The 515665-nt window shown below is 38.3% G+C and overlaps 2 protein-coding genes and 1 pseudogene across 6 annotated transcripts; all 3 read right to left on the bottom strand.

Annotated features, from left to right (window-relative positions):
• Positions 1-62288: 62288 nt before the first annotated feature.
• On the bottom strand, positions 62289-357387 carry Ankrd44 (ankyrin repeat domain 44). 4 transcript variants are annotated; one of them, XM_076865519.2, is made up of 28 exons: positions 357220-357387; positions 255082-255165; positions 209242-209320; positions 197609-197679; positions 186679-186879; positions 186243-186330; positions 183641-183783; positions 181932-182144; positions 173512-173590; positions 162416-162530; positions 153928-154010; positions 152706-152769; positions 150620-150688; positions 148223-148363; positions 146216-146299; positions 143199-143310; positions 95614-95685; positions 86331-86532; positions 82674-82761; positions 81303-81420; positions 78993-79209; positions 75319-75406; positions 74291-74374; positions 73005-73150; positions 72477-72559; positions 70524-70606; positions 68910-69001; positions 62289-66525 (listed from the first exon to the last, which is right to left on the bottom strand). In XM_076865519.2, the coding sequence occupies exons 1-28, from the start codon at positions 357244-357246 to the stop codon at positions 66278-66280; spliced, it is 3174 nt and encodes a 1057-aa protein (XP_076721634.1). In that variant the 5' UTR covers positions 357247-357387; the 3' UTR covers positions 62289-66277. The 4 variants fall into 4 exon arrangements, with proteins under 4 accessions (XP_076721634.1, XP_076721636.1, XP_076721635.1 ...); XM_076865521.2 differs by having other exon boundaries at positions 62289-65233; XM_076865520.2 differs by having other exon boundaries at positions 146216-146296.
• A 57909-nt stretch (positions 357388-415296) lies between these two features.
• LOC143407394 (golgin subfamily A member 7-like) lies at positions 415297-415890 on the bottom strand (annotated as a pseudogene).
• Positions 415891-445079: 29189 nt separating this feature from the next.
• Positions 445080-486026, bottom strand: Sf3b1 (splicing factor 3b subunit 1). 2 transcript variants are annotated; one of them, XM_076866610.2, is made up of 25 exons: positions 485910-486026; positions 471323-471489; positions 470255-470359; positions 469668-469782; positions 467757-467836; positions 465722-465892; positions 461618-461855; positions 460264-460476; positions 459911-460032; positions 457465-457662; positions 457271-457372; positions 456226-456405; positions 455496-455582; positions 455099-455369; positions 454660-454805; positions 454415-454561; positions 454139-454264; positions 453459-453680; positions 452600-452782; positions 452404-452515; positions 450692-450812; positions 450185-450316; positions 448541-448813; positions 446365-446581; positions 445080-445562 (listed from the first exon to the last, which is right to left on the bottom strand). In XM_076866610.2, the coding sequence occupies exons 1-25, from the start codon at positions 485935-485937 to the stop codon at positions 445404-445406; spliced, it is 3915 nt and encodes a 1304-aa protein (XP_076722725.1). In that variant the 5' UTR covers positions 485938-486026; the 3' UTR covers positions 445080-445403. The 2 variants fall into 2 exon arrangements, with proteins under 2 accessions (XP_076722725.1, XP_076722726.1); XM_076866611.2 differs by lacking the exons at positions 469668-469782; positions 470255-470359; positions 471323-471489; positions 485910-486026 and adding an exon at positions 468143-469603.
• Positions 486027-515665: the final 29639 nt, after the last annotated feature.

Genomic DNA, 515665 nt, shown 5'->3' with positions numbered 1-515665 from the left:
TTCCCCCCCCCCCCCCATATTTGACCTCCGACTTAGGTCCTTAGGTATGGGGCTTAAAAGCCCCCCCGGAGTGGGTCGGGGAAGGGTGGCGGACTTTTAAGCAGAGAGGAGTCTGCTTTTGGTGTAAGATGAAAACCTGAATCACAAAAGGCATCCTTAATTTTAAAATACATTATGAAAATGTCTGCTAGCGCTGCCGTTCCCAACAGGTATCTGCTTGCTCAGGTTGATGTTGTCTTGTCTTGTTCCCTAGAACCTCCAATTCGTTGGGAATTGGTTCCATATTAATGTAAGGGGGCAATTTTACTCTAGCTTCGACTCATACCCTGAAGTGATTTAATTCATTTTGAAGAATTCCGTTTTGGTTTTTGCACAAAGGAGCGGGTAAAAAGAAGTTCAAAACCATTCATGACATGTAGCAGCTTCGAAACACTAGACTGTTTTGAAGAGAAAGACACCACAGTGGCCTTTGAAACTGACCCAGTAGCAGATGGGTTTTGTGTGTCTGTGAATGGTTTTTGGCAATGACTATATTTCATTTCACTAGGGCTGATTTTCTGATACATTTTATGGGCGAAGGATGTTTGGCTCTGACAGATGAAATCAAAGAATTTTAAAACTAAAATGAAGCCTATAGTTTTGGTTTTTTTTTATAACACACACCCGTGTTAGTAAAAATGATCCTGAAAGTGAAGACATTCTTCACGGTACACAGAAACATTTGCAAGTCTAAACAAATACAACTAGCTATTGGATGTGAAATATTGATGAAGAAGGAAATAAATGGGGAAATGCAGAGGCAGGTTCCTTTTAAGTATGGAAATGAATTTGGAAGAACCAGAATACCAGGTGGGGGAACTGTAGGTAACAGTGACCAACAAAGTAGAAGCCTCAAGTAATGTGTATTTGGGATGCATTATATATGAAGTTCTTGTGATGGTGAATTCACTTGAGAATGTCTTTTATATTCTGTTGATAGGAATCGAGTGTATTAAATTTGTAAAATAACACCAACATGACTGGATTATCAAGAAAAACCTGTTTCAATAAGCACAATATTTAAAGATAAATATGATAAAGAGGAATATACTGTAGACTTTTGACATTGTTAAACCCACAAAAGAGAGTGCTTAGAGGTTGTGGGGTGGAATTGTTACAGAGCTTGGGCCTTCTGAAAAACTGAGGCAGGGCAAAGATACCCACCCCACTTCCCCACCCCCACCACTTCAAACCCCGATTCTTGGGACCAAGTCAGAAAGATTTCAGACAGATCACTCAGAGTAATAGGAATGAATTTATTGAAGGGATGGAAAAAGGGGAAGGGGACTCTAAGAGAGGAGAGGGACAATGATGTCCCTCTCCTGCACTCCAGTTTTATTGACAGTCCCAGAGAAGTTTCCAGAGAGTCCTGCCCAGGTCTTCCTCTTGACTTTTACAGTAAGATGACATCAGACTTTCAAGTCCCCACTGTCATGGCAACTCTAGGTCACCTTGGCCCATGCTGACTGGTTCTAATTGGCTTCTAAACCATATATTCTTACAGATTTTATGGTTAGGAAGAGCTATTTTTATATCCTAGAGTTTCAGGATCTGGTCACAAAAATCTCCTGGGTTCCTCCCATGGACTGTATCTTGGTCCTGCATTTATTCTGCAGTTAACAGGTAGTTTGCTGAGGAATGTGACATATTCTGTCTACTTCCGCCAGGCAAAGCTGCAGGTAAATTGCTTCTTAGAAAAGAAAGCACGTCGGGGGGGAGGGGTCAACACAGTGGGCCCATTTTATAGAATTATTCTCTTAACTTTGTGTTCCCACCATTCACGTCATTCTGTTCCCTAACAGAATTACTAGTTAGTGCAGAGGGTTATAGATCTTGTAGGGAAGGATTTAAGTTATAGATTAAAAAAGGGATATATTGAGTCTGCATGCTCAAGAACATCACAGGAAGAACATCTGCCCCTTATTTCTCTTTGCATATTATAGGAAATATTATAATAAACAAATCAGAGATAATTCCAGTTTCCCCTATCAACCTATCCCAGCACTCCTTAATGTGTATATGAAGTATTTGGAAGTTTTGTTAAAAAGCAAGTCTGATTCAATACTTTTGAGATCGGCCCAGATTCTGCACGTCTAATAAGCTCCTGGGTGATGGCAATATTGCTGGCCAATGGACTACACTTTGAGTAGCAAGGGTCTACCTTGCCTGAGGACAGCTACAATGAAGAAAACCCTGAACTTAAAGATGACAGAGTTTACTCTTGATGTGGCTTTCATGAGGTGTGGCAATGAGCTTCCTTGATTATCCTCTCAGGACTTAAATAGAAAGTCAATTGAATGGGTATGTTTATAATCTTCCTATACTACTTTTTAACACCCCCCCATCCATCATTATCTTCTTCTGACCTCACTTTCTTTATATCTAACCTAACCCTACCAAAAATTGCTTCAATTTGAATCATCATTTGAATTACAGTTCAAAAATACCTGTATATGATGCTGGTGAGCTTCCTCTCCTATTTTTCAAACCACTACTTTTTAAAAATTTATTTATTCTAATTTATTATATACAATATCAGAATGCATTTCAATTTATATTACACATAGAGAGCACAATTTTTCATTCCTCTGGTTACACAAAGTAGAGTCACACCATTGTGTCTTCATTCATGTACTTAGGGTAATGATGTTCATCTCATTCCACCCTCTTTCTTATCCCCATGCCCCCTCCTTTTCCCTCCCTCCCCTTTGTCCTATCTAGAGTTCCTTCATTTTTCCCATGCCCCCCCCACCACATACCCATTATGAATCAGCATCCTTATACCAGAGATAACATATGGCATTGGTTTTTTGGAATTGGTTTACTTTGCTTAGCATAAATATTCTCCAACTCCATCCATTTACCTGCAAATGCCATGATTTTAATCTCTTTTAATTCTGAGTAATATTCCATTGTGTGTTCATACTACGTTTTCTTTATCCATTCATCTAATGAAGGACATCTAAGTTGGTTCCACAACTTTGCTACTGTGAATCTTGTTGCTATAAAAATTGAAGTAGCTGTGCCCTGTAGTGTGCTGTTTTTAAGTCCTTTGGGTATAAACTGAGGAGTGGGATAGCTGGGTCAAATGGTGGTTCCATTCCCAGTTTTCCAAGGAATCTCCCAACTGCTTTCCAGATTGGCTGCACCAATTTACAAGCCCACCAGCAATGTATGAGTGTACCATTTCCCTCACATCCTTGGCAACACTTACTATTGTTTGTATTCTTAACAGCTGCCATTCTGGTTGGAGTGAGATGAAATCTTAGAGTACTTTTGATTTGCTTTTCTCTAATTGCTAGTGATGATGAACATATTTTCATATATTTGTTGACTGATTGTATATCCTCTTCTGAGAAGTGTTTGTTCAGTTCCCTGGCCCATTTATTGATTGGGTTATTTGGGGGTTTTTTGGTGTTAAGATTTTTGAGTTCTTTATATATCCTGGAGATTAGTGTTCTATCTGATGTGCATGTGGTAAAAATTTGCTCCCATTCTGTAGGCTCTCTACTCACTTCACTGATTGTTTCTCTTGCTGAGAAGAAGTTTTTAGTTTGAATCCATCCCATTTATTGATTCTTGATTTATTTCTTGTGCTATAGGAGTCGTATTAAGGAAGTCAGGGCCTACTCTGACATGATGGAGATTTGGGTCACTTTTTCTTCTATTAGACGCAGGGTCTCTGGTTTAATTTCTAGGTCCTTAATCCAGTTTATGTTGAGTTTTGTACATGGTGAGAGGTAGGGGTTTAATTTCATTTTGTTTCATATGGATTTCCAGTTTTCCCAGCACCATTTGTTGAAGAGGCTATCTTTTCTCCAATATGTTTTTGGTGCCTTTGTCATAGTGGACATATCAGATATTAAACTGATCTTAACCAAAAGGCTGAGAAGTGATCAAACCACTACTTTTTAAACACTATACATATTTTCTCCCCTTCTCTTTTAGATTATTAGTACTTAAACTTATTTTTATATTTATAGAGTTAATTTTTAAAACTTTTTTAGTTGTAGATGGACACAATATCTTTATTTACTTATTTGTATGTTGTAGTACTGAGGATTGAACCCAGCGCCTCATGCATGCGAGGCAAGCGCTCTACCACTGAGCTACAACCCCAGCCCTATAGAGTTAATTTTGATTTTCTGGGTGCACTTGCTTAAGCTTTTCATTCCCAAGTTCATCATCTCCACCTAATCCTATTTAGTTAATACATCTAACTGCCCGGAAGAATACATGGTATGCAATAGGTGTTATCATTTTACTTTGCTGTCCTTCAAACATACTAAAAGCAATCTTCCAGTCATTCCTACCCTATTCATCTTTCTTTCCAGGGAATTAGTTCTACCAACTTAAGTTCTCTGTCATCTGTCCTCCATTCCCCCAAATCTATAAATTTGCTTAGGTCTTATTTACTTTACAAAAGAAAAATCCTCCTTGTAACTATCATTTGTATCTTCACCTTCTCATTCCAGTCCGGGTTCCTAAAGATCCTAAGAGATCTCCAATTCCTTATCTCCTATTCACGACTCAACATGCAGTAATGCTTGCTGCCCGCCCCCACTCCAGTGGAACTTTTCTTGCAAAGGTAACCTTTGATTACAACACACTTTTCAGTCTTACTTGATCTTCCTATTTCTTCTTTAAAACATTCTACTCTGTTGTCTTTCTTAATAACATTGTCTACAAGGTTTTCTCCTACTCTTTTAACCTCTCAGTTTCCATCCCTCCCAACTTACTTTTCCTTGTCTAGAGTCAGTGTGTTTTAGTCAGCTTTTTCACTGCTGTGACCAAAAGATCTGACTAGAACAACTATAGAGGAGAAGGGTCTCTTAGAGGGCTCATGGTTTCAGAGGTCTCCATCTACAGACAAGAGGCTCCATTCCTTGGGTATCCAGGTGAGGCAGGACATCATGGCAGAAAAGTGTGGCTGAGGGAACCAGCTCACATGTGATAAGGAAACAGAGAGAGAGAGAGACTCCACTCTCCAGATACAAATATACACACCAAAGCCATGCCCTAATTCCCACCTCCTCCAGCTACCCCCTACCACTTCAATTAATCCCATCAGGGATTAACACACTGATTAGGCTAAGGCTATAACCCAATCATTTCTCCTCCAAACTTTCTTGCATTGTCTCATGTGAACTTTTATGGGACACCTCACATCCAAACCATAACACAGTGTTTTCTTGGTTGCAGGAAACTCAGAATTCCAAAAATAAGATGACAAGTTAGGACACATGCTGACTACAAGATGTACACTGTTCCTTAATGTCACTCCCAATTCCAAATTTAAACCATCTTTTAGCTGATCATCACTAACTACAACTCCTCTCTTTGTCAATTTAGTTCAAAATCCTACTTTGGATAGTGGTATTAGGGAAGAAGGAAAGCAACCGCTGGGTGGTCCTTTTAAATCAGCCTCACATATAAAAAACTATTAATAAGGATTTGGAATAGGTGAGACTGAAAGAGTAAACTGGAGCCAGAACCATAGTAGACAAAGACATTTGAGTTTTTTACAATAAATAATTGGAAGTGAGTGAACATTTATAAAATGGGAATATTTTAGAGTTGAGTGTTGAGAAGAATCAGTCTTGTATCAATGTCTGGCTAGACCAGATACATCATGAAGTTTCCTGTTCAGACTAGCAGGAAGATGTGGATTTAACTTAAGTGGAAGGAAATAAGGAATTTTTTGTTGTTCTACATTATAAAGAAATATACAGCATATTTGGATAACTAATGAAGAATGGTTTGGTCAAATAATGTGGAAAGATCTCCAAGATATATATTTTAAGGGAAAAAACAAGTTGCAGAACAGTGCATATATATCCTGTGCTTTGTACAACAAAGAAATACTGAAAAGAGATAAATGTTAGCAGGACAAAGGAGGGAATGAGATGAAGGAGGCAGGTATATAAGCACTAGTTATGGATTTCTATCTTTTTTTTTTACTCTTAACTGTAAACATAAAATTACTAGTCAAAATTAAATAATTTTAAAGCAATTCTATAAGTAAAAACCAATTGAAACAATGAATGTAACTGCTAGAGTTTAAATTTGGAATGTCCCCCAAAGGCTCAGATGTTGAAGGCTTAATTCCCACTGGTGGTGCTATTGAGAGATGGTAGAAACTTTTGAAGGTGGGGGCCTAATTGGAGAAAGTAGGCTACTAGGGCAAGTCTTGTCTCTGCCCCGGCTCTCCTTTTCTTGCCCCTTCTCTCTCTTTCTCTTCTTCCTAATCACTATGAAGTGAGCAACTCTGCTCTACTACAGGCTTCCCACCCTGATGTCCTGCCTTGCCAAAGGTCTAAAGCTACAGGTCCTAGTGACTACTGAAACCATGAGCCAAAAAAATCTTTCCTCTGTTAATTTTCTCAGGTATTTTGCCACAGTCATGGAAAGCTGAGTAACAGTAACTCCATAAAAATATTAAAACGGTATCTCCCCCCCCAAAAAAAAAGATTTATCTCAAATTATTTCAGAACATAATACTTTGTACATCCTTAGTGAAATGCATTCTAAGAACAAAAGGAACTACAAACAAATATTAATCTCCAGTAGGTTCCTTGTAAACAGTAATATTAGTTTTGTTATTTGGGAACTATTCTCTTTACACTGTAGGAGAATACAAACATGTACTTATGATAAACTGTTCTTAAGAATTAAGATTTTTCGGGCTGGGGATGTGGCTCAAGTGGTAGCGCGCTCGCCTTGCATGCGTGCGGCCCGGGTCTACAAACAAAGATGTTGTGTCCGCCAAGTACTAAAAAATAAATATTAAAAAAATTCTCTCTCTCTCTCTCTCTCTCACTCTTTCTTTAAAAAAAAAAAAAGAATTAAGATTTTTCAGTGCAAGAAAATAAACAATTAAAATTCAAAGAAATGAAAGAAAATGATGCAGCCCAAGTCTCTTATAGGTATTAGATTGAGAAATACAGATTATCAAGACAAAATAAAAGGAACAAAATTAATTTCTTGTTAAAATAAGTGTATCTATTTTTAATACATTCTGTTTCACACTTTAATCCAAAATTGCAGTTATTTAATTAATTTTAAAATATTTAATTTGCTTACTTTCAAAAAGGAAGGAGAATAACAGCCTATAATACATCGATAATAGCCTTGAAAATAGAAACAAAGCAGACAAAATCTGGAGGGTTATTGACTGAATTATTATACCAGACAGGGGAAAAGGATTCAGAAATGACTCCTTAGTTCAAGTCCTGCTAACTAGAAAACTGTATTGCTATGTAAAGAAATAAGAAGAAGAAAATCAGAGAAGAGGCCATTTTGGTGGGAAAAGTAACTTTCTGTTTTAAATATAATTTAGTTGAATATTTTCAGCAATCAATGGGAAATGTAAAGGCTTACCATGAAAAAGAGTTCAGCATTCTTAGAATCCAAGGGCGGGGGGGGGGGGGGGGGACTTTAGTAGAAATCCTCATATAAGACCCAAAGCTTAGAATCCAAAATCAAGTGAAAACTTGAAGACCAAAATTCTAAACCCAGAAACATAAAACTAAGGAAGTAAAAGGAAAGAGAATACAAGAAGACTGATAAAAGTTGTCAGAGAGGAGGGAGAATCAAGAAAGTAGTATTTCAGGAAAGGGAGAGGAGATAGTAGCCATAAGTGTCAAACAGTCCACATATCACAAAGAATAGGCAATGGATTTGGTGACTAGGAAATCTGTCTTTAGGAAATAATCCAAAAATTTATGCAAAAATAAAATAACCACAGCATTGTTTATGATATTAAAAAATGTTTGAAATGCCCTGCATACAAATGTTCCCTATTCCCATTCTTCTTAAAAATAGGTCTAATGTTTAGTAAGCAAATTATGTTATACATATACTATGTAATACTATGCAACAATTAAAATTATGTTTTAAAGAATGTTATAATAGAAGATGATGTTGAAGAAAATAAAACAAAATTATATATACAGTATGTTCTCAGATATACACAATCCATAAAAATATCTTCAAGAATTATGAGAAAATGTTAACATTATTTATCTCTTGGTAATGGGAATATGAATGATAATTTTAGGCTTCTTTCTATTTTTTCTCTGCTTTCCAAATTTGATATAATAAGTACTTTTTAAAAAAACTCAAAACATTTAATCATTATTATTAATACAGCCACTATATCATCAAATAAATTTAAATTTGGTTAAGATGTATTTACTGATGTGTTCTATATTGTAGAAGTTTTGAAAATGTATGCATTGTATGATACATTAAAATCTCTTTAAATATGATACCTCATAAAATGTAAGATTATTATTTTGTGTTTGACATATGAGGAGAAAATTTCCTGGTTTACTGGAGGAGTACTGGTTACATGTCATGTTTAAAGTTTTACGTTGGGATAATAACAACAAATGAAGTCTACAAATACATTTAATAAACATTTGCACTGTAATATCCATTGCTTCTTCTGTTTCTCTGCACAGACTTAATTTCCATTCTTGCTGAATTAGATCCTTTAGTAGTTCTTTGAAGAAGGGTCTATGGGTAAACTCTCCTAAAATATGTATATCTGACAATGTTTTTATTTTCTTCTAGAATGATAACCCAGTCAAATATATAATTCTCCATAGATGATTTTTTTTACTTCAATACTTAGAAAATGTTTTTTATTGTTTTCTGGCATCTGTTGGTGCTGATGAGAAGTCTGTTCTCAGTAAGATTTCCATTTCTTTGTTGGAAAACTGCTTTTCATCTCTTCTCATTAAAAAGATTTTTTTTCTTTCTTTGACATTCCTTAGTTCTCCATATGCTTATAAAGGTATAGTTTGGATTTTATTTATTTTCCTTTGGATTTAGGATACTTTTTCACATTTGTGTATTCACCTTTTTTCAATTCTGGAAATTTCTCAATCATTATTACTTCAATATTCCCTATACCCATTCTTCTTAAAAGCAGTTAGATATATTTGGGGGCATTTCATTCTATCTTACAGATCATTAAACCCCTCATAGCTTTTTATTTCTCTATGCTATGTTCTTAATGAATTGCTTAAATACATCTTCCAATTCATGCTTTTAAATGTTACCTGTTATTTCTACTATCCACTGAAAAAAACTAACTTTTCTGATATCAATGACTATATTTTTTGTCTCCAGAATTTCTGGTATTTTTTTAATATTTATTTTTTAGTTGTAGTTGGACACAATACCTTTATTTTAATGTGGTGCTGAGGATCGAACCCAGGGTCCTGCACATGCTAGACAAGTGTTCCACCATTGAGCCACAACCCCAACCTCCAGAATTTCTGGTACTCTAAAAAACATTTTATTCTTTTTTTTAACACTTTTTTTAATATTTATTTTTTAGGTGTAGATGAACACAACATACTGCCTTTATTTTTATGCGGTGCTGAGAATGGAAAAACATTTTACTCTTACTTTATAACATCCATTCTTATTTTTTAAAATCTCTTTGTATATTTTAAGCATACTATTTCTCTGTTATCTAGAGTTCCTTCTTGTTATTTCTCCCATGTTTTGCATATGCTATCATTCATAATGTCAGATTCTCTCAAATGCTTCATAATTTTGATTCATGAGCTCATCTTTAACATGAATTATATACTGCAAGATCTTATGCTTCTCCTGTTATTCAGGCATTCCTCTGGATGAATTACATAAATTTCTTGATTCTGGATTTTTATAACATAAAAATAGCCTGAAAAATTGGAATCACTCCCACACATTAAAAGTCTGAGATGGTATTTTTTTTGTGTTTGATCCTATTCAATCAATTATCAGTGTAGAGTACAGAGGTTCAAAACTGTGACTCTCTCTCTGTGGCACTTTATGAATTTTTTCTGTTTATAGAGTTTGGCAGTGTAGCAAAAGAAAAATATTAATCTAGAATTTCTAAGAATTTGGAATGGAGATAAAGGGATAGAGAAACTAATTTTCTCTAAGTTAGTTGTTTGGCAATACTAACTAGTACTCCTTATACAACTTAAATACTAAAAAAGAAAAGTCACTTTAGGAATGTTAATATAAGTGAGTAGTAAGGTGAGGATGGAAGGCAAATAAAAGTGTTTTTAAAAACATAGAAGTAAGAAAAAATGAGACTGAAAAGATAGATTATAAAAAGGGGGCAGGGAGATAGCCTATCTCTAAGAAAGTAGTGTGCTCACAATTTTTTTTTTTTTTTTTTACTAGAAGGGCACCAAAGTACATTTGAGTGGTTGGATAGGAGCTAATGAGGAAAGTTCTTAGATGAAGAAAATAAGGAAGAGAAACATCTTTTTTCAGAAACATGGAATGGAAGAAAATATTGAGGCAGAGAAAATTAAGGTGGGGAAGCTTTCACTGGATGGTCTTAATTTCTATGTAGGAACAAAGTCTACTTCTTATAGTGAGAATCAGCACTCAAAAGAGGGTATAAATGTTTGAGAATTGTTTTAAGAAATGAAATTGCAATCAATAAGAGCCGATCAATACTGAGGACTCTGTCGGCAGTGTTTTGCACCGTTGCTCCCTAATTTTCCTGGTCTTCTCAGCTAATATAAATCTCTGACTTTTCTGTATCTCTCTCATGAAGGCAAAAAAGCAAATAGGGGCTATGTTGTCACAAAATATTTAGTTGACTATTTGTGCTAATCTCTGTGATAATGACTGGGATGAGAGATAAATGAGATATAGTCACTGATGTCAAGGAACTAACTGTCATGAGCAGTTATTATTGACTCAGTCTGAGGTTCAGTTAGATTCAATTTTATTGATGCTCATCACACTTCAAACACACATCCTAATTCTAAGTCCTAACTGAGTCTACACCCAAGGGTCCCAGACGTTCACCTGTGACATGCATGTCTTAAGTCCGGATCGCTGGAACTTGATCTGGGCTGGAGGAGTCTGGTGCAGGGGGGACAACAGTGGCAGAGACCTCTGTCTTTCTATCTTGGTGAGGTCTGGGGTGTCTGCCCCTGGTGTAGACTCTTTCATCACGAACTTAAATCTAAGTTCCGCAGTTTATCTAAGTTTCGCAGTTCACTTTACATCATGGGCACGCTACTAATGGTCTTTATCCAACACATACACTAATTAATATAATCAACAATCAATAATCCTATAATATTCCTAGTACTCATATCACTAATGGCCTTAAGGTGGGTACAAAAGGTAAGTGCACTACAGTGTGGTGTTAGAAAAGAGACATGAACAAGGAGTATTGGAACATAAAAGAGGAAATTTAACTGTGTAGGGAGAAAAGGATCCCAGAGAAGAGTAAGTTATGTATACAGTGTTATAATCAGAGACCAAGGAGTGCATATTGAATTACTGAATAATAGATAGATAGAATGGACAGAAACATGGCTGTGGTTGGAAGACTTGAGAGGGTGAATTTCCCACAATTCAAGATACCAAGTGGCTTTCTAATCATTCAGATGATGTTTGCTTATGACACTTTCTGAAAATCATACAGATCCATAATTTACTCCAAACTTAAATATGGTTATTAAAGACACATTTGTCAGTTCTTTCATTTGTAGACATGGTCATATCATGTTTACTTCTTATACCATATGGCTTGTTTTTAAACAACAGATAAGATTTTTGGAGCAATATTACATTGAAATACTTATAAACTTTAATGAAGATATAATATAAGGAGGACTGGATCAGGAGATTGGCCTTCTAGACCTATAGGTTCTGCCACCCAAGCATGACTTGGGGCAAATGTCTTGGTTCTCCAGTCCTCTGTTTTCTCACATGTAAAATGACTTGACAATGATTTCTGAAAGTTTATGGCTCATATTCTAAATCAATTAAAGGTTTTAAAACTTAATGTAATCTTATATAAGCCACCATATTATAATCATTTGACAATCAGCTCTCAACTGAAATACTTATTAAATTTATTAATATATCAGTTTCTCAGAAAACATTATAGGTTTAAGCTCCCTTTAGTTTTTATTTACTGGAGGCAGTTTAGAATTGTTAAGAAGACAGTCATGTTAACTAGATTTTATGCACTGGAAGAAAATTTTGCTGTCAGGTATACAAATTTAGTTGTTTTCTAAAATTAATTTCACTAAATTATACTGGTCTCAATGCTCACTATAAGTTTTTAAAATAAGCTTTATTTCTTCCTTGTCTTAAGAAAATCCCCAATATATAGTGGATTGGCTTTTAGAAACTAACATTTATCACACTCAGTTAGTTTAAAGATTTCTCACGCTTGTTACTTATACCTCCTAGTGTCTTATATGTAGTAGACATTCAATAAATATTTATTTTTAATTTATTTGAAAATAAGTCAGATTCTACAGCTATAATCATAAAACCTCACCTTTTCTTTGATGCTTCAAAGCTTAAAAAGAAAACAAGAAAATATAATGCCAGCAACTCTGTGGCTGCCAGCTCTGTTTCCAAGGAAACCGAGAGTAGATCATCAAAAACAAAATAAGGTTTTCCAACTTGATTACCCTTTTTTCACCAGTTCAGTCTTCATTGCTGCAAAATGAAAGGCAATATAACCTCAGTCTTGCAATCCAAAATTTAATTCTGTTTGTGCTGTCTCCCACGATTAAAACCAGGCAAAAATTGTAATCTCTTGGGTTCTATGTTGGTTTGCTTGTAGAGAGAACTAAACTTCTTCACAAAGATGAAGAATACTCTGTGAATATAAAACACTATGTACGTTTACTAAATAGCCTAGTATATTTTCACCTCTAAACTGTCATATAAATATTATTGAATCTCAGATTTTATATTTTGGGGGGAATAACATAAGAAAGTAATGGGAATTTATAATAAAAGGATAAATACTTCTAGCATAAAATATTCTATTTAAAGAGATAAGGAGAAAGTGAACAGGAGAGAAATTAAGGGTAAAATAATCAGATATTGATTCAAATGAGCAAAATGCCTCCATAACTTGATGTTTGTTAAAATATTTGTACCTACTAACTATGGATAAAGTTACAATCATGAAAAATTACAGCTATAGATATTCTGTTATTATAGATAACAAAAGCTTGGTTTAACATTATTGTTACCCAGTGTAATACTATATATTTTATAAAAGCAGTATTCTTCTATTTAAAATTTTAGTTAAAATCAAAGGATTCTTTCTGGGACACAATTGTTTTAATGGAAGTAAGATTAAATTTAAGAGACTTTGGTTGACATCTTAGTAATTTCAGATAGTAAATAATGAAATTCAGACAATAGCTTTAAGGGAAGAATGCCTCATATATTGGGTCTTCTTTACACATTGTTTCTCTTTATATATCTATTTCCTCCAAAAAATTACAGCTTTTCAAGGGCATGGGCTATATGGGGATCTTGGTCACTTTTTATATCTAATCCCACTAACGGACCTTTTAAGTGGAGGTATTACATATTTATTTTTGAATAAAATTTTAAATTTATTTAAGTAACACCCTATACTTTAATTAAAGGTTTATCTACTTTGGGGCTTGTTGCAATGAAATGCAAACTTTGTGATATTCAAACACATTTGTATTTTAAACATTAACAGGCAGGGTAGATTACATACTGTAAAACAACTCTCAATACTTAGTTCTTAAAAAATACTTGGAGAATAAAATATGAATTTGAAAAATTAGTTTAGCTAAGAAAATGCTTTATGATAAAAGAATAGTAATAACATGGTTATGTTAAAAGAGGCTACCAACAACATGTGGAACAAATATGTACTTATTTTGAGAACAGTTAGGCACTAACATGGTTGGTTTGGTTAAAGCACACGTTCAAGTATTTAAGCAAAGCATGGAACTTGAGACCTATGGAAATAATAGTGAAACATATGGACATGTGTCCTCATCTGAATATTGAGGAAGTTGAACTAAATCAGGAGTCAGCAATCTTTCCGTAAAGTGCCAGATAATAAGTGTTTTTGTTCTTGTGGGTCATAAGGTTTCTGTTACAGCTAATCAACTCTGGCACTGTAGCATGAAAGGAGCTATAGACAATAGTTAAATGAATGAATATTGCTGTGCTCTAATAGAATTTTATTTACAGAAACTTTCAGGGGGCCATATTTGGCCTGTTAGCCATGGTTTGCTGATCCCTAAGCTGGAAGATATCTAATTCAGTATTCCAGATTCAATATTCTTTATCTGTAAATATTAAAAATTAGCCAACATGGATTTTCTAATTTTCCAAACTCTTTAGACATCATTCAAGACATGTGACCAAGGGTGAGATTAAGTTAACAAATTTAGGCTTTTAATTCAAATTTAGCTAAATATATGTCAATTTAACCAGAGTTCTATCTAGTATCATTGTGTATATATGAAAGATTATGACATTCCTTTATATAGTATTATGACTAATTTTATTAATAAATCAATTCTAAATAACTCCCTAATATATTTTATAAGTCACACACAAACATATATGGGTATAGAAAAATCCCTCTGAAACTTTTAGGCAATATAAATATCTTAAATTTATTTTTAATCTTGTTACTATTCAGAAGGCTAGGGACCAAAGTAATAGTCACATAAATGCTAGGACATTTATACAACAGAATCAGAAAGCTAAACCTTCACAAAAAACTATATTTGCCATTCCTACCCTATGTCTCATTTACAAAATTCTTAATGTATACCTTCCCTGGGTTCTGATGCTAGGCCACTGAGAAGGGGGAAAAGCAGTTAAAAAAAAATCAAGCTAAAACCAAGGTTAGCTAAGGGGTTCTATTCTACTGAAGGCACAAACACCTACTTAAGACCCAGTCTCAGTAAAAAAGGGATGATGGTGGAAGCAAATTGACACTTTTAAAGGATTTTTGTGGATATCTAGTTTTCATTGGTTAGTTAGCTGCTTTATGACAAATTACTTATGACTTGGTAAGAAGCAGAGGGAGTCTCCAAGGAAATTCAAACTCCAAAATAAACTTTTCCCAACTAATAATATAACATAAGGTGGCCTAGTTCAGTTTCACCTCTGACTCACTATTTGTACATTTTAACTTCTTTGAGCCTCACTTTCCTCATCTGGAAAATTAGAATAATAATTCTATCCTGGGCACAGTTGAAAAATTATAGATATCTGTGTAAAGTGCTGGATATATAATAGATGCCTAAAAAGGTAGTCATTGTTACATTAAGCTTCTTAGCACTTGCTTGTTTAGAGAACTAATTCTTATCCCAATAAGGTGAGAAAAACTTTCCCAGTACCAAAAGGGAAAGAAAAAGGAAAAAGTAACAGTTCACTGAACACGAGTACTATCATCTTTCTATCAAAGAGACGAGCGTGGAGCATTGCATGAAATTGACATTCAGAAATTTTGACTTAATGAAAGAAGATGGGAAATTTAAATGGAGAGATGGGTATGCTTTATTTATAGGCAGCAGAAAGACAGTGAAAGATGTTTTCTTAGGGGCTAGGGAATCCCTCCAAGGGAAGCAAATTTTGGTGAAAGACACAATTTCTATGGATTGTTGACTTTGAACCCCTGTCACACCTATGGCTTAAAGCAGCTATCATGAGCATTTCAGTTTGAGTGCTCTTTCTGCAGATGCGTGACTTTTTTCTCTTTTACTGAAAGGTCTGCTGCAGAACCTTAGAGCTGTTGTTGTGTATCTCAAAGCTTCTCTGCTGGGTACTTTCCTGCTGCCAAAGTTTTGCTTCAAGGCCTCTGAAAAAAGAAACACATGGAAGATTCCAAGCTTACATTGCTGGGTGTTGCAGAGGCCAGTGGTACACAGAAGATGAGTACACAAAGGCCCCTGGCTCTGCTGTTCTCAAAAATCTTCAATTCAATGAGTCATATTACATGGGCTCCAAGAACTCCCCTCCAGGAGATTTTGCATGACTAATAACCATTTGGTTTTTTGAGGAGCTACAGAGGCAGCCATAGAGACTGTTTGGGAGGGGTTGGCCTGATTTTCAATCTGTTATTTCCTTTTCTGTGTCTTGTGGGCGGATCACTTGGCAGGGGCATTAGGCAGACAGGTATGTGCAGGCATCCATATCTGCTCAGTCTAGCCCAACAACTCCTACGCCAGTGCTCCTGATGCCTTGCTAGATGGAGGGTGACAGATCTTTCTTTTTCACATAATTGGCGCTGAGATAGGTCCCTTTAAGTGGTTAGTGAAAATAATCCAAAAATAGCAGCCAGGTGGAGATCATATTCTGAAGGGGCAGCAGGTTGCTAAAGTTTAGTCAACAAAAGCAGGGTAAGGATCAAACAAAGCTAACAACCAAGTCAACAACCAGAGACACCAAGTCTGAAAAGAAGAAAGGAGAGAACTAGAGTCTAAGGAGCAAAATGAAAATAACTACAGAGCAATGGGAAAAAAGGAATTGCAAATGTGCTTATAGTAAGTTGACTATACAGCATTTCACTATGGTCAAGTGCCAGTATCTCTTAGGGGCCCCCAGATATGCTTCTGTGGGGCCATTACCCTTTCTCATTGCTATCTACTTCACCATCCTAAATATAGGGAGTGTCTGTGAATTGGCAATGCTGAATGAGATGTGAAAGTGGATGATGGCTGGGTTTATAACAGCATTATTTGCAATAGCCAAAAGGTAGAAGCAACCTTGGTATCCATTGACAGATAAATGGGTAAACAAAATATGTGTCTATATTTTTCTTAAGGGCTAGGGAAATCATGCACATACACATGAATATTATTCAATCTTACAAAGGAAGGAAATCTGACATGCTCTAAGATATTTGGGCCTTGAGGATATTATGTGGGGTGAAATCAGTAACAAAAGGACAATATTGCATGATTTCACTAACAGGAGGTACCTAGAGTAAGCATGTTTGTAGAAACAGAAAATAGATTAGGGGTTCCCAGGAGCTGAGGGAGAGGGGAATGGAGAGTTACTGTTTAATGAGTGCAGAGTTTTAGTTTTGCAAAATGAGAAGAGTTACGTAGATTGGATGGAGGGGAGAGTTGCACATCCATATAAATGCACTTAATGCCACTTAGCTGTACACTCAAAATGGTTAAGATGGTAGAAGTTTTGGGTATGTATATTTTTCCAGAATTTTTTTTTAAAAATGGGTGACAACCTTGGAAGATTGTCATTTATCATGACTGTAGCTGGTTATACGTGAATTATACATAAATTCTGTCCTCAAAGCATTTTCAATGAGAAATCCAATGATATTTGTTTTCAGGAAAGAGACAGTATAAAAAGCTATTTTTAGAATTTTTAGGAATTGCTTTTAATGGAAATGTCTTTCTTCTGACACTGCCAAGAAGCCAGTACTTATCTGCCAAAATGACACTTTCCTGAGGAGTAATTAATAGCCCAGTCTACCATGAGAGTGAATAGGAGAGAAAAAGATATTAGAACACTGTGTCATGCAGAGCTCAGTGAGCTCGGGAGAAATTCAGGAAGAGAAAGTGAAAAAAGGGGGAAATGGAGAGAACAAAAATGAAAACCAGAAAGCCATGTAAAATCGGAAGCAAAGAGGAAATGGTGGCAGTATATCCCTGCTGCAGAAGTGTGTGAACAGCAGCAGCAAGTGTACCAGCAAGGACTGTGAAACACAATGATCTGTCAGGAGAAGAGCTCAACGGAGAAGATATTGTGGAGCAAAACAAGATGAAAGAGAGATTGTGTGTGTGTGTGTGTGTGTGTGTGTGTGTGTGTGTGTGTGTTTAAGATGCTGGACAAAACAAGACTTGAGAGAGAAACTGAGGCATAGACCTTAGCCATCTCTTACTTGTCAGCTTTATAGCCCTCTGTAGAGGAAAGGCCTAAATAACAACCATATATTCTCTTTAGAATAAATTTTTACACACATCAGAATCAACTGGGGGGGGGTGGTAAAATAGAGATATAATGGCCGCACCCAGAGATTCTTCTACAGTAGGTCTTAGATGGAGACTGAACATTTGCATTTCTAACAAGTTTCCAGGTGATGCTCAGCCAACTGGTTGAGGACCATACTATGAGAACCATGGCTGTAGGATTAAAGAGGTACAGGATATTAATAATTCATTGTTTGTTTTGTTTTTTCAAGTGCTTAGAAAGGACTTTAAATCAAGAATTATAGTAAAGGACTATACTGAAATTATTTAGATGCAGATAGACCTTATTCACCATTTGGTCTCCTTAGTGAAGTGTTTAAGAGGATGAACTTGAGAGTCATTCTGAACTGGGCAACATCACAAAATGCCTTTGGTCAAACTACTTAATTTTTCTATACCCTATTTTTTTTAATCTATAAAATTACGGTAATATTATACCAACCCAATGGGGTTCTGTGGAATATTAAATGATTGATGAAGGCTGAGAATATAACTCAGTGGTAGAGAACTTGTCTAGCATATGCAAGGATCTGGGTTTGATCCCTAAAGAAAAAAAAAAAAAGATGAATGCATGTATAAGGATTTTTCAGAGTATTATAGCACATAGGAGGTGTAGCAGGCATTTCTCTTTGGCAATCCAGAATCCATCCCTGCTACTTTTGTGCCAGCCTCAATTACCTGTCCACTATTGTATATAGTCTCTTGAAATCTGAATCTTAGGAACAAAGCCAAGATAATAACCTGCCCTTCTGATGCTCCCAATTTACCATGAAAACCACTTCATCCTGTGGCAGGTGATTTATAGACAAAAGTATAAGAATATATATTGCCTTTATGGAAATGTTTAATCCCTGAGTATTCCCTCCAGTGGTTACTAGAAAGGGAGAAAGATAGCTCCAGAAGCTTCCTGACTGAATTAATTATTTCGCAATTGCAATATTATGTAGTATCTTATATTCATAGCACTGTACAAAAAGTGTTGCAAGGGAAGCAAAGGGTTTCTGTCCTTTAATTCATTGAAAAGCTGAAGCTAACTGATAGGATAAAATGTAATTTTTATTATCTAAAAACTCAATAAAGATAATTAATTTGAGAGGAGACTAATATTTCAATAAAACTGAAATAAATGACCAGTTTCAGTCCTCTACTGTTATAGGATGTACTTATATTTGAGAAATGACTGGATTAATAGTTTCCCTTAAGTATATCACAAGGGAATACTCTGGGCTATGTCTTTATCTATATGCTATAACCTCTTAGGGGGATGCAAATCTTTGCCTTCTTGTAACCCCTAAACCTATCTTTAAACTCTTTAAGAAGAAAAACTTTGATATGGTTCCATTCCACAAATGTACTCCCCAGGCATCCAGAGACACACAAATGTGCTCTCAGGGTTGGTGTTTTGTTGTGTGTGTGTGTGTGTGTGTGTGTGTGTGTGTGTGTGTGTTTAAATGCTCCTTTGTGTCTTTGAATGGCATTGTGTAGCAGACACTTTAGTTACTACCTGTCATCTTTTCCTTCTTTCCTGTGAGCTGTACTTTGTCTTCAACCTCGTCCAGTGCTTCAGCAACACTGAGAGGCCAGTTCCAGTTCTCACTCTGTGAAGTGGGGGTTTTGGTGGTATTTCTTAGACTTTATCAGCATGTGATAAGGGTTTGTGACACAATTCTGACTAACTAAAATGAGGGGGAAGTCTGATGAGGATGTATCAGAAACCTTTCCTCTCTCTTAAAAGGAGTATATAAAAAGAAGTTGGCCTCCCCAGGCAGGGTAGCACATGACTGTGATCACAGCTACTCAGGAGGCTAAGACTCTGTCTCAAAATAAAAAATGCTGGGGATGTTGCTCAGTGATAGAGTGCTACTGGATTCAATCCCCAGGACCACACACACACACACACAAAAAGGGCTTTTTGTTGTTGTTGTTGTTGGGCATGTGTAGTCTGCATTTGAACTGGGTCAAAGGGCAATGTCTTACACCTAGAAAGGTCACTAACCTGAAAGATGGAAGGACAGAAGGTTATAAAAACCCTAAGGCCTTGATAATATCACTGAGGGTCTATAATCAGTGACCCTGAAAGTATCTTCTCTCAGGACTGTTAAATGAGAAAACAATTTCCCAATTATCTGGCCTACTTCAAGTTTGATTTTCAGTTAACTTACAGACAACATTATCCTATTAGCCACTTACATGAAACTAATCCTTTGAGTAGGTGAAGTGTTCAGTAAAGATTGCAGAGACATTAGAAATTCTGAGGGTGATGAAACGTTTTATTATTTTGATGATGCCATGAGTTTTTACATATGTTACAACTTATCAAATTGTGGTTTTTCAACAGGTGTAATTTATGGTTTTTGAACAATATCTGAAAGATGAATTTCTCTGGGTCTAGTGCAGTTAGTTAGAAATTCATACTAAAGAGAAAATTTGGGAAAATTCACTTGGAAATTTTAAAATATTTCCATGTATTCGTGAGTCAAAGAAAAAAAATCACAATAAAATTTATATATTCTTTAGACTTAAACAATGAAAACAATTGTATAAGTATAGCTAAAGTGTTACTGAGAGATACACTTATTGTCTTAAATGCTTACATAAGAAAATGAGGGATTAATAGTATCAATCTAAGTTAGAAAAAAAAATGAAGAAAGAGAAAATAAAAGAATAGAAGTTATTGAAATATATACATATAATAAAAATGGTCCACAAAATATTGTTTCCTTGAAATAACTAATCAGACAAACCTAAAACAGAAAAACAAAAGACAAAAATATATGAAACAATAATTTTCAAGACACTGGGCAGAAGGGTATTGATTCCTAAGAGATAGAAAACAAATGAAGAGAAAGCTACAATTTATTCAGTTTGTTCACTTTGTGACCAAAAGACCTGACAAGAACAATTTAGAGGAGGAAAAGTTTATTTGGAGCTTACGGTTTTGAAGGTCTCAGTCCACACACAGCCAGCTTCCATGCTCTGGTCCCAAGATGAGGCAAAACATCATGTAGAAGGAGTGCAGTGGAGAAAAGCAGTTCAGGACATGGCCACTCTGAAACAGAGAGCTCAGCTCACTAGAGATAAAATATATACCTGAAAGCATGCCCACAGTGACCTACGTCTTCCAGTCAAACCCTACCTACCTGCACACAGTATCCTGCTAATCCATTCAAGTAAATTATTGCATGATTAGAATAAGGCTCTCAAACTCCATCATTTTACCTCTAAACTTTCTTGCATTGTCTCATACATTAGGAAGGAGGATTAAGGTGGAGCCCAGTTACCGAGAAGTTGCTTCTCTACAAACACAGAGCTGAGAGTCCAGGACAACAAACAAAGAAGCTAGAGTTTGCAAGATGAGCACAGGACCAAAAGAATTGCAAAGAACCTAGGACATCTGCACATGAATGTGAAGAACTACCTGATGATATTTAAAAAAAAAAAATATGAGCATAAAGAAACTACCAGATGGCATAAAAAGGAAGATCTCAAGGTATTAAAAGAAACAGTGCTCAAGTTCACAAAGGGCCAGGAATAGTGCCTGTTCCCACCATCTCATCTGGAGAACTAGTAATTTACTAGATGGAATACCCTGAAAGGATCACAAGGGAAAGAGAAAAAACTCTTGGAGGTAAAGGATATATTCATTAACTTAATTGTGATGATGATATATACGTATGTCAAAACTTGTCAAATTGTATACCTTAAATATGCAAAGTTTATTATCTGTCCAAATATATCTCAGTAAAGCTGTTTAAAACTTTAAAAATTAGTTAAAACTAAATAACTTTTAAAAAGAAAACTAAAACACTTTAAAAAATAGGATATATTATACATTATACATTTAATATTTGAGGATATATTACGCAGCTTCAGTGGGAATGTAAATTAGTACAGTGGTTTGGCAGTACACATAAAAGGTGAACATGTATATACCATAACCCAGAATTTCTATTCCCAGGAATGGAAGCTTTGCACATGTACACTATGAAACACACATGAGGGTGTTCACAGTAACATTGTCACTTCCAAAAAAACCAGAAACATCCTAAATGAAGGGAAAGGGAGGAACGAGAGATGCATAAGCAAGAAATGAAAGACAGAGACCAGGCGGAGATACACACCACAGTTTATTCATCAGAGATAACAAATAAAGGCCATCTCTCTATAGGAGAGAGAGGCAATACAGGCTTGGGTTCTGGGATTTTTATAGGGCAGGCTCAGGAATCAGAGCCAGGAGGGTCCTAAGGCAGATGGTTAAGGGTTGGGTTGGTATGAGGGAGTGGTGAGACTCTCTCAGAAAGGCCCTTAGGTGGGAAAGCAAAACTTTTTCCTTAAAATGGCAGCTGTCACTTAAGATGGTAATCCAGATGCTAAGCAAGGACCTTATACTAAATATCCATCAACAGTAGGATGGTTACCATATTTATATACTATATACCATAGTGAAAATGAATGAACTACACTTAAACATATAACCCTAGAGAAATCAAGAAAACAGTGTTAAATAAAACAAAATAAAAGAAAATAATTTATATAAAATATATAAAAACATGTAAAAGTAAATTATACATGTGTTAGAGATATATGTTAACATTATGATAAAAAAGTAATAGAACAAGCAATACAAAATTCTGGATGGTGTTATACCTCTGAGGGTAGAATGAGAGTGGGGCATATAAGGGCCTTCTTGACTAGTGTAGAGGTACATGGATGCTCATTTTATTATTATTATTTAAACCATATATTTATATTACAGATACTTTTACATAGAAATGAAATATTTCACAAAAGCAAATAAACATATTGTAAATTATTGAGATACTTTAACCAACAAAAATGAGATAAGATCTTAGCTCTGTAATAGAATGCACTTCCTGTGAACTGGGAGACCCCATTGCTCTTTATTTCTGAATGACTAGCGTTTTTGTTTGGGTTCCCTTGAACAGAGAGCCTGCAGTGAGGATTTGAGGGCCAATAGTATATTTTCCAGATGACCACAGGAAGCAGGATTGCTAAAGGAAAGGAGGAAAGTCAATAAATTGTGTGTTCTTGAGGTCTTCACTATAAACATTAGGGGCTCAACTCAACCAGAACCTCTGGGAAGCACATAGAATGCCTCCTGAATTCTGTGGAAGAACAGGAGGCTGTGCACTCCCTGACTTTGCCCCTGTGTTAGTCAGCATTTTATCACTGTGCTCAAAATGCCCAACAAGAACAACTCAGAGGAGGAAATATTTATTTTGGCTCATGATTTCAGAGGTCTCAGTCCATGGTTGGCTAACTCCTTTGCTCTGTGCCTAGGGTGAAGCAGAAGATCATGGTGGAAAGGAATGGCAGAGGAAAGCTGCTCAGCTCATGTCGGACACGAAGTAGAGAGAGCAAACAAATGCCAGGGTTGAAATATAAATCCCAAGGGCATGCCCCCAGTAATTTACTTCCTCCAGCTACACCCTATCTGACTACAGTTAGCACCCAATGCAGTAGTCCTTTCCATCAATAGATTAATCTGCTGATTAGGTTTTTGACTTCATAATCTAATCATTAACATTTCTGTATTGTCTTACACAGGAGATTTTGATTCAAACCATAACAGTCCCCACTGGTTGAGAGTTGGTTCTGGGGGTGTTAACTCACCAAACCTACTGGGCTGTACCAGTACTTGGGCTAGGCTCAAGGCTTCTAAAGAAGTTCAGAGGCAGAAAAGGTATTGTTCAGAGAATGACACAGAAGTAGACTCTGCTGGTATGCATAGAACCATCCACCACAGCTGTGACTGAAACCAGAGGCAGGCAAAGCTGCACTAAATTATCCACCACAGCAGGCATAACAGAGCCAGGCATCACATTTGAAAAGCAGGCTTATGATACACAAGTTTTGCAAATTCACTTTCTTGATAACGGAACTGTCAATGAAAAAATGTTTAATTACATAAGAGAATTTATTTTTTTTTTCACCTATCTTTTACAATGCTGCTCAGATTCTACATCTTTCCAGGAGCCACATTTGACTCCTCTTGGCCAGATCAGATGTCCCACTTCCACCTTCATAATCCTCCATACACTTCCCTGCCACCGCACTGATCCATACAGTATGCACCAGCAATGTGTTTGTATAAAGTCCTTGTTTAGCATCTGGATGGCCATCTTAAGTGACACCCGCCATTTTAAGGAAAAAGTTTCACTTTCCCACCCAAGGGCCTTTCTGAGAGAGGGTCACCACTCCCTCCTACCAACCCAACCCTTCACCACCCACAGTGGGACCCACCCAGCTCTGATTCCTGAGCCTGCCCTATAAAAATCCCAGAACCCAAGCCTGTTTTGCCACTCTCTCCTACAGAGAGATGGCCTTTATTTGTCAGCTCTGATGAATAAACTCCCGTGTGTATCTCTGCCTAGTTTCCATCTTTCATTTCTCTCTTAGGGGTCTCTAGTTCCGTTCCTTGCTTTCCCTTCAGTTTGTCTGTCTCTCCCACTAGACTCTGTTTTAGTCATCTTGGAATGCTCATCCTCAGTGTGGCACATGGAAATTAACTAAATGTTTGCTAAAAAGATAAATGAACAAGTAATGAGGAACTAGTAAATATGGAAATAAGGCTGTATCTAGAGCCAGGAAATAGTAGGAGGAGACAAAAATAGGGAGAGACGAACAGGAAAAAAAGCATATGAAATTCGGTTTGATACTAAACTTTCCTAGTTTTCATATTTTTCCAAATTACCAATATACCTTCTATATCTCTTTTTTGGATCCTTTTCTTTTCTAATTTTTTTTTCAGGGCATCACTGAAGAAAGACAGTGATGACCACTGGTGAAACTGCAGATTACCCCTGTTTTTCCTGCTTGGGTTTTAAAGAAATAGGCTTAGGTTAAGACAGATTCAGATCTGCATAACTGTTTTGATTACTGATAAAGCAACTATTGGGAAATGTAATTTATTTCTGTGTGCAATACCAAATCCCAGAATTAGACTGACATTCCCACTGGGGCATGGCCCATTACTGCCTGCCTATATGGAGGCTGGTCCTGTAACACAGGCCTGGAGACACGGATGCTTCCTGTGGCCAGCTGGCCTCCAAAAAGAGGGAGGTTCAAGCATGGGACTCTGATTACCCAGCTCCTGCTCCCACATTTGCAGTTTGGTAATGAGGTGAGGCAGAGGCATCAAGAGAGTTCCCTTCATGTGGAATAAAACACAGGAATAAGGAATCAATGTTCCCATGAAAGACAACTGTTCTATAGGTCAGGCAAAACGAGTGGAGAGACTTTTACAACAATGGGTTTACTTGATTTTTTGTCATCACCTAACTGGGCGGACCGAAGTTCAATAATAGAAGAAAGAGTACAGAATTTAAAGAAATAATACATATTCATTTTCACACTAGAGAAATGTTCTAAAAAACAATTTAGCAGTCACTTTAACATGTTTAAAATATAATAAACCTCTTTTGGGGAATGAATGTCTCAGGGAAAAGGATACAAAATTCAAAAGGCACAACAAATGCACAGTGAAAATTCTCTCTCCTACCCTGGAAATTACTCTTAAAAGTTATTTTTCTAATTATATATGATCAGAAGTGTATTTAATTCATTTGCCCTTTCCTCCCGATTTGATGAGCACAAAGTTCCCAATTTACAAATGAATGTTTGGAGTATAATCTGCCTGCAAGGACTTTGGAATTTAGAGTATGGTAAATTCAATTTCTAGTTTTTTAAAGGTTACTCATTAGCTTTTAATTATGCCTTAAATGCACCACACAAAGTAGTATAAAACCTATGTGTTCAATCACATTGCCTCTATGAACTTGTGTTCCAAGTTCCAGCAGGAATAAATCTAATTCATCACCATTTCATCCTACTTCAAGATCCCAGCAGAGATCTCACCTCTTATCTCCTAGTCTCTATATTAAAACTTTCAAGCTAATTCCTAAGGAAGTGGGAACAAAAAATTTGTCTATGGTGGTCAATGGGTTATTGAAGAAACTCCTAGGAAGGTAAGCATGTCCACCTACTGGGGATTGGACAGCTGGAGCATGGTGGCACCAATAGCACTCCTGGGCTTTGGAGGCCACAGCACTCATCAGGTCCCACAGGCTCTAGTTTTGATCTGGAATATAAGGTCAGCGGTAGCAATTACTGTTGTACACATATGAATCTTTAATTTATAGACAACTGGAAAAAGTTGCCAATCTGTTTAACAAATATAATAATACCTTTCCTACCTCTTGGTTTTAGTTATTTTAACTTGAAAAGGAATTTTTATTTTTCATGGTCATTTTTTACTTTACTTCAATGAAGCATATTTCTTTTATACTATGTTTCAAAACCAACTCACCATCATGGTATGTGACAAATATTTTGCCTAGGAAAACCAGATAAGGGATATTGACAGTTGCTTACCCCAGAAATCGAGATAGCAACCATCAAAAAATTAAGCTAAACATTTTCTTTTCTCTCTTACTCAATATATTGACCAGATATATTAGGGCAAGGTGTATTCCTGGAGAGAAGTCAGATGATCTCATGGGAAGAAACCAACCTGGCAATGAGCAGGGTTCCCAAAGTAACCTCAAGAAGGAAATTGTAAATGCTCTTTGGAGCTGAGGATAGGGGCTGGAGAAAGGAGGGCATTTGAGATACTTCATGAAGTATGACACTTGAAAGATTGCCTTCTGTTTTTCCCCTGAAAGATTATGTCAAGCACAGAAGTCTGAAATAGCTTGCTGTGGGAGGGACTGCAACTAGATGGGACTTGACTGGCACAAGGAAGGTGGGTGGGTGGGATGTGGCAAGAGGTGTCTGGAGGCTGCAGACCATTCAGGATTTATAGGCTAATGTATTACATCTTAGCTCATCCATCACAATCCCCTGGGAAACTTTAAAAAAAAAAAGATTAGTTATTCTTATTCCTATTATGAATTATTTTTGTTTTGAGCTTTATAAACAGTGTTAATAATTCAAACAGGATTTATAAGATGAAAAGTCAAAATTGTTCTTATCCCCACATTTATACCTATTCATTTGTGGAATTTTTTCTCCCATTGATAGAACATATTTCAAAAATCCATACAAATATCAACCATTATTTCTTCTGTGTGCTTATTATTTCTTTATATAAAGTTATTAGTTTATTTGTATCCTTCTTCCTTACCAAATTCTCTTATTATTTGTATTAATTTTTCCAGTGTTGTTTTCCAGACATATAAGCATGCTTGCTTCAGAGACAGTTTTTGTTGTTGTGGTTGTTGTTGTTGTCTGTCTAATTCTTGTGCATTTAAATGCTTTTTTTTATTTTTGTATAGTTGTAATGGCTTACACCCCTGTTTTCCAATATTAACAATACTGGACATGGTGGTTATCTTTGTTTTCTTTATATTTTTAGTAGTGTTTTCCCATTAAGAAAGAAGCTGCCTTTTAGACTAAAGTATCCCCCAATTCTTATTTTTTAATATAAATGGATGCTAAATTTTGTCAAATGCCATTTTGGCATTTATAGAATAAAAAATCTGATTTTTTTCTCTTTAACTTTATGAATAGGATCAATCATATTAATTGATGTCCTACTTTGGAACTGCTCATATTGTTGGAATATACTTTGTAATAATGTATTGTTTTTAAATGTGCTATTGGTTCTTTTTGGTAACATTTAAGATACTTCTACCTCTCATGACTGAAATTGGTCCATAGTTTTATTTTTATCTTATCTTTGATAGTAATATTATACTCACTTCTTTAAAAGATTTTGGCAGTTTTCTTACTTTTCCAATGCTCTCAATTTGATTAAATAATATTAAAATTATTTTATCTTTTATGGTTTGATGAAATCCTTCTGTGAATCTTTTTTTTTTTTTCCACTGCTGGAAATTGAACCCAGGGCCTTGTGCAGGCCAGGCAACTGTTCTATCTCTGAACTACATCCCCAGTTCTTTTTATTTTTACTTAATTTTGAGATAGGGGTTTTACTAAATTGCTGAGGCTGGCTTCAAACTTGCAATCCTCCTGTCTCAGCCTTTTGAGTAGAAGGGATTACATATGCATAGAGAAAACAAATCAAATGTGTATCAGCCGACCAATAGGTAAGCAAAATGTGATGTATGCTTACAATAGAATATTGTTAAGTAATAAAACAGATAAATCTTGAACACATTATACTAAGTAAAATAAGCCAGTCACCAAAAAAATCACATATTTTATGATTACATTCATATGAAATGTTCAGAATAAGTAAATCTACAGACACATAAATAGATTAGTGGTTACTTATGACTGAGGGGTGGGGAATGGGGGGAGTCTCTGCTAATCAAGATGGGATTTCTTCTTTGGAGTGATGAAAATGTTCTAAAATTAGTGGTGATGGCTGTACAATTCTGTGAATACATTAAAAACTACTGAATTCTACACTTTAAAACAAAGGTGAGTTGCATGGCATGTGAATTGTATTTGTGTGAATTATGTCTCTTTAAAGCTGATTTTTTTAAAAAGAGATTACTATATCATGAGTCCTGGATATCTACTTAGGGGATCAAATGAATGGTAATGCTATTTACCAATAATGGGAATGTTATAGCTTAGATCTGCAATATGCTACAAAGGCTCATGTGTTAAAAACTTGGTCCCCAATGCAGCAATGTCCAGAGAAGAGGCTTTGGGGGAGTGATTATATCATTAGGGCTCTGATCTCATTTATGAACTAATCTATTGAGGAATTAATAGCTGATTGGATTACTTGGAGGTGGTGGAAATGTAGGAGATAGGGTAAGAGAGTAAGTCCTTGGGAGTATGCCTCTAAGAACTGTATCTTGTCCTCTGACCCTTCCTCACTGTTTCCCAGTGCCACCAGGTGAGCTGCTCTGCTCCACCATGCCCTCTCTACCATGTTGCTCTCCTTCATCAGAGGCCCATAGCAATGAAGCTATACAACTGTGATCATGTTTTTGTCCACAGTGCAGCAATGTTCTGTGTTGAAGCTTTTAGGAAATGATTGAAACATTAGGGCTCTAACCTCATCAGTGGATTAATCCATTTGATGGATTAATAGTTTAAATGGATTATTGGGAAGTGGAACCTAAATTGGAGGAAGTAGGTCACTTGGTTGTGTTTCTTAGAAGAGTTTATCATGTTCCTGGTCCCTTCTACTCTCTGCTTCCTGGCCTCCATGAACTTACAGTTTCTTCCTCTTCCTGCTTCTGCCATGATATTTCTGCCTTATAGTCTTGCCAACCATGGATTGAAACTATTTCCTCCTCTAAGTTGTTCTTTTCAGGTATTTTGGTCATAGCGATGAAAAACTAACACACATGGACACATTCACTCTGCAGCACATTATCCTGAAATTTTATATTAAGATAAATTGAGCCTCAAGTTTTAAAATATGAGTTGAAATCTCCCTTTGCTTTCCATTTTCTTGTTAAAAAGATACTTGATTAATTTATCACAACCATTATTCAACAGGATGTTAACATTGACTTAATTGTTAATTAAGTTGGCCCTCTTGGAGCATCCATAGTATTTTTGCTTGTCTGCTCCAGTTCACATTTGTCCACATTTACTGCTGGCAAATGACTGGAAGAAATTTTTGACCATTGCCTCTGCTAAGAAAGTCTACATGAAAAAAAAAAGTGCTATTATCTGATAATAACAATTACAAGACGATTTTTAAACATTTATCTGAAAGTGGATATCAAAAAAAAGTTACCTTCTGACAGCAACGAGAGAAAATCCATTTCCTCTCTGATTGACTTCATTCTGAAGGTTGAAGGAAATTTGATCTATTTGTAGAAGAATCGGGAGTGATTGAATAGGGAGTATATTAATCAAGATGAATAAGTTTAAAATGAAGTTGGTTAAAACTCGCCTAACAATAAGTCCAACGATGGAGGATAACTTGTTTCAGGAACTGGAGCTTTTGTTATTTTTGTTGGGTAAGGTTTCAAATTGACTTCTCACAGGGAGGCTACAAGCAGATTCTGTGGCAAATTGGCATCATAGGGAGAGTCAGGTACATAGACCATTTCTAATTAGGAGAAGTTAAAGGTTATATAAGCCCGGCTGCCAAATTGACTGCCTGACCTTCAAAGCCAAATACAATCTACCTTTTTTCCTTCCTTCTCCTCTTTAGTCCAGATCTCATCTAGAAACAAAATTTAAAATGTAAACATAAAATTGTATGATAAGTCAGGTCTGAGAAAACTAGAAGGGAGCTCATTAGTTATAACTGAACAGACTCTGATGACTACTCAAAATCTACATCTTTACACTCATAATCTTAAGTGATCCCATATTTGGCTTCAGTTTCAATTAATCCAGGGAGAGGACAAAAATGCTCAGTAAATCATATTGTATCTGCAGAATTTTTGTCTCTAAATATATTGTCTATGGTTTTTTTTTAAAAAAAAACAGGATAATTTCAGTCTTAGGTTACAAATCCTATTGCATATAGAAAAATCTAACGAAGACCACAATGGATACGACCCTATTTATAAATGTTACTCCTGCCATAAATAAATAAGTAAATAAATAGCTTACAGGTCATCTAGTTAATAAATTATTTCACTAATTGTGATTTAGAAAATATTTCTAATTATCACCTGTGTTTACAGTAGAAACAAATGTGGTCATACTTTTTACAAAGTCATATTTCAGCTTTCATCGCTACAAGGAATCATTCACCCATTCAAATAACGTGTCACGAGCCATTCTTGGGCTGTGTGTGGGTCACCAAGCATTGAAGCCTAGTGGATAGAAACATCTGGTGTCTGGGAATGACCTGTGGACATTTTCTCTGGTCAGTTGCCCAGGGACAGTGCAAATTTCTATCCCAATCTGCTGTGGTCCACACAGCACCTGAGATGGGTGTGACCTGCCTAGATGTCAATCAACCTGCTGACTGCAAGACATAAGGAAGCAAGACTCCACCCTTGAAACCTTATCCCTGCTATTAATGTACCCCACTTAAATAAACCACCAGAGCCATCTTTCCTTTGTCTAATTCCAGCACCCATGTGGACTACATCCATCAGGGGCTCTGCTTCATGTAAATATATTTCTGACTATTTGTGTTTTTTCTTCACTAATTATTTGAGACTTTAGGTTTTTGGGTGGCTTACACCCTCCTCGGCAGGAAGAAGAACCCCCCCGCAATGAGACACTGGCTGTTGCCCCCATTAAATCTGTACTGAGCACTGTGGGGAGCCACCTGTGAAGCTACTTGAGTGGTCTTTCACACAGTATGGAGCCATGGGGGACTTAGGTCTCCCCTTGGGAACGACCCCAGCATTCCCATGTGTAGACTGCCCAAGGCATGAGATCTCTGTCCTCATTCCACTGGTGGAACAGTTCTCATAACTCCAGAATTGGGCATAACCCATTGGGCCCTGACAGCCCACCTCCTACCTTATTTGGCAGAAGAACATTCTATGGAAAAACTTTGAAGTTTCCCCATATATAATAAAGCAAATACAGGCAGCTCGACCCCTATGGTTGAAGAGCTGTCCCACTCCGGCTTCTGAAATTACTTTCTGTGTAGTGTGGTTTTTTTCACCACCTTCTTTTCTTAGCTTTATGTCACAGCCAGCTCTTACTCCATGCAGAAGAACTCCGAGGGAGTACCTAACACCTGTTGTATGACGGGATACAGCAGAATCTTACAGGTATCTCCCCTGGCCCTCTTAGGGCATCCATAGTATTTTTCCTTGTCTGCTCCTGTTCTCATTTGTCAATATTCACTGCTGGCAAATGGCTAGAAGAAAAAATAGACTGAGAATGTGCTAAGAACACTATCTTCTAATGTCCCTAAAGCCTCAGATCTTATGTGCCAGAACAATGCTGGATTCTGTATGGAGGCGGGGGAAAATGCCCTCCTCAATTCTATGCTACTTTTAGACATCTGGGCCCCAAAGCAAGGCTTCTTCATGAAAATCGTTTTTTTCTGGAGCTTTAGGGGCTCAAAACCCATTTGGCATCCTCATTACCCCTTTTCTCTGCTCCACTTTGTTACCAAAATAAAGCACTGGGACATGTCAATGAGAGCAAACACTTATTGGGTGTTAGTGATTCTATTTGTACTGAGTGTCTGGACTCAGCTGACATGGCCTATTGCATTATAGAGCGTTCTTTAAATGTTTGGCCTACAATCTGGCATATAAAGTGAAAGCACTTGAAGATTCTGCCCAGAACTATGGCAATAAAGCACAGAGTAGCAGTTCAGTGCACTTTATCTACTCTTCCGCCAGCCCAAGACTGATAGTCAGATGTTGGTATTGATTGCTTTAGTTATTTGCAGATAAATATGAATAATATGAAACTTGAAGCTGTCTAGAGGTAGATGTGGTGCTGAGTCAAAAGTGGCAGCTAATTTTCATGGAAATTGTAAAGAAAGTGGTATGTTAACTCTAGAAAATACCAGGCAAAAGCATAAAATGTGGTCAGGAAAAGGATTCAACCCAACCATATTGAGAAATCATGTTTTCAGGGAGAACATGTAGCAATTTTGAAGGACAAATAAACCAAAATACAAACAAAAACAGACTGCAGGCCTCAGACTAAGGGGTTTACTAGGGGAGAGTTACTGCTAAAATAAATCTAACCAACACCAAGTCTGACCCACTATGTGGGTGAGGATACAGAGTTTTGTTGCCTTTAAGAACAATCCCGAGGGGGACCTGTGACCCACCAGCAGGTCAGGCCCAGAAACCCGCGGAGGGGCACTGCTGCCCCAAGTGCCTGCAAGGTAGGCGGAACTGTGACCACCAACAGAACAGGCCCAGCGGCCCGCCAGACACATCGCCCCGGTTGGGGGAGGGGCAGAACCGCCGGGCGCCTGCAAGGTAGGCAGACCTGTGACCCACTAGCAGAACAGGCCCAGCAATCCGCAGAGCGGCAGAGCCACCTCCTGTGCCTGCAAGGTAGGCGGACCTGCAACTCACTGGCAGGTCAGGCCCAGCAACCCGCGGAGGGGCACAGCTGCCCCACGCGCCTGCAAGGTAGGCAGAACCGTGACCACCGGCAGAACAGGCCCAGCGGCCCGCCAGACATATTGCCCCGGTTGGGGGAGGGGCAGAGCCACCGCGCGTCTGCAAGGTAGGCGGACCTGCGACCCACTGGCAGAACAGGCCCAGCAACCCTCGGAGGGGCAGAACCACCCCACGTGCCTGCAAGGTAGGCAGACCTGAGACCCACCGGCAGGTCAGGCCCAGCAACACACAGAGGGGCAGAGCTGCCCCCTGCGCCTGCAAGGTAGGTGGACCTGTGACCCACCGGCAGAACAGGCCTAGTGGCCCACCATCGCCCCGGTTGGGGGAGGGGCAGAGCCGCCACCAGCGCCTGCTAGATAGACAGACCTGCAACTGACAGACAGAACAGGCCTAGCGGCCCGCGGAGGGGCAGAGCTACCCCCCGTGCCTGCAAGGTAGGCTGGCGTGGTAGGCACATTGCCCCAACTGGAGGAGGGGCAGAGCCACCGCCAAAGCCTGCGAGGGAGACTTTGCAACTATACAAGAGCAATATAAATATATATATAGGGGGAAAAATCAATAACACAACAGTTTCACCAAGCAGAAAGAAACGCGAACAGTATGAAAAGACAAGGAAAGAAAGGACCACAAGCAATGCAGTTCAACTCAACTTTAGAAGAGGTAATATCTGCAGCAGATGGAATGTCAGATAAAGAATTCAGGATATACATGCTTCAGATGATCTGGAGTCTCAAGGAAGACATTAGACAGCAAAATCAGACAATGAAAGACCACTTCGACCACTTTGACAATGAGTTACATAAACAAATCCAAGAAGCAAAAGATCAATTATACAGGGAGATAGAGGTTATAAAACAAACAAACAGAAATCCTAGAAATGCAGGAAGCAATAAACCAACTTAAAAACTCAATTGAGAATACTACCAGCAGAGTAGAACACTTAGAAGATAGAACATCAGACAATGAAGACAAAGTATTTCAACTTGAAAAGAACATAGAGAGCTCAGCAAGACTGTTAAGAAACCATGAGCAGAACATCCAAAAAATATGGGATAACATAAAGAGACCAAACTTAAGAGTCATTGGGATACAGGAAGGTATAGAGGTCCAAACCAAAGGAATGAGCAATCTATTCAATGAAATAATAGGAGAAAACTTCCCAGACTTGAAGAATGAGACAGAATCCCAAATCCTAGAAGCCTACAGGACACCGAATGTGCAAAATCATAAGAGATCCACACCTAGACACATTATAATGAAGATGCCCAACATACAGAATAAGGAGAGAATTTTAAAAGCTACAAGAGAAAGGAAGCAGATTACATTTAGGGGTAAACCAATCAGGATAACAGCTGATCTTTCAACACAGACTCTGAAAACTAGAAGATCCTGGAATAACATATTTCAAACACTGAAAGAAAATGGGTTTCAACCAAGAATTGTGTATCCAGTGAAATTAAGCTTCAGGATGGAAGATGAAATTAAAACCTTCCACGATAAACAAAAGTTAAAAGAATTTGCAGCTAGAAAACCATCTCTTCAAAACATCCTCAGCAAAATATTACAGGAAGACAAAATGGAAAATATCAATGAAAACCAACAGCGGGAGGTAGTACAGTAAAGGGGGGGGAATAATCAAAGAGGAAAACAAACCATGTTTAGTAACATAAATAAACAAATATGGCTGGAAGAACAACCCATATCTCAATAATAACCCTAAATGTTAATGGCTTAAACTCACCAATTAAGAGACACAGGCTAGTAGAATGGATCACAAAACAAGACCCAACAATATGCTGCCTTCAGGAGACGCATTTGATAGAAAAAGACATACATAGACTGAAGGTGAAAGGTTGGGAAAAATCATATCACTCATATGGACTTCAGAAACAAGCAGGAGTGTCCATACTCATATCAAATAAAATAGATTTCAAGCCAAAATTAATCAAAAGGGATAAAGAGGGACACTACATACTGCTCAAGGGAACCATACACCAACAAGACATAACAATCATAAATATATATGCCCCAAACAATGGTGCAGCTATGTTCATCAAACAAACTCTTCTCAAGTTCAAGAGTCTAATAGACCACCATACAATAATCATGGGAGACTTCAACACACCTCTCTCACCACTGGACAGATCTTCCAAACAAAAGTTGAATAAGGAAACTATAGAACTCAATAACATAATTAATAACCTAGACTTAATTGACATATATAGAATATACCACCCAACATCAAGCAGTTACACTTTTTTTCTCAGCAGCACATGGATCCTTCTCAAAAATAGATCATATATTATGTCACAGGGCAACTCTTAGACAATATAAAGGAGTAGAGATAATACCAAGCATCTTATCTGATCATAATGGAATGAAATTGAAAATCAACGATAAAAGAAGTAAGGAAAAATCATGCATCACTTGGAGAATGAACAATAGGTTACTGAATGATCAATGGGTTATAGAAGACATCAAGGAGGAAATTAAAAAATTCTTAGAGATAAATGAAAATACAGACACAATATATCGGAATCTATGGGACACATTGAAAGCAGTTCTAAGAGGAAAATTCATTGCTTGGAGTTCATTCCTTAAAAAAAGAAAAAACCATCAAATAAATGATCTAATACTTCATCTCAAAATCCTAGAAAAAGAAGAGCAAAACAACAGCAAAAGAAGTAGAAGGCAAGAAATAATTAAAATCAGAGCTGAAATTAATGAAATCGAAACAAAAGAAACAATTGAAAAAATTGACAAAACTAAAAGTTGGTTCTTTGAAAAAAATAAATAAAATCAACAGACCCTTAGCCACGCTAACGAAGAGAAGAAGAGAGAGAACTCAAATTACTAGCATATGGGATGAAAAAGGCAATATCACAACAGACACTTCAGAAATACAGAAGATTATCAGAAATTATTTTGAATCCTTATACTCCAATAAAATAGAATATAGTGAAGGCATCGATAAATTTCTTAAGTCATATGATCTGCCCAGATTGAGTCAGGAGGATATTGACAACCTAAACAGACCAATATCAATTGAGGAAATAGAAGAAACCATCAAAAGACTACCAACTAAGAAAAGCCAAGGACCGGATGGGTATACAGCAGAGTTTTACAAAACCTTTAAAGAGGAACTAATACCAATACTTTTCAAGCTATTTCAGGAAATAGAAAAAGAGGGAGAACTTCCAAATTCATTCTACGAGGCCAACATCACCCTGATTCCTAAACCAGACAAAGACACTTCAAAGAAAGAAAACTACAGACCAATATCTCTAATGAACCTAGATGCAAAAATCCTCAATAAAATTCTGGCGAATCGGATACAAAAACATATCAAAAAGATTGTGCACCATGATCAGGTAGGATTTATCCCTGGGATGCAAGGCTGGTTCAATATACGGAAATCAGTAAATGTTATTCACCACATCAATAGGCTTAAAAATAAGAACCATATGATCATCTCGATAGATGCAGAAAAAGCATTTGACAAAGTACAGCATCCCTTTATGTTCAAAACTCTAGAAAAACTAGGGATAACAGGAACATACCTCAATATTGTAAAAGCAATCTATGCTAAGCCTCAGGCTAGCATCATTCTGAATGGAGAAAAACTGAAGGCATTCCCTCTAAAATCTGGAACAAGACAGGGATGCCCTCTCTCACCACTTCTGTTCAACATAGTTCTCGAATCACTGGCCAGAGCAATTAGACAGACGAAAGAAATTAAAGGCATAAAAATAGGAAAAGAAGAACTCAAATTATCACTATTTACAGATGACATGATTCTATACCTAGCAGACCCTTTTGGGTCTACAAAGAAACTATTAGAGCTAATAAATGAATTCAGCAAAGTGGCAGGATATAAAATCAACACGCATAAATCAAAGGCATTCCTGTATATCAGCGACAAATCCTCTGAAATGGAAATGAGGACAACCACTCCATTCACAATATCCTCAAAAAAAAATAAAATACTTGGGAATCAACCTAACAAAAGAGGTGAAAGACTTATACAACGAAAACTACAGAACCCTAAAGAGAGAAATAGAAGAAGATCTTAGAAGATGGAAAAATATACCCTGTTCATGGATAGGTAGAACTAACATCATCAAAATGGCGATATTACCAAAAGTTCTCTATAGATTTAATGCAATGCCAATCAAAATCCCAATGGCATTTCTTGTAGAAATAGAGAAAGCAATCATGAAATTCATATGGAAAAATAAAAGACCCAGAATAGCAAAAACAATGCTAAGCAGGAAGTGTGAATCAGGTGGTATAGCGATACCAGGCTTCAAACTATACTACAGAGCAATAGTAACAAAAACAGCATGGTACTGGTGCCAAAACAGGTGGGTGGACCAATGGTACAGAATAGAGGACACAGAAACGAATCCACAAAATTACAACTATCTTATATTTGATAAAGGGGCTAAAAGCATGCAATGGAGGAAGGATAGCATCTTCAACAAATGGTGCTGGGAAAACTGGAAATCCATATGCAACAAAATGAAACTGAATCCCTTTCTCTTGCCATGCACAAAAGTTAACTCAAAGTGGATCAAGGAACTTGATGTCAAATCAGAGACACGGCGTCTGATAGAAGAAAAAGTTGGCTACGATCTACATACTGTGGGGTCGGGCTCCAAATTCCTCAATAGGACACCCATAGCACAAGAGTTAATAACTAGAATCAACAAATGGGACTTACTCAAACTAAAAAGTTTTTTCTCAGCAAAAGAAACAATAAGAGAGGTAAATAGGGAGCCTACATCCTGGGAACAAATCTTTACTCCTCACACTTCAGACAGAGCCCTAATATCCAGAGTATACAAAGAACTCAAAAAAATTAGACAATAAGATAACAAATAACCCAATCAACAAATGGGCCAAGGACCTGAACAGACATTTCTCAGAGGAGGACATAGAGTCAATCAACAAGTACATGAAAAAATGCTCACCATCTCTAGCACTCAGAGAAATGCAAATCAAAACCACCCTAAGATACCATCTCACTCCAGTAAGATTGGCAGCCATTATGAAGTCGAACAATAACAAGTGCTGGCGAGGATGTGGGGAAAAGGGTACTCTTATACATTGCTGGTGGGACTGCAAAATGGTGAGGCCAATATGGAAAGCAGTATGGAGATTTCTTGGAAAGCTGGGAATGGAACCACCATTTGACCCAGCTATTCCCCTTCTCTGTCTATTCCCTAAAGACCTAAAAAGAGCATACTACAGGGACACTGCTACATCCATGTTCATAGCAGCACAATTCACAATAGCAAGACTGTGGAACCAACCTAGATGCCCTTCAATAGACGAATGGATAAAAAAAATGTGGCATTTATACACAATGGAGTATTACTCTGCATTAAAAAATGACAAAATCATAGAATTTTCAGGGAAATGGATGGCATTAGAGCAGATAATGCTAAGTGAAGCTAGCCAATCCCTTAAAAACAAATGACAAATGTCTTCTTTGTTATAAGGAGAGTAACTAAGAACAGAGTAGGGACGAAGAGCATGAGAAGAAGATTAACATTAAACAGGGATGAGAAGTGGGAGGGAAAGGGAGAGAGAAGGGAAATTGCATGGAAATGGAAGGAGACCCTCAGGGGTATACAAAATTACATACAAGAGGAAGTGAGGGGAAAGGGAAAAAATATAAGGGGGAGAAATGAATTACAGTAGAGGGAGTAGAGAGAGAAGAGGGGAGGGGAGGGGGGAGGGGGGATAGTAAAGGATAGGAAAGGCAGCAGAATACAACAGACACTAGTATGGCAATATGTAAATCAATGGATGTGTAACTGATGTGATTCTGCAATCTGTATTTGGGGTAAAAATGGGAGCTCATATCCCACTTGAATCAAAGTGTGAAATATGATATATCAAGAACTATGTAATGTTTTGAACAACCAACAATAAAAATTAATTAAAAAAAAAGAACAATCCCATTGGCAAGTTTCTATTCTACTGTGAAAAAGAATACAACATGAGACTAAGGGCAATGATTTCCCCAATAGTTGGTACCAAGTACCTATGACCAAAATGTAGATCAAGTAGCTCAAATTTTGAAATTGCTAGTATTTTTCTCATTTTCTTCCATCATTTAAATAACCTCAAAGGAAATATTTACAATTGATAAAGTTTTCTGAAATCTAATGGGTAAATTCTCAGTTTATGACTTGAAATAGTAGCAAATGGCTATTAATTAATTAATCAATTTATTACAGTATCGGGGATTGAACCCTGAAATCCTCTTCCAACAAGATACACCCTGCCATTTTTATTTTCTATTTTGAGACAGTGTCTTTCTAAATTTTCTCAGGGTTTCTGGAACTGGCGATCCTCCTGCCTCAATCTCCCAAGCCACTAGGATTATATGCATGTCCCACAATGCCTGGTTTATTGTTTTTCTTTCTAAATTGCTTATTTAAAAAGTAATATCTATTTGTTGTAAATAATTTTTTAAACTACAAAATAATTAAGATAACAAAGATCTCTTTCACTCCTGTGGGAGATCAAAATTTCACTTGACTGAGTCACACTCCCTGGCTGGGTGTTGAGGTGGTCAGTCACAGAAATGTGGCAGAGCTTTCCCCACCCTTCTTGGGTTTGAGAGTCAGTGTCTCATGCATGGGTGTGTCTTGCTACAGCCCCATGGGTGAAGCTATGCTCACCTGTTCCTTTGTTATATAACCCCTTGCTCTGTTTAGGATAGAATCTTCCATGGAAGTGCCTTGTGTGTATCTCCTTCTCTTACTGTGCCCTTGGGTGTGGCCTACCCAGGTGTCAGTCAACCTGCTGACAGTGGACATCATGAAGATAGACTCAGCCCCCTGAAACCTGACCCCTTGCCTCATTTAAATAGCTTCTCCTCAATACAAGGGGTCAGCGCATGCTCTCGTTCTCTCTCTCTTCCTGTGGACCCTTAAGGTCAGAGGAGCCATCACAGTGACCCCAAAGAAAAAGGCATTTGTGCCTCTTATGTGGTTATTTTGCGCAGCCCAGGCATCTCAGTTCAACTGGAGTAAACCCTGAGCCTTTTAGTCTCGAGAACAGAAACCTGGCACACTCCTACCCCAATTCCTACCTCCCAGAGGTAGTAACTATTAAATTTGCAATATATTCTCAATGTCTTTCCCCATACATACATATTTTCTTCCTAGAATCTGAAATTATGTATGTAAATGTTCTGCAATTTGACTTTCATTATCAAATAATTTAAATTGCATGTCTCTGCAAGGCAGTAAATAAAGGTCTATATCCTTTTTAAAAAAGTCCTGTATCTTATCCCACAGTATGATGAAACATTACTTATTTATCCAGCTTTCCATTGATGGACATTTGGGTTATTTCCAATTTTTTATTTTTAAAGATAGTACTATAATATCCTTCTATATTTATATTTATGCTTAATGTAAGCATTCTGGGAGATAAACCTCTAAGTATTGAATTTCCTGGCAAGATGTTATATATATTTATAATTTTTAATATATTTCCCAAATTACTTCCAAAATGTTTGCACCAGTTTGCACTCCCACCAATAAGAACCTGTTTCTCTACATACTCACCACATATGTATCAAAGCACTGACTAGTTAAATTAGGGAATATGTCTCTTGTTTCTAAAAGACCCGTTAAGGGACTGGGGTTGTGGCTCAATGGTAGAGCACTCACCTAGCATATGTGAGGTACTGGGTTTGATCCTCAGCACCACATAAAGATAAATAAAGGTATTGTGTCCAACTACAACTAAAAAAATATTTTAAAAATAGACCTGTCAATAAAGGCCTTACCTCATATTCTTATTTTCACTTATAACTGCCATTTTGTTCTTAGGGAGGAAAAAAGAAATGCTTGTTTGATTTTTCAGGACATTCCTCAAGGATACAGACATTTGTGTCAGTCTGTTTTGTGTTACTATAATGAAATATTTGAGGCAGCTTATGTTATATAAAAAAAGGTTTTTTTATTGGAACATGGGGTCTGAACATCTAAAGTTGAGGGATGCATCTGGTGATTTTTTTTTTTATATTTCTTCATCATACTTTTATTAATCCAAATAAACAATATCTTAACATTGTCCTCATGGAATAACATTTCATACATTAGATTAAACTAACAAGGCTGTGTTTAGTGTGTGCTCATGATTTCTTGGGCAGAAGCAGTTCTATTGATTTCTCCTCCTTACCAAGCTGGGCCTTGGTGGAAATAAGCTGTGAGACACTGTAAGGGGTGTAAGGATTTCGTAGCATTGTCTGGTCTTTCACAGGCTCCTCCAAATGTGGTGATGAGAAATAAATGGGGATTTACACTGCTTCTTTGAATCTTGAGCACACTGTGTGTCTACTCAAGGTGAGACTGATTTTTATCATTCAAAGTCTGCCCCATAATCAGCCTTGAGTATGGGCAGCCTGAAGGAAAGGTCATCCAGGCCAGCAATGGACACTGCTGGGACTCATGGTGCTCTGACCTATGCTGATGACCTCGTCTCACTCTTCAGACATGGAGAATAACTGTGTGTGTGTGTGTGTGTGTGTGTGTGTGTGCGCGTGCGCGCATGTGCATGCCTGTGTGCACGTGCATATGCTAGCACACACATATGTGGTGCTGTGATGCTGGGGTTTCAACCCAAGGCCTTGCACATACTAGGCAAGTACTCTGCCCTGAGCTACATCTCCAACCCCAATGGTTTTTGTTTTCTTTTTAAGTTGGAGATGAACACAATACCTTTATTTTATTTATGAGGTGCTGAGGATCAAACCCAGTGCCTCACACATACTGGGCAAGAGCTCTACCACTGAGCCACAACCCCAGTCCCCAGTGATTTTTTTTTAATTCTAAATTTTTGTTTTAATTAGTTATACATGACAGTAGGATGCATTTACGCACATTGATATATCTTACATTGATGGGATATAATTTCTCATTTTTTTGAGTGTACATGTTGCAGAATCATATTCGTCATGTAGTTACATATACACAGATAGTAATATGTCTGTTTCATTCTACTATCATTCCTATCCCCACATCCCCAACCCTCCCCTCCCATCACGTCCCTCTACCTGGTGATGTTTTTATTTTACTGACAAAATCCCAAAATAGTGCAGGGCATCACATGGCAGGAGGCAGGAGTGAGTGTGTATATGTGTGTCTCCTCTGGTCTCTGGTCTCTCTTTTTATAAAGTCACCAATATTCAATTCCGAGGGCTCCACCTGATAGCCTTACCTACTTAATCACCCCTTCCCCAAAGGTCACACCTGTAAACACAATAATTGGATTAAATTTCCACCCTCTTCACACATAGACAATAAGGGACAGACTCAAACTGTACTCAGCACAGCAGCATACTCCAAGTTATGAACACCTATTTTGTAAGCACCCATGCCTGAGAAATAAACTACTCATTCAGATGTAAATGTTAAGTACCCAGAGGTAGGAAAATGTTCCCCTTTCAGATCTGGAGATGGAAAAATAGGTTCCATGTCTCCTTGTCATGATTTTCTGACTCATTCATTCATTTATGTATGGATCCATGTGTTAGTTCATGCTTCATTCACATATTCATCCAGGACTTACGTCAATTAGGTTCTGGTCCCAAGCTAACCACTGTGGCTTTGGAGGTGATACTGCCTCTGTCTTCACCCTCAGTCTGTCTAGCCTAGTGGACAAGAAAAAGAAACCAATGGTTACAACAGAGTAGAAAAATGCTGCTTTTACAGCTGGAGTCCCTGGGGAATGGGGTGGGGCGAGTGCACACCTGAGGTTGAGAGCTACAGAGGAGAGCTGGAATCTGGTTCTGGGAGGAACCAGGCAATTACTGTCTCTAACAGGTCAGGAAGGAAGTGACTAAACTGACTCAATAATAGTTACCCTGAAGGGTAATCTTTGGCTAGGAGTTTCATTAGCAGCAGAAAATTACATTTTGTAGATATTGTTTTGTTTTATTCAAAATTCTTAAATGAAAAAAAAAAGTCTCAATTTCGTCTTCGCTGAAAAGAGGGGAAATGGAACAGGTAAGATTTTGATCTTGTCTATCAAATTTGACAAGAGGCTCAATGTCTCTGTGCTGCTCCCCATTGTTGACACTGATGCGTCCTGTGGAGATAGGGCAATCACTGGAAGCTCTGAGAAGGTGACAGGGTGAGGACAGAGTGGCTTTACACTGAGTGTCACTCTCCCACGTCCTGGTCTTTATCTTAAGTGTGAAATTTATTCTGAGGCAGACCTGTGGTCCAATATTTGACCACAAAAATGTTTATATATAATCTACAAAGGTCGAACTTGTAACAACCTAAATGTCTGCCATAGGAGATAAATGAAATGCCTCATGGTATTTCAAATCCATGAAATGAAATAATATATAACCTTTAAATTATATTTTCAAAAACTATGGCAAAGGGGGAACATTTTTAAATAAAATATTAATCTCCCAAAGATGATGCTGTATGAGACCACCTTCACATGAATTTTATGTATTTGCATACACATACACATACAAATATCTATTTTTTTCTCTTAGCCAGGACACCCTGAAAATTTTCCCATGTTTTTCAATATTTCCCAATATTGTTTTTTTTTTATAGAAAACTTGTATGACTTTTATTTTTGTTTTCTTTTTTAAAAAAAGAATTTAAAAATTTTGTTCTTTTTAGTTTTACATGATAGTAGAATGCATTTTGACATATCATACACACATGGAGTATGGCTTTCTATTCTTGTGATTGTACATGATATGGAGTTACACTGATCATGTATTCATATATGAACATAAGAAAGTCATGTTCAACTCATTCTACTGTCTTTCCCATTGCCATCCCCCTTCCCTGCCTCCCCACCACTCTCCCTGTCTAATCCAGTGAAACGCCACTCCTCCCTCCTCTGGCTATTGTGAGTCAGCATCCACTGATCAGAGAAAACATTTGGCCTTTGGATTTTTGGGATTGGCTTATTTTATCTAGCATGAAAGCCTCCAGTCCATCCATTTACCAGCAAATGCCATGATTTCATTGTTTTTTATGATTGAGTAATATTCCATTGTTGATGTGTACCACATTTTCTTTATCCATTTATCAGTTGAAGGGCACCTAGGTTGGTTCCATAGCTTAGCCATTATGAATTAAACTGCTATGAACATTGATGTGGCTGTGTCACTATTGTATGCTGATTTTAAGTCCTTTGAGTATATGCTGAGGAGTGGGATAGCTGGGTCAAATGGTGGTTCCATTCCAAGTTTTCTGAGGAATCTCCATACTGTTTTCCAGATAATTTCACCAATTTGCAGTCCCACCATAACATGAGTGTACCTTTTCCCTCATATCTTCACCAACGTTTATGGTTACTTGTATTCTTTTCTTTTTTAAGATGGACACAATATCTTTATTTATGTTATTTATTTTTATGTGGCACCGAGGAATAAACCCAGTCCCTCACATGTGGGAGGGAAGCGCTTTGCCGTTGAGCTATAACCCCAGCCCACACTGTTACTTGTACTCTTTGATAATTGCTATTCTGACTGGAGTGAGATGAAATCTGAACGTAGTTTTAATTTGCAGTTCTCTAATTGCTAGTGATGTTGAACATTTTTTCATACATTAGTTGACTGATCATATTTCTTCTGTGAAGTGTCTGTTCCATTCCTTTGCTCATTTATTGATTGGGTTGTTTGTTTTGGGGGTGTTAAATTTTTTGAGTTCTTTATATATTCTGGAGATTCATGCTCTATCTGAGGTGCAGGTGGCCAAGATTTTCTCCCATTCCGTAGGCTCTCTTTTCATGTTTTTTTTTTTCTATTATTTTCTTTGCTCTGAAGAAGCTTTTTAGTTTGATAAAATCTCATTTACTGATTTTTTATTTTACTTCTTGTGCTTTCAGAATCTTGTTGTAGAATTCAGTTCTTAAGCCAACAGGATGGAGATTTTGACCTACTTTTTCTTCTAGTAGGCACAGGTAATTACCTAAGTAATACATTCCTATATTCTGTAAACCACTGAACTATAGAATGAAATGAAACATCCCCTTCATCTTACCTTATTCTAATCCCAACCCCTGCTTCTACTTCCACAAATAACCACTGACTATAGTTTGGTGGATATCCTTCCAGATTACTTTTGTATATTCATTCATAAATGTAAATATGAATATACATACATTTCTCTTATGAGAGGGAAAAGCAGTGTGTAAATTAAATCAATATGCATGCTATTTTAACCAACCATTTTCTTATAGAGGATGCACAATTCATCCATAACTGTAAGTATCCTAACTCATGAATCTATATACAAGCCATCCAGTGTTGTCTATTTGTCTGCATTGATTTTCGTTCTAGATTTTTTTTTTAAGCTTTCTGCCTCTCTTTTACTTGTCCTCCACTGCTAACTTTTGACTTTGAAGTTTTACTTCACATTTTTACTGCTCTAGTTCCCTGACCCCGCCTAGGCCAGGGGTCTCAATACCCCCATTTTCTGGAGGCCGCATAATTTCTAGCCAGCATGGCCAGTTCAGGGACCAGGCACCAGCCCAGCTGCTCACTCACCAGAAAAAGTGTGTGAAAGGATTGTTGGGCTTAAGTGAAATGACTGTGAGCTAATGATTTGGAACCTCAGCTCAGTATGCTCCGGGACAGCCTTGAGTAATGGTTTTCCTAGTGGGGTATAGGGGTATGTGTGGTTTAAAGAAACGTGCTCAATATTATTTTTTTTAATTTTAACCTATTTATTTTAATTAGGTATATATGACAGAAGAATGCATTTTGGTTTATTATACACAATTGCAGCACAACTTTTAATTTATCTGTACACCATGTAGCCCCACACCATATGTGCAGTCATACATGTATCTAGGGTAATAATGTCCATCACATTCCACCATCTTTCCTGCCCCCATATCCCTTCCTCTCCCCACCCTCCCCTTTGCCCAAAGTTCCTCCATTTTTCCCATGCCCTCCCCCATTATGGATCAGCAACCACTTATCTGAGAGACCATTCAGCCTTTGAATTTTGGGGATTGGCTTACTTTGCTTAGCATAATATTCTCCAACTCCATTCATTTACCTGCAAATGCCATAATTTTATTCTCTTTTAATGCTGAGTAATATTTCATTTTGCATATATATCACAGTTTCTTTATCCATTCATCTGTTGAAGGGCACCTAGGTTGCTTCCAGTTTTGCTATTGTGAATTGAGCTGCTATAAACATTGATAGGCTGTGTCATTATAATATGCTGATTTTTAAGTCCTTTTGGTATACACCAAGGAGTGAGATAGCTGGGTCAAATGGTGGTTCCATTCCCAATTTTCCAAGGAAGCTCCATACTGCTTTCCAGATTGGTTGTACCAGTTTTCAGTCCCACCAGCAATGTATGAGTGTGCCTTTTCTCCCACATCCTTGCCAACACTTATTGTTGTTTGTATTCTTGATAACTGCCATTCTGACTGGTAAGAGATGAAATCTTAGAGTAGTTTTTATTTGCATTTTTCTAATTACTAAAGATGTTGAACATTTTTTCATATATTTATTGACTGAATGTACATCTTCGTCTGAGAAGTGTCTGTTCAGCTCCTTAACCCATTTATTGATTGGGTTGTTTGTTTTTTTGGTGTTAAGTTTATTGAGTTCTTTATATATCCTGGAGATTAGTGCTCTATCTGATATGCGTGTGGCAAAAATTTGCTCCTAAAATGTAGGTTCTCTCTTCACCTCATTGATTGCTTCTTTTGCTGAGAAGAAGCTTTTTAGTTTGAATCCATCCCATGTATTAATTCTTGACTCTATTTCTTGTGCTTTAGGAGTCTTGTTAAGGAAGCCAGGGCCTAATCTGATGTGATGAAGATTTGGGTCTACTTTTTCCTCTATTAGGTGCAGGGTCTCTGGACGAATTCCTAGGTCCTTGATCCACTTTGAGTTGAATTTTGTGCATGGTGAGAGATAGGGGTTTAGTTTCATTTTGCTGCATATAGATTTCCAGTTTTCCCAGCAACATTTGTTGAAGAGGCTATCTTTTCCCTGATGTATGTTTTTGGTTCCTTTGTCTAGTATGAGATAACTGTATTTAGGTGGGTTTTTCCTCTGTGTTTTCTATTCTGTACCATTGGTCTACATGTCTATTTTGTGCCAATACCATGCTGTTTTTGTTACTATACCTCTGTATAGTATAGATCTGATATTGTGATGCCTCCTGCTTCACTCTTCTTACTAAGGATTGCTTTGGCTATTCAGGGTCTCTTATTTTTACAAATGAATTTCATGGTTGCTTTTTCTATAAGGAATGATGTTGGGATTTTAATTGGAATCACATTGAATCTGTATAGCGCTTTGGGTAGTATGGCCATTTTGACAATATTAATTTTACCTATCCAAAAGCATGGAAGATCTTTCCATCTTCTAAGGTCTTCTTCAATTTTTTTCTTTAGTGTTTTGTAGTTTTCACTGTAGAGGTCTTTCACCTCTTTTGTTAAGTTGATTCCCATATATTTTATTTGTTTTGAGGCTATTATGAATGGGTAATTTTCCTAATTTCTCTTTCAGAGGATTCATCACTGATATGTAAAAATGCATTTGATTTATGGCTATTGATTTTAAATCCTGACAATTTGCTGAACTCATTTATAAATTCTAGAAGTTTTCTGGATCCTCTAAGTAGGATTTTGATGGAGTCTTCTATTTCCTTGCTTGAAATTGATCTGTTTAGATTGTGTATGTTCTCTTGATTCAGTTTGGGTTGATCATATGTCTCTAGAAATTTGTTGGTGTCTTCAAAGTTTTCTATTAACTGGTGTATAAGTTTTCAAAATAGTTTCTAATTGTCTTCTGTACTTAATAGTGTCTGCTGTGATATTTCCTTTTTCATCACAAATTTTAGTAATTTGAGTTTTCTCTCTCCTTCTTTTCATTAGGGTGGCTAAGGGTTTGTCAATTTTATTTATTTTTTCAAAGAATCAGCTTTTTGTTTTGTCAACTTTCTGAATTATTTCTTTTGTTTCAATTTCATTGATATCTGCCCTGATTTTAATTATTTCCTGCCTTCTACAACTTTTGGTGTTGGTTTGTTCCTCTTTTTCTAGGACTTTGAGCTGTAACATCAGGTGGTTTATTTGTTGAGTTTTTCTTCTTTTAATGAACAAACTTCATGCAGTGAACTTTTCTCTTAGCACTGCCTTCATAGTGTCTCATAGGTTTTGATAAGTTGTATCGGAGTTCTCATTTACCTCTAAGAATTGTTTTTATCTCCTCCCTGACGTCTTCTGTTATCCATGGGTCCTTCAATAGCATATTGTTTAGTCTCTAGGAGTTGGAGTAGCTTCATTTTTTATTTTATCATTGATTTCTAATTTCATTCCATTATGGTCAGATAGACTGTAGGGTAGTATCTCTATTTTTTTTGTATCTGCTAAGACTTGCTTTATGGCATAACATATGGTCTATTTTGGATCCATGTGCTGCTGAGAAGAAAGTGTATTTGCTCGTTGCTGGATGGAATATTCTATATATGTCTGTTAAGTCTAACTTATTGATTATATTATTGAGCTCTATATTTTCTTTGTTTAGTTTTTGTTTGGAAGATTTATTCGGTGGTGAGAGAGGTATATTAAATTCACCCAGTATTATTGTGTTGTGGTCTATTTGATTCTTATAGTTGAGAGGGTTTGTTTGATATACATAGCTGCCCCATTGTTTGGGGCATAGATACTTATGATTGTTATGTCTTGTTGATGTATGGTTCCCTTAATCAGTATTAAATGTTCTTCTTTATCACTTTTTACTAGCTTTGGTTTGAAGTCTACTTTATCTGATATGAGGACAGAAATGCCTGCTGTTTACTTGGTCCCTATGAGTGTTACGTTTTTCCCCACCCTTTCACCTTCGGGCTGTGGATATCTTTCCCTGTGAGATGAGTCTCTTGAAGGCGGCATATTGTTGGGCCTTTTTAAAAATCCAATCTGTCAATCTATGTCTCTTAATTGATGAGTTTAGGTCATTCACATTCATAGTTATTATTGATGTATGATTTGTATTTGTGGGATGGCATATTAAATTAGAAACTTTAAAAGTAAAGCTTAAAGATAAATCACAGTAGCAGGGGAGGCTGGGTATAGGATATAATGGGAACTCTCTGTGACTCTTAAAATTTTTCTATATCTAAAATTACTCTAAAATTAAAGATTTATTTAAAAAAAAACCCTAATGCTTGCAACATCTTATTGATTGGTGGGTATACTTAGAAGTTACAGAGATTCTCAATCAGGAGTATAGTCTCTCTGACTCTGTGCAAGAAACCAAGAAACCCAAGTATATAATCCGATGGTAAATATCACCTAGACTGAAAATTCAGAAATAATAAGAAAAGCAATCTGAACTGCAATACACAGTAATAGAGCAAAGTTTCCAGTTGGGGGTGAGCAAAGGAATGGAATTCAGAATTTGATGATAGGTTTTTATAATTGAATAAATTATTTATATCAATCGACATGTTTTGGTTGAGATATAAGGGATCCACACAAAGCTCATATGTGAGAAAATTCAAGAACATTCTGAGGGGAAATGACTAGATTATGAAAGCTTTAACCTAACAGTGGATTAATTCACCAATAGGATTAATGGTGAATGGAGGTGTCTGCTTCCTAGTTGCCATGTCCTGCGTTATTTTTCTCTGCCACACTTTTCTGCCATGATGTTTTGCCTCACCTTGGATCCAGAGTTACGGAGTTGGCCAGCCATGGGCTGAACCTCTGAAACCATAAACCAAAATAAAATTTTCCTCCTCTACATTGCTGTTGTCAGGTCTTTTGATCAGAGTGATGCAAAGCTGACTAAAATCCAAAGCAGGTACTCAAATTTGCTTATAATGAAACCTCATACTAAATAGTTAAAATATAAATATTGGAAAAATGCATTTTTCCAAGTATGCTTCAAAGGATAGGACTAAGTGTCATCTGAAAAGTAAAATTTTGTATTCAAAATTATATTCAAAATGTTTAAGCAAAATGAAGCAGTATTTTCTCCTCTCAGAACTCTGTAGAACCTTTGGCTGCTAATGAATCTGATGAATCCACAAGAAATAGAAGTGAGCAAACTTCCCTGACCATGGCATCATTACTCTAGTGATGGGAATGTTCTATCGTCTGATAGCTATGTTGGGCCACTGACCAGTGCCCATGCATAACTGAAATTTTAGCAAACTTAAATCTCATGTGGCTACTGGCTATCATATTGAATAGGGCAGAATTAGGGCCTCCCAAGGACCAAAATTCCGAAGAACCGACCTTAGAAACATTTCTATAGAACCACTATTTTCAAAATTTTGGGTCTCAGGATCCTTTGACACTCTAAAAAAAAAAAAAAAAAAAATCACTGAGGACCTCAAAGAGTTTTTGTTTGTGTGAGTTGTTCCTACTGATGTTTATGCTATTAGAAATGAACACTGAAAGATTTAATAATGCTTATTAATTCATTTTAAAATATCATCAGTTGTTTTCCTTCAAGTGAAAGGCTTTTATTTAATTCCAGGAAAATGTCTGCTAAATACTCTCATCTGCATTACCATAGTTCATCTCATCAGTTGTATTTTTAAGTAAAAATAGTAATCTGTGAAAAAAGCAGCTGATTCAATCAGCCACTCCAGCAAACAGTGTTCAAACTCACATATTTCAGTAAGCAGCACAAATGCTGGATGTGTGCCATCATTTCTTCAAGGACTAAGTTTTCATAGAATTAGTATTTTTTATTGCATCTTTTAATTTTTTTTTTTTTTTATTTCAAGTGTGTGGCAGCCAGTCCTGTTCCGGTGAGTACATTGACCTTGCTGCTAAGACACCAGCAGTTTTACCTACTATAAAACTTGCCTTGGCAGCATCAATGGAAAAGGCATTAAAAGAAAGGGTCTGTGGGTCATCAAGACTCTGTGGATTACTTTTTGAGAAAAGCTGATATAGAGAAAGTAGGGGGGCGGGTAGGAGGAAGAAACTGAAAGAGGAAAAATCCAGGAAACTGAGCCCTTAACTGATATTGATAAGAACACTGGTGAGAGTTCAAACAGTTTATGACACATACTTAGGTTCACGGAGAAATCTAAAAAGAATCTCTCTTTGGAAATAAATAGTTGTAGCAACTAAAATGAGAGTACCAGTCGTTTATATTCTCTGAAATAGGACTGTCAGTTATTCACTTAAGAGTAGCTTAATAGTAGAAATCAGCTAATTTGGGGTTCCCAGAACTATTTTTTTTTACAGATGAAATAAACTGGGAAAAGGAACAAGAGAAATAATGTCATCTTCTATAGTCTAAAAATGTGGTACTTTAATTTTGCACAGCCCAGAGCCCATGTCAAAACATGATCAAATTCCTTTCCACATTCATTCTTGTTTCCAATCCCTGACTTCATTTCTCTCTTATAACAGCCAAGGATTTATTTTTTCTTCCCACATGAATGGGCTTGATTCTATCAAGCACAAATCTTTTGTCACTACACCACACCTGGTTTCTCCCCTCCATTTCAATGTGAACTTTGGAGTTTGTACTTTAAATGATTTTTCCTGCCTTTCTCTCCACCTTATTTATTCCCTTTCACTTTTATCCAGCAGGCAGTATATACTATTGCATACAATGGGGAAAGAGGACAAAGGTCATTTAACCACAGCTGGTTTTGCAAGCTGTTGGCTTTGCCCTCATGATATGGCAAAATTCTCTAGTTCCTTAATGGCTTACAATATCCAGAAACCTTGATTAAAAAAGGCTTCACTTGGAGAGTTATCAACGATAGGAACACAGTTTAATAACATAAGCAATCATTTGTGTTCCTATAACACATGCTTTGAAAGAATTCCAAAGTGAATTAGAAATATTACTCACTTCCCTCTAATTCCCATAGCAAAGACCCTTGTCTTCTATTTTCTAAGTGGAAGGAGAATTTCCAATAACCTTGCTCCCAGTAGGAAGATAAAGGCTAAGTGCTCCTGAAGGCTGACAGGCAAGGAATATCCCATGACCACTTTCTCTTCCCCACCTACAGCCCTGTAGCTTCATGCAGAGTGTAACCCTTTGCATTCTGTAGCTGGGATAAAACACATTCTGATTCACAATTAATCCCTCACGTTCTGGTTATGCAGCTGACCTATGGTATTGGGTTCTGAAGCATTAATAGCCTGGGTGGCTATTTAAAAGAAAAGAAGAAAGTGTGCAATTATATTAAGTTTTTCAAAATAGGGGCTGGGGAGTGCTCAAATAGGGAAAATATTTGCAGAAACATGATACCTGTGCAACTGATTCAAGCCAAATCTTTTAAATTTCTAACTGCACAAATAATTATATGTGATGACGATATGGAACTCAGTTTCATACAATGACAAAAAAAGCTGATCCTATATTTGCATCATCTGTATTGGAAAGAAACTCTTTTGATGTATAGAAGTACTAAAATCAAGAATCTGAAAAATAATTTTCACAGTTTTATGTTGTTTTCTTTCTCAAATTTCAAGAGGAAAAGTAGTTATGGAAATTCAGAAAAGACCAAATGTGAAAATGAAATTGGTTGACTGATAAACATTGGAGTTCCTCAAAGCTCTTACTGAAGCTGGTTCTAGTAACTGGTTCTACAAAGGGCCATTGGCAGGAAAAGTATACTGTGGAGTCTGAGTTTTACTTTAGAGATAACAACTGTTACTAAATTTTGTTTTTCCTACAAGTGTATGACAGTGTAGAATGTAGTCACTACCAAGACAGCACTAGTATACTAACATGATTTGTGCTAAGGCAGCAGCAGTTTTGGGCATTATAAAACTTACCTTGGATACTCTGAGCTGCCCTGCCCAGTGAGTAGGAAGGGGGATGAAGCAGGATGAGGCACAGCCCAACCAAAGTCTTTAAAAGCTGCACTGTCCCCAAAAGAAGGCACTTTCTGAAGAGTCTCCCCTCCCCAAATTGCTGAACACATATCACTCATTTGGCACCTTAGACTTGGATATCATCTTTGGACTCCGTAACCACTGACCTCATAACTCACTCTACTTTTAAGCCTTTGTCTTGTCTTTCTCTTAGATGCCACTTTAATAGATATCCTGCCACAATTTTATCACTTTGACTATTGTCTTTCCAACCTGACCTTTCGCCCAGGCCCCTCTAACTATATTCCACCTGTAGACAGTCCTCTATCTTCTGGCATGGCCTCAGTGACCACTAGTGCTTAGTATTCAGCAAAGTGACAACATCTGGAAATGTTTCTTTTAATGCTGATTTTGAAACTTGGGCTGTATTCTTAGAAGGGACTGCAAATAACATGCTCCTACACGTGTGACACTCACACATTTAGGCACTGTGCTTAAATACTTGTATTAGTCAGCTTCCTGTTACTATAATGAAATACTTGAGAGCCAAATACCTTATAAATTTAGACATTTTAGTTTGGCTCAAAGTTCTGGAGACTGCAGTCCAAGATCAGATAACCCCATTGCTTTGGGCCTCTGAGGAAGGCAGCATACTTGGAGGAATGAACTGCTTTTGTCCTGAGCCAGAAGCAGACACTGACTGACTGGGGTCTCATAACCACCTGTAAGAGTACACTCCCAATGACCCTAGGTCCTCCCATAAGGCCCCACCTTGCCAACAGCATCTCCCCATAGCACCATCTCAGGGACCAAGCCTTTAACACATGGACCTTTGAGACCACTATTCATATTCAAACTCTAGCACTACTGGAGAAATAAGCAAGGACTAGAAAAAGAGACAAGTAATACATGTGACCTAAATAAAACCTACGGTTTTATTTTATTTTTTTATTTTATTTTTTTAAACCTACGGTTTTACATGGCTTAGTCTCTGTGGGAAGCAGTTTAATTTCTGAATGGTAGTTAAAAGTTTATGTCAATATTTATTTGTACTTTTCAAATCATATGAAAAGGGATCCCAGTTTAATTTGCTATATTTAGAGGCTAATCACCCAGAGACCATTCTATGCTAATCCTCTCAAACACTTTCCAGTACTGGTGGCAAAACTCCCTATCTCTAAGTTCTTCGTTTGTTGACAGGTTTAGCTATTTTCACTAGATCTTTGCATTTCTCTTCTCCCTTTATGTTCTTGTTTTATGTTCTTCCACTACAGAAAAGATTCAGAATTAGGCCAACCAAAACTGCTGTTTGGCATGTGGCATGTGGGAGGATGCAAGGAGTGAAGAACATCAACACAAGAATATTTCAACTCCCTCACACATATAATCATGTAATTACCAAAGAAAGTAATAAGCAGTCTACATTGCTAGGAGCGCACACAGCTACCTTGAACATAAAAAGGAAGAAATAGCTATTTCTATCTTTTTCTTTTAGGTCAAAGTTTGAGAAACACTTGAAATGAAGTAATATTTGAGAGGGTCTCAAAAGTTGATTTGAATAGGCAAGAAAGGAGAGAAGAAATATCCTGGGTAAAAGAACCCACACAGGGCTGGGGTTGTGGCTCAGTGGTAGAGCACTTGCTTTGCACATGTGAGGCACTGGGTTTGATACTCAGCACCACACACAAAAAAATTAAATGAAATAAAATTATTTTTTTAAAAAAGATCCCACACATAGAAGTGTAGAAATATATAGGCGAGGAGAACTTCAGTCCTTCTATAATGTCATAGTTTAGGGTGGAAGATGGTACAGGTGATGGAAAATGAAGATGAAGAGGTGATAGATGCTTTTTCAATTTAAAGAACTTGAACTTTTAAAAAACATAATTTTGGGCAGCAATTGTGAAAAAGAATAGGAATAAACAAGTCTACAGAAAAGAAGATTAGCTAGGGTGCTCTTACAACAATCTACATATCCTATGATGAGAAATAGGATACCTAGAAATAGGGGTAGCAAATAAGGGAATTAGATATTTGACTCAAAAGACATTTAGGAGGCACAGAAGGAACCAGACTTCATAAAGGCTCAGATTAGAAGAGCAAATGAGAAGGATGAGTCTAGGATGTCTGTTTTGATTCCTATTTGGGGATACAGACAAATTTTGGTGCTACTGAATTTAACAGTGACTATAGGTTCTTTCAAAAAGATAGAAAATATCTTCTAGTGTAACAAACTGATGAAGAGAGAATGTACTTGGAGCTTGAAAGAGTTCTGTACTATCTGACGTCTCTCTAATGCCATTCTGGAGGATGGGTGACAACCTAATTCTAAAAGTCTACAGGGAGAGAACTTTACAGTCTTGTATTAACCACCTGCCTATTTACTACATATTCATCAGATAATGTTCAGCATCCTAAAGTTGTCATGCTACAGTTTAAAGCCTATTTATTTTCTCATTCAGTGGAGGATGGGCATACTCCTTTATCTGTCTGGAAGAAATTCTTATTATGGTGGATTAATGGGGACTCATGATGTAGTCAGATATTCCTTGATATCTGCATATGTCTAGTTCACCACTCTAGGTGCTGTAGGTGGTTGACACTCTGCTGACTAACAGAGCTAGTCTAAGAATAAAAAAAGTCAGATCTAGAAGGATATGAGAAATTACTGACTCAGATCTCTAAATTTTACATTCAAAGAAAACTTTAAGCTGTTTAAGTTCAGTTCCTTTTATTCTTCTTAAAAGGATGTATCCTTGAATTCTTCACATATCTGTGATTTTTATTGGAGCATCTCAAAAATTTTTTTCTTTCCTCTTTAGCTACATCCTTGGAGCTGCTTCTATTGAACAGTATTAATCTAAGAGGAAATAGAATGACTGATTTACCTCTCAATTTTTATTTATACATTCCAGTTTCCTTTCTTTAAAAAAAAAAACCACTTCATTGTACAAACAACAAAATTCAGAGCAAAAATTGCCCAATTCTATCACTTTAATAAATCAATATTTTAGTACAGTGATATTACATTCTATTCTTTGTCCATAGACATATTCAAATTTTATTGCTTTTTGTGATACAAAGGAATTTTATAATCTGTGTTTTATATTTTCATTTAGAATTATGCTATGTCCATTTTCCCTTTTAACTATGACCTCATCATTCCTTATACTTCTTTTTTGAATCTTATGAGGTAGTCCTGCCCTATCTTTGTCCATGATCAAACAACAGAGACACTTCTAAACATATACATGGATTTTTTTAAAAGTTGTTTAAAATTGTAACCATAAACATTTCACTGAAACTTGCTTTTTAAAACTGTATTTAATGTTTCTTACATTCATTATTTTTAAGAGCTGCATATTTTTTTTTCATACTAGGAAGAGCCTAGAATGACATTCAGATTGTCTCTGGTATTTTTTCTCCCTACTATCAAAAATACAAAAAACCATGTTGGCATACATCTCTACTTTTCTGAAAGACTAATATTTAACTTGTAGGTACTGAGTGAACTGGCTGGCAGTAGGACCCTTAGACCTGTGACCCATAATGGAAGATAATTGCCAGGGCCTCTTAGGTTGTTCCCTTTCCCATGGGGCAAAGAGCCTACAGGTCAAAGGGGATGTACCAAACAGGTCTGTCACCCTCTTTTAAACTATTTGGACAAATGAGATGCTGGAATGCCCTACTGAAAGATCCTGAACCCATTCACAGCCCTACATGGATCTGTTTCCCAGTTCTACTATCTTGAGAGCAGCCTCTGCCTCCAATGACTCATTCCTAGGCCTGAGAGGTAGGCAAAGGGTGCTGAAGGTACAGACAGAGCTTGGTCGTGCAGACCAAGGGTCCATCTGTAAATGCAATAACTATCCTTAGTGAAGGAGGAGGAAGGTGGGAGGCTATATTCCTGTGCTACCATGTATATTTCTAAACTTATTCTAAGAGACCAGTGTTACCTTTGTACCAAAACCGGAAACAGACCTCAAAAGAAAACTATAGACCCACATTGTTTATGAATATAGTCACAAAACCACACAAGAAAATGGAAACTTATGTCCATGCAAAATTCTGTACATAAATATTCATATCAACATTATTCATAATAACTCAAAAGTAGAAACAACTCAAATGTTCACCAACTTATTCATGGGTAAACAAAATGTGGTATATCTGTATGATTTAATATTATTTGACTGTAAAAAGGAATAGAGTAGTGAAACATGCTAAACCATGGGTGAATCTTGGAGACATTATGCAAAGGAGCCAGTCACCAAAAGTCATGTTATTTCAGGTATATGATGTGCACAGAATGGCAAATCCTTAGAAACAGAAAGTAATTAGTTTTACCAGAGAACAGGAAGAGAGAAGAAAATAGACAAGGGTTGCTAATAGGTACCAGGTAATAAGACATTTTCTGAAATGAATGGTGATGCTTATATAAGTTTAAAGAATCACTGAAGAACATTGAATTGTACAGTTTACAAGGCTAAATTTTATCAACAACATCTCAATAAAACTGGTATTTTTTTTTTTAAAGCACATCCTGGTATTGACCCATGGGCCATTATTTTGTAACTCCCTATTTAGACCAAGTAAGTTAGATAGCTTTACATTATTATAAGAAATACCTGAGATAATCAGCTTACAGAGACAAAAGGTTTATCTTGGCTTACAGTTGTAGAGGTTTCTGTTCATGGTCGGTGAGCCCTGTTGCTTTTGGTTCTATGGTGAGGCAGCACATCATGGCAGGGAGCTTGTGGTGGAGCAAAGTTGTTTACCTCCTGGCTAGAACACATCCACACACACAAAAGGATAGAAAGGGATCAGGGTCCCACTCTTGCCTTCATGGGAACACCCCCAATAACAGGAAGACCTCCCACTAGCTTACACCTCTTAAAAGTTCCACCACCTCCCAACAGCACCAGAGCCTGGGGATTAAGTCTTTAATACAGAGGGCATTGGGGGACTTTCCTCATCCAAACGATAGTACCATTACTTACTGATGGAGAAGAAAGTCCATGGAATATTGTTAACTTTAAAACAGAAAAACAACTGGGCGTGGCGGCACATACTTGTAATCTCAGCTGTTTAGGAGGCTGAAGCAAGAGGATCACAAGCTCAAGGCCAGCCTTGGAAACTTAGTGAGATCCTGTCTCGAAATAAAAAGGGCTGTGTATGTAGCTTCATTGTAGAGCATTACTTATCACGTGCAAGGTCCTGGATTCAATCTCCAGCACCACAAATGCAAACAAACAAAAACATAAGAACAAAATGGGAAACGAGACAGAAAAACAGGCTAGAAAAAGGGGGAAAATGACATCAAGAAGTTTGTTTTACACTTTGTATAAATATGTGTGTGTGTAGCAGAGTATGATTATGAATTAAAACAAACACACATATGTATTTATATAAGTACAAATGTGTATATAGATATGTATGTGCATATATACATATATATGTGTATGTGTGTGTATATACATCTGTGTGTGTGTGTGTGTGCACGTGTGTGTAGCAGAGTTAAGATTATGGGTTCTGAAGTCACCTTGACTAGGTATGAATCCCAGATCTGCCATTAGTGGCCTATGTATTCTTGGGGATGATAATAATACCTAACTCCTAGGGCTCCCCTAAGGACATACAGCACTCAGAATGGAGCCTGGCGCATCATAAGCATTGAGGGAGCATTAGTTCCTTTCATTACTCACTCTAAGTGAAAAGTAGCTTGAGTAATTTAATGAGGTGATTTTCATTTGGGGTACAAAAGGTCTGGTCACAACCAACATCATAGCAAGAATGTCCTCTGCTCAGCACCCTCCAGCTCACTCTCCAGTCATGAGGCTGGCAGCAAGGATGAGGAGGACGGATCATTCATGTACACTACAGGAGCTATTCTTATCTCTAGGGGTTATTGTTAGCACCCTCAAAGGCTTTTCTTTTTCAGTCTCTGAAATACATTGTGGGAAATTAATTGGTTTTCTCAGTCTAATTTCTAGTGTCAGCTGTGACATCACAAAGTCAGCTCCCCAGATGGCACCGACTGGGCCTGTTATCAGCATCTTTAGCACTGATGCCAAAATGAAATGGGTCCAGCAGCCTAATCAAAATTTACATGCTAATAGGTAGTCCCTGGTGAATGAAGTTAAGCAGAAAATCAATAAATTAGCAGGTACCGTTCCTCTAACAAAATCTTTAAAGACTTGAAGTAATAATAAAATACCAAGGAGTCGATCTCCTGGCCTGACAAAAAATATTATGTATCAAAAGATATATATATATATATATACACATAAGTATGTGTGTATATACGTGTGCACATATGTAGCAGAATTAAGATTTAAGGAAGAAATATAGCATTAGAAATGAAAGAAAAAGAAATCCAAAAGGGAATTATAAACCCAAATTAGTTTTCTGTGTTTTAGTTAAATTGAGATTTTTTTTTTTAGCAAAAGTTAATATTTTGAAGTAAACTTGGTTTTCACTTAAAGAGCAATACAGAATTCCAAAGATTTTAATGTTTTGTTCTCTGTGAAAGTCCACTGGGAAGTATTCAATTTTTCATTATTATCTCAAGATATTTGTGTGATCCATACGCTCCTTTTGTCCATTCTGCAGCTCTTAGCCATCTGTCATGTTTTCTGGAGAGCCTGATAAACACATTTAGTCTAAACCATATGGTCATAAAACCTGTCATTGTGTCATAGTCAAGGTCTTTTTTTTTTTTTAACAAAAATTCATTTGACCACCATTACTTCTTCAAGAATGTTATCCTAATCTCAAAATCAAACTTTGGACCCACAATAAATCAGCTTTGAGTATTTGAGTATGTGTCTACTTTTAGTAAAATGCCTGGATAATAGATGTTTTGAAGTGGTTAAGTTTTCTCATCAGTTTTGTTGAAATTCTCTGATGGCTTTTGAACCATTTGTCATATTGACCTGCCCGGGTTTTGACTTTTTTTTTTTTTTTTACTTCTGATGCTTTTTCCCCCAAATCATCCTCAGCTACCAACCCATTCCCATGATATCTTTGGCTGTGTCATCATGAAAACTGTACCACCTCTGAATCTTTATCTTGAGCACCCCGCATCTAGTTTGACTTTGGTGCTACAACTCAACAATTCCATTGATTGTACCACATTTTTCTTTTTCTTTTTTACTACTCATCATCTCCCTCAATCTATGAACCATAGAATCACATCTATTAAAAGCACTATTCCTTTCCCTCTCCTTGGACTCACTTTGCAAAGCTCTATCCTTGGTTATACTCTACTTTCTACTTACTCCATTCCTGCATTCAAAAAGCTAATGGAAAAAAAAAAAAAACACCTCACCAGGATGACTAATACGTTCAATTATAGATTATAAATCTCAGGTGTACTAAACCCTGCTCAGCAATCCTCTACTGCTCTATAAATGATCTCCCAAATCACGCATCCCTTTTCACATTTTCTTCCTGTTCTCTCCTACACCTTTCTCTCACCATTAATAGGTTACATCTCCTATCTCAACATTCTCCTCCAGCTACTGCCTAAATTTTCCCCCCTCCATATTCTCCCCTCATTTTTTTCTCCTTAACTATCTTTGGATTGCTTTCCTCCCTACTCTGGTGCATCTGCTCTTGAAAGGGTCACTAATAAACTCTATCACACACGCAAACATTTGTGTCTGTTAATAAAGGAATTAAATATTTATCTTGAGTTCATGCAGAACTTTTCTCTTGTCCACTCACCTGCGTGTGATCTCTGCTGGAAAGACTAGGGCACATGGGTTCAGCATTGCCCTCCATGTTCTCCTTCTTAAGCTTGTCTGTTCTCCTTATGATGGGCTGCATACTGGAGCATGTTTAGGCAATTCCTTATGGAAATACATAAAGAAATATGACTGGCTTCACAGAGAAAAAGTTGATGAAGAAATGGTTCAGAAACAGAAGGAGAGAGAGTAGATGAGCAGAGGGGTAGGGGAGCACTGGCCCTATGGGTGTGATGGTTGGTTACTGGACTGGGTGGCATATTTGGTGTTCCTGGGCCCAGAATGGTAGATGCTGGTAGCAATCCCTTCCCATCACAAACACCCACACATTTTCAATCACTTCCCCCAAGAGGACTGAGAATTAATGAATGGAATGGCACAGTCATTTTTTGCTTCATATTTTACAGCAAATGTACCTTCTGTATATAATTTGCTAAAGACATAATTCATGAAACACTTCTACCCACAATATTTTTATGGTATGTTAATAGCCTTTTAGCTTAATGCTTTTGTGCCTTGCAAGCTAATTCTGGAATGCATTAAGTGTGTTAAGTCAGGGTTAGATGCATGGGGATTTAAACCTGCTGAATGGAATGAGAGAGAGGGATCCTTTGACAAGCAGTTTGGAGACAAAGTGACACATCAACGTTCAACAATATAATTGCTGCAAAAGAGGCCATTATCCTCTTTGTATTTGTTTATGAGGGAACATGTAAAATTAGAGGAGGTTAATATACTTCTTTGAAAGGGAGAATTTAGGAAGTCAAGCAAATAATTTCCTGAGCCATTACTGGGAAGAAGTCATTCAAGAATGATGCTTGACCTTCAGGGGGCACTGTGATAGACCATTGTGGTATGTACCATCCAAAAGCGGCTCCATAAATTTCTCCCTCCTGGTGTTTACTCCCTTTGGTAATCCTCTGTCCTTGAGTACCCACTGTTTGAACAGTGTGGTTCCAGTAGAGTTCCAAGTACAGACTCTTTTCAATGAATAGAATATAGGGAAAAGGATGGCATATCACTTCTGAGACTCAGTTACAAAGAACAGACACTTGTGTCTTGCTTGCTGCCATGAGGCAACTTGCCGTGCAGTGAGCTTCTCCAGGAAAGGTCTCTGGCAGATATTATGCAAATTTAAGCAAGTTGTTTAACTTCTCTGGGATTCAGTTTCTTCATGAAAAAGCTGGTGTTGAAACTGGAGTGGACTTTAAGAACTGCAAATATTTTATTCTAAGCTCCACCCCCAAATCTCTTTCTCATTAGCTGGAAACTCCATCAGGAGGTTTTCCCCATGGACTTTACCTGCAGTTACTACTCAGGTGGAGAAATTTTAGATGGTGAGATAAATGGAGATAGAATATCTATGGATACCTTTAAAGATAGTACAGACAGATAAGTTCTTGTGTTGCTATGAAGCAGCTACAGGGTAGTGGTGAAAGCAACAAAGATAAACTGACTGTTTTCAAATTTTTAGGGTACAGTGGGCTTCCTCCTTTCTGATATATGCAGACATATAACTGATCATATTTCCTTCTTTCCTTGGCTGCAAGGAAGCTTAGAGAAAACTCAAGTTCAGTCACAGTTACTGCGTCCCATATGTGTTTGTATTCTTTTTTCCTGTCTTAATTTTTCCACTGGTAGGTTATCACATGTCTTTTTGTTGCAAGCCAGCTCCAGTCCTTTATGGAAAATCTTGGAGGCATAAATAAATATAAGAAACAAACATATGTGTTTTGACTTTTTAAAAAATCTAATTGTGATAACACACACACAGAAATTGCAAATATGGAGATATACTTCTATCTTGATTATTTTCAAAGTGTAAATAATGTTGCTATTGTTTGAAAGGGAAGACCAAGATTTAAATCAGCATAATGTAAAAAAAGCATAAGGCTGAAAAATGAAAGAAAACACAATTGCAACAATATTTGTACCGTTTTTATTTGTAAAAATAACCATCTGAATGCATTTCCATAGTATATTACAGTTAAGTACTTCATTACGTTATTAGAGCATTCAGTAGTTGCAAAAGTATCAAACTGTGCTTGAGAAGATTCAGATTGGTTCAAAGTCATTCACTGAACTAAAAACAATTTTCCTCATTTTTACAGTCATGACATTTACCAGAGTCATTTAACTCCAATTTACATAAGAAAACATTACAGACAAAATCCCACTGAAATCATCAAACAATATTTTATGCTGTTACAAATATGTTATGCAAAATATAACACTGGCACCAAATTTGTATCATCGTGCGTTGTAAAGATATATTGCACATGCTAAAGCATAAAGAATGTAGACAAAACTACTAAACAAAAGGTACTTGCATTGAATCTTTATATCACTGCATAAGAAACTCATAGAATTACATTTTATACACACACTCAGATTGTCACTATCTCAAAACGCTTTTCCTCTATAATACTGACCTATGGTTTACAGTTTTGTAAGAAGAAAGCATTTTAGCACTGCAAAACCAAATGTAATTCCTATAGAAAACTTTAGCATTTTCATTTCAAAGCAGAGAAAAAGGGAAAGGGAGGGGAAGACACTTTATACATTCAAAGAAAGGTTACAATGAAAACTCACTGGTATTATATTGCTCTGATAACACTCAAATGAAAAAAATACAAAACATTTCACATAACATTTTCAGAATATACAAATATAAAAAGGCACTCTAACTTCATTTCACATGACAAAAAATGGGATGAGTTTTCAACCAACACAACAGATAAGCAAACCAAGTTGCTCAACAGTACAAAGATTAACTAGTGCAGCAAATCCATTTGATGTTTTGCTCTAACTGAATAATAAAACAATAAGTCAAGCAGCTGTTTACTGCCTAAAGTACCAAAACATACTATGGTGCCCTTTTAGTAGTGATAAATAGAAATCCCCTGAGCTATTTACTGTAGAATCATAGCAGGTTTTAGGCAATTTGGAGATAATGATGTATTTACCAAAGATAGGCAGACACTGGCGAATCGGTAAGTGCAATGAAACATGATCACAGGGCTGTGGTTAAAATACAGTCTAAAAATAACACATTTAGGTAAAAGCACTAAGCATTAAGACTAAAAAACACATTTTCTGGTTTTTTTTTTTTCTTAGAAAGCTATGTTGCAAACAATTTTATTTCTAAAAGATGTAATTTGAAACACACAGAAATTACAGTTTTTAAAGTCATTTCTTAAAAAAAAATTTGGTCTCTCTTAAGAAGGAGAAGTGGGGAGAACAAAGGAGAAAGAGATCTATACTGATTCAATGAACAGTTCATTGTGAGCATGATTTCATTTTGTTCCTTTGTCCTCCTTCTATCGGAAAGACAGTGAGGAAAAGTCAAAATGCAGCTTCACGGAGATAATGCCTCAAGGTAGGTCACTGTTTTGCTGAAAAGATCCACGTACTCTCTGCTACTCTACAGGAAAAATGTTAATGCTGCCTCGCCATTTAACACAGGCATTTCATTTCCTGCTTTAAATACCAACCGAGTAAGGCTCCCATTCACTTCTAGAAAAAGACACCTCAGTGTGTCATGCTCTTCAATATCGGAGCTCCTTGTTTTCAGTGTTTTGGTAAAGATAGGTCATTATTGTTCATTAGCAATCTGTTTACATTTTTAAAAATTCATCTTCTGTAAACAAAAAGAACAGAAGAAGGAGAGAAAATACCACACCGAGTTTAAAAAACAATGATGATGGTGTTGAAAATCTTTGATGAAATTAATAACGGTTCTGTAAGACCTTTGAACAAGTTCTCATGTGTGAAGAACTCAACATGAGTTTTAATTAAATCCAGGATATTAAAAGAGTAAGATTAAATAAAGTCTTTTACAGTTAGAAGAAAAAAATAATACAGTATCTGTGTTTGATTCAGATATGATAGAACACTGTTTTGAAAAATATCTCACACACACTGTGAGATAGAAATTTCCAGGGTGAAAATGGAACTTATTATAAAATGTTGACTAGAACTGCCCTATTGCAACACATTTCTTTCCTGTCTCTTCCTCAAGGGGAATATAGCACTTGAGCTGGTGATTCTGATTTCTTCTCTTGGCACAGTGTCCACGCTGACATCATTTCCCATTAGGGTTGGGGACCAGGTAAGATTTTTCAGTGTATTCAGGGTAATTTCTGGGTCTCTCTTTGGCCCACCTTTGTGTATATGACCCACTATACACTTTAGCTTTTGTCTTACAGAAAGCATGTGGATGGCCATGTCTTACACACTCTATGCTGGCTGCAGACTGGGACTGAGTGATGCATGAACCTGAGGGTGGACTGGAAACCTTAGCAGTGGAAATGCTGGGTTTGGACAGGGGGCTGCTGGCTAGCCCAGGGTCAAGGGTGTTTTTCTATTTTTTTTTTTCACTCCAAATAAGATACATAACAATTAAAACAAGGAACAAACAGTTTCCTCGGCATTTGTTTCATTTCAAATAAATATAAACACATTTACATCAAAAGTATACAGACATTTTCTCTAGTTTGACAAAAAAATAAACTGTGGTCAACACATCATCAGTTACAAATGTTAAGCCATCAACTAGAAATCTGTGTCATAAGAAATATAAAATACAACGAAGACTGGTACACAAAAAGATTACACTTTAACTCCATAGAAAAGCTACTACAGTTCTCACTTTCATTTTGAAGGAAAAAAAATTAAATCTTCCACTTTAGACTGAAGCATTTTGGTCCTCACATATAGCTGGCTGATGAGCTACATACATATATATATATATATATACACAGATATGTGTGTGTGTGTGTATGTGCATAATTTTTAAAGTCTCATTCTTCTTTTTGTACAGCTGTTCCAGGTGCGGAACGGGGTCCATTTGACCTAGAAGCTTTGGCAGAGGGAGTAGACACAGTATTCACTATGTTGATTTCATCATGGAGCAACTGGCAATTGGCTTTAATTTCCATATCACCCATCTCTACTTTCTGCTTTCACTTTCATTGTTCCCTTTTGCAGTCATACTTCCACCCACTTGGCATGACCTTGACTGAGAAGCTCATTTAACATTTTACTATTGATGAACAATGCTGACAATTCAGACTTTTTAAGAAAGTTAGTATTTTGATTTAAGGAGAAATTAACAAAGGATAGTTTCATATTAAATTTGCATATTGCCTCAAAGTTTTGGCGCAATATAATTTTCACCTTCAATGTTATTAGATAGATTTGGGCTCAATCACTTGAGGGAGAATTAGTCATGTTATGGGGGAACATTGGGTGCCGTATTTGTGTTAAATGAAAAAAAAAAAAAAAGCAAGTTCATTCCTGTGGCAACTTTAACAAAGATCTTCAGAAAGAAGTTCTGGATATTTAAGTGCTTACTGTAGAATAGTTGGACTCCCTTAACAAGACTATTATAGGCATTATTTCTGAAGATGAACATCTTTACCTTTGGCTTCTAGTGAGGAAGTAAACATCAGAGTGAGAAGAGGTTTGAGGCATTTCCTATCCACTTCTTCCCTCCCCTCCCAGGGGACATGAATGTCACATTGATATACTTCTGAAAACTCACTGCTGAGTACACACACAAAAAAAATCTTTATAGTGAACAGCTGCCTCTCTGTTGCCTTATCCCCAAGAAATAGATTTCAAATACTTTTTTTTTAATTCCTTACTTAAAATGAGAGGTAGACTTTCACAGAAATATCTTAGATCTAAGGAAAACATGAAACTAAACAAAATCGGAGCCCATCTGTGTGTGTATTTCACCCTCCAGCCTAGCTGCTCTCCCTAGGTTGGATCGACTCCTTCTCTACTGGCTTCTGGAAGCTGGGGCCCCCAATAATACTTGAGTACAGCATAAACATGGAATTCAAGCTTCTTTCCCTTCCTCCAACACAGGTGATGAAGGAAAAGCTTCTACCGTCCAAAGTCAAAAGGTTTCGGAGTCAGAATCGTTTTCATTGTACCCGTCCTCCGAGCCTACGTTGTTACTGCACAGGCTAACCATGCTCCCCAGATTGGAGAGGGTCGTCCTGCTCAAATTGTCTTTTTTAAAACAAACGAAGTTGACAGCCGTCATTGTACTGGAAGGAGAAAAAGGCATCATGGTAGCCAAAATGAGGGCCAGGCAGTCAGCCACGTCTTTGTTAGGAGCACAAGCCAGGGCCGGGGTATGACCTGGGCGTAAACGCAGACAAGGCAGAGGTTAGTCTTGGGGTCCAGAGAGGCGTGAGCATTCCACAGTACATCTCCCATGAGCTCACGGGTGGAGATGTATGTTGAGTTAGCATTCATGCCAGGTCAAAGGAGGAGTTATTCCCACAAAGTCATGCTAGGGGTGAGGCTGGAGGGGTTGGGAGGGGAAGACATTCTATGGAGGGGGTTTTTTGGTGATTGTTTTCAGCTCACACGACTACAGCAAGCACCATATTATCTGAAGTTAGGCAGGATTCCAGCCTTCATCTAGTGAACAGAAACATGAGGGGGCGGGGGTGGGACACGATTCCACAGAAAACAGCAACAGGACAACCAGGAGGATGTTTCTACTTGAGAGCACACGCACACCATGAGCCTCAGACCTGGGCCTGAGGGGGACTCTCATTCTGAGAACAATGACTTTCCATGGTAGGTAACCATGTGTCAAGTTAGAAATGATACTGAGAATTATATGGCTGTCAAAACGACTAATGCAGTTTTGTCACTTTATATATACTTTACATAAAGTATACATTAATTAACTGGTTTTAGAAAGATGGAAATGTTTGGATAGATCAGACACAGGAGAGCACTAATTGATCTGTGATTAACAATTAACTACCATTTAAGAGATATATAACAGAATTTTTTTAAAAAAAATAGCCACCCCACATAACAAAGTCCCAAATCTGAAATATAACAGATGTGGGAAAAATCTATGCTTGCCCTAATTAGAGCTATGCCATCACTATCATTTATATCTCATGAGTCCAGTCCAGATGAGAAAACTGCCTCAACACAGGAAACAGGTGCCTTGGGAGGTAGTTTCATTCCTTGACTTAATTACTACCCTATCCAATATTTACTCTGCTGGCCTGAAAGGCTTAGCTACCCTCTCTGCTGGCAAAAGTTCCCACTACACAATGAGTCTTGTACTCACTCAGGTGTTCAGAGGAACTGGCTCAATTAAACTCAGATGTTCTGTTTGCCACCCATTGACCTGATTCCCTACCCCCTCAGCCTTTAAGAGATTATTCCTCTTTGTGGTGTGAAACCAAACAAGAATGAACAGGTATCTTAGCATTCCATCTCACAAAGGTCAGTGACCAGGAAAGGAATTATTGCAGTGCTGTACAAAACTGCCCCAAATGTTCCCAGGTCTTTGGGATGCAACTAATCTCTGAGATAGGCAGGCTATATTCCTCTGACCCAGGGCTCTTGTTCCTAATGTTGTCACTGCAGGCCAAATAAACCTTAGGTGCATCAGATTTGTGTTAGAGAGAAGCAAAACTAATCAATTCTTATCTCTCTGGTCATTTTGGAGAAAATCTGCAGGTTTCTCCATGCCAACCCTAAGGTATACAGTGGTGAAAAGAAGGTAAGGGAAGGTGAGAGGAGATGGAGGAGCAGAGGACTCTCTTTGCTTCCTAGATGAGTCAGGTTGGGGATAGAGCAGGGTACATGCTAGGATACATGGGGCTGCAAAACCAAAACTAATAAGAGTTAGCTAATGATGTCAGTATGGCTGCTTACTTCTGAGAAATAGGCATGAGCTGCTAATTCCAATACCTGTAATAAGCAGTTAATTGAGTTACATTAATACATTATAATACTTTAATTAAATGCCACATTTAAAAAATTACTTAATTTATAAATATCCAGAAGTTCCTTTTTGCTCCTCAAGGTTAAGAGGCATTGGTGCTTGAAATGGTAGTTTAGTGCAATTCTAGTATTCATTAGTTTTCAAATTTTCTTAGGAAGCGGACAGAGTAGAAAGCTTCAGACAAGAAGTAGCTCATTTAGAAAAAGGAATGTTATATAGATCAGGAGAAGCTTTCAAGCCTAGATATAAATCAATAAAATTTTACTCATGTTCCTCAAATTTCCATATTACCAGGAATATGAGTTCTGATCTATACTTTAAAAAAAGGCGGGGGGGGGGGGTGGGTGTTGATCTCAGAATGAACTGAAATAAATAAAGGATATAGGTTTTCATTGAGCCCTTGAGCATGCATTAATGACACATGTAATCTCTAATTCCTCAGCATATGCAGCTAGAATTCCAAATGTCAAGTTGAAAGTTTTTTGTGTGTCTAAAATGTTCAACTACCATGCTGAGGAGTTAGGGATCAGCTGCTGACACTACATGCAAAATGAACAGTACTGGTGGTCTACAGTTAGACAATGTGTTTTACAAAAAGACAGACAGGAGAGATTATCCTGGCTTGATTTCTTGTAACATGGAACTTTCAAGGAGGAGAATGTTCTTATTGCCTTTTTAACTAGCTCCTATCTTTCTAGTTTCCTCTGGCTTCAACCAGCGTAAGGAAGGTACCTGCAGCAACTATCTATTTTTTTCCACTTACCATTTTCATCTACAGCAAGTACACAGGCTCCTTTGGCCAGCAGTTCTTCAACTACCACCTTTAAGCCATTGCGTGCTGCAACATGGAGTGGTCTACAAAACAATACTGAGTATCAGTTGTGATATAAATTTGCATGAGTGCTACAGTTTGGATCTGGAATGGACCCAAAGACCCATGTGTTGGTCCTTAGCTTGGTGCAAACTCAGCATTTTGTGCTATATATTGCTTAAGAATCTTAAATGAAAAAAAAAAAGGAGTACTCCTTTGCCTTTAAAAGAAATGCATAAGTAATTTCCTAAAATAGTGGTGAAACCTTGAACAGGTGGGGTCTATTGGGAAGTTTTAGGTCATTGGAAGCATATCCTCCAGGGGACTGTGGGACCCAGCCCCTTCCTCTTCCTCTCCTTTGTCCTGACCATGAGTGAACAGCTTTGTTCTGCTACATGCTCCCTGCTATGATATGCTATCATGCCCAAAGCAAAGGGGCCAACTGATCATGAATTGAAACCTCACAAATTGTGACCCAAGGTAACCGTTTTCTCTTTACAAGTTAATTATCTCAGACATTTTATTTAGTAATGGAAAACTAACACAATGAAAATACAGTATTTTGGTTAGCTTGAGTCACTAAAACGAATACGTAGTTAACAATCTACAAATAGTACATGGATATTTTTATTTTTTTTAAAAAAAGATATGTGTTGGCCAGATCTTTTCTAGGTGCTAATGATCCAATTGTTCTTACGTGTTTGCCCAGATTTCCCTACAGATATTACAAATCCTCTGCATCACAAACTATCTCAGTGGCAGTAGATAGGAAGACAAAGGAAGAATTCAAGTTTTGGTGTGTTTTGTAGAAGGTTCTTTATTGCCTGATTTCTACTTCTGAATCTGAGTTGCTGTTTCATACTCTTTATCAATATGACTGGTATTAATATACACTCTTAAGTCTCATTATTATTAAATGCACAGAGATGCTCAACTAAATGTATGATACCTTACATATTGTATAATGTCAAACTCAGCATATTGTGCTATATATTGCTTAAGAATCTTAAATGAAAAAAAATTTTGAGTACTCCTTTGCCTTTAAAACAAATGCATAAGTAATTCCCTAAAATAGAAAATGAAGCAGCTTTTAGATCCTTCACACTGAGGGTTACACTGAATTATATTAAAATATAATTAAGACAAATAGCTCAGAAACTCTTCAAATGTATTCTGGGAATCTAATTTATAAAACTGTCATTTTCCAGTCAGAATACATAATGCTAATACATAATACAAATAGTTTCCCCAAATATGTCAGCCCGTAAGCCCATAAGATTTTTCTAATAGCTCATTAAATTCACAATGTTACCACAGAAATATCAGCAAAGAAAAACAAAGGCCTCACAAAATTCTGAGAAGGAATATAAAAATAAGAATTCTGAGTAAAATTGCCTAGCTAGTCAGCATTTGTAGGCATGTGACTGTAATCTTCATGAAGGGGAAGCCAGGCCTGGCCTCCATCTTTCATCATGGTGTCCCCCACAGCCTGCCTGGCACATGGCAGGCTCTTACATTTTGTCACATGTCTTCAACTCTGGGTCAAACTTTAGTAGTTATACTTACGTCTGCAGTGCATTATTTTTTGCATTAATAAGGCTCTCATCTTGTATCTTGTCAAGTATTAACAAGGCACATTTTTCATGACCCTAATAAAGAAAAAGAATAAGAAGAAACATGAGAGGGAGACAGTGAATTTCCTGAAAAATTACTTCATTATGCTTTAAATTGAAACTGAATTTCCTCTAACTAAAAAGCATTCTTCAAGGCTGTTTTCTGAGTCATTTTTTTTTTTTTCTAAAATGTCAAGGGACTCCAGATATTCTAAGATTCTCCATTAAATCTATTAGGACTTGGGTTAACATAAATCTGATCTAAAGTACTCATATTTAACATTAATATTTCAAAGATAATTTTTAGAATTAATGTCTAGACTAAAGCAGATGCTAGTTTAGCTAGGTCAGCTGGTAAAGCAGAAATTAAGAGTACCTTTAAATCCTTCAATATTACTTTTAAAACACATACCAGCTCCCACCTTCCTCAAACCTTCACTTATCACTGCATGATCCATTTCCCCTCAGTATTCCCATCAGACCCATTATCTGTATCCCTCATCATCATTTACTGCCTTATGTCATGAAGGTGCCCTGTTTAGGGAAACTCATCTTTTCTCACTCAACCAGAGGAAGCTATCACTAGATCGTATGGCAATGGATGGTTGACAATTTTTTAAAAATCAGTTATTAAACCAGAGATCCCTTGTAAAGACTTCAAGCCTAGTGCCCTTCTAAGGAGGACATGGTTTCTAAGCCCTTATTAAGCAAGGGCCACAGACCAGCATCATCCTCATCACCTGAGAGTTAGAAATGTTGAATCTTGGACCCCAACCAGACCTAATGAATCAGAATCTGTATTTTAACAAAGTCCCCAGGTGATCCATTTGCACAAAAGTCTGAAAAACACTGTGCTTAGATTCACTAAAATACTGCCTCTTGTAATGAACTCCATGAAACTAGCACTTTTTGTGGTTTCCCTGGATTTCACAGAGCATGAAATGAGAAAATGCAAATGATGCAAGGAAGAGCTGACATTTCTGATACCGTTGGGTTTAGGTGACACCATTAATATCTTTAATTATGTTGCAATAAACCACCATCACTGGTGTCAACTGGCATTATACTATAATGCCTTTTGTGAAATCATACATACACCTATATGTTTCTGTGTGTGCTCATGTACAGATACACATATACATACATACGTTTCTCTTTTAAGTAAGCAGGAACACAATGCTATGTAACAAAAAAAAATTGAATAATGCACCAGGAAAAAGAAGCAAAGGGCAGAAATGTAGGTGGATACTTATGTGCTTTACAGTAATGTATTTTTTGGCGGTATTATTGCAATGTCTTCAAATTGATCAACAGAACAAGTTGAACTACACACATGCACACACACACATACACACATACACACACACACACACACACACACACACTCTGGGGGATTGGACCCAATGGTGCTTTGCCATTGAACTATATCCCTACCCCTTTTTAAAATTTTTTTATTTTGAGCCAGGTCTCACAGGGTTGCTTAGGATGGCTTTGAACTTGAGATTCTTTTGCCTCAGCCTCCCCAGTAGCTGGGGTTACGACTGTAAGCCACCGTTCCTGTACAAATGGCTTGTTTTTTAGAAGCCTCGTTCCTAATCTGCTATGTGATACCAACTATGTTACATGACAGATACAGTGGCAGCATCAAGACTGATGGACTGTGACGAGAAGGCAAGTAGCAAACACGAGGAAAGAAAACCCTTGCCACTCATTCTGGTGGCACATACTCTCATCCACCTGGTGATTCTACCCTCTCTTTTTCCCCTTTGATTCCACTTATTGTTGACAACATCCTGGGAAAATTAATTAAGAGCCACGTCACACAGTTTCATATTTCTGAGACTGATAGAATTTCAGTGTCATGATTACAACATTCAGTAACAGTGTTTTAAATTCATTCACATACTTTACTGCTAGCCAAATGTAAGGGCGTATTCAAGTCCTTATCCTTTACAGTCAGATCTGCTTGAGCACTGTTCACCAAAATATCTACAGAAAAAGCCAAAAGAGAGTTACTTAGATGAGGTGCAATTTGAAGAAGACACTATAAAAACAATAACATTTAAAGCAGAATAGCTCACATAATCGTATTTAATGTTTTTCAAGAAAAAAAAATGAGTAATTTACAGTCAGATTTGTTCTGTCCAGATCCAAGGCTGACAGGCTTTAGCTTTAACTGTCCTTACAGTTTCATCATTTCCACTTAAAATGATTCTGTTGTCATATTTGGTTTATCAGTGTTGAGAAATTTCACTGTGGCAGGTTGGCTCTCGCTGAAAATGTTCACCCGTGATCAAGTCACAGAGAATTGAGGGCGACTGAGCAAACTCAAGGGGCTTAAGTAAGACTATACTAAAAGAGCACTGATTTCTTCCTTTGTTGTTTTTGGTTTCTGGATAGGCATAAAGGCAAAGTCTATCCGACCAGTACGTACCCACAGCGCCTGCCTGTCCATTCTCAGCAGCCATCATCAGTGGCGTCCTCCCTGAATCATCTACTGCGTTCACTTGAGCATTGTGCCTCAAAAGAAGTTGCAAGCACTCCACGTGATCAGCAAATGCTGCCGCATGAAGGGGTGTCCTAAGGATGGCAAACAACCGTGACTTCAGTTTCCTTCAAACTCTGTTCTCTCTTTAGCAACTGCCCAAGAAACATGAGCACAGTGCTAAGATTTAACATTTGTCAGTTTACAGAGATATCGACCAAGCTACCTCTGCCAGCCAGTCAGGGTAGACACTGAAGTGCCGTCTATGTGAATGATACCTCTTAGATGGGGGAAGGGGGAATATATGTGGTGGCTTTGATAATGAAATTAGCATCTTCAGTGATTATTTAATCTTGAGTTCTAGTAACTTCTTTGAAATGGATACATTCAAAATTGACCTTAAATTTGTAGATAATTGGTTGATTAAATAAAACATTTAAAACCCACATTAAATCTAATATGGATGGTTGATTTCTTCAGCAGGACAATTTGGCACTACTTACTAAAATTAAAAACTATCAACCTCTTAATCAAGTAATTCCACTCGTAGGTTGATCTTCTATATATACCTGGTCATGTGTACAGATTCAGATGTGAGAGTGTTCACTGTATCACGTCTTTGAATAGCAAAATATTGGAAGTACCCTAAATATTCTTCAATAGAAGACAGGCTGAGTAAAATACTGTAGATGGATTCAATGAAATAATACGAAGATTTTAAATAGGTATGTTCTGGCATGGAAAGCTCTCCAAGATTACTAAAATCAGAACATGGTTACAAAATGCTCCCATTTGCATTAAAACAATTATGCACATACCCACACATATACATATCTATATATCTCTATGTGTTTGTAGATATGCACAGAAAATATTTAGGGGAATATAAAAATTTGGAAAGAACACTGTGCAGTAGTTTTCTCTATGGAAGAAACTGGGGGTTCTGGGCTAAGAGGGAAATTTCTTTTAATTATATAACCTTTATAATATTTAACTTTTAAAACTATGTATTACTTTTTAAAAAACTTTTTTACATACCTTTAGTTATTTTTTATTTTTATGTGATGCTAAGGATCAAACCCAGTGCTTCACACATGCTAAGCGAGTGCTCTACTACTGAGCCACAACGCCAGAACTACTATTCAATTAAAAAAAGATGTTTGGCTGTTCTGCATCTGCACAGCAAAGACTAAGACTCATCAAAACAAAAGATACTCCTTCTCAGGATGACTTACCTGCCTTTGTCATCTCGACAACTGACAATACTGGAATCCATGGCCCCAAGTAGCAATGATGCACAATTCTCATGATCATTTATTCTAAAATAAAAATGGTTTCTAATGTAAAAAATCTCACTGTTTAAAAAATTACATATTCCTTCCTTACATATTTTTCTACATCCTGTATATCTAACAATCTTATGCATTTTAAAAAATCTGATGCCAATAGTTGTGGTATGTGTTTCAGTGGTACACACGGTAAGCCTAGCACCTTTTCAGAACCTCTGCATCCAGGTAGCAGTTCACTGCATACCACTTACACTATGTTAAGGCACTTAACATATTAAGTGTTTTGAAGATCCTAAAGTAGGAGAGAAATGGATCTTACAGATTTGAAGTCATTCTGAGACTTTACCACCAGCATTTTCTTTATTCATCTATTTTATGCCTCTAATATCTTTCCAACCAAATGACCCAGCATTGTGTGCAACCCACAGAAAACATAAAGTATCCTCAGTTCCTGGACTTCCAGGCTAAAAATGGAAGTCTGATTTAAAATCACTGAATTCTCTGAGCAATGGCTTATAAGATTAGAGGAGAAATTAGATTTATCAAAAAAGACTTACCACATATGAATAATGGAGAATTATAGTATATGAAAAGTCTTCCTGGTAGAAAATGTGTTTCTAAATATTGATAGGCATATTGTTGTTAACTCTGATTTATTTTAAAAACTTGGCAGACAAATGAACTGTGCTTGAAGAATTCCTCATATCATGTGAAATGTGCCTCTCAGCCCACCCCTTCATGCAGTTTGCCTAAGGTAGTATGTCAATCACCTTGGAACTGTGGTACTCCATAAGGAGATTCTGGAACGTGATTAACATTAGGGGCCACACTTTGCTATCAGACTAGCAGAAAAATGGAATATTTTAGTCTTATCTGTAATCTAAAAGCTTTTCCTTCCCTAAAAGGCATTTTTTTTTCTAAATGTAGTCAAAAGAGTTAAAGCAACACCATTACCTTCCAGCATTTCTACTTACATTGCACAGTGCAGTGGAGTAAAAGGATTACCGATAAATTTGCGAAAACACTTTTGCTCCAAAAGTACCTCTATACAGTTTTCATTACCTGAAAGGAATTAAAAGAATTTAGGGAGTTTCCAAAAAAGAAACTTTATTCAACATAGTCTGCTTTATTTTTTTTTCCCTTCATTAAGTGTTCTAGCTTAGGAATTTTCCTAAATTGGCTGACTGCTCATTCTCTGTGGAACAAAATTAACAAAAATGCCCAAGTGTTATTAACTAGGCTCACAGGTGTTCTTAGACATAATGAACAAATCAGACAGTGAAGGCCATATGGTCTGGTGGAGAGAGAGAGAAGACACCTCATTTGCAAACAGATTAGTCTGTGTTACCCTCAACTCTTGATTGATAGATGCCTAACACATATATACCTCAATTTGCCCATATTTGTAATAGGAAATTTACCTTCCACCTGCTCGAATAGGTTCATTTACCCTAGTGAAGGGGAGATAAGTGATTAGTAGAAAACAGTATTTTGAGATAATGAATGCAAAAAGGCTTTGAATGTAAAATACTATGTAAGTGTTTTAAATGGTACCTGGCCAGTAGTAGGCACACAATATTGTTTTCAAAAAGGAGATGAAGAAATGTGAGAATTATCTTTAATAAAATGACAGGTGGCTTCTACATCAACTGAATCTGAGGTAAGATCTAACTCTATCAACTTACTTGTTACATGACCTAAAACAATTTACTTGGGATCTCTGAGCCTCAGTTTCCCATATACAAAGTTGGACTAGCAATAACTGCCCTACCTATGTCTCAGAATGATGGGAGTTTTACTCCAGGAAAGACCTAGACATGGCTTGTGAAGTGCTGTACAACTGTCAGGCAAGAAAGCATTTTATGTGGCTTTGAAATACAGCCTGGTGTCCTGACTGAACTCAGTTCTAATTTAGCAAAAATTCCCTTATGATCTACCTCAGAATGATGAAGATTGGACGACGTAAAATGTTAAAACACAAATCCCCCTTTTTTGTACCTAAAAAGAGACAAGCTAATTTGAGGAGAATCAAGAAGCATATGAAGTAATGAGGGTAGGAAGCCTCGAGTAGGCAAGTTAAATTATCTAGCTTTCCAACAACATCCATCCCTTCCTCCTAAACAGTCCCAGACACGGCAAACCCTCTCATAGTTTGAATCTCCCAAAAGACCTTGCTTAGGGCAATATCTCCATGTACCATTCCTATATGAGTCCCCACCTAAGAGACCACACAGGCAGAACTGGAGATTATCAAACTACTTTCAATATTTAAAAATGCCCAGTGAAGGGGATTCTGGAAAGATGGGAGCTTGAACCTTGGACTTGGAGGAAGGCTGCCCTGAGTGGGTGAATAGCTTTAGGGAAGACTGCTCTTCTTTCCCTGCCTGTACCTGGAGAGTCCTAAGAGCAGAGAGGACTGCCCACTTCCTTGGCCCAGGATGCCATCTGTGGCAGGTTAGAGCCACAGCAGTCAGAAGTCTCTCCATCCTGCCTCTCCTATAGATAGATCCTCCACTGCCTGGACCATCTCATGGCAAGGGGCAGGGGAACCTTTACACATTTTAGGTAAAAAAATTCACAATCCTCCAATGGCAGAGAGGGGGCAAAATTATGTTGAAGAAGCAGAACCAGTTAAAAAAAAAAAAAGACTGTAATGAAAATATAATGAGCATATAAAATTGTTTCTAGAACCAATAATCAGTTTCTAAATAAAAATCTTAACAGAATTAAAAACATAAAAATAAAATTATAGAAAAAGAGTAAGAAATATAGGTTTAGGTTAAGATTTATAGGTTACTGATAAACAAAATGTCCATATAATCTTTGGGGTTGGGGACCAATACTGGAGACCTAGATACCACAAAGGAAAGCTCAAACATTCACAACTACATAAAATCTCAAATGACTGCATGGGAAAAATCATAGACAAGGAACAAAAATATTTGTAACACACATAACACACAGAGGATTCAAATATGTAACTAAGACAAGGTGCTCCTACAAATGTATTAGAAAGATAAATAACTCAATAGAAAAAAGAGTGAGCAATGGATGGAAAAGGCAATTTCCAGAGAAGAAACATAAAGAATCAATGAATGTGCTATTAGATAGGGAGATGCAAATCAAAAACAACAATGAGATTCCATTTTTTATCCTTCAAATTAACAAAAAATAAAAAAGATAGTAACATCCTGGGCTGGCAAAGCTATGAAAAAATACTGACTTCTATAAACATTTGGTAGTGTAAGAAATGATTTTTTTGGCAAAGTAATGAAGCATACTTTATCATAATTAAAAAAATATTCCAACCTTCTTATTAAAAAATGTCCCTTCTAGATATTTATCTAACAGTATTTTTGGTACCATAATATGAACACATATATTGCCACATTGTTGATAATAGGACAAAAACAAAAACCAATGTGATGTCCATCAACAAAAATCTGTTTGAAAAATAATAAATTCTAGTGTATGCACAGCTATGAAATAATATCCAGTTATTAAAGCAATCTATATTGATACATATTAACTTGTAAAGATCTTCTGCAGTAGATTTTTTTTTTGTTTTTTTTTTTTTGCAGGGGTGGATACTGGGGATTGAACTCAGGGGCGCTCAACCACTGAGCCATATCCCTAACTCTATTTTGTATTTTATTTAGAGACAGGGTCTCACTGAGTTGCTTAGTGCCTCACTTTTGCTGAGGCTGGTTTTGAACTCACCATCCTCCTGCTTCAGCCTCCTGAGCTGCTGGGATTACAGGGATGTGCCACCGCGCTCAGCTTAGAATTTTTTTTTTTAATTTTTTTTTTTGTTGTTGTTGTTTTGGAGTGATGGAGATTGAACCTAGGGCCTAACATGTCAAGCAAGCACTTTATCATTGAGATACATCTCCAGCTCCTTAATAGAATTTTAAGTAAACATCAACCCCCCCCCAAAAAAAGTTATAGAATGATGTTTATTATATAATTCCAACTAAAAACAGATACACATTTGTTCATATTTATTTTTAGTATCAGAGGAAAAATTATGAAAGTTACACACTAAATCACATGAGAAAGTAGGTTTGGAAATGGAAACTTAATTTTACTTAAGACACTGCAATATTTCAAATGGTACAATGAACAACCCATACCTTCTTATTCAAAAAAGTGAAATAAAAAATTAAAAGTCTCCCGAATATTAAGTGCAAAAAAACAAATGGGGAATATGAAACATAAAAAAGAAATATCAAAAGATAAACCAGGCATCTTCTAGTATTCAATTATGACATGTTATTACACCATGTGTTTTTTGTTCAGCTATATTATTTTATTTCTTTGTGGGATTCTTGGTTATCGTACATAGTTCAGAAACTGATTAAAACTGGCTAGGTTCAGGTTAAGATTTATAGGTTACTGGTAAACATAAAGGGGATAGTGAACTTTTACTGGTCTAAGGCATCAGGGCAGCCATGGGGGTGGCAAAGGTGAGGATCTATTTTAAAAACCACCAAACAGGCCACAACCAACCAACAAAAAAACATATCTTGGGTGCAGCAAGAGTGGAAACCATGGCTTATGGCATTATGCTGTGTTCTTGCCTCCACTGAGATTGCAGTGGTCCTCGGGCAGGAAGTCCAGTGGGATTGGTCAAATGCAAGTAACTCACCATTGTAACAAGCCCAGTGCAGCGGCGTGTAGCCTTGGTTGTCTTTGAAACAATAGTCCTCCTCGGAGAGAGTCATTTGGAGCAGTTCACTCAGCCACGTGGCGTGTCCCCGAGCAGCTGCATAGTGCAAGGGTGTCCTCCCTCTGGAATCTTTACAGAGGATTGACACCTCTTGTTCCAGCAGCATTTGCACACATTCCTCATGCCCGGTCATAATCTGTGCGTGGCAAGGAAAACACAAAACAAGCCTTAGAAGGGCAGAAGACTCAGGAAGCAAGACAGCTGGTGAGCGACGCTTGGGCTCACAGTAAGTGCACCTGTGCCTGGGCCCTCAGGGAAGCAGGCTCTCTTGGGAAGGAGGTGGGACAACCCTAGCAAAATCCACACCAAAAAAAGTCTGTGAGCATCGACATTTTGGAAACATCCTTTGACTCTCCAAATATAACCTGAAAGGTATAGTCGAAAATACCAGCTTTACAAGCAGGAAGATATGAGTAAAATCTTGTCTCCCTACCCCTTGTAAAACTTATGTTAATTCTCCTCTCTCTGGCTCACTTTATTTATCTATACACAGTAATAGAAATAATGACCTCAGAGGCTGTTGTAAGGACTAATGAGATAATACAGTCATGTGATGCTTACCGACTGGGATACCTTCTGAGAATTGTGTTAGGTGATTTTGTCATTGTGTGAACATAGAGTGTACTTGTACTTACACAAATCTAAATGGTAGAGCCCAATGCATATGCAGGCTATATAGCCTATTCCTCTTAGGCTACAAACCTGTACAGGATTTTAGTATACTAAACACTGTAGGCAATTGTAATACAATGGTAAGTATGTGTGTATCTAAACATATCTAAACAGAAGAGGTAGAGTACAATATTAGGTGATAACAAATTTTCAGCTCCAATATAATATCATGAGATCACCATTGTAAATGTGGTCCATCAATGGCTGAAATGTTGTTATATGATATGACTATAACGTAAAGGTCGCCAGCCTGTTGCATGGCCCACAGGAAATGTCCAAAAAATAAGAATTATGACTGTGACAATGACAACATAAAGTTCGTCTTCTTTCCACTTCTCAGGGTGTTTACACCATCACCAAATAGCAATTTTATGATTTCTGCTTTTGTGCATTTAGTTTTCTTGGGTATGCTTTAAAAAATAGTTCTGCAGATATGTACAAAGAATTGTCCAAAGAATATATACTCTGGCATCCTTTGTAATGAACAACAATTAGAAATTGCAAACAAACTCAAAACTAGGTAATTACTAAAAGAAATTATAGCACATACATACAATGGAGCATTAGAAATGATGGTATGGAAAACTATTTACTGATATCCAAAAAGTTCTTTAACATACTAAAAGAAAAAAAAAAGTCAGATTCCAAATTGTACCTTCACTATTCTCTCTTTTTGAAGGTAAGAGAAATCTATATACAGGAATAAAAAAAAAAAAAAGATTGGAGATACACATTCACCAAAAGTGGTTATCCCTGGGAGATATGATTGCTGGAGATTGTGGTTTTCAAAAAACATTTTGCAAATTTTCTCCAATGTTCATGTACTTTATAATCAGAAACAGACCCAATCCCACTAATAGTAGGTGTTCATGTACCTATTTATCATACTCTAACACGGAATCTTAGGATCAGGACTTAAGGGTACTTTTTGTTATTGTACCGTTGCATGAGTTGTTGATTTCTTTCTTTTTTTTTTTTTTCCTTTCGGTCACTTTTGTTCTCCAGAAGCACCTTCCTTGTTCACAGACCTCGGTGGGCCCTGATTTTGTTATCTGGGAAGTTCACAGTTGTCTCTTACCCTTGCTTCCTATATCTGCAGTGTTGGGGAGTTTGTCCTCTTGAGGGCTACTCCAGTTTACACAGCCCAGTTCTAGCAGGTGCACTCTTGGGGGCTGAGGGTCCCTTTAAGGACCAAATAGTCACCAGAATTTGTAAACTGGGCTTGTAGTTTGGTAACGCAGTTCCCTCAAACACTTAACTGTAGTCAGCTTCTGCTAATCAGTTGACATGAAGGTATCTCACTCCAAGATTCCTTCCAGACCAGAGAGTCCTCGCCTTTTGTACATGGCTCATTCCTTTTTCCCTCAACTGAATGGACTGAGATCATAGGAAACAACGGGCTTCCACGTGATTTTGTGATTTCCTTTTGACTGGCTGAGGTTAACTGGCTATCTTATGAAACAATTTTTTTTTGTACTATAAATTCAAATAGGGAAAGAAAAAAGGAAACAAGCTCATTGAAACAGTGCCGACTAAAGCTGAGAAATATGTACATACCCCTCTGTGTAAAGCCGTGCATCCCATGATGTCAACAGCATCCACATTTGCTTCCTTTTCAAGTAACAATGAAACAGCATCAATATGTCCATATGCCACTGCGAGCATAAGTGGGGTTCTAGGGAGAGAGATGAACGGCCTTTAAAAAGGAGATAACAGATACTTCTAGTGGGAGGATGTCTCTCTTTTTATTCTTGACAATTGCTATGTGTTTTTTGTGTCTCCCATTTGCTATATGATATGTGGATATAGGAATCTGCCTCTGTTCTAACAGGGCACTGGTGGAATGATTTCTAGGGGTGTAGCAGGAGAAGGCTCCTTCTCAAAATATTCATGCTAATCCTATCATTTTCAGAAGATAATTTAGAACTCTTTTTGACCCAGTCATCCCACTCCTTGGTATATATCCAAAGGACTTAAAATCATCATAAGTGACAATCAATGTTTATAGCAGCACAATTCACAATAGCTAAGCTATGGGACCTACCTAGGTACCCTTCAACAGATGAATGGATAAACAAAATGTGGTATATATACACAACGGAGTATTACTTAACCATAAAGAAGAATGCTTTATGACATTTGTTGGTAAATGGATGGATCTGGAGACTATCAGGTTAAGTGAAATAAGCCCTTCCCAAATAACAAAAGGTCACATATTTTCTCTGATATGTGGAAGCTAATACACAATAAGGTGAGGGGTGAAGAATAAAAATTCAGTGGAGTAGACAAAAGAGAATGAAGGGAAGGGAGGGGAGATGGGAAAAGGAAAGACAGTGGAATGAATCTGACATAACTTTCCTATGTACATACACGAATACACCACAGTAAATCTCACCATTGTGTACATCCACGATAAATTAATTTTTAAGAATAACTATGGGTAAATGGCAGAAAGTTCAGAAGAAGGAAGGAAACAGGGTGTAGGGAGAGGGAAGGGGAAGGAGAGGTACTGGGGTCTACCTTAGAACAAGATATATTCCACACTTTTACAACTATGTCAAAATGGATTCTACTGTCACGTATAACTAAAATGAACCAATTTTTAAAAAGATGGGGAGAAAGAGGGAACAAAGGATGGAATATATATATATATTTTAAAAAGCCAGGAAATACAGAAAAAGCCTGATAAAGAGATGATTTTTTCCCCCATGGAAATATATGGCCACCCCACCCCCACATGCTCTTCCCTAATACACACTCCAGCGCAAAGCACCTCATTATTCTAGGGCCCTCACCCGTGAATTTCATCCAGATATATATCTCCCCAACCTAGAATTCAGCAGTCAGCCCTCTTAGCTGCTTAACAGAGCAACCCATTACCTCCTGTGATTGAAACATCAACCCGAGGCCAAGTGTGGGAACACTTACTGTCCTTTGGCATCTTTCACGTCAACCACTTCAGGGTTGTCTGAAATTTCTAATAATAGCCGCAAACACAGGGTGTGACCATTAATGACTGAAAAAGAAAAGAATGGACATTGTTTTAACTACAGATCTCCCTCCAGAGTGAAACTTTCTTGGGCTTCAAATCAGTGACTTGCATTGCCACGGACAGATGTCCCTGGGTCTCCAGTTCGTGAGGGCATGGGGGCACAGCCTGCCCAGGGGTTCATTTGTCTTCCCCTTTCTTCCTGTGAAGGAAGGAATCTGGTGCTGACCTTCCTTGTCTGGCTTCTGTGTCGAGCGGTTTTTCTTAACCTCGACATTCTTTCTTAAGTCCGTGGAGAGGACCGGGATCTCTCCCCACTTGTCAGTCCCTCCCTTTGTTCCTCTAAGAGACTCACTCAGCTCTATATGATCATGCTGTGTCTACCTGCCTCCAGAAGAAAGGAGGAGGAGGAGGAAAAGAGAGAGGAGGGAACAGGGGAGCAGGAAGAGTATAGGAGGAGGAAGGAGAAGGGGAGATGAAGGAGCGGGGAAGGGGTGGGGTGGAAGAAAGGCCCCGGGGAGAACAGAACAGGCCCTGCCTCTTCTTCGGGGTCATTCTGAGGTAGACATTCTAACAATAGTTGTCATTGATCAGTGGTAGCCTAAAGTAAAACATCAAGGCACAAAAGTGTACATGATCCATGTGGTCCCTGCTCATTGGTGACTGACTGGCACTCTCAGGAGATGTAGGAATGGGCCCCTGTGGTGTCCTGGTGTTCCTCAAACCACAGCCTTTGTTCTCTGCCTTCCAGCATCTCTTGTACAATGCAGGCTGCCCTCAGGCTGCCTCCCTCCTCTCCTTACCCTTTCCTGCCCAGCGGTAAATCAGATGCCATCTAGGTCCCTTCCTAGGGCCACTGGCCCTCAACTGCCCCCTCCTTGCCCAACAGACCCTGTAGTGGACAGGAATATGGCCCCAACCCTGTCTCAGCCTTGACTGGCGGGGAAAGAGGCTGGGCAGGAGGCTGAAGTCTGAGCACCTGGCAAGTTGCTTCTTTTGGGAATTCTTGGTGCCTGGGGTTGTGTGGGTACTGGGATGTAAACCTCCCCGGGATAACAGTGCCCTGGACTCAGGTACTTTCTTCCAGTTTGCTGAATGAAACCCTGAAAAGGTCTTATAATAGACATGGCTCTCAGGGAATAAGATGAGAAAAAATATGTTTAAAACTGCAGACATGACCTACTCTCCTCTCTGAACAATAAGAACACCATAAAATACATTGAATTTCCCCTGTTATGGATGTGGAGAATAGAGGCAGCTATGTCACAATGATAAAGGCTCTTCTCAGAGCTGCATTTTACAGTGCTTTTATTGCTTGCCAGTCTTGAGAGAATGCTAATTTAACATCGACACAGTTTTCAGGGACAATACATATTAGAATTAGCTCACATTTGTCGACACCATTCAAATGAACTGCAGAAATAATGCCCACATTTTGTAGGCCATTGCATTCAGCTCATTCTCAGCAACATTCCATTTATGTATCTCTAGAGGAAATTTTGTGGATCAGAGTTATAGGCAGTACATTGTTGCTGCTGTTGTCTTTTTTTTTTTTTTTCCTAAAATTACAGTAAATCTGTTACCATTGTTGGAGAATACAAGGAATTTAATGTATGCCTAAAGGACAAGATTACCAAAGGACTGACAGCTGGGTTCCTGACGGTGGTAAAATAATATACTTTGACCATTTCCCGTTTCTATATCAAAATGATAGTCTTTAAGTGTTCAAAATCACACTAATTCCAGATATTTGAATTTTGGATAAACATAAGAGGAACACAATAATCTAAGTCCATATCACTCATCCAGTGTATTACACAACAAAACAATTTCTATAGTTGTTGTTGTTCTTCTTTTTCTTTTTTTTTTTTTTTTTTTGGAGGGGAGGGTACATTAGCTTTTTAAACTTAACTAGTAGTCCTCAGGGAAATTTATGTGCCCCTTAGAGTGATTTCTTCTTGGCTTCCCATACACTACTTTTCCTCCCCAACTGACTTCTAGCAAAAAGATGTTAACATCTTCAGCTGTGCCCTGCTAGCTCCAGCTTTGTCTCAGACCAGCTCGGCCTCTCCATGGCTGTGAGTGACAGCCATTTTTCTTGATACTCAAAAAACACAACTGTCACTGCATCCATCTGTGCCCAAACCTCTAGTATCCATCCTGGCTGCCGCTCCTTACAGTACTCTGAGGATTTAAAACAAGGAAATGGGCCTCCTCCAGGGAGTTGAAAAACATTCTGGGTAAGCAGATCCTCAAGCCACAGGCTAAAGTTCCTGAACAGCAGACATTTTGTAGAGAACAGCATTAGATGACAGCCTGAGTCTTTTTAATGAATGACGCGAAGGAAACCTGAAGGGAGCGAATCTTCTTTACCACTAGGGGGCGCCCTTGGACCACACCTACATGACAATTGCTCCTCACTGTTCACCTGTTTATACAGGGCAGTCTTCCACATTTGAACATAATTAATTATATCCAAAACGCCAGGGTGGCCAAAAGACTAAATGTGATGGGAAGTAAGAATTTGTTATTCAATGACACCAAACATCACTGACCTCATGGTTAGAGTTTTTTCCAGCAACAATCATTTCCAGATATTTAGACAACAGGTTTTTTTTCAGTCTCTGTATTCTATCTTTTCACTGGGTTGGAAGTTAAGGAATGGCTGTGGAAATATTTCTACAAAGTCTGTCATTCCCAGAAAGTTTTTCCCAATAACAAGAATCATAAAGTTAAGCGGGGCGGGGGGGGGCGGCTATCTTCATTTAATTTTCAGTACAACCACATTTCATTGTGTAAGAGTTACTTTTATTTATCAGACCATGCCTACTAAAATCCCATCAAAGGCTAATATTACTAACTTTCCTGGGCCCAAAGGTATTTATGCCTTAGCTGAGCCAGAGACTCTTCTACCTTATCTTTATATCTGTGTGTACATCTATAAATATTGAAGGTGGAAGAATAACTGCATGAATTAATGTTTTCTCGCACCTATCAGTTCAGTCTTAACCACATCAACCGACAAGCATTGGAGGAAACTCCCAGAAAAGACAAACTTCTTACTTTTTTGATAAATACATGTACTTTTTAAGAGTTTCTATTTTTACATCTGATGCATCAAGAACCAGAGCAAAAGCTAAAGAGCATCATTTAGGTTGGTAGAATGATGTACTGATTGGATCACAGTCTGATGTTTCTCTACACGAAACAGACCTGCAATATCATTAATATCATGCTTTAAAATGCCATGTAATTTTGATGTGGTTTGTTCTGTAGAACTTATTCTGAGGATCACATTTTATCTTGACCTTTTTTCCACAAAGGTTTGTGGTAGCCTTTTGGTCAAAAGTTCAGAACAGTCTTTTGGGTTAAGGAAAACAGCAACAACAATAAAAAGAGGCTGTTGGCCAGAGAACACCAGAGAACACCAATCATCTCCAAAGGGATATCAGATCAAAAATTTTTGGAAATATGTAGGTCTATGTGATATTGAAAGAAAATCAATATTATAAAAATGGGGGTTCAAGAGGATTCTGCCACTTTTTTATTCAAACAATGAATAAAACTAGGGTCACTAGACCCTTGACAAGTCTTACCTGAGGCGTGAAGTGGGGTTCTTTTGGTTACATTGTCTTTCACAAAGATGGATGCTCCCTGATTGACAAGTGCTTCCACACATTCTGTGTGTCCCTTAAAGGCGGCCAGATCCAGAGCTGTGCGGCCTTTCTCGTCCCTGATGTCCAGGTCCACCAGCGACTGCAAAAGGACCTCCAAGGCTTGATGGTGCCCATTGTAGGCCTATGAAGAAGAAGGCAGGGATTTGCAAGCTCACTCACTTCATATCCCACATAATCCAGACAAGGGGCTGAGCTTCCAAGGCCACTCCAAAGAGCAAAACAGAAAATCCCTTGGGTTTTCTGGCAAATCAGAGCATTAGACACACAAACCTCACAGTTACATATGAATTTCTTCATGTTCTTTCTCTTTTGTCAAATAATTTGTTCCAAAGGCACAAAGTGCATTAATGTATTTTTTATACCTACCAATCTAATTATCTAATATACAATGAATAATTGCATGAAATTAATATTTTCTTGCACCTTTCAGTTCAGTTCTAACCACATCAACTGACAAAACGAGGAAAAAATTCAGGAGTGTTTTCTGTTAGCAAAGTTGGAGGAAAAAAAATTACTAAAAACATCCTGGAGTTTGGAATTCGACAGAGGCAAGTAGACTTTTCCTTCCAGTCTAACCTTGACTAAATCAACCATGTGACCATGTGACCTTAGGCAAGTTTTCTTTTTTTCTTTTAAACATTAGAAATTTATTAGTTGCTCAAAACATTACATTGATCTTGACATATCATATATCATACATTTGTTTCAAATGGGGTATGAATTCTTATTATTCCCACATGTACAGATTGCAGGATCACATTGAGGTGGGAGGGTATGGAAGAGAGAGGGGGAATTGCACGGAAGATGGAAGGAGACCCGCATTATTATACAAAAATACATATAAGAGGATGTGAGGCGAAGGGGAGAAAAAAAAATAAGTTTTCTTAATTGCACTAGAGTTTGTTTCCTCCTCTATTAAATGAGAGCAATAAAAGCTGCCTCCTGGGGTTGGTGTGAAGATGAAAAGAGAAAAATAACACAGGCCTTGCATAATATCTTCTATGTAGTAGATGCTTCTTCCCTCCTTTATTTCTTCCACTGATTATAATCAAACCATAGAAACAATTAAGGAAATATATACCATGTATCAGTGCCAAGTTCAGATCTATTATGAGATCCTATGGTATGTCAAGATTAAGAAACTTTATACTACTAAAAAGCAAGACTAAAATTTTGAAAGATAATTTTTACTCAGTCTATAAGATAAAAAATGTATATCCTTCTCCACCCTCCCACTCCCAACAGGCAAGGGACATTGAAAATAAAAGAGAAATGGGGAGTAAGATTAGCTGGGGAAAAACAGATCAGAGAGGGAAGTAAAAAAAGAAATAGAGAGGAAAAGCATGTTCCCAAAGTCTAGCAGTCAAAGTCCCCTCTTTTGTTACCTGCACCTCTTATTTTCCACAGCAGCTATTACTGAAGGCCCATTTTATTTGAAAAAAGGCTTAGCACAAAGGATTAATCGCCTTAATATAAAAAGAGCTCTTAGAAACCATTTTAAAAACTAAGAAAATGTACAAAGGGCATGAAAAGGCAGATCACAGAAAAAGAAACGTAAAAGGCCAACAGACATATGAAAAACTATGTAAATTTTTAAAGCACTATTTTCAACTGCCAAATTGGCAATGATTAAAAAGTTTGGTCATGTGCAATATTAGTTGAGACTGTGAAAAAAGCAATCTGATACTCGGTTGGTGGGAGTACAGATTGGTATGACATTTGTGAAGGGTGATTTGACAGTATCTATAAAAATTTTTTTAAAAGAAACTAAGTTGCAGATGGTATATATAGCATGACCTCATTTATATAAAAAGCAAACATATGCATTATATACATATTTATATATAGTTCTATGTTCATAGAACATTTTCAGAAGGATATAAAAGAAGTTATTAATAGTGGTTACCACTAGAAGTGGGAGAGAGAATAATGAGTATATGGACTTAGTTCACCTTATCTTTTAAAAAATAGTTTAAATGTTTTTCCCCCTGAGTATATGTTAACAACACTAACAAAAACTAGATATAAAATAATTCATAGAAATTAAGAGCACTGATACATTTATTTATTTTTAAAAAAGTTTGTTTAGTTGTAGATGGACACAACACCTTTATTTTGTTTATTTACTTTTATGTGGTGCTGAGGATTGAACCCAGTGCCTCACACATGCTAGGCAAGCACTCTGCCACTGAGCTATAGTTCAGTACCCCCAAGAGTACTGATATATTTAAAAAGGACTTTATCATTACATTTTTTGCTAATGATTAGTGTTATTTTTACATATTAAACATACATCATATATAATATGCAATATAATAACTCATAAATTAATGAATCTCAAATGTATATCCTAGTCCCAACCTCTCCCTTTACTTCTAGCTTGTATATCCCACCACCTCTTGGTATTTCCACTTAAATGTTTAACAGGCATCCCAAACTCAGTTCTTAATTTTCCTCCACAAACGTGCTCCATCTGCAACCTTCCCATTTCAGTAAATGGCAACTTTACCCTTGTAGTTGTACAAGCAGCAAAGCTTGGAGTTATTTTTGTCTTCCCTGTTCTTAAGTGTAAACCATAGCCCTGAACAAGGTTCTGAGACAATAGCACACGTGGGCACTGAAGAATAGCTCCCCGAACCTTGAATACCCTAGTGCAGGGGGCATATCTGCTGAGAGGAAGGCACATCTTTACTTACTCGCTCAGAAGGGTCATGGATTCACAGGCATCCACAGGAAAACAACTACCCATATACCTACCCCCCATTTTAAGTTTTAATTGCAATTATTAATACGTTAATTGTACAAATCAATGGGTTTCAGTGTCATTTCCATACCTGCAGATATCATTCTTTGACCACTTCCCCCTCCTTGGCCTCTCTCCCCTCTCCTAAGCAAAAAGAACAATGATGCAGGCATCACAATACCTGATTTCATATCCCTGTTCTAATTCACATGAAAGTATGGTTTTTCGAGTAGCAGCCTTCTATGCCATTTCCCAGGTGTCACCATCTCTACTATTTCTTTACAATGTGTCTAGAATCTACCCACTTCTCACTATTATAGCTTATGTATAATGCATAATGTTTTGCCATAATCCTGGAAAAAGCTTCCCTTCCCATCCTGTTCCCCCACAATTTATTACTGATACAGCCACCAGATGACCCCTTCCCAAACCCAAGCTGGATCATATGGCTCCTTGTTTTAAACTAACCTATAGCTTTTTCCCTCATTGGTAATGAAGTCCAAAGCCCCTAGTACCAGTCAGGTCCTCAGGATCTGGCTTCCCCTACCCTTATCTCTGCACATCCCTTTGCTCATACTCGCCCCCTCTGAATTAAATACATGTTTCTCCTACTCTGGGTCACTGCACCTTTCTGTTTCTTGTGTCTGGAAAGCTCTTCCTCCAGAGAGACACATAGCTTTCTGGTGCTTCTGTTGGAATACTACCTTATAAGAGAAGCTTCCTAGAGAAGCCAGTGTGAAATAGCCCTCCACTCTCCACCCCACTTAGCCTGCTTTACTTTGTCTTCATAGCATGTATTACCATCTGATATCCATTGCGTGTCTATTGATTTGTTTGTCTGTGACTGAGGGGACTTTATGCGGACTGTTCACTGTTGTATCCTACACTCATGCTTAGCACTGAACAATTATTTGATGAATAAATGAATGACTGTTATCATTTATTCATTTTAGTGGTATAAATACATTCTTTAAATAGCAAAGATTTATTAAGGGATTGTTACGTGTGGGGCACCATGAAGAGGGTCTAGCATCTTGTTTAATCTTTGCAAACATCCTTTTTCATTGATGAAAAGCACAGAACAAGCAGTTTTAATGCACTCATTTGTGACCATTTAGCTAGTGACAAATCAGGCTCTGAAACCCAGAATCTGTGACCTAAAAACATGCTTGAAGCATATACTTTTCCCCAGTAATTCCATTTAGTTGACTTTCAATCTAAATACTTTTGTGTTTACATGTAATGGAACAGGACTGAATAACAACACTGAATCAAAACCCAAACTCCTGCTATAGAAAGCTCAACATAGAGATAAAGTGATTTGAACAGAGCTATAGAGCAAGAAGGTACACCTCTGGGACTAATTTCTGAACTATTGCTCTTTTACTGCACACACAGCCTCTCTTGAAATAGAAATACAAATTCCCATATGTCTAACTTTCTGATCTATACTCGCTGTGCAAACCATAACTGCATGGGACAGTGAGCTTTCATTCCAACCTGAATTCTAAAGCAACAGCTAACTTCTCCTGACAGACTACTGTGCATCAGACAGCATGCACTGGACATGTATTACCTCATTTAATTCTCACAACAGTCAGCGTTTAGATATTCTTGTTATCCTCATTTTATCAATGATGACCGAGTTTTTCATGGAGAACCTGCGTTTCAAAGGTGGAGACTTACCTGCAGGCTTTTCAAGAGAGAATATGAAAAGGATGCTATATGGCTCTAAGGGGGTATCTCTTTAACTTTTTATTATAGGAAACTTCAAACACACACACACACACACACACACACACACACACTAATTAATTCCCACATACCCTTCAACCAGTTGCAGCCATTATCAAATCAGGCTACAGGTGATTTTAAGCTAATTTGGGAGCATCTGATCTTATGTAAAGGGCTGTGGTAATAGAGGCATCTACAACATGATGTGAGTCAGTCTTTTGTTTCACTATGAGCTTCAATCTGTTGCTTATTTGAAAAATGACTTTGCAAAAACACTTCATCCCATTTTCAACTGTAATGGTAGCCACTGATTCAACTTATGTAGAAATCACGACTCTACACCAAAGGAAAATGAGCCCATGTATATAAGAGCAGGGTCTAGATGCTATTTGCGAATACTGGCTCCTTCAGTATTATGATACAGACAGTAAGGACTTTAATCTCTGTTAATTTGACTTGGCCTAGGAAAATGGAATTCGCAATTTATAATACATGCATGTATCCAAAGCACAATGACTCATGCACTTAGGTTTAGAGAAGAAACACAGGGGAAGGAGAAAGATCCAGGAGGGAAACTGGTAGGAAGGAGTCAGCACTGTCCAGAACAACAAAGTCATAACACAGGGCGCTGTGTGGTGCTGACTTCAGAACTTGCCCCTGCAGAAGATCCCTGCACTTTTCCCTTTAATCCTCACAACAAAAAATAAACTCATCAGTTTGTGTTAAAGAAGCTTAATATTAAAATAAAATGAAGCGAATGGCTGTAATCCCAGCCACTCAGGAGGCTGAGGCAGGAGGATCACAAGTTTGAAGCCAGCCAGGGCAACTTAGTGAGACCCCGTTTCAAAATAAATATAATAATAATAATAATAATAATAAATTAAAAGGGCTTGGGATGTAGATTTTTTTCAAAAAGTGAATCTGTTAAGTAGAAAAGTTTTAGAATTTCAATCCACACTTTCTTCTATATCAGGAACTTGAAGATGCTCTTACAGACAGAATGGTTGAAAGGCCAGATTGATCTATAGAATTTTTCATGCTTCTTCCTTTAGTTTACCTTGCAGCACTTGAACTTTATGCATAAAGCCTTCATTGGAAGTTCAATCAGGCTTTTAAATGATTTTAAGAAATAACTTCTTTTAAAAAAACACCTCATTAGGATAACTTCTATTTCTTAAACATGATTAATTTCTCCAAACTTTTTTTCCATAGGAACTAAGGGCAACAGGGGAAAGAACTGGGACCTCAACAGAGTCCATGAAAAGAATGGGTCCATCTGGAAATCTTAACAGCTGGAGTCTTTCATTTGCATAATCTTCTCTCTTAATTTTTTTCAAGCTGATGAGATGTTTATGAAACTCACTAGGCTGATAACCCTGGAGGCCTGAATCATTCAGACAGGAAATAGTGACTTAAGGCAGGTCAGGTCTTCTGTAGCAGCTAAGGTTTGAAGGTGTTGGGGGGCATCTGATTCCATTTCTAGAGTGCTTCCACTCAAGAAATTATGTGCCTTGGGTTTTATCAGGTTAATTGCTAAAGAGACTAGAGAACCTAGGAGAGGGTGGGCATACTTATGAGGTTCTTGAAGCAAAAGATTTAAAAAAAAAAAAAGCGTTAGACTTTAGAGGGAAAGAACAAAATCCTTTTAGAACTAACCCACTGAGATTACCTTGGTTCAAGTCATCATGGTCATTTCCCTCCTGGTTGTCTTGCTTCAGCTTTTGAGCCCTTATAATTTAGCACAGAAGTTAAGTGAGCCTTAGAACAGAGACCCTGCACCTAACAGAAGAAAAAGTAGGTCCAAATCTCCACCATTATCAGCTTAGGAACTGACTTCCTTTACGAGACTCCTAAAGCGCAAGAAGTAAAATCAAGAATCAATAAATGGGATGGAATCAAACCAAAAAGCTTCTTTACAACAAAGGAAACAATGAAGAAATGAAGAGAGAACCTACAGAATGGGAGAAAATCTCTACCACACGCACCTCAGATAGAGCATTAATCTCCAGGATATACAAAGAGCACAAAAAAATTAACACTAAAAAAACCTCAAATAACCCAATCAATAAATTGACTAAGGAACTGAACAGACACGTCACAGAAGAAGAAATACAATCAATGAACAAATATATTAAAAAGTGTTCAACATATCATATCATTTGTCTCCTCAAAACTGTCCAAATAGTTTCCTATTTTGCTCAGAGTAAAAGCCAAAGTTCTTAGAATGGACTATGAGGCCCCGGGATCTATGGCAGCCCTCCCACCACTCCACACTCTCCACAGTACGTCCTCCTCACCACCTCCATTACCACCCTGCTCTAGCCACAGGGGCCTCTTTGCTGTTCTATGGACATGCCAAGCATGCCCTCACCCCAGGACTTTGCACTTGTGCCCAGAAACACCTTCTGTCAGACATGGACATAAGTAGCTCTGTAAGTCTCTGTTCAAATATGAGATTCTATGCTATGTAAAATAGCACCCTGTCTACCACCTTGATACTCTCTCTCTCATGGCTCTCATTCATTTTCTTTGCCACTCCTTACCATCTGTCATGGTATAGATTATTTGCCTAATGTCTCTTCTAGCTGGGAAACTCTCCAAGGACAGAGACCGGGATTTCTTTACTGCAACACCTCCAGCTTCTAGAAGAACGCTTGGCAGTACTCACAGTCAGTATATGTCGAAGGAAAGAATGATATCAATGTTAATAATGATAAGGCTGAAGCCAGCTCATCTAATCACTTTATAAGCACTAACTCATGCCATTGCCACAATGACCCCTGATGAGGTACTACTATTCTCATATTTTGAGTAGAGAAACTGAGACACCGAAGATTAGGTACTTGGCCCAGATCACACAGTTAACAATTAAACAAATTAACAAATTGGGAAGTGTCCTTAGAAACCTCAGCTAATTTACTCCTTCATTTATAGGTGGGAAAACCATGTCTGGGTAAGTTAGCTGGGACCTCCTCTCTGTGTGCTTCCTTGACCCCTGCCAGCTGCGGGACAACTGAAGCCAAATCTTTCCAATGATATCATCACCCTGTCTTTATAGGGCTGGAGCCCCATGGAGATCAGAGAGAACTGGTACACAGTAAGCACTTCACAAATAATTTTTGACAAAAATGATTGAGAGATGATAGAATTTTTGGAATCCAAGAAACTCTCTCTCAGATTAATAAATAGCAGGTTTGGCAGTGCAATTGGCCCCACTTTCAAAGGGCACGAGAATTCTGTCTCAGAGAACTCTCCGCACAGGCCTCTCTGGGGGCAGCCAGGGCTATTTTGTGAATTCTTACTCTTGGGGAAGCTTCCCTAGGCACAGCAGATGGCTGGGCAGGGATTCTAAAGAGCAATCTTTAGAGCAACCTGTGTTAATAGCCAACTGGTATGAAGCTTTTTACATATACATATCCCACTGTCTACCCATTTCTCCACTTGAAGTCCACCTCCAGGAACAGAGAGGTTACTAATGTCACTTCACTCAAGATGAGTGTGTGCGCACACATGTGCATGTGCTGGTGTGTATAGTGGCTGTATTGGTGGGTGAGGCAGAGGATTGTGACAGGGGTGTCAGCAGGTATGCTGTTGAGTACATGGAGAGACAGGTAGGAAGGGAGGGCTCCATGCATGCACCGTGATCAGTTCCGGGTACTCCCAATTCTTGTGCCATTGATGGCCTTTTCTCCTCCCATTCTGCATGAATGCCTAAGTGTGTCTATTAATAAAAAATTTCTCTCTCCTACCTCTCCATCTCATTTTTTAAAATCAGAACACCACTGAAGAACTGGTTAGACATGCATAAGTGAAATATCATAACAACAGTTAAACTTTGACATACCCCCTTCCCATTTTTCCCAGAGTTCTGCCTCTTCTTTACTAGGCAAAGAAGCATCCAGATACCACCTCTGTGACCATGAACTGAGTGCTTGCAATTCAGCAGCACTCTGGGCAGGAGAGCTGGCTGTGGCCCAGTGTGGCCACCAGACAGCTGGGCTCCTCAGCACAGCCACAGATCACCAGTGTCCAGCTGGACAGGATGCAAGGCAGAGCAGCAGAAGTGATTCCCACTTTGGTGCCCCATGAAGAGTCTCGGGTTCCCCACTCTGAGCTGATGCATTTCTCTTTGATTACATGGATATGGAGAGGAAGCTTTACTGGTGATAAGACAACTCTTCTTCCTCTCCCTCCCAGATCTCACCCAATATAAGAACTGGAGTCTAAGACTTACTCTAAGACCTCGATGTCAAGTCCAATTAGTATACAGTTGCAATTCTATACCTGTTCACTTCTTTTGGTGCTTAAAAACCCTGATAGGTTTTAATTGTGTTATTTGAATCGGCTTAAAATTTGCATATTATTGTCTAGGAGCAAATTTCTTAAACAGAAATGTTTTCTTTGAATTTTAAAGATGGATAAATGTTATAAAATATGCTGTTGTAAAGATTTTATATACATTTTATCTTTTCATTTGTTCTCATTTTACAGATGGGGAAACTGAGGCTCAGCACAGGGTAGGTAATGTATTTAAGGTCACCAACTGGTAAAGCTGGGACTGCAAGGTGAAGTAGTCTTTCTCTCTGCAGCCTGGACCTTTAACCATGTCTTATTTTCATATCACTAGTTACTCATTACTATGCTTACATTTCAAGAGCAGCCTAGTTTTAGCAATGCTTGGATTCTTTTTCTGACAGGGGAGGTTGCCCACAGCCTCTCACTTACAGCTAAGTGGAGTGGACTCTTGGTAGCACCAGAATCTGATTCTTCAAAACCATTGTTGGTTCTTTCCAAAAGCTGTGGAAACAAAAAAGAAAGCAACAGTATTAAATTCAATTTTACAAAAGAAATAGTAGTTTGTAGAAACTAAGTGAAAAAGGAGACTTTAGAAACTTAAGAAACTATGCAACTTATCAACACTATAAGAAAGCAAATATAGCTTATCTAAAACAAATATGCTGACAAGAATATTTAAACTTCTAGATCTTTCAGCATTTGCTATTAAAAATGCCTTCATATTTGAAAAGAAGCTTTGCTCATCCAGAAACATAGTGCACTTCTAATCCATCTTCACCTAGTGTCTTGTTCTCACACAGCTTACGCTTTAGAAAAAGAAAGTATGGATAGACAGACAGACAAATATATATGGAAATATTTAGATGTGATATATGCTAAGGTAAAAACAAAGTAGGTATAATGTAATATACGGTGATAGGAGGATTACTTTAGAGCAGAAGGTCAGGGAAGGCTTCTCCAAGGAAGTGATATTTAGAGTCCTGAATAATAAGACCTAAGCCAGATAAAGGAGTGACAGAGAGCACTGGGAGAAGGGAGAAGTCAATAGAATGCATCAAGTAGAGACGGCATGGCAAGTTCAAGGAACAAAAACGTCACTGTGGCCAGGCCATGGTGTTGGTAAAGGTGCCAGGAAAACGACATTCTCGTGGAACCCTGGCAGGAGAACAAATTGCCAAAACCTTTTAAGGCAATTTATGTGTATTTCTCACCCTAGGAATTAATAAATAAATAGATTCATGCTCAATGAGGCATGTATAAAGAAATTTATTAATTTTGACAAACACTTAGTGAATAATTACCATGAATTTAGACACTGTACAATGTACTGAGGATTCAATAATAAAGTATTTAAAAATAGATTTTCTCATGGTGGGGGGGACATGCAATAAAAGAAAAAAGTTATGTAACTCACTAGAAAGTTTGAGGTGCTCCTGAAGAATTAAAACTCATCTCACTACAGTGATACCTGTACAACCATGTTTATAACAGCACAATTCACAATAGCCAAACTATGGAAGCAGCCTAGGTTTACAAGAAAATGTGGTATACACACACAATGGAGTTTTATTCAGCCACAAAGAAAAACGAAATGACATTTGCAGGAAAATGAATCGAACTAGAGACCATTATGTTGAGTGAAATAAGTCAAAGGCAGAAGCTTAAAGATTGTATGTTTTCTCTCATATGTGGAAGGAAAAAAGAAAACAAAGGTGGAAGTGGAGCTCCTAAATATCAAAGGGGGATCATTAAAGGAAGGGGACCAAGGGGTGAGAGCAGGGAGGGAGAGGGTAAGTGCTGAGGAGTGTGACATTGGTTAAATTATATTGTTATATTGTGTGCTTGTACAAATATGTAAAAACAAATCCCACCAATATGTACAACTGTAAGGAGCCAGTAAAAACATGTGAGAGAAAAAAGAGAAAGTTTGAGGTGCTATGGAGGAAAATGAAGCAGAGGAGGGGAGTTTGGAGAGCTCAAGGGGAAACCATTTGGCAATTTTAAGGAGGGTGATCAGTGAGGGCCTTCCTGAGTGGGCGACAGCCCCATCCCATCTTGAGAGAGATGAGGGAAATTTGTGGGTATCTGGGGAAAGAGCATTCCAAGCTGAGGAGTCAATAATTGCCAAGACTCTCAGGGATAGGGGTATTTAAAAACATCAAGGAGGCAAGAATAAAGTGAGCCAGCATGCAGGAGAGGAGAGCCCTGAGGGTTGCTGTAAGGATTCTTATTCCAAGTGAGATGGAAATTCACTAAGATGTCATTCTTTTGAGCAAAGGAGTGACATGATCTAACTTTGACACTCTAGGGAAGCAAGGATGGAAGAGACCACTCAGGAGCTGAATTCACAGTCCATGAGAGAAATAACAGCGGCTCAGGATAGCAGGAAACAGGGGGTGATGGAGAGTAATCACTGGATCGTGGATGTTTTTGGAGGTACAGTCACTGAAGTTGAATGTAAGAGAGAGACATCAAGGATGACTCCCTGTTTCTGTCCTAAGAAAAAAGAAGGATGGAGGGGCTGCGAACTGAGATGAAAACTGTGAATAAAGTAAACAGAGGGAAAGAGCAGAAGTTTGTTTGGGAAGTATTAAGTTTGAGGTGTTTAGAGAGAATATAAAAGTATATCTTAATCTCTAGGGTATATAAAGAACTAAAAAACTAAGCACACACACAAATAAATAACCCAATCAACAAATGGGCCAAGGATCTGAACAGACACTTCTCAGAAGAGGATATACAATCAGTCAACAAATATATGAAAATATGTTCATCATCACTAGCAATTAGAGAAATGCAAATCAAAACTACTCTAAGATATCATCTCACTCCAATCAGAATGGCAGCTATTATGAAGACAAACAACAATAAGTGTTGGTGAGGATGTGGGGAAAAAGGTACACTCATACATTGCTGGTGAGACTGCAAACTGGTGCAGCCAATATGGAAAGCAGTATGGAAATTCCTTGGAAATCTGGGAATAGAACCACCATTTGACCCAGCTATCCCTCTACTCGGCCTATACACAAGACTTAAAAACAGCATCCTAAAGGGACATAGCCACATCAATGTTTATAGCAACACAATTCACAATAGCTAAACTGTGGAGCCAACCGAGATGCCCTTCAGAGGGTGAATGGATAAAAAAAAAATGTGCCATATATACGTAATGGAATTTTACTCACCAATAAAAGAGAACAAAATCGTGGCATTTGCAGGTAAATGGATGGCGTTGGAGAAGATAATGCTAAGTGAAATTAGCCAATCCCCCAAAAAACAAATGCCGAATGTTTTCTCTGATATAAGGAGGCTGATTCATAGTGGAGTAGGAGGGGGAACATGGGAGGAGTAGATGAATTCTAGATAGAGCAGAGGGGTGGGAGGGAAAGGAAGGGGGCAGGGGATTAGCAAGGATGGTGGAATGTGATGGACATCATTATCCAAAGTACATGTATGAAGACACGAATTGGCGTCGACATATTTTATATACAACCAGAGATATGAAAAATTGTGCTCTATATGTGTAATAAGAATTATAATGCATTCTGTTGTCATTTATTTTTTTAAAATCAATTAAAAAATCACTCATTTTACAAATTAAAAATAAATAAATAAAAATACATCTTAGCTACTAAGCGTAAAGCTTTGGAGTCCAGGATATTTGAAGCCTTAAGATCAGGAGATAGGACCAGGGAGTAAAGTAAACTAACAAGAATCTACATCCCAGGACTCAGTCTCAGGGACATTAAGAGTGAAGAGATGAGGAGGAACAGTAAGAAGACTTAGACTGAGCAGGTGAAAACAGGGAAGCAAGAGGTTCTGGAACCTAGTGAAGAAAGGGTGTTAAGAGAAAGAACTGTCCTGTCAACTGTCCTGATGGATCAATTAAAATAAGGCCTAAGCTATTAATGACTCTGAGAATTTATCAAAACATTATATGAAAAATAGAAAAAAAAGGAAATACCTAGCAATAAGACTAGATTAAATACATTGTAGTGGTATATATTACCCCCTTCAGATAAATTGTCCCTCTTTTTCATATAGCGATGTATCCAAAAGGAGCCCAGATCCAACACCAAAAGCTCTGATATATGGTGGGAGTCAACGTCCCCTCCAGCCTCCTGACTAGTGGGCTTGGGCTGTCTATCTGGCAGAGATGGGACAACCAAGAGCCGCACTTCCTAGGCTCCCCTGAGTTATTTCTAGATGTGATTTAATTCTTGCCAGTTAAACACACTAACATGAAATTTTGAAGTCAAGAATGAGGCAGAGGAAATCTATGTGGTTTCTAATGAGAAGCACAGTCATGGAGGCCTTTGTTTCTTTGTTTTTTAGCTTTCAGGATACAAGCCACTAGCTACTGAGGAGAGAGAAGTAAGAGGCAAGGATGCAGGGCATCCATTTTGGGGCCATGTGGCTCAATTTCAAAAGCTGTGTGGCATAGTGGCACATGCCTGATATTCAGGAGGCTGAGGCAGGAGGATTGCAAGTTTGAGGCCAATCTCAGCAATTTAGCACCTTGTCTCAAAATAAAAAGTAAGGAGTGATAGAGCTCTCCTGGATTCAATCCCCAGTACCACATGCACAGGGATGTGTGGCTCTTGGGCAATAGTAATGGCAGTGACAAGACCCCTGCATGTCAGCAACAGTGATGTGCCTATGGAGCCAGTCATTCTAGTGGTTGCCTCTGATTCCCTATCTCACTGGTCATGGGGAAGGAAGGGGCAGCCCCTCATCCCTTGCAGTTCAGTTCACCAGCTTAGCGTCCACTCTTCTAAACTTCCCAGTAATCTTTTAGTTTATCTTTATTTTGCTTTATTTATTTTTATGTGGTGCTGAGGATTGAACCCAGTGCCTCCCATGTGCAAGGCAAGCACTCTGCCACGAGCCACAAGCCCTCCCAGTAATCTTTTAAACACCAATTTTAGAAAATTAAATCATTTTCTTCTTAAAATAGGTATCATCATTTCTGTTTCCTGCAAATGAAGCCTGAATAATGCAAAAAATAATACAGATTTTTACAGAAGTTTTCTCATTGCGGGGTGGGGTACCAGGGATTGAACTCAGGGGCACTCGACCACTGAGCCTGCACATCCCTGGCCCTATTTTGTATTTTATTTAGAGACAGGGTCTCACTGAGTTGCTTAGTGCTTCGCTTTTGCTGAGGCTGGCTTTGAACTCGTGATCTTCCTGCCTCAGCCTCCTGAGCCATTGGGATTACAGGTGTGCAACACTGTACCCAGCTAGAAGTTTTCTTAATGAGTATGATGGAGTGGGAAATGATACATTCAACGCACTGGAAAGCAAAACTTTCTAAAAATCGACTTTATCAATTTTTCTCTCCATGGCAGTTCTCAAACTTTTCAAGTAAAAAAACACATTTTAAGCCATATGCATAGAATAACACTATTTTCAACAAAACCAGAAAAACTGTATTGATACAATAATATATGCAGAAAAGTCTAGAAATTCATACCATAAATGTATATATTTTAGGGAATTATGTACGTTTGACACAATAACCTAGAAGTGAGTTCACAGATGAATTTTATATATTTTTTTCATATTTCTCAACTTTTTTTGCAGCAATTGTGTATTATTACTATAATCAGAAAAACATCAAAGCTATTTCTATTTGGAAAAATAGTCCTTAATCTTTGTTCATAGATCCTTCGATAGGTAGAACTCCTTTCCAGTCAATAAATGTGGAACAAGATGCTATGATGCTAGGAGTCTTTGGTAGATCAAATAACAGTATAAAAATTAACAGTTCAAAGCATACAATTTCAAATTTACAAATAACTGTATTAGAAGTATGAGGTACTTTGTGTTTGTTGTTTTAACAGTGTAAGAACAGAACTTGGAACTTAAACAAGCTAGAATATGTTAGTATAATGAAAGCAAATTTAATTTTAACTTCAAAGTAAATAACTTAAAAACCCATCTCTCTTATATAGTTGAAATAAAAGTAGCCTCAACTGCTTAAGAAAGCTGGAAAAACAGCTGTTCTTTGCTTTGTTTTCCAACATTATCACCTGCAAGACTTCCTGGAATTGACAGTGTGTACCAACTCCAAATCCTGTCCTAGAATGAACTTTTAATCAAAGGAACACAGAATCATTTCCCCTACTATCACAGGCTCGATGAACAGGGATTAGAAGACAATATATACTGTTTATAGCCACCAATTAGGGACGTTCCCATGACATTTATTACAGGGGAAGATTTTTCCAAACACACATAATTCAATCATTCTCCCAGCAAGTGGTTTTACCTCATTCATTCAGCAAATATTTGCTGAGTGTCAAACTATGTTCAAGACCCTGGATTGGGGACCAGAATTCAACTATGCAGTGAGCAGATATGGTCACCAACTTGATGGAGCTTAGAGGCTCATGGGGAACCCACAGAAATGAACAGGTCATTAAAGCAGACAGGCAAGAACTAGAGAAATGCAAGATGCTATGGAAAAACAAAGAAGTGTCTACCATAAAATTGGGGCCCAAAAGATTTCTTTGTAAAATAATGTCTAACCTGAAACCTAGATGGTATGAGTCAACCAGGTAAAGAGAAAAGGGAAAAATGTTCAAGGCAGGAGAAAAAACACATGGAAACTAGGAGGAAAACACATTTGAAAAATTTTAAGAATCTAAAACCAGGAAGAAATGAGGAACAATGAGGCTGGAGCTGTAAGCAGAAAAGATGAGACATAGAAAGATCACCTTATTACTGTTCTATCCAGGACCATTTTTGAGAGTGTTCTAGGGCAATAGTTGTAACCTGGGTATCAAATCGAGATCACTATTTAGTTATTGAAGTGCTTTAAGCAGGAAGGAGGCATGATCATGTTCAGGTTCTTGGCTGCAGGGTGATCCATGAACTATAGTGGCTCTGGGGGTGGAGACTACAATGCTAGAAGCAGTTAGGACATTTCAGCTATAGAGAACTTTTAAACTGAACAAGAGAGAGAGAACTGATGTTAGCCTGAGGTACAGAAGAGGTAATGGAAATGGAAGGAGGTGGTCATAATCAAGAGTTTCATTCATTCTTCTACTGATTCCATTCAATAATTATTTATTGAGTATGGTGCCAGGCACTGAGATTACGGCTCTAATATGGTTTTTGCTAATATGGAACTTACAGTTTAGAAAGTATAATGAAAATTTTTCATTGATTAAATGTTGGAGGAAGAAGAAAGATTAGAGTCAGGGGTGACATCCCACTTTCTAGCTTTGGTAACACTTTTAAGATAAGAAAGAGAACAAGTAAGGTCAAGGGAGAGAAAGATGCACTGAGTTTTGGTTTGAAGAGTTGCTGGGACATTCAGAGGGTAGCTGGATATAAGGTGTGAGGTTCAGAAGAGAAATCTGGGCTGAAGTTATGAATTTGGGAATCGTCAGCAATGGCTGATACCTGAGGTCCCACTGTGAATGAGATTATCCAGGGAGAAAACCAGTGAGAGGAAGGAGAAGGGCTTAGACTATAACCCACAGGAACCTTAATATCTTGGGGTTTGGAAGAGGAAAAGAGTGTGCAAAGAGGATCTAGGAGTGGACAGAGGGCCAAGAGGTGACCCAGGAGAGTGAGATCATGGTGATGATGATGGTGGTGGATGTGGTGATGACCACATTGATGCTGAAGGTTGTGGGGATGATAAAATGATGTTGCTGAAGACTGTAACTGACAATAGCCAAAAGTTATTATGCTCTTTACTGGGAGATAAGAACTCCAACTAAGGGCCTTATGTGGATCATCTCAATCAAGCCTGAAGTAATCTATTACTTGAGGTTCACACAGCCAATAAAGGACAAATCAGGGAATGGAACCCAGGTCCAACTCTTTATCCTGCATGACAACGCCTCCAAGTGATAAGCTGAAACTTATCTTTGCTATTTCAATAAGGAAGCAGAGATAGGGAAGGAGACAGAGAGAATCTATGTGTGTGAGTGTGTATATATGTGTGTATTTAAACATGTAGGTCTCTTTAAATCTCTAACTTTACAGTTTGTTTTTAATCTTTAAAATTTTTCTGTTTCCTAAAGATAAATAAGTTCCCATCTTAGTTGTACAGCAATCACCAGAGACATTAATTGGAATCTGTCTCCTCTCAGTGTTCTCCTTCCGTTTATGATTCTTCTTTGTTAGGAAGACAACACAAAAACTGTTGGGTGGGGGGGAAACATTTGGCAAGTCATTCAAAACTGGCATTTAAACTTTGAATTAAATTTCTTTCTAATTTAAAGTTTGGTCCTAAGTACATCAAGTCCGAGGAATGAGTCAGACATTCAACACTGCTCAGATACTTCATTCTGCATGAGCGTCTCCCAGGAGGCATATGGGAGCCGGAGAATCGGAAAGCTTACACCATGACTCATTATACCAACTCATAATTCAGTTGGTGGTCTGCAATACGGCTGGAAAATAACAATGCTCCACGGAGATCAACCTCAACCTAACTTGTCAAAATCAGGAATGGAATGGCTCTTTTGAAACACTGTGATTCTAGATAAGAATATGTGCCAAAGAGGTGGCATTGTAAAAAGAAGTGAGACACACAGGACATAGTTACAACTAGAAAATATAATTTTATATACCTAATATAAAACAAATGAGTTTAACATTGTCTTAAGTATCCTTCTAATTAATATATCTCAGGCTTATCATCAACATGTACACAGCCTATGCATTCATGCTGAACTGTACTCATGGATCCAATATGTTATAAATTCAACATGTGCATTTCAAATATGTCACCATAGACTTCTATGGACACAATAAAATTTGCACGCATTCTAAGGATTGACTTGGTCCTCTGTCCAAAAAGTATATTAGAATGACTGCCTGAATAAACATCTTTATCTGATCTACTTAGTATTCCTCTTCTCTCTTTTTATTTGGTATCAGGGATTGAATCCAGGGCTGCCTACCCACTGAGCCACATCCCCAGTCCTTTTTATTTTTTTTATTTTGAGACAGGGTCTCATGAAGTTGCTGAGATCTCACTAAATGGCTGAGGCTGGCTTTGACTTTTGATCCTTGTGCCTCAGCCTCTGGAGCTGCTGGGCTTCCAGGTATGGACCACTGTGCCTGGCTTAGTCTCCTTCTTTATCTTCTCCTAAATCCTCCAATTTTTTCTTTTCTGAATTGATCAGTCATTTGTGCAGCTTAGCACCACTTGACCCCACTTGTTCCTCCTTAATTTCCTCCTACACCATGAGTTTGCCAAGACTCTCTTCTGGTGAAAAAAAAAAAAAAAATCAGAAGATTTAGGATATAAGCTACTTCCAACTCTCATTGACAGGTAAAATGGAAGCCAAATGGGAATGGAGAAGAAGAAGCCAGGCTGAACGAGAGAACATTGGGACCATCTTATTTGTCTGTTGATTTACCTGGAGCGGGTATCAGGTGGTGGGGATGCTTGATAGGTTATTTTAGCCTGAGGAGATTACTGCATCTGAGATGACAAGTCATCGGACGTTTTAGGAATCTGGAGGTGTTTCCACAGTACTGGAGGGAGGACTCACACAGAGAATACCTCACCCTACAGGCAGCACATGAGGCAGAAGGCTGTGTGTGCTCTTTTTACAAAGCGAATCTGTGATAACAGTATCAGGGTCAAATATGAACTCAATTGTGAGCTGACTGGCTGCTGGGTTAACAAAACACTAACCTTATCAAAATTTGCAAGGGAACACATAAATATTACACTTGAGCTGGAAACTCAAGCTTTATAAATAGTACAAAGGATGACTGGCTATTTGAAAACATGGGAGGGAAAAAATCCAGGGGTCCCAAGAGATCTCAAGCTAATCTAAACCAGTTAAAAAATGTGCTATTTAAGAAAACAGAAAGCAAGGACAGCTCAGACTCTGAAAACAGAAAAGTGTAGCCAGTGGGTCTGTGAGGAAACACTCCTTGGTAGCTTCTAGATAGACTCTGACTACGCAGCTAGTGTCCACAAATGGAAGGGACAGGAGGAGCTAGAAAACCACAGAAAATATCCACAGGGACCAGGTAAATAAAGGTGCTCTGAGAAGAGGTTTGAAAATAGATTTTTTGATTTTTCAGCAGTGACGACCAAGAGGACATTCATGAGTCTGCAAGTCTGTGAGAGTTGGAAACAGGCCGAGGTCCCTGGACAGTTAGCATCGCTGTCAGAAATTCTACTTCTCCTGTCTGGGTTTTAGGAATGAAATCTCCCAGCTGCTCCTGACACAACTGTACAGCCAATGCTGGTCCAATGGAGTCCTGCCCTCCATCAAGCCAGCAGTGGGGCTGCGGCTGCACAAGTTTCACGCCACCAGGACTGTGTCAACACCCTCTCCGTTTAGAGCAGCTCAGGAGCCTGGTTAGAGCTCAGGAGATGCCATAGACCTTTCAGTATCAGAAATGATGTGACAGACCAGCCCAGGTGGACCTCAGTGGGCCCCTGGACCTTTGCAAGCAACCGCAGTATTTTCAGCCCAGTCCCAAACAAACCAGCTTCCCCATGGTGGCGCATCAGTGACAACAGTGACTGTGTCTTTGTAATGATGCTGCTCATCCCCTTTCATAGCTATTAGAAGAAGCTGTGTTGCCTGAAATTATCATTAACAACAATTACCAGAAACTCGGTGATTCTAGCAAGGTATGAATCTCATCTATTTTAATTTCGGTCTCCCCTCAGACCCACCACCCCTATTCCATAAGTAAGGAACCATTAACTTTCTATACTTGCGAAAGTCAAGGTCTATGCAAATTTAAGAGGTGATAACACAAATTAAGGAGGGTACTACTGGAAGCTTAGCTAGATTGTTTCTATTTCTTCTTGGGAGCTGATTTTGATGACTCTGCTTATCTCCTCCCTCCAGTGTGTATTCAGTTCCTGGTGATTTCCTTGCCAATTAAAAAGCAGAGGAGCCTGTAGTATGTGTGAGGAAAGGCTAATGAAACACGCTGTGAAGATAAAGCTGAATGCAAAATGCAAAATGCATGGGGTTCAAAACTATATTGCAAGAGCTCTGAAAACGTTCATATACTTTGACTCAGTAAACCTACCTCAGAGACTCCATCCTGAGAAACTTTTAAGCTCAAAGCTATTCAGTAGTCAAATAGTATGAATAACCTAAATTGAAGATTAATGGCTAAATTATGTTCCTTTAATAACTGACCATTATTTAACCATTAAAAATGATTACCAAAAGTCTTTAATACCATTGGGAAAAGATGATGTCAAAATATCTTATGGAAAAAATTAGTGTACAAAATTGCCCAAAGTTATCTTATAGATGCTCAAAAAATAAAGTGCATTACATGAAAAAAGAAACTTGCACCAAAAGGTTGATAATAATTATTGAGGGTTGTGTATGAAACTGTGGATGTTCTAATTTCTTGTTTCCACCTTTCTACATATTTGAAGCTTTCTGCAACAAATAAACATAACTCTAATAAAGAATAAGAAAAATGTTTACTTAAAATCTGAGATGGTTAAACCAGGAGATTTCCAAGGTCCCTTTGGCTATATTCTGCGTTATATCCAGTCAAAATTTAAGAAAAAATTTAAAGAAGTTTAATGTTCCTGTGACTAGTATATCTTTATAAAGCAGTAATAACATTCTGGCCAAATATCACCATTGGTTGAGTGCGTTTCCTCATGGTCATTAAATGTCAAATTCTTTAGGGGAAGGGACTAGTTATATCATGCATAGGCATTCAATAAATGTTTATTAAATTGAACTTAAATCTGATAAGTGAACGAGAGACCATTAGTGGAATTATTTACAGGGTGATGCTTGTATGCTTTGATGCTGCAGGATTCCCAAAACATTGCTGCTATCTTATATTTTAGGTGAAGTTTTATTCTGGGGTTGTGGCTCAGTGGTAGAGTACTTGCCTAATATGTGTGAGGCTCTGGGTTTGATCCTCAGCACCACATAAAAAATAAAAAAATAAAGGTATTGTGTCCATCTACAACTAAAAAAAATTAAAAAAAAACCCAACAAATTGACATAGTCATGTTGCATTTAAAAAGACAGGGGTGCAGGGAGAAGGGAAGAATAGTCCAAGCATAGAGAATTTGAAGGGCAGTGATAATGCTTTATATGATGTTAAAATAGTAAATACAAGTCATTATATGTTTGTCCAAACCCACAGGATGAGTGGACCCTAAGGTAAACTATGGACTCAGCAGGAATAGTTATGTAACACTGTAGGTTCAGCAACTCTGGTGTAAAGTGTTGATAATGGGAAAGGAGCAGGAGTGTATGATAAATCTCTGTATTGCCCTCTCAATTTTTCTGTGACCCTAAAACTGTTCTTGAAACATAAAGTCTTATAAAACAACAACAACCAAGCAAACAAACAATCAGCTGGTAAACAAACAAATCTTTTCTTTCAAAGCATGACCTTTTAACTTGCAATGCTTTAGGGATAAGTGTGTCTTTCTACCACAATGTCACTTTAATGATATTAGGGGGTGGGATCGTAACTAATCATGAAATGATCCTCTGATCTTCTGAATTGCAGAGATCATAGAGAAGTAAACAGTAATTTATCCAGTAAATTAAGCTAATACCAACTTAAGTTTTGATATTGATCTCATTGATGAACCAATAGTATGGGGAAGGTGAGATATCATTAAAATAATTCCAAACACATTTTCTAGTTGTGAATACCTAAATCAGTACAGAAGAGACAAGATAGTTTTGAATCACAAGAAAATATGATTCTTTTCATCTTGGCATAGCTGTTCCAGATGAGAGTATTAAGATTAATGCATTAAAAAATAAGCCAAACTATCATTAGGGATAGGTACTGTGAAGTGATGGAAGAAGCCAAAAGTGATTATAGGGGGACAAGAATTTTTATTAATTTGAAGGAGTTGCAAAGAATCACTGCAGAAGCCATCTCAAATGTGAAAAAAAAAATCAAAGTGTTCCCTTATTATTTTAGAGGTCTGATAGCAGGTAAATGGTTTAACCATTGCAAGAATTATCAATTTTTTCTTATGCAAAATAAAAATATAAAATTATCATATCTGGGTTAAAACGAATCAAAAGGCATAATTCACCTTAATAATGAAATATTCTCTTTGATGCCAAGTTACTGAACGTGGTTTTCATTCTTTTTGGGTGGTGAGCCAAAAGAGGGAAAGAATGTTTATGTCTTGGAGACAGGATATAACAGAGAGAGAGTTGAAAAGGGTGCCAGAGAAAATTTGAGGAAACACCAATAGGCTGCAGCCACCAGCAAATTCCAGCAATCTCAGACACAAAGTGAATCCCTTGGTCGCTGATACCAGCAAAATACACCCTGGGCACCCTTAACAAATCTACTCAGCACATGATTATGAGAGCAGCAAGTCCATTTGAATCTGGCAATAAGTGGTGCAAGGAAATTTCAGTACAATGAAATTTTAGGCTATTCCTTGATATTCATAGTAAAGGAACTAGTCTAAACCATTGGCACTGACCTCTTTTGCATTTTACAGAGGGTTTCAAAGGCCAAGGACACCCTTCTATAGCAGCAGTAAGTTCAAAGTATGGAATTCTATCTATGGAAGGGGTACCTGCTTTTCTTATACTCTCTTCTTCTCTCTGGATTCCTGCATTACATCATGTGTGGGTGATGGGGTGTGTGTAAAGGGGCAGGGGGCAGGAAGACTAAAGGTTTGTGCCAATCAACCACTATTAGACATGGGTAATAAGACCATAGATGCAAACTTATATAAGGCAATTGGGATACATGTCCTTTCAAAGGCATTGTTAAGAGGTCTATCCCAGTATTAATTTTATAGTATAATGTTAATTAAAGGCTTATTCTCTGCGAAGTTACATGTTAACTTGTAGACACAAATTATTTTTTCAAGAAAATTCCAGAGGCCATAACTTATTGCCCTTTAGGATGTTAATCAGTTTTGTATCTAACTGAGCAATCTTTTTTTTTTCCCTAAATATTTTCTTAGTTGTAGTTGGACACAATACCTTTATTTATTTATTTATTTTTATGTGGTGCTGAGGACCAAACCCAGTGACTCGCACATGCTAAGTAAGCGCTCTACCGCTGAGCCACAACCCCAGCCCCTAACCGAGCAATCGTATTCACTATTACTGTATTAAAGTGCTCTGTTCCTTAAATGGTCTTTGAATGAGCTTTGGCAATTTACTGGTTTTCTTGTTGCTTGATAGAATTTTTGAAAAAAAAAAATCTAACACGTGTTTCTCTTCTCTTTGTATATGAGTCATATTTTTAATTTTTTGAAAAGAATACTTTGACTTGTCCATTCGTTCCAACTCTGATACAGGCCCTCAACAGTCTTAATATCTTTTGGAAATGGCTGACACTGCCTCTTCCCCTCAATACTCAATTCCTCCTCCTCACAGTTAATTCTCCGTGGGAATACTGAGAGAATTTAAGAAGGTGCCTCTCTCCCCCTTGAAGGAGTTTGCTGGACAAGAGATAGAACAGACACATCTGTGCTGTCCCAAGATTAGAAAATCAATCTCACTGAATTTGCAATGAATTCTTCTTGAGCTCTGAGACAGATATTGGGTTCCCCTCATCTCTGCAAGAGTCTCCTTTATCCAGAGAATCATGGCAATGGTCAGGAACTTTTCATATGTGCCATCCTCTCCTGGCTCTCCCTGGGTGTCCTTCTGCTGGGGTGCCACCTCCTTCTGGGCACACTAGTGGACCTTGGCTTAAACCTAGGTTCTTCCAGCTGGCACTTGCTCATTTTTCTCCCTGGAACTAGCCGGCATGCTCATCTACCAACACTGTCCCTTTTCTCTCCCCATTCTGCCTTACAGTGCTAAACTTGTTCAGCACGCTCAAGTCATCATCTAGCTCTTTTCCTGGTCACCTTCCTACTTAGAATCCTTAGCAGAAATGCAGGGACCTCACCCCTGCCGGACACGTTTAACACTTAAACCTCAGATCACCTGCAGCCCCCGGTAAGCAGACCCCTCTCTCCTCCATCTCATCTCTGTTCAAAAATAAATCTCACTGCAGAAGAAAATGACATACAAGATAAAAGAACAGATCACGGACGACAGGAAGCAGGAGCACACTAATTGAAATCGAAGCTAAACAAGATAATTCAAAGAATCGCTTCTCTCAAAGCTCGTAAGATTTCATTTCATTAAGTCATGTTTTCATTTACGTAAGATGACTTTCTGTGCCAGAGCTATTTTATAAGCACCGTAACGAGGAAAATATAAGAAAAATATGTGTTTAGATTTTAAAAAGGTAAGATATACAAAAATCATGTCATAGTGCCATCTTCTTTAATGTAATGAAACCATGGTGCTGCAAAGCCAGATTTTTGTGTCAATTTAAAAAATATATATATTTTTTCCAATGGGTCTTTCAATTGTAGGCTTGGCTTAGTTGCATATTCTACCCCTGACAATTATGCCTTTCTTTAATTGAAGGGGGTGCTAGAAGCCAGCTTCTAGGCCTGCATGTTGGCAAATACAGCCCTCCTGGATTCACTTTCCAACCCCATATCCTACCCCAGACAATAACAACCCTTTGGTTATTGTTAAACAGGAAATATCTACCCATTTCTTCCAGAGTAGCCAATATTCTTGAGAAAGAAGAAAGAGGACTGTTTATAAAAACTCACTCAATTCCTATTCCTTCTAATTTCATCCTCCCATTCCATACAAAAATAAATGAATAAAAATTTTAAAAAACCTGCTCTGCTCCACTACCAAAAAAACAAAATAAAACTAAAACCTTCATCCAAATCCTTTCTAACCTCCATGCATAAATAACTACTAGTCTCTCCTGAAAGATGCATACCCTGCTTCCTGTATCCCCCACCCCACAATATAGAACATAATTTGCTGTCACAAATCCGGAAAGCCCTTGAATAACACATGCATTTTAATGAGTTTTTAAATCAGTCTCAGGAACTTTTCAGGCATCCAGCAACTCTGAGAGTCAGTTACATTCAACGGATGGAAAGAACCAAGCATCTTAAGCAAATAGTGTGCATACTATAAAACACACTGTAATTTGTGAATTTAGGCCATCAGAATGTAAACAAAGCCATTCCACTCATGGTGTTCAGAGGCCCTTGCACCAATTTGGGGATGTCTATGCCTCCTTTCCCATCTGTTGTTTGTCTTTTGTTTCTGGCTGTTAATTAGCTCTTTGAACAGAAGGTGTGAGAGGGGGGCATATTTAATTTAGCAAAGTATATCATAAAAGTTCTCACAATTCTCATGCTAACCAATCTCACTGTGCTTCATGAGAGCACCAATAAATGGTTTAGGAGAGGTGAAACTATGAACTAAAATTAAGTTTTTATTACCCATGGTCTTACATTACCACCTGGTCCCTAGTAATGAAAGAAAATCTAAAATTCAATGTAATTGTGTATTATTCAGAAGAACTGTTTAACAGTAACCTATACCCGTTTTTTCCTCCACGTTTTTTTATTGGTGCATCTTGGTGGGATGTTACATATTTATACATATATATGTATATGCATATATACATATATGCACACAATATAACAATATAATTTGGCAATATCCCTCCTTAGCACTTCCCCAACTCCACTCTTCCCATTCCCTGGTCTCTTTCCTCTATTCTATCTATCTCCCTTAATTTTTCATGTAATCACCCTGCAACTTTCTTTTCCTTTTTCCTCTCTAGCTTCCTCATATGAAAGAAAACATATGACTCTTGACCTTCTGAATGTGGCTTATTTCACTTAACATAACGGTCTCGAGTTTCATCCATTTTTCTGCAAATTATGTAATTTTATCTTTCTTGATAGCTGAAAAAAACTCCACTCTGAATATATACCACATTTTCTGTGTCCATCCATCCACTGATGAACACCTAGGCTGGTTCTGTGGTTTACTAATGTGAATTGTGCTGCTATAAACATGGATATACGTGTATCACTGTAGTAAGATGACTTTAATTCTTTAGGATAAATAACAAGGAGTGTATAGCTGTGTCTTTCAATGGTTCCATGCCTTGTCTTTTGAGAAACATCCAAATTGACTTCCTTAGTGGTTGTAGTAATTTACAATCCCATCAACAGTGTAGAAGTGTTCCTTTATCTCACGTTCTCTCCAGTATTTATTATTGTTTGTATTCTTGACGGTTGCCATTCTGATGCAATCTGTATTCTTCTAGAGCTTTTTGTTGTTGTTATTACCAGTTATCTAGCAGAATGACTTTGCTATGGTTTTGAGAAGGCTTTATTCAAAACGTCATGTTAAAAATACTTTATGCACACTCTAAAAACTATAAAATTTAATCTGGACAAAGTTTCATTTTTAACTTTTAAAAATATGGGACATCATGTTAATCCTGGTGGCAAATGTTTGTAATTCCAGTGACTCAGGAGGTTGAGGTGGGAGGCTAGCCCCAGCAACTTAATAAGACCCTGTCTCATAAAAAAAGTGTGACATCAGACACACTGGTGTTCAGATGAAAGGCAACTGAAAAACTTTCTGAATTCCATTTAAAAAATAGGTAGGAATACTGTTAATTTGACGTGGTAGAGACTAAACTCCTTTTATTTGCTGTGCAATAGCATAGTCATCAAAATTGGATCTTGTTTTCTCCTCGAGGACACACACTGTCCCATAGATTCTTTAAATCAGTGTATAGATTGGCTAGGGACACATTTGAAACTAAAAGCACTAATTTTACTTCAAATTAACATTTTCATAAAATGTGTTTTTTCACAGTTAGATAAGAATGAACTACTTATAAAATCTTGTGTCAAAGATTAAAATAATTGTGACCAAAGTGTGATTTCAGATTTTGATTTCTTTCTTTTTTTCTTTTTTAAGTCCAGGGATCAGCAACCCAAAGTTTAAAATGAAAAAAGTATATCTTGAAAAAACAAAAATCACAATTTGTAGAGTATTATCATTTACTATGTCTCTTAGGAATTTACTTATTAAGCAATAAAAATGACAAAAGAATATGGCTGCACAAAAATTTGGGGATATTTCTCTATACATTATCACAGTACAAAGACTTTTTCAGAATTTCTCTTATAATACGAAATTATTTTGAAATTGCTTGTGTGTTTGATAAACACAGCAAGTACTGAATTGTACACCACCTCCTGCAGTTTCCAATTGCATCTTCCAACTTAAAAGTCTGGCCCACAATGCATGTTTTCCTCAGGAGGGTGCCTTGCATTTATTTATGATGATGAATTTTTAATTATATGCCAGGAAAGTGACATAAACCTGATAAATGTCCCCCTAATTCTAACAATATACCATAGCACAGACGAGATTTCACCTGGTCCTAAAGTATTGAAGCAAGCCACGGATCTGTAAGTAGTTCATACACACAAATTCTAAGCTGTGCCATAATAGAGCTATAAAAAGGAAATTTAATGCCTAGACAAATAAATAAATAAATACAGTTTAATTTCAGCATTTACTCAGTATAAGAGCTTTGAAAAAAGTTTCCAAGTTTGTGCTGAGGAAGGGTGCTGGAGTGAAAAAGATTAACTCAAAATTATTAAAATTAAATATTTATTGTGGATCTTTATTAAAATGCCAAAAGAATTAAAGGTCCTGATGATATCATTGCACAGTTTGAACCATAAACTGTATTCTTCTTTCCTCCCTCCGTTCCTTGACCCCTTCCTTCCTTCTTCCTCTTTTTCTTTGTTATTCTTTTCCTCCCCCTGACCCTTTTTTTCTTTTTCTTTCTTTCTTTCTTTCTTCTTCTTCTTCTTCTTTTTTTTTTTTTTTTTTTTTGTTGCTGTTGTTGTTTGTTTCTTTCTTTTCAACTAAAGCAGGAGGGGAGGCACTAGGGCTGTACAAGCTTGTCCTAAGATATTTTCACAGACACCTTCTCTTTACTCTGCTGAACAGTCCTTTCTACAGGAGATGATAATTCTGACTTCTTTTTCAGAATTCCCTTCCTGGGTTGCAGTAGGGAAGGCGTAATGTTGTACAACGTTCTCCCCTACAATAAGGAGTTCAGGTTACGACAACCTAAACTGCTCTGAAGTACTTTATTTTTAACAGGACCAACCATGAACAATGGAGTCTTCAAATCCTCCGCCTTCATTCTGAGATACAGCCCCACCTGTGTGTGGCATCCTGTTTATTTCCAGCCCCAGACTCATGCTCATTCTCTCTGGCAGGCAGCCAAAGAGCAGCTCAGGGCTAGGAAGGGAACGAGAAAGGGTCTGGAAACAGACTCCTCCATCTGAACAGGCCTGGAAACCTACTTTTGAAACACCCCGGGTCATTCCATGAGCTTAATTTTCCTTTGTTTGGTTTGGTTTTGACAAATGTTACATTTTCCATTGACTTTCAAAATATACCTTTTAAATAAGATATACTCAGGAAGGAATTCCTTATTTAATAAGGTCCATGACTCCAGAATGGTATCTGGCCCAGAAAAGATGTTTAATATATATTTTTAAAAATATTTATTTTGTTTATTTATATGTGGTGCTGAGAATCAAACCCTGTGCCTCACACATGCCAGGCAAGTGCTCTGCCACTGAGCCACAACCCCAGCCTAAAATACATAATGCATGAATTTAAAAAAAGAGAGAAATACTATAAACAAATCTTTAAAGTATAGACAAAAGTAAAAAGAAGAAAACAAATGAACATGACCCAGAATGGCAGTAGCCAGAGATAACCAATTAATATTTTAGTATGTGGCATTATTTTATAATTTTCTTTCTGTGCTTAATATGCAGTGAATATTAATTATTCTTTTCCATGTATTAAATATTCTTTTATAATGTCATTTTAATGACTACCTGGCATTTTGATAAATCAGTGCAACAATGAGTCAATAATTTAACTTTCTCCCTTATTGTTGAACTTTTAGATTGTCCCCTTTTTGGTATATTGTCATTGGTATTAACAGCTGTAAACATTTACATAGCTGAATCTTCATGAATATTCATGATGATTTCCTGATGATAAACTGCAAGAAGCTGAATATTAAACTTTTGATTTATAATTGGCCAAATCTTTTGAGTAATTTAAATCAAATTTTAGAGGAGCTTAAGGTACAGTGCCTGCAGATATGCTTTGCTGGTCTTAGTTCATCATTTCTAACATTATTCACTCCTATCTCCAAGTTTATATTTTCAAGGTTCATCAAAGCAGTTATTCTCCAAGGAGCCTGTTACTGAACCCTCAAAGAGAACAGGAAACTGTCTCTCCTTCATTAAAAATATCTCTGTGGTTATTTCCAGCTGTTCTTTCATGCTAAGCTGGCGTAGTATACATATCTTTCAATTCTTTTTTTCTAGTAGCAAGCACATTTTCTAAAATGAATTTTATTCTCTTACAAATTTTCAAATCTTTACTGTGCTCATCCTTAATAAGTAAACTATGAATTGAGACTTGCTTAAACTCTAACAAAACCTCATCTTTACCACTAATTTAGTTAATAAAGCTTCATCGTCACCACTAAGTCAATAAAGCTTCATCTTTACCACTAATTTAGTAAAAGTGAATTTCAACTTGTGGAAAAGAAATCAAACAAAAGCCTTTACAGGTATTCCTAGTTGTCCAGAAGATATTAAAATTTCTTTAAATATTTATGTCCAGCTGATAAATAAAGTTATTAGAATTGCTATTTTAAGATGATCACCAAAAGGTAATCTTCTGTAAATGCTAGTGGACACAAAACACTAGGACATCTGTCTATTTGGATTTAAAAATTTAGCCTTAGCTACTCTTGATATATACCCAGACTGGCTCAGAATGACCACTTGAGTGATTAAATGGCTTGTTGGTTTTATGAATAGCCACTATAAATTAATGAAGGATTTCTCATCTTATAGAACTAGTGCTACAATGTTTCTGCTAATAACAGAGATACTCAAGATGCTTCATAGGAACTTACAGAAGGACTTGTAGCCTTTTCCAAAAAGTTTGTTGTGGGTGAGGAAGAGGGAGGATTTAAGAGTGACTTCACTGTAATGTTTGCCTATAATGCCCTTTGGAACTAAAAGTTTCTAATTCTAAGAGAAAAAAAAAAACATCATCATCAACAACAATAAAACCCAACAAAACCACCACGCACCCACAATTTCTTGTTGAAATACTTCTTTTTTTTCAAATATATATATTTTTAGTTGTAGTTAGACACAATACCTTTATTTTATTTATTTATTTTTATGTGGTGCTAAGATCAAACCCAGGGCCTTGCCCATGCTAGGTGAGCACTCTACAACCTTAGCCTGTTGAAATACTTCTTGCTATTCCTTTAAGAACTTAAACTTCCTTTTGACTATGTGACTAAATATTTTCTATGGATTTTCTGCAATGAAAAATATTTTCTACATTATTTTTAAAAATAGACCTATTTTCCATTGGTGAAATTTACCATCTTCTGGTGGAATGAGATGGACATTATTACCCTAGGTTCATGTATGATTGCATGAATGGTGCGTCTCTACATGGTATACAACCAGAGAATTGAAATGTTGCACTACATTTGTGCACGATGAATTGAAATGCATTCTGCTGTCTTGTACAACTAAGTAAAACAAATTTTAAAAATTTGCCATCTTCTAATAATTTGTGTGTAAAGCATTTTTCCGTAACATTTACAAGTTCACAGGACACCACTGTAGAGAGTAACTGGGGACTTATGTGCATGGTGGTAAGAAGTCCTTATTTTTACCCTACAAAAGCGCCCACATAACCAGACATTAATATTTAAGGCTATGCTATTAGAGGTACATTTTTGTTGTTTATTTAGCTTTCACATTTTCTCCTTAAATGTTCTCCTCATACTTTCATACTTTGGGTATCCCAAGGATAACCAGATGCTTTTGAATTACTACCCTAAGAATTTGACCTTTGGAAGAGGATAAATGGGAGAGAGGGAACAAGGCAAAAGAAGGGCAGGGAAGGGACTGGGGAGTGAAACTGATTGAATTTTGTGAAGTCCATAGAGGAACATGCCACAATGAAACCCGCCACTCTGAATAATTAATAATGCACCAATTTTAAAAAAAAGAATGAAGAAACTCATTGTGTACATGTTGTAAAAAGGTAAACAGGTAAAAAGCAAAATAGTGATTAGGAAAAAAAGGAGAAGGATTTAACTTTAACAAATTTTAATACTCCCCCCCCCCAAAAAGAAAGAAAGAAAGAAAAAAAGATGCCTGGAATACTTTTTCTATCTTAACATATACAAATGGTCCTTTATGTCTGTGGGTTCTGTGTCTGTGGAGTCAACCAACAGCAGAACAAATATACAAACAAAAAAAGACAGAAAGAAACTTTTTTGCAACCAAATATGTATAGCCTTTCCTGTCATTATTCTCTAGACAATACAGCATAACAACTATTTATAAAGCACTTACAGTGTATTAGGTATAAGTAAGATAGAGATGATTTGAAATATATGGGAGGATGTGTGCAGAGTATATGCAAATACTATGCCATTTGATACAAGGGATTTGTGCATCCATGGATTTGGGTCTCCATAAGGAGGTCCTGGGACCCATCACCCATGGATAACTAAGAAATCATACTTTTTTTCTTCTACTGTAACCTAATGGTCTCCTGACTGGGACATTTCTTGACCACCAATACCAGAGCATTCTACTTTTTGCACATTCAAAATTCACAGTATCCTTAGTTATAATTGACCTCCCCCCTGAATAATAACTGATTGCAACTTTGGACCAATTAAGTTATATTAGAATTTTCTTCTCTTGGTGAGATGCAGGTTGTTTTTTGTAGAGTTCTTACTTAAGGAGAGTGTAAGTATACCTGATCATTCTCAGTGTGCTTGGGTTCCATAAAAACACAGTACTCCCAGAGACAGAGCTGAACCCTTAGGATGAATAACACTGCAGGCAGAATTGTCCACAGGCCTCCCTTTATTATCTTTAAAGTGGTGTCTTTTCAAAACTGTAAGTCTCTATCACATCCAGCTATTAGCGGGTACTAGCTTGATTAAATTGGTATACATGTTCAATCAACTATTTTATTTACTAGTAACTTTGTTAAAGAGAGAAATGAATAGTAGCTTGGAATCCCAGCTACATCTTACCAATAGATATAGATCTACTTTATCATACTCTCACCATTGAGATGTGCACACTTTTCTCTAGGACAGAGTTTCTCATCCTGGGCACTGTCAACATTTGGCATTGTCTGGAGATATATTTTATTATAAAAACTTGAGGGAGAACAGGTTGTGTGGCTGTAGGCACCTAATGAGTAGAGCCCAGGGATATTACTAGATATTTTATAATGCACAGGTAAGCCTCCCAAACAAGGAATTATCCCTTTCAAGATGTTAATAAGTGCCAAAGTTGGGAAACCCTTCTTAAGGAAGTAAAAATAATATGGATTTTAAAAATTATTCCCTTTGACCATTTGGAAAGCATTACTACCCAGGCAGTTATAGAGCTCTGCCATAGAGCTTCATAACAGGATAAGTTGCTGAACAAAGCCTTGCAAGGGGAATGCCCCATACCCTCATGAAGGAATTTAACAGGTATCTAGACCAGGTTCCAAAGAAAAGTATAATCATCAACTCAACATTGTTCATAGCTAGTGAGAGAGCCATCCTTCATATTTAATTCGACTGCTAGAAAATTTGAAAGTGGAGTAAAGAATAAGGTAGACAACAGATGTTAACCAAACCATCTGAATGGCTTCAGGTATAGCCTTTTTGATCCATTTAAAAATCCTTTCTTGTTTTGGGAAGTGTTGGACATGGGGGATGGGGGGGCAATAAATATCTTCAGAGTTGTGACACATGGGAAAAGCTCCAGCCATTTTCAGATTTTAATCATCTTACCCATATTACAGATGCAGGCTGCTTGGCAGATGCTCAGAGGAAAGAGCTTTATCAGTCCTCAGCATCTAATTACTTATCTTAGAGAAAATTAGGCAAGATTCCAAGGCTACAGAAGACTCATGTTCTGTCGGGAGTTATTAATTACAAGCAGACTTAAGAAGCATTAATTTGTTTTGGTAATCATGCCAGTGTGTATCTAGCTCTGCCAAATAGTATGGGAAGTGGAGATTGGGGAGAAGGTGAGCTGCTTGGCTCAGCTGGTAAAGGAGGGATTAAAACCAGATGGCCCCAATTTGTCTCTTTTAGCCAAGTTCCAGAAAACATTTCTTGTGCTGAACTTTAAATTAAATTGATGCCTGACTGCCTCACTCCTAACTAATAATTTAAATTCATTTCTTTTTAAAGATGACTTCTGTTTTTTTTTTTAATAACAACTAAAGATCATTAAAGCATACTCTGACACACAAACACACCTACACACATGTGCCCACACAATGAGGAAAAACCATGAAAGCAAAGAAACCAAAATGTAAAACGTGGTTATCTCTTGATGGTGGGATCATAGGGAATTTCACTTTTCTTTTTATGATGTTTCCAAAATTTCTACAATTAAACACATATTTTATAATCAGAAAACAACCTGAAGTAGGGCAATCATGTCTATCTCCTCTGCCTTTCTAGTCTGTTCTCTGGTTATAATCCAGTTCTACTTCTACTGCTATCCTTTAAATATTGACATGGCCGTTATGCTGAAAATGGGCAAGTAAGTAGTCCTAGATGCTAATCAGAGCAAAGTTTCACCCAGTATTATATAGCAATGGATATATAACATGTTGCTAATGGATAATGTCAACATGTTACTCAAGAACTAGTTGATTGAAGGACTTCTCCAATTCAGTCTTTGAAGATGACTATACATGACTACGTGGCGTACACAAGTATTCCAGCCATATACAATTAGAAGGAAAGAACATTTTGAATATACAATGCTTAAGCTTTTTTGAAAAGGATTTGAAATACAAGTATATTTAAGCTCAATGTCTAAAATTACATGCAATGTATATATTCAGTGCCATTCTTAAGTTGATAACATGCCTGATGCTGGTCTATGTTAAGCACAAAATATGCCTGTAATGTGTGAAATAACACAGGCTTGCCTAAATCTCATGGTCAACAAAGAATTAAGAAAAAGTGTGCGTCTTGCTATCATATTAAGAAAACTCAAATGACTGAACTTACGCATATCAGTGCAAGAGCTAACAACTTCTCCCTGCCAAACAACAACAAACAATCAAACCGACAAAGAAAAAAAAAAAAAAAGCCAGCAACCATTTCATGTTTAAAGTATGAGCCACACTGGATATTTATAGATGTCACCATTGAAAAAAAAAGTCCTCTTAAATTAGTCAATATAGTTAAACAAGGATAATTACATATCTCTTAGTACAAAATAAAGAAAATCCTATGCCTATCACCCAGCTAGTAGGTCTATCTTAATAAAAGCCAGTATGTGAGAAATAAATTATGTCCACAATGATCCTGGAGGTAAGAGATCTTGTCCACTGGCTACTTCTACTGGGAAATTTCTGTTTGATTTACTCTACTGCTTAATGAGCACAGAGCCATATGAATGTTTCCAGAGCTCTTTAAAAATAATTCTAGTAGCTCTTTGGTTAAGAATTACTTATGAAATAGCTTCAGTAGGAATGGGATGATGGTAGATGTTTGGAGGCCACAGAATATGGGAGAGAGATGATTTTCAGGTAGCATTGAGGCATTTCTTTGGACAGTGAACCCTCATCCACTCCATGCTTTTATATTGGTATATAGCTGCTCAAGGTTCCTCAACAGAGCAAAACTCATTGTCCAATTTCTCATTCCCTTCAACCGTCGTCCTTTCTGAGCTGAGACCTGTATTGGATTTGCAATCCACCATGAAATAATTTGTGTTGTTTAAATCCACTAAATTTTGCAGCACCATATTATGGAAGGATAGAACACTAACATACACACTGAGGTTCTCATAGCTAGGAGACTATGAAAATTGAGTACCTTTTCATATGTGTAAGAACACTTGGGCTCTTTCATGAAGTGTCTGTTTGAGGCCTTTGACTATTTTACTATTGGGTTGTCCATCTTTTTTTGTATTAGTTTTTAGTGCTTCTTTTTATATTCTGTAAAAGTTCTTTATGTGTGGTAAGGCTTCTCCGCATGTATGTGTTGTCCTTTGAAGCTTGCCTTTGTAATCTCTGAATTGCATCTTTTTGTGAGGAAAATTTTAACATTGATATAGTCTATTATGTCCAATTTTTATTTTAAAAAGCTTATAATTTTGCATTTTATTCAAGAAATCTTTCCCTTTGAGGCATAAGGTTGTTCTACTATGTATCTTTTAAAAATTTTATTGTTGTAACTTTCACATATAGATCTGTAGTCCATTTTGAATTGAGTTTTATGTATGGTGAAAAAAAAATATTCATTTCCCCATATGATTTTTCAGTTAACTTAGAGCAATTTAGGGAAATGACCATTTTCTACCCCTTTTGTCATAAATCAGGATACCATATATATATATATATCCCATATACCATATATATGGTATCCTGATTTATGACAAAAGGGGTATACATCATTGCTTTGTATATATAAAACTTATATACATATGTGGGTTTATTGTTCAAATCACTACTCCATTCCTTTGGTTAGTTTACCTCCCTTTGCTCTAACACCATATCAGTTCCATTACTAGTAACTTTATAACAGATCTTTGATACCTGGAAGTAAAAGTCCCCAGATTTTTCTTTTTCAAAATTGCCTTGTATATTCTTGGTCTTTTGCATTTTCATATAAAATTTAAAAATTAGATTTCAATTTGCACATATGTCCATGTCCATGCACATGCTACTGGGAGTCTGAGGAGAGTTGCTATCTTTACAATACTGCGTCTTTTAATCTATGGATATGTTTTCCCATGTACTGAAGAAGAGTTTTAACTTTTCCCTATTACATACTATAGTTTTATGGTAACAGCATTTGATACTTTTATATTATGGAAAAGTTGTAATTTTTTGTAAGTGGTGCCTTATCAAAATTTCATTTTCTATTTGATAGTGCTGGGCTATAGAAAAGCAATGGATTTTAAAAATATTAACCTTGCATATGGTTAGAGTAAAGGCATTATATTAGGTTTTCTTGATTTTTCTCAGAGATTGATAGTTTTTATGGAACATATTATATAATAATATTGTTTAATATTTTAGATGCTAATGTAAATGATAACATTTTTGTAAAGGAAATATTTTAAGTTTGTTTTCATTGCTGGTATGTAGAAACATCATTGCTTTGTATATATAAAACTTACATCTTTATCAATCCATCTTGAGTTGAATTTTGTATATGCTATAAAGTTGGAAGAAAAGGCCAACTTCTCACTATATATGTTTAAAGTAACCTACCACCTATCTTAATGTCTGTAACTTACTTACATCTGCCATCTTTTTGGCTATGTAAAGTATCATTTTCATAGGATCCAAGGTGGAGAAATCAAGGGGAGCAGTCTATCTATTATACTTCTTTTTCTTCCCTTATTGTACCAGTTAGAACTTCAAGTCCAATGTTGAAAAGAGGAGATGCATGCATATTTATCTTGTTACCACTATATGGGAAAAAAACTTTAAATATTTCAAGTATGATATCTGCCAGAAATATTTTACTGATAATCTTTATTAGATTAACAAAGTTCCTTTTTATTCGTGGTTTGCTAAGATTTTTTAAAATATAAAAGGATATTGAGTTTTTCCAAATATTTTTGCTACATTAAGACATTTATCTGATATTTTCCTCCTTTTCGGTAATGTGGTAAATTATTCTGATTTTCTAATGCTAAACTACCCTTACATTCCTAGAGTAGCCTCACTTAGTTTTGATGTATTATATTGCTGTACTTAATTTATCAACATTTTGTTCCCTAAATTTAGAACTGTCAGTTCTTTTTGATGGAAGCTTTCAGTCTAAAAAATATCCTTTTCTTTTTGCTTCTACCTTGGGCAATTTAAGAAATGTAGAGAATATTAAAAATAATCTTCTAAAGTTTATATACATTGATGCAACCTCATAACAGTTCTTTTTGCTGCTTCTATCTAATTTTTTTGTGTGTCTTAATAAAATAGGAACATTTCAGGAGGTTGAAATAAGACAGAGACTTATAGAAACACACATTGCCCACAGAGTAACTCATTCTTTTATTTCCTGCATTTCTGCCAGTCATGATGTATGCTAAGTACATAGGATGGGGCTGGGTCCACTTTATAGTGAGCCATACCTGGTACACTGTCTGTTCTTAATACATATGCAATGACATTGAAAATGAAACCGCCAGATGGTGCCACTGTGGACAATAGCTTTTCTATTTCAACAGTAAAGAATATTTTCTTTCTGAGTACTACCTGGAAAATGTTCTTGGGATTGCAGTTACTGCACATACCAGGAATTATTTGCTGTATCCTATACCTGAGTCATCAAATACTTAAATAAACAGGGCTCAAAGCAGACAAAATCACCAGAGCTGAACTCTGGGGGTTCAGAGTGGTGCCTCCCTGCATAAGACTGTGAGTCTTTTTAGGCCTTTTCTTTTAAGCATAAAATTGTTATTTCTCTGTGCTCTGCAAATTAAAGCCTTTTTAAACAGAGAAGCGATAACATACAAGACAAATAGGTAATTTTAATAAAAGTCAGAAATTTAGATTTGATGTTATTTAGCTTGATTTTTCATCTCCCAACATCAGTTCACTGGTAAAATGTGAATGGTGTCTCTAAGGGGTTTAATTATTAGAGTTTTTATATAAGTTTGAGACCTAATCACTACAAATCAGCATCTAAGATAAAAGGCAGCAGTCTCCTGGATTTCATACTATTTAAGATATATTTACCCCCTGTCAATTATCCACATGTCTATCAACAAAAGTACTCATCTCAGAGGTAAGTCAGCTGAAGTTGGGCACTGTAAAATATTTGATTGCATGAAGTGACAGACACATTGGAATGATGACAAGTAGTCAACCCTGTAAAATATTCAGGATCACGGTGTCACATATGAGCAATTCCACTTACTAAGCATATACAGTTCTTTGTGTGTTACCATGAAAAACAATACTTCCGGCCTCATGTTTCCATGGTGACTTGAGAGCAATTCTCAAGTTTAAGAGTTACCTCTTTTAATCAATGATAATTTTCATTTAGATGATATTCCCAGTTACCCTGAATTATATGATCATTATATTAATTTACTTCCTGCCTCAGCTCAAGGTGAAATTTATTTGCCTAGGGCAAGTGAGATTTTATTGGAAGGATAGGAGTGGGTTAGAGAAGGATATAGAAGCTGAAGGACAGTGATACAAAGCTGTAGAAAAAGAGAACAAAAAAAGGTAGATTTGAATATTAAAATTATTAATTTTTTAAAAATATGCAATGAAAAAGAATCCTTAATAAAGACATTTTGCTTGCTTGCTCTTAATCCTCACAGTCTGTGCACACGAACACAACTGTCCTTTTGGGCACTGTTTTTTACATGTTAAAATACAGTATAAATTTCCTATTCTAAGCATCAGTTAACATTTTAGTGATTCTATCTCAGTCAATAAATAAAGCACTTTAAAGAAAATTTCTACTGATCCAATTAAGGCTAATCTTGTTGTGAGTCTGAAACACTAGCTAAATACCACAAAGACTACTTCTGGCTAATGAAAATTAAAAGAATCAGAACAGATTCAAGCAAGTGGGTAAAAAAGCTGTTATTATTTTAAGCAAAATTAAAACAGATGGGAGAGACTGACACACATGTATTCAAATACGTGCCTGCCTCACATTTAATCTTTTATGAATGGCTGATCCCAGATGGTGATGGGATTCAGCAGCCCAATTTCAGACACAGAATCTATTTTCCTTTTGCTCCAATGTACTATGTCAATTACAACTTTTCTATTTAGTGGGCAATGCAAATATCATTAAAATGAAAAAAAATCATGAAAACAGGTTCTCTGATATTGTGAAAATGAGGTACTTGAAATACATCAAACCAAGTCCAAACATTTTCTCACACTCTCCATCATTTAATTCATTTTGAGTTTTGTACTACTATTCCACATTCACACAAATGGCAGGGTGACAAAACAACAAGTCTAAAGAGGGGAACATAGCAAGCACATTATACTGACAAGTGACAGTGTCTCATTAGCTACTGAACCCAGAATGGGCCATGCCCTCCCCTGAACTCTCATAACTCATCACCTGTGCCTCTTCTGAGACATTGTGTTTTATCTTGGTCAATAACAGAAATACAGAATCCCAGCAGAACAAGTATTATATTTTTTCTGATATATATATATATATAAAATTCTGACTCATATTACTGGATAGTAATAGCTTCCAGATACAATAGGTTCTTCATCTTTTTTTAGACATGGCAAACAGCAGTGTCCAGGAGATAGGGTGCATCAATTAAGATATATCAATGCATATATGATAATAGCTGTCCCTTGTACCTGTTATAGACACTTTACTTATATTCCTTATTTTTCTAGCTTTACTAAGGTAAAATTGACAAAATTATATATATTTAAGGTGTACAATATGATGCTTTGAAATATGTATACACTGTGAAATGATTATCACAAACTAGTTACCATCCACCATCTTACCTTTTGTGTGTGTGTGTGTTGAGAACACTTGAGATCTATTCTCTTAGCGAATTTCAAGTATACAATAATAGTATTAATCACCATACTATACACTGAGTCTTCAGAACTTAACCTGCATAACTGAAACGTCATATCCTTTGCACAACATCTTCCATTCCCCAATGCCCCTCTCCCCTCCAGGGACCATTCTACTTCCTGTCTTTATGAGGTCAACCTTTTTAGACTTCATATGTGAGCGAGTTCATGCAACATTTGTCTTTCTTTGTCTGGCTTATTGAACTTAGCATAATGTCTTCCCGATTCATTTATGTTTTTACAGATGGCAAGGTTTCCTTCTTTTTAAAAGTTGAATAAAATTCTGTTGTATACAACATGTGTATGTGTGTATCTCAAATTTTATCTATCTATCCATCCATCAACAGACAGTTAGTTTCCACAGCTTGACTATTGTGCATATGCTATATTGAATATAAAAGTGCAGATATCTCTTTGAGATATTGATTTTATTTCTTTTGGACGCATACCTAGAAGTGGAATTGCTAGACTAGATGGTAGTTTCATTTTAATTCTTTGAGGATTTACTTACATTCTTCCATTTACTACTCAGAATAACCTCACCTCCATTTGACAGATTAGGCAAGATACGGAGACTCATGGACGTGAAATAAGATGTTGATAGAGCTTGTGGGGAGGTAATGGCAGAGCTGGTATTTCAGTTCAGGCCTGGAAGTCCTGAACTTTCCATTGTACTACTTGGCTCCTCCTCTAGCCAAGTTCTCACAAGCTTAGGCAGAGTTGTCATGTGGGGAGGTATAAGGGAATGGACTGTGCTCTGCAGGAGGTGGTTGAGCATAAACTCCACACACTGGGCAGACATATGTAGCCTCTGAACTGCTATGGGTGGGCAGCAATAGAAGTAGTGTCTTTTCTGGACATCTGCAACCCAACAGCTTTTGAGGTGTAAACAGTAATAGAAAATACCATGACAGAGAGCAAGACAAGGAGAGGAAGGAGATCATAGGTGTTCTATGCTTGCTAGAAGTGCACAGGGAACATGGGAACCATGCCAAAGCTCTTCAGAGGAAACTGAAACAGAGCTGGGCTCCTAAATAATAAGGACAGGGCCAGATAAATAATGTGGGGATAGTTACATAATCCTATTATTAACCTCTGTAGAACTAGGAGATATGGCTGATATTTTGAGCAATATGTGTATTGTACATATTTTATTTCCCAATCTTCAAAAGTAATAGCATACCTCACATATTTCTGTGTCAGTTACAGCTTCTAGCACATTCCCCTATTATCTAGATTTCTGAAAGTAGCCATCCTAAAGATAGGTAATATAAGAGAAGTCCCATTTTGGAAGTTGTCCTACTGGTCTAGCAGGTCAGTTTCCATGGAGTCTAGGAAAGATAGCAGCAGTGGCGAGGGTTTCTCTGCCCTGTCTAGAGAACGGGACTCCTGGACAGGGCGCTAAAGATATTCTCATTGGTGTGGTACGGGTCTTGACTAAGGATCAGAAGTCACTAGAGCTTGTGCTCTTGACACTCAATCCTTTTGATTTTCATCCTACACTCAACAAGAAAACTTCTGATCTTAATACAGTTTGTAAAACTGGATCTCTTCCTGGAAGGGAACATATCTGCTGTAGATAAACATGAATTCCTTGGTCCTCTTTGCAGTCAGACTCTTCACAGTAAATTCATGAAGGATGGTCTTTCTTAGAGTTAAGTGGATAATAAGGAAAATTAATAAAGTTTATAAACTTGTAAAAGCTGAAAGGTAGACCCTGATCTGAACTTTGCTAACTGCTAGCACCCAATACGGCCTTAAATTGGCCAAGACACAGGAAATACTGAACCATTAAATATCATTCTATTTATTTATTTATTTATTTATCTATTTATTTATTTATTTATGGTACTAGGGATTAAATCCAGGGATGCTTGACCATTGGACCACATCCCCAGCCCGTGCTTCGTATTTTATTTAGAGACAGGGTCTCACTGAGTTGTGTAGGACCTCGCTAAATTGCTGAGGCTGGCTTTGAACTCATGATCTTCCTGCTTCAGCCTCCGAGACACTGGGATTACAGGCATATGCCACTGCACCTGGCTATTAAATATTGTCTTAACTCTAACAGTCCCTTCATAAAAGATATATACTTTAAGAAAGAATGATGCCAAAAACACACAGCTTATCTGAAATGATTTCTTTGGGTTATTTCTTACTAGTTTACTTCAGATCAATCTGAGGAATTTAGGACCCAAAAAAGATTGCTATAAATTTTTTAAAAATATCTTTATGAAATGTAAACAATATATTCTGTAGGAAATATAGCATGTGTTTTGAAAAGAACAAATTTTTCCTAGAAAAAAAAATGCTGTGAAAATATACTAAATTGCCTTCCCAGTGACGAAGTGAACTTTATTTAACAAAACTACTTTTCCAGTGCTAAATGGCTCACAGAATTTAAGTCCCGTGATATTACCACTTACGTTGTGGGGATCTGCTCATATGAAAAAATAAATCTCTGTTATTGCTGAGGGATTTGTTTTTTCTAAATATTCCTTCAGCTGTTATAGATGGCCCGGCCTCAATCCTTCTCTGGAATCTTAGAATGGCTCTTTGTTCTTGGGGAGCATCATGACTCCATGACCTGGAAGCACAGGTGTGTATGTAAGCTCGTACTCTGAGTAAAAAATGCCCAGGCTTTTACATTTTCTGTAACTGAATGAGGGTCAAGAAGAGAAGGGATTATTACAGGAACCTGGTCTCGACTTCACAAGCGAGGAGTTCTTAGCAGCTGCTAGGGATAAGGCATCTTTGGAGAAACAGTCTTGCTGTGAAGTCACTTTCCTTGCTCTAGCTGGAAAGGGTCATCCCTGGCAGCTGTGATCACAAGAACAGCCATGCCAAGCTGACAGCAGCTGTTACAAAGATGCTGAGTAGAGATTCCAGGAGGAGGCTGCGTCCAAGTAAGGGCGCTTTTATAAAAATACAAGCAGAGTCCAGGGATTAGCACGGCAGAGTTCAAATGTCCAGGATGGCCTGGACAGCTGTAGCTGGGGTGGGTCTGCCCATCGCTGAGTGGGTAATGCCACAGGGTGGTTCTGGTCTTCTGACAAAATTCTCACTGTCTTGGTTGATACGAAATTCAAGTGCTCTGGGGTAGCTTTGTTTTTCGTAAGTCTGGAATTTTCTAGTCTTTCTGACAGTATAGCACAATAAAAGTATCAAGTTAGATTTCAGACAGACAGAGCTCTATATCACAGGAGCTTTATGATCCAGAGAAAGTTACTTCATTTCTTTGTACCACAGATGCTATTTTGCAATGCTGTTGTTAAGAATTAACTAAGGAGTTGGAGAATATCATGCTAAGTGAAATAAGCCAATCCCACAAAACCAAAGGCCAAATGTTTTCTCTAATATGTAGATACTAATTCACAATAAGGCAGGGGCCACTAAAGAAGAACAGCATTGCCTTAGATTAGGTAAAGGGAAGTGATGGGAGGGAAGAGGAGGGAATGTGGGGATAGGAAAGATAGAAGAATAAAACAGACATTATAATGTATGTATATATGTGTCTGCATGACCAATATGATTCTGCAACATGCACACTCAGAAAAATGAGAAATTATATCCCATCTATGTGTGATATATCAAAGGGCACAAATACATTCTACTGTCATTTAAAATTGATTAAAACAAATTTTAAAATATTTTTTTGAAATTTACAATAGAAAAAAAATTAATTGAGGTGATGACCCCACCAGCCCAACATGCTCACAATACAAGTGCATTACTGTGACTTTATTAAAAACAATAAGCATGGTTGTTAAAAAATCTTCCCCATGAGAAAAGGCTTTGAAAGACAATTAGAGTTTTCATGTGTTTGAGGGATTAATTCTTTTAAGGGATGAGGGTCTGAAGACCTTATTTTGTTGATCAGATTTCTATGAGCTTTGGTGCCATAAATTTCAGAACCTACTCTGGGTTCCAGCAAGTCCTCTGGATGGGCAGGTCCATGGGACAATGTGATAGATGAGCCTGGATCAGGGCGGAGAGTAAGGTTGGAAATAAAGATGGAAAAGCTTCTCCCCAGAGGAAAAGAGTTTTGAAAAGCAGCTGTCATCTACATTCTGGAGGAGAAATTTGAGTGGGCCAGGCTGGACAAGTGAGCTTCCTGCACTAATTTTGGGTTCAGATGGTCTTTCTAAAGAGCTAGTATAGTTTAAATACCGAACAACTTAGAATTCAAGATATTGGTTAAAGATAATTCTTAGGTAACACACATGAAAAACTGAATTAGTGGATTATTCAAAGACGATGTTTAATCCAAGGCTGCTTTGTCACCTCGGTTGTCCTAATGTTTCTTGCCTGCAGTATATATACTGTTTATATATTTAGAAAATACAAATTGATTTTAACATCAAAACATAAAATAAACAAAAAGCTAATTTTCTGCAGGAAAAAATATTATACATTCAAAGCTATGTGGTTACATCTTTGTGTGTGTGTGTGTGGGGGGGGTACCTGGGATTGAACCCAGGGGCACTCAACCCTAAGCCACAGTCCTAGCCCTATTTCGTATTTTATTTAGAGACAGGGTCTCACTGAGTTGCTTGGTGCCTCACCATTGCTGAGGCTGGCTTTGATCTCGTGATCTTCCTGCCTGAGCCTCTGGAGCCCCTGGGATTACAGACCTGAGCTACCATGCCCAGCTTGTAGTTACATCTTACATTAACTCTTTCAGAAAACAAACACTTTGTGTTCACAGTGAATACCATTCACTGGGATGTAGATGTTAAAGATGCAGAATTAAGTTAATGGCTCACTGTGTGATGTAGGCATGGCTCTAGGTGCTAACCATGCATTAATTTATTTTGAATCTTCTCAACAACCACATGAGATAGGTACCATCATTATGCATATTGTACAGATGAGGACACTAAGGTACAGAGAGGCCAACCAAGGTCACAATGCTAGTCTAGTCAAAGGAAGAAGTGGAATTTGATCTGGCTCTGGGTCCTACACACTGCACCCTTTGCTAGACTGCTTTTCAGAAAAACTGAGTGGGAATGTTGCTTTTCTCAGAGTACTCAGTCTAATGGCAGAGATGAAACATTCTTAGCTACCAATTTGGGTTTCCAGGAGCATTTCCATGCGGATTTTCATTAAAGCAATGTAGCCGAGGGCTAAATTACTTCATTTACCAAGCTGTTTATTTTCTCCTAAAGTAGTTTAGTTTTCTATAGAAAAATGTATTCTTTGAATAAACTTAATTCTGAAATAATCATTTATTCACATGCAATTATAAGTAATAGTATAAAGATATCCTGGGTACACTTAACTCCATTTCCCCCAGTGGGGATATCTTATACAACTATAGTAGCACAGACAGGATATTGAAACACAATACTGACACCTTGATAATGTCAGGTTATAGAACATTTCATTACCATATGGATCCCGCATGTTGCCCTTCTATAGCCACACCAATTTGCTTTCCAAACCTCCCACTTTATTCATTAGTGACAAATCTAAGTGAATTATTTTCCTTTCCATAACTTGCAATTTCATTGACACTGCATAAGTGGAATAATACAGTATGTTAACCTTTGGATTGACTTTTTTCACTCACAGGAGATTCTTGTAGGTTGTTGTATGTATCATTTGTTCCTTTTTATTGCTGAATAGTATTCCATGATGTGAATGTATTACAGCATAACCTTTCACCCACTGAAGGACTTCTGGGTTATTTCAAGCTTTTGGCTGTTACAAATAAAGCTGCTATAAATATATGCATGGGTTTTAGGTTTTGATGTCTCTAAATTAAATGCTCAGGGGTGCCACTGCTGTGTCATATGGAAGTTGCAGGTTTAGTTTTTAAGAAATTGCCAAACTGCTTTGCATAGTGGCTGTACAATTTTATATTGCCACTAGTAGTGCATGAGTGATCTATATTCTCACCACCATTTGATGGTGTCACTAATTTTTAATTGTGAGACCTCACTGAAATTTTAATTTGAATTTCTCTAATGGCTAATGATATTGAATATCTTTTCAAGTACCTATTTTCATCTGAATATTGTTAGTGAAATGTACATTCATGTATTTTACTCATTTTCTAATGGACTATTTTTTTACCTGTTGAATTCTGAGAATTTTTAATAGATTTTAGATACTAGTCCTTAGACAGATATGTGGATTGAAAATATTTTTTCCCAGCCTGCAACTTGTCCTCTGATCCTCTTAACAGAGTCTTTCACAAAGTTTTTAATTCTGATGAAATCCAACTTTACAGTTTTTAAAAAACTGCTGTCAAGAGCCTGTGCCTAGCTATAGATCCTGAAGATTTATCTAGGTTTTTTTTGTTGTTGTTTTGTGGATTTTGGGTGCTGGGGATTGAAACCAGGGCCTTGTGAATGCAACACAAGCACTCTACCAGCTGAGCTATATCCCCAGCCCAGATTTGTCTAGGTTTTATGCTTTATCTAAGTATGTGAATCCATTGTGAGTTAATTTTTGTATACAATGTCAGACTTAGGTCAAAAGTTTTTAATTGACCCACAAATCTTCAACTACTTCTAGCCCATGTATTATAAACTATATTTTCTACATTGATTTATTTTTGTCTTTGTTAAAAATCAATTGGGCAGGGGCTGGGGATGTGGCTCTAGCGGTAGCGTGCTCGCCTGGCATGCGTGCGGCCCGGGTTCGATCCTCAGCACCACATACAAACAAAGATGTTGTGTCCGCCGATAACTAAAAAATAAATATTAAAATTCTCAAAAAAAAAAAAGTCTCAAATTGGAAATTAAAAAAAAAAAATCAATTGGGCATATTTGGACCCAAAAATCAATTAAGTCTTTATTTGGTTTTATTCTGTTCTTTGATTTGTATGTCTGTCTTACCAATACCTCAAAGTTGTGATCACTATAGCTATATAATAATTCTTGATTAGGTAGATTGATTTTTCCCACATATTTCAAAATTGTGTCAGCTTTCTAGTTATTTTGACATCCCATATAAGTTTAAGAAAAATCTATAATAAAAAATTCTATCTATAAAATTCTCTTTATAAAAAAGAAAAATCTTGCTGGGAATTTCATATGAATTTCCTTAAACCTACAGATTAATTTGGGAAAGATTAACAACTTTATTGTGTTGAGTCCTGTCATCCATGAACATAGTATACCTCCCCCTTCCCTTTTTTAAAGGATTTTCATTGATTTCTAAGGTCGGCATTTTGTGTTTTTCAGCACACAAGCCCCATATTTCATGTTCTATTGAGTAGCTGCAAATAGCATTTTATTTTAAATTTTAGTGTCTACATGTTCATTCCTAATATTTAAAATTACAATTGATTTTTGTATGTTTATCTTGTATTCTGTGATCTTGCTGAATTCACTTAAGAATTCTAAAAGATTTTTGTTGATTTTGGGGGTATTTTCTAGGAGATAATCATATCTTCTGCAAATAGGGAGAGTTCATTTCTTCTTTTTTATCTCTATGGCTTTTTATTTCCTTTTTTTGCCTTATTTTTCTGAATAGAATTTTCAGCAAAATGTTGAAAAAGAGTGATGAAAGCAGAAATAACTTGCTTTTCATGATTTGGGGAAGAAAACATTCAGTCTTAGACAATTAAGTATGATGATCGCTGTTCTTCATCAAGTTGAGAAAGTCCCCCCAACCTTAGATGATTGGTTCCTCATTTTTAACATAAGAATTTAGTTCTATAAATTTCTTTTCAGCACTAATTTAGCTGAGTCCCCAAATTTTTATTTGTTGAACTTTTGTTTTCATTTAGTGTAATGTGTTTCTTGGATTTCCCTTTAGACTTTCTCTTTGACCCATGAATTAGTTACAAATCTGTTGTTTAAAATTTCCAGGTGTTGGAGATTTTTCTGGTATTTATCTGTGACTGATTTCTAATTTTATTTCATTGTGGTCAGAGAACACATTTTATGTGATTTCAATTCCTTTATATTTTTTGATCTTTGTTTTATGATTCAGTGAATGGGCACTTGAAAAAAATATGTATTTTTCTGTTGTTGGGTGCAGTGTTTTGTAAATATTGACGAGAACTTCTTGGTTGATGGTTTATTGAGTGTTCTACATGCTGATGTTCTCCTGTCTAGGTGTTCCATCCACTGTTGTGAGAGAGAAGTTACAGTCTCTAACTGTAATTGTGGATTTTTCTATTTACCCTTTTAATTTTTGCTTCACACATATGGAAGCTGTTTTTTGGTATAAACACATTTAGGACACCCTTCTTGAGGGGGTTCCAAACCTTCCTGGGATGCTTTCTTGACATCCTCCTCCTAAGGATCCATCCCCAACAGGGATGTCTTCTTGTCCTGGTTAGAGCTACCTAACAGGTTTGTGACTGAGTAGGAGGAAAGAAGGGAAAGGCAGGCAGTCAGGCAGATAGTGAGGGAAGGAAGGAGTGCTGGGGGGTGAGGCAAGAAAGGTCAGTCTATTTGTTTTTTGTTTTTTGGGTTTTTTTTTTAATTAGGTTAACTTTAAACTGTCTTCTCCCTTCAAAGAAATCTCAAAAAAATTTTTGAGAAAACTCAAAAATCCCAAATAGGGGTATGATTGTCCTATATCACTGAGTCCTTAGATGCTTTCATATCAGGAGCAGTAATGCCTATTCCCTGAATACCTCAGTGCTCACTATCCATCTAGAAGAAATTACAGAGGTGTGTGTGTGTGTGTGTGTGTGTGTGTGTGTGTGTGTGAGAGAGAGAGAGAGAGAGAGAGAGAGAGACTAATGAGTGTCTTTTTACTAATTGAACATGTTAGTATAACTTTTTAGATCTTGAAGAAGAAAAACATGAAGGTGATGTTGCAATAAAATGAGTTGGTATTGAGAAATAATCAAATCTGAAGAAAAGAACCATTTGCCAGAAATGCAGATTTCATTTCCTCTCCCACCTGTCATTTTCTGTGAAATATCTTCCTAACACATAAGAGTCATCGTGATACTTATAAACTAGTATTTAAATTTTATTATTAAAAAGCTAGTATTTAAAGTTTATTTCTAAATCAAACTTTGCCATTCATCAGTGTATTCAACGATTTCTGGTGCCGAATATGTTCTTGACATTATTAGAATCTTAATGTCTCATAAAGTTGACATTTAAATTCACATATATTTAAAGGACAGCAGTTTATTTTTCTTTAGAGCTGGGTGTTAATCTTTCCTAAGATAATGACTGTAAGTGTGTGTCTTTGTTTGAGCCAGTGAGTCATGGGTATAATCAAACAATAACTCTATTCTCCTTTTCCCTAAACCAGGTACAATCTTATTTATGAGGCTCCTTTGTTTTCCTGCCACCTCAGATAAAATCTCCAACAAAGAATACAAAGCTCTCAGAACATTTTAGTGACAAACACAACTTCACATTGTTAATTAACACACCCATTCCAGTGTAATGACCACAAACCCTAAGTACTGTTTAACATCAGTGCTTCTCTTTACCTTCCCACAAGGAGGGAAAAGAGAAGGGGGAAAGGGCCAAGGCCTTTCTGTTCCTAGTCTAGATTTCTTTCTCCTCCAATTCCCTCAATGCCTGCCTCTGCTTCTGCCTCTGCCTCTGCCTCTGTCTCTTCCAGGACCAAAGGGAACAGATAAGAAGAGGACACACAGGCAGCTGGCACAATGGTCTTACTAATGAGCACCCTTGGCAGTGATATCCTGCCTTAGTCAGATGTTTATAATTGTTTCTGTCTCTCAGATGCTGACGTAGGTGCTCCAGCAACCCCCATCATAGATGCCTCTTGCCTGCAGTTCCCCCTACCCCTCTGCTGGTAGCGGACACTCCTCCTGCCATCTTAGGAATCCCGGGCCTTCCCACTGTGACAGGCAGCCCTCTTGAGCAGGATCCAGGAGAACCCCAGGCCAGCTCTTATCCTTAGATTACATTTGAGCATTAGGAAACATATACTTTGACCCATCATTGTTCAGGGTGGAGTGATTTTTCAAACATAGCATTCTTTTTATTTAATTGCCTGGCAAGCAAGCTCTGGTCAGAGTCAGGCAGTATTTAGATTTATCACATGCTCATCCTCTGTGCCTGACAAAATGCAGGGGACACATATCAGATATTGGAGCAATCTCCTTGAAACTTCTTCACTGGGACCTGGAGTGAAGAGAAAGCACCCTTTCTCTCCCATTATGCAGTTGGTGGAAATCAGAGTAGAGCTAACTTCAAAAAAATATTCTGGGGGGGGGGCCGGGATTTGGGGTTGTGGCTCAGTGGTAGAGCATTCACCTAGCATGTGTGAGGCATTGGGTTCAACCCTCAGCACCACATAAAAATAAATAAATAAAATAAAGGTATTGTGTCCAACTGCAACTAAATATATATATTCATTGTCTGTGATTTTAAGCTTCTTGCTCTTTCCAACTTTAAAAATGGGGAAGGGGCCATGGGTGAAACACTAGTATTTCACTTTGCAATGCAAAGGCAATGGCATTGTCCTGGGCCCTCATTTGAAGGTAAAACTGAAATTGTTTATTTTAATACATCCTGGTGAATGGTTCTTTCATGAATTGCCAAATTTGTTCATGGTAAAGACAAAACACTTTTTTTTCCACTGCCACATGAAAAAGAAATAAGCAGGACATTTGTCATATTACCTATGTCACCATTCCAAATATAGATCCACATTCAACTTGTAGCTCAAAATTTATGAACTTACATTCATAGCTGTAAGAAGGCTCAGAGGCAAACAAAATATCTATGCCCATCCCCACCCCCTCCCTTAATGAGAGTTTCTCACAAGATTTTGTGTTTCTTTCCAACCGAAATCAATAGAAGAAAAAACAAGACCAGCATTGTCGAGGTTCCCAGAGAACATTGCCCATTAGAAGTCTGCCTGTCAGAAGTTCATGTACAGCCCCAAGCCCATCTCTAAGTAGCACCTCTGGGGACAGAAAAAAAGACATCAAAGATTTGTTTAGGGCTGGGATTCAAACTTGGTGTTTTTTTTAGCTTCTTGTCCTCAGATGATCACTTAGTAGCTTTCCTTTTTAAAAAATCTTTTTCTGTATCTTGTTTTCTTAGTATTGAGAAAGTCTAATTAGACATTGCCAATGTAGGTACACCGTTATACAGACAAATATATTTATCCAGAGCCAGGTGTTAATGGTTTCCTAAAATCTGTGATAAACACAAGAAATAACCTAAAACACTAAGTAGTTCATTTGAAAGCAGCATAATTTTAGTGTTTAATTGCCCCAAACATAAGTGTCTTCAGAGAATTCCAGAAACTCTTAGAATATAGATGCAGGAATATTTGTCACCCCCCACTTACTCTCACAGTTGAAGTTCAAGTTTGCAGAAGGTCCAGGGAAAGGAGCCAAATTCCAAGTGATTTGGCCTGGCAAAATCCTAGACTGAATTTAATCAGAGTCCTCAAGTTTCCAAACAATCTAAATTTCTGTAGGCAATTTATGTAATTATACTGGCACACACATTTTTCCATTTCAGTAACAAAGCCACAAATATTGTTAGGTTCACATATAAATCTCTAGTATTGTAAAAGAAAAATCATATGCCAACAAAAACTCAAAAATTCCAAATAGGGGTATGATTCCCTGATTTTTCTTTTCAGAGTCAGACAGAATGTATTCCAGATACAGGGTTGGAGCTCTCCTTTGCCAGGTCCCTTCCTCCACTCCACACACATTTTATTCAGACATAAGATGCTCTTGTAGCCAAGGCCCTTCTACCATGATTTGACATTTTGAGTCCAATTGAATATGATTGATTGCAGTTCTCTGTACACATTCATGGGCAGATTTTTGGTGCACACACAGGATGTACATCTTTTATCAAAACCAGCTGAGAACACTGGCCTTAAGGAGGTAGACTTGGCAGAACTATGAACTTTGGCTAGTCTGTCAAGGTTAAGCGGTCTATACCACTTTCTAGAAGATTTTTTTTTTTTTTAAATCCTGTTCCTGGATCCAATTCAATGTAAGTTTTGTTAGTTTGTATAAGGAAAGTAGAGTTAAAAATAACTAAAATAATGTCTGTTCCTTGTTGATTACAGTAAAATACATGGAACACAAAGTATGGCTTGTAAATTCTAAGCTTATGATCATCATAGACGGAAGTCACAAACCACGAATATCAAGCAAACATAGCCTAAGTTAAATGTCACATTAAAATATTCATTAAATTTAATGACTCACGTTTAATATGATATATATTGCACAAATTTAAAAAATCATCTGGTTCTAAGGGCCGCCATCCTACTTGATCTTATTCCAACTCCCAAAGGATAAAGCCTTTAGTCTGATAGAGAAATACTCATTTACTTTATTCCTTTTCCAGCCCAGAAGCATAGTCCAGAATGTGAAATACCAGTGAAGCCAAAATTAAAGACAGGCAGTCAGTGTAGATAGGTGATTGGGTCAGAGGGACAGAAGGGAGGCCACTTTGGGTCGGGGAAGTTGGAGACTGACCCTGAGGAATTGAAATGTTAATGTTTTCAGAGTCCTTCCTCCACCCTTGTCAAGATAACCTGTCCCTTCCCCAACCTGTTGCTAAGGAAATTCCTGTGGTCCCAGGAATTGTGCCTCCCACAGGGAGTTATAAAAGTTGTTAATTAATATCTCCTGGGCTGCTTCCTGCCTGGATCACTCCATTTGGCCCTGCCCCTGCCCATCTGCTTCTCATCTTTTGGCCATTCCACTGAGACATCTCCTAGGCCTAGTCATGTACACAGGAAGGAGAGAGATAAGAGAGAAGAAGTCAGAAGAACAAGTCTAGGATGTATAGAGGCAGAACATTCTCACTTCTTGGGATACCAGGATACCAGCTATGACTCCCTTGTCCCTCCTGGGAGAAGTCTGTGTTACTCCTTTTTAAATAAATCCTGCTTTGATGCTTGCCTTGGTGTGCTTCTCTAATGTTCAGACTTCAACATGAGAAAAAGCAGGACTCCTCACCAATAACCTGTGCATCACCAAGAGGTCTCCCTGCACAATTTTTGCTCAGAGGCTCAAATAAGCTAACCAGAGATTCCAGGTCTTTTCATGACCAAGTTTTTAGTACCTCACATGGAATCAGGTCCAATTTGTGAAAATGATGACCCCTTGGAAGGTGGAGTGTTTTTGTTGTGAGATGAGGGAGAAGATTTGGCATGGCAGTGTAAAAAGTCTTAGAAATTCTCCTCTAGTGCAATTGGTTTGTTTTCCTAACATGTAGTATCTAAGGATAGGGGAATTTAAGGACTATGAAGGCACTGGGTTCCTACAGAAAAAAGGAATATACGTTAGAAAAGCACACTCCCCAGACCCACTTCTTCATTCAATACCTGTAACAAGGACAGGTCCTATTCCCTCTCCCCTCCTTCTAGAACCTTCATCCTGTCCCATTTACTCCCCAAATCCATTCAGTTGGGTGAGCTAGCAGAGAGCATAAGACACCTGCAAAGAAATGGCTTTGTGATTCCAGTCCCAGGGGAGGGAGCACCCAAGACTGTTTCCCGGATTGAGTTTTGTTTTGATGGAGAGGGTGTGTGTATAAGAATGTTTACAGCCCCTCAGGAACTTTGCTTAGTTCAAACTGCACCCAAGAGGAATTTTAGGATGCATTCCAAAATGGTGATACATAAAACTTTCCACCCAACTATAATCATTCAGGAAAATTTCCATCCCATTTTGTGTTATAAATGAACCACAGAGGTTCTTTCCTAAAAGCAAACAAGGGTGACACCTTTATCACTTTATATTGATAATCCAGTCCTGTTCAACCAACAGGGCAAATTAAGATCAATTAATACCTCCCCTACCTATTTCTGAATATTTTGTGTCATGAATAACCATGTCTTTGCAAATTATGCAGGGCAAGTGTTGATCAAAGCAAAGGGTTAAATCAGACAGAACCTGGGAAGCCTTTTTGTGGACAGAAAACATTTTTGTCAAAGAAATAATGAAATTTTTTTCTGAAAAAGTGGAAACAATACGTGCAATATGAAGAAGGTACATTACAGTTCTATAAAATAGCACACATTATTAAGAGTGTAATAACAAACTTTGTAATAAAGTTCATATTCCAATTATGGCATATGGTTTTCATAGAGAAAACCAATTAAAGTCAGCTGTGTTTTAAGTAGATTTTGGAAGGCAGGCTCATAATGGGTAATTACAGTAGTAAGCCTTCACTCTGCCGCTGATTACCATCTCCCCACCACACACCATGTGAGAAGCCTTTCTTATAGGAGACCTAAACACAAACGCATGTTTGCTTATAGGTCCACATCAACTTCCACTACAAAGATGGTGTTGGGAGGCAGAAGAGTGATATTGCCTTATATCTTAACCAGATCCTGCCAAGTGTTTGCTCAGTGTTTAAAAGCCCTGGGTGGTGTTGGGGCTTTATCCTGTAATGGAAAACAGCATGGTATGGTGAATAAACACTTCCTCTGAAATCCAAATCTCAGAGATCCCGATTCCTGGTGCTGTTCTTCCACTGACTAGAGCTATGACTCTGGGAAATCAGTTAATGCCTTTGTGACTTGTTTTTGCTCATCTGTAAAATGAGGTACTGCTTTTGGCCACTTGGGATTCTACATTAAAATCAATGTTATAGGAGGCTTCCAACATCTTCCTGTGAGAAATAGATGCTAAATACCCGCATAGGTTGACACTCCTCCCTTTAAAAGGTGGAGTCTCCTTTACCTCTCTGTATTTTATGTCTGCTTCATGGATGGATGCAGCAGAAGAGACCTTGGGTGACTTTCATTGATAGATCATAGACAGCACTCCTCCCTCCTCTGACCCTGGGCAGATACCTTTAGATTCTGAGCCACCATGTAAGATATCCAGCTACTTTAGAACTGCTGTTCTAGAGTAAAAAACTATTCCAGATGGGGTGGGGTTGGGGGTGGGGGAGATGGAGAAAGCACAGCCCAAGGAATGTCAGCTGTTTGAATTTCCCAGCCCAGGTGACTGACATAAGTGAAGAAGCCTCTGAGACTGTGCCACCCTAGCCACTGTGGGCTGCAATCCCCTAGACACCTTTAACTAAAACTACTCAGCTAAGTCATCTCAAAGTCCTGGCCCCAGCAGTGAGAGATAACACATGATTATTGCTATTTTAAGTCACTAACTATTGGGGTGACTTGATGAAGCCACAGTAACTAAAGAGGAACTATGATGGAATAAGAATTAGAAGAACAGAGAATAAAATCATGGCATTTGCAGGTAAATGGATGGATTTGGAGAATATAATGCTAAGTGAAGTTAGCCAATACCAAAAAAACAAATGCCGAATGTTTTCTCTGATTTAAGGAGGCTGATTTATAATGCGGTTGGAGAGTGGGGTGGGGGGAATATGGAAGGATTAGATGAACTCTAGATAGGGCAAAGGGGAGGGAGAGGTAGGGAGGGGGCATGGGGGTTACGAAAGTCGATGGGATGAAATGGACATCATTACCCTAAGTACATGTATGAAGACATGAATGGTGTGACTCTGCTTTGAGTACAACCAGAGATATGAAAAATTATGCTCTATATGTGTAATATGAATTGTAATGCATTCTGCTGTCATGCATCACAAAATTTTAAATAAAAAAACATAAGAAAAAATAACTAGGAGAACAAAAAAAAATTTTTTTTTAAATAAACATTTAAAAGTGTCATCTACCCTAAGGTCAAACAAAGAAATCTTTAGCATTCACAAGAACCTCAGGAAGACAATTTAGAACTCTTTTTTGACCCAGTTATCCTACTCCTCAGTTTATACCCAAATGACTTAAAATCAGCATATTACAGTGACACAGCCTCATTAATGTTTATAGCAACTCAATTCACAATAGCTAAACCATAGAATCAATCTAGGTGCCCTTCAACAGATGAAGAAAAATGTGGTATATATACACAATAGAATATTACTCAGCCTTAAAGAAGAATTAAATTATGGCATTTGCTGGTAAATGAATGGGACTGGAGGATATCATGCTAAGCAAAATAAGCCAATACCAAAGAACAAAGGCAGAATGTTTTCTCTGATATTCAGATACACAATAAGGGAGGGAGGGTTAGAGAAGAATAGAGGTACTTTGGATTAGACAAAGGGGAATGAAGGGAGGAGAAAAGGTTGGTGGTAGGAAGGACAGTAGAATGAATGGGACATTATTACCCTACGTGCATATATGATTACATGACTGGTATAATTCCACACCATGTACAACCAGAAGAATGAAAAGCTATACTCCATTTATGTACAATGTGTCAAAATGCATTCAACTGTCATATAAAACTAATTAGAACAAATTTAAAAGAATGATGAAGGTAAAAACAACACTGAAGTATCACCTTTTCTGTTTCCAAACTGGGAGAATTTTATGAGAATTTTTCCAAGTTCATAGTTAAAAGAAATGTAGTAACACTGATCCTAAGCAGAACCAACTAAGATGGTAAAGCACAGAGCCAGGGCATCCTCCAGTCATTCCATGTAGGTGCTAATGCCACGGCCTGTGGTCTTTCTACCTCAGCCTTTCTCAAAAGACTGTGCAACTGATGAAGTCCATGTGTTCCCCAAACACAGCTCTGAATGCCGTGGAAAAGTAGGGGTTCTTTAGAAAGGGGGAAAGGGAACACTTTGGAGGGCAATCAGGAAAGATGAGTTCGGGACACCTGTGAAACCTGGTGAAGCCAAACAAAGAGTGATGCTCAGGAGATGGCAATTGGTGGCCTATAGGTGGGATGCAGCCACAAACCCACTCGTTCCTATTTTTATTATATTTTTTTCCTGGTTCATCCAGTGTTTTCAAAACAGAAAATCTCATATAAAAATATTAGATTTCTAGCTTCTCTTGAAACTCTGGAGACCTGGTCTTAAACAGCTGGGCCTGACTGGCTGTTTTTCCCTTTAGACAGAACACATGCTCTGTTTACTGTAGTCCTCCTTACTCCCTATCATTTTATATATGAGATCACTTTATCCCTCTACTTCACATTTCCAGTCCCTGTGAACATTTGAGTTTGGGTCTCATGACCTAAACCAACAGAGGAGCTTCAGATTCCAAATATCTGAGTCTTGGTCACTACAGGTATATGGCTTGGAAATTCCAGTAAATTCTGCTGTTGTGCCCTTGACAATTTCCTTCCCTAAACTACAAATATGAGACTGAGCATGACAAACCTACGTGTCTAAGGTTATATAAGTCATCCTACATTACTGTCATCAAATATTGGAGTGCTAGTTCTACTCCAGAAATATGTATTAAACTTATTTGATACATCCTAATTAATTAAAATACAACTATGCCCATACACATTCCCACCCCTAATTAATACAGAAGAGTCAATTGTCAGTCAGCTGTGAGATTAAAAAGGACAGAAAAGGAACAAAGAGAGCCACAGAGAGTAAAGTGTAACTTTTTAAAAATTTATCAGAGAATATCCTCAAGGTGATTTCTAATAGTGACTTATTGAGTCAGTGAAAGCATCTACTGAGAGTTTGAAATCAGAATTGTGTTAGAAAAGCAAAACAAGACAAAACAACTCACCAATTCCAGACACTGTCTGTGGCCATAGGCAGCAGCATAATGTATACTATTGTAGCCTTCCTTGTCCCGGATAGATGGATTTGCATCATTTTGAAGCAGAAACTCTAGACATCTGTAAGTATAAATATGAGGGATTATTTTAGAAAACATCTCTGGACCAAACAAGATAATTACTGAGAATCCCCCCTGTTTTTCATGTTCCACAAAGCATTTTATAAATTTAAGTGTTTCTTTAAGAACTGTGTTGCAATAAACCTTTCTGCGCTGAAAGGTAGTGTGAGTGAGTGAGTGTGTGTGTGTGTGTGTGTGTGTGCGCACACACACACACATTTTCCATAGCTATCTTTATTTCCACTTAAAATTGCCATTCTAGAACTCAGGAAAAGCTTTAGAAGCAAAAGGGTAATTTATTTTTTTTATTCTTCTCATCTTCAGGTATAGAATGTCTGTTGTCAAGATCTCCAAATAATAAGACTTAGATCTCTGTATTCAAAAAATGAAGTCTCAAATACAAAGAAGTGGTCAGGCCTTTGCAACTCAGCAAACCCAACAGAGAGGGGATTATTTGTTACATTGCCATTGGAAACTAAGATCAAAAGACGAGAAAACAAAAGTTTAAAATAGAGTAAGAAAAACAACCCAAGGATAGTCTGAATAATAAAAAGATTAAAGGAGTGGATAAGCTTTTAAAATATATAAATGACTAATTCAGTAACTACATATGAAGAAAGAAGCTTAAATTATACCACTAGGAATATAGACTGGAACAAAATAATATTGAAAGGCTTTTTTGATACAGTTGTAATTTTCCTGAAAAAGTTACAATCTTTGAAATAGGCTAGAGGAAGGAGCTTGGTTGTACTTTTATTGAAGAGCCTGCAACACCAGACAAAAATACTCAGGGACATAAAGCATTCTGTTCAGGGCTAATTGCAAATGGTCTGATCTTGATGGCACAGAGGGAATAAGTAGCCAGAGAGTGACACTCCATAATTTCAGTATTATATCTACAACAATGGGACACACATTCTTATGAGGCCACACTGATTCAATTTTACACTCACATCAAGCTTTTAAAATTTTAAACATAAGCTTATACCTTAAAAAAGACTTTCCAATGAAAAATTTCTATAGTTGACTCAAAATTTTACATGACATTTACCTATCTTTTGGTATAAGGCAAAAGGAGTAAACGAATCATATACAGAAGTTTTAATTAAACAGGTTGTTACAATTTTTTAGAAAAATTGATAGAAAATACTTTTTTAAAACAAAATACTATCTGTCACATTTTTCCATGAAATGTTCCATGCTAAATCAAACTTTTATTAGAGTCCTGCTATCATGCTGTCTTGGGTCATTTATACCTTATACGGAAGTTCTTTTGATTTTGGTAATTAATGCCCATGGATAGGATCCCAGGTGTGACTCATTGTATACCAAATTTGGATCTTTAAATAAAATCATTCAATAGCAATAGCATCCTAGTGAATACACAAATCCCAACTTTTCAATAGACTATATGCTAAAAATCAGTGATCGGTTGTATTTGTAATTTGGAAAACATTTGAAATTGCTACCAAAGAATTATTTAATCCAGGAGTTAGCTGAACTACACTACAATAACAATAGTGCTATAGAGTTTGTATATTCTCCATATAGTTTCCAAGGGAAAAAATGAATTCTATGTTTTAACTGGAGACGCTTATCTTTGTTCCTCCCAGGCCCCTGACTAGCAATTTTGACACTTAAGATGTACAAGTGACAGCAACCCTGTGGATTGGGGCGATATTTGGCCAAGGGGAACAGCCTCCGTTTGCACACAGAAGCTCTCAGGTCTGCTGGTTCACTATCCTTTGACTACCTCTCTAGCTTCCCTCCCCTTCCACTGCTGTAAGAGGGCTGGACTGGCCCAGGGCAAACTTTCAGTTTGCTGGAGAAGGGAGCATTTGCTAAGGTGACTTACAATTTTATAACTTTTAATGTTAACATTTAGAATTTTAGAGTATCAGAGCAAAACCTGGTCATTCTGCTGTACTCACAGCTGTGCTCCTATCCCCAGAAATGGTCAAAAGCGATGTCCTGTAACCTGCCCCAGAGCCACACTCGCTAACTATACCCTTCCATGATGCTCTGAACATGGGGTGGGGGTGGGCGGTGAAAGGGCGGAACCCAGTGGGAGATGGGAAGATCACAGGGTAGACGCAAGTCACAAAGAAACTGCTTTCTTTGGCAATTGGAGCAGAGAATAAATGAGTTAGGGACCATGAGCCTACGACTCAGAGAAAACTGGATCCATTGGGTCCCCTGGGGGTGTGGCACAAAGTGTGGGCACCTGCTCATTTGTTTGTTCATTTATTAAACAGTTTCGGTACACCAACTATGTGCCAGGCAATTCTTGTGACTAAAATCTCAGAGGATGAAGTTCCTATATATCAACGCTCTGCGGAGATGACAGGTGATCCAACTGCTGTCACAGCAACAGCTAAGTCTCTGTCAGAAGCCAGAGTGGGGTAGGTAGGATGAGGTGGGTCAGGGGAAGCTGTTTACATGGAGCAGGAGGCTGATTTTAAGTCAATGTGCTGGAAAGAAGGAAGGAGTGAGGGGAAGACTGGTACACTCCACACCACCAGAAGACCTTTAGAGAACCCACTGCAGGTTATCCCCAGGTCATAAACGCAGAACCTAAGGCCTACGGCTGTGAAGGGGGCCTTACTATGTCCCTGAGGCATATGAGACATGGCAGAGTCAGAAATGATATTTAGATCTAAAGCTGCTGACCAATCATAGTGACAGACAGGGCAAAGGTTACACTTTTAGGAAGTTCCCTGTGTGAAAATAGCACCAGTGAAGGATGTATAATAAGAACAGTTTCTTCTTCATAAAAGGCATGCCTGCATTCCTTCCTCAAGATTCTAAATAGAACCCAACACAGAAAGGCAAGCAGTGTAGCAACCCAGAGAAGCAGGCAAAGCAGGAGAGGCGGCATCTTGTTCGTTAGCTAAGAAGTAACTTACAGTGCGGCTTCCTTCTCCTTCAGCTCCCTGGCTCTTTCAAGTTCTTCTGAATTTTCATGGGCATTTCCCAAGACAGTCTTACTTCTCAGCATAAGGGATAGAAAAAAAATTGCAATTAACTTTAGTATAATTATATCTCAGTGATTTTGACCCCAACCCCCCAAAATAAGCACCATCCATTTTCACTGATGATATATACAGCTCTCTCCAAGGCCATTCAGCTAATCTGTTTTTTCCCAAGAAATGCACTTGAGCACATGCCTTTTCTAGAACTTCTACCCACGTGTGAGAGATTAGGACAACTGAGTTGCCCACCTTTCAGTAAACACCTTAAAACTCCCCAAGAAAAAAGGAAGCAATTTAGCTCAAACCTGTCTAACTCCTACCACACTCCTTGCCACCTCCTAGCCAGATCAGCATCTCACTTATCCAGGAGTACAGTCCCAATTGCCCTTCATCTGTCAGAATGATTATTTTCCAGGATTCCTTTTCCAGCCCTTAACAGATGGAAAACACCAATGTCCCATCTCCTCCAGCATTCTTACTTTGTTCTAAGCAAATAGCATGGAGCCTTGCATACAGCAGTTACTCAATAAATGTTTGTTGAATTAATAACCTGCATAGCTATGGGACCCTAAGGAACATATCTGACCTTACCATCATTATATAATAAATATAATCATCATATAAATCATTATATAATAAATAACATTTATATAATACTTATATTAAATAAATATAAAAATGAAGAGCATTCTTATGCTTGTGTGTTTTTCAAACTAATGATCATAACCCACTACTAAATACTGAAATAAATTTAGTGGGGTGCTCTCAGCAATTCTTAATTATGAAATGGAATAGAAATATCAGAATGCATCACAAATAATAAATGTAAATATGGTTCTATAAATTTTTATTTCTGTTTTATATGCACATACATATGTGAATGCTTGCATTAGTTCGCGATGTAAGAAGTATTTCTTACTGTGAGTCACCATTCAAAATGTTTAACTGGGCTGGGAGAGTAGCTCAGTGGTAAAGTACATGCTTAGCATGTGTGAGGTTCCAGGTTCAAACTCCAGCACCAAAAAAGTAAATTAAATAAAATGTTTAAAACTCATCGCTCTACAAAAGCAGTGGTTAGTACCAGAATTAATTGTGCAGAACAGGATAGCAAATAATCTAATAGTTCTCCACACATGGTCATCAAAAAGCATTCCTTTGAAGGAGGCCCGACCTTAAGTCTTTTTTTTTTTTAATATTTATCTTTTTAGTTTTAGGTGGACACAATAACTTTATTTTATTTTTATATGGTGTTGAGGATCGAACCCAGTGCCTCACGCATGCCAGGCAGGCACGCTACCACTTGAGCCACATCCCCAGTCCCCGAACTTAAGTCTTTAAGGCAATTTCATAAACTGTGGGGCCATCCCCTTCTTTCCTCCTTGAACTGAGTCACTGATGTCTGACTTCTATTCCTAGCCACCTAGAATCCAAACACATCCAGGGCAACCAATTTCATCTCTACTAGCTGCTAAAAAGGAGTTCATGCCCAGACTTGGAACAAAAGTGCTTGTTTTAATTATACTGAGGCTGTATTTGAAGGCTATGAGAATGATGCATAGGTGAAATTTTTTTTCATATGACACATATATTAGCAAATGTAAATTTGTGGAAAATGAAGCTTTTAAGTGATCACGAGGAAAATGATGGTATATGTCAAATAAATTAGAAGACTTTGAATGGACTGAAAACCTGGGCTTGACAGCTCTACTTGGCATTCTACCCAAAGAACAGAGAAGAGAGGAAATTGTTCAGTGACATGTAATAATCAAACATAAAGACAGAGAGTGGGAAAACCTGGGTTAGTGATGAAGCCATTCTAACTCCTTTGAGTCTGAATGAAAGTCTTTCTTTGCAGTTTCCAGGAGACAATATGAAGACTTAGCAGAGCCTCTCCATCCCTAGTCCCACCCCCAGAGGAAGCATGAGCAAGGCTATTTTTACTTTCTGTCCATGTCTGATGCAGCAGCATAGTGCAGAGCGGTCCGGCCCCAGTCATCTGTTTCATTAACATTGGCTCCTGTGGTCACTAATGTCTCAATACAGTGGAAATGACAATTTGCAGCTGCATAGTGCAAAGGGGTCCTGTAAAACAAACAGGGATTTATTACTTCATTCAGCCTGGAAAACAGACCCATCATCAACACAAGCACTGGTGGCAGTATTCCTGTGGGTGTGGAAAGCTCTTTGGCTCTCAATGTAGAGGTTAAAGGATATGCCTTCCTATGACTGTATAAATTGAAATAGAGGCTACAAAGACTGGTGGCTTAAGACAAGGTCAGTCATGTTGGGTCCATTCTTTCTTTATATTCCTATAGCCTCCCCTGGTTCAGGTCTACCCTATTTCTTTTTTGGGGACCATTGCAAGATCATCTCATTAAGACCCATTAAGACCATTCCCATTAAGACCATTTTGAGCTTTAATTAAGCCCACACCTAATTTCTAGTTGGTATGAACAAAGAACTGGATTTTCTACATACAACAATTCCTACATACAACTATTCTGTTTTAAAACCCTCAAGCCTCCCCACCGACAAGAGCTTGCTTCCTCAACCTGGAATTGAGACCTTTTCAAGTTGGTCTCAATTTCTCTTATAGAGTATCTCCCTCCCCTAGATATACCCACTGGCATATCCAAACTGAATGATCTCAGGTTTTCCAGATCTTGTCTACACTTCCCTCCACCCTTGTCCATCTTGGTTTCTTCATGGGAGGGCCCCTTCCTGAACCTCGTCTACCCATCAAAATCCCACTTATCCTGCATGTTCCAGATGTTAGTGGTCTTTCTTTAGTTTGTGATTGCTTAGCTACTGTCAGAGTTTCTTGAGCTCTCATCACATATTGTCTTGATTGGGGGGGTGGCGGGGGTGTACCAAGGATTGAACTCAGGGGCACTTGGCCACTGAGCCACATCCCCAGCCCTATTTTGTATTTTATTTAGAGACCCTGTCTCTAAATAAGTTCAAGAATTATTAATCAATTTTAAAGAAAAACTATTTTATATTTTATGGTAAACGTCTGGCCTCTTTTTTAAATTTTTTTTTTTAGTTGCAGATGGACATAATATCTTTATTTTTATGTGGTGCTGAGGATAGAACCCAGTGCCTCACACGTGCTAGACAAGCTCTCTACCACTGAGCCACAACCCTAGCCCAACTAAGGGCTCTTTTTTCAGTTGATTTTTTCCTCTTTGGTCCAAAAGAAGGAAATTATAAGTTATATATATTAAGTTGTTTTTGTTTTAATTAGCCATACTGAAAATTATTAGGCTTCAACCATATGGCAAGGCCCAAAGATATAGAGAAAATGACATCCAGTCCTTGTCCTCAGGACTCACAGTCAGGTGGAGAGAAAGACAAGGGAACTGAGTCCATCAGTACAATGTGATGTGAGCTGCAGCTGTGGAGTCTGTGGGGTGTTAGTGGAGCAGTCAGAGAGCCACTCCCGTTGGAGTTGCAAGAAGATGTCACTTGACATGAATCTGGAAGGATGAGTAGGAGCTGTCTTAGGTAGGTTGGTCTTAGAAGAAATTTGAGGCAACCCCCAAAAGCTAGGATGCCAGTGGAAAAGAGGGGTAGAGAGATGTTAGGGGAAAATATATATATACTGTCAAGTGTTGCTGAATGACCAGGCATGTTCTGAAAACTATCATTGGGTGATTTTTGTTACTGTGTGAACACAAACCTTGATGGTCTGACCTACTACAAATCCAGGCTATATGGAACCACCATCATGTATGTGGTCTGCTACTGACTGAAATGTCATTACGTGATGCATGACTTGTGTATGTGTGCATGGGTGTGCACACACATGCATGTGATGTGTGTGTATAAAAAAAAAGGATTCATGTACCAGGTAGCCTCATAGCACAGTTTAGCTATATAAAGGACCACAGAGGTAGGAAAACTTCTGTGACCCACTGGTGGGGTATATATGTCTGATTTTGTAAATACGTCTAAAAATTTATCCCAAGATGAAATGTCCAATACATACTTAAAAATGCTCTAGACCTTATGACCGGATTCTGAGTTCAGAAGGCTAAAGTGTTTTACTCCGCTACAAACAGAATTTTCTAAATTATATCCATGTAGGAGATTTTTTTCTTTTTAATAAAAGAAGAAAACTGGCCCTTCTAAGCTGAAGCTGAGAGAGCAGTTGCTTTCCTCACATCTTATGTTTGGTTTGCTGGCATTTCCCTCCAACATGGGATTTCCTTCTGCAGATGAAATGCCCCCAGCCAGCTTCTTGTTGACATTTCAATGCCCCAGGATTTCTCAATTTTTCAATGATCCCCAGTCCTTTTATGGGGGCACTTGAGGCAGAGTGCCCTGAGTACATACCTCCCACTCTTGTCCTTTTTATGGAAATCTGCTCCGCTGCTCTGCAAGAGTTTTATGCACTCTACATTACTAGAAAGACAGGGAAAACATCATTAACACGGTAAAGGTTAGTTACTGGGTTATCTTCAGAAAGAGCTATTTTCAGCAGGGTGTAGCATAAGATAAGATGGTAGCACCAGGTTTAAATTCTGCTACCAAGAAATAAGAGGAACGTGTAACAGTAATTCTATATTGTAACGATCTAAAGTTCCTTTTTCAAAGCTAATAAATCAATAATTTAAAGAGCTTGGTAGAACATTTTCAATTCCATCACTAAGGAATTTAATGATTCTTTTAATGAATCATGTAATCATGATTAAACCCTCCAGTGATGGTTTTATCATTTATCCTAAAATTCTTTTTCAAAACCATCAAGAGACCATGAGACAATCACTTCAACCTATAATAACTTCATGTCACCTTTAAACAATGAGTTGGAATGGCTGAGCATTACCTTTTATTACAGCAAAATGAATCCCCCATGATAACCACTTTCAACTAGATAATCTTTAACGAAAAATAGAACAGTTGCATTTCCCTGTCTTTGTAATCCCGCTAAACAAATGTGTAGAACCTAGGCTGAAAGTGATGTAATGAAGCATAATTGTCTTCCAAAACTTCTCTGGCATTCACAGAAGCAATAAATCATATTTAATAGAGAGAAAAGGACCCATTGAAGTGGATTTTTCTATTAAACAGCAGAAGCTAAATTTTAATTCTAATAGGGATTTCAGACATGAATTCAGAATGGTATGTTACCACTTTCTAGACAGGTCTGATATATTTTTAAATGTAGGCATAGAAAGAGATAATCATAATTGTTCTAAACTGGGGTGCTAAGAAGTGGTCTGGATTTATTGTTTTATTGTATCTGAAAGAAGAAAAATGATCTCCTTAATGATAAGCCTAAGGAGGGCTCTCCCCACTCCACCTCCAACCTTTATAGCCATTCTTCTCAGAGAACTAGCTGTTTCAGTCATAAACTAGAAGAATTTCTTATGATAAGTAAGTGTTGGTGTAGCGTGCCAGTTGATATAAAGCATCTAATGAAAGATGGCAAAGGATCAAAGACAGAGGCAGATACAAGGTGTGTGGCTCATGAAGCTCATTTGGTTTTGGGGGGTGGGGTGAGGAAGGCACATTTTTACCCATGTAAATCAGGGCCCTAAAGCTACACAGTTAAGCCACCTCTGATAAATAGGTAACACAAATGGAGAAGCACTGCTGTTCCTTAAGGAGTAGGAATCTGATGAAGAACCAACACCTCATCCTCACAAGGCCATCTAAGAGGTACCATGTTTGGACAATGCGTGGCCATACATCAACAATGTTTTTAATCAGAGCGTTAATCTAATCACTGATATGAAAATGAGAGTAGCTAATGGAAAATTCTCTTTACAGCTCAGGGGAAAAAAAGGCAAAGATTAAATCATTTCTTGCTCCCCCGCCCCCTTTTTTTTTGTGGTGCTGGGGATTGAACCCAGGGTCTTGTGCATGCAAGGCAAGTACTCTACCAATGGAGCTATATACCCAACCCTCTTTCTTTCTCTTGAACTTTGTATTTATTTAGTCATCATAAAGACTTAAAAATCTGATTTGAAGTAAAGACAAAAATGCCTATAAAGGAGCATAAATTAATTCAATCTTAGGTTCTCTTAGTCACTACCCACCTACCAGCAACAACAACAGAAAATTTAGGAACAAATTTCAAATTAATTTATTTTGGTGGAGGGGACTCAAGTAGATAAATATTCTATAGCCTGAATATAGTTAGAGAAAGTGTGGGGAGGAAGCAGAGAAGAGATCCAGAGAGAAGAAAACAACAAAAGCCCTTCTTTGCTATATGAGATAGGCTAACAATATTTCTTTGGAAGAGCAAAATGTAAGCAGGTAATCTGGAAAAGCAACTAGTGATATTTGGTATTTGGTAGAAATGATTCTTACCCAATTTACTACGGAAATTGCTTCTGGTTCACAGACAACTTGAGTCAATTAAGATGTATTATGCAATTAAGTCATGGAATAACAAAAATTGCTAAGTACTTACCCTCCTGCAGCAGCAGCATGAAGGCACGTTCTTCCAAATTTATCTGGGGTGTCTATTTCAAAGCCTGCAGACAGCACGTGCTCATTACTAAACAAGGATACTATGCTATACTTTTGTCCTAGTTAAACCACAAGAAACATTGCAGAGACAGAAAAATCAGTTAGTAGGAAAACCAGAAAGCAAGCAATTGTAGTCAGAAAGAGGTTGTCATGGAAACGAATGGTAACTGCTCAAGCTTGGCAATTTTATAGGAAGAACCGTGAAGTCAAGAAGGATTTATTTTCACATCAGCCCTGGGTGAACCACAGCCCCAGTTTTCAATCCCAGGATAGAAATTTATGAAACCAATTTGAGATAAGTAGGGCAATAGACAGGCAGACAGAACACATGGAGAAAACATGGAAGGCAAAGGAGTAATCCTAACATGTAGGAATAGATATTTTCTTAAGTGTATTCCAACCTTTCTGTTGGTTTAAGATTTGGGAAACAGGCTTTCATGCAGAGATTATTTTTAAACATGCCAGAAGCAGAGAAAGCAAAATCAACTAAAGGTAAACTACTTAAAGGGGAAAATTGCCTTTGGAATATCTGATGCATGAATTAATGAACAATCTTCGCCTTGCAGACCTCTACCATTTTTGAAAGCCAAGGAACTTCTTAATATATGGAGATTGGTAAAAGTGATGAAAAGCATAATTTGCAAAGCTCCACAGTAGAAATAATTTCTTGATTCCAAACAGTCTCATGATAAAAAAAAAATAAATATGAGATGTGGGTGGAGGGAAATTGGCCTTAGCGATTTTATACTGCCCATCAAGAAAGGAGGTAACATGATATTTTCTCCCACTAAAATGTAGGGGATTTGACCATTTTCCTTTGCTGAAAATATTGAATGTTAAGCTACCATTTTAAGTCTCAAAGATGTTTTCTTTTCCTATAGCTTAAATGTCCTGGCCATGCCTGCCTCTTTCTCGTTTCAGATTTCAAGCATTAACTTGAAAATCAAATGAGACTTTCAATCGGGGGCAGGAATATTGACATTAAACAGGTTCAACTCCAAGCATATCTGGGAGCTGTCACATGCAGTTAGAACCACCTCATCCTGCCAAGTCAGCTGTTTACATGAAGCACAGGTAGCCACTCACTCAGTCCAGACACCTGACGCCACGCGATTCATGTACGGGACACACTAAGCCTCATCTCTGGCAATGGATTTACTTACCGGATGATAACAACTTTCTGCAGCAGTCAGAGTGAGCATTTAGGGCAGCTAAATGTAAGGGGAACATGCTATGGATTCCACACCTGAGGAGGAAAAAAGAACAACAACAGAGCAGCTCATGACAACAGATCTTAAGATACACGCAGATCACCCTTCTAGAAATTCTCTGACACAGGAGCTCTTGGCTGAGATAATTTTGTAATTCTTTGATTCAATAAATAATGATGCAATCATTTTCTTTTTTTAATATTTATTTTTTAGTTGTATACAATACCTTTATCTTGTTTGTTTTTTATGTGGTGCTGAGGATCGAACCCAGGGCCTCGCACATGCTAGGTGAGTGCTCTACCGCTGAGCCACAACCCCAGCCCGATGCAATCATTTTCTACCTTAAAATAATAAAATCCTGGATCTGAATGAGAATTAAAAGCCTCTAATCATAGAAATATATATTTTTAAGAAAATCTGTTTCACATAAACAAATATTTTTAAAAATTAATTTCCTTCCTGTTTTGTTCAGTTTAGTGGCTTAAGTCTCATTCATCCATTCACTCATGCATCTCCAGGACACTTTCTAAGTATCAGATACTATGCTAAGAGCTCGAAATAACAGTGCTGGGCAAGATACACTCTCAATGTTGAAAAACACTTGTTTTATTCTTTGATTTGATAAAACAAATACTTATTATTGGCCCATGAGGTGATGAGCACTTTAAGAGTTAATAATAAAATTATTATTGAAAATAAAATTTTCTACAGGAATAAAATCTAATGTTTACCTTTTTCCAGTTAAATTCTATCTTTCTAATAAGACTTTTTTTTTTTATGTTACACATTAACCCACACCACTACACAAAAACACAGCTAGGAGTGACAAACATTACTTTGGGTATATTTTATAAGCCTATCATATTTTTCCCAAAAGAATAGCAGAAGGAGTCTAGAAAATAACTCATTAGATTGACCCCCACCATAACAGTCCTCGGGATGATCCTTTAAGGGACAGGCAGCCTTCTGATGGCAGCACTTTCTGATTTCCGAATTAAATCCTCTTCTTCCTCTTCCCTACCACCTCTCCTTGAACAAGGACCCAAAGCCACATGCTGAATCACAGTTCATTACAGAATCACAAGGTGGCTCCTGTGTGCTCATAGCAATTATCATGTTGGTGACCATTTCCCACAACATCTCATTTTAATCAAATAATACATTTCAGATTTTAAAAACCCTCTACATAACATGAGCAACTATGGGACTATGGCTATCTACACCCTGCAGCATTAATTACCTAAGTTTCTTCTCTGAAACAAGGTGGCCCTTTTCAGATTTCATGCTTCATAAAGAAACAGTATGATTTGAATTTGTTAAGCTTTGGTTACATAGATTTTATTTGCCATCCCAGAAGTTATTATGTGGTGTGCAAATGTGTAAAGTATATACATATCCACAGATATTTCATGGTATTCAGTGTTCTGCAAAATGTGAGTCTGTCAGCAATTAACTACCACTCCCTCTTTCCATGCTAACTTCTATTTATTAGTGTTTTTGTTCCATTTTCCCTCTGTTAGTTTTTCTTTCCCTATATGGAGATTTCCAGCTCAGTGTATATAATAGCTGGCATTCATCAAGAAATGCAATTTGCCAGTCTTCCGGGCAGTGTCATGTGGAGGAGAATTGCTTATAATTGCCTCTCTCATCATTTACAAAAAAAAAAAAAAAAAATTCTGAAAAGCAATTGCATCAGCGATGACCTTGGTGCTCCTGAAAAGGAAAAGGGAGTTGGGGGATGGGGGGGAAAGATTTTCCTTATATATTGTTATTTATATTGTTCCCTCTTTATTTAACAGACACATATTATTTTTTTTAAAAAAAATGTATAACATGTTTTAAAGCACCTAAGTGGAATTTTAAGCTAGTATAATTTTACCTAGCCATTTTATTTGTTTTGGGGAATAAAATGTTAAAAATTTGTGATTCAATATCTCTGGACTTTTAGAAAAGGAAAATGAATAGGAGAGCTTCAAGTTCCTGAAAGAACATACTTGAAATCAAGGACTGGATTTAAGATTTCTTTGAACCTACCTCATTCTTGAAATACATACACACATTAACACACACGCACAAGACATCACATATACATTTTTATAAAATATATCTTTACATAAAAGAACACAAGCAAAAGAGAAAATAGCATCAAAGTCTGTAAGAAGCCAATTGAGAAAAACAAAAAGTGACAAGTTTAACAGCAGCAACACTGCAATATATCCCATAAAGTTCATTACCAATACTTGTCATTAATCTTGCCACCTTACCCTGTCTTTGGGTAATTCATTATACCCTACATTAGCTAATTATTCCATTGTTTTCAATTTACTTACAAAAGAGATATAGAATTACTCTAATTTAAAATTTCCAGCACAAATTCTGCTTAGTACACATTTTTTATTCTACTGTTAATAAAGTCACTACCTCAGTGTAGGTTTTGAAAATGTAGTTGTGTAGACTCAAGTACTATTGGCATTTGAACTTGAATATGATACTATGGTTCAAATAGTGAAACTAAATATCAAGTCATAATTGGAAAAAAAGAGAAAAGCAGAATTTAGAATCTCAGAATCTTGTCAGAAATTATCCATACATTTCAAAATAAAACTACTTCTTTGTTGTCATGAAATAAGACTGCTTATCAAGGAAGGATTATAAAACCTTTAGTAAGAAAATTAGGACTTGGCTGTCTTAGTCAAATAAAAAGCATCGCTCCTATTTCATCAGGTATACATCAAGGCCCATCAAGAAAAAAGGTGCCAAAGAACCCTAAAGTTAACATGCATGAGTTACAGGAAAGAGACCAATTCCAGTTAAATTGCTACATTTATTTGACAAGTCATAAAATTAATGGAACCCATTTGTATTTAGCTATTTCTAATTTGGCTGTTAGCTGGCATCTCCTACCCAGTTATTTCAGAATAAATGAGGTCTGAAAGACTGTCCTTGTGGAGAGCTATCAGAGGTGAAAAAAAGGCATTTGTGCCACTAGAATATGGGTTCTTTTATGGCTTCTCCTTCCTAACCCTCTCTTTTCTAGAGTCTTTCCTCTTGGCTGTGTGGAAGAGAACACTGTAATTGAGGTGTTGGGGTCAGAAACTTTGGGTTTGAGTTCCACTTTTGCTACTTGCTAACTCTTTGATTTTTGGCAAGTATATAATGATTCCCTCATCAGGAAAATAAAGACAATTACAGCGTCTGAATTATAGAACAATTGGAAGGACTCGTTGGGATAATGTACTCCAAGTGCTAGAGCATCTGGCATGTGGTAAGCCTTTACCATCCATGTTAATATTATCACTACCCTTGTGATTATTATTTCAAGGGGTAATCATCAGTCTGAGTGTTAAAGGTGCAATCAGGTTGTGCTTTCTTAAGATCAGGTGTATGACTCCTTAGAAGCCAAGAATGAATGTGATTAGTCAGCATTTCTATTATTTTTCCATCTTTCTAAATATCTTACAACATTTATCTCACAAATCTTCTAGGGAAGAAGGATTGGTTTAGTTTTGCTCACTGAATGGGTAAGACAAAAACATATCCTAAATTTAGAATAGGATGATTTTTATGATTTTTACTTGAATTGTCAGCCTAAATCTAAAAATCAAGCTTCTTATGAATTTTATCTATGCCAGTCTAGATATTTCTTATGTTCTACTAAGTGACAGGCATTTGTGTTTCTCTGCCAACAACGGGATCTGTCTGATCATTGCTATTTGTAATCTATAGGCATTTTCATTGATTCCTTTAGAATAAATCCAAATACTCTAACATGGCCGGAAAGACCCTTTCTGGATCTGGCCGTTGTCCAACCTATGAGTATTCTAGAATCTCAGTGAATGTCTTTCCTTTCCCCACAAGAACTAGGCTCTGTCCTGACCCTACTCAGCATCTGTTCTGAGTCAAACTGCAGGAAGTACTCTGACTTAAAGTTCAGAGAATTGAAAAGAAAAACCAAAAATATTTCAATCAAGAGCTGAAAATAAGTTTTTTTTCTTTTAATAGCCCACCTGGGGATGCTGTGACAGTTAAGTGTACCCCCTTGGAGTGGTGCCTGGCACAGGTAAAGCACTAATGAGCATTTTCTACTACAGTATTGTCAAACTGTGCAATCAACACGAATGCTAGTGTTTTCTGTTTGCATATATATATATATTTTTTTAATATATATTTTTTATTTTTAGTTGTAGCTGCACACAATACCTTTATTTTTATGTAATGCTAAGGATCAAAGCCAGGGCCTTGCACTAGCTTTGCTAGGCAAATGCTCTACCACTGAGCCCCAGCCCCTGTTTGCATATATTTTATAATTTTAAAGAATTGCTGATATATCGGTGTCAAAAGCCAAAGGAATTTACATTTATTATACTTATACATATTCAAGTAACATCATAAAAAAAATAAGCCTAAATTGAGGACCTAAAATACTCTATCAAAGCTTAATTATTGCTAGTCATCCTTCAGTCTTGGTTAAACATTGCTTCTTCCTGGAAGCCCACCCTAGTCTTGCCAGGCAGGATATGATGTCCCAGATATGTTTTCCGGGTCCCAGAGGCACTGGCAATTGCTTTGATGTCACACTCTTAGCATAACTGTGATTGTTTGTTTAAATCCCCCAGCCCATGGATTATAAATTCCTTCAGGGTAGGGACCTCTTCAACCCAGAACCTGGCACCACGAGTGACACTTAACAGGCTCTCCACGAATAATTGATGAATGTGTGCCAGAGCCAGTTATCTGCATAACTATAGCATCACAAATCCGCTGCAGTGGAGGCAGGAAAAGACCTGGGAGCACCCGTGGTGAGGTGGAAGGCAAATTAAAATCCTAGAGACCAGAGCCCCACACTTAACAGAGGCGAAGAAGAAAACCAAAGGGCTCTGAGGCCACATAAAGTCCCATGAGCACTGAGTCATGCTGCAGAAAGTGCCCTGACTTCAAGTTCAGAGAAGCAGAGAAGAAAACAAACAAACAAAAGAACATTCTAACTGAGGGCTGAAAATGACATTCAACTTAGTCCACAAGAAAATAATGATGATAAAACTTCTACAAAAAACTTTTAATATACATTTGGCCATATTGATTCTGAATGGAGATGGGGCATTTTAATAAATTTGATTAGTTAATTTATTTATAGAAGGAAAAGCCTGTTTTCCTCCTCTTTATTAAGTTATGCTACATAAATCAAAAAGGACCCAGAGATTTTCTGAGGGGCTTTTAGCAAATTAACCTCCTCCAATTACTTTCACTTTTTTTTTTTAAGTTGTCAATGGATCTTTGTTTTATTTATTTATATGCAGTACTAAGAATCAAACCCAATGCCTCACATATTTTAGGCAAGTGCTCTACCAGTGAGCCACAACCCCAATCCCTCCCCTTCATTTTAATATTCCTTCTAAGGTGGATTTCCTTCTCTTGCACATAGAAGCACAAACACAGACACACGTACACACTCACTGAACCAATGTCGCACAGCATATTCTAAGATATCTCCAGACATACTGTGACAAAAGAAAGCAGACATGGCTTATTAAGGTTGGGACAAGGTTTTCTTTGTCTCTGTCCCTTGGACACAGCACAGCCAAAAGAAGGAAAGGCCACTTGAACAAAAATGTCATTTCCAAGGCACTTAACTATATGGTGTGTTTGCACAAATTGAAAGCAAAATAATTACAAGGAAATAAACTTTGTATTTATTGAATACATTTTTGGGGGGGGAATTTTAATTAAATATCAGTCCCAGTTTATGTTTATCTATAAAATGGATGCAAATGGATGGCAAAAACTTTCCCAATAACCTAAAGTTGAAGGAAACATACTACTGAAAATATTGGCACATGACAGGTAAAGCTGGTTGTAGGTATTTTACTTCTGCTTAATTAACACTGAGCAGTTCTGATCTCTGGCTTTGGATTGGGCCCTGGCTGAGAACTTCAGAAACTGGGAAGGGCCTCCTAAATCCACACTCTTGCCACAAAACTCAGCTGGCCTCTTTTAGGGACTACTATAATAGTCAAGCCAAGAAGGGCCTTGGCTTACAGTGGGTTCCTATCTCTTCTAGAAGAGACATCCTGCTGCTGATACTATTTGTTCAGCATTTCCCTCCTCTGCAGGCCCTTAGCCTCCTCCTTAGCCCAAGACCTCATCGTTTCCTCCTGGGACATTTGCTAGAGTCTGCAAATGTCTGCCAATGATCTCTGTCTGGACAGCCTCCAGAACGTCTGGATGCCTAATCACAATGATCTTTCTTATACACAAATGGGATCATCAGACACAGCTAGCCCCACCCACTTACAATTCCTTAGCAGCTTCCGATGCCTCAGAATGGAATCCAGTTCCTTGGCAGGACATGCAAGATCCCTTGAGATGAGGCTCTTCTTGCCTTTCTACCTCATTTCTTCCTACCTCCCCACACATCAGAGCACCCACTTTAGAAATTTGCTTTTACCACATTCATATACTTGTGTCTTTATCAAGGCTGTTTCTTATTCAGGGAAGGTCCTTCCTTGCTTTTTCCTCTCTTTCTACCCTACCATTCTGTCCACCTGAAAAACTCGTATGCATCCTTCCTTTTGCTGAAATGTCAACTCTTGTGGGGGACCCAGATAGTGTTTCTCAAACTCTGTGAACCACAGCCAGGTCAAAACCTCCATTATAACAAACCTTATAGTACTGTAGTCATCTGCTTTTGTTCTATCTCTGCCACTAGACTGGGGAGCCCAGAAGGTCATTAGAACCCAGTTCAACTTAATGTTGAACTGATGAAGGTAAAGCACTATATAGCACCAGAGTGTACCATATAATTCTCCATATAATTCACTTTAAGCCTAGGACACCAGGTCCTCTGTGAACCTGATTTAAAACTCAAGTTGTGATCCCATCACAACTTCCCTGGACCATTTAAATTCTGGTTCATTTTCAAGCAAGATTTTCAATTCTGTTGCACAACATTTGACAAATAAACAGAATTCCTAATATATGCTGCCCTCATGTTCTTCTAAAAATTCAGTCATTGTTTATTATCCACAGTCTATGTGACGAAGGCTAAACTCTACATTTGGGCATTTAAAGTCCTCTTTAATTTGGTTCTATCACATATTATTAAGTAATAAAATAATAGTTAACATTTATTGGTAGCTTACTATGGGCCACATACCGGTCAAAGAGCTTTTCAAATGGATTATCTTTTTAATAACCCTAATAGATATATTTATATATCTCATATAGATCTTACCATATACCAGAAAGCTTAATTAGTAATTAAATCATTTAATCTTCATAACAAACCTATAGATAGGTACTATTATTACTCCTATTTTTCAAATGAGGAAGCCGAAGCACAGAGGGATTGTACAATGGGCTCAAAAGTGAGACAGTCTCCCTGGACTGGAGCCCAGGGAGAGCCCAGCAAACCTGGACAGAGCACAGCATTGTCACATACCTCTACTCTGGAGGCAACCACTTTTCCTCCTCGGGTGCTCCTGTTTTCCCTCTTGTGTGGGCTGGCTGCCGCCTTCTACTACACTCAGATGACCCTCATCCTCCAGAGCCTATTAAGACTCGTCTGCTCCTTGAAGCCTTTTCAGAAACCTTTGCCAGTCTTGTGTTTTCCCCCTCCTCTCTATGTTCTGTTTTTTTTTTTTTTTTTTTATTTATTTATTTTAGTTTTCGGCAGACACAACATCTTTGTTTGTATGTGGTGCTGAGGATCGAACCCGGGCCGCACGCATGCCAGGCGCGCGGGCTACCGCTTGAGCCACATCCCCAGCCCTCCTCTCTATGTTCTACAGCATATGTACCAAACATTTTGCCACTCAAGTCCTTTTCCATTCATGACCTTGTAATATAGACTATTTTGTATAGTTATTTGTCCTAAGTGAATTTTGGTCCCCAACAAAATTATGAGTACCTTATAGACACAATCTGGTAACTTCTTCTGAAATACGCCCCCCCAGGACCTGGCACTGTGACAGAACTATGTGGTGGCTTTCTATATTTATATTGAACTATATGTACAATGAAGTAGGTCCCTCCTTTCCTATGTGATAGATGAACTCAATTGTACTCCATAATCATCACAAAAAAACTAAGCAAAAATCCTGAAGAAATTTCAAATTTGTCCAATTTTTTTTTCCTGTTAGGTTAACATTGAGCATTGGAAAAAACAGAAGAAAATTTGAAAGCAGAGTTAGGAATCGAGATCAAGATTCCTTAGTTGAAACCACTGGAAAGGGCCTCGTTCTGATGTAGCTGAAAAATAAAATGATTCTTCCCTGCGACTGTCATTAAAGTCACTTAATTTATTTCAAATTTAATTTGTGGTTAGTCTAATAGTACAGATCCACCTTAATCTGACAAATAGGGACACTCCACAAGCAGCAGCACCCCTTTGGCAGCATGCCTGTGTGTGACAATGACACCACTGTATTTTGCAGTAACCTACTTGGCAGTGTCAGCTCCACTGGTTATTAAGGTGTTGATCAAAAGCTCATGACCGTATCTTGCAGCCACATGGAGAGGAGTGTTGCCATCCTTATCCACACAGTCAATTTCACCTCCTGAAAGAGAGATTTTAATTCAGCATAACACAAGGAATCAGGCGGATTCAGTTACTTCATTCTTGCTAATCACTCATGTCAGCCAGATGTTGAATTTCTTTTCTACTCCACTGTGCATATCTGCTTTCAAGTACAAGAATATTTTTTAAGAACACAAGTCACTATCTGAAGTGGCAGTAGCACTATTTCTGCAGAGAGAGAAGTCTACTAGAAATGCTTTGTAAAAATATCTGTCCAGGGTTGGGGCTGTAACTCAGTGGTAGAGTGCTTGCCTTGCATGTGGAAGGCACTGGGTTCCATCCTCAGCACCACAGAAAACTAAAATAAAGGTATTGTGTCCATCTACAACTAAAAAAAAAAAAAAAAATTATAAATCTGTCCATATTGTTTTATTTAAAGATCTTACAAGATTTCTGCTCTAAATAAACAATAAAATCAAATTCCATAAAATGTAACTCTGAAGATATTTAATTTCAATTAAAAAATTAAAGACCTATGGAAATTTCATGTTAAAGCATAAGAACTAAAAAGAACACAGAGATAAAGAAAAAATTCCCATGTGGTTTGATTATTTAACTTAAAATATGAGTAAGTAAAAGTAAAAACATAACTACAAACTGAAAATGTCTATATATTGTAGCTATCAAGTTAATTATAATTCTTTTAATATAATTTTTCATCCTATTTTATTTTTGTCTCCTTTTCTCCCAACTTTTAATTATTTCACATTTATTTTTTGTTATTGTTGTTGTAGTTGGACACAATACCTATTTTTTATTAATTTATTTTCATGTGGTGCTGAGGATTGAACTCAGGGTCTCACACGTGCTAGGCGAGCACTCTATAGCTGAGCCACAACCCCAGCCCCTTAATTTCACATTTCTTTCTCTCCCATTTTCATGTGTGTATATGTGAGTATGAATAAATATAATTGATCAATTATTTGAGGAACCATTTCAAAATAAGTTAGACATCATGATATTTCTCCCTAAGAATGTTTTTCCTAAGAGCAAGCACATTCTCACACATAAACACATTCTCTATTATATTCAAGAAATTTAACACTGGTATAATTCTATGTAATGTACAGTGTATATTCTAATTTCTTCAGTTGTCCCCCAAGTATACTTTATAGTTGTTTGGTTGTTGTTTAAATATGAGAACCAATCAAGGACTCTGCAGTTGGTTGTATCTTTAATTTCTATTAATCTAAAATAATCCTCCTGCCTTTTGTTTTCTTAAAACAAATAAACGGTGATATATAAATTTATATATATAATTTATATGACATATAACTATATATTATTTGTTTATTTATCTATTTATTTATCTATCTATTTATTTATTTATGTTGCCAGGAATTGACTCAGGAGCACTCAACCACTGAGCCACATCCCTAGCCCTATTTTGTGTTTTATTTAGGGACAGGGTCTCACTGAGTTGCTTAGCACCCCATTTTTGCTGAGGCTGACTTTGAACTCCCCATCCTCCTGCCTCAGGCTCCCCAGCCACTAGGATTACAGGCATGTGCCACGACACCTGGCAAAATTTATAATCTATAAATATTATGAATAAATGGTGATTTTTGGAGACCAAATCAGGTTGTGTAGGACGTTCTGCCTTCTGGAGTTGCCTGGGGGTTTTCTCATTATTAGATTTGGGCTAAATATTTTAGCAAGAATGCCATTGAGCTGATGAGTACCTGCCACCACATCTCAGCACACACCAAGGTTGAGTTATTCTATTGCTGGGTGATACCAAGTTTGATTATTAACAATGGGCACAGAGTTTCAGGATGGAAAGGAGGAAAAGTTCTGTAAATGGTTGGTGCTGATGACTGAACAACAATGTGAATGCACTTAATGCAACTGAACTGTTAATTCTTAAAAATGATAAATTATAGATTATGTATATTGTACTTCAATTATTTTTTTTTTGATTATTTGATTAAGATGGTGCCAGGCCTGGGGATGTAGCTCAGTGGTAGAGCACCTGCCTAGCAAGTGTGGCCTTGGGTAACATCCCCAGCATTGCAAAAAAAAAAAAAAAAGAAGGAAAGAAAGAAAGGAAGAAAGAAAGACAAACAAAAAGGTGCCTTCCAGCCTACCCCAGTACAGACAGGTCTTTCCCCTTTGTAATTTATAAGCAATTCATGTGGTGATACTTTGAGACTGTGCAAATATCCAATTCCAAACAGACTTTCCCACCATGACTTTAGCTTATACAAGGAGTACTTTGTTCAGAATTGACCTGAATTCTTTACTCTCTGTAGCTATTTTATCATTTTGGTATATAGTTAGATTCATTTAATTCTTTTTATTTTGAAAAAAAATTACTAGGTTTGATTTATTTTACTAATATGTAAAACATTTACACATTTCAAAAGTCAAAATTGTATTTTTAGAAAGCCTCTCACTCTCATTCCTATTTCTTCCATTTCATCCCCAACCACTTCCTATAGTAACCGTTTTGTTAGTCTTGGTTTATGTGTCTGTGTTTCTCCTTTCACTTACTATATCCTGGAATTCACTCCTAGAGATCATTTCTTAGAGCTAGTCCTTCTTTTCTATAGAGCTTCATCATTTTCTATTGCATGGATGTATTAGTTTTTGCTATAATCAGGAAGATTATAGCAGGTAATAACATTAGTGTACACTGGTTCATATTGGTCAGATGCATCTTTAGCGCAAATTCATAGAAGGGACATTTCGTGACTAAAGGACAAATGAATATGTGTCTTTGACAGAGTTTGCCACATTTCTTTCTGTGCAATTCTGCACTCCAACCAGCTTGCCACAGCCTTGTCAAGTTTTTGGATATCTGCCATTTGTCGAGTGGAACCTCGGTGGAGCTTTTATTTGCATTTCTTTTATTACAATGGAAATTGGACATCTTTCCATGTATTGAAGAGCCATTTATTTTTTTCTATAAAATTTTTTTTGTGACTTTTGCCCATGTTTAAAAATATGTTTGTGTGGCCTTTTATTCCTTGATTTTTTTCCATAGCTCTTAAACATTTAGGAAATTACCAATTTGTCAGTAATACATGTCACAAGTAGTTTTTCCCAGGTTTTCATTTTTTTGTTTGTTTTATTTATGGTGTTTTTATCCTGTAGAAATATTTTTTTGCTAATATATAAGTCTTTTATTATTTGGGTATTAAGTTGTTAGAAGGGCTTTCTCTACATTCTGGTAACGAAGAAACTAGTACATGTTTTCTATACTGGAAAGGTTTCATTTGTTAGTTGAAACATCTGATTCATTTGGAGTTTATTTTGGTAATGGTGTTTTAGTTGACTGACTAAATAAATGTTCTCTAAATGCCAGAAAGAATCAAAGTCCAAGAAAAGGACCTGAACAATTCAAAGAAACAGAAAATAGATTAGCTGTTGCCAGGGACTGGAGGAGGGAGGAATGGAATGGGGAGTGACTGCTAATGGGCATGAGGTTTCCATTTGGGGTAAGGAAATGTTCTAGAATTAGATAGTGGTGACGGTTGTGCAACCTTGAAAAAATTCTAAAAATCCACTGAATTGTATGTTTTAAAAGGTCAACTTTTATGATATGTAAATTATATTTCAATTAAAAATGGAAATATCTGAAGAAACTACAGAAAAAAAAGATGAGGAAATAAAGGAGGCATAAGCACATCAAGGGACGAGGGTCACAATGTATGCTTGCCCTTATCTGAGCTAATATGCACTTGTCCTTTAATAAAGGAAAACACCCAGTATATTGGGGCAAAGAAGTAAATTATTCTGATGTTCTATTTATTGACCATTCTGTATAGGAAAAAATTTCTGCATCATTATGAAAATCTGTTAAGTTATTGAATTATCACAGCATGCTCTTAGATATCAAGTATTTTAGAGTAGGAGTTATCAGAAAATTGTGTTTCACAAAATAATCTACAAATTTCTATTAATTTTGACCATGTTTCCACTATTAATTACATTGACCTAAATAAGCAATATTAAACTAAAATATACTGTTATAAGGTATGCTAATACTATAATGTTCAGTGTGTATATCTAAACTGTGCATATATACTTATATTTTCCAGAATGAGAAATCTAAAATCCTAAGAAATGTAAAGATTATGTAAATGGCTTTGTTCAATCTAGAAAGATATGATACATTTGTTTTAAGTAACATTTCTGATTGAGATATTAATTTTCTTGTCAGACAAACTTCAGAAAATTCAGCAAAATACAAAAAGGAAGAGAGAAGTCATATAAATTTCATGATTATTCTAGATAGACAATATTAATATTCTGGAATATTTGTGTGTGTGTGTGTATGTGTGTGTGTGTGTGTGTGTGCATGTGTAAAATTTTCCCATGAGATCATAGTCTGGAAAATTTTATATCTTACTTTCTCCCTTAATGTTACATCACAACACTTTCCAGATTGTTTTTTTTTCAATTAATATAACTGTAACTGGCTCTAGAATATTAGTGTTTAGAAAATTTACTTAGCAAATGCCCAATTACTAGGCAATGAAGCTATTCCCAAATTCTTGCTATTAAGAAAAACAGAAATGAACATCTCTACAAAAAAGTTCAGATTATTTCTCTGCAACATTTTTTAGAAGAAGAACCACTGGATCACAAAAGTATGAATATTTTTTTAAGGCTCTTGATAGATAATAATATCTGAGTAGCCTTTTATTCTCATAAATTCTACTTTGGGGCGTTATGACCAACAACCTCCCAAAATTTGTTTTCAGTGAAAAATATTTATTTTCTGAAAAATATTTGTTTTACATTGGTAAAACACAGAATTAATGAAAGAGAATCTTTGCCACTAAGTGAAAATTACAAAAAATGTGTGGGCCTTGTGGAGGGAGCAAATGCTTTAAAAAGTGCCATCAGCACACAGGGAAGATCACACGCTTCCCTCTATCACCAAGACTTCTATGTGTAAGAATTCACTTGAAAGTCAATCTAGGGCACACATGGGGTGTGCAATTCAATAGCTGTTTGCAAAAGAGGTAATTCTTTCTTGACCTTGACTGTGACAGAAAGATACAAATGGCAACTTGAACCTAAAATTCTGATCTTTTTTGAAGCCTTTGCTTCTGTGGTACAATGGTTATTATCAAAACAACTTGTTCAAATAAATCGATAGTGACAGTTTCTATAAAAGTAATAATTACCTATGTGTAACTTTGTATACATTCTTCAATAAACAGAAAAATCCAAAAGCTTTACCAAGTTGCAATAAAAATTCTGGAGTTGGAGTTGGAGAACATGATGGTGGGGATCATGGGAGATTTCTTTAACGATTTCAGTTTATACTGAGCGTGTACTAATTTTATAATTGTGAAAAATAATAAAGTTAGCATTGTGAACTTCTACGGACTAAAGTGATAGCTCACTATGATCCAATTTTAGAAGAATCGAATTTAGATCAATTCATTTTTATGACTTGATGGTGGCTTTGGGGATAGGTGGCCATTTGGGCTGTATGAAATCTCAGAGCAATCTAGGGTGCAGGGATCTGTGTGAGGACTGTCCACAGCGATCGGAGAGGTTCAAACGTGGAACAGATCTGGGAAGATGGGGAGAGGATCCCTGAATTCAGAGAAGCCTTTGCCCTGAAAAACACTGTCACTACACATCCTTCCCAGCCAAAAGCCATCAAACCATTCTTAAGATGTATTGGAGTCTCCAGTTTACCAGCTTCAAGTATAAAAAAATTGAGTACAGAAAGAAAACAGTGAAAAATATCAGGAAGTGTAGAATAGAGGGTCTGAGCTGATAGTCTCTTTTTATTGTGGCTAATATCATTTTAAAAGTCAATTAAAAGCCATAGAAATATAGATAATTATCATCCCCATACACTTTTTTAAAAATATTTTTTTAGTTGTCGATAGACCTTTATTTTATTTATTTTTATGTAGTGCTGAGAATTGAACCCAGGGCCTCACACATGCTAGACAAGTGCTCTACCACTGAGCTACAATCCCAGCCCATCATAAGCTTTTGTTTTATTTAAAATACATTCCAGGAAAGCATAATAGCAGAAAAATAAAAGACAGCATATTTGTTATCTGAAAATGTTTTCTATTAAAGTAAAATCTAGATAGGTAAATTTCTATTTTATAATCACTCCATAAATCTTTCCAAGTCCACTTTATTTTTTTTATTTACATAGTACTTTATTATATTTTTATTTATAATGAATACAAGTGGCAAAAATATGTTTAGGAGGAAATATAGTTGACCTACTGATAAGTAGACAGCTTATTTTTTGGGGGAGCAAGTTTTTAGACAAGCTAGACAAACGATCCCTGCTAGCTCCAAGCTTTCAGCATGCCTCAGAAGTCAGGCAGTGTGTCCTACAAGGTGATTGAAGAGCTCAGCCAGCCTGGTAAGGCAGTGGTTCTCAAACTCTGGTACATTATGACCACCTGGAGAACTTTGTAAGGAACCCCAATGCCAGTGCTGCTCTCCAGTCCAATTAAATTAGAAAGCCTAGGAGGGGGAGCCAGGCATTAATATTTCTTAAAAGATCCAAGTGATTCCACTGTGCTACAAAATTTGAAATCACTCTGTTAAGGGAAGGTGAGTTTAAGAGAGTTTTCCAGCCAGGCATGATAGCAATCGCACCTGTAATTGCAGTGACTTGGGAGGCCAAGACAGGAGGGTCATAAGTTCTGAGGCTAGCCTCAGCAACTTAGTGAGACCATGTCTCAAAATAAAAAATACCAAGGACTGAGGATGTGGCTCAGTAGTAAAGTGCCCCTGGGTTCAATCCCCAGTATGGGGGAAAAAGAAAAATGAAGAAAGGAAAGAAGGGAGGAAAGGAAAAAGAATTTTTAAAAAAATCCAGCTCTACATGCTATATAGATAGTTTTGTATTTTCTTTTTTTTTTTTTGAGTGTTTTTTTTTATTGGTTATTCAAAACATTACAAAGATTGCAGAATCACATCGGTTACACATCCACATTTTTACATAATACCATAATAGTAACTGTTGTATTCTGCTACCTTTCCTATCCTCTACTATCCCCGCTCCCCTCCCCTCCCATCTTCTCTCTCTACCCCATCTACTGTAATTCATTTCTCTCCTTATTTTTTTCCCATTCCCCTCACAAACTCTTATATGTAATTTTGTATAACAATGAGGGTCTCCTTCCATTTCCATGCAATTTCCCTTTTCTCTCCCTTTCCCTCCCACTTCATGACTCTGCTTAATGTTAATCTTTTCCTCCTGCTCTTCCTCCCTGCTCTGTTCTTGGTTGCTCTCATTATATCAAAGAAGACATTTGGCATTTGTTTTTTAGGGATTGGCTAGCTTCACTTAGCATAATCTGCTCTAATGCCATCCATTTCCCTGCAAATTCCATGATTTTGTCATTTCTTAGTGCTGCGTAGTACTCCATTGTGTATAAATGCCACATTTTTTTTTATCCATTCATCTATTGAGGGGCATCGGGGTTGGTTCCACAGTCTAGCTATTGTGAATTGTGCTGCTATGAACATCGATGTGGCAGTATCCCTGTAGTACACTCTTTTGAGGTCTTCAGGGAATAGTCCGAGAAGGGCAATAGCTGGGTCAAATGGTGGTTCCATTCCCAGCTTTCCCAGGAATCTCCATACTGCTTTCCATATTGGCCTCACCATTTTGCAGTCCCACCAGCAATGTACAAGAGTACCCTTTTCCCCACATCCTCGCCAGCACTTTAAAATCTTTAAGACTTGCTTGGAATGCAAATTAAGTATCTTTACTATTCAACAGAGGGTTACAAGTTAAATGTTGGTAATTGATCATTGATAATTACTGAGGAAAATAAACATCTGCAAGTTTAAAAGTATGCAGAGCATGTCAGAAGGGATAATTAATCAGTATTATGTAAGCACCCATCTGAAATTAGTATTTCACTGCACAAACAAGAATGGTCATTTTATTAAGTTGCCTCAAATGGATTGTGAGCCAAAAGGTCAAAAATCTTACTGTGAGTCATCCTAACCTAGTATTTGACTCTTCCTGCACAAACTCTTATTTATTTTTAAAGCTTTGTGAAGAAAACATCATTTTTGAACTTTTTATAACTTGCTGGACAGCATCTAAGACAGCTGCCCAGTGCCAATGGCTGGATCAAATGCCTCCTGGTCGTCTTTCAGTTCTGTTCCCTCTTTGCTGTGATAATGCAGTGTCAGAGAACAAACTGTGATTTGACAACAGAGGTAAAAAGAGTTATTTTTAAAATGATTATCTTATAAAAGCTGAATGATTCTGGAAAAACAAAGTTAATAGAATTAATAACCTTGATTGGAGAGAGCAGCATGGGAATCAGAGCTGCCATGTACCATGTCAAAACACCAAAGCAACTTAACAAAACAGACAAATAAATACAAAGGACATTCCTCAGTGTATACGCAGGTGGCTCAGAAAGCCTTTGGCCCTGTGGTAATGCACCCCCAGCTCTTGGAGGACAGAGGGTCTCCTGTGTGTTTGTGTTGTGACCCACTCTGGAGGACTGACAACAGGCCCTGAAGTGTGAGCCTCTGGGGAGGAAGGGTCTCAGCTGTAGCTCAGAATTTTTCCCAGAAGGAAGCAAATAAACAGGAGGGAAAAAAAAAAAAAAAAAACTTCCTATTCTCCCTAAGGGCATTAAAAAAAAAAAAAAAATGTCCAAAATGTCAAATGGAAGAAATCACAGTTCTCACATGTATAATGAAGGCAAAGAAATGTCAGCTGAGAGAAGGGAATACCAAATTCCCTTCACAGGGACAACCCTATTCCAAAGATACATGCCTCTAAGAGTAAATAGTTTTTTAAAAAAAAAAAATTTTAACATCATTGCTCTTCCAGAGAATGTGTGTACAAGGGCAGTGGTTAAGAGTTCCACCTGCGATGTTAGATTACCTGTGTTCTGATCCTTTTCCTCAACATAATGGTCTTGCCTCCCAATACCAATGTCAACCTCTCTTCCTCAATTTCTCCATTTTAAAAGGGAGCTAATAAGAGCACCTCTTTCTCATAGGGTGGTTGAAAGGGTTTATATGGGATTTACATAAGTGCCTGACACAAGCTAATGTTAGCTTTATCATTATATATCATGGGCTATATATGGTAGCTACTATTTCTTCATTGATTCAGGACTTTGGGCCCCATCTGATCCACAAGCAATAAGTCAGGCCAGCCAAGAATGAGACAAGCTCTAAAACAAAGACCTCCTGAACACAGAGGGTAAGAGATGGGGTTTCTTTCAGGTCTTGCTCCAACTCTAAAGTCTGGCAAGAATGCTCAAGAAGTACATGGAAGACCTTGAGCCCCTATGCTGGCTCATGAAGAGGTCAAAGCAGCCAGCAGTCCTCTAGGACTAATGTAAGCATATTAGCATGACGGAGGAGGGCTCTGGGGATGACCAGGGGGCGGGGCAAAGGATAGACCTCTAGGAAAGTGGCATTTAAAAGGTGAAAAACTGTTCTCTCTCCAACATTGTCTTTGTGGTTTGAGGCTGCTTTAATGAGAAACAAAGATTTTTTAGACCACAAAGCTAAGGCCCATTGATTAAATTCACATTATATTTTTTAAAAGGGTTTGTTTTTAAGGGGATAGGCATCATTTCTGTAAAACAGTCTAGAAATACAGTGGGATAAGAAAAAGTGTTCAAAAGAGGGAGACTAGGGTCACCTCTCCCCGATATTTATATCCAGTTCCCTTCAAAAAAAATGGATGTCGAAGGCATGGCACATATTTCAGATTATAAATAATGGATGTTGTATAGTAATTTCCATTTTACCTTCCTTGGCTCACTGGAAACTTGTTAGGATTTCTCTTCTCCTACAGTTTCACTGAAGTGCTTATAAATTTCCTCTGCTTTGCTGTAGATATTTTGCTTCCTAAGCATAATTTCACTGGCTGGCCTTTTATCCACATGCCAGAGGACTTTCGGTTTTATGACATAAGCACCTAAGACATAACTCAATGCACTAACCATTCTAGGGCATGTCATCCAAAATTCTTACAAGATGAGAAAAATACAGATCTAAGAAAACTGACTTACATTAGAGTTTTGAGAAGTGAAAATATGGGTCAGCTAAAAAAAAGTTTAGGAACTATCAAACTGACCTAGAATGTCAGCTTAAGAGATGAACTCAACCTGCTTTTCTTTTCTTTTCTTTAACTGTCTTTAAGATTTGCTGAGGTAACATAAGTTGTATTATCAAAGTCAACCCATTCATGCTGGCCGTGACCTACAACAGTAACATGAAATATGATAGTATGTGACACTCCCTGGTACTTTGGCTTCAGAGACAGCCCATGATGATTCAAGTATACCTTTGTTGTAAGCCTGGAAAAGTACAATATTATGTGACTTTCCAAGGTCTCTGTCAAGCCTGGGATTTTATGATCCTTTATATCACATACTTACCTGCCTTTCTTCTGAGTCCCCTCCTTTTTCCTACCTCTGCCCAAGTAACTTAATGAACTTTAGCTTAGGGAGCTACAGTGAATTCTAAAATCTAAAAATAATTTGCTGCTAGAAAATGTAAGCTACTTGCCATTATTTGTTTCAGAGTAAAAAGTACATAATCATAGGGTTTTTTTTAAAATACTTATTTTTTAGTTTTAGGTGAACACATACCTGTACTTTACTTATTTATTTATTTTTTAATGTGGTGCTGAGGATTGAACCCAGGGCCTCCCACATGCTAGGCGAGCGCTCTATTGCTGAGCCACAACCCCAGCCCCATAATTGTAGTTTTGTATACCATTACCAACTTCAAAGCTCACATGCCTGGCTGGGAATTGACTGTGAAACTATGGCTTTATGTTCTGTTAAGGAGAATGTTGATGCTATGTCTGATAATGAGCTTTTAGCAAAGTCTGTCAAGGACTTTTGTAAACCTATGCTTACTAAAACTCCAAAATAAAGCACCAACTTTCACATTTAGATGACTGACAGTCAAACTCAGACCAAGAAGCTGTTCAAATAATGACACCATGGAAGCATCTCTCTTACCATTCTGAATGAGGGTTTGTGACCGGGTGAACCTTCCGTGGACAGCTGTCATGTGCAGTGGACTTTTGCCATCTTTACTCTAAAAACAGGAGAGAGGGAGAAACAAGGAAGGTGTTTATGTGCTGGTGACATCAATCTCAAACAACCCTCTGGATATTGTTGACAATGCCCAAAAACATCAATTTCAATTTTTTAAAAAGTCTGATCAATAATTACAAAGACTGATAATTTTGAAAGAAAACGAAAAAACATGAATGGCCTCTCAAGTTACTGTATAACATCACATTTTAAAGAGGTTTGGAGAGGCAATCATCCAAAATATTTTTTCCTCCTCTCTTGTGATCCACTGACAAAGGAAGTTTCCTTCAAGGTGTTTTCTTCAACTTTTAAAAAGACGAATGATGTATGAACTTGTGTGGTTCCTATTTGACCTGTGGTTGATAAAACTGCTATTAATCACTGCAACTGCCAAAACCAACAGGGAACCCTCCACCTTCCCCTACATTCCAGTTCCATAGAAAAACAACACTTTTGACTATTCCAAAAGAGAATCCCTGGCTTTGGATAACTCAATAGAAATCACAGAATTAAGCCATGCAACTCTTTAGGAAATTGCCACTTTAATGATCGGGTGGAAATATGTGCTGAGTTTATATATTTGCTTCTTATGATAGGAATTATGGAACTTCACAACACATATTAAGCTAAAACATTAAAAACGTACAGAATCTATATATTGATCATTTTCTTACCAAAGTCCAAAGTTCTACATACTAAATTAAGAAATAAAAATTTCTTCTGAAAAAGAACCCCAAAGAAAATACCACTGTTATTTCAGACCAAAAGCATATAGAGAGAATGGACAAACTGTTCCCAACTTACAATGGTTCCCCTAAATGATTTTTTGACTTAATGATGATACAAAAGCAATTCACATTCATTAGAAACTGCACTTCAAATTCTGAATTTTGTTCTTTTCCTGGACTAACAATATGTGGCAGCAACAGCGAACAGGAGTTTTCAGTCATGACAGCATGAGTGTAAACAGTGGGCACTCAACAGTGTACTATGTTGCCAGGCCGTGATGTTCTGTAGGTTAGATGTGTTCAATGTATTTTCAACTTATGATGGATCTATCAGGGACTTAACCTTATCATAAGTTGAGGAGAATCTGCATTCTCGTTCAAGTATTTTTAAAAAAATTCATGTCACTGTTATTTTTCTAAATTTTAGTAGAAATATTTCTCTAAGCCTAAGGTTAAGTTATGAAGTTTCAAAATGCATGATCATTTTTGTGACAAAACTTAAATAGCTATGCTTTAAAATGACTTCATTTAAAAAACTCCACATTGAAAAACAAACATTTAAATAAGTATTTTCTTAGGGTAAACCAAAGCCCACCCACATCTGAATCACCAAAGTTCTTGTTAGAAATATGGATTCTAGGCCAGTGCAGTGGCACATACCTGTAATCCCAGAAGCTCCAGAGGCTCCAGAGGCTGAGGCAGGAGGATTGTGAGTTCAAAGTCAGCCTCAGTAAAAGCGAAGTGCTAAGCAACTCAGCAATATAAATATCTCAGAAAATATCTTCGTATATATATAAATACAAAATAGGCCCGGGGATGTTACTCAATGGTTGAGTGCCCGAGTTCAATCCCTGGTACCCCCACCACCACCATCACCAAAAAAGGATTTAGGGCTTATGCCCTAATCCACACTTTTCAAATTGGAATTGCGGCCATGTCTAACTCTACATGGTGACTAAAGTTAAGAGCCACTATTTTAGACTGTGAACTTAAATAGCTTATAAACCCACAATGTTTTGACAGAAGAATTTTAATTTTATCCTCTGATCCTATTCCTGAGGAAAGAGGAAAGGAGTCACACAAAGTCTGTGCCAAAGAAAGAGTTAATCAGAGTGGTCATTGCATCTTGACAGAAGAAAATAAAGTACTGTCACATAGATGGTAGAGGAAAGTCATAATAGAATCCATTTGACATGATTATAACCTGAATAAGCAAATACTGAGAATGGAGGATGGAAGTAAGCTTGATGCTTTATTGAAAATAATATTTTTAGAGGAAAAGGAGAAGCAATTGAGAGCATGATGATATGTCATCATCGCTATCCACGAGACTCCTATTTACCATTCAAATAACTGAAAAGACTGGGAACTACTTTGGAATAAGGATTTAAAACATACTCTTCCAATAAAAAAAGTGATGACAGTCCAAGAATGTTAAGGAAAGAGAGGAGAGAAATTCCAGAGTTGATGTTAACTTGTCCCTAGGTGGTGCTATTTCTTTAAATTTTGCTCCAGAATTTTCTCTTAAATTTAATATGAAAACATAGGTAATTATCATTTAATTAAATATATATAAAGTTATAATACTTCAGTGTTTAGAAAATATATTCATGAATATATAAGAACTTTCCCATGCCTGGAAAAGAGTGTAAAAGCCTTACCAAGGAGGACCGGCTTGGTAGCTAGTGAAATTTCAGACAAAGTCAAAGCAGAAGTAACCTGTCTCTGTGGTGCATAGTTTGCAAAGCTGGTGCCATTTCAGGGATAGCAAACACCACGCCCTTCTTCTCCCAAAAAGTGCGTGTGCCTCTGATAAAGGGACAAATACTGCTAAAGGCACAAATACTACTAAAGGCACAAACACTGCTAATTCCCCCCATAGGGATACAGGTGACAGAGGTGGGGAAGATGGGGACCAGAACTATGAAGAGTATCTTGGCAGCCATTTAGGGGCAGCTTTGTTCATGAGTGGATACAGAGGGAGCTCATTATTTCAAAAAGTCATTGAAAAGCAATGGAACTCAAAAGGATCATTCCTTTTATTTAGCCTCTAGAAGTCGGAACTCAGAATATTCAGGTTGAAACTAGGGATCCTACTAGATTTCATTATTTGCCTAAGAAATTTTTTGTGTAGAAGACTTGGCTGTTATTCTTGAATCAAGAACTTCAGACAAGGGTAAACACTGCCTGCATTCTCATCAGAGAGCTTATACTCAAGTCCTTCATTTATTCATAGGCTTTCCTTTGATAATTTTTTTTCTTAATTTCTGGTCCAATTTTCTAGAAACATTTTTTTTTCTAGAAACATAGATTTGAGGCTTAGAAACTTTTATTTTGAGAATTCACTTAATTTAAACAAGAAGCTCTTTTGTTGATTCAGGTATGGCTATGCACTAAAACAAAGGAAAACCAATGAGCATTGAGAGCATTTTAGAACAAACAGTAGTACCTTTTCAGGGCAGAACTCAATCTCATCCAAGGAAGACCAATCCTTGAACTAAATGAAGTGTTTCAATCTTCTGGACCATTCTTTCTCTCAGAAATGCACTAATTTTTTTTTCTCTTCTATTCCTAAACCTTATTTCCTTATCCTCCAACATCCCCCAAACCATCCCTAAACTTCTAGGCATTGTACTCCCCAGGGACCAGAAAGCACAACAGTCTCTTTTTTTTTTGTTGTTGTTTTTGTTTTGTTTTGTTTTAAGAGAGAGAGAGACAGAGAGAGAGGGAGAGAGAATTTTAATGTTTAGTTTTCGGTGGACACAACATCTTTGTTTGTATGTGGTGCTGAGGATCGAACCCGGGCCGCACGCATGCCAGGCAAGCACGCTACCGCTTGAGCCACATCCCCAGCCCCAAGCACAACATTCTCTAAGCCATGGAGCTGCCAAAAGTTGCACAACTCAGTGGCCCTGCGGGATGGCAATGAAGCCTCCTATGGGATTACACTGAGGCCAACCTGGGGTGCAGGAGTGTCAAACACAGTTGGAAATCCCACAGGAGCTCCTAACTCAGTAAAAGAGTCATCTAAAGGCTGGTTTGAAAAAGCTACACACAAACCAGTTTATTTTTAATGGTTCTAAATGCCAGAGATGGTACATGGTTGGCTCAAACATTCATTCCCCTCCCTTCCTTACTTCCTCTCCAGAGTTCCAAGTGCCGCATCCTATCACTGTTTACTCTTGCTATTCCTCTTTGCACCTTCAACTTGTCTACTACAACCCATTCTATAATTGGGTCCTGGTAGATATAAAGAAGGAAATGAGCTCACTTTAGCAGACATTTAATACTAGGGCTAAATGATCCAAGGGCCCAGAGACAGAAAGAAAGTGAGACTACAGGTAGGCTAAATATTAGTGAATGGGACGTAGCAAACCTGGCTATAGCAATTTCTAAACCTGTCTTCCTAAGTCTTATCCAGCGTGGCTATGTGTATAGTGCCTTCTTTAACCCTCACTTTGAATGCATGCAAAAGTACCCTTAAGATGCAACAGAAATTACAATGTGGTCTGTAACGAATAAGAAAAATGACGTGCTCTTCCTATTAGCAAATTACAAGTGAACCTTTAGTAGATGATTTTATGGAATGTCATGTCTTTATTATTTAAACTAATATTGCAAAGTCAAAGGTAGGGCCATGGTCAATCTATGTAAAATGAAGGACTGTAAAATGTGTGCAGATCACGTATCCCTCCTCCTCTTCCCATCAATCTTGTAACTGCTCATGAAGACATCACTTTTAGTGTTTTGTAAGAATAGAGGAAAACAAAGTGAACATGTGGGTGGGTATTGGCTGCATTTCAATATGCTATTTCCCTCAAACTTTGGGAAATCTAAACAAATACAAATTGTCTTGCATCTACAAACATTTTCAAAACCCAAGGAGCAATGTGGTACAGAGAGATAACAACTTTAATTAGAAAGCTACCTCCAGAGTCAGACAGGATGGCTCTACGGAAATGTTAGATGATCCGTGCATCCAGAGTGCATCTGGAATCACTAAGGAGGATTCAAAGGGCATTAGGAAATCAGAGCATGTAGACAGAATAGATGAAAGGAGATTGAGGAAGGCTAGATTTTATTCAAAACATCTCTTATGCTGATTAGATAATAATCTCAAGTCTCATATTTTAAAATCCCATTTCTTATATTCTGTTTAAGATCAATAGTCCATAGCAAAAAAACTTGAATATTAAAATTAAGAAAATATACTTTTCAGGTCCATTTGTGGGAAAGAAGAGAAGACTACCAAAATCACTGTACATATACAGTTGAAGTCCCTTATCCAATCTGAATGGACCACCAGTCCCTTAGCTGAAAGGTGTAGGCCAGTGTGCCAGAAAGTAGCCTTCTAGCTTTAAACACTGGGCACACGGAGAATATGGGGCCATGTTTTTCAGAGGAAATGGTGAGCCATGAGTTCATTAAGTGGAGGGTGGTAAAGATATTACTTTATTTAATTTTAACAATTTCCTTCCTTTAAAGGATCCACAGGAAAACCCTCATACACCAGGGTGGCAAGAAGATGTCAACAGCCCTGGACATTGATGGTCAGCTTGAGTGCTTTTTGCCCCTTGCAACCATGTTCTGTGATCCCACCCAAAGACTCTCTCCCCACCTTGTGCTGCAGCTCCTCTGTCTCTTCAGCACCCAAGGACCTTCGTCTACCTCTTCTTGGGAACTTGGATGGGATCCACTAACAGGAGGTGGAACTCTAAAGCTCTCTTCATCTGTTCCGTTTTCCCTTTCCTGCCCACCTTGCACCTTTAGGAAGATCCTATGCTCCCTTCATTTCTTTCTTTCTTCTCTTATTCTTCTTCTTCTTTTTTTAAAATTAAATTATTTATTTATTCTAATTTGTTATACATAATGGTAGAATGCAATTCATTTCATATTACACATATAGAGCACAATTTTTCAAGTCACTGATTGTATACAAAGTATTTTCTTATTCTTCTTTTTTCATCCCTTTCTTTGGCTCTTCCCTCTCCTCCTGATCCTAAGTAATGGGCTCCTGAAGTCCTCCCTTCCCTCTCTAACTCATGCTATCATATGCTCTCATTCTTTCCTCCCAGTTTCAACTATCACCTTTATGTGAACAAGACAACCTAAATTTTTCTTATATTCTCTACTGCTTTCCCATTCTGGAGGATCATATTTTCCATTACTAGGTACTCAGACTGGCTGTACCAAAGACTCAAAATCATCTCTTCAAAAACTAAACTCAACAGGTTTTCCTCCAATACCAGCTTTCTCCTGAATTCCACTTTAATGAATATTAACAATGGTATTCATTTATTAAATGCTTAATGTGTGACAGCCATTAGACTATGTGATTTAGGTGTGATAACTCCAATTAATTCTCACAACAGCTCCATGAAGAAGATACTATTGTTTCCTGAATTTTGCAGATAAAAACAACTGAGACATGCAGAGAGGTTGCTTATGATTAAATAGTTATTCAAAATCAAGGCTGGGACTGAAATCTAGGCAGTCTATCTTCAGAACTGAGAGCTTATCTACTTTGCTCTATTAACTCTCACTAGGTTCATTAGGTTCACTACACATAGATTTTCTTTTTTTCCAAAATAAGAATAGTTAACTTTTTATTTTGGATATAAAAATAAAAATAAATAAATAAATAAATAAAATAATATGTGTCCATTGCATCACAACCAGAAGATAAAAAAACAGTATACAAAAAAGAAACTAAAATTCCAAATCATAATTTCATCACCCTACAGTGACAAAATTTTTATAAAATTTTTTCTACATAATTTTTAATCACTCTGTAGTGATAACTGATGCTAGCATATTGGTATATAATCTAAATATTTTCTTTTTCTATCTTTCTATGCATATATACAAACAAATAATTTTTTAAAACTAAAAAATGGGATCATAGTTACTGATTGCATTATATTTTTTTCTGTGATAACACTGAGTCTCATTATTCTTTTTGATATTTTCCAATCTTACAGGCAAATATTTATTTCTGTTGTCTTAATTTTTCTAATTACTAAATATTTTTCATCAGTTTAATGGATATTATTTTCTCTCTCTTGTTAACTGCCTTTGCCTAAATTTTCTAGTAGATTATCAGACATTTTCTTGTTGGTTTGTATGTGCTCTTTATAAATTAAGCATATTAACTTGTGCCTAGCATGTTAATTGCAGAAAACTTTCCCTGGTTGTTCCTCTTGATTTTGTTAGTTTTGTTGTTGTTGTTTTGTTTTGCCATATAAAAACTTCAAATCATTATGGAGTAATATATATGTATATATTTTTTTCCTTTACATTTTCTACCCTTGGTGTTCTATGGTCAGATTACTGTTTCTAATGCTCCCTTCTGATCACATGATTCATGGTCCCACATAGCATATGGAAGCCCAAATTCCTCAGCTGATAGATGAGCCATCTTCCTTGGTTGTGTTACATTTCTGGTTATTTATTTCTGGTTCCTCTCTTTCATCCAACTTAAACTCTATATTCAATTACGCCAAATTTCTCTTCTGAATATTTGCCCCATATGTATGCAATACTAGAAATTAGGAGAAAAAGTGTAAAAAGATTTTAATGATAAACAGACAAAGTCATTAAAATAGATCAGTATGATATTTTTTAAATTAAACCTTAGAAATTATAATTTTTCAAAATCAGAAACGGAATGTACTAGGACTTTGCTTTAGGATTCCTGTTTGCTCAGGAGAAGGGAAGCTGAAATTGAGGATGGTCTCCTGGTGCAGGAAGGATATTCTGCTGCAATGCAAGGGCATTTGAGTGTAACTAGATGATAGATGGTGCATGCACAGGCTTGCTTTGGGTGGCCATCACAGCGAGCTAACTAGTTTCCTGAGGTGTACCCTGAGCTTTTCCTACACACAATTCCTATCTCCTGTGCTTTTGCTGTTCTCTATATTAATACCTCTCTCAAATTATCCCTGTGCCCCTCCTCTCAACTGATAATCTTCTCAGCTCAAAATCAACCCCCATTTTTATCCTCAGATGAGAAGCAGGCCATCTCTTCTACTCCATAATGCTTTATTACTCTCTCAGGGTACTCTATATTGCAAATTCCTTGCTGGCAGAAACCATATATCCTCTTGGAGTATTCCTTCATTTCCAAACAAAGGGCACTAGGTAACCCTTAATAAACTTGCTAAATAAAGGAATGACCATTAGGACCAAGTCATTGCTACATCACTGAAGCCACTGCCAGTATCTGTAGCTTGCTCTAGGAAAGTATTTGAGGGACATTCTGGAAACAGGCCTATAATCATTAGTCCTCCCTTTGAATTCTCAGCAGCTGTGCCCTAATCTCTGCATTAGATCTGGGCTGAGTCAACATCCTTGTGACCCAGTATTTTCCCTAGAGCATTAACTAAGCCACCAAGGGCACATGGTTAGAGCCTCAGTGCCTTCCATCTGGTCCCACCACACCTGTAGAAGCAAAATAGCTATTTCTGAAGCATTCCAGTCCAGGAAAATGCCATGTGCCTCGAGATGCTCAAGGCTGCAATCCATTTATACATGGTATAATTTACAGCAGTTAGTTTTGCTCAAATAGAGCTCGATGCAAAGATATTTAACACAGAGAAAGACTAAGTGTTGTACCTGAATGTTAACATCTGCCCCATTGTTTACTAACAATTCCAGGCACAAAGCACCATGAGTGGAGGCAGCAGCAAAATGCAAAGGGGTGAAGCCGTTGTTGTTTGGTTGGTTCACATTAGCACCATAGTCAATCAGCTCGTTAACTACAGCGTCCTGTCCATTGTAGCAGGCGATGTGAAGTGCTGTATTTCCATAGACATTGATTTCATCAATCTGCAAAAGAGTCCAACACAGGGCAATTAAAATCACTGGAGCCAATTTGCTCCATTTTCCACAAAAAGCCTAATGGCTGTGACTACAGAAAGGAAATATCCATCCATCAACATAATTACTCAGAGCTTACTCTCACCACAGCAGGTTATCCTGGGAATGCTTGTCACCCTGAGGTAAAGATCGGGGAAAAAGTGAATGTGACAAAAAGTGACCCAGAAGGAAGAGTTAGAGGTGTCATCCTGTGGAAAAGCATTTTCTATCTAGGAAAAGGACACAGGATGAAAAGCAGAGCTGCTTTCAAAATGCCATAAGATGTGAATCCAGGAGCCAGAAGAGAGCCCCAAACTCAAGGCCAGGGCAAAGTGAGCATAAAGAGGAAGGGCAGGAGCGGGCTGGAGAGGTGGCTCTGGAATCCATACACACAGGTCAGCTCAGAGCCCACTCTGGCTTTGCTCTGGTGCCTGACACATCACCAGGCTGAATTCTAATAGCAGAACAGTGGATCTTCCCTGAGGCGTGTCTAGTTCATGGCTCCCTATTGCTTTTTAAGACCTGCTCCAGGTACTGAGTATCATCATTTTGGTCTCAGTTTAGCAACTTGGTTTTCCTTTCCTCCCTGGGAAGGATGCACCAAAGCCTCACCCTTGCTTTGATTCTGCGTGTTGAAGGCACATGGCACAGGCCAACTTGCCTAGTTTTATGTCTGAGACATGTCTGATGTTTGTTCCTACCATCCATTCATGATTTTCTGCTGTAAGACATAATTTCAAATTCTAGATTCTGAAGGTAGGATGATGTTTTAGTCGTCTTTTTTGCTGATGTAACCAAAAGATCCGACAAGAACAATTAAAGAGGTAAGTTTATCTTTGGGGTTCACAGTTTCAGAGGTCTCAGTTCGTAGATGAAGGACTCCATTCCTCAGGGCCTGAGGTGAGGCAGAACACCATGGCATAAGGGTGTGGTGGAAACAAACATCTGGGAACATGACATTAGGAAACAGAGAGAGCGCCACTTTCCAGGGACAAAATATATACCTAAAAGGCATGTCCCACATGACCCACTTCCTCCAGCTACACCTTTCCTGCCTACAGTTACCATCCAGTTAATCCCTACCAGGGGATTAACACACTGACTAGGTTAAGACTCTCATAACCCAATCATTTCACCTCTAAACTTCCCTGCATTGTCTCACACATGAGATGAGGAACCCTCGTCGGTGTCTTATACAAGTGACTGGTTAATATATATTACACAGAATATAAATGTTTATATATTTCCCTACCTAGGTTGCTATAGAAAGTTAGACTGCATCTGGTTTTCTTCTGCTTAGTCTATAACCCCCATTGCCCTTTATTAGTTATCAATGTAGACTCAGAAAGAAAGAATGCTAGAAAATAAATTCCTCCTCCTTGAATTAAAATGCAAACAGTCTTTAATGGCAGACAACAGAACCGCCCTCCCACAGACCATGCAGGGATGCATGAATTGTCGCTCACCTCTACCCCCAGATTCAGGAGATGTTTGACAACATTGATCTGTCCGTTGGAGGCCGCAGCATGCAGTGGGGTGTAGCCCTTCTTATCCTTACAGGTCACTTCAGCACCGTGGTTAATGAGCAATGCCACAACATCCAGGTGGCCTTGACAAAAGCAGCAGAGACCATCATTAACCTTCACAGGACATTTGATGGCTCATTTCAACCAAAGGATCATTTCATTTCACCATTAGCTTTTTTGCCACCAGTATTTTGCTGAGCTATTTATGAAAAGCTGCCATATGGCAAATATTCAACAAATATTTACTGAGCAACTTCTATGTGGCAGACATTATGTAAATGCTGTGGGAAGAAAAGAAGATGATTCATATGCAAGACTTCAGAAGATGTGGTAGCAGTAATGCCTGTCATCATGTCAACAAAGAAGGACCAGCCCCAGCTAATAGTTCCATATGAATTCTACAGTCTTTTAAAACTTGTGCTAAAATGAAAGCAATGATTTTTTTTAAAACAATTGCCATTTCTCCCTGAAAAGTTTAACAGTAATAATCTGGTGTGGAAAAAACTGAAAAAAGAAAAAAAATTAATTAATCTGAACATCCCCACATTATTGCTAAATCATAGGAGTCTGCTGTTGTTTAGTTGGTTTTTAACCCATAAAAATTGCAATTTCATATGGCTTGACATCAAAGTACTCTCATGAATGGCTAAATATAAAACTCTTCTAATTTCAACTCCAATGTGTATTTTTTTCAAGAATATTTTACTCTGTCCTCTAATTCACTGTGTATAGTATGATTCGCTTTGATTTCATGACTGAAGCTTGTTTGAAGCTTCAGGGTCATTGCTCGAACCATGGCTGATAGCTGAAGGGTTAAGCTATAGAGACAGAGAGACAGACAGACTGTTTGGTATTGGCTTGTTTTATTAAAATTCGACTTTTTCTTCTCCCGGGACTTATACACAGAGAAAGGTATATTCCATTACTAGTGGTGCTATCTCAAGCTATTTGTCTTGGTTTTGTCTCATTATCCCCTAAAGATGGTCATCTACAGGGTTTGTTGTTTTTTTTGTCTTGCTATCTGTATTCTGATGACACATCAATATTTTTAGTTGTAGACTGACACAATACCTTTATTTTGTTTATTTAGTTTTGTGTGGTGCTGGGGATCAAACCCAGGGCCTCATACATGCTAGGCAAGCGCTCTACCACTGAGATACAACCCCAGCCCCATGACTGTAATTCTTTAAGGTGGTTTATCCAAAAATTTTAACTCTATATCGTCAAAGAATGAACTTGAAACCCCAGAATCTCTGAGCCCTTTCTAGCTCTAGCTTATAGTCTATCCTGCCTAAACACCTGTCCCCTGGCAAGTGTTCCCTGCCTCCAATGCAGGAGGAACCAAGTTAACATCTAGTCTGCTTCAGCTAACTCAAAAGTCTGTGCCATTTTAAGAAAATGCTGATGTTACCAACGTTTTAAGGTTTGGGGTTTTTTGAAGCCCTAGGAGTCATTCAGAGCCATTGATAGCCATATAATTTATTTCATCCCTGCCCCAACCTACATTTTTTCCCCTTACATTTAATTTTTTAAATGATGATAAAAGGCTTGCACACTTGTTTAAAAGGATTCAGTAAGGCAGAAAGGTGTTAAACGGAAAGCAAAATCACCCACATTCACTAATTCCTAGAGATAATCAGCTAATATTTCAGTATGTAACATTTTCCAGATTTGTTTTTATTGCATAGATTATTTTTTAAATGAGGATGCTATTATTCATACCACTTATGATCTGTTTTCCTTGCAGAATCTCTATGTTAATAAACATGCTTGGGAATCAATACCATAGTTAACACAGTGTCCCACTGAGAACTTCCAGAATTTACCAAAACTATCTCCCATGGATAGGCATTCAGGTTGTTTACAACCTGGTGCTGATACAATTCTATCTTCTTTTCTAACTTAAGATGTTCTCTCAATGGAAGGATCTTAGTTCTTTATTTCCTATAAATCCACACTGAGAATCAACTCTGTGAGGTATATCATATGTCAGAGAGTTTATGGAACAAAAGCAAAAAAAGGACAAGCATAGACGTGTAACCTCTTCCTTCACGTTCTCCAGTAGCGTGGAGCAGGCAGAAATGAGGATTGTACTCCCAGCTCAGTCCACAGCACTTGCACCCACTACAACCCAGGCTTTTCCTCTCTTCCTTCCTCCCAAAACATTTATAAATAAAAAGACAAACAGCACTTGTGTCTTTGCTTTGCTAGCCAGTCCTCTTTCTTAAGCACCTTATTTTGCTGTCATACCAAGTTAAAATAAGCACAATGCGTGCAGACTTCCAATCCGGACTGAAGCACATTCAGAAAGGTCCAGACCATGATCCAAACTCCTCCTCTTTACAAGGTAAATAAATCTCTGACAAAGCAAGTGCCCAACTAGAGCACTCTGTGTGTGCCAGTAAAATGAGCCAAATCATTTAATTGGAGCCCAAACTTGAAGTCAGACTTGCCTGAGAGAAAACTTTCGTGATCAACAAGAGACCTGTAGCTTATTTAGTTAGGTTATGTGCATTTTGCTTTCTATGCATGGGATTCTTACCCATATATGCTGCCCAGTGCAGGGCACGCCGGTCCTTCTTGTCAAATGCATTGATGTTTGCCCCTTTGGCCAAGAGTAAGTTGACCATCTGAAAGACAACCAAAATGAAATCAAGCACATACTCTGTAATGGTGAGGGTTCCTTGCTGCCTGCAGGTGATCTAAGCTTGATCTAATGTTGATTAACATCAACCCTAAATGCAAGTCAGGAATCTGGAGTTCAACAAACCAGAAAGATGATGTCACAGAAGACCCCGTGGCAGGTGTCAAATTAAAAGACCAAAGACTTTTTCAATTCATATGGTCTCTAAATTTAAGAATGGATATAACTGCCTAAGTTTGGTATACAAATATTATTCTTACATTATATAAAAGTCTTAGCAATAAGTTTAGGGTCTGTATGGAGCATCCCAGTTCCTAAAGATGAGAACACCCACCTCCACATGTCCATTCAGAGCCGCATGGTGCAAAGCTGTGCGCCCCCCGCGGTCAGAGACATTGACACTGCTCAGCAGGGGAATGATCACTTCTGCACACTTGACAGCTTTATTGGCTGCTGCCACATGCAGGGGAGTCTGCCAGTTCTTGTCCCTTGCATTGACATCAGCAGAGTGCTTAATCAGTACTTGCACTGCTTCCTACAACAAAAGCAGAGTTTGCAAGGGTCACTGACAAATGCTCAGTCAACACTTTCCATAAATGCTTCACCAGATGCAGGGACAGGGAAGACTCCCTGTTTTCCCAGGCTGGCTCCAGACAAGGAAAGTAGTATATGATAAAGACCAAAGAGAGACACAGATCAAGATAGACTTGCTTTACCTTTCTCTGACAGGCCAAGAGTCCTAACACATCTCTAAAATCAAATAAAGCTTCCAAGGTTTATTTAAAAGGTATTTCTTTAAAAGGTATTCTTGGGCCAAAAGAGAGTACTCCTATATAGGTGAGCATAGCTGGGTAAAATATCCACAGGACAAAGGTCCCCAAAAGATCAGCTAAAGTTAGAGGTGTTTGTCAACAAGCTTCAAAACTCCCAAAGTTAAAAGGCTTCAAACATTCTTGCATCAGTTTGTAAATCTTTGGTTCTTTCTGCCAACATCTTAACCCTCAGTTTTTTATGATCAATAAACAGTGAAGTGAAGTCATATGTCTGTTGCCATTTCAGCTTGAAAAGCTCTGAAATGGTTCCATCTTTTCCCAAACTTGTCCATGTTTTAGTGAGTAACTTCTTTTACCAACACTGAAGTCTTTAAACTTACTGAGCCTCTTGTTTTTTATTTTTCTTCTGTGGGCCCAATCAGCTCAATAGCCTCTTGATCTATGACTCTTAACCTTGGCTATATGATGGAATCACCTGGGAGCTCTTAAAAACACAGATGCTTGATTCCACCCTGAGATTTTAATGGGCCCCAGCATTTCTGTAAAGCTCTCCTTCTCTCCAGTCAAGTGAATGATATAATTCCTTTTGAGAAGGAAATGATTATTGGTTGCTTCTCTCTAATACTAGAGACTTCCCTGGGACCAGGTAATGGGCTCCTTCATGGACACCTTGTCAATGTGGCATTAATAAACCAGTGAAATTCATCCATACTACTCTTCCATCATGGACCAAGAACTCACCCTTGGCCACCTCATTCCCCAAAGGATTGACTTTCCAGTCTTTATCATTTAGCCATAGAAAAGTGCCCCACTTTTTAAATGATTTGAACTCAGCAAAATTAACACTCTTATCAGGAACATAAAATGAGGGAATTAAAAGGGATGTTTCATGAATCAGTAGTAACATATTGAGACAAATGGCTAACCTGGACAGCAGAATGAGAGCAAATAAATAAATAACTGTGCAAAATTAGACAATACAGTTTAAATGAACAGTGTGAAAACTGGTGTATACTCTATTTAAATGATATAAATAAAACCAATAAACTGATGGGGCCCACACAAATGATTTAAGATTACCAAAAATTTTTAAAAAGATATATGCCACTCATCCTCAGAAAGACTGGTAAAGTACTACTAAATATTCCTGAGCCCATTTTAGAGTGAAACATGTATATATACATTATTAACGTTCAAATGCTACATGTGAAATGCTGCTATAGCTATAAAAGGTAGGAAGAAACATTAGCTGGGTTCTAGCCTACAAACTAAATTGAGTGAATAAAAATAAAAGATAAATCACAAGATATGCCACAATATGAGATTAATAGAATAAGAATAGAATAAGAAAATTAATTGAATAGAATAAGAAAAAAATAAAAATTTATCAATTTTATTCTCATAAAGTATAGGTTTATTTAGATGCATGCATGATTGCAATGTGGGAAGAAAATGCCGTAACTTCTATCTAGATTTATTTTCTTTAAAAAGGAAATCATATTAGCTGATATTTAGCTTTGGTCAGTATAGCAGAGGGCCGACCTCGCTTACAGTAGTAGGACACTCCCTCTGGAGAAGAAGAGGGCTTCCACAGTGTGGGTGGGAGCTATGAATTCACTTTGATACAATAGCCTATTAAATCAATTTATAGATTCTAACATGTACCTTCATACCAAGAGAACCCTAAAATGGACAGACCCATGCAAAGAACCCAAGAATTAAAGATAATATTAGTAATATGCAAGCTTTAACAATGTAGAAGGCACAGAACTCAAGCTTCTTACTCCTATGGAAAGTTTTCTTTCACTGACAATTACAAGGTAAAAACAATGACAAATTTAATCAGATCTGACAAGAATTTGGCCAAAATAGAGAAAAATCATTAGGAGACTATTATCTAAATAGTTATGTAGGACTATGTATGATAAATGAAAAGTCTCACCTCAAGGATATGGTGCCTTGACATATTAGCTAGTTCATACATATAATTTATAAATAAATGAGATATGTGTTTTGAGGATGCATACCAAAATTTTGCAGACATACAACCCAAGAGTTTGGAGATAACCATCTCAAAGCAATACTCCAAAAGTGGTATAGTATCCTTTTCACATATTCCCAGCAAAATAACAATACACGCTGTCACTTGAATATCTTTGCCTGCATTGTTATTTTACTGTACTTATATAGATTCATTCTTTGTGTTGAATATTATGTAAATTTGGGATAGACTAACAAAACATACAGGATCATTTCAAAAATTTATACTATTTGGAGATAAAACCAAAGTATTCATGAGAAATTTGCATTTTAAGGGTAACAAAATGTGATTACTTTTAAAGTAATTTAGAGTGAGTGAGTGTGACATTGTTTAGGAAAAGCCCTACTTTTAAATGAAAGCTTATGAATAATTTGCAATTCACTCAAAGCAACATGCTAAGCAAAGATAGCATATATTAGCATACCGGTTATAGTTTCCATAGAAGTACATGCTTTTAAAGTTTGTGGGGGAAAAGTCTTTATTCTTAAGTAGTAAATACCTGCAAAAATATTGTTTAAATATTTTACTCAGATAAATTTGGTATGTTTTGCAAACAGTTTTATCGGGACACAGACTTGTTTATTTGCTCACATACGATTATTTGCACCACGATCCTGACTGACCTCTGGGCTGCACGTCAACAATCAGTAAAGGAAAAGGTTCAAGTTCATTATCAGAAGGGGAAGAATGGAAAAAGAGAAGGGGCAGGATCTTTAATCTGTATGTCATCATCAAAGCCCTAAATCCTTGCTTGCTTCTGGCCCTTGACAGAAAAAGTTTGCAGACCCCTTGGTCTAGCCTCTTGTTTGAATTACTGCAAATTGAAAATAACTGGTTGAAATTAAATTTTATTATATAACAGAAAAATATTTTTTGAAGCCAAATTACCTCCTAAGGAAGGCAGATACTGTTGAAAGAGCCAGTGGGCACTGTGTTGAGCAAGGCCCTTCTTGTGCAGTGAAGGGTCAATGGGGAATTTGAGAAGAGGGTGTACAGAGCTGTGTGGCTCTGCATGAGTAACAGCATCTGGAGTGCTGCAAGAAGGAAGAAATGAGGACAGAAAGCGAGGAGGGAGGATGTGGGCCCAGCACACCCGAGGTGCACATCAGTGACCTGACAGGGAAGAGGGGATGGCTGACACATAAACCAAGCTAATGCAGGAGGAGCGGGCTTGTGGAACCAGAGAGTCAGCAGCTGAAATCTCTGAAAATTCTTTTAAACCACTGGGAGAATGTTAGAGTTCGCACAAGATAGAGTGACGAGCTCGTAGACAATCATATCTATTTAGGAGGCACCACGATTCTGACTGACATCTGGGCTGCACGGCAACAATCAGTAAAGGAAAAGGTTCAAGTTCATTATCAGAGGGGGAAGAATGGAAAAAGAGAAGGGGCAGGATCTCTAATCTGTATTGTGGGAACTTCAGGCAATTCCCATGTGAGTAGGCATTTCATCACATTTGCCTTTCACACCAAGCCCTTTACACAGCTCAAGGATACCTAGAAGAGCCAAAACTTTTATTTCTCTACTTTTGTAAACTGTTTCAACTTTGATATTCTCCATTTTTATTTCTATATCTGTTTATGTAATGAGTTGCATAGTTTTCATCTACCTAATAAGAACTCCATTGAAAAAAATACTTAGCATGTGAAGGGAGACTTTTACTTAATTTCCCCAAATTTATTTTTTAAGTGAAAATATAGTCTTTTAAATGATTATAGAACTAGATTCACAGACACATAAAATATTAGAAATGGAGAAGGTATGTGACCATCTGGGCTGACCCCTTCATTCAGAGGCAGCTTCATTTTACAGGCAGGATGACTACCTGTATATTTTATACATGTGCTATCTTCATTTTACAGGCAGGATGATGACCTGTCAGCCTGGCTGACTTGGCTCTCAAGCATGTTCTGCTAGGCCAGAACTTACTCAATGGACAGTCTTGGCCAAGAATCCTGGCATAAATACATTTAGATGTTTGTTTTCCATAGTTATTTACACTTTTAAGATTTGAAATTTTAGTTTACCAAAGTGGCTTAATATATTTAATAGGATTTTGATATAATAGTTGAGCCACACCAAAGTTATGATTAAAAAAGACAACTTCTGCTTTAAGAAGTGCATTCCTCTTTCAAAAAATTGAATCTTGGAAGTTCTTTAACTTGGTTTTACAAGGGAATAGTGTTATGGCTATGAAGGAAATTAAAACTCTTTTAAATCAAAGGAGTCTCTCTTCTATGGTATCACACATGGGCCAAAAATTAATATCCAGGAATTTTCTCTAACAGAAATTACAAAGAAAATGGAAAAAAAAAAAAAAAACCTAACATGGCAGAAGGTAAGTTGAATACTTTCTGAATCAAGAAAAGATACTTCAACTGTGGCTTTTCCAATGATATCTGGTGCAGCACTAGTTTTTTGTTTTTTGTTTTTTAAATTTCTATTATTTCAAATGCATCAAGAGTCAATACTTTTATAAAATACATAGAAAGCAATGAGTAGAATAATAATATGAAAAAATACAGATACAAAAATTATTAACTTGATTGTCTTGTTATTAAATTTAACAAGAACAAAATTATTACATTGTTCTAAAAGTTTCTGAATGTATACTCTTAACGCAACACGCAACACGTAAGACAAAAGCTGTGGGCACCAGTGTGTAGGCCACACTGCAAATAGTGCTCCTTTAAAGACTTTGAATCTTTTTTAACAAGTGAATGCCAGTGAGCAAAAGGCACTTGTCCTGAATGGAGGAGTTAGCCCTGCTAATGTTGAGTCTTAAGACTATAGGTGTTGTTTGACACCCACAGCAAGCTGCCTTATACTACCAAACTGCAGAAATCTTAGAGGGAGGAACACTCATGAATGTCATGTGGGACGAAACTGGAGATGGCATTAGAAGCCACTGATTTCCATTTTTTACAGGTTCCAACCTCATAATAAAAAGTAGACACATGCATTGTGGCACATGGAGAAGAAATAGACACACATTTTTAAAACTCTCGCCCTCCATATTGTTTTTTTTACTCTCAAATGTGCATTACCTTTATGTTGGTCATATTTCTCATGGAAAAGTCATGGCTATGATTATACATAGTTCTTGAAGGCATAAACAATGTCAAATTTTATAAATTATAAGTTGCTTAGATCAGAGGCTGATCTAAATACAGACAACTTTCTGTATTCTCCACAAAGCTTGGCAGGTGCCTTACACATATATTATATATTTTTTTAAAAAAAATTGAATGAAATAAATACATTGCTGTAGTCATCAGAAAACTCTGTACATACTAATCTGCAAGTATTAACAGGACATTTACTGTGGTGTGGACTGACATCTCCAAGACTGTACTCAAGTCTTAAAGTCCTCTACTATATCCTGTAGTCACTGGGGGCTTTTATTCCTACTGATTATAGCAATTTCATATTCTGTAGGAATTATATAAATTGGTACCTAATTTATTCAATTAATAGGCTTGTTCTTCTAGAAGTATCCATCATCACTCTACACTCCTCCTTTATTATTATTATTATAATTATTATTAGAGCACAATTATTCTAAGAACTAGTAGCACAAAGGCAGTTACTGGAGACTTGGAGACGTGGGAGAATTCTAAGGGCACTATTCATGAAGAATTGACTCTCAACATTAGTAAAGGCAGACACTAAAGTATTGCCAGTCTTCAGTTTCAGGTCTCAAAGTGTGGTATGTAGAACAGAGGCATCAGATTCTTTAAGGTACCGATTTAGGGCCCAATCATAGCCTCCATCAGGACCATCACAGAAGAACTCCCAGAACAGGGTCTTTCAACAAGCACCCCTGATGGATTAAATGCACACTAAATATGAGTACACTTCTACATTCTAATTAATATATCCAAGTCTAATATATTCTAGATGTAAATATCTTTTTAAAACCATAAAATGATTTGAAGAAAGCAATCACATTCTAATCTTCCATATAATATTTCCAATTCTCCAGTCTATTAGCATTTTGTTCATAGTAATGACAATGTTTTTAAAGGAAAGAATGAAATATAAGTTTTAAAACATTAAGCTATACTAAAATGTTTATAATGCTGCAATGCTGGAAAAGATCTTTATTATATTTGAAATTTTTGACTGCACAAAAGCCAAAAATAGATGCATTTTATTGGTTGGAACAGTATTCAGAGGATGCTTATATAATGTGAGGGAAGCAGTAAGACATGGTGGTTAAATTATAGAAATCATATGGAGGTTCATCAAAAGACTAGGCACGGACCCACCATATGATCCAGCTGTACCACTTCCCAGTATTTATCCAAAAGCATGAATGTCATCAAACTGCAATGATATATGCATACCCATGTTCATAGCAGCATAATTCACAATAGTCAAACTATGGAACCAGCCCAGATGTCTGTGAGTGGATAAATGGATTTAAAAGTGTGGCAGAGATACACAATGGGGTTTTCTTTAATCATAAAGAAAAATGAAGTTATATTATTTGCAGGGAAATGGATGGAACTCAAGAACATTATATTGAGCAAAATAAGCCAGACTCAGAAAGTCAAGGGTGATATGTTTTCTCTCACATGTGGAAGATAGAGAGGAAAAAAGGAAGAGAAAGGTGGGGTAGTATCTCATGAAATTCAAAGGGAGAATAGTACAGTAGAGGAAAAGGACCAGGGGAATACAGTAGGGAAAGAAAAGGGGAGCTACTGGGAAATTATATTATTATATTTTATGCATGCACAAATATATAACAACAAATCCCACCATTATTAATTATAATGCATCAAAAAAATATAGGGTGGAGGAAAGAGAACTGCTTGGTTAAGCAAGCAGGTTCCACTCTCCTCTGCTTGCTGGCTGTGACAACTTAGGCTCTTTACTTAACTTCTCTGAGATGGTATTTCCTAATTAGCATTACCAAGAGTAATACCTCAAAGGGTGGCTCAGAGGTTAAAATGGAATGATGCATAGAAAGTCCTTGCATGCTGTCTAGTACATAGCAAGTGCTTAATAAATGCTTTCAGTGATAACACTTGCATGGACATAATGTCCTCAAGCCTACACACCAAAAATAGGACACAACTATTTTTAACTTTTCTAACCAAAAGATAATCTCTACCATAGGGAAGTGAAACATTCAGCAAGTCTCCTCTTTGCTACTCCTGGCTTTTTACAGAAAGGGTACATGTAAAAGGCCTGCTGCATTCACATGCAGGCCACGGTGGGCTTGGCTGACAGCCCCAAGCATGGTGTCCTCAGAGGCCACACTTTGTATTATCCTGAAGGTCCCCACAGCACAGTTAACAGTGCCTTCCACCCAGTGGGCCTCAACAAACATGTGTTAAGCTTCCGTAAGCATGTGTTAGGCTCTCTGGGTTTGAAGACATATAATTCCTTTCTCTACAGCTGCTTTTATCTAGGGGGAAAAAAAAAACAAAGAAGCAATAAGAATAAGCTAAGCTGGAGAAACAATATAAAAGAGCTCATATGAATACCTCAGAATATTCTCTTTGGCAGCCCCAAATCTTGCTCATCTATGTTAAGCTAGTCGTTGCAAAATAGGCCTCCCTAATATTTTGGTAATAGGCTCTTCATTTCTTCACAGTTTTGGGAAGGGTCAGAGAAAAAGGAAGATGGAGCCAGTGGAACCCTTTGGGAGAAGATGAGACTGCTCCAAATTGGCTCCAAATTGTTTACAACCTGGGAATGCCAGACTTGGGAAGCAAAGAGGCTTTGGGGGTGGTGTAACATTTAGAAGCTTTTCAATGAAGAAATGGTTTCCAATACATACTCATGCAAGCCATCTCAGTGCTTGTCAATCTGAGCAATAGGCAGATGTGCCAGCTCTCATGCTGAAACCAGATGTCCCCTTTAGCAAGTGCTGACAGCCAAATGACAAAATACCCATCCAAACCTCCGCTGTCCTTTCCCCTCATGCCTACTGCACTTCACTCAATTATTAGTTATTGAGTGAGGCATAAAATAATGACAAGAGGACCAAATTTAAAAGAAGAAGGGAGTCTAAACTAGAATTTCACAGCACAGTGATGAACTTGGAGTTCAGCAATTCACTGCATAATCAACTCGAACAGTTACAGAGACTCCAGTTTTCATAAGAAAGTCTTCAACGAGCATAACATATATTATTGTGAAGACATTTTCTTCCATGACCTTGTATATGATCATGACAATTCAGGGTTTATCTGTATTCAGTTCCTTCCTGTCAAGATACACCTACAAGGGATTCCCCCCACCCTTGCCCCAAACAAAACTGCAGAAGGAGCTGGTTACTTGGATAAGCAATTGATGCCTTAGACTTGCAAGTCAATCTAGCATTGGGTTGACTGGGTTCAAACACACTAAACATTTGTGAAGAAAGTGGGCTGATGGTTGACAAAAAATGGATGCTTTGAGGATTGAACTTTTACAGCTTGTTGAGCTAATAAAGGTAGAGACTTGCTGAATGTTTCACTTCCCTATGGTAGAGATTATAGGAAGGTCACATGGTACTGAAACATCTGGTTTTAGGTTTTTGTTTGTTTGTTTGTTTTGGTACTGGGGATTGAACTCTGGGACACTCAACCACTGAGCCACTTCCCCAGCCCTATTTTGTATTTTATTTAGAGACAGGGTCTCACTGAGTTGCTTAGTGCCTCACTTTTGCTGGGGCAGGCTTTCAACTTGCGATCCTCCTGCCTCAGCCTCCCAAGCTTCTGGGATTACAGGCGTGAGCCACCATGCTCGGCCTGAAACCATCTACTTTTTATCCTTCTCTCCCACATGCTTCCTAAGAGTGGGATCATCTAGATCTCATTTTCTTTGTTGCTCCATCATTCTCTTTGTCACTAAATCAATCTTTTTGAGAGAGAATAAGTCTGAGTCCCTCTCTCATTCTCTCTCTCACTATCTGTATCTCTCTCTCACTAGCTGTATTTCCCCCCACCCGCCCCGCCCGCCCTGAAGACACTTAAAAGAAATTCACCAAAGATCAAGTGGCCTTACTATTGAGGCCAGGAAATACTCCCCTAAGAAGGAACTGTCCTCCTGAAGCTGGTTCTACCAACACCAACAGCCCCACTACAACTATTTTCTCAGATAAAACAGAAAGGCAATGTGGGACCATAAGAAGGTTCTGAATTCCCCAGCATCTGAACAAGGTAATTTGGGATTATTACGTCCCTCATTCCATGTGGGCTGATCAGAAAGCAAATACAACCAACCTCTCTTTAAAAACTATGCAAACCACATAGCATAGCAAGGAAGATTATGAACATGAAACTGTCGCCTACCAGGTATGTTTTGAAATTTCCCAATAGGTGCCAAAGAGGAAAAGCTGACATGGATGCCAGCCATAGACACCTGCTACTTCAGCGTATTCATCGCCCTGCTCCTAGGTGTATCTGGAACATTTCCTTCCCCAGTACTGGAGGAGGATCTTCACTTGGCAAATTTGCCCACAAAGGCTGGTTTGATGCCCAGTGCCTCTGAGGTGAGAATCCTGTGTCCCTGGGTGGTAGGCACCTGGCCAGGCTGCCAGGCTGACATTCTCTAACGCTCCTTGCAGAACCCCAGAGTGGTCTTCTCTTCCCATCCTTTATTCTCCCCCTGAAACAGCTGATGTACTTGCCATGTTTTCCACAATCATCCTCCCTGTCTCTAGATCCACATAAAAAATGAAAATCTGTTAGCCACCTTCACCCCGATTTCTAGCATTCAACAATGAATTATTTCTTGGGTCTCAGTGTCATTCTATTTCTAGGATGCACCAGGCTTGGACTACATCAAGATATAAAACACAGATCCCCGTCCTCATGGAACTTACATGCCAGTGACATGTTTGCCTGACTCAGTGACCTGAAAAGAACCAACTAACTGCTGTGATCATTCTCCACTGCTCAGAGAACACCAGGCTTTCTGCCCTCTGGCCCACTATCAAACTTGCCTTCCCCTACACTCTGGACTCCAGTTACATCTACCTGAGTCACCAGTCATACACTCACTCCTCCTTTCCTCTGGCATGTTTATCCCCTTAGCTCAGCCCCTCCCACCTTCTCCTGGACTGCCAAGCCCTGCTCATCCTTTAAGAACCAGCTCCATTGACATCTTCTTGAAAGGCTTCCTGTACTCAAGCAAGCCATCAGTCACTTCCTCCTCCAATTCAATTCGGATATTGTACTGATCTGCTTCCTGTTTTGCTTCCACCTCCAGACTGAGAGCTCACTGAAGTCAAGGTTCATGCTGTGCAGCTTGGACCACCTCAAGCAATTTCCCTTGTACATGACTGACATGCAGAAGGTGCTCAAGTAAACATCGATTCATTTTTGGTAACCTTCTTTCATTTAGAGTCAAAAGCTTTTTGCTCACCACTGAGGATCCCTAATTCAGTGGAAAGAATTCTTCTTTTCGTAGAAGTAGTAGATATTAGATTAAATAAGGTAGTCACTCACTTCACTTCTGGAAGCAACAGCCCGGTGCAGCGGAGTCAGCCACATGTTGTCCTTGGCATTCACACGAGCTCCTGGAACCAAACGGCACAAGTTAGAGGAATAATGGAGTCAAAGAACCTTTTGCCAGTGTTACTCAAATGCTCTATCTTGCTCCTGTTTGTCTGACATAACCACCAGATTTTCTTTTCTTTTTCTTTTTTTTTTTTTTTTTTTTTTTTGGCATCCATCATGTCCTGACAATATTTTGTCTGGGATGAGAGGACCTGTAAAAATGTTTTATCTAAAAATTCCAATGTTTTCTCTAGGACTAGCCAGATATTTTGATAGGAAAAAGCCAACTTCCACAAAGCTTTTGCACAGACACAACATGAAGCCTATGTAGATTGCTCACAGCCCCCTCCTGCTATGGAGTGGGCAGAGAGGCTCAAGCATGAGTCGGAAGGAACCAGCTCACACTCAGATACTCCTCACACCCAATAAATTTTATGAAGCCATGTCATCATCATGGAGCAGAGGCTCCCCCTGAATGGATTCAGGGGAAGCAGGAGACTTTCTTCCAGGAGACTCTCACAGTTCTCCGTGACAGCAAGCCCACCAAGTCTATGTCTGAACAGCAAAAATACCCACAACAAACTTCCTTTTTTGTGGTTCGAGGTTTTGATCAGTCTTTTGGTCAGAGATGAAACGTTCTATTAAAGAGCTTACAGAAGGGGAGGATGAGAAAACTATGCAAAATGTCTCCGTAGATGCAACATGAAGAGCCCATTTTAGCTGTAGGACAGCAAACAAAGAAGCTCAGGAGGTCAAAGAGTGGAGGCATGAACCAAAGAAACTACACAGTAAGGCAGGGGAGGGGAAGAAAAGAGGGGGTACCTCAAGGGACAAGAGCCGAGAAAGTAAGTCAAGTAGAAGCAGAGGTTGACTAATCTCCTCGAGGCCAATGCCAGCTGGCAGCTGAAATACAGAACTTTGAAAAGGCAGCAAGAGACTTTCATGGGTAAAAGTGAGCTTGATGTTTAGTTTAAGGCATGAACCAAAGGAAATAACAAATCATAGAACTTACACTGTCTTAACTGAAGAACAAATACCATTAACAGCAATTAACCACAGAAAACAAGAACACAATGTCTAAAGCAAAGAGAGAGAAAATACCTCTCCCTCCAGCCTCCATTCTGATTTCATTGGTTTGAGATGGCATCAAGCACAAATATTTTTTAAATGCTTCCTAGGATCCAAGATTATTGTAACATCCTGTCAAGGTTAAGAGCCACTGATGAATTGTTGCTTAGTATATATCAAGGTTAAAAATCATTTGAAAGCTAATCTCATTAGTACCAGCTTGCCTAAAAGGTTTCAACCTCCCTCACTTCGATAAGGAGCACAGTAAAATCACTGTGAGTGGGCAAAGGCTGCACGCATCTCTGGCCCCAGTTGCAGGATGCTCTGAGCTAAATGCTCTGGAGTAAATTGAATGTGGTGTTGGAAGATCCGTGGTCAGAAGACCCAGATTCAAGTTCTGATTTTAACACCTACTGGACCCAGTGATTTAGAGCTCCTAATCTGTAAATGACTCTAACAATAACAATAATACTAACACTTCTCTATTCATTGCATTGGGTACCTGGAAGAATCAGATGAACATGAAGATGCTTTGTAAATTGCAAAACACTTAAAAAAATATTAGCAGTTCTTATTTCCAAATCACCTCTAATGCTTATCTACACTTCTAGATCTACAACTCAGACTTTCACAGGGAATAAAAAGTATGGCCATTGCCCTACCAAAATGAGAAGCCCTACACAGAGATTTAAGAACACAAAGAATCGTCACCTAGAACTTGTACAAGCAAGTATCATTTTAAGAGAAAGAGAGACTCAAGTGTCAGAGGATGCTAAAGAAAAAAAAAAGATATTGTTAAAACAGAAAAATGGTGGATCTTAAAATCAAGGTCTCACTACCTAAAACAAATTTTATAGGGAGGGGAAAGGAGGGTTCATGAACTGAAATTGATTCCTGTGCATATATGAGTTTGTCAGGATGAACCCAACTGCTGTGCATAACTATAAAGCTCTAACTTAAAATTTTTAAATATAATTTTTAAAAATAGATTTTTCAATTAAGAATACAAACAACAATAAGTGTTAGCAAGGATGTGGGGGGGAAAAGTATACTCATACATTGCTGGTGGGACTGCAAATTGGTACAACCAATCTGGAAAGCAGTATGGAAATTCCTTAGAAAACTTGATATGGAACCACCATTTGACCCAGCTATCCCACTCCTCAGTCTATACCCAAAGGACTTAAAATCAACATACTATAGTAACACAGCCACATCAATGTTTATAGCAGCTAAATTCACAATAGTTAAACTGTGGAACCAACTTGGATATTCTTCATTAGATGAATGGATTAAAAAATTGTGGTATATATGCACAATGGAATATTACTCAGCATTAAAAGAGAATAAAATTATGGCATTTGCAGGTAAATGGCTGGAGTTGAAGAAAATCATGCTAAGTGAAATAAGCCAATCCCCAAAAAAAGCAAAGGTCAAATGTCCTCTCTTGATAAGTGAATGCTGATCCATAATGGGGTGGGAGAGTGGATGGGAAAAATGGAGGAACTTTGATTGGGCAAAGGGGAGGGAGGAAAGGGGAGGAGGCATGGCAGCAGGAAACATGGTGGAATGAGATGGACATCATTACCCTAGGTACCTGTATGACTGCACATATGGTGTGATGCTACATCTTGTATAACTAGAAGAATGAAAAGTTGTGCTACAATTGTGTACAATGAATCAAAATGCATTCTGCTGTCATATATACCTAATTTAAATAAATAAGTAAATAAATTTTTTAAAATTCATATTTTATCTTCTGAGTTCCAACAGAGTGCCAGATTGTTGTTACTAAGCCTACCTTTCTGATTTAGAAACAAACATAATTAGAAAGAAAGAGAGGGAGGGAAGGAGGAAAGAAAGGAAGGAAGGGAGGAAGGAAGGAAGGAAGGAGGGAAGGAAAGAAGGAAGGAAGGAAAGGGGAAAGAAAAAAAAGAAAAGAAAGAAAAACAGCATTTATCCTTACAGGTTCTAGTATTTCCTCTTCCAAACTTCTAGAAGTTAGTCAACACTTCTAAAACTACCCACCTTTTTGTCATGTCTTTTCTTGGGTCATAGAAATGTCTAACCACATTGTGTTCAAGTTGTGTATCTCTCTTGTGAGCCAAATGCACATTTGTTACTTATTTTTAGGCTGTTTCTTTGGTACTCATGTCACAACAAACATCATTCAGATTTCATGCAGTCTTGGAGGACTGGCTTCAAGTCCATTATTCATAGTCTCTGAAGGAGTAAATTTTGTTTTTTGTTTTTTGGTTTTTTTTTGTAAATTCAAAAGCTAATGCAAGAAGAAACCCAATTGGCAAGACACATACTGGAAAGATACTTTTCAAAATTCACCAGAGAGAAGCAAATGAAAGCAGCATTAACATACCATTTCATATCCAACAAATTGGTACAAGATAAATGTAACAATGCCTAGAGGTAACAAGGATATAGAGTAACAAGAAGACTCAACATAAAACCAGTAACAGGGTGAATTGGTATAAGCTCCTTTGGGGGAATGATGAGGTGGCATCACCTAGTAAAACTTATGTTGAGCATACCCCCTCCCACCTGGAAATTCCACCCCAATCATATCCTTACACATGTAAGAATGTTCACTGCAGCATGATTACACAATAAGAAGTTGTAATTCTAAATATTGATCAAGGGGGAAATGCATAAGTACATTGTGGTGATTTGTACAATGGAATCCTACATGGTCATGGAAATGAACAGCCTGAAGTTCTGTATATACACAGATTTACTTAAAATTGTTACACTGAACAAATGAATTGAGTTGCAGAACAAAACCTTATGGCATAATTCCAGTTATATAAGGTGTTTAGATTTACAAAAACAATTCTATATGTTATTTATGGATACATAGATATGAAATAAAAACTAAAATATGGTTGAGAGAACAGATGCAAATTCTGGACAGTGGTTGCATCTAGGGAGGAAGAGTGGAAAAAGGGATGGAGTTAGGGTGACCAGATGGCTATAACTGGGCCTTCAATGTTTTAAATGTCCTTTTTAGAAAAGACACAATGCAAATATGACAAAATGTTAAGATTTACTAAAGCTTGGTAGAAAGTATGTGGATATTCATTATATCATTCTCCATATCTTTCTATATGCTTCAAATATTTTCTAACAAAGTATTTTTTAAAGAAAACTAGGGCATTTGAGGTTTTGTGTTTACTAAAAATGGGAGGGGTGGTAAAACTCAGTTGCATTTTCTTAGATTATTTTTGTTCTGGGTTAGCAGCCCTTTACAGAAAACAACACTCTCCACCCTTTCCATATAAAGTGGCCCAGCCATACAGTATATACTGCCAAGATTTTCCTAAGATTTGCTCCAGGTGAGGAAAAAGCAAGTGCTGCCTCTGTATCTGTAGATGACCTTGGTTTTATGGTCTGATTTGAAAGGAAAATTTCAAATTTTAATGATATGTAATACCTGTTGGTCTTATGTTACTTTTTTCTCATGTTCTTCTCCCTCCACAATCATTATAGCTCATCCCAGTTGTTGCACGATAAGGCAGGATGAGCATACCGAGAAGGAGACCACTGTAACCCTTTATCCCCAAGGTGGGAGAGCTCCAGAATCTGGGGAACCTTTTGCAGTCTCAGTGCCATTTGGTTATCACTACATTGTGGAGCTAAGCATCTCACCTCAGAAGCTCTCTCAACAGCCAGACAACCAGATATCAAAGGCAGCAGGGCACGTGCCCTACAAGTATTTTACACTCAGACTGGTGGTTCTGCTTTTGCCACTGCAAGTCTGAACCTTACCTTCCATCTCTTTCTTCTTCCCCCACCCTTTCTTTTCCCTTCCCTCTTTCTCCTCTCCCTTCCCTCCTCCTTCTCCTCCTTTTTCTGTTTCTCCTCCTCTTCCTCCTCTCCCTCACTCCCCCCCCACTCTCTCTTCCTCTCTCGCTCACATACAACCCATTTCTGACTTTTGCATGTGTGTGTTAGGTGACTCTATAACATCTTCCTAAAGGAAATAACTATAGACGAATGTTGAAACTAATCTTCAAGGGTGTTTTATTAAAGGTTGGTCACAAAAGTGAAATACTGAAAACAATTTTGGTATTAAACAAAGAAGAGTTAGTTTAAAAGTCTAGCCATAGAATGTACCCGTGGTGGTTTGGAGGAGTGCTCAATAAGGTGAGACATGATTAGAAACTATTGTTGATGTGATAAAAGTAAGTATTAAAATATTATAGATAGAACAAACCTATATTTTGTAAAAACACTAAATAGTCTATAAGGATTTAACCCAAAAGTCCTAAGATAATTGCCTGACACGGGGCACATGATACAAATATATATATATAGTATATATTTGGTAACTATTTGTTATATTTGGTAACTATTATGGGAGAAGAGTCAGGGACTAAGGAACAGCTATAAGCATAGGACAGACCTAAATGAATAGTTAGCATCTGAAGGATACTTTCTGATTAAAAGAGACACCCAGCAATGTCTCTTCAACAGAACTGATGTTTTGAAACGAGGAAAATTTACCTATCACAATGACAATGTGATGACCTATATTTGAATTCACATTTGGGTTATATAATACATGAATGTTTTTTTAACGAATCATTACAAATATAGGTAAAATCCTCTCGAGTATCACCCCCCAGTGCTGAATACCCCCCTCCTCCCTGAGGTTAACCACTGCTCTGAGTTCAATATGTTAAGTTTCCAGTTGCTTTTATGTCTTCAGACGCAAATATGTGTATCCACAGAAAATTCTGAGAATGAAGCTGGGTGGTCAGTACAATAGTTTTTGAATATTTAAAATGCTACATGATGATTTTTTAAAATATGTCACAATATGTATTTTTCATATAAATTGTATTATATTGCATCAACACTCTGAATTTTCTTGCTCCACTTAACTAGAGCCTTTTTATATTTATCCAGGTTGATACTTATGGAATCAGTTAATTCCTTTTAACTGCAACGTGTATTACAATGTAAACATGCCATGTATTTTTAGACAATTCCTTTGCTGATGGTACCTTAATTATTTCTAATACTCCACTATCTAAGCGATGTTTAAATAACAAATATCCATAAAATTACTTCTGCAAATGTGCAAGTATTTGTCTAGGAAAGATCACTTAAAATGGACTTATGTGTCATAGGTGGTGCACATTTCTGGTTTTAATAGGTATTCTCAACTTTCCAATGTGTGCCCATCTAGGCACTCACAATGTATAAGATGACTCAGTTTCCCACGTCTTCATCTACACTTGATATTGATTCGTTGATTCACTCAAGTGAATCTGAATCAATAATATTGTGGTATGCACTTGAAAATTTGTTAAGAGGGTAGATAGTTCTCATAATATGTTACCATCCACAAACAAATAAAAATAAAACAAAGGAACACAAGGAGACTTCTGGAGATGGTAGATACATCCATTATTTTGATCAGGGCCAATGGTTTCATGAGCGTACACTTAGGTTCAAACTCATTAAATTGTACACTTTAAATATATGTAGTTAATTGTAGATCAATATTTCAATAATGTTGTTTTTAAAATAAATGAATATTGCAAATCTTATAGGGAGAAAATGGTGTCCCCCTTTATGGTTTTTGTGTTTAATAAGATTGGGCATCTTCTAGTATGTTGGTCTACTGCCCACTTGTAATTTGCTTTCTGAGAATTACTTGTTCATATTTTTGCCCATTTTTCTATTGTTTAAGACATATTTATACACTGGCATTGTTACTACAATTATTATTATCTATGTGTTCTAAAACATTGTAGCTTTATACAGATCCAAATGTAGCTTTCAATATGAAAATTCTTTCAAGGAGAAAAATGACCCCAAGCACACACACAGGGGTGGAAGGACGTCTGCGTCATGTAGGTTCCTAAAGCCTCAGAGTCTCTTGAGAAACTGAAAGACACGCAATTAGGAATCTAGGGAAAATGGCTGGGTTCAGTCATTGTGCAGGTCCTGCATTCCACCTCTCCCCTCCTGCAAAAGGCTGAACAGGCAGCTGCCAGGAAACCTCCTCCCCCACGGCCCACCTCGAGAGAATTTACTATGACAAAAGCCAAGTTATCCGAACAGGGATTGGATGCATATTTCATCAGCGTCATCCTGCTGCTGGCTTCCCCATCCTCTTTCTCTAAACACTTTGCAGAGTCTTATTTACCTCTCAGAGGGAGGCGTCAGATGGTTTGGGCTCTGAATTGAATATTTATAACTGATTTTTCGAAAGCAAGCTCCATGTTATTTACCTGTCTGTCAGGCACCATTGTGCACGGAAGGACACAGTCTGCATGTCTAATGATTTAAAGGCAAACGCTTTTTACCCAAGGACATTTTAAAGCTTAAACGTGAAAATAAGCACTAGGCTATACTGACACTTCAGGAACAAAGGCTCAGCTAAAAACGATCAGTCTAAATACAAATTTAGCATGTTTTCCATCTTTTCCCTGTTACTTCTTAATTTTACTTCCAAGAGATCAGGAGTAAAGGGAACTCTGGGCATCTTTTCCAGAGACAGCATTTCTGTTCCATTAGCCTTGTCATTAGGAAGAGTGGAACAAAGAAAAAAGAAGTGGCGTGAAAAATGTGGGCTGAGTGACTGAAAATTCTTACAGGTGAAAGACAATAGCCAAAGCTTAAGGCTGGTTTATGCAAAGTCTGGCTTCTAATTTTTGAAATAAACACACATGAAAGAAATATCATATGAAACATGATTATATTATAATGAGATTAGGTCGCTGTTGATTTTCTTTTTAACATAGAGATGAAATCTTATTACAGCACGAGAGCACTGTCTTTCCAAGCAATTGCCTTGGAGAAGTATATGATAATTCCATGTATCTGGCAATTGCTCAAAATATTTTTTAAAAACTCCCCGTGGAGTTTCTGTTAGAGCCAGTTTACACACCCACAAGAAACAGTCCATTGCTTTTTAATTGCATGACATTTGTAAGCCAAAATCAGCATTGTTGATTTTCACCAGATTAAAAAAATATATCAAATCCATCCTCAAACAATGTGTATTTGTTATGCATAAGGGAATCGAAAAAATGATGTGCCACTAGCTCTGGAGGCAAGCTGCATCACAAGTGGTAAGCAGATTTTGAAAAATCATAGGAAATAATTCTGCAAGACTACCATTCATTTGGTGGCATAAATTCTAATAAATTAACTGTTTTATTTACTAGGCACACCTGACAATCTCCCATATTACAGGATGCACACTTCCCAGAACTCTGGAACCCTTATCCAACCTTGGTTTTCTCTACAGTATATCTCTACTGTTGTCATTTTTCTGTGTGCTCCTCTTCCTATATCTCAACCTGGGTCTCTTAACTCTCATCACTGATGGGTTCTTATGGATCTCATTGACCTTCTCTCTGCCTTATTCCTAACTCAATCAGATCCAAACAGAAGCCAGAGTAAGAGGGGGACTGACAGTGATAAGAAGGTGCAATCTGCAAGGCTTCCATTCATCCTCAAGACCTTGGGCTCTCAGGCTACATCCATCTGGTTAAAAGCAGAAAAAATTCAGTAGAAATTCAATGGGTTTAGGTTTCATTTGCTCTGTAAGTTTATACAACAGCAGAGAATATAGCTGAAACAGGCTGTTCTGGCAAGGCCAAATTATTTGTCCAACATGGGAATCATTAGCACCTCATTCATTATTAAATTGGAAAATAGTTCGGTTGGATTCCCTAAAGGGTCAGCTGCCAGATGTAAGCTCAAAAGTTGAAATCATTATACTCTCACAATGATATTTCTTTACGAATATAAAATTTAAATTGAATAAAGGACTGCTTAGGGAAAGTAAAAACAATGTGAATCCTAAAAGTTGACCTCAGATTTTTTGAATTGCTGAAGGACTTCCCCAATGCTTGCCCATACCCTAAGTCTTCCTAATTTGATGGGGAAGAGAAAGAAAAATTCCAAAGTGAGTGGAACCAAAATTATACCAGAGACATTAAGAGCTCTGTAATTCTAAGACCAAATAGGTGTGTAAATCAAGATACATGCTACAGCTTCTCCAGGATCTATTGAATAAGCCACACAGAGGAGAAGAGATTCCATACCTACATGAAGGTGGTGTGAACCCAAGTTTCTCAACAGTCACCAGCCCCAGATGGTCCATTTCATGCTGCAGAAATAAAACCTTCCTTTTCAGATATAGAAACAACCTCAGAGTCTAAGACAAAGTTTTGAATTTGAATTTGCACATTCATGAAACAAACATTCCTCTGAGATGGTGAGAGAACTCTTTTCTTTCTCTCTTGCTTCCTTCCTTCCTTCCTTTCTTTCTCTCACTGGGAATTGAACCCAGGGGCATTAACGACCAAGCCACATCCCAAGCTCTTCTTTGTTTTTTGTTTTGAAACAGGGGCTCACTAAATTTCTTAGGGCCTCACTAAGTTACTAAGGCTGGCTTTGAACTTGTGATCCTCCTGCCTCAGTCTCCCTGGGATGCTGGGATTACAGGCATGTGCCACCACACCCGACTGAGAAAGCTCTTAACACAGGTTGAACATCCCTATCCAAAAGCTGAGACCAAGAGGCTGGGGTTGTAGTTCAGCAGTAGAGCGCTTGCTTAGCACATGCGAGGCCCTGGGTTTGTTCCTCAGCACCACATAAAAATAAATAAATAAAATAAAGGCATTGTGTCCAACTATACCTAAAAAAAAAAATATTTTTAAAAAATGCTGAGACCAAAAGCCTTTCAAATTTTGGAATTTTTTTCATATTTTGGAATATTTGCATATATAAAGAGATATCTTGGGAAGGGGGAATCCAAGTTTAAACATCAAATCTATTTGTTTCACATATACCTTGTACACACAGCCTGAAGGTAATTTTACACAATATTTTTATTGCACCTGCACTAAACTATCACATGAAGTTAGGTATGGAATTTTCCACTTATAGCATCATATTGGCACTCAAAAGTGTCTTGGGTTTTGGATTTTAGACTTTCAGATAAGGATGTTCAACTGATATATTTGAATGGTAGTACAGCAGGTTGGGACTGTTAGGTGTTTTATCACAACATTCTTCAAAGTCTAACCCCAGTTCCACATGACTGTCAGGAGCACTGGGCACATGACTTGCTTCCTGGGGAAACACCTCCAGAATGTGAACACAACAAAACTAAGGATAACATGAATCTTTCTGGTGTATCACAGCACAATTCTTTCCCACGATGTTCTCCTCTTCCGCTTGAATACATGTTGCAGCACCTAGCTTGGTACAATTTACTTTAAAATTCAACAACTTTCCTTTACTATCGTAAACAAGGGCAAAGCCTTATTATAGGCCTTTTGCCTAGTCCATGGGCAGAGGCATTTCCTCTAGATTTTAATCTCCCCAAACAGAAACAAGGAAGAAGAAAGATAGCCTCTCTGCACATAATCTACAATGATGCATGTGCATGCGCTCAGATTCATCCCAGGGATTTGTCTAGCAAACACTCAAGGGAGAAAGCACAGAATGATTCTGGAAACCTGTTTGGTGAGATGTACTGAGCAAACAGGTTTCCAGAAATAAAAGCATTAGCATTTTAAAATCTGATGAAGCATTTAAATACATAGAAAAATAAAGAGAATAATATCACAAAGAATAGTATGCACACAAACTAGATTTAATATGTTTGACATATTTGCTTCCAGGTTTTAAAAAATAAAACATTTTATGGGGAATTGTAGTAGTCCCTTTTATGCCCTTCCCTGAAGGCATCCTCACTCAGCCTGCCTACTCACACGCAGACATATTCAGAAACTGACATGGTTCCTTACCTTCCACATTTTTATACTTTTATCACATGGTCACAGTTCTATAGCCATAAGCTTGCATGGTATTATTTTGCAGTACAATTTAAACATATGTATGCATTTACATTTAGAAAATTTATATACTCAGCATAAGTACTTATAGGACTTACAAGGTGCAAATATACAGAATATATTTATAGTGAATACAAACCACATGTAGTATGTAGTATACATGTTTATATAGACTCTAAACCAGTTTTCTTCTCTCTCTCTCTCTCTCTCTCTCTCTCTCTCTCTCTCTCTCTCTCGGTGTGGTGGTGGTACTAGGGATTGAACCCAGGGCCTTGTGCATGCAAAGCAAGCACTCAACCAACTGAGCTATGTCCGCAGCCTTGTTTTCATTTTTTATAATTAAAATACCAATCAGAAGATATCCAAATGTACTGCATTTGTCCACAATGCTGTACCTGACTAGATAGCCAGGATTTGAACGTTCAAAGTAATATAAATATTTTACTAGAGAAGTCATTTTTCTATCTTGTTGTTGTTTGTTTTGAAAAGTCATTTTTCAAACATGAGTTTTTTTTGCATTGTCTTTCTTTCACAGATTAAATTGCTGATCAAATAAACTTCCATGAATATAATAAAGAAAGTTTTGTCTGGGCTTACTGCAGTAGTCAGTCTAGTAAATGGGTCAATTAAACTTTTATCTAGAGTTGACGTTTGAATACAGGTGTTATTTACCTGACAGAATCAGGAGTTCAATGATCTCTGCATCTCCCAGAAATGCGGCCACATGAAGAGGGGTTCGTTTCTCAGAATCCTGAAATAAACAATGTCAAAGTTATACAACAGGTCACTGGCAGCGGGAGGTGCCTTCTGTAGATGGTAAAACATGTGGTTCCCTCTGACATTAAGGCTTGTGGAATGAGCTTGAAGGCCAAACACAAACTGAGGTGAGTCTGGTTATAATTTTCTCTTAGCACACACCATGGTCACATGTACAAAGGATTCCATTTTTTTGTGTCTGTGCATGACATTTGCCTAATTATGGCCCAGATCAGGTCCAGGATGGACCATTATGTACTAGATGATGAGCCTCAATTTATTTTCAGATGTTTTAGTCTAGTAAAAAAATATTTTTTTTTCCAAACCTGCCTTAGCAACAAAGTACAAAACTTTCAAAGATTTACTTTCCTTCTGAGGGAACGTAGTGGAATTATTCATAAGGCCATGAAACTTAAGTACAGTCACTTTCTCCTTTCTGTCCTTATCCACTGTTGCCTAGACTCCTGCCCCTTTGCTTAGTGCTGATGGGATGCCTACTTTCAGCCAAAACCAAATTCTGGGGTCAGAGGGGTGACCACAACAGGCCTGGTCCCTGCTTTCATGAAATGTGCATTCCAGTGGGAAGGCTGACAATAGTCACATAAATAAACAACCTATGAGATCATTTCAGATGTGGTGCTAAAGACTGCGATTTCAAACAAAATGGGATTTGGAGATTATAGAGATGGGAGTAAAAGCGGTAAGGCCTTTCTAAGGATGTTGATATTTAAGCTGAGAGCTGGAGGCAGATTTAGTTTCTGTTTTACAGATGAGAAAAGTGTGACTCAGATAGATTGATAAATTCCTCAAGACCCCAAAGGTCCGACCTTTGCCTAGAAGACCCCAGTTTCTGTCCTTGAACAGGCACTTAACACGTTGTGCTGAGAAATACAATACAAAGACAGGGTGAGAGCATGATGACATGCAGAGAAAAAAATACAGCTTCCCCACCTGCAATTAGAGATAATACTATCTACCTTTGAGGGCTGATAAGAGGAGTCCAGATAATGTGAGCAAATAAAGCCCAGGTAAGCAGAGGCAGGTGCTTGGCTAGTGCGCCATCCGTGGGCACTCTTGTCATCAGCATAGATATGTGTGTGATCTCTTTCCTCCAAGACTGAAACTTTCTGAAGGGAAAGAACGCCTCTTGTTCCCCTTTATTCTCACAGTAGCATCAGAGCTGGTGCTTAGCATAAACTGGCTGAACTGAACTAGTTTACATGCCTGGCTTCTTCCACAAACTTCCATCAACTACTCCATGACAATGGTGACCAAAACCTGGATACTACATCTTTATGGTTTCTCCTAAAACCAGCATGTGTTCTAGTTTCCAGATTCTTGGATTCACTATTGATTTTAATCACCATTTCCATTGTCACTTAATTATACAATCAACTTACCAACCCTTGACTAGCCCAAGGATATTATTTTATGCTTCTGACCATTGAAGCCCTCCGCTCTTCATGGCTCACTAATATCTAAAGCAGATGGCAGACAGGGGATGTGACAAGAATTGATCATCCAATCTGGCCATTTGTTGGAGGTTCTGGAAAATGGTTTTATGAAGAGATGCACTAACATTAAGTGGATAAAAAGATGAATTTGAATTAGATGGAAACTTATGTTGTCTATGAATGGCTGTAGAAAATTGCTATGGGCAAGGGGAAATAAAGCAATCACATAGCTGGGCATGGTGACACATGCTTGAAATCACAGAGGCTTGGAAGGCTGAGACAGGAGGATCACAAGTTCAAAGCCAGCCTCAGCAAAAGTGAGATACTAAGCAACTCAGTGAGACCCTGTCCCTAAATAAGATACAAAATAGGGTTGGGGATGTGACTCAGTGCTCAAGTGCCCCTGAGTTCAATCTCTAGTATTGCCCCCTCCAAAAAAGCAATCATGGGGCTGGGGTTGTGGCTCAGTGGTAGAGCGCTTGCCTTACATGTGGAAGGCAATGGATTTGATCCTCACATATAAATAAAAATAAAAGTATTGTGTCCACTACCAATTTAAAAAAATAAACTAAAAAAAGGCAATCTTATGAGTATAAAATAATGATATGGACTTGAGAGTTCAGTCAGATACATGATCATGGTAAACCTATAACACTGCATTACCCTGTCTTTGAAAATAAAGATTGAAAGTGCATTTGCTTATTTGAGAATCAAATATACTCATTTATGCAATGAACTATACAAATGAGACCAGGATCAGACAAATATTTTCTATTCCTTTTTATTCTATTGGTATACTTAAGAAATTTCCATTTTAACTCCACATTCCCTTTGAATCTTCATTATATCTACTTAAAATTTACTTCTGGGGCTTGGGATAAAAGTTATATAATTATATGTTCTTCTGTGAATTGAATTAGATCCAGAGTTTGGTTCAACAAATTCAACCTTGCCCAAGTGATTAAAACAATGACTATTCCAACCCAAATTATGACTTCATTTGACCTGAAGCAAAGTCAATGCTCTGAAAACTTGGCCTTAAATGAAAAGTCAAGAAAATTCCAACACCTCTCCCTGCCTTGCAAATTTGGTTGGTCTGTCATTATATGACTGGCTTTACTGACTCTAGCTTTACTGATATGAAACAACTTGTTCAAGCTAAATTTTCTATAATATAAAAAGGGTGTGCTCTGTGAGATCATATTGCAAAAATTCTTATATGAGGGCTGAGGATGTGGCTCAAGTGGTAATGCGCTCGCCTGGCATACGAGGGGCACTGGGTTCGATCCTCATCAATCCTCAGCACCACATACAAATAAAATAAAGATGTTGTGTCCACCAAAAACTAAAAAATAAATATTAAAATATTTTTAAAAATCTTATGAATCCCAGTGTTACTGTCAAGATGCAAAGATTCCCTGCAGCTTCCAGGACAACTATGGTCATTGCCACTCCCCTTCAGTAACATGGACAGGTAATTTCAGAGAAGAACTGTATTCAGGCAGCAGTTGTTTAGCTCACAGAAGCAGCAGAATATAAAAAATCACATGTGCTATTAAGACCTTAACCAAAATAACAGTGTATTTCCACTACTAACCAAGGGTTGCTAACACCTGTTCTATAGCAAGGAACTGAGCTGTGTACAAGGATCACAAATTGAGGGGTGGATGATGGAGCCACAGTAATCACCACATTCAATAAGCTGAAATTGGCCAGAAGGTTGCATTACATACTCTAACTACAAGGCCTCCCTACTTTGCCATAGTTAAACTAATAGAGCAGGAGATACAATGATAGAAGAAGGTGGTTTGGAAGAAAAGGAAATACTGGTAATAATATATCAGTAAAAATGGGTTCAAGGTCAAAGATAACCCTAGGGTGTCTAGAAGGAAAAACAAACTTATCTGGAAATTATTGAGTGCTTTTATTTTATTTCTTCTATAATGCCTTCTCATCTATTCTGCCTCTTGATCTCATAACATTCCTATCAGGCGAGACAGACCCTTTACAACAGTGTTCTTCAACCTTATCACCATTTAATGGGAAAAAAAATGTGAGCCCTGCGTAGGTTGTACAATTTGCCCAACAGAGCAAATTGATGTCAAAGAATTAGGTGTCCTAGCACCCAAATGGAAACTTTTTTCTTGATAAGAATGAAAGTAAAAACACTATCTTACAGGTTGCCTTAACAGTCTAAAAGCCTTTTCATTATAATCCCAAAGAAATGCTAGAAAAAAAAAATGTGACAAATATACAGTAGACATTCTTTAAAAGAGCTTATAAGAAATTAAATAGAAAGGGCCAGAAAGGGAGAGTAAACTGGGAACCAAAGCTGGAGGCAGAAGTCAATACACCAGGGGTGTGGGACTTAACAATCTACCACGGGACAGGGGACAGGAGACAGGCAGAGAATCAGAACTGAGCCCTTCACACAAGGAAAGACCCTTGCAGTGAAACGGCAAACTTGAAAACAGCCAAACATTTACATGAGCTGATGACAAAGAGACGCCTTGTCCTGGGCTCTTAGTGGGGGAACAAAGATGTTTCCACTGAACATCTGCAATCCCAGAGTTCACCCTCTGTGTTTTGGGGTTCTGAATTTACAATACTTGCATAGTACAGGAACTTTCAAGTTGAAAATAGGCATAAAAGTGGGATTTAAGACACACTAAAACAAAACATAGCTGGAGAGATGTGCTCTCTATCCAGGAAACCCAGGACGCCCAGAGATTAGATCTCCATCAAAGTCGAACTCACATGCTAAGCCACAAGACCCTGGTGAACACAATTCACCACAGTAAGAGTCAGCAGACATCACCAGCAAGAACTTGAGGTGATGATAGAATCAGATAGAGATCAGGCATCCTGTTTAAAACAACTTAAGACATTACAGACAAAACCTAAGGGGAAAAAACACTGTTTCTGAAAAACAACAAATTTGGAAACCAGGTGTGATGGCATGCACCTGTAATCCAGCTACTTGAGAGTCTAAGGTGAGAGGATCATTTGGGCCCAGGAGTTCAAGACCAGCCTGGGCAACACAATGAGATAGTGAGACTCCCGTTCCCCAATCCCTAAAAACTGGGTTGAGGGAGACATGAAGGAAGTATTATGGGAAGCAGTCCCAACACATGATGTTAGAAATAATCTAAAACTTTGGTCTAAAAGGGATGAAAGCTGGAAGAGTAGAAAAAGAAGGAGGGAAAGAAGGAAAACTAAGGATGGTGATTTTGTGTTATACATTATAATGATTTATTCAGCCATATTTTCTAGACATAAACATTTATTTTAAAACTTTTAGGGGCTAGGGATAGAACTCACATGCACAAGGCCCTGGGTTCAGCCCCCAGCACCAAAAAAAAAAAAAACAACCACTTTTATATGCCTGACATTGTTTAGATGTTAGGAATACAAAGCTTAAAAGATCCAGTCTTCCCACCCTGAAGAAACTCATAATACAGTCTCTGAATTTTGGACTTTTAAACAAAAATAACAACAGGGTAGTGGCAATAATGATATTCATAATATCAAGTGATTTATGAAAATCATCAAATGCAATGAGACTAATGTCTTAGTGAATTTCCCCCCAAGCTCAGCTAATTATGTATTAGGCTAGACAGAAAGTCTCAACAGACAAGGAAAAAAAATTTCTTTTGAAATGAGAAATAAACGAAACTTGCTCAGGACCCCCTTGCTCGGTCCCTGGTGACTCCTGCTTATCTGGGAACTTTGGAAGCCCTGGGCCGGACTTCCAGGTCCATCACCCAGCCAAACATAAGCCTTACTGGCTGCCTTAGGGGTCATTTCTGGTTCAAAATTAAAGTCAAAGACCAGACCAGGCCTAGAGCACTTCTAGGCACAGTGCCCAGCTAAGCACATTCACCATTTGTCTCTATCTTTTGTCCAACTGGACTTTCTGTGGTGACCAAAAGATAGTGAGTGGCACATAGATTTTCACAACACCCATAGATACAAGGGGGGGAATATCTTGAAAACAAGCACATTAAGAGTAGCACACACCAGAACTGGCTCCTCGACATAGCTTCAAAAGCTTGTCCAAGTATCACAAAAGGAAGGTCTTTTTTTCCATCACACATTAGCTCTGACTCCAAACAGCCGTTTGCACACAGATTCAGACTCATGAGAAGAGAGAAGACCCAGGCTCTTCTAGAAGGAAGGAAAATAAACCCTCCCTTTCTATGAATAGCCAAAGACACACACACACAACCAGCTGGGGCTGAGCTAAATTTGCAGTATGTCGTAGAAAGATCAGGCAGAGGAAGTTTCTGAGTCGTCTGTTTACCAAAGAAGAAACAGATGAAAGAAAACAAGGAACTTGAAGTATGTGCATGCAAAGTGAGTTTGACATGGGCAGAGAGGCCTTCTGGCAGCTAAAAATACTATGTAGACAGGAAGTTGAGAGGGCACCCCCAAGCCTCAGTTTTGAAGATTAAGAATTGATTATCACATGCTTCGGAAATTATCAGCTAAAAGTGCATGATCCACTTTGCATTTGAAATATCTTACAACAAAACAAACATCCCTTCCTACATATGAATATCTTACATACTAAGGCAGACAGATGGAACAATATTAGGAAAACAAGTCCATGAAATATAAAAGTTAAATTCCAATCATCGATCCAAACTTCCACTAAAATCAAAGAATCTGGGAAATAAAGGTCAGCTTAGACCTAAGGAACTTCATGATACTGAACAGAGACAACCAGAGGCAAGTCATGTCAGAAGAAACTCTGAACACAAAATAGGTACCTTGGAGATACTTGAAATCGCATGAGTAAAAGAGCCAAAGACAGATTTAAATCCAACAATGTGCAAAACGGGAAGGAGGCTGAGTCTTAAGGTGAGGAACTGGAAGCCTGGAAGGGGGAAAGGAAAGCAAAGAAGAGAGAACAAATGTCATGTCTCTCAAAAAAAATTTTGTGTTTACTTGCAATTTTTTAACTCTTCATAAATATGGAGAAGTATTTATGTAACAGACCTACATGTGCCCATTGGCAAACGCAAACATGTTAACATTTTTCTATGGCTGCCTCAGAACCCTGCTTTAAAAAATGCCTTCAGGGATAAAATGCCATGGTTCAGAAATGCAAAGAGGGAAAGAGTGTGTGTGTGAGGGGGTTGTTGTTTTCAATTCTTCACTATCACAAATAGTGTGGCAGTACACAGCTTCGAACACGTCTCTCTGTGTGCAGTTTCCAAGAAAAGGAAATTCTGGATCCGAGGGTATATACCCATTCAATGTTATTAGGTATCGACAAATAACTTTCAAAAGTAGTTTTTAGTAATTGACACATTGACCAGCCAAATATTAGTTCCTATTTCCAACACTTTTGCCAGTATTTGATGGTGTGGTCCCTGTTCCTCTTGAACAATACAATGTATCTGACGTTGTATGTTCTGCCTCCTTTGATTGCAAACTACCTATACCTAACTTTATGCTTTGTTAAATTCAGTAATTAGGTTTTTCTCTTGTGATACACGGAGTTTTTTGTATTGTTTAATTCAACTTTCAACAAAAATTCAAGTTATGCTTCACCTAGACACAACAGAGATGGATCGATGTCTTCTGTAAGTCTCCAGAAGAGAAAATTTAAAGTTGTAATCCTCATTCATCCTTCATGTGCGCATCACCTCAGGCAGCTGGATCTTCCTGGGCTAAAGTCTTCTACACCTCAAAGGTGACAGCACACCTCTGCTCCCACAGGTTCCCATTATGGCACAATTGTATTTAACCATCACTTGATTAGAATTTTAATCCATCCATCTGAATGTAACATGGATGAATGAGAAACAGCAGCACATCTTTCTGCCTAAAAAAATGTTTAAGTTACAGGTTCAAGCCTCAAAGCTGTATCTCACTCTTGAAACTATTGCTGCAAGCTCAGTCCTTAACCCGATGCCAATCCAATAATGAGGACACGGTTATGAGAAAAGAGAAAAAGAATGTTTATTGTTTGCTAGCAAAGGAGAAACACAGGGGACTCCTGTCCCAAAGGCTATGATTCTGCGCATAAGCAGGAAGAGGAAGGTTTTAAGGAGATGATTCAAAGGCTACATTCCTCCTGTTATCTGTTGGGAGTTGTAATTCATTGGCTAATTTGGGAGATAGTCATTTCTGATATCTTCTGGTACCATATCCAAAGTCTGGCTTACTTCATTCCTATGGTGGGAGTGTACTTAGGGACAGATCACTCTGCCTACTATGGGAAGAAAGGTAATCCTGTTTCCCTGAGACTAGAGAGGGGGAGAGATTAGAAAGGAACAGGGAGAGAGGAAGAGAAAGAAACATGTCCATTTTAAAAATAAATTACAGTGGCAGAGCAGCGAGGGCTACCTTCAAAGCACAGAGTGGACCACTGTTACAAAAATATATAAGATAAAATAAGAGAAATGATAATGCCAGAGATATCTTACTTGCCTTACATAACTTAATATTGGATGTTTTGTTACATTAAATTTTTAAAATAAAATTATGTATAGTAATCAAGATTATATCACATTTTATTGTTCAAATTTTATCCTTAAAATAGTACTATGAGGTAAATATGATTTGTCCCCATTTTACTGAGGGGAGCCTGAGACTTTGAGATGACAAGGAACTTTTCCAGAGCTAGTGAATTGTAAAACTCAAATTCAAGAGCAGATATGATTCCATCAATCAAATTTTTCCTGAGTCTCCAAATGGCTACAGTCAGAACTCTTGTCCTAATACTGTAGACCCAAGGTCAAAGCTCGTATGTGAAAAGTATCAGCAAGAAAAAATAAAGTACTAACACTACCTGACTTTAAGACTTATTTTATAAAACTACAGTGATCAAGACAATATGGTATTGGTACAAAGAGAACTCACAGTGAAAGGATGGTCCTGTCAACAAAGGTGCTGAAGTAATTAGATGCAAAAAAAGTGAACGCAACCTGTAACGGGGGTTTAGTTGATGCTTCGACTATATCCCTTGTCACTCTGAAACTTACATGTTTTTTTTTTCTTTTTTCCTGACCTTCTTTTCCCTGATCTTTTCCTTCCTGATCTCTTCTCCCTAATCTTATTTTCTCTGAATCCCCTTTTTTAAAACCCCATTCCCCATAATGGGCAGAATCACAGGCTCTGGAACAGGAGTCCCCTCTGTTTCTCCTTTGCTAGCAAGCAATAAAACATTTTCCTTTTTCTCAAGACCTTGTCTTCATCATTAGATTGGCGTTGAGGACAAGGACCGAACTTTCAGTTACAAATCTATACCTTGAACTCTAGACAAATATGAAATAAAAATGGATCCTAGAATGAAAAGCAAAACTTAAAATTATAGCAGCAGAATAGAATAGACTTTATGATTGCTGTATGTATATAGGTGACTATATGACCAATGTGATTCTGCAGTCTGTACAATCAGAAAAATGAGAAATTATACCCCAATTGATTCAAATGTATGAATTGCCAAGATCATTGTAATGTCATGTGTAGCTAATAATAAAAAAATCTTAAAATTATAAAATATTTAAAGGAAAAACAGACCCCTAGATCTGACACCAACTACAATCTATAAAAGAATAAATTGATAAATAACATTTCATCAAAATTAATAACTTCTTTGAAACACATTGTTAAGAGAATGAAGACAAGCTGCAGATGGAGAAAATATTATAATATTTGAATATACTGGATAAAGGACTTCCAAGTAGGATGTAAAAAGACACGAAAAACTCAACAATATGAAAGCAAACAATCCAACCAAAATTAAACAAGATGTGAACAGAAATTTCACCAAAGAGGATATACTGCTAACAAGCACATGAAACAATATTCAACATCATTAGACATTAGAAAAGGCAAATTAAAGCCATATTACATACTTGCTAAAATTAGAAGGGCTAATGACACCAAGTGTTGGTGAAGTGGTAGAGAAACTGGACCGTTCGTATGCTGCTGCTGGAAATGAAGAATGGCACAACCACTTTGGAAAACAACTTGGCAATTTCTTAAAAAGTTAAATATACATCTACCATATGATCTAGGTATTTTATTCCTGGGTCTTTACCCAAGAAAAACAAAAGCCTATGTCCTTACAGAGACTTGTGCAAGCATAATCATAGCAGCTTTATTTCCAACCCCAAATTGGCAGTAATCCAAAATTCCATCAATAACAGCTAAATGGACGAATGGCAGTATTGCTATATAATGGAACACTGATGAGCAATTAAAAGGAATGAACTATTGATATATGTCACAACATAGATGAAGCGAAAGAGTTGTGCCAAATGAAAGAAGCCAGGAAAAAAGAATAGACACTGCAAAATCCATTTACATAAAATTCTAAGAAATGCAAACTAAAGTACAAGGACACAAAGATCAGTGGCTGCCTAAGGAGGCTGAGGGAGAGATTGGGGAGGGTTAGATGAAGGGATGACCAAGGGTAAAAGGAAGCTTCTGAGGCAATGGATACACTGATGGCTTCATGGGTGTACACAGGTCAAAACTTCACAAACTATACATTTTAAATATGCGTAGCTTATTGTGTATCAATGTATATCCATAAAGCTGTTTTAAAAATACATAAGCAAGCAAATAAAACATTTTCTCACTCTTATGCCACATAAAAAGGGCATATTTGTTTATTTTTATGATTTATTGGTATATTATAATTATGCATAACAGTGGGATTCATTTGGCAGATCTATACATGCTCAAAACATAATTTGATTGATCCTATTCCCTAGTACTTTCCTGTTTCCTTTCCTTCTCCTTCCCCCCAAGAAAGGCATATTTAAAAGTTAAAAAGTACACCAAAACAACAGGATACACTCAGCTAATGGAGAGAGAAGAAATGCCAAAGTCCAATCAACCAATAATGAGCTCATTTAGAGTCAACTCATGACATATCCTGCTCATATACAGACATAAAAGTAAAGTCCTTGGGAAAGGATGGCCTGGTGGGTTAAAGTGTACGGATTTTAAAATATGCACAAATAAGGTTTCTCTTCAAAATCCCTTAGAACTATTTGTTTTGATAACCTAATTCTCTGAAAAATGTGTATTGAGTAAGAAGGATGTAGAAACTAAATCTAGAAAATTAAGTACAAGTGGAAAGATGAATGGTCTATGCCTGACCTGTGGGCACACTGCAGTATGTCAGGCAGAGGACGCTTGAGATTTCACTGCGCCCAGAAACCCACAAGTGAGAGAAGCCCTTTCAGAGCAGTCTCCACCTGGAAAAGCTGCTGGAGTACCAGCTACCTGTGAGGCCCTGATATCATTTGGCCAGGAACATCGCTTGAGAGCCAGTGGAAACTGAACGTGGAAAGGGGTTCCAGTCATTAAGTCCCACAGAGTGGAATACTGGCCAAGACACTCTGCTTTGTTACCAATGAAACAGTGATATTAAGTACATCCACCCACTGCAGGGACAATCATCAGTAGCTTCTGGTGACAACCAAAGCAGATCTTCAAACCAAGGCCATTCCCCCATAGACTGAAAGCTAATAAAGTTCACAACTGCTCTGTTGCAGCACCCCGAGCATGTTGAATAGAGGAGTCTTTAAATGTAATACATTTGTGAAATCATTTTCCACAAAGGAACACTAATTCTTGTACACGTGGTGACCATGTCTTTCTGCTAAGTGTAGTAAGGGAGCCCATGGATAGGAACTGCTCTTGGTTGCAATATACTCACCAGCAAGGCAAGGAGTCTAGTTTCAGTTAGGGCCCTGCCACAGGCTCACTGTCTCTTTTAATTTCTTCACTAACTAATTTATTCAACAAACATAAATGTCTAACATGAAAGGTAAATAATTAAGAAAATTGCATAATCAGTTGGAAACTCATGAAAAGTTAAAGAGTGATAACTGCTAGTTTTTCATACATATAAGGGGGCTGGCAAAGGTATATTTGTTGCCAGTTAAGTGATCACATGGTATTAGAATGAAAATCTCAAGAAGTCTAGAATCATAAAATATTTGAAGTAGAAATATTTGAACTGGAGACATCCAAACTCTCATGTTTTGTCCAAGGTCGCACAACTTTTAATGGCAATGGTGCCCCCCTTCATTCATAAAATTGGCAAAATTGTTAACCTGGGGCCCACCATGTGCCGCTTAACTGAGGATACATCCAGTATTCAAGAGACGGTGCTCTGCTTCCATGGAGTTTGAAAGAAGTGAGCTCTCTTGACTGCAGATAGAAGGCTTCCTCTGCAGAAGACTCATATTCAACACACCCATCAGCAAAGAGAAGACACACACAGTGCTAGAAAACACCAACTGGAGAAAGAAATGATGTGCCTTTCTTCAAAGGAGGCAACACTCAAAGGTGTCAGCTCTGGACACAACAATAAATCTTAGTTATTGGGCCTCTCCCCCTCTCTGAATTAAAAGCAAAAGTTTCAAACAAAGTTTCTGTAGCCCATAGAAAAACTGTTTTAACTGAAATGAATAGTAGCCCTTTACAAATATTTTTTTTTCAGCATCCATGTAAATATTTTAGAATCAGAGTGGATGTACAATACTGATCATAAAAATCACCAATGCAGTTATCTGGACCCAAGACATCAGATCAGCCCAACACACTAACATGTGAACTGTGAGTGCCTCTGGGTGAGTAATTTTATGGGTGTTCTATACTTTCTTTTTTGTGTTTCAAGTTTCGTAGTCTAGAAACAAGAAAATCAAATTCCTTTTGTAAATAAGAAGAGTTTCCTCTTTAAAAACAACAACAAAACGAGTCTATTCACAGCAAAGCACCAGATATTATGTCCTATCCAAAGCTTTCACTATCTTAGAGTAGGCTTTAAATAATTGATGTGAATGTGTTTCTCTGCAAATGACAAAGAATTACATTTGTGATTAAAAAGGTAAAACTATAATTTGTCTGATGCACCCTAAAGTTGCCAAAGCACCATTCTAAATACATCGGCTGATCCTACAGAAAATACAGGAAGGCTGATCATGTAGAAATTGTTATTCCCATTTTACTGGATAGGAATCAAGGATGACTCAGAGAGTTAAGTGATGCTCCCAAAGTGACACACCAATATTTGGTGACCCTGGATTTCCTGACGACATTCTCTGTGTTCTCTCAACAATACTACATGGGATGTTAGTTAACCAGTAAGGATTTCTCTCCAGGGAAGAACCTGTTTCCATTGTCCTCATAGCACTGTGGAAGTCTTGGATCCTACCTACTCTGATCTTTTCTAGCAAGTAATCTGTAGGATAAGCAGGAGTGCGGTGCACACATGTGCACCCACCCCCCCACTTCCATTTAGGGAGAATGAAGACTCTGGAGTCAGAACAAGCTGACTTGGAAATCCCACCTCTGCCACTTACGAGCTCTATGCCTTTGGGCAAATAAATCAACTTGCCTGAGACTCATTTCCCTTTTCTATAAAATGAAAATAGGATCATCATTACTGACTAGATGTCTGATAAATATTAGCCTTTCTATTATTGTGATTACTATTGACATCTTTGTGGCTTATCTTGATGTTTTTTAGTTCCTATAGTAACTATAGAAGAAAACAAGGATGCAGAACAGCTTCTGGAGGAATAATTTTGTTAAGAAATCATATTTTTACAAGTAGAAGGAATGATGCTGCCCAAAGCCAGCCCATTGCTGGGCTTTGCCTGCCTTTCTTTTCTGCTGAAGTGGTCAACCATCATATCCTGTATCCTGACCATTGTTAACTATCTGACCTCAAACTGCAGGTAACTGAAGCCTCTTTCCTCTTTCAGACTCTGTCTAGACTTGGTCCACGCATTCTTCAACCTTCATTTCCTGAGACCCACAGAAGAACCACCTCAAACATCAATATATTCTAAACCCTGCTCAGAATATATCCCTACTGCCCTGAAGGCCTCCTTTCTCATTCCATCAGTAGCTCAGCAGATCCAGCTCTGGTTAACACCTGGACAGATGGGAGCTGTCTTGGGGGTTCAATGCTGTGCCCCTTTTCTTCTCCCCTAAGCTAAAACCAGTGAATCGTCATCCCCAAACATCCTCACCAAATCCTTCTGACCCTTGAGAAGAGTATTTTGCAGCCCAAGAAAATTCTGCTGTCCAAAAAAGCCCCCGTTTGGTCACTTAGAAGTCAACCCACTACAGTCTGGTAAAAGGTCCTCAGGCAAATAAACAGGTTCTTTGTATGGCTATTTGCATATTTTCTGTATCACCAAGCAAGGAAGCATTCACCTATTCTCTTTCTAAATTGAGTCAGTGGACTAAAAAGCCAAAGATACTACAATGCTTCCCACACAATGCTTTCCACTTAGTAAGGTAGGTGCAAAATGGCAGGCGTCCAAACCCCTTATTTATATATTGATACGAGTGGTCCCAGAACCCAGGGGTGGTTACCTCAGAGCACTGCTCAGACAAAGGATATGGGGGATGCACCTCTCTAGCTCCAGGACACTCTCCAACAAACCTTCACCTGCCATCAGAGAAATGGCCACTTGAGATACATGTGCCCTTCTTAAAACTGGACTTTAGGGTATATTTTTCCCTAACCCAACTTTAAGTCCTTGTATTTCAAGACTGACTGGCATGTCTTCATGTGAGCTAAGAGTTCCCTAGGGATTCTCACTTGACAGTCTGGCTCCAGAGAACACAAAGAAGGCCAGAATGGGGTCTTTCTCTACAAAAATCTCAAATGCCCTGTTCTCAACACCAGAGAGCATATGGGAATATGGCATTCCATGGATGGATTAAACATTAATATATATTTGGATGGTTTTCTTGTTGGCAAGTAATACCTTTTTTTTTTCTATTGAGCTTATGTATTCATGGAAATGAATGATTTTTAACTTAAATGTATCTTGCTTTCCATGCCATATGCATTTCTAAAAGTGGTCTACATATTAAATGGGTAAGACTGTTTTTTCCATTGAATCATAAAATAATTACTGGAAAACAAAACAGGACACAGGTTCAATCAGTGGGGGTCCAGCACCTCCTGGCTGCTCTAGATTTAAAGTCTACCACACCTCTCTGGGCAATCTGACCTCCAGATGGACAGATCTAGGCATATCTCCCTAGCACATCAGCCTTCTATTTCCTTTGGCTAAGGACTGTTATAGTTTGGATCTGGAATATCTCCCAAAGGCTCATGTGTTGAAGACTTGGTACCAGCTGGTGGTGCTATTGGGGAGTGGTAGAAGCCTCAGGAGGTAGGGCTTAGTTGGAGGAAGCAGGTCTCTGGGGACATGTCTTTGAAGGGTGTGTCTTGTCCTTGTCCCTTCCCACCCCTGCAACTCTCTATGTCCTGGCTGCCTTGAGGTGAGAAGTTTTGTTCTGCCATACCCTCTCCACCATAATGCTCTGCCTCACCACAGGCCCAGAAACAACAGAGCCAACTGATCATAGACCAAAACATCCGAAACTGTGAGCCAAAACAAACTTTACTTCACTTGAGTTGATTAATCTCAGGTATTTTTGTCATAGCAATGGAAAGCTGACTAATACAGGGAAATTTGTCAGCTTACACCAAGCCATAGTCTCATGGCATAGAAAAGTGATTCTTCCATCACTCCCCTCTTCACCCAGCCCCACAGTCATTGGTGTGCTTTATGTTTAATCCTGAAATCCCCCAGAAGGCTTCATTACCTATAGTAATCCACTGGCCTAAATGCCTTAACCTACAGTATGTTCTGGCATGTGGCATTTGCCTATATGCCTAAATCAGTATTAATCTCAGATCATTCGCCAATTTCAACCCCAAGATGATCTGCTTAGATTTTAAGCACAGTGTTATAACACAGACTTCTCTTCCCATCTTAAAACTGACAAGATGTCTGGGCTTTATTCCTTGAATGCTCTGGACAAAGCCAGCCAAACTCTATGACCCCTGGTCTATTTCTTAAGCAACATTTCTAAGAATCTGTATTTCCATTTGCTGTGAACCTGATGGATTCCTTCTACATATTCCCTGCCAAAGCCAAGACTGCTGGCAGTGATCAAGTCCCTCTTGAGAAGAAGCAGGGCCCATTGATAAGACATAAGAACAATATTTTACCTTAAAGCTGCAAAACAGGGAGCCCTTGTTTTGTGATTTGGGGTCACTTGGAGGAGTCTTTTCACACTCAGCTCAAGACCTTTCTTCTGAAACCTCTTCCAACTGTCCACTGAACTGCCCTTGCTCCACACTAGGGGTTTTTGAGAAGTTATCATTACATCTGACTACTGGCCCTGGCTACTTCTGCATCCCACCCCGACCCCTGCCACTAACTGTACTGTGGATGCGGGGCAGGCTTAGTCTTCAACTCTGGCATAGAGTTAGTTTTCAGTAGGTCTTGGAGCACTATATCTGGCATACAGTTAGTTTTCAGTATGTCTTGGAGGAAAAAAGGAGTAATGACTTGATTTGTCTTAGGTTTATGGAAACTATACCCCAGGAAGAAAAGGATCTGAGGGTGACCTGCAGGCATCTGGGGTGAGACAAAGAACTGGTTGTCTACAAGGGTCTGAATGGACTGGGTACCACATTATTGGGGGTGGGGCTCTTGTCCACCTCTAAACTTGACTGAAGAGACCAACCAACCTCTTCAGTCCATCACAAGAGGGCGGGTTTTAGAGTTTATCCCTTCAACCTTCCTATCAATTTTGTTGCCCTCAACTGGATGCATGATTTAAATCTTTCTTATCGTATGGATAGGAAAGGCAGGTTTGCTCAGAAGGTGGTAACCAGAAGCTATGAGGGTCAGCTAGTGTTCCTTATCCGTGATGCTCACCTACCCGCCGCCCTCCAGTGAAGTCTGCCTGTTGTGGAGTGCTTGTTTCTGTGCAACCTCACATATAACACCTAGAGATTGACTTCATGTGACATTGGGAGCATCTGAAAATTCCAGTTCCTGGGAGCCCAATGGCTTGTCAAATGAGGAAACCAACAGAGTTAGGTTTTTTATTTAGAGCTGTATAAACATGTATACAGTTGTCTCTGACTAGCCCCCACATGCACACAAAATGATTAGAGGCTCTCATTAAAATGAAACTACTGATATGGAATATTTCCAGGCAGGAGAAATCTGGATGTTGGAACAGAGACTTGAAAAGTAGAGAAAGCAGGTTGGTAATGCCCATTAACCGGGCAATGTGGGCCAGGAGCTAGGTAGGGGGGTGAAGATGAGGGAGAACATCAATACTGTTTTTGAAAAGAAGAGTGCTGAAGAGATTGCAGTGAGGAAGAGATTTGGTCCAAGTGCTTCACAATATATAAGAAGAAAAGGAAACAATGTCCCAACGTTTCTCAGTCCCTCAAGAATTTCCCAGAAGGATGGACTTCACAGGGAGGCCGAGGTATGCTGGGAGAACCACACCTCAGATCATCCGTATCGCTGGGCTAGGACCAGGATTCATGGGAAACTCCATTCAGAGCGTGAGAGGCTATTTATTTCCAACAAGACTGAATGTGGACTTTCTCTGCTCCTCAGGTTACTGGAAGCCTGGCCTCAGACACTACCAGCTGTGTGTGGGCAGCAGGACCCCTTAGTAGCTGCTGCTCTGCAGCTCTTGACCCCTCTCCTGAAGCAGCACAAGGTCAAGGGTGTGGGGAAGGGCAGGCTGAAGAGGCAGGGGAGCACAGCTGTTGTGCTGGTGTTCCCAGGCAGCACTGAGGGCTGGATACCGGAAGCCCTTTCCCACTGAGGCCCCCTCTGTTCTCTGGGGGCCGCTGTACCGTGGGGTCAGGCAGGTCATGTGCTTCCACCAGCTGAAGAGCAGCCCTCTGCCCTCAGCCCTTCCCCCACAGAACCGCCTCTTCAGTGAGGAAAAAAGAAAGGCCTTGCACCACACTGAGCCCTGAGTGTGCGTGGGGAGGAGGCCCTCCTCCTCCAGCTGGGACACCACAGCCCATTTTCTACTTTTGGATTCCCACACCTCCCATTATGCCCCACCCCTGTCATGGGACCCCTCTTGGGCCCCGCACACTTGCTTTTCTGCCACCATGCCTTTGTAAGGTCAGGCCTTCCTCCTCATTTTCTACACTCCTAAAATGTCTTGTTTATTTTAGAGGCCCAGCCCTCAAGCCTCCCTCCTCCAGACCTTCCTCCAAATCCTCGAGACTTTGCACTCAGTTTATTCTGCCTTGGCTTTTAGCCAACTCTGAAGATGGTAACAGACCCTAGTGGGTTCTGGAGGTCAAAAGCTCATATTCAAACCCTGTCTCTGACACCAAGAGCCCTATGACCTCGGGTGAGCTACTGGACCCTTCTCTAAGCCACTGGTTTTTTGTCTGGAAAATGAGGATGATAATATTATTTCCCTCCTGGGGATGTGTGAGGTGAAATGATGCTTATAAAGCACTTGGCCCAGTTCCTACTGTATGGTTAGCATTCAACAAATGTTGCCTATTATGATTAATCCATGATTTCACTCTTTTCCTAACATGCCCCCTCTGGCTGGCTAATGGGAAGAGTGAGAAGGAATGGAGTGGAGACAGAGGTGGGGAAGGATGAGGAGACATCCCGCCCAGTCTCACCTAAATTCCAGGGTAATCAAGATGGTACCATTCAAATAGGAGGCAGAAAAATGTGTCCAAGGGCCAAGTAAACATCCGCTGCATTAGATCCCATGACTGAAATTCATAGGATCAGAAAACAAAACGGAATTGTGCCAGACACTAAGGGAAGTGTCACCTGACACAGGTGCTGACTGGACAAGCCTTTCATCTTTAATGAACAACATCTAACCACAGCCATAGCCCCTTGCAATTACTGGGGTGACAAACAGGTAGAGTGAGCACTGACCACTGTGCATGAGTCACATGAGGTGTATCTGGTTTCCTGACAGTGAGCAGCATGAGGAAGAGGGATGGGGAATCAGGAGGCCAAAGTCATGAGGCATTTTGAACACTAGAGATGCTCAGAAAACGCTACTCTGCACATAGAAGACAATGAACACACTGGTCTCAACTGCTGAAGATTTCCTGAGAGCAAACACTATTAAAATAAAGTTTATGCCAGGCGTGGTGATGCACACCTGTTATCCCAGTGGCTCGGGAGGCTAAGGCAGGAGGATTGCTAGTTCAAAGCCAGCCTCAGCAATAGTGAGGCGCTAAGGAGATCAGCAAGACCCTGTCTCTAAATAAAATACAAAAGAGGGCTGGGGATATGGCACAGTGGTCAAGTGCCCCTGAGTTCAATCCCTGGTACCAAAAAAATAAAATAAAATTTGTGTGAGCATTACGGATGAGATGCATTGGGAACCATTTACCTGGAAAGCTAAGCAATAAAAGCAGTGTTTCATAGTAACCATGAGCATGTATTTACATGCAGCTTTTAAATTTGGACCTCTTTTAGATAACACACTTTAAAATGACACAGCAATGATATAAATGGTTTGACTCATTTTATGAAACGAACAGAAGGATTTTCTAATAATTTTCATAATAAAACTGGGTAAGAGGAGAGAAAGAAAAATCATATTCTTCTTGCCCTTAAGTTCATACTTTAATAGAGCAAACAAATATAAATTTTTAAGTTCAAAAATCATGTTTTAATCTATACCAGGTTTCAAAAATTGAACCTCAAATCTGTTTACAGGTCTCTTTGGCAGGCACATAGGTTTTTTAAATTTAAATTGGAATATCTCTATTGGGGCCTGAACACACCAGTACAACACAGTCTCCTCCACTTCCTGACACATTCTTGATACTCTGGAACTACTTCCTGGACTTCCAAAGCTGGCATGTAAGATCTGTATTTTTCTAAGTATGCTTATGACTTTGGCCAAATGCAATGCAATTTGGACCCAATACATTGCTCTCCCAAGACAAGCTCTAAGGAATGCCATAAATTGTTTGGGCAGCTCTGAGAATCAGACATTGTGATAAGTTCTAGGCATAAAAGATGAATGAGTAAGAATCCCTGTTCTAAAAGGGCTTGAGATACAGTGTTAGTGTGGTTTGTGTTATTACAACAAAATACCTGAGGCTGGGAAATTTATAAAGAAGAGATTTATTTGGTTCATGATTCTGGTGGCTGAAAAGTCCAAATAGCATTATGCCAACATCTGGTCACATTACAACATGATGGAGAAGCAGAAAGGCAGCCAAGCACTACAGAAGTAGACAAGCACACGGGATGGCCTCCCTTTAAAACAACAATTTGTAATAACTAATCCAATCACATGAGACCTAATCCACTCCTGTGAGACAGCATTAGTCCATTCATGAGGTTTCAACCCCATGACCTACTTCACCTCCCACTTGGCCCCACCTCTTAAAGGTTCTACCACCTGGACACCACCACAAGTGGGGATCAAGCTTCCAGCACATGAAACACTAGGGGACACAGCAGATACTGAAATAACAAAGGCACCAAATGAAAGTGAGGAATATTGAAAACAGGATTATACATAGACTATATCTAGAGAATTGAGGTTTGCAGAGTCCAGACCAAAATTAAATTCTTTAGAAAAAAACATCCCTAGAACAGAGAAAAATCATTAACATTGATTGAGTTCTTAACATGTGCAGGAGTCTGCTCTAAGAATTTTCTATGGATTATTCTCAGAATGAGTAGGAACTATGATATCCCCATTACACACACGAGAAAATGGAGGCACAGAGAGGTTAACTACCTAGTCCAAGGTCACACTATAGCTGGTGGACAGCATAAAGCCCCAGATGGAACCCAGGCAGTCTGACCACCAAGGCTCATGCTCTTAGCCACTATTCACTGCATCCTATGAATAACCCACTACGAGGCTGTATGGTCTCCTTGCAAATATCCTTTAGGAACCCCAGTTTTTCTCCTTCTAGTTCAAGGTTTATCAAGGCGATTCTTATATAATATTTTGTGTTCTGAGGGAAACTACTTTCATTCAAAAATTTAAAAAGCATAACATGGTTCAATAACAGGTCCAGTTTTCAAGCTAATGAAAATTAGTAAACTTGACATTTTGGTATATAAATCAGTCTCGCCAAATTTTCCTGAGAAAAACAGTTTCCCTTAGCAAAGGGTATGCATATTTTCATTTGAAAAGCATTAGCTACGAGGCATAATAGTGACACTATGACATAGGCCTTAAAGCAGTGTCTGCTCCATTAGCAAAAGAAAAAAATTAAAAATACATAAATTGATTTAACTAGTCATTCGTAACTTTCATGTATATAGTACTATGTTATCATATTTAATATTCAATAAAATACACACAAAATATGCATTTCAAAATATGTCCAAGGGATTGAAGTAGACATTACATTATCCCAATGGATCATCTTGCACACTTCCTTGGATGCCTGTACTTCCCTTCTTGAAATCTACCTTTGTAGATCAACGATCTACCTTAGGGCTGGACCATCTAACTCAGGAGTCTTCCAATCATCAAAGATTTACCCAAAATTTACATCAAGAATAATTTCTACACTTAAAGGAAAAACTGCATTGTTTTGTCATGGATAAAGCCCATCAGAATGCACCTGAGAGAAGGGTCTTGGGAAATCTGTGTTCAGGTAAGTTTTTGAATAATTTAAGAATTGTTATATGTCCTAGTTTACACACATCCTCTAATTAATCAACAAGCATGTTTGGTTGCTTCACCTCTCAGGGATGAGCAAGTAAGAGAGATTGGGAAAAATACTTGCTAACCACAAGACTTGCTCACAGCCAAAGTGAGAAGGTAATCCTTGTCATCTGGCTTAATGCAGAATATCCAGCTCTTCCTCTTTACCACTGTCTTCATCCCTAAGAGATCAGCTCCGAGGCAACATGCTGAGTGCAGCAATCTCCTCTTATTCAGCACTCTGTTAAACAACATAAGAATTTGGCTACCTGTCCTACATAAAAGATCTGTGCAAAGATGATCCATCTTTGGAGTCCTGAGCTGCCATGTCAAGAGTTCAACCACCCTGTGGCTGTCCTGCAGAGAGGAAAACCCAGCCACATGGAGAGACCATGTGCAGGTGCTCAGGGTGACCGACGTGGGAGTGAAAACACCTTCAGATGAGTCTAGCTCCCCCTCTGTCAAGTTACCAGCTGACAGTCTTTCCAGCTGAGTGCAGACATCCTGAAACAGTGAAAAGCTATCTCATTAAGCCCTGTCTGAATTCCTAACCCACACAATCCATGAACATAATGGAGTAGCTGTTTTATGCCACTAAATTTTGAGGTGGTTTGTTACACAGCAATAGTAATAGTCTCTGAGATTCTGAAGTGCTCTCTGATTTATTACAGAAAGACAACATTATACTTAGTGTTCAATGGCCTTATTTATTTTCTAACTCAATACAACCAGGCAGTCATTGATATACAATACATATAGGGAACTTTCTAACAAGAATATTTATTAAACCCTATTACCATTTCCTTTGTGTACCAGCAAATAGCCAATTACTATATTTGCAGATTAATGGTGGCAATGGTCACTTCACTGTTCTCTGAAAAGCAACTCTTTACTTCTATCTCAGAAATGAATAGGCTCATGATGTTACTGAATTATCCTTTCTCCTCCCTCTCTATTGCTCAGGCCAGGAACCAGGAGTTCTTCTTAGCAGCACCATCTTTCTTGTCCTTCACATTTAATCCATCATTACCTCCTAAGTGATCTGATGTCATGATATATCTCAAAGCAACCTGCATCTCTCCACCTCTAGTAGTTAAAAGAAACAACCATGGGTGGGGCCCCCTAGGGCTCATGCATAGGGGCACCTCATACGCTGCCACTCTACCCCAGGCACATTCTTTCTGCCCTCACCCCTGCTATTGTCTCCCCACTGGTCTCATGACTTTTACTCTTCCCCTCTTCATCTTTTCTTCATACAACACCCAGAGTGACTTTCTAAAATATTCTGAACCTTTGCACTTAGGTGAAACCCAACTCCTCACTCAGCTCGGGTAGCTAGACCCTTTTCTCCTTTCTGACCTCCTTTCCTTCCACTTTCTCTCTCATTCTCTCTTCTCCAACCACACTGGCTTTCCTTCATTCCCCAGAATTTTCCACTCTTTTCCCCGACCCTTTGGAACCTTTATTCATGTCTTTATCCAGCCTGAAACATTCTCTCAATCTTCTTATGACCCCGGTTTCTCGTGGCCAGTCTCAGTTTAAATGTCACTGCTATACCCAAGAGGTCTTTCCTGGCCACCTTGAGTTCAGTATCATAGCATGCTGTTGGCTTCCTTCAGTTGCCCCTATTTATAAGACCCTATCAATGTATCTCCTTTTCCTGTTTTCTACCTATTATACTGCAAGCCGCTGAATGCAGGGACCAGGCCTGTGCTCACCAATGCAACCCCAGCACCTAGCATGGTGCCTGGTACATAGCAGGTTCAATCACTATGTGCAGCAGGGCTGTGGTATCCTTCAAACACCCACAAGCACATCTGTTTTCCTTGCAATTTGACCATGGGCTAGTGATTCTCGAAGTGATTCCCCAACCAGCAGCAGCAGCAGTATTTCATAAACACTTATTAGAAAGTCTTAGACCTCCCAGATCTTGGGGGGTTAGCCAGTGGTCTGTATTTTAATAAGCACTCCAGGATTCTGTGGCATACCCAAGTTCAAGAACCACTACCGGAGACTGATCCAGATACTTGTTCTATAGCAGCATGTCCCAAAGTGTAGTCCATTGGTTCTGAGGGGAGGGATTGAAAAGAAAAAGAAAAGAGAAAAACAGAGAGGGGGAAAGAGGAGAACAGGAGGAGGAGGAGAGGGGGATGAAGAAGGAGGAGAGGGAGGAAGAGGAGGTTCGCAAAAGCCAAAGGTCACTGAGAAAAACTGTGTTCAAGAAAGCTAATTAATTTTCTTATTATCAAGAATTCTCAGTGCCTTTCATATGGCCGTGTGCACTGTAAAGCACTAAAACAGAAGGAATCCTGTAGTAGATATGCTTCCCAATGCTTTTGGCCACTGAACCTCCACTCCCCCTTCTAAACACCTGTCAGACTTGCTCACTTCAGAAAATGCAGTCCTAACGTTCCCTTCTGTGGAGCAGGTCTTCCTCAGACCACTCCAACTCCCTGGAACTACAGCAATCGGTACATCTGATTCACTAGCAGCAGACAGACTTGGAAATAAATGCTTAATATTAAGCACATCTTCTATAGAGATTTCTTTTTTACTGATTTAAAATATATAAGAAATATACATTATTGATTTTAAATATATATATTTTTAATAAATTATGAATATAGAGATACAGTAAAGTAAGTAAAAAAGAAATCTGATCTTTGTGAAAACCTGAAATGTTTATGAAGACAAATATGGAAGGGTTAAAAACTGGTGGCAGTTTCAGGTTGAACTGGAAAGGGAAGCAGAGTTCAGTGTCTCCTGTCCTATAGGAACAAGCCAGCAGTGAGGTTCACTATTTAAACTGTGGAAGTTCCTCTAATGAGCATCAAAGAACCAGCTTCGTGTCTGAGGCTCTGGGAGAGTCTTGATTTTCTTCCCCAGTGTAATGGGGTGAGTGGAGATTCCCCGATGATGGATTGGCAAACTGTGCAGGTGACTGAAAAATTATTGGTCCCTGCTGACAAATCGTAACCTTGAGAAGGCTGAGGCAGCTTGGAAATAAGTTAAAATATTCATGCCAAACATCCAGTGTTTACTTAATCAGGGCTAATGATTAGCTTCTTAATGAAATTTTACAAGCTCAGTTGAACACAGAAAACATTTGCTTCCCTAAAAGCAAATAGGTCTGTTTGTATTGTAATCAGACATCTGGAGCACAGAAGAGCCCCAGCCCGCAGAAGCACAGAGCCAGATCTGTCCAGGGACTTCTGACCTTTCCGTGAAGATGAGGGTGGTCTAGGAGTGGTGGGAAAGGCACGCAGTTGGGAAAACACGGCAGCTCACAGATAGAGGCAGGCTGATTCCACAGTGTCTGTTTGGGGTGGGAGGTCCCGGGGGTGCCAACTAATGGAAACTACTTTTACAACTTAGGCAGGCTGTTCTTACTTAGGTGAGATGCTAAAATTCAATAAAATAAAACAAAAATCAATAGGACAGGAAAGGAAGGATGAATAGGCGGAAAGCAGGATAGGGCAGTAAAACTATCTATATGACACTGTAAGGGTGGGTACACGTCATTATACATTTGTAAAAACCCAAAGCTTGTGCAACACCAAGAGAGAATCCCAAGGTAAACTATGGACTGGGTAATAATGATATATCAGTGAAGGTTCACTGGCTGCAACAAATGTACCACTGTGGGGGAAAGAAGTTGGTAGCTGGGGAGGCTGTGCATGCAGGAAGGCAAGCAGCATATGAAAAAACCCTTCTTTACTTTCTGAATTTGGCTGTGACCTAAAACTGCTCTAGAAATTCTAGTCCTTTTTTAAAAAATCAATAAAATGAAGTCTCTAGAGATGTTTTTAGTCATATTTAATATAAGACTGAGGAAACATCAATTGCCCAAATAAGAAATTACTCTTATTTATCTCTACCACTACTAATATTATTATTATTAGCAGGCTGAAGAAGTGGCTGATAGGGGTGATGGGTGGGTGGGCTTTTCAGCTCTGATCCCCGGCCCCACACCTACCCATGCGTCTCCTGATGCTATCTCTGAGGGCAGTGATCCGTTGCTCTAGGAGTCCTGGACATACAGTGACAGAACAGTTCTACTCCTATGGCAGCATTGATGCCGATTTTGTTGTATTGGTTTGTCTATTTCATACCTGCCTGATTACGTGGTCCAGGAGGGCAAGAGACCTGTCCTATTCATCTTATAGTGGCCCCTGACACAAGCCTGCAACATAGTGGATAATGAACACCTACTGATGGAGTAGATGTGAAATAAGCCACAGTTAATTTAACTGCCCCATATGTTTTTAAAACTTTTTAAAAATACTTTAATGAGGTTCAAGGAAGTATGCTAATCAAATTTATTAATTTGTATAAAAAAAACAGATTTTAAATTGTTACATGGATTGTTATGGGGATAACTCAAGTCTGACTTTAGTCACAAGATATTCATAGTCCAGCCCCAAGATCGATTTCTATAAGCAAAATGAGAAACAGATCATGTGATCTTTCTAGAAAAGTTTCACATTTAGCCTGAGACTGCTAAGTGGTCACTCCAAATTACATGTGGTAAACTCCTCCTTAATGTTTTCAGTTATACCTGCAATCATATCTACAAAATACGCAAAATCCTATCTAAATAAAACTTTGTCCTCTAGCAAGAAGCTCAGAAAATGGATATTTAAATGTGTCCTAAGAATAACCCAGGCATTGTAATTATTCTGTACCTATATTTGAAATCAAGTAATTATGTTATGGAAAAAATAAACTTCCCAGACATTTGGAATCTTGTCAAAAGCCAATCTCTAAAAACCTCTTTACAATACCTCAACGTATTTGTTCTTTAGTTTCCCCTGCTTGAGAGAAAAGCCATCAGATTTTCTAATATGAGAGAACTATATAGCAACATACATTATTTATTTCTGAGGGAATTCTATTTTTAAGTACAAAAAGCAAAATCACAGTTCGTTGAAAACAAATAATTTTATAACCAAACATATTCAGTAGTGCTGAGTAAAATTCCCTAAAAATGCAACTTACAATGATTTTATTTTTACAAAGAGTACATTCCTTATGAATATTCTTATATGGTCCCACTCTCTAATCCATTTTGAGGTGTACAATTTGGTAAGTTCTCAGATTTTTAAATTGTGGTAAAACACACATAACATAAAATTTTCTATCTTAGTCATTTTTCTAGTGCATTTTTAGAACCAGTACAATCTTTACTACAGGTCGGACTCAGAAGCACTAGACAAAAGAAAGTGATACAGGTGTGATTAAAAAACTCTGATCAAAAATAAACTTACAGTGGTAAAATCCTGGAGGGAATATTGTAGGAATATGAAACATATGAATGAATGCTCATGTGTCCACAAAAATAAATCTTGAACACATAATATTGAGTGAGAAAATCCAAGTTACAGAGGACACCAACTATTTGCCTGTGTGATGTTTTTAGAGATACATGACACTATCTATTGTTTTGGTAAATATGTACATAAATGTACACAAATATAAAAAGGTATAAAATCAAAAAGGTTTAAATCAAACTAGAGTGTATAAAGACAAGGATAGAGAAAAAGACATATAAAACTTCAGGACAGTGGCCTTCCCTGGAGAGAGGTCAGGGGTTGGAGGTCATAGGTCAGAAACCTGAAGGAGGCTTCAGCCCTGTCACCCATTCCTGGCCTGGGTGGGCCCTGTTGTAGTTCCCAGGGGGATCAACAGTGAGCCAAGCCAGGACCCAGCTCTCGTGGATCTGATGTGCCAGTGGAAGAAGACAAAAGACCAAACAGTAAGCTCACTGTATGTGTCAGGTAGGGACAAATGCTACAGGAAGAAGAGGTCAGAGGCTGATAGACCCTGCTATTTCACATGGGAACATCATGGGTACTGTCCCTGATAAGGTGGCATTTTGGCAAAGATGTGAATGACACAGGACATGAGTATATGTTTATATGGGGGATCCTCTAAATCCATGAAAGTTTATTATGATCTTTTCAAAGTAAATGTGGTAATGTGTTAATATTTCTTCAGTTTTAGTGGTGGGCTCATAGTTGTTTTCTGAATGTCTGAAATTTTCCATAGTTTAAAAAAATTTTTTTTCTTAAAAAATTCCCACTCCCATCAATTACTGAAAGAGAAGGAGGCGGCTGGGGTTGTGCCTCAGTGGTAGAGCACTTGCCTCGCATCTGTGAGACCCTGGGTTTGATCGTCAGCACTACATGAAAATAAATAAATAAATAAAATAAAAGTACTGTGTCCATCTACAACTAAAAAAAAAAATTAAAAAAAAAAAAGAGTAGGAGGCAGGATGTCAGACATCTCTTGATTCCTTCCAAATAGAATGTCCTGAGCTTGTAACTGCAAATCTCATTTGTTAAAGTCCTGTACATAGGAGGGCCTCCTGAGAAACAGCCAGTAATGGACCACACTGCCCCATCATTAGGTCTGTGCAGACATGCCTGCTTATACGGCTCTTTCTTTCCTTTTTTAATTCCTCCTTCCTTCCTTTCTCCCTTCCCTCTCCCCCCAACCAGTCTGCCTTTCTCTCTTTCTTTCTTCCCAAATAAAACACATGCTTGTTCAAACTCTGAGTGTCCCCAGTTGAAAGGAATGAGGTCAGAAGATGAAGTCAACCTAGTAGGGGAAAAGGCATGTACACAAAGCAATGAGGATACAAGATATAAATCATTCTGATGCACTGATGACAAAAGACAGGGTCCCTGTGAGCTGGGGGGGAAAGCACACAATGTCTGTACCCTTCAGCTTGAGAGCTGCTATTTATTACATGCTACAATGTCACCCTTCTCCCTCCCTGCCCCAAAGAAAGAAATATGGTATCTTAGTAATGTTCTGTTCCCACATGCTTGGCAAAGCAGAGAAAAAGGTCACAGCTATCCAGTTCCCTCAAATCCTTTTCTGAGATAACATAAATTAATGAAGACAGTATGTAGGGAAATATATGGAGTGTTAGTCCCAGTGCTAAAAATATTTTGCACTATTATCTAATAAATATTTTGTAAATGAATGAATATATATATGACATTACCTCATGACAATGTTACTTAAATGATCTATTTTTCTATACGTAGAGCAACTCCTAAGTCACAAAAGGCTTTCATATACCACAGCAGAGACTGCCGGTTTGCTCCAACATTTCTGTTCATCATAGAAACCCCCAATTTTTAGCTGAGCACATGATATGGTTCTGGAAAATACATAAGCAATCATGTGCTTATTGAAGTGTCCTTAAAGAGAAGGAGCCTACCCTTCTGCCTGCCTCCTTCCTGCTAGCTGGAATTTGGATGTGATGGCTGGAGCTCAAATGTTCCTTTTGTTAGTAGGATAGAAGCCACATATCAAGATGGCAGCACAAAAAGAAACAGATGGGTCATGACACCAGGGAGTGCCACACTAGTCCTAGACAGCTATGTATCCTTGATTTAAAAAAAAAAATCAAAGCTGGAATAACTGATCTAAAATATGCCTTATACCTTTTAAGTACGTTCTTTAAGAATAATCTGGGCATATGGTTATCTCTGAACAATTCAGCTTAAAAACATAAGAATTATCCCTTTTCCACAACTTAATTTTTTTTCTGATTACCAAGTGTATTCTCATTGTATACAAAATTAGAAAATACAAGTTGTCTGGAAAATCTGATTTTCACCCCAATCAAAACTAATCATTCTTTCCTCCATAATTTATGATATAAAATGTGGCTCCTATACTGAAGCTAAAGATGTTAGATTTTATGATATTGTCACCTAGAATCTCATCCATGCCCATTTACAGCCTCCAACATCAATCAATGGGCCCCCCTAAAATTTCCCCAAAAGGAGAAAACATGGTTGTGTTGGTCAGTTTTCCATCATTGGGACAAATGCCTAAGAAAAACAACTTAAGAAAAGGAGAGATTATTTTGGCTCATGATTTCAGAAATTTCAGTCCATGGTTGGCTAGCTCCATTGCTACAGGCCTGTGGTGAGGCAGAATATCATGGTGGAGATGGCATGGTAGAGAAAAGCTTTCACCTTACGGTGGTTGGGAAATAGAGTGGGAGGAAGGGCCCCAGTAACTGACTTCTTCCAACTAGGCCCCACTACTGTTTCCACTACCTCCCAATAATCCAATTCGTTATGAGTTTCTTAATGAACTAATCCATTAATAAGGTCAGAGCCCTCATGATTCCAATCACTTCCCCAAACCTCCATCTCTGAACATTGCTGCAACAGAGATGGAGCCCCCTCAACACATGAGACTTTGGGCATATTCCAGATCTAAACCATAAAAATGATGATAAAATAAAAGAACTCTACTGAGATGACAGCTCCTACCAACACCACTTCCTCAAACCCCAGCTCATACCAGGAGACAAGTCCTTACATGATTAAGATGGGAACACAACTATGATTATCACTACGGGTCACAAGTGCTAGGCCACTGAAATATGATCTATGTTTACTCAAACTGACAGATACAATGAGTGCACTTATACTAAATGTGAGCAACTGTGGAAGCTGGTTTTTTGGTTTGTGCGGCATGTGTGTGTTTATATAAGTTTGTTTTTATTATTTATAAGCATAATACATGATCAGGATAAAAAAATGTAATGGTACAAAAAGGAATAAAGAAAAAGTAAAAGTCTCATTATTCAGATTCAACTATGATTAATCTTTTGGAGAACATTCCTCTAGATCTCTTCTACACTTACATAAACCCATGACATATGTTGTTTAAAAACTTTTTGACTAAAAAATACATCTTGAAGATCTTACCTTTCAGTGAATATATATAATAAGTAAAAATTAATACAAATCACTTCCTAAAGATAGCATAACTGCCAATGGATGTATACTATAAAGTAACCTACTGGTTATTTCTAATTTCTTGTTATTAGAAGCCACAAGCAACAACATCTTTTTGCATGTGTAATTGGCCAATGATCTCCCTCAGTGTAAACTCCCCAGTATGGTGCTGCTGTGCCAAAGGGCGTGTACAGGTAGATGCTAATGCATGCTATCCAAATGCCCTCCAGAGCCGGGTACCAACTACACTCTCCCTAAAAAGCCAGCAGTGATTGAGACCAGATTTTCATCTTTGCTGATCTGATGGATAAAGAATGATACTGAATGGTTGTGAATATCTACTTGAATTCTTAGATTTCAGGTGAGGTTAAGATTGAACAATTTTTCACATAACTTTTAGCTATCTGCATTTTTCTTTTGGTAAGTGGCCTCAGCATGTCTTTTGCCCATTCTGCTATTTGGGTGTTTATCTCTTTATAGAAAAAAAATTGCAAGCATTCTTTATTTGTTAGGAACATTATCACTTTTCACATATCCTGTACTTATTTTGAGTTTATCTTTTTTTTTTTTAAATTAATTTTTATTGTAGGTTGTTCAAAACATTACATAGTTCTTGATATATCATATTTCACACTTTGATTCAAGTGGGATATGCGCTCCCATTTTTACCCCATATACAGATTGCAGAATCACATCATTTGCACAACAATTGATTTACATATTGCCATTCTGGTGTCTGTTGTATTCTGCTGCCTTTCCTATCCTCTACTATCCCCCCCCCTCCCCTCTTCTCTCTCTACCCCCTCTACTGTAATTCATTTCTCCCCCTTATATTTTTCCTCCTTTCCCCTCACTTCCTCTTGTATGTAATTTTGTATACCCCTGAGGGTCTCCTTCCATTTACATGCAATTTCCCTTCTCTCTCCCTTTCCCTCCCACCTCTCATCCCTGTTTAATGTTAATCTTCTTCTCATGCTCTTTGTCCCTACTCTGTTCTTAGCTACTCTCCTTATATCAAAGAAGACATTTGGCATTTGTTTTTAAGGGATTGGCTAGCTTCACTTAGCATAATCTGCTCTAATGCCATCCATTTCCCTCCAAATTCTATGATTTTGTCATTTCTTAATGCAGAGTAATACTCCATTGTGTATAAATGCCACATTTTTTTTATCCATTCGTCTATTGAAGGGCATCTAGGTTGGTTCCACAGTCTTGCTATTGTGAATTGTGCTGCTATGAACATGGATGTAGCAGTGTCCCTATAGTGTGCTCTTTTTAGGTCTTTAGGGAATAGACCGAGTAGGGGAATAGCTGGATCAAATGGTGGTTCCATTCCGAGCTTTCCAAGAAATCTCCATACTGCTTTCCAAATTGGCCGCACCAATTTGCAGTCCCACCAGCAATGTACAAGAGTACCCTTTTCCCCACATCCTCGCCAGCACTTGTTGCTGTTTGACTTCCTAATGGCTGCCAATCTTACTGGAGTGAGATGGTATCTTAGGGTGGTTTTGATTTGCATTTCTCTGACTGCTAGAGATGGTGAGCATTTTTTCATATACTTGTTGATTGATTGTATGTCCTCCTCTGAGAAATTTCTGTTCAGGTCCTTGGCCCATTTGTTGATTGGGTTATTCATTATCTCATTGTCTAATTTTTTTAGTTCTTTGTATATTCTGGATATTAGGGCTCTGTCTGAAGTGTGAGGAGTAAAGATTTGTTCCCAGGACGTAGGCTCCCTATTTACCTCTCTTATTGTTTCTTTTGCTGAGAAAAAACTTTTTAGTTTGAGTAAGTCCCATTTGTTGATTCTAGTTATTAACTGTTGTGCTATGGGTGTCCTATTGAGGAATTTGGAGCCCGACCCCACAGTATGTAGATCATAGCCAACTTTTTCTTCTATCAGACGCCATGTCTCTGATTTGATATCAAGTTCCTTGATCCACTTTGAGTTAACTTTTGTGCATGGCGAGAGGAAGGGATTCAGTTTCATTTTGTTGCAAATGGATTTCCAGTTTTCCCAACACCATTTGTTGAAGATGCTATCCTTCTTCCATTGCATGCTTTTAGCCCCTTTATCGAATATAAGATAGTTGTAGTTTTGTGGATTGGTTTCTGTGTCCTCTATTCTGTACCATTGGTCCACCCGCCTGTTTTGGTACCAGTACCATGCTGTTTTTGTTACTATTGCTCTGTAGTATAGTTTGAAGTCTGGTATAGCTATACCGCCTGATTCACACTTCCTGCTTAGCATTGTTTTTGCTATTCTGGGTCTTTTATTTTTCCATATGAATTTCATGATTGCTTTCTCTATTTCTACAAGAAATGCCGTTGGGATTTTGATTGGCATTGCATTAAACCTATAGAGAACTTTTGGTAATATCGCCATTTTGATGATGTTACTTCTACCTACCCATGAACAGGGTATATTTTTCCATCTTCTAAGATCTTCTTCTATTTCTCTCTTTAGGGTTCTGTAGTTTTCATTGTATAAGTCTTTCACCTCTTTTGTTAGGTTGATTCCCAAGTATTTTATTTTTTTTGAGGATATTGTGAATGGGGTGGTTGTCCTCATTTCCATTTCAGAGGATTTGTCGCTGATATACAGGAATGCCTTTGATTTATGCGTGTTGATTTTATAGCCTGCCACTTTGCTGAATTCATTTATTAGCTCTAATAGTTTCTTTGTAGACTCTTTTGGGTCTGCTAGGTATAGAATCATGTCATCTGCAAATAGTGATAATTTGAGTTCTTCTTTTCCTATTTTTATGCCTTTAATTTCTTTCGTCTGTCTAATTGCTCTGGCCAGTGATTCGAGAACTATGTTGAACAGAAGTGGTGAGAGAGGGCATCCCTGTCTTGTTCCAGATTTTAGAGGGAATGCCTTCAGTTTTTCTCCATTCAGAATGATGCTAGCCTGAGGCTTGGCATAGATTGCTTTTACAATATTGAGGTATGTTCCTGTTATCCCTAGTTTTTCTAGAGTTTTGAACATAAAGGAATGCTGTACTTTGTCGAATGCTTTTTCCGCATCTATCGAGATGATCATATGGTTCTTATTTTTAAGCCTATTGATGTGGTGAATAACATTTATTGATTTCCGTATATTGAACCAGCCTTGCATCCCAGGGATAAATCCTACCTGATCATGGTGCACAATTTTTTTGATATGTTTTTGTATCCGGTTCGCCAGAAGTTTATTGAGGATTTTTGCATCTAGGTTCATTAGAGATATTGGTCTGTAGTTTTCTTTCTTTGAAGTGTCTTTGTCTGGTTTAGGAATCAGGGTGATGTTGGCCTCATAGAATGAATTTGGTAGTTCTCCCTCTTTTTCTATTTCCTGAAATAGCTTGAAAAGTATTGGTATTAGTTCCTCTTTAAAGGTTTTGTAAAACTCTGCTGTATACCCATCCGGTCCTGGGCTTTTCTTAGTTGGTAGTCTTTTGATGGTATCTTCTATTTCCTCAATTGATATTGGTCTGTTTAGGTTGTCAATATCCTCCTGACTCAATCTGGGCAAATCATATGACTTAAGAAATTTATCGATGCCTTCACTATCTTCTATTTTATTGGAGTATAAGGATTCAAAATAGTTTCTGATAATCTTCTGTATTTCTGAAGTGTCTGTTGTGATATTGCCTTTTTCATCCCGTATGCTGGTAATTTGAGTTCTCTCTCTTCTTCTCTTCGTTAGCGTGGCTAAGGGTCTGTCGATTTTATTTATTTTTTCAAAGAACCAACTTTTAGTTTTGTCAATTTTTTCAATTGTTTCTTTCGTTTCGATTTCATTAATTTCAGCTCTGATTTTAATTATTTCTTGTCTTCTACTTCTTTTGCTGTTGTTTTGCTCTTCTTTTTCTAGGATTTTGAGTTGAAGTATTAGATCATTTATTTGTTGGTTTTTTCTTTTTCTAAGGAATGAACTCCAAGCAATAAATTTTCCCCTTAGAACTGCTTTCAATGTGTCCCATAGATTCCGATATGTTGTGTCTGTGTTTTCATTTATCTCTAAGAATTTTTTAATTTCCTCCTTGATGTCTTCCATAACCCATTGATCATTCAGTAACCTATTGTTCATTCTCCAAGTGATGCATGATTTTTCCTTACTTCTTTTATCATTAATTTTCAATTTCATTCCATTATGGTCAGATAAGATGCATGGTATTATCTCTACTCCTTTATATTGTCTAAGAGTTGCCCTGTGACATAATATATGATCTATTTTTGAGAAGGATCCATGTGCTGCTGAGAAAAAAGTGTAACTGCTTGATGTTGGGTGGTATATTCTATATATGTCAATTAAGTCTAGGTTATTAATTGTGTTATTGAGCTCTACAGTTTCCTTATTCAACTTTTGTTTGGAAGATCTGTCCAGTGGTGAGAGAGGTGTGTTGAAGTCTCCCATGATTATTGTATGGTGGTCTATTAGACTCTTGAACTTGAGAAGAGTTTGTTTGATGAACATAGCTGCACCATTGTTTGGGGCATATATATTTATGATTGTTATGTCTTGTTGGTGTATGGTTCCCTTAAGAAGTATGTAGTGTCCCTCTTCATTCCTTTTGATTAACTTTGGCTTGACATCTATTTTATTTGATATGAGTATGGACACTCCTGCTTGTTTCCGAAGTCCATATGAGTGATATGATTTTTCCCGACCTTTCACCTTCAGTCTATGTATGTCTTTTCCTATCAAATGCGTCTCCTGAAGGCAGCATATTGTTGGGTCTTGTTTTGTGATCCATTCTACTAGCCTGTGTCTCTTAATTGGTGAGTTTAAGCCATTAACATTTAGGGTTATTATTGAGATATGGGTTGTTCTTCCAGCCATATTTGTTTATTTATGTTACTAAACATGGTTTGTTTTCCTCTTTGATTATTCCCCCCCCTTTACTGTACTACCTCCCGCTGTTGGTTTTCATTGATATTTTCCATTTCCTCTTCCTGTAATATTTTGCCAAGGATGTTTTGAAGAGATGGTTTTCTAGCTGCAAATTCTTTTAACTTTTGTTTATCATGGAAGGTTTTAATTTCATCTTCCATCCTGAAGCTTAATTTCGCGGGATACACAATTCTTGGTTGGAACCCCTTTTCTTTCAGTGTTTGAAATATGTTATTCCAGGATCTTCTAGCTTTGAGAGTCTGTGTTGAAAGATCAGCTGTTATCCTGATTGGTTTACCCCTAAATGTAATCTGCTTCCTTTCTCTTGTAGCTTTTAAAATTCTCTCCTTATTCTGTATGTTGGGCATCTTCATTATAATGTGTCTAGGTGTGGATCTCTTATGATTTTGCACATTCGGCGTCCTGTAGGCTTCTAGGATTTGGGATTCTGTCTCATTCTTCAAGTCTGGGAAGTTTTCTCGTATTATTTCGTTGAATAGATTGCTCATTCCTTTGGTATGGACCTCAGTACCTTCCTGTATCCCAATGACTCTTAAGTTTGGTCTCTTTATGTTATCCCATATTTCTTGAATGTTCTGCTCATGGTTTCTTAACAGCTTTGCTGAGCTGTCTATGTTCTTCTCCAGTTGAAATACTTTGTCTTCATTGTCTGATGTTCTATCTTCTAAGTGTTCTACTCTGCTGGTAGTATTCTCAATTGAGTTTTTAAGTTGGTTTATTGTTTCCTGCATTTCCAGGATTTCTGTTTGTTTGTTTTTTATAACCTCTATCTCCCTGTATAATTGATCTTTTGCTTCTTGGATTTGTTTATGTAATTGATTGTCAAAGTGGTCGAAGTGGTCTTTCATTGACTGATTTTGCTGTCTAATGTCTTCCTTGAGACTCCAGATCATCTGAAGCATGTATATCCTGAATTCTTTATCTGACATTCCATCTGCTGCAGAAATTACCTCTTCTAAAGTTGAGTTGACCTGCATTGCCTGTGGTCCTTTCTTTCCTTGTCTTTTCATATTGATCGCGTTTCTTTCTGCTTGGTGAAACTGTTGTGTTATTGATTCTTCCCCCTATATATTTATATTGCTCTTGTATAGCTGCAAAGTCTCCCTCGCAGGCTTTGGCGGTGGTTCTTCCCCTCCTCCAATTGAGGCAATGTGCCTACCACGCCGGGAGGCCGCTGTGCCTGTACTTTCGATGGGCCTGTTCTTTCGGTGGTCACAGGTCCGCCTACCTTGCAGGCGTGAGCAGTGGCTTTGCCCCTCCGCTGGCCACTAGGCCTGTTCTGTCTGTTGGTTGCAGGTCTGTCTACCTAAAAGGCGCTGGTGGCGGCTCTGCCCCTCCCCCAACTGGGGCGATGTATCTGGCGGGCCACTGGGCCTGTTTTGTCAGTGGTCACGGTTCCGCCTACCTCGCACGTGCGTGGAGCAGCTGTGTCCCTCCGAGAGTTGCTGGGCCTAACCTGCCAATGGGTGTCAAGTGCGCCTACCTTGCAGGCCCGGGGGTAGCTCTGCCGCTCCGCGGGTTGCTGGGCCTGATATGCTGGTGAGACGCAGGTTTGCCTACCTTGCAGGCGCCTGGCGGCTCTGCCCCTCCCCCAACCGGGGCGGGGCGATGTGTCTGGTCGTCCTCTGAGCCTGTTCTGTTGGTGGTCAGGGTACTGCCTACCTAGCAGGCTCGTGGGGCAGCTGTGCCCCTCCGCAGTTTGTTGGGCCTGACCTGCTGGTGTGTGGCAAGTGCGCCTTCCTTGCAGGCCCGGGGGTGGCTCTGCCGCTCCGCGGTTGCTGGGTCTGATCAGCTGGTGATTCGCAGGTCTGCGTAACTTGCAGGCGCCCGACGGCTCTGCCCCTCCCCCAACCTGAGCGATGTGTCTGGCAGTCCACTGGGCCTGTTTTGTCGGTGGTCACAGTTCTGCCTACCTTGCACACGCGTGGAGTAGCTGTTTCATTAGTGCCTGGGCACACTCTCCTTGTTTGCCTCCCTCAGGCCCTTAGTTTGTAGAGCTTGGGGCTGAGCACCCCCAGCAAACTTGCTTACCTTCTGGTAGCCACGCCCCCGTATCTGATGCAAGAGACCTCAGTTGTCAGCACCGGTGGGAGCTGTAGCCGTGAGTCCCATGCCAAGGCGAGTCGGTGCAAGAGACCTCAGTTGTCAGCACTGGTGGGAGCGGTAGCTGGGAGTCCCGCGCCGCGCGGTTCCCGCCGACTCCTGTGCCAGCACCGCCGCGGCTCCCACCGGCTCCCGCGCCGCTGCTGCGGCCCCCGCCGGTTCCGGCCGGCTCCCGTGCCGCTGCCCCGGCTGCCGCCGGCTCCCTCGCCGCAGCCCCAGCTCCCGCCGGCTCCCTCGCCGCAGCCGCCGCTGCCGTCGTCTCCCTCGCCGCAGCCGTCGGCTCCCTCGCCGAAGCCGCGGCTCCCGCCGGCTCCGTGCCGCCCTCGGTCTGGCTATTGCGCTTACAGGAGAGCTGGGAGGGGCCCTTAAGTTTTCCCCGCTGATCTATAGCTGAAAGAGCTGTGATCAGTCAAAAAAAAAAAAAAAAAACAGAGATGATGATGTCAGCTCTCCAAGATGGTGGCCGCTGGCTTCCTCTGTGGTCTGGCCGATGTGGAGAACCGAATTGGATGGCTTCCTTCCCCGTCTCAAGCCCAGAATTCAGCTCTGAGTACAGTATTTGCACAGCTGGCGGGAGCCTGCAGAATCCGTAGCACTGTATCTTTGCATTGTTGTCTTACCATCGTTTCCCAGCGAGCGCCGCAGACTCTGGCCGCAGGGCGATTTGCTGCATACGCAGCGTGACCCTCCGTGCAGACAAATCTCTCGGTTTGAGCTCCAGTAGCAGGTCCTTATGCAATGGAAATCCTTCCTCTAGGTTTCGGAGCACCCCAATTTTGCTGGAAATTCCTAACAAGCTAGCTTTTATCCATTCTACCTTGTCTTTTTCCTGCTCAGTGACGCAGTACACGGGAGTGCTGCACTCCTTTCGCAGCCATCCTTGAGTTTATCTTTTAACCTTATTTATGGTGACTTAATATATAATGGTCTATAGTTTTACATATTAAAAGACAACCACCTCTACCGTTATGGTTTTACCTTTGCTATTATGCCTAGAAAGTGCTTCTCCATACCAACAATACAAAAATATTTCCCCCTTGTTTTATGCCACTACTTTCATCTTTTTTATTTTCCGTATCTAAAATTTATCTTGACAAAATGAATTAGATAAGTATTCTGCTTTATATTTTTATATCTGGCTAGCTAGTTGTCTCAACTCTATTTATTAAATAATCTATCTCATCCCCAGTTATTTAAAATGCGTGCCTTTCTCTCATACCAATATCCATACACATTTGGTTCTAATTCTGGATTCTCTAGTCTATTCCACCAGTTTGCTTGTCTATTCCTGTGCCAGTGACATACTGTCTGGATTACTATAGTTTTGCAATTTATTTTAATATATTTTGTGATGCTTTTACCCATTGATTTTTTTTTTAACCCAAGAATTTCCAGGCTTAGTCTCACATGGTTGTTCCTCTAGATAAAGTTTAGAATTACTTCTTCAAATTTTCCAACCCAATTCCTACTACCCACTTCAAGTGCTCCAAATTTAAAAATTAATTTTAAACAATTTCCATCTTAGTTATTTTTTTTTCATCTAATAATGTGCCTCATATATTCACATTTGCATCCTCCACCCAAATTTAGTATCTAATGGGAAGAAAGAGCTGAACCCTTTATGTTCACATCTCAAGCTATTTACAAAGCACATCTTTTAGTTGCTAGATTTTTTCTCACCTGCTGTAAAAGTGTCTAGCAGTTGCAAAATAATATTAACACACTACTGCCATTATACTTGGAGTGTTTCCAGAGCTCTAAAACACCCGTCTCTATTATGGGGAGGCTGTAAATCATATACCATGTAAGACTTCTCCCTCTCAGAGGCTGGCTCCCCAGCCTCCACACCCAGTGCTGGAGAAATCAGGCCTCTCACTGCTGAGCACCCTCCACAGGATAACAAGGACTGGTGATAATCAGACCTGCCTTCACACATTTTAAGTGGCCATGAATCACCATCTCTACAAACCTGATTGGTGCCATCAAGAGTTCATGAATCATCCTTTACAGGACACAGGTCATGGCTTTGAAGTCACAACCCCATATTCTGGGCAAGGGTCCAACCAGGGAGCGGCAGAGGGATATGACAGTATTGTCAGTGCCCCTTCCAGAACTGTGAAGGAACTACCAGTTCCCTACGCTCCCCTCTCACCCCCCACCACCCTTGACTACCCAGCCAGAAATGCTGTCAACACTTAGCAAACACAAGCCATTGCTCTCCCCAGGACACAGCACCTCGGCAATAGTGCTCCAGATGCAGGTGACCAGAGAAACCTCAAATGCTCAATGTTTGCTGTTCTCATCCACAGTTAGCAAAACAGTGGTCTACAAGCTGGATTTGGCCCACAGATATGTTTTCTTTGGCCCTAACACTGTTGGAACCTTTTTTTTTTTGGTAACCAACATTTAACAATTTAGAGATTTCCTGTATTTTCTTTTAAAAACTGAAGTCTAGGCACAGGGCACCTGCATTCCTGCTTGGCACTTGAAGGGAGCCGAGTGACTCCACTGACAAGGCACTTTTGGCATTCTTAGGACCCTGAGATCTGGTTTTTCACCCCTGCCTGCAGCTCTTGCGTTCCCAGAATTATGGATTCAGGTCTAATTTAGAGGATAGTCAAGTCTCTGAGAGGGCAAAACATCTCAGGTCTTCACTCCCATATCAAATTCTTTATTAAAAGAGAAGAAAATCAAGTAGGAGGAAAAATACACAAAAACCAAGAAGCATCGAAATCTAGGCTGCGGTTTATTTTTCTAATGTTTGAGGAAATTTGACATAGAATCAAGCTGAGAAATATTTTGAGAAGAGAGTAGGTTGCTCATGCCAAGTTCTTTGGGTGGAGCCATATTGAGCCCTCATGAATGGATTTTTAAAACATATTCTGTTTTTAAAAGAAATAGTAAAACACCCAACATATACATACAAAGACACACACACACACACACACCACAAATAAATTACAAGTTTATTATTGTCAATATGTCTCATTCTTTAAAAAGCCACCTCTTTTTTATATTATATATACATTTTTAGTTGTAGATAGACACAATACCTTTATTTTATTTATTTTTATGAGGTGCTAAGGATTGAACTCAGTGTCTCACACATGCTAGGAAAGCACTCTACCACTGAGCTATAACTCCAGCCCAAAAGCCCCTCCTTATACAATGCCAGTGTCCTTTTTCTCACTTGGATCTTGAGAGTAGCAGGCCAGCATCACCTAAATTAGTTCCTCGAATCAAGAACTGCAGATGTGATGATTTTTCTCCCTTTTGTTTACTAGAAGTTTTTTGCTGAGACAAGCTTAGCTTTTGTCTCAAGACTTATTTCATTATTTTCATATATTATCTCCTTCTATCTTGGAATTAGAGAGGGTAAAGAAATTGCATCAATATACTTGGGTCAAATCCTGTTAGTGCAAGCAATAAACATTTAACTGCTTGACAAAATTATTTTGTTGAATAAAATAGATGGGTTAAATCAATTTGGGGACGACTCAACTGTAAAAAGACATTTTTGAAACTATTGAAATAAAATTGAGCATGTGGCGGGTACTAAATGATGTTGAGCAATTACTGTTAATTTTATTTGGTATAATAATAAGCATGAGTGCATGTGCGCTTCTGTAAATGATATTTTTAAAAAAGAAGCAAACATCAGGGGTTGCTGTCATATAAGATTCATAAATCTTGGAACTACAGTCTTTTTACAGTTGGAACAGACTAAATATACCTCAGTCCAGGCACGGGAAGGAGGTTTCAACTTACATGCCAACCCCAATTTAGTAGTGCTATCCCCAGAAGAAATTTTGATCCTGAAGACTCAAAGGAACAAAGACCATGAATGATGCAAGACAGGAGAATGGGGCTGTCTCTGCTACTGTTGGTCACCTGTAGAACCTCCAGTCTAGAGGAGGTTCAAGAAGCATACCTGTGGAGTCAACTCATTCCTTCTTTTTTTGGTGGGGGGAGGGTACTGGGAATTGAACTCAGAGGGGCACTTGACCACTGAGCCACATCCCCAGCCCTATTTTGTATTTTATTTAGAGACAGGGTCTCACTGAGTTGCTTAGCACCTCAATTTCCCTGAGGCTGGCTTTGAACTCACTATCCTCCTGCCTCAGCCTCCCAAGCTGCTGGTATTACAGGTGTGTGCCACCACGCCTAGCTCCTTCCTTCTTTACACAGCTATTATTTATCTTTTGACCTGAAATCTTATTTTCTGTAGCTTACAACCACATGACATATGACAGGTATATAGTTCCAGTTTAACTTATCAGCATAAAGTGAACTATTTAGGACACTTCTCCTGGCCTTTCCAAGTCTAAAACATCACCAATTTCTATAACTACTCCTCATATGGCAGAGTTCCTTTCCCATCTTGACCACTCACCATGGACAGGTGCCAATTTTTCTCTGTCCCTGTTAGTGTGTGGCATGGTAAGTCAGTCCTCTTAACATTGTGTTGTCAGAACATAATCCCAAGAATATTTTATTGAGTTCAAATATTGATTTTTCTGGGTCCCTGCATCCTAAAACTTTGAAATTCAGATGATATTCTCCACCTCAAGTTCAATTTGGTTAGCTGGATGGAGACTTCTAGAAATTTTCTAATTTCCAGCCCACATAGTAGGTCAATTTAAATGGATTTCTCAGAGTGTGCAATGGTCATCCCATGTTTCCAGGCTGTGGTACACCAGTAGCCAAAGAATCCACACAAAGAACCAGAGTGCTCCTCCTGATCCTCCTCTGTCTCCTCAAATCAATCTGTAGGCTTTTAATCCTTCAAGAATTCCCATCTTGGGGCTGGGGTTGTAGCTCAGTGGTAGAGTGCTCGCCTAGCATGTGCGAGGCCCTGGGTTCGATCCTCAGCACCACACAAAAATAAGTAAATAAAATAAAGGCATTGTGTCCAACTACACATAAAAAATAAATATTAAAAAAAAAAAAAAGAATTTCCATCTTACAACTTACACCAGAGGAACACTAAGCCAGATGCTTACTCTGTTCCACAATTAGTCCTTGAGGGGAGAAATAAAATGTAGGTCACCACAAGTTGACTCAACATAAGCAATAAAGTGGGATTAAGTCATTCACTCAATGTATAACAAAGACTAGGCTGGGCAATTGAGCAAATGAGAATAAATGAGATCATGATCATGTCATCAAGCATATTCGTTTCTCAGATGCAAAATATAGAAATAAATAACTAAAGGAGTGGAAAGTGATCAATGAAGTATGAAGAACTGTGGGAGTTGAGAGAAGAGGTAGATCTCTTTGGCTGGGTTGGGGAGGTAGCAGAGAAGTCAGCAGACAGAAATTGAAAATTAGGACACCTTCGCAGAAGGAGCAGTAGGTATGAAAGGGCAGGTGAAATTAGGACACAGAGAAGTAAGAAATGCACAAGAGAATAAAATGAATCTCAAAGGGTTGAGTAATTTGGTTTCATTGAAGCTTAGGTTCATGAATACCATTAGTGAGAAAGAAAGTGGGGGAAAACACAGAGGGCCAATTGAATGAAACTGATTTCTATTACCAGGATCAGCTAATCAAAGAGTGAATTACACCAAAGAACACATGCCCATCAAAACACACGGAGAGGTGGGACGGAAAAAAGAAAGGTGAAAAATTCAGACTCTGGGATAGAAATGAACAGCGAGGAGCTGGGGTACACTCAATGGTGAAGCACATACTTAACATGCATGTGGCCCTGGGTTCCATTTCCAGCACCAAAAAGAAAGAAGAGAATAGCAAGTGGGGAGTAAAGGAAGAAAAGCGAAAGGTGAGAAGCAAACACTGTCTTCCTAGGAACAGGAGGCTCTTCCACCGTATATTTCCTTTCCTTGACATTCAGGTGTATCAGTTCTCAGCCTCTCCTCCTCCCTCCTGGATTGCACTCCAGGCTTAGAGATCAGATCTTCAGGCGTCTCCCATCTCTCTAGGTCCTCTGCCAGCAATCACTTCCCTTGCGCCACCCACTCTACCCCAACCCCGGGGGAAAATGTTCAATCGGACTGATCCCCAAGGAACACTGGCAAAGAAGAGCATTGGGCCTAAGGAAGGCAGGCTTCCTTCAGCCATGCAGCTGCTCATGTATCATTTACTCCTCCTTCTTCCCACCTTTTCCTCCTGCCATACATTTAGTGGCATACAGATATACAGCAAATTCCTACTGTCCTTCAGGCCTCAGTTTACACAACACTCTGTCAGATCCTCATGATCAACCTACCCCCTCGCCTGACAAAGTGCCCTGGATTTTCACTGACAAAAATGTACCATAGATGCTGGGTGCAGTGGCGCATGCCTGTAATCCCAATGGCTCAGGAGGCTGAGGCAGGAGGATCGCAAGTTCAAAGCCAGCCTCAGCAAAAGCAAGGCGCGAGTCTGTCTCTAAATAAAATATAAAATAGGGCTGGGGAGGAGGCTCGGTGGTTGAGTGCCACCAAGTTCATTCCCAGTTTAAAAAAAAAAAAAAAAAAAGTGCCACAGAGTGATTTCTCATTTCCTGATTTCTCGGCTGTGCTATAAACTCCATGAGAGAAAGCACTATCAGACTGCTCTGTCTCTAGCACTTAGCATGGTCTCAACTTGGTAACTGTAGAATGGATAAGTCAACCCCATAGATAAGTAAGAGGCATCGTTTGAATTCCCTAGGATTATGTACGACCAAATATTGGTGGGGCACAGTTACATAATTTCAGCCATGTAGTCAGGTGTGGCCATATCACAGAGCTCTGGTGAATGGGGTCTGAGCAGAAGTGAAACATGCCACTTCCAAGCTGACCCATAAAAATCTTTCCACACTTCTCCTCACTTTTGTCCCTTCTGGCTCACTAAACTGGAGATGACCCCAACAGTGAACTTGGACTCTTACCTGGGCCCCCATGTAGAATAGTGGTCACCCCTCTAATCTGTTCCTAAGAGAACTAAACTCCCCATGTCATACACCCATCAGACATTCAGGAGTCTACATGTTAGAGCAGCTAACCTATCCAACTAATTCAGCAACACAGCTGGGTTAGAATTTAAGTTAATCTCTCCTAAACCTTTATCAGCCAGCAACTGTTCGTCACTTGCCCAAGGAGAAATAAAGGCCATTCAGGAGCCAGCACAACCTTTCTTGGTGTGTGACTGAACAAAAGTTCTGTTTGCTCATGATCATCAGGAAAAGGTAGTAACCTTGTCTTGGGCTTGCCTAAGCTTGGCCCACAGCCACCAAACAGGCTGGGCGGACTCCCGTGATGTCAGAAGACTGGACAGTGAACTCACTTGCCTGGCCTCCTCTCAAAAGTACAGGTCACACCTCGCAGGCTCTGGATCAGTGCCCAATTGTCTTCTCCAGTAGTCTGTCCCTGGCTCTATCTGTGCTTACCTTGCAAAAATGTCACAAAACATCCTCCCCTCCACCCCACTCCACCCCCTCCAAGCTGGGGAGAAACCCCTACAAGCCTTTTCAAAAAGTCACACCAACCTGCACCACCATGAAACAATGGCTGTGGCCACAGAACAAGACCTGCCTTCTGAATAAAGCATTCAGCAACCAGATAGAAATGCAACCTTCAACACCCTCTCTCTCTCCCTGGCAAAGCTCTGCTTACACTAAAGAGGCACTTGACCCTTTCTGTCATTTCCACTGAACACTAGAGACTTTAAAGAGAACTCTTCTCCGAGGTGGACTTGAGTATTTCAATAATTGAATTACATTAAGAGAATTAGTAGCATGTACCACACATAATTGCTTGTTTAACCTACCTCTAGGAAACTATTAAAAGAGTAAATTACTAACACTTTTTACCTTTCTTCATCACAGGTTGGCTTGTTTGTTTGAAAACCTTCCAGATGATCCACTGATTCTTAATCTTTTGGGGATCTCTTAAGAATCTGATAAAATACCTTGACCCTTTTCATAGAGAAATACACAAGGTGCACAAATGCACACACCTATTGTATACACTTTCAGAGGGAACACAGGATGCCTAGGCCAATCATTCCTCCCAGGTTTGTGAACCCTGTAGGGCAGAAACCAGTAAACGTTTTCTGTGGAGCTAGAAAGTAAAAAAAAATTTTTTTTTTGCAGGTTATGTATAGTCTGTCACAAAAACTCAGCTCAGTTGCTACCATGCAAAAACAAGGCACATGCCAACAGAACCTTATTTATGGACACTGAAATTTGAATTTCATATCATTTTTATGGGTCACAAAATATTACTCTTCTCTTGTCTTTTTTTTTTTAACTATTTAAAAAATGGAAACCTCATAGCTGGTGGCCTATATAAATGCATCCAGGTGAAGGAACACAGGTTGCCAAGCCCTGCTACGTGGACTCATCACCTTGGAAGAGAATATTACATGTTTAGTTGTACTGATGTCTCATTGAAGTTTATTTTCTTACATTATGAATGCATACAGCAAGCCACAAGAATGCAAGCCACAAGAGCATCAACGCTGTCACTAGTAGAAATTGAGGGCATTGCACAGATGATATTAGGATTAGGGTATATAACGCAAAATACTGACTATGCTCATCACTTTTGGGGGCAAGGTGCAATACTGAAGATTGGGCACTCAACCACTGAGCCACATCCCCAGTTCTTTGTTTATATTTTATTTAGAGACAGGGTCTCACTATGTTGCTTAGCACCTCAATTTCCTGAGGCTGGCTTTGAACTCACTATCCTCCTGCCTCAGTCTTCCAAGTCACTGGTATTACAGGCGTGTGCCACCATGTCCAGCTTCACTTTTTATGGGCATTATCAGGATCTGCTATATCTTGTTTTAAAGTGTTAATAAAGAAGTATATATGTTATATCAGAAATTTAATTTTTAATATTTTGATAACCATATCTCAGTATATTTCCTTCCTGAAATCTGTATTTTATTGGGTGGGCTTATAAAACAGTATTCTAAGAAAGCGTCCAGAGTTTTCACCATTTACTAAAGGACTTCGCAGTACAGAACAGGAGAAGAGCCTTGCCTGCCCAGGTGAAGCAGGCCTAAGCAACAAAACCCCAGCATCTCTTACCAGTGCGTTCACGTCTTCAGTTTTGTGTATGAGCATCCGTATCTCCTCTGGATCACCACTGAAGATTGCTTGGACGAGAGGCGGCTGTAAACACAAGGGAACAGGAATTAGAACTACAATTAATACACTGTATTGCATTCAGAGGCAGACCGTGAGAAGAAGATTTGCTCCAAGTTCATTAGACAATTATAATCAGCAGACAAAAATAAATAAGGTTCAGATCTACCCTCACTTGGAAGTCTAGTTGGAGAGATATTTACATAAAGAAATAACTATAATACAACCTGAAAGCTGTGACAGATAGCCACTCTTAACTCAGGGCTATGAACTAAAGTAAGTGTAACATGAAAATCACCTGTAGTTGAAATTGTCTTTGATAGGCCCTAACATTTCCAAATATATGATTTTGTGTTTCTAGTCCCCGTTATGGACTGAATTGTGCCCCCCCCACACACACACACAAATTCATATGTTGAAACCTTAATCCCCTCAGTGTAACTATATTTGGAGATAAGGCCTTTGGAAGACAATTAATGTGGTCATAAGGGTGGCGTCCTAATCCGATGGGACTGATGTCCTTATGAGAGGAGGAGAAGACACAGAGCTCCCAAGCTCTCTCTTAGCCTGCATACACAGGAATAGCCACAGAGGATACTGCAAGAAGGAATAAGGGCCTTGCCATCAACCAACCCTGCTAGCCCTTGATCTTGGACTTTCAGCATCCAGAACTGTAAGAAAATAGATGTGTGTTATTTAAGCCACCCAGTCTGTGAGCTGTTTCCCAAACAGACTAAGAGTCCTATCACTCTTCCACTTCTTAGTAGAAAATGTTCCTCAGAAGCCTTCAAACAATTCCATTCATCAAGGGTGTTAGTGGCCATGCTTCAGATCACCTGAGCTTTTTTTTTTTTTTTTTTTTTTGACAATTTTGTAAAACCCTTTAAATCTTTCCCAAATGCTTCCCATAGCTTTAGCCAACACGTACTGACTATTTTAAAAATGATTTACTCTACCATTTAAGTAGTATAGTGAGGGGTTAGAATGTCAGAGGGGCCATTACTGAGCTCTTATTAAACCCACCCATATAAAGAAGACCCCAATACATAGTAGAAGGATCCATCAAGTGTGATGGAAACACAGCTGAAAGAGCAACTAGCTTGGTGGGGTCAGGGGTGGGTAAGGACAAAACCAAATTCAGAAAAGCTTTGTGGAAGGCAACTTCATGAATGAGTTTGCACACAGGGGAGAAGGGGCTTCCAGGAGTGTGAGCAGATATGAAAAGGGGTGGACATAAAAAGAACCTGACACGTCAAAAACAGTCATCAACCTGGTGACTAGAGTGTGGGATGAAAGCAGAAAGTGGCCTTGGGAGGTATGGATGATAGGTTTACCCCACATGGTGAAAAATCCTATTCAGAGCCAGCTCTACCACTTCCAACCACACGCTGAGCCCAATTCCCATGGGTAATCTGGGACTGAGCCTGATTATTGCTGCCCAATTTCTCCATGGGTTTGTAATCAGGATCAAATGAGGTAATGTATGGGAAAACCTTCTGTAACCAAAGAATAAATGCTTTTGTTAAGAGATGTTTAATGATGCCAATATGGAATATTTGACCATTTCTTCTCAAACTTCAAAATCCTTGGCAATCACATACACATATGCCCACATACAAGCACATACATACATAAATTGCACATTTACCTACAACTTGGAAATATTTTAGTCCCAGTAGACAAGCAGATGATGGCAGTTTCCCAAAATTTGTCTTTCCATTAAGAATCAACCAAGATACTTACTATCTGGAGATTCTGATTTAATATATCTGGGGGATGGAGGGGACTAGATTTTTAATAAGTCACCATCTAATTTTTAGTAACTATTGCCAAACACTGACTTTGGGTAAAATATCATCATCTACCTTGACCTCTCCCCATGCTATTTGGGAGTCTGAGTCCTCATTATCCCCATAAACTTTCTTTTCTCTTTTTTAACCCTCCTGCTGCCTTTCTTACAGGTTTTGATGGTGTTTGTTGATAGTTTAGGGAACCAATATAAGCATTAACAGTAGCTATAGTAAGATTCCTTAAGGAAACACTACATGAAACATGTCACACTGCAGACGAATATTTCAACATGCCAGAAGTTTGTCCACAGGTTTCCCCTGTGTCATGAAAGCTACCAGAAAATGGACAGATGTATCCCTCCCACCCCCAAATGCTCTGTCAGGTCTACTATGTTTCCAAGGTATAGATATATTTTTCTCCAATTGCCAACAACTAAGTAGTAAGAAAGATGTCTTGAAAAGAATACTGGTTTTCTTCTGGTTCAGTTTAGCTGGTTGCTCTGTCCCAAAATAAGGAGGTCCTTCCACATTCTTGCTGACTACCTGCTGACCCAGCCTCCAGCTGAATCTCAATTATCTATTTCATAATTCTCTGCCATGCTCACAGTTAAATGCTCATATGTGCATTTCTGCCTTTTTGAACCTTAAAGAGAAAAATTGTAAAAACCAAACACCAACAACCATAGATGACACAGAAAAGCCAGGTGTGACAGGATTTCGGCGTTAAATCAACAGTGCTCACTCAACCCTTGAGAAAATAAGATTCTAAGGTGCAAACCTACCCCAGTCATTAATGCACCAGTCAGTCACTTTAAAGGAACACAGCAAAGTAAGCAAAGCCTATCCCTCAGGAGTGTAAGGAATGCAGACAGATATTCTGCTGCATTCACTAGGTCTTCATGCCTCTCAAGAAAGGCAAGCCTTTCAAGCTATGCCTGGAATGTCCCCAAGGAGAGGCACTCTGACACAGCTGCCAGAGAAGGTCACCAGAACAGTCCTTAAGAAGGGAGAGGTCTGTGGTGGAGTTTCCCAAATACCCCTGGGCACTGCTAAAAGCAGCTCTGTATCGTATTGTCAGTGTGCAAAATTCCCAGCATCCATTGGGAAGAGGCTGAGCTGTGGTAGTAACTTCTCCAGTGCTGCAGGCATATATATGCACTCAGATCCCGACAGCTGCACGTGTGTACACTGTACGCATACAGAGCTACACTTAGGCATATATGCAGAGAGATATGCTGATTTCCATTCAAACACTGCCTGCTCTCCAGGGCTCAAAGCCTTCTAGATGGACATCTATAGTCCAGCTGTACTATGTGACCATAGCAACATCTGCCTTTGCAAAAGTGAATACAAGCATCACACAACAGGATTCCAAACCAGAACTCCAAAATTCACACTTTGCTTAAATGAAAGCTGTATGTTTGCATGGATGTAATTCTTGAACTAAATTACTCTGGCTCATGAACAAACAGAAGTTTTTTAATATATTATGAGCTTTTCTCTTGATTTTCCCTGCTCTACACCCCAAATAAAACAGGCCCAGAGAACATTTTGGTGTTCTTTTTTGATGAAATTTTAATTCAATTCTGCTGTTTCATTTTTTCCCAGGTAAACACTAAATCTTAGAATAAATATTTGGAACATAATGCGTCTAAATAGTGTCTCATTAAATAATTTTAAGAAAGGGGAAATATTCTAATTACAATATTTTTATTCATAAGTTATTGAGGGCATATACTGTGCTGCCCTTCAATCTGATATCCATTATAGCTTTTATGTTAACCTTGATGAGGCTTAAAAGTAAAGCTTTACTTGCACATGAGCAGGGTGTTAATCCTTGGTATATAAAGCTATAATAGCCCCTCCCTGAAACTTATCCACAATTTCACTTTTGATGGGTTTCAGTTAATGGTACTCAACCACAGTCCAAAAATATTAAGTGAAGATTCTGGAAGTAAGTAATCTCATAACTTTTAAATTGTGTGCCATTGTGCATAACATCATGAAATCTTATGCCTGCCCCACCTGGGATATGAATCAACCTTTCGTCCAGTGTAGCCATTATGTATATACTACCTGCCCATAAATCATTTAGTGGCTGTCTTGATTTATCAAAGTGACTGTCAGAGAATCACAGAGCTCATGTTTAAGTATTTCTTACTTATTAATGGCCTTAGAGCATAATAATGACTCAGGTAATTTCATTAATTAATAATCTATAAATTAAACTTCACCATAAGTATGGATGTATAGAAAAAAACTTTATATAGAGAGAATTACTATCTGTGGTGTCAGACACCCCATGGAAGTCTTGGAATGTATCCCTCACCGAGTAGAGGGCTGTATTTTTTTAACAGTTTCCCACATTTCAGTTCTAGCATCTACATATAAGGATGCAGAATAGAGTACAAAGTTCAATAAACACTAAATCATAACAAGGATCACCTGAAAACAAATATTTTATTTTTTATTCTCATTCTTCAAAAATAAACTTGGAAAATATTTGCGTTCCAAAAATAAGACATTAAATCAAATGTGGCAAGGGAAAAAAAGGAAAATGTGAAGAGAGTTGGCAATTATTTTAGCTTCAATTACCAGAATTTTTTAGAAGACTTAGCAGCTATTAGCTTGGGATAATTACCGTATGCTGTGAATACTGATATGGTCTCTTGAGTAAATTCAGAAGGCAGAAGGATATTTCCTGAGCCTAGTTTCAAATGGCACAAGTGATATTTATTAGGATGGGACTAGTCCTTGTCTTTCCATATCACCAATAACCAGCACCCTCCCATCTCCCCCAGGAGTGTGGACAATGACTTCTAGAGGTGACTGACCACCAGGCTGATGAACACCTGACCTTCCAAGGATAGAAGTGAAGAACAAACAGAGAGGTCCTGGAATTTGACAGCCACTATACATTTTGTAGCTAACCTCGCTAACACCAGGAAGTGAAATCTTATCATCAGAACACCACTGTCTCTACCTGAATCCCTTTTATCTCATTCACTGCAATATTTTTTATTCTCATTCTCCAACAATAAACTTGGAAAATACTTACTTTCCAAAAATAAGACATTAAATCAAACGTGTACTAGTGAAACATTTAACTCTCAAACTTTGAAGTAGAGTTACAATTCCACTAGGGGGAGCAAGATGGTCATTTGTTACCTGGAGTTAAATGTTCAGGTTGTGTGATTAAGGCAAGTGAGGTAGTTGAAGGATCCACTTTATTTAAAGGATAAAAGAACTCAAGCTTCCAAGAAAGTAATAAGAAACATACATACACACCATGTGTATACAAAGAACAAATGAACAATAAAACAACCCAACTTTCCTATTGATCCCTGAGTGTCCAGGGCTTTAGGAAATAAGAACAAAGCTATCTACCCCGCACCCAGGTACTAAAGTTATCACTTCATCATTGCAAAACATTAAATAGCAAAACAATTCAATTACTCCCTCGATTCAACTGAAAATATGTTACTAATGGCATCAGACATGTCATTCGTTTAAGAATAAAACCACTGTGTGTTTTACAGAGTGAACTCCACTGGTTTAGATTATCCACTGCACCCTGCAATGAGGCTGTCTTTCCAACCCCCATCCCTACAAGGATTTCATAATAGATCACCAATCCGATTTTTGCTAAAATCGCTGTACAATACACTTCAATTTTTCTTTGTTAGAGCTGTATGTTCTTTACTAGCAATTAGTCTTTGAAAGATAAGCAATGCGTGAGGTCGTCACTGAGCATCAAGAACTACAGACTATGGTAATAAGTCCAGGAAGCATTCAGGAGATGCTCTATCGTTGCATTACAAATTCCTGCTTGTCTTTTTCTGATTAGGTAATTAAAAATTCCAAATCTGAAAGAAAACACCCTGCATTCTAATCAGGACTGGATGCTGGGAATCGATCAATAGCCAAAAGGTTTTTAAAAAATGATATTCTAAACATCTGCCCATATTTGAGCATTCTAAGATGGGAGCGATGTGGGAACATGCTATTAGTTAGTAGCTAATAGCTGATGCAGCACTATGCGGCCATATGAAGCCATTAGCTTACATGAACAAGCTGAAACACTTCATTAGGTAACAACTGGTTTTTGCATGAGGCAGCGCTTGCATTTTTCCAAAAGGGTAATAAAAATTTGTTCGAGTCACTAGATTTAATGGACAAAACTTGCTAACTCTATTCATGTGGGTCCTGCTGTGTGATCTGCTACAACTGCCATTAGGTACTTCCTAAGTATAGATTACTTTTTACTTGGGAAGAAGTTCACTCCATCACAGAAAGATAATGATGATCATAAAGTCAAAATCTGTTTAAGTATCATCAGAACTATATAAAATATACTAAGCCCTCGTAAACTTTTTTTTAATTAAGGAGTGAGGCAGGACTGTATGTTTGAAAATGTGTCTTATAGACAATGCTAAAGAAAGAGTAAATGTTTCTAATATTTCCAATTATTAATAAAAACAGAAAAAGCATAAATTCCAAGTGATGATATATATCCTCTAAGTAGCTACTTGTTAACTCTAAAACACGATGAAAAATGAAATGCATTTCATCAAAAAATGGAGAAAATTAATTTTTTTACCTAACCTTTTCCAAAAATGAGAATTACACACAGGCACTGAAAATGAAATGGCTATTTAAGGGCCAATTTCCCAGTTTGTGGAACATTCATATCCTTTGTTGCTCAGTCCTTATCTGAGATGTTCCTTGGCTATTTCTCTGCTCTATAATGTTGCTCATTAGCATCTTCACCTGGGGACAGCTACCATGAGATAAAATGAAGCCCAGGTATGTCAACTTTGCTACTAGTCACTCACAGGAAGTTAGTAAAAAGGAAACCAAGAAACAATAGTATCAGTTAAATTCAAATCTGGAGGTACTATTGATTTGTACTGACCTGTGATCTCTCTTTTTACCTAAGAACAGAGATCAGTGTTATGATTTCTAACTGACCTGGGATTCAATCCTAGCCATAGTTGCCTATCTACAAAACAAAGTTAAGATAGCCATTTTATGTGTTTAAGAAGTTGCACAACATATGCCATGTCCATGTCCCCATGTACGAGACCCGATGTCTAGAGTGCATTCAGTGGAAACAGTGGTTACTGCTGACTTTGAAGTAACGATCTCACAAGCCTTCACAGACAAGTGTTGATGTCCATCCTACAAAGAGAATAAATAAAGGATCTTGGAAGATTTTCTTAAAAATTACAAAACAAATAAATCATATTAGGATTATAATCCACTCAATACCATCTCTAAGGCAGAGGGGACCATCATACAAGAAGATTTTACAGGAAGGGGAACAAAAATCAAATGGATCCTTGTTTGGTCTTTGTCACACTGGGCAACGTCAAAGTCACACAGCTTCTCTGTACCAAATGTCAAACTGTGAAAGCAAATAATAACAACTCACTGTACATCATCTCTCTCTGGCTTATCAAAATGTGCCACACATTCATGCCTAGTTGATGGGATTTGAGACTGTAATTTTACTACTTAAGGTTATAAATGGTATAAACCTGTACAGTTATACCTTTCTTCGGTGATCTCCCGATGCTCACAAAGGAAACAAATTCCTTGTTTGGAGCTTTGAGGGGGTTGAATGATTTGCCTATTAGTGGCAAAGTTGAGACCAAGAACTTAGTTTTCCTAATTTTCCCAGTTCAGTACCTCAGCTCAATGCCATCTTTATAATAATATAATATAACATAATATCAGGAATTCAGCTTCAGTTTCAACATGCTTCCCTAGGGAGAAACACTGAAACCTGATGGCCCACAAGCATAAAAGTTACTATACACAGGACATACAGTCTCTCTCCACACTAAACAGTAGCTATATTTTTATTTTTCTCTATATGTTTCTCTCAAGAAAATAGCTAATTTTTTAGACAGTCTTACCCAAAGTCGGGAAACAAAGGGCTATGATCTTTCAAAGGGGGAGGGGGTGCCTCGGGTTGGGTTTGCATTATCAGAAAGATGGAAATGGTAGGCATTAAGCTAAACTTTGAAGAATTAGACTGTGGTGTAAATTTTTCACGTTGGGAAATAAATAGAACATGAGGTTAGAAAAGTAAGTAGCTGGCTTGGGGGAACACCATGCCAGCATAAGGCATTTTAACTTAATCTTCTGGACAAACAGGAACTAGGATCTTGAGCAAGAGAAAGGAATGGAGTTTTCTGCAAACATTCAGTCAGGCTATGGGGAGCACTGAGCCTTGGAGGAGGCTGGAGTTTGAGATGCAGTTAGAAGGCAGTGGCCACAATCCAAGGAAGGGCCTTTCTGATCTTCCTTTGTCACAGGCTCCCCAAGTCTACTTACAGGGACAGAGTGGAAACTACCGATACTGTTTTTTGGGTCTTTGATGCTGGCTCTCTTCCTAGATGCAAATTTGGCTCACTTTCCTTCACTCTTTATATATAGCCCAAAACTCCTGCCCCGGAGACACTAATGTTTCCAGGTGAAGTCGAGGTTATTTCCTCTAGTTCTGGAACACTTCCATTCCCCACCCACACACACAGAACCTCTGCAGATGGAAGCTCTGTTTAGCCAGAACTGTCACTTGATCACAGAATTTAAATCATCACATTTCAAACATAGGCCATACCCATAAAGAAAAACGCAAAGCAAAACAAGGCAGGCGCGCTTTGCCAAGATGCCATGTTTTCATCGGCATCTGCCGCCAACTCCTCACATCCTTTTCTCACTCCATCTCGTTTCAAATGGCTTGAGATCAACTCTAAACTTTAGCTGAGTTAATTAAATAGTGTTGGGGAGTTAACTTTTAAAGAAAGCCAATTTAAGCAAAAGCATGACAGATCTGAGAGGTTAGTTCATACAGAATATTTAAATCAACATAACTTAGGTGGAAAAAAAAGAACAACAATATGTCCTTCTACAACTGTTTCCTGTTTTGAAAAACTGTTAAATAGGGTTTTTACCCCCATCTTCATTTTGGTTACATTCTTTGTACAACTGTATCATATAGCACGATAAATTCATGTCGTTTCAAATATGAAAGATTATTTAATAATATGAATCAACAAGAAGATGATTTAATAATATGAATCAATAAAAGTATTTCTTGTGGAGAAAAAAAAAATCATATGGCCAGAAGATGATTTTCAGGATCGCAAGTGTATTCAGTATAATTTCTTTGCTGTTTGGATACAGAAAGTCATTTTCAGTTTTAGGATATAATACATGACTTTTTATTCTTACTTAATATGTGTATCCCTTGTCCCAAAAAGGACAACAATGCAAAGTGTTCCTTTAAAATATACAGCAGTATACCTATAATCCCAATAATCTGGGAGGCTGAGGAAGGAGGATCACAACTTCAAGGCCAGTCTCAGCAGTTTATCAAGGCCCTAAGCAGCTTAGTGAGACCCTGTCTCCAAAAAAAAAAAAAAGGTGGGGAGGTGGATCAGCGATTAAACCTTCCTGGGTTCAATCTCGAGTACCAAAAATAAATACATTAAAAATATAGCAGAAAATGGCCCATCACTGTAGCAAAATAAGTGGCAACTAACTGCTGTATTTAAGAGGCTCGGTACTACTATGAGAGATGAATGGGCCAGCTTAGTCATTAAGTCATTCATGATTCAGGAAAACTCCAAATTGAATTAGTCTAAAATTTGTTATAGCCTGGATTCTTTCAAAATACTAGCAAGTCACTTTCTACATAACCAAGACTTTACAAAGTCATGACAATTTCCCTTAACTCCTGCTTCTCTCTGTGTGTGTATGTGTAAGCGTGTACGCGTGCGTGCGTGCGTGCATGCATGTGTGTCTTTGAATTCCATGTGCATTTTTTGGAAAGGGAGAGAGCAGTTTAACTCACCCATGTCTGCACAGGTAGGGGACTAAGGACATATGCAAACTGAGGCTCCTCCCTCACCTTGACTGTCCTGACCACTTGCAAGTCTATGGCAGCGAGTTGACCAGGATCTGGATTGGTATCTACCTGAGATGAGTGAAGGGTCCCCTGCTGTCCACAAAACCAGGAAAATCAAAAGGAATGCAAATCTCTTTAGAGATTGTCCTCTGTGCACTCTTCCAGGAAGCATCTTTCATTTTCCCACCCAAAATCATAGCAAGGTGACAGATGCCAAAGGGAAATGATAAGACAGCAGGAAGAGAGAGGAGCCTAAGAGACTGAAAAACATTTGATAATATAAAATGGAAAATCTTACCCCAAAAGGCCAGTCATATCATATTTCCTTGCAGAGCCACCAACCAAGTTTATATTTCCTTTATTTTTCTACATGCTGCCAACCCAACAAGAGATGAAAGATACTTTTTCTAAAAATTATTCTGGCACATTTCAGATGACCACGTTCAGCTCAGTTCAACAGAGTCATTACACATAAGAAATTTACTAAGTATAAGAAATTTATCGCTGAGATGTCATAGTCAATCTTTCCCTTGATAGAGTGACCAAGATATAACAGGAAGTGTACAAGTAGACACAGTTTGAACATAAAGCAATATACCACACGAGAAGTACCTGAAAAAGGGAGAGAAATTGTCTCCGGCCTCCTGAACCATGCAATCTTTGAAATGAAAACGGGAGAGAGTAAACATGCACAGGGAACAGCTTTGTTTGAATGGAGCATGAGAAACAGGAGGCAGGCTAAGAAGTAGACAAGGATCAGATCATAGAAGGCCTTGAGTGACAAGCTAATAAACTCAGACTCTCTTCTGTAGGACTGAGGGATATTTTTTGAGCATAGGAGTGACTTGAGAGTTGTGCTTTAGAACCATCACTTTGGAAATGCATTGTATGATGAACTAGAGGGGAAAACTGGTGGCAAAACAAGTAAGGATACTACAGCAGCAGTCTAAGCAAATGGCTCTGGGGATGGGGTATCCTTTGAATGTGCAAGGATTCAAAGGATAGGGTGACCAACAGGCAGATCTGAAAGGTAAATGAACTATCTCCACCTTTCCAGTAGCAAGGCCTAGCCCACTTGGTATGACTGCACACAAGCAGGAAGCCTTTCGTAGAGGACCTCTGCAGGAAGCAGGTCTCTCTCAAGCAGCCTGCCCCAACCATCAGCAAGGGAGCCCCGGAAGTCCTGCAGCATGGGCTGTCTTTACTGTTCCACGGTGCAAGCTTACTGTGTTCTGTTCAGCTCTAGACCGGAAGTTCCTGGGGCTCTGAAGTCAGTTAGCATCCTCCCTCTGTACAACCTGCTACTTCTCTCCCCACCCCACCACAGAAACCACAGCCCTGGGGCTTTCAGTTTCGGTGCCACATTCTCAGTCTAGGTTTGGGTAAGAAGAAAAGTTTATCCTCATGTCAGAAGAAAGGAAAAACACAACTCCGTGTCCTGAGCTGGAGGAACAGCACAAAACCAGGGTACCTAACCCAAGTATATTGTTATCTCTTTTTCTTACTATTTGATTCACCAACTAAAATTTAGTCAGAGGACAAAACTCATTTTTTTCTCAATCATGCAGTTTCTTTGTTTTTTTTTTTTCCATTTAAGAACAATTTTTATTTGTTCTTTTTAGTTATACACGAGAGTAGAATGTTTTTGACATATTAAACATACATGGAGTAGAAGAAGTTTCTCACTGTTGTGACTGTACATGGTGTGGAGTTAAACTGGTTGTGTATTCATATACGAGCATAAGAAAGTTATGTCTGATTCATTCTACTGTCTTTCCCATTCTCAGCCCCGTCCCTTCCCTCCATTACCCCCTGTCCAATCTGGTGAGCCTCCACTTCTCCCTCCCACCTAGAGTGAGCCAGCATCTTCATATCAGAGAGAACATTAGCCTTTGGTTTGGGGGATTGGCTAATTTCACTTAGCATGATAGTCTCCACTTCCATCCATTTACCGGCAAATGCCATAATTTCATTCTTCTTTATGGCTAAGTAATATTCAGTTAAAATACGTACCACAATCATGAAGTTTCAAAAATAGGAGGAAACAAGATGGAAAAGAGACTGTAAAAAACATCAAAACCCCTATGCATTTTCTCTTTGTCTATGTTTGCTAGGTTTTAATCTTAATAGTTTTCCTTAGTAGTTATATGGCAACAGTACAAATACAGGTAAGAGAAAAACTGAATAACTTTTTCCATCATCAATGTTAACAGGTCAATGTGTATCTTTTGACAGCTTTCCCTATGTTCCTGTTGTATGTAAAAAATAGATAACAGATATGTGAGATTATCATAATTGTTTCACAAAAAAAAATGGATTTTAGTATTACTATTTCCTTCTCTTGAAATTTTAAGAATAATTTCTCTATTCTTTCAATTAGCAATACTACTAATAATAAAATATTGAGGACATCCTCCAGATAGGTCAGTTATGGGATTAGCTCATTTCTTTTTATAATGTGGATACATCAAAACATATTCAATTACCCCCCTTTGGATAGGCACTCAGTTTATTTCTAGTTTGTTTCCCCAAAACAAGTCTCTACAAGTACCTTTCCTGGCCACACACTGCACAAAGAAATACTACCAGAGCTGAAGGCATTTGCTGAGTATCTAAAATATGCTATTTCTATGAAATATACAAAAGAAGTGTGTGACATAGTCCCTTCCTCCAAAAGTGCCAGATATAGCTGGGGAAATAACCCTATCACACACAGAACAATTACACTATGTTAGTTAGGACTGACTTGAGCTCCTCAGACCTGCTGCAAATGGATATCCAGTCTTCCTTCTGCCCAGTGATGGACTGCAGAGAGAGGTCCCCTTAGCCCAAAATTCCAGGAGCCTTCTTTGCCTTAGAGAAGGGGGGACAAGAAGAGCTAAGAAGCCAGAGCAGTGTTGGGGGAAGAGGCAAGACTCGAATGTGTAGGAATGGCTTAGACCTTTGAAGAAAAATAAAGCTGTATTTTGGGATAACACGTGAACCAGGGCATTAGATATATACATGTTCAGGAAGAGAGGCAGTAAGTGGTCCCTCCTCCAAGTCACTGCAATTCCAAACCATCTTCTCCTAGTCCTCTCAGCACTACCCAACCTTTCAAAAACCTGAAAGAATCCCAAGCTTAGCCTCCACAAAGCATCACACTAACCACGACTTAGAATGCACTACTTCCAACCAGCATAAGCTTGAAAGCACCTCCAAATCTCTTCCTTCCTATCTTTCCCATGCCCCACTCACCCTGAGCACACATGTGCATGCACACATACACACACACACACACACACACACACACACACACACACACTCCACCTTGTTGTGTGCCCTTCAAACAATAGCAGTCATTTAGGCTGTTCCTGTCCATCTGGAAAATAACATGAAAAACATGAGAGAAAGTAATATCAAAGTTTAACTGATGGCAGTTTTACCCCAAACTGAGTTCTTCTGACAAACAAAACCTTTGTGAAAATACTGACGCTGATAGCCACTATAGTGCTGGTTTTCCCCTCCATATTACAATCACATGTCTGTGACATACCCAAATGCATTTTAAATACAAAATATACTTATTAACATGTTTTAAATTTTGTCATATTTTTTGGTAAATATGATTTGAGGGCTCAGTGTATGTGCCAAGCATATATTATGCCTTGATACTGCACATAAGTATCTCCACGAGAAAGGTCTGCAAATGAAATATGCGTCAGTAAATTAAGGTGCTTTTTATTTCAGAGATGAGGGGGCACCACAGAGAAGTCTATGATTAGCTCTTTTTCACTGCCCCTCCCAGTCTAAGATTAGCTTTCAACATATTTTTCAAACATTAGGAAAACAAGATTCACTCCCAGGATGTTAACTTGAATGCCAAGTTTGAAGATTTCATTTTGACAATCATATTGCAGAAAATAAGGGCTTTTAATAAGAAGAGTGAATTATTGAATTTAAACAAAATTTGATTTGCTGTGTTCTTCCATTATGTGTTAGGGGAAAAAACAATAGTGCTTTGACCTCTGTTGCACTAGCCCAGTCACATAGGGCTGAGGTCTGAAACACAATATTGAAAAGGGAGGGTCCTACAGTCCACTGTAGCCCCGAAACTGAGATTGGCTCCTCACTTGGTGATTCCACATCCTTCTCCTCACACATATTCTGACATTGGCTCTAAATGCTATAAACACCACATTAGTGTCTTTGCATGTTAAATCTAGATTTGGGGATCTGCACTACACCCTGATATCAAAACTCAGAAATTGTTACTTTGTCAGTGCACAAAATAATCATGGTTCTTTTGAGATCATGGTCCCTTTGAGATCATGGTCCCATTGTTCTGAGTAAGGAAGACTTTTGGCTGCCCTTCCTGTGCCAAGGGACAGAACTAGGCTTGGCCAAAGGCAGTAAAACCAAGGTCTCATGAGAGAGAAGCAGCCTGCCGTGATGTGTCAAGGCCTGCTCTCTTTCAGGGCACTCTGAGGACATTTGGCGTTATGAGACTATATTCTGCCTCTTGAATCATGACCCATCAAGAATATCGAAACAAGGCCACCAAGGGAAGTGGAAAGAAATTACCCGAAGAGCCAGGAGACCTGAGTCTGAGCTAACCTTGATCACTAGGCATTATAAAACCGAGGGCAAGTCACCCAGGCAACAGGAACTTCTATTTCCTCAACAGAAAAGGTGGGTTCAACTCCCCAAGAAGAGGTAGAAGATTAGATTTTATGAGGGGGGAAAAATCCACCAATAGAATTAGGTGATAGTAAGTTCATTTTGCCAGAACAGCTGGACCACTGAACATGTCACTCACAGCAGGGAAAAAGGCAGGACCAACCTGCTCATGGCTGGCCAGAGTGGTGGCTCAAAGTGGGTCAGCTGTATACTGTTCTAAAAGGCCTGACTTAGTGCAGAAGAAATCCGGTTCATAGTTCTGGACTGGAATGCATATCAGAATCACCCAGGAAAACAGTTCCCAGCCCAGTGAGCCTAATGTAATAAGTCTGGGATGAAGATTTAGCCCAAGCACTTGACAAGGCTTCCCAAGTCCCTCATGTGTACTCCACTCTGCACACATGTAACACTGAAATTGTGCCTTGATAACAACATCTTAGAAATGGTACATTTTTTACCCCAAGTGCCACTTCTGAAAAACTGTCTTACAGAAATAATGAAATAGTCATACATTTTTTGTTTAATATTGTTCATAATAGCATTATTCATGACAGCAGAAAAGTAAAAGCAACCAATGTCAAAACTAGGAAATTCTTAAATAAGTTAGAACACATAAACCCAAAAAGACACATTCAATGGTCAATATAAAAAGATAGGGCATCATTAGTCAGTATAGAAGGCAAATCAAACCCACAGTGAGCTATCTCTTCACATGTACTATATGGCTAAAATAAAAGAAACAAACAACGAAAAAGAAATGTTGGTGACGATGTGAGGAAATTGGAAGATTATTGATTGGGATGAAAAAATGGTGAAGCTGCAGTGGAAATAAGTTTGATGGTTCCTCGGTAAGTTAAATATAGAGTTACTGTAAGACTCAGAAATTCCACTCCTAGGTATATACCCCGAAGAACTGAAAATGGGTGTTTAAACAGAAACTTATACACAAATGTTTATAGCACCTCTATTCACAGTAGCCAAAAGGTGGAAACAACCCAAATGGCATCAACTGATAAATGGACATATAAAATGCATTACAACTACACCATGGGGTATGATTCAGCCATGAAAGGAAATCATGTGTATTGATGGATGCTGCAACATGGATGAACCTTGAAAACATTACACTAAGAAGCCAGACACAAAAGGCTACATGTTATATGATTCCATTTATATGAAATATTCAAAGTAGGCAAATCCTCAGAGACCTAAAGCAGATCAGTGGCTGCCCAGGGATGGGAGGAGGAGGGAAGGGAGGTGACTGCTCAGTGAACACAGGATTTCCTTTGGGGATGAGGGAAGTTGTAGAACTAGGCAGTGGTAGCTGCCCAACATTGTGAATGTACTAAATGCCACCAAGCTCTACACGTGTGTTTTTGCAAAAAATAAAAATAAAAAAAAAATCAGTATATAAAGAATAATATTTTAGCTATGAAAAATTAAGAAAATTTTATGAGCTATGGAAAACATGGAAGAAAAGCATTTATGAAACTTACTTACAGTATGATCCCAGCTTCCTCATATAACAATACACACAGCACAAGCAGACTAGAAGGAAATTTATTAAAATGCAAAACAGGGTTATTAGAAGGTACATTTTCTGAGTTTTATTCTTCTTTGATTTCCCAAAATATTGTTTATGGTTAAATTATTACCAAATATAATTTTTGCAATATAAAAGGAAACAACTTTTTTTAAAAGATAGGACCATGGGACACTTCAGGAAAAGATAACAAGAACAATGAAGCATCTAAAACGGGCCACACTGTGGCTCAGGTGGTGAGGGCTAGACCGTGCTCTGGAGTGGTTAGCTGCAGCAATCTGGAGCGTGTGTTAAGCTGAGCTAAGCTGAAATTGTGGTTCCAAATCTTTTGAGTTTTCAGGAGAGACCAGAGCCTCAGACATTTCAGTGAAATGCCCCGACTTTAAAAATGTTGGCAATTCATTCAATATTTTTCAAATACCACAGGCCAAACAAAATACATCTTTAGACCGGATATAGCCCACAGACGCCAGTTGGTAAATTCTAGTTTATAGGAACAGGAATGTTTAGCCTGGAAAAGAAAAACTTTTGAAAAAAACAGAGTAGTAACTTCAAATATCAGAAAAATCATTATGGCTATGTGGTGGGAGGGGTGGTGTTGGAATCAATCAATCTAAAGAAGAGAACCCAACCTAAAGCCTGGGTATTATCAGAAAAGCAGAATTGGATACTGTTACTAGAGCAGCTGTCCAGCTGTAAAGATGTAGTGGCCTAGGGTCCCTGAAGTGTTCCAATAAAGTCTACATAACCCAGATACTTGTGTTGGGTCAGAAGTTGGACTAGGTCAAAGGCTTCCAATTATGGCTGAGTATCAGAAACTTAAAAAAAAAAAAAAAAAAACTCACAGATTCCTGAATTTCATCCCAGAACCACAGGGTGAGGTCCAGGAGTATGTGTTTTTAAAACATATCTGTCAGGCTGCCTGACAGATGGTTTAGAAACACAGCACTTAATCTCAGATGCTGTCACTACAATTTGATTGTTCTGATCCACAGTTGCACCTATCTGGCAGGTAAGGAAGGCAGGAAGAGACTGAGGAGAAACAACGTCCTGGACTTCTTCCTGCCTGGAGCGGCGGCCCTGTGCTTTCCCCAGGTCACCTCACTGTGCTTTCCACAATTGAGTGGGGTGGAAGTAAAGCCCTCCACCCCATTTCCCTGGCAGAGAAACTAAGACTTGAGGAGTTTGAGGACGACCCAAGGTCACTGCCTATCTGCCACGCCAGTTCACCCACATCCCATTGTGCTCTTCTCACTCATTCAACAAGCACCTCTCCAGAGCCTTGATAGGCCAGGCACTGCATCAGGCAGAGAGGATCAGCAACCACTAAGACAGTCCCCCCCCCCCCCAGTAGTCTGGAGAGGAAGCAAAAAGAGTCAGCAATGACATCTCAGTGGGAACTAGATGGGGTAGGGGAACTGGATGGGGTGGGGTCTCACAGGAGGGGCACCCAGTCCAAGCTTGTGTCATTAGGGAAAACTTCTGGAAGCAGCCGACATTAAGCTGAGGCCCTAAGGTGACAGGAAAAGAGGGACTTCAAGCTAACGGTGCAACATCTACACAGACCCAGAGGTCAGAGCGATCCTAGCACATTTGGAGAAATGCAAGCAGGTCAGGGTGGCTGGAGCACAGGATGTCAGGAGAGAAATGGCAAGATCAGAGGCTGGCCAGGAAGACAGACCAGAGCCCAAGACCTCTTGTGCCATGCTATGACTTTGTCATTTTTCCTTAAAGAGAAGGAAAGCAGGTAAGACTTAACCCGAGGGAGTGACACATTCAGACTCACATTTGAACAGACTAGTTGCAGAGTCAAGAATGGATTGGCAAAACACATTGGTTGATTATGTTGTCGATAATGTAACAGGGAAGCCATGTCATGGGCTGGCTCCTCCATTATCAATTCTCACAGAATCATGTGTAAGAAGCACATGAGGGAAATGTGAAAAGCCATATCATAAAGCATTGACTACTTCTCAGAATTATGTTCCTGGTATTCACGTATGAGAACGTAAATCAGGCTGTCTGATCTCGGTGTATCATTCATTGAAAGTAAGCACTGACCTACATTTTCATTCATCATGCCTTGAATAGAAATGATTGACTTCAAAAATAGGGATGGGAAATTGAAGTAGTAAATTAGAAAAGTTACTACAAGCTTATTAGTGTGGCCTCACACTAAATCAATTGAAAACTCTTCTGGCTTCACTCAGGCTACTGGCAAAGTGCTATGAGAACAAGCCTGGATTTACCCAAAACTGACCACAGAGCAAGCAACCAGAAAATCATGGCTCAGAACAAGGTGACAGGTTGAAAACTGCACTATCCACTTCCATTCAGGTCTTAATCCCTGCTCACCGGTGAGGCCAGGATGTTCTTACCAGAGTCCTGGTTTAAGTCACAGCCATGCATTCTTTTCATTCCTTTCCTCCATCCCAGTGGAAAAATGACCCTCCATCCAACAGCTGTGTCTGAGACAGCACATTAAGCGGCTTCTCTCTCAGAGGTGACTGTTATTTTTTGACTCTTCTGATTGTTCCTCATTCCAGCATCTCAGAGGCCAGCAACAGAAAAAATGGCTAGAAAATGAAAACAATCCCCTCTTCTTTCCATTTTCACTTGACATTCTACTCTTCCAACACTGGCTCGGGTAATTACCACTGATCTGAGATCAACCCTTTCCTCGTTTCTTCCTTGGCCATGGTGAGCTGTCAGGGATCTGTTGCAGTCCTTTCCTCAGGCCACCAGGGACAGGGGGCATACACCAGAGGTAGGCAGCACTAGTCAAAATTTGCTTTCTCAAAAATATTATAGAAAGAAAGAAATCAATTTTTGAGGTCCATAAAAGAGTATCAAGATTTGGACCATTTGAAGAAACTACTCAGAACATCTTGTCTTTTCCTCTCTGAAAAGCTGTGAGTATTCGCACCACAGGCAAGAAATGAATTGTTCCAGCCCGGCTAAGTCATCTACCAGGTCAACCATACGGTTGAATAATCCTAACCTTGACAATCAGCAAATCAAAGAAAAACAGAAATGAAGACGCTAACAAGTTCTAAAGAACCAGCCTCCAATAGGATCAGCTTTTTCAAAATGTATCAGATTCCTGAAAGTAGAGTTCTAAACTCCCCCACTCCTTTGTACAGCAAGGACAGAAGAAGAGATGACAAATGACAATGATATTATGTTCCTTCCTGGTACTGTGTTACTGGCCTTACAACAGTCCTGGATAGTATTGTTGAACTTTGAAAATTTGCATTCCTCAAACCAGCGACATATATTTTTCACTCTGGATACTTCAAGAGATGTTTGGGATTTGCAAAGTATTTCAGATGTCTTCTAAGTAACTCCCCAGAAGACCCTCAAGATCAAAGTGGGGCCTGAGCCTTCCACTGGTGCCCTGGTAGAGAATTCTTGGCACTGATGACAACTCCCACACACCCCAAAGTCCAGCACCAAGTGGAGGCCTGAGAAAGGACTAGATGGATGGTTTCTCCTTAGTTTACAGAAAGCCTTCGCTTATCCACACCACCTTTCCCTGTACTCCAGGAGAGGAATGGGGATTTAAAAAAAAAAAAAAAAAAAAACTTCCAGAAGGAACTGTGAGCCCTTCAACTTTTAATATCCAAAGATTAGTTCCATTTCCCAATGGGAGAGGTGAGTGGGCAAAACTAAGCCATGCCACATATCGGGCACCTTATTTTTCAAGACTAGCTTTCATTTAATGCTTTCAGATAGGTGCTAATGGTAACCTTGGAGAATAATAAGCCAAAGCCCCATGTGAGTGACCCATTTTCTCTGGGCTGTTTGCCTCTCTCAGAACGCAGTGTGATTCATCCATTAGGCTATCTGAAAAATAGGCATTTAGAATAAAGGCAAAGCAGGGATAACAGCCACTACTATCGGAGGCAGCTCTTTGTGCTGTTCAAGCGATTCATGAATGCAATTCATTTCCTTGCCTGTGGTGAACATGCTAGCTTTTCAGAGAGGAAAAGTCAAGATGTTCTGAGTAGTTTCTTCAAATGGTCCAAATCTTGATACTCTTTATGGACCTCAAGGTCCCCAACTCTGACCACATAAAAATTCTTATTTATGTGAACAGACTCCAAAAAGAGGATAAATAGGAAATCTAGAGATAACCAAAGAAAACAAGTTTTAGTTGGTGTCATGCTTCAGCCCTGCTAGGTCATCTACCAGGTCAACTTAGCTTGAAAACAAAACACCTTCTTGGATTCTCCAACTGCTCTCAAGTGGAAGAGCAAATGAACAGAGAAGTGGTGGAATGATGGAGGGGTGGGGGAGCGGGTACTGCAAAGTTGGAGACACGCATAACAAATATGTAGTTGGAGTTGCCATCTCCCTTCCTGAGTAGCAGACATCACCAAAAAGCCCAGTGCTTCAATTTCAAGTAGACATAATCTCAGAATCTTTTTCAACCCTCAAGTACAGCAGGCAACCATTACCAACCAACAAGAGTTGACCTGTTTGCAATTCCAGTGTAAGAGAGATCTGGATGATCCATCCATTATCTACAAAAATGAAAAGTTGGTTGATTGGTCTTTTATTTAACAACTCCATTTTCCTCTAAGAACTATTGATGTTTATGGAAATTGCCATGAAGAGTTAGAAAGGGTTTAGTGCTAAAACACATTGCTTCCAATTTCTATAATACGGACAGACAAGCAGCTGCCCACACACCTAGTCAGGGTTGCCTTATGAATCAGGAGAACAAGGAATTAGGGCAAGCAATTAGTCCAGGAGGAAATGTAGACATGGCTGCACAAGAACATAAGGGTTGCTGGGCAGAGTGGTACTTAGAGACCTCACTTGAGAGAGCACGGGCAAAGCAAGAAACAGCTCAAAGACTGTGGGGATCCGCTGCTGTGACCTAAGAGACTTCTCTTAACAGAAATTCCCAAGTCAAAATTTCCCATGTTGTAATCACCTCTTAGCAAAATAGAAGATTATCATTCACTCACACCTTATGGGAAATTCATGTGTTTCATTTTTTAGGTTTTTTTTTTTCCCCCTTGAGTCCTAAAGGAAGATCAGCAGCAAGCAGAAGCTGGGTGTTGTTACTAGAGATTAATGTGGTTGGGCCTCTAAAGGGCTGGTCTGGATCCAACACTGGGTGTGGAGATGTAGAATAATTCTGAAGAGCATTTATTGAGTGACTACTATATGCCAAGCACTTCTATACATCATATAGCTTCCTCCTCACCATTAGCTGTGAGTTGTTACTCACATCTGCCTTTTACAGATGAGGAAATAAATCCATGCTCAAGAACGTAAGTAACCCTCTGGTGTCACAGAGCTACAAGGAGTTAGGCCAGATCCACTCCAAGATTTCTCTGGCTCCAAAGCATGTTCTGTCCCTATCTAGTGAGCTGGACCCTCCAGAAAGTCATCCAAGACACACTCACCACACTCAGAAAATGTTCCTTAAGTCTGATGCCTGTCTTACAGCATCACCTCCTTCCAGAGATGACAAAGAAAGCAAAAACTGTCCTTTTGCAAAGACTACCCTTACAAGAAAAGGATTCCCCCCCACACACACACACACACCTGTTGGAACATCTTGCCTTGGAGAGATTAGATGGCCCAGAGCTATGGACTGGAATGGCATGTGTCAGCCTGCTCGGCTCAGATGTCATTCCTCCCTCATGGAGAGAGGCAGCTTCTAAGTTCAGCTTCAGCTCACAAACTGAAGCTGAGCACGGAGAATGGAAGGCTGAAGGACACACATCCTCCCTTAGCCTTTGATGGAGCAGTAAGTGTGCAGGGCAGAATCTGTCCTGTTGTAGGAGCAGTGGGCCTATAGCTATACCTGCCCTATAGCTACACCAGCAGGGGTGTTCACAGACACCCCCTCAAGGTGATGTAGACTCTGTGGTGTCCCTGTGTGCTGAGAGAGGGTAACAGCTGGGTAGACCCCGTGTCCCTTCTCTAAGTATATTCCTCACACGCTGTGCCATGAAGCCAGTTGCAGCTGTTCTCAAGTGCCTTGGCCCGGCACCCTCAATATTCAGAGGGACTGATCTGCCCTTTGGTAGGCCTTCCTTGTACTGAGTCATCTCCTGCTTTCTATCAGGCACATTCCTCTTACCCGAGTTATGACTTATAAAGATCCACAGGTTAAGAACAAGAGAGCCAAAGGAACACCTACCAGGAGGGACCCAATCACTGTGCCCTCCTTTCCACATTTGCGACCAACACACTAGCAAAGAGGGGTTAGTAATTAAAAGTGAACAGGAATTTCTCTCTCTCTCTCTCTCTCTCTCTCTCTCGCATCACACACACACACACACACACACACACACACACAACCACCACTCTCAAGACCAAAAGACCATAATCCTGAGGGGTAGATATTATAAATATCTCCTTTTTACAGATAATGAAAACGAAGGAAGATGTGGCCTCCCCAAGGTCATAGCTGGACATTGGTAGACTCAGAACTTAAACCTGAGATATTGCAAAAGTGCAGTTCATGGGAATGAGGAACTGGAAGAAAGGACTTCTGATGGCTTCAGAAGAGTACCAGAGATCAGGCAGTACTACAGTCAAGAGTTCAAAGACAGGTAGGTGATGGCCTGGGAGAGCATGCTGCCACCAGGCCATTATTGGCTGGAACATAGGCTGGGTTTTATGAACCAATTACTGTGTGAGCTTAGATAATAGATAATTCTCAAGGAAACCATTTTTATCATGCAGTTCTAGTTCAAGAACCCCAAATAAATATTTACTGCATCAAATATTGAAGCTCCTATAGATTCAATGACTATCTAGTGAGTCCATTACTGCCTGGACATAGGTGAATTCTTGGGGCCCCATCAAGACCAAGAGCTCCAGAAAGGCAGGGGCTAGATCATCTGTGGTCACCACTGTAACCCTATTCTTCTAGCACAGAATAGACCCTACATAAATCTCTGCTTACAATTCATTCAAAATAACCCATTCACGCACCTTCCTTTTCCACATCTATAGTGAGTGTTAACCAATAAAGTCACTAGAGGGTCTCACAGAAGAACTTCTACCTGCATAAAGATTCTAGGTTACAGAACTACAGTGCTGTCATTTCATATATGTCTCTGCTCAAAAGAATTCAGTAATACCCGTTAGGATGAAGAAGGGGTACAGACGTGCACACACACACACTGGCCATCCCACTCAGTGACTACATATCTCAGGGTTGTAGAAAGAGAAGGAAACCTGGATCCACAGCCCCATCAGTCTAGTTCCAGCAAGCTTCTCACTGTGTGAGCATCTCCCAGAGCTGAGTAGAATCCTAGTGTTTGAAGGCACAGAGTTTTCCTCTAAGTTGGCCTCAAATGCAAGCCAGCTATTTATCTGGTACTCAAAGCAATGGCAACGTGTTCTAACTCTGCAAGCAAAACTGGCTGTGTTGGCCTCAAGGAGAGAGAGTACAGAGGCTTCTAAGTTGGCAGTTCCAAAGGAATTTTCAAGTAAGTGTAACTTTGTCTCTACGAGATTTCTGCCTCATATAGGGACTTAGAGATTTGCCACCTAGTCAACTGCAAACACCTAACACAGTCTGTGTATCGCCCCAAACAAGGTTAGAATGAATAAGGAGAACTTCCCAAAGAGAGCACGATACATCTGGTCACACAGATGGTCTATAAAAGTCTCTACAATATAGACAGTATTGTTTTTGGCATGGATTAGATTTCAGTATATCTTCCTCCAACCAGTTTTCCAGTTTTTTTAACATGACCAAAATAATATCTGTGAGGTGATTATTCCAGAGAGCCCACTTGGAATTTTTCTGCTTTTTTCCTAATTGATTTCAACACATGTTACTTCAAGATCTCTATTAAATATATTAAGTACATTTAACCTTACCTAAAATAAATTCAACTAATTAGATGATATAAAGAACAGCTCATTAGCAGAACATTGGTAAATATTTTCTCTGTTTCAGCTAAGCATTGCTTATTATACACTTGAGCACAGTACAGTCTTATCATACCACAATTATCAGCCTTATGTGCTAAGCATAAGCATAAAACTGTTACTGAGCAAATAATGGAATTGGGCCTGTACACTGCTAAGCTCTTGGAGACTAGTTCATACAATCTGGCCAATTTATATGGCCAATTTAAACCAAGTGCATGTGTTCACAAACAAGGCAATTCTAACACTTTTAATGATCTAGTTTATTAGAGTTTTTAAGTAAACAAGTTAGAACTCTCCCTTTTTAGAATGATACGTATTTCAACCATAGAAACTTTAAGAGACTATATATATATATTTGTATTATTGGGAGTAAAGGATGTTTTCTTTGACCTTTTTTTTTTTTTGGATGCAAATGTGAATTTTAGCAAACAGTCTAGAAATAAGACAGACACAGCTACTAAAAGGTGCCCTCAAATGAGCTATGCCTATTTTCCAATTCTTCCTGTGATTCTGGGGGGAAATTACTATACTTATCTGAATTTTTTTTTCCTCTTTTTTTTGGCAGTAGTGGGGATTGAACCTAGGGCCTCACATTTCCTAGACAAGTGCTCTACCAGTAAGCTACATCTCCAGCCCTAACATGACGATCTGATACAAGCACTAAGATTTATGTTCAAGATGTTTATTGAGATGTTGGTTATTATAGGAAAAAAAATTGTAAGTTTTTAACTATTCAATCTCAGGAATGCAATGAAATAAAATACCCAAATAATGAAATTTTATGCACTTATCTAAAATGTCATTTCAAGCCAGGCATGGTGATGCACACCTGTAATCCCAGAGCTCACGAGACTGAGACAGGAGGATTATGAGTTCAAAGCTAGCCTCAGTGAAAGGTGAGATGATAAGCAACTCAGTGAGACCCTGTCTCTAAATAAAATACAAAATAGGGCTGGGGATATGGCTCAGTAGCTGAGTGTCCCTGAGTTCAATCCCTGGAACCAAAATAATAATAATAATAATAATAATAATTCAATGAATTTTTAAAGCTTGGAAAAATATTTATTATATAATATAATAAGTGGCAAAAAAAAAGCAGTGAAAAACTATACCCAAGTCCTAGCAGCGTCTGGCACACGGCAGACATATGAAAAAAAAATTATGTTAGATTAAGTAACATATACAATGAGATAGCAAGTCTGTATTTTAAGTAAACACACACATAAATGGCTTTAAAGCGAAGAGAAAGAGGGAAAATATCAAGTTAATAGTATTTATCGCTTAGTGATTGGATTATAGGTGAGTCTGTCTTCTTTTTCTTATCTATATATTCCACATTTTACCTCTAATATCCGTCAATGATATAAGTGGAAGAGAAAAGATATATAAAAAGGAAATGCACAAACAGACATTTAAATAAAATTGCACTCTAAGCAGGATTTTTTTTTAAAGTAATTTGAACATGGAAGCTTGATGATACCAGTAGCTATAGCAGGAACAAAGTCTCAGACCAGAAGGTCACAGATATCTCCTCCCTGATGCACGCTCCAAGTTAGGCCAAGCCAGACTGGAAGAAATGACAGTTGTACTGAAAAAGCAAAAGATGCAGTTTATGTTTCAATTTTAGTTTTGCATCAGAATTTTCTAAGGATCTCATGAAATCAGAAGGGAGATCTAGAGGAGAGGAAAGGGCTCAGGGAGAGGGAGGAAGGCGGACACTTGGGAACGAAACTGACCAAAATATACGGTCATGTTGTGTGCACATATGAATTTGTAACAACAAATACCACTATTATGTATGATTAAAATGCACCAATAAAATTTTTTAAAAGAATTTTTCTATGTCAGAAGAATGTACCAAATCTAAGCAAAAAAAGAAGAGTGCTAGTTTTATTGTACTCTTTACTGAACATTAAGCGTGAAGAAGTAAACAGCCAGCCCCAGTTTTTCAACTGAAGATTTCACTGACTTTTGACAGAAAAAAGGCTGTTTTGTGTGGCACTGATGGGACTTCAGAAACTGAAGGTTTTGGCGCAGAGGCTTAGAGGGTACCGATACCTCAGATCTACACTGAGTAAGAGTGTGAAGTAGTAAATCCATACATTTCCAATTTACCCACCCCTGAACCCACAGATTTAAAGAAAATCTCCCCCAAATAATTTATGATGGTGTCAAATGGCTTCAATGAACTGATACAAACATTCCTATTTGGATGCTACGTATTGCTAATGAGGAAAAAATGAATTCTTGGTTGACCAAGTATCTGGAAAAAAAAAAAAAAATCTGGCACTTGAAAAGATATATATTTAAGCCCTGCCACTAAGTAGCCATTTAATTAAAGTAAATGTCTCAGCATAAATCCTACTGGCACACGGGCAGGCAGTTTTAGAAATCAACCTGCAATTAAGACTTTGGGCCTAATTATGTGGCAACAAATGAATGTCTAGGAGCTGTGACATACTGAAGATCTTTAAAAGCCTTAAACTTTCCTGTCAGAATTTATGATGCTGCTTCCTCCTTGTTCTCTTCTCGTTTGTATTCAACTTCACAACCTTGATTAACAGCAGCATCTGGTGGTTCTTACCCAAGCAGCTGTGGTGTAGCGGAAAGAACCCAGAATTTGAAGTCAAACAGAGCTGAGCTGGAAGATTTGTTCTGCTCCTTGCTGATGCCTAACCCACAGTTGGAGACCACCTGCCCCTTCAGGAGATTGCAAAGACCCAGAGAGCAACTCATGTGAAGATGCTAGGTACAAAATCATCATTCAAGGTATCATCTGGTATAGTTTCCCAAAAGTACTGTCCTGATCTGAAAGTTACCTACAAGAATTGTACTTCCATTCAACAGAGAAGATGAGTTGACATTTCACTCTTAACAGTCTCTCACTTGGGGAAAGCAGCAATATTTTCTCCATGGGTTGGTCTATGCAGTAATCCAACAAATTTCTCTGGAGTCCCTAAGTGAACTACTGAATGCATGCCAAAGGACCAGCATCGCTGCAGGGAAAATCTCCCTGCACTGTCCTACCTCCCTCTGTTTCAGGAACTCTGCCCCCTTAATCCTGTGATTTAGGTGAAACTGTTTTGTGCTGTTTCCCTCAGTCGTCCTTACCACCAGGGCTGGCAAAGGACCTAGGCTGATCAGACAGAGTTCTTTTTAAGGAATTGATTTGGATCTTGGGAGGAGAGAGCAAGGGTGGCCTCTTCCACTTTCCCCTTCCATAACTGGAAGACAGTAGACTTCCATTCTGTACTAACATCATCCCACAAATAACTGTCTTTTCTGGACTTTTTTTCAGCAGAAAACATTTCCACATTCACAAGCATCAACTTGTAGGAAGTACTGCTTAAAGCTCTGAACTGACACGAGACCTAAGGCAGCCAGGGGCTGGCTTTGTAAGCAAGCACAATGACAGAAAAAGAAATAACCAAAATCACTCCTGGGGCCATTGGGATTTAAAAAAAAAAAAAGAGAGAGAGAGAGAGAGCTGCCTAAGAGCAAAAGGTTCCAGGAAGAATTACCAGCACTTTAAGAGAAACATGGAAATGGAGACATTTTGACTATTTTCTCACCACTGAAAGCCTAGTGAGCCTGGTTTTGCTGATGAATACAGATCATTTCATATGTTTTCATGATTTAATAATCTTCCACATTATTAGATTATATAAATAATCACAATTACCTCCCATCTGCTGACTTGTATGTTTTAGTCAATCAAAACCCATAGAGGAAAAGAAAATGGATCTGGGGGTGTGGTAGAGTACTTGTCCTACGTGTGTGAGGCCCAGGGTTTGATCCTCAGCACTGCGAAAGAAAGAAAGAAAGGGGGGGCAGGAAGGAAGGAAGGGAGCAAGGGAAGGAGGGAGGGAGGGAGGGAGGAAGAAAACAAAGAAAAAGAAGCAAGCTGGGCACTGTGGTGCATGCCTGTAATCCCAGCAGTTCAGGAGGCTGAGACAGGAGGATCACGAGTTCAAAGCCAACCTCCGCAAAAAGCGAGGCACTAAGCAACAGGGTCAGTGAGACCCTGTCTCTAAATAAAATACAAAAATAGAGCTGGGGATGTGGTTCAGTGGCCAAATGCCCCTGAGTTAAATCCCTGGTACAAAGAAGAAGGAGAAGGAGAAGAAGAAAGAAAGATCTAGTGTGTAAGATATGACATAAATCCCACCAGGACATCATTCAAACTACAGTCACCTTCTGAGACTCAAAAAACATTCAGTATTCACATGTGGAAGATTGAAACAATACCCATCTCTTACCCTGTACAAAAATTAACTCCAGGTGGATCAAAGACCTTAACATAGAACCTGAAACTTTGAAACTACTAGAAGAAAACACAGGGAAACCACTTTAAGATGTTGGCAAAGCCAATGACTTCCTAGTTAAGACTCTAATAGCCCGGGAAACAGAAGCAAGAATCACCAAATGGATGGCATCAAACTTAAAACCTTCTGCACAGCAAAAGAAACAACCATTGGAATGAAGAGACAACCTACGGAATGGAAATACAGAATAATGAATGCAGCTATTCATCTGATAAAGGATTAGGATTAATATTCAGAATATATAGAGGACTCAAAAATTTGACAACAAAAAAAAATCTAATAAATGGGCAAATGATCTGAATAGACACTTCACAAAAAAGTACAAATGGCCAACAAATAATATGAAAAAATATATATATCTTTAGCCATCAGGTTACTGCAAATCAAAACAACATTGAGATTTTATCATGCTGCATTTAAAACAACTATTATCAAAAACAAACAAAAACAAAACAAAGACAATAACAAATGCTGGTGAGGCTGTGGAAAAAGGGGAACCCTTATATTATATATTGTTATTAAATGTAAATTACTATAGCTACTATGGAAAACAGTATAGAAGTTCCCCAAAAAATTAAAAATAGAACTACATAGGATCCAGCTATTCTACCCCTGGATATATATGCTAAGGAAAACAAAAAACAAAAAATAAAAAACATACCTGCATGCCCATGTTTATTGTAGCATTATTTACAATAGCTAGAATATGGAATCAGCCGAGGTGCTTGTCAACAGATGAAAATATGGTGTATATATACACAATGGAATATTATTAGGCCTTAAAGAAGAATGAAATCTTGGTCATTCGCAGGAAAATGGATGGAAATGAAAGACATCATGCTAAATGAAATAAGCCACACATAGAAAGATAAGTCTTGCATGTATTCTCTCACATGTGGAAACAAACCAACCAACCCTGAGAGTAGAAGAAGAAATATAAGGAATTCAGAGGGAGACAAGAAGAGGGGAGAGAGGAGGGAAGGGGGAGAAGGGAAAGGAGGGTAGATAGGATCAAAGCTCAATATATTTATGTATTAAAAACCCATACATGTGAAAACCCATTAACTGGTACAGCTAATATGTGTCAATGATAATAATTTTTCATTCAGATTTTGACTAAAGCTAGATAGCTCCCAAAACAGGTTTGATACTGTGAACATACCAGTGTTCTTTAAAACAGAAAATGTTGGTGTCATCTTAGCCCTCCAGAATTCAAGTGACTGAACTAGAGAAAGACTAGTATTTGCTTTTATGACATAATAGATTCTCCTGCAGGGAGGCAGCACAAATAGCACACTCAATTCCATATCTGAAGGACACTCAAAATTGTTGGGTAAAACAACTGAGAAATTAAGCAACAGGAAAATGGCTGGGTAAGAGGTCCATACGAGGTTATTTTCCACTTCTGTACAATAATGGCTCTGAATCACTCACCCTCTTCATCAAGGTGCACCCTTGAGATTTTTGTTCTTTGAGGTAATAAAAGTGTGATGGGTTATTTAACAACCGTGGTATCTAGTTTTCTCCTCTGTTAAATGAACAGGTCAGACAGCATGTATTATTTTAGGTTCTTTCCAAATCCAAAGAGTCTATGGTTCAGCTCAGAATACACAACTCCCACAGAGTTTCCAAAAACATTTGAGTAATTGGTTTCAGAGGAAAGGACATTTAGCAACAAAGCCCTTCACTTCTGGGCTAAAACATTAGTTCCCTCAGCTTCCTAGTGATGAATGGAATAAGATGGGCAATGATGTAGGACTTGTATCATAAATAAGAGTTTTTGCTAATGAGAAAGAAAGAAAATTCTCAAGGGCTAGGGTTGTGGCTCAGCAGTAGAATGTTCGCCTAGCACGTACAAGGCCCTGGGTTCGATCTTCAGCACTACATAAAATAAAATAAATGTATTGTGTCCAACTACAACTAAAAAATAAATATTTAAAAAAAAAAAGAAAAGAAAAGAAAATTCTCAAGACCAGGACACATTGGCCTAGGAGGCTTTAGGAGAGGTCTTATAAAATGGCAGATCTGTTCCATCAATGGAAAGAACAAAAACATTCAAATGCAGTGAAAAATGCTTACTGAGATGATCTTTCCACACTCCTTCCCCTTCGAATCTCTGCCTTCCTTACGAGAAGCAACTACTCTGATCTTCACACACCTCCATTCTCCAGGAATGTCTGAAATAACAGTGGGACTCTTGACTGTTTCCAGCTATCTTTTTTGAGCTTAGGTATATGGTCAGTCCTCATATCCACAGGCTCCACGTCCATGAATTCAACCAACTGAGGATCCAAAATATTCAAAAAAAATATATTTTGTCTATACTGAAATGTACATATTTTTCTTATCCACTAAAAAGTACAACATAACAACTCCGCACAGAGAATTACATTGTATTAGGCATTATAAGTAACCCAGAGATGATTTAAAGTACACAGAAGGATAATTGTAGGCTATATGGAAATGCTATGCCATTTTCCATAAGGGACTTGATCATTTGCAGATTTTGGCATCTGTGGGGGTCCTGGAACCAATACCCCACAGATACTGAGGGACGACTCTACCACTCACTCTCCTTCACACACTGAACAGGACATTCTACAGCCTAAGAGAACTATTACCTGGCTTTTCCCACTACTGGGCCTTGGCTCAAGCCTTTGGCTTTACTTGAAGAACTCTTCTTTGCATTGTTCCCAAGCCAACAGCCACAGTGGAAAGTCCAGCTTTCCATGAAGCCACCCGCAACGCATCCCACAGTCCCCTCCCTGCTTCCCACACATCTATCATGGGCTGAAGGAAACTTGTTCTCCTAAAGTTTAAGAAAGAACAGTGAGAAGTTAAATATTTGATGTTCATGGGCTAGAGAGAAAACAGATGCTTAAAGCCCCTGTAGACTTCCCAGGATGCATGTAGGGAAGGTGGTGGCTAAAGTTACTTTTTAAAAACTATTTTAAGTTGACAGTTCTATAGCATTAGGTACATTCACAGTGTTTTATAAACATTTCTACTGTCCATCTCAGAACATAGTCACTTTGCTTAAACTAGTTTGTGTGAGATTTCTTTTACTTGCATCCAAAAAAAAAAAAAATCCTGACTAATAAATAAATGCATAACATAGATTCAGAAATACAAGAAATCCATAAAAGGTATGAAGACTGTTTCAAAAACAGTAAATAAAGCAAAACTATCTGGCACCGTGAAAATAAATAGGACGCTGATTTAAAGTTCCTGAGAATAATTAGGGTCGGGGAAGAGCAGGAAAAGATAATTAACCACATGGATCATCTGTGTAAATCACTGAAAAAAAATTTTTTTTCTTTACTTTTATGTTTGTAACAGGAGAAAGAATCCATGCACAAAGGAAGCTCCAATCTCATCTCCCAAGGGAAGAAGACATTCTTCAGAGGAAATTAGAATTGTGCCAAACAGACAATGCTCTTAAAGCAGGGAGAAGCCTTAAAGAATAAGGAAAGACAGTGAAGGCTGTACCCCAAAAAATTCCCTTTATTTTAATGAGCCTTAGAAAGTGGCTTTCTAAATTATCCTTAAACAGAAAAATAATGCATTAAAAGTTTAACCAAGGGGCTGGGTTTGTGGCTAAGCCATAGAGTGCACTGGGTTCAATCCTCAGCACCATATAAAAATAAATAAATAAAATAAAGATATTGTGTCCAACTACAACTAAAATATATATATAAATAAATAATTAAATATATATAATTTTTTTAAAGTTTAACCGAGGAGTACTCTAGGATCACTTTTTTTTTAAGTCAGTGGAAAAGTCTATGCAATATAAGTTATTCTGAAACTAATCCACAAAACGTATTGAACAAAGGGACACTATCTGAAAATATAGAAACAAAGATGGTAATCATGTGTCTTCCTTTTTGTTAGCAGGTCTTAATTCCCTTACATCTTTTATTGCTTTTTTCTCACCACATATTTATATTTGAAAAATATTATATTCCAATGTTCTCCATAAAATTGTTACTAATATGCCTAACTGCAATGTTATGATCCAACGAGGAGTTTGATTGGCCACTGTTGTATTCTTGATATTATGTTGATTTGCCTAGAAAATGGGTTTTCTATGTAATGGGAAAGTTTTTCTTATGTCTACCTCTTTCTTCTTCATCCAAATATTATCAGTGTGTATTTCAAAATAAGAAATATGACTTAGAAAAATGCGACAGAGAGTTATCCTAGTTGGACACTGGGAATTTGCTTGGTGGTTATACTCAGAAATAACCATTTGCCCGTGGCTAGGAGTCTCCACAGCTGGAAGATGGCTACTTCAATTAATAGCTGTGTCTGCTGATAATATTTCTGGAGGGGAAAAAAAAAGGATTATGCACAGAGCTCCCAGCTAAAGTATTTAGTTTGCCCACAGCAATTAGTCTCAGGAGGACTTTGCCTTAGAAGTTTACCAGTTAATATAAATCAGCATTAAACCTCAGACACATTGAATGGCCTTTATTAAATGAACATTCAGGAGCCCACTTTATTTGGACTCACAGACAAGGTGAGAACTGATTGTTTGCCATCCCTGTGGAATTTTGAGATATATTATGTGATGTGAAAGTTTTGTTTTGTTTTGTTTTGTTTTAACAAAAGCAATTTGGAGAACATGTTCTTCTCCTACATGAACATAATTTGCATTACTGTAAGCGTAACTGCCAGATCAGGGAAACCCTCTCCAATGTACTAACTACGTACCCTTTGAATAGTAGGCCTGACTTCAAACTCCTGCGTAGCCTCCACTCTGGGGGAAATGTATAACCTAGATTGCCTCAACCTTCCATCTCTTTCAGGGAAAAATTCCTGATGGATGCGAATGCAGTATCTTCATTCTTGGGGTCATCTTTTGCTCATTCAGAAAGTTCCTGGTAATGGGACAACGTATGTTATGTCTCCTTTTGTTGGAGATAACCTCACAAAGTCCCAGAGTTTAAGTTATAAGGAAAGCCAAAGATGAGGACCAGAAAGTAAGATGGGTCAGAAAGGTGAGCGGGCAAAGCAGAAAGACTTAGCATGCAGGGTGGAAGGCAGGGGCTGGTCCTTTCTCCTGCCTCTCAGATCAGCCTACTTTAGATATCAGAACCTCACTTTTGCCGTCTGTAAAATGAGAACATGGCACCGCCAGTTTTTGGACCACCGCCAGTCCAAGAGCTCTTCCTACCGTAAAATCTTCATATTGAGATGTCTCCATAACCGAAATGCTCATTTTATGTTTTTGCTAGGGATGACAGGAGCATGCAGATGGGTTCTAGACCCAGAGACTGCTCCCCTAGGGGATGGGGCTAGGCTGTCAGTCCACCTTGTGCCTGAGGTTACCCTCCAGGATCTGCTTCATCCCCTACTGGTGCAACGACAACAGACACAGGAAGAGGCAGGTGGTGGGGAAGGACTGCTGACCTTCTGAGCTTAGTGCTTCTGAGAGCACTCAGGCCAGGAGACAAAAAACAAAATTAAAAAAACAAAAAAAAAACCAAAACAAAACAAAAAAAAAGCACTCCTATGAAAAATGGTGAGTAATGGGAACTATATATTTTCTTTAAGAATTAAAAACTTTCAAGATGATGGAAGTTTTATTTTAGCCTTGAGGTTCCCACTCCTTGTGGTTCACATGATTTTATGTGAACCAGGCTTTCATTTTTCTGGAATATCTAGATCCTCCTCTGGCCCCTTGCAGTCCTCCACCTTGGTCTTTCAGGGAGTTGTGACAGTCAGAAAATGAGGATTCAAGAGAAGTTTGGAAGAAAGGGCACCCTCTTCACCATCTGGTGGGGTGCTAATTCATTTTGATTTTGCTTGGGTTTCCTTAGCAAACTCATCATTTTACATTCTGCCATCCAATTACCTCCCCTTCGTCCTGATTTTTTCTTTTTGTTTTTGTTTTTCGGTGGCAGGGGGTAGGGGTTGGTACTGGGGATTGAACTCAGGGGCACTACTTGACCACTGAGCCACATCCCAGCCCATTTTGTATTTTATTTAGAGACAGGGTCTCACTGAGGTGCTTAGTGCCTCACTTTTGCTGAGGCTGGCTTTGAACTCGTGATCCTCCTGCCTCAGCTTCCCAAGCCACTGGGATTACAGGCACATGCTACTGCGCTCAGCAAAGGAGGCTATTTTTGTTAAGACTTTCAGAATTTGCTAACTATAATTATGACATATACTCCAAAGAATGTAATAAGCTCCATATTGGGTTAATTATTTGTTCTTCCCTTTTGAAGACATATTGTATTGGCTAAATGAACCATAATACAAGTAGAACATCATAAGGAAAACCATTGGGCCTCCAGTTTGGAGTCCAGCTGACTCTGAGCACTACTGGTGGCCCTGACCCAGAAGCCTGTACCCCTTCCTTCTGGTGGCTTCACATTCGCACCCAGCTTCAACAACAGCAGGCTAAAAACAATATGGGGTCGTGTGTTTAGGAAGTTTTTGGCCAGGGCCTTTTGAGCAATGATGTCCCAATGAAGTACTGAATATTTATGTAAAAATGAGTGCTTTTTAAAAAACAATAATACCCTTTCAGAAATTTCTAACTACTTTCTACCTATATGACTTAACCTGGTGACAAAAGCAGTTATTAAAAGCCTACCTCCCCCTCCCCAAAAAAGTAGTGTTTTAAACGTTCATATATTGGAATCATAGTGTATATATCCTTCTAGAACTTGCCTTTTGCATTCAACATTATGTTTTAGGAATTCATTCATGTCGATATGTACAATTCTAGTTCATTCACTTTAATGCCACATAGTATTCCAGCACATGAAAAGTACTACAATCTATTAGTCTATTTGTTGGGTTTGTTTCCAGTTTATTTTATTTGCTTTCATCCAAACAATGCTCTGATGAACACTATTTAACTTGTTTCCTTATTTACAGATTAAAGTTGTATGAAGGTGTAGAATCTCAACCTAGGGTTGAGTTTGCACAGCTTCAACTTAATTATGTTCAAATTACCCTCCAAATAGTTTTAACAATCTACACTGCCAGATGCAATATGTAAGAATTCTTCTTTATCTACACCTTCTCCAACACTTGATATTTTCATGTTTTAATTTCTGTAAACCTGATAGTTATTTCTACTTATATTCTTCCACTTATTACTTTATTGCTATGGTTTGGACTCTGAATGTCCCCCGATGATGGATGTATTTAAAAAAAAAAAAAAAAAAAAAACAACCTTGGTCCCCAAGGAGGTAGTAAAACCTTTAAGAGGTAAAACTTTGTGGGAGGTAATTAGGTCATTAGAGGCAAAAACTTGAAGCGGGTAATGGAATCCCAGTCCCTTCTACTTTCTCTTTGCTTCCTGGCTAATGAGCTGAGCAGTTTTACTCTACCATGTGCTGTCTCTCCACAGGCCGAAAGCAATTGGGCCAATTGATCATGGACTTGAACCTTCAAAACTGTGAGTCAAAATAAACCTTTTTTCTTTATAAATTATTTACCTTAGGTATTTTTTGTTATAGTGGCAGAAAGTTGACTAACACACTTAAACAAGAAACAAGCTTTTAAATGCAAAAAATGTTAAAGAAAAATGTTTGATGAATGAATGAATCTATGAGTCCACAGATTTATAAGCAAACCCCCCACAATTGTGAAAGGCATACCCATGTGTGTAACAGAATGCATTCAGATAAAGCAATTTTCATCTATATTTATGAAATTATAGTTTCTGAGTGTTGGTTATAACCAAAAAAAGGACCTTGATACCTTAAACTGTCCCCTGAAGACATTCTGCATTCTGGAAAGTAAACCAGGTCCAAGAGTTCATCAGGTAAAGTCCCAGGAACATCACTACCACCATCATTATCTGAGGGAAGTGACTCTCCATGGCTTGAATCTTGACCATACTTTAAAAATATTCAGGAATAAAAGATTTTTTTAAAAGCAATAAAAAAAAGGAGAACAAATAGGGAAATTGGTTTCCCACTTTAATCCACAATTGGCTTTCTCCTCCTTATGTACACAATAATTTTAAGCTGATAGAGCATATAATCATTATTAAAACCAAATTTGCTTTTTTGAGCTTTTACCAAAGGGTAAGGTAGAAGGAGAGGGTCTTAAGAAATGTTCTTCACAAACCTAAGATAATAACTTTATATTTGCATAGCAGTCTCGTTACTTCGCAAAAATAGTTACAACATTCTACAGTTTAAATGCAAGACATTTTTTTGATAAGCTGCATTAATTAAGAAGTGGCTTATAGGAATGGCCCAGACTGAGTTCAAACCCCAGCTCTGCTCCACATTACCATGACCTTGGGCAAATTACTTAACATGTTTTCTGATCTATAAACTGATGATAATAACAACATCTACCTTAATTTTTTAAGTATACCTTCTAATAGTTGTTGAAGAATTGGAATAGGAGTTGGTATATAATAAGTGGTCAAAATATTATTTGTTACTATATGCTAGTCGTATTTTTTTATTGAATTTTTTTTTTTTATTAAAAGCAGACATCTAGGGAGTAGCCTTTTTTTGCCTTCCCTAGATATTCAAATTTCTAATACAGGATTATCCAGGTGGTGAATTTAGTCATTTTTGTTTTCTTCATTATACTTGTCTGTACTTAAAAAAAAAAAAAAAAAAAAAAAAAACACCCAGTATTTCTTTTAAAAGCCTCATAGACATTTTAAATGCAAGAGAGCTTCAGAGCTTCAAATTTCTTTCCTTTCTCAGAAAAAAAAAGGGGATCAAGGACTGATGATGATTATAAACACTGATTGTTTTAAAATACCTTATGCTTATTATACCTGAAACAGAATGAGGTCATTTGTGATCCACTTTTCTGGTATAAAATTATTATAGATCATCAGTTCTAAAATTCAAAGCTATTTTGAGGTTCATCGTGGATACACAGGTTGACTTCCTGTTTAGAAAGAATACAACAGTTCGGAGTCTTGTCTAGATTCTTCTGACATGAAAGAGGATTATATAGCCAAAGCTTTTAATGTGTGTGATGGGAGGGAGAGAAAAGCAGAGAGGTGACCTTGGGCTTTGGATTTACTATCACTCACTTCTGGATTGGATGATAATGCCTTTGTGCATCTGAGAGACCAAACATTTGAACAGAAAGCATTTGTACAGAAACCTTTGGTATCAGATTTATTCCATGTTCCTTAATTTTTTAATTAATTCTGATATTCAAGTATAAACTATAAAATAACTTAAACTAATTCCTGTATAATTAATAATCTGAAATCAAGTTTAAAAACATTAAAATAATCTTATATTTTTTTCCATTGAAGTGCATTTAAAAGTAAATCTGGTTGGGGGAAATTTGATTGTCAAGGAAAACAATTTACTTTTGCAAAGAATGTAATTCTGACCCAGAAATAGAGATAATAATTTGGCATTCATTGAAATATGACTTTCTCCCTTTAAAGGAGGACTTAAAAGGTGATATGGGCTAGAATTACTGTGCTTACCTTAAAAATAGTTTGCAACCCAAACATTCTCTTCTAGGCCTATGAACAAATTCCCTTTGTATAAACTTCTGAGGGAAAACACTTTCAATTATCTACAAACAATTCCTCCTTTCTGACTATATTAAACTCTCTACACATTTTTACTCCCATCTTCAAGGTCTCAGAAAAGAAACCTTTTATGGCTTTCCCTGAAGATTTATCCTACAAATCAATGACATAGCTTCAATAACTCTAATAACTTTTCTGTTTTCCAACACAAAAATAATCAGTGTTCTTCATTACAGCCAACCCATTTACAAGCTGTTGTGTCATTTATAAATCCCTTGGTAAGAGACCAATTCTATCTATTGTAAAATCGTTAGCGCTAGAGGATATTTTATAGTTGATCGGATGCAGGCCTCACATTTGAATCCCTGCGAGAGCTTCAGAAATACTAATGCCAGGGTGCATCCCACACCAATTAAATCAGGACCAATTAATCACCAATTAAATCCAATTAAATCAGATGGGACCCTGTCACTGTATTTCCCAGGTGATTCTGATGCACAGTGAGGATCAGCTACCACTGATCTCTTCTAAGCAGTCTCATTCTCCAGGTAAGAAAGCAGAGGTACAGAGTGGTTACGTGATATTAGGAATATCACAGAGGTGATTAGTTACACAGCTGGGATTAAGATCCAAATCAGACTCTTTCTTATTACATTATCATCTTTCATATCTTTCTCCTTACAAAATTAGAGCTCAGAATTTGATTCCAGAAAGGGACTACAACTTGGACAAGATTTCCTAGAGCTTCCAGAGACCAGCTACGTAAGAGCCAGTCTGACTTCTGCCATGATGCCAGCAGTTTGCTGCTGGTATGACAACTAGATCACCCAGGAAATGGAATACATCCCTTCTCCCATCCTCCCCCAGAAAACAGCAGCCCAAATTTCAATCTATATTAATGGTTTTCTTTATTGCTTCCACCAACCCCAGTCCTCTGATACTTCTCTTTAAAAGAAATAATAACAACCTCTTCTAAAATACTTCATTCTGTGGTAAATTGAATTTCTAGCACAGAGATGAACTAAAAGCCTTCATATAAAGAAATGGCTTCAGGGCAACTTCTTGAGAAACGAATAATTGGCTGAGGTGGTCTGAAGCTTTGCTTTCAGGGAGAGCCGAACAGGGCACCGCAGAAATAGTGCAGGAGCCTGGCACTGGGCCAAGCTCCTAAGTACCGGGTGTCACATTGCATTGCTGGCACCTTTCCAAGATCTGAAAAGGGATAAGCACAATCAAACCACCTAGGTTTAGCAAACACCTCTCAAGAGACACAACTCAGCTGTGAAAACTCCGGGTGTATGTCCCAACGCTACTAAATTATTAATCATAAACAAGAAAATGTTTGTTTTACTGAAAAACAATCCACTGAGGACAGGAAAACAAAAGATGGCAGACCTATGAGAAAGAGGTATGAGAATCACGGCAGAGTTGAAGAAGAACTGGACCAAGACTCCAGTGACATGAGATTGGGCCCCAATCCTGCAATTTATGGCTGAGTATGTTGGGTAAATCCATCTCTCAAAGCTTCATATTCCTTATAGAGAAAGCTGAGATAGCACCTAGGCTGACTACCTCATGTGTGAGTTATAAAGACCAAATAGAGAGACAATTAAATACAGAGGTAATTTACATAAAAACTTACTTCTAAAGCAGCAAGAAAGAACAAGGGAGATGAAAAGCAACTTATATCACCAGATGAAAAGTCAAAACACTCTGTACTAAATTCCTAAACAAAGACTTGACTACAGAACAAATCAGCAATATGATGTTATGATTCACAGCCCCAACTATGGAGTCAGAGAGGCTCGGGAGTCACTTCTTAGCTGAAAACTTCTTTGGGCTCCAATGTTTTCATCTACATGATGGAGAATATGATGGTATATACCTCTTGGGGGTAGGTCAAGGTTAACAAGATAATCATGAAAAGAGCTTAGTTCAGTGACTGGCATATGGTAAGCGCTCAACCACTGCTAGCTGTTGGTCATTATTCAAATAGTAATTATTGTTACTATCATTACAGTCCTACCTTGCAGGATTGAGGTGACTACTGGGGGATCATATTGTAAGGTGAGAGCTCACAAGAAGCACCTAGGAAGTAGATGGTCCTCATTACTCTATTTCAGTCACCAGCTCTCCCCTTTGACAGAGCCAGAAATATTGTTAAAGGTCACACTTCAAATTCTTCCCTTTCTCACCAAGAGATTTCGCTTTGACCTGCTGCAGTTTGGTCCAATTATTAACAGGGGTTGGGTAATATCAGGTAGACTGTAAGAGTTCCAGTTAACTACCTTCACATTTCCATCACAGGTTTACCATTCATCTCTTGGGGCTCCAGATGTTACGTACATTTCTCAAGGCAAAAGCTGAAATCAGTCATCTTCGATTAGCTCCATGCCCTAAGCTCTTTGATCCTCCAGTCAGATCAAGGTGGCTGGCAGGCACCCAGCTAATTATCAGAGTTTTCAGATGTAATTAATGAGAAAAGAAAAAAAAAAGATATTTGAAGAGAAGTTGCATGAAATGGGCAGCTATGTTCTAGAAGTCTCTGTGTGTGGTCATCACTGACCCTATTGACATGTTCGTTTCAATGAAGAAAACAAAAGGGGTAAAATCACGATAAGTTAAGGCACAAAACATTCACTTAACATGACCTTTCATACAAATCACATGGAAATACAATACAAATAGCATTCTGTTTGGAAATGTCAAGACTATTAACTGAGTTCCTTATTCTGCTCGGAGGGAAAAAAACTCCACAAATAGTATATAGGCTCATGTGTAAGGACTTAGAAAATGCAAATTAGAAAAATAAAAATGAATTAAGATCATCTATAATCAACTCTCCCAGAGATGATGCCATTAACCTTTTGGTATATATTCTTTCATACTTTTTCCTGTCTGCCTATATACAAAAACACACAATTTTTCCCCAAAAGTAATTACAATAACTCTAGCTAATTAAGTCCTTAAAAAGCACCAAGAAGATTTAAAGACCTAACAAATTAAATAATGATAGCCAGTTTCTCCTTTTGATTACCACATAATTGATACATGTAAAAGCATAGGGCTTGTTATTCAGTAAAATTGATAGGTAATATTTATAAAGCATTTATATTATACCAGACATTCCCCTAATGTCCAGATATAAATGAACCCCTTTGGTTCTTACAACTGCTATATGCTATGGGTGCTATTATTATTCCCCAAACCAGGCACAGTGAGGTCGGGTACCTTACCCCTTACACAGGAAGTAAAATGCTAAGCTGAGCCTAACACCCAGGCTAAAAGGCTCCAGCGTCCATGTTCTTAACCACACTGTTACAATACCTCTCGCCAGAGGTCCATCACTATCACCATAGGACTGGAAAAGAGAGACTCCATCATGATTATCCAGACTTTGGCAAGGAATGCTATACAGCATAGGGATTGCTCAACTAGTCACAAAACCGTCCCTGAAAATCACAACACAGCCGAATAGTCTAGGAAACAAACGCTGATTAAATAAACTAAAAAGAACTTGCATTTCACAAGCAAAGACAGAATGGTGATCTTGGAAGGTAGGAGATCAATGTCAAATGTAGCCAACACAAGCTTTTTTTAAGGACGTGCTGTGTTTAGGTTTATGACTTACAGGTTAGACTGCCAAGAATTTTTAGAAAGGTCGATACATCTGTGGCTGCATTTCCCCAGAGCACCATAAACTGCAGTCTTGCCAAAACTAAATAAAAGGATTGACTGTTCTCCTTCTTCCTCTGACTTAAGAATGTCACCATTTGAACTGTGTGAGGAATAAAGCTACTATGAACTCAACATTCAGGAATAATTTTCTGTTTGCATTGTACTCCTTATGACTATGGTCCTACTAGTCCCAAAGGGCCTGCTGGAGGCAGATCCAAACACTATACCTCCTTCCAAGGAAGAATTTGAAAAGTAAAACCATGGTGCAGCTAGGTATACAGTACATAATTGTACCGTAGGTACTGCCTTTGATATGAGTATATACAAGGTTTTGCCATGAGTAGGTCACCAGAGTGACCAAAAAAGAAACATTAATGTGTTTATGGTATGTAATCAGTACCCAATGGAGGAAAGGGCATAGGGGTGAGCTTATTAATCAGAAAAGTTAACTACTGTCATCCCCTAAATCTCAGTGATATAGCACAGTAAGAATTCATTTTTTTCTCCTGCTTCAGTCCAAGAGCTGGACTTCACATAATCACTCAGTGTCTCAGGTCTCATCCTCCAGTGGCTCCACCATGTCCCAGAACCTTAGGGTCCTCTGCTAGATCCTGTGCTTACAGCCAACAAACTAAGAGAAACATAGTAAAGGCCACATGGGAGGTTTTGTAGGAACAAGAACAGAACATGCCCACATCACCCTGTGTTCAGATCTCAGTCACCTGGTCCCACCCCAATGAAGGGAAGACTGGAAAATGAGCCAAGAAGGAAAAAAAATTTGATGAATTATAGCATTTCTGCAGCCAGAGGATTTTTCAAAAATAAACAGACAAGCCATTCCCTAAAGTCACTGTCTGAGGCCATGCTTCTTAGGATGAGTTGAGCTAGGACTGAATTATCACCCACTTAAGAATGTCCTGCAAGGAATAGTGGTACACGCCTGTAATCCCAGCAGCTCGGGAGGCTGAGGCAGGAGGATCACAAGTTCAAAGCCAACCTCAGCAACTTAGGGAGACCCGTAGCAACTTAGTGAGACTCTGCCCCTAAAGGAAGGAAGGGAGGGAGGGAGGGAGGAAGGAAGAAAGGAAGGAAAGAGAAACCCAATGCTCAAAGTAGCATGTGACTGGAAATGAAGCACAGAGCCTCACCTTAATAAGTTAGCTAATCATGAAACTTCATGCAGACCCAAAGACACAGGTAGCTGTACCTCTGTGGCAGTGGCACAAGGAACTTCATTTGACCTGGGCCCTGTATAGCACCTACTATCCCAACTTCGGTAACATGGTACACAGGATAGACACAATTCCAAAAGCCTTTGCCATTCAAACCCATCCACACAAGAGAAGGGGAGCTGCTCAATGTCTGGAATAGGAATTCCATGTTTGTTTGGAAATTTTATAATATAAATTCAGTTTTAATTCATCAAAGCCAAGTAGAAATGGCATAAGTAAGCACCACATGTTTACAAGGCTGTTCAAGAAAATGAGAAAGACTATATGTCAGGTATCTGTGACAATTCACAACAGTGCTTTAAGCTCTCCTTCCACCTCCCCTGTGCACTTGGTTCTGTTTCAGAGGCCTATCAGCTACTCCCAGTGCTGGTCTGGGGCTACCTCTCAGCCCAATCCATCCTAGAAAGAAGCTTCTACTAAGAGCATGTGGCCCAGCTGATCCAAATGCAAGTCAGCTCCAGAGGTTCCTTTCCTAGCTGTTTTCCCTTCTCACCTCTCCTCTCTCGCTGCATCAGTTTTCCCATGTGAAAGAGAGCAGAACTCTCACGCACTTCTCACGAATATGCCAAGAAGAGAAGGAATGTGATGTTATACCCGTGAGGACCAAAACACTGCTTCATGTTTGGTCTGAGTCTTTACTGGCATAAAACTGATAAATGTACAAAACAAGATACCAATACATTCCACTTTAGGGCAGCTCTGCATTGGTGCAAACTGTCATGCAGGGATTAAACATGGAATTGGAGAAACTGGCTCCATTCAATTCTGACCCTGACAGTTACTAGTTCTAGGACTCAGTTTATGTCATGAATTTTCTCTAGGAACGTTTCTTCCTGTGTTTGAGTGGCAATAATGCTGCCTACCTTGCTTTACCATTGCTCTTAAAAAGATCCAACAGGGTAATGATGCAAAAGCATTTTGTAAGGTGGTTCAGTGACTTCTTCCCAAATGACCAATATACCTCTCAGATACTGAAGGTCTCTAACAAAGGTAGAATTGCTAGAAGGGACAAAGTGAATTACATATATGATATCAATAAACAAGTTCAAGGTTGTACTTGTTCTTCAACTAGTATCTGATGACTTCTAAGTTGGTTCAGCCAAGGGTAACAAGCAGAAACAGCCTATCTTCTATTGAATATCATGGTTTATTGTTATTTAACAATAACTCAAGTTTAACCTTAGTTACCTTTTTCCAAGAAAAAAAATAACACAAGTAATCCTTTCAAAACCACACTGTTCAATCACTTTATCTTTCTCACAAGATACTACAAAGTTGGTAGGCAGAGGAATGTCTATGGTCAAAGTTATATATTTTTTCTTTTTTAAAATAACCAAATAATATGTAAATATATTCTCAATTTAATGGGTATAAGTTTTCCATTATGCAAGATGAATAAGTTGTAGAGATTTTTTGCACAGTGCCTATGATTTATAATACTGTCTCAGGTATCAAAAAAATTAAGAAAGTAGTTCTCATATTCAATGTACTTTGCACAATACAAATAAATAAATTTTTAAAGTTTCAAAAATAAACTAAAAATAAACAAAGTAACCAGAAAGGCTCCATAGCCCTATATCTTCCCTTTCCAGAGGTAAGCCACAGTTTGCATCCTGCCAGATCTCCTTCTCCAAAGTGACTATATATTAATCTTGACACCTCTCATTTTATTTTCTTATATAATTGGAATCATACTTTTAAAATTGTTCTATGACTTGTTCCTTAGACTTTTTCTATATTTTTCCATTTTGGACAGGCCTATTTGCCTCACTCTTTCTAATAACACAAGATTTTCTCTTAGGTGGATTGCCCAAATTTCACTGGACCCCATGAGTGCATATTTAATGATTCTCAATTTCCACAGTCATGAAGTTTTGCTAAACTTTGAAAGTTGAATTACTAGTGGACTCTAGCTCCCTCTCCCCAAATTCCACCTGAAATTAACTTCCAGCAAAGTTCCTTCTTATGTCTCCTTCCTCCCAGTGAAAAGAAGCTTAAAAATAGCATGAACTCAGTGAAGCCTTTTAAGAAGAGGCTAAAGAAAGGGTTGGCAGGATAAACTCAATGCTAAATCTTTCAAACTACATTCCTTATCCATTGTTAATAACGGTTCTTTAATCACCTGAAGAGAGAACAGCCCTTTCCATGCAGGTTTTCCACAGGCAAACTTGAAGCTACAAACTTCAGCTTCAAAACACACACACACACACACACACACACACACACACACACACGCTCAGACTATGCTAAGAACAAAGGAAGATGCATGTGAAAATCTTAACATATTAGAAGAAAATATCTACCCATTTATGCTAAGTCTTAGGTTCTATAAGAGAACTAAGTAGTGTGATATTGCTAGAATCTTCTACAAGAGCAAAACTATCTTCCCTTAGGATTTCCAAGTTCAAGTATCTGTTGATTGCCTACTATGTGCTGAGAGGGGCTCAAAAGTAGTATAAGACCCAACCTCTGCCTTCCAGAACCTATAAACAGTCAGGGAGTTGAGGTTTGTATAAATTAAACAATTAACTCAAGGCAATGTAGTCCATGATTTGGTGCTTAAATGAATGGTGTTCCAGAAAGAATTCCCAGTCACAGTAAATTAAGGGAAGTATTGTCAAACAAGTCACTGTAATTAGTTCCCTCAGTATTGCAATGAGGGCTTGAAGTGCAAAATTAATTGATGAGTGTTCTTTGTTACATAACCATAAAAGAGCACATTCTGACTACAAGAGACACCTGGACAAATGAATCTAAGCATGACTGCACATAAGACTAGAGGACGTAATGCTCCAAGAGGTAAAAGCCCAATGGATGCCAGTAAAGGTACAACCCTGCAACCCTGGCCCAAAAATAAGCCCAGAATCCCCAACCCCTACTCCTTCTGCAGGCCAAATGGGACTTCTGTGCAAAGACTTCCAAGTATCAGAGTTTAAGTCTAAGACACTTTTCCTTTCCTGAAAACTGACTATGTATAAAATACTATCAAAAACTACCTCTAAGCACCTACTGTGTACCAGCTTCTAAATTAAGGCCAGAAGAAGACGACACATCCTGCCTTCCAAGTGTCCATGAGTATCTGAGCAACCTTAGCAGACTGAGACCACAGCTCCAGGATGTCATGAACCCCAACTTGTAAATGGTAGAGGCTGGATTTATTTAGAGAGAGAGAGAAGCAACGGGAGAGCACACACACAGTGTATTTCTATAGAAATATATTTTTTCTCTAAAAATAAAGGAATACATGTGTGTGTATATATATATTGTGTATGTGTATATAGTCAATAAAGACTATATATATGTATATATTGTGTATATAGTCAATAAAAGAATATATTATATATATATGACATACACAATAAAAGACTTCTTTTTTAATTTTTATTTATTTTTTTAGTCATACATGACAGTAGAATGCATTTTGATATATAATACATACATGGAATGTACATACATCAATCATATTGTCTATTCTGCTGCCCTTCATATCCTCCCTACTCCTAAGACTTCTTGCTTTAACTTGTTCCTGTAATGTAGAGACTTGATTTGGTCTATAGGACTAGTAGTTTCTTTCAACTCTATGGCTAGAAGTGTTGCCTATATGTGCCTAATATGGAGATTTTAAATAAGTTTCAACTTTCTTTCTCTATTTATTACAAAGACAAACTACTAATCTCTACCTGCAACAAACTACTTGAAAAAAAATAGAAGAAATAAAGCAGGAAAGGATAGAGGAAAATGAAATGTTGGAGTAATTTACAGAAATTGTTCAGTAACCATTGAGAAAAAGAGAATCTGCATATAAACACCCCAAGTTTTTAGCGATGGAGTACGGAGCAGAGAAGGTCTGACTTGACTGTTCCTAACTCACTTCTACAGAAGCAGCAAAGGCACATGTGCATCAGAAATATTAGCCACAAAAAGGGGAGCAAGATATTGCTGTTTGCTTCTCACTAGAAGTTGAGAAAATAGAAGAAACAAAGTATCCTTTGATGGCCTGGCAACAGGCAGAGATGGCCTGCTATAGAATGGAGCTGGTGAGATGCAGCAGAGACCCAATTTTAGAGCAAACCCGACTCCTTTAAGTTGCTTGCCATCAATTGTGGGTCCTGAATAATAGCTGACTGTATTATTTCTTTTCCCTGAGAATAGCCCTTTGTTCTCATATAGCACAGCACCCTTGAATATTTCAGTACCATAGTACATAGTAACTCTGCTAGTTACTATGTTTTTAAAAGAAAGGCACAAAATACTGTATTTGTTCAAAACAGAGAGGAATTAATTATTAAATCATCCTTTCTAACAATTCACCAGTCTATAAGTAAAAACATGCTTGGAAAACAAATATTTTCTTGTCTCTGCTGTTTTTCTTTCCTTGGCATTCATTAATTTGAAAGAGACCATTTCAGCAACACTTTTATCAAAAAAATGGAACTCAGTAACTCATTTGCATTCCAGCTACACTGCTCGACTCCTCTCTGTAGGAATGGGCTCTACTCAAGGGAACATGTGCTGATTAAAAATATTCACCCTATTAATGCTCTCACTAGAAGCTTCAGTTTGTGTGGTATCTGTAATGTCAGCTCCATCCGTGCCCCCTTCCACCAGCACAAATGTCTAAATGACAGCTGATACATGATACATAAATCACAGATGGGGAGAATCACACAGCCAAACCTGGAGCTTAAATACATGTCCCAGAGTACCACTCCCAAAGATACAAAAGGTCTGTTTTATCTGTTTTGTAATGATTTGGAATTAAATGATAAGCTTCTATAAAATAACACTGAATTCCTTAGAAAAGTGACGCCCTTGCAAATAAACTTGGTTTATTTCCATTGCTTTCCTGACCTGTGCACAGGCCAAAATGGCTGACACTCCCTCCCTCCTCAGACTTCTGCACAGACAGAAGTTCTTCCCTCTGTCTAGAATATCCATCACACTCTTCCTCACCTAGGTAAAGTCAACTCACTTTCAGATTCCAGTGCAAAAGCTACATGTCAACACAGCCCTCCCTGACTAGCCCTCCTACCTAGAGTCTAGATGAGAGTCCACTGTCCATTCTGGTAGCTTCCAGTGCACTTGCCAGTTTCTAGAGTCATTATAAACCTGTGTGGTTCTTCAAATAATATTCATCTTCACCAGACTGTAAGTCCTGTCAGGTCAGAGACTATGCCTGTTTTGTTCACACTGGATTCACAGAGCCTAACAATCCCTGGTATATAGTGGGCACCTGATATATTTGCTGAATGAAAACACAAAGCATATCCTGTCTTGACACCCTACCATAATAAATGGTCAGACCAAATAAAGGCATAGTGAGGAAGATTAAAAAAAAAAAAAAAAATCTGTCCTGAAATCTGTCCAGTCATAGCATCTACACTAATCAGTTGATTCTCCTTGGTGAATTTCATATCTTGACCCAAGCTATGATGATCCTGACAATCAATTTAATCCTGAGAGTAGCATAATACAATAGAAGGATTAGGTTCGTTGGCATGTTACAGAAAATTTAGCAGTAGTTTCAACAAGATGTGTGCATAATTCTTCTTCATCATAAACAAGGTCTATAGGAAGTTCTTCCTATAAATACGGTTGGTATGTTGTTCTTCAGTGAAAAGGATTCAGATTCCATCTATCTTGCTGCTCCAATCCGCTCAGATCCACTTCTACCCTTGATCCACAATGGCTGCCCAGGTCCAGCCAACCCATCCAATTCCAGGCATCAAGAAGAAAGGGAATAAATAAGGATGATGTTTCCCCTATTTTGAGAATTTCACACAAATCCTTCATCCAGAATATACTCATATGACCATAACAAATGGCAATGGAAGCTACAAAAAATAATCTTTCATCTAGGAGAATCTTACTTCTAAAGAAAAGGAAGACTCGACATTGGGGACCAGTCAGCAGTCTCTGCCACGTATTGCTCAACGCAAGAAACTCACTGTCATCATCCAGTGAGTTCCGCAAATGTGTTTTTAGTTTTACTTTTATTTTCTGTCTTGGTAAAATTTTTGTAACATTGACACTGTCCCAGAAGCAAACCTAACATTTCACATTGGATACGCCTGCCAGCTCCATTGCATGCTTTCCTCGCTTTAGAAATCAGCCTTTGGGAGGTACACTATCTCCATGGATTTTAGACCCTGAAAAAGAGATGTGAACAGGTATAAAAGCTAAATGCACCCCACCTGGTTCTTCTCAGATAGCTTCAATGTAGGTTTTCAGTAAGACGAAGGGTTTTTGAATTTTTCTGCAAATTGCTTAAACACACTCTTTATCATATATGAATTTGAGGTTTATGATTTCTATATTGCCTAAAATACCAATGGTTGCATTGTTGGTTTCAGAAGAAAACTTACATAGAATATTTTTTTTTTTCAAAAGAAGAGTTGTTCCAACTTTTACCACCAATTTCCCAGCACTTCAGAAATTAAGAGGAAGAGCTGAGTAAGAAGCAAGATGGGAATCCCTAAGCTGTTCTAAAAATGGCAATCTAGAGGCACTGGTGAAAACTGCTAGAAGCTTAAAGGAAACCTCCACAAGATTGCTGGAGATGCTCCCTCAAGAGTTTCTTGTGGGTCTTTCACTAGAAAAGATGACAATGCTGTGTGCCCAGTTTAGATTTAGTGTGTCTACCACATTCTTGGAGCAAGTTTTTCTTACTTAACCACAAGAGCATGTGGTAATATTTTACTATGAATAAAAGTCGTCCCAGAAAGCCAGATTCGAGGACATGGTATACTACATAATAACAAAAGCTTACCGTTCTATGGCTAGTTCTTCCCACCACCACCACCCCACCCTCCTCTTAAAAATAACTGCCCTGTGCAGTCAGGACATTCTATAAGCAGCCAGTCTGTGATCAAAGACCTCTCCATCAGCTTTCCCCAAATGCATAATCACGCAGCTGGCAAAACCTCAGAAGCATCTTATTGACCATGAATAAATTTGATTTTTGGACTGTAGGTATGCAAAATCTTGTTATGCATCCCACAGTGACTATGAGTTGAAGTTTATTCCTCCTTTCCAGGGCAAATTTTCTCTCTTTCTTGGTCCTCTTTCTGAGGCCTACAAAGAGATCAGGCCTGAAAAATGAAAGGGAAATTTCCTACAATCAAAGCAGAGTCCTAGAAAAAATAATGTCTTAAAAGAAGAATAGGAAAACAGAATTCAATTTGCCAAAATTTATCAAAGTGAAGATAATAATCATTACATATACATACATTCAAACACACACACACACACACACACACACACACACACACAAGGCTTAGTAGTCTAATAAACTTGGGAAAGACTGCAGGTCTTACAGTTCTTCTCTGAGTCTTATTATTGTCAATATGTATTATAGATCTCTAAGAGGTAGCCGTCAAGAGGTTTTCTACTTGAACTCTTACTCACCACAATATTTTATAAAGCAAGCGCTCTATATGATAAAAATTTTAAAATGCTGAACTAGAAAGAAATATATTAAATTTAAATATGTGTGGATGCTGAGGTTTGTGGGAAATTTTAGCTATTTCTCTTTAAAAATTCTATAATCAATTGTATTGCTTTTATAATTAAGAACATTTACATATTGTTTTAGTCAGCTTTTTCGCTGCTGTGACTAAAAGACCTAAGGAGAATAATTTTAGAGGAGGAAAGCTTATTTGGGGGCTTGCAGTTTCAGAGGTCTCAGTCCATAGGCAGCCGGCTACATTCCTCAGGGCTCAAGGTACGACTGAACATCATGGTGGAAGAGTGTGGCAGAGGGAAGGAGCTCACGTGATGATCAAGAAGCAGAGAGAAACTCCATTTACCAGATATACAATATATACCCCAAAGGCACATCCCCAATGCCCACCTCCTCCAGTCACACCCTACCTGCCTTCAATTACCACTCAGTTAATCCCAATAAGTGGACTAATTCACTGATTGGGTTAAGCCTCTCATAAGCCATTCACTTTTACTCCAAAACTTGCATTGTCTCACACAGAATCTTTTCAAAGATACCTAACATCTAAACCATAACACATATGATAAAAGAAAAAAACATGTTTGAATCTATATTATTTTAACAATTTCAAAAAGTAAATTTTTAAAAAATTAAATTTAAAATTTTTAAAGTTTTTAAAAAAACTAAAGGTAAGCTTTTTTCTTTCATATAAGAAGTGCCTAATTCTTTAAAATTAATGTACACCTCCAATGTGCCATATTGTTAGATATTAATATGAGTATAATTAAAATGAAAAATTTATTGCAATGACTTACTAAATAGTACTGGTAGCCTGAAACAGGAAAATAAATTATTTAAATATTTTTCCCCACTGCTGATAAATAAACTAAAAGTTTGCAACATAATATAAAATATTTATACAACATTAATCTGAAATATAAATATTCATGCCATTGGACTTTTCTTCCCTAACTATTTTTTTAAAGTCCTTTTAAATATAATTTCATGATTTATCTTTTTTTAGTACCCTGTATGTAAAAACTTGCTAGATTGCATAGTAAAAAAAACTTTATCAATAAACCCTGTCTAAACTCTATCAATTTATTGAGTGCCCATTTTTTACCAGAAAAATGTGCTGATTGTTATTGGAAAACTCCATGAAAACAGATCCTTCTTCATGACATTATCTCAGTAGCTAATTATCTAACTAAATTTAATACTGCTTAGGAGATGGTAAAGGAAGTACTTAGTATAGAAAAACTAAAGTCATAACTGGTCTATGTAGTGAATATTTTATGACATAATAGTATTGATTTGTCTTAATTCAGTTGATAATCCTAATAACTTGGACAATCCAGAAAAGTAAACTCAAACTATATGCAGCCAAAGGAAAAAAACTTTCCAATATGCTTGATACTAAGACTTCTTACATTTCCAATTATAACAGGCTTCTCAAAAGAGATAGGAGGTGCCAGGTGTTCATCCTCAGCAAGCCCACAAACCACTTTCTTGCTAAGGCATTTCTGTCCCCAGTTACAACCCCAGCAACTGAACCAACTTAACCACAGTTAAGCCCAACTCTCCAAGTTCAGCATGAACAACGGGGCTCTTCTTCTAACCCACAAGGCCATTCTCCCCACAGAACATTCTCAGGCAGTGCCGGAGTGGCCCTTCCTTTCAGCTGAGAGGAAGGTCAAGGTCAAGAATGGTCAACAGGACACTCCAGCCTAGGCAGAGATCTTGATTGGCCTCTAAAGAGGCAGGGAACATAATTCTGTTCACCTGGGCCTTGACATCCAAGATGAGACCAAAAACTCTCAGAGTGGTCTCTGCAGAGCTCAAAGGAGAGACACTGAGGGAAATCATGTCAGTTGAAAGCTCCAGTGTCAGAACTGTCAGTCCACTAGACTGATCACAACCAGATGTATGGGCTACAAGCAGGTATGCAGACCTTTACTTCCAGGCCTGAGTAAGGAAAGCCCACACTTGGTGACTAGCCAAACAAGCAGAAAACTAATTTTCTTAGAGAAATGTATATTGCCCTTCTCTATATAACTCCGCTGGAACTGAGTCTCTAGAAAGTATCAAGACTGCCTTTAGTCTCCCTGGGCAAATGATCTAATGTTTGGACCTATAACCTATAGGAAAAAAGCTCTTTATTTAAAAGGATGTTTCCTCAAAGCAAAACAAAACAGTCTATCATATTCTAATATTTAGTGTACACGTATGTTCACCAAATATGTAATACATGTCTTATTTCACACTGCTGAATATCTTTAGAAGTCACTACACCAGCCAACATCAAGAAGGAGGACTTTTTAAAAAGCTCTTAGAGAACCTAAGAAATAAATAATCTAGTGGCATAGAAACATAGCTTTACAACAACAAAAATAATTATATGTGTATATATATATATATGAAACTTGAACCTCAAATCTAAATTTTCTACGTGTTCTTTGAATCAGCATTAATATACTTAAGGTAGTTAGGCCTTCCTAAAATTAACATATTAAAACATAAGCAAAATGCAGAAAAACCTACAAAGAGGATTGTTCTCATCTGTCTAGGCTGCTATAACATGATACCTCAGACTGGGTAATTTGTAACCATAGAAATTGATTGCTCACAGTTCTGTAGACTGGGAAGTCTAAGATCAAGGCACGAACAGACTTGGTGTCTAATGAGGACCCTTTCTTCAGAGATGGCACCTTCTTGTTGTGTCCTCAGATGGCAGAAGAGGCCAAGAGACTTCCTCAAGCCTCTTTTGTAGGGACAGTAATCCCATTCATGAAGGCAGAGCCCTCATTTGGGAATATATTTCAACATACGAATTTGAGGGTACATACACACTCAGACCATAGCAAAAACACAGGGAAAATTCATGGGCTCAAAACAAGAGAGTGAAGAAACCAAACAGCATTACTAATAAACATAGAATTATTTGTTTGTCACCCACGAAAAAAAACACAAGATGAAATAAAAGTATAAGTTAGCAATCAGTACCATTAAATTCCTAAATTAGACTATCAAAATAACCAAATACTCCTCACAAAATGGGAGCCACACCTCAAAAGCACATGGAAATTCAAACCAACTCTGATAGCTCAAAATGACAGAAGCAGCAGCTGCTGTTAAAGTTTCAAGTTTCATAATAGGTCATGTCAGCAGCAACACAAAAAGTAATTTTTAAATGTTCAGACAAGGCTCCTTAAACAACTCCCTATGGTGTAATAAGAAAATTGAGATAAATTTGTGATCATGGAATATAATGACATTGGAAGAAAAACACTTCCTACCCCCTTATTAACTTCAAAAATAAGAAGAATGCACCAGCAGCCTTCAGATAGGTGGGTATATAAGTGGCGGGCAGTGATTGCTGTTTACTTCCCTGTCTTCCTGAAGGATTGCTCATTTGTAATGTTCCTAATATTATTTGCTAATAATCATTTCTATTCATTATCATAAAGTATATGTTGGGATAGGATACCACGGATGTCTCAAACATCAGGAATCATATGTCAGTTGAAATAGTTGCTAGGGAGAAAGGAAAATGAAAGATGGAGAAAATGACATTTACAGAGACAATTTACTATTCATCTTCCACCCCCAAAATACAACTCATGCCAGGCTTTGGTTTGACAATTTTTTTAAGAAAAGCCAATTCTACATCTCAAGTAGTGACACTATCTGTTGAGCTCTCTCTCCCAGATCTAGCAGGACAACCCATCATATTCCACATGTAATAAAACTACATGGTTAGCTGGATGACTATGGGTAGACAATCTTGATGGGCAACTTGTTTTCAGGCGGGGGGGGGGGGGAGGAATTATAAATATATATATATATATATATTGCTCATCTACCTTGCAAAATGAAAAGGCCACATGCTATCATTTTCCTCAGGAAAAGAAAGGAGACACAAGAGCAGAGCTGTCTTTTTCCTCACAGTGGTAAGACATAAGAATTACCAGGAGGTCACATTTCTCATTTGGATGTGGCCAGGTCTGTCAGCAGTGACTATCACTCCTGAGGATACTGAAATATCTTTACATTCAGGGGAAATAAAAAGGAAAGTGAATCAAGGCTGATCAAATCAAAGTTGTGCCTGATTTCTTCCAGAAACATTCTAATAAAAAAAAAACTAAGAAATCAAGAGAGATAAAATATAGCTCACAGATGTCATATAACCCCTTTTACCTGATTAGAGAGTAGAAAATAGGAAAGGTGAGAAAAAGAAGTGTAAGTACTTTGGATCCCCCTCCCCTCCAAAGTTCTATTCCTAATATCCCATTCTGTCCCCAAACCTGAGCATGACATCCAAGATGTGAGCACAACACAGTCACATGAGCCTTGATGAGGGCCAGCCTTTGAGGAAGGAAATGGAAGGAAGAGGTGGAGCGAAAGATGAGAGTCTGGCTAGAATACCATAAATAACTACGTCCTGCCACACATGATTGTTGGATTCGTAAATCATTCCACCTGGTCATCCCTACAACAGGGACTTAAATTCAAAGGCCTGGATAGTTCCAGGCGTTCCATTTTACAGATAGGAAACTGATGCCCAGAATGGTTAAGTGACTTATCCATAATTACACATGCAGGAAGTAGCAAAGCCAGAAATGGAACCCAAGTGACTCAACTCCAATCCCAATGCTCAGAACCCTCATGTTCTATCATCAACAGAATAAACTCCAAACTCACCAGCCTAGCAGTCGAGTGTTCCTGTATGGTTCCCATGTACTTTCCCTGGCTTCCCCTTTGCCTCCCCCCCTGCTACCTGGTATGATGCCATTGACAACACAGTCTCTGAGGTGAATATGAGTTGATTAAATGAATGTCCAAGCTAATGAATGTACAGTCCGTTCTTATTTCATTCAATCATGGACCTTATGTTCAATGCTACAGAACAAAATTGTTTCAACTTCTTCCCGAGAAGTTTAGTCTCTGAACATGACACCAGGCAGCAAAGAAATCACATAAGACTTGTTAGGTTAATTATTCATCTCACTTGTCAGCAAGAGCTTCCAATCAGGGCAGGGCTCATGGATCTGTATCCCAGATGGTGACAATCCACATTGGTGCAGGCGGCTGGGCATACATTGTTGAAATTCGGCACCCCAACCCAGAACACATATCCTTTACAATATACCCTTTTGTTCCTTGAGAGAAAATTCAGCAAATCTATCATAAGGAAATCCCATTGGCAGAAGTCCTGGGTAACCTAGAGCTTCATATAAATTAGGCTTTGTCTAATGACAACAAGTGGGATAGAGTAAAAACCCAAACTTAAATCATATAGTGCTTTACAGGTTATAGATGACTTACATGTGACCTTTTGCATAATCCCCACAACAACATACAAGGGCCTTATTAACCCCATTTGGCTGATGAACAAAAAAGCAGGGTGCAGAGATGATGTATATCAGCTAAACACACCCAACAGAGCTGAGGCAAGAATGTGTATCCTTTCTCCATGGCAAACCCAAGACTAGGGACTGAACTACAGCCTTATGCATGATGCAAGGCAAGCACTCCACCAACTGAGCTATATCCCTAGCCCCGAGTAGTTATCTTTTAGAAGGCCATTCTCCACACAGGCAGCCTCTCCCACAGAAGAGAAAAGTTCTGCCCATATCAGACCAAACAGTCCCAGCTGAACTCGTTGATGGAATAGAAAAGCCCAAGAAGAACTGGGAAATAGCTGGGGAGAGAGCCTATGCTGAGGCTTCTGTGGCCTAAGACACTCACTCCATCAACTGCACACAAGCAATGGTTCTGGGCAGGGCCTCTTCCTCAGTATCTCCCTTCCTGACCTCTCCCTGCCCCTCCTCTTCCTCCTGAAAAATACCTGAGCAACCCAAAATCAAAGAAGAAAAAAAAAAAAACAAACATCACACTTGTTCCTCCTGCCCAATGTTTTACAGGCACAGAGAGCAGAACCTGATAATCTTTCACCAGGGGGTGCACTGGTTAATTTTATGTGTCAACTTGAAGGTGGGTTTTGGATAAGATTAAATTTAAATGGGTTAGTTTTGGGTAAAGCACATTGCCTTCCATAATGTGGATGGGACTCACCAGTTAATTAAAAGCCTGAATAGAATAAAAAGACTGGCCTCCCCCAAGCAAGAGGAAATTCTCCAGCAGATTGCCTTGGAACTGGAACGGTACCATAGGCTCTCCTCGGTCTTGAGCCTGCTGGCCAACACTGCAGATTTTAGACTTCCTACTCTCCATAATCCTGTGAGCTGATTCCTTTTAATAAATCTCTTGGTCAACAGACACACACTTACATATACAGAGACATAGAGACAGAAACAGAGATCCCACTGGTTCTGTTTCTTTGGAGAACTTTGGCTAATACAGGGACCCTTTTGTAATGATGGACTAGTGTGGGAGAAATCTTTGCTGAAGAAGAGGAAGGCTCTCTAGGGAGATGAAAGGCAGGGACTCAAAACAAAGGGGGCAAGTAGCAACCCTGTGGAGGAAGATACTGGAGTGTATATACTTTTAGGAAAGATGGTGCAGGTTCTAGAATTGAGTAGAAGTTTTGCTTAAGGAGCACTAACATTTTTAGATATGCTCGAGAAAGTGAATTATTCTAGAAAATTCTATAATATATAAGAAAAAAATGTTGTATACCACTCATTTTAGTGATGAAAATCCCACTAGAAAATGTGATTGACAAGTGAGTTTTATCAAGTCCCTTAACCTTCTTGAGATAAGGCAAGATTCACATTATGGAAGAGGAAGACCTTCCTATTTTGCTGTATGTGGGGGAGAATCTGGTGGCTACTGACATACTTTTATTCAAACAGTACACTGGGAATTAAAAGATTTTATGATGAGGCAAAGAAAAAATTACAACTTTATTTGAGATATGTAATTTCAGCAAACATATCCATTAAAACACTTAATCTCTTCATCAGCTGCACAGAAGTTTATTTTTAAACAGATATTCAAAATATTTAAGCCCTAATCCTATCACAGCTGCAGCTGGATCATCAATTATAGAGTTACAGGTTTATGTTCACTCTCACCAAAATGTCTTACAACATTACAGTATTTGTTTTGAGAATATTTTTCATATTGATAATTAAAGCATACAAACCCATCTACAATTCACTTTTATTATCAAAATAATTTTCAAAGAAGTTTCTAGGTTCAAAATAAGACAGGGCAGGGGAGGTGCTGGGGACTGAACCAGAGTCTTGTGCATGCAAAGCAGGTGCTCTACTACTGAGTCACATCCCCAGCCCCACACTTTATTATAATATATATAAAAATACATTTTATTATGCTTCCTCCCAAACCTTTTTCTTTGTTTTCGTACATTCCTGAATATCATTTTGAATATCTGGAAAATATTCCATATTTTATGTATCCATTGTTGGCCATCTAAATTCTTCTGAATTTTTCACCATCAGAATAAAAATACAAGGAATATCTTTATTCTCATAGATTGTTTTCTACTTTAGAAGTTTTCTTTAGAATAAATTCCAAGGAGTGGGATTATTAGGTCAAAGGGTCCGAACATTTGTATGACTTTTTTATCCACAGTCATTATTCTTTCCAAAAGAACCAAGCTAATTAACATTGCTGCCAGAAATGTAAAAATATACCCATTTTCTGACATCACACAACTTTTTTGTGTACACTTGTATTAATTTTAACAGCCATAAACTAGTGAGTTTTGTTGTATAACTTCTTTGATTTGCAGTGGAGTATTTTCCTATAGGTATGTTTATAAGTATTTTCTCCTGTGAAAATCTGTTCTTATTCTTTACCCATTAATCTTTCTGGGTCTTGGTGCTGTTGTAATTCACATATTTCAAAACAAAGCTGGCTTAATTTCATTTTTACAAACTGCATACAGACTGAACGACTGGTTTGTCTAGACTTACAGTTGGGTGGACCCAAATTCCAATGGGTTTCCCCAACCTCCTAAATTCAACAACTGAAGCATATATGTCAATCTTACATATAAAAATACAAACAAGAATGTTTCTCCTGTTTTTTTTTTCCTCAAAAGACATATTAGGATTGCTATACTCAAAAACCCTAAGAGGAATATTTCCATTTATATATCTGTCCTTGTTTTTTTCATGGTCAACTACACTCTACCAAAAAAAGGATTATTCTTTAACCATAGAGGAAAAAGTCATTATGAGATTTTCTTGTTTTGTTATCCTGAAATTACTAGGTAGATGCAAAATCAAAGTGGGGGGAAAAAAAATATCTTCAGATTTTGTTTTGCTTCGATAGGAAAAAAAAAAAAAGTCTCGAGGCAACATATACAATAAAACTATTCAGTATTTTAGCAAAGAAGAAAAGGCATGAATGAAGCACACTATAGCCAACACTTTTTTGACTACACCATTCTGCCTCACACCAATTTCTGTCACCTAAATATTTATTCCCAAACCAGAACTCCCAAGACAGCATTTTGAAAATACAAATACCTGTCCCACTGCCTCAGATCTAACAAATAAAAATCTCCTTGGAGTTACAGCCTATTAATCCATATTTTTTTAAATATCCCCTAAAGTTTAGAATTTTTCTGATGTAAAAGTCTCATTTTAAACTAAATTTTAACAAGAACCATAAGGCTAATTAATATTAATGTATTTTAATACTTATATTGTTTTTGAATGATGCTAAGCACTACTCATGTATTGCTCTGAAAAAAGCTCTTGAAACACAATTTACACCCTTTATTAATCCTTTACCTAAGAACAGCAGGAGCTAGAAACAAGCATTTTTGGCTTTTTATAGTATCTGGCTGCTTAAAAGCTCTCTGTAAGCTAACCTTAGGTCTGGATCATGTGGCATCCAGGATAAGCAGCCTAAATCCTCCCTGAAGGGACGTCTTCAGGAATTCTTAGTACTACTACAGAGTGTGTTGTTGTTTTGTTATTTGGAAAAATAACATTCAAAAAATGACCAAAAGCTCCCGTATGAGGGTCATACATACATGAGTGATTTTACTTTACTTTTTAGAGCTTTTCTTGCATGTTTCAGGGAAGTTATTTTTATGCTTCAGGGAAAATTAAAAGGGGATGCATAAAAACTCTGGGTTGCATTTCCAATTTTTCCACCTGTTGCGTTTGAATTCTCCTCACTGTCAGACATTATTAATATCTTATTCTAAGATGTCAATAAACACAGCATATGGTTTGTTAATGTATTCAATGATGTCAATATTGCATTATTCTATCACTATATATCTACACATATTCCACAAGTCAAAAAATAGTAGCTAGTTCAATAATGTCTTTAATAATGTTGATTTCTGCATTGTTAATATAAATTATATATATTTATTTTATACATGTGGAATGAATATATAAAGAGAAACTTAAAAGAATTTGAAAATGAGAAGGATTAATGTAGAAATTTCCAAATATCAATTCTTTATAGCCTTTCAAGGGTATTTCTATTTAGGTGTTTAAATCACAGAAAAGCACTTTAGCAGAAGCCTCAACAGGGTGAAGGGAAGACCCTGCGGTTAGAGTCTGTCTTTCTGTAGGTGCAGGAGAAGAAAGTCACAGAAGTAAAGTGAGCCATGAGAGGATGCAGTTGACAAATAAGAGTTGTTCGTGAATACACTGCCACCTCTAGAACTGCATAGATTTTATTATTCAGCCTCATTCTAGAAATACAGTCTGTCCAGTGTTCTTGAGCTCATATTCATGTTTCTTAGCTCAGCCATCTCCAATGGGAGTAGTCTGTACCCAGTTCTCCAATGCACAGGCAGCAAATCTTCTGGTCTCATTGAACTAAATCAAGTAAAATGGTTCATTATCTTCCTATAAGGTTTCATTTAAACTTCCAACTGCAGCCATAGCTGGCCAGAAACTTCCTGAACTATCCTACTCAAGTATCCTAATGGTGAAATAGCACATTCCAAACATAAAATTAATTACTTTCCTTCATGGTTACCTTAAAAATTCTCACAGAAGAATTTTATGTATATGTGTATATGTGTTTGTGTGCATTTGCTTTAATATAAAAATTATGTTTCTTCAAAAACTATATAGGAAACTAACACTCCAAGAGGAGGTACCAGGTGTATTGTAACACTTCAGTTACCTATTGAGATGCATATCTATCACTGTCTGCTTTATTCAAATTGTGCCATGTCTCACCAGTCATGGTGGTATGTGCCTGTCATCCCAGCAACTCAGGAGGCTGAAGCAGGAGGATTGTAAGTTCAAGGCCAGTCTCAGGAACTTAGCAAGGCCCCAAGCAACTTAGTGAAACCCTATCTCAAAAAAAAAAAAAATTTAAAAAGGGCTGGGAGTGGGGGATGTAGCTCAGTGCTTAAGCATCGCTGGGTTCAATCCCTAGTAACCCCCTGCCAAAAAAGTTCCACGTCCCATATGTAAAACATATCCATGAAGTGATTCCGGAAAGATATTTGTCCAATGTCCTGCCCCAATGCCTGTGGCCAGAGGAGTACCCAGTTCAGGAGAGCCCCAGATATTCCCCAACATAAGAATGTGAGAAGGAGATAGAGCAAGAGTCTCTTCAGCTAAACCTGTAGCTATGTATTACACTATTGTGGTCCAAAAAGTTAGGAGAGGTGGTCCTCAGAAAACCAATGTGAAGAAGAGACTCAGAAAAGCAGGTTAAAGAAATAGGAAATGCTCGTTCCCTGCAGGTGTCCAGACTGTGGAGCTGTCCTTCTTAGGAGCTGAGCTCCACCAACATGGAGGCTCAGCATCCTGAGGAGCTCACCTCAGCAAACCACAGCATACTCTTTGAAAAACACAAGCTAAGAGATGAGCATGGCAAGCACAACATGGCGCCCTGGGGTGTTGTTCACTTGCTGAGGGTACACTTTGCCTCAACAACTCGGAGGTCCAAAAAAAGATAAGACACAAGAGGCAGCAAAACCCAATAACAATCATACAGGCTCTTGCATGAACATAAACTTGGTACTTCTTCTTACCTAGCAAGAAGAAACAAATCTAACATGCTTACTTAAACTGTCATAGTTTTGGAATTGAGAACCTGCAAATTACAAGTTATGGGTCCAAAACAAAAAGAAAAGTGCAGGCCTGTCTTGAGTAGTACTGTGAACTTCCTTTTTCTCCAGGTTGTTACTTGCTTTGCTATTTCCAATGCAGACAGTATGAAAGAGGCAGTCACCCCGCCATTCCCCTGCCAGGCTGCCCTGGAAGGCAGCAACATTTGGCCAAGACAAGTGAACAGAGAGGGTAGGGCTGAAGAACTGAGAAAGGTAACAAGAGGGTCCCTCTAGTCACATAATGAAAACAGAGCAAGACATTGTGCTTAATGTAGGATTTTTTTACCAAATAAAGATTTAACTCTGTATCTGTGCCATTCATTGAAAGAGACCTTTTTAAAAAGTTAACTACTAGGTGCAGCTGAAAAATAATGACTCTTGGGCTGGGGTTGTGGCTCAGTGGTAGCGTACTTACCTGGCATGTATGAGGCACTAGGTTCAATTCTCAGCACCACATATAAATAAATAAAATAAAGGTCTATCAACAACTTTAAAAAAATCTTTAAAAGAGAAAAAGAATGACTTTTTATCTACCTGGTCTAAATCTAAAAAACTATTTGAAGAGGATTCTGAGATATTCTGAATTTATACTTACTTAATGGGGAACAACTTCTGTATTTGTGATGAGAGAAAATGTATAGATAAACTATGATTTGAACCCATTTCAAAGCTAAATGCATCAAATTCATTTCATTTGTGTTTCATGCTCCAGATGACAGAAAACTAAGACCAGTGGGGAAAGAAAGAAAAAAGGGCAAGATTTCAAATGAAGAACAAATTTCTAGCAATTGTGTAACAATGGACCAGGTTGGTTTCTAAATCTCTAGGAATCTGAACTTGACCACAGAAAGGACTAGAGCCCAAATTGCCAGGAACCTGAGTAGAAAAGATTCCTTCTTTTCTAGTAGCTATCTTAAATTACGTATCTCTGAAAGACCTTTCAACTTTAAGGCTCCAAAATTTAAACATTTTCCATATAATAAATACTTGACAGGGCTGGAGTTGTGGCTCAGGGGTAGAGCGCATACCTGGCACATAGGAGGCACTGGCTTCCATCCCCAGGACCACATAAAAAAATCAACAAATAATATAAAAAGTAATATATCTATTTATTTAAATAATAAGTAAATATTTGACAGAAGGTACATGTGAGCACAAGAGAGTCAAAAGATAAGACAACTTGAGCACAAGCTATTAAAGTCACAAACCCAAAGTGTACTGTCGACCTTACGTCAAGAAATAAATCAAACTGGGGAAGATGAGCAGAAAAAAGAAAAATGTCATGACCCTTAAGGTTAAGCATCTATTTTTCAGGTACAAGTTTAAAAAATAAATACATATAAGATTCATTCCAAAGAAGGCATCATGTATAGATAAATACATTAATCTAATCCCCTGCAGGAGAGATTTAAAACAAAGGCTAGCTATTTCAGAAAATGGCACAGGAAAAAAAGATGTAAGGAGCCAGGTATAAACAGAAATCAAGAACCTCAAGTTCTTAGTCATTACTTAAGAAACTGTCCTGTGAGGGGTTCAGCCTTCTCACAGATCACAGATTACAGACAAGGCTATAGGAAAGAAGGAGGAAAGAACAAAAATTGTCTTCCAGGTTTGGGTATCTCGGGAAGTACAGAGAAGAGAGAAGTCAGTAGATATCTCCAGGTCTCTAAAAGTAGCTCATCTTCATAAAAAAAAAGGGGGGGGAGGGGGGAAGGAAATAGGTGAAAACATCAGTCCCCTAACAAGAGAGCACTCGTGTTTTAAATGCAGAGCTTAAGCAGATTCCAGGACTCACTTGGTGATGGCAGCCATCACTATATGGGATTTCTGTACCATCAAGGTACGAGCTCTCTTTTAGTTTATTTTACAAAAGAAGTTATGTGGTCTTAAGGGGTACCACGTAGATCTGTGAAGGAAAACTGGATATTTGTCAGTTCAATATGGTTTGACAGTAGTTTTTAAGCAATGTTTCAAATAAAACAAAAGCACACAAGAAAAGGGTTTTTTACTTAAACTAAAGAGTCAATAGATAGCAATAGCCTTTTTCTGTTTCAGAGGGAAAATAGGACTTTCTTCAGTTTCATTTCCTTCCCTTTTTTTTCAGTATCTTAAAATAATTCATCATTTCTGCACAAATCTTATTGTGGTAAATGTATATAATATCGAATTTGCCATTTCAACCATCTTTAAATAAACAATCCAGTGCATTCACATGTTGGGAGCCATCCCCACCACCCATCTCGAAAACTTTTCCATCAGCCCAAATTGAAACTCTAACCATTCAATAACACCTTCCCATTGCCTCCTCCCCCCGGCCCCTGGTAACCACTATTTCTACTTTCTGTAGATTTGACTACTCTGGATACTTTACGTAAGCACAATCCTACAATAGTTGTCCTTTTGTGTCTAGCTTATTTCATTAAGCATAATGTCTTCAAGATTCATTCATGTTAGAGTCAGAATTCCATTCCTTTTTAAGGCTGAATAATATTTTGTTTAGGTACAAACCACATTTTGTTTATCTACTCATATGTCATTGAGTTATTTCCAATTTTTTGGCTACAGTGAATAGTGCTATTATGAACACTGGTGTGAAAAATATCTGTAATGGTCTCTGCTTTTAATGCTTTTGAATGTGTATCCAGAAGTAGAAATGCTGGCTCAAATAATTCTGTTTAATTTTTTGAGAAGGAATATACCATACTGTCTTCCACAATTGCTGGACCATTTGACATTCCTACCAGCAATCCACAAGGGCACCAGTTTCTCCATGTCCTAACCAGCATTTGTTTGTTTTGTTTTGTGTGTGTGTGTGTGTGTGTGTGAGTGTGTGTGTGTGTGTGTGTGTGTGTGCTTGGTTTTTTTTTGTTTGTTTGTTTTTGTGGGTTTTTGTTCTTTTTCACTATCATAGCCATCCTAATGGGTATGAGATGGTACCTCATTTTGTGGTTTTGATTGGCACAGTGATTACTGATTGCTCTATTTTCTTTTAAATCTTTTAAAAGATATCTTCTTGCTTTGCTTCAGTATCCCCCTTTGTAGGATAGAACATAATGGCTGTTCTTAAGTCATTCTCATTAAATGCTCTTGGACCTTCGAAGAATTTCTAACATACTCAAACTAAAGTTGCCACATTGAGGTCCCAACCAGGGATGCAACACTGGAGCCTGGGCATAAAGACATGCCCAAAAGTTTCCTTCCAGGTTCTGAAAGACCAGGTAAAGAAGCCTTAAGCACAACCCTCCTACAAAACCAATAATGTCAGTATTTGTTGTCCAAGAAGATTAACAAGCTGACTAAGTAAAAAGCAGGATGGTCCCTGGGCCCTGGGGACATGAAGCTGGTCTATTGAGTCCGTATCCCAGTTCCTACTGGAAGCTTGGGTGGAGCCGCTCCTGCTCAAACATGCACATGGGCATTCTCCAGCACCCCTCCCACAGCCACACAGTGAGAACAAGCACAGCAACAGGGTCAGCCTCTTCTCTACAGAGTCAGTCAGTCCACAAAGCAAGAACCAACACAGGCACTAAAAGATCTGGGGATTTAAAATTCAGTTTTGAGATAGCTCCTCATTGGATTCCCTGGATCAAGGTTCTCCTTGCCTAGCTTATCATGATTTTCCAAACTCCTGCAAATAATCTCTTTCCCATCTCCATCTAAGTGGATCCAATCCTCCTGAGAAAATTTCACTTTAGCATCTTTGGTTTTTCTGTTAAACCATACTCTGATTAGCAGTCATTAATGCAACAGGCAACAAACATGCCGCAGACTCCTGTGGTCGAGGTTCTGTTGTAAACCACAGGCGGAGCAAGACAGGGTACCTGCCGAAAGGACTCACAGCAGAGGAAGTCTGCCTTTACAAGGTTCTGATTTTGCCTAAAATCCTGAAGTACCTCTTGGGGCATACAACCAGGCTTTACTTTTCTGTAGACAGAATCACATGCTAAAGTTCACTGAAAATAATGTGGCCCAATAAAGAAAACAGGCCACACTATAACCCAGAGCAAAGCCACTCATCTCAGCAGCCTCACTTGAAAAATGGTGATGATACCTTTCCTGGAAACAGAGACCCAAACCAAACTTTTAAAGAGAAATTCACCAGAAGCTTTCTTGCCAACCAAAAACATAAAAAGGAGGAGGAGGAAGAGAAGGAGGGGGAAGAAAGACAATCATTTCTAAAAACTTTCACCCTAAGTCTCTATGCCAAAGCTTTGATAACTGTTGACATCCTGCCTCTTCTGAAGTTGCTGCCATCCCTGTGGAGTCTCCTGAAGAGTGTCAGGGGTAGAATGACAACAAGAGACCCTAGAGAATCCAAGTCGTTTTATTGCCAAACAAAAAACCAGAACAATATTTGAGCCCCAACATGTACCTCAAAGCCAATGATAACATATGCCTCATATTAAATAAGGCAGGGCCTGCTCACTTGTCCAGAGACAGCCAGAAGGGAAAGATTGCAAGTCTAGTTCTCCCTTACCAGGAAACTAGAATCTGAAAAAAAAAATTCAGACTTCAAAATCACTTTTTCTCTGATAGGATAAGAGAAAAATCAAAGTCAAAACACAAATATGCAAAATGCACACACAACTAGAACTGTCAAGTAAAAATCTATAACGTGGTGTGTGTGCTAGGCTTAGGCTTCACAACAAGAATCTTGAATATCAGGGACAGCTCACTTCCTACCAACTAGAACAAAATATTCACACAGTTTCATAAAACAAACCTTCCTAGTCACACAGTAGTTCCCTCTGATAGAGTATTCTGGGCAGAGAGCAATAAACAAAATCCAGACAGGAAGTAGCCAGAAAAAATAAATGGCAGAGCTTTCTGGCACTATCTCCTTATAGAAAATAAGAAACATCTCTCTATTCTAATAAAATTATTTTAGAACCCAGACCCTTAAATTACTTATTAATATGGTTACTCACAGGGGGGCAGGGGCAGTTATAAATGGGTTTGTAATATTTTGGCTCCATTCCTAGAATCAGCACCAGAAAGTCAACTCTAATTACTGACCACTGACAACTCCAGAATCAAATTCCCATCTGGAATGAAATATTTTGACCTACTCCTAAAAGGCTGCCCTTTGTGAAGCCTTTTCTCATTTTGATGCATATGAATTTGTGTTTGTGGAAATTCTGTGTGAAAATTTCAACTTGCTTAAAAAAAAAAAAAAAAAAAAAGTCCATCCTTCTTACAAAAGAATGTTCAAAGAAAGTACAATCACTTTTAACTTCAGAATGATAGCCCATTTAAAATTTACTTTCCCAACTTGGATGTCTGAACCATACATGAAGAGAGATAGGAACATTCTATGATGTGTTCTGGTATTGTGTGTGATCAATAATTATGCCTCTTTAAAAGGTTGTGGGGTTGAATTTGAATTTGTCTTGAAGCTACAGCAGTACAGCTACATGGAAAAACAAATGTTACTATTCTTGCATGGAAGAGGTTCCTAGTTGTCTCCTGGGTATCCATTCTCCCTTTCCTTTGTAGTAATAGAAGACTTTAGCTGGGTACAAGGCTGCCTACGCGAAGATTTTATTTCCCAGATTCCCCTGCAGATAAGTAGTTGCGTGGCGGCCAGTGGGATGTGGGCCACAGTGATGCCTGCACCTTCTAGGTCATGTTCTTAAAAGGAAAGACGGCTGCCCTCCCTTTCCTACTCCTTCCTCCCATGATTATAGAAACTGGAATAACCATCCTTGTTGAAAGATGAGAGTTGTGTGATAGAGATGACAGAGTAATGAGAAAGAAGGGAGTTTTATCCCTGACTTGATGGAATCATCCCCTCAGCCCTGATCTGTTTATGCTCAGTCTATTAGAGATGAGAGTATGATAAACTGCTCTTAAGTTGACCAAATCAGTATCCTATTATATCTCTGGAAGCACTCCTTGAATTCAACCACTATGTTTTGTTTTGAAGAGAATTTCCTATTAGGTTTTTAGAATCCATTGTTTAGAGTTTGATGTTAGTTTTCTGTTAGCATCAATCTTCTTGAGTTTTTAGTATCAGTTTTCACAATTCCTGTAAACATATCTTCAACAAGCAATCCATAGCAAGAGGTGCCTCTATTATACTTAGGACATCTTTAGAGAGGGAGAAAGTCTTATGTCCTACCCTCCATCTCATCTATCTAGCAGAAGTCTCATCTTGTCCTCCTTGTGCCTGGCTGCATACCTGGGCACCAGAATTCATCGCATCATTTATAAAATAAGAAACTTATCATAACCTTACCCAGATCCCTGAGGGTGATGACAAAATATTTTCTAGATCAAGAAATCAAAATCCATGACTTTAGCTAACTGGACAATACACTTAGGTCAAAGTTATCAGGTCAGATTTTATAAGTTCTTAAAAAGATTTCACCATTTGCTTTAAAAGACACTAAACCTTCTCAATTTTGCCATAGTCATTACCACTTACAGAATGAGAATTAGAGTTAGCTTCATGACAAGAGTGGTAAAAGTCAGAAGCCAGAATATCTTAGGCACACTGAGAAAACCCAGAGCCACCTGCAGAGGACAGTCCTCCACAGTACTCTATCCAACACCAAGCCCTGAGCACCCTCTGGCCAAAAATCCAAACAAAAGCCAACACATCATTAACCCATTCCACATACCAGGTAGTTTCTTCTTATTTTAGTCACAAAAATGCTCATGCACTTCCCTAAGTAAAAGCCTTTAAAAAGGCTGCCTCCCTTCCCCACCCCCTTTACTGCCTCTGCCTTGTCTAATAAAAATGACTGAATGTTTGTTTTGTGATTCTTTAGCTCCTAAATGTAGGATTTCTTATTTGCGAAGATTATTATCATTGAGACTACTTACGAACAGATTATATTAAATGTTGTCATGAAAATACCACAAACCAATGGGTGTCAGTTTCCTTTAGCACTTGAAAGAGCACATAGTTCCGTAACATTAAAAAGTGAGACAAAAAGAAAGTTTTTTGATAATATTTCAACACTTTGGCTTTATTAGCAGTATAACAGCAGAGTTCTAATCAAACTATCTGTTTTCACAAATTGAAATCCAATAATAAAAGTGTTTTATCACATCTTAAAAGGGCTAAAATTTAAAGCCTATGACCTATCCTTATAAAAATGACCTTCAGTAAAAAATAAATCAAATGGTTACTCTCCAAACAGAAGTCACAAACTGGATACCAGGTAAGGAGAAAGCTATACATGAACATTTGTGCTCCATTAGCAAAGCAATTGCTCTGCTAAGTGGAACCTATTTGAGGGGAGGTAGTCACCTGGTCAGGTTGAACCTACAAGTTTTCAGGGAACCAACAAGGGGTGACCATCTAAAGAATTCTCCACCAAACACCATTATTTTCACTTAAGTATCAAAATAAAAGCTGCGGTTGCCATTTCACTTTGATAATTTTTAGAAAGCCTCAAAGAACAACTAAGAGCTTCTTACAAGCAAGCAAAAGGGAAAGGAGGAAAATGGAAAATAACAGTTGAAATTACATCCCTAAGAGCCACTTAAGCCATTCTGTATAAGCAGGGATCAAGTCTGCTATCTGACTCACAAAGCAATGGGTGAGGAATTCACCTCAGGCTGATTATACAAACATTAAATCACTCCAGTTTTTACCTTTTACATTTAAATTGGGGGCTTTTTCCTTCTCTATTTCTTTACACAAAATGAATGACAATCCTAAACCAAGGAACTTGAATTTAGGAATGAAAAAAATCTTCCAGTATGGGTAGAGTATCGATAACCCCTGTGTAACAGGCTAGTCATTCTCCACCTGCAAAGAACAAACCACACTTCCTACTTCCTGTTGTGATGAAAAACAAAATAACCAGGGTTTTTTGTCAGGCTCCTCAGAGATGGTCAACGTGGTGCCTAAGACTGTTTTGGAAGGCTTGAAAACAACTTCTTTCATTTAACCTATTTAAAACAGAAAAACTTCCTATGTAGCCCATCAAAAATAATTTTAAAAAAAAAAACTTGATCTTTTTAGGTTCTGGAGAAGTAATTGCTCTGAAAAGTCTAGTTTTCTAGGTTAATCTCCAAGAGGGCAGAGACTTGGTCTGTTTTGCTCTTTAATGTATCCTCAGCACCTAGAAAAGTGCCTGGCATACAGCAGGCATTGATTAAATATTAGGTAAATGAATAAAAAAAAAAAAAAAAAAAAAAGATTTCACCCTAGTAAATGTGGGAATGCCTTTTATTTTAACCATTTTAGGCAGAAATCTTAAAAAGGATAGTAGCCCTCTTGAAATGGTAAAGACCATAACTGCACATTTTAAAAATAGCTAAGGGTCACCATTAGAATATCTTATATTTCAAAAATGCTCTCCGGAGCTGGGGATGTGGCTCAAGCGGTAGCGCGCTTGCCTGGCATGCGTGCGGCCCGGGTTCGATCCTCAGCACCACATACAAACAAAGATGTTGTGTCTGACAAATACTAAAAAATAAATATTAAAATTCTCTCTCTCTCTCTCTCTCTCTCTCACTCTCTCTAAAAAAAAAAAAAAATGCTCTCCGTATCTTTCAAAATACTAAACCACTCCAGAAATTTTATATAATTTTTCAGCTCCTTTATCCACATATCATTTTTCCTACCTTTTCTTCCTGATAAGTTGTATTTGCTATTATAAATCTGCTGCCTATAATTGACTGTTTCTAATTTGTTGTGCCCTTAAAAAACTAACAAGCTACAACTTCTCAGCCCTGTGTCTAAAGTAAGAGTACATGGCTCTAAATGAGGGCCTGAAGACTTCTAGGAATAAAGAGTGCGATCGTCAGACTTTGAAACATCCCTGTTTGGCTAGTCATAAGCTCCATTTTTTCTAAAGCTTCCTGATTCTCCAGCATGCTCTAGATAGGTAAGAGGCCAGAGAGCAAAATGGGTGCACCAAAGGAACTCACACTGGAATGACATTTATGGTGCTAAGAGACCAATACTCCATTAGGTAGGATGGCTCCAGACAGCCCGTAGTAAGCAGTTGGCCCAAAACTAGAGTAGGGGGTGTCCCAAACAAAACACACACAGAACAGGGTAGTCTGCCTAGCAACTGGAAACCCCATTCTCAGCAATGGCTTCTGAGAGAGAAAACCTCACTTTGGAGGAGTTGGAGGCAAGGTAAAGTATCAGTGCAGAGTCATCAGAATTAGGAGCATAGTAGAAATCATAATTCGGGAACAAAACCAAAGCTCAGTTTTCCAACATGAGGCAAATCCAGACTTGACAGAGTCTCTGGGTCGGGTTGGAGAACCTTAAATCCTCAGAGCCAGAACAGGATCTCCAGGTTGGGATCAAATGTCTCAGGTTATGGCAAAGCTAGGGAAACCACACAGGTTTCATAACAGGAACAGAGTGGCAGAGGGTTGCTACTCCTTCATCATGACCAAGGGCATCACCAATGGGAAGGGCAGAGTGGCCCCTGAGATTGACATGGCAGAATGGCCGACCAATGAAAGAACACTGCCATAGGTGGGTGCAGAGGCAGGAAAAATGTGAGGTGCACAGACACGTGGGCAGCCTGCAGGAGGCACTTACGGATAATGAGCCAGAATTTCTGGAGCCATCCTATGAAGTCCTTCTATGCCAGGCCTTTTTGGCAGACTTTTCCTGAATATCTATTGGTCTTTTTGAGACAGAATGGTAAAGGTGGATGTAGTGGTCAGGAAGATAAATCTGGAGGGATATTTGAGATGAATTGGGGCAGGGAAAGAAGGAAGAAAGGAAATCACATATGTAGAGCCGGGCACCATGGCACATACCTGTAATCCCAGTAGCTCAGGAGGCTGAGGCAGGAGGATTGAGAGTTCAAAGCCAGTCTCAGCAATTTAGCCAGGCTCTAAGTAACTCAATGAGACCCTGTCTCTATTATAAAAATGGCTGGGGAGGTAGTTCAGTAGTTAAGCACCCCAATACCAAAAGAAAAAAAAAAAAAAAGAAATCACATAAATGATAACCAGAGTTTCCCCAAGAATGTTGTGATGAAGGCTCAGACAGTTTTCTACTTTGGGTGAGAAAGAGGGATATACCATTTATTGTGATTTTCTGGAAACCAAGCATAATGCTAGTATTTTTCACATTCATTTTTTCATTTGTTCTTCACTTTAATTCTGAAAGATGGGTACATTATTCCCATTTATAGTTGAGGAAATTAAGACCCAGAGAGGTGAAAGGAATTGTGTACAGTCACCCAGTATGGATGACAAAGACAGGATTCACCCCAAAGAATCTGATTCCAAAATCCTCATTTGCATGGATGGACACACATGAAACAGTAAGTTTTTTTTTTAATGGGGTATTGGGGTAGGCAGAGGGGTCTGTCTATTCACATGCATCGATTTCACATGAGCTTGAGGAATCTTCCAGGACTGAGGGCTTTCTAGTATGTCCTGCTTTCAAGCACAGTGGGGAATTCATAGGTCTGGAATAGGTCCAGGGGCCTCCCTCATGCTGGGGAAACAGGATTTCTAAAAGGCATTTCAAATAATAATGATCTAAAGCTACCTATCTGAGCTGTGTATTGATTGCCCAGCAGTATTAAATCAAGACCTATCTCACAGAATCTGAAATTAAGGCTGGTTTAGGAAATAAATGTGATTCTTAGATAAAATAAGAAATACACATTGGTTTAAAAAAAAAATCCGACATCTCCATTAAAAATCATCAAGCTTTGGGATGCTGGAAATGTTCTGTTTCTTGATCTGGGTGCTACTTATATGGGCTTGTTCATGGAGATCTGTACTTATTATATGTGCTCTCCTCTGTATGTTTGTTTCAAAAAAAGTTTTAAAACTGCCAGAGCAGAGTCATATTTTATTCTTGCCCTGTTCCAATGTAAACTGGCTTTTTCTAAGCAATAAAGCAGGGAAAGTTTGAATATAGAGATGTAAGCCATAAGACTCCTCTCTCCTAATGGAGATGCGCTAAGAGGAAGGAGTACCCTACTCTTAACCAGAAGGCTGTTGCCTTGGAAACAGGAGCTGTAACTACTGCAATCACACCTCGGCGGCAAAGATGGCCAAGATCTATTTCAATTCTTAGATGCCTCGAGGAACCGCAGATGACTGTAGCTATGGAAGACAGCCAATCTGTAGTAATGAAGAGGCACATGCCAGAATTAGAAAGGCTGCTAGTGAGAAAGGGAAAAGAGAAAGACAAGAAGAGAGAGGAAGGAGAGGGGAGAGAGTGGAAGACAGAACAAGTAAAGCCTGCTCCAAGAACCACGCAGCCAAAAGAGGCGCCGTTCCATTGATTTAAGCAGCTCCCCCTTCTGCAGCCCACTGTGTACTCGCTGTCTGCCACCCCGTGCTAGACACAGGGGCCACAAAGCTGAAGAAGGCCAGCTCTTCTGCTGGGAAGACACACTCACAGTATGTCTACTGGAGGCAAAAGCACTCCAGGAACAAAGTGGGAAAAATAATGAACCTCAGAGTGAAAGGGGGCACAGGAGGCTTCAGAGAGAAGGTGGCATTTTTAAACTGGAACTCAAAAAAATATATAAATGTAGGCGTTCCCCAGGCAGAGAAGGTCAAGGAGGGGCATCTCAGGCAAAGGGCATGGCAGATACAAAGCACAAAGGCATGACACAGCATGATTCTGTTTCTCAACAGGGTGGCTACCCACAATTCCAGGTAGGACACATCCATATCCAGAAGACTTTCCCACACACTGCAGGATATTTTCCAGCTCTGATTCCACCCACTAATTGCAGGCAGTGATTCCCAATCATTATGATAACTAGAGTAAAGCTTCCCCATTTTCAAGTGTCTCATGAGGGTAAAAGGGCTGCTCTTGCTCCCGTTGATAAGTCCAAGAACTTAGGAGAACAGGTACATGGCTGGAGCAGGAGCAAGGGTGAGAGCTGAGGATGAGAATGAAGGCAAGGACCAGGGTGAGGGCCTCACCACCCCCACCAAGACTCTAACATGCTAGACTTGGAGAAGAGAGCAGAATCCAAAGCAATTATGTGGGAGGCCAAACCAACAAGACTTTGCAACTCAAGGAATCTGAGGAAGTGGAAAAGAAGGAAGAATAAAAGAGTAAAGTCTTAAGCAAGGACAACTGAGTAAACATTTAGTGTCACTAACCAAAGTGATGAATGTGGAATTTATAGGGGGATGGAAAGGAAAAGTTGAAATGCATCTGAAGCATTTAAGGGACATCCAGGTGGAATTTCTAAGTAGTAAAAAATGGCAGATTAAATGCTGAGGAGAGAAATATTATTTTGAGGTACCAGGAACTTCAGCATTAGTTTGTAGCAGAGACCCAGTCATTCCCCATAGGTCCCTGCAGGGGTGCTCCCAGAGGGGCTAACCCAGCAGGAGAGAGGGAATCAGAATGAGAAAGTTGAGAAACCAGGAGGGGCAGAATCCGCCAGGCACCAACTGAAAGAGAACAGAGGCAGAGAGGAGAGAGAGCTGGTGAGGTGCAGGTAAAGTCCAAGTAGCCTTGAAAACTGTGAGAAATGAATTCCTGTTGCTTATAAGCTAACTAGTCCCTGGAATTCTGTGATATCAGCCCCATGGGATGATCCACCTCCCACACTAAATATAAACTACTTTGGAGTTATAAGTAACCATATTTTGAGTTGGGTTGTAAAAGACTAGTTGACTTGATGTCTTAATTTGATTACATAAAAGTTAACTTAGATTTTATAGTTTTAGTATTCAAGAAGCCAATAAAAATATCTTTTTTAAATTTCCGCCATGGTTTTTAAGCATCTCAAAAGCTCAGAGGTCCAACACCCAAAATTCCTAAGGATCCCCCAAACCTGTATCTCTCTGAGATTGGACAAAAGAAGTGTCCTAGAGAGAGGAAAATGAAAGAGACATAAGTCAATAGGAAGGAGGTATAAAAGAACCTGAAAGACCAAGAACTCCTACCAAGTGGTCAACTAGAAGAAGATGGATAACCCAATATTTCTAATGGCAAAGTAAATGAATCAGCAATTGAAGGAAGACAAATGTACAAAAAGTCAAAGGACATATAAAAAGGCATCTGTTCTCATTAGAGCTCTGGGAGACATCCATCTTTCAAATGAGGTTGGCAAAATTTTTAGAGACCAATAATACCAGAAACTGTGGAGGGTGTGGAGAAATAAGGCCTCTGAGATGCCGCTCGGGTGGAGGGTGAACTGCTATGACTTTTGCAGAAGGTTATCTGCCATTCATGAATGACCCCAGGAGCAGAATGTAACCTCCTTCCTCAGGAATGTTATTTTTAAAAGAATTCTGGCCACAAAAATATTAAACTATTTCACTAAGAACTATGTGTCTGTTGTATTTATTTCATCAGTAAGACTCACAATTCTAAGAGTTCTACTGGACATGCCTGTGGCCAGTCTCATAAACCTAACAGTCACTTCCCAGTAGGTTTGTTAAAAAAGTCAAATTATTCAAACATGTAGTAGCAGAAATGCCTTGTCTTTGATTAAAGGCAGGAGTTTCCTCTGGGGGACCTGGAAATGGTTTTAAAGTCTTTTTGATGGGCCACTGAGGGCCCAGATGGAAGCTCCTTGGTGAAGAAAAAGAAGGAGGGGTGCAGGCCCCAAGAGCCAGTCCCGACACCCAGATGCACGTGCTACCCAGTGCACGTGTCAGATTCCTGAAGCAACTGCCGGTGCCCAGTTCACCCACAAACACCAGGTGGATGGAGCCTGGGAAGTAATGTCTTAAAGCCCCAAGATGCTCTTTTCTAGGAGCCCTAAATCAAATGTCCTTGTCTATGCCAGAAATAACCTATGAGGAAAATCTTATCCCAAAAAAAGCAGCTATTAGGCATGTCAAAGACTTTTTAATATTAATCCCTTAAGCTGATCAAGTGATAAAAGCTGTGAATAAAAGGACCCAGATATTTCCACCTCACTGTGCTAATCTACCTATAAGCTACTCAACCAACCACAAAAGAAACAGTACTAATGAGCCAGGCCTCAGCGGCTCAGGGGTCCCACTGCAGCACCAGCATGGCACCTGGCACCAGCTGAACGGTGAGAGTTGTCAAGCTCATGTGGACATCACTAAAGGGACCCAGCATTTGGAAGACCTGGGCTCCTGTCCCCACTGGACTCTAGAATTAGGTACTTCAAGTACAGAATAGTGAAAATTCTTTAAGCCTCAGTTTCCTCACCTATAAACTGGGAATGAAAACTGTGCCTATCTCCTCAGGTTGCTGTGAGGCACAAGTGAGGATATACACTTGAAGGCCTGTGGTAGACTGGGGTAAGTCACCTAGAGCCCCTTCAAAGAAAGGCTTGCCACCAGCTGGGGTGTGTGGTCAACACACAGCCTCCAGTGCCCCTCCTTCAGGAGCAGCCTCAGCTGCAGTGAGCCCTTTTACCCGTGGTCACACCCTCCCTGCCATTCCTGTTGGGACAACCCAATTCTGGTGACTGACAGGCAGAGATGTAAAGGCTGCGCAATTCTGGCCCAAAGCAGGATACCAGGACTGCAAATAACTCACCCAGGGCTCCCAGCCAGGGTGACTGAGGCCTATTCAACTTCTTCCTCCACCCAATCCTGCTTCCATCCCATCCTAAGTGCTTGTCCCTAATGAGCATCTTGGGACCCCTAATGAGCATCTTGTGCCCCAAGCATCTCTTCCTCTAGAGAATTCAACACAGTTTTAAGGACTTCAGGTTTGTATAATGTGACAATGAGTGGAGGGCAACGATAGCTTAGAAAAAAAAATCATTCTCATAAACACTTTTTTTTATTGGGGGGGGCATACCATTTATGTCAAATATTCAAGTCTGATAGTTTACTTATTTATTTATTCACCAAATACACACAGAACATCATGAGCCCAGGGCAACCACTTGGGCAACAATTAGGAGTGCTAGTAAATTCCAGGCCCTTCTCTTTCTACCCGCAGGGCAGTGGTTCTCAGAGGGGCCACACTGCCCCTAGAAGCTTCACAACTGGCAGGGGGCTTTGGTTGGTATAATGGCTGTTCTACTGCTATCTGGGGAGTAGAAGCAATAATTCTAGAGCCCTTCAATGCTCTAGAAGGTACCTCTTGAGGATTGATTGTCCCACTTTCCACACAGCTTCCACAAAAATGGAAAAAAAAAGTTTTTAACTACCAGGGTCTAGCTCTTAACTCTCTATTGAATTTCCTAGGAACTTGATAAGCCTATAAATTAAGGGAAGGATATACTTTTATTCGGAATTTTACTGAAGTGTTTTGCCATCTCTGAAAATCATGACACTTATAGGAACATTACTCATAATTAATGAGTCACCTCTATAATACACCAGTACTGATCTACACTTAGAGTTGTCATATTTCTAGTGATACAAGAGAAATAACTTGTTTAGTCCTGGGCCACACCCTCAGTGACCTATAGCCTTGTGTGTGTGTGTGTGTGTGTGTGTGTGTGTCTGTGTGTGTGTGTGCTTGCTGAGAATTAAACCCAGAGTCTCATGAATGCAAAAGTTGTGCTGTACCCCTGAGCTATGTGTCAGTCCCTAATCCTTATTTTTTAAATGCCTTTATTTTATTTATTTATTTTTATGTGGTACAAACCCAGTGCCTCACCCATGTCAGGCAAGCACTCTATCACTAAGCTACAACCCCAGGTTCTCAGTCCTTATTTCTAAGGCTATATAGAGAGTATTGGATTATTCAGTTGAATACTTCTCAAACCCAAAGTAATTTATTGTAACAAAAATATGACTATCTCATTATGTCTTCAATGTAACCATACACATTGAAATACATGGTATTTTATTGTAAATTATTTTCATGTCATTATCGTGTGTGTGTTTTAATATTGTGAGTCCTATCATCTATGAGTTTCATTTCAGGAAGTAAAAAAATTGTTGCAAAATATATCAAAGGGATCTTGAGTTTGATAGGGTTGGAAACCGCTATAGAATTAATTCTATAACTGAGGTCTGAGGCTCACTCACAGTAGAAACACTTTTAGCATTTATGAAAAATCCAGATTCCTAGATTCCAACCCAGGCTCAGGAGGATGTCCTCTGGGGCTGGAATTCAGGAGTGTGTGTGGTTTGTTTTTGTTTGTTTGTTTGTTTGTTTGTTTGTTTTCAAAGCTCCCCAGTGATTCCCATGTTCGCCCAGGCTTGGTTCCCACAGCAATGCAGGAGACAGTCAAGCCATTCCCTAGCCCAGAGATGCTCACAGTCAGAAAGGAAAGGGACATAACTGTTCAATGCCAGAAAGAGAAACCAACAAAATGCTATGGGAATTCAGGAAGGGGAGACATGGCTTCGGGGATGGGGGTGACTGACAGAAGGTGCATTCAGGTGGGGATCTGGAAAACCAGAAGAGTAAGCATCTCATCTCTGGGGAAGATTCCTGCAGAACCCTTACAAAACCAATGGCTAAAAAAATAAAATAAAAATAAAAACACAATGACTGTCTACTGCCAGGTCTTTCAGAGGAAGATACTGAAGCCCAGTGAAGTCAAGAAACTCAACACAAGGTTTCAAACTTGGGTCTTCCAGTTCCAGAGAACAGGGCTTATCCACCCAGCTAATACTCATAACTTGGACCAGAGGAAAGGGGGAGGGGTTAGAGGAGACGAGCCAGGAAGTTTCAAGCAGCATGATCTCTCTCCAAAAGCTTTACTTCCATCCTGCCACTAACATTGTCACGTACATTTAGGAGGACAACCAGAAATCACCAGCATCATGAGGGATTTTGAGCATACGTCATTTTCATATGGTTGAGAAGTCTTGAGGATGAGAACAGGTATTCAGGATTCAGTGATGCTAATGAGCCGCAAATCATAGAAAAGTAACTTAATTGAGACAACAGCAAAATGGAAGAAGGCTCAAAATTGGAGCTCTCTCATTGTTCCACTGATCTAATGACAGCATAAAGCAGCTTCTGCTTAATCAATTCCCACCTAATCAGAGAGCTATCTTAACAGTGTCTCCCAGGACAGCAAATTAGCCTAATAGTGAGTGACTGCAGTAATCAGAACAGGATTGGTGGGGAGGGTGGGGATGAAAACAAGGTTGGAAGCAAAGCAATTGGCTAGTGCTAAGGGGTTAAGTGGTGTTTAACTAGCTGTTAAATTGCAAAGTGCTGAGCTTCTGTGGTCTAATACAGAAATAGTCAATGATGAATAGAAATGAAGATGAAATGCATCCAATTCTGCGTTGTATTCTGTATACTGAATGTGCACCCAGGTAGATATGAAACTTGCTTTTATCTATAAAAGGGATAATCATGGCTCTTCATATCCATGCCAAAGGCCAAGTGATCCCACCTTTTATTAGCCAAAAAGACCAAAAGGCCCCTCTGCCCACTTTTCTTTCCCCTCCATCCTTTTCTCCTCCCTAGGTCTGACACGTACCAGCAAACAAGAGCCTCAAATCTCCAAGGCGGAAACCTTTGGCCTTGGAAACATTTGAAGCAGAAACAGGTGGTGTGGTCTGGAGCAAACATTCAAGAGAAGAAAAATCCACAAACTCTAGGGAAGAATCCCTCCACATGGAATTCTCATTTGCATTTTGTGCAGTCAGCAGTTCTCCACTTTTTCCACATCCCTTCAAAGGTTAGCCTCTATATCAAGTGTTGTAAGTCAGACTAAGAGGGCTTTTTTTTTTCTTTCTTTCTTATGGTTTCAGGCTGGATAATATTTCATAACCACATGATTGCAGGGTTGAGCTTAGCAAGGCTGTATTGAAGAGTGGATTGCATTTCCGTCATCGAGCCCACATTTCAAAGACTGATAAAATATTGCCCCTGGGGATTTTAGAGAAGCTGGTGATACTACATTCCCTTCTCCTAAATAACAAGACTGGAGGGTCAGTTCCACTCTCAATGCCAGGGAGTCCACCTATGCACAACAAAAAGTCATTTCTAATTGGAAGAGGGATTGAGAAAGGGGTATCATGGCAGCCCAGGTGTTAAATAAACTGTCAATGCATCATGGCTGGATTATTCACCTACATACTGCTTTGCACATATCACAACCCCTGGACAAAAGTCTTCATGGCTCCCCCAGTGAGATGAACCCCAAATTCTGTAGTGGGTTTTAAGGGGCCTCTAAAAACTGGCACCCCAATTATACAATTCAGTTCCCCACTGCTGCCTTTACAAACTCTCTGCTGAGGTCGAATTGTTCATTCAGCTGCTCCTGGAAACCGTCTGCAGGCCTTTCTTTTATACCTTCCTGTGCTGGCCTCTGTCCCCAATTGCTCCCTTCCTCCTTCTTCCCAGTTTGTCCTATTATGAGGCATTTAAAACCCAGCTCCAATCCCATATCCACCAGGAAGTCACTTTTCAGGTGACATCCTGCCCAGATGCTGTCTCCCCTGGACACTCATCCTAGTACCAGTACTTATTATTTACAAGACACACACACACACACACACACACACACACACACACACACCAGAGATTGAATCCAAAGATGCTTAACCACTGAGCCACATCCCCAGCCCTTTTAATTTTCATTTTGAGACCGAATCTCACTAAGTAGATTAGGGCCTTGCCAAGTTGCTGAAGCCAGCCTTGAACTTGCAATCCTCCTGCCTCAGCCTCCCGAGCTGCTGGGATTACAGGCATGTACCTCTGCTCCCAGCTACCAAACACTTTAAAACACTTATTTCTCTCTCTTTCTGTCCAAGTATTGCCTCCTCTTTGGGACTAGACAGAGTAACAGGACTGGCACTTCACTCTGTCAGGGCTGTTGAATACACTTAATGATGTTTAACAGAAGAATCCTAACAGGTGATTGCTAGGTCAGAAAATCACCTTGGGTCCCAGAGGGCCACATGCTGTCCACAGACAGGAAACAGGCAAGGAGAGAAAGAGATTAGCATAGAGAAAAGGGGGCCATGGTTCCTCTCCGCCTAAGTCAGCAATCCCTGCCAGAAAGCATCTGGATAGAACGTGGGCAGACATTGCTGAGATCAGAAAACTGCACATATAACAAAATCACAAAGGGTTTGTAAAAGGCAGTTTCACTCCCCACCCCCAAATCACCAAAAGCTTAAGAAAACCAGTGGAGTTTTCGCTCAGCACATCTGTTTTCAGTTACCTGTGCTGAACCACAAGCTTACAGAGAAACAGATCTCAAGCTGACGCCATGGTTTAAAATCTGTCAGAGCAAATTATGTGGGGATGGAGAGGCGGAGTGAGGAAAACTTGGGCGACTGCGATGCGATATCCGTGGTCCTTGTTAAGCCAGTCACTGATGACATTTTGGTGGAGTAGGAACTGCACTCAAGTTTAGCTTGAAAGTAAAAGACCCCAAGGGGTTTCACTGTCACTTGATAAACCCAGCTACCCAAGTTGGTCAATCCCTAATGGACACGTTCATTTTACCAGTTAAAGTCACATGTTACCAATCTCAATGATTCTTTTTTCCTTTCTGTGCTAATAATGTGTGCTAATAATTGTGTGTGTGTGCTAATAATTCCTAATTCACTGAAAAGAAGGGAACATTATTCTTCTATTGTACTTCTCCATACTTTTTTTTTTTTAATCTTATACTACCCCATTTTATAAAACTAGAGAGACAGCATTGTGTCCAGACCAGGGCTGAAGAATTTCAAGTAAAGAACACTTTAGTAATGAAAGATTTTTAAAAAAATAAAAAACAAAACCTTAGCTGGAGAGGCTTTAGGAGACAGGAGCAAGGAGTAATGGGGTGGGGGGGACTAAATATGTTAGAAATTGATTATTATCATCAGGTACTTAATTTGTTGCACTTTCAACAGTTGGGATTCTGTTAAGAATACAATTATTTTGTAAGGAAACATTAAATATTTACTGTAATTAAAGAGCTATATCATGCTACCAATTGTTTCACTATTAGTTTTTTGCTTGAATTGCTTTATGTAGAAACACAGAAATTAATATTGAACAGTCAGTAGAAAAGGTATTAAAAGATGTATCCAGAGGCTCTGCCTAGAGACTGGCATGAAATTTTATGGAACCCAATAAATATTTATTGGTTAAAAAATGAACTGCATTTCATTTTGTTTGTCCCTAGAGGATTTCATCATAATGGATGTTTTCTTTTAATTCAACAGGCCTCACTATAATAACATTAAACCAGCACATATAGTGCGGGGTCACTTGTCCTGTATTGGACAAGGGCAACCAAGATCTGAGACAGCATCATTAGCTGCTCTCACCAGTCTCCAAGTGCTAGCAAGAGAAACTAACCTGTTCTTGGGTTGGGGAAATCACCAGCCTCAAAATGAAATATTATGGGAATTACCTAGGGTTTGATGCCTTTTAGAAGGGCTAATAATGGTTTTTCAGTTTTAGTTAAGCTAAGTGACTCCTGTTTTGCCAAGAAGAAAAAAAAAAATAGAAAGTTAAGACAATTATCTACCAAAAAGACAAAGAGACACTGTCTCTTTGCCAGATTAAAAATATGGGGAACTAAGTCTGTTGGGGGCAGAGAGATAATGCCTTAATGGAATTTACAATATTGAGGTGTCTACATCTTTTCTAGAGAAAATAAAGCATTTGATATAAGACTCAAAGCATCTTCAAAGAGGAACATATATCTATACCTAGTGACATAAAAAGATGCAAGTCAATACAACCAGGTTCAAGTTCACTTGCCACTAAAGTCACATAATGGAGGTCTTTTCCCAATTTCTAAAAGGAAAAAATATATACATATATTCCTTTTGAAGTCCTCTCATTAATTTCTCCAAATCTTAGTACCTACACCACATGGTCAAATAAAAACTTAAAGCAACCTATAATCAAAAACCACATTGTGTACACATGTGTGTACCCACAAATGCATGGGTATGTGTATGTGTGTATACACATGTATGTGTATTTAAACAAAATTCCAGAAATACAATCCCTTTAAAACTTCTAAATTGTCGAGTTTTAAGTTATGAAGACCTTCAATACTTAAAATTGAAACTCATGTTGTGCTGGTTAAGAAGACCTTTCTCATATGACTCCAATTTTGTGGCATTCTAAGTGACGTGCACTTCAAAGGCGACCCAGAAACTTTACCCTCTGAGCAAGTTTGAGTATTACCCACTAGTCTCTAGTTCAATTTTTGGCTCATCTACAATCCATTCTATAGGATGTGATAAAATGTAGGGAGTTTAGGTTACACAAAATGTTAGGCAGGAGCAGCAATGTGTACCTATAGTCCCAGCTACCTGGGAGGCTGAGCACTTGAGCCCACAATTTTGAGTCCAGCCTGGGCAACTAAGCAAGACTCTATCTTTAAAAAAAAAAAAAAAAAAAAAAAAAAAAGTCTATAAATGAGTTCCACAAACCCTCTCTCTGTAGGAGTGTGGCTGGGGCTGTGATAGCCAAGAGTTAGTCAATGGAACATGTCTGATGCCATAAATGCTATCTGTGGCATCCAGCTCCCACCTGCTCCTCTTCTGAGTTCTGATCCATACAGAGCAGCCCACCTGGGATGGGACAACTTGATGAAATATGTTCCAAGTGTGGGGAGCCACAGGTTAAAGCAACTTGTCAAGCTCTGGGAGATACTCTGGTTGGATGTTGGAGCTTTCATGCCTGCCTCTGATGGGGTAATGACTGTCACTATTTTCTCATAAACATGCTAAATAGATTTTTTTACTCTCTCAAGAAGCCAACTCCTTCTGTGGCTTTATGACTTCCATCTATCAGCAAGAACCTCTTAAGCCAGCAACAACCAAATGTCACAGCCCTAAAGCCAGTGGCCCTGTTAGTCTCAGGCATGCCCTAGTTACAAGCTCCCGTAAAACAAACCTTGGTTGAACAGATTATAGAAAAAGAAAAAAAAAAGAGGAAAGAAAGCAGAAAACCTCATTGTGGCTAACACAGAACCTCTATAAAACTTAAAGAGATTGATAGAATGGTATAGTATCAGATTCTGGGGTCACCTCTGGAAAACTTCAGACAAAATCAAGTCTTCCAGTTTTATCGCTGAGTGCCAATAGAAGTAATTCAACCATTACAACATCTACCAAAATGCCTGAGCCCAGTGCTAATTCTGGGTGAGCTGATAGGACCATCAACCCAACCTACAAAGTAGAGACAAGCTAGTCACCAGAAACAAAGCACTTCCATTTCACCATTACAGTTGGCTGGCCAATGTCATCATTTGTCACATGAAAAGGATTCTCCATGACACTACTAAAGCATGTTATGTACCCCAACATCTTGTGCCTCAATGGATTCCAGTCCTATCTTAAAATAAAACTGAGAATATTTCTTTTTAATATTAGTGGTTTCAATCTAAAAGCAATCTCATTTTGCTTAATCCTAAAATCTCCCTAAATGCTATCAAAATAGCAATCAAAATTGGCTTAAAAATTCTTTCAGGAGTATCTAAGGACAGAAAGAATTTCTGTTTTCTTTTTTTTTTTTTTTAATTTTTTTATTGGTTGTTCAAAACATTACAAAGCTCTTGACTTATCATATTTCATACATTAGATTCAGTTCTGTTTTCTTTTTAATGTTTTTCTTTACTTCTCCCAGAAATTTTTAACATGATTTTAAATCATGCAAAATACTTCTTTGGCTTATGAAACTGAACAAGTTGGTTTCTATTCAAACTGTTGAAAAATTATAACTTTGGTAAGCATGAAAAGCCACAGAGGGCTGGGGCTGTAGCTCAGTGATGGAGTGCTTGCCTAGCACGGGTGAGGCACTGGGTTTAATCCTCAGCACCACATAAAAAAAACAAATAAAAAATAAAGGTTAAATTCTTTTTAAAAAGCCACAGAATGGAACATCTCTAAAATCCCTTTAAATTAAAAAAAATGTTTATCCTATTTTATCCATTTTCAAAAGAAAGTACCCAACTAATGGTATGCCTGGAAAGATAGAACTATAGAAGCAGTAAAAGACCAGGGTTAAAAGGGTTTGAGGGACAACAGGGATGGATAGGTGGAACACATAGGATTTTTCAGGGGAGTGAAACTGCTGAATGATACTATAATGGTGGGTCCTCATACATTGGTTAAAGCCCAGAATGAACAACACCAAGAGTGAACCCTAATGTTAACTATGGATTTAGGGTAATAATTACATATTGTCAATTAATTATAACAAACATACCACTCTGGTGGAGGCTGTTGATAATGGAGAGGTTGGTAAGGATGAAGAGTCTATCCAGAAATTCTATGTACTTTCTACTCAATTTTGCTGTGTGAACCTAAAATTGCTTTAAAAAGAATAAAGTCTATTAAAAAAGAAAGGGCTGGGGACATAGCTCAGTTGGTAGAAGTGTTTGCCTTGCATGCACAAGACCCTGGGTTCAATCCCTAGCACCCAAAAAAGAGAAAGAAAGAAAGAAAGAGCTTATACTTCTTAGATGTCCTAAATAATATGATAGTACATACATTCCAACTGAAAAGCAAAATGGGTAAAGTAGCTGAAGTTAATTCTCGTACAGACAGAGAAGGAAAAGTATAAGAAAAGCTGTTCTACAGTAGGACCTGACCGTGACAACACAGTCCTTGGCAGAGAGGCTATATCTGTCTGGTCTAGAGATGAGCAAGATGGGAACCAGCAACACTAATCATCAGAGTCCTCCCTGAAGAACAATTTTGATGTTGTTGAATGATACACAGAAAAGCCAGACAAATCCATTCAACATATACATACAATCATAATCATTTTGAATTTTATTCTGTCATACTTATCATAAGGTAACTGCTCAAATATATCTATTTTCAATCTAGGATATCACCAGTGGATTCATTGCCTAATTCCAAGATCAACAAACCAACCAAGTAACCATCATGTATACTCTCTCAAGCAACTGGTTTGCTATATATCAGTTATAAAGTAAGATATGAGTATTCAAATGTGAAAAGTTAGCTTTCAAATACATCAGGCTCTAACCAAATTTTAAAATCTAGCACCATCACTTACATCTGCTATTATTTGATCAGTTGCACAGAGTGGAATGTAATAAGGAGCATGGAGACCTCATCTAACATATCTGAGAGGAAGTCTTTTGGGAAACTAAATAAAGTTTCAAATGTTGGAGAGGTGAATGGCCCAAACTCTCACATATAAAAAACTGACTTCTCACCAAGTATGGAACCGTCCTATAGAAACACAAAAATTGTGAAAGAAAGGTTATTGGGGTTGATTCATTTAGAATAGTTTTAAGTGAGAATATATGTAAAGAGCACTAAGCTGGACCAGTTGGTACTCTCCTGTAATGCCAGCTACTCAGGAGGCTGAGGTATTTAAAATGTATCACATTGGGATAAAATTTTATGTAAGGAAATGCAATGAAAATGTAAGTTCAAGGAGGGAAAGGAACAATGTAAAATTTTCAAAACCAAGGAAGTGCTTGCTCATGAGTTTTTTTTTTTTTTTTAAGTGACAGTGGGGCCTATCAAATCACACTGGTGTTTAAATTCCATTCAATACATTTCAAAAAGTGATATGATGTTTTCATTTTTAAAAATCAATATTTATACTGTGCCAGGAGTTACATCCTTTGTAACTTTCTAACTTTATGATAAAAGACTTAAGACATCAATCTAAAAAACATGCAAGGGACACACAGTTTATAAAATCTTTTGGAAGAAGGGGTTGGAGCTAAAAATGTTACAGTGAGACGCTCCCAGGTTGGCCCCCTCTGTCCACCCAGGATCAGTGGTAGGACTCACACTCTGACTCCTGAGGGCCCAACTAAGCTAGAGGCTTTACACTAAGTACTTACATTAACAGTGAGTTCCTGTGCAGAGCTGTTCCAGTTAAAGCCTGTCTAAAATCCTCAGGACACACCAAAAAATGATGAACAAAAAATGTGCTCCTGTACTATTTCCTTGACTAACAAGTGTTGGGGATAAGCTGTTTCAGACATGTTCATGTCATGACACACTGAGCTATCAGCCACAGTTCTCAGCTCTGCACTTTTTTTTTTTTTTTTTGGTACCAGAGATTAAACTCAAGGGCACTCAACCACTGAGCCACATCCCCAGCCCTATTTTGTATTTATTTAGAGACAGATTCTCACTGAGTTGCTTAGCACCTCGCTATTGCTAAGGATGGCTTTGAACTCGCGCTCCTCCTGCCTCAGCCTCCAGAGCCACAGGGATTACAGGCATGTGCCACGTTGCCCAGCTGGCTATACACTTTAACCAAGAAAAATTTCCACCTAAAACAACAACAAAAATCGCAATATTTCCTACCACCAATCCTTTTACTGGGGCAATTAACACAACAACAACAACAACAAAAAATTAATTACTTCCTGTCTCATAGTAAAGATCCCAGAAGAATAAATAAGAAACTGGGAAGAATGATGGAAAAGGCAAAACAGTTGCACAAACTGGCAAGAGATCATTCATTCATTCAACAGTTACTATTAATCTAGACTGGGTTAACCAGAGTCCAGCATGGTAAAAAGTAGAGATGGAAACATTTCCCCCCAAGGAGTGAAGAGCAAATGAATGGTTTAGCTCTGACTTTCCCAAGTCAAACACTGATCAAGAGGCTAAAAATGGACTAAAACCAGAAGTGAGAGGCTCAGTGAAGAAACTCGCCCCCTTGCATGTAAGAAGGAAAGCGAAAGTGTTCATTAAACACATCTGCATTTAGATGCATCTAAACAGTCCTCTGACAGACCTTCCTTTCAGAGAGCCAATTCCAGATACTTCTCATGAAATTCTAAAAGAGAAGACAAAACACAATATGGAGGTATTTGGGGAGAAGTGGGTGAGAAAGCCTTAGTGTTTGGGGACTATTATCAGTAAGTTCCAGTCTTCTGTGTAACACAAAGATCTTCACCCAAAAGGGAGCAATGAGGCAATGTCCTTTTGGCCCTGAACACAATGCACTCCCTCTTCTAGACCAACTTAGGAGTGAGTGATACATTCTAATCTGGATAATGCATGATTTGATACTGGAACTACATAATGATTACCCAAGCATACTCTGCACTGTTCCATCCCAGGGTGTTTATACAGTGTTTCAAGCTGTACCCTAAATATAACCATAGAAATGACTCGGGAAATTATAAGTGCTGTTTAAGAACAGAACAGGAAAATGAAATACACCTCAGACTGAACTGAACCAGAGAAAACAAGAGCTCTTACCTCCACTAAGAATCTGCAAGTTAAGTAACAACCACTTGCCTCAGTTTTCCCTCATACGGAAATGGGAATCCCAGTGTTCACCTCCTGTCTCCCCCCAGATAATTTGTAATGTTCAGAAAATGGCATATGTCTCCAGAGAGCTTAGGTTCCATGTCACTGGCAATACTTTCCAAAGCTTAACGCTACATTAGTTTCTACAAATCTTCTTCATAAACAACTATCTTTAGTCTGAATTCTTCCTTTCTCATGAATCAGAAGAGAAAAAAAAATGAAGTAACGTTTAGATGAAGGGTAACATGTGTTGATTGACCTCCCTTCTGCCCCCAACGAATCAGTTCAAAGTGCCCATCTTCTTCCAAGATCAAACAGAACTCCAGGCCTGGGAGGGGTTTTATAATAACTCAACTGACAAGAAGTGCAGGAGCAGGAGGCAGATTCTCATTATAATTGTAATGAAATGAACACTAGAAACCACACACATGTGTGTTTACATATACATGCATGCACACACTTAAAATTCCCACAGAAACCACCAGACTTAGCACCTGAGAGAACTTTCTAGAATAAGGGGAAATATCAGATAAATAGACAGCATTCATATTATTTAATTTCTAACTTCCTTTTATAGTTAACTTTAAACAAACATTTTGAAGGTACAATTATCTTTCTGTAAAACTGAAGTCATTTCCAGCTCCATGTTAATCAAGAGTCTATCCAAAGAAACTAAACATTTAGCACATAATGTAAATAAAAAACACTAAGATTTCTGTTTCACTCTCAAATATAAGAAGTCAGGCTCCTCCCCATCTGAGCCCTTTGAGTGCATCAAAAGTACATGTTAACTGTTTCAGGGTCCACATGTGGAATCTAAAAACCAGTTTAAAAGGCAAGTAATTTAAAATATAAACATATGGCTCTTTCTCTACAGTGTTCCTAGAGGGAGAAGTCTGAGTACAAACAAACTATTGTTTTAAAGAGAATTTTTTTTTTAATTAAAAGCATACCAAGAAAGCTAACTAAGCTTCTACTTTCTCCTGGAGAAAAGAGCAGCAAGAATTCCCATCTTAATCTAATTAAATGTAGATCAAAGTACAGCCCAGGTAACACTAAGACTCTAAAAGTATAGCACTCAATTTCTGAAGAGCATGATCCCAAGTCTGCTTGGGAGTTAGAGCAAGGATTGGCAAGAGTTTTCTGTAAAGGGTCAGATAGTAAATATTTTCAGTTTTGCCAGCCCTTCAATCTCTGTCACAACTACCCAGCTCCACTGTGGCACAGATGATACATTAACAAACCCAGCCTGAAAGTGGCACAGATGATACGTTAACAAACCAGGGAGGACATGTTCCAATACAACTTTATTTATGGACACTGAAATTTGCATATATTAAATTTTTGTGTGTCACAAAATATTTTTCTCTTGATCCTTTTCAACCATTTAATAATGCAAAAATCATTCTTGGCTCATGGGCCATTTAAAAGCAGGTGGCGGGGCAAATTTGGCCCGCAGACAATAGTCTGCCAAAACCTGGATTAGAGGTATAGAAAACCGGAGCAGCCACAAAATAATCTAAAACAACAGCCTCATTTCTTAGGGGAAACTGAGGCCCAGAGAGGTGTAATGACGGGCAGGGTCTAACAGCCAATTCAGAGCAGAACAAATCTAAGAGAATTACTATTCTGTCCTTGGAAGACTGATTGAAAACATAAAGTAGTAATGAAAAAAAAATGTCCTTTTGAGTTCAACAGATCAGAACAGGAGGTGGAGAACTTAAAACTAGAACTGTCACAGGAACGTCACAGATTATAGTCATAGTAGCCCCAATGCCTTCCTTTAACCCTGTGTACAATGATCTCTCTTATGCTGGTCACAATACCCAAACTGAAGGTTCTTGATATATTAGTGGAAGGAGGTCACAGACCCATCGGCCTGGTCTCTTCAGCCTTCTGAGCTGCACAGCTCTGGTCATTTTTTGTTTGCAGTGTAAGTAACAATCTCCACTTTGCAATCCTACAACACCTAGAAAAGAATGTAATTGTGGCTGAAGAGCAGTGATCAATGCCAATTATTGCAGGTGATAACCAATCCAACTTAAAGTTCAAGAGCATGTCTAATACCCACCTCAAAAACTAACACAGTCAACCTCCTTCCCATTCCTAATTCCTTCCTCCTTAAAAAAAAAAAAAAAAAAAAAAAAAGTTTTTCTTCCATCTTTATTTCACTTTTTGGTTGTTTTTTTTTTTTTTTTTTTTTTTTTTGGTACCAATTCTCATTATCATTTTCCTACAACCTTTTTATTTTGCTCTATACTTCCACTGAGAAGCTGAAATATGTTTTTAGAGCTAAAATACACACACACACACACACACACACACATACATAACCTCATTAAATAACATCCGGTAGTTCTAAAAGAAAAAAAAATCCCAAATTAAAATGATATTTTACAATATGTACTTCATCTGACTTTTTTAATCAGTTTTTTCCCAGAAACATTTATGGTTTTATACCTATTACATATTCACTCAAGACTTGAAATTTTGCAATGCTTTTTAGACATTCTGCCATGATAACTCCTTTCACGATGACTTTATGAAGACTGTTCTATCAAACTATTTTGCTTTTATGCACTTCCTCAAAAAAAAAAAAAAACAGTTATGCTTCTGTGAAGAGGAAGTGGCATTCTTGTAGTTTTCAGAGTTCTTTTTGAAAACTTAAATTAAGAATGACTACACACTCCCCCAAATCGTTTCGACACACATTTATCCTACTACATCTATCTAAATATAAGATTCTTCTGTCAAATAAACTAAATCAATTGACATGATAATACCAAAATAAAAGAAAAGCACTCTCTGAAATTGTAGGACCCAATTCAAACTCTTTCTACCCATGTTATTTAAGTTAGAAAGAAGACCAGATAAAGCAAAAATAAAATTTAAAGCAAAAAAAAAAAAGAAGCTAAAATCATATTCTTCTAGAGCTGAAATTGGCCTAAAGAACTGGTCTTCTCTGATTTGACACCCAAGGAGCCAGTCCAATTCAGTGATCATTCATTTGAGAACCAACAAATGGCCACTTGATGTACAAATCTCCCCTTATTGTCACAACTTCCCCATGAAGCAAATGTTATTAAACCTATTTTACAGCTGAGGAAAGTTGGGTCACAGAAAGCCAGATACAACTAGTGAAGACATCAACTTTAGTATTCTCTCAGCTATATCACTCTCAACTAATATTTTTTAAAACTATTCAAATAAGATGCCATGGTGTTTTTAACAGCATATGTACCAAAGTACAGTACCCTGGAACCTTGATATAAGACCCTTTGCTAAAAAATCAGAGCTCCTTAGAAGGTTGTTTCTTCCCCTCTACTAAGGAAGGGAACACCAACAAGGAAACCTTACACTCACCTCACAGGCCCTAAGACATAATTACATAGAGACTCCAAGTATCTTAGTCACATGCTTTCTAAATTACTCATGACAGTATCATTTACTCAAGTGGCAGTTGGCCATTTCTTAAGCTTATGGTCTACAGTATTCTTAAAATCTGGGCTCTGTTAAGAAGGCTGTGGAAGAATTTTACATGTAGAAATAAAGATATTTCAGCCTGCCCTAAAGCTTTACACTGAAACCATTGAAGGCAACAACAAATACCCACTTCCTGAGTACTAAGGCATGGCAGCTGGGTTACTGAATTGAGACTTTGTAACTTCTCACTGCCCTTTAAAACTATAAAACATAGTTAAAAATCCATGGTAACAAAATGGTGGATCAACTCTAATACCTAAATTAATCCAAGTATCTTACACTGGAATACCTTAAAAGAACAAACCAAGTCTAGGTCTTCCTAAAAGCACACAAGCTAGGATCTCAAGACAGATGCTCAATATCTGGCTGGAATTACAAAGGACTGATGCTAAGCCAATCAACGTGGACCTCACAACCAGCTCAGAAGCATATTACTTTAGACAGCAAAACTAGCAGATTCATTTGCTTTTTTCAACAACCAAAAAGGACTCTAATAATTTTACTAAAGACATCCTATGAAATGAGAACGGAGAGCTTTGGAGGAGCCAAAAAGAAGCAGGAAGAAGTAAAAAGAAAGAGAAATTGCTTCCAGAAGGAATGGTCAATGACTTAATCAGACTGCTGAAGTTTTTTGTGTGTATGTGTTTGTTTCTTGTTTTATAAGGGGTCTCTTTTTTGTGTGCACGGGTGGGGGCGGGGGGTACCAGGGATTGAACTCAGGGATACTCAACCACAGAGCCACATCTCCAGCCCTTTTTTGTATTTTATTTAGAGATGGTCTCACTGACTTGCTTAGCACCTTGCTGTTGCTGTCTTTTAACTCACAATCCTCCTGTCTCAGCCTCCTGAGCCGCTGGGATTACAGCGGTGTGCTAGTGGCCTGTCTTCTTTTATTTTTTTTTTTTAACGTGGAACCACTACATCATCATATTCACATTTTAATAATTAAATGTCTAATAGATATTCAATTTCCCCAGTTTTTTTTATAGAAGTATGTTTTTTTAAGTTTATTTAAATCAGAATCCAAACCTACTCATGACAATCAGCTTTTAAATTATCTTTTAATCTATGTATTTATATTTCCCTTCTCTTTCATCTTTTTATTTCTTGCAACTGATTTTATCTTTTTAAAAAAACGAAGACATTTTCTTCCTGTTGATTTCCCATTATCTAGATATTGCAAGGTAATTTTTTTTTATTTTTTAAAAAAATTATAAGGTTAAAAACAACCTATCTCCAGACCTACTACATATCCCATCAATGTCCTATACTACAGAAACCATCCAAGCTCTTTTAATAAGTCCTTGCTATTCCAGAGTACAAGTTTGTCCATGAAACGCTACCATGACAAGTAATTCACGCAACAATCTATTTAAGTTGGGGGTATCACGGAAACAGAAGGACCCAAGAAGTCTCACCTTACCTTATGTTTCAATATTATTTGGAACAAGGTAGATACAAGTTAATTTATAAAAGATCTTGCACAATGGGCTGGAGTTGTAGCTCAGTGGTAGAGCACTTGCCTAGCACATATGAGGCACTAGGTTCAATCCTCAGCATCACATAAAAATAAATAAATAATAGTACTGTGTCCATCTACAGCTAAAAATATATTTTTTAAAAAATCATGCACAAACCTCATTAATTCAAGTTTCCAGAAGAAGACACAGTACCTATCAGAAAACCTTATAAGAAAGATCTATTAATGTATAAATACCTCTCCTATCCACTTTGAGTTTCTTGTTTGTTTTGCAGTACTGGGGATTAAACCCAGGGCTTCACACATGCTAGGCAAGTACTCTACCCTCAGTATATCCCCTGCCCTCCACTTTGGATATTAGATATTTCTTTACTTCCCACTTCTTTCTACCTAACAAGAACCCTATGCCTCAGTAAATTCAGTTCATAGGTTACCTGACAGGTACATAGCATGTCACTCACCCCCAACTGCTGCCTAAATCATTCCCTTCCTCAAATATTAGTTGAACTCCCTCTAGCTCCCTGAAGTCTTTCTTAATGTTTCTGCCCATCTCTGGACTCCTATAGTTCCTAATTAGTACCCCAAATATAGTTTACAACTACAGTACACCTGGTTTAATAGTTGTTTCGTATGTCACCTGTATTCCATAAACATTTGACAGTCTTCCATGAAAGAAGGTATTTAATATCATTTCTCTAACTAAATCATGAACTCCAAGAGAAAAAGGGCCTCTTGTGTTACCACACCTTCTTCAGGAAACCAAGAGTATATGGGTTAAGGATGTGCACCTTGGAGTCAAGCTTTACCTAGGTGTGACTCCCAGCGTCATAGAACCTAAACAAATTACTTAATCTCACTGGGTGTGGTGGCACCCCCCTGTGATCCCAGCTCATTCAGAGGTTGAGGCAGAAGGATTGCAAGTTGGAGGCCAACCTCAGCAACACCCTGTCTCAAAATATATTTTTTTAAAAGAGCTGGGAGGCAGTGTGTACCTCAGTGATAGGGTGCTTGTCTGAGATACATGAGGTTCTGGGTTCAACCCCCAGGACTGGAAAAAAAACAGTTAAACTCTCAGTTTTCATTTTCCTCATTTATAAAATGAAATGATGGTCAGCTCTCTCTCTCACAGAAATGTTGTTAGAATTAAATTGCATAGAAAATAATTACTGTCTTAGCTCCTCATTTCCAATTCTCTATGTGTGGTTTCTAACTATTTTATTGTACCTGTTCTGACCTATTCTTGTCTTTTGTAGGAAGAAGGGGAGTAGAGAGCCCCAGCAAAGTCATTGCTAGATAGACAACGCTTCTTAAACATTCTTTGCATGATTGAAAACACAGGGGATCCCTTTTGCATGAATATGTGTACCCCTTTCCATAATATTTAGGATCAACATTTCCCTTCCCCTAGTGTTACCCTGATACTTACCTTGAGGGGAAAAAAAATAGAATTTACTCAGAATCAACTACATCACTAACCAGTTTAAAAGCCCAGTTTAAAAAGTGGAGAAGTATAATCAGAAAAGATGATATATGATCTTTTGTCTTTTAATAGGGAAAAAATTATTTTTAATTTTGTTTGAATGAAAATCCAGTATTCATATATATGTATATTAGTGTATATGTACTTACATATTTATTTCAATTATTTAACTATTTGAGCATTTATTATGTGCCTTACACTGTTCTAAGTGCTACAGACACAGTAGTGAATGAACTAACCCAACCCCCCCAAAAAAAATTTTTGGTTTGCCCTATTATTTGTCTCTCTCTCCTATATATAAGATTTTATTTAAAAGGAAGGTGGTCATAGGTAAATATGTGATCTAGTTAGTATGAAGAAAAATAAAGACAAACAGGAAATAGGGGGTGGTCATTTTAACTAGAGTGGTCAGGGAGAGCCTCACTGAGAGGGTAATATCTGAGAGGAGACCTGAAGGAAGGGAGGGAGTCGTGCACATACCTGGAGAAGAGCTTCGAAGGGAACTGCAAGGGTTGTGAAGTAGGAGGCACCTGACATATTCAGGCCACAGTGGCTGGAGCTGAGATGCCAGGAGGTAGGGGCAGGTAGAGAGGACTGCAGGTAGAGGGGTTAATAGGTCATACAACAACCTTAGCCTTTACTGTGTGAGACTGGAGGGTTTTGAGCAGAGGAGTGACATGATCTGAGTCCCATCACTCTTACAGCTATGCTGAGAATAGAGTGTAGGGGCCGAGATCAGGTGAGGCCAGACCAGTCAGGTGGCTGCCATAATAATCCAGGTGGTGGTTTGGTCAGCGGGCAAAAAGTAAAAAGTAGAGCCAAAAAGACTATATGGTACTAGCATATAACATGTACTAAAAATACATTAAAAATAAAAGCTTACAGGAATGACTTTAAAAGAAATATGAATTTTAATATCTTCTTTCCCAAATGCAAGCTCAGTAAACCATCCTGCTCATCCCTTGGGTACCGGTATCAGCCCCTTTGGGCCATTGTTTAACTCTTACTGGTTGTCCCAGGTAACCTGAATTTCTGCCTCAGGTTCTATCCTTACCCTTTTCCTCTGCTTACTTTCCAAACTTTCTCTTCCTCTTAAGCTGTTTTAGGCACCAAAACAAGCCTCCTCCACAGAAACCAGACCATATCTACACATTAGAGCCTGGTGATTGCACATAGAAATTTCCTTCCGTCCTTGAGGAAGTCTGTAGTTCCCCTGTCAACTGTACCCAACGTCAACAGCTGAGAAACAGACTTGTAAGACCCAGTGGTTACCGTGGAGCTCAATGGAGCAGCATCTTGCCTGGAAGAACCCAGGGCACTTGTGGATGGCTAAAGTGGGCCCCAGCTCACCACAGCTCACGAGACACAGCAGGGAGGTCTGCGAGGACTGTGCCTCTTGCCCTGCAAGAAGTTCAAGAAAATTCCCAAAGGACTACGCTGGGAACAACCACGGGAGTGTTATGTCCCCACATCCAGGCTGGGATCCTGGAGATCCCAGAAGATGCCATTCTTGGGGCAAGGACCCCTGACTCTTACATAAAAGTCAGGTTGTATTTATCAGACCTGGGAAACTCTAATGCTGCCATTGAGGGAGATCAGAAGTTCATGGAAGGCCGTGACTTTTTCAAGTCAAATTCTATAAGTTGAGAAAAGATTGACAGTGAGGTCTGTGGGAAGCTGAGAATGTTAGATAAAGCTTCAAAGAATTGAATGGATTCTCTACCTTCCACCCTCTTTTTATGCACAAAGAAACTAAGGCTAGGACTTGCTCAAAGTCATAAGATCATTATAAGAATCATAAGTAGAATAAAAGTCTTCTAATTCCCAGTCTAGTGTTATTCATTTAAATGAACCAAAGCAAAACAAAATCAAATTAATATTAAAAGTTTAAAGACAGGTTAGAACTATGATTAAATTTCCGTGTCTGGGCCACAAACAGATGTTTCTACAAATCTCCCTAATATTACTAGAGCTCTAGAAGCTTCCTTGGAGCAATATGTTCTTTTGGTATTAAAGATACCCTAGAGGGTTACAGTGAGTTGGTTAAAACTCACTGGGGCAAGAGTGAGGCAAACTCCAGGCATGTGAAAGCCAAGAAATACAAGCAAACATTGGCTGATAAAGCCTGAAGCAGCCCAAAAGGAGGTCATACGTTTCTTATTTATTTAATTAATAGAATACTAGACAATTTTTCAACAGAGGAGGCAAATGAAACAATCCCTAAAAAGTTATAAATACCATAATTTAACACTAGATTCATGAACTTCAGCCTCTTTGGCGATCAATATTTTGACAAACATGAACACTGATAAGAAAAAAAGTGTCTGCTCCCTTCAACTTCTGAAAATAGCCAGAGGCAAATAAGATGTAAATAAAAGAGTAATGAAAGAATAATCTATAAAATAGATGATCTTGTATTATCCATAGATTAAAATAGGGGGAAGAATAAGAATCAGTTCCTAAATCATAGAATGTGGTTACAACCCTCTTCAGGAACCTGAAGTAGATGGTTTGACTTTGTTACCTGGACAGCCAAATTAGGGCTTACCTGCAAATATACCCTTCATAAACCATTTGTAAGAAAGACTATCACACAGGCCTCCAGGACAAGGCCTGAATCACACAGAGAGAGAAGAGCTGAAGCACCCTCAGGGCAACCAGTTCAATGTCTTCATTTGACAAAGAGGAACCTGAAGCCCATGTGCCAAGTGTTGGTTAATGTCCAACCTAGGCTGACTCCTTTGTCTTATGCCCTCAGCAAATGCTGATGATCTTCCCACTGTCCCCCATCCTTGTCTACAAGAGTCAGAAGGCTTCTACCAGATTGCTTCTGCAACCCTGTGACCAACTAATCAGAGCCTCTGCGTGAGACGGAGCCTTTTTCTAATCCTGACCTTGCATAAGGCAATGATACAGTCTTTGTCATACCTGCTACCGAGTAGACCTGACTTGAGAGAAAGACGAGTCTGCTGGTCAAACTAGTTCACTGTCACCATCAAGTCTGAGATGAGCAAACATAAGAGTCAATGTATGACTCTATATGTGACCAAATGTCCAGGTTGACCTAGACAGTCCTGGTTCATGTCCAATTCCCAGCTTAATAGTACCCCCTAGCATTTTCAAAAGTGTCCTCGTTTAAATTTTAAAAATTCCATGGTCATCCTAAATCTATATAGCTCCTGTTTGTATACATGATGTGTAAAACACACACACATACACACACACACACACACACACACAGCGCCAGTCACCAGTAGTTTTCCCATTCAAAGGGTCTTTCAAATAATACTAAATAATTTCAAATAATACTAAACCCCAAGAAGCCTTTAAAAGGCCTCAGGACCACAATTTTGGCCCATCTTTTTTAATATATTAGCTTTAATATGGGATTTTCTTTAGGAAAAACAAAAGAGAGGGGCATAGCTTAAACAAGTTTGAAAAAACCACAGGATTATTGGATATTTGTAGCTCCTTCTTATTTAATTTATTTCATGTTATACTCCAGCCTAAAGAATTTACATCATCAAAATATATAAATCTTTTTAAAGAATGTTTCAGTCCTATTTCTGGTACAATGATTATACATTTTCTGAGTTTATGTTCACTCTCCATTTATAGAAAAAGGAAGTAAAGGCTGAACTCTTCTCTTTTTAATAGGTTCAACCAACCCAGGGTTAGCTAGGCCTCTTGTGCTGATGCTGGACTTAAGCTAGAGCAGCCAATGGTGCGTGTAAGAGAAGCATGAGATTATTTAGAAAAGCCACTGGTCAAGAGAACATAGATATCAGCTATGTACACAAGTGAAAAATACTGATATTACCACAAGGAAAGTTTAAAAATTGTACCTGGATACCTAAACAGAAAACTAGAAGAAAATATATCAAAATGTCAGAAGTAGTTATCTCTGAGTATAAAGACTTTGGATAGCTTCAATGAGTTGTCTTTATACTTATCTAGCTTTCTGATCTCCTACGATGATTAGTTTGTGTGTTATACAAAATATAAGCAAGAAAAAAAATCACCAAGCTACCAACACACCATTCATCAGAGTAGGGAGGTGGCAAGGTTTAATGACAAAAGCCAGGCATAACCCATACACACACCAAGCAAGAGCAGAGGCCTCAGAGCAGCTCCTTATTCTAACAGAAATGGGTCTGACCCTAACAGGTAGGAGGAATACCGAGAATGCAGCTTATCCAATGTCTTGCCTGTAAATAAGAGTGGGTGTCCATTAGCCTATGTCTGCACTGCCCCTTCAACTATGAAAAGTATAGCCTTGTGGTCAAAGCCGCACCTGTGCTATCAGACTGCCAGGGTAGGACACTGTGCTCAATCACTTACTGGGCGTGTGACCTTGAACCAGTCAATTAGCCTCCCTACTCTTGTTTTCGCATCTATAAAATGAGAATCACACCACCACCTACTTCCTAGGGTGACTATGAGGAAAGAGATGATTCACAGCAAGGGCCCAACATACAATAAGGGCACAATAAATGTAGGCCACTATTAGGCGGAGGCCATGAAATACCAGCCTTAAGTTCCCCAAACCATGTGCCTAGGTCACAGAACAACCAAACAAGGGTCCAAAAAGTAAAGCCTTTCTTTCGCTTCTTCTGTGAAGGCTGGATTGCAGCATAGTGCCTGCTTTACGACCATGCTCTAGGGACCAATGGAAGGACAAGGGCAGCCCAGTATAATACACAGCATGTCCCAGAGCCCCACACTATATGGAGTGGAAATCCTGCTTTCAGAGTTATAGGATTTTTAGTCTCTTGCTGCTGCCACAGCTGCCAGCCACAGCCTTTGGCAAAGAGGTGGGTGAGTCAAGGGTGAGCTAGGACTTGGCAAAGGGACACCAAACCAGAAGGCCTCCAGGCAGGAAGCTCCAAAAGAGCCACCTGCCGAAGCAGTTGAAGCAGTTTGTCTGCCGACAGCCTTCACAGAGATGCAGGTAGTGTTTTGCTGCCACTAGCAAATTTTAGAAGTCCAAAAGAACTTATCATCCTGATTTTATAACTTTGGGAAAAAAAATTGGGGGAGGGGGGTGGAGAAGAAGCCCAGCTAAAGCTATGACCACACATTTAAATCACTGCAATGACTTAACTATAAGACATAAGGAACACTCAAAAAAAGTTCAATGACCAAATCAATTTGCAAAACGTTTCAAGGCTTTCTTAAGCCAAACTGTGTTACATGTGTATGTGATAAAAACCTTCTGTCTCAAACTTACAACTATCTCACTTTTCCAAAGATATAAATGTCTTAATGCCCACCAATGAGGAAATAATTATGCTATTATGTTAATCACATAGTTTGAGAATGTTCTATGATGCAAAGGGTAACCAATTTCTCCCAGTCCGCCTGGAAATCTCCCAGTTTTAGCACAAAATGGTAGAAACCAGGTGAACTAGGATGGTTGATCTCCCTAACACTGTGCAAGAAAAATGGTATATGTCCTATAAAGAAGAAAACAGAAGAGACACAGTTACAAATGCAGAAGTGCAAAATGACAAGTTTGTTTGTAGCAATAGCTCCCAGTTCCTTTTCATAGTTTAAAAAAAAGACTAAAAACCACAATGGCCTCTCCCTTCCCACTTACTTTTTACTTTCCAAAACAGTTAGAAAAAGGCATGCTCCTTCTCTGGCATGACTGAGATATCACTGCAGGATTGACTGCATACCTGTATACCCAGAGACTCAGGAGGCCGAAGCAAGACGATCACAAGTTGGAGGCCAGCCTCAGCAACTTATTGTGTTATCTCACAATAACAAAAGAACTAGGGATATAGCTCAGTGGTAAAGAACCCCTGGGTTCTATCCCCAGTACTGAAAAACAAATTAATAATAAAAAAAGACAAACTAAGACAACTTGACACTCAGGTTATTAACAGCAAGACTGTATCCTCAAAAGAAAAATTCAAAAGCTGTGGCAAGAATCAAGATTCAGGGATAGGGAAATAGCTCAGTGGTGGAGCACTTGCCTACTATCCACAAGGCCCTGGGTTTAATCTCCAGAATGGCACATAAAGATAGATTCACCTCACAAATTTAACAAAAGGGGGAGGAATGAAGAAATGGTTGTCTTACAATCATTAAGAGGAGAGCAGGCTCTCTCCTACAAACTCTAAGGCAGGGATTCCAAACAGGTACAGTACCTCCCCACAGTGATAGAACAGAACTCTTCTAGAAAGAGCTCAAACCAAAGGGTTGTCAAAGAAAGTACGTGAGGTTAAGAACCAACTTCTAAGAACTGAATTTCAGACAGAAAAAGTAAGACTATATAAGGAAAGAAAAACACACTATCTGGCCTAAAGAAACAGAAACCACCATTGCTCACCACCCCACACCACCCTGCCTAGACCACCTCCACACAGTCTCCTAAAGGCTTGTCCCAAGACAGACCGGCAATTATCAGATGTTCTTGAATCTTAGAACTCCCCAGATTTGCACAAATGAAATTTGTGCATCTCTTTCTTTCTCTCCAGAGCAATTCTAGTTTACTGGGGGAAGGAAGGAGATAATTTAGAAACATAAGACAAACATCTTTGAAAATCCTACTGATAAGCCCTGTAGAATAACTTCCTTTCTTTCTAAGACCAGTAGTATTTTTTCTTTCTTTCTTTCTTTCTTCATTTATTTATTTATTTTTGTAATATACTTTGCACTAGAGTTGGTCTTGATATCTTGATTTAAGAAAGAGTGGCTTCTTGTAACCCTTTCAACACATCTGGTAATTTTTACAAACTCTAGCAGAAAGCACAGGAGGCTGGAAGACAGGAGATAGGAGTTGGTTCCAGATCTACAGGTAAATAGCTATGGTCCTTGGGGAAGAACTGCTTCCCTTCTGCAGATCTGCTTCTTCATTTAGAAAGTGAGAGATTCTGATGAGATCAGCTTTACCATCCTTACAACTCTAAAAGTCTATGTGAAATTCTTTCATGTGTGATAATAATGCTTATTAGGACCATTTTTTTTGTACTTTGCAGATTTAAAAATTAATAGCAAGGATAGTAATGTATACCAGCAAAGTGCACACTAAAACGGTAAGATTTAAAAAAAAAAAAAAAAAAGCAAATGTCCAACAGTTGTCAAAGCATAGGAACAAAAGGTAGACGAATCCAAATATCAACTTACAAACACTTTTAAATGCTCAGAAACCAATAAGAACAAGTATATTCATCACAATTATGCTGTTCTTTCTTCTAAAATTTTATGATAGCATGAGTTTTAACTAAATGATTTATGCATCCTCCCAAAAAAAGATAGACTTATGCACCTTTTCCAAGGGGTGAAGGAACCTGTGAATACTTAGGGAAAACAAACCAGAAACTTTTATTCTAAAGGACAGAGCATCATTGCAAATATTTTTTCAATCATTGCATTTAAGTTGCAGGATACTAGATGGATCCTAACCAGAAAAGAAAAGAGGAACCAGATGCAACCCACTCCAGAAGTTTGAAATGTTTAATATAATACAAGGGCAGGCACATTTGACCCCATGCATCATAGTCAAGACTGCCTCTCACTAGGGCCCCCAAAACAATGTTCATTTCACTATCCACAAATAAATGGGAGGGGATGGGCAGGGAGGAGGAAGCTGTTTCCTTTTTTTTGTGAGAAGAGATGCAAAGAGTTTTGTCGTGTAACTTGGTTGGGCGATTGTGAGTTCTGTATCCTAAGAGCAGCAGAGTCCGCAAAGGGAGGGAGAGGTGGTGTCATCCCATGGATCTGCAGCAAGAACTGTCAGTTGGATTCAGGAAATAATTCCACCTCTCTTAGCCAGGACTCTAGAGCTGCCCCGTGTGGTGTCTCAGCAAGGAAAGCAACAAAGCTGATGGACATAGGCATAAACCCACTGCCTGGAACTGAAGCCTCAGACCCATCTTCACCTATCACTCAGACACCAGCCAGAGCCCAGAGCGCACTCCAAGTGTCCCCATCCCGCACTACGCACACACAGCCTCACATACAGCCTCCGGGCAACTAAAGAGGAAGTCAGGATGTCAAATCAAACGGATAAAGACAACCCAACCACTTGAGAACGGCAGTCTGTGCGGGTCTCCTGCTTGGCTTGAGGAGGGGTCCCAGGCTGCGATCCTTTCTCCTTCAGCGTCCACTGTCCTCCTCCCACCAGCGTGAAAGAGCAGCTCCTGGGCAGCCGCGGGCCGGCGAAGCCCAAGCTGCGCAGCACTGTAGGAGCCGGAGGAGCATTCCAGCCTCCCCTCCCCCTGCCTAGTGATGACCCGTGTACAACGCACATCCGCGTGCACACCGGCGCACCAGTGCTTGGGCTGCCCCAGGGGCTGGCGGACCCTTCCCCAGTCCCCGGCACATCAAGGCACCGGAGCCCAGCGCACTGCTGCGATGGCCTGGGCGGGACCGCGCAGCGGGGAGAGCCACAGCCGCCGGCTCTCAGAGGCGCCCGGCGGCCGCACACACTCCTCCCCGCGCAGCGAGTAAACAGCTCGCGGGCGCGCTCTGTGCCGCGCCCCCATCCCCCCGCGGGGCTCCGCACCGCCCCGCGCCCGCGCGTCCCGCCCGCCAGCGCCGCCGCCCCCTACCTGATCGGTGAGTTTGAGCACTGCCATTCTTCCGCTCCTTCTCGAACACACACATACAGGTCCCCGGTCTGCAGATGTCACGCCAGGAGCCGGGGAAGCGGAAGGGATTGCCAGGGGAAGGGAGAAGAATCTGGCTCCCGAATTTGACAGCCCTCCCCCTGCTCCTCCTCTGCCTCCTCCCTCCTCCTCCCGCCGAGAGGCTGACACTGGCTAGTGGGGTTTGCAGCCGAGCCCGCCCGCCTTTATACAGGAAGTGCTGGCTGCTGCCAGCCGGGCCGCCACTGACATCACCGCGCGCTGGCTCGCTAGCTCGCGGCCGCGCCGCCTGGGCCGACGCTGCCTCCTGCCGCCCGCAGCCGCGCCTCGCAGCCGGCGGCCCCCAGCGCGCTGCCGCGGGACCCAACTGCAGCCTGCTTTCCGCACCTGCACGCTGATCCCGGCAAGCCGGACTCCGGCCAGGCCGCCCGGGTCCTTCCTTGCTAGTCTCTCTCTCTCTCTCATACACACACCCTCATGGGCAAATCCGTGCGGATGTACCCCGATAGGGGCACACGCCACCTACTGTAACCTGGGAGACTGCGTCACACCCCCTTACCTAACCCTCTTCCCCTAACCAGAATCAGATTGTTCCAACACTCCCAGTTATCCCACCTCAGTCAGAGCCCAGTTTTGAGCACTTTGTTTAGTGCAGTGGGGTCCTGGACACCCTGTGATTCTTTAGGGAAGCCTTACAAATGTTTGCTCCTCAAACACTTGGTGGGGAGTGAGGGGGAAAACCAGGGGCTCTGACCCTTCCATTCACCTTGATCTCCAGCCACCTTCCAGCAAAATACATACCATCCTCAAGTTCTAACACCCTGAGTTTGAGTGTTCAGGGGTATAGGTGTTGCTGAGTTACTGGAGAAGCAAAGTAGTCTTAAATTACCACCTTGCTAGGATTTTTAGTGTTTTCTGATTGGTTTCTACGAAATCCAAAGTTATCGTGGTCTTCAGCAGAGAAAAGACAGTTGCCAGTCAGCATGGTATACAAATGCAATGGTAATATTCATAATCATAGTAAGTGTTGATACTTACGGAATTCGGGGCAAACCCTCAATCATTCAACAGCTATGTACTTGTACTAGGCACTGGCAAGGCACAGAGAGAAAAAGAGCATAATAGGTAAGAGAGTTACCCTCGAGAATGCTGACATAAACCAGATAGTGTTAATGAATGAGATTACAAACTGAGATAAGAGATCACAGTGGGGTGGGGGTGGAAGGTGTTTAAGAAGGAAACCATGGTAAGGAATCTGGCCAGACTGGTGGGTGGGGGAAGGCTTCCCTGAGAAAAGAACAGGAGTTGAGATGTGGAGGAGGAAGAGTTAAGTAAGCTAGAGGGAGTGCTCCCAGAGAGCCACAGATGCCCCTGGCAGGCCTTAAAGCAAACCTGCAGGGCAGCATTGATCAGCAAAGCAGAGCTACAGAATTCCTGGATCAAGATCAAAAACCTACCTCTCCTGTTCATTCACAAACCAACGGTGGTTCTTCCTCCCTACTTTCAGTGTCTTCCCAAAGATTTTCACATGAGAAAGGAGAGAAGAGAGTGACAGCATTTGCTTAGTTTCATTTACTATCCAACCACTTGTGGATGAAGCAGCTAAATCCCAAAGGTCCTCTTATTCATCCTATAGATTGTTATACAATTATGCAGACAAGGGCAAGTGAGGAAGCAACATACTGGCTTCCACCACTTCTGTCACCAGTGATACAGAGAGTACCCTCACACACACACACACAAAAAAAAAAATCTCTCCACGACTTCTTTCCAAGCATAGATGTTTTTGTTGCACCTATGAGGCAATTCCTTACTGGTGTTCTTAGTGTATCTATTTACTAATCACCTTGCATGGCTTCGTGAGTAAACTGAACAGGACACTGAATTTTCTGATTAAATATAGCCATATTTCCAAAGAGTGATAACAAATCATTTAATTTGGAGGATATACTCGGGACCTTCCTTGACTTATCATAAGCATGCATATGCCTAAAATCTTGAGACTGTTGTCAACCTTATCAGACCCATTATCCCTGTTACTGAAAGGTTGTGGTCCTAGTTCCCAATGCCAATCCATTAATGAGGACATGGTTTTGAGAAAAAAAAAAAAAATTTTATTGCTTTGCTAGCAAAGAAGAACCCAGGGGACTCCTGTCCCATAGGTGTGATTCTGCCCATTAAGGGGAACAGGGAGTTTTTAAAGAGGTGATTCAAAGCCTACATTCCATGTGTTCTTGGTTTCCAGAGATTAGGGAGGAGCGATTAGGAAGGAGATCAGGGAAGAGGATCAGGGAGGAGAAGGTCAGAGAGGGGGGTGGGAAATGTCAGTTTTAGAGAAGCAAAAGCTATATTCAAAGCATAAAGTGGACCACTATTGTGTCCCCTTTTTGTAACTAATTTTTTTAACACTCCCTTTGCTATCCTGAAATGAAATTCATAGATAATATTATCTACCTATACTAATTTCACAAATGTCAATATAATGTCCTAACTATACAAAAAGGAAAATAAGTTATAATTAATATGTATTTCAACAGGCAAAGGATATAGGACAACTCTATTGGAGGACAAAATAAAGCAGTAAGATGCTTGCACCTATATGCAGAAGCATTGCGAATGAGAGAACTTCAAATGCAGACCAATATGGATGTGTAGTATTAGCAACTCATATATTGAGATTGGTGTTGACATAGGTGATGTGATGCTGTGAAAAGTTGAACAATTCTTGATCAACTTCCAAACAAAATATAGAGCAAAGAATAGAGCGAAGATAATTGATATTGATGCCTCTACCATCAAGTCTGGATTTACTGTGTTAGTCCATGCATTAAAAGTGACTAACTGTTTGTTTAGTTGGTTAAATGAGCCCTTAGAGGGTCCAGATGACTATCTTTACACCAAAGCATTGTAAAATACATTATTGAGGGAAAGAAACACCAGAAAATCTCTAGCAGCTGGCTATGATGATGGGGTTCTTTCCACTGAGATGGCTCCCTGATTTCCATAATAATGGGATCCTTTGATGGCAAAAGCCAAAGCCAGCACTTAAATGACAGACAAGGTGGACATATTTACTATCATGAGCATCAGAGACAAAGTGATAGACCACCAAGGCCGTAGGAATGAAATAGATGGACAGATTTCTGATATTCCTTGGTCTTCATAATAGGCAAAACTCTAGATCTGTCACCTGAAACCTGACTTGAATCATGAAAATGAAGTGATCCTTCTCATCCATTCCCATACCTAAGCCAGTTTACGAACACCAAAGCCCTTGATTGAAAGGGAAGTTGGTCCCTTTCAGCAGGACCCTGAAGCATTGCCATAAGAATATATTACAAATGCTCATCCAAGCCTTCCCCAAAGGAATCTGATATCATTTCTTAGTGTGGCCTACCACTAAAACAAAGGAAATGAAATACCCAGACATTTCAGGGATTACCAGACATTATTTCTGAATTTATGCTAATTTCTGAGAATCCAAAATACTACCAGGCCCACCAAACAAAGTGGGGATTTATGGTAGTCAGGTGATAAATGGAGTTTTCACCCAAGAATAACTCACTGTGGCTTCAGTAGTTCTGCAGACCCAAACTCTAATTACTTTTTATGTGTGGGGAGCTAGGGATGGAACCCAGGGTCTTGTGCACGCAAGGTAAGCACTCTACCACCTGAGCTATATCCCCAGCCCTAGTTACATATTTTCTCAGTTCTTGAATATATAAAGTAGGGATACTCAATAATTAGCAGAACCCCCACGTCACTTCTTTGACCTACAGAGGAAAGTTATTATGGTAAGATGGGCCAAATGGAAGCCTCTGGAATTTCCTCTTGCTATTAGAATAGAAAACCAAAAGCAAAACTGCATCCCTGGAGAATGTAGAAATCAATACCACCAAAGAAGATATAGAAGACGCAGGGGTGGTGATACTATCACATCCCCATTTAACTCACCTGTTTGGCTTACATAGAAGGCAGATGGGTCTATGAAAAGACCCATGTTAATTTAATCAGTGTTTTAGTCAGCCTTTTCATTCCTGTGACTAAAGGGTCTGATCAGGACAATTTTAGGAGAGAAAAAGTTCACTTGGGTGCTCACGGTTTCAGAGGTCTCAGTCCATAGAGAGTAGACTTCATTCCTCCCAGCTTGAGGTGAGGTTAAACATCGTGGCAGAAGAGTGTGGCAGAGGGAAGCAGAGAGAGCGATCTCCACTTGCCAAATACAAACATATATCCCAAAGCCATACCCCAGATACCCCACCTCCTCCAGTCACACCCCACTTGCCTCTAGTTGCCACTCAATTAATCCCATCAGGAGGATAATTCACTGATTGGGTTAATGCTGTCACAAACCAATCATTTCTTCTCTGAACCTTCTTTCTTTATCTTACACCTGAGCTTTTGGGGGACACCTCCCAAACAAACCATAACAATCAGATAGTAGTACCTATTGCAACTGCTGCTATTTTACTGCACCAAATCAACACAGCCCTAGTTACCTGGTATGTGTCTACTGGTATGGAAAATATCCTTTTTATCTATTTCAATTTGAACCAGTAGTTGTTTTACTTTTATATGAGAAAACCTATAGTACATCTTTACAGACTTGTCTATAGGCTGTAAACTCTTTCACTCTCTGCCATAATCATGCCTGAAGAGATTTTGCTCACTATATTAAAGACATCAAACTGATTGGACCCAATGTAGATACTTTAGATGCCTTAATAAGCCACATATGAGCCAGAGTGTAGGCTATAAACCCCAAGAAAATTCACTACCTCAGTGAAATGTCTGAAGTTTCAGTGATCTGGAGTCTGTCAGGATGTCCCCTCCAAGGTAAAAGACAAATTGCTGCACCTTGCACCACTGCTACAGTTTGGAACTGGCTTGAGGGTCTCCCAAGGATCCACGCACATGTTGAAATTTGATCCCCATTGTGAGGTATTAAGAGGGTCGAAACAACCTGAGTATGATGTTCAGAAGTAGAGCATTGGGAAATGATTAGGATTAGATTAGGTCATCAGGGTGGATCTCCCTTAATTGAATTACTGTTGTCATTATGAGAAGAGAGAGAGGGACCAGAAGAGACAAATGTACATACACATGCATGTTCCCTGTCTCTTGCCATTTGATGCCCTGAACCACTTTAGGACTCTGCCATAAGAAGGCTGTCACCAGGTACAGTCCCTAACCTTGCATCTCCAGAACCATGAGTCAAAATAAACTTTTTTCCCTACATTTTACCTAGTCTCTGGTAAAAATAGACAAATGCACACCACCTACCACTAAAAATAGAGACACAATACTGTGGGACTTCTTTGGATTTTGGAAGCAATACATACCACATTTGAGTGTGTTGCTCTGAGCTGTTTACCCAGTAACCCATAAGGCTGGCTTTTTTTTTTTTTCCTAAGGAACAAGAGAGGGCTGGGGATGTGGCTCAAGCGGTAGTGTGCTCGCCTGGCATGCGTGCGGCCCAGGTTCGATCCTTAGCACCACATACAAACAAAGATGTTGTGTCCACCGAAAACTAAAGGATAGATATTAAAAAATTCTCTCTCATTCTCTCTCTCTCTCTCTCCTCTCTCTCTATCTTTAAAATATATATATATATATATATATATATATATATTTAAAAAAAGAAACAAGAGAAAAAAGAAGAATCTGTAGTAAGAATCTTTGACAAAGAAATATCCAGTGAAACTTGAAGTATCTGTGACAAATAGGGACACTTTAGGAACTTCTAGCAAACGTGATTTAGAAGAGCTATCATGCAAACATTTTTAGTTTAAAGCAAGCCATTCCTTCTTCTGAAGATAACAATGCTTCACTTGAGAGATGGTATCTAGCTTGCTAACTGAACTTAAAAGATTGGCCATAAGACATCATGTGATTATGCAATCTCAGCTGCCCATTATGAACTGGGCATTATTTGGCCCACGAGTGCATATGATTGGGCATGCACAAGAGCAGTCCCTGTCAAATGGAAGCTGTATATAAGAGACTAAGCTTGAGCCGGCCCAGAAAGCACAATTTGTCCTAGCAGGTGGCTCAGATTCCTTCGATTCTTACTCCTGTTATATTGTCTCTTCATCTTAAACCTCACAGTTGAAGAATTTCTTCAGACCAGTTAGCTAGACCAGTAACTGGTTTACAGACAGTTCTCAACATACTAACACAAGCTGAAAATTCCCAGTGAGGTAAGAAATGCCTCTGATGATAGGAAATTTTCTCAATGCAAGGAATTTCCATCACTGAAAAATTTGTCTGTTTTTTTTGTTTGTTTGTTTTTTGTGGTGCTAGAAATTGAACCCAGGGCCTTGTGCAAGGCAAACACTCTACCAACTGAGCTATATCCCCAGCCCAAAGTTTGTCTGGTTTGAGAGCTAACCAGAGATGCAGATATACATTCATTCACGAGTAATTGCTGACATATTTTGCTGAATGGTCAGCAACTTGGAAAGAAAAGGATCAAGAGATTAGTGACAATGAGATCTGTGCAAATTATCTGAATCAATTTTTAAAATTTCTCTTTCTCTTTTTAAATAGTAGCATTTCATAAACTTTTACTATAGGACGCGGAAGAGATAAGAGGTACCACAGGAAGTCCAGAACACAGACATTGAGATCTGGCATCTCTCTGAATGGACACAAAGTGTGAGGATACTTGTGTCCCATATGAATGCTTACCATTCAGAGAAGGCTTTCTGGATAACACACTTAGTAGAATTAGCCTCTTCTCTGCCTAGTACCATGCTTGCTCAAAGGAGCCATAGAGTCAGGATAAAAACTATGCATGGGCTCAAACTCATGGGTTTAGGGAAACAGTAAGACTGGCATCTGACAACATCACAGATCACCCATTGTGTTCTAGTAGGGCACCATTTCCAGGGGGGACTGGACACCTGGTAGCAACTGATTATATTGGATTCTCCTTTCATCATGGAGGAGATAGATATTTGTCTTCAATAGAATAGACACCATACTATAGATATGGCTTTCCTTCCTATGTCCAGAATGTTTCTGACAGTACAACCATCTATAAAGTTCTGTTGTACCTTGTTTATTGTTATAATATTCTACATAATATTACTTCTTTCCAAAGAAAGAAGTAATTGCCTCATTTCATGGCAATGAACTAATGCAAATGGAATTTACCAGTTTTATCATTTACCTTACCAGCCAGATGCAGCTGCCCTGGAAGGATGATGGAGCAACCTGCTGAAGACTGAGTTCTAGCATCAATTGTGAAATAAACACCAAAATACTGGAGTTCTTTCTTATAGGATGTTGTATATGTTTTGAGTCAGTTTCTCCCACAATACACAGGTATGGACGAGGGACGGGAATGGTTGGTGGTAGAATGCTGTTCTTTTCATCATTATTCCAATAATCCATTGCCTAGTTTTTGTTTCTAGTGCCTACAACTTTGAACTCTGCTGGTTCTGGGGTCAATGTTAAAGGAATGGTTCCACCAGGGATAACAGTTGTAGCTTTATTGAATTTTAAGTCAAGACTGGTACCTGGCTGCTTTGGGTTCCTTGTGCTGTGAAAACAACAGGCAAATAAGAAGTTACTATGGTGGCTGCGGGGATGGATTCCAAATTCCCAGAGGAAACTGGTTTGCTGCCATATGATGGTAACAGGAAGCACAGTGAGGATAGGGAAGACTGTGTTCTAGACTTCCTGTGGTACCTCTTAGCTCTTCTGCGTCCTATAGTAAAAGTTTATGAAACGCTACTATTTAAAAAGAGAAAGAGAAATTTTAAAAATTGATTCAGATAATTCGGGAATGAAGATAGGGGTCACCAGGAAAGAGGCCTTCCTAAGATGTTAGTTCTGAAAACTCCAACCTGTTCCCTTTGTTCCCCAGCCCTGTTGGTGAGCACTGCTTCCTAAAGTTATTAACTCTGCTCACTTCATGATGTTTATCCTCCCAACATCTGTTTAAGCAATTTCCCATGTTATATTTTTCCTTTAAAAATAATGTGATTTGTTTTCCTGACTAGATCCTGACTGACACAACATAGTTGCAGCCTAAAATTAAAAAAAAAAAAAAAAAATCACTGAATGTTGAAACTTTAAAACAAAAACATTGTGTTTACATGTAAAATGAGTTAAGTTCCAGGTTGATATAATTACTAACATTTTTTTTACCTACATGAATATCCATTTGGATATTGGGAAGTCTACAATGAAAAATACCTTAACATCTCTAATTTCAAACTTCAAATGCTTAGAACATCCCCATTCTTTGTGACAACCAAATGTTCCCCCTAAAATTCAAAAAATCTTCCCTAAGGACAACTGTAGGACTATAGTGACCAAAGCCTATGACTTTAATATATCCATCCCATATAATATATCTTATTGTGGTTGTCTTACTTGATTTCTGATTTTTAAATTTTTTATAAATATCAATACACACATAAATGTGTCTATATATCTGTGCATATATTTAATATGTCCATTTGTAAGTATGTGTGTAGATGTATATGTAAAACACAAGTATTGAATATATGCCACTGTAGTGTATGCTGAGCTGTGCTATTCAGTTCCCATCTTCAGGATACACACATACATATGAAATAGTGAAAAGTGATGTAATATATTTTCACATGCAGTGGTAGTCCTTCTACTTCTTTGGGACACTTGAATCTGAGGGTCTGTTGTCAACCTTCCTCCACAAAAAAAAAAAAAAAAAAAAAAAATGACCATACAAATTCCTTTCTCTCTCTTTTTTCCTCTCCCTTTCCCTCTCCCTCTCCATACCTCTCTCTCTTCTTCTTTCTCTCTCTCTTTCTCCTCTTCCTCACCTCCTGGCCTGGTATTCTGAGCCCAACCCCTGACAGCACAGCAACTCTGACCACTTCTGGAAAACACTTGGTCTTAAATTCACCATATGGCTCCTGATCCCCAGACCCAGTCTACTGCCTGCTTCTCTTTGGATAGCTCAAAACCATATCACACATGTCCACACCACATATGTCCATGAAGACATGCATAATCCTCCCTTAAGCCATTCCTCCTCCTGTGTTCCCCCAACCAGGAAATCATTCCACTGTGGATCCAGTTTGGTCTAAAAATAAAAGCTGAAGTTCATCCTTCACTCCTTCTATCCCTCTTGCTTCTCACATCCTGCCAGTTACCAAGTCTGGTCAGTTATGTTTGCTTCAGATCCCTTAAATCTGTTGCTAATTGTGATCTTCTGGGACCTGGATCCAGTTCAGTCTCAACATTTACCTGCCTTATTGGAACAACCTCCTCACCGGTTCTCTGGATTCATTCTCCATCCATGGGCAGATGAGTCTTTCTAAAATGCTAGCCAGGTCCTGTCATAACCCCTTCAGTGGCCTCCTGTTGTCTTCGGGCTATTTACAAACCCCTTAGCATGCCTGATATCAAGGTTCTTCACCTTCCTTACTTGCTCACCCCTGGAGACCTGCCATTTACATCCTCAGTGACTACTAGAGCAGTGCAGTGAACAACCTGTGAAACCAATTATGGCATCCTTGTCCCCTTGTCCCCTTTTTACACTGTGCTAAAAGCAAGTCCCCTAATGCACCATATTTCTCCTCACTCTGAGCCTTTGCACATTGATGTTTCCTACCTGTAATTTCACCCACCCTAATTTCGTCTTCATCTGGCCAATCCTACTTGTCCTGCAGGTCTCAGTTTAGATATCACTTACCCATAAAGCTTTCCCTTATTCCACCTCCCAAGTTTGGATGAAAGTTTCCCTGAGATTGATGTTTAGTGCCTGCTTCTTAACCCCCCATCATTGCATTCATCTCTTGATCCTATAATTGCCTGTTTACTTTCCTGTCTCCTCTTTTAGAGGAGGGACTGTGTTTAATTCCCCCGTGTCTCTAATTCATTGTATGGTATCTTGCAGTTGGTAGATGCAAAGATTTTTTTTTTTTTTGAATGAATATAACTGAGTAAATCATTTAACCTCGCTAAGTATTAGTTGAAAAGGGGTCAAATAAGGATAAGGACCACACAGAATCATGTAACAAAATGCATATCAAAATGCTTTCAAGAGTGGAAAGAAGTTGGCACAATGGTGCATGTTTGTGACCCCAGATACTCAGGAGGCTGAGGCAGGAGAATCACCAAGTTCAAGGCCAGCCTGAGCAACTTAGTGAGACCCCATCTCAAAAATAAAAAATGAAAAGGGCAAGTGGAAAGAAATAACATAAATGAGAGAGAGGACAACTTTATAAGGCATTATCATAATGAGAAAGTGACAAATAATGGGATGATTCTAAGGATAGAAAATATAAGAGAGACCTCTCCACTCTACCATGTATGATTTAATAATTTGCTGCTGAAGTGACCAGAGCTTCTGTGTCATTCCTGAACTAAAATGAGCAGCCAGATCCTTCAAAAGATATAAGTGGGAAATTAGGAATGTAGTAATAAAGCCATGATATCAACACATTAATTTGTCCTACAATTGGTATTCTACGTTAATATATACATAATATATAGACTATTATATATATCTTATATTATATATACTAATATATCTCATTTTCCTTCTTTAAGCCCAAGTTGCTGATGTTTATCAACTTTTTTAAAAAATTGTTTTTATTGGTTGCTCAAAACATTACAATGATCTTGACATATCATATATCATACATTTGATTCAAATAGGGTATGAATTCTTATTTTTACCACGTGTACAGATTGCAGGATCACATTGGTTATATATCCACGTTTATACATACTGCCATACTAGTGTCTGTTGTATTCTGCTGCCTTTCCTATCCCCTTCCTATGCCCCCTCCCCTCTCCTCCCCTCCCATCATCTCTCTCTACCCCATCTACTGTAACTCATTTCTCTCTTTTTTTCCCTTTCCCCTCACAACCTCTTATTAAAAGATTTTAATAAAAAGGATAGACCAAGTTGCTGAATATGGTATAGTAAGGGTCAGGAAGTCACAAGATAAACAGAGCTCTTTACCTAGGACACCAAATTTATATCAGGGAGTTAAGTTATCTAACTTGATAAGTGACTTGAAGCAGTGTTTTCTTATCCACATAAATGAATGACATGGACTGTAAAACTTGCCTCTATCCTTTATATAAACCTGTGACTTTAACATCTTGTGTTTGCAGTAGACTACTCCACACTATCTCCCTGTACTCCATCCCCACTAAACTTCACATTCCCAAGCTCTAGGACTAAGTCTTTACCCCCTCATGCTCTTGGAAGACTTAGGAAACATTTAATAAACACGGCTTCTAGAAGTTTGGTAGGCTTTCCTGCTGCTGCAATGAAACAAAGACAGCTTCTTCAGTAAATGTGACTAGCACATTTACATCAGGGAGCAGGCTTATAATCGAATGTTGATTTGTGGGTCCATTCTTTGTACATAGCTTGCCCAGTAGAGTGGTAAGCAATTTTATAAACATTGGTCAAAGAATCAGTATTAACTCTGCTCCATAAGAAAAGGATTCTAAATCCATATCCCCTTGGTGTTTGGGCAGTAGCATCATAATCTTTGTATACAAAGGTCCACATGTTATAACCAAAGGAAGGGGAGAAAGAACCAACATTAATTGAGTCTACTATATGCAAGCATAGTGCCAGCTATTATAAGCTCCCTTCCCTCCCTAGACACAGTTAATTCTGCCCTCCTTTGTTCAATGTCTACACCTCATATAAGCTCTTAATATTGGACATTACACTTTAAATAATGATGGCTTGTTTGTTTGTCTGACACTCTACTATAAACCCCTTGAGGTCAAGGCCCATTTCAAATTCATCTTTTTAATCCCAAGCACACATAATAATATGTCCTCAGTTAAAGGAATTTCTCTCCTTTAATAAATAGGACATTCTTAAGAAGTTAATGCATTCATCAAACTCCCAGTTATCTTATACAGTTATGTCATTCATTATATAAATGTAGAGCATAGCAGCTACATCAGTTTCTTGCTATGTTTTTAGAACGGAACATTCTCAACGCTCCCTCCTGTCTCTTACCAGAGAGAGAGAGAGAGAGAGAGAGAGAGAGAGAGAACTCATTATCAGTTTATAACATACACCATACACACTTTTTATTATATTTGCAAAGCACTCTTTTAAATAATATATTAACATGTGAAATGTATCTTTAAAGTGAATTGAGTATATAAATGTTTCCTATTTCAGTGGCTTTAACATATGACAAAGACTAAGTCCTAAATCACACTGCTCATAGAAAATTAAATATCATGCTTTTTGAATTCTCAAGTCTATAGCCTTAGGATTGTTTTTCTTCTCTCCTCAAATCTAATATAATCAAAATAGAAATTTCTTGTTCTCATTGCTACACTTTAGTGTGCATAAGAAGTGTGTACTGTATACCTATGTAAACACAGCTATAAGAGGAAAAATAATTAAAAAGCAGCAGACTCCTCAACACCCTCATTTAAAACCAGTTCAAGTTGATGAATTCAAAAGTTTGGAACCTAATCCAACTCCTCTCAAGTTCAAATTCACTTGATACTTGATACCAAAACTTCTTGTTTTTGTAGAAGAACATTTTCAAAAATGGTCCAATAGGTGCTTTGGACAGTGTTCAACTTATATAATGCAAGATGTGGAACATCTAGTGGTAAATGAATAAGGAACATATGTAATACATTTCTTTATAGATATGCCTATTTTCAAAACCTCAGCATGAGGAGGGGCAGTATTTGGCGAAGTCTATCTGTGGTTTCTCTGAATTCATGAAAATGAGTTAATGACATTCAGAGACGCAAAGATACAGTTGGGGTTTTCTGTGAGTATGCAAAACATGTAGCTGTCAACCAGTGATGATACAACCCATAGGAAAATATTCTCAATTTTTATAGAAACAGGAAAGAATTAAGATTTACCATCTAGGACTTTGGTGGCTAGATGTGGCACTGGCAACAAAATCAAGAACAAAGCAGCAGAATCCTGAAATGTTCTTGTATGTTTTGCATTTACTATTTCTCTGCTATGTAATTGCCAGTGCAAGGCTTGGGGTGGAAAATATTTTGGCAAATATTGAATCTACCTCATTGAGTCTTCAGGAACATTGCTAAAGAATTACAACAGCTCTTACTGACATGTGAAATATTTTATGTAAGTAAACAAGCATTTAGAGTACTGCTGGTTAGATTAGTCTAGCCTTAATTTCTTCAGCCCTAATAGCCTAAGGTTACCCCAACTAAACCCAAATCTATTCCTAAGTACCTCCTATCTCCACTTCAGTCCCTAAGTGGTTCTGGGAAGTCACAGGTGTGTCTCACATGAATTCAGGAAGAAATCAACGCATACTTTGTTGGGTTTTTACTGAATCTGCTGAGCTGCGGCAATTTTCTGTCAGCGCATGTTTTTGAAATCGTTTTGCTGAAGCTTGAGAGAAAATATCCTGAGAATAACTCAGTCTTCAGTGCTCCCAAACCTAGAAAACTTTCAAAGTTACAAGTGGCATGGCCAACCCTTCAGGTCACACTGTGCCAATGCTAGGCTGTGTTCCCTATGTAGAAATGTGAATACTATACCTCTGTCCAGAGAGTTCACATCTACTGCCTGGACCTGGGGAGATGCAGACCATGAAGGGTGCGATCTTCCCATTCCCCTCTCTCTCATCTCTAGCTGTGGGAAAGAACCTGCAGACTTTCCTATGGAAGACTGTGAACGGACACCAGTAAATAATCTCAGCCCAAATACAGAAGCATGCCCTATAGTTACTGCCAGGGGTTCATTTTAACTTGACAGATTCATGTGGTTGAATAAAATTGAGGTCTCATTGTCAATGCATAGAAGAAAAGGAAAATTAGAAAATAGGAAAAAAACCACAAATATATTTTATTAATTTTAATTTTTTTAAACACTATAATAAATAATGGTTCAAGAATCAAATGAGCTGGACACAGTGGCACATCCCTGAAATCCCAGTGTCTTGGAAGGCTGAGGCAGAAGGATCACAAGTTCATAGCCAGCGTCAGCAAAAGCAAGGCACTAAGCAACTCAGTGAGACCTTGTTTCTAAATAAAATATAAAATAGGACTGGGGATGTGACTCAGTGGTTAAGTGCCCCTGGGTTCAATTCCCAGTATCAAAAAAAAAAAAAAAGTGAAATGAAAAGCACATGATCAAGAGGTATTTGTAGATTTGGGGAAAGCATTTGATAAATTCATTACCCACTGATGAATGTAAAATAATTCTTAAATCTAAAAATAGAAAAATTAAAAAGAACTTCCTTAATAGTACACATGGTGTTTACCAAAAATTTGAAAGCAAACCTGTTACTTAATGATGAAAAGTTAGAAGCACTTTTTTTTAAAGGTCAGAAATAAAGCTAAGACATCAGCGATCATTACTTCCATTTAACATTGCTGAAAAGAACCAAGCTACAATGAGATTTGGAAAGGAATAAACAACTACTGTTAATCATAGATAATATAACAATTTAAAAGAAGCAACATATAAATAGTTAGCAGAGAGACCTCAGCCAGGTTGTTTACTATAAGATAAATATATAAAACTTAGTGGTATTCCTATATACTAAAGTCAGAATTTTTTTTCTGTAAAGAGCCACATAGGAAATATTTTACATTTTGTGGGCTATGTAGTCTCTCTGGCACTGGAGTGCAAAAGCAACCACATACAAATAAACTATGCTGAGATTCCATCTCATTCCAGTTAACACAGTCATACAGCAACCATCAAGAATACAAATAATAGCCAGGTGCAGTGGCACACACCTGTAATCCCAGTGGCTCAGGAGGCTGAGGCAGGAAGATCACAAGTTCAAAGCCAGCCTCAGCAAAAGTGAGGTGCTAAGCAACTCAGTGAGATCTGTCTCTACATAAAATACAAAATAGGGCTGGAAATGTAGCTCAGTGGTCAAGTGCCCCTGAGTTCAATCCCCAGTACCCAAAAGAAAAAAGAATACAAATAATAATATATACTGACAAGGATGTGGGGGAAAATGTACACATATACATTGTTGGTCAGGCTGCAAATAAGTAAATCCCTTTGGAAAACAGTGTGGAGATTCCTCAAAAGACTAGGAATGAAACCACCATAAGCTATCCCACTCCTTAGTATTTATACTGAAGATCGAAAATCAGAATACTATAGTGAAACAGGTACATCACTTTTTGTAGCAGTGCAGTTCACAATAGCCAAGTTATGGAAACAGACTCAGTGCCCATCAACAGATGAATGAATGAAGAAAATGGGGTTTATATACACAATGGAGTTTTACTCAGTCATAATGAAGAATGAGATTATGGCATTTGCTGTTAAATGAATGGAACTAGAGAACATCGTGCTAGGCAAAATAAATCAGACCCAGAAAGCCAAGGATCAAATGTTTTCTCTCATATGAAGAAGTTAAGCAAAATAAGCGGAGAAAAATGGAGGGGATCCCATGAAAATAGAAGGGAGATAAGTGGAATAAAGGAAATGGGCTGAGGGGACAAGAAGGGATGAACTACAGAAGGAAATTGACCAAATTGTGTTATGTACATACATGAATTTCACCTTCATGCATGTCTGTAAAGCACCAACATAAAAAAAAAAAAACCTATAAATAAATAGAAGGAAGACCAGTAAGATGGAGGAAGGGGAAGGGGGGAAGGGGGACAGAAAGGAAAGAAAAAATAAAGATGACCAAAATAGAGCAAATTATATTCCATGCCTGTAAGATTATGTCCAAATGAATCCCAATATTATGCATAACTTCAATGCACTAATAAAACAGTTTAAAAAATTGTGGAAAAGATTGTGAGAATAGGAAGGATTTCTAAAACAAGATGCAAAAAGCCCAACACACAAAGGAAAAAATATATATATTTGCCTCCAAATTGAAAATTTCAGTACATAAAAAAATCATGAATCATGTTAAAAGACAAAGCATAATTGTAAAGATGTTTGCAAAGTGTATAGCTGACAAAGAGTTAGTATCCAAAAGAAAATATACAAATAAGCAAAAATCCAATAAAACTGTTTTTAAAACTGCAGTTGACGTATGAGTAGGTCCTGAAATTAACAGCATGGGAGGTGGATTAGTATTTAACAATATAAAATAGGTTAGAATAGAAAGTTTCTGAGTACATCCTACATATTAAAGATAAATATTATTTGGTGAAATTTTTGTTTCAGTTATATAAATTATATGTAAGTATTCATATATACAGACTGGATCACAATATAAAATAAAGCTCTTACTGTGAGAAGCAGTTTTAAACACATTGAAATGGACAACTGAGATCTAAAATAGTTCGTACAGTAATACCAGATACACTCATGGCACTGAATTATATACTTAAAAACAGCTTAAATGTTCGTTTTGGTATGTATATTTTACCAGAATGTTTTTAATTCTGCCACAATTCAGGGGAAAAAAATAAACAAGCAATTCACAAAAAGGGAAACATCAGATAGCCAATAAATTTACAAAGAAGTGTGCTTGTTCTCAATTATCCTAAGAAAAATGTAACTTAAAATCCCAGTGAGTTACTTTTCTATCCACTGAATGAGCAAATGACTCATAAGTCTGACAATGCCAAATACTGGTAAGAATGTGAGGCAATAGAAAGGATAGTAGTTCCTTCAGTTCAGGATTAAAAATTCATAATTAGGTGATGTCTAGTAAAGTCCCCCAACAGTGCCACTCCCACATGTGAACAGGATAATGGTCATTGCAGTATTGTTGATGATGAAAAAAAAATGGATATGACCTCTATGTTCATCAACAGGAGAATGAACAAAGATGGTACTACTGGGAAAATGAAATAAATGAATTAATTGATCAACAAGGATAAAACCCCATACATAACATTATGCCAACAAAGCTGTAAAAGAACACAGTGTAATACCTTTCCCATGAAGTCTGAAATAGTCAAAAGAATACTCCATAGTATTTTAAAAAAACAAATACATTCAGTGGAATAATAAAAATAAAAAGTGAGGACAATTGCTGCCTTTGGGAAAGAAGAGAGATAAGAAATCCATGGCGTGTGCACGCAGGCTGGAATTTTATCTCTAAAATTCCTGGTGATGAAGGCCATGAGAGCAAATGAGATAAAAAGTGGGGGACCAGAAAAGAATTATCAGAGTGGAAACTCTGAGGAAAACTAACAGTCAAAGAATGGAGAACATGCTGGAAAAAAGAGACAGCCTACTATTCTCTTTGCAGGATAATATAAAGGTGAATCTTATCCCAAATGCTACCAACCGTATAAACAAGATTTTAAAATATTATTGGGGTGAATTCCAAATACTAAACCAGAGAAAATAGGAAAATGATCTCACATCTACCTACTACCTGGCTTCAACAATTTTCAGCTCATTGCTAATTTTATTTGTCCCATACCCCCATCCATTATATCATCCGTTTTGTTCTGAAGCAACCCCAGGCATCCTATTATTTCATCCACAAACACTTCATTACAACTCCCTGAAAGGTAATGACTTTTCCAAACATAACCATAATACTATTATTATTCCTTACCAAAAAATCAATGGTAATTTTTTTAGCACTATCAAATATCCAGTGGTTGTTAAATTTCCTAATAATTTCATAAGGGTCATAAATTTGTTTTATATTTTTTTGCTTTTTTTATGACCCATATATTACTATTGGGTAATAGGTCTTACAAAACTGAAATTCCTCCCCACCCCCATCATCTTTTTTTTTCCCCTTTGAAATTTTGAACTACAATTTTTAAGTCTGATGGAGACAGATCAGGACAATAAAGGGATCGTCACCGAAGTTTTCCCCAGAAAGCCATCTTTGGTGGAAGATGCTTGCATCGGGTACTGGAATTCAACTTTGTTCAAACAGTGATTGCTCAGAGCATCTTCCTGCATTAAATCAAAAGCTTTCATTTTATGGGTTGGGGATATAACTCAGTGGGTGAGTTATATCCAGTACTGCAGAAAAAAAATTAATTTTGTTGGACTATCAAGAAATAATCCTTCTGTGGGATAACTTCCACCACTATAATAACAACTTATCTCAAAAAATTAAAGATTGAACATGTTTTTAAAGAACAGTAGAGATTGGCTTTTGATTGGCCTTTGATACTGCAAGATTTCCTAAAGATCTGTGTCCCCTAAATGAAGTCACTTTTACTCTAATATAAACAAGTTGTCCTCAGTAAAAAAAAAAAAAAAAAAAAAAAATTGACCTAACAATAAACTCAGAGAAATCCAGCTACATGAAATAAAGCCTGAACACACACTTAATATTTGTGGTTTTGTAAGGCAATAAATTTTGATTGTAGCATTTTGTATAATTTTTTTTTTTAGATGCTTAAACATATGTTCATTTTAGTGAGTTTCCATGAGTCACTGAAAATGTTTACCACACAATTACTGTGGATGTACTCACTGGTTCTGAATTATAATTATTCATTTGTACAGTTAATATCTTTAAACTTCTTATTATTTAAATTTGATTTTCTGTGTAAGGCATTTGGGGGTAATAAAGTGTGAGTCTTTCTTATGGCTATGAGGGGTTTCAATGTGACTATACCAAAGCCATTTTACCTTTGCATCTACAGCAGCTGCTTTGTGTTTGTGATGGAATCCGTCATAGAGCAGTTAGTGGGTCAGTCCTCAGGGAGAGCCCAGGCAGCTCAGATAGAGGTGAGGCCCTCCTACAAGAAATTAAGGGTAGGAGACATCAACTTGAGACTGGAGGATTGGGAGAGGTCCTCTCAAGGGGCATATATATGAGGGACACCTAGAGAAATAGATGAGGAGACCTGAAGTGGGGGAGAGATGGTGCCAAGAGCCTATGATTAAGAGATGGAGTAATAGAAACTATCAGTACCCCAAAGTCACTGAGGCTGGTATATTTAACTTACAGGTCATGATGGGGACTGATCAACACATCCATATTAGGAGTCCATGTGACAAGCATTAAACTCAAAGTGACCTAAAGAAAAGTGAAAATTATTGGTTCACTTGATTAAAAAGTTAGTTAAAATAAAATAAAGGCACCAGAGCAGGAGAGGCTGGAGGAGTAAGGTGTGGAGAGATGATGGTTACTGAGCGCAGGGGTACAGTTGGTAGGAGGAATAACTTCTAACATTCCATAGCACAGTAGGAATAATTATGATCGACAATAATTGGTTAAATATTTCAAAATAGCTAGTAGAGAAATTTCTTAAGGCTTCCAGCACAAATAAATGATAAATATCTGAAGTGATAGACCAACTATCCTGATTTGATCATTACACACTTTATGCATGTATTTGAATGTCACATTGAACTCCAACAAACATGTATAATTAATCTGAAAATTAAAAATAAAAAAGTATTAAAAATAAAATGAAGTTATTCTTTGGCCAAATTGTGTCAAATGCCCAAGCTTGAACCAATGATGGTTAAGAGGGTGGAAAAGCACCCAGGAACACAAAAAATTATTTTAGGCCCATGCCATAAACTGGGGTTAAAGGAAAGGCAATTTCTCCTAGGAAATCAAGATGCCATTGCCGGGAAAATAAGGAACTAAATGGTGAGCAGACAAAACAACATATGTGCACAAAGAGTAATGTGTGGTTTTTAAGCTCTTGATAAACAGTCAAGTAAGGTAAAAAGCAAGTGTAGAAGACTCTGCCTCTGGCCAGAGCAGATGGGGGAGATTTCTAATGTAATAAGGAGGGTCTGTCTATAAGAAAGAAGGATTGGGAGAGCAGAGAAGTAGAAATGGTGAGGTTGAAGGTTTGCTTTTTTCCTATATTTTTATTGATGCATTATAATTGTACACAATGATGGGATTGGTTGTTACTTATTTGCACATGCACACCATATAACAATATAATGTGGCCGATATTTTTACCCAGCATCTATCCTTTCCCTCCCTCCCCTGGTTCCCTTCCTCTACTCTACTGATCTCCCTTCAAATTTCATGAGATTTCCCCACCACACACCTTTTTCTTTTTCCTAATTTCCACACATGAGAGAAAACATGTGATCCTTGACCTTCTGAGTTTGGGGGTTATTTCATTTAACATAATGTCCTCAAGTTGCATCCATTTTTCTGCATATGACATACTTTCATTCCTCTTTATAGCTGAATAAAACTACATACCATACTTTCTTCGGTTATTCATCTGTTGATGGACACTTGAGCTGGTTCCATAGTTAGGCTATTGTGAATTGCGCTGCTATAAACATGTACATGTATCACCATATTGTGTTGACTTTAATTCTTTAGGATAAATACCACGGAGTGGTTTAGCTAGGCCAAAAAAATAGTTCCATTCCTAATCTTTTGGTAAACCTCCATGCTGATTTCCATAGTAGTTGTAGTAATTTACAATCCCATCAACAGTGTAAAAGTGTTTCTTTTTCTCCACATCCGCACCAGCATTTATTGTTATTTATATTCTTGATGGTTGCCATATTAATTGGAGTGAGATGAAATCTCAGTACAGTTTTTTATACCTTTATTTTTATTTTTATTTTTATGTGGTGCTGAGGATCAAACCCAGCATCTCATATGTGCTAGGCAAGCACTCTACTGCTGAGTAACAACCTCAGCCCCTCAGTATAGTTTTGATTTGCATTTCCCTAATTGCTAAAAATGTTGAACATTTTTTCATATATTTGTTGGCCATTTGAATTTTTTCATTTGAGAAACATCTGTTTAGTTCATTTGCCCACTTATTAATTGGGTTATTTGGGGTTTTGGTGTTAAGTTTTTTGAGTTCTTTATATCTTCTAGGTTTTAATCCTCTGTCATAAGAGTAGTTAGCAAAGATTTTTCTCCCATTCTGTAAGTTAGTTCTCTCTTCACATTCTTTATTGCTTCTTTTGCTGTATAGAAGCTTTCTACTTTGTTGCTTTCTCATTTATTAATTCTTGGTTTTATTTCCCAAATTTTAAGAGTCCTATTGAGAAAGTCATTGCCTGGGCCTATGGGTTGGAGTGTTGACCTTACGTTTTCTTTTAGGAGTTGAATAGTTTCTTTTAGGAGTTGAATAGTTTCTGGTCTAATTCCTAGGGCTTTGACCCAGTTTGAGTTGACTTTTGTGCAGGGTGAGAGATAAGGGTCTAGTTTCATTCTTCTACATATGGATATCTTGTTTTCCCCACTCCATTTGTTAAAAAGACTTTTCTCCAATGTATTTTTAGGTGAGAGTGGACATTCTTGTCTTGCTTGAGATTTTAAAATGAATGCCTGTCAAGGACCAGATGACTGTATCTGTGTGGGTTTGTCTCTGTGTCTTCTATTCTGTACCACTGGTCCATGTGTCTGTTTTTATGCCAGCACCATGCAGTTTTTGTTTCTACCACTCTGTAGTATAATTTGAAGTCAGGTATTATGATACTTCTAGCATTGGGGTTTTTTGCTTAGAATCACTTTGGTTATTTTGGGTCTTTTGTTCTTCCAAATGAATTTTAGGACTATTTTTCCTAGATATTTGAAGAATATCATTGGCATTTTGATGAGGATTTCATTGAATCAGTTAATGTTTGATTTTGATAATATAGCCATTTTAACAATAATCATGAACATGGGTTGTCTTTCCATCTTCTTGTGTCTTCTTTGATTTCTTTTTCAGTGTCTGTAGTTTTCATTGTAGATATTTTTCACTTAATGGATTAGATTTATTTCCAGGTTTTTTTTTTTCCTTCTTCTTCTTTTGAGACTATCTATTGTGAATGGGATTGTTTTCTTGATTTTTTTCTCAGTAGATTCATTGTTGACATATAGGAAAGCTATTGATTTTAGTATGTTGATTTTGTAATTTGCTATTTTGCCAAATTTTTTTATTAGCTCTAGCAGTGTTCTGATGGGACTCTTTGGATCTTCTAAATATAGGATCATATCATCTATAACAGTGATAATTTTTTTTTAGAAAGAGTGAGAGAGAGTGTGTGTGTGTGTATGTGTGTGTGAGAGAGAGAGAGAGAGAATTTTTAATATTTATTTTTTAGTTATCGTTGGACACAACATCTTTGTTTGTATGTGGTGCTGAGGATCGAACCCCCGGCCGCACGCATGCCAGGCCAGCGCGTTACCGCTTGAACCACATCCCCAGCCCCTAACAGTAATAATTTGACTCCTTTCTTTCCAATTGTATCCCTTTTATTTTTCTTCTCTTGCCTAATTGCTCTAGCTAGAATTTCTAGTACTATATTGAATAGGAGTGGAGAGAGTGGACATTCTTGTCCTGCTTGAGATTTTAAAATGAATGCTTTCAGTTCTTCCCCATTCACTATGATGTTGGCTTTGGGTTGATCATATATAACTTTTATAATTGTTGAGGTAAGCTCCTTCTATCTCTAGTTTCTTCAGTGTTCTATCATGAATGAGTATTAAATTTTGTCAAGGTTTTCTACACATCTATTGAGTGACTAAACATCTTTGTTCTTAATTCTATTTGTGTGGTAAATTACATTTTATTGATTTGAATATGTTAAACCATCCTTGAAACCCTGGAATAAAACTAATTTGGTCATGATGCATAATATAACAAATTAATATGCTGTTGAATACACTTTACTAATATTATACTAAGGAATTTTGCATCTAAGTTCATCAATGATATTGGTCTGTACTTTTCTTTCCTTAATGTGTCTTTTTCTGGTTTTGGTATAAAGGTGATACTGGTTTCATAGAATAAATTTATAAGTGTTTCATCCCTTTTTATTTCATAGAATAATTTGGGGGAGTATTAGTATTAGTTCTTCTTCTTTTTTAAAATATATTTTTTAGTTGTAGATGGACACAATACCTTTATTTTATTTATTTTTATGTGGTGCTGAGGACCAAACCCAGTGCCTCACACATGCTGGCAAGCACTCTGCCAGTTAACCACAAGCCCAGCCCCAGTATTAGTTCTTTAAAGGTCTTATATAATTGAGCTTAGAATCTATCTGGTCCTGGGTTTTTCAGTATTGGAAGGCTTTTTGTTGCTGCTTATATCTCATTGCTAGTTATTGGTCTGTTTAAGTTTTCTATGTCCTCTTGATTCAATTTTGACAGACTGCACATGTCTAGAAATGTATCAGTTTCTTGTAGGTTTTCCAAGTTATTGGAGTATAAGTTTTTAAATGTTTCTTAATAACCCTCTGCATTTCTATGACATCTGGGGTGATTTCTCCTTTTTCATCACTAACTGTATTAATTTGGTTCTTTTTTTTTTTTTTTTGGTTAGTTTATCTCAGGGTTTATCAATATTGTTTATCTTTTCAAAGAACCAACTCTTCATTTCATTTATTCTTTGTATATTTTTTAATTCTTTATTTCATTGATTTTGGCTCTGATCTATATTATTTCCTTTCTTCTACTGGCATTAAAAATGATTTGTTCTTGCTCTTAAAGGGTCTTCAGATGCATCATTAAGTTGTTCGTTTGGGATTATTTGGGATTCTTATGATTTTCTTACATAGCTATAAACTTTTCCTTTAGAACCACCTTCATAGTGCCCCAAAGGTTCTAATATGTTATAAAACTATTCTTGTTTGATTCTAAGAATTTTATAATTTCTCTCCTGATTTCTTCTATCACCCATTCATCATTCAAAAGTGTATTTTTCAATTTCCATGTTTTTATAGTTTCTGTAGGTTTTTTTTTCACTGTTGGTTTCTAATTTAATTCCATTATGATCAGATAAGATACAAAGATTTAGATCAATTTGTTGTATTTGCTAAGAGTTGCTTTGTTAAAAAAAAATGTGGTTTGTTTTGGGCTAAGGAGCTAAACAGACACTTCTCAGAAGAAGATATATAAGCGATCAACAAAAAAATGAAAAAAAATGTTCAATATCTCTAGTAATTAGAAAATGCACATTAAAACTACTCTAAGATTTCATCTTACCCCAATCAGAATGACAGTTATCAAGAATACAGACAACAATAACTGTTGGTGAGGATGTGAGGGAAAAGGCACAGTCATACATTGCTGGTGGGATTGCAAATTGGTGCAACCACTCTGGAAAGCAGTATGGAGATTCCTTACAAAACTTGGAATGGAACCACCATTTGACCCAGCTATCCCTCTCCTCGGTCTATACCCAGAGGACTTAAAATCAGCATACTATAATAGTGACACAGACACATCAATGTTTATGGCAGCTGAATTCACAATAGCTAAACTGCGGAAGCAAATTAGATACCCTTCAATAGATGAATGGATAAAGAAACCGTGGTATATATACACAATGGAATATTACTTTGCATTAAAAGAGAATACATTTATGGCATTTTCAGGTAAACGGATGGAGTTGGAGAATATTATGCTAAGTGAAGTAAGTCAGTCCCAAAAAACTAAAGGCCAAGTGTTCTCTCTGATAAGTGGATGCTGATCCATAATGGGACATGAGCTGGGAAAAATGAACTTCGGATTGGGCAAAGGGGAGGGAGGGGTGAGATGGGGGGATGGGGGAAGAAAAGATGGTGAAATGAGATGGGCATCATTACCCTAGATATGACTGCACATATGGTGTGACGCTACATCGTGTACAAAAAGAGAAATAAAAAGTTGTGCTGCTGTGTACAATGAATCAAAATGCATTCTGCTGTCTATATACCTAATTAAAATAGGTTGATTAATTAATTAATTAAAAAATATATATGGTTTATTTTGAAGACAGTTCCTTGAGCAACTGAGGAGAAAATGAATTCAGCTCTTCTTGGATGAAATATTCTATAGATGTCTGTTAAGTCCACTTGATTTATAATATTTTTTAGGTCTGAAGAGTCTTTACTGAGTTTATTTTTGGAGGACCTATCTATTTGGTGAAAGAGGTGTATAGAAATCACCCAGTGTTATTGTAATGGGGTCTATCTGGGTCTTTAAGTCAAGTAGTGTCTGTTTTATGTAATTAGGTGCACTGACATTTAGGGCATAAATATTTACTAATATTATATTTTCTTGTTGAACTGTTCCTTTACCATTATGAATTAACCTTCTTCATTTCTTCTGATTAATTTTTGCTTGAAGTCTGCTTTGTAGAATTTGAGATTAGTTACTCCTGCTTGTTTTAGGGATCTATTTGCTTGGTATATCATTTTCCATCCTTTCACTTTCCGCAGTGGCCGTCCATGCCTATGAAGTGAGTCTCTTGTCAAAACATACAGTTGAGTCTGTTCCCCCACCTCCATATTTTTATTGATATTTTACAGATGTACATAATGATGGGATCTGTTGTTATTTATGCATACATGCACACAATATAATATTATTTAGCCAATATCACTTCCCAGCACTTCCCCCCTCCCTTGCCATCTCTCACACCCCCCCCTCCCATTCCTCTACTGATCTCCCTTTGATATTCATGAGATCCCTGCCAAGTCTTGTTTTTTAATCCATTCTACTACCCTTTATCTTTTAATTGGAGAGTCAATAACACTTACTTTCAATGTTATCATACACAGACATTTATTAATTCTTGCCAGTTTAATTTATTTCTAACGTTTAATTTGGTCGTGTTTCTCATTTGGTTAGCTACTTTTCAAATACAGTTTGTTCATTTTCAAGTTCTGGGATTTGTTTTTCTTATCTTCTGTGTGTGGTTTTTCTTCAAGTATTTTCTGTAGTGTCAACTTAGTCATCATGAATGTATTTAGTCTCTGCTTTTTTTTTTTCTTGCTAGATTCCAAAGTATATCTTTACTAGATATAGCAAGCTTTGTTGACAGTTATTTTCTTATTCCAAGCCCTTCAGGATTTTAGAGTTTCTGCTGAGAAATCAGAGGTAATTCTAATTCAGTTGACTCTCATGTGACCTTACTTTTTTTTCTCTGGAGGATTTTAAAATTCTATCCTTGTTCTTTCTATATGTTAGTTATTTTAATTATAATATGTTACAGAGAGGTTCTTTTATGATCTTGTCTATTTAGGATTCTAAATGCCTCCTCTATCTGGATATCCATCTAATTCTCAAGGTATGGAAAAAATTTATTTCTCTGAAATGGTCATCCATGTCATTAGCCTGCATCTCACTGGACCCTCTTTTAGTCCAGTGAGCCTTAAGCATGGTCTCTTAATGTTCTCCCAGAGCTATTGTATATTCTGGTCATGGTTACTTATTTTCTTTTCTTTAATACTGTCTCAGTGTTCAAGGCTGACCACTCTGCCTTCTATCTCTGAGATTCCCTCTTTAGCATGGTCTACACTAAACATTTCAACTAAACATTTTATGTAATTTATTGTATCTTTCATTTCCAAGATTTCTATTTGGCTCTTTTTTAATATTTCTGTCTCCTTATTGAATTCTCATTGTGGTCCTGTACTGACTTTTTTAATTCATTCAGTTGTTTGTGGGTATGTGTGTTCTCTTGGAATTCATTGATCATTTTATAATATCATTCTTTTGAATTCTTTATCTTGTGTTCCATTCACTGCAATATCTTTGAAGTAAGTTGCTAGTGAATTATGAACTTTATGAGACATTATGTTATCTTATTTGTCTTTTCATATGTTTTGTATTTCCGTGTTGAGGTTTATATATCTGTTGAGACAGATTTCTCTCCCACTCTCATAAGTAGGCTGTTGTAGGCCTTCTCTTGCCAAAGTGTAATGGGATATCAGATTGTTGTAAATTTTTCAATATATTTCCAAGTGGTTTTTGTTGTATAGTTTCCCTTCTAGTTCTTTGGTAATGATTGGTGTATTAGTGTATTATGTAATGTGGATTGTGTCAGAGCTTGAGGATTCCACTTTCCTTGTAGGTCTCAAAAGAATGGGGTCCTTCTTTTAGATCTATGTAGAAATTGTGTTGTGTACAGCCAGGTATGTGAATTTCTGTTTTGGTCAGTTTGTGTTGTTGTGACCAAAAGACCTGGAAATAACAACTTAAAAATTTTTTTTTAAAGAGAGAGAGAGAGAATTTTTTAATATTTATTTTTTAGTTATCAGTGACACAACATCTTTGTTTGTATGTGGTGCTGAGGATCAAACCTGGGTCGCACGCATGCCAGGCAAGCACGCTACCGCTTGAGCCACATCCCCAGCCCTGGAAATAACAATTTAGAGGACAAAAAGTTTATTAAGGGCTCACAGTTTCAGAGGTCTCAGTCCATAGATGGCCAACTCCATTGCTCTGGGTCTAAGGTAAGGCAGCGCATCATGAGCAAAGGGCCCAGTGGAGGAAAGATGCTCAGTTCGTAGAAGGGATAGAAAGTAGAGAGGGAGAAGAGGCTGCAGGAAGAACAATGCTTCTAAGGCATGCCCTCAGTGACCCACCTCCTACAGCCACACTCATTTGTCCACAGTTAGCACACAGTCAGTTCATTCAAACTAGGATGGAATGATTAGGTTACAGTTCTCATAAACTAATAATCATACCTCTGAATATTCTTGCATTAATAAGAGTTTTGGGGGGTCATCTCATATTCAAACTATAACAGTGGAGTACACCATCTGTAACTGCTACTCTTCACTTAGCAAGTCTGTACATTCTAAGGAAGTATAGTAGTGATTTAGATTGAGACCTAGTAGGTGTGTTGTCCACAACCTTTATGTTAATTCTATTTTTACTGTAGGAGTGGATATCCATAAATGGAATGTGAGGGACCCTTAGCCATTCCTAGTTGGGACCTGATCATTAGTTTGGAAGTTTTGTCTTTTCTATTCTTTGTATTAAAATATCACTGAAGTTAGAGCATAGTTAGTTTGTGTGTGGAACAAGGTGGGTTATCCCTTGGCTAGATATAACTCAAGTGTCACAGTAGATTCCTAGCAGCTCCTAGAAAAAAGAAAAATAAGCAATAGTAACAACAGAAAAAAAAAAAACAATATATAGCATTAAAATAAACACCCAGTGCCTACTAACATTGGTTACCACAAAAACAGGAATGGTGGGAGGAGGAATTGCCAAAAACAAAAACAAGTAGCCAAGAACTATATCTGACATTAACGTAAACAGCAGATGTCAGCTACACTATCCACGGTACTAATTACTGCAACAATATGAATGGTGAGGGCAGGAGTCACATAAACCAAAGAGTTTTAAAAGATGGTAAAAGTATGGCTAAAGAAAAAATAAAATGGATAGGTAAAAGTTTAGAAGGCTCAAAATGTGAATAGAGAGAAATAAGAAATGATGAAGCAAATGATGGCTATAAAAAAGAAGGAGACAGAGCATTAATCTCCAGGATATATAAAGAACTCAAAAAACTTAACACCAAATAAATAAATAAATAACCCAATCAAAAAATGGGCAAAGGAACTCAACAGGCACTTCACAAAAGAAGAAATATAAATGGTCAAAAAATATATGAAAAAATGTTCAACATCTCCAGCAATTAGAGAAATGTAAATTAAAACTACATTAAGATTCCATCTCACTCCAGAGGGCAATTAAAAAGAGTACAAGTAACAATGAATGCTGGTGAGGATGTGGGGCGGGGGGAGGTAGCCTCATACATTGCTGGTGGGACTATAAATTGATGCAGCCACACTGGAAAGCAATATGGCAATTCCTCGGAAAACTTGGAATGGATCCATCATTTGATCCAGTTATCCCATTCCTCAGTTTACACCCAAAGGACTTAAATCAGCAGAATACAGTGACACAGCCACATCAGTGTTATAGCAGCTCAATTCACAATAGTCATGCTATGGAACCAACTTAGGTCCCTTCAACACATGAGTGGATATGTGGTACATATACACAATGGAATGTTACTCAGCCATAAAGAAGAATGAAATTGTGGCATTTTCCAGTAAATGAATGGAATGGGAGAATAGCATGCTAAATAAAATAAGCCAATCCCTAAAACCCAAAAGTTGAATGTTATCTCTGATATGCAGATGCTATCATAATGGGGAAAGGGAAGAATAGAACTTTATTGGATTAGAAAAAGGAGAATTAAGGGAAGGGAGGGGAGATGGGGATAGGAAAGACAGTAGAATGAATTCAATAAAACTTCCTAATGTTCACGTATGAATACATAACCAGTATAACTCCACATCATATAAAACCACAAGAATGGACTCTACCGCTGGGGTTGTGGCTCAGTGGTAGAGCACTTGACTGGCACAGGTGAGACACTGTGTTCGATCCTCAGCACCGCATAAAAATAAATAAATAAAATAAAAAGGTATTGAGCTGGGGATGTGGCTCAGTGGTAGCGCGCTCGCCTGGCATGTGTGTGGCCCAGGTTCGATCCTCAGCACCACATACAAACAAAGATGTTTTGTCTGCCGAAAACTAAAAAATAAATATTAAAATTCTCTCTCTCTCTCTCTCTCTCTCTTTAAAAATAAATAAAAATAAAAAGATACCGTGTCTATCTACAACTAAAAATATTTTTTAAAAAAAGTTGGAATCTAGTTAGAATAAATTATACTCCAAATATGTATAATATGTCAAAATACACTCTATTTTCATGTATATCTAAAAAAGATTTAAAAAAAGAAGGAGGAGAAAAAAGAAACTAAGAGAGAGAAAAGGAGAGAATGAGAGAATTTATTAGAGGGAGAAGAAAAAAGATAAAGAGAAGCAAATATCCCAAAAAAAAAAAAAAAACCATAAAAAATAAACACAAAAAATCTAACCCTCAAAAGACAAGACAGAAAAATAACAATCATTAAAAACTGCTAAAAATTTTGGAGAAAAGTAATAAATATATTCATGTGTGTGCATATGTGTGTGTGTGTGTGTGTGTGTGTGTGTGTCCATCCACAAATGAACCAATCAGCACAGCAAGAAAACCAGAAAAAAAAAAAAAAAGAGGAAAAAAGATTCTTTATGAATAATGTTAGAATTGTTTCCACTGAGGTTGTTGAAAGTGTTGAGAAGGATGATCACGGCCTATGCCCACTGTCCTTGTTTTCGTTGTTTCCTGGGCTATGTGGGGTTGTTAACCCCTTCCTCTTCTTGTGTTGCTTGCCAAGTTACCAGCTGAAGTGCCAAGCTACAACTGAAGCTGGATGGAAGAGGTCTCAGCTCCCTCCTCACCAGTATAACACAGGTTAGAATGGGCAGTACTGTCAATTGGAGGTTCCTCAGGACAGATCTGATGGATGCACTCCCAGGGTAGGGCTTCTGCAGAGTTCTATGAGGGGAGTTCCAGTGACTGGGACTTATGTTTCATCAGGCCTAAAGGATCTGTCTGGTGGTATCTGCTCTGGAGAGATTAGATCAACACACCCATAGGGCCTGGCAGATGCTGATCTCTGTGGGGAATCTGGATCTCAGGAGCCTCCTAAGAATTTACTCACAGGGCAGGGAAGCCAACCCTCCACAGGTCTCTCCCACTCTGCCATTCACAAGCATGGCCTTCCTAGGCTTAGCCCGGAGTGTATTCATACCCACCTCTTCCATTTTGCAACCCTTTTCAATTGGTCACACGAACTTACAAACTCAGAGGGAAAACAAGATGCACACCCCTACATATCTCTGACCTAAATGCCCCTAGGTACAATTTTCTCTGTACCTGTTGAACTCGTTCTGCTAGGTACATCCTTGGCCACATGGTAGGTGCTTGTCAGAATAGTATGGTGATATCTGATGTAACCTCATGGCTCCTGCAGCATCAAAGTGCCCCGTCTCCTCCTCAAGATGGATCCCGCCTCAACTCTCCACTAACCAATTGAGAAACACAGGGCAATTATCAAACACCTATTCCCTGTGCAGCCTCTGGATCAGCTAAGTTCAGGCAGCTTTCTGATCCACAGGTTTGTCCAAGCCAAATTGGTCTGTTGTGCTTCTCTCTGTTTGTATTATCCCTCTCCTGTGCAATGAACCAGCACTGATGCCATACCAGCTTGGCTCCAATGTACTCTTTATTATCCTTTGTTCAATGCACCTGAATTTCTGAGTCTCTGAAAGACTCTGTCCAATATTGAATTTCAGTGAATTTCCTCTTTCACCCACCTCATTAAAAAGCAGTACTCCTCGGCTTGAATCCTGAGCCACAGAAAAAATGGAAATGCAGGCTTCCCCTAATCCACCATCTTGAATCCCCCAGATTGGATGTTTTGATAAGGCTACCCAGTCAGTTTATCTACTAGAAATAGGTGTATGATAGAGACAGGCAAAGGCATATTCAGAGAGTGTATCCATTAATATGCCTGTGGTTATACCTGTCAGACAATCCACCATGATAACATTCCATTATTCCATTGGGCAATTCCATTGGTGGATGCAGTAACATGATGATGTCAGGTCTCTGGGATGGCATTTATAAGACTTCTGGCTTTCTCCTCATAGTTGCAAGAAGACTACCACAGTTCCAAGCATCATATTCTCACATATCAATTGTTCAAGAGCAACAGGCTTTGTTATCTGAAGTTGCCAAGAATGATTTCCATTCTCACAAACTACAAAACATCTAGGAATAAGAATATTTTATGAGAAATTTGCATGGCATAATTCTTAAATGTAAATGCAAGTTAAAGATATACAGAGATTTGCATAAATGCAGAAACATGTTTTTAGATTTTAAAAGAAGTACAGTAAGGGTATCAATTTATCACTGCTACAGCTTGAATATTTGTGTACCATGCAAAATTCATGTTCAAACAGTCCCCAGTGCAACAGTACTAATAGATGGGGCCTGTAGGAGGTGAACAGGTCAAGGTCTACCCTCATGAGTGGGATGAGCATCCTTGTAAAATGATTTCAGGGAGAGAATGATCCCTTTGCCATTTTTCTTTCTTCTATCCCTCCTCCAGAGAATGAAGCAAGAAGGTACTATTTTCGAAGCAAAGAACAGTCCTTACCAAATACAGAAATTGCCAGTCCCTTGATCTTGGACTTCCCATCTTCAGAACTATGAGAAATAAATTTCAATAATTTATAAACTAGCCAGTCTATAGCATTTTGTTATAGCAGCGGAAATGGGCTAATATAATCACAGATAAATCTACAGGTTTTAAAAAATACTTCCATTTTTTTTCTTCATTTCATGGAATTTTTGAGGGATGATGACAAAATCCAAATTTGTATTTAGAAAAATGATTTAAAATGCCAAAGAAATTATTTATTTGTTTGTTTGTTTGTTTGTTTGTTTTTGCAGTGCTAGGGATTGAACCCAGAGCCTCTAGCATGTTAAGCATGCACTCTACCACGAGCTACACACTCAGCCCTCAGAAACTTTTTAATCTATGGTAGTCCTACTGAAAACTATTACCTTTTGTTGTTGTAAATCTTTTCTGAAGTTTTGGGATTCCTTAAGTTTTACTAAAATTTTTCATACTGATAAATTCAAGTAAAATGAAAACCAATTTGAGGTTTCTGTTGTTGTTGTTCAATAGAAAAAAATTAGCATCATCCAACTTTTGGAAAATGATTGGATCTCTCCATTTATTGAAGAAGCATGTCAGTGCTCACCAAATACCAGACAGGTTGTAGATTCGGGGATACATGATGAACATGATGAATGTAAATGCCTGCCCCATCACCATCTACCCAACTACTCTAAGTGTATTTACATGCACCAATGGATGTGCTCAAATGGCAGCTTTGTTTGATTTGTTCTTCCCTCTGCTGTATTTCTCTGAACTGCCTCATAGCTTTATGATAGTCATCAGGTGTGTTCTCTAGGAAGCAGATGTCAAAATGAAGAGGGGTAGGAGAGGGAGATCAGGGAGTTGTTAGTCAAAGGTACAAAATTTCAGAGAGGAGGAAGAAGTTCAAGCTGTATATTATATACCAAGGTGATTGAAGTAAGAATATATTTGGTACTTGAAAATTGCCAGATTGTAAATGTTCTAACCACAAAAAAAAACAACTCATAAATATGCAAGTTAATACATACGTTAACTAGCTTGATTTAGCTATTCCATGATGCTACATATTCAAAAACACCATGTTGCATGCTATAAATATATATAAATTTTGTCAATCAAATAATTTTTAAAAAAGATAAAGGTGCTAGAGATTGGTTGAAGGTAATGTCTATGAAAAAGTAAGGGGAGAGGGAGAAGGATGAGGCAGGGCAAAAAGTCTTCAGTCTACAACATCTGTGTGACAGGGAAAAAGTAGAGGAAGGAAGAGAGCCTGGATTGGAAGAGCTTCAGGGCGCGGCACAGCTCTCGGGTTATTTCACTGAATCCAACAGGGTCTTCCCACATGCAGACTGCTCACAGAAAAGCCCTGTCTTGGGCAGAAATGGCCAGGATCTAGAACTCCTACCATGCTCATCCCAGACTGGGGGCTGCCTGGGAAGAAAGTGATCTGGCTCCAACCCTGTGGCAGGTCCCCAAGACGAGGCAGCTCCAAGCAGCCAGCACAGAACGCTCCTCAAAGCTAAAAAGCGCTGTGCTTCTGTAAGTGAGGTCTGAAATCTACACTCCATCACAGCAACTATGTGAGATTCCAATTGTTAAAAGTCAATGCTTGGGCTGGGGATGTGGCTCAAGCAGTAACGCGCTCACCTGGCATGCATGGGGCGCTGGGTTTGATCCTCAGCACCACATAAAATAAAATACAGATGTCGTGTCCACCGAAAACTGAAAAATAAATATTAAAAAATTTTCTCTCCCTCCCTCTCTCTCTCTCTCTCTCTCTCTCTGTCTTTCTCTTTCTTAAAAAAAAAAAAAAAAGTCAATGCTTTTCAGTATGGAGATTTCTTGGAAAATTGGGAATGGAACCACCATTTGACCCAGCTATCCCTCTCCTTGGTCTATACCCAAAGGACTTAAAAACAGCATACTACAGGGACACAACCACATCAATGTTTATAGCACCACAATTCACAATAGCTAAACTGTGGGACCAAACTAGATGCCCTTCAATGGGATGAATGGATAATATATACACATATGTATTGTGGCATATATACACAATGGAATATTACTCAGCAATAAAAGAGGATAAAATCATTGCTTTTCCAGGAAAAGATAATGCTAAGTAAAGTTAGCCAATCCTAAAAAACCAAATGCCGAATGTTTTCTCTGATATAAGGAGGCTGATTCATAGTGGGGTAGGGAGAGGGAATATGGGAGGAATAGACAAACTTTAGATAGAGCAGAGGGTAGGAGGGAAAAGGAGGAGGCATGGGGTTAGAAATGATGGTGGAATATGATGGACATTATTTTCCAAAGTACATGTATGAAGACACAAATTGGTGTGAATATACTTTGTATACAACCAGAAATATGAAAAAATGTGCTCTATATGTGAAATAAGAATTGTAATGCACTCTGTTGTCATATATAAATTAAAAAAAGAAAAAAGTAAAAGAAGGAGGAGGAGAAGAAGAAGAAGAAACTTCACTCATAAAAGAAAATATAAAATAGGGGCTGGGGATGTGGCTCAAGCGGTAGTGTGCTCGCCTGGCATGCGTGAGGCCCGGGTTCGATCCTCAGCACCACATACAAAACAAAGATGTTGTGTCCGCCAAGAACTAAAATAAATAAATATTAAAAAAAAGAAAATATAAAATAAATAGAATGAAAACATTTTCAACTTCAACAGTAATCAAAAATAAGTAATTTAACAAATACTTTTAAGCATTTTTTTAACATAAGAAATTAGCAAAGGTTTAAGCTTGATAATTGTAAGAGTGAGATGAAATGTTACTCTAATACATTTCTGGAGATAGCATAAATTGGAGATAATTTTGGACCTATTATTTTCTCTTAAAAGAATATATCCTGAGAATAATGTAATTAAAAGTGTTTTCTTTAGAATGTCTTTTTTGTACCTTGCAATAGAAGGCCTCTTTAACAAAAAACAAAACAAAACAAAACAAAAAAACTATAAAGATAGTGATACTATAAAGATAAGTGAAGCATTGTGAAAAGAAAAAGAAAAAAAAAGTATACCTGTGTCAAATGTAATAATAGAACAATAATAATAAGTACTTATAATAAAAATCAATATTTTGTTAGGCAAAAAAACAAACACAAGCCCATATATATATATATATATATATATATATATATATATATATATATCTCCATCCATCCTGAGGAGATCATTTATTTTTAGAAAAAAGTTCGAGGCACCAAGATGTCATTATATTTCAGAACTCTTGATTAAGAGAAACTCAACTCAAATGGATTAAGCTATAAGAGGAAAATTATATGTTCATATGAAAAACCATGGAAAGCTGAATTTAGAGCAGACCACAGGGTAGAATGGGTGCAAGAACTCCACAGGACTGACTCAGTCTTTCTATTCTTTCTTAATCTTTCTCCTACACACACACACACACACACACACACACACACACACAAAACTCCTCATTCCTCATTATCTAAGATGTATCAGATTCATTCTATTCTCTCAGTCCCAGAAAAAAAAAAAAAAAAACCAAGGGTTTACAGTAACTATTAGATACTGAAATATTGTCTTTTCAGGCAGTAATGAGAATTTAAAAGGAGTTCACATGTAGTCTCTCCACATGTTGGAGAACAAGGTAGTCACAGCTCATGGGTCGAATCCTCACAGTTTGTATTCCAAAAGGAACAGGACTGCCTTATTTAGCCTGGGTAACCCATCACTGGATCTTTCATCATGGCCAGATTTGCCTTGCTTAACTTCCCTTGAACCGCTCCTATCAGTAAACCTTTCCTGCCATAGTCTGATTTTGGATGCTCACATTCTCTCACCTGGACTGTCTATATTGGCTACTAACAGGCCTCACACTTTCTATAACAACCACCATCTCCACATACTGCGCACACCCCTGTTAACCTACCCTGCCCATTATGACCAGTGGTAGTAGCTTTTTTCCTCTTTAACACAAATCTGATTGGCTCACTGTTTTACCATAAAATTTCCCTGACTTTTCACTGCTGTCACAACAATTAAAGCCTATGGGACACAAGCAACTCACCAAAACTGAATAAAAAAGAAACAGAAAATCTCAACAGACCAACAATGATTAATGAGATTGAAACAGTAATTTTTTTTAAATCCCAGGACCTGATGACTTTACTGCTGAAATAGTAAAAAAACAAACATTCAAAGAAAAAGCAACAAAATACTCAAAGAAGAACCAATGACAATTCTCAAACTATTTCAAAAAAAATAAAAATAAATAAAATATAAGGAACTCTACCAAACTCTTTCTGAGACCCATAACCCTGATAAACACAGACACAAAACATTCTCAATAAAATATTGATATACAGATGTAATAGCACATCCATGATCAGGTAGAATTCATATCAGATATGTCAAGTGGTTCAATGTGTACAAATCAATAAAATTGATTGAAGACTTTCAATGAATGAAGGCAAAAACCCATATGATCATTTCAATAGATGCAAAATTGAAAACTGAAAAAGCATTTGATAAAATTCAAGGACCATATCTTAAAATATAAAATAACATATGTGAAAAAACTTACCGTCAATATATTGAATAGGAAAAGTTGAAATGGCCTGAATGTTTGTGTCCTCCTCCCCGGCACCCCCCCCAACCTTCCCCAAATTCATATGCTGAAATCCTAACCATCAGCCCGCACCATAGGAGGAGAGCAACCACACTGCAGCCCCATCTACCAAGGTGTGGGGTGGCTATCCCTGCCAGCTTCCATCTAGTGACAACAGCCAGGACCTACAGAGCATCATCATCATCCCTGCAGGTTACCAATATCTTGCCTGCAGGGACACTACAAGATTATAAGGTAGAAACTGTAATACCTCAAATCCACACTGCTAGAAAGGAAGACACACAGACAATATGAAGAAATAAGGGAAGAAAGTGCCTGAAACAAACCAAGCTGATATAATAATAGATTCCATTGAAAGCACAAAAGATGAAATGTGAGAGAAGGAGTTCAGAATGTACATAATTAAAATGATCTGCGAAGCAAAGAATGAATTAAGAGACTAAATACAGGCAATAATTGACCATTCCAATAAAGAGATATAAGAGGAAATACCAATAGCAAAATATTACTTCAAGAAAGAGATAGAGACTCTGGAAAAAAAAATACCAAACAGAAATCCTTGAAATGAAGGAAACAATAAACCAAATAAAAAATTCAATGTAAAGCATCAACAACAAACTAGATGATTTGGAAGACAAAACCTCAGGCAATGAAGACAAAATATATAATCTTGAAAATAAAGTTCATCACACAGTGAAGATAAAGAGAAACCATGAGCAGAACCTCCAAGCATTATGGGACAACATAAAAAGGCCAAATATAAGAATTATTGGGATAGAGGAAGGCACAGAGATACAAACCAAAGAAATGCACAATCTCTTCAATGAAATACTATCAAAAAATTTTCCAAACATGAAGAATGGAAATCAAATACAAGAGGCTTACAGGACACCAAATGTACAAAATTACAACAGATCCACACCAAGTCACATTATAATGAAAATGCCTAGCATACAGAATAAGGATAGAATTTTAAAAACCATAAGAGAAAAGTTTCAGATTACTTACAGGGGAAACTAATTCAGATCTCAGTAGATTACTCAACCCAGACCCTCAAAGCCTGGAACAACATATACCAAGCTCTGAAAGAAAATGGATGCCAACCAAGACATAGACTCAAAGATTAGATTTAAAAAAAAAAAGATCCAACAATATGCTGCCTTCAAGAGACTCATCTCATAGGAAAAGGCATCCACAGATTGAAGGTGAAAGGATGGGGAAAAGCATATCACTCACATGGGCCATGTACAGAAAATGGGTTTCCATCCTAATATTAGATAAAGTGAACTTCAAACCAAAGTTAGGTCAGAAAAGATAAAGAAGGACATTTTACACTGCTTAAGGGAGCCATACATCAAAAAGACATAGCAATCATAAATATCTATGCCCCAAACAATGGGGCATATATCATATATCAAACATATATCATATATCAAACAAATCCTCCTCAATTTCAAGAAGTAAATAGATCACAACACAATAATACTTAGCGACTTTAACACACCTCTCTCACCACTGGATAGGTCTTCCAAACAAAGCTAAACAAAGAAACTATAGAACTCAATAATACAATCAATGATTTAGACTTAATAGACATAGAGTATTGCATCCATCATCAAATGAGTACACCTTCTTCTCAGCATTACATGGATACTTCTCTAAAATAAACCATATATTATGCCAGAAAGCAACTCTCAACAAATACAAAAAAAAAAAATAGAGATACTACCCTGTATTCTATCAGATCCTAATGGAATAAAACAGGAAATCAATGATAAAATAAAAATAGAAGCTGCACCAACACCTGGAGACTGAATAATATGATATTGAATGAATAATGGATAGCAGAAGACAATAGGGAGGAGATAAAAAAAATTCTTACAGGTAAATGATACAACATATCAAAAGTCTCTGGGACACTATGGAGACAGTGCTAAGAGGAAGGTTCATTGCATTGAGCTCATTCATTAAAAGAATAAAAAGTTAAAAAAAAAAAAAAAAAAGACCTAACATTACATTTTGAAGCTCTAGAAAAAGAAAAATCAACACCAAAAGTAGTAGAAGACAGGAAATAATTAAAATCATAGCTGAAATCAATGAACTTGAAACAAAAGAAACAATTCAATTTAAAAAAAATTGACCAAACAAAAAGCTAGTTCTTTGAAAAAAATAAATAAAATTGATAGACACTTAGCCATGCTAACAAAGAGAAGGGGAAAGAAAACTCAAATTACTTAAATTTATGATGAAAAAGGAAATATCATGATGGAAACTACTGAAATACAAAAGTTAATTAGAAACTATTTTGAAAATCATACTCCAATAAAATAGAAAATCTTGATGACACCGACAAATTTCTAGAAACATATGATGTACCTAAACTGAATCAGGAGGATATACACAATTTAAACAGATCAATTTCAAGCAAGGAAATAGAAGATGCCATCAAAAGCCTACCAAACAAGAAAAGCCCAGACCAAGATGGATTCTCAGCCAAGTTCTACATGACCTTCAAAGAAGAATGAATACCAATATTCCTCAAATTATTCCATGAAATAGAAAAGGAAGGAACCCTTCCAAACTCATTTTATCAGGCTAGCATCACCCTGATACCAGACAAAGACACATCAAGGAAAGAACTTCAAACCAATATCCCTGATGAACATAGATGCAAAAATTCTCAATAAAATACTGGCCAATCACATACAAAAACATATTTAAAAGATAGTGCACCTGGATCAAGTGGAGTTTATACCAGGGATGCAAGTTTGGTTCAACATACGGAAATCAATAAATGTAATACATCACATCAATAGACTTAAAGACAAGAATCATATGATTATATCATAGATGGTAAAAAAGCATTCAATAAAATACATCACCTCTTCATGTCCAAAACACTAGAAAAACTAGGAAGTAGGATCATATCTCAACATTGTAAAAGCTATCTATGCTAAGCCCAAAGCTAACATCAATCTAAATGGAGAAAAATTGGAAGCATTCCCTCTAAAAACTACAACAAGACAGGGATGCCCTCTTTCACCACTTCTATTCAACATAGTTCTTGAAATTCTAGCCAGAGCAATAAAACAGACAAAAGAAAGTGATGGGATACACATAGAAAAAGAAAAAAAGCTATCACTATCTGCCCACAACACGATTCTATATTAAGAAGATCCAAAAAATTCCATCAGAAAACTTCTAGAACTAATAATTCAACTAACTTTGAATTCAGCAAAGTAGCAGGATATAAAATCAATACCCATAGGGGCTGGGGATGTGGCTCAAGTGGTAGCACGCCCGTCTGGCATGCGTGCGGCCCGGGTTCGATCCTCAGCACCACATACAAACAAAGATGTTGTGTCTGCCAAAAACTAAGAAATAAAATATTAAAATTCTCTCTCTCTCTCTCTCTCCTCACTCTCTCTTTAAAAAAAAAAATCAATACCCATAAATCAAATGCATTTCTATACATAAGTGATTAATCCACTGAAAGAGAAATTAGGTAAACTACTCCATTCAAACTAGCCTCAATGGGCTGGGGATGTGGCTCAAGTGGTAGTGCGCTCACCCGGCATGCGTGCGGCCCGGGTTCGATCCTCAGCACCACATACAAAGATGTTGTGTCCACCGAAAACTAAAAAATAAAATAAATATTTAAAAAAAAAATAGCCTCAAAAAATGTAAAATACTTGGGAATCAATCTAACAAAAGAGGTGAAAGACTTCTACAATGAAAATGATAGAACAATAAAGGAGGAAATTGAAGAAGACCTTAGAAGATGGAAAGATCTCCCATGCTCTTGGATAAGTCGAGTTAATATTGTCAAAATGGCCATACTACCAAAACTGTTACATAGGTTTAATACAATTCCTATTAAAATCCCAATGATATTCTTCATAGAACTAGAAAAAGCAATCATGAAATTTATTTGGAAAAATAAGAGACCCAGAATAGCCAAAGCAATCATTATCAAGCAAAGTGAAGCAAGAGGCATCACAATACCAGACCTTAAACTATACCACAGAGCCATAGTAACAGAAACAGCATGGTATTGGCACCAAAATAGACTGATAGACCAATGGTACAGAATAGAAGACACAGAGACCAACCCACATAAATACAGTCATCTCATACTAGACAAAGTTGCCCAAAATATACATAGGAGAAAGGATGGCCTCCTCAACAAATGGTGCTAAGAAAATTGGAAACCCATATGTAGCAAAATTAAATTAAACCTCTATCTCTCACCATGCACAAAACTCAACTCAAAGTGGATCAAGGACCTAGGAATTTGACCAGAGACCTTGCACCTAATAGAAGAAAAAGTAGGCCCAAATCTTCATCATGTTGGATTAGGCCCTGACTTCCTAAATAAGACTCCTAAAGTGCAAGAAATAAAATTAAGAATCAATATATGGGATGGATTCAAACTAAAAATCTTCTTTTCAGCAAAAGAAACAATCATTGAGGTGAAGAGAGAGCATACAGTATGGGAGCAAATTTTTACCACATGCACATCAGACAGAGCACTAATCTCCAGGATATATAAAGAAATCAAAATCTTAATACCATAAAAATAAACAACCCAGTCAATAAATAGGCTAAGGAACTGAACAGACACTTCTCAAAAGAAGATATACAAGCAATCAACAAATACATAAAAAAAATGCTCAAACACTTTTAGTAATTAGAGAAATGCAAATCAAAACTACTCTTAGATTTCATCTCACCCCAGTCAGAATGACAGTTATCAAGAATACAAGCAATAATAAATGTTGGAGAGGATGTGGGGAAAAAGGTACACTCATACATTGCTGGTGAGACTGCAAATTGGTACAACCACTTTGGAAAGCAGTGTGGAGATTCCTAGGAAAACTTGGAATGGAACCACCATTTGACCCAGCAATCCCAACCCTTGGTCTATACCCAAAGGACCTAAAATCAGCACACCATCGTGACACCGCCACATCAATGTTTATAGCAGCTGAATTCACAGTAGCTGAACTTGGAAGTAACCTAGATGCCCTTCAATAGATGAATGGATAAAGAAACTGTGGTATATATACACAATGGAATATTACTCAGCATTAAAATAGAATAAAATTATGGCATTTTCAGGTAAACAGATGAAGTTGGAGAATATTATGCTAAGTGAAGTAAGTCAATCCCAAAAAACTAAAGGCTGAATGTTTTCACTGATTAGTGGATGCTGATCTATGATTGGGGGTGGAGGGGGTGGGGAGCATGAGAAGAATGGAGGAACTTTGGAATGGGCAAATGGGAGGGTGGGAGGGTTTCCTACAGAGGTAGGAAAGATGGTGGAATCAGATGGACATTATTACCCTAGGTACCTATATGATTGCTCAAATGGTACGTCTCTACATCATGTACAACCAGGGATCTGAAATGTTGCGTTCCATTTGTGTACAATGAATTGAAATACATTCTGCTGTCATGTATAACTAAATAGAACAAACAAATAAAAAATAACAATAGATTTTTTTAAAAAAGAAGAGGAAATCCTAACTCGCAAAGTGATGCTGTTTAGAAAGGAAGCCCCTACAAAGTGATTACATCAGAAGGAGAGGGAACCCTCAAGAATGGAATTAGACCCCAAAGTCAGATGCTGTGTGTGGCACACACCTGTAATACTGTGGCTTGGGAGGCTGAGGCAAGAGGATCATGAGTTCAAAGACAGCCTCAGAAACTTAGCGAGGCTCCAAACAACTTAGCAAGATCCTGTCTCAAAATAAAATATTAAAAAAGGGGCTATAGCTCAGAGGTTAAATACCCCCTGGGTTCAATCCCCAGTACCAATAAATACATATATACATACATACATACATAAAAAGAGACCCCAGAGAGCCACCTAGCTTTCTTTCCAACAAGTGAAGATTTAACAAGAAGACTGCATCCCACAACCCAGAAGACAGCCTCAAACATCCTAGCACCCTCCTCTCAGACTTTCAGCCTCCAAAACTCTAAGAAATAAATTTCTATTGTTTATAGCTACCCAGCTATGGAAATTTGTTTCAGCAAACCAAACTGACTAAGAAAACATCACTTCTACAAAGGGTCTACTACACAGAAAGCCAAGAGATACAATAATGCAGTTAAAGAAAGAAACACATTGTACACTTTTAGGCATGAACTTCAGTACCAGTCCATGCTACTTGGGTATGCTGTGAAAGAACAATTCAATAAACCCTATAATTATCTTGTGAATAGCACAATTATATTGTATTATGTGTTGTATGTGTTAATGTGTTAATTGCTCATTACAGGCTGGCCTGGAACTTGAGATCCTCCTGCCTCAGCCTCCCAAGTAGCTGAGATTACAAGCATGTGCCACCATATCCAACTCATTTTTTTTTTAATAAGCAGGGTTAACTAAGATCTTTCAAGTTCTGAGCCATTCTGATCTGTATTCAAACATTATATCTCTAGAGATGAACTTTATAGGTCTCTACACTGCTCAGTTATGTGTTAATTAATTAAAAAATGAAAGAAAATTATACTAGAGTTAGCCAAGTACCTACTCTTTGTAAGATATTGAGAAAAACTGAAGAAATAAAAGACAAACCCAGAATTGGGTAAAGTGTTGTCCAAAGGAAGAGAATTCAAGCAATGACATTACAATGAGTTTATTTTTTTTTTCTTTTATTTGTTTATTTTTATAAGGATTGAACCCAATGCCTCACACATGCAAGTCAAATGCTCTGCCACTGAGTTACATTCCCAGCCCTTAAAATTGTTCTCTTAATACTCCCCAAAGGATCTCTAGAAAATAAATGTTATTCCCCAACCCTGATGATTTCAGGTTTTCAAATTTCAAATTTGACATACATGAGTAGCTTGTGGCAGATCTGGAATTCTTATTCAGATTTGGTCCCTAGGACTGAACTCTGATTTATCTGATTGTGATAAATAACAGTCACTTTGATAGTCCTGTTCTCTTGAGCTGGTCATTTTTTCCCTATTTAGGCCTTGGGTAGGTACAATATTCTTTAAGGACCCTTCCAGAGCTAACAGTAGAGTATCACTTGCAAGATTCATTTATTTTTTTTTTTTAAATTAATTTTTATTGTAGGTTGTTCAAAACATTACATAGTTTTTGATATATCATAATTCACACTTTGATTCAAGTGGGATATGAACTCCCATTTTTACCCCATATACAGATTGCAGAATCACATCAGTTGCACATTGATTTACATATTGCCATTCTGGAGTCTGTTGTATTCTGCTGCCTTTCCCATCCTCCGCTATCCCCCCTCCCCCCTCCCCTCCCCTCTTCTCTCTCTACCCCCTCTACTGTACTTCATTTCTCCCCCTTAAATTTTCCCTCCTTTCCCCTCACTTCCTCTTGTATGTAATTTTGTATACCCCTGAGGGTCTCCTTCCATTTACATGCAATTTCCCTTCTCTCTCCCTTTCCCTCCCACCTCTCATCCCTGTTTAATGTTAATCTTCTTCTCATGCTCTTCTTCCCTACTCTGTTCTTAGTAACTCTCCTTATATCAAAGAAGACATTTGGCATTTGTTTTTAAGGGATTGGCTAGCTTCACTTAGCATAATCTGCTCTAATGCCATCCATTTCCCTCCAAATTCTATGATTTTGTCATTTCTTAATGCAGAGTAATACTCCATTGTGTATAAATGCCACATTTTTTTTATCCATTCGTCTATTGAAGGGCATCTAGGTTGGTTCCACAGTCTTGCTATTGTGAATTGTGCTGCTATGAACATGGATGTAGCAGTGTCCCTATAGTGTGCTCTTTTTAGGTCTTTAGGGAATAGACCGAGTAGTGGAATAGCTGGATCAAATGGTGGTTCCATTCCGAGCTTTCCAAGAAATCTCCATACTGCTTTCCAAATTGGCCGCACCAATTTGCAGTCCCACCAGCAATGTACAAGAGTACCCTTTTCTCCACATCCTCGCCAGCACTTGTTGCTGTTTGACTTCCTAATGGCTGCCAATCTTACTGGAGTGAGATGGTATCTTAGGGTGGTTTTGATTTGCATTTCTCTGACTGCTAGAGATGGTGAGCATTTTTTCATATACTTGTTGATTGATTGTATGTCCTCCTCTGAGAAATTTCTGTTCAGGTCCTTGGCCCATTTGTTGATTGGGTTATTCGTTATCTCATTGTCTAATTTTTTTAGTTCTTTGTATATTCTGGATATTAGGGCTCTGTCTGAAGTGTGAGGAGTAAAGATTTGTTCCCAGGACGTAGGCTCCCTATTCACCTCTCTTATTGTTTCTTTTGCTGAGAAAAAACTTTTTAGTTTTAGTAAGTCCCATTTGTTGATTCTAGTTATTAACTGTTGTGCTATGGGTGTCCTATTGAGGAATTTGGAGCCCGACCCCACAGTATGTAGATCATAGCCAACTTTTTCTTCTATCAGACGCCATGTCTCTGATTTGATATCAAGTTCCTTGATCCACTTTGAGTTAACTTTTGTGCATGGCGAGAGAAAGGGATTCAGTTTCATTTTGTTGCATATGGATTTCCAGTTTTCCCAACACCATTTGTTGAAGATGCTATCCTTCTTCCATTTCATGCTTTTAGCCCCTTTATCAAATATAAGATAGTTGTAGTTTTGTGGATTGGTTTCTGTGTCCTCTATTCTGTACCATTGGTCCACCTGCCTGTTTTGGTACCAGTACCATGCTGTTTTTGTTACTATTGCTCTGTAGTATAGTTTGAAGTCTGGTATAGCTATGCCGCCTGATTCACATTTCCTGCTTAGAATTGTTTTTGCTATTCTGGGTCTTTTATTTTTCCATATGAATTTCATGATTGCTTTCTCTATTTCTACAAGAAATGCCGTTGGGATTTTGATTGGCATTGCATTAAACCTATAGAGAACTTTTGGTAATATCGCCATTTTGATGATGTTACTTCTACCTATCCATGAACAGGGTATATTTTTCCATCTTCTAAGATCTTCTTCTATTTCTCTCTTTAGGGTTCTGTAGTTTTCATTGTATAAGTCTTTCACCTCTTTTGTTAGGTTGATTCCCAAGTATTTTATTTTCTTTGAGGATATTGTGAATGGGGTGGTTGTCCTCATTTCCATTTCAGAGGATTTGTTGCTGATATACAGGAATGCCTTTGATTTATGCGTGTTGATCTTATAGCCTGCCACTTTGCTGAATTCATTTATTAGCTCTAATAGTTTCTTTGTAGACCCTTTTGGGTCTGCTAGGTATAGAATCATGTCATCTGCAAATAGTGATAATTTGAGTTCTTCTTTTCCTATTTTTATGCCTTTAATTTCTTTCGTCTGTCTAATTGCTCTGGCCAGTGATTCGAGAACTATGTTGAACAGAAGTGGTGAGAGAGGGCATCCCTGTCTTGTTCCAGATTTTAGAGGGAACGCCTTCAGTTTTTCTCCATTCAGAATGATGCTAGCCTGAGGCTTAGCATAGATTGCTTTTACAATGTTGAGGTATGTTCCTGTTATCCCTAGTTTTTCTAGAGTTTTGAACATAAAGGGATGCTGTACTTTGTCGAATGCTTTTTCCGCATCTATCGAGATGACCATATGGTTCTTATTTTTAAGCCTGTTGATGTGGTGAATAACATTTATTGATTTCCGTATATTGAACCAACCTTGCATCCCAGGGATAAATCCTACCTGATCATGGTGCACAATTTTTTTGATATGTTTTTGTATCCGGTTCGCAAGAAGTTTATTGAGGATTTTTGCATCTAGGTTCATTAGAGATATTGGTCTGTAGTTTTCTTTCTTTGAAGTGTCTTTGTCTGGTTTAGGAATCAGGGTGATGTTGGCCTCATAGAATGAATTTGGAAGTTCTCCCTCTTTTTCTATTTCCTTAAATAGCTTGAAAAGTATTGGTGTTAATTCCTCTTTAAAGGTTTTGAAAAACTCTGCTGTATACCCATCCGGTCCTGGGCTTTTCTTAGTTGGTAGTCTTTTGATGGTATCTTCTATTTCCTCAATTGATATTGGTCTGTTTAGGTTGTCAATATCCTCTTGGCTCAATCTGGGCAAATCATATGACTTAAGAAATTTATCGATGCCTTCACTATCTTCTATTTTATTGGAGTATAAGGATTCAAAATAATTTCTGATAATCTTCTGTATTTCTGAAGTGTCTGTTGTGATATTGCCTTTTTCATCCCGTATGCTGGTAATTTGAGTTCTCTCTCTTCTTCTCTTTGTTAGCGTGGCTAAGGGTCTGTCGATTTTATTTATTTTTTCAAAGAACCAACTTTTAGTTTTGTCAATTTTTTCAATTGTTTCTTTCGTTTCGATTTCATTAATTTCAGCTCTGATTTTAATTATTTCTTGTCTTCTACTTCTTTTGCTGTTTTTTTGCTCTTCTTTTTCTAGGATTTTGAGTTGAAGTATTAGATCATTTATTTGTTGGTTTTTCCTTTTTTTAAGGAATGAACTCCAAGCAATAAATTTTCCTCTTAGAACTGCTTTCAATGTGTCCCATAGATTCCGATATGTTGTGTCTGCGTTTTCATTTATCTCTAAGAATTTTTTAATTTCCTCCTTGATGTCTTCTATAACCCATTGATCATTCAGTAACCTATTGTTCATTCTCCAAGTGATGCATGATTTTTCCTTACTTCTTTTATTGTTGATTTTCAATTTCATTCCATTATGATCAGATAATATGCATGGTATTATCTCTACTCCTTTATATTGTCTAATAGTTGCCCTGTGACATAATATATGATCTATTTTTGAGAAGGATCCATGTGCTGCTGAGAAAAAAGTGTAACTGCTTGATGTTGGGTGGTATATTCTATATATGTCAATTAAGTCTAGGTTATTAATTGTGTTATTGAGCTCTATAGTTTCCTTATTCAACTTTTGTTTGGAAGATCTGTCCAGTGGTGAGAGAGGTGTGTTGAAGTCTCCCATGATTATTGTATGGTGGTCTATTAGACTCTTGAACTTGAGAAGAGTTTGTTTGATGAACATAGCTGCACCATTGTTTGGGGCATATATATTTATAATTGTTATGTCTTGTTGGTGTATGGTTCCCTTGAGAAGTATGTAGTGTCCCTCTTCATCCCTTTTGATTAACTTTGGCTTGAAATCTATTTTATTTGAAATGAGTATGGACACTCCTGCTTGTTTGCGAAGTCCATATGAGTGATATGATTTTTCCCAACCTTTCACCTTCAGTCTATGTATGTCTTTTCCTATCAGATGTGTCTCCTGAAGGCAGCATATTGTTGGGTCTTGTTTAGTGATCCATTCTGCTAGCCTGTGTCTCTTAATTGGTGAGTTTAAGCCATTAACATTTAGAGTTATTATTGAGATATGGTTTGTTCTTCCAGCCATATTTGTTTATTTATGTTACTAAACATGGTTTGTTTTCCTCTTTGATTATTCCCCCCCACCTTTACTGTACTACCTCCCGCTGTTGGTTTTCATTGATATTTTCCATTTCCTCTTCCTGTAATATTTTGCCGAGGATGTTTTGAAGAGCTGGTTTTCTAGCTGCAAATTCTTTTAACTTTTGTTTATCATGGAAGGTTTTAATTTCATCTTCCATCCTGAAGCTTAATTTCGCGGGATACACAATTCTTGGTTGGAACCCCTTTTCTTTCAACGTTTGAAATATGTTATTCCAGGATCTTCTAGCTTTCAGAGTCTGTGTTGAAAGATCAGCTGTTATCCTGATTGGTTTACCCCTAAATGTAATCTGCTTCCTTTCTCTTGTAGCTTTTAAAATTCTCTCCTTATTCTGTATGTTGGGCATCTTCATTATAATGTGTCTAGGTGTGGCTCTCTTATGATTTTGCACATTCGGCGTCCTGTAGGCTTCTAGGATTTGGGATTCTGTCTCATTCTTCAAGTCTGGGAAGTTTTCTCGTATTATTTCGTTGAATAGATTGGTCATTCCTTTGGTTTGGACCTCAATACCTTCCTGTATCCCCATGACCCTTAAGTTGGGTCTCTTTATGTTATCCCATATTTCTTGAATGTTCTGCTCATGGTTTCTTAACAGCTTTGCTGAGCTGTCTATGTTCTTCTCCAGTTGAAATACTTTGTCTTCATTGTCTGATGTTCTATCTTCTAAGTGTTCTACTCTGCTGGTAGTATTCTCAATTGAGTTTTTAAGTTGGTTTATTGTTTCCTGCATTTCCAGGATTTCTGTTTGTTTGTTTTTTATAACCTCTATCTCCCTGTATAATTGATCTTTTGCTTCTTGGATTTGTTTGTGTAATTTATTGTCGAAGTGGTCGAAGTGGTCTTTCATTGTCTGATTTTGCTGTCTAATGTCTTCCTTGAGACTCCAGATCATCTGAAGCATGTATATCCTGAATTCTTTATCTGACATTCCATCTGCTGCAGATATTACCTCTTCTAAAGTTGAGTTGACCTGCATTGCTTGTGGTCCTTTCTTTCCTTGTCTTTTCATACTGATCGCGTTTCGTTCTTCTGGTAGCCACGCCCCCGTATCTGGTGCAAGAGACCTCAGTTGTCAGCACTGGTGGGGGCTGTAGCTGGGAGACCCGCGCCGCGCGGCTCCCGCCGGCTCCTGCGTCAGCGCCGCCTCAGCTCCCGCCGGTTCCCATGCCGCTGCCGCGGTTCCCGCCAGCTCCGTCCGGCTCCCTCGCCACTCCTGCTAATTTAGAGTCCGCTGGGAAGGAATCTCTTTGGCCGATCTTTGGTGACTTCCCCTCTCTGCTATGGCGGGCCCCTGGCTCCTTGCAGGAGTGACCGAAGGGAGAGGTGGAACTGGCTTGTCTCTGGTCTGATATAATCTCTGGTTTTAGATCCCAGTTCGCTAATTCATAGAGGCTTGGTTAGATTTCCTTCCCATCCTCTCAAGGTGGGGAGCCCTTTCCTGGGTGGGCAGGGCCGTTAGCAGAGCCGGAAGGGCACGTGCCTTCTGTCGGGCCAGGCGGGGACCCTTCTGGCTGCGCTGGGCCGCCGGGGGCTCCCTCAGCGCCAGGCAGATGGCGCCCGCGTGGCTAAGAGCCGGGTGGGGTAACCCTTCGCAGAGCGGGCGGGCCGCCAGGAGTGCCGGGATGGTGGGAGCTGTCTGCCGGCCGGGCAGGGACCCTTCTCGACGAGCAGGGCCGCTGGGGGCGCTTGTAAAGCCGGGCGGCTGCCGCCGCGTGTCTAAGGCCCAGGCGGGCGGGGTGGCTGTTTGCAGGGCAAGAGCGGGACCGGCAGGGTAGCCGGGATGGCGGAAACTGTCTGTTGGCCGGGCAGGGACCCTTCTCGCCAAGCAGGGTTGCCGGGGGCGCTTGTAAAGCCGGGCGGCTGCAGCCTCGTGGCTAAGAACCAAGCGGGCGGGGTGGCTGTTTGCAGAACGAGAGCGGAATGGCGGGAGCTGTCTGCCGGCAGGGCGGGGACCCTTCTCGCCGAGCAGGGTCGCCGGGGGCGCTTGTAAAGCCGGGCGGCTGCAGCCTCGTGGCTAAGAACCAAGCGGGCGGGGTGGCTGCTTGCAGAACAAGAGCGGAATGGCGGGAGCTGTCTGCCGGCAGGGCGGGGACCCTTCTCGCCGAGCAGGGTCGCCGGGGGCGCTTGTAAAGCCGGGCGGCTGCAGCCTCGTGGCTAAGAACCAAGCGGGCGGGGTGGCTGCTTGCAGAACAAGAGCGGAATGGCGGGAGCTGTCTGCCGGCAGGGCGGGGACCCTTCTCGCCGAGCAGGGCCGCCGGGGGTGCTTGTAAAGCCGGGTGTCTGCAGCGGCGTGGCTAAGAACCAGCCGGGTGGGGTGGCTGTTCGCCGGGCGAAAGCAGGGCCTCCAGGGTAGCCGGGATGGCGGGCGCTGTCTGCTGGCTGGGCGGGGACCCTTCTGCCGCGCTGCTCTGGGCCGCCTGCCGCTTGCAGAAGCGGCGGGTGGCCGCGGGATTGGACTCTGAGCCCGCGCTGCCAGTCAAGTTTCACTTGTTTGGGGCAAACTGTCACGTCTAATAAACTTACTAATTCTCAGCAGGTCTCCTTTCAACGGAATTTTGCTAGAAGATCCTCAGTAGGTAGAATGTAGCTGTTTTAATTGGTGTTTCTGATCCCGTTAATGTGGAGATATTGAAAGTGCAGCTTCCTCGCCGGCCGCCATGTTGGATCTTCTACAATGAGTTTAGAGAAGTGGACAGAAAAATAAGGAAATACGCCCACACAGTAAATTTTTTAAAGTTTTTCCAGATAAGGGGACTTTTACTCATTCAGAGTAACAGCTTTGAGTTATTAAGGGATTTTTTTTTTCACACATAAATATTGCAATGCATGCCAAGGGATGTGGTGTAAAGATGGATTATAAAAAAGCTAAATTAGAGAGAATCAGCAGAGCCAAGATTGGGCTCTTTTCAGAGACTAAAATAAAATAGACAAAAACTCTTACAAATTGGTAAGGAAATAAAAAAGAGAAAGCATAAACAAACAATACTGAGAGTAAAGAGAGAACATTGCTATGGATACAACAAAGATTTTTAAGAACAAGAGAATACTAAGAACAAATTTTTGGCATTAAATCTGATAGATTGCAATAGATTGAATATTTGCGTCCCCACACATTTCACAGATTGAAATTGAATCCTCAACTTGATGGTGTGATTAGGTCCTGAGGATGGAGCCCTCACAGGTGGCATTAGTGCCCTCATTAACCAGACACCCAGCTCCCTGGCCCCTTCCTTTGTGTGAAGACACAGTGGAAGAAAGTCGTCTGTGAACCAGAAAGTAGGCCTTTACCACACATAGGGCTTGCCAGCACCTCAGTCCCCAGCCCCCAGACTGTAAAAAATAAGTTTCTGTTGTTTTAAAGCCACACAGTCCACAGTACTCTGGTATAGCAGCCCAAATCTATGTCTTAAGACCATAGAAGAAGTGGATAATTGACTAGGGGGAAAAAAATCATCAAAACTAATTCAATAAGAAAATAAGTTAGCATATATATAACTGGAATTAGGCTGTCAAAAGACAAAATTACAACAATTTATTTTAAAAACTTAATTGGCTTTATTTTCAATTCTAGAATTGGGCAACACTTCATTCCATAAAATAGACTAAGTGCTCCAATGAGCTGAGCAGAGGTTGTTTATAGACAGTAAAGAGCTGAAGAAAGCAAAAACAAAAAAGTGGAAAAGCAGACGGATCATTTTTAAGTCACTTTCCTTGTAAGACAGAGACAGAGACAAAACAGAAAAATAAGTGATGGGTTAACAATGCAGTTCCCTTTTCTGTGTAAGGATTAAGACAGAGGAAACTTCACTATCATGCCAATTAAAATTGGCCTTTTGGAGAAATTTGGTTGTTATCTCTCTGATCCTGATTCTCAGAAACTCAGATAAACAGCTTAGTTTCAGCTTGGTGATATGGACTTTTAGCTTGAGAGATTTCATTTTTATTTTTAACTGGCTGTTAGGCCTTAGGCAGGAACTTAGCCCAAAACAACGGCCTCCTCTAATTTTTATTTAAGAAGGCAGAGAAAGTAGACTTAATCCCAAATAATTCAGAGCCAGTTTAGGGCAAATGACAGAAAAGGCATGCAGGGATTCCTTAAGCAGCAAGACAACGCTTCTACCCCTGTTTCTCCAGTTACCTGTCCATAATGTATAAAGCAAAGACTGCTGTGTTTTGGAATGACTGAGGCAGATTCTTCCCTCACTTGGATGTCTTATTGGCCTGCAAATTTTCCTAAAAATTCTACAATAACATTACCCTTGTGGGCCTCTACTTTAAGAATTTTGGAAAAATGCAATTCTCTACTATGCAGAATTATGATGCATAGAAAGAAAAAAAAAGTCCAAAATCAGCTCTTTCTTAAATTTAGCCCAAGGATATTTAATCTCTATTTTCCCAGGCTCTTCTGCTTTAGTAGTTCAAGGATAGTTCTCTGAATAATATTGGAGGTTTCAGCTATTGAGAAACCAGCCTCTACCTCAGAGCAAAACCTGTCCAAGGAAGGGGGCATGACCCTTGTCCTTGGAAAGACCCACAGAGCACTCCTAGGCACATACCCACCCTACTGAGTTGTTTATCTACAAATAACTGGAGAGATCTGCAGAGCCAGGTGTCCCTGACTCAGTCAGGCTAGGTGAGGACCCATAGCAACCCCCTAGCAGCCACCAATCAGCATGAGACAGGGAAATACCTGGGATACCAGATGACCCCCCAGTAGTTTAAGGTAGTTGATAACATGTTGGGAAACCATGTAGTTCAGCACGTACTCCCCTCATGGCTTAAACCAATCAGTTCAAACGAATTCCCCTCTTGTACTAACCAATCACCCTTACCCAACTTGTTCCCGCCAGTGATTGTGCTAATCATGTTTTAGAGTTCTTTTATGATTTTCCCAAGATGTGTGATGATTTGCTAAGAGATGCTATAATGTATGTGAAGTCCCTGCCTTCCCCAAAGAGTGTATAAAACTGCTGCAAATCCTGGGCTCGGGGCCTCTCAGCGTCACCAGTTGCTGTGTGTGTGCGTGGAGGACTGAGATAGCTCGTAATAAACACCTCTTTGCTGTTTACATCGATCCTGGTCTCTGGTGGTCTTTTGGGGGTCCTGAATTCGAGTATAACACTATTAGGAAGGAAGCCCATAAGAGCTGTGGATGACAATGCAGAACTGGTAAACATTGCAGAGGAGACTGAGTGAAATACCAGTAGTGTCCTCCATATTCACATAGGACTGACTTTTCTTCCCATATGAATGATCAACTGAGAAACCTGAATAAACCCTCTAATTTTGCTTGCTTTTAGTTACTTGTTGTTTCTGTCACCAATATTAGAATTCATACAGCTGAGCAGTGTGCTCCCATTAGCTGTGTAACAACACCTCTAATGTATAGGTCACAACAGTAACTATTGCCTAATTTCTTTTTCAGGAATTTAGAAACAGCTCAAACCGGTTGAAACTACCAGCACTTCACTTGGGCCAGCACAAGCATTCACTAGGTGAACTTTTGACATCAGAGAGTCAAAACTCCACCCTCAAAGCATACTATAAATTCCCTGTTTTCTGAACATTCATCTCATGAAGAGTCATGAAGTTTAGTTACATATGTACAGACAAACCGCCTTTCCCTTCCTTACCATTAGTCATCTTTCCTCATGCCTCAGATCATTATTTTTTTCTTTATCCCATAAATATCCTTAATCTCTGTCTTCTGGGAGGCAGATGTGCAACTAGCTGTCCTGTCTCCAAATGACTGGCCGCCTCATGAATAAACATTTTGTTGTTGTTGTTGTTGTTGTTGTTGTTTGCAAAACCCCTCATTTTAGTAACTAGTGTACTCAGGCCTGGTTGGAAACAATATTAATCAATTCTAGATGCATATTTTTTCAAATTTAAAATCTTCAATTACAATCACTGTTGGCCAGAGAGTAATCACAATAGTTGTCCCTGCCCGTGCCCATGTGAACTTAGTTGTGTTGGGTGCAGAGCAGGCTGAACTGTGTTGTCTGCAGGGCAGGCTGAACAGATGTTGGCTGCAAGATAGCCCACGCACTCAAACCCCCCTCTATCTGGTCCTTTATCACCTGTTTGTGTCAAGTCCCGCTCAAGGCTGAGCACTCAACCCCCCTTGGGCCAACAAGGCAGCTTGCAGACCCAGAGGCCCCATTAGATTTGGGCTATAAAAACTCCTTCCTGCCAGGCCCCCCTCTCTCTTGCTCTCTCTTGCTCTCTCTCTTGCTCTCTCTCTCTCTCTTGCTCTCTCTCTTGCTCCCTCTATCTTGCTATCTCTCTTGCTTTCTCTGTCTCTCCTGCATGTGCTTCCTCTCTCTCTTTCTCACTCTCTCTCTCTTTCCTTCTTTCTTTTCTCTCTGTTGCACTGCTGCAATAAAGATCTTTTGGTTGCTCCGAGTGTTGTGGTCACTTTCCTTTCAAGTTGTAATTGCTAAAATTATTGTCACCTCTTTTAATTACAAGCATTACTGATACCATACACATTTCCATCCCTATTTTTAATATCTCCAAAATGATTACACTATCATTCAACATTGATGTGAAAAGTTTTGAATAGAAACAGCACAACAGGATTCCATCTCTTGGTGAAGCCAGATTTAAAGATAGGTAGTCAGTGTAGTTAGGTAAATCGGGTCTGATATCAAGTAAAATCCAAAATGAGGGCCATGTTGAGAATGAAGTCCGGGAAAAGCAGAACAACTCTTGGAATGTTAATGTCCTCAAGGCCCAGAGCCCATCCCAAAGAAATGGTAATGAAAGAGCTCCCAGCAAACTTGAAGATGCTGACCCAAAAGTCCTTCCTGCCCAGATTACTTCTTTGGCCCACCTGTGCCCCACCCTTAACATAACAAAGGACAGGAATGTGACAGGAATGTGGAAAAGATAAAAGAAGACCTTAGCTATAAAAAGGGGAGACAACCGCCCTTCCAGGGATTCCATCTCTTGGGTCCCCTTCTTCCTCTGGGAGAAGTCTTTTCTGCTGTCCTTTAATACTACTTTCCACTCTAAACTTGCCTTGGCATGCTTCTCTGGTGTTATACTTCAACATTGGGGAAGCAAGGGCTCGTCACCGGTAAACAGTGGTAACAGATTGGAGGTTCCCCACCAAGTTCTACACTGGGACCACCCATCACTCAAATGGCCCTCCAGCCTGTGACTTCTCAATCAGACTTCTATCATGGACCACTCAATAGACCTGATTTTTAAAAAGGGGGACTCCAAAACTGCTTGCTCAACACTACCCCCTTTCAGCTTGAAGAAACCAGAAGGGTCATAGCCCCCTTTTCTTACAGGAGTAAGGAGTTCCCAAAATTAGAGGGGGGAATGAAGCCAGATTTAAAAATAGGTAGTTAGTGTCGTTAGGTAAATCAGGTCTAATATCGAGTAAAATCAAAAATGAAGGCCATATTGAGAATGGAGTCCAGGAAAAGGGGAATTGAAAATGTCCCCAAGGCTCAGAGCCCATCCCAAGGAAATGTTAATGAAGCAGCTCCCAGAAAAAGCCCTTCTAGCCCAGATTACTCCTTCAGCCCACCTGTCCCCCACCCTTTCGGCCTTCCCACCTACATTCCATCACTGCAAGATAACAGAACAGAGGACAGGAATGCCTGAAAGCTGAAAGTAGACCTTAGCTATAACGGAGGGAAGACCTCCCCCTTCCATGGATTCCACCTCTTGGTTTCCCTTCTTCCTCCAGGGAGAAGTCTTTTCTACTGTCCTTTAATAAAGCTACCTTCCACTCTTAAAAAGAAGAAGAAAAAAAGAAAAAAAAAAACAGCACAACAGAGGGTGGAAGCAACGGTAGATGTGAATCTGCTATTAGAGACACAAAATTTCCTCTTAGGAGGAATGAGCATATTTACATAATTTTAGCAGAGCAATAAACCAAATATAGACTTTCTTTTCTTTTCTTTTTTTCAAATACAGCCTTTCTAGAACCTAAGAAAGGAAGATGCCCTGTCTGATACAGTGGAGTATGCCTACAATCCCAAGTACTGGGGAAGCTGAGGCAGGAGAATCGCAAATTCCAGGCCCGCCTGGGCTACTTAGCAAGACCCTGTCTCAAAATAAAAAATGAAAAGGGCTTAGGATGTAGCTCAGTGGTAGAGCACCCCTGAGCTCAATCTTCAGTTCCAGAATAATAATAATAGAAAAGAATGAATGAAAAGAAGGAAGAAATGATGATACCACAAGTAGACGATTCTGTTAGTGTGAAATGTACACAAGGACTGCCTATCATGGCAATTGAAGGCAGGAGAAATTGACAAATTTGTCAGAACAGATGAAAGAAATTTCAGAGTCCCAAGACGATTGATTCAAATAAGATACGCGTCATTGCTAATGTGTCGCAGTTTAGTTGGCAGGCTTTTTCTGTCCTCCTGAAATAAAGTGGTGCATGTAGCAGTCAATGATCTCTTAGACGGGATGGAATTCCCCTAAATTCTAAATGCCATAGTCTGTGCCCTGGAGCTGCTAGTGCTGAGCAGGATGTGAGGGAGCAGAGCCAGGAAGAGGCAATTGAGAAAAGCTAGGCCTGATGCGTGCCACCCTGGGTGGAAATGAGATCAGCTTAGAACTGATGGGACCGGAAACCTTTCACTTCTGAAAAAAGCAGCTAGAGATGAAACATGACAAAGCTGCAACTTGTAGAACGGCTCTGGCCTCTGCCCTGTGCTCACCAGGGATTTCCCTCTATTCAGGATTGAAATTTAAGGACTTAATAACTTCCACTGCCTAAAATCAAGGCCCTAGAAGGGCTGCTGGTGCCCCTGCTGGGCCAGGTATTGCCCCATTGATGCATGGGACATTCCAGGGGCCCCTGAGGAAGACAGCAAGAGCAGCAAGTGGGGAAAGGCTAAGGACAACAGATATGTGCCAATTAGCATGTAAACATTTTAATATTTAGAAAATCATTGTGGCTACATTGGTGTTAGCCAGGTGAATATCAGCCCTGCTTTCTTGTACAACATAGAAATTAACAGGCTGTTCAGTCTCACATGGGCCCCTGCTGGATGACCTTAAGGAAGCCATTTAACTTCTTTTTTTTTTTTTAAGAAAAGTTTTACTAATGTGTTAATATTTCAGCAAAGTTATTGCAATGGGTTTAAAAAGCAAACACACTATAAGAAGCTATAAATTAACAAAGTTTTATACAATTAAAATATTACACAAACCTATGGGATTTATTGAATAACTACCACATCCAGAAAAGAAATTACATCGGAAAGGTTAAATCCAGTATTAGCACCTACAATATCTCTGAAAGTAAAACTTTTAACTGCTTCATTCTCTCCTAATATATTTCTTAACTTTCTCCCAAATACAGTGCTCTCAAACCCAGAAAAGAATGAGGGGCATAAGAAACCCAAACACTAGGAACATACAGACAAAAGAGCTAGAAGTACTGATTCAGACTTAAGAGTTTAACTTGGAAGTCAATTAACTTATTTGAAACCAATTATAAGATTTCTGTGCACTGAATACTGTAAGAGGCTGTATGAGGAATCTATAAATCATAAAGTTGCCAGTAGGGTTAAAAATTAGCAATATACAGTATTATGCCTATCAAATTTTTTCTCATAAGTTATATATAACAAAACTATAATTAAAATATTTACTATACTTGCTTATTACACATTCAGGGACACAGCTGGGACATATGTGTTTGATGGTTTAGCATCCACTTTATTGTGCTTACTTATTTGTGTAATGAACAAGCAACACATACCACATCTTTCCAACATTCAAGATAATGCAATAATAACATAAAAGTCTCCAAAGAAAATAACTGGAAATTTAATTAGATATAACTGCTATAGTAAAACAAATAACATTATACAGTATTTTTTCAATGAGCTTCGATTTGAAAACTGAACAACAGAATCAATCTCAAAATTTGAATCATGGCAAAACTGGTAGTTCTTTGAAATCTGGGAAATGCATCAGCATAACCACGGACATAGTCTATCCTTCATCTGGAAAAGAGCCATTTATTAATTTGGGGGAATAAGACTGAACATTCACTAATATAAACTCATTGAAGTCTAAAGCCACCTGGAAAACTGGCCCAAAGAATGAATAGATTTCATGGTACTGGTGGCAAGTAAGAAATAAATAAAACTTTGCATTGGGCTGACCAATTGCATATTTTATAATCACTTTGAATTAAAAAAATGTGAAATGCTTCATTGTGTTTTCTCAGAAACGAATCAAAAGATTACAGAATCCCACACAATTTGAAGACACAAAGTGGATGCTGAGCGACTAGAGGTCACTCCAGGTGTGGAATTTTAGAAAGTTAGTCCTTGGAGTACATGGCACTGTGGCTCTGGCAGCAGATACAAAGAAATGATGCTCTGGAGAGGAGGTAGGGACACTCTGTGATCAGCCAGTGGGTAGATGAGGGTCCCAGCTGGATGTGGGATCTTTAATTTTATGGTTTATCTTCCACTGCTCATGCCTCTGTCTTCATAAATGGTAATTTCAGTAACTCGAAGTCCTCTCTCAATAGGGTCTGTCAGGAGGAGACCTTGGGGAGCATGGTCTTCTCATTCTGTTCTTGAATATACTTGGAGACTTTCTTCCGAACCTGAAGCAATGCCTATATCACTCCCATTTTCAGCTTTCAAAGAATCTGAGCTTCTCATAATGAGTTTCCATACAGAAGAAGACGGTCTATGCTGTTAAACAAGCCAAACAGCCTTCAAGAAACGATCGGCCCCCAAGCTTCTGCATAAAGGTTATTTAGAGTTCCAACTGTCTCTTCAGACTGTTGCCTATCAATCCGGTTCTCCAGCTCCGCGGGGAACTTGGTCTGGAACTGGCAGCGTGTACCACTGCTCGAGTCTCATTGAATGAATACCTTCCCGGACACCGGTGCCTGCTGCGGCCTCATGGCGAGGACAGGACCCGCCACGCCGCCTCTCCTGCCCTCCAGCGGCTGTCGCGCCGCCTTCGCTGTCACTCGCCATTTAACTTCTTATAGTCTCAACTTTTCATTTGTATAGGGGGGGGAGGGGTGTGTGTAAAACTTATTATGTAGATTTCTTCCAACTAAATGAGATAAGATGGGTATAATACTTGAGCATGGGGCCAAGCACATGGTTAGTGCTCCACAAATCCAACTTACTGGGATGGTTATCTGATTTTCATGCAGGAGGGAGCCAAGCAATTTGTCCATGAACTAGCAGTGACTTAATTTGCATGGGCTGTGTTGAAGATATGGGTTTTAGGGTTTGACGGTCAATAGCCATTAAAAGACAATCACAAGGAGAAATTCTGATTTCAATTGAGATTCTAGTCCTTATGTTCTTTGAATCAGCTTAGGATTACTTTTTCCATCTTCCAAAACTGTTGGAAGAGTGGTACTAAATTTACCGTTCTAGGTGGGTTGAAATGTTCTTTATTAAAAAACAAACAAGCCCCAGGACAGTATGGGAGACAGCTATGTATTCTGGCAAGTTGCCTTTCCATTAAGCACACATGACACAGTCAGCTCACCACGGTAAAGCAGTTGAGACATTTCCCACTGACCTTTCTGGCCCCAATTACTCAAAGCACAGCAAAGACTTTGAGAGAAAAAATCATCACAATTTACAGCTAATGGTGAGCTAAGCACTGCCCATGTCTTTAAAATATTCCTCCGCATCCTATAATAATGCTTATTAGTACTGTTTTTCACTATTACACATACTATTACAGTTAATATGTTTGTAATTACTCCTTTGTGCTTTTATGTCTAATAATTTCTTTAGAAATCCTTAGAATGCCTAGAATATGTGATATATTGACTTTTTTAAATGAACATATGTTGGCTTTCAGAGAGTTATTATCAATTTAAAATTTTAATAATAGTGTATGGGGGCTGGGGATGTGGCTCAAGCGGTAGAGCGCTCGCCTGGCATGCGTGCGGCCCGGGTTCGATCTTCAGCACCACATGCAAACAAAGATGTTGTGTCCACCAATAACTAAAAAATAAATATTAAAAAAAAAATTTCTCTCTCTCTCTCTCTCTCTCTCTCTCTCTCTCTCTTAAAAAAAATAATAGTGTATGAAAATATCTTTCCTCATATTCTCATCAACCTGAACCTTTACCAATCTGGTAGATGTAAATGTTATTTTATTATTATTTCAATCTTCATTTCTCCATTTACTCATTATTTAAGCACCTTTTTTAATAGACATAAAGTTGTACATATTTATGAGGTACATGTGATATTTTGATACATGTATACATTGTGTGATGTTTAAATTAGGGTTAATCAAGCATATTTTGTCTGTTAACTACATAGAATTCTCACTCTGAAATTTCTCTTGGAACTCTCTGCTCATTTTTCAAAAGACCTGTGGCATTTTTATTTAAGTTATAAGTGTTCCTTAAAATGTAGATAAAAATAAATACAATTAAACATTAATAATAGATAGAAATACAAATGGAGAATTCCAAATCATAGATAGAGGGAAAGTAAAGTTTTGACAATTATAATTTTGCCTGGTAGAAATAAGTTAGTCATTCTTTTTTTATATATATATATATTTATTTATTTATTTTTAGTTCTTGGTGGACACAACATCTTTGTTTATATGTAGTGCTGATGATCGAACTCGGGCCGCACGCATGCCAGGCGAGCGTGCTACCGCTTGAGCCACATCTCCAGCCCAAGTTAGTCATTCTTATGCTTTTGTTTCAAATACATTGCTTAAAGTACATTCTAGATAATTTTTTTTACTATTCAAGGAGACCACAATATTTTGATTACTACTTTCAGAATCAAGGTAAACCTCAAAGCTATTTGTAATTGACCTTCACTCCTCTGAGCAGACCTCGGAGTGAGCACATAGGCCCTGCCTTTGATATAACAACCTGGAGTGGAGAGCCCCTGCAAAGGGCAGGCCTTGCTGGTGTTGCTGGGATGGGCTTAGGAAAAGGAAGAGACCCGACACTGCAGAAGAACTGGGCCCTGGTCAGGCAACTGCTGCAATACACAACTTGCTTTACAGCAGCAGTACTTTTTAAAATATGCATATGTACTATTCTGACATAAATAAGATTTGAGAGGAGTTGAATATACAATTTCTCCATCCCCTTATTTATCTGACTAATGTGAAGGAACCATCTATAGTAGGAAGGCTATCTTTTTGTCTGTCATGTATGTTACAAATATTTCCCCCAAGTGGGATGCCTCTTCATTTTGTTGTGGATTTCTCTCAAATGTAGAGATGTTTTAAATTTATGTATGAAAAATTATGATAAGGGCTGAGACTGTAGTTCAGTGGTAAAGTGCTTGACTAGCACACGTAAGGCACTGGGTTTGATCCTTAGCATCACATAAAAATAAACAAATAAGGGCTGAGATTATAGCTCAGAAGGTAGAGCCCTTGCCCAGCACATGTGAGGCACTGGGTTCCATCCTCAGCACCACATACAAATAAATAAATAAAATAAAGATATTGTGTCATCTACAATTAAAAATAATTTTTTAAAAAAATAAATAAACAGAGAAATGCAAATCAAAACCACCCTAAGATGCCATCTCACTCCAGTAAGATTGGCAGCCATTATGAAGTCAAACAACACCAAGTGCTGACGAGGATGTGGGGAAAAGGGTACACTTGTACATTGCTGGTGGGACTGCAAATTGGTGCGGCCAATTTGGAAAGCAGTATGAAGATTTCTTGGAAAGCTGGGAATGGAACCACCATTTGACCCAGCTATTCCCCTTCTCAGTCTATTCCCTAAAGACCTAAAAAGAGCACACTACAGGGACACTGGTACATCAATGTTCATAGCAGCACAATTCACAATAGCAAGACTGTGGAACCAACCTAGATGCCCTTCAATAGACGGATGGATAAAAAAAAAAAAATGTGGCATTTATACACAATGGAGTATTACTCTGCATTAAAAAATGACAAAATCATAGAATTTGCAGGGAAATGGATGGCATTAGAGCAGATTATGCTAAGTGAAGCTAGCCAATCCCTAAAAAAAAATGCCAAATGTCTTCTTTGATATAAGGAGAGTAACTAAGAACAGAGTAGGGACGAAGAGCATGAGAAGAAGATTAACATTAAACAGGGATGAGAGGTGGGAGGGAAAGGGAGAGAGAAGGGAAATTGCATGGAAATGGAAGGAGACCCTCAGGGTTATACAAAATTACATACAAGAGGAAGTGAGGGGAAAGGGAAAAATAATACAAGGGAGAGATATGAACTGCAGTAGATGGGGTAGAGAGAGAAGAGGGGAGGGGAGGGGAGGGAAGGGGGGGGATAGTAGAGGATAGGAAAGGCAGCAGAATACAACAGACACTAGTATGGCAATATGTAAATCAGTGGATGTATAACCAATGTGATTCTGCAATCTGTATACGGGGTAAAATGGGAGTTCATAACCCACTTGAATCAAAGTGTGAAACATGATATGTCAAGAACTATGTAATGTTTTGAACAACCAACAATAAAATTTTTTTTTAAAAATTAAATAAATAAATAAATAAATAAACAAAGGTATCTTGTCCATATACAACTATGAAAAAATTTTAAATAAATAAATAAACTTTTAAAAAGAAAAAAATATGGTAAGAATTTATATGTACCTACATTTGTTCAAGTTTTCTTTCGTGCCCTTTAGTAAATGTTCACACTGAAGCTCACACGTTTCTTCATGTGGCGTTTGTACTTTCCTTGTTTTGTTGATTCCTAAGGGTATACTCTTTATCAGTAAAGTTTCATTATCCTTCTAGTTTTCTACAAAATATTTAAAAACCATGAAGAGATATTACATTTCATCAAACGTTTTCCGGCAACTATCAGGATGACATGGTTTTTCTCCTTTGATCTAATAATGAATTCCATTGATGAGGTCAAGTGACGGAGTTTAGATTCATCATTTCATTGGGATGTCGCCAAAGTGATGTGTGAGTCAGCCCTCTGAAGTTTTAAAAGCTCTCCTACTCTTTTCCTCCTGCCTGTTGTACATTCTTTCAGATATCTTTTCTTGAAATAGACCAGCTTTTCCAACACAGAAAATTTAATGAGGCAGTTTACCCACACCCCACAATCCCTCATCCTCCAAACTCTCACTACCACCAGCTCACACAATGGTCAGTGGAAGGTTCTCCAGCTCCAGAAACTCACTCATTGCTTATTTAGAAATCACGAAGATTCAAAAGGGTCTCTGGAACCATCAGTAGAATGTGGCATACGTTAACTTTTCCTGCAGCACTCTCCCTCCTGCTTAGCGTTTAAGTTCAACTAACTCCAACTTCATTAAGCTCCCCAGCCTGGCTGGATGGTTCTCCGTCCCAGTGCACATTAGAATTACCTGGAGAGCTTCTAACATACCTACACCCATGCTATCCTCAGAGATTCCCATTTAATTTTAATGGTATAAAAGGAAAACATGGGGTTGCTCAAGTTTGCCTCTTTTGCCTTCTCTCTTCTCAATTCCTTCACAATTTTATTCCTCCCCCCACCTCAGCTGGCTTGATTGACCCCCAAAATGCTCACTATTATTGTTCATCATTTAAGTCCCTTTTCCACCAACCAGAACCAGACTCATCTCTCACCACCCTCAATTGTCACCTCCCCTCTGGAGTACTGCACTCCACCCTCTGTGACCTTCGACCTCCCTACTGACCCTGTACCTCACTTTGAGCACTCTGATCTCCTTACTAATAAGCCTATCACTCAACTCACCTTCCAAAACTCAGCTCAGATGTTCCTTCACTAGATGGCCTTTGGTGACATTACACCCCTCCCCTCCTGCAGTGGGGCAACCACCCTATTCTGCACTGTAGTAGCACTTTATATTCTCTATCCAGAACTTATCACAGGGAATAGTAATGTCGCTTACTTATCCTTCTCACCGCCTTAATTGGCAATCCTGAGGGTACTGGTATCCTCAGCATCCCATGCATGCCTGGTGCAGAAGTGCTCAATAAATATTTCATGAATGAAACTGAGTGTTGGTGTTTTATTTTTCTCCCATGACTTCCTTCTTTGGTTGAGGAGCTTATGTTGGCTCCCAACTGCACTGAGTGCAAGCATCCCTGCCTGGTTTTCAGTGCGCAGTGGGGCCATTCAACCCTTCCCCCGCCCCAGACTTGCACACACACTTCCTCAATTAAACAATCTGTTTGTCCTGAGGATTATCCCCCCTCCTCATTCCTGCCTCTCACCCATTCTCCACCCTGCATTGTGATCCTTGTAGTCAGCATTCAAGGACACACTTGAGGTCTTCTTTCTATGTGAAATTGTCCATGATGACTCTTTTGAAGATGTTTGTATAGAATTTAGACAAACCTATTTCTAAGACAATCTGATTTCAAATATTTGGTTAAAAAATAGATTTATGCTCTGATTTTTTTTTGTAAACCACACTTACTGTATTCACTTGGCCTCCTTGTACTCTAAGTTTTACACACAATTAGCAATTTTTTAAAAATTTATCAGATACAAAAAATATAAAACTTCTGGTTTACTTATTGCTTAATGGGTTTGTCAGGACTTTCCATAAAAACTCTGTATTCCCTAGAGGGAATTTATTTTCCTTCTACATTCTGTTATTGCTCCATAAAACTCTTAAGATTAATGTTAAGCACATATAATCAACAATAACTGTTATTCTTTTTTTAAACAATGTTTTTGTACTTTTTAATACAGTTATTTTATTTATTTTTATGTGGTGCTGAGGATCAAACCCAGTGCCTCGGGCATGCTAGGCAAGCGCTCTACCATTGAGCTACAACCACAGCCTAATAATCGTTATTCTTATTAATTAATTTTAGGCAATGAAAACATTTTTCTTTTTTGGAGGAGATACCAGGGATTAAACTCAGGAGCACTCAATCACTGAGCCACATCCCCAGGTCTATTTTGAATTTAATTTAGAGACAGGGTTTCACTGATTGCTTAGCACCTCGGTGTTACTGAGGCTGGCTTTGAACTTGTGATCCTCCTGCCTCAGTCTCCCAAACCACTGGGATTACAGGCATGCACCACTGCACCTGGTTCAAAACATCTTTCTAAATGTTTTAGAAACAGTACATTATAATAGCTTCATAAACATTATATAATAATTATTATATTTTATTATAAAGCAAAAATTCATCCTGCCCCACTGTATTAGTCTACTTTTGAAGACTAAAATACATAAAGATGGATAATTTTATTTTAAAAAGAGGTTTATTTAGACTATAGTTTGGGAGGCTGAAGGTCAGGATCAGGCAGCCCCATTGTTTTAGCCTCTGGTGAGGGTCTAATGGCAGAGTGTCAGGCAGGCGTGTGTACAAGGGAAAGAGATCATAGCAGTAGATGGGAAGCCAGAGAGCAAGATTAGGATCTCACAGTCCCTTTTAAGGACAACACCTTAATGACCTAATAATCTCCCACTAGGCTCCATCCCTTTATTTTTTAAAATTTTTTATTGGTGCATTATGCATAATAGTGGGATTCATGATGCCATTTTTGAAGATGTATATAATTTGATCAATCTCATTTCCCAGTACCTTCCCTTTCTCTCTCCTCCTCCCTCACCCAGATAGGCTTGCTCTCTCTACTGATCTCCCTTCTATTATTACTATTTCAATTAATGCATTATAAATGTAGATATATAAGAAGGATTCAGTGTAGTATATTCATACATGGACACAGTATACGTGGTATATTTCTTTCCCCAGCACTTGCCCATGCCCTCGCCTCCTCCCTCCCTTTCAATCCCCTTCCTCTACTCTGTTGGTCTCCTTTCTATTTCTTTCCATCTCCATGAATATTCCTCCTTCTCTCTTTCTCTCCCCCCATCCCCCACTACACACACACTTTTTCAACCCTTGACTTTCTAAGTCTGGTTTATTTTACTCAGCATGATGTTCTCCAGTTCCATCCTTGACCAGCAAATGTCATAATTTCATTCTTATTTATGTCTGATTAAAGCTCCATTGTGTATATATACCATATTTTCTTTATTCATTCATCTGTTGAGGGGCACCTGAGCTGATTCCTTAGCTATTGTGAATTTTGCTAGTATAAACACTGATGTGCTTGTATCACTATGGTATGCTGACTTCAGTTCTTTTGCATAAATACCAAGAAGTGGGATATCTGGGTCATATGGTGGTTACATTCCAAGTCTTTTGAGGAATCTTTTTTTTTTTTTTTTAAGAGAGAGTGAGAGATGGAGGGAGAGAGAGAGAGAGGGAGAGAATTTTTTAATATTTATTTTTTAGTTCTCGGCGGACACAACATCTTTGTTGGTATGTGGTGCTGAGGATCGAACCCGGGGCGCACGCATGAGCCACATCCCCAGCCCATTTTGAGGAATCTTCATATTGCTTTCTAAAGTGATTGTACTAACTTGTGTCCCACCAGCAATGTATTGGTGAACCTTTTCCCCCACATCCTCACCAGCATTAACTATTATTTATGTTCTTGATGATTGCCATATTAACTGGGTTAAGATAAAATCTCAGTGTAGTTGACTTGTATTTCCCTTGAAAGGAAGGTTGAACTTTATATATATATATTTGTTGGCCATTTGTATTTCTTTATGGATTGGGCTATTTTTGTTTTGGGTGTTAAGTTTTTTGAGTTCTTTATATATTCAGGAATACTAATCCCCTGTCAGAACAGTAGCTGGCAAAGATTTTCTCCCATTCTGTAGATTTTCTCTTCATGTTCTTAATTATTTTGTTGTTGTTATTTTATTTTTAATTTTTTGTTTGTAGTTGTAGATAGACAGAATGCCTTTATTTCATGTTTATTTTATGTGGTGCTAAGGATCGAACCCAGTGCCTCATAAGTGCTAGGCAAGTGCTCTGCCACTGAGCTATAGCCCCAGGCTGTTGTTGTTTTTGTTTGTTTTTGCTGTGCAGTAGCTTTCGAATTTGGTTAGGTTCCCCCTTTTAAGGTCCCATCACTTTCTACATCAGCATCCTGAGGACTAAGCCTTCTTGTCCTTCTCACCCACTTAATTGTAAATCCTGAGGATGCTGGTATTCTCAGCATCTTGCGCACACCTGGTACAGAAGCAAAGTGCTCAATAAATATTCAGTGAATGAACTAAGCATGAACCCTTGGGGGACAAAACCCATCCAAGCCATAGCACCCACTAATAGGATTTATACTTATTCTAAATCAATGGGGGCCAAAATGATGGGATTTTACTTTATTTCACAGAATCAGAGAGTCTTACAGTATTAAGGGAATTTCAAAGCTACTTAATCTAAAACACACTTTCAATAGTCAGATCTCCTCCAGCAGCTCCACTGTGAAGCTTTGCAGCGTAACTTACACGACAGGGAGAACCCCACTTTCGGAAGGCAGCTCAGTTAAAAAATGCTTCCTTATGCTGATACAAGATCTATTGCTTGTAACTTCCTCCCATTTGTCCTAGCACTATCCTTTGGGGACCAAATAGAACAAGTCTAATTCTTCTTCCACATGGCAGTACTTGTGGTGTTTGGAGACAGTTATATGGCTGCTCCCATCGTTTGCCAACCCCACCCTCTTCCTGCCCCACCTTCTCTAGACTAACATCTCCAGGCTCTCAGATGGGAACTGTTGTTTCCATCCCTTGACATCTGGTCTGTTTTTTTTTTTTTTTTTTTTTCCCATAATATGATCCAGTTTGCCCATGTTCCTCAAGGGATGGGCCTATGGTATTCTTGATTAGGGGTTGCAAATTTAGATATCTCCAGGAACCAGAACCTAACTAAAGGTAAACATTTGACTATAGCCCAATGTAAAGACAAATGGTAGGAGATAGACTTACACTAACATAGGGCTTTCATATTCAAACGTTTAAACCCAGGTGCTGGCCAAATATTATTGGGAAATGGAGCTATATTTGCTCTTCTGGGCCACTGGTCATCTGAATAAGTTAAATCTGACTGTCTCCTCCCTGGTACTAATGAGGCAGCTTATATTGTATTATATTAGCTATTACATATTTATTCAACTCTCCTCTTCAAGTATATTTAATATCAATTGAATTTTGTCCTTCAGTTGGGCATCTCCTTATTTAGGGCTGATTAAGGCATTTTAGGATTCTGATTCTATAATATTCCTGAGGCAAATTGTTTCCATTTATATAGATAAATTTCCACCCTCTTGGCCATATACCAGTTCTAGATAGATAGCTAGCTAGATAGATATTGTACATTATGTGCTATATCATATATACTTTGTGTTAGTCTACTTTCTGTCGCTATAATAAAACACCTGAGAAAAATCAAGCTAAAGGAGGCAAGGTTTATTCTGACTCATAGTTTCAGAGGTTTCAAACTTGGTTCTGTTGTTTCTGGACCTGTAGTGAGATAGGACATCATGGTAGAAGGGCATGTCAAAGGAAATCTGCTCACTTTACGGTGGCCAAGGAGCAGAGAAGCAAAGAAAGAAAAGCAGAGACAGAAAGGAAGAGGCTGGGGACAAGACACGTCCTTCCAAGGCATACCTCTAGTGACCTAATTCCTCTAACTAGGCCCCACCTCCCAATAAAGCCATCAGTTAGGGACTAAGCCTTCAACACATGAGCCTTTAGGGAACATTTCTGGACCCAAGCTAAAACATATATTTATAAAAATGTTGAATTTTACTTGAGCCCTGTCATCATGGAAAACAATAAAGTTAAGAAATGCCCCCACCCTTTGAGCTGTGGAGAATGGCTTACTGAAAAGAACCACTGTTCTCCATGTGACCTATGGAAAACTCACAGATGCCCCCACTTGTTGACAAGGCCAGACACAGACCCCCAAAATTCCCTTCCCTTGACTAATAATCAATTCTCCAAACTGCGTGTCTAGACAAAGCAAAGAGCAAAATGCTTGTTCACCGTGCTTTGGCTGAGCTCCTTCCTCCTGTTATGCTCGAATTCGGGACCCCCAAAGACTACCAGAGACCCAAGATCGATGTAAGCAGCAAAGAGGTGTTTATTGCGAGCTATCTGGGTCCTCCGTGCGTGCACGCGACTGGTGACGCTGAGAGGCCCCGAACCCAGGGTTTGCAGCATTTTTATACATTCTTTGGAGAGGGCAGGGACTTCACGTACATCATAGCCTCTTTTAGCAAATCATCACACACCGCAGGAAAATCAAATAACAACTCTAAAACACGATTAGCACATTCACTGGCAGAAACAAGTTGGGTAGGGGTGATTGGTCAGTACAAAAGGGGTATTCGTTTGAACTGATTGGTTTAAGCCAAGAGGGGTGTGTGTGCTGAACTACATGGTTTCCCAACATCATAAACTACTGGGAGGGTCATCTGGCATCCCAGGGATTTCCCTGTCTCATGCTGATTGGTGGCTGCTAGGGGGTTGCTATGGGTCTCCACCTAGCCTGACTGAGTCAGGGACACCTGGCACAGCAGATCTCTCCTGTTATTTGTAGACAAACAACTTAGCAGGGTGGGAATTGCCTAGGAGTGCTCTGTGGGTTTTTCCAAGGACAAAGGTGATGTCCCTTCCTTGGACAGACTTTGCTCTGATATAGAGGCTGGTTTTTCACTCCAAGCCCTGAACCTTGGCCCACCTCATCCTGAGCCACACACAGGCTCCCCTGAGAATAGGTGGGCCTCAGGTCAAACATTCTCTGACCTATTATCTCAACACACCACCTTTTATCCCCCTTCTCCATGCCTGATTCTTTTTGTTCCTTTCTCTCTATTAAAAAACAAAAACAGTAATGTTTTGAACAACCAATAAAAACAAACAAACAAACAAACAAACAAAAAACACTCCTTTTGGTTAACTCTTTAGAAGCTTGCAAATGTTATGATCCAAGCTTCTCCCTATCACAATATCTCCTTCTCCTTACAAGCCTCTTTCCCCTTCTTGCAACAATTCTTTCAAAATAAAATCTCTCCTCATCAGGTCCATATTTGTTTTATATTGAGTCCTGGCTTTTACATTTCTAAATCTTTTTTCTTTATGGTGCTGTTAAGCCTCAGGGCTCCTCTTCAAAGATGTCCTCTTGGTTGATCTTTTTTTTCCTCCAGTAGGGCATCTTACAACTTCAGACTGGTCAAGGCATTTTAGGACCCTGAGTCTATAAATCACTGAGCTAAGTGGTTCCCTATCATTTACTATATTGGTTAAATAGCCTTCTGCAGTATCGTTTATGTCATCAATAAAACATGTTCATGATACAGGGCCAAAACCTGAGTCCTGAGGAATATATAGAAATCTTTCTCTTGGTCCTTTTTACAGTAGTTAGTATGGAGCTAACTCTGTAAGAAAATATAAAAGTAACACTTGAAATATGAAAAATCACGCTATTTCCTTAAGGCAGAGGTACTTAATAAATATCCGCTAAACAAATGGTTCAAGAAAGAACCCTACTCATACTTCAATGTAATACTGTTTTATAATTGAGCATTGTATCATTGCATTTTCTGTCCTTACAAATATCTGTATACTCCTGAGAAAAAGAAACAAATAAATTACCCAATAAGCTTTGATCTGCTCATTAGTCTTTTGAATATGTGATCACAGACTCTATTTTTTTAAACTCTTATTATTCTTTCATAGAACTAATATTTATTAATATTTACTGCATACCTACTGGTCCAGACACTCTTCTAGGCACTGAGGATACAGAAGTAGACAAAGCAGAGTTCTCACCTGCTCTCACCTGCTGCATGCTGAGTTCACATTCTAGTAGGAAACATATAATAAACAAACAAACCAGTAAACACATCACATAGTCAGTTTAAAATAAGGAACTTGTAGAAAAATAGAGTGGGTTCAGGGATAAAGAATGATGGAATGATGGAATCGGGTGATACTTTAAACAGGGAAAAGCCTTCAGAAGGAGACAGTTGAGCAAACACCTGATTCAAGGTAGGCGCAGGCCACGCAAATAACTGAGAACAGAACATCCAAGGCTTTGCAATACAAGAAAGGCTAGGGGAAAGGCTTGAGATGGAAACATGGCTGGTTCATTTGAGGGACAAAAAAGGAAGACAAGTGTGACCACAACCAAGAAAGGAAGAGGTACAAAACTTGAGAGACAAGCAGGGACCAGGTAATAGTCAGCCTGCAAAATCATGGAAGGGCTTTCGATTTTGTCCAGTATGATTGGAAGCCACTGGAGGACTAATAGACATGACATGGTTTACTTTTTATTTTGAAGAATTTCTATGGCTGTTGTGTTGAGAATAGCCTGAACATACCAATAGGAACGGAAAGGATTTGATTGTGTGTGTGTGTGTGTGTGTGTGTGTGTGTGTGCTTTTTTACAATTCTGGTAAGGACTTTTTAGAGTTTTTAAATATTTCAGCACCAATGAAATGGATGAGAGTAGTCATGTATCCAATCAAAGATGCATGAGCTCTAGAATAGTTGCCTCAAAAGTTATTGTGAAGTTCGCTCATCCATGAAATGTGAAATGCTTAGGTTGAAAATTACTTCCAGCTGTTCATGAAGATATATGTACCAGGAAACTAAAGCAGTTCTGCGCATGTCAAAACCCTGGAGGCAAACAGCTGCGGTGAGTCTTAACAATGCTTCTTTTAACAAAGTAGATGAATGTTATTTCGAAGAAAATTGTATGAAAACTATACAGCTCTCAAGACAGAGGTAAAGAAGAGGAAATAATATAGTTTTAAATATGCATTTAAAATATGCTCTCTGTGTTAGTAACAGTGAAAATTTCATTTGCAAATGTATAAAATTGGAACTTCATTATATGACATACACTGCCAGAAATTACTAAGATCCACCATCATCCTCTACCTTGTTAACAAAACCTCAATTTGGTTCATAACAGTGACGTACCCAGTTTCAGGTGGATTAAAATTAGCCTCAACTTATCGTGGTAATCCTTCCTTATTTTTCTACCCTCTTGGCCATATACTAGTTCTAGACAATGAGACATAAGCAGAAATCTGCTTGAGGAGTTGTAGCTTTTCTAATAAAAGGGTATGACACTTCTGGTCTCCTCTTTTCCTTCTCTTCTTTCTGTTTGGGCACATTGACTACTACTCATATTCACTGCAACTATAAACAAAAAGCTAAGAGATTTACCAGGATGCTGGTCCCAACATCTCTAGCCACCAAACCAACACTAACACATGCCTACTTCTACCTTCTTATTAAGTAACAAATGAAAATTCCTATATGTTTAAGTCTCTGTAAATTAGGTTTTCTTGTGGCCAAACATATTCTTAATCTGGACCTCCTAAGTCACCAGAATCCTAGGAAAATAAATTATCTATCATTATTGTATATAATCTGAAGCGAATAAAATATACCTGCGCGGAGTCAATAGTAACTGGGAAATCTCACATTAATGAATCCCTTCAGAAGACCATCAAGGACCATCTATTCTGATCTTCCAGGATTCTCTTGAAGTATCTCTGGCTTCATGTTTTTTTAAAAAACATTTAAATGCCTATTAGGAAAGTAGCTTCCTCTAGGTGGAGTTTGCTGCGAGCTGAGTGGGGGAGTGAGCACCTGGTGTAGATTCCCCCAAGTCACCCCATATGCTCTCACTAGCTTTATGCATTTATGTCCTAGTCCTTTGGCAGCAACTGGTCACACACCAGCCCCTCTCTATGCTTGAAATTCCTAGTCTGATTCTAGATTTATAAAGAAAGAACCTGGGGAGTAGGTGACTCAGTGGTAGAGCTTGTCCTTGGCATACCCACATCCTGGGCTTGATCCCTAGTAATGCAAGAGAAAGAAAGAACTTCCGGGACAAGAATGTCCACTTTGATAGCTCTGGACTAGGATGAGGCAGCACAGGGATCTGAATATAAACCCTATGTTATGTATACTCTTCTGTCCTTTGTGCCACATGAATAAACACTCAAGAAGGATTCTAGAGGAGATACTATTTATACTGATTTTTTTTCTACCTGGTTGGTGTGGAAGATACCAAGGACACCCTTGCTTCAAGACCGCCTTTCCTCCTTTTGTGTTCTTTATTTTATTCATTTATTGTGGCATCTGCAAACCATTCCGCATTCTAATTGTGGATCACACAGTGTTTTCATACTTTGAACTTCCAGCCCGTCTTTCCCCCCCCCACTCTTAAGTGAGAACTAAAGCAAAAAAAGAGACCAGTTGGAATTTAATTTCCTCTCCCTGTAGCAGATGTTCAATTGAAACTTTTTAAATGAGGAAATATTAAAGCAACATCTTTTTATTCCAGAGTAACTGTCCCCCACCCCCTGTATGCTTAGCCTCATCCCTAAGAAGCAGCCTCCGGATCTCCTCTCCCAGCCTGCGAACAGAGGCCTCAGGGCTGGCAGCCGCCTCATCCACCTTTCTGATGTCAGCTTAGGCAAGACTTTGAATCTCCCTAGGTCTCAGTTTACACATCTGGGGTGGGTGCCTTGGGGGTGGGGGTTGGATTAAAGAATCTTTGAAGTTATCCCCATTTCTAAGACTCAGTAAATTGCCTCAAAGATTCAAGCATAAAAATCACTGACCATTTAAAAGAGAAAAATCACTTTCCTTTTCTTATTCCAGTTCCTCTTCTCAATAATCTGGGACCATCTCATTAGTTTGGTTTTATGAGGGTTTATTGCTCATCTCAGTCAGTTGGGGTGAATGTTCTCTGTTAAGGTAAATATTTGAGAAGCTGCCCTTTAACTCAGATGTATATTTTAAATCTGTTTAGAGAGCTTCACATGACAAATATGAGTACTTCTCTGCTCTGCTTTGGGACTTTGATCTGAGAGGTATTGACTCTTCACACCTGAACATAACACCTGTTACTATACTCTTTCTTTTTTTTTTTCTTCGCTCTCTTGTACATACACATGCACAATTATACTAGAGTCAAGAATCTTTTGACATTCCTCCCACAGAACCTCCATCCTTTCCTTTTTTTTATTTATTTTTTCCACATTTTGATTGCTGTATCATAGTTGTACCTAGTGATGGGAACTGTTATTATGGATTCATACATGCACACAATATAACAATCTAACAATATAATTTGACCAATATCACTCCCAAGCACTTCCCCCCTCCCTCCCCTTGGTGTCTTTCCTCTCCTAATTTCCCTTTGGTTGTCATGAGATCCACCCCCACCTTTCTGTTCCTTTTTCCTTTTTAGCTTCTGCATATGAGAGAAAACATACTGATCTTCTGTGTTTGACCTATTTTTCTTAACAAGGCCCATCATTTTTAAAGGTCACCTTCTCGGACACATGTCATCACCTCACAACCTCAGACTACAGATCCTTGAGGGGGTCAGCTTCTCCAGTGTGCCCATCTAAACACCCTGGCTGGATTTGTTTTAAGATGGTAGAGAGAAAATGGAGGGGTGTGAAAAGCTCTTTCTCCATAAAGAGGAGAGCTGTAAACATCTACCCTCTTAACATGCGGTCATGGTACACAGTGGAGACCAGTAAGAAAAAGCAGGATCCACATTCACACAATCCCTCTTCTCATTTTAACTTCAGAAAGTCCCTGAAGCCATTGTCACTTGAGACTTATTTAAATTTTATAGCTCATTTTTATTACAGCATCCTTAGCCCCTTATTCTGCTCAATTTCATATACGGCTGTTGACCGGTGAAGAGTCCTTGCTTCCCCAGTGTTGAAGAATAACATCAAAGAAGCACGCCGAGGCAGGGTCAGAGTAGAAATTAGAAGTTTATTAAAGGACAGCAGAAAACACTTCTCTCGGAGGAAGAAGGGGACCCAAGAGGTGGAATCCGTGGAAGTGCGGTTGTCTCCCCTTTTTATAGTTTTGGTGATGGAATGTAGGTTGGAAGGACCGAGGGGTGGGACACAGGTGAACCAAACAAGTAATCTGGGCAGGAAGGACTTCATTATCACTTCTTTGGAATGGACTATCTTCAAATCTGCTGGGGCTGTTCCCTGGGTTCCATTAACATTTCTTTGGGGTAGACTTTGGCCTAGGGCTTTTCTGGGACTTCATTAACATTCCATGAGTTGTCCTGCGTTTTCGGAATCATTATCAGCCTGGCCTCCATTTTAGATCTTACTCACTCAATAGTAGACCCGATTTACCTAAGTACACTGCCTACCTAACTTTAAATCTGGCTTCAATATTTCAACAAACAAAATATAATTTTGCTGTTCAGCTCCCTAAAGAACAGAACTATTTGTTCAGGAAAAATGAAAGAAGCTAAGAAACACGGTTCTCATTCATATTTCTTTTCATTACCATGCAAGAACATCTACCATGATTTTTCAAAAATATTTTTTTAGTTGTCAATGGACCTTTATTTAATGAATTTATTTATATGTGGTGCTGAGACTCGAACCCAATGCCTCACACATGCTAGGTAAACGCTTTATCACTGAGGAACAACCCCAGCCCCTCTACCATGCTTTTTTCTTTCTTTCTTTTTTTTTTTTTTTTAAAGAGAGAGGGGGGGGGAGAGAGAGAGAGAGGTTTAATATTTTTTTTTTTTCTTTTAGTTATTGGCGGACACAAAATCTTTGTTTGTATGTGGTGCTGAGGATCCAACCTGGGCCGCACGCATGCCAGGCGAGCGCGCTACCGCTTGAGCCACATCCCCAGCCCCAGTGCTTTTTTCTTTAATATTTTTTTAGTTGCAGATGGACACAATATCTTCATTTTATTTATTTTTTAATGTGGTGCTGAGGATTGAACCCAGTGCCTCACTCATTCAAGGCAAGTGCTCAACCACTGAGCTACAACCCCAGTCCTCTACCATGCTTTCTACTTGTTCCTTGTGGGGACATTTGAAGCATCAAGGTCCACTTCTGGGAGCCACATGGTTCCCATTTCCTGGCCTCCTGCCTCAGCCTCCACAGTGCCCATGCACAAAGGCTCTATCCTCTATGTGCAAACTCAAGACACCAACACTTATGCCTTTTTTACAGAAGCACATGAGGTACACAATGTCAATATTCTGTACACACAGCAGCCCAAGTAATAATTGGCTGCCCTCTGGTTCCCTTGATTTGTACTAACTCTTATATTTGTTCAAACCTTCACAGCTCATAGGGTTCTCACCCTAATCCTAATTCTTCTCTTCATGTTACAGACAAGACAATGGCTGTGTGAAGAGGCAGGCAACTGGCCAAGGACACACAAGTCAGTGGCAGACCCAGAACTCTGACCCTGAGCACAGAGCTCACTTGTCCCTAACCTTTACAATGTTCTCTCTTGTTAGACTGGAGACACATGAGTCAGGGCCTGACTGGGCAATTTGGGTTCCAGAAAAAAACTATCTTGGAAGACACAGAATAAAGTGATGCCAAGAATATATGTGGGCTCTTGACACCAGACTTCCTGGGAATAAATGGGTGGGCTTCACCTCCTTAGGGCTAAGTGATATTAGATAATTCCTGGGACTTCCTTCATGTGATGCGGCATGTGAATTGCATCCCATGTGAATGGTGCCCCTAGAGGTCTTCAGTATAGTTTTCTTGGGCATTCCTTGATCTTGTGACTGAACAGTCCCACCTGAGAAAGAGATAAAACACCACTTGCAAGGCTGTTGTGGCAACTAAATAAAATAAAACGGGTAAATCCTGACCTAGCAACAGATGCCCCCAAATGTCCTGTGCCCTTTGAGGACTATTTCCCTCATCCTCAGCCCCTTGGGTAATCTCCACACTCCTTTCTGTGGAAATGTTTGCTTTAGTGAAAGTCTTCCCTCCCATCGTCCACACTGTACAACTTGTGGGGCCACGACACCACCTGATACTCACTGTGGCAGTGTGCCATGTAGCAAAGACCACACCATGCTTAGGCCTGCACCAAGTCAAAGCCTGCATGCTCTCTCGTGATCTCCATGTTCAGGATTCCCACCCACTCAGGACTAATCCAGACCCCATTGATGAATAAGCATCATGAGTTGCTCCAAGGGAACCTGGGTTCTGCCATGAACAATAAGCCAGGTAACCAACAAGCCCAGGACATCCTCTCTGTGAGTCTCATGGAATTCATCTGCCAGGAGAGGTGTCTTAATATCTGTCCTATCCCTTAAGAGAACTGCTATCTCTATAACAGGATGAATCATGTGAAGCTGCTACATAAATGGAAAAAGAAAAGCATGAATTTCACGTAAGAGGTTCTGAGTTGTTGTTAAAAGAAATGATGAAGCTCCTACTAAGTGACAGGAACCCAGTTTTTAAAATCGACCTCAGGGGTCTGGGAATGTGGCTCAGTGGTAGAGCACTTGCCTGGCAAGCATGAGGCTCTGAACTTGATCCCCAGAACTACAAAAAATTAAAAAACAAAAGTTGACTTCTGGGAAGTTCAAGCGGAATTTAACAGGGACTGGAGATAAGGATCTATCCACTAACACATGAGAAAATGGAAAGATTTCATGCAATGTGCCGCAATGATGCTGGAAAAAGGAACAAGAGCTGAACTACCCTGGGTCTTCTAAACCAAGAGGGGGAAGGAACATCAGAACAGCTTAGGAGACACCACAGACCTCTTTGGTACTCACTTTCAAGCTGACTGTGTGGGCTGTTAACCAGATCCAGCCCGTCTGAATAGCCTTTACTTGTGCAAACCCATGGGCAGCCACATGGAATATTGTCCTTTGTCTTTACCTTGTACTCTTTTGAATAGTTTCACATAATGGAAAAGAAGCAAAGTTCCTGAAACCAGACATGGGGTTGGTGATCGTGGTTCTAAAGGCAAATTCCTCCTTTGAGTGTCTTTATGGGACAAGTGGATGTAATACATGACTTGGGGACTCCCCTGGGGAACTAGATGTGGTTGGACCAGATGCATTCCTTCAATTTCTCAAATTTGTTGATACCTGTTACCAAATGCCAGGCCTATGCTGGGCAGTAGGCACAGAAAGAGACATAAGGCATGAGTTCGGGCCTCTGAGGAGGAGGAGGGCTCATGCTGTGATGGGTGGGCAGAGGGGACTTAGGTTCTGACTATTAGCTTTAGTTATCTCAACTTGATTTTTTTTTTTTTTTTTGCAGTGCTAGGGATTGAACCCAGGGCCTTATGCACGTGAGGCAAGCACTCTACCAACTGAGCTACATCCTCAGCCCTATCTTAACTGCTTTCATTGTTTTGTTTTTTCTTATTTACTTTTTGTCTTTCCCCACAGAGAGGAAAGGGCTGGTTGGAAGTGAGGGAATGCATCTGGTCATAATTTATCTTATCATGACTGGAAATATTTCATGCCCTGGCAAGATTTTATGAGTTACTTGCAAAAAATAAGCACTTATTTAAAAAAAAAAATGTTTACTAAAACAAGAAAGATGATTATTTGTTTTGGTACCAAAGATTGAACCCAGGGGTGCTTAACCAGAGTCATATCCCCAGCCCTTTTTATATTTTATTTAGAGACAGGGTCTCACTGAATTGTTTAGGGCCTCACTAAGTTGCTGAAGCTGACTTTGAACGCATAATCCTCCTGCCTTAGCCTCCTGAGCTACTGGGATTACAGGCATTATGCCACCATGCCCAGCCTACTTATATTATTTTTAATGCCCCTTTAAAAAAAGAACATTTGGGGTGCCTTCAAAGAATATTAAGTTGATAAAGTTAGCCTTTACATGGAAGACTTTATTCAACAGTGAGATTTATCAGATATCAAAGGCTGTTTTTTTCTAAAAATTGTGAAAGATCTAGCTCCAGGTTTTCAAGCCACCACTGGTTCAAAGGCACCAGCCTTCCTTTTCCTGGGCTCTGCTGCCCCCTGTCAAAAGCTAAGAGTAGTGGACTCAGCTTAGATGTTTTGAACAAAGCTTTTCCCAGAACAGATGATGAAATAAGATATTCTCATATCTTGTGAACTAAGGCCAAAGAAATATTTGTTTAAAAATATGTCTACTTGATTTTTTGCCTAGAAGTTCTTATGTAACTCCCAGCAGTAATAATTTGTCTGAAATAATTGAGGGTGCAGCTTTAATTTCCTGAGTCTCTCAGTATGTGTACCTGAAGAGCAGACAGGTGCTGGGGACCTGAGGATGAATCGTAGGCCCCGTCTCTTCCCTCACGCCATTTAGAGACCATCAGGGAAGACACAAATGAACAGACATTCAACCAAGGTGTGAGTGACAAGCACAGTGTAGGTACCAGGTACTGGGGGAGCATGTCAATGCAGCATTTTAATCAGCAGAGCCCAGATGAAGTCAAAGGAACCCATTCTTGAAGCTCTAACAGCTCTACATCTTGAATATCTAGCCTGAAGAGAAAACCCAGTTAGCACCAACTGTCTAAGCCTCAGAAAGACAACCTGAAAAAGGACAGTAAGTTCAGGCAGTTGCAAGAGAGGAACTGAATTATGTGGTGAGTCTAATCTGAGCCCCCCAGCTGCTATTCTTCTGCCCGATGACTTCTCATTGCCTCAGAATATGGTCATGTTGTTAGAGATCACAAAGCAGAGCAAAAGGGATCCCTGGGGTGACCAGATGAGAAGAAAAAACCACTAAATGCTAGCATTGCCCTATGTTCTGCATGTGTACTGTCTACATACACAAGAGTTCCGTTTGTTATCTAATTGAAGATGCTATCTGAAGACTGAGGGAAAGTGGAGGCTAGTAAACTAACAATAAAGCTCTGTACATAATCAGAGCTACTTTTCACAAGACAACAGAAAGAAACACCATGTGGGGAAAATACCAGATCATCTATGGGATTGGAAAACTCAACCCTGCAGGAAACACTTCAACTTTAGTGCCTATTAAACTATTTCCTCTCAGTGTTGAACATATTGCTTTACTACATGAAAGCTATGTGACAAAAAAGTTTTGTCCTCATCAAAATACACATGCACTGAGACATTATATTTGTCTATAATTTATCTCATATCCGTTTAATGCCTCACTTTTCAATGAGCCACATTTGAACAGCCTTTTAGCAAAATTTTTCTGGCTTTTTCCCTTTCCCATTAGTTTACTCTCTATCAAACATTAAATATTCACTTATTTCTATATTCTACAGTAAGGTTTCCCTTCTACTCTCCTGATTACTTCTTTGATTTTTTTCAGTCCTATAAGATTTGGGAAAGAAAATTACCTATAAAATTACCTATAAAAAGTGATATAAGCTGGGTGCGGTGGTGCATGCCTGTAATCCCAGAGGCTCTGGAGGCTAAGACAAGAGGATCACAAGTTCAAAGCCAGCCTCAGCAAAGGCAAGGCGCTAAGCAACTGAGACCCTGTCTCTAGTAAAATACAAGACAGGGCTGGGTATGTGGCTCAATGATTGAGTCACCCTGAGTTCAATCCCTGGTACCACAAAAAAAAAAAAAAAAAAAAAAGTAAAAAGTGATATAGTCTCATTAGTATAGAACATCAGAGTCAAAAATTAATTTTGAAAGTTAAAATAGTCAAAAATAACACTGAATATGTGCTACAATGGAAAGAGATATTCTGGCTTGGAGTCAGACCAGCTATGGTTCAAATAACGGTCCTACAAATCTCTCAAAGCCCTAATTGTATCCTCTTTGTTTAAAACATAAGTATCTACTCCTTAAAGTTTTGTGAGCAATGATGCTAAAGCCTTTGGAAATTATGAAGCATGTATCATAGATAAAGTGTTGTTAAATTGCTTATGAATGTAGATTTCATAATTTTTCCTTTGAACACAAAGGTTTTAATCATGATGACATTCTTTATTAGCCCACATCTCACCAAAATTAGAAACTATTCTCTTCTTTTTGTTAGGCCCTAGTAAATTGATTCTTATTAAAACAACAAGACAAAAAAACAGGCCACATCACATTCAAAAAGGATTTTCATGTGGGTTTTTAGAATAAGGGTCTTGCTGTACTGCCCAGGCTGGCCTTGAACTTCTAGGCTCAAACAATTCTGCAGCTTCAGCCTCCCTAATAGCTGGGGACTACAGACAACTGCCACTGTGCCCAGATTGCTCTTTTCTTTTATCCAAGGTTAAATCACCCATCACTTTTCATCCAACTCCTTTCCTGTTTACCTCAAAAGTCCAAATTATTTGGTACCCTTGATTTCACATAGCTCAAAGAGACTGTGGAAAACTTTCATGGACTGGACTCAGTAACTACAGCACAGGGGCTCAATAGCTTGAACCCCTTTAATAACATTTCTTGGATAGAGATGACTGATTTAACATGTAATTACAAACTTGCACATATGAGGTCCTGGATTCAATCCCAAATACTGCAAAAAGAAAAATAAAAGTAGGGTCCATATGTAATTTCATATGGAGATAGGTATATCTTCAAAATTTGCAAAGCGTTGTCCGTTTTCCTTGCCTTGCTACAACATATACACATGCTCTCTTGAGGTGGCCGGCCAGAGTGCTGCAGTGTCACACTCCAGGAAAACACTGGAGCAGCTCATCCAGTCCATTCCTCACATGGAAAGTGTCCAGAAAGCCCTTCAGCCTGCGCATCAGATTAGCCCGGGTCTTTTGCAACAGTCGCTATCTCCCCCTGAAAAATACAGAACATTCTAGATCCCTTTGTGGTACCAAAAGTGTTTTCTAATGAACACCTCCTAGACCTCTGAAGATTAGACTTTTAGAGGGAAAAGCAAAGAAGCAATCATTTCAAGAACACAAAATCAGTTTGCAATGTTTCCCTCCCACACTTGGCTCATATTCTTAGGCGGTGTTTGGCTAGCTTTGAGGCCATTCCAGCGGGATCACAGCATCACAATTAAGGGGATGGGAGCAAGGGGCTGGGTTGGGGACATGATTTGGTCAGTCTGGGTGTCTTCTCTGAACTGATTCTGCTCTAGGAATGCTTATTTTATGTAACTCTGTTCTGGATCAAGAAAATTAACTAGTGATATTTATTTTCCTGCAAGCACAGTTAAATTCATGCCATTTCTCTACTTTAAAAACTTCAGGGGCTGGGGATGTGGCTCAAGCGGTAGCACGCTCGCCCAGCATGCGTGCGGCCCGGGTTGGATCCTCAGCACCACATACAAACAAAGACGTTGTGTCCGCCGAAACTAAAAAATAAATATTAAAATTCTCTCTCTCTTAAAAAAACAAAACAAAACAAAAAAAACTTCAGTAGATATTTGTGGGATAAGTAAATGTCAAATAGTCAGTGGTTACCTATTACCTACAAAATATAAAGAATGGCCTATAGAGAGGCTTTTCATAGTCTGAATCCATGTACAGGGAAGGTACTCTGGTACAGGAGGTTCAGATTTGAACCTGGCATATTCTGGCCCTGACTTTAGAACTCCATCTGAGTTTCCACTTTTCCACTCCAGCTCACTTTCCCACTTCCATTCCTCTACCAAGGCTCTTCACCTCCCTGTCAAGAACACACATACAATTCCAACTCTTCCCTAAGTTAAATCTCAGTGAAGTAAGTCACCTCTGCAGAGTCCCTCCTAATCACACTGGCTCTTCTTCCCCTCCCACATGAAGAATTGTCATGAACTTGCTCAGAGTTTGACCTGCACCCTTGTTTTGGCATTCTCTCCTCTCTAATGTTACTTGAATATTTTTTCTTCCACTGCTTTTCTAGGATACTTATAGCAGCTAAGTGCCTTATACACATGGTACCTAGTTATTTGTCAAATAAATGGGTAAAGTCCTCATGGCTCAAGTGGAAGATACTATGGTTATACTCCAGAATACATTTCTAAAACTTCCTTAAACTCACAAGCCAAGTAGATAATTTGTTCATGATTACTCAGTGAAACAAACATGCAAGGCCCATCAGAAAATAAAAATGTATTGGATTTCATATCTCATTTAAATATTGTGGTCAGAGTCATACCACTATCCCCAGAAAAATTAAATTTGAGGAGTGTGCTTCTAAAGTACTGAGTGACGTAGCTCCTTCCAAAGCAAATGAAAAGCAAATCCGCTTCCAAGTCTTCAAGTGCACTAACACAAATCCCTGATCTTTTTTCCTTCTGCTACACCTGCAGGATACTAAATCAAATATTCTCCAGCGACCTGGGCTCTTAGGCAACACTGGAGAAGACCCTGCAATCCCTTGGGATTGCCAGGCAATCCTAATGTCCCTGTTGAGTTTCTTATTCCTCAAGCCACCTACCAATCTCTATCTGCTCTGTCAGCAATGACAAGAGATCTGTCTTTTCTCTCATGATAAAAATAATAAACGTGGGCTGGGAATGTGGCTCAAGCAGTAACGCACTCGCCTAGCATGCACAGGGCGCTGGGTTTGAATCCTCAGCACCACATAAAAATAAAGATGTTGTGTCCACTGAAAACTGAAAAATAAATATTAAATATAAATCCAGGATTAACTCCAGAGCCAACTGTTAAGCCTGTATTGTGTTGACTCCCTGTTCTACTTGGGGTAAAGGCAGGGAGGATTCCCAACAGGTTGCCTGTTTTCTCAGGTCAGTTTACTACCTGAATTGAGTAAACTTCTTCCAGTTCAATGTTTTCCAACAATCAATGTCAACTAGTCAGTAGCAGGAAAAGTAATGCAAATGCACGCCTGAGGTTTATTCACTCCATCAACTGACCAGAATTTCAAGTAATTTTCTAGGCACTGCTGCCTAAAGAAGCAAAACCCAGAAATTTCTCATTCCTTCCTAATCTCATTGCAGGTTTTAAAAAAGCACCTTCCTGGAGGTGTTCTGACTATCTGTTGGCTGTCAATAGTCCCACCTGTTTACATGCAAGGCATTTCTGTCCCTTTTATCACTATTATCATCACCATATTGGGAATGGAGTGGTATCCTTCCTACAACTTCTTACAACCTTAATGCACATAAAACCACCTGGGGATCTTTGTAAAATACAGCTTCTCACTCAGTAGGGCTGGGGTGGAGCCTGAGAGTTTATTTCTCAAAAAAAATGTAACACTGGCCGGGCACTGTGGCACATGCCTTTAATCCCAATGGCCTGGGAATTTGAGGCAGGAGATAACAAGGTCAAAGCCAGCCTCAGCAAGTTAGCAAGATCCTGTCTCAAAATAAAATATAAAAAGGATTGGGGATGTGGCTCAGTGGTTAAGCACCCCTGGGTTCAAACCCCAGTACCAAAAACAAAACATGTGACACTGATGCTCATCTCCGGACCACACCTGGCGAATCAATAACCTAGATGTTTGGCACAGAAACAACTCTTCCTTGAAGATCATCTTGGTTCTAAGTCATTTTCTTCCCCAATGTTTATATTCTGATTAAAAGTATATGGAGTATGAGTATCTAGTTATACATTATACACTTTACCAACCAGAGACATGGATATTAAAATAACCAGGGGAGGGTAGGATGGAAAAGTGGGAGGGAAAGGGGGGTAATCATGAACTGAATGCATTGCCATGCATTTCTGAGTTTGTCAGGATGAATCCAACCACTATGAACTTTACAGCTCTAATTTTTAAAAATTAACTAGGTTTGCTGTTTGAATTCTTTACACAATTTACTTTGTCTACTTATTTCTTTTAATATTTTTTAGTTGTCAATAGACCTTTATTTTATTTATTTATATGCAGTGCTGAGAATCATGCTAGGCAAGCACTCTACCACTGAACCACAACCACAACATCAGCCCGATGTCTACATTTCTGAAGCACTAAAAAATATTTTAACTTGGAACACCCTGACATGCCAAGGACAAATTTTACTTACCTACATCACACTGTAATTTCTCCCTCAAAAAAAGATGATTCTCTTCTTATCCAAAAAAATCTTTGAATCTGTGCCTGACTTACACCCCTTTCAATTTCATCAGAACTTCATTCAGGCAGTGATCTACTTCACTTAGTTCATCAGCCTCATCTATTTTACCTAGCCTCAAATTTCTCTTCAGTAATTGAAGATTGTTTCATGAGATTATACTAAATACTGAATCTAGGTGGAAGACACACCTGTGCTTATTATACTAGTCTTTAAACTTTTCAATAAACTTTAAGCTGGGGGTGGGGGATAAGATACAGAAATAAATTAACAATTTATCTTATTTGCAAGCTTATTTCCTAGCAAAAACATATCCCAGGATAACTTCAGACTAACCCTAATCACAAAGCTCTCAGCTTTAAAGTCTCCTTCCCAGGGCTGAGAATGAAACTCAATAGTAGAGTGCCTTATCTAGCACACTTGAGGACCTGGTTTCAATAAAAATCAAGGTCCTGGGGCTGGGGATGTGGCTCAAGTGGTAGCGTGCTCGCCTGGCATGCGTGCGGCCCGGGTTCGATCCTCAGCACCACATACAAACAAAGATGTTGTGTCCGCCGATAACTAAAAAATAAAATATTAAATCTCTCTCTCTCTCTCTCCTCTCTTTTAAAAAAAAAAAAAAGAAAAAAAAAATCAAGGTTTTACAAATTAATATTATTTGCTCAACGTAATATCCAACTGTCTTTATAATTTTTTAAACCCAAACTAAGAAATTTTAGAACTCAAATGTTTCTAAAAAGAACATCATAGACGTCACTGATCACTATTCTCTAAACTTACTCCTCCAGGTGTACAAATCCTAGGTGCCTTGCAAACCTAAAGTCTCAACCAAATCATCTTACATTCTATAGCTTCCTATGCAAATGTCTTGAAAAGGGTCTAACCCCTCCTTCCCCATATATCCATTCATTGTCAACTGAACTGTGAGAACACATCTCCTAAGGATCAGCATTCTTTGTGGCACACCCAGCTATTTCAGGTGTTGCACACCTATCTCCAACTTTGCCACAAGATGTTTTAAGAACCAGAGGGGTCAACACCTTAAGATGTTTTCGTGGCTTGCTTTCCCCAGGAATCATATGAGGAAACTACATACTCCAAGCTAGGTAAGTTTAAATATTTGCTAAATACTATTTCAAGTAATTTTCTAGGCACTGCTCCTAAAATTAAAGACTTTGCACACCATACTTTTTTATCAGATTTTTATCAGATCTATGAGTCCTGCTTAAAACGGTATGAGGCTAGCTCCATGGTTCTCAACCTAGGGAGACTGTGCCCAACAAGGGACATAGATCATGCCTGGAGGCATTTTAAGTTGTCCTGGGTTGGGAGGTGCTACTGGAAGCTGTTCCTCCCACAATGCATAGGACAGCCCCCAACAATAGATTCATCTAACCCAAGCTGAGAAACTCTAGGACAGTTGTAGTTTTTGCTTCTTTTTGATCCACTGGAAACCAAAGAGCCAAACTAAACCCACACAGCTGTAATTATCTCTCCTGTCTCTTAGCACATAAAGATTTTTTTTAAAACACTTAAGTTCCTTTGTTTGGAAAACAACCCAAAGAACTCAATATTATTAAAATAGCACAACCACAAGAGGGTGTAGTGTGGTGACAATTCAGAGTCAACTAAGATTATAAAAATTGGTCTACTAAGACTTTAGATATAATAAGTTTTATTTATCTGGTGGTACTTGATGCTCACACGGCACCGTACAACAAATTTTAAAAAATACAATATGAAAAAAATCAAACAGCCAAAGAGATTAATTCCATTTGAGGGCAATGGCCCACAGAAAAACCAACAAAAGCCCACAGAAAAACCCACCCTCTGTCCCCTTAAGAACATTAATTTCTTCCTGCTTAAGTTTGGCTTTAAGAAACATCAAAACAAAGTGCAAAAGAAAAGGTCTTTGAGAAGAGTTAAAACTTCACATAGCGTCTTTCACTTATCACAAAATGCTTTCCTTATGCAATAATAAGCTCATAAAATAATCCAAACAACTGTGAGTCTCTACTTGGTCCCAATTTTTTAGGTCACAGCCTTCAGTATTTTTCTCCTCTCTAACCTCAAATTATTTTGTCAGCAAAAAGTCAGGAGTGTTAGTCTCCTTTGTTCCATATTTCCACTACAAAGCTTATTATAAATAGTAAGAGGCCAAGCAAACTGAAGCCATGAAAATACTTGAATTGAAAATATAAATTTCCCAAGAGTTATTTAAAATCAAATTTTGGCTCTGTATCTATTTAATTCATGATTAATAATTACTCAGAGTCATTCAAAATTAACCATAGAAACAACAAGATTTAAAATGCATAGGGTGGAAAGACAATTTTAAAGATCAGATATAGGTGATTGGGGAATTTGTTTAATTTTACTACACAATGACAAATATTGTCATAAAATTACACCATACAAGGAATAAGAAGTTACACATTCTGCTTGGGTACTATTGATGCTCAGTTTCAATTTTGTAAAAGCCAATTTATAAGCCTATTCTCATTTAAGCTTCCAAAGTAGGGAGCCCTACACGCTAATAGTAGGAGTTACATACTCTAGTCCCCATGAACTTACATAATAGCAGGGTCACTGTGTACTATCACTGCTTGCAGAATTTCTTGAAGAGTTCACAAGAACGTAGGGGGACCTCCACCCCCCCAAAAAACCCAAAACAAACAAACAAACAAACAAACAAACAAAACAGCTATGGGTAGTAACAGGTCTAAAACCAAGAAATTTTGGGCCATAAAATAAAATTAGAAGTCAAGATGATTCTTAAAATATTTGCCAAGAACATTAATAACTGCCTCAATGCTTGGCTCCAGAATTAAATGGCATTTCAGTTGATGCCACACAGAGATCAATTTATCATCTAATTACTATACAAAAAACTAAACAAACCAAGACTCATTAGCTGCAGTCACTGTGCAATGTCATAGCACCCAAAGACTCTTCAATGATCATGAGCCCCCTTCCATTGTACTAGTTAGTAGGGTAAAGGGCAGGTCATACCTTTGTATCCCCTGCATCTAAGTACAGTGGTATTCATCAGATACTTACTAAATACATCTTTGAATAGTGGCTTAAGACATAGAAAGAGCCCAAAGATTATCTTCTTCTATTAGTAGAACTTAAGTAGCCTTGCTCCCAACAGGCAGAAAGCAGTTTTGAAATAAAGATAGCTTTCCCACAAACACAGACCAGTCAAGAGTTGGACATAGATCGCTTCCTTTAAACATGTTTGTAAAGCATTTTGAGAAATCATGAGGTGAAAGGTGCTATGTAAGTACAAAATAATAATATTCAAGACAGCTTAGCCAAGGTGCTATTTTCCTATGGTAATGGAATCGTTGTGCTAGACTGAGGGGACACCCCCCCGCAAAGCTACTCTTCTCACTGTCATCAACAGAACAATGGAATTTTGACAAAGATGCCAACACTTTATATACTTTGTATTCTGCTAAATACTTTCTAGAAACCAGGTGACAGAAAATAAAATTAAGCCACTTAGTCTACACAGACCAATACTTTATCAAACTTCCGCATTTTACAAGTCATGTTCAAAAAACACACACAAATTAGCATTTTGTACACAAATGTTTATTTCTCAATTAAACATTCCCTTTAAATACAAGGAATGAATTCTAAATCTTCATAAAGATGAATTAAAAATGAAATCCCTCCAGTATAGTGTGTGCAATCACTGTGTTCTTGGTCACTACTGGCATTTACTGTTTAACATCAAAAAACAAAGACAGGTTATTTAAAAATCATGCTACTGGATTTCTAGCTCTTCCTCTATGACCAGCTCTTCACTGATCTGCAATGTTTAAAAGTTTATATCACCAAATCAAAGCAAGTTTAAGATGTGAAACAGCTGTGCATTAAACACAAAAACAAAATTACAAGATATAGTCAAGTTCATAACGAATATAGGTGTTCTTATCATCATTGTAGATTCTTGGGTAATGTGCTATGAGAGCATCCTGTGAACCAATGTAGATGGAGTTGTAAATTTTCCAATACACATCTCTGACTTTCCGAGCCGGGTGAAACAGACCCTAGAATAATTGAAAGATTCCATTATTTCAATTTCTAAGAATATACATAACTTGAACAGAATTTTTTAAAAGGCCATAAAGATATGATTAAAAATATTTCCCTTTAAGAAATGCAAATCAAGGGGCTGGGGTTGTGGCTCAGCGGTAGAGTGTTCACCTCACACGTACGGGACCCTGGGTCCCTCAGCACCACATAAAAATAAATGATATTGTGTCCAACTACAACTAAAAAATAAATATTAAAAAAAAAAGAAATGCAAAAAAAAAAAAATGCAATCAAAACTACACTGAGGTCTTATCTCATGCCAGTTAGAATGGCAGCCATCAAGAATACAAATAAATACTAGAGAAGATGGGGGGGGGACACACTTTTTACACTGTTGGTAGAATTGTAAATTAGTACATTCACTATGGAAATCAGTATGAATGTTACTCAAAAGGGTCCGGGGAGGAAAAGGGGAAAGAAATACTGAGGAATGAAACTGAATTATATTCTTTTACTGTGTGCATGTATAACTGTGTAAACACAAATCCCACATTATATACAACTATAATGCACCAACAAAAAAATTTGAAAAATACAATGAAAAACCACAAAACAAAATACTTTCCTTTAAAGGGGGAGAAAAAAATCTGGCAATTACACAAAACTGCAATGGACAAAATCAAAATCTAATTCTCACCGTATACCTGTTTTCCAATATGGCACAATACACACACCCTATTGATAATTAGGAACGGTAACTTAATTCTATATCAAATTACTTTTCTAATAGAATAATCTTAAAAATCTTTAACTTACCTGTAAACAATACTGCAACATTCTGCATGGTCCAATAGCAACTCTCAGGCCTTCCAGGGCACCCATAACTGCCTGGATTACATGGGGAGATGTCTCGAAAACATTGGGCCATACATAGTTCAACAAGTGATTCAGGGAATCTTCACAACCAAATCCATAAACCCCAAGTGACATGTGCTGTACCACTGCACTAGCTGTCTGTCTGTGTACAAGGTCCCTGTAATGGAGGGCGGGGGGAGAGTCCTGTTAAGAAGCAAGTCTTTGTTTTACAGAAAATATTCATCTACCCATTAGGAACTAAATCATTAATTCAAAGTACTGACCAAATATGAAGTCATTCCAACACCTTATGATCTCATATATCCTTTATAATGATTCCATTTGAAATCTTTTGCTTTAATAACTCAAACCTCACAAAGTTTCAAAAATAATTCACATTTCCTAATTAACTTTTAAAAGGAATATGAGCAAAAGCCCTTAGTTTCAAAATGCTGCTGAAGTGGAGGCCTATGACTCTTAGATACAAACGATTAACAGTAATATCTCATTTTAAACTATACACTTAAAATGTTGGTAGAAATTCAGATGCTTGGGGCTGGGGTTGTGGCTCAGTGGTAGAGTGCTTGCCTAGCATGTGAAAGTCTGGGTTCGACCCTCAGCACCACATAAAAATAAATAAAAGTATTGTTTCCAACTACAACTAAAAAAAAAGAAAGAAATTTAAATGCTAAAATATAACAGATAACTAAATTAAAATTAAGTCTGTTCTCATGTAAATACTAAGTTTCATTTTAAAAACTCAACTTGGGAAGAGGAAGATGTAATTTTTTTCAAACCTAAGATCTCTTCATCTCTTGTGCTATCTGAATTTATGTTTATGACAAATCAATTGAGTCATTCATTCCAAAGTTATTCTGAGTATGAGCCCAGAATAATACACATTGGGGTCACACACTTAGTCCCAAAAGACAGAATAGTTCAAAGAAAAAAAGATATGTACTTACTAACATCCTTAATTCTCTTAATGTCTAATCTATTCACCATAGTGTAGCAGTATTTCTCATTAATAATTTTCCAACATTGCTTCATTTAGTAATTTTCAATGGAGTTACTACCTCAACTTATTAGTACACAGAACGTAATTTATAGCCACATGACTATACTAGGATGCTCAGGAACTTCTCACTAAAGAATATGAAATGAGGGTGATTGATCCCCTCTTTGGCACAAGGAAGCCACTTTTTTTGGCAAGTGGGTGGTGTCCTGGGGACTGTACCCAGGGCCTCACTCATGCTACGCAAGCACTCAACCACTGAGCTACAATCCCAGTCATTTTTTCTTTTGAGATAAGGTCTCATTAAGTTGCCAAGGTTGACCTCACACTTGTGGCCTCTGGCCTCAACTTCCTGGGGATTACAGGTGTGCATCACTGTACCCCATTGAGGTCGAACTTTCACAGAGCACAATTCTTAATATTTGTCTCCATGTCCTGTATATACACCTGGTGGTAACTTAATGACTCAATTAAGTTGCCCTTTATGAAGGTCATTAGTAATTTTAATCTGCCCAAAAGTAACTAAAATGAGAGTACTTATTTCTTCTGAAAAATAAAGAGCCAGTGAAATTACATGGACCTTGCAGTTTTCCTTTATTCCTCTTCAAGCAGTCTTATGTTTAAGGCTGAATGTCAATCTAGGTATCAGGAATTTGACAAATAACTTAAGCAATATGGAATTACTGGTCACCAACTGAACCACTGGGTGCCTACAACAATAACAGTGAAGCTCTTGGTAGGCAGTATTCAGCAGGTTCAAAACCTTAAAAGAAATTTTTAATAGGTTCACTTGCACTAAAAAGCTAAAAAGATCAGGTCTCTCTGCCACACTGATTAACCCATGCTTGTCAATTCTTCTAACCATATTTGACTTTTAAAGCAAAAGTCTACTGATTATGTTTTTAAAAATATATTTAATCTAACAAATATGAAAAGGAATTTAAATCAGGGAGGTCTTAAAAGACAAAATTTTGGAAACTGCTACAACATATATTAAAAAGTCTAACAGTTTTGTGTAAAAATCCAGGTTAGTACTTCTTTAAAATATAACAAATAGGTCATTTAATAAGTCCTAAAATGAAATTTATAATTATCTTCTTGCATTTGGCTTAAGTCACTTACCTATCCATTAAAGCATCTTCAAGTAATGGTGTTACAGCATAAATGTAGTCTTTTCCCATTTCACCGATATATTCAAACAAAAAGGAGAGTGATTTTAACACTCCATTTTGAACATTCAGTTCAGGAACTCTGTATTCATTCATTAAGGCAGGAAGTACTGTGAAGGGTGAACATGTTTCGGCAACAATAGCTATTGCTACAGTGGTACAAACTCTGTTCTGCCTTTCCTGAACCTTGAGGTTGTTTAAAAGCGTAGCCAATACATCATGAGGGCTGGGGAAAACAAACAAACAAACAAACAAAAATTCCAAAATGTATCAGCAAGCTGTTATAATACAAGTTAAAAAGTTTTCAGAGAGAAAGGGGAAAAATGCAAAGACATCAAACAATTAATCCCTGGGAATTCAGTAATACTTGAGTCAACAGCAATATTGTTTCTACTAAGAACTTCATATAAATTGTCAGTTTTTAATTCAAATGAATTAATTTTCAAATATAACTTTCAGTTTTTAAATTTTTTGAAATATAAAGAAATTTAATTAAATGTTTAAAATGGTCAAAACAGACACCAGCGCTATGGAACTTTATGGGGGCAGTAATATCCAAAAATCTCATCTCCCATATTCAAACATACCTAGTTTGTTTCTCTTATCTTCCCTCCCACATACATTTACTATATCTTTTTTTTTTTTTTAAATACTGGGTATTGAACTCAGAGGCACGTACTTGACCACTGAGATACATCCCCAGTCTTTTGTTTTGAGACAGACCTAGCCTTGAACTTGCAATCTTCTGTCTTAGCCTCTCAAATAGCCTATGCCACCACACCCAGGTACTTTAAGGCACTTCTTTTTGCCACACCTTTGAGGAACACACCAGGGGGCTAAAAAGTTAACAGAATAGTTATTCATTGCAAACTTCTTGATTATATCAACCACTAAAATAATTATTACTCTTACCCAAAAAATAAGAGGAAAAAGCATGTGTTTGTGCTGGGGAGAAGGGTGATGCTACCTAATTAATCTGATATTTGTGTATTTCTAGAAAATATTTTCTTAGCTATTAAGCTACATGTATGTGAAGTATCTACATTACTGATTCTCCTATCTTGGTTCTAATGAAGAAGTAAATAACCACAGATTATCAATAAAGCAGTTATAATTCAATTAAATCTGTGGGTTAATCTAGAAATGACTTTTTTTATATACCTTGTCTTATTTATCTTTATGTTGTGCTGAGGATTGTAACCAGGGCCTCGCACATGCAAGGTAAGCACTCTTCCACTGAGCCACAACCCCAGCCCAGGGAATAACATTTTTAAAAAACACATAAAGTACCAATGAATCATGATGGTGATATTAAGAATTTGCCTTAATATTTTAAGCAATATGAAAAGAACCAAAAAAAACCTGAAATTATTCTGATAATGGAAATGCTTCCTTCCCTGAAACTTTTAAAGCTTCCCATCTATTTTAATTAAAAATTTAAGAAAATGTTTTAAAATTTGGTAAGTCCATAGTTAAATAAAGTGATAACCCAACTGCATTAAGTGTAGTATATCTCAAGAGGTTTCTACATGGAAGCATTTTCCAACACTTCAATTGTTTATTATAAGCTAATAAAAAAACTGAAAATAATACTTACCCAATGGCTTTTGCAATATAACCAAATGTGTTGACTGTAGCTCTACGAATAGCCTTTTTGTGAGCTTTTAAGAGCTCTAAAAGCTCAAAGCAAATCCTCATCCACTCTCTTGCAGAGACATATTCAGCTCCCCTAATTAAAAAGAAGAATTTTTTTTGCAGTGTTGAGGTTGAACCCAGAACTTTGTACATACCAAATAAACATAACTGAGGGACGCCCCTGTTCCTAAGTTTTAATAGGTAAATTTGCAGGTTCAGTTCTAAAAACATAATTAACTCATTTTAATCACTAAATAAGTTACTATTACTCTTCAGAAAAGTTGGTTGTGTTAAAACTATACTGCCACTCCCCATTACTAGCTGAACTAAAATTTGACTAAAAATATGAATATTGGATAGCCTGAACATACACACTTACACCAACACACTAAACAAATTTATCTAACTGCAAAATGGTCAAATCTGAGAACCAATACTGCTTATAAAAATGTTTAGGTAATCTGCTTACCTGTCAGCAATACGTCCAACAAGATCAATACAGTTCTCTTGTACTTTTTCATGCCTGTTCTTTAAGATGGGGGTGAGTCTAGGCAGCAGATCTTTAATTGGTGGGGTCATCTTATGCATACCTATTTAATAGAAGTCAAAAACTATCAATTAACATTTGAACTTTTGAACTGCAACCTTTGTTCATTTTTTCTTTTACTTTTCAATGTGATACACATGACTAGGCATAAATATAAACTTGCAGCTGCCTATGGAAAGAGAAAACCCCAGGTTTTGACCAGTCTCAGAATTGCTTTTAACTTTTTATTAACAACTTCTAATTATGCGTAGAAATGAAAGAAATCAGTGAAGTGAATTAAGAATGATGGATACTCAATAACAAAAAAAATTTTATTTGGTTCTGAAATGTATTTGTACACTGACATTTAAATATGGGGACAGCTTATGTTCCGGCCATACACAACAATATAAGCCAGAGGTAGACATGTAAATTAAAGCAAAATTTTCCAGAAAGGGCCCCCTTACCCTTTAACTGCAAAACAAAGAGATCTCCAGTCTCCCTGCAATGCAGGGCATACTTGGATGGTATTTACACCTATGAAGAGAGAAAAAAGGAGGCAGCTGGCAGGGGCTCTTGCTCTAACTAGATTGCTTGCTCTGATTCTCTCTCCATTGTTTTTCCCATGTTTCCCTAACCAACCATACGGTTTATAACTTCTTGAAAACCAGAGCCCCACAGGTAGCCAAGTAACTGATCTTTGGCAAGTCACTACCTTTGGAGTATAGAGGACTGGGATGAATTGGGAATTATATGCAAATGCAATAGTTGAAAGATCTATAAAATAAACCTGACTAAAATGAGAAAACCAGTGGCTATCACAGCCAGCTTCTTTGACTTCTTGCTAAGTTATTTCTGACCCGCTAAGCCCAAAAGGAATTACTTTTGGCATTATGTTCAATTACAAGGGGAAATAAAACACAAGATGCCAAATGCTTGCTTTATCATACTTCCCTAATAGAATAAAAAGCTTTGCTCTCCATACCCAAGATTATTTGTTTTTACTTGGATTAAAAAACCAAATGGAGTTTCAAAGACTTGGGTATAAAAAAGACAAGATATAATTTAATCAGTTCACTTTTCTTCCTAATTTTTGGTTTGTTTTTTGTTTTTGCAGTACTAGGTATCAAACCCAGGGCCTTATGCATGCTAGGCAAGTGCTCTACCACTGAGCTATAAATCCCCAGTTTTTCCTAGTTATGTTCTTTGAACTTATGGCAAGCAAAACAAAAAACAAAACAAAATAAAACCCCAACATGTCACAATAACTGAGGCTGAATATTTAAATTTCATTGTAAAACTAAATTCAAACTTCAGAGTTGTCCCCTCCCCTTGCAGAACATGACAATATTTTCAGCTAACAGACTAGTTCTACTAGGTCCTCTGCTCCATGACTTTAAGGCTTTGTGAGTTACAACTACTTCCACACCTCACTTACAGGCCCTAAACTTGCCCCTTTTCTCTTTTAAAGTAAAATATAAGTGAACTTAGTGAAGATTTTTGTGATATCTTCCAACTTAACTATAATCTTGAAGTGCTTTTTAAAAAAAGGTAACATAAAATCACCTAATTCCTAATGTTTCCACAATTTACTTTCAAAAATACAAAGGAAGTTAAAAAACAATAAATTCTTACATGACCAGCAAATTTCATACCTATTACATTTACAATTGCCTTCAGAGCTCCAAGAATGCTGCCCAATACTTCAGGGTACTCTTCACCCAAATATTCATATAACACAACACCCAAGTGCCCCATCAATTTTTCCTATAATAAAAGAAATAACATTAAAATATTACTATTTACATTAAACTGCTTGTTTAAGAAACAAGAATCTGGTGCAAAATTTACCTCTTGACAAGTCTTCATGACCACAGCAGTTCGAGAAATCAAGTCAGCTGCCTGTTGCCTAACTTTTGCTGATTTGTTATTTAAACGCCACAAGACTGTACCACAGATCTGAGGCAAGTATGGTTTGACTCGTTTGCCAAGAGCATTGACCACTGTGCCAAAGCCATTCAACATTACTGAGTCCTGTAAAACAAAAGCCAATTTTTATATAAAAATACATACACAAGCACTGAGAACCAGAATTTAGTTTCCTTGTGACTGGCAGTTGGTACATAATAAAATTCAACTTTTTCCAACCACTCAAACATTTGTCTTTTAAAAAATATCAAATCCAAAAACTTCAGGTAAAAGAATATTTTGGTAAATGAGAATACGGACATTCTAAAAAATGAAGCCAGGTGCAGTAGCACACAGTAATCCCAGCTACTCTGGAGACTGAGGCAGGAGGATTAAGACTAGCTTCACAACTTACTGAGACCCCACCTCAAAATTAAAAAAAAAAAAAAAAAAAAAAAAGAATTAGTTGTGTTGTTCAGTAGTACAGCACCCCTGGAATCACTCCCCAACACTGAAAAAAAGAATGAAAAACTTATTGTGAACTTAATTACGTTTTTTTTTTTTTTTAGGAAATTTGTTTGAAAAGTAAAAATGTTTTTGAAAATCACTAGCAATTTTCCATAATAATTAATTTTTTTTAAATATGTATTTTATTTTAGTTATCGGCGGATACAACATCTTTGTATGTATGTGGTGCTGAGGATCGAACCCGGGCCGCACGCATGCCAGTCGAGCGCGCTACCGCTTGAGCCACGTCCCCAGCCCCATAATAATTAATTTCATACTAATCAGTTATCATTACCTCCGTAGTCTGTTCTTGGAAAGCATAAAGAATACCATCAATCAGTTGTTCCTCAAGTTTGTGATCAATATCTGCTGCTCCCAAGTTGCCCATAATTTTCTCAATTGTTTCCATCACCATTTTTCGGTACTGCTCAGCTTCATCTTTCAGATCATCCACAATCCTGGATATAATTTCTGCTGCACCTACTTTATTTGCCAACTCCACAGTAGTATCAACTAACTAAAAAGACAAATAAATAAATAAATAAATAAATCTATTGTTCAAGGAAATAAAGCAGTATAATGAAAAACCAATGTTCTAAATATACTACTTAGCTAGTAACCACACTGACAATGATTAACTCCTACTTATTAAACTTCAAGAGAAAAGTGACTAAAAAACTTAAATGAGTCTAAGTCAGTCAAGATAGTCAAGGCAAAATTATACCCATGTTTAAGCGAGCCAGAAAAACCACTGAATTTACTAGACAAAAACATCAATTCACAGTTAAGTATTTATGTCGATGTAAAATCAAAGTGGAAGTTAACTGGCTTTTGAAAATGTATCTTCCTCCACAATCAAAAACAAATGAACTGTGAAATAATCAAAACAAAAAATAATCTGTAACATGCATTTAAACTGACTAAAGGAACAGTCAAAAGACTTTTGACCCTTTTTTTTTTTAAATAAAGGCTTACCTGTCGGTAATTTCTTCTATCCAAAGCCATTCTATGCTGCCAAAAGTGTTTAAAGAAAGGAGGAAGGATCTCTGTTTTAATATAGTTTGCTTCTACACCATCTGTCCCACAACATTGTTTTACCACCTGAAAGGTTAAAAAATAATAATAAATCAAACAGAGTACTGGTGAAACCAACAATAAGTTTTTCAAACAAATGCTACAAAATTCTCTTTGACCATGAAAGAAGCCCAATTTTAACCCCCGCAATCTGAAACAACTATCTGAAATAAATACCTTCAGCACAATTTTCTTCATTTCTTCATCAGGAGACTGGAATTCCCGAATAAGGATTAACATCACTTCTCTAGTATAGTAGTTGGCATATTCTGCATCCATAAGAGGAATAAGATACCCAATAGCCTTTAAGAAAGCAGCCAAACCCTATTTTAAGGTAAAAAACATATAATTTACTAAATTAGGTTTACCTTGCTTTAATGTTCAGGGATGGTTATCAAAAACAATCTAATTAGTAGATTTACCTTTCCTCTGTGTTGCCGGATACCCTTCCATAGAGGCTTTAGCACAGAATCAAAAGATTCGATACCATAAGGAGTTGCTGCTTCAGCCAAGGCAGCAATGGCCAAAGCACTTATAGTCCGAACTTTCTGCTGCTCATCAACAAGACCTATAAAACCAAGCACAGATTTTTAACTATGTACCAACACTTAATTTCCACAATATCATCCATATTCTAGCAATATATTCAACCATTCAGCCAAACTACAGAATCTCTTCACTTCAGATAAAATTGGGCAAAAGCCAGAATAAATCAAGTATGTTAGCAGATATTATTATAAATCCTACTACAAAACATAAGGAGTTTATGTAGTTATATGCCTTTCCACTATCTCCCCAAGTCAGTAGCCCAAATTTCAGGATAGCTATCCTATAAAAAACAAAAGTTATAATACAACTTACCATGCTCAATAATTTCAACTAAACTTCTGAGATGTGGTAAGATGGCACAGCCCATTAGAATAGCTATTTGCTGTACAATCTTAATACCGGTGTGTCTCGCTTGCCAAGACTTTTTACTTTTGCACACAGCTTTTAAGAAGGGTAATAAAGAAGGAATGCCCAAGGCAGAGGCTACAACAGCAAAAGCTCTGGCTGTTGTGTTACGGACATACTCATCCATGTTATCTATATCAGGTCTCATGGTAGAGATCATAGTAGCTAGACCAGCAGCCTAAAAGGAAAAGATAAAAGGAGAGTCTGAGTTGGTACATTATTCTTCATCATTTCCTTCTATAATCAAAACTTCTATAATCAAAAAAAGATACAAACTTTCTTCTCTAGAAATTTAACATATTACCTTTGCCAAATTAGAAATAATCTCTCGGCCTTCCACTCTAGCATAGTAATCTTCATCAATCAACAGTGGTTCAATGACCACAAGAATCTGAAAAAGAAGAAAAGGAACTACATTTTGACATCAATTACTGATGTCCCCCATAAAACAAATAAGAAATTTATAGTTAACAGGGCTTCATTAAGCAAGGGACAAATTAAGAATTTTAAGTACACAATTTCAACCCCCCAATACAGATGAAAAACTGAGAATTTGTTAACCATGCAGACTGACAAATATATCTTTTAAAACTTACACATACATTAAGCACTTTGTAATTAAATTACTATCACGAAAAAAATGGTTCTTTACACTAAATATAATAGAAATACACCTATTTCTCATCATAATCTAATACTAATAATATGAATAATATAAACAATTATGGTAAAGACAGCTAACATTCCACCTACATGTACCTGTAACATATAGCTATGTACATGTTACATCTGTAACATATGCCTCTGCAAAGAAAAAGATCTGGAAGGATAGGCAAATTTAATCTAGGTTAACTATGAGCACCTTTTAAGGGGGTAAACTTTGGTTCTCTACTATGAAATATACAGAATCAGCTTTTTTTTTTTTTTAAGCAACCTTTCCAGACTACACTAAAAAAATCCATGAATTCCTTTTATTCTAAAAAAAAATAAAAATATTAAATTATTAGAAACACTATTTGAGGAGAACAACAAACCTTGTGTACATACGGTCGTACTAAGTCATCAAGTTTGTATAATATTCTATCAATAACTTTCACAAGTAAATGACGCTCTTGATCCTCAAGTGTAGGAGACATCAGCAGGGGAAGAATCTGATTAAATAAAGGTCCAGCTCCAAATTCACGAGCTTTATCTGTAATCTGACGCAATGCAGCCTGGGGAAAAAGTAGAGTACAAGTTATGTTTAACAGGGAGAGAGAGAGAGAGAGAGAGAGAGAATTTTAATATTTATTTTTTAGTTTTCGGCGGACACAACATCTTTTGTTTGTATGTGGTGCTGAGGATCGAACCTGGGCCGCACACATGCCAGGCGAGCACACTACCGCTTGAGCCACATCCCTAGCCCTAAAAATCAAGCATTTTAATAAAGCAAATTACTCTAGGAAGATATTCTGTTACTTAATATTTTAATGTGTACTTTTACAGATATTTTACACAGAATAGCATGAGTTCATTTCTGTCAAAATTACTCTGAAGTTTGAACATGAGAGAAATTCAATGTTTTTAATTAATTACAAAAGGGCAATAATAAAATTATAGAAGCAACAGAAGTGTTTGTGTGTCTGTGTATGCGCCTTCATTTCCCCTAAGTACCTTCTACCTTTGAAACACATAAAGATGTTAATGCAGTTCTTCACATAACTCCACTAATTACCTTCAATGTGCTTCTTAAGCACATTTTAAAGCCACAAGAACAAAACAATTTTTTATTTTTCCAACTCCTTTTTAAAGTAGAAAGTTCTTTCACTAGAAAAAATGCTGGAGATGTAGCGTGGTAGTGCAACACTTAACTAGCATGTGCAAGACCCTGGTTTCGATCCCACCACCACAAATTAAACCAACCAACAAAAAAAACTAAATCCTGTGATGGGGATATAGTCCAGTAATAGAGTGCTTCTCATACTACCTACCTTCCTTTCCATCATGCAATGCCCCGATAAAGATGAAGAGGATAAATATAAATTCCTTAACATACCAATATAATGAACATAATTAATGATTTAACAAACTGGTACCTACCTTTCTCATTGGAGGTGTTCCATTCTTAATTTTTAAAAGCAATTTCATTATTTTTCTCTCTTTTTGTTCTTCTGGACTAAGTGTTGATTCATCAACATCAACCTAGTAAAAGAATATTTAAAGGAAGGTCAGGATGTTATAATTTATAACTATCACACAAAAAATAGTAATTAATTTCTGCTATTACTACTTACCAATAGCTTATCAAAGTACTGAATATCATCTGGTTTTAAAAATGGAAGATTTCCAGATGGTTGGTCATTAACACTCTTCATAGTTCTATCTTCAGTTTGCATGTGGAATCCAGTCATACCACCCAAAGGTGTTGGAGTTGCAGTCAGTTTTCGAGCTGGAGTTCGAATAGGAACATAACCAGCTGGAGGGGGAAGTACCTAATAGAATTATAAAACAGTTTATCTTCACTTTATAAATTGAAGAATAACAATAATGAGTAACACTGTGCTTAAAATATTTTAGTTTATTAGCTAGGAAGCATTTTAATTACTTGGAGAAACAAATTACCACCCATCCCACTGTTCTATTTTAATCAGAAGTTTAAAATATTTGTGGCAAATATTCATATTTCACCAGGTATGGTGTCATACTCCAGAGACTTGGGAGGCTGGGGCAGTTGTAGCCTAGGCAACTTAGCAAGACCGTGTCTCAAAAATAAAAAGGGTTAGGAGTATAGCTCAGTGGTAAAGCAACCCTGGATTCAATCCCCTTACCCATCCCCACAAAAAAGCCAATTTTTTTTTTTTTTTAAATTCATAGTCTCATCTGCTAATTAAAATTGAGAGTATAGGGAAATGAAAAATCTGAGGAAGGCTTATTAACTTCTGATCATTGTCAAACATTAATCTAGCTGGGAGTGGTGGTACATGCCTGTAATCCCAACAATTCCAGAGGCTGAGGCAGGAGGATTCAAAGTCTGCGCTAAGTCAACAACTTAGTGAAATCTTTTCTCAAAAATTTAAAAAGGACTAGGGATGTAGCTCAGAGGTAAAGTTTCCCTGGATTCAATGCCCTATAAACCACCCCCAACAAATTTATAAAAACATGTTGATAATACCAAATTAAAAATTCAGAAATAATAAAATCTAAGTCGGTGATTTCCAAAAAAGCTGTATTAGAACAAATAACATATGTATTCACATAAATGGAAAAAAGCTCATATGTAATGTATAAAAGGTTATATATAATTGAGTAATAAAATAGAACACTCACATAAACCCCTACACTATCAAAACAAATTTTTAAGTCTAAACTAAAAAATTAGTTATAGGCATGCATACTAAAACCAAAATATTTATTAGAGATCTGTAAAACATACCACCTAGTTAAATCTTTTGTAAAACCACCAGAATTTCTGAAATGTGGGCTAAAAAAGAAAAAGATTTGTTTTTTTAAAGCTGATACAAGAACTTTTTTTATACAACTTCCTGGGCAGAGCCAATGGGCCTTACAGGTCTTACCTAATGAGCCTAAACTAGTGTCTAAAAATATCAATTAGTGGGCTGGGGCTCAGTGGCAGAGCGCTTGCCTTATACATGTAGGGTACTCAGCACCATGTAAAAACAAACATAAAATAAAGGCATGCTATCCCTCTACAACTACCAAAAAAAAAAAAAAGTCAATTAGTTTAAGAGGAAATAATGTTAAATACATATCAATACTATCTACACTGCCTCAGAATCTTGAGCTGCTGGGATTATAGGTATGCACCACATACCCAGCTGACTAACCATTTTGTAAAAAATGGAATTTATTCTATGAGAGGCTTATGAAATCCATGTCATGTCCACAATCATCACTCTACTTTAAGGACTTAAAGACCTACTATTTTTAAACATTCACTAGTAAGGATTTTATTTCTTAGTAGGATTCACTAAGGACAATTTTCCTCTCATCAATACAAAGGATACCAATGACTACAACTGAGAAAGATACTCAGGGCAGTCAAAATTAGGTTGCCTATACTCACAGTATTATGTGGAGGTTACAAGAAGTTTAATACAAACTTAACAGAGGAAACAAAACATGACAAGCATATATACAAATAAACTGTTAAAAGGAAGCAAAAGTCATTAGCAGAAAGGCCATCAGATGATTTAGATTCCAGTTTGGGTTTATGGTATTAACTACAGACTACCCTTAGACCAGCAAATATTCCAAGTGCCAGGGACTTAGAAAAGTTTATAGTTCAAAATAAACTTTAAGTTACTACAGTAAAGAGAATATTCTTTCTTCTCATTGGCAATCTATGAACTTGCACATACAAGTAAAACCAGTTAAACAACCATAATCTAATGTGAGCTTAATCCTGGGACTGCTGATCAACTAAAGGAAACTATATATTGTTAATATAGGTATTATCATAGCCATACTGTTAATATAGGTGTTATCAACATATATTCTACAGACACCTAAAGATCTTAAAATTTCCTACTAGCAAACATAAAACGTCATGTTATTTGTTTTCATCTTACTTTTTGAAGCTAAAATGTATGTGGAAATAGATAAAAAGAACAGAATGCCACTGGTAAATCTGAAGAAGGTCAATGCAAACTGACCAATGTTCTCAACAAATACTTAAAAGAAAATTCACATCTTATTATGTTCACATGTCATTGTTACTACCTTATATCCTTCTGGAAACATGGCATCTAGCTCTTCATCAGAGAGTGGGCGATTTCGTTCATCAATTTCTCTCTCCCACCGCCAAGCCTGAAGTTGTTCAGGAGTCATACTCATTATGTGACCTACCGAAAAGGAAAATTTTTATTAACAATCTACATTTTAAGACTTTATCATTACATAATCCTTGAAATATAAGACAGTTACTAACTCTTAACACTTACTTGCTTATATTATAAATGCAAACCAAAACTAATTTATACACCTTTATTCTTGCTAAAAGCGGATGTTAACAACACACAGAAAACCACAAAGAAAAACTATAATACAATTATTTCCAATTAAAGAGTTTCTACCTGGTGTGGGGGTAGCCATGTTCATTGCCGGTGTGCCAATTGGTGTTTTTCCAGGAGTCAGAACAGGAGTGCTACCACCCATCTGACTAGCTGGTGTTTCATCCCAACGTGACTTTCTTTTACTGGCTCCTGGAGTAGGTGTTTCACCAATCGAATCTCCACCTCGATCTGTTCGAGGAGTCTCAGCCCATCCACTTCCATGCCCAGGAGTATCTTTAAAAGAGAAAGAGCCAATAAAATCACAATATTAACCACTGTTAGAACAACACTGCTGATTCAAATAGTTAATATATTCAACATTAATTTCAGAAATAGGACATTCCTAAAACAGAGACACATTTCAAGTTTTAATGTTCTGTTATACTCTTTTATTATTTCTTGGTTTCTTTTCCGCTGATTCCAAAAATATCCATAATAACTAACGATAAACAGGAAAACAGAATATTTTTTACCACCCATTATATTACTATACAGAGCAATGGTTCTCTATATCTTGAGCCAATTTCTGCATTTCTCCACGCAGTTGACAACTCTATACTGCTTCTTTCATTAATTACATGTTAAGCATTTCCCTGTATCATTACCAATTCTTTGAAAACTTTTAATATAGCAAATGTACTATTAAATCTTAGTTTTGCCAGTTATTCTCATGAAGTCACTGAAAGATAGCCTTAGATCATCTATACAGAAAACAAGAGGCTTAGGCAAATTAAGAGATAGAATGTAATATAGAGGTTACCAGGAACTGAAAGGCAGAGGGAATAGGTACAGAGATTTTTTATTTAGGATAAAGAAAAAGTCCTAGAAATGAATAATGGTGCTGACTGCATAACACTGTGCAAGTACCTCATGCTAATAAACTGTACACTTAAAAACAGCTAAAATGACCTGAGTGTAGTGGTGCACGCCTGTAATCCCAGCACTGTCAGGAGGCTGAGACAAAAGGATTACAAGTTTGAGGCCAGCCTCTGCAATTTACCAAGGCCCTAAGCAACTTAGTAAGACCCTGCCTCATAACAACACATAAAAAAGGCTGTAGCTTAGTGGTAAAGCACCCAGGGTTCAATTCCCAATACCAAAAAAAAAAAAACAAAAACCAGAAACAGTTAAAATGGTAAATTTTATGTCAGGTATATTTAATCACAAGATTTTACTTTAGATTCTTCCTTAAAAAATCTTAAACCTCTTCAAGAGGGAAAATTAGGCATTTGATCTATTCAGTTTCTTATTTATCTTCATAGCATCTGGTTATTTACAGGACCAGACAGGCCTAGAGAACAGATCTCAGTCTGATCCTACCACTCAAGTCAACATTTTACCCAAACACACATCCAGATTCCACTAGAAGTACTACCTCTTTCTGTTTTGGGGGTCTCATCCCATCTGTTTTTCCGAGCACTGGAAGTTGCACCTCCATGGCCTGGTGTTGCATGCCCTGGTGTATCGCCTCGTCCAGGAGTAGCAGCTCCCGCAGGTGTGTGACTAGGTGTAGGATCCCATATTTTTGAGCCTGGGGTTGCTCCAGGAGTCTCACTTCCTTTTGCACGTCCTGGCGTCTCATCCCATCTTAAGGAAGGGGTATGCCCAGGGGTCTTAACAAAGCAAAAAAAAAAAAAAAAAAAACAACAACTTATTCACACATCTACATACCCACAGAGAACCAAAAAATTTTAAATAAAATATTTTAATTCTAGTCTCTATAATTAAAGCGAAAGTAGACTAACATTCTGTTTAAAAAAAGAGATACCCATTTTCTTGCAAATAGGTTTAAGACCAAAAACAATTTCAAGTATTAATCTGAAACAGTGAAAGTCTTGAATCTAAGTATGTGGTATGGCTATGGTTTTTTCATCTAAATCTGCACTGAAAGACTGCCAGCTCTAATTCCCTCAGTACTTCCCAAACCGAAAGACATACATTATTAGGGGAGAAGAAAACCATAAATTCTAAGAAACACTATTTTAAATAGTGTTTATTTATTTTAAATAGTGTTCACTGTGCATGCATGTCTAATAAATATTTTGGATTACCCAGATAATTATCTTTAAACCACATATAACAAACAATATCATCCAAATAATGATGGCAAGATTGGGGAAGGGGGGTCAGAAGTAAATTTAAGTAACACTATGGTTCCACAGCAGTTTCTGAATAAGAGACTAATAGATGATGCAAGGCACCAGCTAGCATGAGTATCAAAAGAACTTCCACCAGAATAGACAATATCATATTAAAACAGTAGATGACTTACTGTAAGCAAACGAAATTTAGATTTAAGCACTGCTCCATTAAATATTCAACAGAATTTGTAATACACTTTATACGTTTATTTTAAAATGGGATCCTCCTGGAGACCCAAGAACTCTAGTTTTCTATTTGCAAATTTGCATATTATAAAAAATTACGTTTAATATTTGTTCATTTTAAAAAACCTCTATTACTCAAGGTTGGGAAATTCTGTATTGAGTAAAGAACATAAATTGGTCAACATCTCAATTTCTGGCACTTGTCTCTCCTGCTGAATTAGAAGGAAAGGTGGGAAATAACCCCTTCCTATTATGTATTCTAATTCCCAATGTCATGATTAGGGTAAAGTTATGTTAAATGAGCAGAATGAAAAGAAAACATGGTCTGGATCTCTACAGCTGTTACAGGAAAGACATTAACTCTTTGTCTATTGATAAGCTTATAGTAAACAGTTCCATCAGAACAAGCTTATCTCGGTTTTTAAAATTAAGCACTGATGGGCTGGGGATGTGGCTCAAGCGGTAGCGCGATCGCCTGGCATGCGTGCGGCCCGGGTTTGATCCTCAGCACCACATACAAACAGAAATGTTGTGTCCGCCGAGAACTAAAATAAACATTAAAAAAAAAAAAAAAATTTCTCTCTCTTTAAAAAAATAATAAATTAATTAAATAAAATAAAATTAAGCACTGAGGGGCTGGGGTTGTAGCTCAGTGGTAGCACACTTGCCTGGCACATATGAGGCACTGGGTTGGATCCTCCACAACACATTTAAAAAAATAATAAATAAGCCAGGAGTGGTGGCGCACACCTGTAATCCCAGCAGTCAGGAGGCTGAGACATAAGAATCGCAATTTCAAAGCCAGCCTCAGCAATGGCAAGGCACTAAGCAACTCAGTGAGACCCTGTCTCTAAATAAATACAAAATACGGCTGGGAAGTGGCTCAGTGGACTCAGTGCACATAAATTCAGTCCCCAGTGCCCAAAAACAAATAAACAAACAAACAAATAAAAATAAAGGTATGGTGTCCATTTATAACTAAAAATATTTTTTAAAAAAGTACTGAGGGGCTGGGATGTGGCTCAAGCAGTAGCGCGCTTGCCTGGCATGCGTGGGGCACTGGGTTTGATCCTCAGGACCACATAAAAATAAAGATGTTGTGTCCACCGAAAACTAAAAAAAAAATATTAAAACATTCTCTCTCTCTTAAAAAGAAAAAGTAAGCACTGAATGTCAACATGGCATTAAAGTTAATAATTAATCATATTCAGCAGAACTGAATTCTCTCACAAGCAAATGACAGAAATCCTCAGGATCTATCTATCTTAAATTTTATGGAAATTATGTGTTGTATTTAATATAGTCTAATTTTGAGAATGTGAAAATACTGCCATGTTGTGAGGGATTTTTTTCCTGACATGAATAGACAGACTACTATCTACAGTAATCTAGACTACAGTAAACAGTGAATTAGATGACAAAAAAGTGGATAGATACTGAATATATTTAAATTGCCCTGACATTTGGACTTTCTGGCTTCAAAACTGTAACCTAAAAAAAATCCTCTTTTCTTTTTAAGTTTAGAAAAAAAATGAGGGGCTGGGGTTGTGGCTCAATGGCAGAATTCTTGCCTAGCATGCATGAGGCACTGGGTTCAATTCTCAGCACTACATAAACAAACTAAATAAACAAAATAAAGGTACTGTGTCCATCTACAACTTAAAAAAATATTTTAAAAAATGGTTTTGAAATGCCTGTTAAACAAGTAAGTTTGTCAAGTTAAGACATATATAAGCCTAAAGAATAGAAGCAGGAGACAAATTCATAAATTTGCCAGCTGTTGTATAGATGGTATGTAGAGACAGAAATAAGATCCTAGGAAATGAATGCAGTGTTAAAAGAATTTGAAGGATAATAAGGCATGGTGGTACACATCTATAATCCCAAAGACTGTGGCTGAGGAATCGGGGAATGGAGGTAAGGGGTAACACAGTGTTGGTAACAATCGGGGAAATGGGGGCTGATTCAGGAGAAAATAAAATGATAATACCTTCAGGACACTTCCCCCTCCTCCACCACCGGTTCCGGTCTCTAGGGATTTTTCCTCCCTATAAGGGGCTGTTAACGAATGCCTCCTGGGGGGATACTCTGGGCTGCTCCTTTCATCTCCAACCCAGGAACTCTACCTTTTGGCTCACCTCTTGGGAAGAGAGGCAATGAGAATAAAGGAATTCTAAAAAGTATAAAAGGGGCAGAACAGTCCCACTTCCTCGGATACCCAACTCCGGGCATAAGTCTATCTCTGTTCTATCCTTTAAATAAAAATAGCTTGGCTGGGGATGTGGCTCAAGCGGTAACGCGCTCGCCTGCCATGCGTGCGGCCTGGGTTTGATCCTCAGCACCACATACAAACAAAGATGTTGTGTCCGCCGAAAACTAAAAAAAAATAAATATTAAAATTTTCTCTCTCTCTCCCTCCCTCCCTCTCTCACTCTCTCTTTAAAAAAAAATAAATAAATAAATAAATAAAAATAGCTTGACGCTCATGCTTGCCTGTTTCTTCGATGTTCAATCTTCACATCTAGGGAAATGAAACTCAGCCCCAATTGATTCTCATCGCCGGCATCATAGTGAGGATCATAAATTCAAAGCTAGCCTAACCAACCTGGCAAGACCCTGTCTCAAAGTAAATATAAAGAAAAGCTATGGTAGGTGTAGCTCAGTGGTGAAGTACCCCTGGATTAAATCTCCAGTACCATGAGGTGGCAGGCAGGGGATTTGAAGGATTGATCACTAAAGCACTTAAAGTTCTAACAGAGGATCCAGCAAATATCCCAAACTGATGTTGCCATTCCAACCCCTAATGTGACTGTATTAGGAGATTAATCCTTTTGGGAAGTATTTAAGGTTAAATGAGGTCATAAGGGTGGGGCCCTAATCTGATAGAACTAGTGACCAAAAAACAGAGATAAGGATTTGTGAGGACAGAGGGAGAAAGTAATCATTTGCAAGTCACAAAAAGATGGCTCACCAAATACCTACATGCCAAAACTCTAATCTTTGGACTTCAAAGCCTCCATAAACTGTGAGAAAATAAATCCGTTTTTTAAGCTACCCAGTCAATGGTTCATTGTACAGAAGCCCAAGTATACTAATATATCACATAATTGAAAAAAAATTTTAAATAACAACGAAAAATAAAAAACAACCACCTCTGCCTGATCCCAACTTGACAGCTTTTTGGGAGTGGCACCAGGAGTCTGATCAGCTGTTTGATCCCAACGGCGTTTTCGTTTTGAGGGAGGCTGGGATGCTGCTGCTCCATTGACGACTTTTAGTTCTCCAGCTTTAGCTTTTTCTGCTAACTGTTGCCTAATTTCTCTCTGAAAAACATTTGAGAAAGCAGAAAACATTTATCTTTAAAATGCTTTCATAAGGGTTGGGGTTGTAACTCAGTGGTAGAGCACTTGCCTAGCATGTGTGAAGCACTGGGTTCGATCCTCAGCACCACATAAAAATAAAGGTATTGGGGCTGGGGATGTGGCTCAAGTCGTAGCGCGCTCGCCTGACATGCGTGCGGCCCGGGTTCGATCCTCAGCACCACATACAAACAAAGATGTTGTGTCCGCCGAAAACTTAAAAAAAAAAAAAAAAATATTAAAAATTCTCTCTCTCTTGGGCTGGGGATGTGGCTCAAGCGTAGCGCGCTCGCCTGGCATGCGTGCAGCCCGGGTTCGATCCTCAGCACCGCATACAGACAAAGATGTTGTGTCCGCCAAATACTAAAAAATAAATATTAAAATTCTCTCTCCCTCTCTCTCACTCTTTCTTTAAAAAACAATTCTCTCTCTCTTTAAAAAAAAATTAAATAAATAAATAAAGGTATTATGTCCATCTACAACTAAAAATTTAAAAATTCTTTCATGAGCCCAGGGAGGTGGCATATTCCTATAATCCCAGTCAATTCAGGAGGCTGAGGTGGGAAGATCACAAGTTTGAGGCCAGCCTCAGCAACTTAATGAGACCCTGTCTCATAATAAAAAGGACAGGGATTAGATCAGTGGTAAAGTGCCCCTGGGTTCAATGGGGGGGGGGTGTTTTTAATTGTACAGTGTTTGCATACCATACATGAAAATGTGGGTTAGATCCCCAGCACTGCCCAAAAACAAACAAAAAATCGATTTATTTTAATGCCATTAATATAATTATTTCCATTTAATATACTACTTTATACTTTGTTCACTTTACTTTTTATGTTACTTGTTATTACCATTTCTTATTCTAACTTTTTTTTTATTTCCAGTTTTACAAAATGCCTTTCTTCCTACACAAGCAAATACTGAATTTTAACATATAACAACTTGCTTTACATATAGTTAGTTCAGCAAAATCTCAAGTCAAAAGTGGGAACCAAAACACTTTCACTGAAGAGTAAGTTTTTAGCTGGGGAATGCAGCTCAGTGGTACAGTGCTTTCCTAAGCATGTACAAGGTCCTGGATCTAGTCTTAAGCACTACATAAAATGAAAAATTAGGGCTTTTTAAAACTCTAATAGCAATTGACACTCTGCAACAAAACAGACAGATGGTAAAAAATGAAAATATCAAAATTATGTTTTACTTGTATCTGTAATTACATAAATCCTATGCTTGATTTAGTCATAACAAATATTTAATTCATCCAGATTTTAAAATGGGTTTCCAGTACCCCATTTAAAAATCACATAATAAACAACTCTAAATATAACAAAGGCATAGAATTAACTATTTAAACAAAATGGACTTGGATTCAATTCCTAGGACTGCAACACAAATACACACACACACACACACACACACACACACACACACTCACACATCATTTACTCAAAATTCTCCATCCATATGCAAACTGAATCTTGTGGGAAAATTAGGGATTTTTTCAAGAATAACATGACCATCTGGCCTTTCCCTAACATAATGGCTTTAGAGGCATATCATTAACCTTTTCTCTCACATACATCCACTCATAGATATACACATTCACAGCCAAAAGGTCCTGGATGAGAAAAGGACATAGAAATATGAAGATTAATTTGAACAGTGATAGAATTGGGGAGTCAATTTTTTTCTCATTTTAATTTTCATTAATACTACTAAAAATATTACTTGTATAGCAACTAACAAAATGAGAAATTTGAAAGCCTCTCAATCTCAATTTTCTTTACATTCTTTTACAACCATTAAAATATGAGGCAGGTTCACATACCTCTTCTTTAGTCAAATGTTGTTCTCGCATTACATCCATATAAGTCCTAGCATTCATTTTAGGATCAGGGGTCTTCCCTCCTGCAGAAAAGAACAGCAACAGGACAAGAGTACAATAAATAAAAAATAATTAGGTTCAAAAGATTTATCTGCCCTGCTCTAATGTTATGTTATTCCATAATCATTTAATTTATTTTTTGATAGAAAAACTTTAATAATTATACATCTTACTTTTTATTGAGTTTGCTGATCAATTTAACCTGTTTGAACACAAACATATCTACAGCAGTTTAAAACAAATACTTTAATGCATATAAAAACAAAATGACAGCACAGTTTAGTCTTCAGAAGTGATGGGTTCCTGGGTTGCTAATCCGGAATACGTACACTTTCGTGCCTTTGTCTCCATCAGCAGTTCTGACTTCAAGCAGCAGAATAGAAGCCTAGAAAATTATCTCTTTACCATTAGTAACACTTTGGAAAGATATTTATATTCAAAACATTACCTGTTGCAAGCTGTTAAAATCCTGACTACAAATAACTATGACTAGACAAGTTCTTCATACAGTGTTCTAAAATATTTGTAGTTTAGAAAATCTGATTTTTAAAAATATACCTATAATCTTATTCTGATGTCACGTTACTAAAAAGGGCTTCGTGTTTTTAAAAGTTTCCTTGACCCAGAAACATTTTTCTTAGAAACTATAAATTACAACTGGAAACATTACTTAAAATACTTCTACCAGTTTTTAATGATGCACACAGAAGAAAAGTGCTGTACAAAGAGATGTGTTAGTCTCTTGGTTAAAGTTTCAGCATTTGCTTTTCAAACTTTGAAATATCTTAAAGAAGCCCAAATAGTACATTATAAGATTCATAGAGGCACACTATGATTCAGAAATGTGATAATTAGCTATACAAGAAGTATAGCATCATAATTTAGGATAAAATAATAAAATTCTAAGACATTTCCTAAGCTGAAGATCATGCCCAATTGGCAGTGTCATTCTTTCTGACACTAGTTCTGATAAGACTTCCTTTGGAATACTTTTTCACCATAATCTAGAGAGGATGTGTTGAACTGCACCCTTAAGAATGCAGACAGGACTGGCATATAGCAGTACTGCTGTAGGAAAGAAATTAAGGACAGTTAGTATGGGCCTGTGAATTCTGACATACATGTTTAAATCAATTACAATTATGCAAGTAAAAAAAAAGAATATCCCTACTAATTCATGCAGGCTGAAAATCTAATTTGTAAACCTGCAGCCAAATCTAATTTTAAGAAACAGGCACCTAATTTTGACTGTGAAACTCAACTCACCTGAGGAAAGCTTCCATCAGGCTCACTATGCCCCTTGTGCTGACTTGCACACTAAAATTAGCAAAACAGACTCCAACTATTAAAAATATCAAAGTCTTTGTATACATACTTTTGTTTTAACTTTAGGTATGCTTAGAGCAAAGTAGGAGCATTTACTCAGCTATATTTAGAACAATATGGGGGGAGCTCTAGTGTGAGAAACAGTTTCTCAAAAGTAACAATCCTAAAACTCTAGAATTTGGAATGAAAACTTTCAATAATTTGAAAGTATATTGAGCAGAAAAACACATTTGTTCAAAGTATAGAAAGAGTACCCAAAACAAAAGTAAAAGAAAAACCTTTAACCCTTTGCGTTTCTATGGCATTGGCTCATTATTTTCTTGTCCTTCTACCTGGAAAGAAAACTTGCATTATAAAGATGAAGAATATGGCATCTGTGACTTCAACCAAATCTACACAAATCTATAATAAGGGGGATTTTAAAAAAGAAAAGCAAATTCATAAGCATGCCAAAAAAAATCAAAGGGCTAAAGACAACTTAATACAAATAAATTTCTGAATACTTATAGAAAAGTGGGAAAGAATTACCATCTGCAAAAGGATCAAGACGCTCTGGGGAAATTATCATGGTCCTCCTGTGTTTTTTGTATTCATCTTCCCGGTCTGCAATCTTTGGAGGCCGGTGCTCAGCAAATGGGTCATACTAAAAAGACATAAATCTCACTTAAAATTCACTTCATTAAATAACCAAATAGAATATCATACACAAAAACCATAGCATTATAAAACACAAGGTTTAATACATGACTACTGATGAAAGAAATAGTCTCTAACATTTCATAAATCTTAATATGGAGAAACAAGGCATAGGGAAATTGTGTGTGTGTGTCTGTATGTGTGTGTGTCTGTATGTGTGTGTGTGTCTGTATGTGTGTGTGTCTGTATGTGTGTGTGTGTGCGCGTATATACACAAATATATGTATCTCCACATCTTCACAGCTCAATGCTTCCAAAAACGATTACCTTTCCAAAATAAACTAGGTGTTACTTCTAAATCAACTCTACTTAAAAACATTTTAAGAATTGATTCCTAAAGTGTATTGGCTTCCATAGAAATTCAAACATTCATTTTTCTTCAGAATAAACTAGGGTTTTTAAAAAAATAAAAAGGTCACCTGTTCTGTTGACTGTGGTATATCATTAAGCAATGCCACAGGGGCATGATATCCTGGCTTCTTCTGACCAAGCAAACTTGTAGATGATGAGTAGTCATCGTCATCCTGCAATGAAATCCCCAAAAATAAAACAAAGAACTTAAAAATTAGCATAATGAAATTTTAATTTCAAATTTGGCAGCTACAATCAGCTTATTTGAAAATTTTCCTATTTCCTTAATTTTTTTGACTAGTTTTTTTAAACAAAGGTTTGTTTTGTGGTCTCAAAAAATAAGAAGTAATTTTAAACATATTTGTTTCCTTAATAATATATTTAATAAACAGTACACTGTTACATACTAGTGTTAGTCTCAATTGTAAAAAAAGCAACAGCAGGTACTTCTGAAGATCTTAAGGCGTCTTATTTATTTAAAAACAAAAGGACAACTTTCCCCTTAGTTTCTGGAACATATAGCCATTACTCTCTTACCATCAGACTATGAGAACTCAGAATGCAAGTCCCTTGATTGGCTTCTAGAAAATTTCACCTTTGGTATTTTTAAATTTCTTTCAAGGAAAAGAAAAGGCTCAAACTGCTAAGTAAAACATGACCTGAATTTCATAATAACTAGTTTGACTAATTAGTTTGAGCATCTAAACACATAAAGTCTGTTACAAAAATCACACAAAAGAATGGCTGGAAGGGCTGGGGTTGTGGCTTAGTGGTAGAACACTTGCCTATCATGTGTGAGGCACTGGGTTCGATCCTCAGCACCACATAAAAGTAAATAAATAAAATAAAGGTATTGTACCCACCTATACCTAAAAACATATATATTTTTTTTTAAAAAAAAAACAGCAGCTAGAAATTTAACCCCATCTATATGTTTGGGATGGTGGGATAAAATATAAGCTTCATAAAATATATTTTTAAAATAGTGATAATATTTTCATAATGAGAGGTTGTCATTCTCCATAATATCCAAAACAGATTCAAAAAGCCTGTGACTATTCATGTTTCTTGCTTTCTCATGGGGAGGGAGTTAATGAGGGGAGAAGGAAGCTTGCTCTTATAGAATTTTAACTTACATCTTCAAGTTCAGTTGCAGCAATTGATGTCACATATCCAGCAAATCTGCTATCACTTCCACCATAAATTTCCTGGTCATAATAACCAGTGGAATCAAGGCCCACTCCTTGAGCTTCATCAAGAGCTGCCTTCTTGCCTTGAATTTCTCGAATCTGTGCTTCAATATCTATAAAACAGAAAACAGAAACGCTCTTAATTTCATTTTTCCAAAAAGGTATCAACATAATGCAGACATTTAAAATAACTGCCACATATAATGGGTAAATATGATTGTACCAAGCACATAATACATTTAATACATCTCCTCACCTCAACAAACTAATGCAAAGAGCTGTTTACTATCTCAACAAATGCAAATTATCCTCACCCTTAGGATGGATTGCTAAAAATATTCATAAATTATTGAATTTTAAACCTTTCTCACTGAAAGATTGATGTTATTGATATTGATTAGGAACCCAAAACTACACTCAAGATTTTACTTTTTCCCCCTTTTTTGAATGCTGGAGATGGAACCCATGGCCTTCCACATGATACAAGTGTTCTACCCCTGAGCTACAGTCCCAGCCCTGACTCAATGTTATTTAATCTCAACACTACCAAGGATGTAAACACAACAGTACTGAGCTGGGTGCAGTGGTATACATCTGTAGCTCCATCTACTGGGGAAGCTGATCACTTGAGCCCAGGAATTCATGGTCACCTTAAGCAAGAAAGTAAGACTATCTAAAAAAGCAAAAGTGCTGTGGAGAGTTATTCAAACTTGAATTACAACAAAATCACCTACAGATTTTATTTAATGTGGTAGCCTGGGTCAGACCCAAGTGTCTGCATTTCTAACAAGATCCCTCCCCTCATGTAATGTCCTGGTCAGCTGGAACCAAACTCTGAATAATAATACAAGAGCAGTCTAAATTCTTTAGCATGGAGTTCAGGGCTGCTATGGTTTGGTTATCATTTGTCCCCTGAAGATTCATCATGTACTTAATGAAGGCTTGGTCTCCAGTGTGGCAGAGCTGAGATGGTAGAACTTTTTAAAAGGTGGGGACTAGAGGAAGGTTATTAGGGTAGCATTGCCCTAGAAAGTAATTAACCCTGGTCTCACAAAGTAGGTTATTTCTCCAGAGTGGGTTGTTTTAAGAGACCATGGTACCTCCCCAACTCTCTCTTGCTTGTCTTGCCATGCAATGTCTTCCTCCTAAACATAATTCATGATGCTAGGCACCATGTTGTGATATAGCCACAAGACCCTCACCAGAGGCTAAACAGATGGGTGTATTCAATCCAGAACCTTTACCTTCTAATACTGTAAGCTAAATAAATCCTCTTTACTGTGTAGAATACCCAGCATCAGGTGCATTGTTATAGAAATAAAAAACAAAGACAACAGCCCTACATGATTTGGCTGCAATCAACACCTCCTTAGTTTTGTGATTAAGTTTAATTAAGCTCTGGAATCAAAATGTCTCCCTTCAAATAATGGCTCTCTCTACTAATTAATAATTAACTTAATCTATGAGTATAGTTTTCTACAACATAAAAAAATTTTAAGGATTAAATGAGATAATAAACATAAATGCTTAAGTACTCAATAAATGAATTAACTCTTGCTACATCTTATCCTTTTTTAAAATGTTTCTTTTAGTTGTAGTTGCACACAATACCTTAATTTATATGTAGTGCTGAGGATCAAACCCAGGGCCTCGCACATCCTAGGCAAGCACTCTACCACTGAGCCACAACTCCAGCCCCTATATTTCATCCTTTAAACACTTAAGCCATCAGTCTGATATTTAGATGATGCATATCTGAGACCAAGAGTGTAGTTCAGTGAAAGAACACTTGCCTAGCATGAGCATGGCCCTGGATTTGATCCTCAGCACCACAAAACAAAACAAAAAAACCTTCAAAAACAAAACACACATCTGGTGAATGAAGCATCAATTTTTCTCAATTGCTTTCCAAACTTCCCCCAATTTTTATTTATTCATTTATTTCAGTGCTGGGAATCAAAACCAGGGACTTGTAAGCAAGCTACTGTTGAGTTATACCCCTCACCCCACTCCACCATATTTCTCCATCTATTATTATTCATCAATTGTTTCTGTATGAGATAAAACAAATGTATGTATATATGTAAATTTTGCAAAAACATTTAAAACTAAGTTACAAAGGGGATGGGGCTGTGGCTCAGCGGTAGACTGCTCGCCTTGCATTTGCGAGGCCCTGGTTTCAATCCTTAGCACTACATAAAAATAAATAAATAAAGGTATTGTGTCCAACTACAACAATAAATATCTTTTTAAAAAAACTAAGTTACAGATACTTTACCCTTAAAGATTTCTGCATATATTTCCATGTTTAAGACACTGTCCTACATAACCACAACAGCATTCACTTTGATCTCCCCAAATGCCTTAGCAGCATCCAAGATTAGAGATGATTTTGTGTTTTTTAGTTTTTAAATCCACAATCCAGTCAAGAACCAGGCACTAAGCCAGGCAGAGTAGCACATGCCTGTAATCCCAGTTATTAAGGAGGCTGAGGCAGCAGAATCACAAGTTCAAGGCCTGCCTCAGTAACTCAGTGAGATCCTATCTCAAAACAAAATAAAAGAACTGGAGATGTAGCTCAGCTGGTAGAGCACCCCCAGCTTCAATTCCCTGTCCCACAAACAAAAGAACCAGGCATTGCATTTTTTTTTGTCATTTTCTTTAGTCTTCTTTAAATATAAGACTAGTTTTCCATCCAGTTTTTGCCTGATCCTGTGTGATACCAGGTAACTTTAAATTACAAATTAATTTTGTTTTGATAACTTAATAATACATAGATGTATAAATAAGTTTCTACTGCAAATTATTTTTTTAGTTGTAGTTGGACACAATGCCTTTATTTATTTTTATATGGTGCTAAGGATCGAACCCAGCACCTCCCAGAACCGAGCACTCTACCACTGAGCCACAACCCCAACCCCTGCCAATTATTTTTTAATATTTACTTTTTAGTTATAGGTGGACACAATATCTTTATTTTATTTGTATGTTGTGCCGAGGAACAAACCCAATGCCTCACTGCTAGGTGAACACTCTACCTCTGAGCCACAACCCCAGCCCTGCAAATTATTTTTTTAAGGCCTAACAAAGAGTCACAATTCTTGCTAAACCTTTGTCCAACTGAATTAAGCCCCCTTTGATACCAGGCACTTTTAAAAAAGCTCATTCACTAGCTGCAAGAATCAAAAGATTCTTGGCATCATGTAGCTGTCCAGTCCCATTCCCCCCAGCTAAAAAAGAAATCATCCTACAGTTCCTTAAGATGGTTGTGGTAAAGAAGAAAATGGGGGCTGGGGATGTGGCTCAAGCGGTACGCGCTGACCTGGCATGCGCGGGGTGCTGGGTTCGATCCTCAGCACCACATAAAATAACATAAACATGTTGTGTCCCACCAAAAACTGAAAAATAAATATTAAAAAATTCTCTCTTCTCTTTAAAAAAAAAAAAAAGAAGAAGAAAATGTAACAACTTTATTCAGTCCAAGGCACAGGTGGGCCACATTTTCCCTTATGAAAAGGAGCAGGAGCAGTTTTAAGGAATTCAAAGTAATGTAATGGGTTTACTGCCAAACTCAGCAGCCTCAGTTTGTTTGTTTTTTAATCAGATCTCAAAATTCTTACAGTGTGTCACATCACCATCTCCACTGGTATTACTTTTTTCCTGTGTCTCATCTCTCAAAACCATTACAACAGGGCTGGGGCTGTAGCCCAGTAGCATAATGCTTGCCTGGCATGTGTGAGGCACAAGTCTTAGCACCACGTAAAAGAAATAACTAAAAAAAAAAAAAAAAACAAAAAAAACAGGCAGGCAGAACTACTTCACTTGGGTAGGTGATTCCTTTTGCCCTTGTCTCTAATTTTGTTTCTGTTTAAAGTTTTTATTTAAGGGGGGGCGGCGTTGGATATTGGAGGTGTGTGTCAGTGGTGGAGCATGCACTTAATATGTGCAAAGCCCTGTATTCAATTACCAACACCAAATTTGAAAAAAAAAAAAAAAATTAAATCCCCATTTGCCCCTCTACCCACTTGTACCACTTTTTTATTCCCAGAGGAACAGAAACAAAAAACCACTCCAACATTAGAAAAACTGGCTAAAGGAAAAGTGATAATTTACTCATTTTTTTTTTCCTTTCTAGAAAATCTGAGGCCTCCACATCCACCTGCAATGTGCACATACTATTTTTAACTAAATGGATTGGGGGGGGGGTTGTTTTTAATGACTGAAAATGCTACTTTCATCAATATTCAGGCAGAAGACATGAATGGGTTAGTCAAGCCAGCCAAACAGTCTGCATTCTCTCCTCTACAGCATTACCACCTAAATCAAAATGACTTGATACACAAATTAAAAAGATGAGGTCCTAGACCTGATGTACATTTAGACAGAACTTTCAACCCAAGAGCCCAGTTTATTAACAAACATCCCAGGAAACTACTTTACTTGGCCCTTCAACCCCTCCATTTCCAGCCCCAGCCCACCAAATATCCAATTTAAAATATAATTTTAAGACTGGGATATAGCTCAGAGTTTTCAGTAACTAGCCTCTCTCATTTGGATAATATATTTACTCAGAAACTACCCTTATCTGCCGAATTTTACCTGTTTATTTTATGTACCTGCTAATAGCAAGTTTTCTAATTACAAAGGCTCATAAAACATTAAATAAGTGTGCAAAACCCATGTAAAGCACGATTTGTTTCCTATTAAATAAAAATTTAGTACAAAATTTCTTAGCCTGAGGTCTTCTGGAGCTAGGAAGTTGTTTGTAGTTAATTAATTCTGAGGGGAATTCATTACTAAATTTCTACAGGCTACAAAGGTACATGTTTATATGAAATCCAGGCATTGTTTTCCTTCTCTGCTTGAAACCATGAATAAAAAATAAAAAACAAAAAAAGCCTAATGAGTTTTGTAATGCATCATGAACTGCTGCACATTTATACAGACATCTTATCCACATTATTAATATATCAGATTCCTTGAAGCTCAGCAGCTTGTTAGGCAAGTTAACAGAATAATTAAAAACTAAAAAGCTCATTAATTATTTAATTAACTATGTGCCAGAATATCAAACATGATACACTCAAATATTTATAAGCAAATAGGTTTATGTCATTACATTCATAAATAAGGTAACCTTTTTTCTTCCCCTTTTGGTATCGTGGATGCTTAACCACTTGAATCATATTCCCAGCCCTTTTTCATGTATTTTTTTAGTTAAAGACAGGATCTCACTGAGTAGCTTTTTTTTTTTTTTTTTTAATTAAAGACAGGGTTTCACTGAGTTGCTAACTGCCTTGCTAAGTTGCTGAGACTGGCTTTGAACTCCCAATCCTCCTGCTTGAAGTCTCCAGAGCCAGGTGAAATAAGGTAACTTTATATCTTAAGTTTTACTTTCAAGATACTAAGTAGAAGAGGTAAAGCAATGGAAGGACATTAAAATCGGAGCTATGGGTTACAATGTTCATTAGGTTTTGCACTATATTTTCCTGTATATTAAAATATTTCATAATAAAAAGGTAACTTTCCACCAGGCACTGGTATCAGCAGCAACTCAGGAGGTCAGACTAGACAGCTTAAGCAAAACCCTGTCTCAAAATAAAAAATAAAAAGGGGACGTAGCTCAACAGTAGAAGGCCCCTGGGGTTCAATTCTCAGCACAAAACAAAACAACAACAAAAAAGGTAACTCTCCCTGAGTCTGAGGCTGGCCTCAGCAATTTAGCAAGATCCTCTCAAAATAAAAAGGGCTAGGGATGTAGCTCAGTGAGTGGTAAAGCAGCCCTAGATTCAATGCCCACTACTGCTAAAGGCGGGCGGTCATTAAAAACTTCTATCCCCCATCCATGCCAGCAAAGGCTTATAAAATTCCACTTGAAACTTTATGAACATTTCTGGGATAGGAAAAAGAAAGTTGTCTTTAACTCTGTATTTTCAACGTTAACAACTAAATTATAGCTACTGGTGTTCAGTATTCCTGTAGTTTCTTAAATATGAAAATGCTAATCTCTCCCTACTTCAATTTTGACCAAAATAAAACATATCCACTGTTCCAGCCTAAACCCATTCCTTTAGGACTCCCTGTAATCCAACACATTCATATGTGAAGACAAAAAAAAAAAAAATATATATATATATATATATATATGGATACTCTGCTAAGTGACTGGGCAAGAGGAGAACTGGACCTCTTAGTGGCCACACATAAATAACAACTGCCAAGAGCTAGCACTTTAACCCATCTGAATCCATAAATGTGCCTATCACCATATTACTGTATATATCAATACTTTTGCTACTGGGGCTGAGGATGTGGCTTGGCTCAGTGGTAGAGCATGAGCTGTGCACAAAGCCTTTGCTTGATCCCCACCACTGCAAAAGGAAAAAATAAGTTTGTGCCTTTTTATTAATAAGTAGTATTTTATATATCATAATGTTTATCTTCTAGTAGAAGTAGATTTATTTGCAATCTGAAATGATTACAAATAACATTGATATAAATATTCTACACCGGTATATGTGAACATGGTTTTTATCATCACTTAGGTAAAATCTTAAGGAATGGTATTGCTGGGTTCTATTCTAAGTAAATGTTTAATCTTATAAGAAACAGGCCTTTGGGAGGTTTATATACACAAGACAAGAGCTGAAGTACTCTACATAACAAAGGAAGAATTCTGAAAGATGAAATGGAGAAGAGGAAAGAGGAGAAATTAGGGAACAAGATGAAGAGAAGCTGGGACAAATTTAGATTATAAATTCCATAGTAATAAGGTGTTAAGGGAGTAGAAATAGTTAACATGGATTTCTAAACACCTGACATCATTTCTAGTCCCTGCCCCAATACTCATCTCACCTCATCTTCAGTAAAACATACTAATTGGGAGTAGAACAGGGATACATGGTAGAACTCTTAGCTAGAAATTCTGAAATCATAAAAAGGAAGCATGAATAAATACCCAGTCTGTTGGAGATTTAAAACCCCCCAACTGAAATTATGGGCAGTCCTTCAAATCCTGAGTTGTCATAGTCTAAGTGTAGTTTTTAAAAAACGACTTAAGACAAGTGAGGTGCATGGTACATTGCCTGTAATCCCAGCAGCTCTGGAGGCTGAGGCAGGAGGAGGCAGAGTTCAAAGCCAGCCCCACCAGCCTCCACAACTTCATGGGGCACTTAGCAACTCAGCAAAGTCTCCAAATAAAATATCAGAAAAAGGCTGGGGATGTGGCTCAGTAGTTAAGCACCCCTGGGTTCAATTTCTGGTACCAAAAAACAAAACAAAACAAAAAGTCTTAGACAACAGATCAAAGTAACAGTTAAGAACATGAGATTATGAGGTTTTTATTCACCAAAGAATCTGCAAGAGACATGCCAAAGGCTTGAAGTAAACTGTCAAGAATAAGGTCTTTCTTCTAGTTGGCATGGTGGTGCACCTCTGTAATCACAGTAACTATGGACACTAAGGAAAGAGGATTGCAAGTTAGAGGCCAGCCTAGGCAACTTAGAAAGACCCTGTCCCCCCCAAAAAAGAGGGGGGTGGGTATCGGGAGCCAGACACAGTGGCACATGTCTATAATCCCAGCAGAAGGATCGGAAGTTCAAAGCCAGCCTTAGCAACTTAGGAAGACCCTGTTCTCAAAATAAAACTAAAATTAAAAAATTGGGTTGGGGATATGGCTCATTAAGCTCTCTGGGTTAAATCCCTGGTACAAAAAAAAAAAAAAAAAGGCCCAGTTTGTAGCTCAAGAAGCTGAGTACCCTTGGGTTCAATCCCTAGTACCAAAAAAGTAAATAAATAAAAGAATAAGGTCTTTCTTAAACTGCTACTCTGATTTTAAGACATGAATATCACTGGGCATCATTCAAAACTATTTCAGGTAGCAGATAAGCTGTTAGAAAACTGTGAGAGTACGTTTATTGCCATTTAAATTACAGTAGGAGAGAAACCAGAATATGCAACCCCTTTGTTAGATTTCCTTCCCAAGGCTAGTACAAAATAAACCTGAAGTGTAATTTGAAAACTGTACTCACTCCTAGAAAAGATAATATTCTTGGTGTTTCCCTTTTTTTGTAGGCCCCTGACATCTTTTTTTTGTTTTTGACACAATATTTTATTTTTTATGTTGTGTTGAGGATCGAAACCAGCACGCAAGCACTCCACCACTGAGACACAACCAAACCCAGGAAATGTACTCTGCAACACAATTCTCAGGCTTTTCATTAAACAAAATCCCCTGACATCTTCACTGCAAAAATACTGAGCGAAATCTAGATGTTTTTATTGCTGTTTTTCCCCTTTCTCTCCTGACTGTAGCAAAACATGGGACAAAGGTGTTGCAACAAATCAACTGCAAGGGGGAAATAAAAGGATGGGTGAGTAACCTATGGATTGAAAAGATTTAATAACAGATATATGAATCACAATCTACAGGCTTTATTGTTTTCATATTTTTCTGATTTGAACATAAAAAAAAGTTTATAAGACAATGGGCAAAACTGAACACTAACTGGTTATTTTGTCATACTAATTTGAGATATAATAATGGCATTAATTTTTTAAATTTTCACATTTTAGAAATACATACTGAGATATTCACAGATGAAATGATATCTACGATCTGCTTTAAAATAATGGGTGAAATGCACTCGAAATCTATATATTATTATTGATACAATGCATCAATAATAATATATTAAAAACTAAAATTATATTGTATTTTTAAAACAGGTGAAAAGGACTAGTGGATGTATTAAACAAAATTGCCCCTAAATCTAAAGTTCTGGTGAGAACCTGGCCGTTAATTTCATCATTCTCTGTACTTTTTCTCATGTCTGAAGTTTTCAGTTTAAAAAAACTCTTTCCCCCGCTTTTCTTTAGCATGACTTTCTTAAGTTCACCTCTTCCTTTCTTGGTTTTCTCCTGCATTATCCTGAAACCAAGGCCTCTGACCCCATGCCACAAAAAAATAAAAATTTATATTCTCTTAAAATGGAATCCTCTATTAAACATAAATAGAATTTTTTAGCTTTTACATAATATCCTAAATCTTAAATGTTCTAACTTCTCTGAATCTCCCCCCCCCCCTCTTTTTGGAGGGGGCTTCTGCTTCTGACATACTTTCAACTATCAAAAAATAAATACTCTGCTAGAAGGTACAGAAGACAGATGTTAATTAACAGCATTAATATGTTTATGGATAATCTAGGGGACTAGCATATTTGACTTCTCAATTCATTCAAAAATAGAATAGGCTGAGAGTATAGATAAGAAGTACAGAAACTGCCTAGCATGCAAAGGCCCTGGATTCAATCCCCAAAACCACATTAAAAAACAATAGATTTCCCTTTCTCAAACTAATGATAATAAAATTATAAAAACTTTATCTGACATAAACATCTAATATTTTATCTGGGAATTATTTGACATCAAAGATATAACCGAAAACCCGCGGTTTGTATTTTAAAACTAGGACCTGGTGTGGAGCTACAACTCAGTTGGTAGAGTGCTTGCCTCACACGCACAAGGCCCTAAGAAGGACAGAAGGACGGAAGGAAGGAAGGATGGAAGGGGAGGAAGGGAAGGAAGGAAGGGAAGGAAGGGAAGGGAGGGAAGGGAGGGAAGGGAGGAAAGGAAGGACGGAAGGGAGGAAAGGAAGGACGGAAGGGAGGGAAGGAAGGACAGAAGGGAAGGAAGGAAGGAAGGAAAGGAAGGGAGGAAGGAAGGGAAGGAAGAAAAGAAGGGAAGGAAGGGAAGGAAGGAAGGGAAGGAAGGGAGGAAGAAAGGAAGGAAGGGAAAGAAAGGAAAAATGAAAACTAAGACCTAAAGATCTAAGCTCTAAGAATTAAACTAAAATAAAAAAACTTATTGAGGCTGGGGTTGTGGCTCAGTGGTTGAGCCTCGCCTCTATGTGAGACCCTGGGTTCGATCCTCAGCACCACATAAAAATAAATAAAATAAAGATATTGTGCCCATGTATGACTTAAAAAATATTAAAAAAAAAAACTTATGCCACTGATATAACTGTTAACTGCTTCCCAACAATTCTGGTTTCCCCTCTCCTGTGCCTTTTCTTCTATATCTCACATATGTCCCAGCTTATAGCATTTCTTCCTCCTTGATGCTTCTTCATTCCTTGTTTTTAATTTGGACAGTTATTCATTCATTCCTTCTATCATCTTGCAGTACTAGGAATTAAACCCACAGGCACTCTGCCACATAGCTACACCCCCAGCTCTTTTAATTTTGAGACAGGGTGTCCCCTAAATTGTCCAGTCCAGCCTTGAACTTGTGATCATCCTCTCTCAGACTCCCAAGTATCTGTTTTTTCGGGTCACCGTACCTACCTACCAAGCAGGATTATTTTTGATGCACAATTTGCTGTTTATTACATGTTATAAGACAGCTCTCAGATGTTAAATTCACTGACCCCTTTTTGAGTGTCCCTCCATAAGTGAAATCTATTTTTATCTAGCCAGAAACAAGTGGTGACCAAGTATTTCCCAAACATAAGACTTTTGGGGAAGAGATGGGAATGGGAATTGAATCCAGAGGCACTCAAGCACTGAACCCTGGCCTTTCTAAGTTTTATTGTTAGACAGGGTCTTGCTAAATTGCCCAGCCTCTGGAGTTGCTGGGATTACAGGTGTGTGCCACCACATTCAGCTTCAAATGAGATTTTTAAAAGACACCCCCCCCTCAAAAAAAAAACAAAAAAAAAACAGGAAATGTATTCTGCAACACAATTCTCAGGCTTTTCATTAAACAAAATCCAAATAAGACAACTAACTATAGTGTAAATTATTTTACTCAACACTATAGAAAATACTGGAAAATCGATTCTTAAACAATTAGTTCTACAGGAAGAAAAAAGTCTTTCTAAACCTGTAAGCAAACTTTACTTTCTCCTTTTTATTTTTACTAGCAATATTCACACCAGAAATCTGTAACCAAGACAACAACTAAATAAAGGAAAACAAAAAATCACAGCAAGATTCAGAATAAAACTACTTATTCCAGTCATTCCTCAAGCAAAGAATTAAGGAAGAAACTTTTTCAGCTTGTGGTAACCCAAATTTTCCAATTCAAGGAATTAATGGTAAAACAAGCCAATATATGGAATTTTTTGCTAAACCATCTTTCCCCTTCCAAAACAGAGCAGTGAGTGGTTTTCTTTGTATATAAAATCAGCTCAAATACTGCTAGATGCACATAAATTTATTTTTTTGGTAATGCTGGGACTTGATCCAGCACCATATGCATGCTAGGTAAATCACTCTACCACAGCTACATACCCAACCCAATTGTACACACTCAACACAAGTTAACATGCAGAAAAGGCCCAAAACATTTGATTTGAATAAGTCTAGCTCTTTTTATCTTTCAACACTGTAAAGTACAAACATCCCTGACCAGGGTAAAAATTAATCAAGTTGATTAAAGAGGATGTGAAGGCTGATCCTAATAGAAATATTTGTAAAGGCTATGACAAGCTGGTTTCGGTGACAAAACACCTGTATCCCAGCTACTCAGAAGACTGAGGCAGGAGGATCGCAAATACAAGGCCAGCCTCAGCAAATTAGAGAGACCCTGTCTCAAAATAAAAATAAAAATAAAAAGGGTTGGGAATGTGGTTCAGTGCTTAAGCACCCCTAGGTTCAATCCCAGGAACTTAAAAAAAAAAAAAAGGCTATGACAGTAAGGAGGGAAAAAAAACGTTTCTGGATGGCTCAATGATGGGAATAGCCTATGAAAAAAAACATGCAGTAAAGTACTATTGTTGTACTATTTCAGTCTGAAAGCAGTATTTACTGACCTCCCAAGATGCAAGCACAAACAACTGATGCAGCCATTACTTTAAAAACATACTAGCTGAGGACATACACCTGTAATCCCAGAGGCTCCAGAGGCTGAGACAAGAGGAACAAGAATTCAAAGCCATCCTCAGCAACCATAAGACAATAAGCAACTCAGTGAGACCCTGTCTCTAAATAAAATACAAAATAAGGCTGGGGCGTGGCATAGTGGTTGAGTATCCCAAACTCAATTCCCACTACCTGCCCCCCTCCCCACCAATACATACTAGAAGGTACAACAAAGAAATGTCTTCACCAGCAACATTATTTAGGATGAAAAGATCAGATAATCTTTTTAACTTAAAAAAGCAACATGATGAACTCCGAAGTAAAAATTAAGTATTATACAATTTCAAAAGTCGCTCTAGTGAGGTTCAAATCCAAGTCCTCCTCTCAAATAATCCAACAGCCTAAGAACGGTTGTTGCTCTGCCTTCCTTTAATTCATCCTTCATCCCACAACTGGAGACTTTCTGGAGCAAACTGTTACATGGGAGAAGGAAAAGGGAATTTTATTTTCTAGTTATTGGAAAGCCAAAATCAAACCTTGCAGTGTTCAAAACCTACAAAAAATTGATGCTAACTCAACATTTCTCCCTTTCAGTTCAGGAGTTTCCCAGTACATAAATAAGTCTGGTTCTCATCTATCCAAGCCAAAAAGAAGTAGCAAAGCCTACCAAAGATAAATTTAAATGCCCTCTTTCTGGCTGTGGATGTAGCTCAGTGGTAGAGTGCCGGTAGGTTCAATCCTCAGTACAGCCTTTAAATAAAAAAGTTTATTAACTATTTGTGCATGTATCAAGTCCTGAGGATTATCAGGGCATAATTCCCATATGCAATAATCTCGAAATAGAAGGAAAAAAATTAACAGACTGCTAAGTAAACATAATAAACATTTATACTAAGACCTACAGTAGCACAACCTTTAAAAAAGAAAGCAAGAAATTAATTCTACTCAAAGTTATCGAAGTGACTTAACAAACAAAAACAGACTTCTCCAGGAAAATGCTAAGACAAAAGGAGCAAGAAGCCATGTAAATATGATATGTACTCGTAAAAACATATCACTCTGATCTATCTATCCCACAGTAATGAACAATAAATATCTTGCTTGCAAACAGTAATCAGATACTAAAACCAAATTTTCCAATATCTTCTTTTGCACCACTTAATTCACACTAATAATCCCAAATAAAATGGCAATTTTGGCCAAAAAATGCAATCCACCAAGGCTTTTAGCTGGTTTCTAAAATGTAGGGAAACTGGTAACTCCTTCTGATTTTCCTGACCAAGGGTATGTTATAGTTAAGAAACCAATAAACACGTAATCAAAGCTACAAAGTACCCTCATAGGAATAATCTACCCCAGAATAAACAAAAATAGCAACATCGTCCTATTTTCTAATCAGTTTGCAAAAGATACATTAAAACGGATCTTAAGACAAATGAATAACGCATAAGAACACTTGAAGGTTTAAAAAGTGTTGGATTTTCAGTTCCTCTGGGTATCCCAACTATTCAAAGTCATTAAACTTCTGGTCCTAACCAATCTTTCCAGATTCATCTACTGATTTTCTCCTTGCACCCTCTTTTCTTGCCAGAGCAGACTACCCAAGCACACCTTTCACAACTCTTTGCCTTGTTACATGATGTTCTCTCAAGCTCAGATGTTCTTCCCTAATTTAAATTTGATTGATCCTTTTAGACCAGGGACACGTCACCACCTCTGTGAAATAACTGAGCATAAATTAATCACTCCGTTACACAAAACATGTTGCTTTGACTTCTATTTATGCACTTATTTGGCCTCATAAAATAATTACGATATATACGCGTCTATTTCCCCCACCAGAATGAAATTTTGATAGCTTTAGTCTGTTACACTCACAGACTAATACCACACACCTAGGAAGGGCTGTAAAATAAATGTCTCTTTCTCGTTAGCTTTGTGTTCAGTGCAAATCTTGAACTCCCTCATGGACAACATTTTCCTGATGTTGTATACCACAGAACGATCAACTATCTTGAAAGCTTCGGTCATTAACAAAAGTACTATGCCTTTCCCTCCTCTGCCTGCACCTCCAACAGTCACGCAAAGGAAAACACAAATATTACACTAGAAGTGATTAAGGGAGGAAACTATCAGATTTTACGTCCAAATCATTTCGTACAAGAAAAATAATCACGTAACCCGGATGCCTGAAGACACTCATTACCCGGGTTAGGAGTAACGGGCCTCGTTTTAACCAAACTCTATTTAGTGCAGCCGGAAAAGCGGCTGCCGTGTTTCAGTGCTTTTCTGGCTCTCAGATGCACAAACTATGCCCACGACAGTGCCGAGAGGCGGAAGAGACTTTCCTCCCACGCCCGTTTCCCCGAACCCTTGCCTTGGAATCCTCCTCAGCAAGCCGCCCAAACGAGGCCCTCTGGCCAGAAAAGAGAAGCAACTGTGAAGCAGCAGCATCCAAACACGGAACAAAGCGCCTGTCGGGGGTGTAAGAGTAAGGACGCCATTACGCGGGGCAGTGGCCTGCACCGCTGACGCCAAAGAGTCGGCCCCGACCCCGAAGCGCGGGACCGGCCCCTACTAATTGAACTACAGGAAGAAGCAGAAGCCTAGGAAGACAGGGTCTTAGCACGTTGTCAGCGAAAAAGGCCTGTAAGTAGGGAAAGACCGCTTACCTTCGTGAGTCTTGGCGATCTTCGCCATTTTGTCCACTCGAACACACAGACGGAACTGGCGCTCCCAAGAACTTCCGCTCGTCGCCGCCACCACGGAGAAAAATAGCGGGCGACTGCTCCCTGCGCACGCGCCAAGCGGGAACGCGCTCCGTCGGGTGACACGTGATAGAGCAGCCACCTAGATGGAACCGCGAAGTGCATTGTGGGTTTGGGAGGAGCCAGGGTTCGGCTGGGTGGCGGCTTTGCTTAAGACCCTAGGAAAGCACAGGGTAGGCGATATGGCTTTAAGTAAGTAGCTTTGTTTGTCCAGGAGAAACCGGGGCGAGAAAGACTGGACGCTGTGGAAACACTACAATTTCAGGATTGGAAGAGACCACAGACCATCTGTCCCCTTTCTCCACATTCCCTGGAAAGCGTCTTGGGGCTGAAAAAAAATGAATTCTTTAGCGCGTCTTAGGTGTTGGAGTGCTCAGGGATGAGATATCATCCTCCGCGCTGTAATTCAGATTCATTTTTCTTTCAATGATTTTCATTTGGGTAGGCGTTTTGTTTACATTTTGTTGTAAACAAATATTGTTTGCGTTTGTCCCAAACATTGTTGAACATCACCAATAATAGCCCATTAAGATAGGTAAGTTAGCCGGACGCGGTAGCACATGCCGGTAATCCTAACAACTCCGGGAGGCAGGAGGATCGGGAGTTCGAGGGCAGCCTCAGCAACTTACCCCTGTGTCAAATAAAAAGACATTTATTTAGAAAATTAAAAGGCCGGTATGTAGCTCAGATTGCCCCCGGGTTCAACTCTCTAGCTTCACACACACACACACACACACACACACACACACCCCTATCTTCACAGGTGAAAGGATTGTCACAGGATTGTCTGCAGTACTAAGTTTTCCAGAGGTCTCCTATACTAAGGAGACATCAGATTCTGCCTACCCCAGGCTTGAAATAAATTTCATCTGCCTTTTAGTTATGTCTCAAATTCCAAAACTAAAGTTTTATTTCACCTAGCCTTACCATACTGTGCTCAAAGAAACAGTGCTGGGTTGTTGTCCAGAAAGAGAGAGGCACCTAGCCATCTATCAAAACCTGTCCTGGAATATAGGACCCCCCCTACCCACAGACAACAGAATATTTTTTTGCTAAGTCAAGATTCCTTCTTTTGGAAATATGAACTGAAAGTATGCTATTGAATCAAAAGAATCAGAAGAGAATATTGCTTTAATAACATTACACAGAATGAAAATCCCAAACTTCTGCCCTAGACCCCTCAGCTACCTTGAATCCTGAACTACCTTCAGCTACAAGCTTCTTAAGGCTAATCCTTTAAATAATAACTACTTTTCTTGAACTCACCTCTGAGTGGGTTTTTGTTTCTTTCAACTAAACTAGCCCAGTTAGAAAAAAACAGCAATAAGTTAAAATATTAGTGCTAATTCATTTACTAGCTACCTTTTCTACTTAAAAGTCAGCTGAGAGCTGACTTTGATTCATAATGAAGAAATGTCTAGATTCTGAGAAGGTGTCCCAGAAGTATTAGATGCACAAAATTCTATGATGATCTTATGATATGTCAATCTACCTAGGCTATTGTCCCCAGTTATTCAAATAAATACCAACCTGGGTGTTGTTATGAAAGCTTTGTTAATGCAATTAAAGTTCATAATAATTGACTTTAAGGGAAATTGTCCTGGATAATATGAGAAGGTCTGATTCAATCAATTGAAAGGCCCTTGAGCAGAACTGAGACTTCCTTCATGAAGAAATTCTCCCTGTGGACAGCAGCTTCAGCCTGTGCCTGAGTTCTAGCCTGCCCTCACTGAAAGCCTTGCCCTACAGATTTTAGATTTGACTAGCCAGTGACCACAACTGCAAAAGCCAATTCCTTGCAATAAATGTCTTTATGTGTATCTACTATGCTCAGATGCAAATGCCAAAGGTTAATTTCACTACTCATTCAAAAAATATTTATTGACGACCTGTCATATGTCAGAAATTATTTTAGGTGTTGAGAACACAGTGTTATACAACACAGTATCCTCCTGTAGTTTATATTCTTTAAAGGGCAGATTAAAAATAAAAGTGTGTGTGTGTGTGTTACTTCAGGTACTGTAAAGTGCTATGAAGAAAAATAAAAGATAATAAGGTGAGTATGAACAGAAAAGGTGAGATATCTGAGATGAGATTTGAGCAGATACCTGGATGAAGTTAAGGAATGAGGACTTGTGGGAATAGTATTATACCAGACAGAGCAAGTATGGATTCTCCAAGGTGGGAATGTTCTAAGAAGTGTTCTAAGAAGAAGATTGGTATGTCTAGAGTGGTGTCAGCTGGTAAGAGTGGCAAGAAATGAGACCAGAGAAATAAGCAAAGCAAAATCATCCAGGATCTTGGAAAGGCTTTATATCTTATTCAGGTGTAAGAGAAACTCACTAGAGGGTTTTAAGCAGAAAAGAAATGTGATCTAATTTGTGTTTTTTTAATGTCCATTTTGGTGCTCAATAGAGAATATATTGTGGGTTATCCTCTGTGTGTCTAGCAGGCACTCAGGGAAATTTGAATTAGGCCGGTGTAAGGAGACAAAAGCAGATAACTTTTAAAAAAATGCATATTGGGCTGGGGTTATGGCTCAGTGCTAGAGTGCTCGCCTCGCAAGTGAGAGACCCTGGGTTTGATCCTCAGCACCACATAAAAAAATAAATAAACAAAATAAAGATATTGTGTCCATGTATAACTAAAAAAATATTTTTAAAAAAATGCATATTGCCTCAGGTATGACTTTTACAAATTTTCAATCTAGCCCTAACTCTCTCTTGAACTATCCTGTTCATAATTTCAATTGATTGAATCAGACCTTCTCAGATTATCCAGGACAATCTCCCTTAGAGTCAATTATTATGGACTTTAATTGCAATAACAAAGCCTTCATAACAACACCCAGGGTTGGTATTTATTTGAATAACTGGGGACAATAGCCTAGCTAGATTGACACATCAACTGTCTACCCTTGTTTCATAAATATTTCATATCTCAAATTCAGTGTGCCCAAATCTAAGCCAGTTTCTCTTCTAATAGAGATCTCAGTGAGAAAAAGCATAATTCCCTAAGCCTCTTGGATAGAATCTGTTCCATCTTTTCACTTACCGCCCTTCCCTCTAAAATTACAAGTTACCAATATCCCTTCTTCATATCTCTTAAATCCATGACCATGCTTTCATTTCTCCTAAATTATCTTAGTTCAAGCTGTTACTAATTCCTAGTTCATGACAGTACCATTTTCTCTGCTCTATACCTCACTGCTGCTACTCCATACCTCCATTCCGGTCATCTCTGGTGCTTTTATCTGCTCTTGATAAAAGCTAAATCTGTTCATGTCTTGACTTGGATTAAAATCCTTCAGTAATCTTACTTGATACCATTGAACACCCCGATACCTGCTATTCCTTGTGCATGGAATGCTCTTTTCTTCTTAAATTGGTTAATGCCTTTCTGGTCCACAGAGTGAAACCTAAGTGCTAGTTCTTCAGGAAGTCTCAGATGCCTTTCTCTGAACTATATAACACAGCGGGTATATAACTTCATCATAGCCATTATCACATTGTACTAAAACCTTTGACTTACCTATCCATCTTCTTAATTATAAAGCCTATTGAATTTTTTATTTTTGTTTTGTTTTGTTTGTGGTCCTGGGGATTGAATCCAGGGAGTAACACATGCTAGGCAAATGCTCTACCACTGTCCTATATCCCTAGCCCTTCATTTTACTTTAAAATGCTTAGGGCAGAGATCTTTACTATTCAACTTTGTAGCCATAGTGCTAAGCCCACCTTGCCCAGAACCTGGCAACATCACATTGCTGAATCAAAGTATCAGATAATGAATACTGAAGGAAAAAATCTTCCAAGTTTCCTGCTAGTGCTTCTACTAGCTGATACATAAACCTGTCACATTTTTGTTACTGGATTCTCAATGATAGAGATATTGTCCAAGAGCAGGAACATTGTTACCAATGATTATTATAATTATCAATAAGTAAACTAAGAAACTGGTAGAAGGTAGGGTAACATAGGATGTCAGAACCAGAGAAGAAGTAGGATTTTTGAAAGAGGTTCAGAAATGTTGGGTAGCTTCGAATGCTTGAATTATTAATGACAAGTGTTCTGTTATAGGCAGCATTGACCTACATAAATTGGTGATAATAACAATAGCAACAGTACAAAGCCAGCAGTTACTAATGTCACCAAGAATCCAAGAAGACCTAATAGACATATTGCTTTCCTCTTAGTAGTGGGAAGTATGAAATGCAAAATTTGTCCTTTATTTTTGAGGGATTGTCCAGGTACTAGTACCAGGCTATTGTAGCCCTAAAACAGTGGTTCTCAACTAGGGGATGATTTTTTTCTCACATACTTGACTATGTCCAGAGATGATTGTGATTGTCTCAACTCTTTTTTTGTTAGAGTCTTATTTCTTACCAGCATCTCCTCTACTCCCTTTCACCTAACTCCTCATCCTCTAACAATAGTCTGCTGTTTGCTCACCAGGAAATCTCACCCTAGGAATGAGATACAATTATAGATAGAGTTTGTTTGTTTGTTTGTTTGTTTGTTTGTTTTGTGCTATGCATCTGAAACACTACCAAAAAGTCTAACTGCATTGTAACTGTTTCCATGAAAGTTGTTCTCCTTTAACTGGATTGTTATATCTAAAGCTGTTACAAAGAAAAGGATAACATTTAGAGAACAGGAATCCTATGATGCACAGGAAAGCTCCCTACAATAATTATCTGTGGTGGTGCACACCTGTAATCCCAGCAGCTTGGGAGGCTGAGGCAGGAGGAAGAGGCTGAGTTAAAAGCCAGCCTCAGCAACTTAGCAAGACCCTAAGCAACTCAGTGAGACCCTGTCTCTAAATAAAATACAAAAAGGCCTGGGGGTACTGGTGATGTAGCTCAATGGTAGAGCATTTGTCCCTCATGCACAAGTTCAATCCCCAGCACTGCAAAATAAATAAATAAACAAACAAACAATCAAATAAATAAAATTTTAAATATATTTTTTTAGTTTTAGATGGACACAATATCTGTATTTTACATTTATGTGGTGCTGAGGATCGAAGCCAGTGCCTCGTGCATGCTAGGCAAGTGCTCTACCACTGAGCTACAACCTCAGCCCCTAAATAAAATTTTTTAAAAATAAAAATTTTTTAAAAAGACTGGGAATATGGCTCAGTGGTTAAGTGCCCCTGGGTTCAATCTCCAGTACCAAAAAAGACAAAAGAGAAAACTTGTACTCAAAAATGTCACTAAGGGAACAAGTCCTTACTTTTTGTTTGTTGTACTATTGGGGAACAAATCCATGGTTTCAGGCATGCTAGGCAAGCACTCTACCACTGAGCCAAGTGTTCAGACTCTTAATTTTCACTGTGTTTACCAACCACCCTCTTTTACACCTACCTTAAGTTGCTTAGGGCCACACTAAATTGCCTTTCATAGTCTTTCTCTAGTATCTAAATAGAAACTATTAGTGTTTCACTTACTATTGCCAGTTAGATGGCAAGTGGTCTAGATCCAAAAGTCACATTTTATAAACTGCTTTCTAGATATCATGGGTAACAATGAATCACACTGTTATGTATACTTGTAATGCACCAATAAAAAAAAAAAAATGGGGAAAATAAAGAAACTGCTTTCTTGACTGACAACTGGAACCCAATGGTAGAGGTTGGGTTTCTTATAAAGGAAGCAGTCTCTGAAATAGAAATGCAAGAAGTTTGTGGGAATACTCTAAGAGATTTTTATATTCTCATATAAACAAAGATTTGCATGTGCACTTCCTACAGGAAAAGGGAAGAGAGAGCTCTCTTTTGGCCTCATGCAATCCCCAGAGACAGCTACATTGGAGAGCTGTCACTTACAGAACTCCTGGCAACTCCAGTTATGAGGGGGAGAGGGGAAGAATCTGGTTAGCCCACCACAGCATCCACTACTGGTGTCCAAAAGTGTCTGTCATGAGATGGCAGTGATGCAGCCAGACAGAGGGTGACACTTTAACCTGAGGACATGAGACTCAAAGAAATTTGGGTTCTCTATCTGTCTCTCTCTCTCTCTCTCTCTCTCTCTCACACACACACACACACACACACACACACACAAATGAGTAAATAATGGTGTGAAAGCTTTTCTGATAAGTGAAGGAGAAATCAGTCCTGCTGTCTTGGCCTTGAAGGACTTGGATAGCAAGAGCTGGAAAATATCCCTTCCTCGATTCTCAAAAAAATTTTTTTTTTCTTTTTTGGAATGATGATGTTAATTGAAATTATTTTTTAAAAGTCTGTATTTTTTTTCTTTCCTCATGGCAATATATCAGTGGCTTTTTCTCTCTAGGAGCCGCTGCGTGTAGAAGTAGGGTTGGGGGCAAAGGGTAGAATTTGTATCTGTGTACATGCAGAGGTAGGTGTGTGTGTGTGTGTGTGTGTGTGTGTGTGTCTTCCACTAATGCAGTAATTACCAAAATTTAAGGATATTCCCTGGGAATTTATTTAAATTGTAGGTTGTAGCCAGGCATGGTGGTGCACGTGTATAATCCCAGGACTCAGGAGGTTAGGTATGAAGATTGAAAATTGAGGCCAGCCTCAGCAATTTGAAACTTTGTCTCAAGATAAAAAGGACTGAGGATGAAGCTCAGTGGTAAAGAACCCCAGTTCAATCCTCAGTACAAAAAAGAAGTGAGTTGTAGGCCCAAACACAATACAGAGACTGATTCAGTAGGTTTGAAGTGATTTTTGAAATTATTTTTTAATTATTTATTTTGGTGATACTGAGGATTGAACCCAGGGGTGCTTTACTACTAAGCTACATCCTACATCCCCAACCTTTTTTCTTTTCTTTTTCTGTTCCTTCCTTCCTTCCTTCCTTCCTTTCTTTTTTGGTACTGGGGTTGAGCCCAAGGGTGCTGTACCACTGAGCCACATCCCCAGCCCTTTTTATTTTGAGACATGGTCTCCTTAAGTTGCTTAGGGCCACACTAAATTGCTGAGGGCTGGAATTTGCAATCCTCCTGCCTCAGCTTCCCAAATCACTTTGATTACAGATGTGTAAAACTATGCCTGGCTTCCTTAACCTTTTTTTTTTTTTTTTTTTTTTGAGTTAGGTCTTGCTAAATTGCCCTGCCTGGCCTTGAACTTGCCATCCTCCAGAGTAGCTGGTCTTGAAATGAAAATTCTTTATAAGTTGTCTTCCACCATACTTTGAGAAACATTGAATACCATAGTGTCTCTCTCTCTCTCTCTCTCTCTCTCTCTCTCTCTCTCTCTCCCCCCCGCCCCCCAGGGATTAAACCACAGAGTAATATTCCCAGTCCTTTTCAATTTTTATTTTGAGATAAGGTCTCACTAAATTGCTGAGACTGGCTTTGAACTTTCAATCCTCTTGCCTCAGCCTCCCAATCCGCTGGGATTACAGACATGCACCACTATGCCCTGCTATCAAAGTCTCTTTTGTTATCTATTTCCTTCTTTCTTTGTCTTTTTTTTTTTTTTCTTCCTTTTTTGTTTTGGCACTACTGGGATTGAGTCCAGGCATGCTCTACCACTGAGTTATATCCCCAGCCTTTCTTGTATTTGAGATAGAGTCTCACTAAATTGCTGAAGCTGGTCTCAAACTTGCAATCCCTCCTGCCCTCAGCCTCTAGAGTATCTAGGATTCCAGTCATGCACCACTGCACCCAGTGCTTATCTCTTTCTGAGTTCTTGAAGAAGGCGTGCAGGTCTTTATTGTTCCATGGCCAGAAGAAGAAATAAAAGTTCCTGATTGTTTGTTAGTACATGCAGTCTGTCCCCTCACTGAGATAGTCAGGGACTCCCATACAAACAATACCCCTTGTGATTCAGATAGTAGAACTGGGGATTTTGTTCAGAAGTAGAGTGCTTATCTAGTACATGTGAGGATTCAATCCCCATTAGGGGAGTGGGGGATGGGATTAAGGTAGTGAAAATTCGGTATCCACCCCCCACTCCCCCAAAAAAGGGCAAATGTGCTCAGGGAACTTTAAATCATAGCCTGTTACCCATTAAAAAGTGTGATATGTGTTCTTCCCTATCCCCCACTCCCTCAAATAATCTTACTGATCTCAAAAACCAGGTATATCACTAAAGCCAGGATGCCTTCACTTTTACATCTTGAAGGATAAACTAGATAAGAATGAAACTATTGGAAGATTGCCTCAAAAGGCTAAAGACAAACTCCCCAGGTCCTAAACCTGTTACTTGTAGGATTTGTTTTCTTTCACTGTAACTTGTGTATTCTCTCAATAGTTGCAGCTATTCAACTTTATCACAGGGCAAAATGATTATCTAGGATGTTGCATCAGTAGAAGAGATTAACATTTGGCTCTAGACTAACCAACTGACCCACCATTCCCTCAAGGTAAAAGTGTTCACACAAGGGAAAAAAAAAAAAACCTTTAAAAAAAAAAAAAAACACTACTGGATGTAGTGGCACATGCCTGTAATCCCAGTGATTTAGGGAGGCCAAGGCAGAAGGATATTGCAAGTTCAAGATCAGCCTCAGTTGGGCTGGGGATGTGGCTCAAGCGGTAGCACGCTCACCTGGCATGCGTGCGGCCCGGGTTGGATCCTCAACACCACATACAAACAAAGATGTTGTGTCCGCCGAAAACTAAAAAATAAATATTAAAAAACTCACTCTCTCTTTAAAAAAAAAAAAAAAAAAAAAAAAAGATCAGCCTCAGCAATTTAGTGAGCCCCTGAGCAACTTAACAAGACTCTGTCTCAAAATAAAAAGGGCTTGGGGATGTGGCTCAGTGGTTAAGCATTCCTGGGTTTAATTTCCCATACCCACCCCCCAAAATTCCTAAATCCAATTAATATTCCTACAACTCAAGCCCATATATTTTAAGAGTTCAAAAGTTTTTAAACTATGGATTAGGGGGTTCTAAAAGGCACAAAGAAAAAAGGTTTGAGAGAGAAAATCAGGAAAGAGAAAGCAATGGGCTATAAGGCTGTGAGAGTGAATGATTATGTGTTTGGGGGGGGGGAGTTTTTGTTTTTGTTTTTAGATATTCCTGACAGTAGAGTGTACTTTGACATATTATACATACATGGAGTATAACTTATCCTAATTAGGATCCCATTCTTGTGGTTGTATGTGTTATGGAGTTTCACTGGTCGTGTAGTCATATATGAATAGGAAAATTATGCCTGATTCATTCTACTGTCTTTCCTAATCTCATTCCTCCTCCCTTTTCTGCCACATTCTGGCTGGGCACAATTCAGGAGCCACTTGTCAAAAGAAACTAACTTTATTTTTAGAACCACACAAGCCAAACAAAACAGCTCCTCAGGAAAAACCCTCACAGCCCAACTGCCACCATGGGCTTCCCACAAGCCTCTCCCACAACCCCCAGCCTCTCCACCTCCCACAATCCTCCTGCTCTTGAGGCCGATTGGCTGGGCGGAGCCAAAAACGTCCCCCAATGAGCAGCTCCATGGCCTGAAAGGGCAGGGAAATAGTCCAATGAGCATCACCGCAGAGGAGCCAATCAGCTAGATGTTGCTGGGGCCGCTGTGAGCCAATCATCAGCTGGCAGTCTGAAAGTTTGCTGGGGCCCCTTCGGCTGTGGCTCTCAACACTTTTCCTTTATTCCCTTTTATCTAATCCAATGAACTTCTATTCTTCCTTCCCACCACCCTTATTGTGTGTTAGTATCCACATATCAGAGAGAACATTTGGCCTTTGGTTTGGGGGCATTGGCTTATTTCACTTAGTATGATATTCTCCAGTTCTATCAATTTTCCAGCAAATGCCATAATTTCATTCTTCTTTATGGCTAAGTAATATTCCATCATGTATATATACCATATGTTCTTTATCCATTCATCTGTTGTAGGGTGCCTAGGTTGGTTCCATAGCGTGACTATTGTGAATTGAACTGCTATAAATATTGATGTGGCTGCATCACTGTAGTTTTTTTTGGCGGGGTGATTACTGGGGATTGAACTCAGGGGCACTTGACCACTGAGCCACATCTCCAGCCCTATTTTGTATTTTATTTAGAGACAGGGTCTCAATGAGTTGCTTAGGGCCTTGCTAAGTCACTTAGGTTGGCTTTGAACTTGTGATCCTCCTCTGTTTCCCCTGCTGCTGGGATTATATGCATGTGCCACCGTATCACCAGCTGGCCAGACTGGCCATATGAATTGGGTTCAAAGGAGCTGGCTGTATCAATAACTAAGAAAATAGTGAAGAAACCACACAGTGCACGAACATAGGTTTCTAAGGCAGGACTGCTTAGCTCAGTGACCCCACGGGTCAGCTCCAGTACTGGAAGGAGCAACAGAGTGAACACAAACCTTCAATTTATTGGGGGAAAGACATTGGAGAAAGTATCACCCAAATAAGGCAAGGAATTGGGTTTCAAACGGGGGAGTCTTGCTTGGTGATGTCTTGTGGTCATCAGATTGACATCTTGCAAAGCCATACCCATCTCAGGTGCTGTGTGGGATCAAAGGCAGAGCAAAAAAGGCACACATACGTCACACAGCCCAATCAGGCAGTAACGTCAGACCAGTCCCCTCATACGCTCAAATGCACATATCTCACGCACACAGCCAGCCCATGGCTGGCTCATGACACCACAGCACCTAGAGTAGTATGCTAATATTAGAACCTTTGGGTATAGACCAAGGAGTGGGATAACTGGGTCAAATGATGGTTCCATTCCAAGTTTTCTGAGGAATCTCCATACTGCTTTCCAGAGTGGTTGCACCAATTTGCAGTCCCACCAGCAATGTATGAGTGTGCCTTTTTTCCCCACATCCTCACCAATATTTATTGTTTCTTGCATTCTTGATGATTGCCATTCTGACTGGAGTCAAATGAAATCTCAGGGTAGTTTTAATTTGCATTTCTCTAATTGCTAGTGATGTTGAACATTTTTTCATATATTTGTTGGCCATTCATATTTTTTCTTCTGTGAAGTGCCTATTCAGTCCCATTTATTGATTGGGTTATTTGTTTTGGTTTTGGTGTTAAGTTTTTTTAGTTCTTTATATATCCTGGAGATTAATGCTCTATCTGAGGTGCAGGTAGCAAAGATTTTCTCCCATTCCCATTAGGCTCTTTGTGCTCTTGATTGTTTCCTTTGATATGAAGAAGCTTTTTAGTTTGATACAATCCCATTTGTTGATTCTGGGGTTTTAATCTCAGACAGTGAGCAAGAATAACAAGCAAAGGTTTCTGGCTATTAGGTTGTCACCATAAATGGTCTCAGGAATCCTTAGATGAGAGGAGAAAGATGGGTGAGCATTTTTTTTTTTTTTTTTTTTTTTTGTAACACAGGATAGCAATCTCCAAACCATGAATTATATCTGGCCAACACCTGCCTCCCTTTTGACTTTTTTTTTTTTTTTTTTTTTGAGACAGGGTGTCACTGTCTTTCCAAGGCTAGTCTTGAAGTCCTAGACTCAAGTGATCCTCCTCCCTCAACCTCCCTGATAGCTGGGGACTACATGTGGACACCACTATGCCCAGTTTACACCTCCCTTTATGTGTATGGTAAAATTATGTAAATATGCCATTTTAATTATAAAAAGAGTAGACCTGACTGTTATCCTTTGAAGACCTGCTAAAAGGTTTGTCCTTGGCACATCTGGCAACTTCATTTTGGGGAGGGTTCCCATTATTCACAGAATTAATGAACAGCCCTATCTCCATAAAACAGACCCTTTTCTGGCTCCAAATTTTTTTGGAATCCATATTGAAATGCAAAGTAGGGGGTTTTTATTGAGAGAACCTGGAATCAGAAAGCCTCTCCCAAAGTAAAGCAACATTTATTTTTTTTTTCATATATTTTGGGCCAAAATCCAAGAGTATACATTTTTTAAAGAATTTTTGAGAGGAAAATAGTAATCCTCAGCAACAGGGAGGTTGGTATTGTTAAGATACCGAAAGATTGGAGGTATTACTTTGTGAACAGAAAGAGGCTTGGGGGAGGGGGAGAATTTAAGAACAAATAGTCTTTCTGGGGGTTTGTTTATGCACCTAATTAATTGTATAGGAAAGAATTCCATTCCATTCTGATGTTCTTCTCTCTCTGCTGTGGTGAATGTCACCTGGAATGTCCAGGAGCATAGTGATATATTTAGAAATTCCAAGATAGAATTATCAGATGGAGTGTAGGAAGAATTTTCAAATCAAACTAGAAATGCCAACAAGGCATTCATATGAAGCTTACTAAGCCAAGAAAGGATCAAAAAATTGTAACTGATCTAAAACTCTTTGGCCTGGTTCTGAAAGCCCTCCTACCATTCTTCTAAAAACAGTTGTTCTATTTTTTTCTTTCTCTCCTTCCTTCCTTCTTTCTTCATACCAGGGATTGAACCCAGGGATGCTTAACCACTGAGTCACACCCCAGGCCTTTTTGTGTTTTATTTTGAGACAAGGCCTCACTAAGTTTCTGAGGCTGGCTTTGAACTTGTGATCCTCCTGCCTCAGCCTCTCAAATAATTTGGATTACAGGTGTGCGCCACTGTACCCAGTTCTCAGTTGTTCTACTTCCTCTTTTTTTTTTTTTTATTTGTAGTTGGACACAATGTTTTTGTCTAACTTTATTTTTATGTAATGCTGAGGATCGAACGTAGCGCCTCAAACATGCTAGATAGGTGCTCTACCACTGAGCCACAACCCCAGCCCAGTTGTTTTTTTTTTTTTTTTTTAAATATTTATTTTTCAGTTTTTGGCAGACACAACATCGTTGTTTGTATGTGGTGCTGAGGATCGAACCCGGGTCGCACGCATGCCAGGCGAGCGCGCTACCGCTTGAGCCACATCCCCAGCCCAGCCCAGTTGTTTTGTTTCTTGATTGGAAAATTATTTCTCATATTGCACTCGGAGGGACATGGTGTAATTTAAATATTTCCAGGCCCCCAGGGATTATAGTTTCAAGTGATTTTCCTCCACACACCCAATAGTTAAGTTAAAGGCAGAAGCTAAATGTTGAACATTTCATAGGGAGTGGAGTGTTCCTAATTCATAGTAAAGTCATAAGAAGTAAGGAAGACCATGGGAGATGGGTTTCTTGAGCTAATTTTCTAAGATATCTTTTTGAGAGTATCTTTGGTCTTTTTTACCTTTCCTGATGCTTAGGGTCTTTTAGGCACACTGCAAATGATATTGTACATATAGTGCTTTAGAGACTCTTCGATTGATAGTTACCTTGAAGGAAAGGGCATTGTCGCTCTGTAAACTTTGGAAACTCCAAACCTGGGTATGATTTCAGAGACATAAACTTTAATTACTTCCAAGTCCCTTTCCATCCTGCAAGGGAAATCTTCCACCCAATTGATGAAAGTGTCTACCCAGACCAGAGATATTGCTCGTTTTAAAGAAAGTTTATTTATTTATTTTAATTAGGTATATATAACAGAAAAATGCATTTTGATTCATTGTACACTTGCATGACTCTTGACATTGGCATGCAAGGGAAATCTAGTTGCCAGTCTTCCCCAAGATTACCTTTAACATTGTATACCAGAGGAGCTACCTTTTTGTTAAGGCAATTTTTCTTTTGACAAATTTCATAGGCTTCAGTGATCTGTTGAACTGTCATAAAATTTTTGCCTATAAATAGCTTTTTATTATCATTACCTTTGTTTTGTAGAGAGATCCCTTTAGCTATGTCATGTAGGGTTCTCTTGGTAAAGTTGGTTAGGCTTCCATCTGCTACATTATATGTTTTAGAGGGTTAAATATCAGAGCTAAATAATCACACCACTGAAAAACATATTGAGCCTACCTATGTAGGAATTTAGGAAGATCTGTAAGCTTTGAACTGACTTAGAACAAACTGTGACTCTGACAGAGCCTTTTGTGATAGTTATCAGGCACTTCTATATAAAAACAAAATTCTTTTATAACCTCCCCGTTTTACTTACCCTTGAAAGGACTGACACAGTGTACATCTTGAGTTATACTAAAAGAACCATTGTCTTTTCTTTCTTAAAGTCCATGTATGGCTGTGCTTTGGTTGTTCTTTCCAGCCAGGTGTTCAAGAGCAAGTTGGTCAAAAATTGACCTTGTTTCTATCTACTGTTAAAGTCAGCTGAGATTTGCCAGAGGGTCACTCTTAGGAACTTGGGAGAAGTTCTTGGCTCCTTTAGCTTTTCTTTACCAGTCATGCCATCTATCAGGGTGGGTCAGGGTCATGCTGACCACATGTGGCTTCCCTTAGAAGCATCAGAGACAATTCCCTCTCCAATAACCTTCCTTTTTGCAGAATATGCACTGGTTGGCTTTCTGTCCTCTAGGGCTCTCATGATCCCCCTGATCAGAAGTTTGGGGGACTCACCAGAATTGTAGGGCCCTTACGAGTCCATCATTTCCAGGGTTCTGGTTGACTTTAGAAGGCAAGTACCAGAATATTGGCTGTTTTCTTTTTCTTAGCCCTTTTACTTCCTTAACTTTTGTCTCCAAGTTTTGTCTTTAAATACCTAGCAGGCCAGTTTCACCAGTCTTAAAGTAGGAGTAATGGGTTTTAGCTTTAATGTCTGCAATTTGATAGTTACCCCTTTTGTTTAATTAGGGTCAGTATCAGTACTGGAAGTCAGCATTATGTTCTCTCTCTCCTGAAGGTGATGGCTTATTGTCTTAACTCAGGTTGTTTTGTTAGGAATAGTACTTCTGCAAAACATTGTTAAGCAACAGTTATAAAGTTTTACAAGAAAAATGCCAAAGAAATTAACAAGAGAGACAGCATTAATGATCAGAAATAAACATCTGATGTATAAATGTACCCCATTTATGTAATAATAAAAGAAACCAGACAAGCCAGGTTGTTCCCCCACCCCCCACGGGGGGGGGGGGTGGTGGTGGCGGGGAACAGGGAGTGAACTCAGGGGCACTCAACCACTGAGCCACATCCCCAGCCCTATTTTGTATGTTATTTAGAGACAGAGTTTCACTGAGTTGCTTAGCATCTTGCTATTGCTGAGGCTGGCTTTGAACTCGTGATCCTCCTGTCTCAGCCTCCCAAACTGCTGGGATTACAGGCGTGTACCCCCGCACCTGGCTACAAGCAAGGTTTTAAAATGGCAGTGTGGGCTTTTGTGTTAGAATCAATATATAAAAGTCAGCATTTATTAGTTACCTTGCCTTTATCAAACCTACTTAAGGTCTTATTTTACAAACTTTAACAAAACACTTATACAAAGTTCAGACAAACATACTTAGTTCTCAGATGTCTGAGTATCTATAATCACATTTATTTAGTGTGTCAACTATATTGTAATAACCTATGTTATGAGACCTTGAATCAGACTTCTATAATCTTCTAGAACTTTATTTAGCAGTTGATATTTATGTATCTTAATATTGCAAATTAAAAGTATCTTTTAATAAACATGTATAAATATTAGTCCCATTTATGTTAAACTTAATTTACCCATGAAAACCAAGATATCAGACAAGCCTAGTTAACATTTTAAGCCATTTTTTACCTTTTCTTTTACCAAAGAAAATTCTTAAAAGCAATGGACATTACACTTTGTTGGTAAACATTTTATAGAAAACATCACTCCATTGATTGGCTGACCACTGGCTGATCACCTAGAAAAATATGTAGGTTAGTAATTTTAAAGATATCTTTACTGGCCTGGAGTTGTCGCTCAGTGGCATAATGTTTGCCTAGCACACGTGAAGCACCAGGTTTGATCCTCAGCACCACATAAAAATAAATAAAGGTTTATATCCATCTACAATTAAAAATATTTAAAAGGGGCTGGGGATGTGGCTCAAGTGGTAGCGCGCCCGTCTGGCATGCATGCGGCCCGGGTTCGATCCTCAGCACCACATACAAACAAAGATGTTGTGTCTGCCAAAAACTAAGAAATAAAATATTTAAAAAAAAATATTTAAAAAAGACATCTTTACTTTTCCAATTAAATTTATCCTTTTGTTAAAATTTTTATTTAAGTCACATAACCTAAAAGGTATTTGGATCCTTTTTTTAAAAATTTATGAGTATTCATTTATCTACAAGTCAATTTTTGGTAACATGTTAACAATGTAGGTACAAGTACATATGTAGACATGAAATTCAATACACAGGTATGCACAATGACTCAGACATGGAGAGGGCCTGTACAATTGGGGATATTAGGAGTAGAGTTTGTCAGCCCTGGTGGATGCTGAAATCCAAGGGTCAGCTGGCCACCTGTCCTGCATGGGGGCAGACTTACTCCCACTATTACCACGGTTTATCACCCTCCTTAGGATTCTTTAAAGGATATCTCTTTTTCCAATGTATTTGAGAGTTAACCCTTGAATAATTAATTGTTTTCTCAATAGAGCAGGAAAAAAATGAGGGCTAAAAAAAACACAAGTTAAATAAGACTAATTGGAACAAAAAGATATATTAATTTAGGCATGCAGGACCAAAGGTGAATTCACCAGAGAACTATGAGCTCAAAAAAAGAGATGTTTTTTGGGAAAAAATGACACAGCCATAATTATGCTAGTAAAGGAGCACATGGAATATCTTTATCAGACCAGAACATACTTTTGGATCAGATTAGAGTCAGCCCAGATACAGGATCTTTTCGTTTTCCTTCCTGGTGCCCACCCTGGACAGAAAAGAAAACCCCATGGGAATTAGGGTGTTCCCCGACATTCCAGGGCCTGTCATATCAGTTTTCTGAAGCTCAGTCCCTGTGATGTTATCTCAAAAGCAGAATGTACATCTCCTCAAAAGGTCTGGGGCCTTTACAGAAGGCCATTCCATCACTCCATTTCTTTTGCATTTATGGAGGAATTTGCTGAAATAGAATCCCAGAGTACAAGAAAATATAAAATAGCCATTTATGTCCAATAGTGGTTTTGATTTAAAAGTGACACTTTTTTCCTCTGTTCTCAAATTTGGGGCACATGTTTATACATCCAACATCCCAGATGAATATCCTACATGCAACTAAGGGGCAAGGAAAGCTGCTGTTTTGAGCATGAGAGGCACAAAGCTTATACACAGCACACTTCTGACAAGCCAGCTGTAAAAAGAATGTGGTATAGTTTATGCTTCCCTTGAGAGGACATTTTTCTATCCTCCAGCTTATATTCAGGCTAGGCTTGGGTGCAGAAAAATATCAGGCATTTCTTTTTTAGAATTTGTGGATTAAATTGATCCCAACTTTTTGAGATACATTCTAAGTGTGTGTCGACATCACAGGGAGTATTTCCCATCTGTAAGATAAAAAGGAGAAGAACATGGCATTCTGTTATTTTTCCTGACCAGGGCATCCCTTGATGTTCCTTCCCTTTCTCATGTGAAGAGTTGTGGCCTATCAGAGTATTCTCCTTGCATCTTTTAATTCCCTTAGATTCCTTCCCTTTCCTCCATGAGTGACTTGGTAAAGGGTTGTGGCCTATTGAAGTAGTCACCTTTACTGACATGGCCTTGCACATCCTGTGATTCCCTGTCCATTATGATAAACCCTGGCCTGCCTGTGTTAAGCCTACCATCAGTTGAAAGACTTTTGGTGGGGAGAACTGTGCCTCACTCCATAGGGAAGAAGTTATCATTCAAGCATTCTCTTAGGTCAAACCTCAGTGCACTGACACAAATTAGAATCCAACCCTCCATATGTCAAATCAACAAGTTCCTCCCAAAATCCCAATCTGCTTGTGTCAAGACAACCTCCTACATCAGCCAGGCTCCCACTACTCAAGCAAACTAAGTCCCAAAGAATCAGAACCTGCACCTGTTCCAAAGTCCCACAAATGACCACCTCATAACTGGCCAGACGATTGTCATTCTAGGCCATCACAATACAACCAATACATCAGATATATGTAACCAGGTACATGCACACACCTGAGAACCATACATGCCCACTTGAGAGCTCTAAGTTCCAATGCAAAAGTCTGTAAAATGAAAGCCCATGTAGGTTTAACACAGGCGAACCATCCTGACTGTACCAAGCCCATACAAGTCCCCACTCCACAAACCCCCACATCAACACTCAGACAAACCTCCCTGACAAATACACCCAGCTCCCAGTATAGAGTCAGCCACACACACCTAGGAAGTCAATCATACTGCAACAATCCAAATCAACAGTCATCTGTTCAATCCGTCATGAAGCAGACATTCAAAAGACCCCCAAACTGGTATGAACTCCAACCCCCTAAGACCCAGCCTCCCACTCAACCAAATCCCAACGGAAAGAAGAAATCATCCTGACAATGCTTCAAGAAAACCCCACTGATCCAAGACATAGAGAACTCTGGCCTGCACCAGCACAACAAAACTTGAACCCAGAAAAAAACTTATACCACCTTAACTGACCTTACAATTTATAGCCAATTTAATAACATTCACAAACTTTTTGATATTTACCTTCCACAAACTATCTGCAACTTTCTTAAACTCTCAACAGCTTGTTTAAATTCCCAATAGCCTTATTTATCTATGGGTCCTAGTGAGACAACTGGGGTTTGGAGGAGCATATCAAGAAATCTGGGTCTACATGAGATCTACAGCAAACATGAGAGAAAGGCATTTTTAGTAGAATATAGAAAGTTTGGCTCATGTTTTGGGGATTAGTGAGTTGCTACTTTCCCAAAGAGCTTGATCCAGAGCTTGGGAATATAGGTCAGTTGGTAGACTGCTTACCTTGCATGCACAATCCCCAACATCACAGGGGAAAAAAAGAGAGAGAGAGAGAGAGAGAGAGAGAGAGAGAGAGAGAGAGAGCGCGAGCGCTTGAATCAGACTAAGACTTTGTCTCAGGATCCAAAATATATTTGGTGAGGGCATTTGGCAACATTGAGCCAAGTCAGTCAGAAAGTGAAAGGAAGATATGGAAGTTTGAACTGGTCAGGTCAACCTGGCTTGTGTTCCAAGGAGAGAAGCTGAAGCAGAGCTTGACCAACAGTCCTCTGTCAGAGACAAAGGGGATTGATCAAGCCTCCTTAAGATTGTCACCTTTGGGGCTGGGGATGTGGCTCAAGTGGTAGCGCGCTCTGGCATGCGTGCGGCCTGGGTTCGATCCTCAGCACCACATACAAACAAAGATGTTGTGTCCACCAAAAACTAAAAAAAAAATAAATATTAAAAATTCTCTCTCTCTCTCTCTCACTCAAAAAAAAAAAAAGATTGCCACGTTTGTCTTTAGATTGGTGGCTACATTAACTGCTTTTAGCTGGCTGACAGATGCCTGAGATAGATAGATAGATAGATAGATAGTTTTTTTTTTTTTTTTTGGACTGAGGCGGATTTTTCTAAAAGAACTCCAGAAAACAAGAGTGAGGTTCTGTTGGTCCATTTTACTCACACATCTGATAATCCTGATAATCTGGATGATTCCAGATGACCATGGACAACAGAGAATAAAGTAACAGAATTAATTTTATTTTAAAAAAATTTTTTTTTAGTTGCAGTTGGACACAATACCTTTATTTTATTTTTATGTAGTGTTGAGGATCAAACCCAGGGCCTCGCCGGTGCTAGGTGAGCGCTTGCTTTACTGCTGAGCCACAACTCCAGTCCCAGAATTAATTTTTTAAAGGGATGAAGTGGAGCTCCAATAAGAGAGGGGTTCCAAGTGGGTTGCTGCAGAGTTGCTAAGGGGTTAAAAGGTATTTGTTGGAGATGACCTTTAAAGCTAATGGCAATGACTTTTAGGGAGAGGAGTTTCTACATCCAGAGTGTGACACTCTGTGATCATGCACCCACGTGTCCAATCAGGATGTTGATCATGTGCTTGATATCGTGCTGTATGGCCTATCAGATACTTTCTACATGGAATTATTGTGATGGAGGTCCCTGCCCTGTCTGCCTGTTATATTTCTGGCTCCTGCTCTCAGCAGGCAAATGCTCAACCACTGAACTATACCCCCATCCCTTCCAAAACCTTTTAAATAATGGCTCATATTTAATATAATTTCTGTTTTCTTGATTAGTTCCTAACTCAATAAAGATGAACTGTCCAATTAATCTCCTTTGTTATCCTGCTTTTTTTAATATCAGAAACTAACATCTGTATATTACTAATCTCTTATTACTCAGTTCCTTACCTAGTCAAGGAAGGTATTCTTTAAGTCAGAGATTTCCCAATAAAAATCTCAGTAAATATAAAATCATTAAACATTTTGTGAAGTTTATTCTATTGATCAAAAATTTCCAGGTAAAGAAATTATGTTAACTTCAAAAAATTTGCTTTTAGCCAGGTATAGTTGTACATGCCTGTAATCCCAGCTCCTGGGAAGCTGAGGCAGGAGGCTACAAGTTCAAGTCCAGCCTGGGCAACTTAGGGAGACCCTGTGTCAAAATAAAATTTTTAAAAAGTTGGTGTATAGGGCTGGGGATGTGGCTCAAGCGGTAGTGCGCTTGCCTGGAATGCGTGCGGCCCAGGTTCGATCCTCAGCACCACATACAAAGATGTTGTGCCCGCCGATAACTAAAAATAAATATTAAAATTCTCTCTCTCTCTCTCTACCTCTCTCTCTCTTAAAAAAAAAAAGTCTTGCAACTCTCCAAACCCATTAAAAAAAAAAGTTGGTGTATAGCTCAGTGTTAGAGTGCTTACCTAGCACGTGCTAGACCCTGAATTCAGTCCCCAGCACAAATAAAAATATTGCTTCATTTTAGAAAAAAACGCATGTGATGTTCACATAAAGGTCTTGTTTTGTGGTTAAAATTCATCCTGTAGCTGGGCACAATGGTGCACACCTGTAATCCCAGCTGCTGGGAAGGCTGAGGCAGGAGGATTATGAGTTCAAAGCCAGCCTCAGCAACCATGAGGCACTAAGCAACTCAGAGAGACCCCTGTCTCTAAATAAAAATACAAAATAGGGCTGAGAATGTGGCTCAGTGGTTGAGTGGCCCTAAGTTCAAACCCTGGCACAAAAAAAAAAAATTCATCCTGTATTTGTTTTCTTTTTATATTTTTAGTTGTTGATGGACCTTTATTTTATTGCCTAGCATGTGTGAGGCACTGGATTTGATCCTCAACACTACAAAAAAATAGTTAATTAAAGAAGGGTATAAAAAATACAACATCATTTTTAAAGATATAGAGATAAAATATTTTATTATCGAAGACTTCAAATATTCATAAAAATTAGATTTGATTGTGAAAAGCTCCATATGAACCTATCATTCAGTTCAATAAATATCAACATATGATCAATTTTGGTTCATCTATTATATCCCTGACCCCCAGTTGTTTTAAAGGAAATCACAGATGTCATTTCATCTGTAAATACTTCCATATAAATATCTAAGTTTTTTCCCCAATATTTGGATTGAACCCAAGGTCATATATATGCTAGGCAATGCTCTTCTACTTCTTATTTGAAACAGGGTCTCACTAAGTTTCCCAGGCTGGCCTCAAACTTGTGATCCTCCTGTCTCAGCTTCCCAATTAGCTGTGATTATGGGTCTTTACCACTGTGCCAAGGAAGAGTCTTTTTTTAAAAAAATTATTAGCGCATTATACTTATACATAATTGTGGAGTTCATTTTGATATGTTCATCAATGCAAATAAAATAATTTGCTCCATTTCAATCCCCAGTAACTACCCTGATCCTTCCCATGAGCCCCTTCCTCTACTCTAGTGGTCTTCCTTCTATTATTATTATTTATTTATTTGGTACCAGGGATTGAACTCAGGAGCACCTGACCATGAGCCACATCCCCAGCCCTATTTGGTATTTTATTAGAGACAGGGTCTCACTGAATTGCTTAGTGCCTCATGGTTGCTGAGGGTGGTTTTGAATTAGCAATTCTCCTGTCTCAGCTTCCCTGCCCGCTGGGATTATAGGCATGTGCTACTTGCCCAGCTCCTTTCTATTATTTTTTAATTGGTGCATTATAATTATAAATAAAAGTGGAATTCATCCAAGCACGGTGGCACACACCTGTAATTCCAGCAACTTGGGAGGCTGAAGCTAAAAGATCCCAAGTTTGAGGCCAGCCTCAGCAACTTAGCAACCATGTCTCAAAATTAAAATGATTAAAAGGCCTGGGGTTGTAGCTTAGTGGTAAAGCACCCCTGGGTTCAAGACCCAGTACAAAATAAAATAAAATAAAATAAAACAGTAGGTATGCTTTTGTTATTTGAAAAAGTCTTCTTTTTTTTTGAAATTTGTCAAACTATACTATGCACATGTATGAATATATCATAATGAATTCCCTCTTTTGTGGGGTACTGGGGATTGAACCCAGGGGTACTTTACCATTGAACTAGATCTCCAGTCCTTTTTAGTTTTTGAAAGAGGATTTTGTAAAGTTGCTTAAGACCTTGCTAAATTCTGAGGCTGGCCTCAAACTTGGGATATTCCTACCTCAGTCTCCTGAGTTGCTGGAATTACCGATATGTGCCCCCACACCAAGCACATATCTACAAATTTTAATTACTTAAAATCATCTAATAACCAGTCACTTAAATTTTTTCCCAGTCTCATGTATGGTTTTTATTGTTGTTGTTGTTGCTTTTTGTTTTGTTTTTGTGATACTAGGGATTCAACCCAGGGAAACCCTAATACTGAGCTACACTCTCAGCCTTTTTTACTTATTTTTTAAAATTTTGAGACAAAAACTCACTAAGTTGCTCAAACTGGCCTTGAACTTGTGATCCTCCTGCTTCAGCCTCACAAGTAGCTGGGATTTCAGGCATTCGCCATAGTACCTGGCTCACATGTTTATTCTGTTACCATCTAGGAAAGCTGGGTTCTTTGTCTCTGTTCAGCAAAGAATTGGAGAACAGGACACAACAGAGATAGCAAAAGCTATCAGAACCAGATAGCAACAGAGATAGCAAGCAAGCAGCATATTTATTGCAAAAGTGACAGAGATAGACTTCTCTGAAGAGAAGGGGCCCCAGAGCTGGGAATCTGGTGAGGGGGTTTTGGCCTGTCTATCTGTGCTCTCCTCACTATTATTGATTGGTGCCTCTTCTGTCCACGTGTCTGTTTTAGTTTTTCTACGCTTTTGTTATTTGAAAAAGTCTTCTTTTTATGGATTCCCCACTTAGGAGCACAGATATGGAAGCATCTGTCTGACTGGTCCTCCACTTATGTCCATGAGTGCTTTCAATAACCAGGAGGTTGACCTCATCAGAAGACCCTTTCTGTGCTCCTTTGTTCTGATCCTGCCCCTAACCTTCTCACTTGCCATCCTGCCCTGGCTGCCTAAGCCCTTATACATCTCCCTCAATCCCCCGTCTCAGAGGACACCCTGACTACTGCTGGGAGTTGGGACACTGACCACTCTGATTACTTCAAGCTGGAAAGGGGCATTATAAAGCTTGAGTCTGAGTGTCCTCCTGAGGAGAAGTCAAGGCTAAGAGATATTGTCAGGACTGTACAGAGGTCCTCAGAAGAAACTGGAAAATATATTTATGTGGGGTTTCATCTGTATAGCCATTCTTTTGATCTTAACATACAGAAACATATTACAGCAACAGAGTGAGATTAATACTAAAGCAAATATTATTATAGTGTTAAACAGAAGAATATCGTTGTACAGTTGGAGCAAGAAACAGAAAATCATACCAATGATGACTGGTATGTAGTTATTAATTGTGATAACATCAATTAGTCTGTTAGTTATAATTTGAGTACATCTTTTATGTTGATTTAACTGATGTTGATTATGTGTTAACATATCTTTTTTATTTTTAAGAGAGAGAGAGAGAGAGAGAGAATTTTTTGATATTTATTTTTTAGTTATCGGCGGACACAACATCTTTGTTTGTACGTGGTGCTGAGAATCGAACCTGGGCCGCACGCATGCCAGGTGAGCGCGCTACCACTCGAGCCACATCCCCAGCCCAATGTTAACATATCTTTAACTACAGTAGTTTGATTAAGGACATCTATTAAGAATTGTAAATATATACATATATGTGTGTGTGTATATAAATATAAATATGTATATACATATATATATACACACACACACACATACAAATATGTGTATATATATATATATATACACACACACACACACACACACACACACACATTCATACAAAGATTTGGGGGTCCATGTTAAAATAATATCAACTACTTGGTCAAAAGAAAGGTTAAAAGACATCACCCAGCCAAGGGAGGACCGTAAAGGTATTTTTTTTTTTCAATATAAATGGCACTTTATTCATCTGCAGGGAACAGAACCCCTTGCCTGGATATTGCATAAATAATAAGTGAAACAATCCCCACCTCATGGAACTTATTGACTATGACTAGTAGGGTATTTCTGGTGCTTACTAAAAGCAAGTAAACAAAAAACTAGGTACATGCATTATAAACCGTGGTAAGTGTCATGAAATAAAAGGACAAATCACTAAAATAGTGAATATAGAGAGTCAGGAGGGGAAAATAGATACAAAGCTTCTGAAAAAATGACTTGTAGACTGAGATCTAAATGATCACCAGCAAGCTATGCAGGGAGCTGGGGAAGAGAAGTGCAGGTTGAAAGCACAACATGTGCAAAGGCCCTGAGGAGAAAAGAAAAGGAGAAGCTGCAGGAGTGAGGCAGAGAGGCTTGAATGAGGGTGAAGAGATTAGCAAGTCACACATGAGCTCCAATCAAGAGGCAGTAATTTGTTTTAAATGCAGTGGAGAGCTACTTGAGGATTTTAATTGAAAAATGACATGATAGAAGAGATGGGCCTGGCTTTGGTTTGAAGTAAGGTAGGGGTTATATTTTATGGTCTGAGTATCAGGCTAAACAGAATTTCTTTTTTTATTATTATTATTATTATTATTATTTTATTGTTGGTTGTTCAAAACATTACATAGTTCTTGATATATCATATTTCACACTTTGATTCAAGTGGGTTATGAACTCCCATTTTTACCCCGTATACAAATTGCAGAATCACATCAGCTACACTTTCATTGATTTATATATTGCCATACTAGTGTCTGTTGTATTCTGCTGCCTTTCCTATCCGCGTAAAGGTATTTGATACACCCAGCAAAAGGAGCAACTTGATTAAGAAAGTTTTAAGTCATATTGAATATTATTTGCTAAGCATACATGTTGAACAGTTACTTCATAGAACAGAGAAAAGTTATTCACAGGTTACAGAGTGAGGTCACAGATATTAGAGGAATGCCTAAGCAGACAGGGCTCCATCTGCCTACTCAACCAGCAACATACTCATCCTTGATCTCAAATAACATATTCAGATAAGGAATAAGTCACCTTGGTTTCATCTACATGTAAAAATGAGGCAAAGCAAATTAGGAATGTACAACAAAAGATATAGCATGAAAATTACATAAAATATATGTTGTTTTGGTTTCATAATGCTGTATAGTCCTAGTACAAAATAAATCAGAGCGTTGTATATGAAGTGGCTGTAAAGTCATCCAGTGGGTTAAAGGAATATACATGGCAAATAACTTCCTAAAAATGACATCATTTCTAGCAGTTAATAGTCATTGTCATTTTCTTTCTGTATTAAAGTATATTTTTTAGGGAGCAGACAGTCCAGTTAAACAACATTTTAACATTAGTATCTGTATTTAGATTAGCTAAAAGTAGACTTATTGGACAATGTCAGGAATTGCTTATCATAATCAAGAGCATTTTTGCGAGGCAGGATCATTGTGGGTAGCCACTGAACATTAATTGTCAAAGCTTGAGTTACATCTTGTCCAGCACTGCACAGTCTGCCAGCCAAGCTCTCAAGGTCAATTATCCAAACCAGTTAGTTCCAGCTCCATCAAGCAAGGTATCATATCAAGCTCTTTTCCTGATTACCTTGTTTTAAAATAGGGAAAGTCAAATTAAAGTGTAATAGATGTCTCTGATAATTTCAAGTGACATTTACACAAGATCTTGGAACTCTAACTATTTGGGGAAGCTGTACTTTGTTTTTTATATTAGACAAAACGATAATGTATTCCACCCACATTGTACCATTGTGGATGTCTATAGCATTAGTATATAAAATAATCTGTGGTTTGTTTATAGTAATGTTCCCATTAGTATTTTAAATATAGGATTACCAGAGTAAAAGATGGCTAAGGAACATAAATAAGGATGATGCTGTGCAGGAAGAGGAGGCCATAAAGAGGAAACACTGAAGCATGACAAGGTGAGATTTGACATACTGTCCTGTGTGAAAGACAACCTTCCCTGTGCCAAGGCACACAAAGGTGAAGGTCCCTTTCACACAAGAGTAGTTGGTGGAAGAGTTCAAGTAGCAAAAACATATTTCTTATTACTATTGTGTAAGAATTTATCCTATATCCTCATCTTAGTATCATAGTTCCAAGCAAGTGAAATACCTATACTGTTGGAGTTAAAGGCATCCTGTGAGTCCTGGTGTGTACCACAGTCCAGGAGAAAATATTCCTGCAACATATATCTGTGCACATATGGTCATAATTAGGCTTGTTAGAACTAGACTCAAGTATATACTAATAATACACAGAACAGGGTTTTCTGCCTAAATAGGTTAAAGCTAGGAATATCTCGTGTAGGATTCCAGTCTTGTGGAGCTATTGCTGTTTACCCAATAGCAAGCAGTACAGCCACTGATATTGTAATCAAAAGACCAGTAAAATCAAACATATCACTTAACTTGTTTAAACAGGAATTTGAGATATTCTATCAGCTTACAGGTATAGTGATCTCTGTAGGAGCCTCCTTTGTGGTGGACTCAACAAGGGGTCTCCAGGCATTAAGGAGGGTATGATGTATCCTGAGGCCTTATCCTGCTACATGGATTACTAAAGTGTTTGACATTATTACTGGGTAAGGATCTGCCCAGTTGGGAGTATGTAGCCCCTATTTGGATCTATAGTTTTTACTAGGACAAGATTCCCTGGACAGAAGAGAGGGGGCCCTTGGTGATCTTTCTCAGGAAGTTCTTGTCAGATTTCTGTAAGAATCTGTTAAAACTTGACCAACTGAATTACATGGGATATTAATTGAGTAGTCTCGAAATCTAAAAGTAAATCATTAGACAAAAAATGGCCTTCCATATAGGGACTCAAATGGAGTTAGTCCCTGTCAGCCAGGAGTACTTCTAAGCCTTATCAGAACCAACAGCAGAAGTTTAACCCATGGGATTTTAGTCTCCTAAAGCAATTTTCTTAAGTGTCTCTTAAGAAGCCCATTTTTTTTTTCCTACTTTGCCTGAAGATTGGGTCTCTGTGAACAATGAAGATGAAATGTAATTCTTAATGCTTGAGAGAGTTTTTGTGTTGTTTCTGCCTTAAAAGCAAGTCCAGGGCTGGAGTTGCAGCTGAGTGGTAGAGTGCTTGCCTAGCATATGTGAGGTACTGGGTTGGATTCTTAGCACCTCATAAATAAAGGTCCATCAACAACTAAAACAATATTTTTTAAAAAGGCAAGTTCATTATCACTTTGAAGACTTTGAGGGGACCAAATCCAGGAATGGTATCCTAAAGTAGAACTTTTACAACTTTAATAGTCTTTTCAGATATGCAAGGAAAGGACTCCACCCATCCAGTGAATATATCCACCAAAACTACTAAATATTTTGGATTTGATTCCCCACTAACTGCCAGTCCACTCCCAGATAACAACCTGTTCTTTGTTGTCCAGGAGGAGAGAGACATTTATTGGAGGGATTAACCTGTTAGCAGATTTCTCAGCTTTAGATGATCCGATGGACTATGCCCTTCAAGTTTTTTCCTGAAAACATTTTTTTTTTTTGTATTAGAGTAAAAGTATTATCTTTTCCCAAATGTTAGAGATGGTGGAGAGATTTTAAAATCTTTCATTGTTATGCTTGGGAATAGGATGTCCTCAGGAGAAACTCACCATCCTCTATGATCTAGTTAGTATCTTTGAGTAACAACCTTTTGAGCTTCTTCCATTGAGTACCAGGGTGTTCAGAGGATAGAAAATAATTTTCCTATAGCAGTGGGGTAACTATGGAACCCTGTAAAGCAGTTTCCTTGGCTGTAACATCTGCAGCCTTATTTCCTTTAGCTATTATGTCCTGTCCTTTCTGATGTCCAGTAACATGGATAACTGCTACTTGAGAGGCAAAGAATCTTCTTGGCACGCTTAATAGGAATACCTGTAGTAGTAAGCAATCCTTGCTCTTTCCAGATAGCTGTGTGAGCATAAAATATAAGAAAGGCATATTTAGAATGTGTGTGTGTGTGTGTGTGTGTGTGTGTAATGATGACGCTCTTATCTTTAGAAGGCTCTTGGGCAACTAATTCTGTTAGCTAAGTGCTAATACTACAGAAAGTGGCCCTGATTCAAGAACCTCAAAATCTGTCACTACTGCATATCCAGATCTCCAAATCCCATTAATCACCAAGGAACTACCACAGTGTATAACCCGAGATTGGGATAATTTATAGGATGATCAGATAAATCTGGTCTGGCAGCATAAGTTTCCATGAAAACTTCCTTGTTCATAGAAAGGCCCTGAGTTGTTTTACTGTCTGAGGAAGGGGATATGAGAGTTTGGGTTGAATTCTTTCTGTGCCACGCTTTGGAGTTTCACCTCCCAGTGTCACGCCCAAATAAATAACCTGGAGAAGGCACAACTGAGCCTTCTCTCAAGAGATTTTATATCTCTTACATGTCCAGGAAATTGAGAGTTGGTGCTCTCAGAAATGATTTTTTCTGAAGCTCCACATTAAAGAAAGTCATGTTCCTACCTAAGTAACACTGTTTTAGGGTATGACCAGTCCATGAGGTCTTGTGCCAGTGCTTGTCCAAACAGATGGGGACTGTCTCTAAAGTTCTGGGGAAGGACTGTCCAGGTAACTTGTTGGGCCTTACAAGTAGGAGCCTCCAAGGCAAATAGAGGTTGGCTTTTTTGGACAAAAAGGAATGCAGAAAAATGCATGCATCCTTCAAATCTAGGACAGTATTATAAGTAATTCTCTTGGGGAGTAAATGGGTTTGGAATAACTGGTGCAAAGGGACTACAGCTTCACTGATTATACAAAGGTCCTGAACTAATCTCCATTTTTGGGGGGTCAAAATGACTTAGAGTTGCCACAACAGTGGGGACTTGTCAGTCAAAATTGAAGAAGTGGACAGAATGGGACTCTCTGGAAACTTCTCTGGGAAAAACTGGAGTGCAGGAGAGGAACACCGTCCCTCTCCTGAGAGGACCCACTCTTTCCCTTGAGAGTATCCCCTTTCCATTTCCCTTCAATAAACTCATTCTTATTACTCTGAGCAGCATGTCTGAAATCTTTCTGATTCGATTTCAGGAATGGGGGTTTGAAGACTGGGCCTTCAGAGTGCCTCAGTTTCTTGGAAGGCCCCAGCTCCACAAGAGGATAGAAGAACATGTTAAATGACACCAAGGGGCGCTCTTTACCGAATCTAAAATATTCTAAAGGAATAAATTTGCTCTACTTTTTTTTTTTTTAATTCTACAGACATACAATTATCTGATACTGTATTATGTAATTGCTTTCTTTTCCCAACTAGAATATAAACTCTGAGGTGGAACTTTTATTTCTCTAGCATGTAAGTTCCCCCAAAATAGTTGACTACACTTAACAATATCCTTTATACCTCAAAACTGTTTAAACAGCATTGCTATCCTCCCTCTACAGAAAGCTATGGTCTGCAGAGATTAATTAGGCCTTGGGAATAAATGGAGAGAAAATTAGTCTGGGCTTGACTGATTTCTGAACCACGTGAATCAAAGCAAAGTTGTCTGGCTTATAAACAATAAGGGAAATTCAAAACATAAATCAACTCCAAATATG

Source organism: Callospermophilus lateralis, chromosome 9 (assembly GCF_048772815.1).
Source record: "Callospermophilus lateralis isolate mCalLat2 chromosome 9, mCalLat2.hap1, whole genome shotgun sequence".
NCBI classification, from domain to species: Eukaryota; Metazoa; Chordata; class Mammalia; order Rodentia; family Sciuridae; genus Callospermophilus; species Callospermophilus lateralis.
Note: the sequence above shows the minus strand (reverse complement) of the source record. Positions and strands in the feature narration are given on the sequence as shown.

Coding starts and splice junctions, on each gene's coding strand:
- Ankrd44 (XM_076865519.2), bottom strand. CDS start 357,246: ATGGCAGTGCTCAAACTCACCGATCAG. Junction 186,331..186,678: donor CTCTGAATGGACATGTGGAG/GTGGGTGTTCTC, acceptor GTTGTCTTTCAG/ATGGTCAACTTACTCTTGGC. Junction 70,607..72,476: donor TACATTTGGCTAGCAGTAAA/GTATGTGAATGA, acceptor TTTCTTTATTAG/GGTCATGAAAAATGTGCCTT.
- Sf3b1 (XM_076866610.2), bottom strand. CDS start 485,937: ATGGCGAAGATCGCCAAGACTCACGAAG. Junction 470,360..471,322: donor CTGCAACTGAACTTGAAGAT/GTAAGTTAAAAT, acceptor ATTTCATTGCAG/GATGACGATGACTACTCATC. Junction 452,783..453,458: donor TCCAAGAACAGACTACGGAG/GTAATGATAACT, acceptor TTTGTTTTACAG/GACTCAGTAATGTTGAATGG.